The sequence below is a fragment of the Eschrichtius robustus genome, chromosome 7 (genome assembly GCF_028021215.1).
Source record: "Eschrichtius robustus isolate mEscRob2 chromosome 7, mEscRob2.pri, whole genome shotgun sequence".
Taxonomy (NCBI): Eukaryota; Metazoa; Chordata; class Mammalia; order Artiodactyla; family Eschrichtiidae; genus Eschrichtius; species Eschrichtius robustus.
Window position 1 is genome coordinate 19,122,756 of NC_090830.1, and position 576,716 is coordinate 19,699,471.

Sequence of the window (576,716 nt, forward strand, 5' to 3'; positions counted from 1 at the left end):
TGCCATCACAATTCTATATTACCCATGTCATTACAATGCTCCATGCCCTTGTCATCACACTGCTTCAAGTACTTTGTCATCACAATGTTCCATGACCCCTTTCATCACAATGTTCCATGACACTTGTCATCACAATGCCCCATGACCCCTGTCATCACAATGCTCCATGGCCTTTCTCATCACAATGCTCCCTGAACCGTGTCAACACAGTGCTTCAAGAACCTTGTTATCACCATGTTCCATGACAGTTTTCATCACAATGCCCCATGACCACTGTCATCACAATGCTCCATTGCCTTTCTCATCACAATGCTCCCTGAACCGTGTCAACACAGTGCTTCAAGTACCTTGTTATCACCATGTTCCATGACACCTGTTTTCACAATTTTATATGACACATATCATCACAATGCTCCATGCCGTTGTTATCACAATTATCCATGACGCCTGTCATCACAATGCTGCATGACACTTGGCATCACAATATTCAATGATCCCTGTAATCACAATGATCCATGACCCTTGTCATCACAATGTTGCATGATCCCTGTCATCAAAATTTTCCATAATCACTCTCATCCCAATTGCTCCAGGACCCTATTCATCAAAATGCTCCATGCCCTTGACATCACAATGCCCCATGAATCCTGTCATTACAATGCTCCATGTCATTTGGCATCACAATGCTCCATGACCCCTGTCATCACAATGCTCGATGACCCTTGGCATTACAATGCTCCCTGCCGTTGTCATCACAATGCTCCAGAACTCTTGTCATCATAATGCTCCATGTACTTGTCATCACAATGCTCCATGACACTTGTCATCAAAATGTCCCATGACCCCTGTCATCACAATGCTCCATGGCCCCTGTCATCACAGTGCTCCATGATAACTTTCTTCACAATTCTAGATGACCACTGTCATCACAATGCACCATGACACCTGTCAGCACAACTCGCCATGGCCCTTGTCATCATAATGCTCCATGAGCCGTTTCATCACAATATTCCAGGACACTTGTCGTCACAATGATCCATGACCACATTCATCTGAATACTCCATGGCCTAGGTATTCACAATTTTTCATGGCCCCTGAAATCCACTTGCTCCATGTTCCCTTTCTTCACAATGCGCCATGACCACTGTCAACACAATGTCCCATGACGCCTGTCATCACAATGCTCCATGGCTCCTGTCTTCACAATGTTCTAGAACAATTGTCATCACAATGCTCCATGACACGTGTCATCACAATGCTCCATGAGCCCTGTCATCACAATGCTCTACGACACTTGTCATCACAATGCTCCATGACCCCTGTCATCACAGTGATCCCTGGTGCTTTTCATCACAGTGCTCCATGACAACATTCATCACCATGCTCCATGATCTTTTTCATCACAATACTCCAAGGGTCTTGTCGTTACAATGCCACATTTCCCCTTTCATCAAAATGCTACATGACCTTTGTCATCACAATGCACCATGCCCCAATCATCACAATACTCCCTGATGCCTGTAATCGCAATGACCATGAAGCCTTTCATCACAATGCGCCATGGCTTTGTCATCACAATGCTCCATGGCCCCTATAATCACAGTGCTCCAACACCCCCTTCATCACAATGCTCCATGCACTTTTCATCACAATGCTCTAGAACACTTGTCATCACAATGTTCCATGACTGTGTCAACACAAGGGTCCATGATCCATGATATGACAATTCTCCATGACCCTTGTCATCACAATGTTCCATGGCTCTTCCAATCACAATGATGATGACCCCTTTCCTCACAGTGTTCCTGTGCCCCTTTCATCACACTGCTCCATGCCACTTTTCATCACAATGCACCATGCCCTTGTCAGCACAATGCTCCTTGGGCCCTGTCATCAAAATGCTTCATGCCCTTGTCATCACAATGCTCTAGATCACTTCTCATCACAATGCCCCATGCCCATGTCAACACAATGCTCCACGCCCCCTGCCATCACAATTCCATATTACCCATGTCATTACAATGCTCCATGCCCTTGTCATCACACTGCTTCAAGTACTTTGTCATCACAATGTTCCATGACCCCTTTCATCACAATGTTTCATGACACTTGTCATCACAATGCCCCATGACCCCTGACATCACAATGCTCCATGGCCTTTCTCATCACAATGCTCCCTGAACCGTGTCAACACAGTGCTTCAAGAACCTTGTTATCACCATGTTCCATGACACTTTTCATCACAATGCCCCATGACCCCTGTCATCACAATGCTCCATGGCCTTTCTCATCACAATGCTCCCTGAACCGTGTCAACACAGTGCTTCAAGTACCTTGTTATCACCATGTTCCATGACACCTGTTTTCACAATTTTATATGACACATATCATCACAATGCTCCATGCCGTTGTTATCACAATTATCCATGACGCCTGTCATCACAATGCTGCATGACACTTGGCATCACAATATTCAATGATCCCTGTAATCACAATGATCCATGACCCTTGTCATCACAATGTTGCATGATCCCTGTCATCAAAATTTTCCATAATCACTCTCATCCCAATTGCTCCAGGACCCTATTCATCAAAATGCTCCATGCCCTTGACATCACAATGCCCCATGAATCCTGTCATTACAATGCTCCATGTCATTTGGCATCACAATGCTCCATGACCCCTGTCATCACAATGCTCGATGACCCTTGGCATTACAATGCTCCCTGCCGTTGTCATCACAATGCTCCAGAACTCTTGTCATCATAATGCTCCATGTACTTGTCATCACAATGCTCCATGACACTTGTCATCAAAATGTCCCATGACCCCTGTCATCACTATGCTCCATGGCCCCTGTCATCACAGTGCTCCATGATAACTTTCTTCACAATTCTAGATGACCACTGTCATCACAATGCACCATGACACCTGTCAGCACAACTCGCAATGGCCCTTGTCATCACAATGCTCCATGAGCCGTGTCATCACAATATTCCAGGACACTTGTCGTCACAATGATCCATGACCACATTCATCTGAATACTCCATGGCCTAGGTATTCACAATTTTTCATGGCCCCTGAAAACCACTTGCTCCATGTTCCCTTTCTTCACAATGCGCCATGACCACTGTCAACACAATGTCCCATGACGCCTGTCATCACAATGCTCCATGGCTCCTGTCTTCACAATGTTCTAGAACAATTGTCATCACAATGCTCCATGACACGTGTCATCACAATGCTCCATGAGCCCTGTCATCACAATGCTCTACGACACTTGTCATCACAATGCTCCATGACCCCTGTCATCACAGTGATCCCTGGTGCTTTTCATCACAGTGCTCCATGACAACATTCATCACCATGCTCCATGATCTTTTTCATCACAATACTCCAAGGGTCTTGTCGTTACAATGCCACATTTCCCCTTTCATCAAAATGCTACATGACCTTTGTCATCACAATGCACCATGCCCCAATCATCACAATACTCCCTGACGCCTGTAATCGCAATGACCATGAAGCCTTTCATCACAATGCGCCATGGCTTTGTCATCACAATGCTCCATGGCCCCTATAATCACAGTGCTCCAAGACCCCCTTCATCACAATGCTCCATGCACTTTTCATCACAATGCTCTAGAACACTTGTCATCACAATGTTCCATGACTGTGTCAACACAAGGGTCCATGATCCATGACATGACAATTCTCCATGACCCTTGTCATCACAATGTTCAATGGCTCTTCCAATCACAATGATCATGACCCCTTTCCTCACAGTGTTCCTGTGCCCCTTTCATCACACTGCTCCATGCCACTTTTCATCACAATGCACCATGCCCTTGTCAGCACAATGCTCCTTGGGCCCTGTCATCAAAATGCTTCATGCCATTGTCATCACAATGCTCTAGATCACTTCTCATCACAATGCCCCATGCCCATGTCAACACAATGCTCCACGCCCCCTGCCATCACAATTCTATATTACCCATGTCATTACAATGCTCCATGCCCTTGTCATCACACTGCTTCAAGTACTTTGTCATCACAATGTTCCATGACCCCTTTCATCACAATGTTCCATGACACTTGTCATCAAAATGCCCCATGACCCCTGTCATCACAATGCTCCATGGCCTTTCTTATCACAATGCTCCCTGAACCGTGTCAACACAGTGCTTCAAGAACCTTGTTATCACCATGTTCCATGACACCTGTTTTCACAATTTTATATGACACATATCATCACAATGCTCCATGCCGTTGTTATCACAATTATTCATGACGCCTGTCATCACAATGCTGCATGACACTTGGCATCACAATATTCAATGATCCCTGTAATCACAATGATCCATGACCCTTGTCATCACAATGTTGCATGATCCCTGTCATCAAAATTTTCCATAATCACTCTCATCCCAATTGCTCCAGGACCCTATTCATCAAAATGCTCCATGCCCCTTGACATCACAATGCCCCATGAAACCTGTCATCACAATGCTCCATGGCATTTGGCATCACAATGCTCCATGACCCCTGTCATCACAATGCTCGATGACCCTTGGCATTACAATGCTCCCTGCCGTTGTCATCACAATGCTCCAGAACTCTTGTAATCATAATGCTCCATGTCCTTGTCATCAAAATGCTCCATGACACTTGTCATCAAAATGTCCCATGACCCCTGTCATCACAATGCTCCATGGCCCCTGTCATCACAGTGCTCCATGATAACTTTCTTCACAATTCTAGATGACCACTGTCATCACAATGCGCCATGACACCTGTCAGCACAACTCGCCATGGCCCTTGTCATCACAATGCTCCATGAACCTTGTCATCACAATATTCCAGGACACTTGTCGTCACAATGATCCATGACCACATTCATCTGAATACTCCATGGCCTAGGTATTCACAATTTTTCATGGCCCCTGAAATCCACTTGCTCCATGTTCCCTTTCTTCACAATGCGCCATGACCACTGTCAACACAATGTCCCATGACGGCTGTCATCACAATGCTCCATGGCTCCTGTCTTTACAATGTTCTAGAACAATTGTCATCACAATGCTCCATGACACGTGTCATCACAATGCTCCATGAGCCCTGTCATCACAATGCTCTACGACACTTGTCATCACAATGCTCCATGACCCCTGTCATCACAGTGATCCCTGGTGCTTTTCATCACATTGCTCCATGACAACATTCATCACCATGCTCCATGACCTTTTTCATCACAATACTCCAAGGGTCTTGTCGTTACAATGCCACATTTCCCCTTTCATCAAAATGCTACATGACCTTTGTCATCACAATGCACCATGCCCCAATCATCACAATACTCCCTGACGCCTGTCATCGCAATGACCATGAAGCCTTTCATCACAATGCGCCATGGCTTTGTCATCACAATGCTCCATGGCCCCTATAATCACAGTGCTCCAAGACCGCCTTCATCACAATGCTCCATGCACTTTTCATCACAATGCTCTAGAACACTTGTCATCACAATGTTCCATGACTGTGTCAACACAAGGGTCCATGATCCATGACATGACAATTCTCCATGACCCTTGTCATCACAATGTTCCATGGCTCTTCCAATCACAATGATCATGACCCCTTTCCTCACAGTGTTCCTGTGCCCCTTTCATCACACTGCTCCATGCCACTTTTCATCACAATGCACCATGCCCTTGTCAGCACAATGCTCCTTGGGCCCTGTCATCAAAATGCTTCATGCCCTTGTCATCACAATGCTCTAGATCACTTCTAATCACAATGCCCCATGCCCATGTCAACACAATGCTCCACGCCCCCTGCCATCACAATTCTATATTACCCATGTCATTACAATGCTCCATGCCCTTGTCATCACACTGCTTCAAGTACTTTGTCATCACAATGTTCCATGACCCCTTTCATCACAATGTTCCATGACACTTGTCATCACAATGCCCCATGACCCCTGTCATCACAATGCTCCATGGCCTTTCTCATCACAATGCTCCCTGAACCGTGTCAACACAGTGCTTCAAGAACCTTGTTATCACCATGTTCCATGACACCTGTTTTCACAATTTTATATGACACATATCATCACAATGCTCCATGCCGTTGTTATCACAATTATCCATGACGCCTGTCATCACAATGCTGCATGACACTTGGCATCACAATATTCAATGATCCCTGTAATCACAATGATCCATGACCCTTGTCATCACAATGTTGCATGATCCCTGTCATCAAAATTTTCCATAATCACTCTCATCCCAATTGCTCCAGGACCCTATTCATCAAAATGCTCCATGCCCCTTGATATCACAATGCCCCATGAATCCTGTCATCACAATGCTCCATGGCATTTGGCATCACAATGCTCCATGACCCCTGTCATCACAATGCTCGATGACCCTTGGCATTACAATGCTCCCTGCCGTTGTCATCACAATGCTCCAGAACTCTTGTCATCATAATGCTCCATGTCCTTGTCATCACAATGCTCCATGACACTTGTCATCAAAATGTCCCATGACCCCTGTCATCACAATGCTCCATGGCCCCTGTCATCACAGTGCTCCATGATAACTTTCTTCACAATTCTAGATGACCACTGTCATCACAATGCGCCATGACACCTGTCAGCACAACTCGCCATGGCCCTTGTCATCACAATGCTCCATGAACCTTGCCATCACAATATTCCAGGACACTTGTCGTCACAATGATCCATGACCACATTCATCTGAATACTCCATGGCCTAGGTATTCACAATTTTTCATGGCCCCTGAAATCCACTTGCTCCATGTTCCCTTTCTTCACAATGCGCCATGACCACTGTCAACACAATGTCCCATGACGCCTGTCATCACAATGCTCCATGGCTCCTGTCTTCACAATGTTCTAGAACAATTGTCATCACAATGCTCCATGACACGTGTCATCACAATGCTCCATGAGCCCTGTCATCACAATGCTCTACGACACTTGTCATCACAATGCTCCATGACCCCTGTCATCACAGTGATCCCTGGTGCTTTTCATCACAGTGCTCCATGACAACATTCATCACCATGCTCCATGACCTTTTTCATCACAATACTCCAAGGGTCTTGTCGTTACAATGCCACATTTCCCCTTTCATCAAAATGCTACATGACCTTTGTCATCACAATGCACCATGCCCCAATCATCACAATACTCCCTGACGCCTGTCATCGCAATGACCATGAAGCCTTTCATCACAATGCGCCATGGCTTTGTCATCACAATGCTCCATGGCCCCTATAAACACAGTGCTCCAAGACCCCCTTCATCACAATGCTCCATGCACTATTCATCACAATGCTCTAGAACACTTGTCATCACAATGTTCCATGACTGTGTCAACACAAGGGTCCATGATCCATGACATGACAATTCTCCATGACCCTTGTCATCACAATGTTCCATGGCTCTTCCAATCACAATGATCATGACCCCTTTCCTCACAGTGTTCCTGTGGCCCTTTCATCACACTGCTCCATGCCACTTTTCATCACAATGCACCATGCCCTTGTCAGCACAATGCTCCTTGGGCCCTGTCATCAAAATGCTTCATGCCCTTGTCATCACAATGCTCTAGATCACTTCTCATCACAATGCCCCATGCCCATGTCAACACAATGCTCCACGCCCCCTGCCATCACAATTCTATATTACCCATGTCATTACAATGCTCCATGCCCTTGTCATCACACTGCTTCAAGTACTTTGTCATCACAATGTTCCATGACCCCTTTCATCACAATGTTCCATGACACTTGTCATCACAATGCCCCATGACCCCTGTCATCACAATGCTCCATGGCCTTTCTCATCACAATGCTCCCTGAACCGTGTCAACACAGTGCTTCAAGAACCTTGTTATCACCATGTTCCATGACACCTGTTTTCACAATTTTATATGACACATATCATCACAATGCTCCATGCCATTGTTATCACAATTATCCATGACGCCTGTCATCACAATGCTGCATGACACTTGGCATCACAATATTCAATGATCCCTGTAATCACAATGATCCATGACCCTTGTCATCACAATGTTGCATGATCCCTCTCATCAAAATTTTCCATAATCACTCTCATCCCAATTGCTCCAGGACCCTATTCATCAAAATGCTCCATGCCCATTGACATCACAATGCCCCATGAATCCTGTCATCACAATGCTCCATGGCATTTGGCATCACAATGCTCCATGACCCCTGTCATCACAATGCTCGATGACCCTTGGCATTACAATGCTCCCTGCCGTTGTCATCACAATGCTCCAGAACTCTTGTCATCATAATGCTCCATGTCCTTGTCATCACAATGCTCCATGACACTTGTCATCAAAATGTCCCATGACCCCTGTCATCACAATGCTCCATGGCCCCTGTCATCACAGTGCTCCATGATAACTTTCTTCACAATTCTAGGTGACCACTGTCATCACAATGCGCCATGACACCTGTCAGCACAACTCGCCATGGCCCTTGTCATCACAATGCTCCATGAGCCGTGTCATCACAATATTCCAGGACACTTGTCGTCACAATGATCCATGACCACATTCATCTGAATACTCCGTGGCCTAGGTATTCACAATTTTTCATGGCCCCTGAAATCCACTTGCTCCATGTTCCCTTTCTTCACAATGCGCCATGACCACTGTCAACACAATGTCCCATGACGCCTGTCACCACAATGCTCCATGGCTCCTGTCTTCACAATGTTCTAGAACAATTGTCATCACAATGCTCCATGACACGTGTCATCACAATGCTCCATGAGCCCTGTCATCACAATGCTCTACGACACTTGTCATCACAATGCTCCATGACCCCTGTCATCACAGTGATCCCTGGTGCTTTTCATCACAGTGCTCCATGACAACATTCATCACCATGCTCCATGACCTTTTTCATCACAATACTCCAAGGGTCTTGTCGTTACAATGCCACATTTCCCCTTTCATCAAAATGCTACATGACCTTTGTCATCACAATTCACCATGCCCCAATCATCACAATACTCCCTGACGCCTGTCATCGCAATGACCATGAAGCCTTTCATCACAATGCGCCATGGCTTTGTCATCACAATGCTCCATGGCCCCTATAAACACAGTGCTCCAAGACCCCCTTCATCACAATGCTCCATGCACTTTTCATCACAATGCTCTAGAACACTTGTCATCACAATGTTCCATGACTGTGTCAACACAAGGGTCCATGATCCATGACATGACAATTCTCCATGACCCTTGTCATCACAATGTTCCATGGCTCTTCCAATCACAATGATCATGACCCCTTTCCTCACAGTGTTCCTGTGCCCCTTTCATCACACTGCTCCATGCCACTTTTCATCACAATGCACCATGCCCTTGTCAGCACAATGCTCCTTGGGCCCTGTCATCAAAATGCTTCATGCCCTTGTCATCACAATGCTGTAGATCACTTCTCATCACAATGCCCCATGCCCATGTCAACACAATGCTCCACGCCCCCTGCCATCACAATTCTATATTACCCATGTCATTACAATGCTCCATGCCCTTGTCATCACACTGCTTCAAGTACTTTGTCATCACAATGTTCCATGACCCCTTTCATCACAATGTTCCATGACACTTGTCATCACAATGCCCCATGACCCCTGTCATCACAATGCTCCATGGCCTTTCTCATCACAATGCTCCCTGAACCGTGTCAACACAGTGCTTCAAGAACCTTGTTATCACCATGTTCCATGACACCTGTTTTCACAATTTTATATGACACATATCATCACAATGCTCCATGCCGTTGTTATCACAATTATCCATGACGCCTGTCATCACAATGCTGCATGACACTTGGCATCACAATATTCAATGATCCCTGTAATCACAATGATCCATGACCCTTGTCATCACAATGTTGCATGATCCCTCTCATCAAAATTTTCCATAATCACTCTCATCCCAATTGCTCCAGGACCCTATTCATCAAAATGCTCCATGCCCCTTGACATCACAATGCCCCATGAATCCTGTCATCACAATGCTCCATGGCATTTGGCATCACAATGCTCCATGACCCCTGTCATCACAATGCTCGATGACCCTTGGCATTACAATGCTCCCTGCCGTTGTCATCACAATGCTCCAGAACTCTTGTCATCATAATGCTCCATGTCCTTGTCATCACAATGCTCCATGACACTTGTCATCAAAATGTCCCATGACCCCTGTCATCACAATGCTCCATGGCCCCTGTCATCACAGTGCTCCATGATAACTTTCTTCACAATTCTAGATGACCACTGTCATCACAATGCGCCATGACACCTGCCAGCACAACTCGCCATGGCCCTTGTCATCACAATGCTCCATGAACCTTGTCATCACAATATTCCAGGACACTTGTCGTCACAATGATCCATGACCACATTCATCTGAATACTCCATGGCCTAGGTATTCACAATTTTTCATGGCCCCTGAAATCCACTTGCTCCATGTTCCCTTTCTTCACAATGCGCCATGACCACTGTCAACACAATGTCCCATGACGCCTGTCATCACAATGCTCCATGGCTCCTGTCTTCACAATGTTCTAAAACAATTGTCATCACAATGCTCCATGACACGTGTCATCACAATGCTCCATGAGCCCTGTCATCACAATGCTCTACGACACTTGTTATCACAATGCTCCATGACCCCTGTCATCACAGTGATCCCTGGTGCTTTTCATCACAGTGCTCCATGACAACATTCATCACCATGCTCCATGACCTTTTTCATCACAATACTCCAAGGGTCTTGTCGTTACAATGCCACATTTCCCCTTTCATCAAAATGCTACATGACCTTTGTCATCACAATGCACCATGCCCCAATCATCACAATACTCCCTGACGCCTGTCATCGCAATGACCATGAAGCCTTTCATCACAATGCGCCATGGCTTTGTCATCACAATGCTCCATGGCCCCTATAAACACAGTGCTCCAAGACCCCCTTCATCACAATGCTCCATGCACTATTCATCACAATGCTCTAGAACACTTGTCATCACAAAGTTCCATGACTGTGTCAACACAAGGGTCCATGATCCATGACATGACAATTCTCCATGACCCTTGTCATCACAATGTTCCATGGCTCTTCCAATCACAATGATCATGACCCCTTTCCTCACAGTGTTCCTGTGGCCCTTTCATCACACTGCTCCATGCCACTTTTCATCACAATGCACCATGCCCTTGTCAGCACAATGCTCCTTGGGCCCTGTCATCAAAATGCTTCATGCCCTTGTCATCACAATGCTCTAGATCACTTCTCATCACAATGCCCCATGCCCATGTCAACACAATGCTCCACGCCCCCTGCCATCACAATTCTATATTACCCATGTCATTACAATGCTCCATGCCCTTGTCATCACACTGCTTCAAGTACTTTGTCATCACAATGTTCCATGACCCCTTTCATCACAATGTTCCATGACACTTGTCATCACAATGCCCCATGACCCCTGTCATCACAATGCCCCATGGCCTTTCTCATCACAATGCTCCCTGAACCGTGTCAACACAGTGCTTCAAGAACCTTGTTATCACCATGTTCCATGACACCTGTTTTCACAATTTTATATGACACATATCATCACAATGCTCCATGCCGTTGTTATCACAATTATCCATGACGCCTGTCATCACAATGCTGCATGACACTTGGCATCACAATATTCAATGATCCCTGTAATCACAATGATCCATGACCCTTGTCATCACAATGTTGCATGATCCCTCTCATCAAAATTTTCCATAATCACTCTCATCCCAATTGCTCCAGGACCCTATTCATCAAAATGCTCCATGCCCATTGACATCACAATGCCCCATGAATCCTGTCATCACAATGCTCCATGGCATTTGGCATCACAATGCTCCATGACCCCTGTCATCACAATGCTCGATGACCCTTGGCATTACAATGCTCCCTGCCGTTGTCATCACAATGCTCCAGTACTCTTGTCATCATAATGCTCCATGTCCTTGTCATCACAATGCTCCATGACACTTGTCATCAAAATGTCCCATGACCCCTGTCATCACAATGCTCCATGGCCCCTGTCATCACAGTGCTCCATGATAACTTTCTTCACAATTCTAGATGACCACTGTCATCACAATGCGCCATGACACCTGTCAGCACAACTCGCCATGGCCCTTGTCTTCACAATGCTCCATGAGCCGTGTCATCACAATATTCCAGGACACTTGTCGTCACAATGATCCATGACCACATTCATCTGAATACTCCGTGGCCTAGGTATTCACAATTTTTCATGGCCCCTGAAATCCACTTGCTCCATGTTCCCTTTCTTCACAATGCGCCATGACCACTGTCAACACAATGTCCCATGACGCCTGTCACCACAATGCTCCATGGCTCCTGTCTTCACAATGTTCTAGAACAATTGTCATCACAATGCTCCATGACACGTGTCATCACAATGCTCCATGAGCCCTGTCATCACAATGCTCTACGACACTTGTCATCACAATGCTCCATGACCCCTGTCATCACAGTGATCCCTGGTGCTTTTCATCACAGTGCTCCATGACAACATTCATCACCATGCTCCATGACCTTTTTCATCACAATACTCCAAGGGTCTTGTCGTTACAATGCCACATTTCCCCTTTCATCAAAATGCTACATGACCTTTGTCATCACAATTCACCATGCCCCAATCATCACAATACTCCCTGACGCCTGTCATCGCAATGACCATGAAGCCTTTCATCACAATGCGCCATGGCTTTGTCATCACAATGCTCCATGGCCCCTATAAACACAGTGCTCCAAGACCCCCTTCATCACAATGCTCCATGCACTTTTCATCACAATGCTCTAGAACACTTGTCATCACAATGTTCCATGACTGTGTCAACACAAGGGTCCATGATCCATGACATGACAATTCTCCATGACCCTTGTCATCACAATGTTCCATGGCTCTTCCAATCACAATGATCATGACCCCTTTCCTCACAGTGTTCCTGTGCCCCTTTCATCACACTGCTCCATGCCACTTTTCATCACAATGCACCATGCCCTTGTCAGCACAATGCTCCTTGGGCCCTGTCATCAAAATGCTTCATGCCCTTGTCATCACAATGCTGTAGATCACTTCTCATCACAATGCCCCATGCCCATGTCAACACAATGCTCCACGCCCCCTGCCATCACAATTCTATATTACCCATGTCATTACAATGCTCCATGCCCTTGTCATCACACTGCTTCAAGTACTTTGTCATCACAATGTTCCATGACCCCTTTCATCACAATGTTCCATGACACTTGTCATCACAATGCCCCAGGACCCCTGTCATCACAATGCTCCATGGCCTTTCTCATCACAATGCTCCCTGAACCGTGTCAACACAGTGCTTCAAGAACCTTGTTATCACCATGTTCCATGACACCTGTTTTCACAATTTTATATGACACATATCATCACAATGCTCCATGCCGTTGTTATCACAATTATCCATGACGCCTGTCATCACAATGCTGCATGACACTTGGCATCACAATATTCAATGATCCCTGTAATCACAATGATCCATGACCCTTGTCATCACAATGTTGCATGATCCCTCTCATCAAAATTTTCCATAATCACTCTCATCCCAATTGCTCCAGGACCCTATTCATCAAAATGCTCCATGCCCCTTGACATCACAATGCCCCATGAATCCTGTCATCACAATGCTCCATGGCATTTGGCATCACAATGCTCCATGACCCCTGTCATCACAATGCTCGATGACCCTTGGCATTACAATGCTCCCTGCCGTTGTCATCACAATGCTCCAGAACTCTTGTCATCATAATGCTCCATGTCCTTGTCATCACAATGCTCCATGACACTTGTCATCAAAATGTCCCATGACCCCTGTCATCACAATGCTCCATGGCCCCTGTCATCACAGTGCTCCATGATAACTTTCTTCACAATTCTAGATGACCACTGTCATCACAATGCGCCATGACACCTGCCAGCACAACTCGCCATGGCCCTTGTCATCACAATGCTCCATGAACCTTGTCATCACAATATTCCAGGACACTTGTCGTCACAATGATCCATGACCACATTCATCTGAATACTCCATGGCCTAGGTATTCACAATTTTTCATGGCCCCTGAAATCCACTTGCTCCATGTTCCCTTTCTTCACAATGCGCCATGACCACTGTCAACACAATGTCCCATGACGCCTGTCATCACAATGCTCCATGGCTCCTGTCTTCACAATGTTCTAAAACAATTGTCATCACAATGCTCCATGACACGTGTCATCACAATGCTCCATGAGCCCTGTCATCACAATGCTCTACGACACTTGTTATCACAATGCTCCATGACCCCTGTCATCACAGTGATCCCTGGTGCTTTTCATCACAGTGCTCCATGACAACATTCATCACCATGCTCCATGACCTTTTTCATCACAATACTCCAAGGGTCTTGTCGTTACAATGCCACATTTCCCCTTTCATCAAAATGCTACATGACCTTTGTCATCACAATGCACCATGCCCCAATCATCACAATACTCCCTGACGCCTGTCATCGCAATGACCATGAAGCCTTTCATCACAATGCGCCATGGCTTTGTCATCACAATGCTCCATGGCCCCTATAAACACAGTGCTCCAAGACCCCCTTCATCACAATGCTCCATGCACTATTCATCACAATGCTCTAGAACACTTGTCATCACAAAGTTCCATGACTGTGTCAACACAAGGGTCCATGATCCATGACATGACAATTCTCCATGACCCTTGTCATCACAATGTTCCATGGCTCTTCCAATCACAATGATCATGACCCCTTTCCTCACAGTGTTCCTGTGGCCCTTTCATCACACTGCTCCATGCCACTTTTCATCACAATGCACCATGCCCTTGTCAGCACAATGCTCCTTGGGCCCTGTCATCAAAATGCTTCATGCCCTTGTCATCACAATGCTCTAGATCACTTCTCATCACAATGCCCCATGCCCATGTCAACACAATGCTCCACGCCCCCTGCCATCACAATTCTATATTACCCATGTCATTACAATGCTCCATGCCCTTGTCATCACACTGCTTCAAGTACTTTGTCATCACAATGTTCCATGACCCCTTTCATCACAATGTTCCATGACACTTGTCATCACAATGCCCCATGACCCCTGTCATCACAATGCCCCATGGCCTTTCTCATCACAATGCTCCCTGAACCGTGTCAACACAGTGCTTCAAGAACCTTGTTATCACCATGTTCCATGACACCTGTTTTCACAATTTTATATGACACATATCATCACAATGCTCCATGCCGTTGTTATCACAATTATCCATGACGCCTGTCATCACAATGCTGCATGACACTTGGCATCACAATATTCAATGATCCCTGTAATCACAATGATCCATGACCCTTGTCATCACAATGTTGCATGATCCCTCTCATCAAAATTTTCCATAATCACTCTCATCCCAATTGCTCCAGGACCCTATTCATCAAAATGCTCCATGCCCATTGACATCACAATGCCCCATGAATCCTGTCATCACAATGCTCCATGGCATTTGGCATCACAATGCTCCATGACCCCTGTCATCACAATGCTCGATGACCCTTGGCATTACAATGCTCCCTGCCGTTGTCATCACAATGCTCCAGTACTCTTGTCATCATAATGCTCCATGTCCTTGTCATCACAATGCTCCATGACACTTGTCATCAAAATGTCCCATGACCCCTGTCATCACAATGCTCCATGGCCCCTGTCATCACAGTGCTCCATGATAACTTTCTTCACAATTCTAGATGACCACTGTCATCACAATGCGCCATGACACCTGTCAGCACAACTCGCCATGGCCCTTGTCTTCACAATGCTCCATGAGCCGTGTCATCACAATATTCCAGGACACTTGTCGTCACAATGATCCATGACCACATTCATCTGAATACTCCGTGGCCTAGGTATTCACAATTTTTCATGGCCCCTGAAATCCACTTGCTCCATGTTGCCTTTCTTCACAATGCGCCATGACCACTGTCAACACAATGTTCCATGACGCCTGTCACCACAATGCTCCATGGCTCCTGTCTTCACAATGTTCTAGAACAATTGTCATCACAATGCTCCATGACACGTGTCATCACAATGCTCCATGAGCCCTGTCATCACAATGCTCTACGACACTTGTCATCACAATGCTCCATGACCCCTGTCATCACAGTGATCCCTGGTGCTTTTCATCACAGTGCTCCATGACAACATTCATCACCATGCTCCATGACCTTTTTCATCACAATACTCCAAGGGTCTTGTCGTTACAATGCCACATTTCCCCTTTCATCAAAATGCTACATGACCTTTGTCATCACAATGCACCATGCCCCAATCATCACAATACTCCCTGACGCCTGTCATCGCAATGACCATGAAGCCTTTCATCACAATGCGCCATGGCTTTGTCATCACAATGCTCCATGGCCCCTATAAACACAGTGCTCCAAGACCCCCTTCATCACAATGCTCCATGCACTTTTCATCACAATGCTCTAGAACACTTGTCATCACAATGTTCCATGACTGTGTCAACACAAGGGTCCATGATCCATGACATGACAATTCTCCATGACCCTTGTCATCACAATGTTCCATGGCTCTTCCAATCACAATGATCATGACCCCTTTCCTCACAGTGTTCCTGTGCCCCTTTCATCACACTGCTCCATGCCACTTTTCATCACAATGCACCATGCCCTTGTCAGCACAATGCTCCTTGGGCCCTGTCATCAAAATGCTTCATGCCCTTGTCATCACAATGCTCTAGATCACTTCTCATCACAATGCCCCATGCCCATGTCAACACAATGCTCCACGCCCTCTGCCATCACAATTCTATATTACCCATGTCATTACAATGCTCCATGCCCTTGTCATCACACTGCTTCAAGTACTTTGTCATCACAATGTTCCATGACCCCTTTCATCACAATGTTCCATGACACTTGTCATCACAATGCCCCATGACCCCTGTCATCACAATGCTCCATGGCCTTTCTCATCACAATGCTCCCTGAACCGTGTCAACACAGTGCTTCAAGAACCTTGTTATCACCATGTTCCATGACACCTGTTTTCACAATTTTATATGACACATATCATCACAATGCTCCATGCCGTTGTTATCACAATTATCCATGACGCCTGTCATCACAATGCTGCATGACACTTGGCATCACAATATTCAATGATCCCTGTAATCACAATGATCCATGACCCTTGTCATCACAATGTTGCATGATCCCTCTCATCAAAATTTTCCATAATCACTCTCATCCCAATTGCTCCAGGACCCTATTCATCAAAATGCTCCATGCCCCTTGACATCACAATGCCCCATGAATCCTGTCATCACAATGCTCCATGGCATTTGGCATCACAATGCTCCATGACCCCTGTCATCACAATGCTCGATGACCCTTGGCATTACAATGCTCCCTGCCGTTGTCATCACAATGCTCCAGAACTCTTGTCATCATAATGCTCCATGTCCTTGTCATCACAATGCTCCATGACACTTGTCATCAAAATGTCCCATGACCCCTGTCATCACAATGCTCCATGGCCCCTGTCATCACAGTGCTCCATGATAACTTTCTTCACAATTCTAGATGACCACTGTCATCACAATGCGCCATGACACCTGCCAGCACAACTCGCCATGGCCCTTGTCTTCACAATGCTCCATGAGCCGTGTCATCACAATATTCCAGGACACTTGTCGTCACAATGATCCATGACCACATTCATCTGAATACTCCGTGGCCTAGGTATTCACAATTTTTCATGGCCCCTGAAATCCACTTGCTCCATGTTCCCTTTCTTCACAATGCGCCATGACCACTGTCAACACAATGTCCCATGACGCCTGTCACCACAATGCTCCATGGCTCCTGTCTTCACAATGTTCTAGAACAATTGTCATCACAATGCTCCATGACACGTGTCATCACAATGCTCCATGAGCCCTGTCATCACAATGCTCTACGACACTTGTCATCACAATGCTCCATGACCCCTGTCATCACAGTGATCCCTGGTGCTTTTCATCACAGTGCTCCATGACAACATTCATCACCATGCTCCATGACCTTTTTCATCACAATACTCCAAGGGTCTTGTCGTTACAATGCCACATTTCCCCTTTCATCAAAATGCTACATGACCTTTGTCATCACAATTCACCATGCCCCAATCATCACAATACTCCCTGACGCCTGTCATCGCAATGACCATGAAGCCTTTCATCACAATGCGCCATGGCTTTGTCATCACAATGCTCCATGGCCCCTATAAACACAGTGCTCCAAGACCCCCTTCATCACAATGCTCCATGCACTTTTCATCACAATGCTCTAGAACACTTGTCATCACAATGTTCCATGACTGTGTCAACACAAGGGTCCATGATCCATGACATGACAATTCTCCATGACCCTTGTCATCACAATGTTCCATGGCTCTTCCAATCACAATGATCATGACCCCTTTCCTCACAGTGTTCCTGTGCCCCTTTCATCACACTGCTCCATGCCACTTTTCATCACAATGCACCATGCCCTTGTCAGCACAATGCTCCTTGGGCCCTGTCATCAAAATGCTTCATGCCCTTGTCATCACAATGCTGTAGATCACTTCTCATCACAATGCCCCATGCCCATGTCAACACAATGCTCCACGCCCCCTGCCATCACAATTCTATATTACCCATGTCATTACAATGCTCCATGCCCTTGTCATCACACTGCTTCAAGTACTTTGTCATCACAATGTTCCATGACCCCTTTCATCACAATGTTCCATGACACTTGTCATCACAATGCCCCATGACCCCTGTCATCACAATGCTCCATGGCCTTTCTCATCACAATGCTCCCTGAACCGTGTCAACACAGTGCTTCAAGAACCTTGTTATCACCATGTTCCATGACACCTGTTTTCACAATTTTATATGACACATATCATCACAATGCTCCATGCCGTTGTTATCACAATTATCCATGACGCCTGTCATCACAATGCTGCATGACACTTGGCATCACAATATTCAATGATCCCTGTAATCACAATGATCCATGACCCTTGTCATCACAATGTTGCATGATCCCTCTCATCAAAATTTTCCATAATCACTCTCATCCCAATTGCTCCAGGACCCTATTCATCAAAATGCTCCATGCCCCTTGACATCACAATGCCCCATGAATCCTGTCATCACAATGCTCCATGGCATTTGGCATCACAATGCTCCATGACCCCTGTCATCACAATGCTCGATGACCCTTGGCATTACAATGCTCCCTGCCGTTGTCATCACAATGCTCCAGAACTCTTGTCATCATAATGCTCCATGTCCTTGTCATCACAATGCTCCATGACACTTGTCATCAAAATGTCCCATGACCCCTGTCATCACAATGCTCCATGGCCCCTGTCATCACAGTGCTCCATGATAACTTTCTTCACAATTCTAGATGACCACTGTCATCACAATGCGCCATGACACCTGCCAGCACAACTCGCCATGGCCCTTGTCATCACAATGCTCCATGAACCTTGTCATCACAATATTCCAGGACACTTGTCGTCACAATGATCCATGACCACATTCATCTGAATACTCCATGGCCTAGGTATTCACAATTTTTCATGGCCCCTGAAATCCACTTGCTCCATGTTCCCTTTCTTCACAATGCGCCATGACCACTGTCAACACAATGTCCCATGACGCCTGTCATCACAATGCTCCATGGCTCCTGTCTTCACAATGTTCTAAAACAATTGTCATCACAATGCTCCATGACACGTGTCATCACAATGCTCCATGAGCCCTGTCATCACAATGCTCTACGACACTTGTTATCACAATGCTCCATGACCCCTGTCATCACAGTGATCCCTGGTGCTTTTCATCACAGTGCTCCATGACAACATTCATCACCATGCTCCATGACCTTTTTCATCACAATACTCCAAGGGTCTTGTCGTTACAATGCCACATTTCCCCTTTCATCAAAATGCTACATGACCTTTGTCATCACAATGCACCATGCCCCAATCATCACAATACTCCCTGACGCCTGTCATCGCAATGACCATGAAGCCTTTCATCACAATGCGCCATGGCTTTGTCATCACAATGCTCCATGGCCCCTATAAACACAGTGCTCCAAGACCCCCTTCATCACAATGCTCCATGCACTATTCATCACAATGCTCTAGAACACTTGTCATCACAAAGTTCCATGACTGTGTCAACACAAGGGTCCATGATCCATGACATGACAATTCTCCATGACCCTTGTCATCACAATGTTCCATGGCTCTTCCAATCACAATGATCATGACCCCTTTCCTCACAGTGTTCCTGTGGCCCTTTCATCACACTGCTCCATGCCACTTTTCATCACAATGCACCATGCCCTTGTCAGCACAATGCTCCTTGGGCCCTGTCATCAAAATGCTTCATGCCCTTGTCATCACAATGCTCTAGATCACTTCTCATCACAATGCCCCATGCCCATGTCAACACAATGCTCCACGCCCCCTGCCATCACAATTCTATATTACCCATGTCATTACAATGCTCCATGCCCTTGTCATCACACTGCTTCAAGTACTTTGTCATCACAATGTTCCATGACCCCTTTCATCACAATGTTCCATGACACTTGTCATCACAATGCCCCATGACCCCTGTCATCACAATGCCCCATGGCCTTTCTCATCACAATGCTCCCTGAACCGTGTCAACACAGTGCTTCAAGAACCTTGTTATCACCATGTTCCATGACACCTGTTTTCACAATTTTATATGACACATATCATCACAATGCTCCATGCCGTTGTTATCACAATTATCCATGACGCCTGTCATCACAATGCTGCATGACACTTGGCATCACAATATTCAATGATCCCTGTAATCACAATGATCCATGACCCTTGTCATCACAATGTTGCATGATCCCTCTCATCAAAATTTTCCATAATCACTCTCATCCCAATTGCTCCAGGACCCTATTCATCAAAATGCTCCATGCCCATTGACATCACAATGCCCCATGAATCCTGTCATCACAATGCTCCATGGCATTTGGCATCACAATGCTCCATGACCCCTGTCATCACAATGCTCGATGACCCTTGGCATTACAATGCTCCCTGCCGTTGTCATCACAATGCTCCAGTACTCTTGTCATCATAATGCTCCATGTCCTTGTCATCACAATGCTCCATGACACTTGTCATCAAAATGTCCCATGACCCCTGTCATCACAATGCTCCATGGCCCCTGTCATCACAGTGCTCCATGATAACTTTCTTCACAATTCTAGATGACCACTGTCATCACAATGCGCCATGACACCTGTCAGCACAACTCGCCATGGCCCTTGTCTTCACAATGCTCCATGAGCCGTGTCATCACAATATTCCAGGACACTTGTCGTCACAATGATCCATGACCACATTCATCTGAATACTCCGTGGCCTAGGTATTCACAATTTTTCATGGCCCCTGAAATCCACTTGCTCCATGTTGCCTTTCTTCACAATGCGCCATGACCACTGTCAACACAATGTTCCATGACGCCTGTCACCACAATGCTCCATGGCTCCTGTCTTCACAATGTTCTAGAACAATTGTCATCACAATGCTCCATGACACGTGTCATCACAATGCTCCATGAGCCCTGTCATCACAATGCTCTACGACACTTGTCATCACAATGCTCCATGACCCCTGTCATCACAGTGATCCCTGGTGCTTTTCATCACAGTGCTCCATGACAACATTCATCACCATGCTCCATGACCTTTTTCATCACAATACTCCAAGGGTCTTGTCGTTACAATGCCACATTTCCCCTTTCATCAAAATGCTACATGACCTTTGTCATCACAATGCACCATGCCCCAATCATCACAATACTCCCTGACGCCTGTCATCGCAATGACCATGAAGCCTTTCATCACAATGCGCCATGGCTTTGTCATCACAATGCTCCATGGCCCCTATAAACACAGTGCTCCAAGACCCCCTTCATCACAATGCTCCATGCACTTTTCATCACAATGCTCTAGAACACTTGTCATCACAATGTTCCATGACTGTGTCAACACAAGGGTCCATGATCCATGACATGACAATTCTCCATGACCCTTGTCATCACAATGTTCCATGGCTCTTCCAATCACAATGATCATGACCCCTTTCCTCACAGTGTTCCTGTGCCCCTTTCATCACACTGCTCCATGCCACTTTTCATCACAATGCACCATGCCCTTGTCAGCACAATGCTCCTTGGGCCCTGTCATCAAAATGCTTCATGCCCTTGTCATCACAATGCTCTAGATCACTTCTCATCACAATGCCCCATGCCCATGTCAACACAATGCTCCACGCCCTCTGCCATCACAATTCTATATTACCCATGTCATTACAATGCTCCATGCCCTTGTCATCACACTGCTTCAAGTACTTTGTCATCACAATGTTCCATGACCCCTTTCATCACAATGTTCCATGACACTTGTCATCACAATGCCCCATGACCCCTGTCATCACAATGCTCCATGGCCTTTCTCATCACAATGCTCCCTGAACCGTGTCAACACAGTGCTTCAAGAACCTTGTTATCACCATGTTCCATGACACCTGTTTTCACAATTTTATATGACACATATCATCACAATGCTCCATGCCGTTGTTATCACAATTATCCATGACGCCTGTCATCACAATGCTGCATGACACTTGGCATCACAATATTCAATGATCCCTGTAATCACAATGATCCATGACCCTTGTCATCACAATGTTGCATGATCCCTCTCATCAAAATTTTCCATAATCACTCTCATCCCAATTGCTCCAGGACCCTATTCATCAAAATGCTCCATGCCCCTTGACATCACAATGCCCCATGAATCCTGTCATCACAATGCTCCATGGCATTTGGCATCACAATGCTCCATGACCCCTGTCATCACAATGCTCGATGACCCTTGGCATTACAATGCTCCCTGCCGTTGTCATCACAATGCTCCAGAACTCTTGTCATCATAATGCTCCATGTCCTTGTCATCACAATGCTCCATGACACTTGTCATCAAAATGTCCCATGACCCCTGTCATCACAATGCTCCATGGCCCCTGTCATCACAGTGCTCCATGATAACTTTCTTCACAATTCTAGATGACCACTGTCATCACAATGCGCCATGACACCTGCCAGCACAACTCGCCATGGCCCTTGTCATCACAATGCTCCATGAACCGTGTCATCTCAATATTCTAGGACACTTGTCGTCACAATGATCCATGACCACATTCATCTGAATACTCCGTGGCCTAGGTATTCACAATTTTTCATGGCCCCTGAAATCCACTTGCTCCATGTTCCCTTTCTTCACAATGCGCCATGACCACTGTCAACACAATGTCCCATGACGCCTGTCATCACAATGCTCCATGGCTCCTGTCTTCACAATGTTCTAGAACAATTGTCATCACAATGCTCCATGACACGTGTCATCACAATGCTCCATGAGCCCTGTCATCACAGTGATCCCTGGTGCTTTTCATCACAGTGCTCCATGACAACATTCATCACCATGCTCCATGACCTTTTTCATCACAATACTCCAAGGGTCTTGTCGTTACAATGCCACATTTCCCCTTTCATCAAAATGCTACATGACCTTTGTCATCACAATGCACCATGCCCCAATCATCACAATACTCCCTGACGCCTGTCATCGCAATGACCATGAAGACTTTCATCACAATGCGCCATGGCTTTGTCATCACAATGCTCCATGGCCCCTATAAACACAGTGCTCCAAGACCCCCTTCATCACAATGCTCCATGCACTATTCATCACAATGCTCTAGAACACTTGTCATCACAATGTTCCATGACTGTGTCAACACAAGGGTCCATGATCCATGACATGACAATTCTCCATGACCCTTGTCATCACAATGTTCCATGGCTCTTCCAATCACAATGATCATGACCCCTTTCCTCACAGTGTTCCTGTGGCCCTTTCATCACACTGCTCCATGCCAATTTTCATCACAATGCACCATGCCCTTGTCAGCACAATGCTCCTTGGGCCCTGTCATCAAAATGCTTCATGCCCTTGTCATCACAGTGCTCTAGATCACTTCTCATCACAATGCCTCATGCCCATGTCAACACAATGCTCCACGCCCCCTGCCATCACAATTCTATATTACCCATGTCATTACAATGCTCCATGCCCTTGTCATCACACTGCTTCAAGTACTTTGTCATCACAATGTTCCATGACCCATTTCATCACAATGTTCCATGACACTTGTCATCACAATGCCCCATGACCCCTGTCATCACAATGCTCCATGGCCTTTCTCATCACAATGCTCCCTGAACCGTGTCAACACAGTGCTTCAAGAACCTTGTTATCACCATGTTCCATGACACCTGTTTTCACAATTTTATATGACACATATCATCACAATGCTCCATGCCGTTGTTATCACAATTATCCATGACGCCTGTCATCACAATGCTGCATGACACTTGGCATCACAATATTCAATGATCCCTGTAATCACAATGATCCATGACCCTTGTCATCACAATGTTGCATGATCCCTGTCATCAAAATTTTCCATAATCACTCTCATCCCAATTGCTCCAGGACCCTATTCATCAAAATGCTCCATGCCCCTTGACATCACAATGCCCCATGAATCCTGTCATCACAATGCTCCATGGCATTTGGCATCACAATGCTCCATGACCCCTGTCATCACAATGCTCGATGACCCTTGGCATTACAATGCTCCCTGCCGTTGTCATCACAATGCTCCAGAACTCTTGTCATCATAATGCTCCATGTCCTTGTCATCACAATGCTCCATGACACTTGTCATCAAAATGTCCCATGACCCCTGTCATCACAATGCTCCATGGCCCCTGTCATCACAGTGCTCCATGATAACTTTCTTCACAATTCTAGATGACCACTGTCATCACAATGCGCCATGACACCTGTCAGCACAACTCGCCATCGCCCTTGTCATCACAATGCTCCATGAGCTGTGTCATCACAATATTCCAGGACACTTGTCGTCACAATGATCCATGACCACATTCATCTGAATACTCCGTGGCCTAGGTATTCACAATTTTTCATGGCCCCTGAAATCCACTTGCTCCATGTTGCCTTTCTTCAGAATGCGCCATGACCACTGTCAACACAATGTCCCATGATGCCTGTCACCACAATGCTCCATGGCTCCTGTCTTCACAATGTTCTAGAACAATTGTCATCACAATGCTCCATGACACGTGTCATCACAATGCTCCATGAGCCCTGTCATCACAATGCTCTACGACACTTGTCATCACAATGCTCCATGACCCCTGTCATCACAGTGATCCCTGGTGCTTTTCATCACAGTGCTCCATGACAACATTCATCACCATGCTCCATGACCTTTTTCATCACAATACTCCAAGGGTCTTGTCGTTACAATGCCACATTTCCCCTTTCATCAAAATGCTACATGACCTTTGTCATCACAATGCACCATGCCCCAATCATCACAATACTCCCTGACGCCTGTCATCGCAATGACCATGAAGCCTTTCATCACAATGCGCCATGGCTTTGTCATCACAATGCTCCATGGCCCCTATAAACACAGTGCTCCAAGACCCCCTTCATCACAATGCTCCATGCACTTTTCATCACAATGCTCTAGAACACTTGTCATCACAATGTTCCATGACTGTGTCAACACAAGGGTCCATGATCCATGACATGACAATTCTCCATGACCCTTGTCATCACAATGTTCCATGGCTCTTCCAATCACAATGATCATGACCCCTTTCCTCACAGTGTTCCTGTGCCCCTTTCATCACACTGCTCCATGCCACTTTTCATCACAATGCACCATGCCCTTGTCAGCACAATGCTCCTTGGGCCCTGTCATCAAAATGCTTCATGCCCTTGTCATCACAATGCTGTAGATCACTTCTCATCACAATGCCCCATGCCCATGTCAACACAATGCTCCACGCCCCCTGCCATCACAATTCTATATTACCCATGTCATTACAATGCTCCATGCCCTTGTCATCACACTGCTTCAAGTACTTTGTCATCACAATGTTCCATGACCCCTTTCATCACAATGTTCCATGACACTTGTCATCACAATGCCCCAGGACCCCTGTCATCACAATGCTCCATGGCCTTTCTCATCACAATGCTCCCTGAACCGTGTCAACACAGTGCTTCAAGAACCTTGTTATCACCATGTTCCATGACACCTGTTTTCACAATTTTATATGACACATATCATCACAATGCTCCATGCCGTTGTTATCACAATTATCCATGACGCCTGTCATCACAATGCTGCATGACACTTGGCATCACAATATTCAATGATCCCTGTAATCACAATGATCCATGACCCTTGTCATCACAATGTTGCATGATCCCTCTCATCAAAATTTTCCATAATCACTCTCATCCCAATTGCTCCAGGACCCTATTCATCAAAATGCTCCATGCCCCTTGACATCACAATGCCCCATGAATCCTGTCATCACAATGCTCCATGGCATTTGGCATCACAATGCTCCATGACCCCTGTCATCACAATGCTCCATGGCATTTGGCATCACAATGCTCCATGACCCCTGTCATCACAATGCTCGATGACCCTTGGCATTACAATGCTCCCTGCCGTTGTCATCACAATGCTCCAGAACTCTTGTCATCATAATGCTCCATGTCCTTGTCATCACAATGCTCCATGACACTTGTCATCAAAATGTCCCATGACCCCTGTCATCACAATGCTCCATGGCCCCTGTCATCACAGTGCTCCATGATAACTTTCTTCACAATTCTAGATGACCACTGTCATCACAATGCGCCATGACACCTGCCAGCACAACTCGCCATGGCCCTTGTCATCACAATGCTCCATGAACCGTGTCATCTCAATATTCCAGGACACTTGTCGTCACAATGATCCATGACCACATTCATCTGAATACTCCGTGGCCTAGGTATTCACAATTTTTCATGGCCCCTGAAATCCACTTGCTCCATGTTCCCTTTCTTCACAATGCGCCATGACCACTGTCAACACAATGTCCCATGACGCCTGTCATCACAATGCTCCATGGCTCCTGTCTTCACAATGTTCTAGAACAATTGTCATCACAATGCTCCATGACACGTGTCATCACAATGCTCCATGAGCCCTGTCATCACAATGCTCTACGACACTTGTCATCACAATGCTCCATGACCCCTGTCATCACAGTGATCCCTGGTGCTTTTCATCACAGTGCTCCATGACAACATTCATCACCATGCTCCATGACCTTTTTCATCACAATACTCCAAGGGTCTTGTCGTTACAATGCCACATTTCCCCTTTCATCAAAATGCTACATGACCTTTGTCATCACAATGCACCATGCCCCAATCATCACAATACTCCCTGACGCCTGTCATCGCAATGACCATGAAGCCTTTCATCACAATGCGCCATGGCTTTGTCATCACAATGCTCCATGGCCCCTATAAACACAGTGCTCCAAGACCCCCTTCATCACAATGCTCCATGCACTTTTCATCACAATGCTCTAGAACACTTGTCATCACAATGTTCCATGACTGTGTCAACACAAGGGTCCATGATCCATGACATGACAATTCTCCATGACCCTTGTCATCACAATGTTCCATGGCTCTTCCAATCACAATGATCATGACCCCTTTCCTCACAGTGTTCCTGTGCCCCTTTCATCACACTGCTCCATGCCACTTTTCATCACAATGCACCATGCCCTTGTCAGCACAATGCTCCTTGGGCCCTGTCATCAAAATGCTTCATGCCCTTGTCATCACAATGCTCTAGATCACTTCTCATCACAATGCCCCATGCCCATGTCAACACAATGCTCCACGCTCCCTGCCATCACAATTCTATATTACCCATGTCATTACAATGCTCCATGCCCTTGTCATCACACTGCTTCAAGTACTTTGTCATCACAATGTTCCATGACCCCTTTCATCACAATGTTCCATGACACTTGTCATCACAATGCCCCATGACCCCTGTCATCACAATGCTCCATGGCCTTTCTCATCACAATGCTCCCTGAACCGTGTCAACACAGTGCTTCAAGAACCTTGTTATCACCATGTTCCATGACACCTGTTTTCACAATTTTATATGACACATATCATCACAATGCTCCATGCCGTTGTTATCACAATTATCCATGACGCCTGTCATCACAATGCTGCATGACACTTGGCATCACAATATTCAATGATCCCTGTAATCACAATGATCCATGACCCTTGTCATCACAATGTTGCATGATCCCTCTCATCAAAATTTTCCATAATCAATCTCATCCCAATTGCTCCAGGACCCTATTTATCAAAATGCTCCATGCCCCTTGACATCACAATGCCCCATGAATCCTGTCATCACAATGCTCCATGGCATTTGGCATCACAATGCTCCATGACCCCTGTCATCACAATGCTCGATGACCCTTGGCATTACAATGCTCCCTGCCGTTGTCATCACAATGCTCCAGAACTCTTGTCATCATAATGCTCCATGTCCTTGTCATCACAATGCTCCATGACACTTGTCATCAAAATGTCCCATGACCCCTGTCATCACAATGCTCCATGGCCCCTGTCATCACAGTGCTCCATGATAACTTTCTTCACAATTCTAGATGACCACTGTCATCACAATGCGCCATGACACCTGCCAGCACAACTCGCCATGGCCTTGTCATCACAATGCTCCATGAACCGTGTCATCTCAATATTCCAGGACACTTGTCGTCACAATGATCCATGACCACATTCATCTGAATACTCCGTGGCCTAGGTATTCACAATTTTTCATGGCCCCTGAAATCCACTTGCTCCATGTTCCCTTTCTTCACAATGCGCCATGACCACTGTCAACACAATGTCCCATGACGCCTGTCATCACAATGCTCCATGGCTCCTGTCTTCACAATGTTCTAGAACAATTGTCATCACAATGCTCCATGACACGTGTCATCACAATGCTCCATGAGCCCTGTCATCACAGTGATCCCTGGTGCTTTTCATCACAGTGCTCCATGACAACATTCATCACCATGCTCCATGACCTTTTTCATCACAATACTCCAAGGGTCTTGTCGTTACAATGCCACATTTCCCCTTTCATCAAAATGCTACATGACCTTTGTCATCACAATGCACCATGCCCCAATCATCACAATACTCCCTGACGCCTGTCATCGCAATGACCATGAAGCCTTTCATCACAATGCGCCATGGCTTTGTCATCACAATGCTCCATGGCCCCTATAAACACAGTGCTCCAAGACCCCCTTCATCACAATGCTCCATGCACTTTTCATCACAATGCTCTAGAACACTTGTCATCACAATGTTCCATGACTGTGTCAACACAAGGGTCCATGATCCATGACATGACAATTCTCCATGACCCTTGTCATCACAATGTTCCATGGCTCTTCCAATCACAATGATCATGACCCCTTTCCTCACAGTGTTCCTGTGGCCCTTTCATCACACTGCTCCATGCCAATTTTCATCACAATGCACCATGCCCTTGTCAGCACAATGCTCCTTGGGCCCTGTCATCAAAATGCTTCATGCCCTTGTCATCACAATGCTCTAGGTCACTTCTCATCACAATGCCCCATGCCCATGTCAACACAATGCTCCACGCCCCTTGCCATCACAATTCTATATTACCCATGTCATTACAATGCTCCATGCCCTTGTCATCACACTGCTTCAAGTACTTTGTCATCACAATGTTCCATGACCCCTTTCATCACAATGTTCCATGACACTTGTCATCACAATGCCCCATGACACCTGTCATCACAATGCTCCATGGCCTTTCTCATCACAATGCTCCCTGAACCGTGTCAACACAGTGCTTCAAGAACCTTGTTATCACCATGTTCCATGACACCTGTTTTCACAATTTTATATGACACATATCATCACAATGCTCCATGCCGTTGTTATCACAATTATCCATGACGCCTGTCATCACAATGCTGCATGACACTTGGCATCACAATATTCAATGATCCCTGTAATCACAATGATCCATGACCCTTGTCATCACAATGTTGCATGATCCCTGTCATCAAAATTTTCCATAATCACTCTCATCCCAATTGCTCCAGGACCCTATTCATCAAAATGCTCCATGCCCCTTGACATCACAATGCCCCATGAATCCTGTCATCACAATGCTCCATGGCATTTGGCATCACAATGCTCCATGACCCCTGTCATCACAATGCTCGATGACCCTTGGCATTACAATGCTCCCTGCCGTTGTCATCACAATGCTCCAGAACTCTTGTCATCATAATGCTCCATGTCCTTGTCATCACAATGCTCCATGACACTTGTCATCAAAATGTCCCATGACCCCTGTCATCACAATGCTCCATGGCCCCTGTCATCACAGTGCTCCATGATAACTTTCTTCACAATTCTAGATGACCACTGTCATCACAATGCGCCATGACACCTGTCAGCACAACTCGCCATGGCCCTTGTCATCACAATGCTCCATGAGCTGTGTCATCACAATATTCCAGGACACTTGTCGTCACAATGATCCATGACCACATTCATCTGAATACTCCGTGGCCTAGGTATTCACAATTTTTCATGGCCCCTGAAATCCACTTGCTCCATGTTGCCTTTCTTCAGAATGCGCCATGACCACTGTCAACACAATGTCCCATGATGCCTGTCACCACAATGCTCCATGGCTCCTGTCTTCACAATGTTCTAGAACAATTGTCATCACAATGCTCCATGACACGTGTCATCACAATGCTCCATGAGCCCTGTCATCACAATGCTCTACGACACTTGTCATCACAATGCTCCATGACCCCTGTCATCACAGTGATCCCTGGTGCTTTTCATCACAGTGCTCCATGACAACATTCATCACCATGCTCCATGACCTTTTTCATCACAATACTCCAAGGGTCTTGTCGTTACAATGCCACATTTCCCCTTTCATCAAAATGCTACATGACCTTTGTCATCACAATGCACCATGCCCCAATCATCACAATACTCCCTGACGCCTGTCATCGCAATGACCATGAAGCCTTTCATCACAATGCGCCATGGCTTTGTCATCACAATGCTCCATGGCCCCTATAAACACAGTGCTCCAAGACCCCCTTCATCACAATGCTCCATGCACTTTTCATCACAATGCTCTAGAACACTTGTCATCACAATGTTCCATGACTGTGTCAACACAAGGGTCCATGATCCATGACATGACAATTCTCCATGACCCTTGTCATCACAATGTTCCATGGCTCTTCCAATCACAATGATCATGACCCCTTTCCTCACAGTGTTCCTGTGCCCCTTTCATCACACTGCTCCATGCCACTTTTCATCACAATGCACCATGCCCTTGTCAGCACAATGCTCCTTGGGCCCTGTCATCAAAATGCTTCATGCCCTTGTCATCACAATGCTGTAGATCACTTCTCATCACAATGCCCCATGCCCATGTCAACACAATGCTCCACGCCCCCTGCCATCACAATTCTATATTACCCATGTCATTACAATGCTCCATGCCCTTGTCATCACACTGCTTCAAGTACTTTGTCATCACAATGTTCCATGACCCCTTTCATCACAATGTTCCATGACACTTGTCATCACAATGCCCCAGGACCCCTGTCATCACAATGCTCCATGGCCTTTCTCATCACAATGCTCCCTGAACCGTGTCAACACAGTGCTTCAAGAACCTTGTTATCACCATGTTCCATGACACCTGTTTTCACAATTTTATATGACACATATCATCACAATGCTCCATGCCGTTGTTATCACAATTATCCATGACGCCTGTCATCACAATGCTGCATGACACTTGGCATCACAATATTCAATGATCCCTGTAATCACAATGATCCATGACCCTTGTCATCACAATGTTGCATGATCCCTCTCATCAAAATTTTCCATAATCACTCTCATCCCAATTGCTCCAGGACCCTATTCATCAAAATGCTCCATGCCCCTTGACATCACAATGCCCCATGAATCCTGTCATCACAATGCTCCATGGCATTTGGCATCACAATGCTCCATGACCCCTGTCATCACAATGCTCCATGGCATTTGGCATCACAATGCTCCATGACCCCTGTCATCACAATGCTCGATGACCCTTGGCATTACAATGCTCCCTGCCGTTGTCATCACAATGCTCCAGAACTCTTGTCATCATAATGCTCCATGTCCTTGTCATCACAATGCTCCATGACACTTGTCATCAAAATGTCCCATGACCCCTGTCATCACAATGCTCCATGGCCCCTGTCATCACAGTGCTCCATGATAACTTTCTTCACAATTCTAGATGACCACTGTCATCACAATGCGCCATGACACCTGCCAGCACAACTCGCCATGGCCCTTGTCATCACAATGCTCCATGAACCGTGTCATCTCAATATTCCAGGACACTTGTCGTCACAATGATCCATGACCACATTCATCTGAATACTCCGTGGCCTAGGTATTCACAATTTTTCATGGCCCCTGAAATCCACTTGCTCCATGTTCCCTTTCTTCACAATGCGCCATGACCACTGTCAACACAATGTCCCATGACGCCTGTCATCACAATGCTCCATGGCTCCTGTCTTCACAATGTTCTAGAACAATTGTCATCACAATGCTCCATGACACGTGTCATCACAATGCTCCATGAGCCCTGTCATCACAATGCTCTACGACACTTGTCATCACAATGCTCCATGACCCCTGTCATCACAGTGATCCCTGGTGCTTTTCATCACAGTGCTCCATGACAACATTCATCACCATGCTCCATGACCTTTTTCATCACAATACTCCAAGGGTCTTATCGTTACAATGCCACATTTCCCCTTTCATCAAAATGCTACATGACCTTTGTCATCACAATGCACCATGCCCCAATCATCACAATACTCCCTGACGCCTGTCATCGCAATGACCATGAAGCCTTTCATCACAATGCGCCATGGCTTTGTCATCACAATGCTCCATGGCCCCTATAAACACAGTGCTCCAAGACCCCCTTCATCACAATGCTCCATGCACTATTCATCACAATGCTCTAGAACACTTGTCATCACAATGTTCCATGACTGTGTCAACACAAGGGTCCATGATCCATGACATGACAATTCTCCATGACCCTTGTCATCACAATGTTCCATGGCTCTTCCAATCACAATGATCATGACCCCTTTCCTCACAGTGTTCCTGTGCCCCTTTCATCACACTGCTCCATGCCACTTTTCATCACAATGCACCATGCCCTTGTCAGCACAATGCTCCTTGGGCCCTGTCATCAAAATGCTTCATGCCCTTGTCATCACTGTGCTCTAGATCACTTCTCATCACAATGCCCCATGCCCATGTCAACACAATGCTCCACGCCCCCTGCCATCACAATTCTATATTACCCATGTCATTACAATGCTCCATGCCCTTGTCATCACACTGCTTCAAGTACTTTGTCATCACAATGTTCCATGACCCCTTTCATCACAATGTTCCATGACACTTGTCATCACAATGCCCCATGACCCCTGTCATCACAATGCTCCATGGCCTTTCTCATCACAATGCTCCCTGAACCGTGTCAACACAGTGCTTCAAGAACCTTGTTATCACCATGTTCCATGACACCTGTTTTCACAATTTTATATGACACATATCATCACAATGCTCCATGCCGTTGTTATCACAATTATCCATGACGCCTGTCATCACAATGCTGCATGACACTTGGCATCACAATATTCAATGATCCCTGTAATCACAGTGATCCATGACCCTTGTCATCACAATTTTGCATGATCCCTCTCATCAAAATTTTCCATAATCACTCTCATCCCAATTGCTCCAGGACCCTATTCATCAAAATGCTCCATGCCCCTTGACATCACAATGCCCCATGAATCCTGTCATCACAATGCTCCATGGCATTTGGCATCACAATGCTCCATGACCCCTGTCATCACAATGCTCGATGACCCTTGGCATTACAATGCTCCCTGCCGTTGTCATCACAATGCTCCAGAACTCTTGTCATCATAATGCTCCATGTCCTTGTCATCACAATGCTCCATGACACTTGTCATCAAAATGTCCCATGACCCCTGTCATCACAATGCTCCATGGCCCCTGTCATCACAGTGCTCCATGATAACTTTCTTCACAATTCTAGATGACCACTGTCATCACAATGCGCCATGACACCTGTCAGCACAACTCGCCATGGCCCTTGTCATCACAATGCTCCATGAGCCGTGTCATCACAATATTCCAGGACACTTGTCGTCACAATGATCCATGACCACATTCATCTGAATACTCCGTGGCCTAGGTATTCACAATTTTTCATGGCCCCTGAAATCCACTTGCTCCATGTTGCCTTTCTTCAGAATGCGCCATGACCACTGTCAACACAATGTCCCATGATGCCTGTCACCACAATGCTCCTTGGCTCCTGTCTTCACAATGTTCTAGAACAATTGTCATCACAATGCTCCATGACACGTGTCATCACAATGCTCCATGAGCCCTGTCATCACAATGCTCTACGACACTTGTCATCACAATGCTCCATGACCCCTGTCATCACAGTGATCCCTGGTGCTTTTCATCACAGTGCTCCATGACAACATTCATCACCATGCTCCATGACCTTTTTCATCACAATACTCCAAGGGTCTTGTCGTTACAATGCCACATTTCCCCTTTCATCAAAATGCTACATGACCTTTGTCATCACAATGCACCATGCCCCAATCATCACAATACTCCCTGACGCCTGTCATCGCAATGACCATGAAGCCTTTCATCACAATGCGCCATGGCTTTGTCATCACAATGCTCCATGGCCCCTATAAACACAGTGCTCCAAGACCCCCTTCATCACAATGCTCCATGCACTTTTCATCACAATGCTCTAGAACACTTGTCATCACAATGTTCCATGACTGTGTCAACACAAGGGTCCATGATCCATGACATGACAATTCTCCATGACCCTTGTCATCACAATGTTCCATGGCTCTTCCAATCACAATGATCATGACCCCTTTCCTCACAGTGTTCCTGTGCCCCTTTCATCACACTGCTCCATGCCACTTTTCATCACAATGCACCATGCCCTTGTCAGCACAATGCTCCTTGGGCCCTGTCATCAAAATGCTTCATGCCCTTGTCATCACAATGCTCTAGATCACTTCTCATCACAATGCCCCATGCCCATGTCAACACAATGCTCCACGCTCCCTGCCATCACAATTCTATATTACCCATGTCATTACAAAGCTCCATGCCCTTGTCATCACACTGCTTCAAGTACTTTGTCATCACAATGTTCCATGACCCCTTTCATCACAATGTTCCATGACACTTGTCATCACAATGCCCCATGACCCCTGTCATCACAATGCTCCATGGCCTTTCTCATCACAATGCTCCCTGAACCGTGTCAACACAGTGCTTCAAGAACCTTGTTATCACCATGTTCCATGACACCTGTTTTCACAATTTTATATGACACATATCATCACAATGCTCCATGCCGTTGTTATCACAATTATCCATGACGCCTGTCATCACAATGCTGCATGACACTTGGCATCACAATATTCAATGATCCCTGTAATCACAATGATCCATGACCCTTGTCATCACAATGTTGCATGATCCCTCTCATCAAAATTTTCCATAATCAATCTCATCCCAATTGCTCCAGGACCCTATTTATCAAAATGCTCCATGCCCCTTGACATCACAATGCCCCATGAATCCTGTCATCACAATGCTCCATGGCATTTGGCATCACAATGCTCCATGACCCCTGTCATCACAATGCTCGATTACCCTTGGCATTACAATGCTCCCTGCCGTTGTCATCACAATGCTCCAGAACTCTTGTCATCATAATGCTCCATGTCCTTGTCATCACAATGCTCCATGACACTTGTCATCAAAATGTCCCATGACCCCTGTCATCACAATGCTCCATGGCCCCTGTCATCACAGTGCTCCATGATAACTTTCTTCACAATTCTAGATGACCACTGTCATCACAATGCGCCATGACACCTGCCAGCACAACTCGCCATGGCCCTTGTCATCACAATGCTCCATGAACCGTGTCATCTCAATATTCCAGGACACTTGTCGTCACAATGATCCATGACCACATTCATCTGAATACTCCGTGGCCTAGGTATTCACAATTTTTCATGGCCCCTGAAATCCACTTGCTCCATGTTCCCTTTCTTCACAATGCGCCATGACCACTGTCAACACAATGTCCCATGACGCCTGTCATCACAATGCTCCATGGCTCCTGTCTTCACAATGTTCTAGAACAATTGTCATCACAATGCTCCATGACACGTGTCATCACAATGCTCCATGAGCCCTGTCATCACAGTGATCCCTGGTGCTTTTCATCACAGTGCTCCATGACAACATTCATCACCATGCTCCATGACCTTTTTCATCACAATACTCCAAGGGTCTTGTCGTTACAATGCCACATTTCCCCTTTCATCAAAATGCTACATGACCTTTGTCATCACAATGCACCATGCCCCAATCATCACAATACTCCCTGACGCCTGTCATCGCAATGACCATGAAGCCTTTCATCACAATGCGCCATGGCTTTGTCATCACAATGCTCCATGGCCCCTATAAACACAGTGCTCCAAGACCCCCTTCATCACAATGCTCCATGCACTTTTCATCACAATGCTCTAGAACACTTGTCATCACAATGTTCCATGACTGTGTCAACACAAGGGTCCATGATCCATGACATGACAATTCTCCATGACCCTTGTCATCACAATGTTCCATGGCTCTTCCAATCACAATGATCATGACCCCTTTCCTCACAGTGTTCCTGTGGCCCTTTCATCACACTGCTCCATGCCAATTTTCATCACAATGCACCATGCCCTTGTCAGCACAATGCTCCTTGGGCCCTGTCATCAAAATGCTTCATGCCCTTGTCATCACAATGCTCTAGGTCACTTCTCATCACAATGCCCCATGCCCATGTCAACACAATGCTCCACGCCCCTTGCCATCACAATTCTATATTACCCATGTCATTACAATGCTCCATGCCCTTGTCATCACACTGCTTCAAGTACTTTGTCATCACAATGTTCCATGACCCCTTTCATCACAATGTTCCATGACACTTGTCATCACAATGCCCCATGACACCTGTCATCACAATGCTCCATGGCCTTTCTCATCACAATGCTCCCTGAACCGTGTCAACACAGTGCTTCAAGAACCTTGTTATCACCATGTTCCATGACACCTGTTTTCACAATTTTATATGACACATATCATCACAATGCTCCATGCCGTTGTTATCACAATTATCCATGACGCCTGTCATCACAATGCTGCATGACACTTGGCATCACAATATTCAATGATCCCTGTAATCACAATGATCCATGACCCTTGTCATCACAATGTTGCATGATCCCTGTCATCAAAATTTTCCATAATCACTCTCATCCCAATTGCTCCAGGACCCTATTCATCAAAATGCTCCATGCCCCTTGACATCACAATGCCCCATGAATCCTGTCATCACAATGCTCCATGGCATTTGGCATCACAATGCTCCATGACTCCTGTCATCACAATGCTCGATGACCCTTGGCATTACAATGCTCCCTGCCGTTGTCATCACAATGCTCCAGAACTCTTGTCATCATAATGCTCCATGTCCTTGTCATCACAATGCTCCATGACACTTGTCATCAAAATGTCCCATGACCCCTGTCATCACAATGCTCCATGGCCCCTGTCATCACAGTGCTCCATGATAACTTTCTTCACAATTCTAGATGACCACTGTCATCACAATGCGCCATGACACCTGTCAGCACAACTCGCCATGGCCCTTGTCATCACAATGCTCCATGAGCCGAGTCATCACAATATTCCAGGACACTTGTCGTCACAATGATCCATGACCACATTCATCTGAATACTCCGTGGCCTAGGTATTCACAATTTTTCATGGCCCCTGAAATCCACTTGCTCCATGTTGCCTTTCTTCAGAATGCGCCATGACCACTGTCAACACAATGTCCCATGACGCCTGTCACCACAATGCTCCATGGCTCCTGTCTTCACAATGTTCTAGAACAATTGTCATCACAATGCTCCATGACACGTGTCATCACAATGCTCCATGAGCCCTGTCATCACAATGCTCTACGACACTTGTCATCACAATGCTCCATGACCCCTGTCATCACAGTGATCCCTGGTGCTTTTCATCACAGTGCTCCATGACAACATTCATCACCATGCTCCATGACCTTTTTCATCACAATACTCCAAGGGTCTTGTCGTTACAATGCCACATTTCCCCTTTCATCAAAATGCTACATGACCTTTGTCATCACAATGCACCATGCCCCAATCATCACAATACTCCCTGACGCCTGTCATCGCAATGACCATGAAGCCTTTCATCACAATGCGCCATGGCTTTGTCATCACAATGCTCCATGGCCCCTATAAACACAGTGCTCCAAGACCCCCTTCATCACAATGCTCCATGCACTTTTCATCACAATGCTCTAGAACACTTGTCATCACAATGTTCCATGACTGTGTCAACACAAGGGTCCATGATCCATGACATGACAATTCTCCATGACCCTTGTCATCACAATGTTCCATGGCTCTTCCAATCACAATGATCATGACCCCTTTCCTCACAGTGTTCCTGTGCCCCTTTCATCACACTGCTCCATGCCACTTTTCATCACAATGCACCATGCCCTTGTCAGCACAATGCTCCTTGGGCCCTGTCATCAAAATGCTTCATGCCCTTGTCATCACAATGCTGTAGATCACTTCTCATCACAATGCCCCATGCCCATGTCAACACAATGCTCCACGCCCCCTGCCATCACAATTCTATATTACCCATGTCATTACAATGCTCCATGCCCTTGTCATCACACTGCTTCAAGTACTTTGTCATCACAATGTTCCATGACCCCTTTCATCACAATGTTCCATGACACTTGTCATCACAATGCCCCAGGACCCCTGTCATCACAATGCTCCATGGCCTTTCTCATCACAATGCTCCCTGAACCGTGTCAACACAGTGCTTCAAGAACCTTGTTATCACCATGTTCCATGACACCTGTTTTCACAATTTTATATGACACATATCATCACAATGCTCCATGCCGTTGTTATCACAATTATCCATGACGCCTGTCATCACAATGCTGCATGACACTTGGCATCACAATATTCAATGATCCCTGTAATCACAATGATCCATGACCCTTGTCATCACAATGTTGCATGATCCCTCTCATCAAAATTTTCCATAATCAATCTCATCCCAATTGCTCCAGGACCCTATTCATCAAAATGCTCCATGCCCCTTGACATCACAATGCCCCATGAATCCTGTCATCACAATGCTCCATGGCATTTGGCATCACAATGCTCCATGACCCCTGTCATCACAATGCTCGATGACCCTTGGCATTACAATGCTCCCTGCCGTTGTCATCACAATGCTCCAGAACTCTTGTCATCATAATTCTCCATGTCCTTGTCATCACAATGCTCCATGACACTTGTCATCAAAATGTCCCATGACCCCTGTCATCACAATGCTCCATGGCCCCTGTCATCACAGTGCTCCATGATAACTTTCTTCACAATTCTAGATGACCACTGTCATCACAATGCGCCATGACACCTGCCAGCACAACTCGCCATGGCCCTTGTCATCACAATGCTCCATGAACCGTGTCATCTCAATATTCCAGGACACTTGTCGTCACAATGATCCATGACCACATTCATCTGAATACTCCGTGGCCTAGGTATTCACAATTTTTCATGGCCCCTGAAATCCACTTGCTCCATGTTCCCTTTCTTCACAATGCGCCATGACCACTGTCAACACAATGTCCCATGACGCCTGTCATCACAATGCTCCATGGCTCCTGTCTTCACAATGTTCTAGAACAATTGTCATCACAATGCTCCATGACACGTGTCATCACAATGCTCCATGAGCCCTGTCATCACAGTGATCCCTGGTGCTTTTCATCACAGTGCTCCATGACAAAATTCATCACCATGCTCCATGACCTTTTTCATCACAATACTCCAAGGGTCTTGTCGTTACAATGCCACATTTCCCCTTTCATCAAAATGCTACATGACCTTTGTCATCACAATGCACCATGCCCCAATCATCACAATACTCCCTGACGCCTGTCATCGCAATGACCATGAAGCCTTTCATCACAATGCGCCATGGCTTTGTCATCACAATTCTCCATGGCCCCTATAAACACAGTGCTCCAAGCCCGCCTTCATCACAATGCTCCATGCACTATTCATCACAATGCTCTAGAACACTTGTCATCACAATGTTCCATGACTGTGTCAACACAAGGGTCCATGATCCATGACATGACAATTCTCCATGACCCTTGTCATCACAATGTTCCATGGCTCTTCCAATCACAATGATCATGACCCCTTTCCTCACAGTGTTCCTGTGGCCCTTTCATCACACTGCTCCATGCCAATTTTCATCACAATGCACCATGCCCTTGTCAGCACAATGCTCCTTGGGCCCTGTCATCAAAATGCTTCATGCCCTTGTCATCACAGTGCTCTAGATCACTTCTCATCACAATGCCCCATGCCCATGTCAACACAATGCTCCACGCCCCCTGCCATCACAATTCTATATTACCCATGTCATTACAATGCTCCATGCCCTTGTCATCACACTGCTTCAAGTACTTTGTCATCACAATGTTCCATGACCCATTTCATCACAATGTTCCATGACACTTGTCATCACAATGCCCCATGACCCCTGTCATCACAATGCTCCATGGCCTTTCTCATCACAATGCTCCCTGAACCGTGTCAACACAGTGCTTCAAGAACCTTGTTATCACCATGTTCCATGACACCTGTTTTCACAATTTTATATGACACATATCATCACAATGCTCCATGCCGTTGTTATCACAATTATCCATGACGCCTGTCATCACAATGCTGCATGACACTTGGCATCACAATATTCAATGATCCCTGTAATCACAATGATCCATGACCCTTGTCATCACAATGTTGCATGATCCCTGTCATCAAAATTTTCCATAATCACTCTCATCCCAATTGCTCCAGGACCCTATTCATCAAAATGCTCCATGCCCCTTGACATCACAATGCCCCATGAATCCTGTCATCACAATGCTCCATGGCATTTGGCATCACAATGCTCCATGACCCCTGTCATCACAATGCTCGATGACCCTTGGCATTACAATGCTCCCTGCCGTTGTCATCACAATGTTCCAGAACTCTTGTCATCATAATGCTCCATGTCCTTGTCATCACAATGCCCCATGACACTTGTCATCAAAATGTCCCATGACCCCTGTCATCACAATGCTCCATGGCCCCTGTCATCACAGTGCTCCATGATAACTTTCTTCACAATTCTAGATGACCACTGTCATCACAATGCGCCATGACACCTGTCAGCACAACTCGCCATGGCCCTTGTCATCACAATGCTCCATGAGCCGTGTCATCACAATATTCCAGGACACTTGTCGTCACAATGATCCATGACCACATTCATCTGAATACTCCGTGGCCTAGGTATTCACAATTTTTCATGGCCCCTGAAATCCACTTGATCCATGTTGCCTTTCTTCAGAATGCGCCATGACCACTGTCAACACAATGTCCCATGACGCCTGTCACCACAATGCTCCATGGCTCCTGTCTTCACAATGTTCTAGAACAATTGTCATCACAATGCTCCATGACACGTGTCATCACAATGCTCCATGAGCCCTGTCATCACAATGCTCTACGACACTTGTCATCACAATGCTCCATGACCCCTGTCATCACAGTGATCCCTGGTGCTTTTCATCACAGTGCTCCATGACAACATTCATCACCATGCTCCATGACCTTTTTCATCACAATACTCCAAGGGTCTTGTCGTTACAATGCCACATTTCCCCTTTCATCAAAATGCTACATGACCTTTGTCATCACAATGCACCATGCCCCAATCATCACAATACTCCCTGACGCCTGTCATCGCAATGACCATGAAGCCTTTCATCACAATGCGCCATGGCTTTGTCATCACAATGCTCCATGGCCCCTATAAACACAGTGCTCCAAGACCCCCTTCATCACAATGCTCCATGCACTTTTCATCACAATGCTCTAGAACACTTGTCATCACAATGTTCCATGACTGTGTCAACACAAGGGTCCATGATCCATGACATGACAATTCTCCATGACCCTTGTCATCACAATGTTCCATGGCTCTTCCAATCACAATGATCATGACCCCTTTCCTCACAGTGTTCCTGTGCCCCTTTCATCACACTGCTCCATGCCACTTTTCATCACAATGCACCATGCCCTTGTCAGCACAATGCTCCTTGGGCCCTGTCATCAAAATGCTTCATGCCCTTGTCATCACAATGCTGTAGATCACTTCTCATCACAATGTCCCATGCCCATGTCAACACAATGCTCCACGCCCCCTGCCATCACAATTCTATATTACCCATGTCATTACAATGCTCCATGCCCTTGTCATCACACTGCTTCAAGTACTTTGTCATCACAATGTTCCATGACCCCTTTCATCACAATGTTCCATGACACTTGTCATCACAATGCCCCATGACCCATGTCATCACAATGCTCCATGGCCTTTCTCATCACAATGCTCCCTGAACCGTGTCAACACAGTGCTTCAAGAACCTTGTTATCACCATGTTCCATGACACCTGTTTTCACAATTTTATATGACACATATCATCACAATGCTCCATGCCGTTGTTATCACAATTATCCATGACGCCTGTCATCACAATGCTGCATGACACTTGGCATCACAATATTCAATGATCCCTGTAATCACAATGATCCATGACCCTTGTCATCACAATGTTGCATGATCCCTCTCATCAAAATTTTCCATAATCACTCTCATCCCAATTGCTCCAGGACCCTATTCATCAAAATGCTCCATGCCCCTTGACATCACAATGCCCCATGAATCCTGTCATCACAATGCTCCATGGCATTTGGCATCACAATGCTCCATGACCCCTGTCATCACAATGCTCCATGGCATTTGGCATCACAATGCTCCATGACCCCTGTCATCACAATGCTCGATGACCCTTGGCATTACAATGCTCCCTGCCGTTGTCATCACAATGCTCCAGAACTCTTGTCATCATAATGCTCCATGTCCTTGTCATCACAATGCTCCATGACACTTGTCATCAAAATGTCCCATGACCCCTGTCATCACAATGCTCCATGGCCCCTGTCATCACAGTGCTCCATGATAACTTTCTTCACAATTCTAGATGACCACTGTCATCACAATGCGCCATGACACCTGCCAGCACAACTCGCCATGGCCCTTGTCATCACAATGCTCCATGAACCGTGTCATCTCAATATTCCAGGACACTTGTCGTCACAATGATCCATGACCACATTCATCTGAATACTCCGTGGCCTAGGTATTCACAATTTTTCATGGCCCCTGAAATCCACTTGCTCCATGTTCCCTTTCTTCACAATGCGCCATGACCACTGTCAACACAATGTCCCATGACGCCTGTCATCACAATGCTCCATGGCTCCTGTCTTCACAATGTTCTAGAACAATTGTCATCACAATGCTCCATGACACGTGTCATCACAATGCTCCATGAGCCCTGTCATCACAGTGATCCCTGGTGCTTTTCATCACAGTGCTCCATGACAACATTCATCACCATGCTCCATGACCTTTTTCATCACAATACTCCAAGGGTCTTGTCGTTACAATGCCACATTTCCCCTTTCATCAAAATGCTACATGACCTTTGTCATCACAATGCACCATGCCCCAATCATCACAATACTCCCTGACGCCTGTCATCGCAATGACCATGAAGCCTTTCATCACAATGCGCCATGGCTTTGTCATCACAATGCTCCATGGCCCCTATAAACACAGTGCTCCAAGACCCCCTTCATCACAATGCTCCATGCACTTTTCATCACAATGCTCTAGAACACTTGTCATCACAATGTTCCATGACTGTGTCAACACAAGGGTCCATGATCCATGACATGACAATTCTCCATGACCCTTGTCATCACAATGTTCCATGGCTCTTCCAATCACAATGATCATGACCCCTTTCCTCACAGTGTTCCTGTGCCCCTTTCATCACACTGCTCCATGCCACTTTTCATCACAATGCACCATGCCCTTGTCAGCACAATGCTCCTTGGGCCCTGTCATCAAAATGCTTCATGCCCTTGTCATCACTATGCTCTAGACCACTTCTCATCACAATGCCCCATGCCCATGTCAACACAATGCTCCACGCCCCCTGCCATCACAATTCTATATTACCCATGTCATTACAATGCTCCATGCCCTTGTCATCACACTGCTTCAAGTACTTTGTCATCACAATGTTCCATGACCCCTTTCATCACAATGTTCCATGACACTTGTCATCACAATGCCCCATGACCCCTGTCATCACAATGCTCCATGGCCTTTCTCGTCACAATGCTCCCTGAACCGTGTCAACACAGTGCTTCAAGAACCTTGTTATCACCATGTTCCATGACACCTGTTTTCACAATTTTATATGACACATATCATCACAATGCTCCATGCCGTTGTTATCACAATTATCCATGACGCCTGTCATCACAATGCTGCATGACACTTGGCATCACAATATTCAATGATCCCTGTAATCACAATGATCCATGACCCTTGTCATCACAATGTTGCATGATCCCTGTCATCAAAATTTTCCATAATCACTCTCATCCCAATTGCTCCAGGACCCTATTCATCAAAATGCTCCATGCCCCTTGACATCACAATGCCCCATGAATCCTGTCATCACAATGCTCCATGGCATTTGGCATCACAATGCTCCATGACCCCTGTCATCACAATGCTCGATGACCCTTGGCATTACAATGCTCCCTGCCGTTGTCATCACAATGCTCCAGAACTCTTGTCATCATAATGCTCCATGTCCTTGTCATCACAATGCTCCATGACACTTGTCATCAAAATGTCCCATGACCCCTGTCATCACAATGCTCCATGGCCCCTGTCATCACAGTGCTCCATGATAACTTTCTTCACAATTCTAGATGACCACTGTCATCACAATGCGCCATGACACCTGTCAGCACAACTCGCCATGGCCCTTGTCATCACAATGCTCCATGAGCCGTGTCATCACAATATTCCAGGACACTTGTCGTCACAATGATCCATGACCACATTCATCTGAATACTCCATGGCCTAGGTATTCACAATTTTTCATGGCCCCTGAAATCCACTTGCTCCATGTTCCCTTTCTTCACAATGCGCCATGACCACTGTCAACACAATGTCCCATGACGCCTGTCATCACAATGCTCCATGGCTCCTGTCTTCACAATGTTCTAGAACAATTGTCATCACAATGCTCCATGACACGTGTCATCACAATGCTCCATGAGCCCTGTCATCACAATGCTCTACGACACTTGTCATCACAATGCTCCATGACCCCTGTCATCACAGTGATCCCTGGTGCTTTTCATCACAGTGCTCCATGACAACATTCATCACCATGCTCCATGACCTTTTTCATCACAATACTCCAAGGGTCTTGTCGTTACAATGCCACATTTCCCCTTTCATCAAAATGCTACATGACCTTTGTCATCACAATGCACCATGCCCCAATCATCACAATACTCCCTGACGCCTGTCATCGCAATGACCATGAAGCCTTTCATCACAATGTGCCATGGCTTTGTCATCTCAATGCTCCATGGCCCCTATAAACACAGTGCTCCAAGACCCCCTTCATCACAATGCTCCATGCACTTTTCATCACAATGCTCTAGAACACTTGTCATCACAATGTTCCATGACTGTGTCAACACAAGGGTCCATGTTCCATGACATGACAATTCTCCATGACCCTTGTCATCACAATGTTCCATGGCTCTTCCAATCACAATGATCATGACCCCTTTACTCACAGTGTTCCTGTGCCCCTTTCATCACACTGCTCCATGCCACTTTTCATCACAATGCACCATGCCCTTGTCAGCACAATGCTCTAGGTCACTTCTCATCACAATGCCCCATGCCCATGTCAACACAATGCTCCACGCCCCCTGCCATCACAATTCTATATTACCCATGTCATTACAATGCTCCATGCCCTTCTCATCACACTGCTTCAAGTACTTTGTCATCACAATGTTCCATGACCCCTTTCATCACAATGTTCCATGACACTTGTCATCACAATGCCCCATGACCCCTGTCATCACAATGCTCCATGGCCTTTCTCATCACAATGCTCCCTGAACCGTGTCAACACAGTGCTTCAAGAACCTTGTTATCACCATGTTCCATGACACCTGTTTTCACAATTTTATATGACACATATCATCACAATGCTCCATGCCGTTGTTATCACAATTATCCATGACGCCTGTCATCACAATGCTGCATGACACTTGGCATCACAATATTCAATGATCCCTGTAATCACAATGATCCATGACCCTTGTCATCACAATGTTGCATGATCCCTGTCATCAAAATTTTCCATAATCACTCTCATCCCAATTGCTCCAGGACCCTATTCATCAAAATGCTCCATGCCCCTTGACATCACAATGCCCCATGAATCCTGTCATCACAATGCTCCATGGCATTTGGCATCACAATGCTCCATGACCCCTGTCATCACAATGCTCGATGACCCTTGGCATTACAATGCTCCCTGCCGTTGTCATCACAATGCTCCAGAACTCTTGTCATCATAATGCTCCATGTCCTTGTCATCACAATGCTCCATGACACTTGTCATCAAAATGTCCCATGACCCCTGTCATCACAATGCTCCATGGCCCCTGTCATCACAGTGCTCCATGATAACTTTCTTCACAATTCTAGATGACCACTGTCATCACAATGCACCATGACACCTGTCAGCACAACTCGCCACGGCCCTTGTCATCACAATGCTCCATGAACCTTGTCATCACAATATTCCAGGACACTTGTCGTCACAATGATCCATGACCACATTCATCTGAATACTCCATGGCCTAGGTATTCACAATTGTTCATGGCCCCTGAAATCCACTTGCTCCATGTTCCCTTTCTTCAGAATGCGCCATGACCACTGTCAACACAATGTCCCATGACGCCTGTCATCACAATGCTCCATGGCTCCTGTCTTCACAATGTTCTAGAACAATTGTCATCACAATGCTCCATGACACGTGTCATCACAATGCTCCATGAGCCCTGTCATCACAATGCTCTACGACACTTGTCATCACAATGCTCCATGACCCCTGTCATCACAGTGATCCCTGGTGCTTTTCATCACAGTGCTCCATGACAACATTCATCACCATGCTCCATGACCTTTTTCATCACAATACTCCAAGGGTCTTGTCGTTATAATGCCACATTTCCCCTTTCATCAAAATGCTACATGACCTTTGTCATCACAATGCACCATGCCCCAATCATCACAATACTCCCTGACGCCTGTAATCGCAATGACCATGAAGCCTTTCATCACAATGCGCCATGGCTTTGTCATCACAATGCTCCATGGCCCCTATAATCACAGTGCTCCAAGACCCCCTTCATCACAATGCTCCATGCACTTTTCATCACAATGCTCTAGAACACTTGTCATTACAATGTTCCATGACTGTGTCAACACAAGGGTCCATGATCCATGACATGACAATTCTCCATGACCCTTGTCATCACAATGTTCCATGGCTCTTCCAATCACAATGATCATGACCCCTTTCCTCACAGTGTTCCTGTGCCCCTTTCATCACACTGCTCCATGCCACTTTTCATCACAATGCACCATGCCCTTGTCAGCACAATGCTCCTTGGGCCCTGTCATCAAAATGCTTCATGCCCTTGTCATCACTATGCTCTAGACCACTTCTCATCACAATGCCCCATGCCCGTGTCAACACAATGCTCCACGCCCCCTGCCATCACAATTCTATATTACCCATGTCATTACAATGCTCCATGCCCTTGTCATCACACTGCTTCAAGTACTTTGTCATCACAATGTTCCATGGCCCCTTTCATCACAATGTTCCATGACACTTGTCATCACAATGCCCCATGACACCTGTCATCACAATGCTCCATGGCCTTTCTCGTCACAATGCTCCCTGAACCGTGTCAACACAGTGCTTCAAGAACCTTGTTATCACCATGTTCCATGACACCTGTTTTCACAATTTTATATGACACATATCATCACAATGCTCCATGCCGTTGTTATCACAATTATCCATGACGCCTGTCATCAGAATGCTGCATGACACTTGGCATCACAATATTCAATGATCCCTGTAATCACAATGATCCATGACCCTTGTCATCACAATGTTGCATGATCCCTGTCATCAAAATTTTCCATAATCACTCTCATCCCAATTGCTCCAGGACCCTATTCATCAAAATGCTCCATGCCCCTTGACATCACCATGCCCCATGAATCATGTCATCACAATGCTCCATGGCATTTGGCATCACAATGCTCCATGACCCCTGTCATCACAATGCTCGATGACCCTTGGCATTACAATGCTCCCTGCCGTTGTCATCACAATGCTCCAGAACTCTTGTCATCATAATGCTCCATGTCCTTGTCATCACAATGCTCCATGACACTTGTCATCAAAATGTCCCATGACCCCTGTCATCACAATGCTCCATGGCCCCTGTCATCACAGTGCTCCATGATAACTTTCTTCACAATTCTAGATGACCACTGTCATCACAATGCGCCATGACACCTGTCAGCACAACTCGCCATGGCCCTTGTCATCACAATGCTCCATGAGCCGTGTCATCACAATATTCCAGGACACTTGTCGTCACAATGATCCATGACCACATTCATCTGAATACTCCATGCCCTAGGTATTCACAATTTTTCATGGCCCCTGAAATCCACTTGCTCCATGTTCCCTTTCTTCACAATGCGCCATGACCACTGTCAACACAATGTCCCATGACGCCTGTCATCACAATGCTCCATGGCTCCTGTCTTCACAATGTTCTAGAACAATTGTCATCACAATGCTCCATGACACGTGTCATCACAATGCTCCATGAGCCCTGTCATCACAATGCTCTACGACACTTGTCATCACAATGCTCCATGACCCCTGTCATCACAGTGATCCCTGGTGCTTTTCATCACAGTGCTCCATGACAACATTCATCACCATGCTCCATGACCTTTTTCATCACAATACTCCAAGGGTCTTGTCGTTACAATGCCACATTTCCCCTTTCATCAAAATGCTACATGACCTTTGTCATCACAATGCACCATGCCCCAATCATCACAATACTCCCTGACGCCTGTCATCGCAATGACCATGAAGCCTTTCATCACAATGCGCCGTGGCTTTGTCATCACAATGCTCCATGGCCCCTATAATCACAGTGCTCCAAGACCCCCTTCATCACAATGCTCCATGCACTTTTCATCACAATGCTCTAGAACACTTGTCATCACAATGTTCCATGACTGTGTCAACACAAGGGTCCATGATCCATGACATGACAATTCTCCATGACCCTTGTCATCACAATGTTCCATGGCTCTTCCAATCACAATGATCATGACCCCTTTCCTCACAGTGTTCCTGTGCCCCTTTCATCACACTGCTCCATGCCACTTTTCATCACAATGCACCATGCCCTTGTCAGCACAATGCTCCTTGGGCCCTGTCATCAAAATGCTTCATGCCCTTGTCATCACAATGCTCTAGATCACTTCTCATCACAATGCCCCATGCCCATGTCAACACAATGCCCCACGCCCCCTGCCATCACAATTCTATATTACCCATGTCATTACAATGCTCCATGCCCTTGTCATCACACTGCTTCAAGTACTTTGTCATCACAATGTTCCATGACCCCTTTCATCACAATGTTCCATGACACTTGTCATCACAATGCCCCATGACCCCTGTCATCACAATGCTCCATGGCCTTTCTCATCACAATGCTCCCTGAACCGTGTCAACACAGTGCTTCAAGAACCTTGTTATCACCATGTTCCATGACACCTGTTTTCACAATTTTATATGACACATATCATCACAATGCTCCATGCCGTTGTTATCACAATTATCCATGACGCCTGTCATCACAATGCTGCATGACACTTGGCATCACAATATTCAATGATCCCTGTAATCACAATGATCCATGACCCTTGTCATCACAATGTTGCATGATCCCTGTCATCAAAATTTTCCATAATCACTCTCATCCCAATTGCTCCAGGACCCTATTCATCAAAATGCTCCATGCCCCTTGACATCACCATGCCCCATGAATCATGTCATCACAATGCTCCATGGCATTTGGCATCACAATGCTCCATGACCCCTGTCATCACAATGCTCGATGACCCTTGGCATTACAATGCTCCCTGCCGTTGTCATCACAATGCTCCAGAACTCTTGTCATCATAATGCTCCATGTCCTTGTCATCACAATGCTCCATGACACTTGTCATCAAAATGTCCCATGACCCCTGTCATCACAATGCTCCATGGCCCCTGTCATCACAGTGCTCCATGATAACTTTCTTCACAATTCTAGATGACCACTGTCATCACAATGCGCCATGACACCTGTCAGCACAACTCGCCATGGCCCTTGTCATCACAATGCTCCATGAGCCGTGTCATCACAATATTCCAGGACACTTGTCGTCACAATGATCCATGACCACATTCATCTGAATACTCCATGGCCTAGGTATTCACAATTTTTCATGGCCCCTGAAATCCACTTGCTCCATGTTCCCTTTCTTCACAATGCGCCATGACCACTGTCAACACAATGTCCCATGACGCCTGTCATCACAATGCTCCATGGCTCCTGTCTTCACAATGTTCTAGAACAATTGTCATCACAATGCTCCATGACACGTGTCATCACAATGCTCCATGAGCCCTGTCATCACAATGCTCTACGACACTTGTCATCACAATGCTCCATGACCCCTGTCATCACAGTGATCCCTGGTGCTTTTCATCACAGTGCTCCATGACAACATTCATCACCATGCTCCATGACCTTTTTCATCACAATACTCCAAGGGTCTTGTCGTTACAATGCCACATTTCCCCTTTCATCAAAATGCTACATGACCTTTGTCATCACAATGCACCATGCCCCAATCATCACAATACTCCCTGACGCCTGTCATCGCAATGACCATGAAGCCTTTCATCACAATGTGCCATGGCTTTGTCATCTCAATGCTCCATGGCCCCTATAAACACAGTGCTCCAAGACCCCCTTCATCACAATGCTCCATGCACTTTTCATCACAATGCTCTAGAACACTTGTCATCACAATGTTCCATGACTGTGTCAACACAAGGGTCCATGTTCCATGACATGACAATTCTCCATGACCCTTGTCATCACAATGTTCCATGGCTCTTCCAATCACAATGATCATGACCCCTTTACTCACAGTGTTCCTGTGCCCCTTTCATCACACTGCTCCATGCCACTTTTCATCACAATGCACCATGCCCTTGTCAGCACAATGCTCTAGGTCACTTCTCATCACAATGCCCCATGCCCATGTCAACACAATGCTCCACGCCCCCTGCCATCACAATTCTATATTACCCATGTCATTACAATGCTCCATGCCCTTCTCATCACACTGCTTCAAGTACTTTGTCATCACAATGTTCCATGACCCCTTTCATCACAATGTTCCATGACACTTGTCATCACAATGCCCCATGACCCCTGTCATCACAATGCTCCATGGCCTTTCTCATCACAATGCTCCCTGAACCGTGTCAACACAGTGCTTCAAGAACCTTGTTATCACCATGTTCCATGACACCTGTTTTCACAATTTTATATGACACATATCATCACAATGCTCCATGCCGTTTTTATCACAATTATCCATGACGCCTGTCATCACAATGCTGCATGACACTTGGCATCACAATATTCAATGATCCCTGTAATCACAATGATCCATGACCCTTGTCATCACAATGTTGCATGATCCCTGTCATCAAAATTTTCCATAATCACTCTCATCCCAATTGCTCCAGGACCCTATTCATCAAAATGCTCCATGCCCCTTGACATCACAATGCCCCATGAATCCTGTCATCACAATGCTCCATGGCATTTGGCATCACAATGCTCCATGACCCCTGTCATCACAATGCTCGATGACCCTTGGCATTACAATGCTCCCTGCCGTTGTCATCACAATGCTCCAGAACTCTTGTCATCATAATGCTCCATGTCCTTGTCATCACAATGCTCCATGACACTTGTCATCAAAATGTCCCATGACCCCTGTCATCACAATGCTCCATGGCCCCTGTCATCACAGTGCTCCATGATAACTTTCTTCACAATTCTAGATGAACACTGTCATCACAATGCGCCATGACACCTGTCAGCCCAACTCGCCATGGCCCTTGTCATCACAATGCTCCATGAGCCGTGTCATCACAATATTCCAGGACACTTGTCGTCACAATGATCCATGAACCCTGTCATCACAATGCTCTACGACACTTGTCATCACAATGCTCCATGACCCCTGTCATCACAGTGATCCCTGGTGCTTTTCATCACAGTGCTCCATGACAACATTCATCACCATGCTCCATGACCTTTTTCATCACAATACTCCAAGGGTCTTGTCGTTACAATGCCACATTTCCCCTTTCATCAAAATGCTACATGACCTTTGTCATCACAATGCACCATGCCCCAATCATCACAATACTCCCTGACGCCTGTAATCGCAATGACCATGAAGCCTTTCATCACAATGCGCCATGGCTTTGTCATCACAATGCTCCATGGCCCCTATAATCACAGTGCTCCAAGACCCCCTTCATCACAATGCTCCATGCACTTTTCATCACAATGCTCTAGAACACTTGTCATCACAATGTTCCATGACTGTGTCAACACAAGGGTCCATGATCCATGACATGACAATTCTCCATGACCCTTGTCATCACAATGTTCCATGGCTCTTCCAATCACAATGATCATGACCCCCTTCCTCACAGTGTTCCTGTGCCCCTTTCATCACACTGCTCCATGCCACTTTTCATCACAATGCACCATGCCCTTGTCAGCACAATGCTCCTTGGGCCCTGTCATCAAAATGCTTCATGCCCTTGTCATCACAATGCTCTAGATCACTTCTCATCACAATGCCCCATGCCCATGTCAACACAATGCTCCACGCCCCCTGCCATCACAATTCTATATTACCCATGTCATTACAATGCTCCATGCCCTTGTCATCACACTGCTTCAAGTACTTTGTCATCACAATGTTCCATGACCCCTTTCATCACAATGTTCCATGACACTTGTCATCACAATGCCCCATGACCCCTGTCATCACAATGCTCCATGGCCTTTCTCATCACAATGCTCCCTGAACCGTGTCAACACAGTGCTTCAAGAACCTTGTTATCACCATGTTCCATGACACCTGTTTTCACAATTTTATATGACACATATCATCACAATGCTCCATGCCGTTGTTATCACAATTATCCATGACGCCTGTCATCACAATGCTGCATGACACTTGGCATCACAATATTCAATGATCCCTGTAATCACAATGATCCATGACCCTTGTCATCACAATGTTGCATGATCCCTGTCATCAAAATTTTCCATAATCACTCTCATCCCAATTGCTCCAGGACCCTATTCATCAAAATGCTCCATGCCACTTGACATCACAATGCCCCATGAATCCTGTCATCACAAGGCTCCATGGCATTTGGCATCACAATGCTCCATGACCCCTATCATCACAATGCTCGATGACCCTTGGCATTACAATGCTCCCTGCCGTTGTCATCACAATGCTCCAGAACTCTTGTCATCATAATGTTCCATGTCCTTGTCATCACAATGCTCCATGACACTTGTCATCAAAATGTCCCATGACCCCTGTCATCACAATGCTCCATGGCCCCTGTCATCACAGTGCTCCATGATAACTTTCTTCACAATTCTAGATGACCACTGTCATCACAATGCACCATGACACCTGTCAGCACAACTCGCCACGGCCCTTGTCATCACAATGCTCCATGAACCTTGTCATCACAATATTCCAGGACACTTGTCGTCACAATGATCCATGACCACATTCATCTGAATACTCCATGGCCTAGGTATTCACAATTGTTCATGGCCCCTGAAATCCACTTGCTCCATGTTCCCTTTCTTCAGAATGCGCCATGACCACTGTCAACACAATGTCCCATGACGCCTGTCATCACAATGCTCCATGGCTCCTGTCTTCACAATGTTCTAGAACAATTGTCATCACAATGCTCCATGACACGTGTCATCACAATGCTCCATGAGCCCTGTCATCACAATGCTCTACGACACTTGTCATCACAATGCTCCATGACCCCTGTCATCACAGTGATCCCTGGTGCTTTTCATCACAGTGCTCCATGACAACATTCATCACCATGCTCCATGACCTTTTTCATCACAATACTCCAAGGGTCTTGTCGTTACAATGCCACATTTCCCCTTTCATCAAAATGCTACATGACCTTTGTCATCACAATGCACCATGCCCCAATCATCACAATACTCCCTGACGCCTGTCATCGCAATGACCATGAAGCCTTTCATCACAATGTGCCATGGCTTTGTCATCTCAATGCTCCATGGCCCCTATAAACACAGTGCTCCAAGACCCCCTTCATCACAATGCTCCATGCACTTTTCATCACAATGCTCTAGAACACTTGTCATCACAATGTTCCATGACTGTGTCAACACAAGGGTCCATGTTCCATGACATGACAATTCTCCATGACCCTTGTCATCACAATGTTCCATGGCTCTTCCAATCACAATGATCATGACCCCTTTACTCACAGTGTTCCTGTGCCCCTTTCATCACACTGCTCCATGCCACTTTTCATCACAATGCACCATGCCCTTGTCAGCACAATGCTCTAGGTCACTTCTCATCACAATGCCCCATGCCCATGTCAACACAATGCTCCACGCCCCCTGCCATCACAATTCTATATTACCCATGTCATTACAATGCTCCATGCCCTTCTCATCACACTGCTTCAAGTACTTTGTCATCACAATGTTCCATGACCCCTTTCATCACAATGTTCCATGACACTTGTCATCACAATGCCCCATGACCCCTGTCATCACAATGCTCCATGGCCTTTCTCATCACAATGCTCCCTGAACCGTGTCAACACAGTGCTTCAAGAACCTTGTTATCACCATGTTCCATGACACCTGTTTTCACAATTTTATATGACACATATCATCACAATGCTCCATGCCGTTGTTATCACAATTATCCATGACGCCTGTCATCACAATGCTGCATGACACTTGGCATCACAATATTCAATGATCCCTGTAATCACAATGATCCATGACCCTTGTCATCACAATGTTGCATGATCCCTGTCATCAAAATTTTCCATAATCACTCTCATCCCAATTGCTCCAGGACCCTATTCATCAAAATGCTCCATGCCCCTTGACATCACAATGCCCCATGAATCCTGTCATCACAATGCTCCATGGCATTTGGCATCACAATGCTCCATGACCCCTGTCATCACAATGCTCGATGACCCTTGGCATTACAATGCTCCCTGCCGTTGTCATCACAATGCTCCAGAACTCTTGTCATCATAATGCTCCATGTCCTTGTCATCACAATGCTCCATGACACTTGTCATCAAAATGTCCCATGACCCCTGTCATCACAATGCTCCATGGCCCCTGTCATCACAGTGCTCCATGATAACTTTCTTCACAATTCTAGATGAACACTGTCATCACAATGCGCCATGACACCTGTCAGCCCAACTCGCCATGGCCCTTGTCATCACAATGCTCCATGAGCCGTGTCATCACAATATTCCAGGACACTTGTCGTCACAATGATCCATGAACCCTGTCATCACAATGCTCTACGACACTTGTCATCACAATGCTCCATGACCCCTGTCATCACAGTGATCCCTGGTGCTTTTCATCACAGTGCTCCATGACAACATTCATCACCATGCTCCATGACCTTTTTCATCACAATACTCCAAGGGTCTTGTCGTTACAATGCCACATTTCCCCTTTCATCAAAATGCTACATGACCTTTGTCATCACAATGCACCATGCCCCAATCATCACAATACTCCCTGACGCCTGTAATCGCAATGACCATGAAGCCTTTCATCACAATGCGCCATGGCTTTGTCATCACAATGCTCCATGGCCCCTATAATCACAGTGCTCCAAGACCCCCTTCATCACAATGCTCCATGCACTTTTCATCACAATGCTCTAGAACACTTGTCATCACAATGTTCCATGACTGTGTCAACACAAGGGTCCATGATCCATGACATGACAATTCTCCATGACCCTTGTCATCACAATGTTCCATGGCTCTTCCAATCACAATGATCATGACCCCCTTCCTCACAGTGTTCCTGTGCCCCTTTCATCACACTGCTCCATGCCACTTTTCATCACAATGCACCATGCCCTTGTCAGCACAATGCTCCTTGGGCCCTGTCATCAAAATGCTTCATGCCCTTGTCATCACAATGCTCTAGATCACTTCTCATCACAATGCCCCATGCCCATGTCAACACAATGCTCCACGCCCCCTGCCATCACAATTCTATATTACCCATGTCATTACAATGCTCCATGCCCTTGTCATCACACTGCTTCAAGTACTTTGTCATCACAATGTTCCATGACCCCTTTCATCACAATGTTCCATGACACTTGTCATCACAATGCCCCATGACCCCTGTCATCACAATGCTCCATGGCCTTTCTCATCACAATGCTCCCTGAACCGTGTCAACACAGTGCTTCAAGAACCTTGTTATCACCATGTTCCATGACACCTGTTTTCACAATTTTATATGACACATATCATCACAATGCTCCATGCCGTTGTTATCACAATTATCCATGACGCCTGTCATCACAATGCTGCATGACACTTGGCATCACAATATTCAATGATCCCTGTAATCACAATGATCCATGACCCTTGTCATCACAATGTTGCATGATCCCTGTCATCAAAATTTTCCATAATCACTCTCATCCCAATTGCTCCAGGACCCTATTCATCAAAATGCTCCATGCCACTTGACATCACAATGCCCCATGAATCCTGTCATCACAAGGCTCCATGGCATTTGGCATCACAATGCTCCATGACCCCTATCATCACAATGCTCGATGACCCTTGGCATTACAATGCTCCCTGCCGTTGTCATCACAATGCTCCAGAACTCTTGTCATCATAATGTTCCATGTCCTTGTCATCACAATGCTCCATGACACTTGTCATCAAAATGTCCCATGACCCCTGTCATCACAATGCTCCATGGCCCCTGTCATCACAGTGCTCCATGATAACTTTCTTCACAATTCTAGATGACCACTGTCATCACAATGCACCATGACACCTGTCAGCACAACTCGCCACGGCCCTTGTCATCACAATGCTCCATGAACCTTGTCATCACAATATTCCAGGACACTTGTCGTCACAATGATCCATGACCACATTCATCTGAATACTCCATGGCCTAGGTATTCACAATTGTTCATGGCCCCTGAAATCCACTTGCTCCATGTTCCCTTTCTTCAGAATGCGCCATGACCACTGTCAACACAATGTCCCATGACGCCTGTCATCACAATGCTCCATGGCTCCTGTCTTCACAATGTTCTAGAACAATTGTCATCACAATGCTCCATGACACGTGTCATCACAATGCTCCATGAGCCCTGTCATCACAATGCTCTACGACACTTGTCATCACAATGCTCCATGACCCCTGTCATCACAGTGATCCCTGGTGCTTTTCATCACAGTGCTCCATGACAACATTCATCACCATGCTCCATGACCTTTTTCATCACAATACTCCAAGGGTCTTGTCGTTATAATGCCACATTTCCCCTTTCATCAAAATGCTACATGACCTTTGTCATCACAATGCACCATGCCCCAATCATCACAATACTCCCTGACGCCTGTAATCGCAATGACCATGAAGCCTTTCATCACAATGCGCCATGGCTTTGTCATCACAATGCTCCATGGCCCCTATAATCACAGTGCTCCAAGACCCCCTTCATCACAATGCTCCATGCACTTTTCATCACAATGCTCTAGAACACTTGTCATCACAATGTTCCATGACTGTGTCAACACAAGGGTCCATGATCCATGACATGACAATTCTCCATGACCCTTGTCATCACAATGTTCCATGGCTCTTCCAATCACAATGATCATGACCCCTTTCCTCACAGTGTTCCTGTGCCCCTTTCATCACACTGCTCCATGCCACTTTTCATCACAATGCACCATGCCCTTGTCAGCACAATGCTCCTTGGGCCCTGTCATCAAAATGCTTCATGCCCTTGTCATCACTATGCTCTAGACCACTTCTCATCACAATGCCCCATGCCCGTGTCAACACAATGCTCCACGCCCCCTGCCATCACAATTCTATATTACCCATGTCATTACAATGCTCCATGCCCTTGTCATCACACTGCTTCAAGTACTTTGTCATCACAATGTTCCATGGCCCCTTTCATCACAATGTTCCATGACACTTGTCATCACAATGCCCCATGACACCTGTCATCACAATGCTCCATGGCCTTTCTCGTCACAATGCTCCCTGAACCGTGTCAACACAGTGCTTCAAGAACCTTGTTATCACCATGTTCCATGACACCTGTTTTCACAATTTTATATGACACATATCATCACAATGCTCCATGCCGTTGTTATCACAATTATCCATGACGCCTGTCATCACAATGCTGCATGACACTTGGCATCACAATATTCAATGATCCCTGTAATCACAATGATCCATGACCCTTGTCATCACAATGTTGCATGATCCCTGTCATCAAAATTTTCCATAATCACTCTCATCCCAATTGCTCCAGGACCCTATTCATCAAAATGCTCCATGCCCCTTGACATCACCATGCCCCATGAATCATGTCATCACAATGCTCCATGGCATTTGGCATCACAATGCTCCATGACCCCTGTCATCACAATGCTCGATGACCCTTGGCATTACAATGCTCCCTGCCGTTGTCATCACAATGCTCCAGAACTCTTGTCATCATAATGCTCCATGTCCTTGTCATCACAATGCTCCATGACACTTGTCATCAAAATGTCCCATGACCCCTGTCATCACAATGCTCCATGGCCCCTGTCATCACAGTGCTCCATGATAACTTTCTTCACAATTCTAGATGACCACTGTCATCACAATGCGCCATGACACCTGTCAGCACAACTCGCCATGGCCCTTGTCATCACAATGCTCCATGAGCCGTGTCATCACAATATTCCAGGACACTTGTCGTCACAATGATCCATGACCACATTCATCTGAATACTCCATGCCCTAGGTATTCACAATTTTTCATGGCCCCTGAAATCCACTTGCTCCATGTTCCCTTTCTTCACAATGCGCCATGACCACTGTCAACACAATGTCTCATGACGCCTGTCATCACAATGCTCCATGGCTCCTGTCTTCACAATGTTCTAGAACAATTGTCATCACAATGCTCCATGACACGTGTCATCACAATGCTCCATGAGCCCTGTCATCACAATGCTCTACGACACTTGTCATCACAATGCTCCATGACCCCTGTCATCACAGTGATCCCTGGTGCTTTTCATCACAGTGCTCCATGACAACATTCATCACCATGCTCCATGACCTTTTTCATCACAATACTCCAAGGGTCTTGTCGTTACAATGCCACATTTCCCCTTTCATCAAAATGCTACATGACCTTTGTCATCACAATGCACCATGCCCCAATCATCACAATACTCCCTGACGCCTGTCATCGCAATGACCATGAAGCCTTTCATCACAATGCGCCGTGGCTTTGTCATCACAATGCTCCATGGCCCCTATAATCACAGTGCTCCAAGACCCCCTTCATCACAATGCTCCATGCACTTTTCATCACAATGCTCTAGAACACTTGTCATCACAATGTTCCATGACTGTGTCAACACAAGGGTCCATGATCCATGACATGACAATTCTCCATGACCCTTGTCATCACAATGTTCCATGGCTCTTCCAATCACAATGATCATGACCCCTTTCCTCACAGTGTTCCTGTGCCCCTTTCATCACACTGCTCCATGCCACTTTTCATCACAATGCACCATGCCCTTGTCAGCACAATGCTCCTTGGGCCCTGTCATCAAAATGCTTCATGCCCTTGTCATCACAATGCTCTAGATCACTTCTCATCACAATGCCCCATGCCCATGTCAACACAATGCCCCACGCCCCCTGCCATCACAATTCTATATTACCCATGTCATTACAATGCTCCATGCCCTTGTCATCACACTGCTTCAAGTACTTTGTCATCACAATGTTCCATGACCCCTTTCATCACAATGTTCCATGACACTTGTCATCACAATGCCCCATGACCCCTGTCATCACAATGCTCCATGGCCTTTCTCATCACAATGCTCCCTGAACCGTGTCAACACAGTGCTTCAAGAACCTTGTTATCACCATGTTCCATGACACCTGTTTTCACAATTTTATATGACACATATCATCACAATGCTCCATGCCGTTGTTATCACAATTATCCATGACGCCTGTCATCACAATGCTGCATGACACTTGGCATCACAATATTCAATGATCCCTGTAATCACAATGATCCATGACCCTTGTCATCACAATGTTGCATGATCCCTGTCATCAAAATTTTCCATAATCACTCTCATCCCAATTGCTCCAGGACCCTATTCATCAAAATGCTCCATGCCCCTTGACATCACAATGCCCCATGAATCCTGTCATCACAATGCTCCATGGCATTTGGCATCACAATGCTCCATGACCCCTGTCATCACAATGCTCGATGACCCTTGGCATTACAATGCTCCCTGCCGTTGTCATCACAATGCTCCAGAACTCTTGTCATCATAATGCTCCATGTCCTTGTCATCACAATGCTCCATGACACTTGTCATCAAAATGTCCCATGACCCCTGTCATCACAATGCTCCATGGCCCCTGTCATCACAGTGCTCCATGATAACTTTCTTCACAATTCTAGATGACCACTGTCATCACAATGCGCCATGACACCTGTCATCACAATGCTCCATGGCCTTTCTCATCACAATGCTCCCTGAACCGTGTCAACACAGTGCTTCAAGAACCTTGTTATCACCATGTTCCATGACACCTGTTTTCACAATTTTATATGACACATATCATCACAATGCTCCATGCCGTTGTTATCACAATTATCCATGACGCCTGTCATCACAATGCTGCATGACACTTGGCATCACAATATTCAATGATCCCTGTAATCACAATGATCCATGACCCTTGTCATCACAATGTTGCATGATCCCTGTCATCAAAATTTTCCATAATCACTCTCATCCCAATTGCTCCAGGACCCTATTCATCAAAATGCTCCATGCCCCTTGACATCACAATGCCCCATGAATCCTGTCATCACAATGCTCCATGGCATTTGGCATCACAATGCTCCATGACCCCTGTCATCACAATGCTCGATGACCCTTGGCATTACAATGCTACCTGCCGTTGTCATCACAATGCTCCAGAACTCTTGTCATCATAATGCTCCATGTCCTTGTCATCACAATGCTCCATGACACTTGTCATCAAAATGTCCCATGACCCCTGTCATCACAATGCTCCATGGCCCCTGTCATCACAGTGCTCCATGATAACTTTCTTCACAATTCTAGATGAACACTGTCATCACAATGCGCCATGACACCTGTCAGCCCAACTCGCCATGGCCCTTGTCATCACAATGCTCCATGAGCCGTGTCATCACAATATTCCAGGACACTTGTCGTCACAATGATCCATGAACCCTGTCATCACAATGCTCTACGACACTTGTCATCACAATGCTCCATGACCCCTGTCATCACAGTGATCCCTGGTGCTTTTCATCACAGTGCTCCATGACAACATTCATCACCATGCTCCATGACCTTTTTCATCACAATACTCCAAGGGTCTTGTCGTTACAATGCCACATTTCCCCTTTCATCAAAATGCTACATGACCTTTGTCATCACAATGCACCATGCCCCAATCATCACAATACTCCCTGACGCCTGTAATCGCAATGACCATGAAGCCTTTCATCACAATGCGCCATGGCTTTGTCATCACAATGCTCCATGGCCCCTATAATCACAGTGCTCCAAGACCCCCTTCATCACAATGCTCCATGCACTTTTCATCACAATGCTCTAGAACACTTGTCATCACAATGTTCCATGACTGTGTCAACACAAGGGTCCATGATCCATGACATGACAATTCTCCATGACCCTTGTCATCACAATGTTCCATGGCTCTTCCAATCACAATGATCATGACCCCCTTCCTCACAGTGTTCCTGTGCCCCTTTCATCACACTGCTCCATGCCACTTTTCATCACAATGCACCATGCCCTTGTCAGCACAATGCTCCTTGGGCCCTGTCATCAAAATGCTTCATGCCCTTGTCATCACAATGCTCTAGATCACTTCTCATCACAATGCCCCATGCCCATGTCAACACAATGCTCCACGCCCCCTGCCATCACAATTCTATATTACCCATGTCATTACAATGCTCCATGCCCTTGTCATCACACTGCTTCAAGTACTTTGTCATCACAATGTTCCATGACCCCTTTCATCACAATGTTCCATGACACTTGTCATCACAATGCCCCATGACCCCTGTCATCACAATGCTCCATGGCCTTTCTCATCACAATGCTCCCTGAACCGTGTCAACACAGTGCTTCAAGAACCTTGTTATCACCATGTTCCATGACACCTGTTTTCACAATTTTATATGACACATATCATCACAATGCTCCATGCCGTTGTTATCACAATTATCCATGACGCCTGTCATCACAATGCTGCATGACACTTGGCATCACAATATTCAATGATCCCTGTAATCACAATGATCCATGACCCTTGTCATCACAATGTTGCATGATCCCTGTCATCAAAATTTTCCATAATCACTCTCATCCCAATTGCTCCAGGACCCTATTCATCAAAATGCTCCATGCCACTTGACATCACAATGCCCCATGAATCCTGTCATCACAAGGCTCCATGGCATTTGGCATCACAATGCTCCATGACCCCTATCATCACAATGCTCGATGACCCTTGGCATTACAATGCTCCCTGCCGTTGTCATCACAATGCTCCAGAACTCTTGTCATCATAATGTTCCATGTCCTTGTCATCACAATGCTCCATGACACTTGTCATCAAAATGTCCCATGACCCCTGTCATCACAATGCTCCATGGCCCCTGTCATCACAGTGCTCCATGATAACTTTCTTCACAATTCTAGATGACCACTGTCATCACAATGCACCATGACACCTGTCAGCACAACTCGCCACGGCCCTTGTCATCACAATGCTCCATGAACCTTGTCATCACAATATTCCAGGACACTTGTCGTCACAATGATCCATGACCACATTCATCTGAATACTCCATGGCCTAGGTATTCACAATTGTTCATGGCCCCTGAAATCCACTTGCTCCATGTTCCCTTTCTTCAGAATGCGCCATGACCACTGTCAACACAATGTCCCATGACGCCTGTCATCACAATGCTCCATGGCTCCTGTCTTCACAATGTTCTAGAACAATTGTCATCACAATGCTCCATGACACGTGTCATCACAATGCTCCATGAGCCCTGTCATCACAATGCTCTACGACACTTGTCATCACAATGCTCCATGACCCCTGTCATCACAGTGATCCCTGGTGCTTTTCATCACAGTGCTCCATGACAACATTCATCACCATGCTCCATGACCTTTTTCATCACAATACTCCAAGGGTCTTGTCGTTATAATGCCACATTTCCCCTTTCATCAAAATGCTACATGACCTTTGTCATCACAATGCACCATGCCCCAATCATCACAATACTCCCTGACGCCTGTAATCGCAATGACCATGAAGCCTTTCATCACAATGCGCCATGGCTTTGTCATCACAATGCTCCATGGCCCCTATAATCACAGTGCTCCAAGACCCCCTTCATCACAATGCTCCATGCACTTTTCATCACAATGCTCTAGAACACTTGTCATCACAATGTTCCATGACTGTGTCAACACAAGGGTCCATGATCCATGACATGACAATTCTCCATGACCCTTGTCATCACAATGTTCCATGGCTCTTCCAATCACAATGATCATGACCCCTTTCCTCACAGTGTTCCTGTGCCCCTTTCATCACACTGCTCCATGCCACTTTTCATCACAATGCACCATGCCCTTGTCAGCACAATGCTCCTTGGGCCCTGTCATCAAAATGCTTCATGCCCTTGTCATCACTATGCTCTAGACCACTTCTCATCACAATGCCCCATGCCCGTGTCAACACAATGCTCCACGCCCCCTGCCATCACAATTCTATATTACCCATGTCATTACAATGCTCCATGCCCTTGTCATCACACTGCTTCAAGTACTTTGTCATCACAATGTTCCATGGCCCCTTTCATCACAATGTTCCATGACACTTGTCATCACAATGCCCCATGACACCTGTCATCACAATGCTCCATGGCCTTTCTCGTCACAATGCTCCCTGAACCGTGTCAACACAGTGCTTCAAGAACCTTGTTATCACCATGTTCCATGACACCTGTTTTCACAATTTTATATGACACATATCATCACAATGCTCCATGCCGTTGTTATCACAATTATCCATGACGCCTGTCATCACAATGCTGCATGACACTTGGCATCACAATATTCAATGATCCCTGTAATCACAATGATCCATGACCCTTGTCATCACAATGTTGCATGATCCCTGTCATCAAAATTTTCCATAATCACTCTCATCCCAATTGCTCCAGGACCCTATTCATCAAAATGCTCCATGCCCCTTGACATCACCATGCCCCATGAATCATGTCATCACAATGCTCCATGGCATTTGGCATCACAATGCTCCATGACCCCTGTCATCACAATGCTCGATGACCCTTGGCATTACAATGCTCCCTGCCGTTGTCATCACAATGCTCCAGAACTCTTGTCATCATAATGCTCCATGTCCTTGTCATCACAATGCTCCATGACACTTGTCATCAAAATGTCCCATGACCCCTGTCATCACAATGCTCCATGGCCCCTGTCATCACAGTGCTCCATGATAACTTTCTTCACAATTCTAGATGACCACTGTCATCACAATGCGCCATGACACCTGTCAGCACAACTCGCCATGGCCCTTGTCATCACAATGCTCCATGAGCCGTGTCATCACAATATTCCAGGACACTTGTCGTCACAATGATCCATGACCACATTCATCTGAATACTCCATGCCCTAGGTATTCACAATTTTTCATGGCCCCTGAAATCCACTTGCTCCATGTTCCCTTTCTTCACAATGCGCCATGACCACTGTCAACACAATGTCCCATGACGCCTGTCATCACAATGCTCCATGGCTCCGGTCTTCACAATGTTCTAGAACAATTGTCATCACAATGCTCCATGACACGTGTCATCACAATGCTCCATGAGCCCTGTCATCACAATGCTCTACGACACTTGTCATCACAATGCTCCATGACCCCTGTCATCACAGTGATCCCTGGTGCTTTTCATCACAGTGCTCCATGACAACATTCATCACCATGCTCCATGACCTTTTTCATCACAATACTCCAAGGGTCTTGTCGTTACAATGCCACATTTCCCCTTTCATCAAAATGCTACATGACCTTTGTCATCACAATGCACCATGCCCCAATCATCACAATACTCCCTGACGCCTGTCATCGCAATGACCATGAAGCCTTTCATCACAATGCGCCGTGGCTTTGTCATCACAATGCTCCATGGCCCCTATAATCACAGTGCTCCAAGACCCCCTTCATCACAATGCTCCATGCACTTTTCATCACAATGCCCTAGAACACTTGTCATCACAATGTTCCATGACTGTGTCAACACAAGGGTCCATGATCCATGACATGACAATTCTCCATGACCCTTGTCATCACAATGTTCCATGGCTCTTCCAATCACAATGATCATGACCCCTTTCCTCACAGTGTTCCTGTGCCCCTTTCATCACACTGCTCCATGCCACTTTTCATCACAATGCACCATGCCCTTGTCAGCACAATGCTCCTTGGGCCCTGTCATCAAAATGCTTCATGCCCTTGTCATCACAATGCTCTAGATCACTTCTCATCACAATGCCCCATGCCCATGTCAACACAATGCCGCACGCCCCCTGCCATCACAATTCTATATTACCCATGTCATTACAATGCTCCATGCCCTTGTCATCACACTGCTTCAAGTACTTTGTCATCACAATGTTCCATGACCCCTTTCATCACAATGTTCCATGACACTTGTCATCACAATGCCCCATGACCCCTGTCATCACAATGCTCCATGGCCTTTCTCATCACAATGCTCCCTGAACCGTGTCAACACAGTGCTTCAAGAACCTTGTTATCACCATGTTCCATGACACCTGTTTTCACAATTTTATATGACACATATCATCACAATGCTCCATGCCGTTGTTATCACAATTATCCATGACGCCTGTCATCACAATGCTGCATGACACTTGGCATCACAATATTCAATGATCCCTGTAATCACAATGATCCATGACCCTTGTCATCACAATGTTGCATGATCCCTGTCATCAAAATTTTCCATAATCACTCTCATCCCAATTGCTCCAGGACCCTATTCATCAAAATGCTCCATGCCCCTTGACATCACAATGCCCCATGAATCCTGTCATCACAATGCTCCATGGCATTTGGCATCACAATGCTCCATGACCCCTGTCATCACAATGCTCGATGACCCTTGGCATTACAATGCTCCCTGCCGTTGTCATCACAATGCTCCAGAACTCTTGTCATCATAATGCTCCATGTCCTTGTCATCACAATGCTCCATGACACTTGTCATCAAAATGTCCCATGACCCCTGTCATCACAATGCTCCATGGCCCCTGTCATCACAGTGCTCCATGATAACTTTCTTCACAATTCTAGATGACCACTGTCATCACAATGCGCCATGACACCTGTCAGCACAACTCGCCATGGCCCTTGTCATCACAATGCTCCATGAGCCGTGTCATCACAATATTCCAGGACACTTGTCGTCACAATGATCCATGACCACATTCATCTGAATACTCCATGGCCTAGGTATTCACAATTTTTCATGGCCCCTGAAATCCACTTGCTCCATGTTCCCTTTCTTCACAATGCGCCATGACCACTGTCAACACAATGTCCCATGACCCCTGTCATCACAATGCTCCATGGCTCCTGTCTTCACAATGTTCTAGAACAATTGTCATCACAATGCTCCATGACACGTGTCATCACAATGCTCCATGAGCCCTGTCATCACAATGCTCTACGACACTTGTCATCACAATGCTCCATGACCCCTGTCATCACAGTGATCCCTGGTGCTTTTCATCACAGTGCTCCATGACAACATTCATCACCATGCTCCATGACCTTTTTCATCACAATACTCCAAGGGTCTTGTCGTTACAATGCCACATTTCCCCTTTCATCAAAATGCTACATGACCTTTGTCATCACAATGCACCATGCCCCAATCATCACAATACTCCCTGACGCCTGTAATCGCAATGACCATGAAGCGTTTCATCACAATGCGCCATGGCTTTGTCATCACAATGCTCCATGGCCCCTATAATCACAGTGCTCCAAGACCCCCTTCATCACAATGCTCCATGCACTTTTCATCACAATGCTCTAGAACACTTGTCATCACAATGTTCCATGACTGTGTCAACACAAGGGTCCATGATCCATGACATGACAATTCTCCATGACCCTTGTCATCGCAATGTTCCATGGCTCTTCCAATCACAATGATTATGACCCCTTTCCTCACAGTGTTCCTGTGCCCCTTTCATCACACTGCTCCATGCCACTTTTCATCACAATGCACCATGCCCTTGTCAGCACAATGCTCCTTGGGCCCTGTCATCAAAATGCTTCATGCCCTTGTCATCACAATGCTTTGGATCACTTCTCATCACAATGCCCCATGCCCATGTCAACACAATGCTCCACGCCCCCTGCCATCACCATTCTATATTACCCATGTCATTGCAATGCTCCATGCCCTTGTCATCACACTGCTTCAAGTACTTTGTCATCACAATGTTCCATGACCCCTTTCATCACAATGTTCCATGACACTTGTCATCACAATCCCCCATGTCCCCTGTCATCACAATGCTCCATGGCCTTTCTCATCACAATGCTCCCTGAACCGTGTCAACACAGTGCTTCAAGAACCTTGTTATCACCATGTTCCATGACACCTGTTTTCACAATTTTATATGACACATATCATCACAATGCTCCATGCCGTTGTTATCACAATTATCCATGACGCCTGTCATCACAATGCTGCATGACACTTGGCATCACAATATTCAATGATCCCTGTAATCACAATGATCCATGACCCTTGTCATCACAATGTTGCATGATCCCTGTCATCAAAATTTTCCATAATCACTCTCATCCCAATTGCTCCAGGACCCTATTCATCAAAATGCTCCATGCCCATTGACATCACAATGCCCCATGAATCCTGTCATCACAATGCTCCATGGCATTTGGCATCACAATGCTCCATGACCCCTGTCATCACAATGCTCGATGACCCTTGGCATTACAATGCTCCCTGCCGTTGTCATCACAATGCTCCAGAACTCTTGTCATCATAATGCTCCATGTCCTTGTCATCACAATGCTCCATGACACTTGTCATCAAAATGTCCCATCACCCCTGTCATCACAATGCTCCATGGCCCCTGTCATCACAGTGCTCCATGATAACTTTCTTCACAATTCTAGATGACCACTGTCATCACAATGCGCCATGACACCTGTCAGCACAACTCGCCATGGCCCTTGTCATCACAATGCTCCATGAGCCGTCTCATCACAATATTCCAGGACACTTGTCGTCACAATGATCCATGACCACATTCATCTGAATACTCCATGGCCTAGGTATTCACAATTTTTCATGGCCCCTGAAATCCACTTGCTCCATGTTCCCTTTCTTCACAATGCGCCATGACCACTGTCAACACAATGTCCCATGACGCCTGTCATCACAATGCCCCATGGCTCCTGTCTTCACAATGTTCTAGAACAATTGTCATCACAATGCTCCATGACACGTGTCATCACAATGCTCCATGACCCCTGTCATCACAGTGATCCCTGGTGCTTTTCATCACAGTGCTCCATGACAACATTCATCACCATGCTCCATGACCTTTTTCATCACAATACTCCAAGGGTCTTGTCGTTACAATGCCACATTTCCCCTTTCATCAAAATGCTACATGACCTTTGTCATCACAATGCACCATGCCCCAATCATCACAATACTCCCTGACGCCTGTAATCGCAATGACCATGAAGCCTTTCATCACAATGCGCCATGGCTTTGTCATCTCAATGCTCCATGGCACCTATAAACACAGTGCTCCAAGACCGCCTTCATCACAATGCTCCATGCACTTTTCATCACAATGCTCTAGAACACTTGTCATCACAATGTTCCATGACTGTGTCAACACAAGGGTCCATGATCCATGACATGACAATTCTCCATGACCCTTGTCATCACAATGTTCCATGGCTCTTCCAATCACAATGATCATGACCCCTTTCCTAACAGTGTTCCTGTGCCCCTTTCATCACCCTGCTCCATGCCACTTTTCATCACAATGCACCATGCCCTTGTCAGCACAATGCTCCTTGGGCCCTGTCATCAAAATGCTTCATGCCCTTGTCATCACAATGCTCTAGATCACTTCTCATTACAATGCCCCATGCCCATGTCAACACAATGCTCCACGCCCCCTGCCATCACAATTCTATATTACCCATGTCATTACAATGCTCCATGCCCTTGTCATCACACTGCTTCAAGTACTTTGTCATCACAATGTTCCATGACCCCTTTCATCACAATGTTCCATGACACTTGTCATCACAATGCCCCATGACCCCTGTCATCACAATGCTCCATGGCCTTTCTCATCACAATGCTCCCTGAACCGTGTCAACACAGTGCTTCAAGAACCTTGTTATCACCATGTTCCATGACACCTGTTTTCACAATTTTATATGACACATATCATCACAATGCTCCATGCCGTTGTTATCACAATTATCCATGACGCCTGTCATCACAATGCTGCATGACACTTGGCATCACAATATTCAATGATCCCCGTAATCACAATGATCCATGACCCTTGTCATCACAATGTTGCATGATCCCTGTCATCAAAATTTTCCATAATCACTCTCATCCCAATTGCTCCAGGACCCTATTCATCAAAATGCTCCATGCCCCTTGACATCACAATGCCCCATGAATCCTGTCATCACAATGCTCCATGGCATTTGGCATCACAATGCTCCATGACCCCTGTCATCACAATGCTCGATGACCCTTGGCATTACAATGCTCCCTGCCGTTGTCATCACAATGCTCCAGAACTCTTGTCATCATAATGCTCCATGTCCTTGTCATCACAATGCTCCATGACACTTGTCATCAAAATGTCCCATGACCCCTGTCATCACAATGCTCCATGGCCCCTCTCATCACAGTGCTCCATGATAACTTTCTTCACAATTCTAGATGACCACTGTCATCACAATGCGCCATGACACCTGTCAGCACAACTCGCCATGGCCCTTGTGATCACAATGCTCCATGAACCTTGTCATCACAATATTCCAAGACAGTTGTCGTCACAATGATCCATGACCACATTCATCTGAATACTCCATGGCCTAGGTATTCACAATTTTTCATGGCCCCTGAAATCCACTTGCTCCATGTTCCCTTTCTTCAGAATGCGCCATGACCACTGTCAACACAATGTCCCATGACGCCTGTCATCACAATGCTCCATGGCTCCTGTCTTCACAATGTTCTAGAACAATTGTCATCACAATGCTCCATGACACGTGTCATCACAATGCTCCATGAGCCCTGTCATCACAATGCTCTACGACACTTGTCATCACAATGCTCCATGACCCCTGTCATCACAGTGATCCCTGGTGCTTTTCATCACAGTGCTCCATGACAACATTCATCACCATGCTCCATGACCTTTTTCATCACAATACTCCAAGGGTCTTGTCGTTACAATGCCACATTTCCCCTTTCATCAAAATGCTACATGACCTTTGTCATCACAATGCACCATGCCCCAATCATCACAATACTCCCTGACGCCTGTAATCGCAATGACCATGAAGCCTTTCATCACAATGTGCCATGGCTTTGTCATCTCAATGCTCCATGGCCCCTATAAACACAGTGCTCCAAGACCCCCTTCATCACAATGCTCCATGCACTTTTCATCACAATGCTCTAGAACACTTGTCATCACAATGTTCCATGACTGTGTCAACACAAGGGTCCATGTTCCATGACATGACAATTCTCCATGACCCTTGTCATCACAATGTTCCATGGCTCTTCCAATCACAATGATCATGACCCCTTTACTCACAGTGTTCCTGTGCCCCTTTCATCACACTGCTCCATGCCACTTTTCATCACAATGCACCATGCCCTTGTCAGCACAATGCTCTAGGTCACTTCTCATCACAATGCCCCATGCCCATGTCAACACAATGCTCCACGCCCCCTGCCATCACAATTCTATATTACCCATGTCATTACAATGCTCCATGCCCTTCTCATCACACTGCTTCAAGTACTTTGTCATCACAATGTTCCATGACCCCTTTCATCACAATGTTCCATGACACTTGTCATCACAATGCCCCATGACCCCTGTCATCACAATGCTCCATGGCCTTTCTCATCACAATGCTCCCTGAACCGTGTCAACACAGTGCTTCAAGAACCTTGTTATCACCATGTTCCATGACACCTGTTTTCACAATTTTATATGACACATATCATCACAATGCTCCATGCCGTTGTTATCACAATTATCCATGACGCCTGTCATCACAATGCTGCATGACACTTGGCATCACAATATTCAATGATCCCTGTAATCACAATGATCCATGACCCTTGTCATCACAATGTTGCATGATCCCTGTCATCAAAATTTTCCATAATCAATCTCATCCCAATTGCTCCAGGACCCTATTCATCAAAATGCTCCATGCCCCTTGACATCACAATGCCCCATGAATCCTGTCATCACAATGCTCCATGGCATTTGGCATCACAATGCTCCATGACCCCTGTCATCACAATGCTCGATGACCCTTGGCATTACAATGCTCCCTGCCGTTGTCATCACAATGCTCCAGAACTCTTGTCATCATAATGCTCCATGTCCTTGTCATCACAATGCTCCATGACACTTGTCATCAAAATGTCCCATGACCCCTGTCATCACAATGCTCCATGGCCCCTGTCATCACAGTGCTCCATGATAACTTTCTTCACAATTCTAGATGACCACTGTCATCACAATGCGCCATGACACCTGTCAGCACAACTCGCCATGGCCCTTGTCATCACAATGCTCCATGAGCCGTGTCATCACAATATTCCAGGACACTTGTCGTCACAATGATCCATGAACCCTGTCATCACAATGCTCTACGACACTTGTCATCACAATGCTCCATGACCCCTGTCATCACAGTGATCCCTGGTGCTTTTCATCACAGTGCTCCATGACAACATTCATCACCATGCTCCATGACCTTTTTCATCACAATACTCCAAGGGTCTTGTCGTTACAATGCCACATTTCCCCTTTCATCAAAATGCTACATGACCTTTGTCATCACAATGCACCATGCCCCAATCATCACAATACTCCCTGACGCCTGTAATCGCAATGACCATGAAGCCTTTCATCACAATGCGCCATGGCTTTGTCATCACAATGCTCCATGGCCCCTATAATCACAGTGCTCCAAGACCCCCTTCATCACAATGCTCCATGCACTTTTCATCACAATGCTCTAGAACACTTGTCATCACAATGTTCCATGACTGTGTCAACACAAGGGTCCATGATCCATGACATGACAATTCTCCATGACCCTTGTCATCACAATGTTCCATGGCTCTTCCAATCACAATGATTATGACCCCTTTCCTCACAGTGTTCCTGTGCCCCTTTCATCACACTGCTCCATGCCACTTTTCATCACAATGCACCATGCCCTTGTCAGCACAATGCTCCTTGGGCCCTGTCATCAAAATGCTTCATGCCCTTGTCATCACAATGCTCTAGATCACTTCTCATCACAATGCCCCATGCCCATGTCAACACAATGCTCCACGCCCCCTGCCATCACAATTCTATATTACCCATGTCATTACAATGCTCCATGCCCTTGTCATCACACTGCTTCAAGTACTTTGTCATCACAATGCCCCATGACCCCTGTCATCACAATGCTCCATGGCCTTTCTCATCACAATGCTCCCTGAACCGTGTCAACACAGTGCTTCAAGAACCTTGTTATCACCATGTTCCATGACACCTGTTTTCACAATTTTATATGACACATATCATCAAAATGCTCCATGCCGTTGTTATCACAATTATCCATGACGCCTGTCATCACAATGCTGCATGACACTTGGCATCACAATATTCAATGATCCCTGTAATCACAATGATCCATGACCCTTGTCATCACAATGTTGCATGATCCCTGTCATCAAAATTTTCCATAATCACTCTCATCCCAATTGCTCCAGGACCCTATTCATCAAAATGCTCCATGCCCCTTGACATCACAATGCCCCATGAATCCTGTCATCACAATGCTCCATGGCATTTGGCATCACAATGCTCCATGACCCCTGTCATCACAATGCTCGATGACCCTTGGCATTACAATGCTCCCTGCCGTTGTCATCACAATGCTCCAGAACTCTTGTCATCATAATGCTCCATGTCCTTGTCATCACAATGCTCCATGACACTTGTCATCAAAATGTCCCATGACCCCTGTCATCACAATGCTCCATGGCCCCTCTCATCACAGTGCTCCATGATAACTTTCTTCACAATTCTAGATGACCACTGCCATCACAATGCGCCATGACACCTGTCAGCACAACTCGCCATGGCCCTTGTCATCACAATGCTCCATGAACCGTGTCATCACAATATTCCAAGACAGTTGTCGTCACAATGATCCATGACCACATTCATCTGAATACTCCATGGCCTAGGTATTCACAATTTTTCATGGCCCCTGAAATCCACTTGCTCCATGTTCCCTTTCTTCACAATGCGCCATGACCACTGTCAACACAATGTCCCATGACGCCTGTCATCACAATGCTCCATGGCTCCTGTCTTCACAATGTTCTAGAACAATTGTCATCACAATGCTCCATGACACGTGTCATCACAATGCTCCATGAGCCCTGTCATCACAATGCTCTACGACACTTGTCATCACAATGCTCCATGACCCCTGTCATCACAGTGATCCCTGGTGCTTTTCATCACAGTGCTCCATGACAACATTCATCACCATGCTCCATGACCTTTTTCATCACAATACTCCAAGGGTCTTGTCGTTACAATGCCACATTTCCCCTTTCATCAAAATGCTACATGACCTTTGTCATCACAATGCACCATGCCCCAATCATAACAATACTCCCTGACGCCTGTCATCGCAATGACCATGAAGCCTTTCATCACAATGCGCCGTGGCTTTGTCATCACAATGCTCCATGGCCCCTATAATCACAGTGCTCCAAGACCGCCTTCATCACAATGCTCCATGCACTTTTCATCACAATGCCCTAGAACACTTGTCATCACAATGTTCCATGACTGTGTCAACACAAGGGTCCATGATCCATGACATGACAATTCTCCATGACCCTTGTCATCACAATGTTCCATGGCTCTTCCAATCACAATGATCATGACCCCTTTCCTCACAGTGTTCCTGTGCCCCTTTCATCACACTGCTCCATGCCACTTTTCATCACAATGCACCATGCCCTTGTCAGCACAATGCTCCTTGGGCCCTGTCATCAAAATGCTTCATGCCCTTGTCATCACAATGCTCTAGATCACTTCTCATCACAATGCCCCATGCCCATGTCAACACAATGCTCCACGCCCCCTGCCATCACAATTCTATATTACCCATGTCATTACAATGCTCCATGCCCTTGTCATCACACTGCTTCAAGTACTTTGTCATCACAATGTTCCATGACCCCTTTCATCACAATGTTCCATGACACTTGTCATCACAATGCCCCATGACCCCTGTCATCACAATGCTCCATGGCCTTTCTCATCACAATGCTCCCTGAACCGTGTCAACACAGTGCTTCAAGAACCTTGTTATCACCATGTTCCATGACACCTGTTTTCACAATTTTATATGACACATATCATCACAATGCTCCATGCCGTTGTTATCACAATTATCCATGACGCCTGTCATCACAATGCTGCATGACACTTGGCATCACAATATTCAATGATCCCCGTAATCACAATGATCCATGACCCTTGTCATCACAATGTTGCATGATCCCTGTCATCAAAATTTTCCATAATCACTCTCATCCCAAATGCTCCAGGACCCTATTCATCAAAATGCTCCATGCCCCTTGACATCACAATGCCCCATGAATCCTGTCATCACAATGCTCCATGGCATTTGGCATCACAATGCTCCATGACCCCTGTCATCACAATGCTCGATGACCCTTGGCATTACAATGCTCCCTGCCGTTGTCATCACAATGCTCCAGAACTCCTGTCATCATAATGCTCCATGTCCTTGTCATCACAATGCTCCATGACACTTGTCATCAAAATGTCCCATGACCCCTGTCATCACAATGCTCCATGGCCCCTGTCATCACAGTGCTCCATGATAACTTTCTTCACAATTCTAGATGACCACTGTCATCACAATGCGCCATGACACCTGTCAGCACAACTCGCCATGGCACTTGTCATCACAATGCTCCATGAGCCGTGTCATCACAATATTCCAGGACACTTGTCGTCACAATGATCCATGACCACATTCATCTGAATACTCCATGGCCTAGGTATTCACAATTTTTCATGGCCCCTGAAATCCACTTGCTCCATGTTCCCTTTCTTCACAATGCGCCATGACCACTGTCAACACAATGTCCCATGACGCCTGTCATCACAATGCTCCATGGCTCCTGTCTTCACAATGTTCTAGAACAATTGTCATCACAATGCTCCATGACACGTGTCATCACAATGCTCCATGAGCCCTGTCATCACAATGCTCTACGACACTTGTCATCACAATGCTCCATGACCCCTGTCATCACAGTGATCTCTGGTGCTTTTCATCACAGTGCTCCATGACAACATTCATCACCATGCTCCATGACCTTTTTCATCACAATACTCCAAGGGTCTTGTCGTTACAATGCCACATTTCCCCTTTCATCAAAATGCTACATGACCTTTGTCATCACAATGCACCATGCCCCAATCATCACAATACTCCCTGACGCCTGTCATCGCAATGACCATGAAGCCTTTCATCACAATGCGCCATGGCTTTGTCATCACAATGCTCCATGGCCCCTATAATCACAGTGCTCCAAGACCCCCTTCATCACAATGCTCCATGCACTTTTCATCACAATGCTCTAGAACACTTGTCATCACAATGTTCCATGACTGTGTCAACACAAGGGTCCATGATCCATGACATGACAATTCTCCATGACCCTTGTCATCACACTGTTCCATGGCTCTTCCAATCACAATGATCATGACTCCTTTCCTCACAGTGTTCCTGTGCCCCTTTCATCACACTGCTCCATGCCACTTTTCATCACAATGCACCATGCCCTTGTCAGCACAATGCTCCTTGGGCCCTGTCATCAAAATGCTTCATGCCCTTGTCATCACAATGCTCTAGATCACTTCTCATCACAATGCCCCATGCCCATGTCAACACAATGCTCCACGCCCCCTGCCATCACAATTCTATATTACCCATGTCATTACAATGCTCCATGCCCTTGTCATCACACTGCTTCAAGTACTTTGTCATCACAATGTTCCATGACCCCTTTCATCACAATGTTCCATGACACTTGTCATCACAATGCCCCATGACCCCTGTCATCACAATGCTCCATGGCCTTTCTCATCACAATGCTCCCTGAACCGTGTCAACACAGTGCTTCAAGAACCTTGTTATCACCATGTTCCATGACACCTGTTTTCACAATTTTATATGACACATATCATCACAATGCTCCATGCCGTTGTTATCACAATTATCCATGACGCCTGTCATCACAATGCTGCATGACACTTGGCATCACAATATTCAATGATCCCTGTAATCACAATGATCCATGACCCTTGTCATCACAATGTTGCATGATCCCTGTCATCAAAATTTTCCATAATCACTCTCATCCCAAATGCTCCAGGACCCTATTCATCAAAATGCTCCATGCCCCTTGACATCACAATGCCCCATGAATCCTGTCATCACAATGCTCCATGGCATTTGGCATCACAATGCTCCATGACCCCTGTCATCACAATGCTCGATGACCCTTGGCATTACAATGCTCCCTGCCATTGTCATCACAATGCTCCATGACACTTGTCATCAAAATGTCCCATGACCCCTGTCATCACAATGCTCCATGGCCCCTGTCATCACAGTGCTCCATGATAACTTTCTTCACAATTCTAGATGACCACTGTCATCACAATGCGCCATGACACCTGTCAGCACAACTCGCCATGGCCCTTGTCATCACAATGCTCCATGAACCGTGTCATCACAATATTCCAGGACACTTGTCGACACAATGATCCATGACCATATTCATCTGAATACTCCGTGGCCTAGGTATTCACAGTTTTTCATGGCCCCTGAAATCCACTTGCTCCATGTTCCCTTTCTTCACAATGCGCCATGACCACTGTCAACACAATGTCCCATGACGCCTGTCATCACAATGCTCCATGGCTCCTGTCTTCACAATGTTCTAGAACAATTGTCATCACAATGCTCCATGACACGTGTCATCACAATGCTCCATGAGCCCTGTCATCACAATGCTCTACGACACTTGTCATCACAATGCTCCATGACCCCTGTCATCACAGTGATCCCTGGTGCTTTTCATCACAGTGCTCCATGACAACATTCATCACCATGCTCCATGACCTTTTTCATCACAATACTCCAAGGGTCTTGTCGTTACAATGCCACATTTCCCCTTTCATCAAAATGCTACATGACCTTTGTCATCACAATGCACCATGCCCCAATCATCACAATACTCCCTGACGCCTGTAATCGCAATGACCATGAAGCCTTTCATCACAATGCGCCATGGCTTTGTCATCTCAATGCTCCATGGCCCCTATAAACACAGTGCTCCAAGACCGCCTTCATCACAATGCTCCATGCACTTTTCATCACAATGCTCTAGAACACTTGTCATCACAATGTTCCATGACTGTGTCAACACAAGGGTCCATGATCCATGACATGACAATTCTCCATGACCCTTGTCATCACAATGTTCCATGGCTCTTCCAATCACAATGATCATGACCCCTTTCCTCACAGTGTTCCTGTGCCCCTTTCATCACACTGCTCCATGCCACTTTTCATCACAATGCACCATGCCCTTGTCAGCACAATGCTCCTTGGGCCCTGTCATCAAAATGCTTCATGCCCTTGTCATCACAATGCTCTAGATCACTTCTCATTACAATGCCCCATGCCCATGTCAACACAATGCTCCACGCCCCCTGCCATCACAATTCTATATTACCCATGTCATTACAATGCTCCATGCCCTTGTCATCACACTGCTTCAAGTACTTTGTCATCACAATGTTCCATGACCCCTTTCATCACAATGTTCCATGACACTTGTCATCACAATGCCCCATGACCCCTGTCATCACAATGCTCCATGGCCTTTCTCATCACAATGCTCCCTGAACCGTGTCAACACAGTGCTTCAAGAACCTTGTTATCACCATGTTCCATGACACCTGTTTTCACAATTTTATATGACACATATCATCACAATGCTCCATGCCGTTGTTATCACAATTATCCATGACGCCTGTCATCACAATGCTGCATGACACTTGGCATCACAATATTCAATGATCCCCGTAATCACAATGATCCATGACCCTTGTCATCACAATGTTGCATGATCCCTGTCATCAAAATTTTCCATAATCACTCTCATCCCAATTGCTCCAGGACCCTATTCATCAAAATGCTCCATGCCCCTTGACATCACAATGCCCCATGAATCCTGTCATCACAATGCTCCATGGCATTTGGCATCACAATGCTCCATGACCCCTGTCATCACAATGCTCGATGACCCTTGGCATTTCAATGCTCCCTGCCGTTGTCATCACAATGCTCCAGAACTCTTGTCATCATAATGCTCCATGTCCTTGTCATCACAATGCTCCATGACACTTGTCATCAAAATGTCCCATGACCCCTGTCATCACAATGCTCCATGGCCCCTCTCATCACAGTGCTCCATGATAACTTTCTTCACAATTCTAGATGACCACTGTCATCACAATGCGCCATGACACCTGTCAGCACAACTCGCCATGGCCCTTGTCATCACAATGCTCCATGAACCTTGTCATCACAATATTCCAAGACAGTTGTCGTCACAATGATCCATGACCACATTCATCTGAATACTCCATGGCCTAGGTATTCACAATTTTTCATGGCCCCTGAAATCCACTTGCTCCATGTTCCCTTTCTTCACAATGCGCCATGACCACTGTCAACACAATGTCCCATGACGCCTGTCATCACAATGCTCCATGGCTCCTGTCTTCACAATGTTCTAGAACAATTGTCATCACAATGCTCCATGACACGTGTCATCACAATGCTCCATGAGCCCTGTCATCACAATGCTCTACGACACTTGTCATCACAATGCTCCATGACCCCTGTCATCACAGTGATCCCTGGTGCTTTTCATCACAGTGCTCCTTGACAACATTCATCACCATGCTCCATGACCTTTTTCATCACAATACTCCAAGGGTCTTGTCGTTACAATGCCACATTTCCCCTTTCATCAAAATGCTACATGACCTTTGTCATCACAATGCACCATGCCCCAATCATCACAATACTCCCTGACGCCTGTAATCGCAATGACCATGAAGCCTTTCATCACAATGCGCCATGGCTTTGTCATCACAATGCTCCATGGCCCCTATAATCACAGTGCTCCAAGACCCCCTTCATCACAATGCTCCATGCACTTTTCATCACAATGCTCTAGAACACTTGTCATCACAATGTTCCATGACTGTGTCAACACAAGGGTCCATGATCCATGACATGACAATTCTCCATGACCCTTGTCATCACAATGTTCCATGGCTCTTCCAATCACAATGATCATGACCCCTTTCCTCACAGTGTTCCTGTGCCCCTTTCATCACACTGTTCCATGCCACTTTTCATCACAATGCACCATGCCCTTGTCAGCACAATGCTCCTTGGGCCCTGTCATCAAAATGCTTCATGCCCTTGTCATCACTATGCTCTAGACCACTTCTCATCACAATGCCCCATGCCCGTGTCAACACAATGCTCCACGCCACCTGCCATCACAATTCTATATTACCCATGTCATTACAATGCTCCATGCCCTTGTCATCACACTGCTTCAAGTACTTTGTCATCACAATGTTCCATGACCCCATTCATCACAATGTTCCATGACACTTGTCATCACAATGCCCCATGACCCCTGTCATCACAATGCTCCATGGCCTTTCTCGTCACAATGCTCCCTGAACCGTGTCAACACAGTGCTTCAAGAACCTTGTTATCACCATGTTCCATGACACCTGTTTTCACAATTTTATATGACACATATCATCACAATGCTCCATGCCGTTGTTATCACAATTATCCATGACGCCTGTCATCACAATGCTGCATGACACTTGGCATCACAATATTCAATGATCCCTGTAATCACAATGATCCATGACCCTTGTCATCACAATGTTGCATGATCCCTGTCATCAAAATTTTCCATAATCACTCTCATCCCAATTGCTCCAGGACCCTATTCATCAAAATGCTCCATGCCCCTTGACATCACAATGCCCCATGAATCCTGTCATCACAATGCTCCATGGCATTTGGCATCACAATGCTCCATGACCCCTGTCATCACAATGCTCGATGACCCTTGGCATTACAATGCTCCCTGCCGTTGTCATCACAATGCTCCAGAACTCTTGTCATCATAATGCTCCATGTCCTTGTCATCACAATGCTCCATGACACTTGTCATCAAAATGTCCCATGACCCCTGTCATCACAATGCTCCATGGCCCCTGTCATCACAGTGCTCCATGATAACTTTCTTCACAATTCTAGATGACCACTGTCATCACAATGCGCCATGACACCTGTCAGCACAACTCGCCATGGCCCTTGTCATCACAATGCTCCATGAGCCGTGTCATCACAATATTCCAGGACACTTGTCGTCACAATGATCCATGACCACATTCATCTGAATACTCCATGGCCTAGGTATTCACAATTTTTCATGGCCCCTGAAATCCACTTGCTCCATGTTCCCTTTCTTCACAATGCGCCATGACCACTGTCAACACAATGTCCCATGACGCCTGTCATCACAATGCTCCATGGCTCCTGTCTTCACAATGTTCTAGAACAATTGTCATCACAATGCTCCATGACACGTGTCATCACAATGCTCCATGAGCCCTGTCATCACAATGCTCTACGACACTTGTCATCACAATGCTCCATGACCCCTGTCATCACAGTGATCCCTGGTGCTTTTCATCACAGTGCTCCATGACCTTTTTCATCACAATACTCCAAGGGTCTTGTCGTTACAATGCCACATTTCCCCTTTCATCAAAATGCTACATGACCATTTTCATCACAATGCACCATGCCCCAATCATCACAATACTCCCTGACGCCTGTCATCGCAATGACCATGAAGCCTTTCATCACAATGCGCCATGGCTTTGTCATCACAATGCTCCATGGCCCCTATAATCACAGTGCTCCAAGACGCCCTTCATCACAATGCTCCATGCACTTTTCATCACAATGCTCTAGAACACTTGTCATCACAATGTTCCATGACTGTGTCAACACAAGGGTCCATGATCCATGACATGACAATTCTCCATGACCCTTGTCATCACAATGTTCCATGGCTCTTCCAATCACAATGATCATGACCCCTTTCCTCACAGTGTTCCTGTGCCCCTTTCATCACACTGCTCCATGCCACTTTTCATCACAATGCACCATGCCCTTGTCAGCACAATGCTCCTTGGGCCCTGTCATCAAAATGCTTCATGCCCTTGTCATCACAATGCTCTAGATCACTTCTCATCACAATGCCCCATGCCCATGTCAACACAATGCTCCACGCCCCCTGCCATCACAATTCTATATTACCCATGTCATTACAATGCTCCATGCCCTTGTCATCACACTGCTTCAAGTACTTTGTCATCACAATGTTCCATGACCCCTTTCATCACAATGTTCCATGACACTTGTCATCACAATGCCCCATGACCCCTGTCATCACAATGCTCCATGGCCTTTCTCATCACAATGCTCCCTGAACCGTGTCAACACAGTGCTTCAAGAACCTTGTTATCACCATGTTCCATGACACCTGTTTTCACAATTTTATATGACACATATCATCACAATGCTCCATGCCGTTGTTATCACAATTATCCATGACGCCTGTCATCACAATGCTGCATGACACTTGGCATCACAATATTCAATGATCCCTGTAATCACAATGATCCATGACCCTTGTCATCACAATGTTGCATGATCCCTGTCATCAAAATTTTCCATAATCACTCTCATCCCAATTGCTCCAGGACCCTATTCATCAAAATGCTCCATGCCCCTTGACATCACAATGCCCCATGAATCCTGTCATCACAATGCTCCATGGCATTTGGCATCACAATGCTCCATGACCCCTGTCATCACAATGCTCGATGACCCTTGGCATTACAATGCTCCCTGCCGTTGTCATCACAATGCTCCAGAACTCTTGTCATCATAATGCTCCATGTCCTTGTCATCACAATGCTCCATGACACTTGTCATCAAAATGTCCCATGACCCCTGTCATCACAATGCTCCATGGCCCCTCTCATCACAGTGCTCCATGATAACTTTCTTCACAATTCTAGATGACCACTGCCATCACAATGCGCCATGACACCTGTCAGCACAACTCGCCATGGCCCTTGTCATCACAATGCTCCATGAACCGTGTCATCACAATATTCCAAGACAGTTGTCGTCACAATGATCCATGACCACATTCATCTGAATACTCCATGGCCTAGGTATTCACAATTTTTCATGGCCCCTGAAATCCACTTGCTCCATGTTCCCTTTCTTCACAATGCGCCATGACCACTGTCAACACAATGTCCCATGACGCCTGTCATCACAATGCTCCATGGCTCCTGTCTTCACAATGTTCTAGAACAATTGTCATCACAATGCTCCATGACACGTGTCATCACAATGCTCCATGAGCCCTGTCATCACAATGCTCTACGACACTTGTCATCACAATGCTCCATGACCCCTGTCATCACAGTGATCCCTGGTGCTTTTCATCACAGTGCTCCATGACAACATTCATCACCATGCTCCATGACCTTTTTCATCACAATACTCCAAGGGTCTTGTCGTTACAATGCCACATTTCCCCTTTCATCAAAATGCTACATGACCTTTGTCATCACAATGCACCATGCCCCAATCATCACAATACTCCCTGACGCCTGTCATCGCAATGACCATGAAGCCTTTCATCACAATGCGCCGTGGCTTTGTCATCACAATGCTCCATGGCCCCTATAATCACAGTGCTCCAAGACCGCCTTCATCACAATGCTCCATGCACTTTTCATCACAATGCTCTAGAACACTTGTCATCACAATGTTCCATGACTGTGTCAACACAAGGGTCCATGATCCATGACATGACAATTCTCCATGACCCTTGTCATCACAATGTTCCATGGCTCTTCCAATCACAATGATCATGACCCCTTTCCTCACAGTGTTCCTGTGCCCCTTTCATCACACTGCTCCATGCCACTTTTCATCACAATGCACCATGCCCTTGTCAGCACAATGCTCCTTGGGCCCTGTCATCAAAATGCTTCATGCCCTTGTCATCACAATGCTCTAGATCACTTCTCATCACAATGCCCCATGCCCATGTCAACACAATGCTCCACGCCCCCTGCCATCACAATTCTATATTACCCATGTCATTACAATGCTCCATGCCCTTGTCATCACACTGCTTCAAGTACTTTGTCATCACAATGTTCCATGACCCCTTTCATCACAATGTTCCATGACACTTGTCATCACAATGCCCCATGACCCCTGTCATCACAATGCTCCATGGCCTTTCTCATCACAATGCTCCCTGAACCGTGTCAACACAGTGCTTCAAGAACCTTGTTATCACCATGTTCCATGACACCTGTTTTCACAATTTTATATGACACATATCATCACAATGCTCCATGCCGTTGTTATCACAATTATCCATGACGCCTGTCATCACAATGCTGCATGACACTTGGCATCACAATATTCAATGATCCCCGTAATCACAATTATCCATGACCCTTGTCATCACAATGTTGCATGATCCCTGTCATCAAAATTTTCCATAATCACTCTCATCCCAAATGCTCCAGGACCCTATTCATCAAAATGCTCCATGCCCCTTGACATCACAATGCCCCATGAATCCTGTCATCACAATGCTCCATGGCATTTGGCATCACAATGCTCCATGACCCCTGTCATCACAATGCTCGATGACCCTTGGCATTACAATGCTCCCTGCCGTTGTCATCACAATGCTCCAGAACTCCTGTCATCATAATGCTCCATGTCCTTGTCATCACAATGCTCCATGACACTTGTCATCAAAATGTCCCATGACCCCTGTCATCACAATGCTCCATGGCCCCTGTCATCACAGTGCTCCATGATAACTTTCTTCACAATTCTAGATGACCACTGTCATCACAATGCGCCATGACACCTGTCAGCACAACTCGCCATGGCCCTTGTCATCACAATGCTCCATGAGCCGTGTCATCACAATATTCCAGGACACTTGTCGTCACAATGATCCATGACCACATTCATCTGAATACTCCATGGCCTAGGTATTCACAATTTTTCATGGCCCCTGAAATCCACTTGCTCCATGTTCCCTTTCTTCACAATGCGCCATGACCACTGTCAACACAATGTCCCATGACGCCTGTCATCACAATGCTCCATGGCTCCTGTCTTCACAATGTTCTAGAACAATTGTCATCACAATGCTCCATGACACGTGTCATCACAATGCTCCATGAGCCCTGTCATCACAATGCTCTACGACACTTGTCATCACAATGCTCCATGACCCCTGTCATCACAGTGATCTCTGGTGCTTTTCATCACAGTGCTCCATGACAACATTCATCACCATGCTCCATGACCTTTTTCATCACAATACTCCAAGGGTCTTGTCGTTACAATGCCACATTTCCCCTTTCATCAAAATGCTACATGACCTTTGTCATCACAATGCACCATGCCCCAATCATCACAATACTCCCTGACGCCTGTCATCGCAATGACCATGAAGCCTTTCATCACAATGCGCCATGGCTTTGTCATCACAATGCTCCATGGCCCCTATAATCACAGTGCTCCAAGACCCCCTTCATCACAATGCTCCATGCACTTTTCATCACAATGCTCTAGAACACTTGTCATCACAATGTTCCATGACTGTGTCAACACAAGGGTCCATGATCCATGACATGACAATTCTCCATGACCCTTGTCATCACACTGTTCCATGGCTCTTCCAATCACAATGATCATGACTCCTTTCCTCACAGTGTTCCTGTGGCCCTTTCATCACACTGCTCCATGCCACTTTTCATCACAATGCACCATGCCCTTGTCAGCACAATGCTCCTTGGGCCCTGTCATCAAAATGCTTCATGCCCTTGTCATCACAATGCTCTAGATCACTTCTCATCACAATGCCCCATGCCCATGTCAACACAATGCTCCACGACCCCTGCCATCACAATTCTATATTACCAATGTCATTACAATGCTCCATGCCCTTGTCATCACACTGCTTCAAGTACTTTGTCATCACAATGTTCCATGACCCCTTTCATCACAATGTTCCATGACACTTGTCATCACAATGCCCCATGACCCCTGTCATCACAATGCTCCATGGCCTTTCTCATCACAATGCTCCCTGAACCGTGTCAACACAGTGCTTCAAGAACCTTGTTATCACCATGTTCCATGACACCTGTTTTCACAATTTTATATGACACATATCATCACAATGCTCCATGCCGTTGTTATCACAATTATCCATGACGCCTGTCATCACAATGCTGCATGACACTTGGCATCACAATATTCAATGATCCCTGTAATCACAATGATCCATGACCCTTGTCATCACAATGTTGCATGATCCCTGTCATCAAAATTTTCCATAATCACTCTCATCCCAATTGCTCCAGGACCCTATTCATCAAAATGCTCCATGCCCATTGACATCACAATGCCCCATGAATCCTGTCATCACAATGCTCCATGGCATTTGGCATCACAATGCTCCATGACCCCTGTCATCACAATGCTCGATGACCCTTGGCATTACAATGCTCCCTGCCGTTGTCATCACAATGCTCCAGAACTCTTGTCATCATAATGCTCCATGTCCTTGTCATCACAATGCTCCATGACACTTGTCATCAAAATGTCCCATGACCCCTGTCATCACAATGCTCCATGGCCCCTGTCATCACAGTGCTCCATGATAACTTTCTTCACAATTCTAGATGACCACTGTCATCACAATGCGCCATGACACCTGTCAGCACAACTCGCCATGGCCCTTGTCATCACAATGCTCCATGAGCCGTCTCATCACAATATTCCAGGACACTTGTCGTCACAATGATCCATGACCACATTCATCTGAATACTCCATGGCCTAGGTATTCACAATTTTTCATGGCCCCTGAAATCCACTTGCTCCATGTTCCCTTTCTTCACAATGCGCCATGACCACTGTCAACACAATGTCCCATGACGCCTGTCATCACAATGCCCCATGGCTCCTGTCTTCACAATGTTCTAGAACAATTGTCATCACAATGCTCCATGACACGTGTCATCACAATGCTCCATGAGCCCTGTCATCACAATGCTCTACGACACTTGTCATCACAATGCTCCATGACCCCTGTCATCACAGTGATCCCTGGTGCTTTTCATCACAGTGCTCCATGACAACATTCATCACCATGCTCCATGACCTTTTTCATCACAATACTCCAAGGGTCTTGTCGTTACAATGCCACATTTCCCCTTTCATCAAAATGCTACATGACCTTTGTCATCACAATGCACCATGCCCCAATCATCACAATACTCCCTGACGCCTGTAATCGCAATGACCATGAAGCCTTTCATCACAATGCGCCATGGCTTTGTCATCTCAATGCTCCATGGCACCTATAAACACAGTGCTCCAAGACCGCCTTCATCACAATGCTCCATGCACTTTTCATCACAATGCTCTAGAACACTTGTCATCACAATGTTCCATGACTGTGTCAACACAAGGGTCCATGATCCATGACATGACAATTCTCCATGACCCTTGTCATCACAATGTTCCATGGCTCTTCCAATCACAATGATCATGACCCCTTTCCTAACAGTGTTCCTGTGCCCCTTTCATCACCCTGCTCCATGCCACTTTTCATCACAATGCACCATGCCCTTGTCAGCACAATGCTCCTTGGGCCCTGTCATCAAAATGCTTCATGCCCTTGTCATCACAATGCTCTAGATCACTTCTCATTACAATGCCCCATGCCCATGTCAACACAATGCTCCACGCCCCCTGCCATCACAATTCTATATTACCCATGTCATTACAATGCTCCATGCCCTTGTCATCACACTGCTTCAAGTACTTTGTCATCACAATGTTCCATGACCCCTTTCATCACAATGTTCCATGACACTTGTCATCACAATGCCCCATGACCCCTGTCATCACAATGCTCCATGGCCTTTCTCATCACAATGCTCCCTGAACCGTGTCAACACAGTGCTTCAAGAACCTTGTTATCACCATGTTCCATGACACCTGTTTTCACAATTTTATATGACACATATCATCACAATGCTCCATGCCGTTGTTATCACAATTATCCATGACGCCTGTCATCACAATGCTGCATGACACTTGGCATCACAATATTCAATGATCCCCGTAATCACAATGATCCATGACCCTTGTCATCACAATGTTGCATGATCCCTGTCATCAAAATTTTCCATAATCACTCTCATCCCAATTGCTCCAGGACCCTATTCATCAAAATGCTCCATGCCCCTTGACATCACAATGCCCCATGAATCCTGTCATCACAATGCTCCATGGCATTTGGCATCACAATGCTCCATGACCCCTGTCATCACAATGCTCGATGACCCTTGGCATTACAATGCTCCCTGCCGTTGTCATCACAATGCTCCAGAACCTTTGTCATCATAATGCTCCATGTCCTTGTCATCACAATGCTCCATGACACTTGTCATCAAAATGTCCCATGACCCCTGTCATCACAATGCTCCATGGCCCCTCTCATCACAGTGCTCCATGATAACTTTCTTCACAATTCTAGATGACCACTGTCATCACAATGCGCCATGACACCTGTCAGCACAACTCGCCATGGCCCTTGTGATCACAATGCTCCATGAACCTTGTCATCACAATATTCCAAGACAGTTGTCGTCACAATGATCCATGACCACATTCATCTGAATACTCCATGGCCTAGGTATTCACAATTTTTCATGGCCCCTGAAATCCACTTGCTCCATGTTCCCTTTCTTCAGAATGCGCCATGACCACTGTCAACACAATGTCCCATGACGCCTGTCATCACAATGCTCCATGGCTCCTGTCTTCACAATGTTCTAGAACAATTGTCATCACAATGCTCCATGACACGTGTCATCACAATGCTCCATGAGCCCTGTCATCACAATGCTCTACGACACTTGTCATCACAATGCTCCATGACCCCTGTCATCACAGTGATCCCTGGTGCTTTTCATCACAGTGCTCCATGACAACATTCATCACCATGCTCCATGACCTTTTTCATCACAATACTCCAAGGGTCTTGTCGTTACAATGCCACATTTCCCCTTTCATCAAAATGCTACATGACCTTTGTCATCACAATGCACCATGCCCCAATCATCACAATACTCCCTGACGCCTGTAATCGCAATGACCATGAAGCCTTTCATCACAATGTGCCATGGCTTTGTCATCTCAATGCTCCATGGCCCCTATAAACACAGTGCTCCAAGACCCCCTTCATCACAATGCTCCATGCACTTTTCATCACAATGCTCTAGAACACTTGTCATCACAATGTTCCATGACTGTGTCAACACAAGGGTCCATGTTCCATGACATGACAATTCTCCATGACCCTTGTCATCACAATGTTCCATGGCTCTTCCAATCACAATGATCATGACCCCTTTACTCACAGTGTTCCTGTGCCCCTTTCATCACACTGCTCCATGCCACTTTTCATCACAATGCACCATGCCCTTGTCAGCACAATGCTCTAGGTCACTTCTCATCACAATGCCCCATGCCCATGTCAACACAATGCTCCACGCCCCCTGCCATCACAATTCTATATTACCCATGTCATTACAATGCTCCATGCCCTTCTCATCACACTGCTTCAAGTACTTGGTCATCACAATGTTCCATGACCCCTTTCATCACAATGTTCCATGACACTTGTCATCACAATGCCCCATGACCCCTGTCATCACAATGCTCCATGGCCTTTCTCATCACAATGCTCCCTGAACCGTGTCAACACAGTGCTTCAAGAACCTTGTTATCACCATGTTCCATGACACCTGTTTTCACAATTTTATATGACACATATCATCACAATGCTCCATGCCGTTGTTATCACAATTATCCATGACGCCTGTCATCACAATGCTGCATGACACTTGGCATCACAATATTCAATGATCCCTGTAATCACAATGATCCATGACCCTTGTCATCACAATGTTGCATGATCCCTGTCATCAAAATTTTCCATAATCAATCTCATCCCAATTGCTCCAGGACCCTATTCATCAAAATGCTCCATGCCCCTTGACATCACAATGCCCCATGAATCCTGTCATCACAATGCTCCATGGCATTTGGCATCACAATGCTCCATGACCCCTGTCATCACAATGCTCGATGACCCTTGGCATTACAATGCTCCCTGCCGTTGTCATCACAATGCTCCAGAACTCTTGTCATCATAATGCTCCATGTCCTTGTCATCACAATGCTCCATGACACTTGTCATCAAAATGTCCCATGACCCCTGTCATCACAATGCTCCATGGCCCCTGTCATCACAGTGCTCCATGATAACTTTCTTCACAATTCTAGATGACCACTGTCATCACAATGCGCCATGACACCTGTCAGCACAACTCGCCATGGCCCTTGTCATCACAATGCTCCATGAGCCGTGTCATCACAATATTCCAGGACACTTGTCGTCACAATGATCCATGAACCCTGTCATCACAATGCTCTACGACACTTGTCATCACAATGCTCCATGACCCCTGTCATCACAGTGATCCCTGGTGCTTTTCATCACAGTGCTCCATGACAACATTCATCACCATGCTCCATGACCTTTTTCATCACAATACTCCAAGGGTCTTGTCGTTATAATGCCACATTTCCCCTTTCATCAAAATGCTACATGACCTTTGTCATCACAATGCACCATGCCCCAATCATCACAATACTCCCTGACGCCTGTCATCGCAATGACCATGAAGCCTTTCATCACAATGCGCCATGGCTTTGTCATCACAATGCTCCATGGCCCCTATAATCACAGTGCTCCAAGACCCCCTTCATCACAATGCTCCATGCACTTTTCATCACAATGCTCTAGAACACTTGTCATCACAATGTTCCATGACTGTGTCAACACAAGGGTCCATGATCCATGACATGACAATTCTCCATGACCCTTGTCATCACAATGTTCCATGGCTCTTCCAATCACAATGATCATGACCCCTTTCCTCACAGTGTTCCTGTGCCCCTTTCATCACACTGCTCCATGCCACTTTTCATCACAATGCACCATGCCCTTGTCAGCACAATGCTCCTTGGGCCCTGTCATCAAAATGCTTCATGCCCTTGTCATCACTATGCTCTAGACCACTTCTCATCACAATGCCCCATGCCCGTGTCAACACAATGCTCCACGCCCCCTGCCATCACAATTCTATATTACCCATGTCATTACAATGCTCCATGCCCTTGTCATCACACTGCTTCAAGTACTTTGTCATCACAATGTTCCATGACCCCTTTCATCACAATGTTCCATGACACTTGTCATCACAATGCCCCATGACCCCTGTCATCACAATGCTCCATGGCCTTTCTCGTCACAATGCTCCCTGAACCGTGTCAACACAGTGCTTCAAGAACCTTGTTATCACCATGTTCCATGACACCTGTTTTCACAATTTTATATGACACATATCATCACAATGCTCCATGCCGTTGTTATCACAATTATCCATGACGCCTGTCATCACAATGCTGCATGACACTTGGCATCACAATATTCAATGATCCCTGTAATCACAATGATCCATGACCCTTGTCATCACAATGTTGCATGATCCCTGTCATCAAAATTTTCCATAATCACTCTCATCCCAATTGCTCCAGGACCCTATTCATCAAAATGCTCCATGCCCCTTGACATCACAATGCCCCATGAATCCTGTCATCACAATGCTCCATGGCATTTGGCATCACAATGCTCCATGACCCCTGTCATCACAATGCTCGATGACCCTTGGCATTACAATGCTCCCTGCCGTTGTCATCACAATGCTCCAGAACTCTTGTCATCATAATGCTCCATGTCCTTGTCATCACAATGCTCCATGACACTTGTCATCAAAATGTCCCATGACCCCTGTCATCACAATGCTCCATGGCCCCTGTCATCACAGTGCTCCATGATATCTTTCTTCACAATTCTAGATGACCACTGTCATCACAATGCGCCATGACACCTGTCAGCACAACTCGCCATGGCCCTTGTCATCACAATGCTCCATGAGCCGTCTCATCACAATATTCCAGGACACTTGTCGTCACAATGATCCATGACCACATTCATCTGAATACTCCATGGCCTAGGTATTCACAATTTTTCATGGCCCCTGAAATCCACTTGCTCCATGTTCCCTTTCTTCACAATGCGCCATGACCACTGTCAACACAATGTCCCATGACGCCTGTCATCACAATGCTCCATGGCTCCTGTCTTCACAATGTTCTAGAACAATTGTCATCACAATGCTCCATGACACGTGTCATCACAATGCTCCATGAGCCCTGTCATCACAATGCTCTACGACACTTGTCATCACAATGCTCCATGACCCCTGTCATCACAGTGATCCCTGGTGCTTTTCATCACAGTGCTCCATGACCTTTTTCATCACAATACTCCAAGGGTCTTGTCGTTACAATGCCACATTTCCCCTTTCATCAAAATGCTACATGACCATTTTCATCACAATGCACCATGCCCCAATCATCACAATACTCCCTGACGCCTGTCATCGCAATGACCATGAAGCCTTTCATCACAATGCGCCATGGCTTTGTCATCACAATGCTCCATGGCCCCTATAATCACAGTGCTCCAAGACCCCCTTCATCACAATGCTCCATGCACTTTTCATCACAATGCTCTAGAACACTTGTCATCACAATGTTCCATGACTGTGTCAACACAAGGGTCCATGATCCATGACATGACAATTCTCCATGACCCTTGTCATCACAATGTTCCATGGCTCTTCCAATCACAATGATCATGACCCCTTTCCTCACAGTGTTCCTGTGCCCCTTTCATCACACTGCTCCATGCCACTTTTCATCACAATGCACCATGCCCTTGTCAGCACAATGCTCCTTGGGCCCTGTCATCAAAATGCTTCATGCCCTTGTCATCACAATGCTCTAGATCACTTCTCATCACAATGCCCCATGCCCATGTCAACACAATGCTCCACGCCCCCTGCCATCACAATTCTATATTACCCATGTCATTACAATGCTCCATGCCCTTGTCATCACACTGCTTCAAGTACTTTGTCATCACAATGTTCCATGACCCCTTTCATCACAATGTTCCATGACACTTGTCATCACAATGCCCCATGACCCCTGTCATCACAATGCTCCATGGCCTTTCTCATCACAATGCTCCCTGAACCGTGTCAACACAGTGCTTCAAGAACCTTGTTATCACCATGTTCCATGACACCTGTTTTCACAATTTTATATGACACATATCATCACAATGCTCCATGCCGTTGTTATCACAATTATCCATGACGCCTGTCATCACAATGCTGCATGACACTTGGCATCACAATATTCAATGATCCCTGTAATCACAATGATCCATGACCCTTGTCATCACAATGTTGCATGATCCCTGTCATCAAAATTTTCCATAATCACTCTCATCCCAATTGCTCCAGGACCCTATTCATCAAAATGCTCCATGCCCCTTGACATCACAATGCCCCATGAATCCTGTCATCACAATGCTCCATGGCATTTGGCATCACAATGCTCCATGACCCCTGTCATCACAATGCTCGATGACCCTTGGCATTACAATGCTCCCTGCCATTGTCATCACAATGCTCCAGAACTCTTGTCATCATAATGCTCCATGTCCTTGTCATCACAATGCTCCATGACACTTGTCATCAAAATGTCCCATGACCCCTGTCATCACAATGCTCCATGGCCCCTGTCATCACAGTGCTCCATGATAACTTTCTTCACAATTCTAGATGACCACTGTCATCACAATGCGCCATGACACCTGTCAGCACAACTCGCCATGGCCCTTGTCATCACAATGCTCCATGAGCCGTGTCATCACAATATTCCAGGACACTTGTCGTCACAATGATCCATGACCACATTCATCTGAATACTCCATGGCCTAGGTATTCACAATTTTTCATGGCCCCTGAAATCCACTTGCTCCATGTTCCCTTTCTTCACAATGCGCCATGACCACTGTCAACACAATGTCCCATGACCCCTGTCATCACAATGCTCCATGGCTCCTGTCTTCACAATGTTCTAGAACAATTGTCATCACAATGCTCCATGACACGTGTCATCACAATGCTCCATGAGCCCTGTCATCACAATGCTCTACGACACTTGTCATCACAATGCTCCATGACCCCTGTCATCACAGTGATCCCTGGTGCTTTTCATCACAGTGCTCCATGACAACATTCATCACCATGCTCCATGACCTTTTTCATCACAATACTCCAAGGGTCTTGTCGTTACAATGCCACATTTCCCCTTTCATCAAAATGCTACATGACCTTTGTCATCACAATGCACCATGCCCCAATCATCACAATACTCCCTGACGCCTGTAATCGCAATGACCATGAAGCCTTTCATCACAATGCGCCATGGCTTTGTCATCACAATGCTCCATGGCCCCTATAATCACAGTGCTCCAAGACCCCCTTCATCACAATGCTCCATGCACTTTTCATCACAATGCTCTAGAACACTTGTCATCACAATGTTCCATGACTGTGTCAACACAAGGGTCCATGATCCATGACATGACAATTCTCCATGACCCTTGTCATCACAATGTTCCATGGCTCTTCCAATCACAATGATCATGACCCCTTTCCTCACAGTGTTCCTGTGCCCCTTTCATCACACTGCTCCATGCCACTTTTCATCACAATGCACCATGCCCTTGTCAGCACAATGCTCCTTGGGCCCTGTCATCAAAATGCTTCATGCCCTTGTCATCACAATGCTCTAGATCACTTCTCATCACAATGCCCCATGCCCATGTCAACACAATGCTCCACGCCCCCTGCCATCACAATTCTATATTACCCATGTCATTACAATGCTCCATGCCCTTGTCATCACACTGCTTCAAGTACTTTGTCATCACAATGCCCCATGACCCCTGTCATCACAATGCTCCATGGCCTTTCTCATCACAATGCTCCCTGAACCGTGTCAACACAGTGCTTCAAGAACCTTGTTATCACCATGTTCCATGACACCTGTTTTCACAATTTTATATGACACATATCATCACAATGCTCCATGCCGTTGTTATCACAATTATCCATGACGCCTGTCATCACAATGCTGCATGACACTTGGCATCACAATATTCAATGATCCCTGTAATCACAATGATCCATGACCCTTGTCATCACAATGTTGCATGATCCCTGTCATCAAAATTTTCCATAATCACTCTCATCCCAATTGCTCCAGGACCCTATTCATCAAAATGCTCCATGCCCCTTGACATCACAATGCCCCATGAATCCTGTCATCACAATGCTCCATGGCATTTGGCATCACAATGCTCCATGACCCCTGTCATCACAATGCTCGATGACCCTTGGCATTACAATGCTCCCTGCCGTTGTCATCACAATGCTCCAGAACTCTTGTCATCATAATGCTCCATGTCCTTGTCATCACAATGCTCCATGACACTTGTCATCAAAATGTCCCATGACCCCTGTCATCACAATGCTCCATGGCCCCTCTCATCACAGTGCTCCATGATAACTTTCTTCACAATTCTAGATGACCACTGCCATCACAATGCGCCATGACACCTGTCAGCACAACTCGCCATGGCCCTTGTCATCACAATGCTCCATGAACCGTGTCATCACAATATTCCAAGACAGTTGTCGTCACAATGATCCATGACCACATTCATCTGAATACTCCATGGCCTAGGTATTCACAATTTTTCATGGCCCCTGAAATCCACTTGCTCCATGTTCCCTTTCTTCACAATGCGCCATGACCACTGTCAACACAATGTCCCATGACGCCTGTCATCACAATGCTCCATGGCTCCTGTCTTCACAATGTTCTAGAACAATTGTCATCACAATGCTCCATGACACGTGTCATCACAATGCTCCATGAGCCCTGTCATCACAATGCTCTACGACACTTGTCATCACAATGCTCCATGACCCCTGTCATCACAGTGATCCCTGGTGCTTTTCATCACAGTGCTCCATGACAACATTCATCACCATGCTCCATGACCTTTTTCATCACAATACTCCAAGGGTCTTGTCGTTACAATGCCACATTTCCCCTTTCATCAAAATGCTACATGACCTTTGTCATCACAATGCACCATGCCCCAATCATCACAATACTCCCTGACGCCTGTCATCGCAATGACCATGAAGCCTTTCATCACAATGCGCCATGGCTTTGTCATCACAATGCTCCATGGCCCCTATAATCACAGTGCTCCAAGACCGCCTTCATCACAATGCTCCATGCACTTTTCATCACAATGCCCTAGAACACTTGTCATCACAATGTTCCATGACTGTGTCAACACAAGGGTCCATGATCCATGACATGACAATTCTCCATGACCCTTGTCATCACAATGTTCCATGGCTCTTCCAATCACAATGATCATGACCCCTTTCCTCACAGTGTTCCTGTGCCCCTTTCATCACACTGCTCCATGCCACTTTTCATCACAATGCACCATGCCCTTGTCAGCACAATGCTCCTTGGGCCCTGTCATCAAAATGCTTCATGCCCTTGTCATCACAATGCTCTAGATCACTTCTCATCACAATGCCCCATGCCCATGTCAACACAATGCTCCACGCCCCCTGCCATCACAATTCTATATTACCCATGTCATTACAATGCTCCATGCCCTTGTCATCACACTGCTTCAAGTACTTTGTCATCACAATGTTCCATGACCCCTTTCATCACAATGTTCCATGACACTTGTCATCACAATGCCCCATGACCCCTGTCATCACAATGCTCCATGGCCTTTCTCATCACAATGCTCCCTGAACCGTGTCAACACAGTGCTTCAAGAACCTTGTTATCACCATGTTCCATGACACCTGTTTTCACAATTTTATATGACACATATCATCACAATGCTCCATGCCGTTGTTATCACAATTATCCATGACGCCTGTCATCACAATGCTGCATGACACTTGGCATCACAATATTCAATGATCCCCGTAATCACAATGATCCATGACCCTTGTCATCACAATGTTGCATGATCCCTGTCATCAAAATTTTCCATAATCACTCTCATCCCAAATGCTCCAGGACCCTATTCATCAAAATGCTCCATGCCCCTTGACATCACAATGCCCCATGAATCCTGTCATCACAATGCTCCATGGCATTTGGCATCACAATGCTCCATGACCCCTGTCATCACAATGCTCGATGACCCTTGGCATTACAATGCTCCCTGCCGTTGTCATCACAATGCTCCAGAACTCCTGTCATCATAATGCTCCATGTCCTTGTCATCACAATGCTCCATGACACTTGTCATCAAAATGTCCCATGACCCCTGTCATCACAATGCTCCATGGCCCCTGTCATCACAGTGCTCCATGATAACTTTCTTCACAATTCTAGATGACCACTGTCATCACAATGCGCCATGACACCTGTCAGCACAACTCGCCATGGCACTTGTCATCACAATGCTCCATGAGCCGTGTCATCACAATATTCCAGGACACTTGTCGTCACAATGATCCATGACCACATTCATCTGAATACTCCATGGCCTAGGTATTCACAATTTTTCATGGCCCCTGAAATCCACTTGCTCCATGTTCCCTTTCTTCACAATGCGCCATGACCACTGTCAACACAATGTCCCATGACGCCTGTCATCACAATGCTCCATGGCTCCTGTCTTCACAATGTTCTAGAACAATTGTCATCACAATGCTCCATGACACGTGTCATCACAATGCTCCATGAGCCCTGTCATCACAATGCTCTACGACACTTGTCATCACAATGCTCCATGACCCCTGTCATCACAGTGATCTCTGGTGCTTTTCATCACAGTGCTCCATGACAACATTCATCACCATGCTCCATGACCTTTTTCATCACAATACTCCAAGGGTCTTGTCGTTACAATGCCACATTTCCCCTTTCATCAAAATGCTACATGACCTTTGTCATCACAATGCACCATGCCCCAATCATCACAATACTCCCTGACGCCTGTCATCGCAATGACCATGAAGCCTTTCATCACAATGCGCCATGGCTTTGTCATCACAATGCTCCATGGCCCCTATAATCACAGTGCTCCAAGACCCCCTTCATCACAATGCTCCATGCACTTTTCATCACAATGCTCTAGAACACTTGTCATCACAATGTTCCATGACTGTGTCAACACAAGGGTCCATGATCCATGACATGACAATTCTCCATGACCCTTGTCATCACACTGTTCCATGGCTCTTCCAATCACAATGATCATGACTCCTTTCCTCACAGTGTTCCTGTGCCCCTTTCATCACACTGCTCCATGCCACTTTTCATCACAATGCACCATGCCCTTGTCAGCACAATGCTCCTTGGGCCCTGTCATCAAAATGCTTCATGCCCTTGTCATCACAATGCTCTAGATCACTTCTCATCACAATGCCCCATGCCCATGTCAACACAATGCTCCACGCCCCCTGCCATCACAATTCTATATTACCCATGTCATTACAATGCTCCATGCCCTTGTCATCACACTGCTTCAAGTACTTTGTCATCACAATGTTCCATGACCCCTTTCATCACAATGTTCCATGACACTTGTCATCACAATGCCCCATGACCCCTGTCATCACAATGCTCCATGGCCTTTCTCATCACAATGCTCCCTGAACCGTGTCAACACAGTGCTTCAAGAACCTTGTTATCACCATGTTCCATGACACCTGTTTTCACAATTTTATATGACACATATCATCACAATGCTCCATGCCGTTGTTATCACAATTATCCATGACGCCTGTCATCACAATGCTGCATGACACTTGGCATCACAATATTCAATGATCCCTGTAATCACAATGATCCATGACCCTTGTCATCACAATGTTGCATGATCCCTGTCATCAAAATTTTCCATAATCACTCTCATCCCAAATGCTCCAGGACCCTATTCATCAAAATGCTCCATGCCCCTTGACATCACAATGCCCCATGAATCCTGTCATCACAATGCTCCATGGCATTTGGCATCACAATGCTCCATGACCCCTGTCATCACAATGCTCGATGACCCTTGGCATTACAATGCTCCCTGCCATTGTCATCACAATGCTCCATGACACTTGTCATCAAAATGTCCCATGACCCCTGTCATCACAATGCTCCATGGCCCCTGTCATCACAGTGCTCCATGATAACTTTCTTCACAATTCTAGATGACCACTGTCATCACAATGCGCCATGACACCTGTCAGCACAACTCGCCATGGCCCTTGTCATCACAATGCTCCATGAACCGTGTCATCACAATATTCCAGGACACTTGTCGACACAATGATCCATGACCATATTCATCTGAATACTCCGTGGCCTAGGTATTCACAGTTTTTCATGGCCCCTGAAATCCACTTGCTCCATGTTCCCTTTCTTCACAATGCGCCATGACCACTGTCAACACAATGTCCCATGACGCCTGTCATCACAATGCTCCATGGCTCCTGTCTTCACAATGTTCTAGAACAATTGTCATCACAATGCTCCATGACACGTGTCATCACAATGCTCCATGAGCCCTGTCATCACAATGCTCTACGACACTTGTCATCACAATGCTCCATGACCCCTGTCATCACAGTGATCCCTGGTGCTTTTCATCACAGTGCTCCATGACAACATTCATCACCATGCTCCATGACCTTTTTCATCACAATACTCCAAGGGTCTTGTCGTTACAATGCCACATTTCCCCTTTCATCAAAATGCTACATGACCTTTGTCATCACAATGCACCATGCCCCAATCATCACAATACTCCCTGACGCCTGTAATCGCAATGACCATGAAGCCTTTCATCACAATGCGCCATGGCTTTGTCATCTCAATGCTCCATGGCCCCTATAAACACAGTGCTCCAAGACCGCCTTCATCACAATGCTCCATGCACTTTTCATCACAATGCTCTAGAACACTTGTCATCACAATGTTCCATGACTGTGTCAACACAAGGGTCCATGATCCATGACATGACAATTCTCCATGACCCTTGTCATCACAATGTTCCATGGCTCTTCCAATCACAATGATCATGACCCCTTTCCTCACAGTGTTCCTGTGCCCCTTTCATCACACTGCTCCATGCCACTTTTCATCACAATGCACCATGCCCTTGTCAGCACAATGCTCCTTGGGCCCTGTCATCAAAATGCTTCATGCCCTTGTCATCACAATGCTCTAGATCACTTCTCATTACAATGCCCCATGCCCATGTCAACACAATGCTCCACGCCCCCTGCCATCACAATTCTATATTACCCATGTCATTACAATGCTCCATGCCCTTGTCATCACACTGCTTCAAGTACTTTGTCATCACAATGCCCCATGACCCCTGTCATCACAATGCTCCATGGCCTTTCTCATCACAATGCTCCCTGAACCGTGTCAACACAGTGCTTCAAGAACCTTGTTATCACCATGTTCCATGACACCTGTTTTCACAATTTTATATGACACATATCATCACAATGCTCCATGCCGTTGTTATCACAATTATCCATGACGCCTGTCATCACAATGCTGCATGACACTTGGCATCACAATATTCAATGATCCCCGTAATCACAATGATCCATGACCCTTGTCATCACAATGTTGCATGATCCCTGTCATCAAAATTTTCCATAATCACTCTCATCCCAATTGCTCCAGGACCCTATTCATCAAAATGCTCCATGCCCCTTGACATCACAATGCCCCATGAATCCTGTCATCACAATGCTCCATGGCATTTGGCATCACAATGCTCCATGACCCCTGTCATCACAATGCTCGATGACCCTTGGCATTTCAATGCTCCCTGCCGTTGTCATCACAATGCTCCAGAACTCTTGTCATCATAATGCTCCATGTCCTTGTCATCACAATGCTCCATGACACTTGTCATCAAAATGTCCCATGACCCCTGTCATCACAATGCTCCATGGCCCCTCTCATCACAGTGCTCCATGATAACTTTCTTCACAATTCTAGATGACCACTGTCATCACAATGCGCCATGACACCTGTCAGCACAACTCGCCATGGCCCTTGTCATCACAATGCTCCATGAACCTTGTCATCACAATATTCCAAGACAGTTGTCGTCACAATGATCCATGACCACATTCATCTGAATACTCCATGGCCTAGGTATTCACAATTTTTCATGGCCCCTGAAATCCACTTGCTCCATGTTCCCTTTCTTCACAATGCGCCATGACCACTGTCAACACAATGTCCCATGACGCCTGTCATCACAATGCTCCATGGCTCCTGTCTTCACAATGTTCTAGAACAATTGTCATCACAATGCTCCATGACACGTGTCATCACAATGCTCCATGAGCCCTGTCATCACAATGCTCTACGACACTTGTCATCACAATGCTCCATGACCCCTGTCATCACAGTGATCCCTGGTGCTTTTCATCACAGTGCTCCTTGACAACATTCATCACCATGCTCCATGACCTTTTTCATCACAATACTCCAAGGGTCTTGTCGTTACAATGCCACATTTCCCCTTTCATCAAAATGCTACATGACCTTTGTCATCACAATGCACCATGCCCCAATCATCACAATACTCCCTGACGCCTGTAATCGCAATGACCATGAAGCCTTTCATCACAATGCGCCATGGCTTTGTCATCACAATGCTCCATGGCCCCTATAATCACAGTGCTCCAAGACCCCCTTCATCACAATGCTCCATGCACTTTTCATCACAATGCTCTAGAACACTTGTCATCACAATGTTCCATGACTGTGTCAACACAAGGGTCCATGATCCATGACATGACAATTCTCCATGACCCTTGTCATCACAATGTTCCATGGCTCTTCCAATCACAATGATCATGACCCCTTTCCTCACAGTGTTCCTGTGCCCCTTTCATCACACTGCTCCATGCCACTTTTCATCACAATGCACCATGCCCTTGTCAGCACAATGCTCCTTGGGCCCTGTCATCAAAATGCTTCATGCCCTTGTCATCACTATGCTCTAGACCACTTCTCATCACAATGCCCCATGCCCGTGTCAACACAATGCTCCACGCCCCCTGCCATCACAATTCTATATTACCCATGTCATTACAATGCTCCATGCCCTTGTCATCACACTGCTTCAAGTACTTTGTCATCACAATGTTCCATGACCCCATTCATCACAATGTTCCATGACACTTGTCATCACAATGCCCCATGACCCCTGTCATCACAATGCTCCATGGCCTTTCTCGTCACAATGCTCCCTGAACCGTGTCAACACAGTGCTTCAAGAACCTTGTTATCACCATGTTCCATGACACCTGTTTTCACAATTTTATATGACACATATCATCACAATGCTCCATGCCGTTGTTATCACAATTATCCATGACGCCTGTCATCACAATGCTGCATGACACTTGGCATCACAATATTCAATGATCCCTGTAATCACAATGATCCATGACCCTTGTCATCACAATGTTGCATGATCCCTGTCATCAAAATTTTCCATAATCCCTCTCATCCCAATTGCTCCGGGACCCTATTCATCAAAATGCTCCATGCCCCTTGACATCACAATGCCCCATGAATCCTGTCATCACAATGCTCCATGGCATTTGGCATCACAATGCTCCATGACCCCTGTCATCACAATGCTCGATGACCCTTGGCATTACAATGCTCCCTGCCGTTGTCATCACAATGCTCCAGAACTCTTGTCATCATAATGCTCCATGTCCTTGTCATCACAATGCTCCATGACACTTGTCATCAAAATGTCCCATGACCCCTGTCATCACAATGCTCCATGGCCCCTGTCATCACAGTGCTCCATGATAACTTTCTTCACAATTCTAGATGACCACTGTCATCACAATGCGCCATGACACCTGTCAGCACAACTCGCCATGGCCCTTGTCATCACAATGCTCCATGAGCCGTGTCATCACAATATTCCAGGACACTTGTCGTCACAATGATCCATGACCACATTCATCTGAATACTCCATGGCCTAGGTATTCACAATTTTTCATGGCCCCTGAAATCCACTTGCCCCATGTTCCCTTTCTTCACAATGCGCCATGACCACTGTCAACACAATGTCCCATGACGCCTGTCATCACAATGCTCCATGGCTCCTGTCTTCACAATGTTCTAGAACAATTGTCATCACAATGCTCCATGACACGTGTCATCACAATGCTCCATGAGCCCTGTCATCACAATGCTCTACGACACTTGTCATCACAATGCTCCATGACCCCTGTCATCACAGTGATCCCTGGTGCTTTTCATCACAGTGCTCCATGACCTTTTTCATCACAATACTCCAAGGGTCTTGTCGTTACAATGCCACATTTCCCCTTTCATCAAAATGCTACATGACCATTTTCATCACAATGCACCATGCCCCAATCATCACAATACTCCCTGACGCCTGTCATCGCAATGACCATGAAGCCTTTCATCACAATGCGCCATGGCTTTGTCATCACAATGCTCCATGGCCCCTATAATCACAGTGCTCCAAGACCCCCTTCATCACAATGCTCCATGCACTTTTCATCACAATGCTCTAGAACACTTGTCATCACAATGTTCCATGACTGTGTCAACACAAGGGTCCATGATCCATGACATGACAATTCTCCATGACCCTTGTCATCACAATGTTCCATGGCTCTTCCAATCACAATGATCATGACCCCTTTCCTCACAGTGTTCCTGTGCCCCTTTCATCACACTGCTCCATGCCACTTTTCATCACAATGCACCATGCCCTTGTCAGCACAATGCTCCTTGGGCCCTGTCATCAAAATGCTTCATGCCCTTGTCATCACAATGCTCTAGATCACTTCTCATCACAATGCCCCATGCCCATGTCAACACAATGCTCCACGCCCCCTGCCATCACAATTCTATATTACCCATGTCATTACAATGCTCCATGCCCTTGTCATCACACTGCTTCAAGTACTTTGTCATCACAATGTTCCATGACCCCTTTCATCACAATGTTCCATGACACTTGTCATCACAATGCCCCATGACCCCTGTCATCACAATGCTCCATGGCCTTTCTCATCACAATGCTCCCTGAACCGTGTCAACACAGTGCTTCAAGAACCTTGTTATCACCATGTTCCATGACACCTGTTTTCACAATTTTATATGACACATATCATCACAATGCTCCATGCCGTTGTTATCACAATTATCCATGACGCCTGTCATCACAATGCTGCATGACACTTGGCATCACAATATTCAATGATCCCTGTAATCACAATGATCCATGACCCTTGTCATCACAATGTTGCATGATCCCTGTCATCAAAATTTTCCATAATCACTCTCATCCCAATTGCTCCAGGACCCTATTCATCAAAATGCTCCATGCCCCTTGACATCACAATGCCCCATGAATCCTGTCATCACAATGCTCCATGGCATTTGGCATCACAATGCTCCATGACCCCTGTCATCACAATGCTCGATGACCCTTGGCATTACAATGCTCCCTGCCGTTGTCATCACAATGCTCCAGAACTCTTGTCATCATAATGCTCCATGTCCTTGTCATCACAATGCTCCATGACACTTGTCATCAAAATGTCCCATGACCCCTGTCATCACAATGCTCCATGGCCCCTCTCATCACAGTGCTCCATGATAACTTTCTTCACAATTCTAGATGACCACTGCCATCACAATGCGCCATGACACCTGTCAGCACAACTCGCCATGGCCCTTGTCATCACAATGCTCCATGAACCGTGTCATCACAATATTCCAAGACAGTTGTCGTCACAATGATCCATGACCACATTCATCTGAATACTCCATGGCCTAGGTATTCACAATTTTTCATGGCCCCTGAAATCCACTTGCTCCATGTTCCCTTTCTTCACAATGCGCCATGACCACTGTCAACACAATGTCCCATGACGCCTGTCATCACAATGCTCCATGGCTCCTGTCTTCACAATGTTCTAGAACAATTGTCATCACAATGCTCCATGACACGTGTCATCACAATGCTCCATGAGCCCTGTCATCACAATGCTCTACGACACTTGTCATCACAATGCTCCATGACCCCTGTCATCACAGTGATCCCTGGTGCTTTTCATCACAGTGCTCCATGACAACATTCATCACCATGCTCCATGACCTTTTTCATCACAATACTCCAAGGGTCTTGTCGTTACAATGCCACATTTCCCCTTTCATCAAAATGCTACATGACCTTTGTCATCACAATGCACCATGCCCCAATCATCACAATACTCCCTGACGCCTGTCATCGCAATGACCATGAAGCCTTTCATCACAATGCGCCGTGGCTTTGTCATCACAATGCTCCATGGCCCCTATAATCACAGTGCTCCAAGACCGCCTTCATCACAATGCTCCATGCACTTTTCATCACAATGCTCTAGAACACTTGTCATCACAATGTTCCATGACTGTGTCAACACAAGGGTCCATGATCCATGACATGACAATTCTCCATGACCCTTGTCATCACAATGTTCCATGGCTCTTCCAATCACAATGATCATGACCCCTTTCCTCACAGTGTTCCTGTGCCCCTTTCATCACACTGCTCCATGCCACTTTTCATCACAATGCACCATGCCCTTGTCAGCACAATGCTCCTTGGGCCCTGTCATCAAAATGCTTCATGCCCTTGTCATCACAATGCTCTAGATCACTTCTCATCACAATGCCCCATGCCCATGTCAACACAATGCTCCACGCCCCCTGCCATCACAATTCTATATTACCCATGTCATTACAATGCTCCATGCCCTTGTCATCACACTGCTTCAAGTACTTTGTCATCACAATGTTCCATGACCCCTTTCATCACAATGTTCCATGACACTTGTCATCACAATGCCCCATGACCCCTGTCATCACAATGCTCCATGGCCTTTCTCATCACAATGCTCCCTGAACCGTGTCAACACAGTGCTTCAAGAACCTTGTTATCACCATGTTCCATGACACCTGTTTTCACAATTTTATATGACACATATCATCACAATGCTCCATGCCGTTGTTATCACAATTATCCATGACGCCTGTCATCACAATGCTGCATGACACTTGGCATCACAATATTCAATGATCCCCGTAATCACAATGATCCATGACCCTTGTCATCACAATGTTGCATGATCCCTGTCATCAAAATTTTCCATAATCACTCTCATCCCAAATGCTCCAGGACCCTATTCATCAAAATGCTCCATGCCCCTTGACATCACAATGCCCCATGAATCCTGTCATCACAATGCTCCATGGCATTTGGCATCACAATGCTCCATGACCCCTGTCATCACAATGCTCGATGACCCTTGGCATTACAATGCTCCCTGCCGTTGTCATCACAATGCTCCAGAACTCCTGTCATCATAATGCTCCATGTCCTTGTCATCACAATGCTCCATGACACTTGTCATCAAAATGTCCCATGACCCCTGTCATCACAATGCTCCATGGCCCCTGTCATCACAGTGCTCCATGATAACTTTCTTCACAATTCTAGATGACCACTGTCATCACAATGCGCCATGACACCTGTCAGCACAACTCGCCATGGCCCTTGTCATCACAATGCTCCATGAGCCGTGTCATCACAATATTCCAGGACACTTGTCGTCACAATGATCCATGACCACATTCATCTGAATACTCCATGGCCTAGGTATTCACAATTTTTCATGGCCCCTGAAATCCACTTGCTCCATGTTCCCTTTCTTCACAATGCGCCATGACCACTGTCAACACAATGTCCCATGACGCCTGTCATCACAATGCTCCATGGCTCCTGTCTTCACAATGTTCTAGAACAATTGTCATCACAATGCTCCATGACACGTGTCATCACAATGCTCCATGAGCCCTGTCATCACAATGCTCTACGACACTTGTCATCACAATGCTCCATGACCCCTGTCATCACAGTGATCTCTGGTGCTTTTCATCACAGTGCTCCATGACAACATTCATCACCATGCTCCATGACCTTTTTCATCACAATACTCCAAGGGTCTTGTCGTTACAATGCCACATTTCCCCTTTCATCAAAATGCTACATGACCTTTGTCATCACAATGCACCATGCCCCAATCATCACAATACTCCCTGACGCCTGTCATCGCAATGACCATGAAGCCTTTCATCACAATGCGCCATGGCTTTGTCATCACAATGCTCCATGGCCCCTATAATCACAGTGCTCCAAGACCCCCTTCATCACAATGCTCCATGCACTTTTCATCACAATGCTCTAGAACACTTGTCATCACAATGTTCCATGACTGTGTCAACACAAGGGTCCATGATCCATGACATGACAATTCTCCATGACCCTTGTCATCACACTGTTCCATGGCTCTTCCAATCACAATGATCATGACTCCTTTCCTCACAGTGTTCCTGTGGCCCTTTCATCACACTGCTCCATGCCACTTTTCATCACAATGCACCATGCCCTTGTCAGCACAATGCTCCTTGGGCCCTGTCATCAAAATGCTTCATGCCCTTGTCATCACAATGCTCTAGATCACTTCTCATCACAATGCCCCATGCCCATGTCAACACAATGCTCCACGACCCCTGCCATCACAATTCTATATTACCCATGTCATTACAATGCTCCATGCCCTTGTCATCACACTGCTTCAAGTACTTTGTCATCACAATGTTCCATGACCCCTTTCATCACAATATTCCATGACACTTGTCATCACAATGCCCCATGACCCCTGTCATCACAATGCTCCATGGCCTTTCTCATCACAATGCTCCCTGAACCGTGTCAACACAGTGCTTCAAGAACCTTGTTATCACCATGTTCCATGACACCTGTTTTCACAATTTTATATGACACATATCATCACAATGCTCCATGCCGTTGTTATCACAATTATCCATGACGCCTGTCATCACAATGCTGCATGACACTTGGCATCACAATATTCAATGATCCCTGTAATCACAATGATCCATGACCCTTGTCATCACAATGTTGCATGATCCCTGTCATCAAAATTTTCCATAATCACTCTCATCCCAATTGCTCCAGGACCCTATTCATCAAAATGCTCCATGCCCCTTGACATCACAATGCCCCATGAATCCTGTCATCACAATGCTCCATTGCATTTGGCATCACAATGCTCCATGACCCCTGTCATCACAATGCTCGATGACCCTTGGCATTACAATGCTCCCTGCCATTGTCATCACAATGCTCCATGACACTTGTCATCAAAATGTCCCATGACCCCTGTCATCACAATGCTCCATGGCCCCTGTCATCACAGTTCTCCATGATAACTTTCTTCACAATTCTAGATGACCACTGTCATCACAATGCGCCATGACACCTGTCAGCACAACTCGCCATGGCCCTTGTCATCACAATGCTCCATGAACCGTGTCATCACAATATTCCAGGACACTTGTCGTCACAATGATCCATGACCACATTCATCTGAATACTCCGTGGCCTAGGTATTCACAGTTTTTCATGGCCCCTGAAATCCACTTGCTCCATGTTCCCTTTCTTCACAATGCGCCATGACCACTGTCAACACAATGTCCCATGACGCCTGTCATCACAATGCTCCATGGCTCCTGTCTTCACAATGTTCTAGAACAATTGTCATCACAATGCTCCATGACACGTGTCATCACAATGCTCCATGAGCCCTGTCATCACAATGCTCTACGACACTTGTCATCACAATGCTCCATGACCCCTGTCATCACAGTGATCCCTGGTGCTTTTCATCACAGTGCTCCATGACAACATTCATCACCATGCTCCATGACCTTTTTCATCACAATACTCCAAGGGTCTTGTCGTTACAATGCCACATTTCCCCTTTCATCAAAATGCTACATGACCTTTGTCATCACAATGCACCATGCCCCAATCATCACAATACTCCCTGACGCCTGTAATCGCAATGACCATGAAGCCTTTCATCACAATGCGCCATGGCTTTGTCATCTCAATGCTCCATGGCCCCTATAAACACAGTGCTCCAAGACCCCCTTCATCACAATGCTCCATGCACTTTTCATCACAATGCTCTAGAACACTTGTCATCACAATGTTCCATGACTGTGTCAACACAAGGGTCCATGATCCATGACATGACAATTCTCCATGACCCTTGTCATCACAATGTTCCATGGCTCTTCCAATCACAATGATCATGACCCCTTTCCTCACAGTGTTCCTGTGCCCCTTTCATCACACTGCTCCATGCCACTTTTCATCACAATGCACCATGCCCTTGTCAGCACAATGCTCCTTGGGCCCTGTCATCAAAATGCTTCATGCCCTTGTCATCACAATGCTCTAGATCACTTCTCATTACAATGCCCCATGCCCATGTCAACACAATGCTCCACGCCCCCTGCCATCACAATTCTATATTACCCATGTCATTACAATGCTCCATGCCCTTGTCATCACACTGCTTCAAGTACTTTGTCATCACAATGTTCCATGACCCCTTTCATCACAATGTTCCATGACACTTGTCATCACAATGCCCCATGACCCCTGTCATCACAATGCTCCATGGCCTTTCTCATCACAATGCTCCCTGAACCGTGTCAACACAGTGCTTCAAGAACCTTGTTATCACCATGTTCCATGACACCTGTTTTCACAATTTTATATGACACATATCATCACAATGCTCCATGCCGTTATTATCACAATTATCCATGACGCCTGTCATCACAATGCTGCATGACACTTGGCATCACAATATTCAATGATCCCCGTAATCACAATGATCCATGACCCTTGTCATCACAATGTTGCATGATCCCTGTCATCAAAATTTTCCATAATCACTCTCATCCCAATTGATCCAGGACCCTATTCATCAAAATGCTCCATGCCCCTTGACATCACAATGCCCCATGAATCCTGTCATCACAATGCTCCATGGCATTTGGCATCACAATGCTCCATGACCCCTGTCATCACAATGCTCGATGACCCTTGGCATTACAATGCTCCCTGCCGTTGTCATCACAATGCTCCAGAACTCTTGTCATCATAATGCTCCATGTCCTTGTCATCACAATGCTCCATGACACTTGTCATCAAAATGTCCCATGACCCCTGTCATCACAATGCTCCATGGCCCCTCTCATCACAGTGCTCCATGATAACTTTCTTCACAATTCTAGATGACCACTGTCATCACAATGCGCCATGACACCTGTCAGCACAACTCGCCATGGCCCTTGTCATCACAATGCTCCATGAACCTTGTCATCACAATATTCCAAGACAGTTGTCGTCACAATGAACCATGACCACATTCATCTGAATACTCCATGGCCTAGGTATTCACAATTTTTCATGGCCCCTGAAATCCACTTGCTCCATGTTCCCTTTCTTCACAATGCGCCATGACCACTGTCAACACAATGTCCCATGACGCCTGTCATCACAATGCTCCATGGCTCCTGTCTTCACAATGTTCTAGAACAATTGTCATCACAATGCTCCATGACACGTGTCATCACAATGCTCCATGAGCCCTGTCATCACAATGCTCTACGACACTTGTCATCACAATGCTCCATGACCCCTGTCATCACAGTGATCCCTGGTGCTTTTCATCACAGTGCTCCATGACAACATTCATCACCATGCTCCATGACCTTTTTCATCACAATACTCCAAGGGTCTTGTCGTTACAATGCCACATTTCCCCTTTCATCAAAATGCTACATGACCTTTGTCATCACAATGCACCATGCCCCAATCATCACAATACTCCCTGACGCCTGTCATCGCAATGACCATGAAGCCTTTCATCACAATGCGCCGTGGCTTTGTCATCACAATGCTCCATGGCCCCTATAATCACAGTGCTCCAAGACCGCCTTCATCACAATGCTCCATGCACTTTTCATCACAATGCTCTAGAACACTTGTCATCACAATGTTCCATGACTGTGTCAACACAAGGGTCCATGATCCATGACATGACAATTCTCCATGACCCTTGTCATCACAATGTTCCATGGCTCTTCCAATCACAATGATCATGACCCCTTTCCTCACAGTGTTCCTGTGCCCCTTTCATCACACTGCTCCATGCCACTTTTCATCACAATGCACCATGCCCTTGTCAGCACAATGCTCCTTGGGCCCTGTCATCAAAATGCTTCATGCCCTTGTCATCACAATGCTCTAGATCACTTCTCATCACAATGCCCCATGCCCATGTCAACACAATGCTCCACGCCCCCTGCCATCACAATTCTATATTACCCATGTCATTACAATGCTCCATGCCCTTGTCATCACACTGCTTCAAGTACTTTGTCATCACAATGTTCCATGACCCCTTTCATCACAATGTTCCATGACACTTGTCATCACAATGCCCCATGACCCCTGTCATCACAATGCTCCATGGCCTTTCTCATCACAATGCTCCCTGAACCGTGTCAACACAGTGCTTCAAGAACCTTGTTATCACCATGTTCCATGACACCTGTTTTCACAATTTTATATGACACATATCATCACAATGCTCCATGCCGTTGTTATCACAATTATCCATGACGCCTGTCATCACAATGCTGCATGACACTTGGCATCACAATATTCAATGATCCCCGTAATCACAATGATCCATGACCCTTGTCATCACAATGTTGCATGATCCCTGTCATCAAAATTTTCCATAATCACTCTCATCCCAAATGCTCCAGGACCCTATTCATCAAAATGCTCCATGCCCCTTGACATCACAATGCCCCATGAATCCTGTCATCACAATGCTCCATGGCATTTGGCATCACAATGCTCCATGACCCCTGTCATCACAATGCTCGATGACCCTTGGCATTACAATGCTCCCTGCCGTTGTCATCACAATGCTCCAGAACTCCTGTCATCATAATGCTCCATGTCCTTGTCATCACAATGCTCCATGACACTTGTCATCAAAATGTCCCATGACCCCTGTCATCACAATGCTCCATGGCCCCTGTCATCACAGTGCTCCATGATAACTTTCTTCACAATTCTAGATGACCACTGTCATCACAATGCGCCATGACACCTGTCAGCACAACTCGCCATGGCCCTTGTCATCACAATGCTCCATGAGCCGTGTCATCACAATATTCCAGGACACTTGTCGTCACAATGATCCATGACCACATTCATCTGAATACTCCATGGCCTCGGTATTCACAATTTTTCATGGCCCCTGAAATCCACTTGCTCCATGTTCCCTTTCTTCACAATGCGCCATGACCACTGTCAACACAATGTCCCATGACGCCTGTCATCACAATGCTCCATGGCTCCTGTCTTCACAATGTTCTAGAACAATTGTCATCACAATGCTCCATGACACGTGTCATCACAATGCTCCATGAGCCCTGTCATCACAATGCTCTACGACACTTGTCATCACAATGCTCCATGACCCCTGTCATCACAGTGATCTCTGGTGCTTTTCATCACAGTGCTCCATGACAACATTCATCACCATGCTCCATGACCTTTTTCATCACAATACTCCAAGGGTCTTGTCGTTACAATGCCACATTTCCCCTTTCATCAAAATGCTACATGACCTTTGTCATCACAATGCACCATGCCCCAATCATCACAATACTCCCTGACGCCTGTCATCGCAATGACCATGAAGCCTTTCATCACAATGCGCCATGGCTTTGTCATCACAATGCTCCATGGCCCCTATAATCACAGTGCTCCAAGACCCCCTTCATCACAATGCTCCATGCACTTTTCATCACAATGCTCTAGAACACTTGTCATCACAATGTTCCATGACTGTGTCAACACAAGGGTCCATGATCCATGACATGACAATTCTCCATGACCCTTGTCATCACACTGTTCCATGGCTCTTCCAATCACAATGATCATGACTCCTTTCCTCACAGTGTTCCTGTGGCCCTTTCATCACACTGCTCCATGCCACTTTTCATCACAATGCACCATGCCCTTGTCAGCACAATGCTCCTTGGGCCCTGTCATCAAAATGCTTCATGCCCTTGTCATCACAATGCTCTAGATCACTTCTCATCACAATGCCCCATGCCCATGTCAACACAATGCTCCACGCCCCCTGCCATCACAATTCTATATTACCCATGTCATTACAATGCTCCATGCCCTTGTCATCACACTGCTTCAAGTACTTTGTCATCACAATGTTCCATGACCCCTTTCATCACAATGTTCCATGACACTTGTCATCACAATGCCCCATGACCCCTGTCATCACAATGCTCCATGGCCTTTCTCATCACAATGCTCCCTGAACCGTGTCAACACAGTGCTTCAAGAACCTTGTTATCACCATGTTCCATGACACCTGTTTTCACAATTTTATATGACACATATCATCACAATGCTCCATGCCGTTGTTATCACAATTATCCATGACGCCTGTCATCACAATGCTGCATGACACTTGGCATCACAATATTCAATGATCCCTGTAATCACAATGATCCATGACCCTTGTCATCACAATGTTGCATGATCCCTGTCATCAAAATTTTCCATAATCACTCTCATCCCAATTGCTCCAGGACCCTATTCATCAAAATGCTCCATGCCCCTTGACATCACAATGCCCCATGAATCCTGTCATCACAATGCTCCATTGCATTTGGCATCACAATGCTCCATGACCCCTGTCATCACAATGCTCGATGACCCTTGGCATTACAATGCTCCCTGCCATTGTCATCACAATGCTCCATGACACTTGTCATCAAAATGTCCCATGACCCCTGTCATCACAATGCTCCATGGCCCCTGTCATCACAGTGCTCCATGATAACTTTCTTCACAATTCTAGATGACCACTGTCATCACAATGCGCCATGACACCTGTCAGCACAACTCGCCATGGCCCTTGTCATCACAATGCTCCATGAACCGTGTCATCACAATATTCCAGGACACTTGTCGTCACAATGATCCATGACCACATTCATCTGAATACTCCGTGGCCTAGGTATTCACAGTTTTTCATGGCCCCTGAAATCCACTTGCTCCATGTTCCCTTTCTTCACAATGCGCCATGACCACTGTCAACACAATGTCCCATGACGCCTGTCATCACAATGCTCCATGGCTCCTGTCTTCACAATGTTCTAGAACAATTGTCATCACAATGCTCCATGACACGTGTCATCACAATGCTCCATGAGCCCTGTCATCACAATGCTCTACGACACTTGTCATCACAATGCTCCATGACCCCTGTCATCACAGTGATCCCTGGTGCTTTTCATCACAGTGCTCCATGACAACATTCATCACCATGCTCCATGACCTTTTTCATCACAATACTCCAAGGGTCTTGTCGTTACAATGCCACATTTCCCCTTTCATCAAAATGCTACATGACCTTTGTCATCACAATGCACCATGCCCCAATCATCACAATACTCCCTGACGCCTGTAATCGCAATGACCATGAAGCCTTTCATCACAATGCGCCATGGCTTTGTCATCTCAATGCTCCATGGCCCCTATAAACACAGTGCTCCAAGACCCCCTTCATCACAATGCTCCATGCACTTTTCATCACAATGCTCTAGAACACTTGTCATCACAATGTTCCATGACTGTGTCAACACAAGGGTCCATGATCCATGACATGACAATTCTCCATGACCCTTGTCATCACAATGTTCCATGGCTCTTCCAATCACAATGATCATGACCCCTTTCCTCACAGTGTTCCTGTGCCCCTTTCATCACACTGCTCCATGCCACTTTTCATCACAATGCACCATGCCCTTGTCAGCACAATGCTCCTTGGGCCCTGTCATCAAAATGCTTCATGCCCTTGTCATCACAATGCTCTAGATCACTTCTCATCACAATGCCCCATGCCCATGTCAACACAATGCTCCACGCCCCCTGCCATCACAATTCTATATTACCCATGTCATTACAATGCTCCATGCCCTTGTCATCACACTGCTTCAAGTACTTTGTCATCACAATGTTCCATGACCCCTTTCATCACAATGTTCCATGACACTTGTCATCACAATGCCCCATGACCCCTGTCATCACAATGCTCCATGGCCTTTCTCATCACAATGCTCCCTGAACCGTGTCAACACAGTGCTTCAAGAACCTTGTTATCACCATGTTCCATGACACCTGTTTTCACAATTTTATATGACACATATCATCACAATGCTCCATGCCGTTGTTATCACAATTATCCATGACGCCTGTCATCACAATGCTGCATGACACTTGGCATCACAATATTCAATGATCCCTGTAATCACAATGATCCATGACCCTTGTCATCACAATGTTGCATGATCCCTGTCATCAAAATTTTCCATAATCACTCTCATCCCAATTGCTCCAGGACCCTATTCATCAAAATGCTCCATGCCCCTTGACATCACAATGCCCCATGAATCCTGTCATCACAATGCTCCATTGCATTTGGCATCACAATGCTCCATGACCCCTGTCATCACAATGCTCGATGACCCTTGGCATTACAATGCTCCCTGCCATTGTCATCACAATGCTCCATGACACTTGTCATCAAAATGTCCCATGACCCCTGTCATCACAATGCTCCATGGCCCCTGTCATCACAGTGCTCCATGATAACTTTCTTCACAATTCTAGATGACCACTGTCATCACAATGCGCCATGACACCTGTCAGCACAACTCGCCATGGCCCTTGTCATCACAATGCTCCATGAACCGTGTCATCACAATATTCCAGGACACTTGTCGTCACAATGATCCATGACCACATTCATCTGAATACTCCGTGGCCTAGGTATTCACAGTTTTTCATGGCCCCTGAAATCCACTTGCTCCATGTTCCCTTTCTTCACAATGCGCCATGACCACTGTCAACACAATGTCCCATGACGCCTGTCATCACAATGCTCCATGGCTCCTGTCTTCACAATGTTCTAGAACAATTGTCATCACAATGCTCCATGACACGTGTCATCACAATGCTCCATGAGCCCTGTCATCACAATGCTCTACGACACTTGTCATCACAATGCTCCATGACCCCTGTCATCACAGTGATCCCTGGTGCTTTTCATCACAGTGCTCCATGACAACATTCATCACCATGCTCCATGACCTTTTTCATCACAATACTCCAAGGGTCTTGTCGTTACAATGCCACATTTCCCCTTTCATCAAAATGCTACATGACCTTTGTCATCACAATGCACCATGCCCCAATCATCACAATACTCCCTGACGCCTGTAATCGCAATGACCATGAAGCCTTTCATCACAATGCGCCATGGCTTTGTCATCTCAATGCTCCATGGCCCCTATAAACACAGTGCTCCAAGACCCCCTTCATCACAATGCTCCATGCACTTTTCATCACAATGCTCTAGAACACTTGTCATCACAATGTTCCATGACTGTGTCAACACAAGGGTCCATGATCCATGACATGACAATTCTCCATGACCCTTGTCATCACAATGTTCCATGGCTCTTCCAATCACAATGATCATGACCCCTTTCCTCACAGTGTTCCTGTGCCCCTTTCATCACACTGCTCCATGCCACTTTTCATCACAATGCACCATGCCCTTGTCAGCACAATGCTCCTTGGGCCCTGTCATCAAAATGCTTCATGCCCTTGTCATCACAATGCTCTAGATCACTTCTCATTACAATGCCCCATGCCCATGTCAACACAATGCTCCACGCCCCCTGCCATCACAATTCTATATTACCCATGTCATTACAATGCTCCATGCCCTTGTCATCACACTGCTTCAAGTACTTTGTCATCACAATGTTCCATGACCCCTTTCATCACAATGTTCCATGACACTTGTCATCACAATGCCCCATGACCCCTGTCATCACAATGCTCCATGGCCTTTCTCATCACAATGCTCCCTGAACCGTGTCAACACAGTGCTTCAAGAACCTTGTTATCACCATGTTCCATGACACCTGTTTTCACAATTTTATATGACACATATCATCACAATGCTCCATGCCGTTGTTATCACAATTATCCATGACGCCTGTCATCACAATGCTGCATGACACTTGGCATCACAATATTCAATGATCCCCGTAATCACAATGATCCATGACCCTTGTCATCACAATGTTGCATGATCCCTGTCATCAAAATTTTCCATAATCACTCTCATCCCAATTGATCCAGGACCCTATTCATCAAAATGCTCCATGCCCCTTGACATCACAATGCCCCATGAATCCTGTCATCACAATGCTCCATGGCATTTGGCATCACAATGCTCCATGACCCCTGTCATCACAATGCTCGATGACCCTTGGCATTACAATGCTCCCTGCCGTTGTCATCACAATGCTCCAGAACTCTTGTCATCATAATGCTCCATGTCCTTGTCATCACAATGCTCCATGACACTTGTCATCAAAATGTCCCATGACCCCTGTCATCACAATGCTCCATGGCCCCTCTCATCACAGTGCTCCATGATAACTTTCTTCACAATTCTAGATGACCACTGTCATCACAATGCGCCATGACACCTGTCAGCACAACTCGCCATGGCCCTTGTCATCACAATGCTCCATGAACCTTGTCATCACAATATTCCAAGACAGTTGTCGTCACAATGAACCATGACCACATTCATCTGAATACTCCATGGCCTAGGTATTCACAATTTTTCATGGCCCCTGAAATCCACTTGCTCCATGTTCCCTTTCTTCACAATGTGCCATGACCACTGTCAACACAATGTCCCATGACGCCTGTCATCACAATGCTCCATGGCTCCTGTCTTCACAATGTTCTAGAACAATTGTCATCACAATGCTCCATGACACGTGTCATCACAATGCTCCATGAGCCCTGTCATCACAATGCTCTACGACACTTGTCATCACAATGCTCCATGACCCCTGTCATCACAGTGATCCCTGGTGCTTTTCATCACAGTGCTCCATGACAACATTCATCACCATGCTCCATGACCTTTTTCATCACAATACTCCAAGGGTCTTGTCGTTACAATGCCACATTTCCCCTTTCATCAAAATGCTACATGACCTTTGTCATCACAATGCACCATGCCCCAATCATCACAATACTCCCTGACGCCTGTAATCGCAATGACCATGAAGCCTTTCATCACAATGCGCCGTGGCTTTGTCATCACAATGCTCCATGGCCCCTATAATCACAGTGCTCCAAGACCGCCTTCATCACAATGCTCCATGCACTTTTCATCACAATGCTCTAGAACACTTGTCATCACAATGTTCCATGACTGTGTCAACACAAGGGTCCATGATCCATGACATGACAATTCTCCATGACCCTTGTCATCACAATGTTCCATGGCTCTTCCAATCACAATGATCATGACCCCTTTCCTCACAGTGTTCCTGTGCCCCTTTCATCACACTGCTCCATGCCACTTTTCATCACAATGCACCATGCCCTTGTCAGCACAATGCTCCTTGGGCCCTGTCATCAAAATGCTTCATGCCCTTGTCATCACAATGCTCTAGATCACTTCTCATCACAATGCCCCATGCCCATGTCAACACAATGCTCCACGCCCCCTGCCATCACAATTCTATATTACCCATGTCATTACAATGCTCCTTGCCCTTGTCATCACACTGCTTCAAGTACTTTGTCATCACAATGTTCCATGACCCCTTTCATCACAATGTTCCATGACACTTGTCATCACAATGCCCCATGACCCCTGTCATCACAATGCTCCATGGCCTTTCTCATCACAATGCTCCCTGAACCGTGTCAACACAGTGCTTCAAGAACCTTGTTATCACCATGTTCCATGACACCTGTTTTCACAATTTTATATGACACATATCATCACAATGCTCCATGCCGTTGTTATCACAATTATCCATGACGCCTGTCATCACAATGCTGCATGACACTTGGCATCACAATATTCAATGATCCCCGTAATCACAATGATCCATGACCCTTGTCATCACAATGTTGCATGATCCCTGTCATCAAAATTTTCCATAATCACTCTCATCCCAATTGCTCCAGGACCCTATTCATCAAAATGCTCCATGCCCCTTGACATCACAATGCCCCATGAATCCTGTCATCACAATGCTCCATGGCATTTGGCATCACAATGCTCCATGACCCCTGTCATCACAATGCTCGATGACCCTTGGCATTACAATGCTCCCTGCCGTTGTCATCACAATGCTCCAGAACTCTTGTCATCATAATGCTCCATGTCCTTGTCATCACAATGCTCCATGACACTTGTCATCAAAATGTCCCATGACCCCTGTCATCACAATGCTCCATGGCCCCTGTCATCACAGTGCTCCATGATAACTTTCTTCACAATTCTAGATGACCACTGCCATCACAATGCGCCATGACACCTGTCAGCACAACTCGCCATGGCCCTTGTGATCACAATGCTCCATGAACGTTGTCATCACAATATTCCAAGACAGTTGTCGTCACAATGATCCATGACCACATTCATCTGAATACTCCATGGCCTAGGTATTCACAATTTTTCATGGCCCCTGAAATCCACTTGCTCCATGTTCCCTTTCTTCACAATGCGCCATGACCACTGTCAACACAATGTCCCATGACGCCTGTCATCACAATGCTCCATGGCTCCTGTCTTCACAATGTTCTAGAACAATTGTCATCACAATGCTCCATGACACGTGTCATCACAATGCTCCATGAGCCCTGTCATCACAATGCTCTACGACACTTGTCATCACAATGCTCCATGACCTTTTTCATCACAATACTCCAAGGGTCTTGTCGTTACAATGCCACATTTCCCCTTTCATCAAAATGCTACATGACCTTTGTCATCACAATGCACCATGCCCCAATCATCACAATACTCCCTGACGCCTGTAATCGCAATGACCATGAAGCCTTTCATCACAATGCGCCGTGGCTTTGTCATCACAAAGCTCCATGGCCCCTATAATCACAGTGCTCCAAGACCCCCTTCATCACAATGCTCCATGCACTTTTCATCACAATGCTCTAGAACACTTGTCATCACAATGTTCCATGACTGTGTCAACACAAGGGTCCATGATCCATGACATGACAATTCTCCATGACCCTTGTCATCACAATGTTCCATGGCTCTTCCAATCACAATGATCATGACCCCTTTCCTCACAGTGTTCCTGTGCCCCTTTCATCACACTGCTCCATGCCACTTTTCATCACAATGCACCATGCCCTTGTCAGCACAATGCTCCTTGGGCCCTGTCATCAAAATGCTTCATGCCCTTGTCATCACAATGCTCTAGATCACTTCTCATCACAATGCCCCATGCCCATGTCAACACAATGCTCCACGCCCCCTGCCATCACAATTCTATATTACCCATGTCATTACAATGCTCCATGCCCTTGTCATCACACTGCTTCAAGTACTTTGTCATCACAATGTTCCATGACCCCTTTCATCACAATGTTCCATGACACTTGTCATCACAATGCCCCATGACCCCTGTCATCACAATGCTCCATGGCCTTTCTCATCACAATGCTCCCTGAACCGTGTCAACACAGTGCTTCAAGAACCTTGTTATCACCATGTTCCATGACACCTGTTTTCACAATTTTATATGACACATATCATCACAATGCTCCATGCCGTTGTTATCACAATTATCCATGACGCCTGTCATCACAATGCTGCATGACACTTGGCATCACAATATTCAATGATCCCCGTAATCACAATGATCCATGACCCTTGTCATCACAATGTTGCATGATCCCTGTCATCAAAATCTTCCATAATCACTCTCATCCCAATTGCTCCAGGACCCTATTCATCAAAATGCTCCATGCCCCTTGACATCACAATGCCCCATGAATCCTGTCATCACAATGCTCCATGGCATTTGGCATCACAATGCTCCATGACCCCTGTCATCACAATGCTCGATGACCCTTGGCATTACAATGCTCCCTGCCATTGTCATCACAATGCTCCAGAACTCTTGTCATCATAATGCTCCATGTCCTTGTCATCACAATGCTCCATGACACTTGTCATCAAAATGTCCCATGACCCCTGTCATCACAATGCTCCATGGCCCCTGTCATCACAGTGCTCCATGATAACTTTCTTCACAATTCTAGATGACCACTGTCATCACAATGCGCCATGACACCTGTCAGCACAACACGCCATGGCCCTTGTCATCACAATGCTCCATGAGCCGTGTCATCACAATATTCCAGGACACTTGTCGTCACAATGATCCATGACCACATTCATCTGAATACTCCGTGGCCTAGGTATTCACAATTTTTCATGGCCCCTGAAATCCACTTGCTCCATGTTCCCTTTCTTCACAATGCGCCATGACCACTGTCAACACAATGTCCCATGACGCCTGTCATCACAATGCTCCATGGCTCCTGTCTTCACAATGTTCTAGAACAATTGTCATCACAATGCTCCATGACACGTGTCATCACAATGCTCCATGAGCCCTGTCATCACAATGCTCTACGACACTTGTCATCACAATGCTCCATGACCCCTGTCATCACAGTGATCCCTGGTGCTTTTCATCACAGTGCTCCATGACAACATTCATCACCATGCTCCATGACCTTTTTCATCACAATACTCCAAGGGTCTTGTCGTTACAATGCCACATTTCCCCTTTCATCAAAATGCTACATGACCTTTGTCATCACAATGCACCATGCCCCAATCATCACAATACTCCCTGACGCCTGTAATCGCAATGACCATGAAGCCTTTCATCACAATGCGCCATGGCTTTGTCATCTCAATGCTCCATGGCCCCTATAAACACAGTGCTCCAAGACCGCCTTCATCACAATGCTCCATGCACTTTTCATCACAATGCTCTAGAACACTTGTCATCACAATGTTCCATGACTGTGTCAACACAAGGGTCCATGATCCATGACATGACAATTCTCCATGACCCTTGTCATCACAATGTTCCATGGCTCTTCCAATCACAATGATCATGACCCCTTTCCTCACAGTGTTCCTGTGCCCCTTTCATCACACTGCTCCATGCCACTTTTCATCACAATGCACCATGCCCTTGTCAGCACAATGCTCCTTGGGCCCTGTCATCAAAATGCTTCATGCCCTTGTCATCACAATGCTCTAGATCACTTCTCATCACAATGCCCCATGCCCATGTCAACACAATGCTCCACGCCCCCTGCCATCACAATTCTATATTACCCATGTCATTACAATGCTCCATGCCCTTGTCATCACACTGTTTCAAGTACTTTGTCATCACAATGTTCCATGACCCCTTTCATCACAATGTTCCATGACACTTGTCATCACAATGCCCCATGACCCCTGTCATCACAATGCTCCATGGCCTTTCTCATCACAATGCTCCCTGAACCGTGTCAACACAGTGCTTCAAGAACCTTGTTATCACCATGTTCCATGACACCTGTTTTCACAATTTTATATGACACATATCATCACAATGCTCCATGCCGTTGTTATCACAATTATCCATGACGCCTGTCATCACAATGCTGCATGACACTTGGCATCACAATATTCAATGATCCCCGTAATCACAATGATCCATGACCCTTGTCATCACAATGTTGCATGATCCCTGTCATCAAAATTTTCCATAATCACTCTCATCCCAATTGCTCCAGGACCCTATTCATCAAAATGCTCCATGCCCCTTGACATCACAATGCCCCATGAATCCTGTCATCACAATGCTCCATGGCATTTGGCATCACAATGCTCCATGACCCCTGTCATCACAATGCTCGATGACCCTTGGCATTACAATGCTCCCTGCCGTTGTCATCACAATGCTCCAGAACTCTTGTCATCATAATGCTCCATGTCCTTGTCATCACAATGCTCCATGACACTTGTCATCAAAATGTCCCATGACCCCTGTCATCACAATGCTCCATGGCCCCTCTCATCACAGTGCTCCATGATAACTTTCTTCACAATTCTAGATGACCACTGCCATCACAATGCGCCATGACACCTGTCAGCACAACTCGCCATGGCCCTTGTCATCACAATGCTCCATGAACCGTGTCATCACAATATTCCAAGACAGTTGTCGTCACAATGATCCATGACCACATTCATCTGAATACTCCATGGCCTAGGTATTCACAATTTTTCATGGCCCCTGAAATCCACTTGCTCCATGTTCCCTTTCTTCACAATGCGCCATGACCACTGTCAACACAATGTCCCATGACGCCTGTCATCACAATGCTCCATGGCTCCTGTCTTCACAATGTTCTAGAACAATTGTCATCACAATGCTCCATGACACGTGTCATCACAATGCTCCATGAGCCCTGTCATCACAATGCTCTACGACACTTGTCATCACAATGCTCCATGACCCCTGTCATCACAGTGATCCCTGGTGCTTTTCATCACAGTGCTCCATGACAACATTCATCACCATGCTCCATGACCTTTTTCATCACAATACTCCAAGGGTCTTGTCGTTACAATGCCACATTTCCCCTTTCATCAAAATGCTACATGACCTTTGTCATCACAATGCACCATGCCCCAATCATCACAATACTCCCTGACGCCTGTAATCGCAATGACCATGAAGCCTTTCATCACAATGCGCCGTGGCTTTGTCATCACAATGCTCCATGGCCCCTATAATCACAGTGCTCCAAGACCGCCTTCATCACAATGCTCCATGCACTTTTCATCACAATGCTCTAGAACACTTGTCATCACAATGTTCCATGACTGTGTCAACACAAGGGTCCATGATCCATGACATGACAATTCTCCATGACCCTTGTCATCACAATGTTCCATGGCTCTTCCAATCACAATGATCATGACCCCTTTCCTCACAGTGTTCCTGTGCCCCTTTCATCACACTGCTCCATGCCACTTTTCATCACAATGCACCATGCCCTTGTCAGCACAATGCTCCTTGGGCCCTGTCATCAAAATGCTTCATGCCCTTGTCATCACAATGCTCTAGATCACTTCTCATCACAATGCCCCATGCCCATGTCAACACAATGCTCCACGCCCCCTGCCATCACAATTCTATATTACCCATGTCATTACAATGCTCCATGCCCTTGTCATCACACTGCTTCAAGTACTTTGTCATCACAATGTTCCATGACCCCTTTCATCACAATGTTCCATGACACTTGTCATCACAATGCCCCATGACCCCTGTCATCACAATGCTCCATGGCCTTTCTCATCACAATGCTCCCTGAACCGTGTCAACACAGTGCTTCAAGAACCTTGTTATCACCATGTTCCATGACACCTGTTTTCACAATTTTATATGACACATATCATCACAATGCTCCATGCCGTTGTTATCACAATTATCCATGACGCCTGTCATCACAATGCTGCATGACACTTGGCATCACAATATTCAATGATCCCCGTAATCACAATGATCCATGACCCTTGTCATCACAATGTTGCATGATCCCTGTCATCAAAATTTTCCATAATCACTCTCATCCCAATTGCTCCAGGACCCTATTCATCAAAATGCTCCATGCCCCTTGACATCACAATGCCCCATGAATCCTGTCATCACAATGCTCCATGGCATTTGGCATCACAATGCTCCATGACCCCTGTCATCACAATGCTCGATGACCCTTGGCATTACAATGCTCCCTGCCGTTGTCATCACAATGCTCCAGAACTCTTGTCATCATAATGCTCCATGTCCTTGTCATCACAATGCTCCATGACACTTGTCATCAAAATGTCCCATGACCCCTGTCATCACAATGCTTCATGGCCCCTGTCATCACAGTGCTCCATGATAACTTTCTTCACAATTCTAGATGACCACTGCCATCACAATGCGCCATGACACCTGTCAGCACAACTCGCCATGGCCCTTGTGATCACAATGCTCCATGAACGTTGTCATCACAATATTCCAAGACAGTTGTCGTCACAATGATCCATGACCACATTCATCTGAATACTCCATGGCCTAGGTATTCACAATTTTTCATGGCCCCTGAAATCCACTTGCTCCATGTTCCCTTTCTTCACAATGCGCCATGACCACTGTCAACACAATGTCCCATGACGCCTGTCATCACAATGCTCCATGGCTCCTGTCTTCACAATGTTCTAGAACAATTGTCATCACAATGCTCCATGACACGTGTCATCACAATGCTCCATGAGCCCTGTCATCACAATGCTCTACGACACTTGTCATCACAATGCTCCATGACCCCTGTCATCACAGTGATCCCTGGTGCTTTTCATCACAGTGCTCCATGACAACATTCATCACCATGCTCCATGACCTTTTTCATCACAATACTCCAAAGGTCTTGTCGTTACAATGCCACATTTCCCCTTTCATCAAAATGCTACATGACCTTTGTCATCACAATGCACCATGCCCCAATCATCACAATACTCCCTGACGCCTGTAATCGCAATGACCATGAAGCCTTTCATCACAATGCGCCGTGGCTTTGTCATCACAAAGCTCCATGGCCCCTATAATCACAGTGCTCCAAGACCCCCTTCATCACAATGCTCCATGCACTTTTCATCACAATGCTCTAGAACACTTGTCATCACAATGTTCCATGACTGTGTCAACACAAGGGTCCATGATCCATGACATGACAATTCTCCATGACCCTTGTCATCACAATGTTCCATGGCTCTTCCAATCACAATGATCATGACCCCTTTCCTCACAGTGTTCCTGTGCCCCTTTCATCACACTGCTCCATGCCACTTTTCATCACAATGCACCATGCCCTTGTCAGCACAATGCTCCTTGGGCCCTGTCATCAAAATGCTTCATGCCCTTGTCATCACAATGCTCTAGATCACTTCTCATCACAATGCCCCATGCCCATGTCAACACAATGCTCCACGCCCCCTGCCATCACAATTCTATATTACCCATGTCATTACAATGCTCCATGCCCTTGTCATCACACTGCTTCAAGTACTTTGTCATCACAATGTTCCATGACCCCTTTCATCACAATGTTCCATGACACTTGTCATCACAATGCCCCATGACCCCTGTCATCACAATGCTCCATGGCCTTTCTCATCACAATGCTCCCTGAACCGTGTCAACACAGTGCTTCAAGAACCTTGTTATCACCATGTTCCATGACACCTGTTTTCACAATTTTATATGACACATATCATCACAATGCTCCATGCCGTTGTTATCACAATTATCCATGACGCCTGTCATCACAATGCTGCATGACACTTGGCATCACAATATTCAATGATCCCCGTAATCACAATGATCCATGACCCTTGTCATCACAATGTTGCATGATCCCTGTCATCAAAATTTTCCATAATCACTCTCATCCCAATTGCTCCAGGACCCTATTCATCAAAATGCTCCATGCCCCTTGACATCACAATGCCCCATGAATCCTGTCATCACAATGCTCCATGGCATTTGGCATCACAATGCTCCATGACCCCTGTCATCACAATGCTCGATGACCCTTGGCATTACAATGCTCCCTGCCATTGTCATCACAATGCTCCAGAACTCTTGTCATCATAATGCTCCATGTCCTTGTCATCACAATGCTCCATGACACTTGTCATCAAAATGTCCCATGACCCCTGTCATCACAATGCTCCATGGCCCCTGTCATCACAGTGCTCCATGATAACTTTCTTCACAATTCTAGATGACCACTGTCATCACAATGCGCCATGACACCTGTCAGCACAACACGCCATGGCCCTTGTCATCACAATGCTCCATGAGCCGTGTCATCACAATATTCCAGGACACTTGTCGTCACAATGATCCATGACCACATTCATCTGAATACTCCGTGGCCTAGGTATTCACAATTTTTCATGGCCCCTGAAATCCACTTGCTCCATGTTCCCTTTCTTCACAATGCGCCATGACCACTGTCAACACAATGTCCCATGACGCCTGTCATCACAATGCTCCATGGCTCCTGTCTTCACAATGTTCTAGAACAATTGTCATCACAATGCTCCATGACACGTGTCATCACAATGCTCCATGAGCCCTGTCATCACAATGCTCTACGACACTTGTCATCACAATGCTCCATGACCCCTGTCATCACAGTGATCCCTGGTGCTTTTCATCACAGTGCTCCATGACAACATTCATCACCATGCTCCATGACCTTTTTCATCACAATACTCCAAGGGTCTTGTCGTTACAATGCCACATTTCCCCTTTCATCAAAATGCTACATGACCTTTGTCATCACAATGCACCATGCCCCAATCATCACAATATTCCCTGACGCCTGTAATCGCAATGACCATGAAGCCTTTCATCACAATGCGCCATGGCTTTGTCATCTCAAAGCTCCATGGCCCCTATAAACACAGTGCTCCAAGACCCCCTTCATCACAATGCTCCATGCACTTTTCTTCACAATGCTCTAGATCACTTGTCATCACAATGTTCCATGACTGTGTCAACACAAGGGTCCATGATCCATGACATGACAATTCTCCATGACCCTTGTCATCACAATGTTCCATGGCTCTTCCAATCACAATGATCATGACCCCTTTCCTCACAGTGTTCCTGTGCCCCTTTCATCACACTGCTCCATGCCACTTTTCATCACAATGCACCATGCCCTTGTCAGCACAATGCTCCTTGGGCCCTGTCATCAAAATGCTTCATGCCCTTGTCATCACAATGCTCTAGATCACTTCTCATCACAATGCCCCATGCCCATGTCAACACAATGCTCCACGCCCCCTGCCATCACAATTCTATATTACCCATGTCATTACAATGCTCCATGCCCTTGTCATCACACTGCTTCAAGTACTTTGTCATCACAATGTTCCATGACCCCTTTCATCACAATGTTCCATGACACTTGTCATCACAATGCCCCATGACCCCTGTCATCACAATGCTCCATGGCCTTTCTCATCACAATGCTCCCTGAACCGTGTCAACACAGTGCTTCAAGAACCTTGTTATCACCATGTTCCATGACACCTGTTTTCACAATTTTATATGACACATATCATCACAATGCTCCATGCCGTTGTTATCACAATTATCCATGACGCCTGTCATCACAATGCTGCATGACACTTGGCATCACAATATTCAATGATCCCTGTAATCACAATGATCCATGACCCTTGTCATCACAATGTTGCATGATCCCTGTCATCAAAATTTTCCATAATCACTCTCATCCCAATTGCTCCAGGACCCTATTCATCAAAATGCTCCATGCCCCTTGACATCACAATGCCCCATGAATCCTGTCATCACAATGCTCCATGACATTTGGCATCACAATGCTCCATGACCCCTGTCATCACAATGCTCGATGACCCTTGGCATTACAATGCTCCCTGCCGTTGTCATCACAATGCTCCAGAACTCTTGTCATCATAATGCTCCATGTCCTTGTCATCACAATGCTCCATGACACTTGTCATCAAAATGTCCCATGACCCCTGTCATCACAATGCTCCATGGCCCCTGTCATCACAGTGCTCCATGATAACTTTCTTCACAATTCTAGATGACCACTGTCATCACAATGCGCCATGACACCTGTCAGCACAACTCGCCATGGCCCTTGTCATCACAATGCTCCATGAGCCGTGTCATCACAATATTCCAGGACACTTGTCGTCACAATGATCCATGACCACATTCATCTGAATACTCCATGGCCTAGGTATTCACAATTTTTCATGGCCCCTGAAATCCACTTGCTCCATGTTCCCTTTCTTCACAATGCGCCATGACCACTGTCAACACAATGTCCCATGACGCCTGTCATCACAATGCTCCATGGCTCCTGTCTTCACAATGTTCTAGAACAATTGTCATCACAATGCTCCATGACACGTGTCATCACAATGCTCCATGAGCCCTGTCATCACAATGCTCTACGACACTTGTCATCACAATGCTCCATGACCCCTGTCATCACAGTGATCCCTGGTGCTTTTCATCACAGTGCTCCATGACAACATTCATCACCATGCTCCATGACCTTTTTCATCACAATACTCCAAGGGTCTTGTCGTTACAATGCCACATTTCCCCTTTCATCAAAATGCTACATGACCTTTGTCATCACAATGCACCATGCCCCAATCATCACAATACTCCCTGACGCCTGTAATCGCAATGACCATGAAGCCTTTCATCACAATGCGCCATGGCTTTGTCATCACAATGCTCCATGGCCCCTATAATCACAGTGCTCCAAGACCCCCTTCATCACAATGCTCCATGCACTGTTCATCACAATGCTCTAGAACACTTGTCATCACAATGTTCCATGACTGTGTCAACACAAGGGTCCATGATCCATGACATGACAATTCTCCATGACCCTTGTCATCACACTGTTCCATGGCTCTTCCAATCACAATGATCATGACCCCTTTCCTCACAGTGTTCCTGTGTCCCTTTCATCACACTGCTCCATGCCACTTTTCATCACAATGCACCATGCCCTTGTCAGCACAATGCTCCTTGGGCCCTGTCATCAAAATGCTTCATGCCCTTGTCATCACAATGCTCTAGATCACTTCTCATCACAATGCCCCATGCCCATGTCAACACAATGCTCCACGCCCCCTGCCATCACAATTCTATATTACCCATGTCATTACAATGCTCCATGCCCTTGTCATCACACTGCTTCAAGTACTTTGTCATCACAATGTTCCATGACCCCTTTCATCACAATGTTCCATGACACTTGTCATCACAATGCCCCATGACCCCTGTCATCACAATGCTCCATGGCCTTTCTCGTCACAATGCTCCCTGAACCGTGTCAACACAGTGCTTCAAGAACCTTGTTATCACCATGTTCCATGACACCTGTTTTCACAATTTTATATGACACATATCATCACAATGCTCCATGCCGTTGTTATCACAATTATCCATGACGCCTGACATCACAATGCTGCATGACACTTGGCATCACAATATTCAATGATCCCTGTAATCATAATGATCCATGACCCTTGTCATCACAATGTTGCATGATCCCTGTCATCAAAATTTTCCATAATCACTCTCATCCCAATTGCTCCAGGACCCTATTCATCAAAATGCTCCATGCCCCTTGACATCACAATGCCCCATGAATCCTGTCATCACAATGCTCCATGGCATTTGGCATCACAATGCTCCATGACCCCTGTCATCACAATGCTCGATGACCCTTGGCATTACAATGCTCCCTGCCATTGTCATCACAATGCTCCAGAACTCTTGTCATCATAATGCTCCATGTCCTTGTCATCACAATGCTCCATGACACTTGTCATCAAAATGTCCCATGACCCCTGTCATCACAATGCTCCATGGCCCCTGTCATCACAGTGCTCCATGATAACTTTCTTCACAATTCTAGATGACCACTGTCATCACAATGCGCCATGACACCTGTCAGCACAACTCGCCATGGCCCTTGTCATCACAATGCTCCATGAACCGTGTCATCACAATATTCCAGGACACTTGTCGTCACAATGATCCATGACCACATTCATCTGAATACTCCGTGGCCTAGGTATTCACAGTTTTTCATGGCCCCTGAAATCCACTTGCTCCATGTTCCCTTTCTTCACAATGCGCCATGACCACTGTCAACACAATGTCCCATGACGCCTGTCATCACAAAGCTCCATGGCTCCTGTCTTCACAATGTTCTAGAACAATTGTCATCACAATGCTCCATGACACGTGTCATCACAATGCTCCATGAGCCCTGTCATCACAATGCTCTACGACACTTGTCATCACAATGCTCAATGACCCCTGTCATCACAGTGATCCCTGGTGCTTTTCATCACAGTGCTCCATGACAACATTCATCACCATGCTCCATGACCTTTTTCATCACAATACTCCAAGGGTCTTGTCGTTACAATGCCACATTTCCCCTTTCATCAAAATGCTACATGACCTTTGTCATCACAATGCACCATGCCCCAATCATCACAATACTCCTTGACGCCTGTAATCGCAATGACCATGAAGCCTTTCATCACAATGTGCCATGGCTTTGTCATCTCAATGCTCCATGGCCCCTATAAACACAGTGCTCCAAGACCCCCTTCATCACAATGCTCCATGCACTTTTCATCACAATGCTCTAGATCACTTGTCATCACAATGTTCCATGACTGTGTCAACACAAGGGTCCATGATCCATGACATGACAATTCTCCATGACCCTTGTCATCACAATGTTCCATGGCTCTTCCAATCACAATGATCATGACCCCTTTCCTCACAGTGTTCCTGTGCCCCTTTCATCACACTGCTCCATGCCACTTTTCATCACAATGCACCATGCCCTTGTCAGCACAATGCTCCTTGGGCCCTGTCATCAAAATGCTTCATGCCCTTGTCATCACAATGCTCTAGATCACTTCTCATCACAATGCCCCATGCCCATGTCAACACAATGCTCCACGCCCCCTGCCATCACAATTCTATATTACCCATGTCATTACAATGCTCCATGCCCTTGTCATCACACTGCTTCAAGTACTTTGTCATCACAATGTTCCATGACCCCTTTCATCACAATGTTCCATGACACTTGTCATCACAATGCCCCATGACCCCTGTCATCACAATGCTCCATGGCCTTTCTCATCACAATGCTCCCTGAACCGTGTCAACACAGTGCTTCAAGAACCTTGTTATCACCATGTTCCATGACACCTGTTTTCACAATTTTATATGACACATATCATCACAATGCTCCATGCCGTTGTTATCACAATTATCCATGACGCCTGTCATCACAATGCTGCATGACACTTGGCATCACAATATACAATGATCCCTGTAATCACAATGATCCATGACCCTTGTCATCACAATGTTGCATGATCCCTGTCATCAAAATTTTCCATAATCACTCTCATCCCAATTGCTCCAGGACCCTATTCATCAAAATGCTCCATGCCCCTTGACATCACAATGCCCCATGAATCCTGTCATCACAATGCTCCATGACATTTGGCATCACAATGCTCCATGACCCCTGTCATCACAATGCTCGATGACCCTTGGCATTACAATGCTCCCTGCCGTTGTCATCACAATGCTCCAGAACTCTTGTCATCATAATGCTCCATGTCCTTGTCATCACAATGCTCCATGACACTTGTCATCAAAATGTCCCATGACCCCTGTCATCACAATGCTCCATGGCCCCTGTCATCACAGTGCTCCATGATAACTTTCTTCACAATTCTAGATGACCACTGTCATCACAATGCGCCATGACACCTGTCAGCACAACTCGCCATGGCCCTTGTCATCACAATGCTCCATGAGCCGTGTCATCACAATATTCCAGGACACTTGTCGTCACAATGATCCATGACCACATTCATCTGAATACTCCATGGCCTAGGTATTCACAATTTTTCATGGCCCCTGAAATCCACTTGCTCCATGTTCCCTTTCTTCACAATGCGCCATGACCACTGTCAACACAATGTCCCATGACGCCTGTCATCACAATGCTCCATGGCTCCTGTCTTCACAATGTTCTAGAACAATTGTCATCACAATGCTCCATGACACGTGTCATCACAATGCTCCATGAGCCCTGTCATCACAATGCTCTACGACACTTGTCATCACAATGCTCCATGACCCCTGTCATCACAGTGATCCCTGGTGCTTTTCATCACAGTGCTCCATGACAACATTCATCACCATGCTCCATGACCTTTTTCATCACAATACTCCAAGGGTCTTGTCGTTACAATGCCACATTTCCCCTTTCATCAAAATGCTACATGACCTTTGTCATCACAATGCACCATGCCCCAATCATCACAATACTCCCTGACGCCTGTAATCGCAATGACCATGAAGCCTTTCATCACAATGCGCCATGGCTTTGTCATCACAATGCTCCATGGCCCCTATAATCACAGTGCTCCAAGACCCCCTTCATCACAATGCTCCATGCACTTTTCATCACAATGCTCTAGAACACTTGTCATCACAATGTTCCATGACTGTGTCAACACAAGGGTCCATGATCCATGACATGACAATTCTCCATGACCCTTGTCATCACACTGTTCCATGGCTCTTCCAATCACAATGATCATGACCCCTTTCCTCACAGTGTTCCTGTGCCCCTTTCATCACACTGCTCCATGCCACTTTTCATCACAATGCACCATGCCCTTGTCAGCACAATGCTCCTTGGGCCCTGTCATCAAAATGCTTCATGCCCTTGTCATCACAATGCTCTAGATCACTTCTCATCACAATGCCCCATGCCCATGTCAACACAATGCTCCACGCCCCCTGCCATCACAATTCTATATTACCCATGTCATTACAATGCTCCATGCCCTTGTCATCACACTGCTTCAAGTACTTTGTCATCACAATGTTCCATGACCCCTTTCATCACAATGTTCCATGACACTTGTCATCACAATGCCCCATGACCCCTGTCATCACAATGCTCCATGGCCTTTCTCATCACAATGCTCCCTGAACCGTGTCAACACAGTGCTTCAAGAACCTTGTTATCACCATGTTCCATGACACCTGTTTTCACAATTTTATATGACACATATCATCACAATGCTCCATGCCGTTGTTATCACAATTATCCATGACGCCTGTCATCACAATGCTGCATGACACTTGGCATCACAATATTCAATGATCCCTGTAATCACAATGATCCATGACCCTTGTCATCACAATGTTGCATGATCCCTGTCATCAAAATTTTCCATAATCACTCTCATCCCAATTGCTCCAGGACCCTATTCATCAAAATGCTCCATGCCCCTTGACATCACAATGCCCCATGAATCCTGTCATCACAATGCTCCATGACATTTGGCATCACAATGCTCCATGACCCCTGTCATCACAATGCTCGATGACCCTTGGCATTACAATGCTCCCTGCCGTTGTCATCACAATGCTCCAGAACTATTGTCATCATAATGCTCCATGTCCTTGTCATCACAATGCTCCATGACACTTGTCATCAAAATGTCCCATGACCCCTGTCATCACAATGCTCCATGGCCCCTGTCATCACAGTGCTCCATGATAACTTTCTTCACAATTCTAGATGACCACTGTCATCACAATGCGCCATGACACCTGTCAGCACAACTCGCCATGGCCCTTGTCATCACAATGCTCCATGAGCCGTGTCATCACAATATTCCAGGACACTTGTCGTCACAATGATCCATGACCACATTCATCTGAATACTCCATGGCCTAGGTATTCACAATTTTTCATGGCCCCTGAAATCCACTTGCTCCATGTTCCCTTTCTTCACAATGCGCCATGACCACTGTCAACACAATGTCCCATGACGCCTGTCATCACAATGCTCCATGGCTCCTGTCTTCACAATGTTCTAGAACAATTGTCATCACAATGCTCCATGACACGTGTCATCACAATGCTCCATGAGCCCTGTCATCACAATGCTCTACGACACTTGTCATCACAATGCTCCATGACCCCTGTCATCACAGTGATCCCTGGTGCTTTTCATCACAGTGCTCCATGACAACATTCATCACCATGCTCCATGACCTTTTTCATCACAATACTCCAAGGGTCTTGTCGTTACAATGCCACATTTCCCCTTTCATCAAAATGCTACATGACCTTTGTCATCACAATGCACCATGCCCCAATCATCACAATACTCCCTGACGCCTGTAATCGCAATGACCATGAAGCCTTTCATCACAATGCGCCATGGCTTTGTCATCACAATGCTCCATGGCCCCTATAATCACAGTGCTCCAAGACCCCCTTCATCACAATGCTCCATGCACTTTTCATCACAATGCTCTAGAACACTTGTCATCACAATGTTCCATGACTGTGTCAACACAAGGGTCCATGATCCATGACATGACAATTCTCCATGACCCTTGTCATCACACTGTTCCATGGCTCTTCCAATCACAATGATCATGACCCCTTTCCTCACAGTGTTCCTGTGCCCCTTTCATCACACTGCTCCATGCCACTTTTCATCACAATGCACCATGCCCTTGTCAGCACAATGCTCCTTGGGCCCTGTCATCAAAATGCTTCATGCCCTTGTCATCACAATGCTCTAGATCACTTCTCATCACAATGCCCCATGCCCATGTCAACACAATGCTCCACGCCCCCTGCCATCACAATTCTATATTACCCATGTCATTACAATGCTCCATGCCCTTGTCATCACACTGCTTCAAGTACTTTGTCATCACAATGTTCCATGACCCCTTTCATCACAATGTTCCATGACACTTGTCATCACAATGCCCCATGACCCCTGTCATCACAATGCTCCATGGCCTTTCTCATCACAATGCTCCCTGAACCGTGTCAACACAGTGCTTCAAGAACCTTGTTATCACCATGTTCCATGACACCTGTTTTCACAATTTTATATGACACATATCATCACAATGCTCCATGCCGTTGTTATCACAATTATCCATGACGCCTGTCATCACAATGCTGCATGACACTTGGCATCACAATATTCAATGATCCCTGTAATCATAATGATCCATGACCCTTGTCATCACAATGTTGCATGATCCCTGTCATCAAAATTTTCCATAATCACTCTCATCCCAATTGCTCCAGGACCCTATTCATCAAAATGCTCCATGCCCCTTGACATCACAATGCCCCATGAATCCTGTCATCACAATGCTCCATGGCATTTGGCATCACAATGCTCCATGACCCCTGTCATCACAATGCTCGATGACCCTTGGCATTACAATGCTCCCTGCCATTGTCATCACAATGCTCCAGAACTCTTGTCATCATAATGCTCCATGTCCTTGTCATCACAATGCTCCATGACACTTGTCATCAAAATGTCCCATGACCCCTGTCATCACAATGCTCCATGGCCCCTGTCATCACAGTGCTCCATGATAACTTTCTTCACAATTCTAGATGACCACTGTCATCACAATGCGCCATGACACCTGTCAGCACAACTCGCCATGGCCCTTGTCATCACAATGCTCCATGAACCGTGTCATCACAATATTCCAGGACACTTGTCGTCACAATGATCCATGACCACATTCATCTGAATACTCCGTGGCCTAGGTATTCACAGTTTTTCATGGCCCCTGAAATCCACTTGCTCCATGTTCCCTTTCTTCACAATGCGCCATGACCACTGTCAACACAATGTCCCATGACGCCTGTCATCACAATGCTCCATGGCTCCTGTCTTCACAATGTTCTAGAACAATTGTCATCACAATGCTCCATGACACGTGTCATCACAATGCTCCATGAGCCCTGTCATCACAATGCTCTACGACACTTGTCATCAAAATGCTCCATGACCCCTGTAATCACAATGCTCCATGACCCTTGGCATTACAATGCTCCCTGCCGTTGTCATCACAATGCTCCAGAACTCTTGTCATCATAATGCTCCATGTCCTTGTCATCACAATGCTCCATGACACTTGTCATCAAAATGTCCCATGACCCCTGTCATCACAATGCTCCATGGCCCCTGTCATCACAGTGCTCCATGATAACTTTCTTCACAATTCTAGATGACCACTGTCATCACAATGCGCCATGACACCTGTCAGCACAACTCGCCATGGCCCTTGTCATCACAATGCTCCATGAACCTTGTCATCACAATATTCCAGGACACTTGTCGTCACAATGATCCATGACCACATTCATCTGAATACTCCATGGCCTAGGTATTCACAATTTTTCATGGTCCCTGAAATCCACTTGCTCCATGTTCCCTTTCTTCACAATGCGCCATGACCACTGTCAACACAATGTCCCATGACACCTGTCATCACAATGCTCCATGGCTCCTGTCTTCACAATGTTCTAGAACAATTGTCATCACAATGCTCCATGACACGTGTCATCACAATGCTCCATGAGCCCTGTCATCACAATGCTCTACGACACTTGTCATCACAATGCTCCATGACCCCTGTCATCACAGTGATCCCTGGTGCTTTTCATTACAGTGCTCCATGACAACATTCATCACCATGCTCCATGACCTTTTTCATCACAATACTCCAAGGGTCTTGTCGTTACAATGCCACATTTCCCCTTTCATCAAAATGCTACATGACCTTTGTCATCACAATGCACCATGCCCCAATCATCACAATACTCCCTGACGCCTGTAATCGCAATGACCATGAAGCCTTTCATCACAATGCGCCGTGGCTTTGTCATCACAATGCTCCATGGCCCCTATAATCACAGTGCTCCAAGACCCCCTTCATCACAATGCTCCATGCACTTTTCATCACAATGCTCTAGAACACTTGTCATCACAATGTTCCATGACTGTGTCAACACAAGTGTCCATGATCCATGACATGACAATTCTCCATGACCCTTGTCATCACAATGTTCCATGGCTTTTCCAATCACAATGATCATGACCCCTTTCCTCACAGTGTTCCTGTGCCCCTTTCATCACACTGCTCCATGCCACTTTTCATCACAATGCACCATGCCCTTGTCAGCACAATGCTCCTTGGGCCCTGTCATCAAAATGCTTCATGCCCTTGTCATCACAATGCTCTAGATCACTTCTCATCACAATGCCCCATGCCCATGTCAACACAATGCTCCACGCCCCCTGCCATCACAATTCTATATTACCCATGTCATTACAATGCTCCATGCCCTTGTCATCACACTGCTTCAAGTACTTTGTCATCACAATGTTCCATGACCCCTTTCATCACAATGTTCCATGACACTTGTCATCACAATGCCCCATGACCCCTGTCATCACAATGCTCCATGGCCTTTCTCATCACAATGCTCCCTGAACCGTGTCAACACAGTGCTTCAAGGACCTTGTTATCACCATGTTCCATGACACCTGTTTTCACAATTTTATATGACACATATCATCACAATGCTCCATGCCGTTGTTATCACAATTATCCATGACGCCTGTCATCACAATGCTGCATGACACTTGGCATCACAATATTCAATGATCCCCGTAATCACAATGATCCATGACCCTTGTCATCACAATGTTGCATGATCCCTGTCATCAAAATTTTCCATAATCACTCTCATCCCAATTGCTCCAGGACCCTATTCATCAAAATGCTCCATGCCCCTTGACATCACAATGCCCCATGAATCCTGTCATCACAAAGCTCCATGGCATTTGGCATCACAATGCTCCATGACCCCTGTCATCACAATGCTCGATGACCCTTGGCATTACAATGCTCCCTGCCATTGTCATCACAATGCTCCAGAACTCTTGTCATCATAATGCTCCATGTCCTTGTCATCAGAATGCTCCATGACACTTGTCATCAAAATGTCCCATGACCCTTGTCATCACAATGCTCCATGGCCCCTCTCATCACAGTGCTCCATGATAACTTTCTTCACAATTCTAGATGACCACTGTCATCACAATGCGCCATGACACCTGTCAGCACAACTCGCCATGGCCCTTGTGATCACAATGCTCCATGAACCTTGTCATCACAATATTCCAAGACAGTTTTCGTCACAATGTTCCATGACCACATTCATCTGAATACTCCATGGCCTAGGTATTCACAGTTTTTCATGGCCCCTGAAATCCACTTGCTCCATGTTCCCTTTCTTCACAATGCGCCATGACCACTGTCAACACAATGTCCCATGACGCCTGTCATCACAATGCTCCATGGCTCCTGTCTTCACAATGTTCTAGAACAATTGTCATCACAATGCTCCATGACACGTGTCATCACAATGCTCCATGAGCCCTGTCATCACAATGCTCTACGACACTTGTCATCACAATGCTCCATGACCCCTGTCATCACAGTGATCCCTGGTGCTTTTCATCACAGTGCTCCATGACAACATTCATCACCATGCTCCATGACCTTTTTCATCACAATACTCCAAGGGTCTTGTAGTTACAATGCCACATTTCCCCTTTCATCAAAATGCTACATGACCTTTGTCATCACAATGCACCATGCCCCAATCATCACAATACTCCCTGACGCCTGTAATCGCAATGACCATGAAGCCTTTCATCACAATGCGCCATGGCTTTGTCATCTCAATGCTCCATGGCCCCTATAAACACAGTGCTCCAAGACCCCCTTCATCACAATGCTCCATGCACTTTTCATCACAATGCTCTAGAACACTTGTCATCACAATGTTCCATGACTGTGTCAACACAAGGGTCCATGATCCATGACATGACAATTCTCCATGACCCTTGTCATCACAATGTTCCATGGCTCTTCCAATCACAATGATCATGACCCCTTTCCTCACAGTGTTCCTGTGCCCCTTTCATCACACTGCTCCATGCCACTTTTCATCACAATGCACCATGCCCTTGTCAGCACAATGCTCCTTGGGCCCTGTCATCAAAATGCTTCATGCCCTTGTCATCACAATGCTCTAGATCACTTCTCATCACAATGCCCCATGCCCATGTCAACACAATGCTCCACGCCCCCTGCCATCACAATTCTATATTACCCATGTCATTACAATGCTCCATGCCCTTGTCATCACACTGCTTCAAGTACTTTGTCATCACAATGTTCCATGACCCCTTTCATCACAATGTTCCATGACACTTGTCATCACAATGCCCCATGACCCCTGTCATCACAATGCTCCATGGCCTTTCACATCACAATGCTCCCTGAACCGTGTCAACACAGTGCTTCAAGAACCTTGTTATCACCATGTTCCATGACACCTGTTTTCACAATTTTATATGACACATATCATCACAATGCTCCATGCCGTTGTTATCACAATTATCCATGACGCCTGTCATCACAATGCTGCATGACACTTGGCATCACAATATTCAATGATCCCCGTAATCACAATGATCCATGACCCTTGTCATCACAATGTTGCATGATCCCTGTCATGAAAATTTTCCATAATCACTCTCATCCCAATTGCTCCAGGACCCTATTCATCAAAATGCTCCATGCCCCTTGACATCACAATGCCCCATGAATCCTGTCATCACAAAGCTCCATGGCATTTGGCATCACAATGCTCCATGACCCCTGTCATCACAATGCTCGATGACCCTTGGCATTACAATGCTCCCTGCCGTTGTCATCACAATGCTCCAGAACTCTTGTCATCATAATGCTCCAGGTCCTTGTCATCACAATGCTCCATGACACTTGTCATCAAAATGTCCCATGACCCCTGTCATCACAATGCTCCATGGCCCCTCTCATCACAGTGCTCCATGATAACTTTCTTCACAATTCTAGATGACCACTGTCATCACAATGCGCCATGACACCTGTCAGCACAACTCGCCATGGCCCTTGTGATCACAATGCTCCATGAACATTGTCATCACAATATTCCAAGACAGTTGTCGTCACAATGATCTATGACCACATTCATCTGAATACTCCATGGCCTAGGTATTCACAATTTTTCATGGCCCCTGAAATCCACTTGCTCCATGTTCCCTTTCTTCACAATGCGCCATGACCACTGTCAACACAATGTCCCATGACGCCTGTCATCACAATGCTCCATGGCTCCTGTCTTCACAATGTTCTAGAACAATTGTCATCACAATGCTCCATGACACGTGTCATCACAATGCTCCATGAGCCCTGTCATCACAATGCTCTACGACACTTGTCATCACAATGCTCCATGACCCCTGTCATCACAGTGATCCCTGGTGCTTTTCATCACAGTGCTCCATGACAACATTCATCACCATGCTCCATGACCTTTTTCATCACAATACTCCAAGGGTCTTGTCGTTACAATGCCACATTTCCCCTTTCATCAAAATGCTACACGACCTTTGTCATCACAATGCACCATGCCCCAATCATCACAATACTCCCTGACGCCTGTAATCGCAATGACCATGAAGCCTTTCATCACAATGCGCCGTGGCTTTGTCATCACAATGTTCCATGGCCCCTATAATCACAGTGCTCCAAGACCGCCTTCATCACAATGCTCCATGCACTTTTCATCACAATGCTCTAGAACACTTGTCATCACAATGTTCCATGACTGTGTCAACACAAGGGTCCATGATCCATGACATGACAATTCTCCATGACCCTTGTCATCACAATGTTCCATGGCTCTTCCAATCACAATGATCATGACCCCTTTCCTCACAGTGTTCCTGTGCCCCTTTCATCACACTGCTCCATGCCACTTTTCATCACAATGCACCATGCCCTTGTCAGCACAATGCTCCTTGGGCCCTGTCATCAAAATGCTTCATGCCCTTGTCATCACAATGCTCTAGATCACTTCTCATCACAATGCCCCATGCCCATGTCAACACAATGCTCCACGCCCCCTGCCATCACAATTCTATATTACCCATGTCATTACAATGCTCCATGCCCTTGTCATCACACTGCTTCAAGTATTTTGTCATCACAATGTTCCATGACCCCTTTCATCACAATGTTCCATGACACTTGTCATCACAATGCCCCATGACCCCTGTCATCACAATGCTCCATGGCCTTTCTCATCACAATGCTCCCTGAACCGTGTCAACACAGTGCTTCAAGAACCTTGTTATCACCATGTTCCATGACACCTGTTTTCACAATTTTATATGACACATATCATCACAATGCTCCATGCCGTTGTTATCACAATTATCCATGACGCCTGTCATCACAATGCTGCATGACACTTGGCATCACAATATTCAATGATCCCCGTAATCACAATGATCCATGACCCTTGTCATCACAATGTTGCATGATCCCTGTCATCAAAATTTTCCATAATCACTCTCATCCCAATTGCTCCAGGACCCTATTCATCAAAATGCTCCATGCCCCTTGACATCACAATGCCCCATGAATCCTGTCATCACAAAGCTCCATGGCATTTGGCATCACAATGCTCCATGACCCCTGTCATCACAATGCTCGATGACCCTTGGCATTACAATGCTCCCTGCCATTGTCATCACAATGCTCCAGAACTCTTGTCATCATAATGCTCCATGTCCTTGTCATCACAATGCTCCATGACACTTGTCATCAAAATGTCCCATGACCCCTGTCATCACAATGCTCCATGGCCCCTGTCATCACAGTGCTCCATGATAACTTTCTTCACAATTCTAGATGACCACTGTCATCACAATGCGCCATGACACCTGTCAGCACAACTCGCCATGGCCCTTGTCATCACAATGCTCCATGAACATTGTCATCACAATATTCCAGGACACTTGTCGTCACAATGATCCATGACCACATTCATCTGAATACTCCATGGCCTAGGTATTCACAATTTTTCATGGCCCCTGAAATCCACTTGCTCCATGTTCCCTTTCTTCACAATGCGCCATGACCACTGTCAACACAATGTCCCATGACGCCTGTCATCACAATGCTCCATGGCTCCTGTCTTCACAATGTTCTAGAACAATTGTCATCACAATGCTCCATGACACGTGTCATCACAATGCTCCATGAGCCCTGTCATCACAATGCTCTACGACACTTGTCATCACAATGCTCCATGACCCCTGTCATCACAGTGATCCCTGGTGCTTTTCATCACAGTGCTCCATGACAACATTCATCACCATGCTCCATGACCTTTTTCATCACAATACTCCAAGGGTCTTGTCGTTACAATGCCACATTTCCCCTTTCATCAAAATGCTACATGACCTTTGTCATCACAATGCACCATGCCGCAATCATCACAATACTCCCTGACGCCTGTAATCGCAATGACCATGAACCCTTTCATCACAATGCGCCGTGGCTTTGTCGTCACAATGCTCCATGGCCCCTATAATCACAGTGCTCCAAGACCCCCTTCATCACAATGCTCCATGCACTTTTCATCACAATGCTCTAGAACACTTGTCATCACAATGTTCCATGACTGTGTCAACACAAGGGTCCATGATCCATGACATGACAATTCTCCATGACCCTTGTCATCACAATGTTCCATGGCTCTTCCAATCACAATGATCATGACCCCTTTCCTCACAGTGTTCCTGTGCCCCTTTCATCACACTGCTCCATGCCACTTTTCATCACAATGCACCATGCCCTTGTCAGCACAATGCTCCTTGGGCCCTGTCATCAAAATGCTTCATGCCCTTGTCATCACAATGCTCTAGATCACTTCTCATCACAATGCCCCATGCCCATGTCAACACAATGCTCCACGCCCCCTGCCATCACAATTCTATATTACCCATGTCATTACAATGCTCCATGCCCTTGTCATCACACTGCTTCAAGTACTTTGTCATCACAATGTTCCATGACCCCTTTCATCACAATGTTCCATGACACTTGTCATCACAATGCCCCATGACCCCTGTCATCACAATGCTCCATGGCCTTTCTCATCACAATGCTCCCTGAACCGTGTCAACACAGTGCTTCAAGAACCTTGTTATCACCATGTTCCATGACACCTGTTTTCACAATTTTATATGACACATATCATCACAATGCTCCATGCCGTTGTTATCACAATTATCCATGACGCCTGTCATCACAATGCTGCATGACACTTGGCATCACAATATTCAATGATCCCCGTAATCACAATGATCCATGACCCTTGTCATCACAATGTTGCATGATCCCTGTCATCAAAATTTTCCATAATCACTCTCATCCCAATTGCTCCAGGACCCTATTCATCAAAATGCTCCATGCCCCTTGACATCACAATGCCCCATGAATCCTGTCATCACAATGCTCCATGGCATTTGGCATCACAATGCTCCATGACCCCTGTCATCACAATGCTCGATGACCCTTGGCATTACAATGCTCCCTGCCGTTGTCATCACAATGCTCCAGAACTCTTGTCATCATAATGCTCCATGTCCTTGTCATCACAATGCTCCATGACACTTGTCATCAAAATGTCCCATGACCCCTGTCATCACAATGCTCCATGGCCCCTGTCATCACAGTGCTCCATGATAACTTTCTTCACAATTCTAGATGACCACTGTCATCACAATGCGCCATGACACCTGTCAGCACAACTCGCCATGGCCCTTGTCATCACAATGCTCCATGAACCGTGTCATCTCAATATTCCAGGACACTTGTCGTCACAATGATCCATGACCACATTCATCTGAATACTCCGTGGCCTAGGTATTCACAATTTTTCATGGCCCCTGAAATCCACTTGCTCCATGTTCCCTTTCTTCACAATGCGCCATGACCACTGTCAACACAATGTCCCATGACGCCTGTCATCACAATGCTCCATGGCTCCTGTCTTCACAATGTTCTAGAACAATTGTCATCACAATGCTCCATGACACGTGTCATCACAATGCTCCATGAGCCCTGTCATCACAATGCTCTACGACACTTGTCATCACAATGCTCCATGACCCCTGTCATCACAGTGATCCCTGGTGCTTTTCATCACAGTGCTCCATGACAACATCCATCACCATGCTCCATGACCTTTTTCATCACAATACTCCAAGGGTCTTGTCATTACAATGCCACATTTCCCCTTTCATCAAAATGCTACATGACCTTTGTCATCACAATGCACCATGCCGCAATCATCACAATACTCCCTGACGCCTGTAATCGCAATGACCATGAAGCCTTTCATCACAATGCGCCATGGCTTTGTCATCTCAATGCTCCATGGCCCCTATAAACACAGTGCTCCAAGACCCCCTTCATCACAATGCTCCATGCACTTTTCATCACAATGCTCTAGAACACTTGTCATCACAATGTTCCATGACTGTGTCAACACAAGGGTCCATGATCCATGACATGACAATTCTCCATGACCCTTTTCATCACAATGTTCCATGGCTCTTCCAATCACAATGATCATGACCCCTTTCCTCACAGTGTTCCTGTGCCCCTTTCATCACACTGCTCCATGCCACTTTTCATCACAATGCACCATGCCCTTGTCAGCACAATGCTCCTTGGGCCCTGTCATCAAAATGCTTCATGCCCTTGTCATCACAATGCTCTAGATCACTTCTCATCACAATGCCCCATGCCCATGTCAACACAATGCTCCACGCCCCCTGCCATCACAATTCTATATTACCCATGTCATTACAATGCTCCATGCCCTTGTCATCACACTGCTTCAAGTACTTTGTCATCACAATGTTCCATGACCCCTTTCATCACAATGTTCCATGACACTTGTCATCACAATGCCCCATGACCCCTGTCATCACAATGCTCCATGGCCTTTCTCATCACAATGCTCCCTGAACCGTGTCAACACAGTGCTTCAAGAACCTTGTTATCACCATGTTCCATGACACCTGTTTTCACAATTTTATATGACACATATCATCACAATGCTCCATGCCATTGTTATCACAATTATCCATGACGCCTGTCATCACAATGCTGCATGACACTTGGCATCACAATATTCAATGATCCCCGTAATCACAATGATCCATGACCCTTGTCATCACAATGTTGCATGATCCCTGTCATCAAAATTTTCCATAATCACTCTCATCCCAATTGCTCCCGGACCCTATTCATCAAAATGCTCCATGCCCCTTGACATCACAATGCCCCATGAATCCTGTCATCACAAAGCTCCATGGCATTTGGCATCAAAATGCTCCATGACCCCTGTCATCACAATGCTCGATGACCCTTGGCATTACAATGCTCCCTGCCGTTGTCATCACAATGCTCCAGAACTCTTGTCATCATAATGCTCCATGACCTTGTCATCACAATGCTCCATGACACTTGTCATCAAAATGTCCCATGACCCCTGTCATCACAATGCTCCATGGCCCCTGTCATCACAGTGCTCCATGATAACTTTCTTCACAATTCTAGATGACCACTGTCATCACAATGCGCCATGACACCTGTCAGCACAACTCGCCATGGCCCTTGTCATCACAATGCTCCATGAACCTTGTCATCACAATATTCCAGGACACTTGTCGTCACAATGATCCATGACCACATTCATCTGAATACTCCATGGCCTAGGTATTCACAATTTTTCATGGCCCCTGAAATCCACTTGCTCCATGTTCCCTTTCTTCACAATGCGCCATGACCACTGTCAACACAATGTCCCATGACGCCTGTCATCACAATGCTCCATGGCTCCTGTCTTCACAATGTTCTAGAACAATTGTCATCACAATGCTCCATGACACGTGTCATCACAATGCTCCATGAGCCCTGTCATCACAATGCTCTACGACACTTGTCATCACAATGCTCCATGACCCCTGTCATCACAGTGATCCCTGGTGCTTTTCATCACAGTGCTCCATGACAACATTCATCACCATGCTCCATGACCTTTTTCATCACAATACTCCAAGGGTCTTGTCGTTACAATGCCACATTTCCCCTTTCATCAAAATGCTACATGACCTTTGTCATCACAATGCACCATGCCCCAATCATCACAATACTCCCTGACGCCTGTAATCGCAATGACCATGAAGCCTTTCATCACAATGCGCCGTGGATTTGTCATCACAATGCTCCATGGCCCCTATAATCACAGTGCTCCAAGACCCCCTTCATCACAATGCTCCATGCACTTTTCATCACAATGCTCTAGAACACTTGTCATCACAATGTTCCATGACTGTGTCAACACAAGGGTCCATGATCCATGACATGACAATTCTCCATGACCCTTGTCATCACAATGTTCCATGGCTCTTCCAATCACAATGATCATGACCCCTTTCCTCACAGTGTTCCTGTGCCCCTTTCATCACACTGCTCCATGCCACTTTTCATCACAATGCACCATGCCCTTGTCAGCACAATGCTCCTTGGGCCCTGTCATCAAAATGCTTCATGCCCTTGTCATCACAATGCTCTAGATCACTTCTCATCACAATGCCCCATGCCCATGTCAACACAATGCTCCACGCCCCCTGCCATCACAATTCTATATTACCCATGTCATTACAATGCTCCATGCCCTTGTCATCACACTGCTTCAAGTACTTTGTCATCACAATGTTCCATGACCCCTTTCATCACAATGTTCCATGACACTTGTCATCACAATGCCCCATGACCCCTGTCATCACAATGCTCCATGGCCTTTCTCATCACAATGCTCCCTGAACCGTGTCAACACAGTGCTTCAAGAACCTTGTTATCACCATGTTCCATGACACCTGTTTTCACAATTTTATATGACACATATCATCACAATGCTCCATGCCGTTGTTATCACAATTATCCATGACGCCTGTCATCACAATGCTGCATGACACTTGGCATCACAATATTCAATGATCCCCGTAATCACAATGATCCATGACCCTTGTCATCACAATGTTGCATGATCCCTGTCATCAAAATTTTCCATAATCACTCTCATCCCAATTGCTCCAGGACCCTATTCATCAAAATGCTCCATGCCCCTTGACATCACAATGCCCCATGAATCCTGTCATCACAAAGCTCCATGGCATTTGGCATCACAATGCTCCATGACCCCTGTCATCACAATGCTCGATGACCCTTGGCATTACAATGCTCCCTGCCATTGTCATCACAATGCTCCAGAACTCTTGTCATCATAATGCTCCATGTCCTTGTCATCACAATGCTCCATGACACTTGTCATCAAAATGTCCCATGACCCCTGTCATCACAATGCTCCATGGCCCCTGTCATCACAGTGCTCCATGATAACTTTCTTCACAATTCTAGATGACCACTGTCATCACAATGCGCCATGACACCTGTCAGCACAACTCGCCATGGCCCTTGTCATCACAATGCTCCATGAACATTGTCATCACAATATTCCAGGACACTTGTCGTCACAATGATCCATGACCACATTCATCTGAATACTCCATGGCCTAGGTATTCACAATTTTTCATGGCCCCTGAAATCCACTTGCTCCATGTTCCCTTTCTTCACAATGCGCCATGACCACTGTCAACACAATGTCCCATGACGCCTGTCATCACAATGCTCCATGGCTCCTGTCTTCACAATGTTCTAGAACAATTGTCATCACAATGCTCCATGACACGTGTCATCACAATGCTCCATGAGCCCTGTCATCACAATGCTCTACGACACTTGTCATCACAATGCTCCATGACCCCTGTCATCACAGTGATCCCTGGTGCTTTTCATCACAGTGCTCCATGACAACATTCATCACCATGCTCCATGACCTTTTTCATCACAATACTCCAAGGGTCTTGTCGTTACAATGCCACATTTCCCCTTTCATCAAAATGCTACATGACCTTTGTCATCACAATGCACCATGCCGCAATCATCACAATACTCCCTGACGCCTGTAATCGCAATGACCATGAACCCTTTCATCACAATGCGCCGTGGCTTTGTCGTCACAATGCTCCATGGCCCCTATAATCACAGTGCTCCAAGACCCCCTTCATCACAATGCTCCATGCACTTTTCATCACAATGCTCTAGAACACTTGTCATCACAATGTTCCATGACTGTGTCAACACAAGGGTCCATGATCCATGACATGACAATTCTCCATGACCCTTGTCATCACAATGTTCCATGGCTCTTCCAATCACAATGATCATGACCCCTTTCCTCACAGTGTTCCTGTGCCCCTTTCATCACACTGCTCCATGCCACTTTTCATCACAATGCACCATGCCCTTGTCAGCACAATGCTCCTTGGGCCCTGTCATCAAAATGCTTCATGCCCTTGTCATCACAATGCTCTAGATCACTTCTCATCACAATGCCCCATGCCCATGTCAACACAATGCTCCACGCCCCCTGCCATCACAATTCTATATTACCCATGTCATTACAATGCTCCATGCCCTTGTCATCACACTGCTTCAAGTACTTTGTCATCACAATGTTCCATGACCCCTTTCATCACAATGTTCCATGACACTTGTCATCACAATGCCCCATGACCCCTGTCATCACAATGCTCCATGGCCTTTCTCATCACAATGCTCCCTGAACCGTGTCAACACAGTGCTTCAAGAACCTTGTTATCACCATGTTCCATGACACCTGTTTTCACAATTTTATATGACACATATCATCACAATGCTCCATGCCGTTTTTATCACAATTATCCATGACGCCTGTCATCACAATGCTGCATGACACTTGGCATCACAATATTCAATGATCCCCGTAATCACAATGATCCATGACCCTTGTCATCACAATGTTGCATGATCCCTGTCATCAAAATTTTCCATAATCACTCTCATCCCAATTGCTCCAGGACCCTATTCATCAAAATGCTCCATGCCCCTTGACATCACAATGCCCCATGAATCCTGTCATCACAAAGCTCCATGGCATTTGGCATCACAATGCTCCATGACCCCTGTCATCACAATGCTCGATGACCCTTGGCATTACAATGCTCCCTGCCGTTGTCATCACAATGCTCCAGAACTCTTGTCATCATAATGCTCCATGTCCTTGTCATCACAATGCTCCATGACACTTGTCATCAAAATGTCCCATGACCCCTGTCATCACAATGCTCCATGGCCCCTGTCATCACAGTGCTCCATGATAACTTTCTTCACAATTCTAGATGACCACTGTCATCACAATGCGCCATGACACCTGACAGCACAACTCGCCATGGCCCTTGTCATCACAATGCTCCATGAACCTTGTCATCACAATATTCCAGGACACTTGTCGTCACAATGATCCATGACCACATTCATCTGAATACTCCGTGGCCTAGGTATTCACAATTTTTCATGGCCCCTGAAATCCACTTGCTCCATGTTCCCTTTCTTCACAATGCGCCATGACCACTGTCAACACAATATCCCATGACACCTGTCATCACAATGCTCCATGGCTCCTGTCTTCACAATGTTCTAGAACAATTGTCATCACAATGCTCCATGACACGTGTCATCACAATGCTCCATGAGCCCTGTCATCACAATGCTCTACGACACTTGTCATCACAATGCTCCATGACCCCTGTCATCACAGTGATCCCTGGTGCTTTTCATCACAGTGCTCCATGACAACATTCATCACCATGCTCCATGACCTTTTTCATCACAATACTCCAAGGGTCTTGTCGTTACAATGCCACATTTCCCCTTTCATCAAAATGCTACATGACCTTTGTCATCACAATGCACCATGCCCCAATCATCACAATACTCCCTGACGCCTGTCATCGCAATGACCATGAAGCCTTTCATCACAATGCGCCGTGGCTTTGTCATCACAATGCTCCATGGCCCCTATAATCACAGTGCTCCAAGACCCCCTTCATCACAATGCTCCATGCACTTTTCATCACAATGCTCTAGAACACTTGTCATCACAATGTTCCATGACTGTGTCAACACAAGGGTCCATGATCCATGACATGACAATTCTCCATGACCCTTGTCATCACAATGTTCCATGGCTCTTCCAATCACAATGATCATGACCCCTTTCCTCACAGTGTTCCTGTGCCCCTTTCATCACACTGCTCCATGCCACTTTTCATCACAATGCACCATGCCCTTGTCAGCACAACGCTCCTTGGGCCCTGTCATCAAAATGCTTCATGCCCTTGTCATCACAATGCTCTAGATCACTTCTCATCTCAATGCCCCATGCCCATGTCAACACAATGCTCCACGCCCCCTGCCATCACAATTCTATATTACCCATGTCATTACAATGCTCCATGCCCTTGTCATCACACTGCTTCAAGTACTTTGTCATCACAATGTTCCATGACCCCTTTCATCACAATGTTCCATGACACTTGTCATCACAATGCCCCATGACCCCTGTCATCACAATGCTCCATGGCCTTTCTCATCACAATGCTCCCTGAACCGTGTCAACACAGTGCTTCAAGAACCTTGTTATCACCATGTTCCATGACACCTGTTTTCACAATTTTATATGACACATATCATCACAATGCTCCATGCCGTTGTTATCACAATTATCCATGACGCCTGTCATCACAATGCTGCATGACACTTGGCATCACAATATTCAATGATCCCTGTAATCACAATGATCCATGACCCTTGTCATCACATTGTTGCATGATCCCTGTCATCAAAATTTTCCATAATCACTCTCATCCCAATTGCTCCAGGACCCTATTCATCAAAATGCTCCATGCCCCTTGACATCACAATGCCCCATGAATCCTGTCATCACAATGCTCCATGGCATTTGGCATCACAATGCTCCATGACCCCTGTCATCACAATGCTCGATGACCCTTGGCATTACAATGCTCCCTGCCGTTGTCATCACAATGCTCCAGAACTCTTGTCATCATAATGCTCCATGTCCTTGTCATCACAATGCTCCATGACACTTGTCATCAAAATGTCCCATGACCCCTGTCATCACAATGCTCCATGGCCCCTGTCATCACAGTGCTCCATGATAACTTTCTTCACAATTCTAGATGACCACTGTCATCACAATGCGCCATGACACCTGTCAGCACAACTCGCCATGGCCCTTGTCATCACAATGCTCCATGAACCGTGTCATCTCAATATTCCAGGACACTTGTCGTCACAATGATCCATGACCACATTCATCTGAATACTCCGTGGCCTAGGTATTCACAATTTTTCATGGCCCCTGAAATCCACTTGCTCCATGTTCCCTTTCTTCACAATGCGCCATGACCATTGTCAACACAATGTCCCATGACGCCTGTCATCACAATGCTCCATGGCTCCTGTCTTCACAATGTTCTAGAACAATTGTCATCACAATGCTCCATGACACGTGTCATCACAATGCTCCATGAGCCCTGTCATCACAATGCTCTACGACACTTGTCATCACAATGCTCCATGACCCCTGTCATCACAGTGATCCCTGGTGCTTTTCATCACAGTGCTCCATGACAACATCCATCACCATGCTCCATGACCTTTTTCATCACAATACTCCAAGGGTCTTGTCATTACAATGCCACATTTCCCCTTTCATCAAAATGCTACATGACTTTTGTCATCACAATGCACCATGCCCCAATCATCACAATACTCCCTGACGCCTGTAATCGCAATGACCATGAAGCCTTTCATCACAATGCGCCATGGCTTTGTCATCTCAATGCTCCATGGCCCCTATAAACACAGTGCTCCAAGACCCCCTTCATCACAATGCTCCATGCACTTTTCATCACAATGCTCTAGAACACTTGTCATCACAATGTTCCATGACTGTGTCAACACAAGGGTCCATGATCCATGACATGACAATTCTCCATGACCCTTTTCATCACAATGTTCCATGGCTCTTCCAATCACAATGATCATGACCCCTTTCCTCACAGTGTTCCTGTGCCCCTTTCATCACACTGCTCCATGCCACTTTTCATCACAATGCACCATGCCCTTGTCAGCACAATGCTCCTTGGGCCCTGTCATCAAAATGCTTCATGCCCTTGTCATCACAATGCTCTAGATCACTTCTCATCACAATGCCCCATGCCCATGTCAACACAATGCTCCACGCCCCCTGCCATCACAATTCTATATTACCCATGTCATTACAATGCTCCATGCCCTTGTCATCACACTGCTTCAAGTACTTTGTCATCACAATGTTCCATGACCCCTTTCATCACAATGTTCCATGACACTTGTCATCACAATGCCCCATGACCCCTGTCATCACAATGCTCCATGGCCTTTCTCATCACAATGCTCCCTGAACCGTGTCAACACAGTGCTTCAAGAACCTTGTTATCACCATGTTCCATGACACCTGTTTTCACAATTTTATATGACACATATCATCACAATGCTCCATGCCGTTGTTATCACAATTATCCATGACGCCTGTCATCACAATGCTGCATGACACTTGGCATCACAATATTCAATGATCCCCGTAATCACAATGATCCATGACCCTTGTCATCACAATGTTGCATGATCCCTGTCATCAAAATTTTCCATAATCACTCTCATCCCAATTGCTCCCGGACCCTATTCATCAAAATGCTCCATGCCCCTTGACATCACAATGCCCCATGAATCCTGTCATCACAAAGCTCCATGGCATTTGGCATCAAAATGCTCCATGACCCCTGTCATCACAATGCTCGATGACCCTTGGCATTACAATGCTCCCTGCCGTTGTCATCACAATGCTCCAGAACTCTTGTCATCATAATGCTCCATGACCTTGTCATCACAATGCTCCATGACACTTGTCATCAAAATGTCCCATGACCCCTGTCATCACAATGCTCCATGGCCCCTGTCATCACAGTGCTCCATGATAACTTTCTTCACAATTCTAGATGACCACTGTCATCACAATGCGCCATGACACCTGTCAGCACAACTCGCCATGGCCCTTGTCATCACAATGCTCCATGAACCTTGTCATCACAATATTCCAGGACACTTGTCGTCACAATGATCCATGACCACATTCATCTGAATACTCCATGGCCTAGGTATTCACAATTTTTCATGGCCCCTGAAATCCACTTGCTCCATGTTCCCTTTCTTCACAATGCGCCATGACCACTGTCAACACAATGTCCCATGACGCCTGTCATCACAATGCTCCATGGCTCCTGTCTTCACAATGTTCTAGAACAATTGTCATCACAATGCTCCATGACACGTGTCATCACAATGCTCCATGAGCCCTGTCATCACAATGCTCTACGACACTTGTCATCACAATGCTCCATGACCCCTGTCATCACAGTGATCCCTGGTGCTTTTCATCACAGTGCTCCATGACAACATTCATCACCATGCTCCATGACCTTTTTCATCACAATACTCCAAGGGTCTTGTCGTTACAATGCCACATTTCCCCTTTCATCAAAATGCTACATGACCTTTGTCATCACAATGCACCATGCCCCAATCATCACAATACTCCCTGACGCCTGTAATCGCAATGACCATGAAGCCTTTCATCACAATGCGCCGTGGATTTGTCATCACAATGCTCCATGGCCCCTATAATCACAGTGCTCCAAGACCCCCTTCATCACAATGCTCCATGCACTTTTCATCACAATGCTCTAGAACACTTGTCATCACAATGTTCCATGACTGTGTCAACACAAGGGTCCATGATCCATGACATGACAATTCTCCATGACCCTTGTCATCACAATGTTCCATGGCTCTTCCAATCACAATGATCATGACCCCTTTCCTCACAGTGTTCCTGTGCCCCTTTCATCACACTGCTCCATGCCACTTTTCATCACAATGCACCATGCCCTTGTCAGCACAATGCTCCTTGGGCCCTGTCATCAAAATGCTTCATGCCCTTGTCATCACAATGCTCTAGATCACTTCTCATCACAATGCCCCATGCCCATGTCAACACAATGCTCCACGCCCCCTGCCATCACAATTCTATATTACCCATGTCATTACAATGCTCCATGCCCTTGTCATCACACTGCTTCAAGTACTTTGTCATCACAATGTTCCATGACCCCTTTCATCACAATGTTCCATGACACTTGTCATCACAATGCCCCATGACCCCTGTCATCACAATGCTCCATGGCCTTTCTCATCACAATGCTCCCTGAACCGTGTCAACACAGTGCTTCAAGAACCTTGTTATCACCATGTTCCATGACACCTGTTTTCACAATTTTATATGACACATATCATCACAATGCTCCATGCCGTTGTTATCACAATTATCCATGACGCCTGTCATCACAATGCTGCATGACACTTGGCATCACAATATTCAATGATCCCTGTAATCACAATGATCCATGACCCTTGTCATCACAATGTTGCATGATCCCTGTCATCAAAATTTTCCATAATCACTCTCATCCCAATTGCTCCAGGACCCTATTCATCAAAATGCTCCATACCCCTTGACATCACAATGCCCCATGAATCCTGTCATCACAATGCTCCATGGCATTTGGCATCACAATGCTCCATGACCCCTGTCATCACAATGCTCGATGACCCTTGGCATTACAATGCTCCCTGCCGTTGTCATCACAATGCTCCAGAACTCTTGTCATCATAATGCTCCATGTCCTTGTCATCACAATGCTCCATGACACTTGTCATCAAAATGTCCCATGACCCCTGTCATCACAATGCTCCATGTCCCCTGTCATCACAGTGCTCCATGATAACTTTCTTCACAATTCTAGATGACCACTGTCATCACAATGCGCCATGACACCTGTCAGCACAACTCGCCATGGCCCTTGTCATCACAATGCTCCATGAACCTTGTCATCACAATATTCCAGGACACTTGTCGTCACAATGATCCATGACCACATTCATCTGAATACTCCATGGCCTAGGTATTCACAATTTTTCATGGCCCCTGAAATCCACTTGCTCCATGTTCCCTTTCTTCACAATGCGCCATGACCACTGTCAACACAATGTCCCATGACGCCTGTCATCACAATGCTCCATGGCTCCTGTCTTCACAATGTTCTAGAACAATTGTCATCACAATGCTCCATGACACGTGTCATCACAATGCTCCATGAGCCCTGTCATCACAATGCTCTACGACACTTGTCATCACAATGCTCCATGACCCCTGTCATCACAGTGATCCCTGGTGCTTTTCATCACAGTGCTCCATGACAACATTCATCACCATGCTCCATGACCTTTTTCATCACAATACTCCAAGGGTCTTGTCGTTACAATGCCACATTTCCCCTTTCATCAAAATGCTACATGACCTTTGTCATCACAATGCACCATGCCCCAATCATCACAATACTCCCTGACGCCTGTAATCGCAATGACCATGAAGCCTTTCATCACAATGCGCCGTGGATTTGTCATCACAATGCTCCATGGCCCCTATAATCACAGTGCTCCAAGACCCCCTTCATCACAATGCTCCATGCACTTTTCATCACAATGCTCTAGAACACTTGTCATCACAATGTTCCATGACTGTGTCAACACAAGGGTCCATGATCCATGACATGACAATTCTCCATGACCCTTGTCATCACAATGTTCCATGGCTCTTCCAATCACAATGATCATGACCCCTTTCCTCACAGTGTTCCTGTGCCCCTTTCATCACACTGCTCCATGCCACTTTTCATCACAATGCACCATGCCCTTGTCAGCACAATGCTCCTTGGGCCCTGTCATCAAAATGCTTCATGCCCTTGTCATCACAATGCTCTAGATCACTTCTCATCACAATGCCCCATGCCCATGTCAACACAATGCTCCACGCCCCCTGCCATCACAATTCTATATTACCCATGTCATTACAATGCTCCATGCCCTTGTCATCACACTGCTTCAAGTACTTTGTCATCACAATGTTCCATGACCCCTTTCATCACAATGTTCCATGACACTTGTCATCACAATGCCCCATGACCCCTGTCATCACAATGCTCCATGGCCTTTCTCATCACAATGCTCCCTGAACCGTGTCAACACAGTGCTTCAAGAACCTTGTTATCACCATGTTCCATGACACCTGTTTTCACAATTTTATATGACACATATCATCACAATGCTCCATGCCGTTGTTATCACAATTATCCATGACGCCTGTCATCACAATGCTGCATGACACTTGGCATCACAATATTCAATGATCCCCGTAATCACAATGATCCATGACCCTTGTCATCACAATGTTGCATGATCCCTGTCATCAAAATTTTCCATAATCACTCTCATCCCAATTGCTCCAGGACCCTATTCATCAAAATGCTCCATGCCCCTTGACATCACAATGCCCCATGAATCCTGTCATCACAAAGCTCCATGGCATTTGGCATCACAATGCTCCATGACCCCTGTCATCACAATGCTCCAAGACCCTTGGCATTACAATGCTCCCTGCCGTTGTCATCACAATGCTCCATGACACTTGTCATCAAAATGTCCCATGACGCCTGTCATCACAATGCTCCATGGCTCCTGTCTTCACAATGTTCTAGAACAATTGTCATCACAATGCTCCATGACACGTGTCATCACAATGCTCCATGAGCCCTGTCATCACAATGCTCTACGACACTTGTCATCACAATGCTCCATGACCCCTGTCATCACAGTGATCCCTGGTGCTTTTCATCACAGTGCTCCATGACAACATTCATCACCATGCTCCATGACCTTTTTCATCACAATACTTCAAGGGTCTTGTCGTTACAATGCCACATTTCCCCTTTCATCAAAATGCTACATGACCTTTGTCATCACAATGCACCATGCCCCAATCATCACAATACTCCCTGACGCCTGTAATCGCAATGACCATGAAGCCTTTCATCACAATGCGCCATGGCTTTGTCATCTCAATGCTCCATGGCCCCTATAAACACAGTGCTCCAAGACCCCCTTCATCACAATGCTCCATGCACTTTTCATCACAATGCTCTAGAACACTTGTCATCACAATGTTCCATGACTGTGTCAACACAAGGGTCCATGATCCATGACATGACAATTCTCCATGACCCTTGTCATCACAATGTTCCATGGCTCTTCTAATCACAATGATCATGACCCCTTTCCTCACAGTGTTCCTGTGCCCCTTTCATCACACTGCTCCATGCCACTTTTCATCACAATGCACCATGCCCTTGTCAGCACAATGCTCCTTGGGCCCTGTCATCAAAATGCTTCATGCCCTTGTCATCACAATGCTCTAGATCACTTCTCATCACAATGCCCCATGCCCATGTCAACACAATGCTCCACGCCCCCTGCCATCACAATTCTATATTACCCATGTCATTACAATGCTCCATGCCCTTGTCATCACACTGCTTCAAGTACTTTGTCATCACAATGTTCCATGACCCCTTTCATCACAATGTTCCATGACACTTGTCATCACAATGCCCCATGACCCCTGTCATCACAATGCTCCATGGCCTTTCACATCACAATGCTCCCTGAACCGTGTCAACACAGTGCTTCAAGAACCTTGTTATCACCATGTTCCATGACACCTGTTTTCACAATTTTATATGACACATATCATCACAATGCTCCATGCCGTTGTTATCACAATTATCCATGACGCCTGTCATCACAATGCTGCATGACACTTGGCATCACAATATTCAATGATCCCCGTAATCACAATGATCCATGACCCTTGTCATCACAATGTTGCATGATCCCTGTCATGAAAATTTTCCATAATCACTCTCATCCCAATTGCTCCAGGACCCTATTCATCAAAATGCTCCATGCCCCTTGACATCACAATGCCCCATGAATCCTGTCATCACAAAGCTCCATGGCATTTGGCATCACAATGCTCCATGACCCCTGTCATCACAATGCTCGATGACCCTTGGCATTACAATGCTCCCTGCCGTTGTCATCACAATGCTCCAGAACTCTTGTCATCATAATGCTCCAGGTCCTTGTCATCACAATGCTCCATGACACTTGTCATCAAAATGTCCCATGACCCCTGTCATCACAATGCTCCATGGCCCCTCTCATCACAGTGCTCCATGATAACTTTCTTCACAATTCTAGATGACCACTGTCATCACAATGCGCCATGACACCTGTCAGCACAACTCGCCATGGCCCTTGTGATCACAATGCTCCATGAACATTGTCATCACAATATTCCAAGACAGTTGTCGTCACAATGATCCATGACCACATTCATCTGAATACTCCATGGCCTAGGTATTCACAATTTTTCATGGCCCCTGAAATCCACTTGCTCCATGTTCCCTTTCTTCACAATGCGCCATGACCACTGTCAACACAATGTCCCATGACGCCTGTCATCACAATGCTCCATGGCTCCTGTCTTCACAATGTTCTAGAACAATTGTCATCACAATGCTCCATGACACGTGTCATCACAATGCTCCATGAGCCCTGTCATCACAATGCTCTACGACACTTGTCATCACAATGCTCCATGACCCCTGTCATCACAGTGATCCCTGGTGCTTTTCATCACAGTGCTCCATGACAACATTCATCACCATGCTCCATGACCTTTTTCATCACAATACTCCAAGGGTCTTGTCGTTACAATGCCACATTTCCCCTTTCATCAAAATGCTACACGACCTTTGTCATCACAATGCACCATGCCCCAATCATCACAATACTCCCTGACTCCTGTAATCGCAATGACCATGAAGCCTTTCATCACAATGCGCCGTGGCTTTGTCATCACAATGCTCCATGGCCCCTATAATCACAGTGCTCCAAGACCCCCTTCATCACAATGCTCCATGCACTTTTCATCACAATGCTCTAGAACACTTGTCATCACAATGTTCCATGACTGTGTCAACACAAGGGTCCATGATCCATGACATGACAATTCTCCATGACCCTTGTCATCACAATGTTCCATGGCTCTTCCAATCACAATGATCATGACCCCTTTCCTCACAGTGTTCCTGTGCCCCTTTCATCACACTGCTCCATGCCACTTTTCATCACAATGCACCATGCCCTTGTCAGCACAATGCTCCTTGGGCCCTGTCATCAAAATGCTTCATGCCCTTGTCATCACAATGCTCTAGATCACTTCTCATCACAATGCCCCATGCCCATGTCAACACAATGCTCCACGCCCCCTGCCATCACAATTCTATATTACCCATGTCATTACAATGCTCCATGCCCTTGTCATCACACTGCTTCAAGTATTTTGTCATCACAATGTTCCATGACCCCTTTCATCACAATGTTCCATGACACTTGTCATCACAATGCCCCATGACCCCTGTCATCACAATGCTCCATGGCCTTTCTCATCACAATGCTCCCTGAACCGTGTCAACACAGTGCTTCAAGAACCTTGTTATCACCATGTTCCATGACACCTGTTTTCACAATTTTATATGACACATATCATCACAATGCTCCATGCCGTTGTTATCACAATTATCCATGACGCCTGTCATCACAATGCTGCATGACACTTGGCATCACAATATTCAATGATCCCCGTAATCACAATGATCCATGACCCTTGTCATCACAATGTTGCATGATCCCTGTCATCAAAATTTTCCATAATCACTCTCATCCCAATTGCTCCAGGACCCTATTCATCAAAATGCTCCATGCCCCTTGACATCACAATGCCCCATGAATCCTGTCATCACAAAGCTCCATGGCATTTGGCATCACAATGCTCCATGACCCCTGTCATCACAATGCTCGATGACCCTTGGCATTACAATGCTCCCTGCCATTGTCATCACAATGCTCCAGAACTCTTGTCATCATAATGCTCCATGTCCTTGTCATCACAATGCTCCATGACACTTGTCATCAAAATGTCCCATGACCCCTGTCATCACAATGCTCCATGGCCCCTGTCATCACAGTGCTCCATGATAACTTTCTTCACAATTCTAGATGACCACTGTCATCACAATGCGCCATGACACCTGTCAGCACAACTCGCCATGGCCCTTGTCATCACAATGCTCCATGAACATTGTCATCACAATATTCCAGGACACTTGTCGTCACAATGATCCATGACCACATTCATCTGAATACTCCATGGCCTAGGTATTCACAATTTTTCATGGCCCCTGAAATCCACTTGCTCCATGTTCCCTTTCTTCACAATGCGCCATGACCACTGTCAACACAATGTCCCATGACGCCTGTCATCACAATGCTCCATGGCTCCTGTCTTCACAATGTTCTAGAACAATTGTCATCACAATGCTCCATGACACGTGTCATCACAATGCTCCATGAGCCCTGTCATCACAATGCTCTACGACACTTGTCATCACAATGCTCCATGACCCCTGTCATCACAGTGATCCCTGGTGCTTTTCATCACAGTGCTCCATGACAACATTCATCACCATGCTCCATGACCTTTTTCATCACAATACTCCAAGGGTCTTGTCGTTACAATGCCACATTTCCCCTTTCATCAAAATGCTACATGACCTTTGTCATCACAATGCACCATGCCGCAATCATCACAATACTCCCTGACGCCTGTAATCGCAATGACCATGAACCCTTTCATCACAATGCGCCGTGGCTTTGTCGTCACAATGCTCCATGGCCCCTATAATCACAGTGCTCCAAGACCCCCTTCATCACAATGCTCCATGCACTTTTCATCACAATGCTCTAGAACACTTGTCATCACAATGTTCCATGACTGTGTCAACACAAGGGTCCATGATCCATGACATGACAATTCTCCATGACCCTTGTCATCACAATGTTCCATGGCTCTTCCAATCACAATGATCATGACCCCTTTCCTCACAGTGTTCCTGTGCCCCTTTCATCACACTGCTCCATGCCACTTTTCATCACAATGCACCATGCCCTTGTCAGCACAATGCTCCTTGGGCCCTGTCATCAAAATGCTTCATGCCCTTGTCATCACAATGCTCTAGATCACTTCTCATCACAATGCCCCATGCCCATGTCAACACAATGCTCCACGCCCCCTGCCATCACAATTCTATATTACCCATGTCATTACAATGCTCCATGCCCTTGTCATCACACTGCTTCAAGTACTTTGTCATCACAATGTTCCATGACCCCTTTCATCACAATGTTCCATGACACTTGTCATCACAATGCCCCATGACCCCTGTCATCACAATGCTCCATGGCCTTTCTCATCACAATGCTCCCTGAACCGTGTCAACACAGTGCTTCAAGAACCTTGTTATCACCATGTTCCATGACACCTGTTTTCACAATTTTATATGACACATATCATCACAATGCTCCATGCCGTTGTTATCACAATTATCCATGACGCCTGTCATCACAATGCTGCATGACACTTGGCATCACAATATTCAATGATCCCCGTAATCACAATGATCCATGACCCTTGTCATCACAATGTTGCATGATCCCTGTCATCAAAATTTTCCATAATCACTCTCATCCCAATTGCTCCAGGACCCTATTCATCAAAATGCTCCATGCCCCTTGACATCACAATGCCCCATGAATCCTGTCATCACAAAGCTCCATGGCATTTGGCATCACAATGCTCCATGACCCCTGTCATCACAATGCTCGATGACCCTTGGCATTACAATGCTCCCTGCCGTTGTCATCACAATGCTCCAGAACTCTTGTCATCATAATGCTCCATGTCCTTGTCATCACAATGCTCCATGACACTTGTCATCAAAATGTCCCATGACCCCTGTCATCACAATGCTCCATGGCCCCTGTCATCACAGTGCTCCATGATAACTTTCTTCACAATTCTAGATGACCACTGTCATCACAATGCGCCATGACACCTGACAGCACAACTCGCCATGGCCCTTGTCATCACAATGCTCCATGAACCTTGTCATCACAATATTCCAGGACACTTGTCGTCACAATGATCCATGACCACATTCATCTGAATACTCCGTGGCCTAGGTATTCACAATTTTTCATGGCCCCTGAAATCCACTTGCTCCATGTTCCCTTTCTTCACAATGCGCCATGACCACTGTCAACACAATATCCCATGACACCTGTCATCACAATGCTCCATGGCTCCTGTCTTCACAATGTTCTAGAACAATTGTCATCACAATGCTCCATGACACGTGTCATCACAATGCTCCATGAGCCCTGTCATCACAATGCTCTACGACACTTGTCATCACAATGCTCCATGACCCCTGTCATCACAGTGATCCCTGGTGCTTTTCATCACAGTGCTCCATGACAACATTCATCACCATGCTCCATGACCTTTTTCATCACAATACTCCAAGGGTCTTGTCGTTACAATGCCACATTTCCCCTTTCATCAAAATGCTACATGACCTTTGTCATCACAATGCACCATGCCCCAATCATCACAATACTCCCTGACGCCTGTCATCGCAATGACCATGAAGCCTTTCATCACAATGCGCCGTGGCTTTGTCATCACAATGCTCCATGGCCCCTATAATCACAGTGCTCCAAGACCCCCTTCATCACAATGCTCCATGCACTTTTCATCACAATGCTCTAGAACACTTGTCATCACAATGTTCCATGACTGTGTCAACACAAGGGTCCATGATCCATGACATGACAATTCTCCATGACCCTTGTCATCACAATTTTCCATGGCTCTTCCAATCACAATGATCATGACCCCTTTCCTCACAGTGTTCCTGTGCCCCTTTCATCACACTGCTCCATGCCACTTTTCATCACAATGCACCATGCCCTTGTCAGCACAACGCTCCTTGGGCCCTGTCATCAAAATGCTTCATGCCCTTGTCATCACAATGCTCTAGATCACTTCTCATCTCAATGCCCCATGCCCATGTCAACACAATGCTCCACGCCCCCTGCCATCACAATTCTATATTACCCATGTCATTACAATGCTCCATGCCCTTGTCATCACACTGCTTCAAGTACTTTGTCATCACAATGTTCCATGACCCCTTTCATCACAATGTTCCATGACACTTGTCATCACAATGCCCCATGACCCCTGTCATCACAATGCTCCATGGCCTTTCTCATCACAATGCTCCCTGAACCGTGTCAACACAGTGCTTCAAGAACCTTGTTATCACCATGTTCCATGACACCTGTTTTCACAATTTTATATGACACATATCATCACAATGCTCCATGCCGTTGTTATCACAATTATCCATGACGCCTGTCATCACAATGCTGCATGACACTTGGCATCACAATATTCAATGATCCCTGTAATCACAATGATCCATGACCCTTGTCATCACATTGTTGCATGATCCCTGTCATCAAAATTTTCCATAATCACTCTCATCCCAATTGCTCCAGGACCCTATTCATCAAAATGCTCCATGCCCCTTGACATCACAATGCCCCATGAATCCTGTCATCACAATGCTCCATGGCATTTGGCATCACAATGCTCCATGACCCCTGTCATCACAATGCTCGATGACCCTTGGCATTACAATGCTCCCTGCCGTTGTCATCACAATGCTCCAGAACTCTTGTCATCATAATGCTCCATGTCCTTGTCATCACAATGCTCCATGACACTTGTCATCAAAATGTCCCATGACCCCTGTCATCACAATGCTCCATGGCCCCTGTCATCACAGTGCTCCATGATAACTTTCTTCACAATTCTAGATGACCACTGTCATCAAAATGCGCCATGACACCTGTCAGCACAACTCGCCATGGCCCTTGTCATCACAATGCTCCATGAACCGTGTCATCTCAATATTCCAGGACACTTGTCGTCACAATGATCCATGACCACATTCATCTGAATACTCCGTGGCCTAGGTATTCACAATTTTTCATGGCCCCTGAAATCCACTTGCTCCATGTTCCCTTTCTTCACAATGCGCCATGACCACTGTCAACACAATGTCCCATGACGCCTGTCATCACAATGCTCCATGGCTCCTGTCTTCACAATGTTCTAGAACAATTGTCATCACAATGCTCCATGACACGTGTCATCACAATGCTCCATGAGCCCTGTCATCACAATGCTCTACGACACTTGTCATCACAATGCTCCATGACCCCTGTCATCACAGTGATCCCTGGTGCTTTTCATCACAGTGCTCCATGACAACATCCATCACCATGCTCCATGACCTTTTTCATCACAATACTCCAAGGGTCTTGTCATTACAATGCCACATTTCCCCTTTCATCAAAATGCTACATGACTTTTGTCATCACAATGCACCATGCCCCAATCATCACAATACTCCCTGACGCCTGTAATCGCAATGACCATGAAGCCTTTCATCACAATGCGCCATGGCTTTGTCATCTCAATGCTCCATGGCCCCTATAAACACAGTGCTCCAAGACCCCCTTCATCACAATGCTCCATGCACTTTTCATCACAATGCTCTAGAACACTTGTCATCACAATGTTCCATGACTGTGTCAACACAAGGGTCCATGATCCATGACATGACAATTCTCCATGACCCTTTTCATCACAATGTTCCATGGCTCTTCCAATCACAATGATCATGACCCCTTTCCTCACAGTGTTCCTGTGCCCCTTTCATCACACTGCTCCATGCCACTTTTCATCACAATGCACCATGCCCTTGTCAGCACAATGCTCCTTGGGCCCTGTCATCAAAATGCTTCATGCCCTTGTCATCACAATGCTCTAGATCACTTCTCATCACAATGCCCCATGCCCATGTCAACACAATGCTCCACGCCCCCTGCCATCACAATTCTATATTACCCATGTCATTACAATGCTCCATGCCCTTGTCATCACACTGCTTCAAGTACTTTGTCATCACAATGTTCCATGACCCCTTTCATCACAATGTTCCATGACACTTGTCATCACAATGCCCCATGACCCCTGTCATCACAATGCTCCATGGCCTTTCTCATCACAATGCTCCCTGAACCGTGTCAACACAGTGCTTCAAGAACCTTGTTATCACCATGTTCCATGACACCTGTTTTCACAATTTTATATGACACATATCATCACAATGCTCCATGCCGTTGTTATCACAATTATCCATGACGCCTGTCATCACAATGCTGCATGACACTTGGCATCACAATATTCAATGATCCCCGTAATCACAATGATCCATGACCCTTGTCATCACAATGTTGCATGATCCCTGTCATCAAAATTTTCCATAATCACTCTCATCCCAATTGCTCCCGGACCCTATTCATCAAAATGCTCCATGCCCCTTGACATCACAATGCCCCATGAATCCTGTCATCACAAAGCTCCATGGCATTTGGCATCAAAATGCTCCATGACCCCTGTCATCACAATGCTCGATGACCCTTGGCATTACAATGCTCCCTGCCGTTGTCATCACAATGCTCCAGAACTCTTGTCATCATAATGCTCCATGACCTTGTCATCACAATGCTCCATGACACTTGTCATCAAAATGTCCCATGACCCCTGTCATCACAATGCTCCATGGCCCCTGTCATCACAGTGCTCCATGATAACTTTCTTCACAATTCTAGATGACCACTGTCATCACAATGCGCCATGACACCTGTCAGCACAACTCGCCATGGCCCTTGTCATCACAATGCTCCATGAACCTTGTCATCACAATATTCCAGGACACTTGTCGTCACAATGATCCATGACCACATTCATCTGAATACTCCATGGCCTAGGTATTCACAATTTTTCATGGCCCCTGAAATCCACTTGCTCCATGTTCCCTTTCTTCACAATGCGCCATGACCACTGTCAACACAATGTCCCATGACGCCTGTCATCACAATGCTCCATGGCTCCTGTCTTCACAATGTTCTAGAACAATTGTCATCACAATGCTCCATGACACGTGTCATCACAATGCTCCATGAGCCCTGTCATCACAATGCTCTACGACACTTGTCATCACAATGCTCCATGACCCCTGTCATCACAGTGATCCCTGGTGCTTTTCATCACAGTGCTCCATGACAACATTCATCACCATGCTCCATGACCTTTTTCATCACAATACTCCAAGGGTCTTGTCGTTACAATGCCACATTTCCCCTTTCATCAAAATGCTACATGACCTTTGTCATCACAATGCACCATGCCCCAATCATCACAATACTCCCTGACGCCTGTAATCGCAATGACCATGAAGCCTTTCATCACAATGCGCCGTGGATTTGTCATCACAATGCTCCATGGCCCCTATAATCACAGTGCTCCAAGACCCCCTTCATCACAATGCTCCATGCACTTTTCATCACAATGCTCTAGAACACTTGTCATCACAATGTTCCATGACTGTGTCAACACAAGGGTCCATGATCCATGACATGACAATTCTCCATGACCCTTGTCATCACAATGTTCCATGGCTCTTCCAATCACAATGATCATGACCCCTTTCCTCACAGTGTTCCTGTGCCCCTTTCATCACACTGCTCCATGCCACTTTTCATCACAATGCACCATGCCCTTGTCAGCACAATGCTCCTTGGGCCCTGTCATCAAAATGCTTCATGCCCTTGTCATCACAATGCTCTAGATCACTTCTCATCACAATGCCCCATGCCCATGTCAACACAATGCTCCACGCCCCCTGCCATCACAATTCTATATTACCCATGTCATTACAATGCTCCATGCCCTTGTCATCACACTGCTTCAAGTACTTTGTCATCACAATGTTCCATGACCCCTTTCATCACAATGTTCCATGACACTTGTCATCACAATGCCCCATGACCCCTGTCATCACAATGCTCCATGGCCTTTCTCATCACAATGCTCCCTGAACCGTGTCAACACAGTGCTTCAAGAACCTTGTTATCACCATGTTCCATGACACCTGTTTTCACAATTTTATATGACACATATCATCACAATGCTCCATGCCATTGTTATCACAATTATCCATGACGCCTGTCATCACAATGCTGCATGACACTTGGCATCACAATATTCAATGATCCCTGTAATCACAATGATCCATGACCCTTGTCATCACAATGTTGCATGATCCCTGTCATCAAAATTTTCCATAATCACTCTCATCCCAATTGCTCCAGGACCCTATTCATCAAAATGCTCCATACCCCTTGACATCACAATGCCCCATGAATCCTGTCATCACAATGCTCCATGGCATTTGGCATCACAATGCTCCATGACCCCTGTCATCACAATGCTCGATGACCCTTGGCATTACAATGCTCCCTGCCGTTGTCATCACAATGCTCCAGAACTCTTGTCATCATAATGCTCCATGTCCTTGTCATCACAATGCTCCATGACACTTGTCATCAAAATGTCCCATGACCCCTGTCATCACAATGCTCCATGTCCCCTGTCATCACAGTGCTCCATGATAACTTTCTTCACAATTCTAGATGACCACTGTCATCACAATGCGCCATGACACCTGTCAGCACAACTCGCCATGGCCCTTGTCATCACAATGCTCCATGAACCTTGTCATCACAATATTCCAGGACACTTGTCGTCACAATGATCCATGACCACATTCATCTGAATACTCCATGGCCTAGGTATTCACAATTTTTCATGGCCCCTGAAATCCACTTGCTCCATGTTCCCTTTCTTCACAATGCGCCATGTCCACTGTCAACACAATGTCCCATGACGCCTGTCATCACAATGCTCCATGGCTCCTGTCTTCACAATGTTCTAGAACAATTGTCATCACAATGCTCCATGACACGTGTCATCACAATGCTCCATGAGCCCTGTCATCACAATGCTCTACGACACTTGTCATCACAATGCTCCATGACCCCTGTCATCACAGTGATCCCTGGTGCTTTTCATCACAGTGCTCCATGACAACATTCATCACCATGCTCCATGACCTTTTTCATCACAATACTCCAAGGGTCTTGTCGTTACAATGCCACATTTCCCCTTTCATCAAAATGCTACATGACCTTTGTCATCACAATGCACCATGCCCCAATCATCACAATACTCCCTGACGCCTGTAATCGCAATGACCATGAAGCCTTTCATCACAATGCGCCGTGGATTTGTCATCACAATGCTCCATGGCCCCTATAATCACAGTGCTCCAAGACCCCCTTCATCACAATGCTCCATGCACTTTTCATCACAATGCTCTAGAACACTTGTCATCACAATGTTCCATGACTGTGTCAACACAAGGGTCCATGATCCATGACATGACAATTCTCCATGACCCTTGTCATCACAATGTTCCATGGCTCTTCCAATCACAATGATCATGACCCCTTTCCTCACAGTGTTCCTGTGCCCCTTTCATCACACTGCTCCATGCCACTTTTCATCACAATGCACCATGCCCTTGTCAGCACAATGCTCCTTGGGCCCTGTCATCAAAATGCTTCATGCCCTTGTCATCACAATGCTCTAGATCACTTCTCATCACAATGCCCCATGCCCATGTCAACACAATGCTCCACGCCCCCTGCCATCACAATTCTATATTACCCATGTCATTACAATGCTCCATGCCCTTGTCATCACACTGCTTCAAGTACTTTGTCATCACAATGTTCCATGACCCCTTTCATCACAATGTTCCATGACACTTGTCATCACAATGCCCCATGACCCCTGTCATCACAATGCTCCATGGCCTTTCTCATCACAATGCTCCCTGAACCGTGTCAACACAGTGCTTCAAGAACCTTGTTATCACCATGTTCCATGACACCTGTTTTCACAATTTTATATGACACATATCATCACAATGCTCCATGCCGTTGTTATCACAATTATCCATGACGCCTGTCATCACAATGCTGCATGACACTTGGCATCACAATATTCAATGATCCCCGTAATCACAATGATCCATGACCCTTGTCATCACAATGTTGCATGATCCCTGTCATCAAAATTTTCCATAATCACTCTCATCCCAATTGCTCCAGGACCCTATTCATCAAAATGCTCCATGCCCCTTGACATCACAATGCCCCATGAATCCTGTCATCACAAAGCTCCATGGCATTTGGCATCACAATGCTCCATGACCCCTGTCATCACAATGCTCCATGACCCTTGGCATTACAATGCTCCCTGCCGTTGTCATCACAATGCTCCAGAACTCTTGTCATCATAATGCTCCATGTCCTTGTCATCACAATGCTCCATGACACTTGTCATCAAAATGTCCCATGACCCCTGTCATCACAATGCTCCATGGCCCCTGTCATCACAGTGCTCCATGATAACTTTCTTCACAATTCTAGATGACCACTGTCATCACAATGCGCCATGACACCTGTCAGCACAACTCGCCATGGCCCTTGTCATCACAATGCTCCATGAACCTTGTCATCACAATATTCCAGGACACTTGTCGTCACAATGATCCATGACCACATTCATCTGAATACTCCATGGCCTAGGTATTCACAATTTTTCATGGCCCCTGAAATCCACTTGCTCCATGTTCCCTTTCTTCACAATGCGCCATGACCACTGTCAACACAATGTCCCATGACGCCTGTCATCACAATGCTCCATGGCTCCTGTCTTCACAATGTTCTAGAACAATTGTCATCACAATGCTCCATGACACGTGTCATCACAATGCTCCATGAGCCCTGTCATCACAATGCTCTACGACACTTGTCATCACAAAGCTCCATGACCCCTGTCATCACAGTGATCCCTGGTGCTTTTCATCACAGTGCTCCATGACAACATTCATCACCATGCTCCATGACCTTTGTCATCACAATACTCCAAGGGTCTTGTCGTTACAATGCCACATTTCCCCTTTCATCAAAATGCTACATGACCTTTGTCATCACAATGCACCATGCCCCAATCATCACAATACTCCCTGACGCCTGTAATCGCAATGACCATGAAGCCTTTCATCACAATGCGCCGTGGCTTTGTCATCACAATGCTCCATGGCCCCTATAATCACAGTGCTCCAAGACCCCCTTCATCACAATGCTCCATGCACTTTTCATCACAATGCTCTAGAACACTTGTCATCACAATGTTCCATGACTGTGTCAACACAAGGGTCCATGATCCATGACATGACAATTCTCCATGACCCTTGTCATCACAATGTTCCATGGCTCTTCCAATCACAATGATCATGACCCCTTTCCTCACAGTGTTCCTGTGCCCCTTTCATCACACTGCTCCATGCCACTTTTCATCACAATGCACCATGCCCTTGTCAGCACAACGCTCCTTGGGCCCTGTCATCAAAATGCTTCATGCCCTTGTCATCACAATGCTCTAGATCACTTCTCATCTCAATGCCCCATGCCCATGTCAACACAATGCTCCACGCCCCCTGCCATCACAATTCTATATTACCCATGTCATTACAATGCTCCATGCCCTTGTCATCACACTGCTTCAAGTACTTTGTCATCACAATGTTCCATGACCCCTTTCATCACAATGTTCCATGACACTTGTCATCACAATGCCCCATGACCCCTGTCATCACAATGCTCCATGGCCTTTCTCATCACAATGCTCCCTGAACCGTGTCAACACAGTGCTTCAAGAACCTTGTTATCACCATGTTCCATGACACCTGTTTTCACAATTTTATATGACACATATCATCACAATGCTCCATGCCGTTGTTATCACAATTATCCATGACGCCTGTCATCACAATGCTGCATGACACTTGGCATCACAATATTCAATGATCCCCGTAATCACAATGATCCATGACCCTTGTCATCACAATGTTGCATGATCCCTGTCATCAAAATTTTCCATAATCACTCTCATCCCAATTGCTCCAGGACCCTATTCATCAAAATGCTCCATGCCCCTTGACATCACAATGCCCCATGAATCCTGTCATCACAAAGCTCCATGGCATTTGGCATCACAATGCTCCATGACCCCTGTCATCACAATGCTCCATGACCCTTGGCATTACAATGCTCCCTGCCGTTGTCATCACAATGCTCCAGAACTCTTGTCATCATAATGCTCCATGTCCTTGTCATCACAATGCTCCATGACACTTGTCATCAAAATGTCCCATGACCCCTGTCATCACAATGCTCCATGGCCCCTGTCATCACAGTGCTCCATGATAACTTTCTTCACAATTCTAGATGACCACTGTCATCACAATGCGCCATGACACCTGTCAGCACAACTCGCCATGGCCCTTGTCATCACAATGCTCCATGGCCTTTCTCATCACAATGCTCCCTGAACCGTGTCAACACAGTGCTTCAAGAACCTTGTTATCACCATGTTCCATGACACCTGTTTTCACAATTTTATATGACACATATCATCACAATGCTCCATGCCGTTGTTATCACAATTATCCATGACGCCTGTCATCACAATGCTGCATGACACTTGGCATCACAATATTCAATGATCCCTGTAATCACAATGATCCATGACCCTTGTCATCACAATGTTGCATGATCCCTGTCATCAAAATTTTCCATAATCACTCTCATCCCAATTGCTCCAGGACCCTATTCATCAAAATGCTCCATGCCCCTTGACATCACAATGCCCCGTGAATCCTGTCATCACAAAGCTCCATGGCATTTGGCATCACAATGCTCCATGACCCCTGTCATCACAATGCTCGATGACCCTTGGCATTACAATGCTCCCTGCCGTTGTCATCACAATGCTCCAGAACTCTTGTCATCATAATGCTCCATGTCCTTGTCATCACAATGCTCCATGACACTTGTCATCAAAATGTCCCATGACCCCTGTCATCACATTGCTCCATGGCCCCTGTCATCACAGTGCTCCATGATAACTTTCTTCACAATTCTAGATGACCACTGTCATCACAATGCGCCATGACACCTGTCAGCACAACTCGCCATGGCCCTTGTCATCACAATGCTCCATGAACCTTGTCATCACAATATTCCAGGACACTTGTCGTCACAATGATCCATGACCACATTCATCTGAATACTCCATGGCCTAGGTATTCACAACTTTTCATGGCCCCTGAAATCCACTTGCTCCATGTTCCCTTTCTTCACAATGCGCCATGACCACTGTCAACACAATGTCCCATGACGCCTGTCATCACAATGCTCCATGGCTCCTGTCTTCACAATGTTCTAGAACAATTGTCATCACAATGCTCCATGACACGTGTCATCACAATGCTCCATGAGCCCTGTCATCACAATGCTCTACGACACTTGTCATCACAATGCTCCATGACCCCTGTCATCACAGTGATCCCTGGTGCTTTTCATCACAGTGCTCCATGACAACATTCATCACCATGCTCCATGACCTTTTTCATCACAATACTCCAAGGGTCTTGTCGTTACAATGCCACATTTCCCCTTTCATCAAAATGCTACATGACCTTTGTCATCACAATGCACCATGCCCCAATCATCACAATACTCCCTGACGCCTGTAATCGCAATGACCATGAAGCCTTTCATCACAATGCGCCGTGGCTTTGTCATCACAATGCTCCATGGCCCCTATAATCACAGTGCTCCAAGACCCCCTTCATCACAATGCTCCATGCACTTTTCATCACAATGCTCTAGAACACTTGTCATCACAATGTTCCATGACTGTGTCAACACAAGGGTCCATGATCCATGACATGACAATTCTCCATGACCCTTGTCATCACAATGTTCCATGGCTCTTCCAATCACAATGATCATGACCCCTTTCCTCACAGTGTTCCTGTGCCCCTTTCATCACACTGCTCCATGCCACTTTTCATCACAATGCACCATGCCCTTGTCAGCACAACGCTCCTTGGGCCCTGTCATCAAAATGCTTCATGCCCTTGTCATCACAATGCTCTAGATCACTTCTCATCTCAATGCCCCATGCCCATGTCAACACAATGCTCCACACCCCCTGCCATCACAATTCTATATTACCCATGTCATTACAATGCTCCATGCCCTTGTCATCACACTGCTTCAAGTACTTTGTCATCACAATGTTCCATGACCCCTTTCATCACAATGTTCCATGACACTTGTCATCACAATGCCCCATGACCCCTGTCATCACAATGCTCCATGGCCTTTCTCATCACAATGCTCCCTGAACCGTGTCAACACAGTGCTTCAAGAACCTTGTTATCACCATGTTCCATGACACCTGTTTTCACAATTTTATATGACACATATCATCACAATGCTCCATGCCGTTGTTATCACAATTATCCATGACGCCTGTCATCACAATGCTGCATGACACTTGGCATCACAATATTCAATGATCCCCGTAATCACAATGATCCATGACCCTTGTCATCACAATGTTGCATGATCCCTGTCATCAAAATTTTCCATAATCACTCTCATCCCAATTGCTCCAGGACCCTATTCATCAAAATGCTCCATGCCCCTTGACATCACAATGCCCCATGAATCCTGTCATCACAATGCTCCATGGCATTTGGCATCAAAATGCTCCATGACCCCTGTCATCACAATGCTCGATGACAATTGGCATTACAATGCTCCCTGCCGTTGTCATCACAATGCTCCAGAACTCTTGTCATCATAATGCTCCATGTCCTTGTCATCACAATGCTCCATGACACTTGTCATCAAAATGTCCCATGACCCCTGTCATCACAATGCTCCATGGCCCCTGTCATCACAGTGCTCCATGATAACTTTCTTCACAATTCTAGATGACCACTGTCATCACAATGCGCCATGACACCTGTCAGCACAACTCGCCATGGCCCTTGTCATCACAATGCTCCATGAACCTTGTCATCACAATATTCCAGGACACTTGTCGTCACAATGATCCATGACCACATTCATCTGAATACTCCATGGCCTAGGTATTCACAATTTTTCATGGCCCCTGAAATCCACTTGCTCCATGTTGCCTTTCTTCAGAATGCGCCATGACCACTGTCAACACAATGTCCCATGACGCCTGTCATCACAATGCTCCATGGCTCCTGTCTTCACAATGTTCTAGAACAATTGTCATCACAATGCTCCATGACACGTGTCATCACAATGCTCCATGAGCCCTGTCATCACAATGCTCTACGACACTTGTCATCACAATGCTCCATGACCCCTGTCATCACAGTGATCCCTGGTGCTTTTCATCACAGTGCTCCATGACAACATTCATCACCATGCTCCATGACCTTTTTCATCACAATACTCCAAGGGTCTTGTCGTTACAATGCCACATTTCCCCTTTCATCAAAATGCTACATGACCTTTTTCATCACAATGCACCATGCCCCAATCATCACAATACTCCCTGACGCCTGTCATCGCAATGACCATGAAGCCTTTCATCACAATGCGCCATGGCTTTGTCATCACAATGCTCCATGGCCCCTATAATCACAGTGCTCCAAGACCCCCTTCATCACAATGCTCCATGCACTTTTCATCACAATGCTCTAGAACACTTGTCATCACAATGTTCCATGACTGTGTCAACACAAGGGTCCAGGATCCATGACATGACAATTCTCCATGACCCTTGTCATCACAATGTTCCATGGCTCTTCCAATCACAGTGATCATGTCCCCTTTCCTCACAGTGTTCCTGTGCCCCTTTCATCACACTGCTCCATGCCACTTTTCATCACAATGCACCGTGCCCTTGTCAGCACAATGCTCCTTGGGCCCTGTCATCAAAATGCTTCATGCCCTTGTCATCACAATGCTCTAGATCACTTCTCATCACAATGCCCCATGCCCATGTCAACACAATGCTCCACGCCCCCTGCCATCACAATTCTATATTACCCATGTCATTACAATGCTCCATGCCCTTGTCATCACACTGCTTCAAGTACTTTGTCATCACAATGTTCCATGACCCCTTTCATCACAATGTTCCATGACACTTGTCATCACAATGCCCCATGACCCCTGTCATCACAATGCTCCATGGCCTTTCTCATCACAATGCTCCCTGAACCGTGTCAACACAGTGCTTCAAGAACCTTGTTATCACCATGTTCCATGACACCTGTTTTCACAATTTTATATGACACATATCATCACAATGCTCCATGCCGTTGTTATCACAATTATCCATGACGCCTGTCATCACAATGCTGCATGACACTTGGCATCACAATATTCAATGATCCCCGTAATCACAATGATCCATGACCCTTGTCATCACAATGTTGCATGATCCCTGTCATCAAAATTTTCCATAATCACTCTCATCCCAATTGCTCCAGGACCCTATTCATCAAAATGCTCCATGCCCCTTGACATCACAATGCCCCATGAATCCTGTCATCACAATGCTCCATGGCATTTGGCATCACAATGCTCCATGACCCCTGTCATCACAATGCTCGATGACCCTTGGCATTACAATGCTCCCTGCCGTTGTCATCACAATGCTCCAGAACTCTTGTCATCATAATGCTCCATGTCCTTGTCATCACAATGCTCCATGACACTTGTCATCAAAATGTCCCATGACCCCTGTCATCACAATGCTCCATGGCCCCTGTCATCACAGTGCTCCATGATAACTTTCTTCACAATTCTAGATGACCACTGTCATCACAATGCGCCATGACACCTGTCAGCACAACTCGCCATGGACCTTGTCATCACAATGCTCCATGAACCTTGTCATCACAATATTCCAGGACACCTGTCGTCACAATGATCCATGACCACATTCATCTGAATACTCCATGGCCTAGGTATTCACAATTTTTCATGGCCCCTGAAATCCACTTGCTCCATGTTCCCTTTCTTCACAATGCGCCATGACCACTGTCAACACAATATCCCATGACGCATGTCATCACAATGCTCCATGGCTCCTGTCTTCACAATGTTCTAGAACAATTGTCATCACAATGCTCCATGACACTTGTCATCACAATGCTCCATGAGCCCTGTCATCACAGTGATCCCTGGTGCTTTTCATCACAGTGCTCCATGACAACATTCATCACCATGCTCCATGACCTTTTTCATCACAATACTCCAAGGGTCTTGTCGTTACAATGCCACATTTCCCCTTTCATCAAAATGCTACATGACCTTTGTCATCACAATGCACCATGCCCCAATCATCACAATACTCCCTGACGCCTGTAATCGCAATGACCATGAAGCCTTTCATCACAATGCGCCATGGCTTTGTCATCACAATGCTCCATGGCCCCTATAATCACAGTGCTCCAAGACCCCCTTCATCACAATGCTCCATGCACTTTTCATCACAATGCTCTAGAACACTTGTCATCACAATGTTCCATGACTGTGTCAACACAAGGGTCCATGATCCATGACATGACAATTCTCCATGACCCTTGTCATCACAATGTTCCATGGCTCTTCCAATCACAATGATCATGTCCCCTTTCCTCACAGTGTTCCTGTGCCCCTTTCATCACACTGCTCCATGCCACTTTTCATCACAATGCACCGTGCCCTTGTCAGCACAATGCTCCTTGGGCCCTGTCATCAAAATGCTTCATGCCCTTGTCATCACAATGCTCTAGATCACTTCTCATCACAATGCCCCATGCCCATGTCAACACAATGCTCCACGCCCCCTGCCATCACAATTCTATATTACCCATGTCATTACAATGCTCCATGCCCTTGTCATCACACTGCTTCAAGTACTTTGTCATCACAATGTTCCATGACCCCTTTCATCACAATGTTCCATGACACTTGTCATCACAATGCCCCATGACCCCTGTCATCACAATGCTCCATGGCCTTTCTCATCACAATGCTCCCTGAACCGTGTCAACACAGTGCTTCAAGAACCTTGTTATCACCATGTTCCATGACACCTGTTTTCACAATTTTATATGACACATATCATCACAATGCTCCATGCCGTTTTTATCACAATTATCCATGACGCCTGTCATCACAATGCTGCATGACACTTGGCATCACAATATTCAATGATCCCCGTAATCACAATGATCCATGACCCTTGTCATCACAATGTTGCATGATCCCTGTCATCAAAATTTTCCATAATCACTCTCATCCCAATTGCTCCAGGACCCTATTCATCAAAATGCTCCATGCCCCTTGACATCACAATGCCCCATGAATCCTGTCATCACAAAGCTCCATGGCATTTGGCATCACAATGCTCCATGACCCCTGTCATCACAATGCTCGATGACCCTTGGCATTACAATGCTCCCTGCCGTTGTCATCACAATGCTCCAGAACTCTTGTCATCATAATGCTCCATGTCCTTGTCATCACAATGCTCCATGACACTTGTCATCAAAATGTCCCATGACCCCTGTCATCACAATGCTCCATGGCCCCTGTCATCACAGTGCTCCATGATAACTTTCTTCACAATTCTAGATGACCACTGTCATCACAATGCGCCATGACACCTGTCAGCACAACTCGCCATGGCCCTTGTCATCACAATGCTCCATGAACCTTGTCATCACAATATTCCAGGACACTTGTCGTCACAATGATCCATGACCACATTCATCTGAATACTCCATGGAATAGGTATTCACAATTTTTCATGGCCCCTGAAATCCACTTGCTCCATGTTCCCTTTCTTCACAATGCGCCATGACCACTGTCAACACAATATCCCATGACGCCTGTCATCACAATGCTCCATGGCTCCTGTCTTCACAATGTTCTAGAACAATTGTCATCACAATGCTCCATGACACGTGTCATCACAATGCTCCATGAGCCCTGTCATCACAATGCTCTACGACACTTGTCATCACAATGCTGCATGACCCCTGTCATCACAGTGATCCCTGGTGCTTTTCATCACAGTGCTCCATGACAACATTCATCACCATGCTCCATGACCTTTTTCATCACAATACTCCAAGGGTCTTGTCGTTACAATGCCACATTTCCCCTTTCATCAAAATGCTACATGACCTTTGTCATCACAATGCACCATGCCCCAATCATCACAATACTCCCTGACGCCTGTAATCGCAATGACCATGAAGCCTTTCATCACAATGCGCCATGGCTTTGTCATCTCAATGCTCCATGGCCCCTATAAACACAGTGCTCCAAGACCCCCTTCATCACAATGCTCCATGCACTTTTCATCACAATGCTCTAGAACACTTGTCATCACAATGTTCCATGACTGTGTCAACACAAGGGTCCATGATCCATGACATGACAATTCTCCATGACCCTTGTCATCACACTGTTCCATGGCTCTTCCAATCACAATGATCATGTCCCCTTTCCTCACAGTGTTCCTGTGCCCCTTTCATCACACTGCTCCATGCCACTTTTCATCACAATGCACCGTGCCCTTGTCAGCACAATGCTCCTTGGGCCCTGTCATCAAAATGCTTCATGCCCTTGTCATCACAATGCTCTAGATCACTTCTCATCACAATGCCCCATGCCCATGTCAACACAATGCTCCACGCCCCCTGCCATCACAATTCTATATTACCCATGTCATTACAATGCTCCATGCCCTTGTCATCACACTGCTTCAAGTACTTTGTCATCACAATGTTCCATGACCCCTTTCATCACAATGTTCCATGACACTTGTCATCACAATGCCCCATGACCCCTGTCATCACAATGCTCCATGGCCTTTCTCATCACAATGCTCCCTGAACCGTGTCAACACAGTGCTTCAAGAACCTTGTTATCACCATGTTCCATGACACCTGTTTTCACAATTTTATATGACACATATCATCACAATGCTCCATGCCGTTTTTATCACAATTATCCATGACGCCTGTCATCACAATGCTGCATGACACTTGGCATCACAATATTCAATGATCCCCGTAATCACAATGATCCATGACCCTTGTCATCACAATGTTGCATGATCCCTGTCATCAAAATTTTCCATAATCACTCTCATCCCAATTGCTCCAGGACCCTATTCATCAAAATGCTCCATGCCCCTTGACATCACAATGCCCCATGAATCCTGTCATCACAAAGCTCCATGGCATTTGGCATCACAATGCTCCATGACCCCTGTCATCACAATGCTCGATGACCCTTGGCATTACAATGCTCCCTGCCGTTGTCATCACAATGCTCCAGAACTCTTGTCATCATAATGCTCCATGTCCTTGTCATCACAATGCTCCATGACACTTGTCATCAAAATGTCCCATGACCCCTGTCATCACAATGCTCCATGGCCCCTGTCATCACAGTGCTCCATGATAACTTTCTTCACAATTCTAGATGACCACTGTCATCACAATGCGCCATGACACCTGTCAGCACAACTCGCCATGGCCCTTGTCATCACAATGCTCCATGAACCTTGTCATCACAATATTCCAGGACACTTGTCGTCACAATGATCCATGACCACATTCATCTGAATACTCCATGGAATAGGTATTCACAATTTTTCATGGCCCCTGAAATCCACTTGCTCCATGTTCCCTTTCTTCACAATGCGCCATGACCACTGTCAACACAATATCCCATGACGCCTGTCATCACAATGCTCCATGGCTCCTGTCTTCACAATGTTCTAGAACAATTGTCATCACAATGCTCCATGACACGTGTCATCACAATGCTCCATGAGCCCTGTCATCACAATGCTCTACGACACTTGTCATCACAATGCTGCATGACCCCTGTCATCACAGTGATCCCTGGTGCTTTTCATCACAGTGCTCCATGACAACATTCATCACCATGCTCCATGACCTTTTTCATCACAATACTCCAAGGGTCTTGTCGTTACAATGCCACATTTCCCCTTTCATCAAAATGCTACATGACCTTTGTCATCACAATGCACCATGCCCCAATCATCACAATACTCCCTGACGCCTGTAATCGCAATGACCATGAAGCCTTTCATCACAATGCGCCATGGCTTTGTCATCTCAATGCTCCATGGCCCCTATAAACACAGTGCTCCAAGACCCCCTTCATCACAATGCTCCATGCACTTTTCATCACAATGCTCTAGAACACTTGTCATCACAATGTTCCATGACTGTGTCAACACAAGGGTCCATGATCCATGACATGACAATTCTCCATGACCCTTGTCATCACAATGTTCCATGGCTCTTCCAATCACAATGATCATGACCCCTTTCCTCACAGTGTTCCTGTGCCCCTTTCATCACACTGCTCCATGCCACTTTTCATCACAATGCACCATGCCCTTGTCAGCACAATGCTCCTTGGGCCCTGTCATCAAAATGCTTCATGCCCTTGTCATCACAATGCTCTAGATCACTTCTCATCACAATGCCCCATGCCCATGTCAACACAATGTTCCACGCCCCCTGCCATCACAATTCTATATTACCCATGTCATTACAATGCTCCATGCCCTTGTCATCACACTGCTTCAAGTACTTTGTCATCACAATGTTCCATGACCCCTTTCATCACAATGTTCCATGACACTTGTCATCACAATGCCCCATGACCCCTGTCATCACAATGCTCCATGGCCTTTCTCATCACAATGCTCCCTGAACCGTGTCAACACAGGGCTTCAAGAACCTTGTTATCACCATGTTCCATGACACCTGTTTTCACAATTTTATATGACACATATCATCACAATGCTCCATGCCGTTGTTATCACAATTATCCATGACGCCTGTCATCACAATGCTGCATGACACTTGGCATCACAATATTCAATGATCCATGACCCTTGTCATCACAATGTTGCATGATCCCTGTCATCAAAATTTTCCATAATCACTCTCATCCCAATTGCTCCAGGACCCTATTCATCAAAATGCTCCATGCCCCTTGACATCACAATGCCCCATGAATCCTGTCATCACAAAGCTCCATGGCATTTGGCATCACAATGCTCCATGACCCCTGTCATCACAATGCTCGATGACCCTTGGCATTACAATGCTCCCTGCCGTTGTCATCACAATGCTCCAGAACTCTTGTCATCATAATGCTCCATGTCCTTGTCATCACAATGCTCCATGACACTTGTCATCAAAATGTCCCATGACCCCTGTCATCACAATGCTCCATGGCCCCTGTCATCACAGTGCTCCATGATAACTTTCTTCACAATTCTAGATGACCACTGTCATCACAATGCGCCATGACACCTGCCAGCACAACTCGCCATGGCCCTTGTCATCACAATGCTCCATGAACCGTGTCATCTCAATATTCCAGGACACTTGTCGTCACAATGATCCATGACCACATTCATCTGAATACTCCGTGGCCTAGGTATTCACAATTTTTCATGGCCCCTGAAATCCACTTGCTCCATGTTCCCTTTCTTCACAATGCGCCATGACCACTGTCAACACAATGTCCCATGACGCCTGTCATCACAATGCTCCATGGCTCCTGTCTTCACAATGTTCTAGAACAATTGTCATCACAATGCTCCATGACACGTGTCATCACAATGCTCTACGACACTTGACATCACAATGCTCCATGACCCCTGTCATCACAGTGATCCCTGGTGCTTTTCATCACAGTGCTCCATGACAACATTCATCACCATGCTCCATGACCTTTTTCATCACAATACTCCAAGGGTCTTGTCGTTACAATGCCACATTTCCCCTTTCATCAAAATGCTACATGACCTTTGTCATCACAATGCACCATGCCCCAATCATCACAATACTCCCTGACGCCTGTAATCGCAATGACCATGAAGCCTTTCATCACAATGCGCCATGGCTTTGTCATCTCAATGCTCCATGGCCCCTATAATCACAGTGCTCCAAGACCCCCTTCATCACAATGCTCCATGCACTTTTCATCACAATGCTCTAGAACACTTGTCATCACAATGTTCCATGACTGTGTCAACACAAGGGTCCATGATCCATGACATGACAATTCTCCATGACCCTTGTCATCACAATGTTCCATGGCTCTTCCAATCACAATGATCATGACCCCTTTCCTCACAGTGTTCCTGTGCCCCTTTCATCACACTGCTCCATGCCACTTTTCATCACAATGCACCATGCCCTTGTCAGCACAATGCTCCTTGGGCCCTGTCATCAAAATGCTTCATGCCCTTGTCATCACAATGCTCTAGATCACTTCTCATCACAATGCCCCATGCCCATGTCAACACAATGCTCCACGCCCCCTGCCATCACAATTCTATATTACCCATGTCATTACAATGCTCCATGCCCTTGTCATCACACTGCTTCAAGTACTTTGTCATCACAATGTTCCATGACCCCTTTCATCACAATGTTCCATGACACTTGTCATCACAATGCCCCATGACCCCTGTCATCACAATGCTCCATGGCCTTTCTCATCACAATGCTCCCTGAACCGTGTCAACACAGTGCTTCAAGAACCTTGTTATCACCATGTTCCATGACACCTGTTTTCACAATTTTATATGACACATATCATCACAATGCTCCATGCCGTTGTTATCACAATTATCCATGACGCCTGTCATCACAATGCTGCATGACACTTGGCATCACAATATTCAATGATCCCCGTAATCACAATGATCCATGACCCTTGTCATCACAATGTTGCATGATCCCTGTCATCAAAATTTTCCATAATCACTCTCATCCCAATTGCTCCAGGACCCTATTCATCAAAATGCTCCATGCCCCTTGACATCACAATGCCCCATGAATCCTGTCATCACAATGCTCCATGGCATTTGGCATCACAATGCTCCATGACCCCTGTCATCACAATGCTCGATGACCCTTGGCATTACAATGCTCCCTGCCGTTGTCATCACAATGCTCCAGAACTCTTGTCATCATAATGCTCCATGTCCTTGTCATCACAATGCTCCATGACACTTGTCATCAAAATGTCCCATGACCCCTGTCATCACAATGCTCCATGGCCCCTGTCATCACAGTGCTCCATGATAACTTTCTTCACAATTCTAAATGACCACTGTCATCACAATGCGCCATGACACCTGTCAGCACAACTCGCCATGGACCTTGTCATCACAATGCTCCATGAACCTTGTCATCACAATATTCCAGGACACCTGTCGTCACAATGATCCATGACCACATTCATCTGAATACTCCATGGCCTAGGTATTCACAATTTTTCATGGCCCCTGAAATCCACTTGCTCCATGTTCCCTTTCTTCACAATGCGCCATGACCACTGTCAACACAATATCCCATGACGCATGTCATCACAATGCTCCATGGCTCCTGTCTTCACAATGTTCTAGAACAATTGTCATCACAATGCTCCATGACACTTGTCATCACAATGCTCCATGAGCCCTGTCATCACAGTGATCCCTGGTGCTTTTCATCACAGTGCTCCATGACAACATTCATCACCATGCTCCATGACCTTTTTCATCACAATACTCCAAGGGTCTTGTCGTTACAATGCCACATTTCCCCTTTCATCAAAATGCTACATGACCTTTGTCATCACAATGCACCATGCCCCAATCATCACAATACTCCCTGACGCCTGTAATCGCAATGACCATGAAGCCTTTCATCACAATGCGCCATGGCTTTGTCATCACAATGCTCCATGGCCCCTATAATCACAGTGCTCCAAGACCCCCTTCATCACAATGCTCCATGCACTTTTCATCACAATGCTCTAGAACACTTGTCATCACAATGTTCCATGACTGTGTCAACACAAGGGTCCATGATCCATGACATGACAATTCTCCATGACCCTTGTCATCACAATGTTCCATGGCTCTTCCAATCACAATGATCATGTCCCCTTTCCTCACAGTGTTCCTGTGCCCCTTTCATCACACTGCTCCATGCCACTTTTCATCACAATGCACCGTGCCCTTGTCAGCACAATGCTCCTTGGGCCCTGTCATCAAAATGCTTCATGCCCTTGTCATCACAATGCTCTAGATCACTTCTCATCACAATGCCCCATGCCCATGTCAACACAATGCTCCACGCCCCCTGCCATCACAATTCTATATTACCCATGTCATTACAATGCTCCATGCCCTTGTCATCACACTGCTTCAAGTACTTTGTCATCACAATGTTCCATGACCCCTTTCATCACAATGTTCCATGACACTTGTCATCACAATGCCCCATGACCCCTGTCATCACAATGCTCCATGGCCTTTCTCATCACAATGCTCCCTGAACCGTGTCAACACAGTGCTTCAAGAACCTTGTTATCACCATGTTCCATGACACCTGTTTTCACAATTTTATATGACACATATCATCACAATGCTCCATGCCGTTTTTATCACAATTATCCATGACGCCTGTCATCACAATGCTGCATGACACTTGGCATCACAATATTCAATGATCCCCGTAATCACAATGATCCATGACCCTTGTCATCACAATGTTGCATGATCCCTGTCATCAAAATTTTCCATAATCACTCTCATCCCAATTGCTCCAGGACCCTATTCATCAAAATGCTCCATGCCCCTTGACATCACAATGCCCCATGAATCCTGTCATCACAAAGCTCCATGGCATTTGGCATCACAATGCTCCATGACCCCTGTCATCACAATGCTCGATGACCCTTGGCATTACAATGCTCCCTGCCGTTGTCATCACAATGCTCCAGAACTCTTGTCATCATAATGCTCCATGTCCTTGTCATCACAATGCTCCATGACACTTGTCATCAAAATGTCCCATGACCCCTGTCATCACAATGCTCCATGGCCCCTGTCATCACAGTGCTCCATGATAACTTTCTTCACAATTCTAGATGACCACTGTCATCACAATGCGCCATGACACCTGTCAGCACAACTCGCCATGGCCCTTGTCATCACAATGCTCCATGAACCTTGTCATCACAATATTCCAGGACACTTGTCGTCACAATGATCCATGACCACATTCATCTGAATACTCCATGGAATAGGTATTCACAATTTTTCATGGCCCCTGGAATCCACTTGCTCCATGTTCCCTTTCTTCACAATGCGCCATGACCACTGTCAACACAATATCCCATGACGCCTGTCATCACAGTGCTCCATGGCTCCTGTCTTCACAATGTTCTAGAACAATTGTCATCACAATGCTCCATGACACGTGTCATCACAATGCTCCATGAGCCCTGTCATCACAATGCTCTACGACACTTGTCATCACAATGCTGCATGACCCCTGTCATCACAGTGATCCCTGGTGCTTTTCATCACAGTGCTCCATGAAAACATTCATCACCATGCTCCATGACCTTTTTCATCACAATACTCCAAGGGTCTTGTCGTTACAATGCCACATTTCCCCTTTCATCAAAATGCTACATGACCTTTGTCATCACAATGCACCATGCCCCAATCATCACAATACTCCCTGACGCCTGTAATCGCAATGACCATGAAGCCTTTCATCACAATGCGCCATGGCTTTGTCATCTCAATGCTCCATGGCCCCTATAAACACAGTGCTCCAAGACCCCCTTCATCACAATGCTCCATGCACTTTTCATCACAATGCTCTAGAACACTTGTCATCACAATGTTCCATGACTGTGTCAACACAAGGGTCCATGATCCATGACATGACAATTCTCCATGACCCTTGTCATCACAATGTTCCATGGCTCTTCCAATCACAATGATCATGACCCCTTTCCTCACAGTGTTCCTGTGCCCCTTTCATCACACTGCTCCATGCCACTTTTCATCACAATGCACCATGCCCTTGTCAGCACAATGCTCCTTGGGCCCTGTCATCAAAATGCTTCATGCCCTTGTCATCACAATGCTCTAGATCACTTCTCATCACAATGCCCCATGCCCATGTCAACACAATGCTCCACGCCCCCTGCCATCACAATTCTATATTACCCATGTCATTACAATGCTCCATGCCCTTGTCATCACACTGCTTCAAGTACTTTGTCATCACAATGTTCCATGACCCCTTTCATCACAATGTTCCATGACACTTGTCATCACAATGCCCCATGACCCCTGTCATCACAATGCTCCATGGCCTTTCTCATCACAATGCTCCCTGAACCGTGTCAACACAGGGCTTCAAGAACCTTGTTATCACCATGTTCCATGACACCTGTTTTCACAATTTTATATGACACATATCATCACAATGCTCCATGCCGTTGTTATCACAATTATCCATGACGCCTGTCATCACAATGCTGCATGACACTTGGCATCACAATATTCAATGATCCATGACCCTTGTCATCACAATGTTGCATGATCCCTGTCATCAAAATTTTCCATAATCACTCTCATCCCAATTGCTCCAGGACCCTATTCATCAAAATGCTCCATGCCCCTTGACATCACAATGCCCCATGAATCCTGTCATCACAAAGCTCCATGGCATTTGGCATCACAATGCTCCATGACCCCTGTCATCACAATGCTCGATGACCCTTGGCATTACAATGCTCCCTGCCGTTGTCATCACAATGCTCCAGAACTCTTGTCATCATAATGCTCCATGTCCTTGTCATCACAATGCTCCATGACACTTGTCATCAAAATGTCCCATGACCCCTGTCATCACAATGCTCCATGGCCCCTGTCATCACAGTGCTCCATGATAACTTTCTTCACAATTCTAGATGACCACTGTCATCACAATGCGCCATGACACCTGCCAGCACAACTCGCCATGGCCCTTGTCATCACAATGCTCCATGAACCGTGTCATCTCAATATTCCAGGACACTTGTCGTCACAATGATCCATGACCACATTCATCTGAATACTCCGTGGCCTAGGTATTCACAATTTTTCATGGCCCCTGAAATCCACTTGCTCCATGTTCCCTTTCTTCACAATGCGCCATGACCACTGTCAACACAATGTCCCATGACGCCTGTCATCACAATGCTCCATGGCTCCTGTCTTCACAATGTTCTAGAACAATTGTCATCACAATGCTCCATGACACGTGTCATCACAATGCTCTACGACACTTGACATCACAATGCTCCATGACCCCTGTCATCACAGTGATCCCTGGTGCTTTTCATCACAGTGCTCCATGACAACATTCATCACCATGCTCCATGACCTTTTTCATCACAATACTCCAAGGGTCTTGTCGTTACAATGCCACATTTCCCCTTTCATCAAAATGCTACATGACCTTTGTCATCACAATGCACCATGCCCCAATCATCACAATACTCCCTGACGCCTGTAATCGCAATGACCATGAAGCCTTTCATCACAATGCGCCATGGCTTTGTCATCTCAATGCTCCATGGCCCCTATAATCACAGTGCTCCAAGACCCCCTTCATCACAATGCTCCATGCACTTTTCATCACAATGCTCTAGAACACTTGTCATCACAATGTTCCATGACTGTGTCAACACAAGGGTCCATGATCCATGACATGACAATTCTCCATGACCCTTGTCATCACAATGTTCCATGGCTCTTCCAATCACAATGATCATGACCCCTTTCCTCACAGTGTTCCTGTGCCCCTTTCATCACACTGCTCCATGCCACTTTTCATCACAATGCACCATGCCCTTGTCAGCACAATGCTCCTTGGGCCCTGTCATCAAAATGCTTCATGCCCTTGTCATCACAATGCTCTAGATCACTTCTCATCACAATGCCCCATGCCCATGTCAACACAATGCTCCACGCCCCCTGCCATCACAATTCTATATTACCCATGTCATTACAATGCTCCATGCCCTTGTCATCACACTGCTTCAAGTACTTTGTCATCACAATGTTCCATGACCCCTTTCATCACAATGTTCCATGACACTTGTCATCACAATGCCCCATGACCCCTGTCATCACAATGCTCCATGGCCTTTCTCGTCACAATGCTCCCTGAACCGTGTCAACACAGTGCTTCAAGAACCTTGTTATCACCATGTTCCATGACACCTGTTTTCACAATTTTATATGACACATATCATCACAATGCTCCATGCCGTTGTTATCACAATTATCCATGACGCCTGTCATCACAATGCTGCATGACACTTGGCATCACAATATTCAATGATCCCTGTAATCACAATGATCCATGACCCTTGTCATCACAATGTTGCATGATCCCTGTCATCAAAATTTTCCATAATCACTCTCATCCCAATTGCTCCAGGACCCTATTCATCAAAATGCTCCATGCCCCTTGACATCACAATGCCCCATGAATCCTGTCATCACAATGCTCCATGGCATTTGGCATCACAATGCTCCATGACCCCTGTCATCACAATGCTCGATGACCCTTGGCATTACAATGCTCCCTGCCGTTGTCATCACAATGCTCCAGAACTCTTGTCATCATAATGCTCCATGTCCTTGTCATCACAATGCTCCATGACACTTGTCATCAAAATGTCCCATGACCCCTGTCATCACAATGCTCCATGGCCCCTGTCATCACAGTGCTCCATGATAACTTTCTTCACAATTCTAAATGACCACTGTCATCACAATGCGCCATGACACCTGTCAGCACAACTCGCCATGGACCTTGTCATCACAATGCTCCATGAACCTTGTCATCACAATATTCCAGGACACCTGTCGTCACAATGATCCATGACCACATTCATCTGAATACTCCATGGCCTAGGTATTCACAATTTTTCATGGCCCCTGAAATCCACTTGCTCCATGTTCCCTTTCTTCACAATGCGCCATGACCACTGTCAACACAATATCCCATGACGCATGTCATCACAATGCTCCATGGCTCCTGTCTTCACAATGTTCTAGAACAATTGTCATCACAATGCTCCATGACACTTGTCATCACAATGCTCCATGAGCCCTGTCATCACAGTGATCCCTGGTGCTTTTCATCACAGTGCTCCATGACAACATTCATCACCATGCTCCATGACCTTTTTCATCACAATACTCCAAGGGTCTTGTCGTTACAATGCCACATTTCCCCTTTCATCAAAATGCTACATGACCTTTGTCATCACAATGCACCATGCCCCAATCATCACAATACTCCCTGACGCCTGTAATCGCAATGACCATGAAGCCTTTCATCACAATGCGCCATGGCTTTGTCATCACAATGCTCCATGGCCCCTATAATCACAGTGCTCCAAGACCCCCTTCATCACAATGCTCCATGCACTTTTCATCACAATGCTCTAGAACACTTGTCATCACAATGTTCCATGACTGTGTCAACACAAGGGTCCATGATCCATGACATGACAATTCTCCATGACCCTTGTCATCACAATGTTCCATGGCTCTTCCAATCACAATGATCATGTCCCCTTTCCTCACAGTGTTCCTGTGCCCCTTTCATCACACTGCTCCATGCCACTTTTCATCACAATGCACCGTGCCCTTGTCAGCACAATGCTCCTTGGGCCCTGTCATCAAAATGCTTCATGCCCTTGTCATCACAATGCTCTAGATCACTTCTCATCACAATGCCCCATGCCCATGTCAACACAATGCTCCACGCCCCCTGCCATCACAATTCTATATTACCCATGTCATTACAATGCTCCATGCCCTTGTCATCACACTGCTTCAAGTACTTTGTCATCACAATGTTCCATGACCCCTTTCATCACAATGTTCCATGACACTTGTCATCACAATGCCCCATGACCCCTGTCATCACAATGCTCCATGGCCTTTCTCATCACAATGCTCCCTGAACCGTGTCAACACAGTGCTTCAAGAACCTTGTTATCACCATGTTCCATGACACCTGTTTTCACAATTTTATATGACACATATCATCACAATGCTCCATGCCGTTTTTATCACAATTATCCATGACGCCTGTCATCACAATGCTGCATGACACTTGGCATCACAATATTCAATGATCCCCGTAATCACAATGATCCATGACCCTTGTCATCACAATGTTGCATGATCCCTGTCATCAAAATTTTCCATAATCACTCTCATCCCAATTGCTCCAGGACCCTATTCATCAAAATGCTCCATGCCCCTTGACATCACAATGCCCCATGAATCCTGTCATCACAAAGCTCCATGGCATTTGGCATCACAATGCTCCATGACCCCTGTCATCACAATGCTCGATGACCCTTGGCATTACAATGCTCCCTGCCGTTGTCATCACAATGCTCCAGAACTCTTGTCATCATAATGCTCCATGTCCTTGTCATCACAATGCTCCATGACACTTGTCATCAAAATGTCCCATGACCCCTGTCATCACAATGCTCCATGGCCCCTGTCATCACAGTGCTCCATGATAACTTTCTTCACAATTCTAGATGACCACTGTCATCACAATGCGCCATGACACCTGTCAGCACAACTCGCCATGGCCCTTGTCATCACAATGCTCCATGAACCTTGTCATCACAATATTCCAGGACACTTGTCGTCACAATGATCCATGACCACATTCATCTGAATACTCCATGGAATAGGTATTCACAATTTTTCATGGCCCCTGAAATCCACTTGCTCCATGTTCCCTTTCTTCACAATGCGCCATGACCACTGTCAACACAATATCCCATGACGCCTGTCATCACAATGCTCCATGGCTCCTGTCTTCACAATGTTCTAGAACAATTGTCATCACAATGCTCCATGACACGTGTCATCACAATGCTCCATGAGCCCTGTCATCACAATGCTCTACGACACTTGTCATCACAATGCTGCATGACCCCTGTCATCACAGTGATCCCTGGTGCTTTTCATCACAGTGCTCCATGACAACATTCATCACCATGCTCCATGACCTTTTTCATCACAATACTCCAAGGGTCTTGTCGTTACAATGCCACATTTCCCCTTTCATCAAAATGCTACATGACCTTTGTCATCACAATGCACCATGCCCCAATCATCACAATACTCCCTGACGCCTGTAATCGCAATGACCATGAAGCCTTTCATCACAATGCGCCATGGCTTTGTCATCTCAATGCTCCATGGCCCCTATAAACACAGTGCTCCAAGACCCCCTTCATCACAATGCTCCATGCACTTTTCATCACAATGCTCTAGAACACTTGTCATCACAATGTTCCATGACTGTGTCAACACAAGGGTCCATGATCCATGACATGACAATTCTCCATGACCCTTGTCATCACAATGTTCCATGGCTCTTCCAATCACAATGATCATGACCCCTTTCCTCACAGTGTTCCTGTGCCCCTTTCATCACACTGCTCCATGCCACTTTTCATCACAATGCACCATGCCCTTGTCAGCACAATGCTCCTTGGGCCCTGTCATCAAAATGCTTCATGCCCTTGTCATCACAATGCTCTAGATCACTTCTCATCACAATGCCCCATGCCCATGTCAACACAATGCTCCACGCCCCCTGCCATCACAATTCTATATTACCCATGTCATTACAATGCTCCATGCCCTTGTCATCACACTGCTTCAAGTACTTTGTCATCACAATGTTCCATGACCCCTTTCATCACAATGTTCCATGACACTTGTCATCACAATGCCCCATGACCCCTGTCATCACAATGCTCCATGGCCTTTCTCATCACAATGCTCCCTGAACCGTGTCAACACAGGGCTTCAAGAACCTTGTTATCACCATGTTCCATGACACCTGTTTTCACAATTTTATATGACACATATCATCACAATGCTCCATGCCGTTGTTATCACAATTATCCATGACGCCTGTCATCACAATGCTGCATGACACTTGGCATCACAATATTCAATGATCCATGACCCTTGTCATCACAATGTTGCATGATCCCTGTCATCAAAATTTTCCATAATCACTCTCATCCCAATTGCTCCAGGACCCTATTCATCAAAATGCTCCATGCCCCTTGACATCACAATGCCCCATGAATCCTGTCATCACAAAGCTCCATGGCATTTGGCTTCACAATGCTCCATGACCCCTGTCATCACAATGCTCGATGACCCTTGGCATTACAATGCTCCCTGCCGTTGTCATCACAATGCTCCAGAACTCTTGTCATCATAATGCTCCATGTCCTTGTCATCACAATGCTCCATGACACTTGTCATAAAAATGTCCCATGACCCCTGTCATCACAATGCTCCATGGCCCCTGTCATCACAGTGCTCCATGATAACTTTCTTCACAATTCTAGATGACCACTGTCATCACAATGCGCCATGACACCTGCCAGCACAACTCGCCATGGCCCTTGTCATCACAATGCTCCATGAACCGTGTCATCTCAATATTCCAGGACACTTGTCGTCACAATGATCCATGACCACATTCATCTGAATACTCCGTGGCCTAGGTATTCACAATTTTTCATGGCCCCTGAAATCCACTTGCTCCATGTTCCCTTTCTTCACAATGCGCCATGACCACTGTCAACACAATGTCCCATGACGCCTGTCATCACAATGCTCCATGGCTCCTGTCTTCACAATGTTCTAGAACAATTGTCATCACAATGCTCCATGACACGTGTCATCACAATGCTCTACGACACTTGACATCACAATGCTCCATGACCCCTGTCATCACAGTGATCCCTGGTGCTTTTCATCACAGTGCTCCATGACAACATTCATCACCATGCTCCATGACCTTTTTCATCACAATACTCCAAGGGTCTTGTCGTTACAATGCCACATTTCCCCTTTCATCAAAATGCTACATGACCTTTGTCATCACAATGCACCATGCCCCAATCATCACAATACTCCCTGACGCCTGTAATCGCAATGACCATGAAGCCTTTCATCACAATGCGCCATGGCTTTGTCATATCAATGCTCCATGGCCCCTATAATCACAGTGCTCCAAGACCCCCTTCATCACAATGCTCCATGCACTTTTCATCACAATGCTCTAGAACACTTGTCATCACAATGTTCCATGACTGTGTCAACACAAGGGTCCATGATCCATGACATGACAATTCTCCATGACCCTTGTCATCACAATGTTCCATGGCTCTTCCAATCACAATGATCATGACCCCTTTCCTCACAGTGTTCCTGTGCCCCTTTCATCACACTGCTCCATGCCACTTTTCATCACAATGCACCATGCCCTTGTCAGCCCAATGCTCCTTGGGCCCTGTCATCAAAATGCTTCATGCCCTTGTCATCACAATGCTCTAGATCACTTCTCATCACAATGCCCCATGCCCATGTCAACACAATGCTCCACGCCCCCTGCCATCACAATTCTATATTACCCATGTCATTACAATGCTCCATGCCCTTGTCATCACACTGCTTCAAGTACTTTGTCATCACAATGTTCCATGACCCCTTTCATCACAATGTTCCATGACACTTGTCATCACAATGCCCCATGACCCCTGTCATCACAATGCTCCATGGCCTTTCTCATCACAATGCTCCCTGAACCGTGTCAACACAGTGCTTCAAGAACCTTGTTATCACCATGTTCCATGACACCTGTTTTCACAATTTTATATGACACATATCATCACAATGCTCCATGCCGTTTTTATCACAATTATCCATGACGCCTGTCATCACAATGCTGCATGACACTTGGCATCACAATATTCAATGATCCCCGTAATCACAATGATCCATGACCCTTGTCATCACATTGTTGCATGATCCTTGTCATCAAAATTTTCCATAATCACTCTCATCGCAATTGCTCCAGGACCCTATTCATCAAAATGCTCCATGCCCCTTGACATCACAATGCCCCGTGAATCCTGTCATCACAAAGCTCCATGGCATTTGGCATCACAATGCTCCATGACCCCTGTCATCACAATGCTCGATGACAATTGGCATTACAATGCTCCCTGCCGTTGTCATCACAATTCTCCAGAACTCTTGTCATCATAATGCTCCATGTCCTTGTCATCACAATGCTCCATGACACTTGTCATCAAAATGTCCCATGACCCCTGTCATCACAATGCTCCATGGCCCCTGTCATCACAGTGCTCCATGATAACTTTCTTCACAATACTAGATGACCACTGTCATCACAATGCGCCATGACACCTGTCAGCACAACTCACCATGGCCCTTGTCATCACAATGCTCCATGAACCTTGTCATCACAATATTCCAGGACACTTGTCGTCACAATGATCCATGACCACATTCATCTGAATACTCCGTGGCCTAGGTATGCACAATTTTTCATGGCCCCTGAAATCCACTTGCTCCATGTTCCCTTTCTTCACAATGCGCCATGACCACTGTCAACACAATATCCCATGACGCCTGTCATCACAATGCTCCATGGCTCCTGTCTTCACAATGTTCTAGAACAATTGTCATCACAATGCTCCATGACACGTGTCATCACAATGCTCCATGAGCCCTGTCATCACAATGCTCTACGACACTTGTCATCACAATGCTCCATGACCCCTGTCATCACAGTGATCCCTGGTGCTTTTCATCACAGTGCTCCATGACAACATTCATCATCATGCTCCATGACCTTTTTCATCACAATACTCCAAGGGTCTTGTCGTTACAATGCCACATTTCCCCTTTCATCAAAATGCTACATGACCTTTGTCATCACAATGCACCATGCCCCAATCATCACAATACTCCCTGACGCCTGTAATCGCAATGACCATGAAGCCTTTCATCACAATGCGCCATGGCTTTGTCATCACAATGCTCCATGGCCCCTATAATCACAGTGCTCCAAGACCCCCTTCATCACAATGCTCCATGCAGTTTTCATCACAATGCTCTAGAACACTTGTCATCACAATGTTCCATGACTGTGTCAACACAAGGGTCCATGATCCATGACATGACAATTCTCCATGACCCTTGTCATCACAATGTTCCATGGCTCTTCCAATCACAATGATCATGACCCCTTTCCTCACAGTGTTCCTGTGCCCCTTTCATCACACTGCTCCATGCCACTTTTCATCACAATGCACCATGCCCTTGTCAGCACAATGCTCCTTGGGCCCTGTCATCAAAATGCTTCATGCCCTTGTCATCACAATGCTCTAGATCACTTCTCATCACAATGCCCCATGCCCATGTCAACACAATGCTCCACGCCCCCTGCCATCACAATTCTATATTACCCATGTCATTACAATGCTCCATGCCCTTGTCATCACACTGCTTCAAGTACTTTGTCATCACAATGTTCCATGACCCCTTTCATCACAATGTTCCATGACACTTGTCATCACAATGCCCCATGACCCCTGTCATCACAATGCTCCATGGCCTTTCTCATCACAATGCTCCCTGAACCGTGTCAACACAGGGCTTCAAGAACCTTGTTATCACCATGTTCCATGACACCTGTTTTCACAATTTTATATGACACATATCATCACAATGCTCCATGCCGTTGTTATCACAATTATCCATGACGCCTGTCATCACAATGCTGCATGACACTTGGCATCACAATATTCAATGATCCATGACCCTTGTCATCACAATGTTGCATGATCCCTGTCATCAAAATTTTCCATAATCACTCTCATCCCAATTGCTCCAGGACCCTATTCATCAAAATGCTCCATGCCCCTTGACATCACAATGCCCCATGAATCCTGTCATCACAAAGCTCCATGGCATTTGGCATCACAATGCTCCATGACCCCTGTCATCACAATGCTCGATGACACTTGACATTACAAAGCTCCCTGCCATTTTCATCACAATGCTCCAGAACACTTGTCATCATAATGCTCCAAGACCTTGTCATCACAATGCTCCATGATACTTCTCATCTCAATGTCCTATGACCCTGTCATCACAGTGCTCCATGATATCATTCTTCACAATTCTAGATGATCACTCTCATCACAATGCGCCATGAAACCTGTCAGCACAACTCGCCATGGCCCTTGTCATCACAATGCTACATGATTGGTGTCATCACAATATTCCAGGACACTTGTCATCACAATAATCCATGACCACATTCATCACAATGCTTCATGACCACTGTCATCACAATGCTCGATGACCCTTGTCATCACAATGCTCCATGCCGTTGTCATCAGAATGCTGCATGGCCCTTCTTGTCACAAAGTTCCATGCCATTTTTATCACAATGCTCCAGAATTCTTGTCATAATAATGTTCAATAGACTTGTCATCACAATGATCCATGAATCTTCTCATCACAATACCCCATGACCCCTGTCATCACAATGCCCCATGACCCCTTTCATCACGATGCTCCATGATCCCTGTCATCACAATGTTCTAGAACAATTGTCATCACAATGCTCCATGACCCCTATCATCACAATGCTCCATTCCCTTTTCATCACAGTGCTACAGAATTCTTGTCATCACATTATTCCATAACCGTGTCATCACAATGCACCATGACCCCTGTCATCACAATGCTCCACGACACTTGTCATCACAATGAACCATGCTCCTATCATCACAATAGACCCTGACGCCTGTAATTGCAATGACCATGAGGCCTTTCATCACAATGTGTCATGGCTTTGTCATCACAATGCTCCTTGGCCCCTATAATCACAGTGCTCCAAGACCCCCTTCATCACAATGCACCATGCCCTTTTCATCACAATGCTCTAGAACTCTTGTCATCACAATGTTCCATGACCGTGTCAACACAAGGGTCCATGATCCATGACATCACAATTCTCCATGACCCTTGTCATCACAATGTTCCATGGCTCTTCCAATCACAATGATCCATGACCCCATTCCTCACAATGCTCCTGTGCCACTTTCCTCACACTGCTCCATGCCACTTGTCATCACAATGCACCATGCATTTGTCAGCACAATGCTCCTTGGCCCCTGTCGTCAAAATGCTTCATGCCCTTGTCATCACACTGTTCTAGATCACTTCTCATCACAATGCCCCATACCCGTGTCAACACAATGCTCCACGCACCCTGCCATCACATTTCTATATTACCCATGTCATCACAATGCTCCATGCCCTTGTCATCACACTGCTTCAAGAACGTTGTCTTCAAAATGTTCCATCACCCCTTTCATCACAATGTTCCATGACAGTTGTCATCAGAATTCCCCGTGACCCCTGTCATCACAATGCTCCATGGCCTTTCTCATCACAATGCTCCCAGAAGCGTGTCAACACAGTGCTTCAAGAACCTTGTTATCACAATGTTCCATGACACCTGTTATCACAGTGCTATATGACCCATATCATCACAATGCTCCATGCCCTTGTTATCACAATGCTCCATGATGCCTGTCATCACAATGCTGCATGACACTTGGCATCACAATGTTCAATGATCCCTGTAATTACAATGATCAATGACCCTTGTCATCACAATGTTGCATGATCCCTGTCATCAAAATTTTCCATAACCACTCTCATCCCATGGCTCCAGGACCCTATTCATCAAAATGCTCGGTGCCCCTTGACATTACAATGCCCCATGACTCCTGTCATAACAATGCTCCATGGTATTTGTCATCACAATGCTCCATGGCCCCTGTCATCACAATGCTCGATGACACTTTGCATCACAATTCTCCCTGCCGTTGTCATAACAATCCTCCAGAACACTTGTCATCATAATGCTCCGTATCCTTGTCATCACAATGTCCCATGACCCCTGTCATCAGAATGCTCCATGGCCCCTGTCATCACAGTGCTCCATGATATCTTTCTTCACAATTCTAGATGACCACTGTCATCACAATGCGCCCTGAAACCTGTCAGCACAACTCGCCATGGCCCTTGTCATCACAATGCTACATGAATGGTGTCATCACAATATTCCAGGACACTTGTCATCACAATGATCCATGACCACATTCATCACATTGCTTCATGACCAGTGTCATCACAATGCTCCATGATCCTTGTCATCACATTGATCCATGCCGTTGTCATCAGAATGCTCCACGGCCTCTCTAATCACATTGGTCCTTGCACTTTTTATCACAATGGTCCAGAATTCTTGTCATCATAATGTTCCATGGCCGTGTCATCACAATGATCCATGACACTTGTCATCACAATGCTCCATGACCCCTGTCTTCACAATTCTCCGCGACACTTGTCATCACAATGCTCCAAGGCCCTTGTCATCACATTGAACCTTGGTGCTTTTCATCACAAGGCTCCATGACAACATTCATCACCATGCTCCATGACCTTTTTCAAAACAATGCTCCAAGGTTCTTCTCGTTACAAAGCCACATGTCCTCCTTCATCAAAATGCTCGATGACCATTGTCATCACAATGCACCATGCCACTATCATCACAATACTCCCTGACGCCTGTAATCGCAATGGCCATGAAAACTTTCATCACAATGAGCAATGAATTTGTCATCTTAATTCTCCATGTATTTCTCATCGCAATGTCCATTGACCCCTGTCATCACAATGCTCGATGACACTTGGCATCAAAATGCTCCGTGCCGTTGTCATCATAATGCTCCAGAACTCTTTTCATCATAATGCTCCATGTCCTTGTCCTCACAATGCTCCATGACACTTGTCATCACAATGTCCCATGACCCCTGTCAACACAAGGCTCTATGACTCTTGTCATCACAATGCGCCATGACCCCTCTCATCACAATGCTCCATGGCCCCTGTCATCACAGTGCTCCATGATATCTTTCTTCACAATTCTAGATGACCACTGTCATCACAATTCGCCATGAAACCTGTCAGCACAATTTGCCATGGCTCTTGTAATCACAATGCTACATGAATGGTGTCATCACAATATTCAAGGACACTTGCCATTACAATGATCCATGACCACATTCATCACCATGCTTCATGACCACTGTCATCACAATGCTCGATGACAATTGTAATCACAATGCTCCATGCCATTGTCATCATAATGCTGCATGGCCCCTCTAATCACAATGGCCCATGCTCTTATTATCACAATGCTCCAGAATTCCTCTCATCATAATTTTCCATAGCCGTGTCGTCACAATGCTCCATGACACTTGTCATCACAATGCCCCATAACCCCTGTCATCACAATGCTCCATGACCCCTGTCATCATAGTGCTCCATGATATCTTTCTTCACAATTCTAGATGACCACTGTCTTCACAATGCCCCATGACACCTGTCTTCACATTTCGCCATGGACCTTGTCATCGCAATGCTCCATGAACCGTGTCATCACAATAATCCAGGATACTTGGCGTCAAAATGATCCTTGACCACATTCATCTGAAAACTCCATGGCCTATATAGTCACAATTTTTCATGGCCTCTGAAATCCAATTGCTCCATGTTCCCTTTCTTCACAATGCTCCATGACCACTGTTAACGCAATGTCCCATGACGCCTGTCATCAAAATGCTCCATGACCCCTGTCATCACAATGCTCCATTCCCTTTTCATCACAGTGCTACAGAATTCTGGTCATCACAATATTCCATAACCGTGTCATCACAATGCTCCATGACCCCTATCATCACAATGCTCCACGACACTTGTCATCACAATGCTCCATGGCCCTTGTCATCACAGTGACCCCTGGTGGTTTTCATCACAGTGCTCCATGAGAACATTCATCACCATGCTCCATGACCTTTTTCATCACAATGACCCAAGGGTCTTGTTGTTACAAAACCACATGTCCCTTTTCATCAAAATGCTCCATGACCATTGTCATCACAATGCACCATGCCCCTGTCATCACAGTGCTCGATGACCCTTGGCTTCACAATGCTCCCTGCCATTGTCATCACAATGCTCCAGAACTCTTGTCATCATAATGCTCCATGTCCTTTTCATCACAATGCTCCATGACACTTGTCATCACAATGTCCCATGACCCCAGTCATCACAATGCTCCATGGCCCCTGTCATCAAAGTGATCCATGATATCTTTCTTCACAATTCAAAATGACCACTTTCATCACAATGCCCCATGACACCTTTCTTCACATTTCGCCATAACCCTTGTCATCGCAATGCTCCATGAACCGAGTTATCACAATTTTCCAGGACACTTGTCGTCACAATGATCCCTGACAACATTCATCTGAATACTCCATGGCCTATGTATTCACAATTTTCCAATGCCCCTGAAATCCAATTGCTCCATGTTCCCTTTCTTCTCAATGCTCCATGACCACTGTCAACACAATGTCCCATGAGGCCTGTCATCACAGTGCTCCATAGCCGCTTTCATCACAATGCTCCATGACACCTGTCATCACAATGCTCCATTTCCTATTCATCACAGTGCTACAGAATACTTGTCATCACAATATTCCATAAAAGTGTCATCACAATGCTCCATGACCCCTGACATCACAATGCTCCACGACACTTTTCCTCACAATGCTCCATGGCCCTTGTCATCACAGTGATCCCTGGTGCTTTTCATCACAGTGCTCCATGACAACATTCATCACCATGCTCCATGACCTTTTTCATCACAATACTCCAAGGGTCTTGTCATTACAATGCCACATTTCCCCTTTCATCAAAATGCTACATGACCATTGTCATCACAATGCACCATGCCCCAATCATCACAATAGTCCCTGACGCCTGTAAACGCAATGACCATGAAGCCTTTCATCACAATGCACCATGGCTTTGTCATCACAATGCTCCATGGCCCCTATAATCACAGTGCTCCAAGACCCCCTTCATCACAATGCTCCATGCCCTTTTCATCACAATGCTCTAGAACTCTTGTCATCACAATGTTCCATGACCGTGTCAACACAAGTGTCCATGATCCATGACATCACAATTCTCCATGACCCTTGTCATCACAATGTTTCATGGCTCTTCCAATCACAATGATCCATGACCCCATTCCTCACAATGCTCCTGTGCCACTTTCCTCACACTGCTCCATGCCACTTTTCATCACAATGCACCATGCCCTTGTCAGCACAATGCTCCTTGGCCCCTGTCATTAAATGCTTCATGCCCTTGTCATCACAATGCTCTAGATCACTTCTCATTACAATGCCCCATTCCCGTGTCAACACAATACTCCACGCCCCCTGCCATCACAATTCTATATTACCCATGTCATCACAATGCTCCATGCCCTTGTCATCACACTGCTTCAAGAACTTTGTCCTCAAAATATTCCATGACCAGTTTCATCACAATGTTCCATGACACTTGTCATCACAATGCCCCATGACACCTGTCATCACAATGCTCCATGGCCTTTCTCATCACAATGCTCCCTGAACCGTGTCAAAACAGTGCTTCAAGAACCTTGTTATCACAATGTTCCATGACACCTTTAATCACAATGCTATATGACCCATATCATCACAATGCTCCATGCCCTTGTTATCACAATGCTCCATGACGCCTGTCATCACAATGCTGCATGACACTTGGCATCACAATGTTCAATGATCCCTGTAATCACAATGATCCATGACCCTTGTCATCACAATGTTGCATGATACCTGTCATCAAAATTTTCCATAACCACTCTCATCCCAAGACCTTAGGACCCTATTCATCACAATGCTCCATGGCCCCTCTCATCACACTGCTCCATGATATCTTTCTTTACAATTCTACATGACCACTGTCATCACAATGCCCCATGACACCTGTCTTCACATTTCTCCATTGCCCTTGACATAGCAATGCTCCATGATCCGTGTCATCACAATATTCCAGGACACTTGTCGTCACAATGATCCTTGACCACATACATCTGAGTACTCCATGGACTATGTATTCACAATTTTTCATGGCCACTGAAATCAAATTGCTACATGTTCCCTTTCTTCACAATGCTCAATGACCACTGTCAACAAAATGTTCCATGACGCCAGTCATCACAATGTTCCATGGAACCTTTCATCACTATGCTCCAAGATCCCTGCCATCACAATATTCTAGAACAATTGTCATCACAATGCTCCTTGACCCCTGTAATCACAATGCTCCATTCCCTTTTCAAAACAGTGCTACAGAAACCTTGTCATCACAATATTCCATAAACGTGTCATCAACATGCTCCATGACACCTGTCATCACAATGCTCCATGCCACTTGTCATCACAATGCACCATGCCATTGTCAGCACAATTCTCCTTTTCCCCTGTCATCAAAATGCTTCATGCCCTTGTCATCACAATGCTCTAGATCACTTCTTATCACAATGCCCCAAGCCCGTGTCAACACAATGCTCCACGCCCCCTGCCATCACAATTCTACATTACCCATGTCATCACAATGCTGCAATCCTTTCTCTTCACACTGCTTCAACTACTTTGTCATCACAATGTTCCCGGACCCCTTTCATCACAATGTTCCATGACACTTGTCATAACAATGCCCCATGTCCCCTGTCATCACAATGATCCTTGGCCTTTCTCATCACAATGCTCCCTGAACCGTGTCAAAACAGTGCTTCAAGAAACTTGTTATCACAATGTTCCATGACACCTGTAATCACAATGCTATATGACCCATATCATCAAAATGCTCCATGCCCTTGTTATCACAATGCTCCATGACGCCTGTCATAACAATACTTCATGACACTTGGCATCACAATGTTCAATGATCCCTGTAATCACAATGATCCATGACCCTTGTCATCACAATGTTCAATGATCCCTGTAATCACAATGATCCATGACCCTTGTCATCACAATGTTGCATGATCCTTGTCATCAAAATTTTCCATAACCACTCTCATCAATGCTCGATGACCTTTGGCATCACAATGCTCCCTGCCATTTTCATCAAAATGCTCCAGAATTCTTGTCATCATAATGCTCCATGTCCTTGTCATCACAATGCTCCATGACACTTGTTATCACAATGTCCCATGACCCCTGTCATCACAATGATCCATGGCCCCTGTCATCACAGTGGTCCATGATATCTTTCTTCACAATTCTAGATGACCACTGTCATCACAATGCACCATGAAACCTATCAGCACAACTCGCCATGGCCCTTGTCATCACAATGCTACATGAACGGTGTCATCACAATATTCCAGGACACATGTCATCACAATGATCCATGACCACATTCATCAGAATGCTTCATGACCACTGTCATCACAATGCTCGATGACCCTTGTCATCACAATGCTCCATGCGGTTTTCATCAGAATGCTCCATGGCCCCTCTAATCACAATGCTCCATGCCCTTTTTATCACAAAGTTTCAGAATTCTTGTCATCATAATGTTCCATGGCCGTGTCATCACAATGCTCCATGACACTTTTCATCACAATGCCCCATGACCACTGTCATCACAATGCTCCATGGCCCCTGTCATCACAGTGCTCCATGATATCTTTCTTCACAATTGTTTATGACCACTGTCATCACAATACCCCATGACACCTGCCTTCACATTTCGCCATGGCCCTTGTCATCGCAATGCTCCATGAACCGTATCATCACAATATTCCTGGACACTTGTCGTCTCAATGATCCTTGACCACATTCATCTGAATACTCCATGGCCTATGTATTCACAATTTTTCATAGCCCCTGAAATCAAATTGCTCCATGTTCCCTTCCTTCACAATGTTCCATGACCACTGTCAACACAATGTCCCATGACGCCTGTCATCACAATGTTCCATGGCCCTTTCATCACTATGCTCCATGATCCTTGTCATCACAATGTTCTAGAACAATTGTCATCACAATGCTCCATGACACGTGTCTATCACAATGCTCCATGAGCCCTGTCATCACAATGCTCTATGACACTTGTCATCACAATGCTCCATGACCACTGTGATCACAGTGATCCCTGGTGCTTTTCATCACAGTGCTCCATGACAACATTCATCACCATGCTCCATGATCTTTTTCATCACAATGCTCCAAGGGTCTTGTCGTTACAATCCCACATGTCCCCTTTCATCAAAATGCTCCATGACCATTGTCATCACAATGCACCATGCCCCTATCATCACATTACTCCCTGACGCCTGTAATCGCAATGACTATGAAGCCTTTCATCACAATGCGCCATGGCTTTGTCCTCACAATGCTCCATAGCCCCTATAATCACAGTGCTCCAAGACCCCCTTCATCACAATGCTCCATGCCCTTTTCATCACAATGCTCTAGAACTCTTGTCATCACAATGCTCCACGACCGTGTCAACACAATGGTCCATGATCCATGACATCACAATGATCCATGACCCCTTTCCTCACAGTGTTCCTGTGCCCCTTTCATCACACTGCTCCATGCCACTTTTCATCACAATGCACCATGCCCTTGTCAGCACAATGCTCCTTGGCCCCTGTCGTCAAAATGCTTCATGCCCTTGTCATCACAATGCTCTAGATCACTTCTCATCACAATGTCCCAAGACTGTGTCAACACTATGCTCCGCGACCCCTGCCATCACAATTCTATATTACCCATGTCATCACAATGCTCCATGCCCTTGTCATCACACTGCTTCAAGAACTTTGTCATTACAATGTTCCATGACACTTTTCATCACAATGCCCCATGACCCCTGTAATCACAATGCTCCATGGCCTTTCTCATCAGAATGCTCCCTGAACCGTGTCAAAACAGTGCTTCAAGAAACTTGTTATCACAATGTTCCATGACACCTGTTAACACAATGCTATATGACCCATATCATCACACTGCTCCATGCCTTTGTTTTCACAATGCTCCATGAAGCCTGTCATCACAATGCTGCATGACACTTGGCATCACAATGTTCAATGATCAATGTAATCACAATGATCCATGACCCTTGTCATCACAATGCCACATGAACCCTGTCATCACAATGCTCCATGGCCTTTCTCATCACAATGCTCCCTGAACCGTGTCAACACAGTGCTTCAAGAACCTTGTTATCAAAATGTTCCATGACACCTGTTATCACAATGCTCTATGACCCATATCATCACAATGCTCCATGCCCTTGTTATCACAATGCTCCATGACGCCTGTCATCACAATGCTCCATGGCTGTTTTTATCACAATGTTCCATGGCCCCTGTCATCACAGTGCACTCTGATACCGTTCATCACAATTGTACATGACGACAGTCATCAAAATGTCCCATGACACCTCTCATCACAATTCGCCATGGCCCTTGTCATCACAATGCTACATGAACGGTGTCATCACAATGTTCCAGGACACTTGTCATCACAATGCTCCATGGCTCCTGTCATCACAGTGCTCCATGATATCTTTCTTCACAATTCTAGATGACCACTGTCATAGTCATTGTGATGTCAGGGTTCATGGGGCATTGTGATGACAAGTGGTCATGTATCATTTTGATGACAAGTGTCCTGGAATATTGTGATGACACGGTTCAGGGAGCATTGTGATGAGAAAGGCCATAGAACATTGTGAAGACAGTGGTCATGAAGCATTGTGATGAATGTGGTCATGGATCATCGTGAAGACAAGTTTCCTGGAATATTGTGATGACACCATTCATGTAGCATTGTGATCACAAGGGCCATGGCGAGTTGTGCTGACAGGTTTCATGTTGCATTGTGATGACAGTGGTCATCTAGAATTGTGAGGAAAGATATCATGGAGCACTGTGATGACATGGGCCATGGAACATTGTGATGACAGGGGTCATGGGACATTGTGATGACAAGTGTCATGGAGCATTGTGATGACAAGTACATGGAGCATTATGGTGACAAGAGTTCTGGAGCATTGTGATGACAACGGCAGGGAGCGTTGTGATGCCAAGTTTCATTGAGCATTGTGATGACAGTGGTCATGGAGCATTGTGAGGACTAATGCTATGCAGCATTGAGATGACAGGGGTCATGGGGCATTGTGCCGTCAAGGGGCATAGAGCATTTTGATGAATAGGGTCCTGGAGCCATGGGATCAGAGTGGTCATGGAAAATTTTGATGACAGGGGTCCCGCAACATTGTGATAACAAGGGTCATGGATCATTGTGATTACAGGGATCATTGAACATTTTGATGCCAAGTGTCATGCAGCATTGTGATGACAGGCGTCATGGAGCATTGTGATAACAAGGGCATGGAGCATTGTGTTGATATGGGTCATATAGCATTGTGATAACAGGTGTCATGGAACATTGTAATAACGAGGTTCTTGAAGCACAGTTTTGACACGGTTCAGGGAGCATTGTGATGACTAAGGCCATGGTGCATTGTGATGACAGCGGTCATGGGGCATTGTGATGACAAGTGTCATGGAACATTGTGATGAAAGGGGTCATGGAACACTGTGAAGACAAAGTTCTTGAAGCCGTGTGATGACAAGGGCATGGAGCATTGTGATAACATGGGTAATATAGAATTGTGATGGCAGGGGGCGTGGAGCATTGTGTTGACACGGGAATGGGGCATTGGGATGAGAAGTTATCTAGAGCATTGTGATGGCAAGGGCATGAAGCATTTTGTTGACAGGGGCCAAGGAGCATTGTGCTGACAAGGGCATGGTGCATTGTGATGACAAGTGGCATGGAGCAGTGTGATGAAATGGGCACAGGAGCATTGTGAGGAATGGGGTCATGTATCATTGTGATTGGAAGAGCCATGGAACATTGTGATGACAAGGATCATGGAGAAATGTGATGTCATGGATCATGGACCCTTGTGTTGACACGGTCATGGAACCTTGTGATGACAAGAGTTCTAGAGCATTGTGATGAAAAGGGCATGGAGCATTGTGATGAAGGACGTCTTGGAGCACTGTGATTATACGGGCCATGGAGCATTGTGATGACAAAGCCATGGCGCATTGCGATGAAAGGCTTCATGGTCATTGCGATTACAGGCCTCAGGGAGTATTGTGATGATAGGGGCATGGTGCATTGTGATGACAATGGTCATGGAGCATTTTGATGAAAGGTGACATGTGGCATTGTAACGACAAGAACTTTGGAGCATTGTGATAAAAAAGGTCACGGAGCATGTTGATGAATGTTGTCAGCGAGCACTGTGATGAAAAGCACCAGGGATCACTGCGAAGAAAAGGGCCATGGAGCATTGTGATGACAAGTGTAGTGGAGCATTGTGATGACAGGGGTCATGAAGCATTGTGATGACACGGTTATGGAATATTGTGATGACAAGAATTCCGTAGCACTGTGATGAAATGGGAATGGAGAATTGTGATGAAAGGGGTCAGGGAGCATTGTGATGACAATTGTTGTAGAACATTGTGATGACAGGGATCATGGAGCATAGTGATGAAAGGGGCCATGGAGCATTCTGATGACAACGGCATGCAGCATTGTGATGGCAAGGGTCATCGAGCATTGTGATGACAGTGGTCATGAAGCATTGTGATGAATGTGGTCATGGATCATTGTGATGACAAGTGTCGTGGAGCATTGTGATGACAGGGCTCATAGAGCATTGTGATGACACGGTTATGGAATATTGTGATGACCAGAATTCTGTAGCACTGTGATGAAAAGGGAATGGAGCATTGTGATTACAGTGGTCATGGAGCATTGTGATGACAAATGTTCTAGAACATTGTGATGACAGGGATCATGGAGCATAGTGATGAAAGGGGCCATGGAGCATTGGGATGACAGGCGTCATGGGACATTGTGTTGAGAGTGGTCATGGAGCATTGTGAAGAAAGGGAACATGGAGCAATTGTTTTTCAGGGGCCATTAAAAATTGTGAATACATAGGCCATGGAGTATTCAGATGAATGTGGTCAAGGATGATTGTGACGACAAGTGTCCCGGAATACTGTGATGACACGGTTCATGGAGCATTGCGATGACAAGGGCCATGGCGAAATGTGAAGACAAGTGTCATGGGGCATTGTGAAGACAGTGGTCATCTAGAATTGTGAAGAAAGATATCATGGAGCACTGGGATGACAGGGGCCATGGAGCATTGTGATGACAGAGGTCATGGAGCATTGTGATGACACGGCCATGGAACATTATGATGACAAGAATTCTGGAGCATTGTGATAAAATGGGCATAGACCATTGTGATTAGAGGGGCCATGGAGCATTGTGATGACAAAGGCATGGAGCATTGTGATGACAAGGGTCGTCGAGCATTGTGATGACAGGGGTCATAGAGCATTGTGATGACACGGTTATGGAATATTTTAATGACCAGAATTCTGTAGCACTGTGATGAAAACGGAATGGAGCATTGTGATTACAGGGGTCATGGAACATTGTGATGACAATTGTTCTAGAACATTGTGATGACAGGGATCATGGAGCATAGTGATGAAAGGGGCCATGGAGCATTGTGATGACAGGGGTCATGGGACATTGTGTTGACAGTGGTTATGGAGCATTGTGAAGAAAGGGAACTTGAAGCAATTGGATTTCAGGGGCCATTAAAAATTGTGAATATATAGGCCATGGAGTATTCAGAAGAATGTGATCAAGGATCATTGTGACGACAAGTGTCCTGGAATATTGTGATGACACGGTTCATGGAGCATTGCGATGACAAGGGCCATGGCGAAATGTGAAGACAGGTATCATGGGGCATTGTGATGACAGTGGTCATCTAGAATTGTGAAGAAAGATATCATGGAGCACTGGGATAACAGGGGCCACGGAGCATTGTGATGACAGGGGTCATGGGGCATTGTGATGACACGGCCATGGAACATAATGATGACAAGAATTCTGGAGAATTGTGATAAAATGGGCATGGACCATTGTGATTAGAGGGGCCATGGAGCATTGTGATGACAGTTGTCATGAAGCATTGTGATGAATGTAGTCATGGATCATTGTGATGACAAGTGTCGTGGAGCTTTGTGATGACAGGGTTCATAGAGCATTGTGATGACACGGTTATGGAATATTGTGATGACCAGAATACTGTAGCACTGTGATGAAAGTGAATGGAGCATTGTGATTACAGGGGTTATGGAGCATTGTGATGACAATTGTTCTAGAACATTGTGATGACAGAGATCATGGAGCACAGTGATGAAAGGGGCCATGGAGCATTGTGTTGACAGGCGTCATGGGACAATGTGTTGACAGTGGTCATGGAGCATTGTGATAACAAGGTTCTTGAAGCACTGTGTTGACACGGTTCAGGGAGCATTGTGATGAGAAAGGCCATGGAGCATTTTGATGACAGGCGTCATGGAGCATTGTGATGACAAGTATCATGGAACATTGTGATGAAAGGGGACATGGAACATTGTGATGGCAAAGTTTTTGAAGCAGTGTGATGACAAGGGCATGGAGCATTGTGATGACATGGGTAGTATAGAATTGTGATGGCAGGGGGCGTGGAGCATTGTGTTGACACGGGCATGGGGCATTGTGATGAGAAGTGATTTAGAGCATTGTGATGACAAGGGCATGAAGTATTTTGATGACAGGGGCCAAGGAGCATTGTGGTGGAAAAGGCATGGTGCATGGTGATGACAAGTGGCATGGATCAGTGTGATGAAAGGGTCACAGGAGAATTGTGAGTAAAGGGGTCATGGATCACTGTGATTGGAAGAGCGATGGAACATTGTGATGACAAGGGTAATGGAAAATTGTGATGTCATGGATCATGGACCCTTGTGTTGACACGGTCATGGAACATTGTGATGACAAGAGTTCTGGAGCATTGTGATGAAAAGGGCATGGAGCACTGTGATGAGAAGGGTCATCGAGCATTGTGATGACAGTGGTCATGAAGCAATGTGATGAATGTGGTCATGGATCATTGTGATGACAAGAGTCGTGGAGCATTGTGATGACAGGGGTCATGGAGCATTGTGATGACAATTGTTCTAGAACATTGTGATGACAGGGATCATGGAGCATAGTGATGAAAGGGGCCATGGAGCATTGTGATGGCAGGCGTCATGGGACAATGTGTTGACAGTGGTCATGGAGCATTGTGAAGAAAGGGAATATGGAGAAATTTGATTTCTGGGGCCATGAAAAATTGTGAATACATAGGCCATGGAGTATTCAGATGAATGTGGTCAATGATCATTGTGACGACAAGTGTCCTGGAATATTGTGATGACACGGTTCATGGAGCATTGCAATGACAAGGGCCATGGCGAAATGTGAAGACAGCTGTCATGGGGCATTGTGATGACAGTGGTCATCTAGAATTGTGAAGAAAGATATCATGGAGCACTGGGATGACAGGGGCCATGGTTCATTGTGATGAGAGAGGTCATGGGGCATTGTGATGACATGGCCATGGATCATTATGATGACAAGAATTCTGGAGCATTGTGATAAAAAGGGCATGGACCATTGTGATTACGGGGGCCATGGAGCATTCTGATGACAACGGCATTGAGCATTGTGATGACAAGTGTCAACGAGCATTGTGATCACAGTGGTCATGAAGCATTTTAATGATTGTGGTCATGGATCATTGTGATGACAAGTGTCGTGGAGCATTGTGATGACAGGGGTCATAGAGCATTGTGATGACACGGTTATGGAATATTGTGATGACCAGAATTCTGTAGCACTGTGATGAAAAGGGAATGGAGCACTGTGATGACAGGGGTCATGGAGCATTGTGATGACAGGGGGCATGGGACATTGTGATGACAGGGACATGGAGCATTATGATGACAAGAGTTCTGGAGCATTGTGATGACAATGGCAGGGAGCATTGTGATGCCAAGGGTCATCGAGCATTGTGATGACAGGGGTCATGGAGCATTGTGATGACAAATGCCATGGAGCAGAGAGATGACAGGTGTCATGGGGCATTGTGATGTCAAGGGGCATGGAGCATTTTGATGAATAGTGTCCTTGAGCCATGGGATGAGAGTGGTTATGGAAAATTTTGATGACAGTGATCATGCAACATTGTGATGACAACAGTCATGGATCATTGTGATTACAGGGATCATGGAACATTGTGATGCCAAGTATCATGCAGCATTGTGATGACAGGCATCATGGAGCATTGTGATAACAAGGGCATGGAGCATTTTGATGATATGGGTCATATAGCATTGTGATAACAGCTGTCATGGAACATTGTGATAACAAGGTTCTTGAAGCACTGTGTGGACACGGTTCAGGGAGCATTGGGATGAGAAATGCCATGGAGCATTTTGATGACAAGTGTCATGGAACACTGTGATGAAAGGGGACATGGAACATTGTGATGACAAAGTTTTTGAAGCAGTGTGATGACAAGGGCATGGAGCATTGTGATGACATGGGTAGTATAGAATTGTGATGGCAGGGGGCGTGGAGCATTGTGTTGATACGGGCATGGGGCATTGTGATGGGAAGTGATCCAGAGCATTGTGATGACAAGGGCATGAAGTATTTTGATGACAGGGGCCAAGGAGCATTGTGGTGGAAAGGGCATGGTGCATGGTGATGACAAGTTGCATGGAGCAGTGTGATGAAGAGGCACAGGAGCATTGTGAGGAAAGGGGTCATGGATCATTGTGATTGGAAGAGCCATGGAACATTGTGATGGCAAGGGTCATGGAGAATTGTGATGTCATGGATCATGGACCCTTGTGTTGACACGATCATGGAACATTGTGATGACAAGAGTTCTAGAGCATTGTGATGAAAAGGGTATGGAGCACTGTGATGAAGGGGATCTTGGAGCACTTTGATTATAGGGGCCATGGAGCATTTTGATGACAAAGCCATGGCACATTGTGATGAAAGGCTTCATGGCCATTGCGATTACAGGCGTCAGGGAGTATTGTGATGATAGGGGCATGGAACATTGTGATGACAATGGACATGGAGCATTTTGATAAAAGGGGACATGAGGCATTGTAACGACAAAACCCTTGGAGCATTGTGATGAAAAAGGTCATGGAGCATGGTGATGAATGTTGTCATGGAGCACTGTGATGAAAAGCCCCAGGGGTCACTGTGATGACACGGGCCATGAAGCATTGTGAGGACAGGTGTCGTGGAGCTTTGTGATGACATGGGTCATCGAGCATTGTGATGACAATTCTTCTAGAACATTGTGATGACAGGGATCATGGAGCACAGTGAATAAATGGGCCATGGAACATTGTGATGACAATTGTCCTAGAACATTGTAATGATAGGGATCATGGAGCATAGTGATGAAAGGGGCCATGCAGCATTGTGATGACACGGCCATGGAACATTATGATGACAAGAATTCTGGAGCATTGTGATAAAAAGGGCATGGACCATTGTGATTAGAGGGGCCAAGGAGCATTCTGATGACAATGGCATGGAGCATTGTGATGACAAGTGTCATCGAGCATTGTGATGACAGTGGTCATGAAGCATTGTGATGAATGTGGTCATGGATCATTGTGATGACAAAGTTTTTGAAGCAGTGTGATAAAAAGGGCATGGAGCATTGTGATGACATGGGTCGTATAGAATTGTGATGGCAGGGGGCATGGAGCATTGTGATGATAAATGCAATGGAGCATTGAGATGACAGGAGTCATGGGGCATTGTGATGTCAAGGGGCATGGAGCATTTTGATGAATAGGGTCCTTGAGCCATGGGATGAGAGTGGTTATGGAAAATTTTGATGACAAGGATCATGCAACATTGTGATGACAACGGTCTTGGATCATTGTGATTACAGGGATCATGGAATATTGTGATGCCAAGTGTCATGCAGCATTGTGATGACAGGCATCATGGAGCATTGTTATAACAAGGAAATGGAGCATTGTGATGATATGGGTCATATAGCATTGTGATAACAGCTGTCATGGAACATTGTGATAACAAGGTTCTTGAAGCACTGTGTTGACACGATTCAGGGAGCATTGTGATGAGAAAGGCCATGGAGCATTTGGATGACAGGAGACATGCGGCATTGTGATGACAAGTGTCATGGAACATTGTGATGACAAAGTTTTTGAAGAAGTGTGATGACAAGGGCATGGAGCATTGTGATGACATGGGTAATATAGAATTGTGATGGCACGGGGCGTGGAGCATTGTGTTGACCTGGGCATGGGGCATTGTGATGAGAAGTGATCTAGAGCATTGTGATGACAAGGGCATGAAGCATTTTGATGACAGGGGCCAAGGAGCATTGTGGTGGCAAGGGCATGGTGAATGGTGATGACAAGTGGCATGGAGCAGTGTGATGAAAGGGGCACAGGAGCATTGTGAGGAAAGGGGTCATGGATCATTGTGATTGGAAGAGCCATGGAACATTGTGATGGCAAGGGTCATGGAGAATTATGATGTTATCGATCTTGGACCCTTTTGTTGCCACGGTCATGGAACATTGTGAAGACTAGTTTTCTAGAGCATTGTGATGAAAAGGGCATGGAGTATTATGATGACAAGAATTCTGGAGCATTGTGATAAAAAGGGCATGGGTCATTGTGATTAGAGGGGCCATGGAGCATTCTGATGACAACGGCATGGAGCATTGTGATGACAAGGGTTATCGAGCATTGTGATGACAGTGGTCATGAAGCATTGTGATGAATGTGGTCATGGATCATTGTGATGACAAGTGTCGTGGAGCATTGTGATGACAGGGGTCATAGAGCATTGTGATGACACGGTTATGGAATATTGTGATGACCAGAATTTTGTAGCACTCTGATGAAAAGGGAATGCAGCATTGTGATAACAGGGGTCATGGAGCATTGTGATGACAATTGTTCTAGAATATTGTGATGACAGGGATCATGGAGCATAGTGATGAAAGGGGCCATGGAGCATTGTGATGACAGGCGTCATGGGACAATGTGTTGACAGTGGTCATGGAGCATTGTGAAGAAAGGGAACATGGAAAAATTTGATTTCAGGGGCCATGAAAAATTGTGAATACATAGGCCATGGAGTATTCAGATGAATGTGGTCAAGGATCATTGTGACGAAAAGTGTCCTGGAATATTGTGATGACACGGTTCATGGAGCATTGTGATGACAAGCTCCATGGCGAAATGTGAAGACAGGTGTCATGGGGCATTGTGATGACAGTGGTCATCTAGAATTGTGAAGAAAGATATCATGGAGCACAGGGATGACAGAGGCCATGGAGCATTGTGATGACAGGGGTCATGGGGCATTGTGATGACACGGCCATAGAACATTATGATGACAAGAATTCTGGAGCATTGTGATAAAAAGGTCATGGACAATTGTGATTAGAGGGGCCAAGGAGCATTCTGATGACAACGGCATGGAGCATTGTGACGACAAGGGTCATCGAGTATTGTGATGACAGTGGTCATGAAGCATTGTGATGAATGTGGTCATGGATCATTGTGATGACAAAGTACTTAAAGCAGTGTGATGACATGGGCATGGAGCATTGTGATGACATGGGTAATATAGAATAGTGATGGCAGGGGGCGTGGAGCATTGTGTTGACACGGGCATGGGGCATTGTGATGAGAAGTGGTCTAGAGCATTGTGATGACAAGGGCATGAAGCATTTTGATGACAGGGCCCAAGGAGCATTGTGCTGACAAGGGCATGGTGAATGGTGATGACAAGTGGCATGGAGCAGTGTGATGAAAGGGGCACAGGATCATTGTGAGGAAAGGGGTCATGGATCATTGTGACGGGAAGAGCCATGGAACATTGTGATGACAAGGGTCATGGAGAATTGTGATGTCATGGATCATGGACTCTTGTGTTGACACAGTCATGGAACACTGTGATGACAAGAGTTCTAGAGCATTGTGATGAAAAGTGCATGGAGCCTTGTGATGAAGGGGGTCTATGAGCACTGTGATTATAGGGGCCATGGAGCATTGTGATGACAAAGCCGTGGCGCATTGTGATGAAAGGCTTCATGGTCATTTTGATTAAAAGCTTCAGGGAGTATTGTGATGAAAGGGGCATGGTGCATTGTGATGACAATGGTCATGGAGCATTTTGATGAATGGGGACATGTGGCATTGTAATGACAAGAACCTTGGAGGATTGTGATGAAAAAGGTCATGGAGCATGGTGATGAATGTTGTCATGGAGCACTGTGATGAAAAGCACCAGGGGTCACTGTGATGACAAGGGCCATGGAGCATTCTGATGACATGTTTATGGAATATTGTGATGACAAGAATTCTGTAGCACTGTGATGAAAAGGGAAGGGAGCATTCTGATGACAGGGTTCCTGGAGCATTGTGATGACAATTATTCTAGAACATTGTGATGACAGGTATCATGGAGCATAGTGATGAAAGGGGCCATGGAGCATTGTGATGACAGGCGTCATGGGACATTGTGTTGATATTGGTCATGGAGCATTGTTAAGAAAGGGAACATGGAGCAATTGCATTTCAGAGGCCATGAAAATTGTGAATACCTAGGCCATGGAGTATTCAGATGAATGTGGTCAAGCATCATTGTGACGACAAGTGTCCTGGAATATTGTGATGACACGGTTCATGGAGCATTGCGATGCCAAGGGCCATGGCGAGATGTGAAGACAGGTGTCATGAGGCATTGCGATGACAGTGGTCATCTAGAATTGTGAAGAAAGCTATCATGGAGCACTGTGATGACAGCGGCCATGCAGCATTGTGATGGCAGGGGTCATGGGGCATTGTGATGACAAGTGTCATGGAGCATTGTGATGACACGGCCATGGAACATTATGATGACAAGAATTCTGGAGCATAGTGATAAAAAGGGCATGGACCATTGTGATTAGAGGGGCCATGCAGCATTCTGATGACAACGGCATGGAGCATTGTGATGACAATGGCATGGAGCATTGTGATGACAAGGTTCAACGAGCATTGTGATGACAGTGGTCATGAAGCACTGTGATGAATGTGGTCATGGATCATTGTGATGACAAGTGTCGTGGAGCATTGTGATGACAGGGGTCATAGAGCATTGTGATGACACGGTTATGGAATATTGTGATGACCAGAATTCTGTAGCACAGTGATGGAAAGGGAATGGAGCATTGTGATTAGAGGGGTCATGGAGCATTGTGATGACAATTGTTCTAGAACATTGTGATGACAGGGATCATGGAGCATAGTGATTCAAGTGGCCATGGAGCATTGTGATGCAGGCATCATGGGACATTTTGTTGACAGTGGTCATGGAGCATTGTAAAGAGAGGGAACATGGAGCAATTGGATTTCAGGGGCCATTAAAATTGTGAATATATAGGCCATGGAGTATTCAGATGAATGTGGTCATGGATCATTGTGACTACAAGTGTCCTGGAATATTGTGATGACATGGTTCATGGAGCATTGCGTTGACAAGGGCCATGGCGACATGTGAAGACAGGTGACATGGGGCATTGTGAAGACAGTGGTCATGAAGAATTGTGAAGAATGATATCATGGAGTACTGGGATGACAGGGGCCATGGAGCATTGTGATGACAAGGGCTATGGCGAAATGTGAAGACATCTGTCATGGGGCATTGTGATGACAGTGGTCATCTAGAATTTTGAAGAAAGATATCATGGTGCACTTGGATGACAGCGGCCATGGACCATTGTGATGACAGCGGTCAAGGGGCATTGTGATGACACGGCCATGGAACATTATGATGAAAATAATTCTGGAGCTTTGTGATAAAATGGGCATGGACCATTGTGATTAGAGGGGCCAAGGAGCATTCTGATGACAACGGCATGGAACATTGTGACGACAAGTGTCCTGGAATATTGTGATGACACGGTTCATGGAGCATTGCGATGACAAGGGCCATGGCGAAATGTGAATACAGGTGTCATGGGGCATTGTGCTGACATTGGTCGTCTACAATTGTGAAGATAGATATCATGGAACACTGGGATGAGAGGGGCCATGGAGCATTGTGATGACAGGGGTCATGGTGCATTGTGATGACACGGCCATGGAACATTATGATGAGAAGAATTCTGGAGCATTGTGATAAATAGGGCAAGGACCATTGTGATTAGAGGAGCCATGGAGTATTCTGATGACAACAGCATGGAGCATTGTGATGACACGGTTATGCAATATTGTGATGACCAGAATTCTATAGCACTGTGATGAAAAGGGAAATGCATATTGTGATTACAGGGGTCATTGAGCATTGTGATGACAAGTGTTCTAGAACATTGTGATGACAGGGATCATGGAGCATAGTGATGAAAGGGGCCATGGAGCATTGTGATGACAGGCGTCATGGGACAATGTGTTGACAATGGTCATGGAGCATTGTTAGAAAGGGAACATGGAGCAATTTGATTTCAGGGACCATGAAAAATTGTGAATACATAGGCCATGGAGTATTCAGATGAATGTGGTCAAAGATCATTGTGACGACAAGTGTCCTGGAATATTGTGATGACACGGTTCATGGAGCATTGCGATGACAAGGGCCATGGCGAAATGTGAAGACAGGTGTCATGGGGCATTGTGATGACAGTGGTCATCTAGAATTGTGAAGAAAGATATCATGGAGCACTGGGATGACAGGGGCCATGGAGCATTGTGATGACAGGGGTCATGGGGCATTGTGATGACACGGCCATGGAACATTATGATGACAAGAATTCTGGAGCATTGTGATAAAAAGGGCATGGATCATTGTGATTAGAGGGGCCAAGGAGCATTCTGAAGACAATGGCATGGAGCATTGTGATGACAAGTGTCATCGAGCATTGTGATGACAGTGGTCATGAAGCATTGTGATGAATGTGGTCATGGATCATTGTGATGACAAATGTCGTGGAGCATTGTGATGACAGGGGTCATAGAGCATTGTGATGACACGGTTATGGAATATTGTGATGACCAGAATTCTGTAGCACTGTGATGAAAAGGGAATGGAGCATTGTGATTACAGGGGTCATGGAGCATTGTGATGACAATTGTTCTAGAACATTGTGAAGACAGGGATAATGGAGCATAGTGATGAAAGGGGCCATGGAGCATTTTGATGACAGGCGTCATGGGACAATGTGTTGACAGTGGTCATGGAGCATTGTTTGAAAGGGAACATGGAGCAAAGTGATTTCTGGGGCCATGAAAAATTGTGAATACATAGGCCATGGAGTATTCAGATGAATGTGGTCAAGATTCATTGTGACGAAAAGTGTCCTGGAATATTGTGATGACACGGTTCATGGAGCATTGCGATGACAAGGGCCATGGCGAAATGTGAAGACAGGTGTCATGGGGCATTGTGATGACAGTGGTCCTCTAGAATTGTGAAGAAAGATATCATGGAGCACTGGGATGACAGGGAACATGGAGCATTGTGATAACAGGGGTCATGGGGCATTGTGATGACACGGCCAGGGAACATTATGATGACAAGAATTCTGGAGCGTTTTGATAAAATGGGCATGGACCATTGTGATTAGAGGGGCCAAGGAGCATTCTGATGACAACGGCATGGAGCATTGTGATGACAAGTGTCATCGAGCATTGTGATGACAGTGGTCATGAAGCATTGTGATGAATGTGGTCATGCATCATTGTGATGACAAGTGTCGTGGAGCATTGTGATGACAGGGGTCATAGAACATTATGATGACACGGTTATGGAATATTGTGATGACCAGAATTCTGTAGCACAGTGATGAAAAGGGAATGGAGCATTGTGATTACAGTGGTCATGGAGTATTGTGACGACAATTGTTCTAGAACATTGTGATGACAGGGATAATGGAGCATAGTGATGAAAGGGGCAATGGAGCATTGTGTTGACAGGCGTCATGGGACATTGTGTTGACAGTGGACATGGAGCATGGTTAGAAAGGGAACATGGAGCAATTTGATTTCAGGGGCCATGAAAAATTGTGAATACATATGCCATGGAGTATTCAGATGAATGTGGTCAAGGATCATTGTGACAAAAAGTGTCCCTGAATATTGTGATGACACGGTTCATGGAGCATTGCGAAGAAAAGGGCCATGGCGAAATGTGAAGACAGGTGTCATGGGTCATTGTGATGACAGTGGTCCTCTAGAATTGTGAAGAAAGATATCATGGAGCACTGGGATGACAGGGGCCATGGAGCATTGTGATGACAGGGGTCATGGGGCATTGTGATGACACGGCCATGGAACATTATGATGACAAGAATTCTGGAGCATTGTGATAAAAAGGGCATGGACCATTGTGATTAGAGGGGCCATGGAGGATTCTGATGACAAGGGCATGGAACATTGTGATGACAAGGGTCATCGAGCATTGTGATGAGAGGGGTCATGAAGCATTGTGATTAATGTGGTCATGGATCATTGTGATGACAAGTGTCTTGGAGCATAGTGATGACAGGTGTCATAGAGAATTGTGATGACACGGTTATGGAATATTGTGATGACCAGAATTCTGTAACACTGTGATGAAAAGGGAATGGAGCATTGTGATTACAGGGGTCATGGAGCATTGTGATGACAATTGTGCTAGAACATTGTGACGACAGGGATCATGGAGCATAGTGATGAAAGGGGCCATGGAGCATTTTGATGACAGGCGTCATGGGACATTGTGTTGACAGTGGTCATGGAGCATTGTTAGAAAGGGAACATGGAGCAATTAGATTTCAGGGGCCATGAAAAATTGTGAATACATAGGCAATGGAGTATTCAGGTGAATGTGGTCAAGGATCATTGTGACGAAAAGTGTCCTGGAATATTGTGATGACACGGTTCATGGAGCATTGCGATGACAAGGGCCATGGCGAAATGTGAAGACAGGTGTCATGGGGCATTGTGATGACAGTGGTCCTCTAGAATTGTGAAGAAAGATATCATGGAGCACTGGGATGGCAGGGGCCATGGAGCATTGTGATGACAGGTGTCATAGGGCATTGTGATGACACGGCCATGGAACATTATGATGACAAGAATTCTGGAGCATTGTGATAAAAAGGGCATGGACCATTGTGATTAGACGAGCCAAGGAGCATTCTGATGACAACGGCATGGAGCATTGTGATGACAAGGGTCATCGAGCATTGTGATGACAGTGGACATGAAGCATTGTGATGAATGTGGTCATGGATCATTGTGATGACAAGTGTCGTGGAGCATTGTGATGACAGGGGTCATAGAGCATTGTGATGACACGGTTATGGAATATTGTGATGACCAGAATTCTGTAGCACTGTAATGAAAAGGTAATGGAGCATTCTGATTAGAGGGGTCATGGAGCATTGTGATGAAAATTGTTGTAGAACATTGTGATGACAGGGATCATGGAGCATAGTGATGAAAGGGGCCATGGAGCATTGTGATGACAGGCGTCATGGGACATTGTGTTGACAGTGGTCATGGAGCATAGTTAGAAAGGGAATATGGAACAATTTGAGTTCAGGGGCCATGAAAAATTGTGAATACATAGGCCATGCAGTATTCAGATGAATGTGGTCAAGGATCATTGTGACGACAAGTGTCCTGGAATATTGTGATGACACGGTTCACGGACCATTGCTATGACAAGGGCCATTGTGAAATGTGAAGACAGGTGTCATGGGGCATTGTGATGACAGTGGTCATCTAGAATTGTGAAGAAAGATATCATGGAGCACTGGGATGGCAGGGGCCATGGAGCATTGTGATGACAGGGGTCATAGGGCATTGTGATGACACGGTTATGGAATATTGTGATGACCAGAATTCTGTAGCACTGTGATGAAAAGGGAATGGAGCATTGTGATTACAGGGGTCATGCGGCATTGTGATGACATGGCCATGGAACATTATGATGACAAGAATTCTGGAGCATTGTGATAAAAAGTCATGGACCATTGTGATTAGAGGGGCCAAGGAGCATTCTGATGACAACGGCATGGAGCATTGTGATGACAATTGTCATCGAGCATTGTGATGACAGGGGTCATGAAGCATTGTGATGAATGTGGTCATGGATCATTGTGATGACAAATGTCGTGGAGCATTGTGATGACAGGGGTCATAGAGCAGTGTGATGACAGAGTTATGGAATATTGTGATGACCAGAATTCTGTAGCACTGTGATGAAAAGGGAATGGAGCATTGTGATTACAGGGGTCATGGTTAATTGTGGTCACAATTCTTCTAGAACATTGTGATGAAAGGGATCATGGAGCATAGTGATGAAAGGGGCTATGAAGAATTGTGATGACAGGCGTCAAGGGACAATGTGTTGACAGTGATCATGGAGCATTGTTAGAAAGGGAACATGGAGCAATTTGATTTCAGGGGCCATGACCAATTGTGAATACATAGGCCATGGAGTATTCAGATGAATGTGGTCAAGGATCATTGTGACAAAAAGTGTACTGGAATATTGTGATGACACGTTTCATGGAGCATTGCGATGACAAGGGCCATGGCGAAATGTGAAGACAGGTGTCATGGGGCATTGTGATGAAAGTGGTCATCTAGAATTGTGAAGATAGATATCATGGAGCACAGGGATGACAGGGTCCATGGAGCATTGTGATGACAGGGGTCATGGGGCATTGTGATGACACGGCCATAGAACATTATGATGACAAGAATTCTGGAGCATTGTGATAAAAAGGTCATGGACAATTGTGATTAGAGGGGCCAAGGAGCATTCTGATGACAACGGCATGGAGCATTGTGATGACAAGGGTCATCGAGCATTGTGATGACAGTGGTCATGAAGCATTGTGATGAATGTGGTCATGGATCATTGTGATGACAAGTGTCGTGGAGCATTGTGATGACAGGGGTCATAGAGCATTGTGATGACACGGTTATGGAATATTGTGATGACCAGAATTCTGTAGCACTGTGATGAAAAGGGAATGGAGCATTGTGATTACATGGGTCATGGAGCATTGTGATGAAATTGTTCTAGAACATTGTGATGACAGTGATCATGGAGCATAGTGATGAAACGGGCAATGGAGCATTTTGTTGACAGGCATCATGGGACATTGTGTTGACAGTGGTCATGGAGCATTGTTAGAAAGGGAACATGGAGCAATTTGATTTCAGGGGCCATAAAAAATTGCGAATACATAGGCCATGGAGTATTCAGATGAATGTGGTCAAGGATCATTGTGACGAAAAGTGTCCTGGAATATTGTGATGACACGGTTCATGGAGCATTGCGATGACAAGGGTCATGGCGAAACGTGAAGTCAGGTGTCATGGGGCATTGTGATGACAGTGGTCATCTAGAATTGTGAAGAAAGATATCATGGAGCACTGGGATGATAGAGGCCATGGAACATTGTGATGACAGGGGTCATGGGGCATTGTGATGACACGGCCATGGAACATTATGATGACAAGAATTCTGGAGCATTGTGATAAAAAGGGCATGGACCATTGTGATTAGAGGGGCCAAGGAACATTCTGATGACAACGGCATGGAGTATTGTGATGACAAGTGTCATCGAGCATTGTGATGACAGTGGTCATGAAGCATTGTGATGAATGTGGTCATGGATCATTGTGATGACAAGTGTCGTGGAACATTGTGATGACAGGGGTCATAGAGCATTGTGATGACACGGTTATGGAATATTGTGATGACCAGAATTCTGTAGCACTGTGATGAAAAGGGAATGGAGCATTGTGATTTCAGGGGTCATGGAGCATTGTGATGACAATTGTTGTAGATCATTGTGATGACAGGGATCATGGAGCATAGTGATGAAAGGGGCCATGGAGCATTGTGATGATAGGCGTCATGGGACATTGTGTTGACACTGGTCATGGAGCATTGTTAGAAAGAGATCATGGAGCAATTTAATTTCAGGGGCCATGAAAAATTGTGAATACATAGGCCGTGGTGTATTCAGATGAATGTGGTCAAGGATCATTGTGACGAAAAGTGTCCTGGAATAATTTGATGACACGGTTCATGGAGCATTGCTATGACAAGGGCCATGGCGAAATGTGAAGTCAGGTGTCATGGGGCATTTTGATGACAGTGGTCATCTAGAATTGTGAAGAAAGATATCATGGGGCACTGGTATGACAGGGGCCATGGAGCATTGCGATGACAGGTGTCATGGGGCATTGTGATGACACGGCAATGGAACATTATGATGAAAAGAATTCTGGAGCATTGTGATAAAAAGGGCATGGACCCTTGTGATTAGAGGGGCCATGGAGCATTCTGATGACAACGGCATGGAGCATTGTGATGACAACGGCATGGAGCATTGTGATGACAAGGTTCAACGAGCATTGTGATGACAGTGGTCATGAAGCACTGTGATGAATGTGGTCATGGATCATTGTGATGACAAGTGTCGTGGAGCATTGTGATGACAGGGGTCATAGAGCATTGTGATGACACGGTTATGGAATATTGTGATGACCAGAATTCTGTAGCACAGTGATGGAAAGGGAATGGAGCATTGTGATTACAGGGGTCATGGAGCATTGTGATGACAATTGTTCTAGAACATTGTGATGACAGGGATCATGGAGCATAGTGATTCAAGGGGCCATGGAGCATTGTGATGCAGGCGTCAGGAGACATTTTGTTGACAGTGGTCATGGAGCATTGTAAAGAGAGGGAACATGGAGCAATTGGATTTCAGGGTCCATTACAATTGTGAATATATAGGCCATGGAGTATTCAGATGAATGTGGTCATGGATCATTGTGACTACAAGTGTCCTGGAATATTGTGATGACACGGTTCATGGAGCATTGCGATGACAAGGGCCATGGCGAAATGTGAAGACAGGTGACATGGGGCATTGTGAAGACAGTGGTCATGAAGAATTGTGAAGAAAGATATCATGGAGTACTGGGATGACAGGGGCCATGGAGCATTGTGATGACAAGGGCTATGGCGAAATGTGAAGACATCTGTCATGGGGCATTGTGATGACAGTGGTCATCTAGAATTGTGAAGAAAGATATCATGGTGCACTTGAATGACAGCGGCCATGGACCATTGTGATGACAGCGGTCAAGGGGCATTGTGATGACACGGCCATGGAACAATATGATGAAAATAGTTCTGGAGCTTTGTGATAAAAAGGGCATGGACCATTGTGATTAGAGGGGCCAAGGAGCACTCTGATGACAACGGCATGGAGCATTGGGACGACAAGTGTCCTGGAATATTGTGATGACACGGTTCATGGAGCATTGCGATGACAAGGGCCATGGCGAAATGTGAAGACAGGTGTCATGGGGCATTGTGATGACAGTGGTCCTCTAGAATTGTGAAGAAAGATATCATGGAGAACTGGGATGACAGGGGCCATGGAGCATTGTGATGACAGGGGTCATGGGGCATTGTGATGACACGGCCATGGAACATTATGATGACAAGAATTCTGGAGCATTGTGATAAAAAGTGCAAGGACCATTGTGATTAGAGGAGCCATGGAGAATTCTGATGACAACAGAATGGAGCATTGTGATGACACGTTTATGGAATATTGTGATGACCAGAATTCTATAGCACTGTGATGAAAAGGGAATGGAACATTGTGATTACAGGGGTCTTGGAGCATTGTGATGACAATTGTTCTAGGACATTGTGAAGACAGGGATCAAGGAGCATAGTGATGAAAGGGGTCATGAAGCATTGTGACGACAGGCACCATGGGACAATGTGTTGACAGTGGTCATGGAGCCTTGTTAGAAAGGGAACATGGAGCAAAGTGATTTCTGGGGCCATGAAAAATTGTGAATACATAGGCCATGGAGTATTCAGAGGAATGTGGTCAAGGATCATTGTGAGGAAAAGTGTCCTGGAATATTGTGATGACACGGCTCATGGAGCATTGCGATGACAAGGGCCATGGCGAAATGTGAAGGCAGGTGTCATGGGGCATTGTGATTACAGTGGTCATCTAGAATTGTGAAGAAAGATTTCATGGAGCACTGGGATGACAGGGGCCATGGAGCATTGTGATGACAGGGGTCATGGGGCATTGTGATGACACGGCCATGGAACATTATGATGACAAGAATTCTGGAGCATTTTGATAAAATGGGCATGGACCATTGTGAATAGAGGGGCCAAGGAGCATTCTGATGACAACGGCATGGAGCATTGTGATGACAAGGGTCATCGAGCATTGCGATGACAGTGGTCATGAAGCATTGTGATGAATGTTGTCATGCATCATTGTGATGACAAATGTGGTGGAGCATTGTGATGACAGGGGTCATAGAGCATTGTGATGACACTGTTATGGAATATTGTGATGACCAGAATTCTGTAGCACAGTGATGAAAAGGGAATGGAGCATTGTGATTACAGTGGTCATGGAGTATTGTGACGACAATTGTTCTAGAACATTGTGATGACAGGGATAATGGAGCATAGTGATGAAAGGGGCAATGGAGCATTGTGTTGACAGGCGTCATGGGACATTGTGTTGACAGTGGACATGGAGCATTGTTAGCAAGGGAACATGGGGCAATTTGATTTCACGGGCCATGAAAAATTGTGAATACATATGCCATGGAGTATTCAGATGAATGTGGTCAAGGATCATTGTGACGAAAAGTGTCCTGGAGTATTGTGATGACACGGTTCATGGAGCATTGCGATGACAAGGGCCATGGCGAAATGTGAAGGCAGGTGTCATGGGGCATTGTGATGACAATGGTCATCTAGAATTGTGAAGAAAGATTTCATCGAGCACTGGGATGACAGGGGCCATGGAGCATTGTGATGACAGGGGTCATGGGGCATTGTGATGACACGGCCATGGAACATTATGATGACAAGAATTCTGGAGCATTGTGATAAAATGGGCATGGACCATTGTGATTAGAGGGGCCAGGGAGCATTGTGATGACAACGGCATGGAGCATTGTGATGACAAGTGTCATCGAGCATTGTGATGACAGTGGTCATGAAGCATTGTGATGAATGTGGTCATGGATCATTGTGATGACATGTGTCGTGGAGCATTGTGATGACACAGTTATGAAATATTGTGATGACCAGAATTCTGTAGCACTGTGATGAAAAGGGAATGGAGCATTGTGGTTACAGGGGTCATGGAGCATTGTGATGACAATTGTTCTAGAACATTGTGATGACAGGGATCATGGAGCATAGTGATGAAAGGGGCTATGGAGCATTGTGATGACAGGCGTCATGGGACAATGTGCTGACAGTGGTCCTGGAGCATTGTTAGAAAGGGAACATGGAGCAATTTGATTTCAGGGGCCATGAAAAATTGTGAATACATAGGCCATGGAGTATTCAGATGAATGTGGTCAAGGATCATTGTGACGACAAGTGTCCTGGAATATTGTGGTGACACGGTTCATGGAGCATTGCGATGACAAGGGCCATGGCGAAATGTGAAGACAGGTGTCATGGAGCATTGTGAAGACAGTGGTCATGTAGAAATGTGAAGAAAGATATCATGGATTACTGGTATGACAGGGGCCAAGGAGCATTGTGATGACAGGGGTCATGGGGCATTGTGATGACACGGCCATGGAACATTATGATGACAAGAATTCTGGAGCATTGTGATAAAAAGTCATTGACCATTGTGATTAGAGGGGGCAAGGAGCATTCTGATGACAATGGCATGGAGCATTGTGATGACAATTGTCATCGAGCATTGTGATGACAGTGGTCATGAAGCATTGTGATGAATGTGGACATGGATCATTGTGATGACAAGTGTCGTGGAGCATTGTGATGACAGGGGTCATAGAGCATTGTGATGACACGGTTATGGAATATTGTGATGACCAGAATTCTGTAGCACTGTGATGAAAAATGAATGGAGGATTGTGATTACAGGGGTCATGGAGCATTGCGATGACAATTGTTCTAGAACATTGTGAAGACAGGGATCATGTAGCATAGTGATGAAAGGGGCCATGGAGCATTGTGATGACAGGCGTCAGGGGACAATGTGTTGACAGTGATCATGGAGCATTGTTAGAAAGTGAACATAGAGCAATTTGATTTCAGGGGCCATGAAAAATTGTGAATACATAGGCCATGGAATATTCAGATGTATGTTGTCAAGGATCATTGTGACTACAAGTGTCCTGGAATATTGTGATGACATGGTTCATGGAGCACTGCGATGACAAGGGCCATGGCGAAATGTGAAGACAGGTGTCATGGGGCATTGTGAAGACTGTAGTCATGTAGAATTGTGAAGAAAGATATCATGGAGCACTGGGATGACAGGGGCCATGGAGCATTGTGATGACAGGGGTCATGGGGCATTGTGATGACACGGCCATGGAACATTATGATGACAAGAATTCTGGAGCATTGTGATAAAAAGGGCATGGACCCTTGTGATTAGAAGGGCCATGGAGCATTCTGATGACAACGGCATGGAGCATTGTGATGACAACGGCATGGAGCATTGTGATGACAAGGTTCAACGAGCATTGTGATGACAGTGGTCATGAAGCACTGTGATGAATGTGGTCATGGATCATTGTGATGACAAGTATCGTGGAGCATTGTGATGACAGGGGTCATAGAGCATTGTGATGACACGGTTATGGAATATTGTGATGACCAGAATTCTGTAGCACAGTGATGAAAAGGGAATGGAGCATTCTGATTACAGGGGTCATGGAGCATTGTGATGACAATTGTTCTAGAACATTGTGAAGACAGGGATAATGGAGCATAGTGATGAAAGGGGCCATGGAGCATTTTGATGACAGGCGTCATGGGACAATGTGTTGACAGTGGTCATGGAGCATTGTTTGAAAGGGAACATGGAGCAAAGTGATTTCTGGGGCCATGAAAAATTGTGAATACATAGGCCATGGAGTATTCAGATGAATGTGGTCAAGATTCATTGTGACGAAAAGTGTCCTGGAATATTGTGATGACACGGTTCATGGAGCATTGCGATGAGAAGGGCCATGGCGAAATGTGAAGACAGGTGTCATGGGGCATTGTGATGACAGTGGTCCTCTAGAATTGTGAAGAAAGATATCATGGAGCACTGGGATGACAGGGAACATGGAGCATTGTGATAACAGGGGTCATGGGGCATTGTGATGACACGGCCAGGGAACATTATGATGACAAGAATTCTGGAGCGTTTTGATAAAATGGGCATGGACCATTGTGATTAGAGGGGCCAAGGAGCATTCTGATGACAACGGCATGGAGCATTGTGATGACAAGTGTCATCGAGCATTGTGATGACAGTGGTCATGAAGCATTGTGATGAATGTGGTCATGCATCATTGTGATGACAAGTGTCGTGGAGCATTGTGATGACAGGGGTCATAGAACATTATGATGACACGGTTATGGAATATTGTGATGACCAGAATTCTGTAGCACAGTGATGAAAAGGGAATGGAGCATTGTGATTACAGTGGTCATGGAGTATTGTGACGACAATTGTTCTAGAACATTGTGATGACAGGGATAATGGAGCATAGTGATGAAAGGGGCAATGGAGCATTGTGTTGACAGGCGTCATGGGACATTGTGTTGACAGTGGACATGGAGCATGGTTAGAAACGGAACATGGAGCAATTTGATTTCAGGGGCCATGAAAAATTGTGAATACATATGCCATGGAGTATTCAGATGAATGTGGTCAAGGATCATTGTGACAAAAAGTGTCCCTGAATATTTTGATGACACGGTTCATGGAGCATTGCGAAGAAAAGGGCCATGGCGAAATGTGAAGACAGGTGTCATGGGTCATTGTGATGACAGTGGTCCTCTAGAATTGTGAAGAAAGATATCATGGAGCACTGGGATGACAGGGGCCATGGAGCATTGTGATGACAGGGGTCATGGGGCATTGTGATGACACGGCCATGGAACATTATGATGACAAGAATTCTGGAGCATTGTGATAAAAAGGGCATGGACCATTGTGATTAGAGGGGCCATGGAGGATTCTGATGACAAGGGCATGGAACATTGTGATGACAAGGGTCATCGAGCATTGTGATGAGAGGGGTCATGAAGCATTGTGATTAATGTGGTCATGGATCATTGTGATGACAAGTGTCTTGGAGCATTGTGATGACAGGTGTCATAGAGAATTGTGATGACACGGTTATGGAATATTGTGATGACCAGAATTCTGTAACACTGTGATGAAAAGGGAATGGAGCATTGTGATTACAGGGGTCATGGAGCATTGTGATGACAATTGTGCTAGAACATTGTGACGACAGGGATCATGGAGCATAGTGATGAAAGGGGCCATGGAGCATTTTGATGACAGGCGTCATGGGACATTGTGTTGACAGTGGTCATGGAGCATTGTTAGAAAGGGAACATGGAGCAATTAGATTTCAGGGGCCATGAAAAATTGTGAATACATAGGCAATGGAGTATTCAGGTGAATGTGGTCAAGGATCATTGTGACGAAAAGTGTCCTGGAATATTGTGATGACACGGTTCATGGAGCATTGCGATGACAAGGGCCATGGCGAAATGTGAAGACAGGTGTCATGGGGCATTGTGATGACAGTGGTCATCTAGAATTGTGAAGAAAGATATCATGGAGCACTGGGATGACAGGGGCCATGGTTCATTGTGATGAGAGAGGTCATGGGGCATTGTGATGACATGGCCATGGATCATTATGATGACAAGAATTCTGGAGCATTGTGATAAAAAGGGCATGGACCATTGTGATTACGGGGGCCATGGAGCATTCTGATGACAACGGCATTGAGCATTGTGATGACAAGTGTCAACGAGCATTGTGATCACAGTGGTCATGAAGCATTTTAATGATTGTGGTCATGGATCATTGTGATGACAAGTGTCGTGGAGCATTGTGATGACAGGGGTCATAGAGCATTGTGATGACACGGTTATGGAATATTGTGATGACCAGAATTCTGTAGCACTGTGATGAAAAGGGAATGGAGCACTGTGATGACAGGGGTCATGGAGCATTGTGATGACAGGGGGCATGGGACATTGTGATGACAGGGACATGGAGCATTATGATGACAAGAGTTCTGGAGCATTGTGATGACAATGGCAGGGAGCATTGTGATGCCAAGGGTCATCGAGCATTGTGATGACAGGGGTCATGGAGCATTGTGATGACAAATGCCATGGAGCAGAGAGATGACAGGTGTCATGGGGCATTGTGATGTCAAGGGGCATGGAGCATTTTGATGAATAGTGTCCTTGAGCCATGGGATGAGAGTGGTTATGGAAAATTTTGATGACAGTGATCATGCAACATTGTGATGACAACAGTCATGGATCATTGTGATTACAGGGATCATGGAACATTGTGATGCCAAGTATCATGCAGCATTGTGATGACAGGCATCATGGAGCATTGTGATAACAAGGGCATGGAGCATGTTGATGATATGGGTCATATAGCATTGTGATAACAGCTGTCATGGAACATTGTGATAACAAGGTTCTTGAAGCACTGTGTGGACACGGTTCAGGGAGCATTGGGATGAGAAATGCCATGGAGCATTTTGATGACAAGTGTCATGGAACACTGTGATGAAAGGGGACATGGAACATTGTGATGACAAAGTTTTTGAAGCAGTGTGATGACAAGGGCATGGAGCATTGTGATGACATGGGTAGTATAGAATTGTGATGGCAGGGGGCGTGGAGCATTGTGTTGATACGGGCATGGGGCATTGTGATGGGAAGTGATCCAGAGCATTGTGATGACAAGGGCATGAAGTATTTTGATGACAGGGGCCAAGGAGCATTGTGGTGGAAAGGGCATGGTGCATGGTGATGACAAGTTGCATGGAGCAGTGTGATGAAGAGGCACAGGAGCATTGTGAGGAAAGGGGTCATGGATCATTGTGATTGGAAGAGCCATGGAACATTGTGATGGCAAGGGTCATGGAGAATTGTGATGTCATGGATCATGGACCCTTGTGTTGACACGATCATGGAACATTGTGATGACAAGAGTTCTAGAGCATTGTGATGAAAAGGGTATGGAGCACTGTGATGAAGGGGATCTTGGAGCACTTTGATTATAGGGGCCATGGAGCATTGTGATGACAAAGCCATGGCGCATTGTGATGAAAGGCTTCATGGCCATTGCGATTACAGGCGTCAGGGAGTATTGTGATGATAGGGGCATGGAACATTGTGATGACAATGGACATGGAGCATTTTGATAAAAGGGGACATGAGGCATTGTAACGACAAAACCCTTGGAGCATTGTGATGAAAAAGGTCATGGAGCATGGTGATGAATATTGTCATGGAGCACTGTGATGAAAAGCCCCAGGGGTCACTGTGATGACACGGGCCATGAAGCATTGTGAGGACAGGTGTCGTGGAGCTTTGTGATGACATGGGTCATCGAGCATTGTGATGACAAGTGTCATCGAGCATTGTGATGACAGTGGTCATGAAGCATTGTGATGAATGTGGTCATGGATCATTGTGATGACAAAGTTTTTGAAGCAGTGTGATAAAAAGGGCATGGAGCATTGTGATGACATGGGTCATATAGAATTGTGATGGCAGGGGGCATGGAGCATTGTGATGATAAATGCAATGGAGCATTGAGATGACAGGAGTCATGGGGCATTGTGATGTCAAGGGGCATGGAGCATTTTGATGAATAGGGTCCTTGAGCCATGGGATGAGAGTGGTTATGGAAAATTTTGATGACAAGGATCATGCAACATTGTGATGACAACGGTCTTGGATCATTGTGATTACAGGGATCATGGAATATTGTGATGCCAAGTGTCATGCAGCATTGTGATGACAGGCATCATGGAGCATTGTTATAACAAGGAAATGGAGCATTGTGATGATATGGGTCATATAGCATTGTGATAACAGCTGTCATGGAACATTGTGATAACAAGGTTCTTGAAGCACTGTGTTGACACGATTCAGGGAGCATTGTGATGAGAAAGGCCATGGAGCATTTGGATGACAGGAGACATGCGGCATTGTGATGACAAGTGTCATGGAACATTGTGATGACAAAGTTTTTGAAGAAGTGTGATGACAAGGGCATGGAGCATTGTGATGACATGGGTAATATAGAATTGTGATGGCACGGGGCGTGGAGCATTGTGTTAACCTGGGCATGGGGCATTGTGATGAGAAGTGATCTAGAGCATTGTGATGACAAGGGCATGAAGCATTTTGATGACAGGGGCCAAGGAGCATTGTGGTGGCAAGGGCATGGTGAATGGTGATGACAAGTGGCATGGAGCAGTGTGATGAAAGGGGCACAGGAGCATTGTGAGGAAAGGGGTCATGGATCATTGTGATTGGAAGAGCCATGGAACATTGTGATGGCAAGGGTCATGGAGAATTATGATGTTATCGATCTTGGACCCTTTTGTTGCCACGGTCATGGAACATTGTGAAGACTAGTTTTCTAGAGCATTGTGATGAAAAGGGCATGGAGTATTATGATGACAAGAATTCTGGAGCATTGTGATAAAAAGGGCATGGGTCATTGTGATTAGAGGGGCCATGGAGCATTCTGATGACAACGGCATGGAGCATTGTGATGACAAGGGTTATCGAGCATTGTGATGACAGTGGTCATGAAGCATTGTGATGAATGTGGTCATGGATCATTGTGATGACAAGTGTCGTGGAGCATTGTGATGACAGGGGTCATAGAGCATTGTGATGACACGGTTATGGAATATTGTGATGACCAGAATTCTGTAGCACTCTGATGAAAAGGGAATGCAGCATTGTGATAACAGGGGTCATGGAGCATTGTGATGACAATTGTTCTAGAATATTGTGATGACAGGGATCATGGAGCATAGTGATGAAAGGGGCCATGGAGCATTGTGATGACAGGCGTCATGGGACAATGTGTTGACAGTGGTCATGGAGCATTGTGAAGAAAGGGAACATGGAAAAATTTGATTTCAGGGGCCATGAAAAATTGTGAATACATAGGCCATGGAGTATTCAGATGAATGTGGTCAAGGATCATTGTGACGAAAAGTGTCCTGGAATATTGTGATGACACGGTTCATGGAGCATTGTGATGACAAGCTCCATGGCGAAATGTGAAGACAGGTGTCATGGGGCATTGTGATGACAGTGGTCATCTAGAATTGTGAAGAAAGATATCATGGAGCACAGGGATGACAGAGGCCATGGAGCATTGTGATGACAGGGGTCATGGGGCATTGTGATGACACGGCCATAGAACATTATGATGACAAGAATTCTGGAGCATTGTGATAAAAAGGTCATGGACAATTGTGATTAGAGGGGCCAAGGAGCATTCTGATGACAACGGCATGGAGCATTGTGACGACAAGGGTCATCGAGTATTGTGATGACAGTGGTCATGAAGCATTGTGATGAATGTGGTCATGGATCATTGTGATGACAAAGTACTTAAAGCAGTGTGATGACATGGGCATGGAGCATTGTGATGACATGGGTAATATAGAATAGTGATGGCAGGGGGCGTGGAGCATTGTGTTGACACGGGCATGGGGCATTGTGATGAGAAGTGGTCTAGAGCATTGTGATGACAAGGGCATGAAGCATTTTGATGACAGGGCCCAAGGAGCATTGTGCTGACAAGGGCATGGTGAATGGTGATGACAAGTGGCATGGAGCAGTGTGATGAAAGGGGCACAGGATCATTGTGAGGAAAGGGGTCATGGATCATTGTGACGGGAAGAGCCATGGAACATTGTGATGACAAGGGTCATGGAGAATTGTGATGTCATGGATCATGGACTCTTGTGTTGACACAGTCATGGAACACTGTGATGACAAGAGTTCTAGAGCATTGTGATGAAAAGTGCATGGAGCCTTGTGATGAAGGGGGTCTATGAGCACTGTGATTATAGGGGCCATGGAGCATTGTGATGACAAAGCCGTGGCGCATTGTGATGAAAGGCTTCATGGTCATTTTGATTAAAAGCTTCAGGGAGTATTGTGATGAAAGGGGCATGGTGCATTGTGATGACAATGATCATGGAGCATTTTGATGAATGGGGACATGTGGCATTGTAATGACAAGAACCTTGGAGGATTGTGATGAAAAAGGTCATGGAGCATGGTGATGAATGTTGTCATGGAGCACTGTGATGAAAAGCACCAGGGGTCACTGTGATGACAAGGGCCATGGAGCATTCTGATGACATGTTTATGGAATATTGTGATGACAAGAATTCTGTAGCACTGTGATGAAAAGGGAAGGGAGCATTCTGATGACAGGGTTCCTGGAGCATTGTGATGACAATTATTCTAGAACATTGTGATGACAGGTATCATGGAGCATAGTGATGAAAGGGGCCATGGAGCATTGTGATGACAGGCGTCATGGGACAATGTGCTGATATTGGTCATGGAGCATTGTTAAGAAAGGGAACATGGAGCAATTGCATTTCAGAGGCCATGAAAATTGTGAATACCTAGGCCATGGAGTATTCAGATGAATGTGGTCAAGCATCATTGTGACGACAAGTGTCCTGGAATATTGTGATGACACGGTTCATGGAGCATTGCGATGCCAAGGGCCATGGCGAGATGTGAAGACAGGTGTCATGAGGCATTGCGATGACAGTGGTCATCTAGAATTGTGAAGAAAGCTATCATGGAGCACTGTGATGACAGCGGCCATGCAGCATTGTGATGGCAGGGGTCATGGGGCATTGTGATGACAAGTGTCATGGAGCATTGTGATGACACGGCCATGGAACATTATGATGACAAGAATTCTGGAGCATAGTGATAAAAAGGGCATGGACCATTGTGATTAGAGGGGCCATGCAGCATTCTGATGACAACGGCATGGAGCATTGTGATGACAATGGCATGGAGCATTGTGATGACAAGGTTCAACGAGCATTGTGATGACAGTGGTCATGAAGCACTGTGATGAATGTGGTCATGGATCATTGTGATGACAAGTGTCGTGGAGCATTGTGATGACAGGGGTCATAGAGCATTGTGATGACACGGTTATGGAATATTGTGATGACCAGAATTCTGTAGCACAGTGATGGAAAGGGAATGGAGCATTGTGATTAGAGGGGTCATGGAGCATTGTGATGACAATTGTTCTAGAACATTGTGATGACAGGGATCATGGAGCATAGTGATTCAAGTGGCCATGGAGCATTGTGATGCAGGCGTCATGGGACATTTTGTTGACAGTGGTCATGGAGCATTGTAAAGAGAGGGAACATGGAGCAATTGGATTTCAGGGGCCATTAAAATTGTGAATATATAGGCCATGGAGTATTCAGATGAATGTGGTCATGGATCATTGTGACTACAAGTGTCCTGGAATATTGTGATGACATGGTTCATGGAGCATTGCGTTGACAAGGGCCATGGCGACATGTGAAGACAGGTGACATGGGGCATTGTGAAGACAGTGGTCATGAAGAATTGTGAAGAATGATATCATGGAGTACTGGGATGACAGGGGCCATGGAGCATTGTGATGACAAGGGCTATGGCGAAATGTGAAGACATCTGTCATGGGGCATTGTGATGACAGTGGTCATCTAGAATTTTGAAGAAAGATATCATGGTGCACTTGGATGACAGCGGCCATGGACCATTGTGATGACAGCGGTCAAGGGGCATTGTGATGACACGGCCATGGAACATTATGATGAAAATAATTCTGGAGCTTTGTGATAAAATGGGCATGGACCATTGTGATTAGAGGGGCCAAGGAGCATTCTGATGACAACGGCATGGAACATTGTGACGACAAGTGTCCTGGAATATTGTGATGACACGGTTCATGGAGCATTGCGATGACAAGGGCCATGGCGAAATGTGAATACAGGTGTCATGGGGCATTGTGCTGACATTGGTCGTCTACAATTGTGAAGATAGATATCATGGAACACTGGGATGAGAGGGGCCATGGAGCATTGTGAAGACAGGGGTCATGGGGCATTGTGATGACACGGCCATGGAACATTATGATGAGAAGAATTCTGGAGCATTGTGATAAATAGGGCAAGGACCATTGTGATTAGAGGAGCCATGGAGTATTCTGATGACAACAGCATGGAGCATTGTGATGACACGGTTATGCAATATTGTGATGACCAGAATTCTATAGCACTGTGATGAAAAGGGAAATGAATATTGTGATTACAGGGGTCATTGAGCATTGTGATGACAAGTGTTCTAGAACATTGTGGTGACAGGGATCATGGAGCATAGTGATGAAAGGGGCCATGGAGCATTGTGATGACAGGCGTCATGGGACAATGTGTTGACAATGGTCATGGAGCATTGTTAGAAAGGGAACATGGAGCAATTTGATTTCAGGGACCATGAAAAATTGTGAATACATAGGCCATGGAGTATTCAGATGAATGTGGTCAAAGATCATTGTGACGACAAGTGTCCTGGAATATTGTGATGACACGGTTCATGGAGCATTGCGATGACAAGGGCCATGGCGAAATGTGAAGACAGGTGTCATGGGGCATTGTGATGACAGTGGTCATCTAGAATTGTGAAGAAAGATATCATGGAGCACTGGGATGACAGGGAACATGGAGCATTGTGATAACAGGGGTCATGGGGCATTGTGATGACACGGCCATGGAACATTATGATGACAAGAATTCTGGAGCGTTTTGATAAAATGGGCATGGACCATTGTGATTAGAGGGGCCAAGGAGCATTCTGATGACAACGGCATGGAGCATTGTGATGACAAGTGTCATCGAGCATTGTGATGACAGTGGTCATGAAGCATTGTGATGAATGTGGTCATGCATCATTGTGATGACAAGTGTCGTGGAGCATTGTGATGACAGGGGTCATAGAACATTATGATGACACGGTTATGGAATATTGTGATGACCAGAATTCTGTAGCACAGTGATGAAAAGGGAATGGAGCATTGTGATTACAGTGGTCATGGAGTATTGTGACGACAATTGTTCTAGAACATTGTGATGACAGGGATAATGGAGCATAGTGATGAAAGGGGCAATGGAGCATTGTGTTGACAGGCGTCATGGGACATTGTGTTGACAGTGGACATGGAGCATGGTTAGAAAGGGAACATGGAGCAATTTGATTTCAGGGGCCAATGAAAAATTGTGAATACATATGCCATGGAGTATTCAGATGAATGTGGTCAAGGATCATTGTGACAAAAAGTGTCCCTGAATATTGTGATGACACGGTTCATGGAGCATTGCGAAGAAAAGGGCCATGGCGAAATGTGAAGACAGGTGTCATGGGTCATTGTGATGACAGTGGTCCTCTAGAATTGTGAAGAAAGATATCATGGAGCACTGGGATGACAGGGGCCATGGAGCATTGTGATGACAGGGGTCATGGGGCATTGTGATGACACGGCCATGGAACATTATGATGACAAGAATTCTGGAGCATTGTGATAAAAAGGGCATGGACCATTGTGATTAGAGGGGCCATGGAGGATTCTGATGACAAGGGCATGGAACATTGTGATGACAAGGGTCATCGAGCATTGTGATGAGAGGGGTCATGAAGCATTGTGATTAATGTGGTCATGGATCATTGTGATGACAAGTGTCTTGGAGCATTGTGATGACAGGTGTCATAGAGAATTGTGATGACACGGTTATGGAATATTGTGATGACCAGAATTCTGTAACACTGTGATGAAAAGGGAATGGAGCATTGTGATTACAGGGGTCATGGAGCATTGTGATGACAATTGTGCTACAACATTGTGACGACAGGGATCATGGAGCATAGTGATGAAAGGGGCCATGGAGCATTTTGATGACAGGCGTCATGGGACATTGTGTTGACAGTGGTCATGGAGCATTGTTAGAAAGGGAACATGGAGCAATTAGATTTCAGGGGCCATGAAAAATTGTGAATACATAGGCAATGGAGTATTCAGGTGAATGTGGTCAAGGATCATTGTGACGAAAAGTGTCCTGGAATATTGTGATGACACGGTTCATGGAGCATTGCGATGACAAGGGCCATGGCGAAATGTGAAGACAGGTGTCATGGGGCATTGTGATGACAGTGGTCATCTAGAATTGTGAAGAAAGATATCATGGAGCACTGGGATGGCAGGGGCCATGGAGCATTGTGATGACAGGTGTCATAGGGCATTGTGATGACACGGCCATGGAACATTATGATGACAAGAATTCTGGAGCATTGTGATAAAAAGGGCATGGACCATTGTGATTAGAGGAGCCAAGGAGCATTCTGATGACAACGGCATGGAGCATTGTGATGACAAGGGTCATCGAGCATTGTGATGACAGTGGACATGAAGCATTGTGATGAATGTGGTCATGGATCATTGTGATGACAAGTGTCGTGGAGCATTGTGATGACAGGGGTCATAGAGCATTGTGATGACACGGTTATGGAATATTGTGATGACCAGAATTCTGTAGCACTGTAATGAAAAGGTAATGGAGCATTCTGATTAGAGGGGTCATGGAGCATTGTGATGAAAATTGTTGTAGAACATTGTGATGACAGGGATCATGGAGCATAGTGATGAAAGGGGCCATGGAGCATTGTGATGACAGGCGTCATGGGACATTGTGTTGACAGTGGTCATGGAGCATAGTTAGAAAGGGAATATGGAACAATTTGAGTTCAGGGGCCATGAAAAATTGTGAATACATAGGCCATGCAGTATTCAGATGAATGTGGTCAAGGATCATTGTGACGACAAGTGTCCTGGAATATTGTGATGACACGGTTCACGGACCATTGCGATGACAAGGGCCATTGTGAAATGTGAAGACAGGTGTCATGGGGCATTGTGATGACAGTGGACATCTAGAATTGTGAAGAAAGATATCATGGAGCACTGGGATGGCAGGGGCCATGGAGCATTGTAATGACAGGGGTCATAGGGCATTGTGATGACACGGTTATGGAATATTGTGATGACCAGAATTCTGTAGCACTGTGATGAAAAGGGAATGGAGCATTGTGATTACAGGGGTCATGCGGCATTGTGATGACATGGCCATGGAACATTATGATGACAAGAATTCTGGAGCATTGTGATAAAAAGTCATGGACCATTGTGATTAGAGGGGCCAAGGAGCATTCTGATGACAACGGCATGGAGCATTGTGATGACAATTGTCATCGAGCATTGTGATGACAGGGGTCATGAAGCATTGTGATGAATGTGGTCATGGATCATTGTGATGACAAATGTCGTGGAGCATTGTGATGACAGGGGTCATAGAGCAGTGTGATGACAGAGTTATGGAATATTGTGATGACCAGAATTCTGTAGCACTGTGATGAAAAGGGAATGGAGCATTGTGATTACAGGGGTCATGGTTAATTGTGGTCACAATTCTTCTAGAACATTGTGATGAAAGGGATCATGGAGCATAGTGATGAAAGGGGCTATGAAGAATTGTGATGACAGGCGTCAAGGGACAATGTGTTGACAGTGATCATGGAGCATTGTTAGAAAGGGAACATGGAGCAATTTGATTTCAGGGGCCATGAACAATTGTGAATACATAGGCCATGGAGTATTCAGATGAATGTGGTCAAGGATCATTGTGACAAAAAGTGTACTGGAATATTGTGATGACACGTTTCATGGAGCATTGCGATGACAAGGGCCATGGCGAAATGTGAAGACAGGTGTCATGGGGCATTGTGATGAAAGTGGTCATCTAGAATTGTGAAGATAGATATCATGGAGCACAGGGATGACAGGGTCCATGGAGCATTGTGATGACAGGGGTCATGGGGCATTGTGATGACACGGCCATAGAACATTATGATGACAAGAATTCTGGAGCATTGTGATAAAAAGGTCATGGACAATTGTGATTAGAGGGGCCAAGGAGCATTCTGATGACAACGGCATGGAGCATTGTGATGACAAGGGTCATCGAGCATTGTGATGACAGTGGTCATGAAGCATTGTGATGAATGTGGTCATGGATCATTGTGATGACAAGTGTCGTGGAGCATTGTGATGACAGGGGTCATAGAGCATTGTGATGACACGGTTATGGAATATTGTGATGACCAGAATTCTGTAGCACTGTGATGAAAAGGGAATGGAGCATTGTGATTACATGGGTCATGGAGCATTGTGATGAAATTGTTCTAGAACATTGTGATGACAGTGATCATGGAGCATAGTGATGAAACGGGCAATGGAGCATTTTGTTGACAGGCATCATGGGACATTGTGTTGACAGTGGTCATGGAGCATTGTTAGAAAGGGAACATGGAGCAATTTGATTTCAGGGGCCATAAAAAATTGCGAATACATAGGCCATGGAGTATTCAGATGAATGTGGTCAAGGATCATTGTGACGAAAAGTGTCCTGGAATATTGTGATGACACGGTTCATGGAGCATTGCGATGACAAGGGTCATGGCGAAACGTGAAGTCAGGTGTCATGGGGCATTGTGATGACAGTGGTCATCTAGAATTGTGAAGAAAGATATCATGGAGCACTGGGATGATAGAGGCCATGGAACATTGTGATGACAGGGATCATGGGGCATTGTGATGACACGGCCATGGAACATTATGATGACAAGAATTCTGGAGCATTGTGATAAAAAGGGCATGGACCATTGTGATTAGAGGGGCCAAGGAACATTCTGATGACAACGGCATGGAGTATTGTGATGACAAGTGTCATCGAGCATTGTGATGACAGTGGTCATGAAGCATTGTGATGAATGTGGTCATGGATCATTGTGATGACAAGTGTCGTGGAACATTGTGATGACAGGGGTCATAGAGCATTGTGATGACACGGTTATGGAATATTGTGATGACCAGAATTCTGTAGCACTGTGATGAAAAGGGAATGGAGCATTGTGATTTCAGGGGTCATGGAGCATTGTGATGACAATTGTTGTAGAACATTGTGATGACAGGGATCATGGAGCATAGTGATGAAAGGGGCCATGGAGCATTGTGATGATAGGCGTCATGGGACATTGTGTTGACACTGGTCATGGAGCATTGTTAGAAAGAGATCATGGAGCAATTTAATTTCAGGGGCCATGAAAAATTGTGAATACATAGGCCGTGGTGTATTCAGATGAATGTGGTCAAGGATCATTGTGACGAAAAGTGTCCTGGAATAATTTGATGACACGGTTCATGGAGCATTGCTATGACAAGGGCCATGGCGAAATGTGAAGTCAGGTGTCATGGGGCATTTTGATGACAGTGGTCATCTAGAATTGTGAAGAAAGATATCATGGGGCACTGGTATGACAGGGGCCATGGAGCATTGCGATGACAGGTGTCATGGGGCATTGTGATGACACGGCAATGGAACATTATGATGAAAAGAATTCTGGAGCATTGTGATAAAAAGGGCATGGACCCTTGTGATTAGAGGGGCCATGGAGCATTCTGATGACAACGGCATGGAGCATTGTGATGACAACGGCATGGAGCATTGTGATGACAAGGTTCAACGAGCATTGTGATGACAGTGGTCATGAAGCACTGTGATGAATGTGGTCATGGATCATTGTGATGACAAGTGTCGTGGAGCATTGTGATGACAGGGGTCATAGAGCATTGTGATGACACGGTTATGGAATATTGTGATGACCAGAATTCTGTAGCACAGTGATGGAAAGGGAATGGAGCATTGTGATTACAGGGGTCATGGAGCATTGTGATGACAATTGTTCTAGAATATTGTGATGACAGGGATCATGGAGCATAGTGATTCAAGGGGCCATGGAGCATTGTGATGCAGGCGTCAGGAGACATTTTGTTGACAGTGGTCATGGAGCATTGTAAAGAGAGGGAACATGGAGCAATTGGATTTCAGGGTCCATTACAATTGTGAATATATAGGCCATGGAGTATTCAGATGAATGTGGTCATGGATCATTGTGACTACAAGTGTCCTGGAATATTGTGATGACACGGTTCATGGAGCATTGCGATGACAAGGGCCATGGCGAAATGTGAAGACAGGTGACATGGGGCATTGTGAAGACAGTGGTCATGAAGAATTGTGAAGAAAGATATCATGGAGTACTGGGATGACAGGGGCCATGGAGCATTGTGATGACAAGGGCTATGGCGAAATGTGAAGACATCTGTCATGGGGCATTGTGATGACAGTGGTCATCTAGAATTGTGAAGAAAGATATCATGGTGCACTTGAATGACAGCGGCCATGGACCATTGTGATGACAGCGGTCAAGGGGCATTGTGATGACACGGCCATGGAACAATATGATGAAAATAGTTCTGGAGCTTTGTGATAAAAAGGGCATGGACCATTGTGATTAGAGGGGCCAAGGAGCACTCTGATGACAACGGCATGGAGCATTGGGACGACAAGTGTCCTGGAATATTGTGATGACACGGTTCATGGAGCATTGCGATGACAAGGGCCATGGCGAAATGTGAAGACAGGTGTCATGGGGCATTGTGATGACAGTGGTCCTCTAGAATTGTGAAGAAAGATATCATGGAGAACTGGGATGACAGGGGCCATGGAGCATTGTGATGACAGGGGTCATGGGGCATTGTGATGACACGGCCATGGAACATTATGATGACAAGAATTCTGGAGCATTGTGATAAAAAGTGCAAGGACCATTGTGATTAGAGGAGCCATGGAGAATTCTGATGACAACAGAATGGAGCATTGTGATGACACGTTTATGGAATATTGTGATGACCAGAATTCTATAGCACTGTGATGAAAAGGGAATGGAACATTGTGATTACAGGGGTCTTGGAGCATTGTGATGACAATTGTTCTAGGACATTGTGAAGACAGGGATCAAGGAGCATAGTGATGAAAGGGGTCATGAAGCATTGTGACGACAGGCACCATGGGACAATGTGTTGACAGTGGTCATGGAGCCTTGTTAGAAAGGGAACATGGAGCAAAGTGATTTCTGGGGCCATGAAAAATTGTGAATACATAGGCCATGGAGTATTCAGAGGAATGTGGTCAAGGATCATTGTGAGGAAAAGTGTCCTGGAATATTGTGATGACACGGCTCATGGAGCATTGCGATGACAAGGGCCATGGCGAAATGTGAAGGCAGGTGTCATGGGGCATTGTGATGACAGTGGTCATCTAGAATTGTGAAGAAAGATTTCATGGAGCACTGGGATGACAGGGGCCATGGAGCATTGTGATGACAGGGGTCATGGGGCATTGTGATGACACGGCCATGGAACATTATGATGACAAGAATTCTGGAGCATTGTGATAAAATGGGCATGGACCATTGTGAATAGAGGGGCCAAGGAGCATTCTGATGACAACGGCATGGAGCATTGTGATGACAAGGGTCATCGAGCATTGCGATGACAGTGGTCATGAAGCATTGTGATGAATGTTGTCATGCATCATTGTGATGACAAATGTGGTGGAGCATTGTGATGACAGGGGTCATAGAGCATTGTGATGACACTGTTATGGAATATTGTGATGACCAGAATTCTGTAGCACAGTGATGAAAAGGGAATGGAGCATTGTGATTACAGTGGTCATGGAGTATTGTGACGACAATTGTTCTAGAACATTGTGATGACAGGGATAATGGAGCATAGTGATGAAAGGGGCAATGGAGCATTGTGTTGACAGGCGTCATGGGACATTGTGTTGACAGTGGACATGGAGCATTGTTAGCAAGGGAACATGGAGCAATTTGATTTCACGGGCCATGAAAAATTGTGAATACATATGCCATGGAGTATTCAGATGAATGTGGTCAAGGATCATTGTGACGAAAAGTGTCCTGGAGTATTGTGATGACACGGTTCATGGAGCATTGCGATGACAAGGGCCATGGCGAAATGTGAAGGCAGGTGTCATGGGGCATTGTGATGACAATGGTCATCTAGAATTGTGAAGAAAGATTTCATCGAGCACTGGGATGACAGGGGCCATGGAGCATTGTGATGACAGGGGTCATGGGGCATTGTGATGACACGGCCATGGAACATTATGATGACAAGAATTCTGGAGCATTGTGATAAAATGGGCATGGACCATTGTGATTAGAGGGGCCAGGGAGCATTGTGATGACAACGGCATGGAGCATTGTGATGACAAGGGTCATCGAGCATTGTGATGACAGTGGTCATGAAGCATTGTGATGAATGTGGTCATGGATCATTGTGATGACATGTGTCGTGGAGCATTGTGATGACACAGTTATGAAATATTGTGATGACCAGAATTCTGTAGCACTGTGATGAAAAGGGAATGGAGCATTGTGGTTACAGGGGTCATGGAGCATTGTGATGACAATTGTTCTAGAACATTGTGATGACAGGGATCATGGAGCATAGTGATGAAAGGGGCTATGGAGCATTGTGATGACAGGCGTCATGGGACAATGTGCTGACAGTGGTCCTGGAGCATTGTTAGAAAGGGAACATGGAGCAATTTGATTTCAGGGGCCATGAAAAATTGTGAATACATAGGCCATGGAGTATTCAGATGAATGTGGTCAAGGATCATTGTGACGACAAGTGTCCTGGAATATTGTGGTGACACGGTTCATGGAGCATTGTGATGACAAGGGCCATGGCGAAATGTGAAGACAGGTGTCATGGAGCATTGTGAAGACAGTGGTCATGTAGAAATGTGAAGAAAGATATCATGGATTACTGGTATGACAGGGGCCAAGGAGCATTGTGATGACAGGGGTCATGGGGCATTGTGATGACACGGCCATGGAACATTATGATGACAAGAATTCTGGAGCCTTGTGATAAAAAGGGCATGGACCATTGTGATTAGAGGGGCCAAGGAGCATTCTGATGACAACGGCATGGAGCATTGTGATGAAAAGGGTCATCGAGCATTGTGATGACAGTGGTCATGAAGCATTGTGATGAATGTGGTCATGGATCATTGTGATGACAAGTGTCGTGGAACATTGTGATGACAGGGGTCATAGAGCATTGTGATGACACGGTTATGGAATATTGTGATGACCAGAATTCTGTAGCACTGTGATGAAAAGGGAATGGAGCATTGTGATTACAGGGGTCATGGAGCATTTTGATGACAATAGTTTAGAACATTGTGAAGACAGGGATCATGGAGCATAGTGATGAAAGGGGCCATGGAGCATTGTGATGACAGGCGTCATGGGACAATGTGTTGACAGTGGTCATGGAGCATTGTTAGAAAAGGAACATGGAGCAATTTGATTTCAGGGGCCATGAAAAATTGTGAATACATAGGCTATGGAGTATTCAGATGAATGTGGTCAAGGATTATTGTGATGAAAAGTGTCCTGGAATATTGTGATGACACGGTTCATGGAGCATTGCGATGACAAGGGCCATGGCGAAATGTGAAGACAGGTGTCATGGGGCATTTTGATGACAGTGGTCATCTAGAATTGTGAAGAAAGATATCATGGAGCACTGGGATGACAGGGGCCATGGAGCATTGTGATGACAGGGGTCATGGGGCATTGTGATGACACGGCCATGGAACATTATGATGACAAGAATTCTGGAGCATTGTGATAAAAAGGGCATGGACCATTGTGATTAGAGGGGCCAAGGAGCATTCTGATGACAACGGCATGGAGCATTGTGATGACAAGGGTCATCGAGCTTTGTGATGACAGTGGTCATGAAGCATTGTGATGAATGTGGTCATGGATCATTGTGATGACAAGTGTCGTGGAGCATTGTGATGACAGGGGTCATAGAGCATTGTGATGACACGGTTATGGAATATTGTGATGACCAGAATTCTGTAGCACTGTGATGAAAAGGGAATGGAGCATTGTGATTACAGGGGTCATGGAGCATTGTGATGACAATTGTTCTAGAACATTGTGATGAGAGGGATCATGGAGCATAGTGATGAAAGGGGCCATGGAGCATTGTGATGACAGGCGTCATGGGACATTGTGTTGACAGTGGTCATGGAGCATTGTTAGAAAGGGAACATGGAGCAATTTGATTTCAGGGGCCATAAACAATTGTGAATACATAGGCCATGGAGTATTCAGATGAATGTGGTCAAGGATCATTGTGACGACAAGTGTCCTGGAATATTGTGATGACACGGTTCATGGAGCATTGCGATGTCAAGGGCCATGGCGAAATGTGAAGACAGGTGTCATGGGGCATTGTGATGACAGTGGTCATCTAGAATTGTGAAGAAAGATATCATGGAGCACTGGGATGACAGGGGCCATGGAGCATTGTGATGACAGGGTTCATGGGGCATTGTGATGACACGGCCATAGAACATTATGATGACAAGAATTCTGGAGCATTGTGATAAAAAGGGCATAGACCATTGTGATTAGAGGGGCCAAGGAGCATTCTGATGACAACGTCATGGAGCATTGTGATGACAAGTGTCATCGAGCATTGTGATGACAGTGGTCATGAAGCATTGTGATGAATGTGGTCATGGATCATTGTGATGATAAGTGTCGTGGAGCATTGTGATGACAGGGGTCATAGAGCATTGTGATGACACGGTTATGGAATATTGTGTTGACCAGAATTATGTAGCACTGTGATGAAAAGGGAATGGAGCATTGTGATTAAAGGGGTCATGGAGCATTGTGATGACAATTGTTTAGAACATTGTGAAGACAGGGTTCATGGAGCATAGTGATGAAAGGGGCCATGGAGCATTGTGATGAAAATTGTTCTAGAGCATTGTGATGACAGAGATCATGGAGCATAGTGATGAAAGGGGCAGTGGAGCATTGTGTTGACAGCCGTCATGGAGCATTGTGATGACAGGGGTCATAGAGCATTGTGATGACACGGTTATGGAATATTGTGATGACCAGAATTCTGTAGCACTGTGATGAAAAGGGAATGGAGCATTGTGATTAGAGGGTCATGGAGCATTGTGATGACAATTGTTCTAGAACATTGTGAAGACAGGGATCATGGAGCATAGTGATGAAAGGGGCCATGGAGCATTGTGATGACAGGCGTCATGGGACATTGTGTTGACAGTGGTCATGGAGCATTGTTAGAAAGGGAACATGGAGCAATTTGATTTCAGGGGCCATGAACAATTGTGAATACATAGGCCATGGAGTATTCAGATGAATGTGGTCAAGGATCATTGTGATAAAAAGTGTCCTGGAATATTGTGATGACACGGATTATGGAGTATTGCGATGACAAGGGCCATGGCGAAATGTAAAGACAGGTGCTCTGGGGCATTGTGATGACAGTGGTCATCTAGAATTGTGAAGAAAGATATCATGGAGCACTGGGATGACAGGGGCCATGGAGCATTGTGATGACAAGGTTCATGGGGCATTGTGATGACACGGCCATGGAACATTATGATGACAAGAATTCTGGAGCATTGTGATAAAAAGGGCATGGACCATTGTGATTAGAGGGGCCAAGGAGCATTCTGATGACAACGGCATGGAGCATTGTGATGACAAGGGTCATCGAGCATTGTGATGACAGTGGTCATGAAGCATTGTGATGAATGTGGTTATGGATCATTGTGATGACAAGTGTCGTGGAGCATTGTGATGACAGGGGTCATAGAGCATTGTGATGACACGGTTATGGAATATTGTGATGACCAGAATTCTGTAGCACTGTGATGAAAAGGGAATGGAGCATTGTGATTACAGGGGTCATGGAGCATTTTGATGACAATACTTTAGAACATTGTGAAGACAGGGATCATGGAGCATAGTGATGAAAGGGGCCATGGAGCATTGTGATGACAGGCGTCATGGGACAATGTGTTGACAGTGGTCATGGAGAATTGTTAGAAAGGGAACATGGAGCAATTTGATTTCTGGGGCCATGAAAAATTGTGAATACATAGGCTATGGAGTATTCAGATGCATGTGGTCAAGGATCATTGGGACGAAATTTGTCCTGGAATATTGTGATGACACGGTTTATGGAGCTTTGCGATGACAAGGGCCATGGCGAAATGTGAAGACAGGTGTCATGGGGCATTGTGATGACAGTGGTCATCTAGAATTGTGAAGAAAGATATCATGGAGCACTGGGATGACAGGGGCCATGGAGCATTGTGATGACAGGGGTCATGGGGCATTCTGATGACACGGCCATTGAACAATATGATGACAAGAATTCTGGAGCATTGTGATAAAAAGGGCATGGACCATTGTGATTAGAGGGGCCAAGGAGCATTCTGATGACAACGGCATGGAGCATTGTGATGACAAGGTTCATCGAGCATTGTGATGACAGTGGTCATGAAGCATTGTGATGAATGTGGTCATGGATCATTGTGATGACAAGTGTCGTGGAGCATTGTGATGACAGGGCTCATAGAGCATTGTGATGACACGGTTATGGAATATTGTGATGAACAGAATTCTGTAGCACTGTGATGAAAGGGAATGGAGCATTGTGATTACAGGGGTCATGGAGCATTGTGATGACAATTGTTCTAGAACATTGTGAAGACAGGGATAATGGAGCATAGTGATGAAAGGGGCCATGGACCATTGTGATGACCAGGGTCATCGAGCATTGTGATGACAGTGGTCATGAAGCATTGTGATGAATGTGGTCATGGATCATTGTGATGACAAGTGTCGTGGAGCATTGTGATGACAGGGGTCATAGAGCATTGTGATGACACGGTTATGGAATATTGTGATGACCAGAATTCTGTAGCACTGTGATGAAAAGAGAATGGAGCATTGTGATTACAGGGGTCATGGAGCATTTTGATGACAATTGTTTAGAACAATGTGAAGACAGGAATCATGGAGCATAGTGATGAAAGGGGACTTGGAGCATTGTGATGACAGGCGTCATTGGACAATGTGTTGACAGTGGTCATGGAGCATAGTTAGAAAGGGAACATGGAGCAATTTGATTTCAGGGGCCATGAAAAATTGTGAATACATAGGCCATGGAGTATTCAGATGAATGTGGTCAAGGATCATTGTGACGAAAAGTGTCCTGGAATATTGTGATGACACGGTTCATGGAGCATTGTGATGACATGGGCCATGGCGAAATGTGAAGTCAGGTGTCATGGGGCATTGTGATGACAGTGGTCATCGAGAATTGTGAAGAAAGATATCATGGAGCACTGGGATGACAGGGGCCATGGAGCATTGTGATGACAGGGGTCATGGGGCATTGTGATGACACGGCCATGGAACATTATGATGACAAGAATTCTGGAGCCTTGTGATAAAAAGGGCATGGACCATTGTGATTAGAGGGGCCAAGGAGCATTCTGATGACAACGGCATGGAGCATTGTGATGAAAAGGGTCATCGAGCATTGTGATGACAGTGGTCATGAAGCATTGTGATGAATGTGGTCATGGATCATTGTGATGACAAGTGTCGTGGAACATTGTGATGACAGGGGTCATAGAGCATTGTGATGACACGGTTATGGAATATTGTGATGACCAGAATTCTGTAGCACTGTGATGAAAAGGGAATGGAGCATTGTGATTACAGGGGTCATGGAGCATTTTGATGACAATAGTTTATAACATTGTGAAGACAGGGATCATGGAGCATAGTGATGAAAGGGGCCATGGAGCATTGTGATGACAGGCGTCATGGGACAATGTGTTGACAGTGGTCATGGAGCATTGTTAGAAAAGGAACATGGAGCAATTTGATTTCAGGGGCCATGAAAAATTGTGAATACATAGGCTATGGAGTATTCAGATGAATGTGGTCAAGGATTATTGTGATGAAAAGTGTCCTGGAATATTGTGATGACACGGTTCATGGAGCATTGCGATGACAAGGGCCATGGCGAAATGTGAAGACATTTGTCATGGGGCATTTTGATGACAGTGGTCATCTAGAATTGTGAAGAAAGATATCATGGAGCACTGGGATGACAGGGGCCATGGAGCATTGTGATGACAGGGGTCATGGGGCATTGTGATGACACGGCCATGGAACATTATGATGACAAGAATTCTGGAGCATTGTGATAAAAAGGGCATGGACCATTGTGATTAGAGGGGCCAAGGAGCATTCTGATGACAACGGCATGGAGCATTGTGATGACAAGGGTCATCGAGCTTTGTGATGACAGTGGTCATGAAGCATTGTGATGAATGTGGTCATGGATCATTGTGATGACAAGTGTCGTGGAGCATTGTGATGACAGGGGTCATAGAGCATTGTGATGACACGGTTATGGAATATTGTGATGACCAGAATTCTGTAGCACTGTGATGAAAAGGGAATGGAGCATTGTGATTACAGGGGTCATGGAGCATTGTGATGACAATTGTTCTAGAACATTGTGATGAGAGGGATCATGGAGCATAGTGATGAAAGGGGCCATGGAGCATTGTGATGACAGGCGTCATGGGACATTGTGTTGACAGTGGTCATGGAGCATTGTTAGAAAGGGAACATGGAGCAATTTGATTTCAGGGGCCATAAACAATTGTGAATACATAGGCCATGGAGTATTCAGATGAATGTGGTCAAGGATCATTGTGACGACAAGTGTCCTGGAATATTGTGATGACACGGTTCATGGAGCATTGCGATGTCAAGGGCCATGGCGAAATGTGAAGACAGGTGTCATGGGGCATTGTGATGACAGTGGTCATCTAGAATTGTGAAGAAAGATATCATGGAGCACTGGGATGACAGGGGCCATGGAGCATTGTGATGACAGGGTTCATGGGGCATTGTGATGACACGGCCATAGAACATTATGATGACAAGAATTCTGGAGCATTGTGATAAAAAGGGCATAGACCATTGTGATTAGAGGGGCCAAGGAGCATTCTGATGACAACGTCATGGAGCATTGTGATGACAAGTGTCATCGAGCATTGTGATGACAGTGGTCATGAAGCATTGTGATGAATGTGGTCATGGATCATTGTGATGATAAGTGTCGTGGAGCATTGTGATGACAGGGGTCATAGAGCATTGTGATGACACGGTTATGGAATATTGTGTTGACCAGAATTATGTAGCACTGTGATGAAAAGGGAATGGAGCATTGTGATTAAAGGGGTCATGGAGCATTGTGATGACAATTGTTTAGAACATTGTGAAGACAGGGTTCATGGAGCATAGTGATGAAAGGGGCCATGGAGCATTGTGATGAAAATTGTTCTAGAGCATTGTGATGACAGAGATCATGGAGCATAGTGATGAAAGGGGCAGTGGAGCATTGTGTTGACAGCCGTCATGGAGCATTGTGATGACAGGGGTCATAGAGCATTGTGATGACACGGTTATGGAATATTGTGATGACCAGAATTCTGTAGCACTGTGATGAAAAGGGAATGGAGCATTGTGATTAGAGGGTCATGGAGCATTGTGATGACAATTGTTCTAGAACATTGTGAAGACAGGGATCATGGAGCATAGTGATGAAAGGGGCCATGGAGCATTGTGATGACAGGCGTCATGGGACATTGTGTTGACAGTGGTCATGGAGCATTGTTAGAAAGGGAACATGGAGCAATTTGATTTCAGGGGCCATGAACAATTGTGAATACATAGGCCATGGAGTATTCAGATGAATGTGTTCAAGGATCATTGTGACGACAAGTGTCCTGGAATATTGTGATGACACGGTTCATGGAGCATTGCGATGACAAGGGCCATGGCGAAATGTGAAGACAGGTGTCATGGGGCATTGTGATGACAGTGGTCATCTAGAATTGTGAAGAAAGATATCATGGAGCACTGGGATGAAAGGGGCCGTGGAGCATTGTGATGACAGGGGTCATGGGGCTTTTTGATGACACGGCCACGGAACATTATGATGACAAGAATTCTGGAGCATTGTGATAAATAGGGCATGGACCATTGTGATTAGAGGGGCCAAGGAGCATTCTGATGACAACGGCATGGAGCATTGTGATGACCAGGGTCATCGAGCATTGTAATGACAGTGGTCATGAAGCATTGTGAGGAATGTGGTCATGGATCATTGTGATGACAAGTGTCCTGGAGCATTGTGATGACAGGGGTCATAGAGCATTGTGATGACACGGTTATGGAATATTGTGATGACCAGAATTCTGTAGCACTGTGATGAAAAGGGAATGGAGCATTGTGATTACAGGGGTCATGGAGCATTGTGATGAAAATTGTTCTAGAACATTGTGATGACACGGATCATGGAGCATAGTGATGAAAGTGGCCATGAAGCATTGTGATGACAGGCGTCATGGGGCAATGTGATGACACGGCCATGGAACATTATGATGACCAGAATTCTGTACCACAGTGATGAAAAGGGAATGGAGCATTGTGATTACAGGGGTCATGGAGCATTTTGATGACAATTGTTTAGAACATTGTGAAGACAGGGATCATGGAGCATAGTGATGAAAGGGGCCATGGAGCATTGTGATGACAGGCGTCATGGGACAATGTGTTGACAGTGGTCATGGAGCATTGTTAGAAAAGGAACATGGAGCAATTTGATTTCAGGGGCCATGAAAAATTGTGAATACATAGGCTATGGAGTATTCAGATGTATGTGGTCAAGGATTATTGTGATGAAAAGTGTCCTGGAATATTGTGATGACACGGTTCATGGAGCATTGCGATGACAAGGGCCATGGCGAAATGTGAAGACAGGTGTCATGGGGCATTCTGATGACAGTGGTCATCTAGAATTGTGAAGAAAGATATCATGGAGCACTGGGATGACAGGGGCCATGGAGCATTGTGATGACAGGGGTCATGGGGCATTGTGATGACACGGCCATGGAACATTATGATGACAAGAATTCTGGAGCATTGTGATAAAAAGGGCATGGACCATTGTGATTAGAGGGGCCAAGGAGCATTCTGATGACAACGGCATGGAGCATTGTGATGACAAGGGTCATCGAGCTTTGTGATGACAGTGGTCATGAAGCATTGTGATGAATGTGGTCATGGATCATTGTGATGACAAGTGTCGTGGAGCATTGTGATGACAGGGGTCATAGAGCATTGTGATGACACGGTTATGGAATATTGTGATGACCAGAATTCTGTAGCACTGTGATGAAAAGGGAATGGAGCATTGTGATTACAGGGGTCATGGAGCATTGTGATGACAATTGTTCTAGAACATTGTGATGAGAGGGATCATGGAGCATAGTGATGAAAGGGGCCATGGAGCATTGTGATGACAGGCGTCATGGGATATTGTGTTGACAGTGGTCATGGAGCATTGTTAGAAAGGGAACATGGAGCAATTTGATTTCAGGGGCCATAAACAATTGTGAATACATAGGCCATGGAGTATTCAGATGAATGTGGTCAAGGATCATTGTGACGACAAGTGTCCTGGAATATTGTGATGACACGGTTCATGGAGCATTGCGATGTCAAGGGCCATGGCGAAATGTGAAGACAGGTGTCATGGGGCATTGTGATGACAGTGGTCATCTAGAATTGTGAAGAAAGATATCATGGAGCACTGGGATGACAGGGGACATGGAGCATTGTGATGACAGGGTTCATGGGGCATTGTGATGACACGGCCATAGAACATTATGATGACAAGAATTCTGGAGCATTGTGATAAAAAGGGCATAGACCATTGTGATTAGAGGGGCCAAGGAGCATTCTGATGACAACGTCATGGAGCATTGTGATGACAAGTGTCATCGAGCATTGTGATGACAGTGGTCATGAAGCATTGTGATGAATGTGGTCATGGATCATTGTGATGATAAGTGTCGTGGAGCATTGTGATGACAGGGGTCATAGAGCATTGTGATGACACGGTTATGGAATATTGTGTTGACCAGAATTATGTAGCACTGTGATGAAAAGGGAATGGAGCATTGTGATTAAAGGGGTCATGGAGCATTGTGATGACAATTGTTTAGAACATTGTGAAGACAGGGTTCATGGAGCATAGTGATGAAAGGGGCCATGGAGCATTGTGATGAAAATTGTTCTAGAGCATTGTGATGACAGAGATCATGGAGCATAGTGATGAAAGGGGCAGTGGAGCATTGTGTTGACAGCCGTCATGGAGCATTGTGATGACAGGGGTCATAGAGCATTGTGATGACACGGTTATGGAATATTGTGATGACCAGAATTCTGTAGCACTGTGATGAAAAGGGAATGGAGCATTGTGATTAGAGGGTCATGGAGCATTGTGATGACAATTGTTCTAGAACATTGTGAAGACAGGGATCATGGAGCATAGTGATGAAAGGGGCCATGGAGCATTGTGATGACAGGCGTCATGGGACATTGTGTTGACAGTGGTCATGGAGCATTGTTAGAAAGGGAACATGGAGCAATTTGATTTCAGGGGCCATGAACAATTGTGAATACATAGGCCATGGAGTATTCAGATGAATGTGTTCAAGGATCATTGTGACGACAAGTGTCCTGGAATATTGTGATGACACGGTTCATGGAGCATTGCGATGACAAGGGCCATGGCGAAATGTGAAGACAGGTGTCATGGGGCATTGTGATGACAGTGGTCATCTAGAATTGTGAAGAAAGATATCATGGAGCACTGGGATGAAAGGGGCCGTGGAGCATTGTGATGACAGGGGTCATGGGGCTTTTTGATGACACGGCCACGGAACATTATGATGACAAGTATTCTGGAGCATTGTGATAAATAGGGCATGGACCATTGTGATTAGAGGGGCCAAGGAGCATTCTGATGACAACGGCATGGAGCATTGTGATGACAAGGGTCATCGAGCATTGTAATGACAGTGGTCATGAAGCATTGTGAGGAATGTGGTCATGGATCATTGTGATGACAAGTGTCCTGGAGCATTGTGATGACAGGGGTCATAGAGCATTGTGATGACACGGTTATGGAATATTGTGATGACCAGAATTCTGTAGCACTGTGATGAAAAGGGAATGGAGCATTGTGATTACAGGGGTCATGGAGCATTGTGATGAAAATTGTTCTAGAACATTGTGATGACACGGATCATGGAGCATAGTGATGAAAGTGGCCATGAAGCATTGTGATGACAGGCGTCATGGGGCAATGTGATGACACGGCCATGGAACATTATGATGACCAGAATTCTGTACCACAGTGATGAAAAGGGAATGGAGCATTGTGATTACAGGGGTCATGGAGCATTTTGATGACAATTGTTTAGAACATTGTGAAGACAGGGATCATGGAGCATAGTGATGAAAGGGGCCATGGAGCATTGTGATGACAGGCGTCATGGGACAATGTGTTGACAGTGGTCATGGAGCATTGTTAGAAAAGGAACATGGAGCAATTTGATTTCAGGGGCCATGAAAAATTGTGAATACATAGGCTATGGAGTATTCAGATGTATGTGGTCAAGGATTATTGTGATGAAAAGTGTCCTGGAATATTGTGATGACACGGTTCATGGAGCATTGCGATGACAAGGGCCATGGCGAAATGTGAAGACAGGTGTCATGGGGCATTCTGATGACAGTGGTCATCTAGAATTGTGAAGAAAGATATCATGGAGCACTGGGATGACAGGGGCCATGGAGCATTGTGATGACAGGGGTCATGGGGCATTGTGATGACACGGCCATGGAACATTATGATGACAAGAATTCTGGAGCATTGTGATAAAAAGGGCATGGACCATTGTGATTAGAGGGGCCAAGGAGCATTCTGATGACAACGGCATGGAGCATTGTGATGACAAGGGTCATCGAGCTTTGTGATGACAGTGGTCATGAAGCATTGTGATGAATGTGGTCATGGATCATTGTGATGACAAGTGTCGTGGAGCATTGTGATGACAGGGGTCATAGAGCATTGTGATGACACGGTTATGGAATATTGTGATGACCAGAATTCTGTAGCACTGTGATGAAAAGGGAATGGAGCATTGTGATTACAGGGGTCATGGAGCATTGTGATGACAATTGTTCTAGAACATTGTGATGAGAGGGATCATGGAGCATAGTGATGAAAGGGGCCATGGAGCATTGTGATGACAGGCGTCATGGGATATTGTGTTGACAGTGGTCATGGAGCATTGTTAGAAAGGGAACATGGAGCAATTTGATTTCAGGGGCCATAAACAATTGTGAATACATAGGCCATGGAGTATTCAGATGAATGTGGTCAAGGATCATTGTGACGACAAGTGTCCTGGAATATTGTGATGACACGGTTCATGGAGCATTGCGATGTCAAGGGCCATGGCGAAATGTGAAGACAGGTGTCATGGGGCATTGTGATGACAGTGGTCATCTAGAATTGTGAAGAAAGATATCATGGAGCACTGGGATGACAGGGGCCATGGAGCATTGTGATGACAGGGTTCATGGGGCATTGTGATGACACGGCCATAGAACATTATGATGACAAGAATTCTGGAGCATTGTGATAAAAAGGGCATAGACCATTGTGATTAGAGGGGCCAAGGAGCATTCTGATGACAACGTCATGGAGCATTGTGATGACAAGTGTCATCGAGCATTGTGATGACAGTGGTCATGAAGCATTGTGATGAATGTGGTCATGGATCATTGTGATGATAAGTGTCGTGGAGCATTGTGATGACAGGGGTCATAGAGCATTGTGATGACACGGTTATGGAATATTGTGTTGACCAGAATTATGTAGCACTGTGATGAAAAGGGAATGGAGCATTGTGATTAAAGGGGTCATGGAGCATTGTGATGACAATTGTTTAGAACATTGTGAAGACAGGGTTCATGGAGCATAGTGATGAAAGGGGCCATGGAGCATTGTGATGAAAATTGTTCTAGAGCATTGTGATGACAGAGATCATGGAGCATAGTGATGAAAGGGGCAGTGGAGCATTGTGTTGACAGCCGTCATGGAGCATTGTGATGACAGGGGTCATAGAGCATTGTGATGACACGGTTATGGAATATTGTGATGACCAGAATTCTGTAGCACTGTGATGAAAAGGGAATGGAGCATTGTGATTAGAGGGTCATGGAGCATTGTGATGACAATTGTTCTAGAACATTGTGAAGACAGGGATCATGGAGCATAGTGATGAAAGGGGCCATGGAGCATTGTGATGACAGGCGTCATGGGACATTGTGTTGACAGTGGTCATGGAGCATTGTTAGAAAGGGAACATGGAGCAATTTGATTTCAGGGGCCATGAACAATTGTGAATACATAGGCCATGGAGTATTCAGATGAATGTGTTCAAGGATCATTGTGACGACAAGTGTCCTGGAATATTGTGATGACACGGTTCATGGAGCATTGCGATGACAAGGGCCATGGCGAAATGTGAAGACAGGTGTCATGGGGCATTGTGATGACAGTGGTCATCTAGAATTGTGAAGAAAGATATCATGGAGCACTGGGATGAAAGGGGCCGTGGAGCATTGTGATGACAGGGGTCATGGGGCTTTTTGATGACACGGCCACGGAACATTATGATGACAAGAATTCTGGAGCATTGTGATAAATAGGGCATGGACCATTGTGATTAGAGGGGCCAAGGAGCATTCTGATGACAACGGCATGGAGCATTGTGATGACAAGGGTCATCGAGCATTGTAATGACAGTGGTCATGAAGCATTGTGAGGAATGTGGTCATGGATCATTGTGATGACAAGTGTCCTGGAGCATTGTGATGACAGGGGTCATAGAGCATTGTGATGACACGGTTATGGAATATTGTGATGACCAGAATTCTGTAGCACTGTGATGAAAAGGGAATGGAGCATTGTGATTACAGGGGTCATGGAGCATTGTGATGAAAATTGTTCTAGAACATTGTGATGACACGGATCATGGAGCATAGTGATGAAAGTGGCCATGAAGCATTGTGATGACAGGCGTCATGGGGCAATGTGATGACACGGCCATGGAACATTATGATGACCAGAATTCTGTACCACAGTGATGAAAAGGGAATGGAGCATTGTGATTACAGGGGTCATGGAGCATTTTGATGACAATTGTTTAGAACATTGTGAAGACAGGGATCATGGAGCATAGTGATGAAAGGGGCCATGGAGCATTGTGATGACAGGCGTCATGGGACAATGTGTTGACAGTGGTCATGGAGCATTGTTAGAAAAGGAACATGGAGCAATTTGATTTCAGGGGCCATGAAAAATTGTGAATACATAGGCTATGGAGTATTCAGATGTATGTGGTCAAGGATTATTGTGATGAAAAGTGTCCTGGAATATTGTGATGACACGGTTCATGGAGCATTGCGATGACAAGGGCCATGGCGAAATGTGAAGACAGGTGTCATGGGGCATTCTGATGACAGTGGTCATCTAGAATTGTGAAGAAAGATATCATGGAGCACTGGGATGACAGGGGCCATGGAGCATTGTGATGACAGGGGTCATGGGGCATTGTGATGACACGGCCATGGAACATTATGATGACAAGAATTCTGGAGCATTGTGATAAAAAGGGCATGGACCATTGTGATTAGAGGGGCCAAGGAGCATTCTGATGACAACGGCATGGAGCATTGTGATGACAAGGGTCATCGAGCTTTGTGATGACAGTGGTCATGAAGCATTGTGATGAATGTGGTCATGGATCATTGTGATGACAAGTGTCGTGGAGCATTGTGATGACAGGGGTCATAGAGCATTGTGATGACACGGTTATGGAATATTGTGATGACCAGAATTCTGTAGCACTGTGATGAAAAGGGAATGGAGCATTGTGATTACAGGGGTCATGGAGCATTGTGATGACAATTGTTCTAGAACATTGTGATGAGAGGGATCATGGAGCATAGTGATGAAAGGGGCCATGGAGCATTGTGATGACAGGCGTCATGGGATATTGTGTTGACAGTGGTCATGGAGCATTGTTAGAAAGGGAACATGGAGCAATTTGATTTCAGGGGCCATAAACAATTGTGAATACATAGGCCATGGAGTATTCAGATGAATGTGGTCAAGGATCATTGTGACGACAAGTGTCCTGGAATATTGTGATGACACGGTTCATGGAGCATTGCGATGTCAAGGGCCATGGCGAAATGTGAAGACAGGTGTCATGGGGCATTGTGATGACAGTGGTCATCTAGAATTGTGAAGAAAGATATCATGGAGCACTGGGATGACAGGGGCCATGGAGCATTGTGATGACAGGGTTCATGGGGCATTGTGATGACACGGCCATAGAACATTATGATGACAAGAATTCTGGAGCATTGTGATAAAAAGGGCATAGACCATTGTGATTAGAGGGGCCAAGGAGCATTCTGATGACAACGTCATGGAGCATTGTGATGACAAGTGTCATCGAGCATTGTGATGACAGTGGTCATGAAGCATTGTGATGAATGTGGTCATGGATCATTGTGATGATAAGTGTCGTGGAGCATTGTGATGACAGGGGTCATAGAGCATTGTGATGACACGGTTATGGAATATTGTGTTGACCAGAATTATGTAGCACTGTGATGAAAAGGGAATGGAGCATTGTGATTAAAGGGGTCATGGAGCATTGTGATGACAATTGTTTAGAACATTGTGAAGACAGGGTTCATGGAGCATAGTGATGAAAGGGGCCATGGAGCATTGTGATGAAAATTGTTCTAGAGCATTGTGATGACAGAGATCATGGAGCATAGTGATGAAAGGGGCAGTGGAGCATTGTGTTGACAGCCGTCATGGAGCATTGTGATGACAGGGGTCATAGAGCATTGTGATGACACGGTTATGGAATATTGTGATGACCAGAATTCTGTAGCACTGTGATGAAAAGGGAATGGAGCATTGTGATTAGAGGGTCATGGAGCATTGTGATGACAATTGTTCTAGAACATTGTGAAGACAGGGATCATGGAGCATAGTGATGAAAGGGGCCATGGAGCATTGTGATGACAGGCGTCATGGGACATTGTGTTGACAGTGGTCATGGAGCATTGTTAGAAAGGGAACATGGAGCAATTTGATTTCAGGGGCCATGAACAATTGTGAATACATAGGCCATGGAGTATTCAGATGAATGTGTTCAAGGATCATTGTGACGACAAGTGTCCTGGAATATTGTGATGACACGGTTCATGGAGCATTGCGATGACAAGGGCCATGGCGAAATGTGAAGACAGGTGTCATGGGGCATTGTGATGACAGTGGTCATCTAGAATTGTGAAGAAAGATATCATGGAGCACTGGGATGAAAGGGGCCGTGGAGCATTGTGATGACAGGGGTCATGGGGCTTTTTGATGACACGGCCACGGAACATTATGATGACAAGAATTCTGGAGCATTGTGATAAATAGGGCATGGACCATTGTGATTAGAGGGGCCAAGGAGCATTCTGATGACAACGGCATGGAGCATTGTGATGACAAGGGTCATCGAGCATTGTAATGACAGTGGTCATGAAGCATTGTGAGGAATGTGGTCATGGATCATTGTGATGACAAGTGTCCTGGAGCATTGTGATGACAGGGGTCATAGAGCATTGTGATGACACGGTTATGGAATATTGTGATGACCAGAATTCTGTAGCACTGTGATGAAAAGGGAATGGAGCATTGTGATTACAGGGGTCATGGAGCATTGTGATGAAAATTGTTCTAGAACATTGTGATGACACGGATCATGGAGCATAGTGATGAAAGTGGCCATGAAGCATTGTGATGACAGGCGTCATGGGGCAATGTGATGACACGGCCATGGAACATTATGATGACCAGAATTCTGTACCACAGTGATGAAAAGGGAATGGAGCATTGTGATTACAGGGGTCATGGAGCATTTTGATGACAATTGTTTAGAACATTGTGAAGACAGGGATCATGGAGCATAGTGATGAAAGGGGCCATGGAGCATTGTGATGACAGGCGTCATGGGACAATGTGTTGACAGTGGTCATGGAGCATTGTTAGAAAAGGAACATGGAGCAATTTGATTTCAGGGGCCATGAAAAATTGTGAATACATAGGCTATGGAGTATTCAGATGTATGTGGTCAAGGATTATTGTGATGAAAAGTGTCCTGGAATATTGTGATGACACGGTTCATGGAGCATTGCGATGACAAGGGCCATGGCGAAATGTGAAGACAGGTGTCATGGGGCATTCTGATGACAGTGGTCATCTAGAATTGTGAAGAAAGATATCATGGAGCACTGGGATGACAGGGGCCATGGAGCATTGTGATGACAGGGGTCATGGGGCATTGTGATGACACGGCCATGGAACATTATGATGACAAGAATTCTGGAGCATTGTGATAAAAAGGGCACGGACCATTGTGATTAGAGGGGCCAAGGAGCATTCTGATGACAACGGCATGGAGCATTGTGATGACAAGGGTCATCGAGCTTTGTGATGACAGTGGTCATGAAGCATTGTGATGAATGTGGTCATGGATCATTGTGATGACAAGTGTCGTGGAGCATTGTGATGACAGGGGTCATAGAGCATTGTGATGACACGGTTATGGAATATTGTGATGACCAGAATTCTGTAGCACTGTGATGAAAAGGGAATGGAGCATTGTGATTACAGGGGTCATGGAGCATTGTGATGACAATTGTTCTAGAACATTGTGATGAGAGGGATCATGGAGCATAGTGATGAAAGGGGCCATGGAGCATTGTGATGACAGGCGTCATGGGATATTGTGTTGACAGTGGTCATGGAGCATTGTTAGAAAGGGAACATGGAGCAATTTGATTTCAGGGGCCATAAACAATTGTGAATACATAGGCCATGGAGTATTCAGATGAATGTGGTCAAGGATCATTGTGACGACAAGTGTCCTGGAATATTGTGATGACACGGTTCATGGAGCATTGCGATGTCAAGGGCCATGGCGAAATGTGAAGACAGGTGTCATGGGGCATTGTGATGACAGTGGTCATCTAGAATTGTGAAGAAAGATATCATGGAGCACTGGGATGACAGGGGCCATGGAGCATTGTGATGACAGGGTTCATGGGGCATTGTGATGACACGGCCATAGAACATTATGATGACAAGAATTCTGGAGCATTGTGATAAAAAGGGCATAGACCATTGTGATTAGAGGGGCCAAGGAGCATTCTGATGACAACGTCATGGAGCATTGTGATGACAAGTGTCATCGAGCATTGTGATGACAGTGGTCATGAAGCATTGTGATGAATGTGGTCATGGATCATTGTGATGATAAGTGTCGTGGAGCATTGTGATGACAGGGGTCATAGAGCATTGTGATGACACGGTTATGGAATATTGTGTTGACCAGAATTATGTAGCACTGTGATGAAAAGGGAATGGAGCATTGTGATTACAGGGGTCATGGAGCATTGTGATGACAATTGTTTAGAACATTGTGAAGACAGGGATCATGGAGCATAGTGATGAAAGGGGCCATGGAGCATTGTGATGAAAATTGTTCTAGAGCATTGTGATGACAGAGATCATGGAGCATAGTGATGAAAGGGGCAGTGGAGCATTGTGTTGACAGCCGTCATGGAGCATTGTGATGACAGGGTTCATAGAGCATTGTGATGACACGGTTATGGAATATTGTGATGACCAGAATTCTGTAGCACTGTGATGAAAAGGGAATGGAGCATTGTGATTACAGGGGTCATGGAGCATTGTGATGACAATTGTTCTAGAACATTGTGATTACAGGGATCATGGAGCATAGTGATGAAAGGGGCCATGGAGAATTGTGATGATAGGCGTCATGGGACATTGTGTTGACAGTGGTCATGGAGCATTGTTAGAAAGGGAACATGGAGCAATTTGATTTCAGGGGCCATGAAAAATTGTGAATACATAGGCCATGGAGTATTCAGATGAATGTGGTCAAGGATCATTGTGACGACAAGTGTCCTGGAATATTGTGATGACACGGTTCATGGAGCATTGCGATGACAAGGGCCATGGCGAAATGTGAAGACAGGTGTCATGGGGCATTGTGATGACAGTGGTCATCTACAATTGTGAAGAAAGATATCATGGAGCACTGGGATGACAGGGGCCATGGAGCATTGTGAGGAAATGGGTCATGGGGCATTGTGATGACACGGCCATGGAACAATATGATGACAAGAATTCTCGAGCATTGTGATAAAAAGGGCATGGACCATTGTGATTAGAGGGGCCAAGGAACATTCTGATGACAACGGCATGGAGCATTGTGATGACAAGGATCATCGAGCATTGTGATGACAGTGGTCATGAAGCATTGTGATGAATTTGGTTATGGATCACTGTGATGACAAGTGTCGTGGAGCATTGTGATGACAGGGGTCATAGAGCATTGTGATGACACGGTTATGGAATATTGTGATGACCAGAATTCTGTAGCACTGTGATGAAAAGGGAATGGAGCATTGTGATTAGAGGGTCATGGAGCATTGTGATGACAATTGTTCTAGAACATTGTGAAGACAGGGATCATGGAGCATAGTGATGAAAGGGGCCATGGAGCATTGTGATGACAGGCGTCATGGGACATTGTGTTGACAGTGGTCATGGAGCATTGTTAGAAAGGGAACATGGAGCAATTTGATTTCAGGGGCCATGAACAATTGTGAATACATAGGCCATGGAGTATTCAGATGAATGTGTTCAAGGATCATTGTGACGACAAGTGTCCTGGAATATTGTGATGACACGGTTCATGGAGCATTGCGATGACAAGGGCCATGGCGAAATGTGAAGACAGGTGTCATGGGGCATTGTGATGACAGTGGTCATCTAGAATTGTGAAGAAAGATATCATGGAGCACTGGGATGAAAGGGGCCGTGGAGCATTGTGATGACAGGGGTCATGGGGCTTTTTGATGACACGGCCACGGAACATTATGATGACAAGAATTCTGGAGCATTGTGATAAATAGGGCATGGACCATTGTGATTAGAGGGGCCAAGGAGCATTCTGATGACAACGGCATGGAGCATTGTGATGACAAGGGTCATCGAGCATTGTAATGACAGTGGTCATGAAGCATTGTGAGGAATGTGGTCATGGATCATTGTGATGACAAGTGTCCTGGAGCATTGTGATGACAGGGGTCATAGAGCATTGTGATGACACGGTTATGGAATATTGTGATGACCAGAATTCTGTAGCACTGTGATGAAAAGGGAATGGAGCATTGTGATTACAGGGGTCATGGAGCATTGTGTTGACAATTGTTCTAGAACATTGTGAAGACAGGGATCATGGAGCATAGTGATGAAAGGGGCCATGAAGCATTGTGATGACAGGCGTCATGGGGCAATGTGATGACACGGCCATGGAACATTATGATGACCAGAATTCTGTACCACAGTGATGAAAAGGGAATGGAGCATTGTGATTACAGGGGTCATGGAGCATTTTGATGACAATTGTTTAGAACATTGTGAAGACAGGGATCATGGAGCATAGTGATGAAAGGGGCCATGGAAAATTGTGATGATAGGCGTCATGGGACATTGTGTTGACAGTGGTCATGGAGCATTGTTAGAAAGGGAACATGGAGCAATTTGATTTCAGGGGCCATGAAAAATTGTAAATACATAGGCCATGGAGTATTCAGATGTATGTGGTCAAGGATCATTGTGACGAAAAGTGTCCTGGAATATTGTGATGACACGGTTCATGGAGCATTGCGATGACAAGGGCCATGGCGAAATGTGAAGACAGGTGTCATGGGGAATTGTGATGACAGTGGTCATGTAGAATTGTGAAGAAAGATATCATGGAGCACTGGGATGACAGGGGCCATGGAGCATTGTGAGGAAATGGGTCATGTGGCATTGTGATGACACGGCCATGGAACATTATGATGGCAAGAATTCTGGAGCATTGTGATAAAAAGGGCATGGACCATTGTGATTAGAGGGGCCAAGGAGCATTCTGATGACAACGGCATGGAGCATTGTGATGACCAGGGTCATCGAGCATTGTGATGACAGTGGTCATGAAGCATTGTGATGAATGTGGTCATGCATCATTGTGATGACAAGTGCCGTGGAGCATTGTGATGACAGGGGTCATAGAGCATTGTGATGACACGGTTATGGAATATTGTGATGACCAGAATTCTGTACCACAGTGATGAAAACGGAATGGAGCATTGTTATTACAGGGGTCATGGAGCATTTTGATGACAATTGTTTAGAACATTGTGAAGACAGGGATCATGGAGCATAGTGATGAAAGGGGCCATGGAGCATTGTGATGACAAGGGTCATCGAGCATTGTGATGACAGTGTTCATGAAGCATTGTGATGAATTTGGTTATGGATCACTGTGATGACAAATGTCGTGGAGCATTGTGATGACAGGGGTCATAGAGCATTGTGATGACACGGTTATGGAATATTGTGATGACCAGAATTCTGTAGCACTGTGATGAAAAGGGAATGGAGCATTGTGATTACAGGGGTCATGGAGCATTGTGATGAAAATTGTTCTAGAACATTGTGATGACAGGGATCATGGAGCATAGTGATGAAAGGGGCCATGAAGCATTGTGATGACAGGCATCATGGGGCAATGTGATGACACGGCCATGGAACATTATGATGAGAAGAATTCTGGAGCATTGTGATAAAAAGGGCATGGACCATTGTGATTAGAGGGGCCAAGGAGCATTCTGATGACAACGGCATGGAGCATTGTGATGACCAGGGTCATCGAGCATTGTGATGACAGTGGTCATGAAGCATTGTGATGAATGTGGTCATGCATCATTGTGATGACAAGTGCCGTGGAGCATTGTGATGACAGGGGTCATAGAGCATTGTGATGACACGGTTATGGAATATTGTGATGACCAGAATTCTGTACCACAGTGATGAAAACGGAATGGAGCATTGTGATTACAGGGGTCATGGAGCATTTTGATGACAATTGTTTAGAACATTGTGAAGACAGGGATCATGGAGCATAGTGATGAAAGGGGCCATGGAGCATTGTGTTGACAGGCGTCATGGGACATTCTGTTGACAGTGGTCGTGGAGCATTGTTAGAAAGAGAACATGGAGCAATTTGATTTCAGGGGCCATGAAAAATTGCGAATACATAGGCCATGGAGTATTCAGATGAATGTGTTCAAGGATCATTGTGACGAAAAGTGTCCTGGAATATTGTGATGACATGGTTCATGGAGCATTGCGATGACAAGGGCCATGGCGAAATGTGAAGACAGGTGTCATGGGGCATTGTGATGACAGGCGTCATGGGGCATTGTGATGACACGGCCATAGAACATTATGATGACAAGAATTCTGGAGCATTGTGATAAAAAGGTCATGGACAATTGTGATTAGAGGGGCCAAGGAGCATTCTGATGACAACGGCATGGAGCATTGTGATGAGAAGGGTCATCGAGCTTTGTGATGACAGTGGTCATGAAGCATTGTGATGAATGTGGTCATGCATCATTGTGATGACAAGTGTCGTGGAGCATTCTGATGACAGGGGTCATAGAGCATTGTTATGACACGGTTATGGAATATTGTGATGACCAGAATTCTGTAGCACTGTGATGAAAAGGGAATGGAGCATTGTGATTACAGGGGTCATGGAGCATTGTGATGACAATTGTTCTAGAACATTGTGATGACAGGGATCCTGGAGCATAGTGATGAAAGGGGCCATGGAGCATTGTGATGACAGGCGTCATGGGACATTGTGTTGACAGTGGTCATGGAGCACTGTTAGAAAGGGAACATTTAGCAATTTGATTTCAGGGGCCATGAAAAATTGTGAATACATAGGCCATGGAGTATTCAGATGAATGTGGTCATGGATCATTGTGACGAAAATTGTCCTGGGATATTGTGATGACACGGTTCATGGAGCATTGCGATGACAAGGGCCATGGCGAAATGTGAAGACAGGTGTCATGGGGCATTCTGATGACAGTGGTCATCTAGAATTGTGAAGAAAGATATCATGGAGCACTGGGATGACAGGGGCCATGGAGCATTGTGATGACAGGGGTCATGGGGCATTGTGATGACACGGCCATGGAACATTATGATGACAAGAATTCTGGAGCATTGTGATAAAAAGGGCACGGACCATTGTGATTAGAGGGGCCAAGGAGCATTCTGATGACAACGGCATGGAGCATTGTGATGACAAGGGTCATCGAGCTTTGTGATGACAGTGGTCATGAAGCATTGTGATGAATGTGGTCATGGATCATTGTGATGACAAGTGTCGTGGAGCATTGTGATGACAGGGGTCATAGAGCATTGTGATGACACGGTTATGGAATATTGTGATGACCAGAATTCTGTAGCACTGTGATGAAAAGGGAATGGAGCATTGTGATTACAGGGGTCATGGAGCATTGTGATGACAATTGTTCTAGAACATTGTGATGAGAGGGATCATGGAGCATAGTGATGAAAGGGGCCATGGAGCATTGTGATGACAGGCGTCATGGGATATTGTGTTGACAGTGGTCATGGAGCATTGTTAGAAAGGGAACATGGAGCAATTTGATTTCAGGGGCCATAAACAATTGTGAATACATAGGCCATGGAGTATTCAGATGAATGTGGTCAAGGATCATTGTGACGACAAGTGTCCTGGAATATTGTGATGACACGGTTCATGGAGCATTGCGATGTCAAGGGCCATGGCGAAATGTGAAGACAGGTGTCATGGGGCATTGTGATGACAGTGGTCATCTAGAATTGTGAAGAAAGATATCATGGAGCACTGGGATGACAGGGGCCATGGAGCATTGTGATGACAGGGTTCATGGGGCATTGTGATGACACGGCCATAGAACATTATGATGACAAGAATTCTGGAGCATTGTGATAAAAAGGGCATAGACCATTGTGATTAGAGGGGCCAAGGAGCATTCTGATGACAACGTCATGGAGCATTGTGATGACAAGTGTCATCGAGCATTGTGATGACAGTGGTCATGAAGCATTGTGATGAATGTGGTCATGGATCATTGTGATGATAAGTGTCGTGGAGCATTGTGATGACAGGGGTCATAGAGCATTGTGATGACACGGTTATGGAATATTGTGTTGACCAGAATTATGTAGCACTGTGATGAAAAGGGAATGGAGCATTGTGATTACAGGGGTCATGGAGCATTGTGATGACAATTGTTTAGAACATTGTGAAGACAGGGATCATGGAGCATAGTGATGAAAGGGGCCATGGAGCATTGTGATGAAAATTGTTCTAGAGCATTGTGATGACAGAGATCATGGAGCATAGTGATGAAAGGGGCAGTGGAGCATTGTGTTGACAGCCGTCATGGAGCATTGTGATGACAGGGTTCATAGAGCATTGTGATGACACGGTTATGGAATATTGTGATGACCAGAATTCTGTAGCACTGTGATGAAAAGGGAATGGAGCATTGTGATTACAGGGGTCATGGAGCATTGTGATGACAATTGTTCTAGAACATTGTGATTACAGGGATCATGGAGCATAGTGATGAAAGGGGCCATGGAGAATTGTGATGATAGGCGTCATGGGACATTGTGTTGACAGTGGTCATGGAGCATTGTTAGAAAGGGAACATGGAGCAATTTGATTTCAGGGGCCATGAAAAATTGTGAATACATAGGCCATGGAGTATTCAGATGAATGTGGTCAAGGATCATTGTGACGACAAGTGTCCTGGAATATTGTGATGACACGGTTCATGGAGCATTGCGATGACAAGGGCCATGGCGAAATGTGAAGACAGGTGTCATGGGGCATTGTGATGACAGTGGTCATCTACAATTGTGAAGAAAGATATCATGGAGCACTGGGATGACAGGGGCCATGGAGCATTGTGAGGAAATGGGTCATGGGGCATTGTGATGACACGGCCATGGAACAATATGATGACAAGAATTCTCGAGCATTGTGATAAAAAGGGCATGGACCATTGTGATTAGAGGGGCCAAGGAACATTCTGATGACAACGGCATGGAGCATTGTGATGACAAGGATCATCGAGCATTGTGATGACAGTGGTCATGAAGCATTGTGATGAATTTGGTTATGGATCACTGTGATGACAAGTGTCGTGGAGCATTGTGATGACAGGGGTCATAGAGCATTGTGATGACACGGTTATGGAATATTGTGATGACCAGAATTCTGTAGCACTGTGATGAAAAGGGAATGGAGCATTGTGATTAGAGGGTCATGGAGCATTGTGATGACAATTGTTCTAGAACATTGTGAAGACAGGGATCATGGAGCATAGTGATGAAAGGGGCCATGGAGCATTGTGATGACAGGCGTCATGGGACATTGTGTTGACAGTGGTCATGGAGCATTGTTAGAAAGGGAACATGGAGCAATTTGATTTCAGGGGCCATGAACAATTGTGAATACATAGGCCATGGAGTATTCAGATGAATGTGTTCAAGGATCATTGTGACGACAAGTGTCCTGGAATATTGTGATGACACGGTTCATGGAGCATTGCGATGACAAGGGCCATGGCGAAATGTGAAGACAGGTGTCATGGGGCATTGTGATGACAGTGGTCATCTAGAATTGTGAAGAAAGATATCATGGAGCACTGGGATGAAAGGGGCCGTGGAGCATTGTGATGACAGGGGTCATGGGGCTTTTTGATGACACGGCCACGGAACATTATGATGACAAGAATTCTGGAGCATTGTGATAAATAGGGCATGGACCATTGTGATTAGAGGGGCCAAGGAGCATTCTGATGACAACGGCATGGAGCATTGTGATGACAAGGGTCATCGAGCATTGTAATGACAGTGGTCATGAAGCATTGTGAGGAATGTGGTCATGGATCATTGTGATGACAAGTGTCCTGGAGCATTGTGATGACAGGGGTCATAGAGCATTGTGATGACACGGTTATGGAATATTGTGATGACCAGAATTCTGTAGCACTGTGATGAAAAGGGAATGGAGCATTGTGATTACAGGGGTCATGGAGCATTGTGTTGACAATTGTTCTAGAACATTGTGAAGACAGGGATCATGGAGCATAGTGATGAAAGGGGCCATGAAGCATTGTGATGACAGGCGTCATGGGGCAATGTGATGACACGGCCATGGAACATTATGATGACCAGAATTCTGTACCACAGTGATGAAAAGGGAATGGAGCATTGTGATTACAGGGGTCATGGAGCATTTTGATGACAATTGTTTAGAACATTGTGAAGACAGGGATCATGGAGCATAGTGATGAAAGGGGCCATGGAAAATTGTGATGATAGGCGTCATGGGACATTGTGTTGACAGTGGTCATGGAGCATTGTTAGAAAGGGAACATGGAGCAATTTGATTTCAGGGGCCATGAAAAATTGTAAATACATAGGCCATGGAGTATTCAGATGTATGTGGTCAAGGATCATTGTGACGAAAAGTGTCCTGGAATATTGTGATGACACGGTTCATGGAGCATTGCGATGACAAGGGCCATGGCGAAATGTGAAGACAGGTGTCATGGGGAATTGTGATGACAGTGGTCATGTAGAATTGTGAAGAAAGATATCATGGAGCACTGGGATGACAGGGGCCATGGAGCATTGTGAGGAAATGGGTCATGTGGCATTGTGATGACACGGCCATGGAACATTATGATGGCAAGAATTCTGGAGCATTGTGATAAAAAGGGCATGGACCATTGTGATTAGAGGGGCCAAGGAGCATTCTGATGACAACGGCATGGAGCATTGTGATGACCAGGGTCATCGAGCATTGTGATGACAGTGGTCATGAAGCATTGTGATGAATGTGGTCATGCATCATTGTGATGACAAGTGCCGTGGAGCATTGTGATGACAGGGGTCATAGAGCATTGTGATGACACGGTTATGGAATATTGTGATGACCAGAATTCTGTACCACAGTGATGAAAACGGAATGGAGCATTGTTATTACAGGGGTCATGGAGCATTTTGATGACAATTGTTTAGAACATTGTGAAGACAGGGATCATGGAGCATAGTGATGAAAGGGGCCATGGAGCATTGTGATGACAAGGGTCATCGAGCATTGTGATGACAGTGTTCATGAAGCATTGTGATGAATTTGGTTATGGATCACTGTGATGACAAATGTCGTGGAGCATTGTGATGACAGGGGTCATAGAGCATTGTGATGACACGGTTATGGAATATTGTGATGACCAGAATTCTGTAGCACTGTGATGAAAAGGGAATGGAGCATTGTGATTACAGGGGTCATGGAGCATTGTGATGAAAATTGTTCTAGAACATTGTGATGACAGGGATCATGGAGCATAGTGATGAAAGGGGCCATGAAGCATTGTGATGACAGGCATCATGGGGCAATGTGATGACACGGCCATGGAACATTATGATGAGAAGAATTCTGGAGCATTGTGATAAAAAGGGCATGGACCATTGTGATTAGAGGGGCCAAGGAGCATTCTGATGACAACGGCATGGAGCATTGTGATGACCAGGGTCATCGAGCATTGTGATGACAGTGGTCATGAAGCATTGTGATGAATGTGGTCATGCATCATTGTGATGACAAGTGCCGTGGAGCATTGTGATGACAGGGGTCATAGAGCATTGTGATGACACGGTTATGGAATATTGTGATGACCAGAATTCTGTACCACAGTGATGAAAACGGAATGGAGCATTGTGATTACAGGGGTCATGGAGCATTTTGATGACAATTGTTTAGAACATTGTGAAGACAGGGATCATGGAGCATAGTGATGAAAGGGGCCATGGAGCATTGTGTTGACAGGCGTCATGGGACATTCTGTTGACAGTGGTCGTGGAGCATTGTTAGAAAGAGAACATGGAGCAATTTGATTTCAGGGGCCATGAAAAATTGCGAATACATAGGCCATGGAGTATTCAGATGAATGTGTTCAAGGATCATTGTGACGAAAAGTGTCCTGGAATATTGTGATGACATGGTTCATGGAGCATTGCGATGACAAGGGCCATGGCGAAATGTGAAGACAGGTGTCATGGGGCATTGTGATGACAGGCGTCATGGGGCATTGTGATGACACGGCCATAGAACATTATGATGACAAGAATTCTGGAGCATTGTGATAAAAAGGTCATGGACAATTGTGATTAGAGGGGCCAAGGAGCATTCTGATGACAACGGCATGGAGCATTGTGATGAGAAGGGTCATCGAGCTTTGTGATGACAGTGGTCATGAAGCATTGTGATGAATGTGGTCATGCATCATTGTGATGACAAGTGTCGTGGAGCATTCTGATGACAGGGGTCATAGAGCATTGTTATGACACGGTTATGGAATATTGTGATGACCAGAATTCTGTAGCACTGTGATGAAAAGGGAATGGAGCATTGTGATTACAGGGGTCATGGAGCATTGTGATGACAATTGTTCTAGAACATTGTGATGACAGGGATCCTGGAGCATAGTGATGAAAGGGGCCATGGAGCATTGTGATGACAGGCGTCATGGGACATTGTGTTGACAGTGGTCATGGAGCACTGTTAGAAAGGGAACATTTAGCAATTTGATTTCAGGGGCCATGAAAAATTGTGAATACATAGGCCATGGAGTATTCAGATGAATGTGGTCATGGATCATTGTGACGAAAATTGTCCTGGGATATTGTGATGGCACGGTTAATGGAGCATTGCGATGACAGGGGCCATGGCGAAATGTGAAGACAGGTGTCATGGGGCATTGTGATGACAGTGGTCCTCTAGAATTGTGAAGAAAGATATCATGGAGCACTGGGATGACAGGGGACATGGATCATTGTGATGACAGGGGTCATGGGGCATTGTGATGTCACGGCCATGGAACATTATGATGACAAGAATTCTGGAGCATTGTGATAAAATGGGCATGGACCATTGAGATTAGAGGGGCCAAGGAGCATTCTGATGACAACGGCATGGAGCATTGTGATGAAAAGGGTCATCGAGCATTGTGATGACAGTGGTCATGAAGCATTGTGATGAATGTTGTTATGGATCATTGTGATGACAAGTGTCGTGGAGCATTGTGATGACAGGGGTCATAGAGCATTGTGATGACACGGTTATGGAATATTGTGATGACCAGAATTCTGTAGCACTGTGATGAAAAGGGAATGGAGCATTGTGTTTACAGGGGTCATGGAGCATTGTGATGACATTTGTTCTAGAACATTTTGATGACAGGGATCCTGGAGCATAGTGATGAAAGGGGCCATGGAGCATTGTGATGACAGGCGTCATGGAACATTGTGTTGACTGTGGTCATGGAGCATTGTTAGAAAGGGAACATGGTGCAATTTGATTTCAGGGGCCATGAACAATTGTGAATACATAGGCCATGGAGTATTCAGATGAATGTGGTCAAGGATCATTGTGACGAAAAGTGTCCTGGAATATTGTGATGACACGGTTCATGGAGCATTGCGATGACAAGGGCCATGGCGAAATGTGAAGACAGGTGACATGCGACATTGTGATGACAGTGGTCATGTAGAATTGTGAAGAAAGATATCATGGAGCACTGGGATGAAAGGGGCCATGGAACATTGTGATGACAGGGGTCATGGGGCATTGTGATGACACGGCCATGGAACATTATGATGACAAGAATTCTGGAGCATTGTGATAAAAAGGGCATGGACCATTGTGATTAGAAGGGCCAAGGAGCATTCTGATGACAACGGCATGGAGCATGGTGATGACAAGGGTCATCGAGCATTGTGATGACAGTGGTCATTAAGCTTGTGATGAATGTGATCATGGATCATTGTGATGACAAGTGTCGTGGAGCATTCTGATGACAGGGGTCATAGAGCATTGTGATGACACGGTTATGGAATATTGTGATGACCAGAATTATGTAGCACTGTGATGAAAAGGGAATGGAGCTTTGTGATTACAGGGGTCATGGAGCATTGTGATGACAATTGTTTAGATCATTGTGAAGACAGGGATCATGGAGCATAGTGATGAAAGGGGCCATGGAGCATTGTGATGACAATTGTTCTAGAACATTGTGATGACAGGGATCATGGAGCATAGTGATGAAAGGGGCAGTGGAGCATTGTGTTGACAGGCGTCATGGGACATTGTGTTGACAGTGGTCATGGAGCATTGTTAGAAAGGGAACATGGAGCAATTTGATTTCAGGAGCCATAAAAAATTGCGAATACATAGGCCATGGAGTATTCAGATGAATGTGGTCAAGGATCATTGTGATGAAAAGTGTCCTGGAATATTGTGATGACACGGTTCATGGAGCATTGCGATGACAAGTGCCATGGCGAAATGTGAAGACAGGTGTCATGGGGAATTGTGATGACACTGGACATCTAGAATTGTGAAGAAAGATAACATGGAGCACTGGGATGACAGGGGCCATGGAACATTGTGATGACAGGGGTCATGGGGCATTGTGATGATACGGCCATGGAACATTATGATGACAAGAATTCTGGAGCATTGTGATAAAATGGGCATGGACCATTGAGATTAGAGGGGCCAAGGAGCATTCTGATGAAAACGGCATGGAGCATTGTGATGAAAAGGGTCATCGAGCATTGTGATGACAGTGGTCATGAAGCATTGTGATGAATGTGGTTATGGATCATTGTGATGACAAGTGTCGTGGAGCATTGTGATGACAGGGGTCATAGAGCATTGTGATGACACGGTTATGGAATATTGTGATGACCAGAATTCTGTAGCACTGTGATGAAAAGGGAATGGAGCATTGTGTTTACAGGGGTGATGGAGCATTGTGATGACATTTGTTCTAGAACATTTTGATGACAGGGATCCTGGAGCATAGTGAGGAAAGGGGCCATGGAGCATTGTGATGACAGGCGTCATGGGGGATTGTGTTGACAGTGGTCATGGAGCATTGTTAGAAAGGGAACATGGAGCAATTTGATTTCAGGGGCCATGAACAATTGTGAATACATAGGCCATGGAGTATTCAGATGAATGTGGTCAAGGATCATTGTGACGACAAGTGTCCTGGAATATTGTGATGACACGGTTCATGGAGCATTGCGATGACAAGGGCCATGGCGAAATGTGAAGTCAGGTGACATGCGGCATTGTGATGACAGTGGTCATCTAGAGTTGTGAAGAAAGATATCATGGAGCACTGGGATGACAGGGGCCATGGAACATTGTGATGACAGGGGTCATGGGGCATTGTGATGACACGGCCATGGAACATTATGATGACAAGAATTCTGGAGCATTGTGATAAAAAGGGCATGGACCATTGTGATTAGAAGGGCCAAGGAGCATTCTGATGACAACGGCATGGAGCATGGTGATGACAAGGGTCATCGAGCATTGTGATGACAGTGGTCATGAAGCATTGTGATGAATTTGGTCATGGATCATTGTGATGACAATTGTCGTGGAGCATTGTGATGACAGGGGTCATAGAGCATTGTGATGACACGGTTATGGAATATTGTGATGACCAGAATTCTGTAGCACTGTGATGAAAAGGGAATGGAGCATTGTGATTACAGGGGTCATGGAGCATTGTGATGACAATTGTTCTAGAACATTGTGAAGACATGGATCATGGAGCATAGTGATGAAAGGGGCCATGGAGCATTGTGATGACAGGCGTCATGGGACAATGTGTTGACAGTGGTCATGGAGCCTTGTTAGAACGGGAACATGGAGCAATTTGATTTCAGGGGTCATGAAAAATTGTGAATACATAGGCCATGGAGTATTCAGATGAATGTGGTCAAGGATCATTGTGACGAAAATTGTCCTGGAATATTGTGATGACACGGTTCATGGAGCATTGGGATGACAAGGGCCATGGCGAAATGTGAAGACAGGTGTCATGGGGCATTGTGATGACAGTGGTCATCTAGAATTGTGAAGAAAGATATCATGGAGCACTGGGATGACAGGGGCCATGGAACATTGTGATGACAGGGGTCATGGGGCACTGTGATGACACGACCATGGAACATTATGATGACAGGTATTCTGGAGCATTGTGATAAAAAGGGCATGGACCATTGTGATTAGAGGGGCCAAGGAGCATTCTGATGACAACGGCATGGAGCATTGTGATGACAAGGGTCATCAAGCATTGTGATGACAGTGGTCATGAAGCATTGTGATGAATTTGGTCATGGATCATTGTGATGACAAGTGTCGTGGAGAATTGTGATGACAGGGGTCATAGAGCATTGTGATGACACGGTTATGGAATATTGTGATGACCAGAATTCTGTAGCACTGTGATGAAAAGGGAATGGAGCATTGTGATTACAGGGGTCATGGAGCATTTTGATGACAATTGTTCTAGAACATTGTGATGACAGGGATCATGGAGCATAGTGATGAAAGGGTCCATGGAGCATTGTGATGACAGGTGCCATGGGGCATTGTGATGACAGTGGTCATCTAGAATTGTGAAGAAAGATATCATGGAGCACTGGGATGACAGGGGACATGGAGCATTGTGATGACAGGGGTCATGGGGCATTGTGATGACACGGCCATGGAACATTATGATGACAAGAATTCTGGAGCATTGTGATAAAAAGGGCATGGACCATTGTGATTAGAGGGGCCAAGGAGCATTCTGATGACAACGGCATGGAGCATTGTGATGACAAGGGTCATCGAGCATTGTGATGAGAGTGGTCATGAAGCATTGTGATGAATGTGGTCATGGATCATTGTGATGACAAGTGTCGTGGAGCAGTGTGATGACAGGGGTCATAGAGCATTGTGATGACACGGTTATGGAATATTGTGAGGACCAGAATTCTGTAGCACTGTGATGAAAAGGGAATGGAGCATTGTGATTACATGGGTCATGGAGCATTGTGATGACAATTGTTCTAGAACATTGTGAAGACAGGGATCATGGAGCATAGTGATGAAAGGGGCCATGGAGCATTGTGATGACAGGCGTCATGGGACAATGTGTTGACAGTGGTCATGGAGCCTTGTTAGAAATGGAACATGGAGCAATTTGATTTCAGGGGTCATGAAAAATTGTGAATACATAGGCCATGGAGTATTCAGATGAATGTGGTCAAGGATCATTGTGACGAAAATTGTCCTGGAATATTGTGATGACACGGTTCATGGAGCATTGGGATGACAAGGGCCATGGCGAAATGTGAAGACAGGTGTCATGGGGCATTGTGATGACAGTGGTCATCTAGAATTGTGAAGAATGATATCATGGAGCACTGGGATGACAGGGGCCATGGAACATTGTGATGACAGGGGTCATGGGGCACTGTGATGACACGACCATGGAACATTATGATGACAAGTATTCTGGAGCATTGTGATAAAAAGGTCATGGACCATTGTGATTATAGGGGCCAAGGAGCATTCTGATGACAACGGCATGGAGCATTGTGATGACAAGGGTCATCGAGCATTGTGATGAAAGTGGTCATGAAGCATTGTGATGAATGTGATCATGGATCATTGTGATGACAAGTGTCGTGGAGCATTGTGATGACAGGGGTCATAGAGCATTGTGATGACACGGTTATGGAATATTGTGATGACCAGAATTCTGTAGCACAGTGATGAAAAGGGCATGGAGCATTGTGATTACAGGGGTCATGGAGCATTGTGATGACAATTGTTCTAGAACATTGTGATGACAGGGATCATGGAGCATAGTGATGAGAGGGGCAATGGAGCATTGTTTTGACAGGCGTCATGGGACATTGTGTTGACAGTGGACTTGGAGCATTGTTAGAAATGGAACATGGAGCAATTTGATTTCAGGGGCCAAGAAAAATTGCGAATACATAGGCCATGGAGTATTCAGATGAATGTGGTCAAGGATCATTGTGACGAAAAGTGTCCTTGAATATTGTGATGACACGGTTCATGGAGCATTGCGATGAAAAGGGCCATGGCGAAATGTGAAGACATGTGTCATGAGGCATTGTGATGACAGTGGTCATCTAGAATTGTGAAGAAAGATATCATGGAGCACTGGGATGACAGGGGCCATGGAACATTGTGATGACAGGGGTCATGGGGCACTGTGATGACACGACCATGGAACATTATGATGACAAGTATTCTGGAGCATTGTGATAAAAAGGTCATGGACCATTGTGATTATAGGGGCCAAGGAGCATTCTGATGACAACGGCATGGAGCATTGTGATGACAAGGGTCATCGAGCATTGTGATGATAGTGGTCATGAAGCATTGTGATGAATGTGGTCATGGATCATTGTGATGACAAGTGTCGTGGAGCATTGTGATGACAGGGGTCATAGAGCATTGTGATGACACGGTTATGGAATATTGTGATGACCAGAATTCTGTAGCACAGTGATGAAAAGGGCATGGAGCATTGTGATTACAGGGGTCATGGAGCATTGTGATGAATATTGTTCTAGAACATTGTGATGACAGGGATCATGGAGCATAGTGATGAAAGGGGCAATGGAGCATTGTGTTGACAGGCGTCATGGGACATTGTTTTGACAGTGGACATGGAGCATTGTTTGAAATGGAACATGGAGCAATTTGATTTCAGGGGCCATGAAAAATTGCGAATACATAGGCCATGGAGTATTTAGATGAATGTGGTCAAGGATCATTGTGACGAAAAGTGTCCTGGAATATTGTGATGACACGGTTCATGGAGCATTGCGATGAAAAGGGCCATGGCGAAATGTGAAGGCAGGTGTCATGAGGCATTGTGATGACAGTGGTCATCTAGAATTGTGAAGAAAGATATCATGGAGCACTGGGATGACAGGGGCCATGGAACATTGTGATGACAGGGGTCATGGGGCATTGTGATGACATGGCCATGGAACATTATGATGACAAGAATTCTGGAGCATTGTGATAAAAAGGGCATGGACCATTGTGATTAGAGGGGCCAAGGGGCATTCTGATGACAAGGTCATGGAGCATTGTGATGACAAGGGTCATCGAGCTTTGTGATGACAGTGGTCATGAAGCATTGTGATGAATGTGGTCATGGATCATTGTGATGACAAGTGTCTTGGAGCATTGTGATGACAAGGGGCATATAGCATTGTGATGACACGGTTATGGAATATTGTGATGACCAGAATTCTGTAGCACTGTGATGAAAAGGGAATGGAGCACTGTGATTACAGGGGTCATGGAGCATTGTGATGACAATTGTTCTAGAACATTATGATGACAGGGATCATGGAGCATAGTGATGAAAGGGGCCATGGAGAATTGTGATGACAGGCGTCATGGGACATTGTGTTGACAGTGGTCATGGAGCATTGTTAGAAAGGGCACTTGGAGCAATTTGATTTCAGGGGCCATAAACAATTGTGAATACATAGGCCATGGAGTATTCAGATGAATGTGGTCAAGGATCATTGTGACGAAAAGTGTCCTGGAATATTGTGATGACACGGTTCATGGAGCATTGCGATGACAAGGGCCATGGCGAAATGTGAAGACAGGTGTCATGGGGCATTGTGATGACAGTGGTCATCTAGAATTGTGAAGAAAGATATCATGGAGCACTGGGATGACAGGGGTCATGGAACATTGTGATCACAGGGGTCATGGGGCACTGTGATGACACGGCCATGGAACATTATGATGACAAGTATTCTGGAGCATTGTGATAAAAAGGTCATGGACCATTGTGATTATAGGGGCCAAGGAGCATTCTGATGACAACGGCATGGAGCATTGTGATGACAAGGGTCATCGAGAATTGTGATGATAGTGGTCATGAAGCATTGTGATGAATGTGGTCATGGATCATTGTGATGACAAGTGTCGTGGAGCATTGTGATGACAGGGGTCATAGAGCATTGTGATGACACGGTTATGGAATATTGTGATGACCAGAATTCTGTAGCACAGTGATGAAAAGGGCATGGAGCATTGTGATTACAGGGGTCATGGAGCATTGTGATGACAATTGTTCTAGAACATTGTGATGACAGGGATCATGGAGCATAGTGATGAAAGGGGCCATGGAGCATTGTGTTGACAGGCGTCATGGGACATTGTGTTGACAGTGGACATGGAGCATTGTTAGAAAGGGAACATGGAGCAATTTGATTTCAGGGGCCATGAAAAATTGCGAATACATACGCCATGGAGTATTCAGATGAATGTGGTCAAGGATCATTGTGACGAAAAGTGTCCTGGAATATTGTGATGACACGGTTCATGGAGCATTGCGATGACAAGGGCCATGGCGAAATGTGAAGACAGGTGTCATGGGGCATTGTGAAGACAGTGGTCATGTAGTATTGTGAAGAAAGATATCATGGAGCACTGGGATGACAGGGGCCATGGAGCATTGTGATGACAGGGGTCATGGGGCATTGTGATGACACGGCCATGGAACATTATGATGACAAGAATTCTGGAGCATTGTGATAAAAAGGGCATGGACCATTGTGATTAGAGGGGCCAAGGAGCATTCTGATGACAACGGCATGGAGCATTGTGATGACAAGGGTCATCGAGCATTGTGATGACAGTGGTCATGAAGCATTGTGATAAATGTGGTCATGGATCATTGTGATGACAAGTGTCGTAGAGCAATGTGATGACACGGTTATGGAATATTGTGATGACCAGAATTTTGTAGCACTGTGATGAAAAGGGAATGGAGCATTGTGATTACAGGGGTCATGGAGCATTGTGATGACAATTGTTCTAGAACATTGTGAAGACAGGGATCATGGAGCATAGTGATGAAAGGGGCCATGGAGCATTGTGATGACAGGCGTCATGGGACAATGTGTTGACAGTGGTCATGGAGCCTTGTTAGAACGGGAACATGGAGCAATTTGATTTCAGGGGTCATGAAAAATTGTGAATACATAGGCCATGGAGTATTCAGATGAATGTGGTCAAGGATCATTGTGACGAAAATTGTCCTGGAATATTGTGATGACACGGTTCATGGAGCATTGGGATGACAAGGGCCATGGCGAAATGTGAAGACAGGTGTCATGGGGCATTGTGATGACAGTGGTCATCTAGAATTGTGAAGAAAGATATCATGGAGCACTGGGATGACAGGGGCCATGGAACATTGTGATGACAGGGGTCATGGGGCACTGTGATGACACGACCATGGAACATTATGATGACAAGTATTCTGGAGCATTGTGATAAAAAGGGCATGGACCATTGTGATTAGAGGGGCCAAGGAGCATTCTGATGACAACGGCATGGAGCATTGTGATGACAAGGGTCATCAAGCATTGTGATGACAGTGGTCATGAAGCATTGTGATGAATTTGGTCATGGATCATTGTGATGACAAGTGTCGTGGAGCATTGTGATGACAGGGGTCATAGAGCATTGTGATGACACGGTTATGGAATATTGTGATGACCAGAATTCTGTAGCACTGTGATGAAAAGGGAATGGAGCATTGTGATTACAGGGGTCATGGAGCATTTTGATGACAATTGTTCTAGAACATTGTGATGACAGGGATCATGGAGCATAGTGATGAAAGGGTCCATGGAGCATTGTGATGACAGGTGCCATGGGACATTGTGTTGACAGTGGTCATGGAGCATTGTTAGAAAGGGAACATGGAGCAATTTGATTTCAGGGGCCATGAAAAATTGTGAATATATAGGCCATGGAGTATTCAGATTAATGTGGTCAAGGATCATTGTGACGAAAAGTGTCCTGGAATATTGTGATGACACATTTCATGGAGCATTCCGATGACAAGGGCCATGGCGAAATGTGAAGACAGGTGTCATGGGGCATTGTGATGACAGTGGTCATCTAGAATTGTGAAGAAAGATATCATGGAGCACTGGGATGACAGGGGCCATGGAGCATTGTGATGACAGGGGTCATGGGGCATTGTGATGACACGGCCATGGAACACTATGATGACAAGAATTCTGGAGCATTGTGATAAAAAGGGCATGGACCATTGTGATTAGAGGGGCCAAGGAGCATTCTGATGACAACGGCATGGAGCATTGTGATGACAAGGGTCATCGAGCATTGTGATGAGAGTGGTCATGAAGCATTGTGATGAATGTGGTCATGGATCATTGTGATGACAAGTGTCGTGGAGCATTGTGATGACAGGGGTCATAGAGCATTGTGATGACATGGTTATGGAATATTGTGAGGACCAGAATTCTGTAGCACTGTGATGAAAAGGGAATGGAGCATTGTGATTACAGGGGTCATGGAGCATTGTGATGACAATTGTTCTAGAACATTGTGAAGACAGGGATCATGGAGCATAGTGATGAAAGGGGCCATGGAGCATTGTGATGACAGGCGTCATGGGACAATGTGTTGACAGTGGTCATGGAGCCTTGTTAGAAATGGAACATGGAGCAATTTGATTTCAGGGGTCATGAAAAATTGTGAATACATAGGCCATGGAGTATTCAGATGAATGTGGTCAAGGATCATTGTGACGAAAATTGTCCTGGAATATTGTGATGACACGGTTCATGGAGCATTGGGATGACAAGGGCCATGGCGAAATGTGAAGACAGGTGTCATGGGGCATTGTGATGACAGTGGTCATCTAGAATTGTGAAGAATGATATCATGGAGCACTGGGATGACAGGGGCCATGGAACATTGTGATGACAGGGGTCATGGGGCACTGTGATGACACGACCATGGAACATTATGATGACAAGTATTCTGGAGCATTGTGATAAAAAGGTCATGGACCATTGTGATTATAGGGGCCAAGGAGCATTCTGATGACAACGGCATGGAGCATTGTGATGACAAGGGTCATCGAGCATTGTGATGAAAGTGGTCATGAAGCATTGTGATGAATGTGATCATGGATCATTGTGATGACAAGTGTCGTGGAGCATTGTGATGACAGGGGTCGTAGAGCATTGTGATGACACGGTTATGGAATATTGTGATGACCAGAATTCTGTAGCACAGTGATGAAAAGGGCATGGAGCATTGTGATTACAGGGGTCATGGAGCATTGTGATGACAATTGTTCTAGAACATTGTGATGACAGGGATCATGGAGCATAGTGATGAGAGGGGCAATGGAGCATTGTTTTGACAGGCGTCATGGGACATTGTGTTGACAGTGGACTTGGAGCATTGTTAGAAATGGAACATGGAGCAATTTGATTTCAGGGGCCATGAAAAATTGCGAATACATAGGCCATGGAGTATTCAGATGAATGTGGTCAAGGATCATTGTGACGAAAAGTGTCCTTGAATATTGTGATGACACGGTTCATGGAGCATTGCGATGAAAAGGGCCATGGCGAAATGTGAAGACAGGTGTCATGAGGCATTGTGATGACAGTGGTCATCTAGAATTGTGAAGAAAGATATCATGGAGCACTGGGATGACAGGGGCCATGGAACATTGTGATGACAGGGGTCATGGGGCACTGTGATGACACGACCATGGAACATTATGATGACAAGTATTCTGGAGCATTGTGATAAAAAGGTCATGGACCATTGTGATTATAGGGGCCAAGGAGCATTCTGATGACAACGGCATGGAGCATTGTGATGACAAGGGTCATCGAGCATTGTGATGATAGTGGTCATGAAGCATTGTGATGAATGTGGTCATGGATCATTGTGATGACAAGTGTCGTGGAGCATTGTGATGACAGGGGTCATAGAGCATTGTGATGACACGGTTATGGAATATTGTGATGACCAGAATTCTGTAGCACAGTGATGAAAAGGGCATGGAGCATTGTGATTACAGGGGTCATGGAGCATTGTGATGAAAATTGTTCTAGAACATTGTGATGACAGGGATCATGGAGCATAGTGATGAAAGGGGCAATGGAGCATTGTGTTGACAGGCGTCATGGGACATTGTTTTGACAGTGGACATGGAGCATTGTTTGAAATGGAACATGGAGCAATTTGATTTCAGGGGCCATGAAAAATTGCGAATACATAGGCCATGGAGTATTTAGATGAATGTGGTCAAGGATCATTGTGACGAAAAGTGTCCTGGAATATTGTGATGACACGGTTCATGGAGCATTGCGATGAAAAGGGCCATGGCGAAATGTGAAGGCAGGTGTCATGAGGCATTGTGATGACAGTGGTCATCTAGAATTGTGAAGAAAGATATCATGGAGCACTGGGATGACAGGGGCCATGGAACATTGTGATGACAGGGGTCATGGGGCATTGTGATGACATGGCCATGGAACATTATGATGACAAGAATTCTGGAGCATTGTGATAAAAAGGGCATGGACCATTGTGATTAGAGGGGCCAAGGGGCATTCTGATGACAAGGTCATGGAGCATTGTGATGACAAGGGTCATCGAGCTTTGTGATGACAGTGGTCATGAAGCATTGTGATGAATGTGGTCATGGATCATTGTGATGACAAGTGTCGTGGAGCATTGTGATGACAAGGGGCATATAGCATTGTGATGACACGGTTATGGAATATTGTGATGACCAGAATTCTGTAGCACTGTGATGAAAAGGGAATGGAGCACTGTGATTACAGGGGTCATGGAGCATTGTGATGACAATTGTTCTAGAACATTATGATGACAGGGATCATGGAGCATAGTGATGAAAGGGGCCATGGAGAATTGTGATGACAGGCGTCATGGGACATTGTGTTGACAGTGGTCATGGAGCATTGTTAGAAAGGGCACTTGGAGCAATTTGATTTCAGGGGCCATAAACAATTGTGAATACATAGGCCATGGAGTATTCAGATGAATGTGGTCAAGGATCATTGTGACGAAAAGTGTCCTGGAATATTGTGATGACACGGTTCATGGAGCATTGCGATGACAAGGGCCATGGCGAAATGTGAAGACAGGTGTCATGGGGCATTGTGATGACAGTGGTCATCTAGAATTGTGAAAAAAGATATCATGGAGCACTGGGATGACAGGGGTCATGGAGCATTGTGATGACAGGGGTCATGGGGCATTGTTATGACACTTCCATGAAACATTATGATGACAAGAATTCTGGAGCATTGTGATAAAAAGGTCATGGACCATTGTGATTAGAGGGGTCAAGGAGCATTCTGATGACAAAGGCATGGAGCATTGTGATGACAAGGGTCATCGAGCATTGTGATGACAGTGGTCATGAAGCATTGTGATGAATGTGGTCATGGATCATTGTGATGACAAGTGTCGTGGAGCATTGTGATGACAGGGAACATAGAGCATTGTGATGACACGGTTATGGAATATTGTGATGACCAGAATTCTGTAGCACTGTGATGAAAAGGGAATGGAGCATTGTGATTACAGGGGTCATGGAGCATTGTGATGACAATTGTTCTAGAACATTGTGATGACAGGGATCATGGAGCATAGTGATTAAAGGGTCCATGGAGCTTTGTGATGACAGGCGCCATGGGACATTGTGTTGACAGTGGTCATGGAGCATTGTTAGAAAGGGAACATGGAGAAATTTGATTTCAGGGGCCATGAAAAATTGTGAATACATAGGCCATGGAGTATTCAGATGAATGTGGTCAAGGATCATTGTGACGACAAGTGTCCTGGAATATTGTGATGACACGGTTCATGGAGCATTGCGATGACAAGGGCCATGGCGAAATGTGAAGACAGGTGTCATGGGGCATTGTGATGACAGTGGTCCTCTAGAATTGTGAAGAAAGATATCATGGAGCACTGGGATGACAGGGACCATGGAGCATTGTGATGACAGGGGTCATGGGGCATTGTGATGACACGGCCATGGAACATTATGATGACAAGAATTCTGGAGCATTGTCATAAAAAGGGCATGGACCATTGTGATTAGAGGGGCCAAGGAGCATTCTGATGACAACGGCATGGAGCATTGTGATGACAAGGGTCATCGAGCATTGTGATGACAGCGGTCATGAAGCATTGTGATGAATGTGGTCATGGATCATTGTGATGACAAGTGTCGTAGAGCATTGTGATGACAGGGGTCATAGAGCATTGTGATGACACGGTTATGGAATATTGTGATGACCAGAATTCTGTAGAACTGTGATGAAAAGGGAATGGAGCATTGTGATTACAGGGGTCATGGAGCATTGTGATGACAATTTTTCTAGAACATTGTGAAGACAGGGATCATGGAGCATAGTGATGAAAGGGGCCATGGAGCATTGTGATGACAGGCGTCATGGGACAATGTGTTGACAGTGGTCATGGAGCCTTGTTAGAAAGGGAACATGGAGCAATTTGATTTCAGGGGTCATGAAAAATTGTGAATACATAGCCCATGGAGTATTCAGATGAATTTGGTCAAGGATCATTGTGACGAAAATTGTCCTGGAATATTGTGATGACACGGTTCATGGAGCATTGGGATGACAAGTGCCATGGCGAAATGTGAAGACAGGTGTCATGGGGCATTGTGATGACAGTGGTCATCTAGAATTGTGAAGAAAGATATCATGGAGCACTGGGATGACAGGGGTCATGGAACATTGTGATCACAGGGGTCATGGGGCACTGTGATGACACGGCCATGGAACATTATGATGACAAGTATTCTGGAGCATTGTGATAAAAAGGTCATGGACCATTGTGATTATAGGGGCCAAGGAGCATTCTGATGACAACGGCATGGAGCATTGTGATGACAAGGGTCATCGAGCATTGTGATGATAGTGGTCATGAAGCATTGTGATGAATGTGGTCATGGATCATTGTGATGACAAGTGTCGTGGAGCATTGTGATGACAGGGGTCATAGAGCATTGTGATGACACAGTTATGGAATATTGTGATGACCAGAATTCTGTAGCACAGTGATGAAAAGGGCATGGAGCATTGTGATTACAGGGGTCACGGAGCATTGTGATGACAATTGTTCTAGAACATTGTGATGACAGGGATCATGGAGCATAGTGATGAAAGGGGCCATGGAGCATTGTGTTGACAGGCGTCATGGGACATTGTGTTGACAGTGGACATGGAGCATTGTTAGAAAGGGAACATGGAGCAATTTGATTTCAGGGGCCATGAAAAATTGTGAATACATACGCCATGGAGTATTCAGATGAATGTGGTCAAGGATCATTGTGACGAAAAGTGTCCTGGAATATTGTGATGACACGGTTCATGGAGCATTGCGATGACAAGGGCCATGGCGAAATGTGAAGACAGGTGTCATGGGGCATTGTGAAGACAGTGGTCATGTAGTATTGTGAAGAAAGATATCATGGAGCACTGGGATGACAGGGGCCATGGAGCATTGTGATGACAGGGGTCATGGGGCATTGTGATGACACGGCCATGGAACATTATGATGACAAGAATTCTGGAGCATTGTGATAAAAAGGGCATGGACCATTGTGATTAGAGGGGCCAAGGAGCATTCTGATGACAACGGCATGGAGCATTGTGATGACAAGGGTCATCGAGCATTGTGATGACAGTGGTCATGAAGCATTGTGATAAATGTGGTCATGGATCATTGTGATGACAAGTGTCGTAGAGCAATGTGATGACACGGTTATGGAATATTGTGATGACCAGAATTCTGTAGCACTGTGATGAAAAGGGAATGGAGCATTGTGATTACAGGGGTCATGGAGCATTGTGATGACAATTGTTCTAGAACATTGTGAAGACAGGGATCATGGAGCATAGTGATGAAAGGGGCCATGGAGCATTGTGATGACAGGCGTCATGGGACAATGTGTTGACAGTGGTCATGGAGCCTTGTTAGAACGGGAACATGGAGCAATTTGATTTCAGGGGTCATGAAAAATTGTGAATACATAGGCCATGGAGTATTCAGATGAATGTGGTCAAGGATCATTGTGACGAAAATTGTCCTGGAATATTGTGATGACACGGTTCATGGAGCATTGGGATGACAAGGGCCATGGCGAAATGTGAAGACAGGTGTCATGGGGCATTGTGATGACAGTGGTCATCTAGAATTGTGAAGAAAGATATCATGGAGCACTGGGATGACAGGGGCCATGGAACATTGTGATGACAGGGGTCATGGGGCACTGTGATGACACGACCATGGAACATTATGATGACAAGTATTCTGGAGCATTGTGATAAAAAGGGCATGGACCATTGTGATTAGAGGGGCCAAGGAGCATTCTGATGACAACGGCATGGAGCATTGTGATGACAAGGGTCATCAAGCATTGTGATGACAGTGGTCATGAAGCATTGTGATGAATTTGGTCATGGATCATTGTGATGACAAGTGTCGTGGAGAATTGTGATGACAGGGGTCATAGAGCATTGTGATGACACGGTTATGGAATATTGTGATGACCAGAATTCTGTAGCACTGTGATGAAAAGGGAATGGAGCATTGTGATTACAGGGGTCATGGAGCATTTTGATGACAATTGTTCTAGAACATTGTGATGACAGGGATCATGGAGCATAGTGATGAAAGGGTCCATGGAGCATTGTGATGACAGGTGCCATGGGACATTGTGTTGACAGTGGTCATGGAGCATTGTTAGAAAGGGAACATGGAGCAATTTGATTTCAGGGGCCATGAAAAATTGTGAATACATAGGCCATGGAGTATTCAGATTAATGTGGTCAAGGATCATTGTGACGAAAAGTGTCCTGGAATATTGTGATGACACATTTCATGGAGCATTCCGATGACAAGGGCCATGGCGAAATGTGAAGACAGGTGTCATGGGGCATTGTGATGACAGTGGTCATCTAGAATTGTGAAGAAAGATATCATGGAGCACTGGGATGACAGGGGCCATGGAGCATTGTGATGACAGGGGTCATGGGGCATTGTGATGACACGGCCATGGAACATTATGATGACAAGAATTCTGGAGCATTGTGATAAAAAGGGCATGGACCATTGTGATTAGAGGGGCCAAGGAGCATTCTGATGACAACGGCATGGAGCATTGTGATGACAAGGGTCATCGAGCATTGTGATGAGAGTGGTCATGAAGCATTGTGATGAATGTGGTCATGGATCATTGTGATGACAAGTGTCGTGGAGCATTGTGATGACAGGGGTCATAGAGCATTGTGATGACATGGTTATGGAATATTGTGAGGACCAGAATTCTGTAGCACTGTGATGAAAAGGGCATGGAGCATTGTGATTACAGGGGTCATGGAGCATTGTGATGACAATTGTTCTAGAACATTGTGATGACAGGGATCATGGAGCATAGTGATGAGAGGGGCAATGGAGCATTGTTTTGACAGGCGTCATGGGACATTGTGTTGACAGTGGACTTGGAGCATTGTTAGAAATGGAACATGGAGCAATTTGATTTCAGGGGCCATGAAAAATTGCGAATACATAGGCCATGGAGTATTCAGATGAATGTGGTCAAGGATCATTGTGACGAAAAGTGTCCTTGAATATTGTGATGACACGGTTCATGGAGCATTGCGATGAAAAGGGCCATGGCGAAATGTGAAGACAGGTGTCATGAGGCATTGTGATGACAGTGGTCATCTAGAATTGTGAAGAAAGATATCATGGAGCACTGGGATGACAGGGGCCATGGAACATTGTGATGACAGGGGTCATGGGGCACTGTGATGACACGACCATGGAACATTATGATGACAAGTATTCTGGAGCATTGTGATAAAAAGGTCATGGACCATTGTGATTATAGGGGCCAAGGAGCATTCTGATGACAACGGCATGGAGCATTGTGATGACAAGGGTCATCGAGCATTGTGATGATAGTGGTCATGAAGCATTGTGATGAATGTGGTCATGGATCATTGTGATGACAAGTGTCGTGGAGCATTGTGATGACAGGGGTCATAGAGCATTGTGATGACACGGTTATGGAATATTGTGATGACCAGAATTCTGTAGCACAGTGATGAAAAGGGCATGGAGCATTGTGATTACAGGGGTCATGGAGCATTGTGATGAAAATTGTTCTAGAACATTGTGATGACAGGGATCATGGAGCATAGTGATGAAAGGGGCAATGGAGCATTGTGTTGACAGGCGTCATGGGACATTGTTTTGACAGTGGACATGGAGCATTGTTTGAAATGGAACATGGAGCAATTTGATTTCAGGGGCCATGAAAAATTGCGAATACATAGGCCATGGAGTATTTAGATGAATGTGGTCAAGGATCATTGTGACGAAAAGTGTCCTGGAATATTGTGATGACACGGTTCATGGAGCATTGCGATGAAAAGGGCCATGGCGAAATGTGAAGGCAGGTGTCATGAGGCATTGTGATGACAGTGGTCATCTAGAATTGTGAAGAAAGATATCATGGAGCACTGGGATGACAGGGGCCATGGAACATTGTGATGACAGGGGTCATGGGGCATTGTGATGACATGGCCATGGAACATTATGATGACAAGAATTCTGGAGCATTGTGATAAAAAGGGCATGGACCATTGTGATTAGAGGGGCCAAGGGGCATTCTGATGACAAGGTCATGGAGCATTGTGATGACAAGGGTCATCGAGCTTTGTGATGACAGTGGTCATGAAGCATTGTGATGAATGTGGTCATGGATCATTGTGATGACAAGTGTCGTGGAGCATTGTGATGACAAGGGGCATATAGCATTGTGATGACACGGTTATGGAATATTGTGATGACCAGAATTCTGTAGCACTGTGATGAAAAGGGAATGGAGCACTGTGATTACAGGGGTCATGGAGCATTGTGATGACAATTGTTCTAGAACATTATGATGACAGGGATCATGGAGCATAGTGATGAAAGGGGCCATGGAGAATTGTGATGACAGGCGTCATGGGACATTGTGTTGACAGTGGTCATGGAGCATTGTTAGAAAGGGCACTTGGAGCAATTTGATTTCAGGGGCCATAAACAATTGTGAATACATAGGCCATGGAGTATTCAGATGAATGTGGTCAAGGATCATTGTGACGAAAAGTGTCCTGGAATATTGTGATGACACGGTTCATGGAGCATTGCGATGACAAGGGCCATGGCGAAATGTGAAGACAGGTGTCATGGGGCATTGTGATGACAGTGGTCATCTAGAATTGTGAAAAAAGATATCATGGAGCACTGGGATGACAGGGGTCATGGAGCATTGTGATGACAGGGGTCATGGGGCATTGTTATGACACTTCCATGAAACATTATGATGACAAGAATTCTGGAGCATTGTGATAAAAAGGTCATGGACCATTGTGATTAGAGGGGTCAAGGAGCATTCTGATGACAAAGGCATGGAGCATTGTGATGACAAGGGTCATCGAGCATTGTGATGACAGTGGTCATGAAGCATTGTGATGAATGTGGTCATGGATCATTGTGATGACAAGTGTCGTGGAGCATTGTGATGACAGGGAACATAGAGCATTGTGATGACACGGTTATGGAATATTGTGATTACCAGAATTCTGTAGCACTGTGATGAAAAGGGAATGGAGCATTGTGATTACAGGGGTCATGGAGCATTGTGATGACAATTGTTCTAGAACTTTGTGATGACAGGGATCATGGAGCATAGTGATTAAAGGGTCCATGGAGCTTTGTGATGACAGGCGCCATGGGACATTGTGTTGACAGTGGTCATGGAGCATTGTTAGAAAGGGAACATGGAGAAATTTGATTTCAGGGGCCATGAAAAATTGTGAATACATAGGCCATGGAGTATTCAGATGAATGTGGTCAAGGATCATTGTGACGACAAGTGTCCTGGAATATTGTGATGACACGGTTCATGGAGCATTGCGATGACAAGGGCCATGGCGAAATGTGAAGACAGGTGTCATGGGGCATTGTGATGACAGTGGTCCTCTAGAATTGTGAAGAAAGATATCATGGAGCACTGGGATGACAGGGACCATGGAGCATTGTGATGACAGGGGTCATGGGGCATTGTGATGACACGGCCATGGAACATTATGATGACAAGAATTCTGGAGCATTGTGATAAAAAGGGCATGGACCATTGTGATTTGAGGGTCCAAGGGGCATTCTGATGACAAGGTCATGGAGCATTGTGATGACAAGGGTCATCGAGCTTTGTGATGACAGTGGTCATGAAGCATTGTGATGAATGTGGTCATGGATCATTGTGATGACAAGTGTCGTGGAGCATTGTGATGACAAGGGGCATATAGCATTGTGATGACACGGTTATGGAATATTGTGTTGACCAGAATTCTGTAGCACTGTGATGAAAAGGGAATGGAGCACTGTGATTACAGGGGTCATGGAGCATTGTGATGACAATTGTTCTAGAACATTATGATGACAGGGATCATGGAGCATAGTGATGAAAGGGGCCATGGAGAATTGTGATGACAGGCATCATGGGACATTGTGTTGACAGTGGTCATGGAGCATTGTTAGAAAGGGCACTTGGAGCAATTTGATTTCAGGGGCCATAAACAATTGTGAATACATAGGCCATGGAGTATTCAGATGAATGTGGTCAAGGATCATTGTGACGAAAAGTGTCCTGGAATATTGTGATGACACGGTTCATGGAGCATTGCGATGACAAGGGCCATGGCGAAATGTGAAGACAGGTGTCATGGGGCATTGTGATGACAGTGGTCATCTAGAATTGTGAAAAAAGATATCATGGAGCACTGGGATGACAGGGGCCATGGAGCATTGTGATGACAGGGGTCATGGGGCATTGTTATGACACTTCCATGAAACATTATGATGACAAGAATTCTGGAGCATTGTGATAAAAAGGTCATGGACCATTGTGATTAGAGGGGTCAAGGAGCATTCTGATGACAAAGGCATGGAGCATTGTGATGACAAGGGTCATCGAGCATTGTGATGACAGTGGTCATGAAGCATTGTGATGAATGTGGTCATGGATCATTGTGATGACAAGTGTCGTGGAGCATTGTGATGACAGGGAACATAGAGCATTGTGATGACAAGGTTATGGAATATTGTGATGACCAGAATTCTGTAGCACTGTGATGAAAAGGGAATGGAGCATTGTGATTACAGGGGTCATGGAGCATTGTGATGACAATTGTTCTAGAACATTGTGATGACAGGGATCATGGAGCATAGTGATTAAAGGGTCCATGGAGCTTTGTGATGACAGGCGCCATGGGACATTGTGTTGACAGTGGTCATGGAGCATTGTTAGAAAGGGAACATGGAGAAATTTGATTTCAGGGGCCATGAAAAATTGTGAATACATAGGCCATGGAGTATTCAGATGAATGTGGTCAAGGATCATTGTGACGAAAAGTGTCCTGGAATATTGTGATGACACGGTTCATGGAGCATTGCGATGACAAGGGCCATGGCGAAATGTGGAGACAGGTGTCATGGGGCATTGTGATGACAGTGGTCCTCTAGAATTGTGAAGAAAGATATCATGGAGCACTGGGATGACAGGGGCTATGGAGCATTGTGATGACAGGGGTCATGGGGCATTGTGATGACACGGCCATGGAACATTATGATGACAAGAATTCTGGAGCATTGTCATAAAAAGGGCATGGACCATTGTGATTAGAGGGGCCAAGGAGCATTCTGATGACAACGGCATGGAGCATTGTGATGACAAGGGTCATCGAGCATTGTGATGACAGCGGTCATGAAGCATTGTGATGAATGTGGTCATGGATCATTGTGATTACAAGTGTCGTAGAGCATTGTGATGACAGGGGTCATAGAGCATTGTGATGACACGGTTATGGAATATTGTGATGACCAGAATTCTGTAGAACTGTGATGAAAAGGGAATGGAGCATTGTGATTACAGTGGTCATGGAGCATTGTGATGACAATTTTTCTAGAACATTGTGAAGACAGGGATCATGGAGCATAGTGATGAAAGGGGCCATGGAGAATTGTGATGACAGGCGTCATGGGACAATGTGTTGACAGTGGTCATGGAGCCTTGTTAGAAAGGGAATATGGAGCAATTTGATTTCAGGGGTCATGAAAAGTTGTGAATACATAGCCCATGGAGTATTCAGATGAATGTGGTCAAGGATCATTGTGACGAAAATTGTCCTGGAATATTGTGATGACACGGTTCATGGAGCATTGGGATGACAAGTGCCATGGCGAAATGTGAAGACAGGTGTCATGGGGCATTGTGATGACAGTGGTCATCTAGAATTGTGAAGAAAGATATCATGGAGCACTGGGATGACAGGGGTCATGGAACATTGTGATCACAGGGGTCATGGGGCACTGTGATGACACGGCCATGGAACATTATGATGACAAGTATTCTGGAGCATTGTGATAAAAAGGTCATGGACCATTGTGATTATAGGGGCCAAGGAGCATTCTGATGACAACGGCATGGAGCATTGTGATGACAAGGGTCATCGAGCATTGTGATGATAGTGGTCATGAAGCATTGTGATGAATGTGGTCATGGATCATTGTGATGACAAGTGTCGTGGAGCATTGTGATGACAGGGGTCATAGAGCATTGTGATGACACGGTTATGGAATATTGTGATGACCAGAATTCTGTAGCACAGTGATGAAAAGGGCATGGAGCATTGTGATTACAGGGGTCATGGAGCATTGTGATGACAATTGTTCTAGAACATTGTGATGACAGGGATCATGGAGCATAGTGATGAAAGGGGCCATGGAGCATTGTGTTGACAGGCGTCATGGGACATTGTGTTGACAGTGGACATGGAGCATTGTTAGAAAGGGAACATGGAGCAATTTGATTTCAGGGGCCATGAAAAATTGCGAATACATACGCCATGGAGTATTCAGATGAATGTGGTCAAGGATCATTGTGACGAAAAGTGTCCTGGAATATTGTGATGACACGGTTCATGGAGCATTGCGATGACAAGGGCCATGGCGAAATGTGAAGACAGGTGTCATGGGGCATTGTGAAGACAGTGGTCATGTAGTATTGTGAAGAAAGATATCATGGAGAACTTGGATGACAGGGGCCATGGAGCATTGTGATGACAGGGGTCATGGGGCATTGTGATGACACGGCCATGGAACATTATGATGACAAGAATTCTGGAGAATTGTGATAAAAAGCTCATGGACCATTGTGATTAGAGGGGCCAAGGAACATTCTGATGACAACGGCATGGAGCATTGTGATGACAAGCGTCATCGAGCATTGTGATGACAAGTGTCGTGGAGCATTGTGATGACAGGGGTCATAGAGCATTGTGATGACACGGTTATGGAATATTGTGATGACCAGAATTCTGTAGCACTGTGATGAAAAGGGAATGGAGCATTGTGATTACAGGGGTCATGGAGCAGTGTGATGACAATTGTTCTAGAACATTGTGAAGACAGGGATCATGGAGCATAGTGATAAAAGGGGCAATGGAGCATTGTGTTGACAGGCGTCATGGGACATTGTGTTGACAGTGGTCATGGAGCATTGTTAGAAAGAGAACATGGAGCAATTTGATTTCAGGGGCCATGAAAAATTGCGAATACATAGGCCATGGAGTATTCAGATGAATATGGTCAAGGATCATTTTGACGAAAAGTGTCCTGGAATATTGTGATGACACGGTTCATGGACCATTGCGATGACAAGGGCCATGGCGAAATGTGAAGACAGGTGTCATGGGGCATTGTGATGACAGTGGTCCTCTAGAATTGTGAAGAAAGATATCATGGAGCACTGGGATGACAGGGGCCATGGAGCATTGTGATGACAGGGGTCATGGGGCATTGTGATGACACTGCCATGGAACATTATGATGACAAGTAGTCTGGAGCATTGTGATAAAATGGGCATTGACCATTGTGATTAGAGGGGCCAAGGAGCAATGTGAGGACAACGGCATGGAGCATTGTGATGACAAGGGTCATCGAGCATTGTGATGACAGTGGTCATGAAGCATTGTGATGAATGTGGTCATGGATCATTGTGATCATAAGTGTCGTGGAGCATTGTGATGACTGGGGTCATAGAGCATTGTGATGACACGGTTATGGAATATTGTGATGACCAGAATTCTGTAGCACTGTGATGAAAAGGGAATGGAGCATTGTGATTACAGGGGTCATGGAGCATTGTGATGACAATTGTTCTAGAACATTGTGAAGACAGGGATCATGGAGCATAGTGATGAAAGGGGCCATGGAGCATTGTGATGACAGGCGTCATGGGACAATGTGTTGACAGTGGTCATGGAGCCTTGTTAGAAAGGGAACATGGAGCAATTTGATTTCAGGGGTCATGAAAAATTGTGAATACATAGGCCATGGACTATTCAGATGAATATGGTCAAGGATCATTGTGACGAAAATTGTCCTGGAATATTGTGATGACACGGTTCATGGAGCATTGCGATGACAAGGGCCATGGCGAAATGTGAAGACAGGTGTCATGGGGCAATGTGATGACAGTGGTCATCTAGAATTGTGAAGAAAGATATCATGGAGCACAGGGATGACAGGGGCCAAGGAGCCTTGTGATGACAGGGGTCATGGGGCATTGTGATGACACGGCCATGGAACATTAAGATGACAAGAATTCTGGAGCATTGTGATAAAAAGGGCATGGACCATTGTGATTAGTGGGGCCATGGAGCATTCTGATGACAACGGCATGGAGCATTGTGATGACAAGGGTCATCGAGCATTGTGATGAGAGTGGTCATGAAGCATTGTGATGAATGTGGTCATGGATCATTGAGATGACAATTGTCGTGGAGCATTCTGATGACAACGGCATGGAGCATTGTGATGACAAGGGTCATCGAGCTTTGTGATGACAGTGGTCATGAAGCATTGTGATGAATGTGGTCATGCATCATTGTGATGACAAGTGTCGTGGAGCATTCTGATGACAGGGGTCATAGAGCATTGTGATGACACGGTTATGGAATATTGTGATGACCAGAATTCTGTAGCACTGTGATGAAAAGGGAATGGAGCATTGTGATTACAGGGGCGATGGAGCATTGTGATGACAATTGTTCTAGAACATTGTGATGACAGGGATCATGGAGCATAGTGATGAAAGGGGCCATGGAGCATTGTGATGATAGGCGTAATGGGACATTGTTTTGACAGTGGTCATGGAGCATTGTTAGAAAGGGAACATGGAGCAAATTGATTTCAGTGGCCATGAAAAATTGTGAATACATAGGCCATGGAGTATTCAGATTAATGTGGTCATGGATCATTGTGATGACAAGAATTCTGGAGCATTGTGATAAAAAGGGCATGGACCATTGTGATTAGAGGGGCCAAGGAGCATTCTGATGACAACGGCATGGAGCATTGTGATGACAAGGGTCGTCGAGCATTGTGATGACAGTGGTCATGAAGCATTGTGATGAATGTGGTCATGCATCATTGTGATGACAAGTGTCGTGGAGCATTGTGATGACAGGGGTCATAGAGAATTGTGATGACACGGTTATGGAATATTGTGATGACCAGAATTCTGTACCACAGTGATGAAAAGGGCATGGAGCATTGTGATTACAGGGGTCATGGAGCATTGTGATGACAATTGTTCTAGAACATTGTGATGACAGTGATCATGGAGCATAGTGATGCAACGGGCAATGGAGCATTGTGTTGACAGGCAGCATGGGACATTGTGTTGACAGTGGTCATGGAGCATTGTTAGAAAGGGAACATGGAACAATTTGAATTCAGGGGCCATGAAAAATTGCGAATACATAGGCCATGGAGTATTCAGATGAATGTGGTCAAGGATCATTGTGACGAAAAGTGTCCTGGAATACTGTGATGACACGGTTCATGGAGCATTGCGATGACAAGGGCCATGGCGAAATGTGAAGACAGGTGTCATGGGGCATTGTGATGACAGTGGTCATCTAGAATTGTGAAGAAAGATATCATGGAGCACAGGGATGACAGGGGCCATGGAGCATTGTGATGACAGGGGTCATGGGGCATTGTGATGACACGGCCATGGAACATTATGATGACAAGAATTCTGGAGCATTGTGATAAAAAGGGCATAGACCATTGTGATTAGAGGGGCCAAGGAGCATTCTGATGACAACGGCATGGAGCATTATGATGACAAGGGTCATCGAGCATTGTGATGATAGTGGTCATGAAGCATTGTGATGAATGTGGTCATGGATCATTGTGATGACAAGTGTCGTGGAACATTGTGATGACAGGGGTCATAGAGCATTTTGATGACACGGTTATGGAATATTGTGATGACCAGAATTCTGTAGCACTGTGATGAAAAGGGAATGGAGCATTGTGATTACAGGGGTCATGGAGCATTGTGTTGACAATTGTTCTAGAATATTGTGATGACAGGGATCATGGAGCATAGTGATGAAAGGGGCCATGGAGCATTGTGATGACAGGCGTCATGGGACATTGTGTTGACAGTGATCATGGAGCATTGTTAGAAAGGGAACATGGAGCAATTTGATTTCAGGGGCCATGAACAATTGTGAATACATAGTCCATGGAGTATTCAGATGAATGTGGTCAAGGATCATTGTGACGAAAAGTGTCCTGGAATATTGTGATGACACGGTTCATGGAGCATTGTGATGACAAGGGCCATGGCGAAATGTGAAGACAGGTGTCATGGGGCATTGTGATGACAGTGGTCATCTAGAATTGTGAAGAAAGATATCATGGAGCACAGGGATGACAGGGGCCATGGAACATTGTGATGACAGGGGTCATGGAGCATTGTGAAGACACGGCCATGGAACATTATGATGACAAGAATTCTGGAGCATTGTGATAAAAAGGGCATGGACCATTGTGATTAGAGGGGCCAAGGAGCATTCTGATGACAGCGGCATGGAGCATTGTGATGACAATGGTCATCGAGCATTGTGATGACAGTGGTCATGAAGCATTGTGATGAATGTGGTCATGGATCATTGTGATGACAAGTGTCGTGGAGCATTGTGATGACAGGTGTCATAGAGCATTGTGATGACATGGTTAAGGAATATTGTGATGACCAGAATTCTGTAGAACTGTGATGAAAAGGGAATGGAGCATTGTGATTACAGTGGTCATGGAGCATTGCGATGACAATTGTTCTAGAACATTGTGATGACAGGGATCATGGAGCATAGTGATGAGAGGGGCCATGGAGCATTGTGATGACAGGCGTCATGGGACATTGTGTTGACAGTGGTCATGGAGCATTGTTAGATAGGGAACATGGAGCAATTTGATTTCAGGGGCCATGAAAAATTGTGAATATATAGGCCATGGAGTATTCAGATGAATGTGGTCAAGGATCATTGTGACGACAAGTGTCCTGGAATATTGTGATGACACGGTTCATGGAGCATTGCGATGACAAGGGCCATGGCGAAATGTGAAGACAGTTGTCATGGGGCATTGTGATGACAGTGGTCCTCTAGAATTGTGGAGAAAGATATCATGGAGCACTGGGATGACAGGGGCCATGGAGCATTGTGATGACAGGCGTCATGGGGAATTGTGATGACTCGGCCATGGAACATTATGATGACAAGAATTCTGGAGCATTGTGATAAAAAGGTCATGGACCATTGTGATTAGAGGGGCCAAGGAGCATTCTGATGACAACGGCATGGAGCATTGTGATGACAAGGGTCATCGAGCATTGTAATGACAGTGGTCATGAAGCATTGTGATGAATGTGGTCATGGATCATTGTGATGACAAGTGTCGTGGAGCATTGTGATGACAGGGGTCATAGAGCATTGTGATGACACGGTTATGGAATATTGTGATGACCAGAATTCTGTAGCACTGTGATGAAAAAGGAATGGAGCATTGTGATTACAGGGGTCATGGAGCATTGTGATGACACGGCCATAGAAAATTATGATGACAAGAATTCTGGAGCATTGTGAAAAAAGTTCATGGACAATTGTGATTAGAGGGGCCAAGGAGCATTCTGATGACAACGGCATGGAGCATTGTGATGACATGTGTCATCGAGCATTGAGATGACAGTGGTCATGAAGTATTGTGATGAATGTGGTCATGGATCATTGTGATGACAAGTGTCGTGGAGCATTGTGATGACAGGGGTCATAGAGCATTGTGATGACACGGTTATGGAATATTGTGATGACCAGAATTCTGTAGCACTGTGATGAAAAGGGAATGGGGCATTGTGATTACAGGGGTCATGGAGCATTGTGATGACAATTGTTCTAGAACATTGTGATGACTGGGATCATGGAGCATAGTGATGAATGCGGCCATGGAGCATTGTGATGACAGGCGTCATGGGACAATGTGTTCACAGTAGTCATGGAGCATTGGTAGGAATGGAACATGGAGCAAAGTGATTTCAGGGGCCATGAAAATTTGTGAATACATAGGCCATGGAGTATTCAGATGAATGTGGTCAAGGATCATTGTGACAAAAAGTGTCCTGGAATATTGTGATGACACGGTTCATGGAGCATTGCGATGACAAGGGCCATGGCGAAATGTGAAGACAGGTGTCATGGGGCATTGTGATGACAGTGGTCATCTAGAATTGTGAAGAAAGATATCATGGAGCACTGGGATGACAGGGGCCATGGAGCATTGTGATGACAGGGGTCATGGGGCATTGGGATGACACGGCCATGGAACATTATGATGACAATAATTCTGGAGCATTGTGATAAAAAGGGCATGGACCATTGTGATTAAAGGGGCCAAGGAGCATTCTGATGACAACGGCATGGAACATTGTGATGACAAGGGTCATCGAGCATTGTGATGATAGTGGTTATGAAGCATTGTGATGAATGCGGTCATGAATCATTGTGATAAAAAGGGCATGGACCATTGTGATTAGAGGGGCCAAGGAGCATTCTGATGACAACGGAATGGAGCATTATGATGACAAGGGTCATCGAGCATTGTGATGATAGTGGTCATGAAGCATTGTGATGAATGTGGTCATGGATCATTGTGATGACAAGTGTCGTGGAACATTATGATGACAGGTGTCATAGAGCATTTTGATGACACGGTTATGGAATATTGTGATGACCAGAATTCTGTAGCACTGTGATGAAAAGGGAATGGAGCATTGTGATTACAGGGGTCATGGAGCATTGTTTTGACAATTGTTCTAGAATATTGTGATGACAGGGATCATGGAGCATAGTGATGAAAGGGGCCATGGAGCATTGTGATGACAGGCGTCATGGGACATTGTGTTGACAGTGATCATGGAGCATTGTTAGAAAGGGAACATGGAGCAATTTGATTTCAGGGGCCATGAACAATTGTGAATACATAGTCCATGGAGTATTCAGATGAATGTGGTCAAGGATCATTGTGACGAGAAGTGTCCTGGAATATTGTGATGACACGGTTCATGGAGCATTGTGATGACAAGGGCCATGGCGAAATGTGAAGACAGGTGTCATGGGGCATTGTGATGACAGTGGTCATCTAGAATTGTGAAGAAAGATATCATGGAGCACAGGGATGACAGGGGCCATGGAGCATTGTGATGACAGGGGTCATGGGGCATTGGGATGACACGGCCATAGAACATTATGATGACAAGAATTCTGGAGCATTGTGATAAAAAGGTCATGGACAATTGTGATTAGAGGGGCCAAGGAGCATTCTGATGACAACGGCATGGAGCATTGTGATGACAAGGGTCATCGAGCATTGTGATGACAGTGGTCATGAAGCATTGTGATGAATGTGGTCATGGATCATTGTGATGACAAGTGTCGTGGAACATTGTGATGACAGGGTCATAGAGCATTGTGATGACACGGTTATGGAATATTGTGATGACCAGTATTCTGTAGCACAGTGATGAAAAGGGCATGGAGCATTGTGATTACAGGGGTCATGGAGCATTGTGATGACAATTGTTCTAGAACATTGTGATGACAGGGATCATGGAGCATAGTGATGAAAGGGGCAATGGAGCATTGTTTTGACAGGCGTCATGGGACATTGTGTTCACAGTGGTCATGGAGCATTGTTAGAAAGGGAACATGGAGCAATTTGATTTCAGGGGCCATGAAAAATTGCGAATACATACGCCATGGAGTATTCAGATGAATTTGGTCAAGGATCATTGTGACGAAAAGTGTCCTGGAATATTGTGATGACACGGTTCATGGAGCATTGCGATGACAAGGGCCATGGCGAAATGTGAAGACAGGTGTCATGGGGCGTTGTGATGACAGTGGTCATCTAGAATTGTGAAGAAAGATATCATGGAGCACTGGGATGACAGGGGCCATGGAACATTGTGATGACAGGGGTCATGGAGCATTGTGATGACACGGCCATGGAACATTATGATGACAAGAATTCTGACGCATTGTGATAAAAAGGGCATGGACCATTGTGATTAGAGGGGCCAAGGAGCATTCTGATGACAGCGGCATGGAGCATTGTGATGACAATGATCATCGAGCATTTTGATGACAGTGGTCATGAAGCATTGTGATGAATGTGGTCATGGATCATTGTGATGACAAGTGTCGTGGATCATTGTGATGACAGGGGTCATAGAGCATTGTGATGACATGGTTAAGGAATATTGTGATGACCAGAATTCTGTAGCACTGTGATGAAAAGGGAATGGGGCATTGTGATTACAGTGGTCATGGAGCATTGCGATGACAGGTGTCAAGGGGCATTGTGATGACACGGCCATAGAACATTATGATGACAAGAATTCTGGAGCATTGTGAAAAAAGTTCATGGACAATTGTGATTAGAGGGGCCAAGGAGCATTCTGATGACAACGGCATGGAGCATTGTGATGACATGTGTCATCGAGCATTGAGATGACAGTGGTCATGAAGTATTGTGATGAATGTGGTCATGGATCATTGTAATGACAAGTGTCGTGGAGCATTGTGATGACAGGGGTCATAGAGCATTGTGATGACACGGTTATGGAATATTGTGATGACCAGAATTCTGTAGCACTGTGATGAAAAGGGAATGGGGCATTGTGATTACAGGGGTCATGGAGCATTGTGATGACAATTGTTCTAGAACATTGTGATGACAGGGATCATGGAGCATAGTGATGAAAGCGGCCATGGAGCATTGTGATGACAGGCGTCATGGGACAATGTGTTCACAGTAGTCATGGAGCATTGGTAGGAATGGAACATGGAGCAAAGTGATTTCAGGGGCCATGAAAATTTGTGAATACATAGGCCATGGAGTATTCAGATGAATGTGGTCAAGGATCATTGTGACAAAAAGTGTCCTGGAATATTGTGATGACACGGTTCATGGAGCATTGCGATGACAAGGGCCATGGCGAAATGTGAAGACAGGTGTCATGGGGCATTGTGATGACAGTGGTCATCTAGAATTGTGAAGAAAGATATCATGGAGCACTGGGATGATAGGGGCCATGGAACATTGTGATGACAGGGGTCATGGGGCATTGTGATGACACGGCCATGGAACATTATGATGACAATAATTCTGGAGCATTGTGATAAAAAGGGCATGGACCATTGTGATTAAAGGGGCCAAGGAGCATTCTGATGACAACGGCATGGAACATTGTGATGACAAGGGTCATCGAGCATTGTGATGATAGTGGTTATGAAGCATTGTGATGAATGTGGTCATGAATCATTGTGATAAAAAGGGCATGGACCATTGTGATTAGAGGGGCCAAGGAGCATTCTGATGACAACGGAATGGAGCATTATGATGACAAGGGTCATCGAGCATTGTGATGATAGTGGTCATGAAGCATTGTGATGAATGTGGTCATGGATCATTGTGATGACAAGTGTCGTGGAACATTATGATGACAGGGGTCATAGAGCATTTTGATGACACGGTTATGGAATATTGTGATGACCAGAATTCTGTAGCACTGTGATGAAAAGGGAATGGAGCATTGTGATTACAGGGGTCATGGAGCATTGCGATGACAATTGTTCTAGAACATTGTGATGACAGGGATCATGGAGCATAGTGATGAGAGGGGCCATGGAGCATTGTGATGACAGGCGTCATGCGGAATTGTGATGACACGGCCATGGAACATTATGATGACAAGAATTCTGGAGCATTGTGATAAAAAGGTCATGGACAATTGTGATTAGAGGGGCCAAGGGGCATTCTGATGACAACGGCATGGAGCATTGTGATGACAAGGGTCATCGAGCATTGTGATGATAGTGGTCATGAAGCATTGTGATGAATGTGGTCATGAATCATTGTGATAAAAAGGGCATGGACCATTGTGATTAGAGGGGCCAAGGAGCATTCTGATGACAACGGAATGGAGCATTGTGATGACAAGGGTCATCGAGCATTGTGATCACAGTGGTCATGAAGCATTGTGATGAATGTGGTCATGCATCATTGTGATGACATGTGTCGTGGAGCATTGTGATGACAGGGGTCATAGAGCATTGTGATGACACGGTTATGGAATATTGTGATGACCAGAATTCTGTAGCACAGTGATGAAATGGGAATGGATCATTGTGATTACAGGGGTCATGGAGCATTGTGATGACAATTGTTCTAGAACATTGTGATGACAGGGATCATGGAGCATAGTAATGAAAGGGGAAATGGAGCATTGTGTTGACAGGCGTCATGGGACATTGTGTTGACAGTGGACATGGAGCATTGTTAGAAAGGGAACATGGAGCAATTTGATTTCAGGGGCCATGAAAAATTGCGAATACATACGCCATGGAGTATTCAGATGAATGTCGTCAAGGATCATTGTGACAAAAAGTGTCCTGGAATATTGTGATGACACGGTTCATGGAGCATTGCGATGACAAGTGCCATGGCGAAATGTGAAGACAGTTGTCATGGGGCATTGTGATGACAGTGGTCATCTAGAATTGTGAAGAAAGATATCATGGAGCACAGGGATGACAGGGGCCATGGAGCATTGTGATGACAGGTGTCAAGGGGCATTGTGATGACACGGCCATAGAACATTATGATGACAAGAATTCTGGAGCATTGTGAAAAAAGTTCATGGACAATTGTGATTAGAGGGGCCAAGGAGCATTCTGATGACAACAGCATGGAGCATTGTGATGACATGTGTCATCGAGCATTGTGATGACAGTGGTCATGAAGTATTGTGATGAATGTGGTCATGGATCATTGTGATGACAAGTGTCGTGGAGCATTGTGATGACAGGGGTCATAGAGCATTTTGATGACACGGTTATGGAATATAGTGATGACCAGAATTCTGTAGCACAGTGATGAAATGGGAATGGATCATTGTGATTACAGGGGTCATGGAGCATTGTGATGACAATTGTTCTAGAACATTGTGATGACAGGGATCATGGAGCATAGTGATGAAAGGGGCAATGGAGCATTGTGTTGAAAGGTGTCATGGGACATTGTGTTGACAGTGGACATGGAGCATTGTTAGAAAGGGAACATGGAGCAATTTGATTTCAGGGGCCATGAACAATTGCGAATACATACGCCATGGAGTATTCAGATGAATGTGGTCAAGGATCATTGTGACGAAAAGTGTCCTGGAATATTGTGATGACACGGTTCATGGAGCATTGCGATGACAAGGGCCATGGCGAAATGTGAAGACAGGTGTCATGGGGCATTGTGATGACAGTGGTCATCTAGAATTGTGAAGAAAGATATCATGGAGCACTGGGATGACAGGGGCCATGGAATATTGTGATGAGAGGGGTCATGGGGCATTGTGATGACACGGCCATGGAACATTATGATGACAAGTATTCTGGAGCATTGTGATAAAAAGGGCCTGGACCATTGTGATTAGAGGGGCCAAGGAGCATTCTGATGACAACGGCATGGAGCATTGTGATGACAAGGGTCATCGAGCATTGTGATGACAGTGGTCATGAAGCATTGTGATGAATGTGGTCATGGATCATTGTGATGACAAGTGTCGTGGAGCATTGTGATGACAGGGGTCATAGGGCATTGTGATGACACGGTTATGGAATATTGTGATAACCAGAATTCTGTAGCACTGTGATGAAACGGGAATGGAGCATTGAGATTACAGGGGTATTGGAGCATTGTGATGACAATTGTTCTAGAACATTGTGATGACAGGGATCATGCAGCATAGTGATGAAAGGGGCCATGGAGCATTGTGATGACAGGCGTCATGGGACATTGTTTTGACAGTGGTCATGGAGCATTGTTAGAAAGGGAACATGGAGCAATTTGATTTCAGGGGCCATGAACAATTGTGAATACATAGGCCATGGAGTATTCAGATGAATGTTATCAAGGATCATTGTGACGAAAATTGTCCTGGAATATTGTGATGACACGGTTCATGGAGCATTGCGATGACAAGGACCATGGCGAAATGTGAAGACAGGTGTCATGCAGCATTGTGATGACAGTGGTCATCTAGAATTGTGAAGAAAGATATCATGGAGCACTGGGATGACAGGTGCCAAGGAGCATTGTGATGACAGGGGTCATGGGGCATTGTGATGACACGGCCATGGAACATTATGATGACAAGAATTCTGGAGCATTGTGATAAAAAGGTCATGGATCATTGTGATTAGAGGGGACAAGGAGCATTCTGATGACAACGGCATGGAGCATTGTGATGACAAGGGTCATCGAGCATTGTGATGACAGTGGTCATGAAGCATTGTGATGAATGTGGTCATGCATCATTGTGATGACAAGTGTCGTGGAGCATTGTGATGACAGGGTCATAGAGCATTGTGATGACACGGTTATGGAATATTGTGATAACCAGTATTCTGTAGCACAGTGATGAAAAGGGCATGGAGCATTGTGATTACAGGGGTCATGGAGCATTGTGATGACAATTGTTCTAGAACATTGTGATGACAGGGATCATGGAGCATAGTGATGAAAGGGGCCATGGAGCATTGTTTTGACAGGCGTCATGGGACATTGTGTTCACAGTGGTCATGGAGCATTGTTAGAAAGGGAACATGGAGCAATTTGATTTCAGGGGCCATGAAAAATTGCGAATACATACGCCATGGAGTATTCAGATGAATTTGGTCAAGGATCATTGTGACGACAAGTGTCCTGGAATATTGTGATGACACGGTTCATGGAGCATTGCGATGACAAGGGCCATGGCGAAATGTGAAGACAGGTGTCATGGGGCATTGTGATGACAGATGTCATCTAGAATTGTGAAGAAAGATATCATGGAGCACTGGGATGACAGGGGCCATGGAACATTGTGATGACAGGGGTCATGGAGCATTGTGATGACAGTGGTCATCTAGAATTGTGAAGAAAGATATCATGGAGCAGTGGGATGACAGGGGCCATGGAGCATTGTGATGACAGGGGTCATGGGGCATTGTGATGACACGGCCATGGAACATTATGATGACAAGAATTCTGGAGCATTGTGATAAAAAGGGCATGGACCATTGTGATTAGAGGGTCCAAGGAGCATTCTGATGACAACGGCATGGAGCATTGTGATGACAAGGGTCATCGAGCATTGTGATGACAGTGGTCATGAAGCATTGTGATGAATGTGGTCATGGATCATTGTGATGACATGTGTCGTGGAGCATTGTGATGACAGGGGTCATAGAGCATTGTGATGACATGGTTATGGAATATTGTGATGACCAGAATTCTGTAGCACTGTGATGAAAAGGGAATGGAGCATTGTGATTACAGTGGTCATGGAGCATTGCGATGACAATTGTTCTAGAACATTGTGATGACAGGGATCATGGAGCATAGGGATGAGAGGGGCCATGGAGCATTGTGATGACAGGCGTCATGGGACATTGTGTTGACAGTGGTCATAGAGCATTGTTAGATAGGGAACATGGAGCAATTTGATTTCAGGGGCCATGAAAAATTGTGAATACATAGGCCATGGAGTATTCAGATGAATGTGGTCAAGGATCATTGTGACGACAAGTGTCCTGGAATATTGTGATGACACGGTTCATGGAGCATTGCGATGACAAGGGCCATGGCGAAATGTGAAGACAGTTGTCATGGGGCATTGTGATGACAGTGGTCCTCTAGAAATGTGGAGAAAGATATCATGGAGCACTGGGATGTCAGGGGCCATGGAGCATTGTGATGACAGGCGTCATGGGGAATTGTGATGACACGGCCATGGAACATTATGATGACAAGAATTCTGGAGCATTGTGATAAAAAGGGCATGGACCATTGTGATTAGAGGGGCCAAGGAGCATTCTGATGACAACGGCATGGAGCATTGTGATGACAAGGGTCATCGAGCATTGTGATGACAGTGGTCATGAAGCATTGTGATGAATGTGGTCATGGATCATTGTGATGACAAGTGTCGTGGAGCATTGTGATGACAGGGGTCATAGAGCATTGTGATGACACGGTTATGGAATATTGTGATGACCAGAATTCTGTAGCACTGTGATGAAAAGGGAATGGAGCTTTGAGATTACAGGGGTCATGGAGCATTGTGATGACACGGCCATAGAACATTATGATGACAAGAATTCTGGAGCATTGTGATAAAAAGGTCATGGACAATTGTGATTAGAGGGGCCAAGGAGCATTCTGATGACAACGGCATGGAGCATTGTGATGACAAGGGTCATCGAGCATTGTGATGATAGTGGTCATGAAGCATTGTGATGAATGTGGTCATGAATCATTGTGATAAAAAGGGCATGGACCATTGTGATTAGAGGGGCCAAGGAGCATTCTGATGACAACGGCATGGAGCATTGTGATGACAAGGGTCATCGAGCATTGTGATGATAGTGGTCATGAAGCATTGTGATGAATGTGGTCATGAATCATTGTGATAAAAAGGGCATGGACCATTGTGATTAGAGGGGCCAAGGAGCATTCTGATGACAACGGAATGGAGCATTGTGATGACAAGGGTCATCGAGCATTTTGATCAAAGTGGTCATGAAGCATTGTGATGAATGTGGTCATGCATCATTGTGATGACATGTGTCGTGGAGCATTGTGATGACAGGGGTCATAGAGCATTGTGATGACACGGTTATGGAATATTGTGATGACCAGAATTCTGTAGCACAGTGATGAAATGGGAATGGATCATTGTGATTACAGGGGTCATGGAGCATTGTGATGACAATTGTTCTAGAACATTGTGATGACAGGGATCATGGAGCATAGTGATGAAAGGGGAAATGGAGCATTGTGTTGACAGGCGTCATGGGACATTGTGTTGACAGTGGTCATGGAGCATTGTTAGAAAGGGAACATGGAGCAATTTGAATTCAGGGGCCATGAAAAATTGCGAATACATAGGCCATGGAGTATTCAGATGAATGTGGTCAAGGATCATTGTGACGAAAAGTGTCCTGGAATACTGTGATGACACGGTTCATGGAGCATTGCAATGACAAGGGCAATGGCGAAATGTGAAGACAGGTGTCATGGGGCATTGTGATGACAGTGGTCCTCTATAATTGTGAAGAAAGATATCATGGAGCACTGGGATGACAGGGGCCATGGAGCATTGTGATGACAGGGGTCATGGGGCATTGTGATGACACGGCCATGGAACATTATGATGACAAGAATTCTGGAGCATTGTGATAAAAAGGGCATAGACCATTGTGATTAGAGGGGCCAAGGATCATTCTGATGACAACGGCATGGAGCATTGTGATGACAAGCGTCATCGAGCATTGTGATGACAGTGGTCATGAAGCATTATGTTGAATGTGGTCATGGATCATTGTGATGACAAGTGTCGTGGAGCATTGTGATGACAGGGCTCATAGAGCATTGTGATGACACTGTTATGGAATATTGTGATGACCAGAATTCTGTAGCACTGTGATGAAAGGGAATAGAGCATTGTGATTACAAGGTTCATGGAGCATTGTGATGAAAATTGTTCTAGAACATTGTGAAGACACGGATCATGGAGCATAGTGATGAAAGGGGCCATGGAGCATTGTGATGACAGGCGTCATGGGACAATATGTTGACTGTGGTCATGGAGCATTTTTAGAAAGGGAACATGGAGCAATTTGATTTCAGGGGCCATGAAAAATTGTGAATACATAGGCCATGGAGTATTCAGATTAATGTTGTCAAGGATCATTGTGACGAAAAGTGTCCTGGAATATTGTGATGACACATTTCATGGAGCATTCCGATGACAAGGGCCATGGCGAAATGTGAAGACAGGTGTCATGGGGCATTGTGATGACAGCGGTCCTCTAGAATTGTGAAGAAAGATATCATGGAGCACTGGGATGACAGGGGCCATGGAGCATTGTGATGACAGGGGTCATGGGGCATTGTGATGACACGGCCATGGAACATTATGATGACAAGAATTCTGGAGCATTGTGATAAAATGGGCATGGACCATTGAGATTAGAGGGGCCAAGGAGCATTCTGATGACAACGGCATGGAGCATTGTGATGAAAAGGGTCATCGAGCTTTGTGATGACAGTGGTCATGAAGCATTGTGATGAATGTGGTCATGCATCATTGTGATGACAATTGTCGTGGAGCATTCTGATGACAGGGGTCATAGAGCATTGTGATGACACGGTTAAGGAATATTGTGATGACCAGAATTCTGTACCACTGTGATGAAAAGGGAATGGAGCATTGTGATTACAGGGGTCATGGAGCATTGTGATGACAATTGTTCTAGAACATTGTGATGACAGGGATCATGGAGCATAGTGATGAAAGGGGCCATGGAGCATTGTGATGACAGGCGTCATGGGACAGTGTGTTGACAGTGGTCATGGAGCATTGTTAGAAAGGGAACATTTAGCAATTTGATTTCAGGAGCCATGAAAAATTGTGAATACATAGGCAATGGAGTATACAGATGAATGTGGTCAAGGACCATTGTGACGAAAAGTGTCCTGGAATATTGTGATGACACGGTTCATGGAGCATTGCGATGACAAGGGCCATGGCGAAATGTGAAGACAGATGACATGCGGCATTGTGATGACAGTGGTCATCTAGAGTTGTGAAGAAAGATATCATGGAGCACTGGGATGACAGGGGCCATGGAGCATTGTGATGACAGGGGTCATGGGGCATTTTGATGACACGGCCATGGAACATTATTATGACAATAATTCTGGAGCATTGTGATAAAAAGGTCATGGACCATTGTGATTAGAGGGGCCAAGGAGCATTCTGATGACAACGGCATGGAGCATTGTGATGACAAGGGTCATCGAGCATTGTGATGACAGTGGTCATGAAGCATTGTGATGAATGTGGTCATGGATCATTGTGATGACAAGTGTCGTGGAGCATTGTGATGACAGGGGTCATAGAGCATTGTGATGACACGGTTATGGAATATTGTGATGACCAGAATTCGGTAGCACAGTGATGAAAAGGGAATGGAGCATTGTGATTACAGGGGTCATGGAGCATTGTGATGACAATTGTTCTAGAATATTGTGAAGACAGGGGTCATGGAGCATAGTGATGAAAGGGGCATTGGAGCATTGTGTTGACAGGCGTCATGGGACATTGTGTTGACTGTGGACATGGAGCATTGTTAGAAACGGAACATGGAGCAATTTGATTTCAGGGGCCATGAAAAATTGCGAATACATACGCCATGGAGTATTCAGATGAATGTGGTCAAGGATCATTGTGACGAAAAGTGTCCTGGAATATTGTGATGACACGGTTCATGGAGCATTGCGATGACAAGGGCCATGGCGAAATGTGAAGACAGGTGTCATGGGGCATTGTGATGACAGTGGTCATCTAGAATTGTGAAGAAAGATATCATGGAGCACTGGGATGACAGGGGCCATGGAGCATTGTGATGACAGGGGTCATGGGGCATTGTGATGACACGGCCATGGAACATTATGATGACAAGAATTCTGGAGCATTGTGATAAAAAGGGCATAGACCATTGTGATTAGAGGGACCAAGGATCATTCTGATGACAACGGCATGGAGCATTGTGATGACAAGCGTCATCGAGCATTGTGATGACAGTGGTCATGAAGCATTATGTTGAATGTGGTCATGGATCATTGTGATGACAAGTGTCGTGGAGCATTGTGATGACAGGGCTCATAGAGCATTGTGATGACACTGTTATGGAATATTGTGATGACCAGAATTCTGTAGCACTGTGATGAAAGGGAATAGAGCATTGTGATTACAAGGTTCATGGAGCATTGTGATGAAAATTGTTCTAGAACATTGTGAAGACACGGATCATGGAGCATAGTGATGAAAGGGGCCATGGAGCATTGTGATGACAGGCGTCATGGGACAATACGTTGACTGTGGTCATGGAGCATTTTTAGAAAGGGAACATGGAGCAATTTGATTTCAGGGGCCATGAAAAATTGTGAATACATAGGCCATGGAGTATTCAGATGAATGTGGTCAAGGATCATTGTGACGAAAAGTGTCCTGGAATATTGTGATGACACGGTTCATGGAGCATTGCGATGACAAGGGCAATGGCGAAATGTGAAGACAGGTGTCATGGGGCATTGTGATGACAGTGGTCATCTAGAATTGTGAGGAAAGTTATCATGGAGCACTGGGATGATAGGGGACATGGAACATTGTGATGACAGGGGTCATGGGGCATGGTGATGACACGGCCATGGAACATTATGATGACAAGAATTCTGGAGCATTGTGATAAAATGGGCATGGACCATTGAGATTAGAGGGGCCAAGGAGCATTCTGATGACAACGGCATGGAGCATTGTGATGAAAATGGTCATCGAGCATTGTGATGACAGTGGTCATGAAGCATTGTGATGAATGTGGTCATGGATCATTGTGATGACAAGTGTCGTGGAGCATTGTGATGACAGGGGTCATAGAGCATTGTGATGACACGGTTATTGAATATTGTGATGACCAGAATTCTGTAGCACTGTGATGAAAAGGGAATGGAGCATTGTGTTTACAGGGGTCATGGAGCATTGTGATGACATTTGTTCTAGAACATTGTGATGACAGGGATCCTGGAGCATAGTGAGGAAAGGGGCCATGGAGCATTGTGATGACAGGCGTCATGGGACCTTGTGTAGACAGTTGTCATGGAGCATTGTTAGAAAGGGAACATGGTGCAATTTGATTTCAGGGGCCATGAACAATTGTGAATACATAGGCCATGGAGTATTCAGATGAATGTGGTCAAGGATCATTGTGACGAAATGTGTCCTGGAATATTGTGATGACACGGTTCATGGAGCATTGCGATGACAAGGGCCATGGCGAAATGTGAAGACAGGTGACATGCGGCATTGTGATGACAGTGGTCATCTAGAGTTGTGAAGAAAGATATCATGGAGCACTGGGATGACAGGGGCCATGGAGCATTGTGATGACAGGGGTCATGGGGCATTGTGATGACACAGCCATGGAACATTATTATGACAATAATTCTGGAGCATTGTGATAAAAAGGTCATGGACCATTGTGATTAGAGGGGCCAAGGAGCATTCTGATGACAACGGCATGGAGCATTGTGATGACAAGGGTCATCGAGCATTGTGATGACAGTGGTCATGAAGCATTGTGATGAATGTGGTCATGGATCATTGTGATGACAAGTGTCGTGGAGCATTGTGATGACAGGGGTCATAGAGCATTGTGATGACACGGTTATGGAATATTGTGATGACCAGAATTCTGTAGCACAGTGATGAAAAGGGCATGGAGCATTGTGATTACAGGGGTCATGGAGCATTGTGATGACAATTGTTCTAGAACATTGTGATGACAGGGATCATGGAGCATAGTGATGAAACGGGCAATGGAGCATTGTGTTGACAGGCGTCATGGGACATTGTGTTGACAGTGGTCATGGAGCATTGTTAGAAACGTAACATGGAGCAATTTGATTTCAGGGGCCATGAAAAATTGCAAATACATAGGCCATGGAGTATTCAGATTAATGTGGTCAAGGATCATTGTGACGAAAAGTGTCCTGGAATATTGTGATGACACATTTCATGGAGCATTCCGATGACAAGGGCCATGGCGAAATGTGAAGACAGGTGTCATGGGGCATTGTGATGACAGTGGTCCTCTAGAATTGTGAAGAAAGATATCATGGAGCACTGGGATAACAGGGGCCATGGAGCATTGTGATGACAGGGGTCATGGGGCATTGTGATGACACGGCCATGGAACATTATGATGACAAGAATTCTGGAGCATTGTGATAAAATGGGCATGGATCATTGAGATTAGAGGGGCCAAGGAGCATTCTGATGACAACGGCATGGAGCATTGTGATGACAAGTTTCATCGAGCATTGTGATGACAGTGGTCATGAAGCATTGTGATGAATGTGGTCATGGATCATTGTGATGACAAGTGTCGTGGAGCATTGTGATGACAGGGGTCATAGAGCATTGTGATGACACGGTTATGTAATATTGTGATGACCAGAATTCTGTAGCACTGTGATGAAAAGGGAATGGAGCATTGTGATTACAGGGGTCATGGAGCATTGTGATGACAATTGTTCTAGAACATTGTGAAGACAGGGATCATGGAGCATAGTGATGAAAGGGGCCATGGAGCATCGTGTTGACAGGCGTCATGGGACAATATGTTGACAGTGGTCATGGAGCATTGTTAGAAAGGGAACATGGAGCAAATTGATTTCAGGGGCCATAAAAAACTGTGAATACATAGGCCATGGAGTATTCAGATGAATGTGGTCAAGGATCATTTTGACGAAATGTGTCCTGGAATATTGTGATAAACGGTTCATGGAACATTGCGATGACAAGGGCCATGGCGAAATGGGAAGACAGGTGTCATGGGGCATTGTGATGACAGTGGTCCTCTATAATTGTGAAGAAAGATATCATGGAGCACTGGGATGACAGGGGCCATGGAGCATTGTGATGACAGGGGTCATGGGGCATTGTGATGACACGGCCATGGAACATTATGATGACAAGAATTCTGGAGCATTGTGATAAAAAGGGCATAGACCATTGTGATTAGAGGGGCCAAGGAACATTCTGATGACAACGGCATGGAGCATTGTGATGACAAGCGTCATCGAGCATTTTGATGACAGTGGTCATGAAGCATTATGTTGAATGTGGTCATGGATCATTGTGATGACAAGTGTCGTGGAGCATTGTGATGACAGGGCTCATAGAGCATTGTGATGACACTGTTATGGAATATTGTGATGACCAGAATTCTGTAGCACTGTGATGAAAGGGAATGGAGCATTGTGATTACAGTGTTCATGGAGCATTGTGATGAAAATTGTTCTAGAACATTGTGAAGACACGGATCATGGAGCATAGTGATGAAAGGGGCCATGGAGCATAGTGATGACAGGCGTCATGGGACAATATGTTGACAGTGGTCATGGAGCATTTTTAGAAAGGGAACATGGAGCAATTTGATTTCAGGGGCCATGAAAAATTGTGAATACATAGGCCATGGAGTATTCAGATGAATGTGGTCAAGGATCATTGTGACGAAAAGTGTCCTGGAATATTGTGATGGCACGGTTCATGGAGCATTGCGATGACAAGGGCCATGGCGAAATGTGAAGACAGGTGTCATGGGGCATTGTGATGACAGTGGTCATCTAGAATTGTGAAGAAAGATATCACGGAGCACTGGGATGACAGGGGCCATGGAGCATTGTGATGACAGGTGTCATGGGGCACTGTGATGACACGGCCATGGAACATTATGATGACAAGAATTCTGGAGCATTGTTATAAAAAGGTCATGGACAATTGTGATTATAGGGGCCAAGGAGCATTCTGATGACAACGGCATGGAGCATTGTGATGACAAGGGTCATCGAGCATTGTGATGATAGTGGTCATGAAGCATTGTGATGAATGTGGTCATGCATCATTGTGATGACAAGTGTCGTGGAGCATTGTGATGACAGGGGACATAGAGCATTGTGATGACACGGTTATGGAATATTGTGATGACCAGAATTCTATAGCACAGTGATAAAAAGGGCATGGAGCATTGTGATTACAAGGGTCATGGAGCATTGTGATGACAATTGTTCTAGAACATTGTGATGACAGTGATCATGGAGCAGAGTGATGAAAGGGGCAATGGAGCATTGTGTTGACAGGCGTCATGGGACATTGTGTTGACAGTGGACATGGAGCATTGTTAGAAACGGAACATGGAGCAATTTGATTTCAGGGGCCATGAAAAATTGCGAATACATACGCCATGGAGTATTCAGATGAATGTGGTCAAGGATCATTGTGAAGAAAAGTGTCCTGGAATATTGTGATGACACGGTTCATGGAGCATTGCGATGACAAGGGCCATGGTGAAATGTGAAGACAGGTGTCATGGGGCATTGTGATGACAGGGGGCATGGGGCATTGTGATGACACGGCCATAGAACATTATGATGACAAGAATTCTGGAGCATTGTGATAAAATGGGCATGGACCATTGAGATTAGAGGGGCCAAGGAGCATTCTGATGACAACGGCATGGAGCATTGTGATGACAAGGGTCATCGAGCATTGTGATGACAGTGGTCATGAAGCATTGTGATGAATGTGGTCATGGATCATTGTGATGACAAGTGTCGTGGAGCATTGTGATGACAGGGCTCATAGAGCATTGTGATGACACGGTTATTGAATATTGTGATGACCAGAATTCTGTAGCACTGTGATGAAAAGGGAATGGAGCATTGTGTTTACAGGGGTCATGGAGCATTGTGATGACATTTGTTCTAGAACATTGTGATGACAGGTATCCTGGAGCATAGTGAGGAAAGGGGCCATGGAGCATTGCGATGACAGGCATCATGGGACATTGTGATGACAGTTGTCATGGAGCATTGTTAGAAAGGGAACATGGTGCAATTTGATTTCAGGGGCCATGAACAATTGTGAATACATAGGCCATGGAGTATTCAGATGAATGTGGTCAAGGATCATTGTGACGAAAAGTGTCCTGGAATATTGTGATGACACGGTTCATGGAGCATTGCGATGACAAAGGCCATGGCGAAATGTGAAGACAGGTGTCATGGGGCATTGTGATGACAGTGGTCATCTAGAATTGTGAAGAAAGATATCATGGAGCACTGGGATGACAGGGGCCATGGAGCATTGTGATGACAGGTGTCATGGGGCACTGTGATGACACGGCCATGGAACATTATGATGAAAAGAATTCTGGAGCATTGTTATAAAAAGGTCATGGACAATTGTGATTATAGGGGCCAAGGAGCATTCTGATGACAACGGCATGGAGCATTGTGATGACAAGGGTCATCGAGCATTGTGATGATAGTGGTCATGAAGCATTGTGATGAATGTGGTCATGCATCATTGTGATGACAAGTGTCGTGGAGCATTGTGATGACAGGGGACATAGAGCATTGTGATGACACGGTTATGGAATATTGTGATGACCAGAATTTTATAGCACAGTGATGAAAAGGGCATGGAGCATTGTGATTACAGGGGTCATGGAGCATTGTGATGACAATTGTTCTAGAACATTGTGATGACAGGGATCATGGAGCATAGAGATGAAATGGGCAATGGAGCATTGTGTTGACAGGCGTCATGGGACATTGTGTTGACAGTGGTCATGGAGCATTATTAGAAAGGGAACATGGAGCAATTTGATTTCAGGGGCCATGAAAAATTGCGAATACATAGGCCATGGAGTATTCAGATGAATGTGGTCAAGGATCATTGTGACGAAAATTGTCCTGAAATATTGTGATGACACAGTTCATGGAGCATTGCGATGACAAGGGCAATGGCGAAATGTGAAGACAGGTGTCATGCAGCATTGTGATGACAGTGGTCATCTAGAATTGTGAAGAAAGATATCATGGAGCACTGGGATTACAGGGGCCATGGAGCATTGTGATGACAGGGATCATGTGGCATTGTGATGACACGGCCATGGAACATTATGATGAAAAAAATTCTGGAGCATTGTGATAAAAAGGGCATGGAGCATTGTGATTAGAGGGGCCAAGGAGCATTCTGATGACAATGGCATGGAGCATTGTGATGACAAGTGTCATCGAGCATTGTGATGACAGTGGTCATGAAGCATTGTGATGAATGTGGTCATGGATCATTGTGATGACAAGTGTCGTGGAGCATTGTGATGACAGGGGTCATAGAGCATTGTGATGACACGGTTATGGAATATTGTGATGACCAGAATTCTATAGCACAGTGATGAAAAGGGCATGGAGCATTGTGATTACAGGGGTCATGGAGCATTGTGATGACAATTGTTCTAGAACATTGTGATGACAGTGATCATGGAGCATAGTGAGGAAAGGGGCAATGGAGCATTGTGTTGACAGGCGTCATGGGACATTGTGTTGACAGTGGACATGGAGCATTGTTAGAAACGGAACATGGAGCAATTTGATTTCAGGGGCCATGAAAAATTGCGAATACATAGGCCATGGAGTATTCAGATGAATGTGGTCAAGGATCATTGTGACGAAAAGTGTCCTGGAATATTGTGATGACACGGTTCATGGAGCATTGCGATGACAAGGGCCATGGCGAAATGTGAAGACAGGTGTCATGGGGCATTGTGATGACAGGGGTCATGGGGCATTGTGATGACACGGCCATAGAACATTATGATGACAAGAATTCTGGAGCACTGTGATAAAAACGTCATGGACAATTGTGATTAGAGGGGCCAAGGAGCATTCTGATGACAAAGGCATGGAGCATTTTGACGACAAGGGTCATCGAGCATTCTGATGACAGTGGTCATGAAGCATTGTGATAAATGTGGTCATGGATCATTGTGATGACAAGTGTCGTGGAGCATTGTGATGACAGGGGTCATAGAGCATTGTGATGACATGGTTATGGAATATTTTGATGACCAGAATTCTGTAGCACTGTGATGAAAAGGCAATGGGGCATTGTGATTACAGGGGTCATGGAGCATTGTGATGACAATTGTTCTAGAACATTGTGATGACAGGGATCATGGAGCATAGTGATGAAAGTGGCCATGGAGCATTGTGATGATAGGCGTCATGGGACATTGTTTTGACAGTGGTCATGGAGCATTGTTAGAAAGGGAACATGGAGCAAATTGATTTCAGTGGCCATGAAAAATTGTGAATACATAGGCCATGGAGTATTCAGATTAATGTGGTCAAGGATCATTGTGACGAAATGTGTCCTGGAATATTGTGATGACACATTTCATGGAGCATTCCGATGACAAGGGCCATGGCGAAATGTGAAGACAGGTGTCATGGGGCATTGTGATGACAGTGGTCCTCTAGAATTGTGAGGAAAGATATCATGGAGCACTGGGATGACAGGGGCCATGGAGCATTGTGATGACAGGGGTCATGGGGCATTTTGATGACACGGCCATGGAACATTATGATGACAAGAATTCTGGAGCATTGTGATAAAATGGGCATGGACCATTGAGATTAGAGGGGCCAAGGAGCATTCTGATGACAACGCCATGGAGCATTGTGATGACAAGTGTCATCGAGCTTTGTGATGACAGTGGTCATGAAGCATTGTGATGAATGTGGTCATGCATCATTGTGATGACAAGTGTCGTGGAGCATTCTGATGACAGGGGTCATAGAGCATTGTGATGACACGGTTATGGAATATTGTGATGACCAGAATTCTGTAGCACTGTGATGAAAAGGGAATGGAGCATTGTGATTACAGGGGTCATGGAGCATTGTGATGACAATTGTTCTAGAACATTGTGATGACAGGGATCATGGAGCATAGTGATGAAAGGGGCCATGGAACATTGTGATGACAGGCGTCATGGGACATTGTGTTGACAGTGGTCATGGAGCATTGTTAGAAAGGGAACATTTAGCAATTTGATTTCAGGGGCCATGAAAAATTGTGAATACATAGGCCATGGAGTATTCAGATGAATGTGGTCAAGGATCATTGTGACGAAAAGTGTCCTGGAATATTGTGATGCCACGGTTAATGGAGCATTGCGATGACAGGGGCCATGGCGAAATGTGAAGACAGGTGTCATGGGGCATTGTGATGACAGTGGTCCTCTAGAATTGTGAAGAAAGATATCATGGAGCACTGGGATGACAGGGGCCATGGATCATTGTGATGACAGGGGTCATGGGGCATTGTGATGTCACTGCCATGGAACATTATGATGACAAGAATTCTGGAGCATTGTGATAAAATGGGCATGGACCATTGAGATTAGAGGGGCGAAGGAGCATTCTGATGACAACGGCATGGAGCATTGTGATGAAAAGGGTCATCGAGCATTGTGATGACAGTGGTCATGAAGCATTGTGATGTATGTGGTCATGGATCATTGTGATGACAAGTGTCGTGGAGCATTGTGATGACAGGGGTCATAGAGCATTGTGATGACACGGTTATGGAATATTGTGATGACCAGAATTCTGTAGCACAGTGATGAAATGGGAATGGATCATTGTGATTACAGGGGTCATGGAGCATTGTGATGACAATTGTTCTAGAACATTGTGATGACAGGGATCATGGAGCATAGTGATGAAAGGGGAAATGGAGCATTGTGTTGACAGGCGTCATGGGACATTGTGTTGACAGTGGACATGGAGCATTGTTAGAAAGGGAACATGGAGCAATTTGATTTCAGGGGCCATGAACAATTGTGAATACATAGTCCATGGAGTATTCAGATGAATGTGGTCAAGGATCATTGTGACGAAAAGTGTCCTGGAATATTGTGATGACACGGTTCATGGAGCTTTGCGATGACAAGGGCCATGGCGAAATGTGAAGACAGGTGTCATGGGGCATTGTGATGACAGTGGTCATCTAGAATTGTGAAGAAAGATATCATGGAGCACTGGGATGATAGGGGCCATGGAACATTGTGATGACAGTGGTCATGGGGCATTGTGATGACACGGCCATGGAACATTATGATGACAATAATTCTGGAGCATTGTGATAAAAAGGGCATGGACCATTGTGATTAAAGGGGCCAAGGAGCATTCTGATGACAACGGCATGGAGCATTGTGATGACAAGGGTCATCGAGCATTGTGATGACAGTGGTCATGAAGCATTGTGATGAATGTGGTCATGGATCATTGTGATGACAAGTGTCGTGGAGCATTGTGATGACAGGGGTCATAGAGCATTGTGATGACACGGTTATGGAATATTGTGATGACCAGAATTCTGTAGCACTGTGATGAAAAAGGAATGGAGCATTGTGATTACAGGGGTCATGGAGCATTGTGATGACACGGCCATAGAACATTATGATGACAAGAATTCTGGAGCATTGTGATAAAAAGGTCATGGACAATTGTGATTAGAGGGGCCAAGGAGCATTCTGCTGACAACGGCAAGGAGCATTGTGATGACAAGGGTCATCGAGCATTGTGATGATAGTGGTCATGAAGCATTGTGATGAATGTGGTCATGAATCATTGTGATAAAAAGGGCATGGACCATTGTGATTAGAGGGGCCAAGGAGCATTCTGATGACAACGGAATGGAGCATTGTGATGACAAGGGTCATCGAGCATTGTGATCACAGTGGTCATGAAGCATTGTGATGAATGTGGTCATGCATCATTGTGATGACATGTGTCGTGGAGCATTGTGATGACAGAGGTCATAGAGCATTGTGATGACACGGTTATGGAATATTGTGATGACCAGAATTCTGTAGCACAGTGATGAAATGGGAATGGATCATTGTGATTACAGGGGTCATGGAGCATTGTGATGACAATTGTTCTAGAACATTGTGATGACAGGGATCATGGAGCATAGTAATGAAAGGGGAAATGGAGCATTGTGTTGACAGGCGTCATGGGACATTGTGTTGACAGTGGACATGGAGCATTGTTAGAAAGGGAACATGGAGCAATTTGATTTCAGGGGCCATGAAAAATTGCGAATACATACGCCATGGAGTATTCAGATGAATGTCGTCAAGGATCATTGTGACAAAAAGTGTCCTGGAATATTGTGATGACACGGTTCATGGAGCATTGCGATGACAAGGGCCATGGCGAAATGTGAAGACAGTGGTCATGGGGCATTGTGATGACAGTGGTCATCTAGAATTGTGAAGAAAGATATCATGGAGCACAGGGATGACAGGGGCCATGGAGCATTGTGATGACAGGTGTCAAGGGGCATTGTGATGACACGGCCATAGAACATTATGATGACAAGAATTCTGGAGCATTGTGAAAAAAGTTCATGGACAATTGTGATTAGAGGGGCCAAGGAGCATTCTGATGACAACGGCATGGAGCATTGTGATGACATGTGTCATCGAGCATTGAGATGACAGTGGTCATGAAGTATTGTGATGAATGTGGTCATGGATCATTGTGATGACAATTGTCGTGGAGCATTGTGATGACAGGGGTCATAGAGCATTGTGATGACAAGGTTATGGAATATTGTGATGACCAGAATTCTGTAGCACTGTGATGAAAAGGGAATGGGGCATTGTGATTACAGGGGTCATGGAGCATTGTGATGACAATTGTTCTAGAACATTGTGATGACAGGGATCATGGAGCATAGTGATGAAAGCGGCCATGGAGCATTGTGATGACAGGCGTCATGGGACAATGTGTTCACAGTAGTCATGGAGCATTGGTAGGAATGGAACATGGAGCAAAGTGATTTCAGGGGCCATGAAAATTTGTGAATACATAGGCCATGGAGTATTCAGATGAATGTGGTCAAGGATCATTGTGACAAAAAGTGTCCTGGAATATTGTGATGACACGGTTCATGGAGCATTGCGATGACAAGGGCCATGGCGAAATGTGAAGACAGGTGTCATGGGGCATTGTGATGACAGTGGTCATCTAGAATTGTGAAGAAAGATATCATGGAGCACTGGGATGATAGGGGCCATGGAACATTGTGATGACAGGGGTCATGGGGCATTGTGATGACACGGCCATGGAACATTATGATGACAATAATTCTGGAGCATTGTGATAAAAAGGGCATGGACCATTGTGATTAAAGGGGCCAAGGAGCATTCTGATGACAACGGCATGGAACATTGTGATGACAAGGGTCATCGAGCATTGTGATGATAGTGGTTATGAAGCATTGTGATGAATGTGGTCATGAATCATTGTGATAAAAAGGGCATGGACCATTGTGATTAGAGGGGCCAAGGAGCATTCTGATGACAACGGAATGGAGCATTATGATGACAAGGGTCATCGAGCATTGTGATGATAGTGGTCATGAAGCATTGTGATGAATGTGGTCATGGATCATTGTGATGACAAGTGTCGTGGAACATTATGATGACAGGGGTCATAGAGCATTTTGATGACACGGTTATGGAATATTGTGATGACCAGAATTCTGTAGCACTGTGATGAAAAGGGAATGGAGCATTGTGATTACAGGGGTCATGGAGCATTGTGTTGACAATTGTTCTAGAATATTGTGATGACAGGGATCATGGAGCATAGTGATGAAAGGGGCCATGGAGCATTGTGATGACAGGCGTCATGGGACATTGTGTTGACAGTGATCATGGAGCATTGTTAGAAAGGGAACATGGAGCAATTTGATTTCAGGGGCCATGAACAATTGTGAATACATATTCCATGGAGTATTCAGATGAATGTGGTCAAGGATCATTGTGACGAGAAGTGTCCTGGAATATTGTGATGACACGGTTCATGGAGCATTGTGATGACAAGGGCCATGGCGAAATGTGAAGATAGGTGTCATGGGGCATTGTGATGGCAGTGGTCATCTAGAATTGTGAAGAAAGATATTATGGAGCACAGGGATGACAGGGGCCATGGAGCATTGTGATGACAGGGGTCATGAGGCATTGGGATGACACGGCCATAGAACATTATGATGACAAGAATTCTGGAGCATTGTGATAAAAAGGTCATGGACAATTGTGATTAGAGGGGCCAAGGAGCATTCTGATGACAACGGCATGGAGCATTGTGATGACAAGGGTCATCGAGCATTGTGATGACAGTGGTCATGAAGCATTGTGATGAATGTGGTCATGGATCATTGTGATGACAAGTGTCGTGGAACATTGTGATGACAGGGGTCATAGAGCATTGTGATGACACGGTTATGGAATATTGTGATGACCAGTATTCTGTAGCACAGTGATGAAAAGGGCATGGAGCATTGTGATTACAGGGGTCATGGAGCATTGTGATGACAATTGTTCTAGAACATTGTGATGACAGGGATCATGGAGCATAGTGATGAAAGGGGCAATGGAGCATTGTTTTGACAGGCGTCATGGGACATTGTGTTCACAGTGGTCATGGAGCATTGTTAGAAAGGGAACATGGAGCAATTTGATTTCAGGGGCCATGAAAAATTGCGAATACATACGCCATGGAGTATTCAGATGAATTTGGTCAAGGATCATTGTGACGAAAAGTGTCCTGGAATATTGTGATGACACGGTTCATGGAGCATTGCGATGACAAGGGCCATGGCGAAATGTGAAGACAGGTGTCATGGGGCATTGTGATGACAGTGGTCATCTAGAATTGTGAAGAAAGATATCATGGAGCACTGGGATGACAGGGGCCATGGAACATTGTGATGACAGGGGTCATGGAGCATTGTGATGACACGGCCATGGAACATTATGATGACAAGAATTCTGACGCATTGTGATAAAAAGGGCATGGACCATTGTGATTAGAGGGGCCAAGGAGCATTCTGATGACAGCGGCATGGAGCATTGTGATGACAATGGTCATCGAGCATTGTGATGACAGTGGTCATGAAGCATTGTGATGAATGTGGTCATGGATCATTGTGATGACAAGTGTCGTGGATCATTGTGATGACAGGGGTCATAGAGCATTGTGATGACATGGTTAAGGAATATTGTGATGACCAGAATTCTGTAGCACTGTGATGAAAAGGGAATGGAGAATTGTGATTAGAGTGGTCATGGAGCATTGCGATGACAATTGTTCTAGAACATTGTGATGACAGGGATCATGGAGCATAGTGATGAGAGGGGCCATGGAGCATTGTGATGACAGGCGTCATGGGACATTGTGTTGACAGTGGTCATGGAGCATTGTTAGATAGGGAACATGGAGCAATTTGATTTCAGGGGCCATGAAAAATTGTGAATACATAGGCCATGGAGTATTCAGATGAATGTGGTCAAGGATCATTGTGACGACAAGTGTCCTGGAATATTGTGATGACACGGTTCATGGAGCATTGCGATGACAAGGGCCATGGCGAAATGTGAAGACAGTTGTCATGGGGCATTGTGATGACAGTGGTCCTCTAGAATTGTGGAGAAAGATATCATGGAGCACTGGGATGACAGGGGCCATGGAGCATTGTGATGACAGGCGTCATGCGGAATTGTGATGACACGGCCATGGAACATTATGATGACAAGAATTCTGGAGCATTGTGATAAAAAGGTCATGGACAATTGTGATTAGAGGGGCCAAGGGGCATTCTGATGACAACGGCATGGAGCATTGTAATGACAAGGGTCATCGAGCATTGTGATGATAGTGGTCATGAAGCATTGTGATGAATGTGGTCATGAATCATTGTGATTAATAGGGCATGGACCATTGTGATTAGAGGGGCCAAGGAGCATTCTGATGACAACGGAATGGAGCATTGTGATGACAAGGGTCATCGAGCATTGTGATCACAGTGGTCATGAAGCATTGTGATGAATGTGGTCATGCATCATTGTGATGACATGTGTCATGGAGCATTGTGATGACAGGGGTCATAGATCATTGTGATGACACGGTTATGGAATATTGTGATGACCAGAATTCTGTAGCACAGTGATGAAATGGGAATGGATCTTTGTGATTACAGGGGTCATGGAGCATTGTGATGACAATTGTTCTAGAACATTGTGATGACAGGGATCATGGAGCATAGTAATGAAAGGGGAAATGGAGCATTGTGTTGACAGGCGTCATGGGACATTGTGTTGACAGTGGACATGGAGCATTGTTAGAAAGGGAACATGGAGCAATTTGATTTCAGGGTCCATGAAAAATTGCGAATACATACGCCATGGAGTATTCAGATGAATGTCGTCAAGGATCATTGTGACAAAAAGTGTCCTGGAATATTGTGATGACACGGTTCATGGAGCATTGCGATGACAAGGGCCATGGCGAAATGTGAAGACAGTTGTCATGGGGCATTGTGATGACAGTGGTCATCTAGAATTGTGAAGAAAGATATCATGGAGCACAGGGATGACAGGGGCCATGGAGCATTGTGATGACAGGTGTCAAGGGGCATTGTGATGACACGGCCATAGAACATTATGATGACAAGAATTCTGGAGCATTGTGAAAAAAGTTCATGGACAATTGTGATTAGAGGGGCCAAGGAGCATTCTGATGACAACAGCATGGAGCATTGTGATGACATGTGTCATCGAGCATTGTGATGACAGTGGTCATGAAGTATTGTGATGAATGTGGTCATGGATCATTGTGATGACAAGTGTCGTGGAGCAATGTGATGACAGGGGTCATAGAGCATTTTGATGACACGGTTATGGAATATTGTGATGACCAGAATTCTGTAGCACAGTGATGAAATGGGAATGGATCATTGTGATTACAGGGGTCATGGAGCATTGTGATGACAATTGTTCTAGAACATTGTGATGACAGGGATCATGGAGCATAGTGATGAAAGGGGCAATGGAGCATTGTGTTGACAGGTGTCATGGGACATTGTGTTGACAGTGGACATGGAGCATTGTTAGAAAGGGAACATGGAGCAATTTGATTTCAGGGGCCATGAACAATTGCGAATACATACGCCATGGAGTATTCAGATGAATGTGGTCAAGGATCATTGTGACGAAAAGTGTCCTGGAATACTGTGATGACACGGTTCATGGAGCATTGCGATGACAAGGGCCATGGCGAAATGTGAAGACAGGTGTCATGGGGCATTGTGATGACAGTGGTCATCTAGAATTGTGAAGAAAGATATCATGGAGCACTGGGATGACAGGGGCCATGGAATATTGTGATGAGAGGGGTCATGGGGCATTGTGATGACACGGCCATGGAACATTATGATGACAAGAATTCTGGAGCATTGTGATAAAAAGGGCCTGGACCATTGTGATTAGAGGGGCCAAGGAGCATTCTGATGACAACGGCATGGAGCATTGTGATGACAAGGGTCATCGAGCATTGTGATGACAGTGGTCATGAAGCATTGTGATGAATGTGGTCATGGATCATTGTGATGACAAGTGTCGTGGAGCATTGTGATGACAGGGGTCATAGAGCATTGTGAGGACACGGTTATGGAATATTGTGATAACCAGAATTCTGTAGCACTGTGATGAAACGGGAATGGAGCATTGTGATTACAGGGGTATTGGAGCATTGTGATGACAATTGTTCTAGAACATTGTGATGACAGGGATCATGGAGCATAGTGATGAAAGGGGCCATGGAGCATTGTGATGACAGGCGTCATGGGACATTGTGTTGACAGTGGTCATGGAGCATTGTTAGAAAGGGAACATGGAGCAATTTGATTTCAGGGGCCATGAACAATTGTGAATACATAGGCCATGGAGTATTCAGATGAATGTTATCAAGGATCATTGTGACGAAAAGTGTCCTGGAATATTGTGATGACACGGTTCATGGAGCATTGCGATGACAAGGGCCATGGCGAAATGTGAAGACAGGTGTCATGCAGCATTGTGATGACAGTGGTCATCTAGAATTGTGAAGAAAGATATCATGGAGCACTGGGATGACAGGTGCCAAGGAGCATTGTGATGACAGGGGTCATGGGGCATTGTGATGACACGGCCATGGAACATTATGATGACAAGAATTCTGGAGCATTGTGATAAAAAGGTCATGGATCATTGTGATTAGAGGGGACAAGGAGCATTCTGATGACAACGGCATGGAGCATTGTGATGACAAGGGTCATCGAGCATTGTGATGACAGTGGTCATGAAGCATTGTGATGAATGTGGTCATGCATCATTGTGATGACAAGTGTCGTGGAGCATTGTGATGACAGGGTCATAGAGCATTGTGATGACACGGTTATGGAATATTGTGATGACCAGTATTCTGTAGCACAGTGATGAAAAGGGCATGGAGCATTGTGATTACAGGGGTCATGGAGCATTGTGATGACAATTGTTCTAGAACATTGTGATGACAGGGATCATGGAGCATAGTGATGAAAGGGGCCATGGAGCATTGTTTTGACAGGCGTCATGGGACATTGTGTTCACAGTGGTCATGGAGCATTGTTAGAAAGGGAACATGGAGCAATTTGATTTCAGGGGCCATGAAAAATTGCGAATACATACGCCATGGAGTATTCAGATGAATTTGGTCAAGGATCATTGTGACGAAAATTGTCCTGGAATATTGTGATGACACGGTTCATGGAGCATTGCGATGACAAGGGCCATGGCGAAATGTGAAGACAGGTGTCATGGGGCATTGTGATGACAGATGTCATCTAGAATTGTGAAGAAAGATATCATGGAGCACTGGGATGACAGGGGCCATGGAACATTGTGATGACAGGGGTCATGGAGCATTGTGATGACAGTGGTCATCTAGAATTGTGAAGAAACATATCATGGAGCAGTGGGATGACAGGGGCCATGGAGCATTGTGATGACAGTGGTCATGGGGCATTGTGATGACACGGCCATGGAACATTATGATGACAAGAATTCTGGAGCATTGTGATAAAAAGGGCATGGACCATTGTGATTAGAGGGGCCAAGGAGCATTCTGATGACAACGGCATGGAGCATTGTGATGACAAGGGTCATCGAGCATTGTGATGACGGTGGTCATGAAGCATTGTGATGAATGTGGTCATGGATCATTGTGATGACAAGTGTCGTGGAGCATTGTGATGACAGGGGTCATAGAGCATTGTGATGACATGGTTATGGAATATTGTGATGACCAGAATTCTGTAGCACTGTGATGAAAAGGGAATGGAGCATTGTGATTACAGTGGTCATGGAGCATTGCGATGACAATTGTTCTAGAACATTGTGATGACAGGGATCATGGAGCATAGGGATGAGAGGGGCCATGGAGCATTGTGATGACAGGCGTCATGGGACATTGTGTTGACAGTGGTCATAGAGCATTGTTAGATAGGGAACATGGAGCAATTTGATTTCAGGGGCCATGAAAAATTGTGAATACATAGGCCATGGAGTATTCAGATGAATGTGGTCAAGGATCATTGTGACGACAAGTGTCCTGGAATATTGTGATGACACGGTTCATGGAGCATTGCGATGACAAGGGCCATGGCGAAATGTGAAGACAGTTGTCATGGGGCATTGTGATGACAGTGGTCCTCTAGAAATGTGGAGAAAGATATCATGGAGCACTGGGATGTCAGGGGCCATGGAGCATTGTGATGACAGGCGTCATGGGGAATTGTGATAACACGGCCATGGAACATTATGATGACAAGAATTCTGGAGCATTGTGATAAAAAGGGCATGGACCATTGTGATTAGAGGGGCCAAGGAGCATTCTGATGACAACGGCATGGAGCATTGTGATGACAAGGGTCATCGAGCATTGTGATGTCAGTGGTCATGAAGCATTGTGATGAATGTGGTCATGGATCATTGTGATGACAAGTGTCGTGGAGCATTGTGATGACAGGGGTCATAGAGCATTGTGATGACACGGTTATGGAATATTGTGATGACCAGAATTCTGTAGCACTGTGATGAAAAGGGAATGGAGCTTTGTGATTACAGGGGTCATGGAGCATTGTGATGACACGGCCATAGAACATTATGATGACAAGAATTCTGGAGCATTGTGATAAAAAGGTCATGGACAATTGTGATTAGAGGGGCCAAGGAGCATTCTGATGACAACGGCATGCAGCATTGCGATGACAAGGGTCATCGAACATTGTGATGATAGTGGTCATGAAGCATTGTGATGAATGTGTTCATGAATCATTGTGATAAAAAGGGCATGGACCATTGTGATTAGAGGGGCCAAGGAGCATTCTGATGACAACGGAATGGAGCATTGTGATGACAAGGGTCATCGAGCATTTTGATCACAGTGGTCATGAAGCATTGTGATGAATGTGGTCATGCATCATTGTGATGACATGTGTCGTGGAGCATTGTGATGACAGGGGTCATAGAGCATTGTGATTACACGGTTATGGAATATTGTGATGACCAGAATTCTGTAGCACAGTGATGAAATGGGAATGGATCATTGTGATTACAGGGGTCATGGAGCATTGTGATGACAATTGTTCTAGAACATTGTGATGACAGGGATCATGGAGCATAGTGATGAAAGGGGAAATGGAGCATTGTGTTGACAGGCGTCATGGGACATTGTGTTGACAGTGGACATGGAGCATTGTTAGAAAGGGAACATGGAGCAATTTGATTTCAGGGGCCATGAAAAATTGCGAATACATACGCCATGGAGTATTCAGATGAATGTCGTCAAGGATCATTGTGACAAAAAGTGTCCTGGAATATTGTGATGACACGGTTCATGGAGCATTGCGATGACAAGGGCCATGGCGAAATGTGAAGACAGTTGTCATGGGGCATTGTGATGACAGTGGTCATCTAGAATTGTGAAGAAAGATATCATGGAGCACAGGGATGACAGGGGCCATGGAGCATTGTGATGACAGGTGTCATGGGGCATTGTGATGACACGGCCATAGAACATTATGATGACAAGAATTCTGGAGCATTGTGAAAAAAGTTCATGGACAATTGTGATTAGAGGGGCCAAGGAGCATTCTGATGACAACGGCATGGAGCATTATGATGACAAGGGTCATCGAGCATTGTGATGATAGTGGTCATGAAGCATTGTGATGAATGTGGTCATGGATCATTGTGATGACAAGTGTCGTGGAACATTGTGATGACAGGGGTCATAGAGCATTTTGATGACAAGGTTATGGAATATTGTGATGACCAGAATTCTGTAGCACTGTGATGAAAAGGGAATGGAGCATTGTGATTACAGGGGTCATGGAGCATTGTGTTGACAATTGTTCTAGATTATTGTGATGACAGTGACCATGGAGCATAGTGATGCAACGGGCAATGGAGCATTGTGTTGACAGGCAGCATGGGACATTGTGTTGACAGTGGTCATGGAGCATTGTTAGAAAGGGAACATGGAGCAATTTGAATTCAGGGGCCATGAAAAATTGCGAATACATAGGCCATGGAGTATTCAGATGAATGTGGTCAAGGATCATTGTGACGAAAAGTGTCCTGGAATACTGTGATGACACGGTTCATGGAGCATTGCAATGACAAGGGCAATGGCGAAATGTGAAGACAGGTGTCATGGGGCATTGTGATGACAGTGGTCCTCTATAATTGTGAAGAAAGATATCATGGAGCACTGGGATGACAGGGGCCATTGAGCATTGTGATGACAGGGGTCATGGGGCATTGTGATGACACGGCCATGGAACATTATGATGACAAGAATTCTGGAGCATTGTGATAAAAAGGGCATAGACCATTGTGATTAGAGGGGCCAAGGATCATTCTGATGACAACGGCATGGAGCATTGTGATGACAAGCGTCATCGTGCATTGTGATGACAGTGGTCATGAAGCATTATGTTGAATGTGGTCATGGATCATTGTGATGACAAGTGTCGTGGAGCATTGTGATGACAGGGCTCATAGAGCATTGTGATGACACTGTTATGGAATATTGTGATGACCAGAATTCTGTAGCACTGTGATGAAAGGGAATAGAGCATTGTGATTACAAGGTTCATGGAGCATTGTGATGAAAATTGTTCTAGAACATTGTGAAGACACGGATCATGGAGCATAGTGATGAAAGGGGCCATGGAGCATTGTGATGACAGGCGTCATGGGACAATATGTTGACTGTGGTCATGGAGCATTTTTAGAAAGGGAACATGGAGCAATTTGATTTCAGGGGCCATGAAAAATTGTGAATACATAGGCCATGGAGTATTCAGATTAATGTTGTCAAGGATCATTGTGACGAAACGTGTCCTGGAATATTGTGATGACACATTTCATGGAGCATTCCGATGACAAGGGCCATGGCGAAATGTGAAGACAGGTGTCATGGGGCATTGTGATGACAGCGGTCCTCTAGAATTGTGAAGAAAGATATCATGGAGCACTGGGATGACAGGGGCCTTGGAGCATTGTGATGACAGGGGTCATGGGGCATTGTGATGACACGGCCATGGAACATTATGATGACAAGAATTCTGGAGCATTGTGATAAAATGGGCATGGACCATTGAGATTAGAGGGGCCAAGGAGCATTCTGATGACAACGGCATGGAGCATTGTGATGAAAAGGGTCATCGAGCATTGTGATGACAGTGGTCATGAAGCATTGTGATGAATGTGGTCATGCATCATTGTGATGACAATTGTCGTGGAGCATTCTGATGACAGGGGTCATAGAGCATTGTGATGACACGGTTAAGGAATATTGTGATGACCAGAATTCTGTACCCCTGTGATGAAAAGGGAATGGAGCATTGTGATTACAGGGGTCATGGAGCATTGTGATGACAATTGTTCTAGAACATTGTGATGACAGGGATCATGGAGCATAGTGATGAAAGGGGCCATGGAGCATTGTGAAGACAGGCGTCATGGGACAATGTGTTGACAGTGGTCATGGAGCCTTGTTAGAAAGGGAACATGGAGCAATTTGATTTCAGGGGCCATGAAAAATTGTGAATACACAGGCCATGGAGTATTCAGATGAATGTGGTCAAGGATCATTGTGACAACAAGTGTCCTGGAATATTGTGATGACACGGTTCATGGAGCATTGCGATGACAAGGGCCATGGTGAGATGTGAAGACAGGTGTCATGGGGCATTGTGGTGACAGTGGTCATCTAGAATTGTGAAGAAAGATATCATGGAGCACTGGGATGACAGGGGCAATGGAGCATTGTGATGACAGGGGTCATGGGGCATTGTGATGACACGGCCATGGAACATTATGATAACAATAATTCTGGAGCATTGTGATAAAAAGGGCATGGACCATTGTGATTAGAGGGGCCAAGGAGCATTCTGATGACAACGGCATGGAGCATTGTGATGACAAGGGTCATCGAGCATTGTGATGACAGTGGTCATGAAGCATTGTGATGAATGTGGTCATGGATCATTGTGATGAAAAGTGTCGTGGAGCATTGTGATGACAGGGGTCATAGAGCATTGTGATGACACGGTTATGGAATATTGTGATGACCAGAATTCTGTAGCACTGTGATGAAAAGGGAATGGAGCATTGTGATTACAGGTGTCATGGAGCATTGCGATGACAATTGTTCTAGAACATTGTGAAGACAGGGATCATGGAGCATAGTGATGAAATGGGCCATGGAGCATTGTGATGACAGGCGTCATGGGACAATGTGTTGACAGTGTCATGGAGCATTGTTAGAAAGGGAACATGGAGCAATTTGATTTCAGGGGCCATGAAAAATTGTGAATACATAGGCCATGGAGTATTCAGATGAATGTGGTCAAGGATCATTGTGACGACAAGTGTCCTGGAATATTGTGATGACACGGTTCATGGAGCATTGCGATGACAAGGACCATGGCGAAATTTGAAGACAGGTGTCATGGGGCATTGTGATGACACGGCCATGGAACATTATGATGACAAGAATTCTGGAGCATTGTGATAAATAGGGCATGGACCATTGTTATTACAGGGGCCAAGGAGCATTCTGATGACAACGGCATGGAGCATTGTGATGACAAGGGTCATCGAGCATTGTGATGACAGTGGTCATGAAGCATTGTGATGAATGTGGTCATGGATCATTGTGATGACAAGTGTCGTGGAGCATTGTGATGACAGGGGTCATAGAGCACTGTGATGACACGGTTATGGAATATTGTGATGACCAGAATTCTGTAGCACAGTGATGAAAATGGAATGGAGCATTTTGATTACAGGGGTCATGGAGCATTGTGATGACATGGCCATGGAACATTATGATGACAAGAAGTCAGGAGCATTGTGATAAAAAGGTCATGGACCATTGTGATTAGATGGGCCAAGGAGCATTCTGATGACAACGGCATGGAGCATTGTGATGACAAGTTTCATCGAGCATTGTGATGACAGTGGTCATGAAGCATTGTGATGAATGTGGTCATGGATCATTGTGATGACAAGTGTCGTGGAGCATTGTGATGACAGGGGTCATAGAGCATTTTGATGACACGGTTATGGAATATTGTGATGACCAGAAATCTGTAGCACAGTGATGAAAATGGAATGGAGCATTGTGATTACAGGGGTCATGGAGCATTGTGATGACAATGGTTCTAGAATATTGTGAAGACAGGGATCATGGAGCATAGTGATGAAAGGGGCCATGGAGCATTGTGAAGACAGGCGTCATGGGACAATGTGTTGACAGTGGTCATGGAGCCTTGTTAGAAAGGGAACATGGAGCAATTTGATTTCAGGGGCCATGAAAAATTGTGAATACAAAGGCCATGGAGCATTCAGATGTATGTGGTCAAGGATCATTGTGACGACAAGTGTCCTGGAATATTGTGATGACACGGTTCATGGAGCATTGCGATGACAAGGGCCATTGCGAAATGTGAAGGCAGGTGTCATGGGACTTTGTGATGACAGTGGTCATCTAGAATTGTGAAGAAAGATATCATGGAGCACTGGGATGACAGGCGCCATGGAGCATTGTGATGACAGGGGTCATGGGGCATTGTGATGACATGGCCATGGAACATTATGATGACAAGAATTCAGGAGCATTGTGATAAAAAGGGCATGGAGCATTGTGATTAGAGGGGCCAAGGAGCATTCTGATGACAACGGCATGGAGCATTGTGATGACAAGGGTCATCGAGCATTGTGATGACAGTGGTCATGAAGCATTGTGATGAATGTGGTCATGGATCATTGTGATGACAAGTGTCGTGGAGCATTGTGATGACAGGGGTCATAGAGCATTGTGATGACACGGTTATGGAATATTGTGATGACAAGAAATCTGTAGCACAGTGATGAAAATGGAATGGAGCATTGTGATTACAGGGGTCATGGAGCATTGTGATGGCAATTGTTCTAGAATATTGTGAAGACAGGGATCATGGAGCATAGTGATGAAAGGGGCCATGGAGCATTGTGAAGACAGGCGTCATGGGACAATGTGTTGACAGTGGTCATGGAGCCTTGTTAGAAAGGGAACATGGAGCAATTTGATTTCAGGGGCCATGAAAAATTGTGAATACACAGGCCATGGAGTATTCAGATGAATGTGGTCAAGGATCATTGTGACAAATAGTGTCCTGGAATATTGTGATGACACGGTTCATGGAGCATTGCGATGACAAGGGCCATGGCGAGATGTGAAGACAGGTGTCATGGGGCATTGTGGTGACAGTGGTAATCTAGAATTGTGAAGAAAGATATCATGGAGCACTGGGATGACAGGGGCCATGGAGCATTGTGATGACAGGGGTCATGGGGCATTGTGATGACACGGCCATGGAACATTATGATTACAATAATTCAGGAGCATTGTGATAAAAAGGGCATGGAGCATTGTGATTAGAGGGGCCAAGGAGCATTCTGATGACAACGGCATGGAGCATTGTGATGACAAGGGTCATCGAGCATTGTGATGACAGTGGTCATGAAGCATTGTGATGAATGTGGTCATGGATCATTGTGATGACAAGTGTCGTGGAGCATTGTGATGACAGGGGTCATAGAGCATTGTGATGACACGGTTATGGAATATTGTGATGACCAGAATTCTGTAGCACTGAGATGAAAAGGGAATGGAGCATTGTGAGTACAGGGGTCATGGAGCATTGCGATGACAATTGTTCTAGAACATTGTGAAGACAGGGATCATGGAGCATAGTGATGAAAGGGGCCATGGAGCATTGTGATGACAGGCGTCATGGGACCATGTGTTGACAGTGTCATGGAGCATTGTTAGAAAGGGAACATGGAGCAATTTGATTTCAGGGGCCATGAAAAATTGTGAATACATAGGCCATGGAGTATTCAGATGTATGTGGTCAAGGATCATTGTGACGACAAGTGTCCTGGAATATTGTGATGACACGGTTCATGGAGCATTGCGATGACAAGGGCCATGGCGAAATGTGAAGACAGGTGTCATGGGGCATTGTGATGACACGGCCATGGAACATTATGATGACAAGAATTCTGGAGCATTGTGATAAATAGGGCATGGACCATTGTGATTAGAGGGGCCAAGGAGCATTCTGATGACAACGGCATGGAGCATTGTGATGACAAGGGTCATCGAGCATTGTGATGACAGTGGTCATGAAGCATTGTGATGAATGTGGTCATGGATCATTGTGATGACAAGTGTCGTGGAGCATTGTGATGACAGGGGTCATAGAGCATTGTGATGACACGGTTATGGAATATTGTGATGACCAGAATTCTGTAGCACTGTGATGAAAAGGGAATGGAGCATTGTGATTACAGGGGTCATGGAGCATTGTGATGAAAATTGTTCTAGAACATTGTGATGACAGGGATCATGGAGCATAGTGATGAAATGGGCCATGAAGCATTTTGATGACAGGCGTCATGGGGCATTGTGATGACACGGCCATGGAACATTATGATGACAAGAATTCTGGAGCATTGTGATAAAACGGGCATGGACCATTGTGATTAGAGGGGCCAATGAGCATTCTGATGACAACGGCATGGAGCATTGTGATGACAAGGGTCATCGAGCATTGTGATGACAGTGGTCATGAAGCATTGTGATTAATGTGGTCATGCATCATTGTGATGACAAGTGTCATGGAGCATTGTGATGACAGGTGTCATAGAGCATTTTGATGACACGGTTATGGAATATTGTGATGACCAGAATTCTGTAGCACTGTGATGAAAAGGGAATGGAGCATTGTGATTACAGGGGCCATGGAGCATTGTGATGACAATTGTTTAGAACATTGTGAAGACAGGGATCATGGAGCATAGTGATGAAAGGGGCCATGGAGCATTGTGAAGACAGGCGTCATGGGACAATGTGTTGACAGTGGTCATGGAGCCTTGTTAGAAAGGGAACATGGAGCAATTTGATTTCAGGGGCCATGAAAAATTGTGAATACAAAGGCCATGGAGCATTCAGATGTATGTGGTCAAGGATCATTGTGACGACAAGTGTCCTGGAATATTGTGATGACACGGTTCATGGAGCATTGCGATGACAAGGGCCATTGCGAAATGTGAAGACAGGTGTCATGGGACTTTGTGATGACAGTGGTCATCTAGAATTGTGAAGAAAGATATCATGGAGCACTGGGATGACAGGGGCCATGGAGCATTGTGATGACAGGGGTCATGGGGCATTGTGATGACATGGCCATGGAACATTATGATGACAAGAAGTCAGGAACATTGTGATAAAAAGGGCATGGAGCATTGTGATTAGAGGGGCCAAGGAGCATTCTGATGACAAAGGCATGGAGCATTGTGATGACAAGGGTCATCGAGCATTGTGATGACAGTGGTCATGAAGCATTGTGATGAATGTGGTCATGGATCATTGTGATGACAAGTGTCGTGGAGCATTGTGATGACAGGGGTCATAGAGCATTGTGATGACACGGTTATGGAATATTGTGATGACCAGAATTCTGTAGCACTGTGATGAAAAGGGAATGGAGCATTGTGATTACAGGGTTCATGGAGCATTGTGATGAAAATTGTTCTAGAACATTGTGATGACAGGGATCATGGAGCATAGTGATGAAAGGGGCATGAAGCATTTTGATGACAGGCGTCATGGGGCATTGTGATGACACGGCCATGGAACATTATGATGACAAGAATTCTGGAGCATTGTGATAAAACGGGCATGGACCATTGTGATTAGAGGGGCCATGGAGCATTCTGATGACAACGGCATGGAGCATTGTGATGACAAGGGTCATCGAGCATTGTGATGACAGTGGTCATGAAGCATTGTGATGAATGTGGTCATGGATCATTGGGATGACAAGTGTCGTGGAGCATTGTGATGACAGGGGTCATAGAGCATTGTGATGACATGGTTATGTAATATTGTGATGACCAGAATTCTGTAGCACTGTGATGAAAAGGGAATGGAGCATTGTGATTAAAGGGGCCATGGAGCATTATGATGACAATTGTTTAGAACATTGTGAAGACAGGGATCATGGAGCATAGTGATGAAAGGGGCCATGGAGCCTTGTGATGACAGGCGTCATGGGACAATGTGTTGACAGTGGTCATGGAGCATTGTTAGAAAGGGAACATGGAGCAATTTGATTTCAGGGGCCATGAAAAATTGTGAATACATAGGCCATGGAGCATTCAGATGTATGTGGTCAAGGATCATTGTGACGACAACTGTCCTGGAATATTTTGATGACACGGTTCATGGAGAATTGCAATGACAAGGGCCATGGCGAAATGTGAAGACAGGTGTCATGGGGCTTTGTGATCACAGTGGTCATCTAGAATTGTGAAGAAAGATATCATGGAGCACTGGGATGACAGGGGCCATGGAGCATTGTGATGACAGGGGTCATGGGGCATTGTGATGACATGGCCATGGAACATTATGATGTCAAGAAGTCAGGAGCATTGTGATAAAAAGGGCATGGACCATTGTGATTAGAGGGACCAAGGAGCATTCTGATGACAACGGCATGGAGCATTGTGATGACAAGTGTCATCGAGCATTGTGATGACAGTGGTCATGAAGCATTGTGATGAATGTGGTCATGGATCATTGTGATGACAAGTGTCGTGGAGCATTGTGATGACAGGGGTCATAGAGCATTGTGATGACACGGTTATGTAATATTGTGATGACCAGAATTCTGTAGCACTGTGATGAAAAGGGAATGGAGCATTGTGATTACAGGTGTCATGGAGCATTGTGATGACAATTGTTCTAGTACATTGTGAAGACAGGGATCATGGAGCATAGTGATGAAAGGGGCCATGGAGCATTGTGATGACAGGCGTCATGGGACAATGTGTTGACAGTGTCATGGAGCATTGTTAGAAAGGGAACATGGAGCAATTTGATTTCAGGGGCCATGAAAAATTGTGAATACATAGGCCATGGAGTATTCAGATGAATGTGGTCAAGGATCATTGTGACGACAAGTGTCCTGGAATATTGTGATGACACGGTTCATGGAGCATTGCGATGACAAGGGCCATGGCGAAATGTGAAGACAGGTGTCATGGGGCATTGTGATGACAGTGGTCATCTAGAATTGTGAAGAAAGATATCATGGAGCACTGGGATGACAGGGGCCATGGAACATTGTTATGACAGGGGTCATGGGGCATTGTGATGACACGGCCATGGAACATTATGATGACAAGAATTCTGGAGCATTGTGATAAAACGGGCATGGAACATTGTGATTAGAGGGGCCAAGGAGCATTCTGATGACAACGGCATGGAGCATTGTGATGACAAGGGTCATCGAGCATTGTGATGACAGTGGTCATGAAGCATTGTGATGAATGTGGTCATGATTCATTGTGATGACAAGTGTCGTGGAGCATTGTGACGACAGGGGTCATAGAGCATTTTGATGACACGGTTATGGAATATTGTGATGACCAGAATTCTGTAGCACTGTGATGAAAAGGGAATGGAGCATTGTGATTACAGGGTTCATGGAGCATTGTGATGAAAATTGTTCTAGAACATTGTGATGACAGGGATCATGGAGCATAGTGATGAAAGGGGCATGAAGCATTTTGATGACAGGCGTCATGGGGCATTGTGATGACACGGCCATGGAACATTATGATGACAAGAATTCTGGAGCATTGTGATAAAACGGGCATGGACCATTGTGATTAGAGGGGCAATGGAGCATTCTGATGACAACGGCATGGAGCATTGTGATGACAAGGGTCATCGAGCATTGTGATGACAGTGGTCATGAAGCATTGTGATGAATGTGGTCATGGATCATTGTGATGACAAGTGTCGTGGAGCATTGTGATGACAGGGGTCATAGAGCATTGTGATGACATGGTTATGTAATATTGTGATGACCAGAATTCTGTAGCACTGTGATGAAAAGGGAATGGAGCATTGTGATTACAGGGGCCATGGAGCTTTGTGATGACAATTGTTTAGAACATTGTGAAGACAGGGATCATGGAGCATAGTGATGAAAGGGGCCATGGAGCCTTGTGATGACAGGCATCATGGGACAATGTGTTCACCGTGGTCATGGAGCATTGTTAGAAAGGGAACATGGAGCAATTTGATTTCAGGGGCCATGAAAAATTGTGAATACATAGGCCATGGAGCATTCAGATGTATGTGGTCAAGGATCATTGTGACGACAACTGTCCTGGAATATTGTGATGACACGGTTCATGGAGCATTGCAATGACAAGGGCCATGGCGAAATGTGAAGACAGGTGTCATGGGGCTTTGTGATGACAGTGGTCATCTAGAATTGTGAAGAAAGATATCATGGAGCACTGGGATGACAGGGGCCATGGAGCATTGTGATGACAGGGGTCATGGGGCATTGTGATGACATGGCCATGGAACATTATGATGTCAAGAAGTCAGGAGCATTGTGATAAAAAGGGCATGGACCATTGTGATTAGAGGGACCAAGGAGCATTCTGATGACAACGGCATGGAGCATTGTGATGACAAGGGTCATCGAGCATTGTGATGACAGTGGTCATGAAGCATTGTGATGAATGTGGTCATGGATCATTGTGATGACAAGTGTCGTGGAGCATTGTGATGACAGGGGTCATAGAGCATTGTGATGACACGGTTATGTAATATTGTGATGACCAGAATTCTGTAGCACTGTGATGAAAAGGGAATGGAGCAATGTGATTACAGGGGTCATGGAGCATTGTGATGACAATTGTTCTAGAACATTGTGAAGACAGGGATCATGGAGCATAGTGATGAAAGGGGCCATGGAGCATTGTGATGACAGGCATCATGGGACAATGTGTTGACAGTGTCATGGAGCATTGTTAGAAAGGGAACATGGAGCAATTTGATTTAAGGGGCCATGAAAAATTGTGAATACATAGGCCATGGAGTATTCAGATGAATGTGGTCAAGGATCATTGTGACGACAAGTGTCCTGGAATATTGTGATGACACGGTTCATGGAGCATTGCGATGACAAGGGCCATGGCGAAATGTGAAGACAGGTGTCATGGGGCATTGTGATGACAGTGGTCATCTAGAAATGTGAAGAAAGATATCATGGAGCACTGGGATGACAGGGGCCATGGAACATTGTGATGACAGGGGTCATGGGGCATTGTGATGACACGGCCATGGAACATTATGATGACAAGAATTCTGGAGCATTGTGATAAAACGGGCATGGAACATTGTGATTAGAGGGGCCAAGGAGCATTCTGATGACAACGGCATGGAGCATTGTGATGACAAGGGTCATCGAGCATTGTGATGACAGTGGTCATGAAGCATTGTGATGAATGTGGTCATGCATCATTGTGATGACAAGTGTCGTGGAGCATTGTGATGACAGGGGTCATAGAGCATTTTGATGACACGGTTATGGAATATTGTGATGACCAGAATTCTGTAGCACTGTGATGAAAAGGGAATGGAGCATTGTGATTACAGGGGCCATGGAGCATTGTGATGACAATTGTTTAGAACATTGTGAAGACAGGGATCATGGAGCATAGTGATGAAAGGGGCCATGGAGCATTGTGATGACAGGCGTCATGGGACAATGTGTTGACAGTGGTCATGGAGCATTGTTAGAAAGGGATCATGGAGCAATTTGATTTCAGGGGCCATGAAAAATTGTGAATACACAGGCCATGGAATATTCAGATGTACGTGGACAAGGATCATTGTGACGAGAAGTGTCCTGGAATATTGTGATGACACGGTTCATGGAGCATTGCGATGACAAGGGCCATGGCGAAATGTGAAGGCAGGTGTCATGGGGCTTTGTGATGACAGTGATCATCTAGAATGGTGAAGAAAGATATCATGGAGCACTGGGATAACAGGGGCCATGGTGCATTGTGATGACAGGGTTCATGGGGCATTGTGATGACACAGCCATGGAACATTATGATGACAAGAATTTTGGAGCATTGTGATAAAAAGGCATGGACCATTGTGATTAGAGGGGCCAAGGAGCATTCTGATGACCGCGGCATGGAGCATTGTGATGACAAGTGTCATCGAGCATTGTGATGACAGTGGTCATGAAGCATTGTGATGAATGTGGTCATGGATCATTTTGATGACAAGTGTCGTGGAGCATTGTGATGACAGGGGTCATAGAGCATTGTGATGACACGGTTATGGAATATTGTGATGACCAGAATTCTGTAGCACTGTGATGAAAAGTGAATGGAGCATTGTGATTACAGGGGTCATGGAGCATTTTGATGACAATTGTTCTAGAACATTGTGAAGACAGGGATCATGGAGCATAGTGATGAAAGGGGCCATGGAGCATTGTGATGACAGGCGTCATGGGACAATGTGTTGTCAGTGGTCATGGAGCATTGTTAGAAAGGGAACATGGAGCAATTTGATTTCAGGGGATATGAAAAATTTTGAATACATAGGCCATGGAGTATTCAGATGAATGTGGGCAAGGATCATTGTGACGACAAGTGTCCTGGAATATTGTGATGACACGGTTCATGGAGCATTGCGATGACAAGGGCCATGGCGAAATGTGAAGACAGGTGTCATGGGGCATTGTGATGACACGGCCATGGAACATTATGATGACAAGAATTCTGGAGCATTGTGATAAAAAGGGCATGGAGCATTGTGATTAGAGGGGCCAAGGATCATTCTGATGACAACGGCATGGAGCATTGTGATGACAAGGGTCATCGAGCATTGTGATGACAGTAGTCATGAAGCATTGTGATGAATGTGGTCATGGATCATTGTGATGACAAGTGTCGTGGAGCATTGTGATGACAGGGGTCATAGAGCATTGTGATGACACGGTTATGGAATATTGTGATGACCAGAATTCTGTAGCACTGTGATGAAAAGGGAAAGGAGCATTGTGATTACAGGGGTCATGGAGCATTGTGATGACAATTGTTTAGAACATTGTGAAGACAGGGATCATGGAGCATAGTGATGAAAGGGGCCATGGAGCATTGTGATGACAGGCGTCATGGGACAATGTGTTGACAGTGGTCATGGAGCATTGTTAGAAAGGTAACATGGAGCAATTTGAATTCATGGGCCATGAAAAATTGTGAATACATAGGCCATGGAGTATTCAGATGAATGTTGTCAAGGATCATTGTGACGAAAAGTGTCCTGGAATATTGTGATGACATGGTTCATGGAGCATTGCGATGACAAGGGCCATGGCGAAATGTGAAGACAGGTGTCATGGGGCTTTGTGATGACAGTGGTCATCTAGAATTGTGAAGAAAGATATCATGGAGCACTGGGATGACAGGGGCCATGGAGCATTGTGATGAGAGGGGTCATGGGGCATTGTGATGACACGGCCATGGAACATTATGATGACAAGAATTCTGGAGCATTGTGATAAAAAGGGCTTGGACCATTGTGATTAGAGGGGCCAAGGAGCATTCTGATGACAACGGCATGGAGCATTGTGATGACAAGGGTCATCGAGCATTGTGATGACAGTGGTCATGAAGCATTGTGATGAATGTGGTCATGGATCATTGTGATGACAAGTCTCGTGGAGCATTGTGATGACAGGGGTCATAGAGCATTGTGATGACACGGTTATGGAATATTGTGATGACCAGAATTCTGTAGCACTGTGATGAAAAGGGAATGGAGCATTGTGATTACAGGAGTCATGGAGCATTGTGATGACAATTGTTTAGAACATTGTGAAGACAGGGTTCATGGAGCATAGTGATGAAAGGGGCCATGGAGCAGTGTGATGACAGGAGTCATGGGACAATGTGTTGACAGTGGTCATGGAGCATTGTTAGAAAGGGAACATGGAGCAATTTGATTTCAGGGGATATGAAAAATTGTGAATACATAGGCCATGGAGTATTCAGATGAATGTGGGCAAGGATCATTGTGACGACAAGTGTCCTGGAATATTGTGATGACACGGTTCATGGAGCATTGCGATGACAAGGGCCATGGCGAAATGTGAAGACAGGTGTCATGGGGCTTTGTGATGACAGTGGTCATCTAGGATTGTGAAGAAAGATATCATGGAGCAGTGGGATGACAGGGGCCATAGAGCATTGTGATGTCGGGGATCATGGGGCATTGTGATGACACGGCCATGGAACATTATGATGACAAGAATTCTGGAGCATTGTGATAAATAGGGCATGGACCATTGTGATTAGAGGGGCCAAGGAGCATTCTGATGACAACGGCATGGAGCATTGTGATGACAAGGGTCATCGAGCATTGTGATGACAGTGGTCATGAAGCATTGTGATGAATGTGGTCATGGATCATTGTGATGACAAATGTCGTGGAGCATTGTGATGACAGGGCTCATAGAGCATTGTGATGACACGGTTATGGAATATTGTGATGACCAGAATTCTGTAGCACTGTGATGAAAAGGGAATGGAGCATTGTGATTACAGGGGTCATGGAGCATTGTGATGACAATTGTTCTAGAACATTGTGATGACACGGATCATGGAGCATAGTGATGAAAGGGGCCATGGAGCCTTGTGATGACAGGCGTCACGGGACAATGTGTTGACAGTGGTCATGGAGCATTGTTAGAAAGGGAACATGGAGCAATTTGATTTCAGGGGCCATGAAAAATTGTGAATACATAGGCCATGGAGCATTCAGATGTATGTGGTCAAGGATCATTGTGACGACAACTGTCCTGGAATATTGTGATGACACGGTTCATGGAGCATTGCAATGACAAGGGCCATGGCGAAATGTGAAGACAGGTGTCATGGGGCTTTGTGATGACAGTGGTCATCTAGAATTGTGAAGAAAGATATCATGGAGCACTGGGATGACATGGGCCATGGAGCATTGTGATGACAGGGGTCATGGGGCATTGTGATGACATGGCCATGGAACATTATGATGTCAAGAAGTCAGGAGCATTGTGATAAAAAGGGCATGGACCATTGTGATTAGAGGGACCAAGGAGCATTCTGATGACAACGGCATGGAGCATTGTGATGACAAGGGTCATCGAGCATTGTGATGACAGTGGTCATGAAGCATTGTGATGAATGTGGTCATGGATCATTGTGATGACAAGTGTCGTGGAGCATTGTGATGACAGGGGTCATAGAGCATTGTGATGACACGGTTATGTAATATTGTGATGACCAGAATTCTGTAGCACTGTGATGAAAAGGGAATGGAGCATTGTGATTACAGGTGTCATGGAGCATTGTGATGACAATTGTTCTAGAACATTGTGAAGACAGGGATCATGGAGCATAGTGATGAAAGGGGCCATGGAGCATTGTGATGACAGGCGTCATGGGACAATGTGTTGACAGTGTCATGGAGCATTGTTAGAAAGGGAACATGGAGCAATTTGATTTAAGGGGCCATGAAAAATTGTGAATACATAGGCCTTGGAGTATTCAGATGAATGTGGTCAAGGATCATTGTGACGACAAGTGTCCTGGAATATTGTGATGACACGGTTCATGGAGCATTGCGATGACAAGGGCCATGGCGAAATGTGAAGACAGGTGTCATGGGGCATTGTGATGACAGTGGTCATCTAGAATTGTGAAGAAAGATATCATGGAGCACTGGGATGACAGGGGCCATGGAACATTGTGATGACAGGGGTCATGGGGCATTGTGATGACACGGCCATGGAACATTATGATGACAAGAATTCTGGAGCATTGTGATAAAACGGGCATGGAACATTGTGATTAGAGGGGCCAAGGAGCATTCTGATGACAACGGCATGGAGCATTGTGATGACAAGGGTCATCGAGCATTGTGATGACAGTGGTCATGAAGCATTGTGATGAATGTGGTCATGCATCATTGTGATGACAAGTGTCGTGGAGCATTGTGATGACAGGGGTCATAGAGCATTTTGATGACACGGTTATGGAATATTGTGATGACCAGAATTCTGTAGCACTGTGATGAAAAGGGAATGGAGCATTTTGATTACAGGGGCCATGGAGCATTGTGATGACAATTGTTTAGAACATTGTGAAGACAGGGATCATGGAGCATAGTGATGAAAGGGGCCATGGAGCATTGTGATGACAGGCGTCATGGGACAATGTGTTGACAGTGGTCATGGAGCATTGTTAGAAAGGGAACATGGAGCAATTTGATTTCAGGGGCCATGAAAAATTGTGAATACACAGGCCATGGAATATTCAGATGTACGTGGACAAGGATCATTGTGACGAGAAGTGTCCTGGAATATTGTGATGACACGGTTCATGGAGCATTGCGATGACAAGGGCCATGGCGAAATGTGAAAGCAGGTGTCATGGGGCTTTGTGATGACAGTGATCATCTAGAATGGTGAAGAAAGATATCATGGAGCACTGGGATAACAGGGGCCATGGTGCATTGTGATGACAGGGTTCATGGGGCATTGTGATGACACAGCCATGGAACATTATGATGACAAGAATTTTGGAGCATTGTGATAAAAAGGCATGGACCATTGTGATTAGAGGGGCCAAGGAGCATTCTGATGACAGCGGCATGGAGCATTGTGATGACAAGTGTCATCGAGCATTGTGATGACAGTGGTCATGAAGCATTGTGATGAATGTGGTCATGGATCATTTTGATGACAAGTGTCGTGGAGCATTGTGATGACAGGGGTCATAGAGCATTGTGATGACACGGTTATGGAATATTGTGATGACCAGAATTCTGTAGCACTGTGATGAAAAGTGAATGGAGCATTGTGATTACAGGGGTCATGGAGCATTTTGATGACAATTGTTCTAGAACATTGTGAAGACAGGGATCATGGAGCATAGTGATGAAAGGGGCCATGGAGCATTGTGATGACAGGCGTCATGGGACAATGTGTTGTCAGTGGTCATGGAGCATTGTTAGAAAGGGAACATGGAGCAATTTGATTTCAGGGGATATGAAAAATTTTGAATACATAGGCCATGGAGTATTCAGATGAATGTGGGCAAGGATCATTGTGACGACAATTGTCCTGGAATATTGTGATGACACGGTTCATGGAGCATTGCGATGACAAGGGCCATGGCGAAATGTGAAGACAGGTGTCATGGGGCATTGTGATGACACGGCCATGGAACATTATGATGACAAGAATTCTGGAGCATTGTGATAAAAAGGGCATGGACCATTGTGATTAGAGGGGCCAAGGATCATTCTGATGACAACGGCATGGAGCATTGTGATGACAAGGGTCATCGAGCATTGTGATGACAGTAGTCATGAAGCATTGTGATGAATGTGGTCATGGATCATTGTGATGACAAGTGTCGTGGAGCATTGTGATGACAGGGGTCATAGAGCATTGTGATGACACGGTTATGGAATATTGTGATGACCAGAATTCTGTAGCACTGTGATGAAAAGGGAAAGGAGCATTGTGATTACAGGGGTCATGGAGCATTGTGATGACAATTGTTTAGAACATTGTGAAGACAGGGATCATGGAGCATAGTGATGAAAGGGGCCATGGAGCATTGTGATGACAGGCGTCATGGGACAATGTGTTGACAGTGGTCATGGAGCATTGTTAGAAAGGTAACATGGAGCAATTTGAATTCAGGGGCCATGAAAAATTGTGAATACATAGGCCATGGAATATTCAGATGAATGTTGTCAAGGATCATTGTGACGACAAGTGTCCTGGAATATTGTGATGACATGGTTCATGGAGCATTGCGATGACAAGGGCCATGGCGAAATGTGAAGACAGGTGACATGGGGCTTTGTGATGACAGTGGTCATCTAGAATTGTGAAGAAAGATATCATGGAGCACTGGGATGACAGGGGCCATAGAGCATTGTGATGACGGGGATCATGGGGCATTGTGATGACACGGCCATGGAACATTATGATGACAAGAATTCTGGAGCATTGTGATAAATAGGGCATGGACCATTGTGATTAGAGGGGCCAAGGAGCATTCTGATGACAACGGCATGGAGCATTGTGATGACAAGGGTCATCGAGCATTGTGATGACAGTGGTCATGAAGCATTGTGATGAATGTGGTCATGGATCATTGTGATGAAAAGTCTCGTGGAGCATTGTGATGACAGGGGTCATAGAGCATTGTGATGACACGGTTATGGAATATTGTGATGACCAGAATTCTGTAGCACTGTGATGAAAAGGGAATGGAGCATTGTGATTACAGGAGTCATGGAGCATTGTGATGACAATTGTTTAGAACATTGTGAAGACAGGGTTCATGGAGCATAGTGATGAAAGGGGCCATGGAGCAGTGTGATGACAGGCGTCATGGGACAATGTGTTGACAGTGGTCATGGAGCATTGTTAGAATGGGAACATGGAGCAATTTGATTTCAGGGGATATGAAAAATTGTGAATACATAGGCCATGGAGTATTCAGATGAATGTGGGCAAGGATCATTGTGACGACAAGTGTCCTGGAATATTGTGATGACACGGTTCATGGAGCATTGCGATGACAAGGGCCATGGCGAAATGTGAAGACAGGTGTCATGGGGCTTTGTGATGACAGTGGTCATCTAGGATTGTGAAGAAAGATATCATGGAGCAGTGGGATGACAGGGGCCATTGAGCATTGTGATGACGGGGATCATGGGGCATTGTGATGACACGGCCATGGAACATTATGATGACAAGAATTCTGGAGCATTGTGATAAATAGGGCATGGACCATTGTGATTAGAGGGGCCAAGGAGCATTCTGATGACAACGGCATGGAGCATTGTGATGACAAGGGTCATCGAGCATTGTGATGACAGTGGTCATGAAGCATTGTGATGAATGTGGTCATGGATCATTGTGATGACAAATGTCGTGGAGCATTGTGATGACAGGGCTCATAGAGCATTGTGATGACACGGTTATGGAATATTGTGATGACCAGAATTGTGTAGCACTGTGATGAAAAAGGAATGGAGCATTGTGATTACAGGGGTCATGGAGCATTGTGATGACTATTGTTCTAGATCATTGTGATGACACGGATCATGGAGCACAGTGATGAAAGGGGCCATGGAGCATTGTGATGACAGGCGTCATGGGACATTGTGTTGACAGTGGTCATGTAGCATTTTTAGATAGGGAACATGGAGCAATTTTATTTCAGGGGCCATGAAAAATTGTGAATACATAGGCCATGGAGTATTCAGATGAATGTGGTCAAGGATCATTGTGACGACAAGTGTCCTGGAATATTGTGATGACACGGTTCATGGAGCATTGCGATGACAAGGGCCATGGCGAAATGTGAAGACAGGTGTCATGGGGCTTTGTGATGACAGTGGTCATCTAGAATTGTGAAGAAAGATATCATGGAGCACTGGGATGACAGGGGCCATGGAGCATTGTGATGACAGGGGTCATGGGGCATTGTGATGACATGGCCATGGAACATTATGATGACAAGAAGTCTGGAGCATTGTGATAAAAAGGGCATGGACCATTGTGATTAGAGGGGCCAAGGAGCATTCTGATACAACGGCATGGAGCATTGTGATGACAAGGGTCATCGAGCATTGTGATGACAGTGGTCATGAAGCATTGTGATGAATGTGGTCATTCATCATTGTGATGACAAGTGTCGAGGAGCATTGTGATGACAGGGGTCATAGAGCATTGTGATGACACGGATAAGGAATTTTGTGATGACCAGAATTCTGTAGCACTGTGATGAAAAGGGAATGGAGCATTGTGATTACAGGGGTCATGGAGCATTGTGATGACAATTTTTCTAGAACATTGTGAAGACAGGGATCATGGAGCACAGTGATGAAAGGGCCATGGAGCATTGTGATGACAGGCGTCATGGGACAATGTGTTGACAGTGGTCATGGAGCATTGTTAGAAAGGGAACATGGAGCAATTTGATTTCAGGGGCAATGAAAAATTGGGAATATATAAGCCATGGAGTATTCAGATGAATGTGGTAATGGATCATTGTGATGACAAGTGTCGTGGAGCATTGTGATGACAGGGGTCATAGAGCATTGTGATGACACGGTTATGGAATATTGTGATGACCAGAATTCTGTAGCACTGTGATGAAAAGGGAATGGAGCATTGTGATTACAGGGGCCATGGAGCATTGTGATGACAATTGTTTAGAACATTGTGAAGACAGGGATCATGGAGCATAGTGATGAAAGGGGCCATGGAGCATTGTGATGACAGGCGTCATGGGACAATGTGTTGACAGTGGTCATGGAGCATTGTTAGAAAGGGAACATGGAGCAATTTGATTTCAGGGGCCATGAAAAATTGTGAATACATAGGCCATGGAGCATTCAGATGTATGTGGTCAAGGATCATTGTGACGACAAGTGTCCTGGAATATTGTGATGACACGGTTCATGGAGCATTGCGATGACAAAGGCAATTGCGAAACGTGAAGACAGGTGTCATGGGGCTTTGTGATGACAGTGGTCATCTAGAATTGTGAAGAAAGATATCATGGAGCACTGGGATGACAGGGGCCATGGAGCATTGTGATGACAGGGGTCATGGGGCATTGTGATGACATGGCCATGGAACATTATGATGACAAGAAGTCAGGAGCATTGTTATAAAAAGGGCATGGACCATTGTGATTAGAGGGGACAAGGAGCATTCTGATGACAACGGCATGGAGCATTGTGATGACAAGGGTCATCGAGCATTGTGATGACAGTGGTCATGAAGCATTGTGATGAATGTGGTCATGGATCATTGTGATGACAAGTGTTGTGGAGCATTGTGATGACAGGGGTCATAGAGCATTGTGATGACACGGTTATGGAATATTGTGATGACCAGAAATCTGTAGCACAGTGATGAAAATGGAATGGAGCATTGTGATTACAGGGGTCATGGAGCATTGTGATGACAAATGTTCTAGAATATTGTGAAGACACGGATCATGGAGCATAGTGATGAAAGGGGCCATGGAGCATTGTGAAGACAGGCGTCATGGGACAATGTGATGACAGTGGTCATGGAGCCTTGTTAGAAAGGGAACATGGAGCAATTTGATTTCAGGGGCCATGAAAAATTGTGAATACATAGGCCATGGAGTATTCAGATGAATGTGGTCAAGGATCATTGTGACAAAATGTGTCCTGCAATATTGTGATGACACGGTTCATGGAGCATTGCGATGAAAAGGGCCATGGCGAAATGTGAAGACAGGTGTCATGGGGCTTTGTGATGACAGTGGTCATCTAGAATTGTGAAGAAAGATATCATGGAGCAGTGGGATGACAGGGGCCATGGAGCATTGTGATGAGGGGGATCATGGGGCATTGTGATGACACGGCCATGGAACATTATGATGACAAGAATTCTGGAGCATTGTGATAAATAGGGCATGGATCATTGTGATTAGAGGGGCCAAGGAGCATTCTGATGACAATGGCATGGAGCATTGTGATGACAAGGGTCATCGAGCATTGTGATGACAGTGGTCATGAAGCATTGTGATGAATGTGGTCATGGATCATTGTGATGACAATTGTCGTGGAGCATTGTGATGACAGGGGTCCAAGAGCATTGTGATGACACGGTTATGGAATATTGTGATGACCAGAATTCTGTAGCACTGTGATGAAAAGGGAATGGAGCATTGTGATTACAGGGGTCATGGAGCATTGTGATGACAATTGTTCTAGAACATTGTGATGACACGGATCATGGAGCACAGTGATGAAAGGGGCCATGGAGCATTGTGATGACAGGCGTCATGGGACATTGTGTTGACAGTGGTCATGGAGCATTGTTTGAAAGGGAACATGGAGCAATTTGATTTCAGGGGCCATGAAAAATTGTGAATACATAGGCCATGGAGTATTCAGATGTATGTGGTCAAGGATCATTGTGACGAAATGTGTCCTGGAATATTGTGAAGACACGGTTCATGGAGCATTGCGATGACAAGAGCCATGGCGAAATGTGAAGACAGGTGTCATGGGGCATTGTGATGACAGTGGTCATCTAGAATTGTGAAGAAAGATATCATGGAGCACTGGGATGTCAGGGGCCATGGAACATTGTGATGACAGGGGTCATGGGGCATTGTGATGACACGGCCATGGAACATCGTGATGACAAGAATTCTGGAGCATTGTGATAAATAGGGCATGGACCATTGTGATTAGAGGGGCCAAGGAGCATTCTGATGACAACGGCATGGAGCATTGTGATGACAAGGGTCATCGAGCATTGTGATGACAGTGGTCATGAAGCATTGTGATGAATGTGGTCATGGATCATTGTGATGACAAGTGTCGTGGAGCATTGTGATGACAGGGGTCATGGAGCATTGTGATGACACGGTTATGGAATATTGTGATGACCACAATTCTGTAGCACTGTGATGAAAATGGAAAGGATCATTGTGATTACAGGGGTCATGGAGCAATGTGATGACAATTGTTTAGAACATTGTGAAGACAGGGATCATGGAGCATAGTGATGAAAGGGGCCATGGAGCATTGTGATGACAGGCGTCATGGGACAATGTGTTGACAGTGGTCATGGAGCATTGTTAGAAAGGGAACATGGAGCAATTTGATTTCAGGGGCCATGAAAAATTGTGAATACATAGGCCATGGAGCATTCAGATGTATGTGGTCAAGGATCATTGTGACGACACCTGTCCAGGAATATTGTGATGACACGGTTCATGGAGCATTGCGATGACAAGGGCCATGGCGAAATGTGAAGGCATGTGTCATGGGGCTTTGTGATGACAGTGGTCATCTAGAATTGTGAAGAAAGATATCATGGAGCACCGGGATGACAGGGGCCATGGAGCATTCTGATGACAGGGTTCATGGGGTATTGTGATGACACGGCCATGGAACATTATGATGACAATAATTCTGGAGCATTGTGATAAAAAGGGCATGGACCATTGTGATTAGAGGGGCCAAGGAGCATTCTGATGACAACGGCATGGAGCATTGTGATGACAAGGGTCATCGAGCATTGTGATGACAGTGGTCATGAAGCATTGTGATGAATGTGGTCATGGATCATTGTGATGACAAGTGTCGTGGAGCATTGTGATGACAGGGGTCATAGAGCATTGTGATGACACCGTTATGGAATATTGTGATGACCAGAAATCTGTAGCACAGTGATGAAAATGGAATGGAGCATTGTGATTACAGGGGTCATGGAGCATTGTGATGACAATTGTTCTAGAATATTGTGAAGACAGGGATCATGGAGCATAGTGATGAAAGGGGCCATGCAGCATTGTGAAGACAGGCGTCATGGGACAATGTGTTGACAGTGGTCATGGAGCCTTGTTAGAAAGGGAACATGGAGCAATTTGATTTCAGGGGCCATGAAAAATTGTGAATACATAGGCCATGGAGTATTCAGATGAATGTGGTCAAGGATCATTGTGACAAAAATGTCCTGGAATATAGTGATGACACGGTTCATGGAGCACTGCGATGACAAGGGCTATGGCGAAATGTGAAGACAGGTGTCATGGGGCATTGTGATGACAGTGGTCATCTAGAATTGTGAAGAAAGATATCATGGAGCACTGGGATGTCAGGGGCCATGGAACATTGTGATGACAGGGGTCATGGGGCATTGTGATGACACGGCCATGGAACATCGTGATGACAAGAATTCTGGAGCATTGTGATAAATAGGGCATGGACCATTGTGATTAGAGGGGCCAAGGAGCATTCTGATGACAACGGCATGGAGCATTGTGATGACAATGGTCATCGAGCATTGTGATGACAGTGGTCATGAAGCATTGTGATGAATGTGGTCATGGATCATTGTGATGACAAGTGTCGTGGAGCATTGTGATGACAGGGGTCATGGAGCATTGTGATGACACGGTTATGGAATATTGTGATGACCACAATTCTGTAGCACTGTGATGAAAATGGAAAGGATCATTGTGATTACAGGGGTCATGGAGCAATGTGATGACAATTGTTTAGAACATTGTGAAGACAGGGATCATGGAGCATAGTGATGAAAGGGGCCATGGAGCATTGTGATGACAGGCGTCATGGGACAATGTGTTGACAGTGGTCATGGAGCATTGTTAGAAAGGGAACATGGAGCAATTTGATTTCAGGGGCCATGAAAAATTGTGAATACATAGGCCATGGAGCATTCAGATGAATGTGGTCAAGGATCATTGTGACGACACGTGTCCTGGAATATTGTGATGACACGGTTCATGGAGCATTGCGATGACAAGGGCCATGGCGAAATGTAAAGGCATGTGTCATGGGGCTTTGTGATGACAGTGGTCATCTAGAATTGTGAAGAAAGATATCATGGATCACTGGGATGACAGGGGCCATGGAGCATTGTGATGACAGGGGTCATGGGGCATTGTGATGACACGGCCATGGAACATTATGATTACAATAATTCTGGAGCATTGTGATAAAAAGGGCATGGACCATTGTGATTAGAGGGGCCAAGGAGCATTCTGATGACAACGGCATGGAGCATTGTGATGACAAGGGTCATCGAGCATTGTGATGACAGTGGTCATGAAGCATTGTGATGAATGTGGTCATGGATCATTGTGATGACAAGTGTCTTGGAGCATTGTGATGACAGGGGTCATAGAGCATTGTGATGACACGGTTATGTAATATTGTGATGACCAGAATTCTGTAAAACTGTGATGAAAAGGGAATGGAGCATTGTGATTACAGGTGTCATGGAGCATTGCGATGACAATTGTTCTAGAACATTGTGAAAACAGGGATCATGGAGCATAGTGATGAAAGGGGCCATGGAGCATTGTGATGACAGGCGTCATGGAACAATGTGTTGACAGTGTCATGGAGCATTGTTAGAAAGGGAACATGGAGAAATTTGATTTCAGGGGCCTTGAAAAATTGTGAATACATAGGCCATGGAGCATTCAGATGTATGTGGTCAAGGATCATTGTGACGACAAGTGTCCTGGAATATTGTGATGACACGGTTCATGGAGCATTGCGATGAAAAGGGCCATGGCGAAATGTGAAGACAGGTGTCATGGGGCTTTGTGATGACAGTGGTCATCTAGAATTGTGAAGAAAGATATCATGGAGCAGTGGGATGACAGGGGCCATGGAGCATTGTGATGACGGGGATCATGGGGCATTGTGATGACACGGCCATGGAACATTATGATGACAAGAATTCTGGAGCATTGTGATAAATAGGGCATGGACCATTGTGATTAGAGGGGCCAAGGAGCATTCTGATGACAACGGCATGGAGCATTGTGATGACAAGGGTCATCGAGCATTGTGATGACAGTGGTCATGAAGCATTGTGATGAATGTGGTCATGGATCATTGTGATGACAATTGTCGTGGAGCATTGTGATGACAGGGGTCATAGAGCATTGTGATGACACGGTTATGGAATATTGTGATGACCAGAATTCTGTAGCACTGTGATGAAAAGGGAATGGAGCATTGTGATTACAGGGGTCATGGAGCATTGTGATGACATTTGTTCTAGAACATTGTGATGACACGGATCATGGAGCACAGTGATGAAAGGGGCCATGGAGCATTGTGATGACAGGCGTAATGGGACAATGTGTTGACAGTGTCATGGAGCATTGTTAGAAAGGGAACATGGAGCAATTTGATTTCAGGGGCCATGAAAAATTGTGAATACATAGGCCATGGAGTATTCAGATGAATGTGGTCAAGGATCATTGTGACGACAAGTGTCCTGGAATATTGTGATGACACGGTTCATGGAGCATTGCGATGAAAAGGGCCATGGCGAAATGTGAAGACAGGTGTCATGGGGCTTTGTGATGACAGTGGTCATCTAGAATTGTGAAGAAAGATATCATGGAGCAGTGGGATGACAGGGGCCATGGAGCATTGTGATGACGGGGATCATGGGGCATTGTGATGACACGGCCATGGAACATTATGATGACAAGAATTCTGGAGCATTGTGATAAATAGGGCATGGACCATTGTGATTAGAGGGGCCAAGGAGCATTCTGATGACAACGGCATGGAGCATTGTGATGACAAGGGTCATCGAGCATTGTGATGACAGTGGTCATGAAGCATTGTGATGAATGTGGTCATGGATCATTGTGATGACAATTGTCGTGGAGCATTGTGATGACAGGGGTCATAGAGCATTGTGATGACACGGTTATGGAATATTGTGATGACCAGAATTCTGTAGCACTGTGATGAAAAGGGAATGGAGCATTGTGATTACAGGGGTCATGGTGCATTGTGATGACAATTGTTCTAGAACATTGTGATGACACGGATCATGGAGCACAGTGATGAAAGGGGCCATGGAGCATTGTGATGACAGGCGTAATGGGACAATGTGTTGACAGTGTCATGGAGCATTGTTAGAAAGGGAACATGGAGCAATTTGATTTCAGGGGCCATGAAAAATTGTGAATACATAGGCCATGGAGTATTCAGATGAATGTGGTCAAGGATCATTGTGACGACAAGTGTCCTGGAATATTGTGATGACACGGTTCATGGAGCATTGCGATGACAAGGGCCATGGCGAAATGTGAAGACAGGTGTCATGGGGCATTGTGATGACAGTGGTCATCTAGAATTGTGTAGAAAGATATCATGGAGCACTGGGATGTCAGGGGCCATGGAACATTGTGATGACAGGGATCATGGGGCATTGTGATGACACGGCCATGGAACATCATGATGACAAGAATTCTGGAGCATTGTGATAAATAGGGCATGGACCATTGTGATTAGAGGGGCCAAGGAGCATTCTGATGACAACGGCATGGAGCATTGTGATGACAAGGGTCATCGAGCATTGTGATGACAGTGGTCATGAAGCATTGTGATGAATGTGGTCATGGATCATTGTGATGACAAGTGTCGTGGAGCATTGTGATGACAGGGGTCATAGAGCATTGTGATGACACGGTTATGTAATATTGTGATGACCAGAATTCTGTAGCACTGTGATGAAAAGGGAATGGAGCATTGTGATTACAGGTGTCATGGAGCATTGTGATGACAATTGTTCTAGAACATTGTGAAGACACGGATCATGGAGCATAGTGATGAAAGGGGCCATGGAGCATTGTGATGACAGGCGTCATGGAACAATGTGTTGACAGTGTCATGGAGCATTGTTAGAAAGGGAAAATGGAGCAATTTGATTTCAGGGGCCATGAAAAATTGTGAATACATAGGCCATGGAGTATTCAGATGAATGTGGTCAAGGATCATTGTGACGACAAGTGTCCTGGAATATTGTGATGACACGGTTCATGGAGCATTGCGATGACAAGGGCCATGGCGAAATGTGAAGACAGGTGTCATGGGGCATTGTGATGACAGTGGTCATCTAGAATTGTGAAGAAAGATATCATGGAGCACTGGGATGTCAGGGGCCATGGAACATTGTGATGACAGGGGTCATGGGGCATTGTGATGACACGGCCAAGGAACATTATGATGACAAGAATTCTGGAGCATTGTGATAAATAGGGCATGGACCATTGTGATTAGAGGGGCCAAGGAGCATTCTGATGACAACGGCATGGAGCATTGTGATGACAAGGGTCATCGAGGATTGTGATGACAGTGGTCATGAAGCATTGTGATGAATGTGGTCATGGATCATTGTGATGACAAGTGTCTTGGAGCATTGTGATGACAGGGGTCATAGAGCATTGTGATGACACGGTTATGTAATATTGTGATGACCAGAATTCTGTAAAACTGTGATGAAAAGGGAATGGAGCATTGTGATTACAGGTGTCATGGAGCATTGCGATGACAATTGTTCTAGAACATTGTGAAATCAGGGATCATGGAGCATAGTGATGAAGGGGGCCATGGAGCATTGTGATGACAGGCGTCATGGGACAATGTGTTGACAGTGTCATGGAGCATTGTTAGAAAGGGAACATGGAGCAATTTGATTTCAGGGGCCTTGAAAAATTGTGAATACATAGGCCATGGAGCATTCAGATGTATGTGGTCAAGGATCATTGTGACGACAAGTGTCCTGGAATATTGTGATGACACGGTTCATGGAGCATTGCGATGACAAGGGCAATTGCGAAATGTGAAGACAGGTGTCATGGGGCTTTGTGATGACAGTGGTCATCTAGAATTGTGAAGAAAGATATCATGGAGCACTGGGATGACAGGGGCCATTGAGCATTGTGATGACAGGGGTCATGGGGCATTGTGATGACATGGCCATGGAACATTATGATGACAAGAAGTCAGGAGCATTGTTATAAAAAGGGCATGGACCATTGTGATTAGAGGGGACAAGGAGAATTCTGATGACAACGGCATGGAGCATTGTGATGACAAGGGTCACCGAGCATTGTGATGACAGTGGTCATGAAGCATTGTGATGAATGTGGTCATGGATCATTGTGATGACAAGTGTCGTGGAGCATTGTGATGACAGGGGTCATAGAGCATTGTGATGACACGGTTATGGAATATTGTGATGACCAGAAATCTGTAGCACAGTGATGAAAATGGATTGGAGCATTGTGATTACAGGGGTCATGGAGCATTGTGATGACAATTGTTCTAGAACATTGTGAAGACAGTGATCATGGAGCATAGTGATGAAAGGGGCCATGGAGCATTGTGATGACAGGCGTCATGGGACAATGTGTTGACAGTGTCATGGAGCATTGTTAGAAAGGGAACATGGAGCAATTTGATTTCAGGGGCCATGAAAAATTGTGAATACATAGGCCATGGAGTATTCAGATGAATGTGGTAAAGGATCATTCTGAAGACAAGTGTCCTGGATTTTTGTGATGAAACGGTTCATGGAGCATTGCGATAACAAGGGCCATGGCGAAATGTGAAGAGAGGTGTCATGGGGCATTGTGATGACAGTGGTCATCTAGAATTGTGAAGAAAGATATCATGGAGCACTGGGATGACAGGGACCATGGAGCATTGTGATGACAGGGGTCATGGGGCATTGTGATGACACGGCCATGGAATATTATGATGACAAGAATTCTGGAGAATTGTGATAAAAAGGGCATGGACCATTGTGATTAGAGGGGACTAGGAACATTCTGATGACAACGGCATGGAGCATTGTGATGACAAGGGTCATCGAGTATTGTGATGACAGTGGTCATGAAGCATTGTGATGAATGTGGTCATGGATCATTGTAATGACAAGTGTCGTGGAGCATTGTGATGACAGGGGTCATAGAGCATTGTGATGACACGGTTATGGAATTTTGTGATGACCAGAATTCTGTAGCACTGTGATGTAAAGGGAATGGAGCATTGTGATTACAGGGGTCATGGAGCATTGTGATGACAATTGTTTAGAACATTGTGAAGACAGGGATCATGGAGCATAGTGATGAAAGTGGCCATGGAGCATTGTTATGACAGGCGTCATGGGACAATGTGTTGACAGTGGTCATGGAGCATTGTTAGAAAGGGAACATGGAGCAATTTGATTTCAGGGGCCATGAAAAATTGTGAATACATAGGCCATGGAGTATTCAGATGAATGTGGTCAAGGATCATTGTGACGACAAGTGTCCTGGAATATTGTGATGACACGGTTCATGGAGCATTGCGATGAAAAGGGCCATGGCGAAATGTGAAGACAGGTGTCATGGGGCTTTGTGATGACAGTGGTCATCTAGAATTGTGAAGAAAGATATCATGGAGCAGTGGGATGACAGGGGCCATGGAGCATTGTGATGACGGGGATCATGGGGCATTGTGATGACACGGCCATGGAACATTATGATGACAAGAATTCTGGAGCATTGTGATAAATAGGGCATGGACCATTGTGATTAGAGGGGCCAAGGAGCATTCTGATGACAACGGCATGGAGCATTGTGATGACAAGGGTCATCGAGCATTGTGATGACAGTGGTCATGAAGCATTGTGATGAATGTGGTCATGGATCATTGTGATGACAATTGTCGTGGAGCATTGTGATGACAGGGGTCATAGAGCATTGTGATGACACGGTTATGGAATATTGTGATGACCAGAATTCTGTAGCACTGTGATGAAAAGGGAATGGAGCATTGTGATTACAGGGGTCATGGAGCATTGTGATGACAATTGTTCTAGAACATTGTGATGACACGGATCATGGAGCACAGTGATGAAAGGGGCCATGGAGCATTGTGATGACAGGCGTCATGGGACAATGTGTTGACAGTGTCATGGAGCATTGTTAGAAAGGGAACATGGAGCAATTTGATTTCAGGGGCCATGAAAAATTGTGAATACATAGGCCATGGGGTATTCAGATGAATGTGGTCAAGGATCATTGTGACGACAAGTGTCCTGGAATATTGTGATGACACGGTTCATGGAGCATTGCGATGACAAGGGCCATGGCGAAATGTGAAGACAGGTGTCATGGGGCATTGTGATGACAGTGGTCATCTAGAATTGTGAAGAAAGATATCATGGAGCACTGGGATGTCAGGGGCCATGGAACATTGTGATGACAGGGGTCATGGGGCATTGTGATGACACGGCCAAGGAACATTATGATGACAAGAATTCTGGAGCATTGTGATAAATAGGGCATGGACCATTGTGATTAGAGGGGCCAAGGAGCATTCTGATGACAACGGCATGGAGCATTGTGATGACAAGGGTCATCGAGGATTGTGATGACAGTGGTCATGAAGCATTGTGATGAATGTGGTCATGGATCATTGTGATGACAAGTGTCTTGGAGCATTGTGATGACAGGGGTCATAGAGCATTGTGATGACACGGTTATGTAATATTGTGATGACCAGAATTCTGTAAAACTGTGATGAAAAGGGAATGGAGCATTGTGATTACAGGTGTCATGGAGCATTGCGATGACAATTGTTCTAGAACATTGTCAAAACAGGGATCATGGAGCATAGTGATGAAAGGGGCCATGGAGCATTGTGATGACAGGCGTCATGGGACAATGTGTTGACAGTGTCATGGAGCATTGTTAGAAAGGGAACATGGAGCAATTTGATTTCAGGGGCCTTAAAAAATTGTGAATACATAGGCCATGGAGCATTCAGATGTATGTGGTCAAGGATCATTGTGACGACAAGTGTCCTGGAATATTGTGATGACACGGTTCATGGAGCATTGCGATGACAAGGGCAATTGCGAAATGTGAAGACAGGTGTCATGGGGCTTTGTGATGACAGTGGTCATCTAGAATTGTGAAGAAAGATATCATGGAGCACTGGGATGACAGGGGCCATGGAGCATTGTGATGACAGGGGTCATGGGGCATTGTGATGACATGGCCATGGAACATTATGATGACAAGAAGTCAGGAGCATTGTTATAAAAAGGGCATGGACCATTGTGATTAGAGGGGACAAGGAGCATTCTGATGACAACGGCATGGAGCATTGTGATGACAAGGGTCATCGAGCATTGTGATGACAGTGGTCATGAAGCATTGTGATGAATGTGGTCATGCATCATTGTGATGACAAGTGTTGTGGAGCATTGTGATGACAGGGGTCATAGAGCATTGTGATGACACGGTTATGGAATATTGTGATGACCAGAAATCTGTAGCACAGTGATGAAAATGGATTGGAGCATTGTGATTACAGGGGTCATGGAGCATTGTGATGACAATTGTTCTAGAACATTGTGAAGACAGAGATCATGGAGCATAGTGATGAAAGGGGCCATGGAGCATTGTGATGACAGGCGTCATGGGACAATGTGTTGACAGTGTCATGGAGCATTGTTAGAAAGGGAACATGGAGCAATTTGATTTCAGGGGCCATGAAAAATTGTGAATACATAGGCCATGGAGTATTCAGATGAATGTGGTCAAGGATCATTCTGACGACAAGTGTCCTGGATTTTTGTGATGAAACGGTTCATGGAGCATTGCGATAAAAAGGGCCATGGCGAAATGTGAAGAGAGGTGTCATGGGGCATTGTGATGACAGTGGTCATCTAGAATTGTGAAGAAAGATATCATGGAGCACTGGGATGACAGGGACCATGGAGCATTGTGATGACAGGGGTCATGGGGCATTGTGATGACACGGCCATGGAATATTATGATGACAAGAATTCTGGAGAATTGTGATAAAAAGGGCATGGACCATTGTGATTAGAGGGGCCAAGGAACATTCTGATGACAACGGCATGGAGCATTGTGATGACAAGGGTCATCGAGTATTGTGATGACAGTGGTCATGAAGCATTGTGATGAATGTGGTCATGGATCATTGTAATGACAAGTGTCGTGGAGCATTGTGATGACAGGGGTCATAGAGCATTGTGATGACACGGTTATGGAATTTTGTGATGACCAGAATTCTGTAGCACTGTGATGTAAAGGGAATGGAGCATTGTGATTACAGGGGTCATGGAGCATTGTGATGACAATTGTTTAGAACATTGTGAAGACAGGGATCATGGAGCATAGTGATGAAAGTGGCCATGGAGCATTGTTATAACAGGCGTCATGGGACAATGTGTTGACAGTGGTCATGGAGCATTGTTAGAAAGGGAACATGGAGCAATTTGATTTCAGGGGCCATGAAAAATTGTGAATACATAGGCCATGGAGTATTCAGATGAATGTGGTCAAGGATCATTGTGACGACAAGTGTCCTGGAATATTGTGATGACACGGTTCATGGAGCATTGCGATGAAAAGGGCCATGGCGAAATGTGAAGACAGGTGTCATGGGGCTTTGTGATGACAGTGGTCATCTAGAATTGTGAAGAAAGATATCATGGAGCAGTGGGATGACAGGGGCCATGGAGCATTGTGATGACGGGGATCATGGGGCATTGTGATGACACGGCCATGGAACATTATGATGACAAGAATTCTGGAGCATTGTGATAAATAGGGCATGGACCATTGTGATTAGAGGGGCCAAGGAGCATTCTGATGACAACGGCATGGAGCATTGTGATGACAAGGGTCATCGAGCATTGTGATGACAGTGGTCATGAAGCATTGTGATGAATGTGGTCATGGATCATTGTGATGACAATTGTCGTGGAGCATTGTGATGACAGGGGTCATAGAGCATTGTGATGACACGGTTATGGAATATTGTGATGACCAGAATTCTGTAGCACTGTGATGAAAAGGGAATGGAGCATTGTGATTACAGGGGTCATGGAGCATTGTGATGACAATTGTTCTAGAACATTGTGATGACACGGATCCTGGAGCACAGTGATGAAAGGGGCCATGGAGCATTGTGATGACAGGCGTCATGGGACAATGTGTTGACAGTGTCATGGAGCATTGTTAGAAAGGGAACATGGAGCAATTTGATTTCAGGGGCCATGAAAAATTGTGAATACATAGGCCATGGAGTATTCAGATGAATGTGGTCAAGGATCATTGTGACGACAAGTGTCCTGGAATATTGTGATGACACGGTTCATGGAGCATTGCGATGACAAGGGCCATGGCGAAATGTGAAGACAGGTGTCATGGGGCATTGTGATGACAGTGGTCATCTAGAATTGTGAAGAAAGATATCATGGAGCACTGGGATGTCAGGGGCCATGGAACATTGTGATGACAGGGGTCATGGGGCATTGTGATGACACGGCCAAGGAACATTATGATGACAAGAATTCTGGAGCATTGTGATAAATAGGGCATGGACCATTGTGATTAGAGGGGCCAAGGAGCATTCTGATGACAACGGCATGGAGCATTGTGATGACAAGGGTCATCGAGGATTGTGATGACAGTGGTCATGAAGCATTGTGATGAATGTGGTCATGGATCATTGTGATGACAAGTGTCTTGGAGCATTGTGATGACAGGGGTCATAGAGCATTGTGATGACACCGTTATGTAATATTGTGATGACCAGAATTCTGTAAAACTGTGATGAAAAGGGAATGGAGCATTGTGATTACAGGTGTCATGGAGCATTGCGATGACAATTGTTCTAGAACATTGTGAAAACAGGGATCATGGAGCATAGTGATGAAAGGGGCCATGGAGCATTGTGATGACAGGCGTCATGGGACAATGTGTTGACAGTGTCATGGAGCATTGTTAGAAAGGGAACATGGAGCAATTTGATTTCAGGGGCCTTGAAAAATTGTGAATACATAGGCCATGGAGCATTCAGATGTATGTGGTCAAGGATCATTGTGACGACAAGTGTCCTGGAATATTGTGATGACACGGTTCATGGAGCATTGCGATGACAAGGGCAATTGCGAAATGTGAAGACAGGTGTCATGGGGCTTTGTGATGACAGTGGTCATCTAGAATTGTGAAGAAAGATATCATGGAGCACTGGGATGACAGGGGCCATGGAGCATTGTGATGACAGGGGTCATGGGGCATTGTGATGACATGGCCATGGAACATTATGATGACAAGAAGTCAGGAGCATTGTTATAAAAAGGGCATGGACCATTGTGATTAGAGGGGACAAGGAGCATTCTGATGACAACGGCATGGAGCATTGTGATGACAAGGGTCATCGAGCATTGTGATGACAGTGGTCATGAAGCATTGTGATGAATGTGGTCATGCATCATTGTGATGACAAGTGTTGTGGAGCATTGTGATGACAGGGGTCATAGAGCATTGTGATGACACGGTTATGGAATATTGTGATGACCAGAAATCTGTAGCACAGTGATGAAAATGGATTGGAGCATTGTGATTACAGGGGTCATGGAGCATTGTGATGACAATTGTTCTAGAACATTGTGAAGACAGAGATCATGGAGCATAGTGATGAAAGGGGCCATGGAGCATTGTGATGACAGGCGTCATGGGACAATGTGTTGACAGTGTCATGGAGCATTGTTAGAAAGGGAACATGGAGCAATTTGATTTCAGGGGCCATGAAAAATTGTGAATACATAGGCCATGGAGTATTCAGATGAATGTGGTCAAGGATCATTCTGACGACAAGTGTCCTGGATTTTTGTGATGAAACGGTTCATGGAGCATTGCGATAAAAAGGGCCATGGCGAAATGTGAAGAGAGGTGTCATGGGGCATTGTGATGACAGTGGTCATCTAGAATTGTGAAGAAAGATATCATGGAGCACTGGGATGACAGGGACCATGGAGCATTGTGATGACAGGTGTCATGGGGCATTGTGATGACACGGCCATGGAATATTATGATGAAAAGAATTCTGGAGAATTGTGATAAAAAGGGCATGGACCATTGTGATTAGAGGGGCCAAGGAACATTCTGATGACAACGGCATGGAGCATTGTGATGACAAGGGTCATCGAGTATTGTGATGACAGTGGTCATGAAGCATTGTGATGAATGTGGTCATGGATCATTGTAATGACAAGTGTCGTGGAGCATTGTGATGACAGGGGTCATAGAGCATTGTGATGACACGGTTATGGAATTTTGTGATGACCAGAATTCTGTAGCACTGTGATGTAAAGGGAATGGAGCATTGTGATTACAGGGGTCATGGAGCATTGTGATGACAATTGTTTAGAACATTGTGAAGACAGGGATCATGGAGCATAGTGATGAAAGTGGCCATGGAGCATTGTTATAACAGGCGTCATGGGACAATGTGTTGACAGTGTCATGGAGCATTGTTAGAAAGGGAACATGGAGCAATTTGATTTCAGGGGCCTTGAAAAATTGTGAATACATAGGCCATGGAGCATTCAGATGTATGTGGTCAAGGATCATTGTGACGACAAGTGTCCTGGAATATTGTGATGACACGGTTCATGGAGCATTGCGATGACAAGGGCAATTGCGAAATGTGAAGACAGGTGTCATGGGGCTTTGTGATGACAGTGGTCATCTAGAATTGTGAAGAAAGATATCATGGAGCACTGGGATGACAGGGGCCATGGAGCATTGTGATGACAGGGGTCATGGGGCATTGTGATGACATGGCCATGGAACATTATGATGACAAGAAGTCAGGAGCATTGTTATAAAAAGGGCATGGACCATTGTGATTAGAGGGGACAAGGAGCATTCTGATGACAACGGCATGGAGCATTGTGATGACAAGGGTCATCGAGCATTGTGATGACAGTGGTCATGAAGCATTGTGATGAATGTGGTCATGCATCATTGTGATGACAAGTGTTGTGGAGCATTGTGATGACAGGGGTCATAGAGCATTGTGATGACACGGTTATGGAATATTGTGATGACCAGAAATCTGTAGCACAGTGATGAAAATGGATTGGAGCATTGTGATTACAGGGGTCATGGAGCATTGTGATGACAATTGTTCTAGAACATTGTGAAGACAGGGATCATGGAGCATAGTGATGAAAGGGGCCATGGAGCATTGTGATGACAGGCGTCATGGGACAATGTGTTGACAGTGTCATGGAGCATTGTTAGAAAGGGAACATGGAGCAATTTGATTTCAGGGGCCATGAAAAATTGTGAATACATAGGCCATGGAGTATTCAGATGAATGTGGTCAAGGATCATTCTGACGACAAGTGTCCTGGATTTTTGTGAGGAAACGGTTCATGGAGCATTGCGATAAAAAGGGCCATGGCGAAATGTGAAGAGAGGTGTCATGGGGCATTGTGATGACAGTGGTCATCTAGAATTGTGAAGAAAGATATCATGGAGCACTGGGATGACAGGGACCATGGAGCATTGTGATGACAGGGGTCATGGGGCATTGTGATGACACGGCCATGGAATATTATGATGACAAGAATTCTGGAGAATTGTGATAAAAAGGGCATGGACCATTGTGATTAGAGGGGCCAAGGAACATTCTGATGACAACGGCATGGAGCATTGTGATGACAAGGGTCATCGAGTATTGTGATGACAGTGGTCATGAAGCATTGTGATGAATGTGGTCATGGATCATTGTAATGACAAGTGTCGTGGAGCATTGTGATGACAGGGGTCATAGAGCATTGTGATGACACGGTTATGGAATTTTGTGATGACCAGAATTCTGTAGCACTGTGATGTAAAGGGAATGGAGCATTGTGATTACAGGGGTCATGGAGCATTGTGATGACAATTGTTTAGAACATTGTGAAGACAGGGATCATGGAGCATAGTGATGAAAGTGGCCATGGAGCATTGTTATAACAGGCGTCATGGGACAATGTGTTGACAGTGGTCATGGAGCATTGTTAGAAAGGGAACATGGAGCAATTTGATTTCAGGGGCCATGAAAAATTGTGAATACATAGGCCATGGAGTATTCAGATGAATGTGGTCAAGGATCATTGTGACGACAAGTGTCCTGGAATATTGTGATGACACGGTTCATGGAGCATTGCGATGAAAAGGGCCATGGCGAAATGTGAAGACAGGTGTCATGGGGCTTTGTGATGACAGTGGTCATCTAGAATTGTGAAGAAAGATATCATGGAGCAGTGGGATGACAGGGGCCATGGAGCATTGTGATGACGGGGATCATGGGGCATTGTGATGACACGGCCATGGAACATTATGATGACAAGAATTCTGGAGCATTGTGATAAATAGGGCATGGACCATTGTGATTAGAGGGGCCAAGGAGCATTCTGATGACAACGGCATGGAGCATTGTGATGACAAGGGTCATCGAGCATTGTGATGACAGTGGTCATGAAGCATTGTGATGAATGTGGTCATGGATCATTGTGATGACAATTGTCGTGGAGCATTGTGATGACAGGGGTCATAGAGCATTGTGATGACACGGTTATGGAATATTGTGATGACCAGAATTCTGTAGCACTGTGATGAAAAGGGAATGGAGCATTGTGATTACAGGGGTCATGGAGCATTGTGATGACAATTGTTCTAGAACATTGTGATGACACGGATCATGGAGCACAGTGATGAAAGGGGCCATGGAGCATTGTGATGACAGGCGTCATGGGACAATGTGTTGACAGTGTCATGGAGCATTGTTAGAAAGGGAACATGGAGCAATTTGATTTCAGGGGCCATGAAAAATTGTGAATACATAGGCCATGGAGTATTCAGATGAATGTGGTCAAGGATCATTGTGACGACAAGTGTCCTGGAATATTGTGATGACACGGTTCATGGAGCATTGCGATGACAAGGGCCATGGCGAAATGTGAAGACAGGTGTCATGGGGCATTGTGATGACAGTGGTCATCTAGAATTGTGTAGAAAGATATCATGGAGCACTGGGATGTCAGGGGCCATGGAACATTGTGATGACAGGAATCATGGGGCATTGTGATGACACGGCCATGGAACATCATGATGACAAGAATTCTGGAGCATTGTGATAAATAGGGCATGGACCATTGTGATTAGAGGGGCCAAGGAGCATTCTGATGACAACGGCATGGAGCATTGTGATGACAAGGGTCATCGAGCATTGTGATGACAGTGGTCATGAAGCATTGTGATGAATGTGGTCATGGATCATTGTGATGACAAGTGTCGTGGAGCATTGTGATGACAGGGGTCATAGAGCATTGTGATGACACGGTTATGTAATATTGTGATGACCAGAATTCTGTAGCACTGTGATGAAAAGGGAATGGAGCATTGTGATTACAGGTGTCATGGAGCATTGTGATGACAATTGTTCTAGAACATTGTGAAGACACGGATCATGGAGCATAGTGATGAAAGGGGCCATGGAGCATTGTGATGACAGGCGTCATGGAACAATGTGTTGACAGTGTCATGGAGCATTGTTAGAAAGGGAACATGGAGCAATTTGATTTCAGGGGCCATGAAAAATTGTGAATACATAGGCCATGGAGTATTCAGATGAATGTGGTCAAGGATCATTGTGACGACAAGTGTCCTGGAATATTGTGATGACACGGTTCATGGAGCATTGCGATGACAAGGGCCATGGCGAAATGTGAAGACAGGTGTCATGGGGCATTGTGATGACAGTGGTCATCTAGAATTGTGAAGAAAGATATCATGGAGCACTGGGATGTCAGGGGCCATGGAACATTGTGATGACAGGGGTCATGGGGCATTGTGATGACACGGCCAAGGAACATTATGATGACAAGAATTCTGGAGCATTGTGATAAATAGGGCATGGACCATTGTGATTAGAGGGGCCAAGGAGCATTCTGATGACAACGGCATGGAGCATTGTGATGACAAGGGTCATCGAGGATTGTGATGACAGTGGTCATGAAGCATTGTGATGAATGTGGTCATGGATCATTGTGATGACAAGTGTCGTGGAGCTTTGTGATGACAGGGGTCAGAGAGCATTGTGATGACACGGTTATGGAATATTGTGATGACCAGAATTCTGTAGCACTGTGATGAAAAGGGAATGGAGCATTGTGATTACAGGGGTCATGGAGCATTGTGATGACCATTGTTCTAGAACATTGTGATGACAGGGATCATGGAGCATAGTGATGAAAGGGGCCATGAAGCATTGTGATGACAGGCGTCATGGGGCATTGAGATGACACGGCCATGGAACATTATGATGACAAGAATTCTGGAGCATTGTGATAAAACGGGCATGGACCATTGTGATTAGAGGGGCCAAGGAGCATTCTGATGACAACGGCATGGAGCATTGTGATGACAACGTCATCGAGCATTGTGATGACAGTGGTCATGAAGCATTGTGATGAATGTGGTCATGCATCATTGTGATGACAAGTGTCGTGGAGCATTGTGATGACAGGGGTCATAGAGCATTTTGATGACACGGTTATGGAATATTGTGATGACCAGAATTCTGTAGCACTGTGATGAAAAGGGAATGGAGCATTGTGATTACAGGGGCCATGGAGCATTGTGATGACAATTGTTTAGAACATTGTGAAGACAGGGATCATGGAGCATAGTGATGAAAGGGGCCATGGAGCATTGTGATGACAGGCGTCATGGGACAATGTGTTGACAGTGGTCATGGAGCATTGTTAGAAAGGGAACATGGAGCAATTTGATTTCAGGGGCCATGAAAAATTGTGAATACATAGGCCATGGAGCATTCAGATGTATGTGGTCAAGGATCATTGTGACGACAAGTGTCCTGGAATATTGTGATGACACGGTTCATGGAGCATTGCGATGACAAGGGCAATTGCGAAATGTGAAGACAGGTGTCATGGGGCTTTGTGATGACAGTGGTCATCTAGAATTGTGAAGAAAGATATCATGGAGCACTGGGATGACAGGGGCCATGGAGCATTGTGATGACAGGGGTCATGGGGCATTGTGATGACATGGCCATGGAACATTATGATGACAAGAAGTCAGGAGCATTGTTATAAAAAGGGCATGGACCATTGTGATTAGAGGGGACAAGGAGCATTGTGATGACAACGGCATGGAGCATTGTGATGACAAGGGTCATCGAGCATTGTGATGACAGTGGTCATGAAGCATTGTGATGAATGTGGTCATGCATCATTGTGATGACAAGTGTTGTGGAGCATTGTGATGACAGGGGTCATAGAGCATTTTGATGACACGGTTATGGAATATTGTGATGACCAGAAATCTGTAGCACAGTGATGAAAATGGAATGGAGCATTGTGATTACAGGGGTCATGGAGCATTGTGATGACAAATGTTCTAGAATATTGTGAAGACAGGGATCATGGAGCATAGTGATGAAAGGGGCCATGGAGCATTGTGAAGACAGGCGTCATGGGACAATGTGTTGACAGTGGTCATGGAGCCTTGTTAGAAAGGGAACATGGAGCAATTTGATTTCAGGGGCCATGAAAAATTGTGAATACATAGGCCATGGAGTATTCAGATGAATGTGGTCAAGGATCATTGTGACAAAATGTGTCCTGCAATATTGTGATGACACGGTTCACGGAGCATTGCGATGAAAAGGGCCATGGCGAAATGTGAAGACAGGTGTCATGGGGCTTTGTGATGACAGTGGTCATCTAGAATTGTGAAGAAAGATATCATGGAGCAGTGGGATGACAGGGGCCATGGAGCATTGTGATGACGGGGATCATGGGGCATTGTGATGACACGGCCATGGAACATTATGATGACAAGAATTCTGGAGCATTGTGATAAATAGGGCATGGAGCATTGTGATTAGAGGGGCCAAGGAGCATTCTGATGACAATGGCATGGAGCATTGTGATGACAAGGGTCATCGAGCATTGTGATGACAGTGGTCATGAAGCATTGTGATGAATGTGGTCATGGATCATTGTGATGACAATTGTCGTGGAGCATTGTGATGACAGGGGTCATAGAGCATTGTGATGACACGGTTATGGAATATTGTGATGACCAGAATTCTGTAGCACTGTGATGAAAAGGGAATGGAGCATTGTGATTACAGGGGTCATGGAGCATTGTGATGACAATTGTTCTAGAACATTGTGATGACACGGATCATGGAGCACAGTGATGAAAGGGGCCATGGAGCATTGTGATGACAGGCGTCATGGGACATTGTGTTGACAGTGGTCATGGAGCATTGTTTGAAAGGGAACTTGGAGCAATTTGATTTCAGGGGCCATGAAAAATTGTGAATACATAGGCCATGGAGTATTCAGATGTATGTGGTCAAGGATCATTGTGACGAAATGTGTCCTGGAATATTGTGAAGACACGGTTCATGGAGCATTGCGATGAAAAGGGCCATGGCGAAATGTGAAGACAGTTTTCATGGGGCATTGTGATGACAGTGGTCATCTAGAATTGTGAAGAAAGATATCATGGAGCACTGGGATGTCAGGGGCCATGGAACATTGTGATGACAGGGGTCATGGGGCATTGTGATGACACGGCCATGGAACAACGTGATGACAAGAATTCTGGAGCATTGTGATAAATAGGGCATGGACCATTGTGATTAGAGGGGCCAAGGAGCATTCTGATGACAACGGCATGGAGCATTGTGATGACAAGGGTCATCGAGCATTGTGATGACAGTGGTCATGAAGCATTGTGATGAATGTGGTCATCGATCATTGTGATGACAAGTGTCGTGGAGCATTGTGATGACAGGGGTCATGGAGCATTGTGATGACACGGTTATGGAATATTGTGATGACCACAATTCTGTAGCACTGTGATGAAAATGGAAGGGATCATTGTGATTACAGGGGTCATGGAGCAATGTGATGAAAATTGTTTAGAACATTGTGAAGACAGGGATCATGGAGCATAGTGATGAACGGGGCCATGGAGCATTGTGATGACAGGCGTCATGGGACAATGTGTTGACAGTGGTCATGGAGCATTGTTAGAAAGGGAACATGGAGCAATTTGATTTCAGGGGCCATGAAAAATTGTGAATACATAGGCCATGGAGTATTCAGATGTATGTGGTCAAGGATCATTGTGACGACAAGTGTCCTGGAATATTGTGATGACACGGTTCATGGAGCATTGCGATGACAAGGGCCATGGCGAAATGTGAAGACAGGTGTCATGGGGCTTTGTGATGACAGTGGTCATCTAGAATTGTGAAGAAAGATATCATGGAGCACCGGGATGACAGGGGCCATGGAGCATTCTGATGACAGGGGTCATGGGGTATTGTGATGACACGGCCATGGAACATTATGATGACAATAATTCTGGAGCATTGTGATAAAAAGGGCATGGACCATTGTGATTAGAGGGGCCAAGGAGCATTCTGATGACAACGGCATGGAGGATTGTGATGACAAGGGTCATCGAGCATTGTGATGACAGTGGTCATGAAGCATTGTGATGAATGTGGTCATGGATCATTGTGATGACAAGTGTCGTGGAGCATTGTGATGACAGGGGTCATAGAGCATTGTGATGACACGGTTATGGAATATTGTGATGAACAGAAATCTGTAGCACAGTGATGAAAATGGAATGGAGCATTGTGATTACAGGGGTCATGGAGCATTGTGATGACAATTGTTCTAGAATATTGTGAAGACAGGGATCATGGAGCATAGTGATGAAAGGGGCCATGGAGCATTGTGAAGACAGGCGTCATGGGACAATGTGTTGACAGTGGTCATGGAGCCTTGCTAGAAAGGGAACATGGAGCAATTTGATTTCAGGGGCCATGAAAAATTGTGAATACATAGGCCATGGAGTATTCAGATGAATGTGGTCAAGGATCATTGTGACAAAAATGTCCTGGAATATTGTGATGACACGGTTCATGGAGCATTGCGATGACAAGGGCTATGGCGAAATGTGAAGACAGGTGTCATGGGGCATTGTGGTGACAGTGGTCATCTAGAATTGTGAAGAAAGATATCATGGAGCACTGGGATGACAGGGGCCATGGAGCATTGTGATGACAGGGGTCATTGGGCATTGTGATGACACGGCCATGGAACATTATGATTACAATAATTCTGGAGCATTGTGATAAAAAGGGCATGGACCATTGTGATTATAGGGGCCAAGGAGCATTCTGATGACAACGGCATGGAGCATTGTGATGACAAGGGTCATCGAGCATTGTGATGACAGTGGTCATGAAGCACTGTGATGAATGTGGTCATGGATCATTGTGATGACAAGTGTCGTGGAGCATTGTGATGACAGGGGTCATAGAGCATTTTGATGACACGGTTATGTAATATTGTGATGACCAGAATTCTGTAAAACTGTGATGAAAAGGGAATGGAGCATTGTGATTACAGGTGTCATGGAGCATTGCGATGACAATTGTTCTAGAACATTGTGAAGACAGGGATCATGGAGCATAGTGATGAAAGGGGCCATGGAGCATTGTGATGACAGGCGTCATGGGACAATGTGTTGACAATGTCATGGAGCATTGTAAGAAAGGGAACATGGAGCAATTTTATTTAAGGGGCCTTGAAAAATTGTGAATACATAGGCCATGGAGTATTCAGATGATTGTGGTCAAGGATCATTGTGACGACAAGTGTCCTGGAATATTGTGATGACACGGTTCATGGAGCATTGCGATGACAAGGGCAATTGGGAAATGTGAAGACAGGTGTCATGGGGCTTTGTGATGACAGTGGTCATCTAGAATTGTGAAGAAAGATATCATGGAGCACTGGGATGACAGGGGCCATGGAGCATTGTGATGACAGGGGTCATGGGGCATTGTGATGACATGGCCATGGAACATTATTATGACAAGAAGTCAGGAGCATTGTTATAAAAAGGGCATGGACCATTGTGATTAGAGGGGACAAGGAGCATTCTGATGACAACGGCATGGAGCATTGTGATGACAAGGGTCATCGAGCATTGTGATGACAGTGGTCATGAAGCATTGTGATGAATGTGGTCATCGATCATTGTGATGAGATGTGTCGTGGAGCATTGTGATGACAGGGCTCATAGAGCATTGTGATGACACGGTTATGGAATATTGTGATGACCAGAATTCTGTAGCACTGTGATGAAAAGGGAATGGAGCATTGTGATTACAGGGGTCATGGAGCATTGTGATGACAATTGTTCTAGAACATTGTGATGACACGGATCATGGAGCACAGTGATGAAAGGGGCCATGGAGCATTGTGATGACAGGCGTCATGGGACAATGTGTTGACAGTGTCATGGAGCATTGTTAGAAAGGGAACATGGAGCAATTTGATTTCAGGGGCCATGAAAAATTGTGAATACATAGGCCATGGAGTATTCAGATGAATGTGGTAAAGGATCATTCTGAAGACAAGTGTCCTGGATTTTTGTGATGAAACGGTTCATGGAGCATTGCGATAACAAGGGCCATGGCGAAATGTGAAGAGAGGTGTCATGGGGCATTGTGATGACAGTGGTCATCTAGAATTGTGAAGAAAGATATCATGGAGCACTGGGATGACAGGGACCATGGAGCATTGTGATGACAGGGGTCATGGGGCATTGTGATGACACGGCCATGGAATATTATGATGACAAGAATTCTGGAGAATTGTGATAAAAAGGGCATGGACCATTGTGATTAGAGGGGCCTAGGAACATCCTGATGACAACGGCATGGAGCATTGTGATGACAAGGGTCATCGAGTATTGTGATGACAGTGGTCATGAAGCATTGTGATGAATGTGGTCATGGATCATTGTAATGACAAGTGTCGTGGAGCATTGTGATGACAGGGGTCATAGAGCATTGTGATGACACGGTTATGGAATTTTGTGATGACCAGAATTCTGTAGCACTGTGATGTAAAGGGAATGGAGCATTGTGATTACAGGGGTCATGGAGCATTGTGATGACAATTGTTTAGAACATTGTGAAGACAGGGATCATGGAGCATAGTGATGAAAGTGGCCATGGAGCATTGTTATGACAGGCGTCATGGGACAATGTGTTGACAGTGGTCATGGAGCATTGTTAGAAAGGGAACATGGAGCAATTTGATTTCAGGGGCCATGAAAAATTGTGAATACATAGGCCATGGAGTATTCAGATGAATGTGGTCAAGGATCATTGTGACGACAAGTGTCCTGGAATATTGTGATGACACGGTTCATGGAGCATTGCGATGAAAAGGGCCATGGCGAAATGTGAAGACAGGTGTCATGGGGCTTTGTGATGACAGTGGTCATCTAGAATTGTGAAGAAAGATATCATGGAGCAGTGGGATGACAGGGGCCATGGAGCATTGTGATGACGGGGATCATGGGGCATTGTGATGACACGGCCATGGAACATTATGATGACAAGAATTCTGGAGCATTGTGATAAATAGGGCATGGACCATTGTGATTAGAGGGGCCAAGGAGCATTCTGATGACAACGGCATGGAGCATTGTGATGACAAGGGTCATCGAGCATTGTGATGACAGTGGTCATGAAGCATTGTGATGAATGTGGTCATGGATCATTGTGATGACAATTGTCGTGGAGCATTGTGATGACAGGGGTCATAGAGCATTGTGATGACACGGTTATGGAATATTGTGATGACCAGAATTCTGTAGCACTGTGATGAAAAGGGAATGGAGCATTGTGATTACAGGGGTCATGGAGCATTGTGATGACAATTGTTCTAGAACATTGTGATGACACGGATCATGGAGCACAGTGATGAAAGGGGCCATGGAGCATTGTGATGACATGCGTCATGGGACAATGTGTTGACAGTGTCATGGAGCATTGTTAGAAAGGGAACATGGAGCAATTTGATTTCAGGGGCCATGAAAAATTGTGAATACATAGGCCATGGAGTATTCAGATGAATGTGGTCAAGGATCATTGTGACGACAAGTGTCCTGGAATATTGTGATGACACGGTTCATGGAGCATTGCGATGACAAGGGCCATGGCGAAATGTGAAGACAGGTGTCATGGGGCATTGTGATGACAGTGGTCATCTAGAATTGTGAAGAAAGATATCATGGAGCACTGGGATGTCAGGGGCCATGGAACATTGTGATGACAGGGGTCATGGGGCATTGTGATGACACGGCCAAGGAACATTATGATGACAAGAATTCTGGAGCATTGTGATAAATAGGGCATGGACCATTGTGATTAGAGGGGCCAAGGAGCATTCTGATGACAACGGCATGGAGCATTGTGATGACAAGGGTCATCGAGGATTGTGATGACAGTGGTCATGAAGCATTGTGATGAATGTGGTCATGGATCATTGTGATGACAAGTGTCTTGGAGCATTGTGATGACAGGGGTCATAGAGCATTGTGATGACACGGTTATGTAATATTGTGATGACCAGAATTCTGTAAAACTGTGATGAAAAGGGAATGGAGCATTGTGATTACAGGTGTCATGGAGCATTGCGATGACAATTGTTCTAGAACATTGTGAAAACAGGGATCATGGAGCATAGTGATGAAAGGGGCCATGGAGCATTGTGATGACAGGCGTCATGGGACAATGTGTTGACAGTGTCATGGAGCATTGTTAGAAAGGGAACATGGAGCAATTTGATTTCAGGGGCCTTGAAAAATTGTGAATACATAGGCCATGGAGCATTCAGATGTATGTGGTCAAGGATCATTGTGACGACAAGTGTCCTGGAATATTGTGATGACACGGTTCATGGAGCATTGCGATGACAAGGGCAATTGCGAAATGTGAAGACAGGTGTCATGGGGCTTTGTGATGACAGTGGTCATCTAGAATTGTGAAGAAAGATATCATGGAGCACTGGGATGACAGGGGCCATGGAGCATTGTGATGACAGGGGTCATGGGGCATTGTGATGACATGGCCATGGAACATTATGATGACAAGAAGTCAGGAGCATTGTTATAAAAAGGGCATGGACCATTGTGATTAGAGGGGACAAGGAGCATTCTGATGACAACGGCATGGAGCATTGTGATGACAAGGGTCATCGAGCATTGTGATGACAGTGGTCATGAAGCATTGTGATGAATGTGGTCATGCATCATTGTGATGACAAGTGTTGTGGAGCATTGTGATGACAGGGGTCATAGAGCATTGTGATGACACGGTTATGGAATATTGTGATGACCAGAAATCTGTAGCACAGTGATGAAAATGGATTGGAGCATTGTGATTACAGGGGTCATGGAGCATTGTGATGACAATTGTTCTAGAACATTGTGAAGACAGAGATCATGGAGCATAGTGATGAAAGGGGCCATGGAGCATTGTGATGACAGGCGTCATGGGACAATGTGTTGACAGTGTCATGGAGCATTGTTAGAAAGGGAACATGGAGCAATTTGATTTCAGGGGCCATGAAAAATTGTGAATACATAGGCCATGGAGTATTCAGATGAATGTGGTCAAGGATCATTCTGACGACAAGTGTCCTGGATTTTTGTGATGAAACGGTTCATGGAGCATTGCGATAAAAAGGGCCATGGCGAAATGTGAAGAGAGGTGTCATGGGGCATTGTGATGACAGTGGTCATCTAGAATTGTGAAGAAAGATATCATGGAGCACTGGGATGACAGGGACCATGGAGCATTGTGATGACAGGGGTCATGGGGCATTGTGATGACACGGCCATGGAATATTATGATGACAAGAATTCTGGAGAATTGTGATAAAAAGGGCATGGACCATTGTGATTAGAGGGGCCAAGGAACATTCTGATGACAACGGCATGGAGCATTGTGATGACAAGGGTCATCGAGTATTGTGATGACAGTGGTCATGAAGCATTGTGATGAATGTGGTCATGGATCATTGTAATGACAAGTGTCGTGGAGCATTGTGATGACAGGGGTCATAGAGCATTGTGATGACACGGTTATGGAATTTTGTGATGACCAGAATTCTGTAGCACTGTGATGTAAAGGGAATGGAGCATTGTGATTACAGGGGTCATGGAGCATTGTGATGACAATTGTTTAGAACATTGTGAAGACAGGGATCATGGAGCATAGTGATGAAAGTGGCCATGGAGCATTGTTATAACAGGCGTCATGGGACAATGTGTTGACAGTGGTCATGGAGCATTGTTAGAAAGGGAACATGGAGCAATTTGATTTCAGGGGCCATGAAAAATTGTGAATACATAGGCCATGGAGTATTCAGATGAATGTGGTCAAGGATCATTGTGACGACAAGTGTCCTGGAATATTGTGATGACACGGTTCATGGAGCATTGCGATGAAAAGGGCCATGGCGAAATGTGAAGACAGGTGTCATGGGGCTTTGTGATGACAGTGGTCATCTAGAATTGTGAAGAAAGATATCATGGAGCAGTGGGATGACAGGGGCCATGGAGCATTGTGATGACGGGGATCATGGGGCATTGTGATGACACGGCCATGGAACATTATGATGACAAGAATTCTGGAGCATTGTGATAAATAGGGCATGGACCATTGTGATTAGAGGGGCCAAGGAGCATTCTGATGACAACGGCATGGAGCATTGTGATGACAAGGGTCATCGAGCATTGTGATGACAGTGGTCATGAAGCATTGTGATGAATGTGGTCATGGATCATTGTGATGACAATTGTCGTGGAGCATTGTGATGACAGGGGTCATAGAGCATTGTGATGACACGGTTATGGAATATTGTGATGACCAGAATTCTGTAGCACTGTGATGAAAAGGGAATGGAGCATTGTGATTACAGGGGTCATGGAGCATTGTGATGACAATTGTTCTAGAACATTGTGATGACACGGATCATGGAGCACAGTGATGAAAGGGGCCATGGAGCATTGTGATGACAGGCGTCATGGGACAATGTGTTGACAGTGTCATGGAGCATTGTTAGAAAGGGAACATGGAGCAATTTGATTTCAGGGGCCATGAAAAATTGTGAATACATAGGCCATGGAGTATTCAGATGAATGTGGTCAAGGATCATTGTGACGACAAGTGTCCTGGAATATTGTGATGACACGGTTCATGGAGCATTGCGATGACAAGGGCCATGGCGAAATGTGAAGACAGGTGTCATGGGGCATTGTGATGACAGTGGTCATCTAGAATTGTGTAGAAAGATATCATGGAGCACTGGGATGTCAGGGGCCATGGAACATTGTGATGACAGGGATCATGGGGCATTGTGATGACACGGCCATGGAACATCATGATGACAAGAATTCTGGAGCATTGTGATAAATAGGGCATGGACCATTGTGATTAGAGGGGCCAAGGAGCATTCTGATGACAACGGCATGGAGCATTGTGATGACAAGGGTCATCGAGCATTGTGATGACAGTGGTCATGAAGCATTGTGATGAATGTGGTCATGGATCATTGTGATGACAATTGTCGTGGAGCATTGTGATGACAGGGGTCATAGAGCATTGTGATGACACGGTTATGGAATATTGTGATGACCAGAATTCTGTAGCACTGTGATGAAAAGGGAATGGAGCATTGTGATTACAGGGGTCATGGAGCATTGTGATGACAATTGTTCTAGAACATTGTGATGACACGGATCATGGAGCACAGTGATGAAAGGGGCCATGGAGCATTGTGATGACATGCGTCATGGGACAATGTGTTGACAGTGTCATGGAGCATTGTTAGAAAGGGAACATGGAGCAATTTGATTTCAGGGGCCATGAAAAATTGTGAATACATAGGCCATGGAGTATTCAGATGAATGTGGTCAAGGATCATTGTGACGACAAGTGTCCTGGAATATTGTGATGACACGGTTCATGGAGCATTGCGATGACAAGGGCCATGGCGAAATGTGAAGACAGGTGTCATGGGGCATTGTGATGACAGTGGTCATCTAGAATTGTGAAGAAAGATATCATGGAGCACTGGGATGTCAGGGGCCATGGAACATTGTGATGACAGGGGTCATGGGGCATTGTGATGACACGGCCAAGGAACATTATGATGACAAGAATTCTGGAGCATTGTGATAAATAGGGCATGGACCATTGTGATTAGAGGGGCCAAGGAGCATTCTGATGACAACGGCATGGAGCATTGTGATGACAAGGGTCATCGAGGATTGTGATGACAGTGGTCATGAAGCATTGTGATGAATGTGGTCATGGATCATTGTGATGACAAGTGTCTTGGAGCATTGTGATGACAGGGGTCATAGAGCATTGTGATGACACGGTTATGTAATATTGTGATGACCAGAATTCTGTAAAACTGTGATGAAAAGGGAATGGAGCATTGTGATTACAGGTGTCATGGAGCATTGCGATGACAATTGTTCTAGAACATTGTGAAAACAGGGATCATGGAGCATAGTGATGAAAGGGGCCATGGAGCATTGTGATGACAGGCGTCATGGGACAATGTGTTGACAGTGTCATGGAGCATTGTTAGAAAGGGAACATGGAGCAATTTGATTTCAGGGGCCTTGAAAAATTGTGAATACATAGGCCATGGAGCATTCAGATGTATGTGGTCAAGGATCATTGTGACGACAAGTGTCCTGGAATATTGTGATGACACGGTTCATGGAGCATTGCGATGACAAGGGCAATTGCGAAATGTGAAGACAGGTGTCATGGGGCTTTGTGATGACAGTGGTCATCTAGAATTGTGAAGAAAGATATCATGGAGCACTGGGATGACAGGGGCCATGGAGCATTGTGATGACAGGGGTCATGGGGCATTGTGATGACATGGCCATGGAACATTATGATGACAAGAAGTCAGGAGCATTGTTATAAAAAGGGCATGGACCATTGTGATTAGAGGGGACAAGGAGCATTCTGATGACAACGGCATGGAGCATTGTGATGACAAGGGTCATCGAGCATTGTGATGACAGTGGTCATGAAGCATTGTGATGAATGTGGTCATGCATCATTGTGATGACAAGTGTTGTGGAGCATTGTGATGACAGGGGTCATAGAGCATTGTGATGACACGGTTATGGAATATTGTGATGACCAGAAATCTGTAGCACAGTGATGAAAATGGATTGGAGCATTGTGATTACAGGGGTCATGGAGCATTGTGATGACAATTGTTCTAGAACATTGTGAAGACAGGGATCATGGAGCATAGTGATGAAAGGGGCCATGGAGCATTGTGATGACAGGCGTCATGGGACAATGTGTTGACAGTGTCATGGAGCATTGTTAGAAAGGGAACATGGAGCAATTTGATTTCAGGGGCCATGAAAAATTGTGAATACATAGGCCAAGGAGTATTCAGATGAATGTGGTCAAGGATCATTCTGACGACAAGTGTCCTGGATTTTTGTGATGAAACGGTTCATGGAGCATTGCGATAAAAAGGGCCATGGCGAAATGTGAAGAGAGGTGTCATGGGGCATTGTGATGACAGTGGTCATCTAGAATTGTGAAGAAAGATATCATGGAGCACTGGGATGACAGGGACCATGGAGCATTGTGATGACAGGGGTCATGGGGCATTGTGATGACACGGCCATGGAATATTATGATGACAAGAATTCTGGAGAATTGTGATAAAAAGGGCATGGACCATTGTGATTAGAGGGGCCAAGGAACATTCTGATGACAACGGCATGGAGCATTGTGATGACAAGGGTCATCGAGTATTGTGATGACAGTGGTCATGAAGCATTGTGATGAATGTGGTCATGGATCATTGTAATGACAAGTGTCGTGGAGCATTGTGATGACAGGGGTCATAGAGCATTGTGATGACACGGTTATGGAATTTTGTGATGACCAGAATTCTGTAGCACTGTGATGTAAAGGGAATGGAGCATTGTGATTACAGGGGTCATGGAGCATTGTGATGACAATTGTTTAGAACATTGTGAAGACAGGGATCATGGAGCATAGTGATGAAAGTGGCCATGGAGCATTGTTATAACAGGCGTCATGGGACAATGTGTTGACAGTGGTCATGGAGCATTGTTAGAAAGGGAACATGGAGCAATTTGATTTCAGGGGCCATGAAAAATTGTGAATACATAGGCCATGGAGTATTCAGATGAATGTGGTCAAGGATCATTGTGACGACAAGTGTCCTGGAATATTGTGATGACACGGTTCATGGAGCATTGCGATGAAAAGGGCCATGGCGAAATGTGAAGACAGGTGTCATGGGGCTTTGTGATGACAGTGGTCATCTAGAATTGTGAAGAAAGATATCATGGAGCAGTGGGATGACAGGGGCCATGGAGCATTGTGATGACGGGGATCATGGGGCATTGTGATGACACGGCCATGGAACATTATGATGACAAGAATTCTGGAGCATTGTGATAAATAGGGCATGGACCATTGTGATTAGAGGGGCCAAGGAGCATTCTGATGACAACGGCATGGAGCATTGTGATGACAAGGGTCATCGAGCATTGTGATGACAGTGGTCATGAAGCATTGTGATGAATGTGGTCATGGATCATTGTGATGACAATTGTCGTGGAGCATTGTGATGACAGGGGTCATAGAGCATTGTGATGACACGGTTATGGAATATTGTGATGACCAGAATTCTGTAGCACTGTGATGAAAAGGGAATGGAGCATTGTGATTACAGGGGTCATGGAGCATTGTGATGACAATTGTTCTAGAACATTGTGATGACACGGATCATGGAGCACAGTGATGAAAGGGGCCATGGAGCATTGTGATGACAGGCGTCATGGGACAATGTGTTGACAGTGTCATGGAGCATTGTTAGAAAGGGAACATGGAGCAATTTGATTTCAGGGGCCATGAAAAATTGTGAATACATAGGCCATGGAGTATTCAGATGAATGTGGTCAAGGATCATTGTGACGACAAGTGTCCTGGAATATTGTGATGACACGGTTCATGGAGCATTGCGATGACAAGGGCCATGGCGAAATGTGAAGACAGGTGTCATGGGGCATTGTGATGACAGTGGTCATCTAGAATTGTGTAGAAAGATATCATGGAGCACTGGGATGTCAGGGGCCATGGAACATTGTGATGACAGGGATCATGGGGCATTGTGATGACACGGCCATGGAACATCATGATGACAAGAATTCTGGAGCATTGTGATAAATAGGGCATGGACCATTGTGATTAGAGGGGCCAAGGAGCATTCTGATGACAACGGCATGGAGCATTGTGATGACAAGGGTCATCGAGCATTGTGATGACAGTGGTCATGAAGCATTGTGATGAATGTGGTCATGGATCATTGTGATGACAAGTGTCGTGGAGCATTGTGATGACAGGGGTCATAGAGCATTGTGATGACACGGTTATGTAATATTGTGATGACCAGAATTCTGTAGCACTGTGATGAAAATGGAATGGAGCATTGTGATTACAGGTGTCATGGAGCATTGTGATGACAATTGTTCTAGAACATTGTGAAGACACGGATCATGGAGCATAGTGATGAAAGGGGCCATGGAGCATTGTGATGACAGGCGTCATGGAACAATGTGTTGACAGTGTCATGGAGCATTGTTAGAAAGGGAACATGGAGCAATTTGATTTCAGGGGCCATGAAAAATTGTGAATACATAGGCCATGGAGTATTCAGATGAATGTGGTCAAGGATCATTGTGACGACAAGTGTCCTGGAATATTGTGATGACACGGTTCATGGAGCATTGCGATGACAAGGGCCATGGCGAAATGTGAAGACAGGTGTCATGGGGCATTGTGATGACAGTGGTCATCTAGAATTGTGAAGAAAGATATCATGGAGCACTGGGATGTCAGGGGCCATGGAACATTGTGATGACAGGGGTCATGGGGCATTGTGATGACACGGCCAAGGAACATTATGATGACAAGAATTCTGGAGCATTGTGATAAATAGGGCATGGACCATTGTGATTAGAGGGGCCAAGGAGCATTCTGATGACAACGGCATGGAGCATTGTGATGACAAGGGTCATCGAGGATTGTGATGACAGTGGTCATGAAGCATTGTGATGAATGTGGTCATGGATCATTGTGATGACAAGTGTCGTGGAGCTTTGTGATGACAGGGGTCAGAGAGCATTGTGATGACACGGTTATGGAATATTGTGATGACCAGAATTCTGTAGCACTGTGATGAAAAGGGAATGGAGCATTGTGATTACAGGGGTCATGGAGCATTGTGATGACCATTGTTCTAGAACATTGTGATGACAGGGATCATGGAGCATAGTGATGAAAGGGGCCATGAAGCATTGTGATGACAGGCGTCATGGGGCATTGAGATGACACGGCCATGGAACATTATGATGACAAGAATTCTGGAGCATTGTGATAAAACGGGCATGGACCATTGTGATTAGAGGGGCCAAGGAGCATTCTGATGACAACGGCATGGAGCATTGTGATGACAAGGTCATCGAGCATTGTGATGACAGTGGTCATGAAGCATTGTGATGAATGTGGTCATGCATCATTGTGATGACAAGTGTCGTGGAGCATTGTGATGACAGGGGTCATAGAGCATTTTGATGACACGGTTATGGAATATTGTGATGACCAGAATTCTGTAGCACTGTGATGAAAAGGGAATGGAGCATTGTGATTACAGGGGCCATGGAGCATTGTGATGACAATTGTTTAGAACATTGTGAAGACAGGGATCATGGAGCATAGTGATGAAAGGGGCCATGGAGCATTGTGATGACAGGCGTCATGGGACAATGTGTTGACAGTGGTCATGGAGCATTGTTAGAAAGGGAACATGGAGCAATTTGATTTCAGGGGCCATGAAAAATTGTGAATACATAGGCCATGGAGCATTCAGATGTATGTGGTCAAGGATCATTGTGACGACAAGTGCCCTGGAATATTGTGATGACACGGTTCATGGAGCATTGCGATGACAAGGGCAATTGCGAAATGTGAAGACAGGTGTCATGGGGCTTTGTGATGACAGTGGTCATCTAGAATTGTGAAGAAAGATATCATGGAGCACTGGGATGACAGGGGCCATGGAGCATTGTGATGACAGGGGTCATGGGGCATTGTGATGACATGGCCATGGAACATTATGATGACAAGAAGTCAGGAGCATTGTTATAAAAAGGGCATGGACCATTGTGATTAGAGGGGACAAGGAGCATTGTGATGACAACGGCATGGAGCATTGTGATGACAAGGGTCATCGAGCATTGTGATGACAGTGGTCATGAAGCATTGTGATGAATGTGGTCATGCATCATTGTGATGACAAGTGTTGTGGAGCATTGTGATGACAGGGGTCATGGAGCATTGTGATGACACGGTTATGGAATATTGTGATGACCACAATTCTGTAGCACTGTGATGAAAATGGAAGGGATCATTGTGATTACAGGGGTCATGGAGCAATGTGATGAAAATTGTTTAGAACATTGTGAAGACAGGGATCATGGAGCATAGTGATGAACGGGGCCATGGAGCATTGTGATGAGAGGCGTCATGGGACAATGTGTTGACAGTGGTCATGGAGCATTGTTAGAAAGGGAACATGGAGCAATTTGATTTCAGGGGCCATGAAAAATTGTGAATACATAGGCCATGGAGTATTCAGATGTATGTGGTCAAGGATCATTGTGACGACAAGTGTCCTGGAATATTGTGATGACACGGTTCATGGAGCATTGCGATGACAAGGGCCATGGCGAAATGTGAAGACAGGTGTCATGGGGCTTTGTGATGACAGTGGTCATCTAGAATTGTGAAGAAAGATATCATGGAGCACCGGGATGACAGGGGCCATGGAGCATTCTGATGACAGGGGTCATGGGGTATTGTGATGACACGGCCATGGAACATTATGATGACAATAATTCTGGAGCATTGTGATAAAAAGGGCATGGACCATTGTGATTAGAGGGGCCAAGGAGCATTCTGATGACAACGGCATGGAGGATTGTGATGACAAGGGTCATCGAGCATTGTGATGACAGTGGTCATGAAGCATTGTGATGAATGTGGTCATGGATCATTGTGATGACAAGTGTCGTGGAGCATTGTGATGACAGGGGTCATAGAGCATTGTGATGACACGGTTATGGAATATTGTGATGACCAGAAATCTGTAGCACAGTGATGAAAATGGAATGGAGCATTGTGATTACAGGGGTCATGGAGCATTGTGATGACAATTGTTCTAGAATATTGTGAAGACAGGGATCATGGAGCATAGTGATGAAAGGGGCCATGGAGCATTGTGAAGACAGGCGTCATGGGACAATGTGTTGACAGTGGTCATGGAGCCTTGCTAGAAAGGGAACATGGAGCAATTTGATTTCAGGGGCCATGAAAAATTGTGAATACATAGGCCATGGAGTATTCAGATGAATGTGGTCAAGGATCATTGTGACAAAAATGTCCTGGAATATTGTGATGACACGGTTCATGGAGCATTGCGATGACAAGGGCTATGGCGAAATGTGAAGACAGGTGTCATGGGGCATTGTGGTGACAGTGGTCATCTAGAATTGTGAAGAAAGATATCATGGAGCACTGGGATGACAGGGGCCATGGAGCATTGTGATGACAGGGGTCATTGGGCATTGTGATGACACGGCCATGGAACATTATGATTACAATAATTCTGGAGCATTGTGATAAAAAGGGCATGGACCATTGTGATTATAGGGGCCAAGGAGCATTCTGATGACAACGGCATGGAGCATTGTGATGACAAGGGTCATCGAGCATTGTGATGACAGTGGTCATGAAGCACTGTGATGAATGTGGTCATGGATCATTGTGATGACAAGTGTCGTGGAGCATTGTGATGACAGGGGTCATAGAGCATTGTGATGACACGGTTATGGAATATTGTGATGACCAGAATTCTGTAGCACTGTGATGAAAAGGGAATGGAGCATTGTGATTACAGGGGTCATGGAGCATTGTGATGACAATTGTTCTAGAACATTGTGATGACACGGATCATGGAGCACAGTGATGAAAGGGGCCATGGAGCATTGTGATGACAGGCGTCATGGGACAATGTGTTGACAGTGTCATGGAGCATTGTAAGAAAGGGAACATGGAGCAATTTTATTTAAGGGGCCTTGAAAAATTGTGAATACATAGGCCATGGAGTATTCAGATGATTGTGGTCAAGGATCATTGTGACGACAAGTGTCCTGGAATATTGTGATGACACGGTTCATGGAGCATTGCGATGACAAGGGCAATTGGGAAATGTGAAGACAGGTGTCATGGGGCTTTGTGATGACAGTGGTCATCTAGAATTGTGAAGAAAGATATCATGGAGCACTGGGATGACAGGGGCCATGGAGCATTGTGATGACAGGGGTCATGGGGCATTGTGATGACATGGCCATGGAACATTATTATGACAAGAAGTCAGGAGCATTGTTATAAAAAGGGCATGGACCATTGTGATTAGAGGGGACAAGGAGCATTCTGATGACAACGGCATGGAGCATTGTGATGACAAGGGTCATCGAGCATTGTGATGACAGTGGTCATGAAGCATTGTGATGAATGTGGTCATCGATCATTGTGATGAGATGTGTCGTGGAGCATTGTGATGACAGGGCTCATAGATCATTGTGATGACACGGTTATGGAATATTGTGATGACCAGAATTCTGTAGCACTGTGATGAAAAGGGAATGGAGCATTGTGATTACAGGGGTCATGGAGCATTGTGATGACAATTGTTCTAGAACATTGTGATGACACGGATCATGGAGCACAGTGATGAAAGGGGCCATGGAGCATTGTGATGACAGGCGTCATGGGACATTGTGTTGACAGTGGTCATGGAGCATTGTTTGAAAGGGAACATGGAGCAATTTGATTTCAGGGGCCATGAAAAATTGTGAATACATAGGCCATGGAGTATTCAGATGTATGTGGTCAAGGATCATTGTGACGAAATGTGTCCTGGAATATTGTGAAGACACGGTTCATGGAGCATTGCGATGACAAGGGCCATGGCGAAATGTGAAGACAGGTGTCATGGGGCATTGTGGTGACAGTGGTCATCTAGAATTGTGAAGAAAGATATCATGGAGCACTGGGATGACAGGGGCCATGGAGCATTGTGATGACAGGGGTCATGGGGCATTGTGATGACACGGCCATGGAACATTATGATGACAAGAATTCTGGAGCATTGTGATAAATAGGGCATGGACCATTGTGATTAGAGGGGCCAAGGAGCATTCTGATGACAACGGCATGGAGCATTGTGATGACAAGGGTCATGGAGCATTGTAATGACAGTGGTCATGAAACATTGTGATGAATGTGGTCATGGATAATTGTGATGACAAGTGTCGTGGAGCATTGTGATGACAGGGGTCATAGAGCATTGTGATGACACGGTTATGGAATATTGTGATGACCAGAATTCTGTAGCACTGTGATGAAAAGGGAATGGAGCGTTCTGAACACAGGGGTCATGGAGCATTGTGATGAAAATTGTTCTAGAACATTGTGATGACAGGGATCATGGAGCATAGTGATGAAAGGGGCCATGAAGCATTGTGATGACAGGCGTCATGGGGCATTGTGATGACACGGCCATGGAACATTATGATGACAAGAATTCTGGAGCATTGTGATAAAAAGGTCATGGACCATTGTGATTAGAGGGGCCAAGGAGCATTCTGATGACAACGGCATGGAGCATTGTGATGACAAGGGTCATCGAGCATTGTGATGACAGTGGTCATGAAGCATTGTGATGAATGTGGTCATGCATCATTGTGATGACAAGTGTCGTGGAGCATTGTGATGACAGGGGTCATAGAGCATTTTGATGACACGGTTATGGAATATTGTGACGACCAGAATTCTGTAGCACTGTGATGAAAAGGGAATGGAGCATTGTGATTACAGGGACCATGGAGCATTGTGATGACAATTGTTTAGAACATTGTGAAGACAGGGATCATGGAGCATAGTGATGAAAGGGGCCATGGAGCATTGTGATGACAGGCGTCATGGGACAATGTGTTGACAGTGGTCATGGAGCATTGTTAGAAAGGGAACATGGAGCAATTTGATTTCAGGGGCCATGAAAAATTGTGAATACATAGGCCATGGAGTATTCAGATGAATGTGGTCAAAGATCATTGTGACGACAAGTGTCCTGGAAAATTGTGGTGAAAAGGTTCATGGAGCATTGCGATAACAAGGGCCATGGCGAAATGTGAAGAGAGGTGTCATGGGGCATTGTGATGACAGTGGTCATCTAGAATTGTGAAGAAAGATATCATGGAGCACTGGGATAACAGGGGCCATGGAGCATTGTGATGACAGGGGTCATGGGGCATTGTGATGACACGGCCATGGAACATTATGATGACAAAAATTCTGGAGCATTGTGATAAAAAGGTCATGGACCATTGTGATTAGAGGGGCCAAGGAGCATTCTGATGACAACGGCATGGAGCATTGTGATGACAAGGGTCATCGAGCATTGTGATGACAGTGGTCATGAAGCATTGTGATGAATGTGGTCATGGATCATTGTGATGACAAGTGTCGTGGAGCATTGTGATGACAGGGGTCATAGAGCATTGTGATGACACGGTTATGGAATATTGTGATGACCAGAAATCTGTAGCACAGTGATGAAAATGGAATGGAGCATTGTGATTACAGGGGTCATGGAGCATTGTGATGACAATTGTTCTAGAATATTGTGAAGACAGGGATCATGGAGCATAGTGATGAAAGGGGCCATGGAGCATTGTGATGACAGGCATCATGGGACAATGTGTTGACAGTGGTCATGGAGCCTTGTTAGAAAGGGAACATGGAGCAATTTGATTTCAGGGGCCATGACAAATTGTAAATACATAGGCCATGGAGTATTCAGATAAATGTGGTCAAGTATCATTGTGACAAAAAGTGTCCTGGAATTTTGTGATGACACGGTTCATGGAGCATTGCGATGACAAGGGCCATGGCGAAATGTGAAGACAGGTGTCATGGGGCATTGTGGTGACAGTGGTCATCTAGAATTGTGAAGAAAGATATCATGGAGCACTGGGATGACAGGGGCCATGGAGCATTCTGATGACAGGGGTCATGGGGCATTGTGATGACACGGCCATGGAACATTATGATGACAAGAATTCTGGAGCATTGTGATAAAAAGGGCATGGACCATTGTGATTAGAGGGGCCAAGGAGCATTCTGATGACAACGGCATGGAGCATTGTGATGACAAGGGTCATCGAGCATTGTGATGACAGTGGTCATGAAGCATTGTGATGAATGTGGTCATGGATCATTGTGATGACAAGTGTCGTGGAGCATTGTGATGACAGGGGTCATAGAGCATTGTGATGACACGGTTATGTAATATTGTGATGACCAGAATTCTGTAGCACTGTGATGAAAAGGGAATGGAGCATTGTGATTACAGGTGTCATGGAGCATTGTGATGACAATTGTTCTAGAACATTGTGAAGTCAGGGATCATGGAGCATAGTGATGAAAGGGGCCATGGAGCATTGTGTGACAGGCGTCATGGAACAATGTGTTGACAGTGTAATGGAGCATTGTTAGAAAGGGAACATGGAGCAATTTGATTTCAGGGGCCATGAAAAATTGTGAATACATAGGCCATGGAGTATTCAGATGAATGTGGTCAAGGATCATTGTGACGACAAGTGTCCTGGAATATTGTGATGACACGGTTCATGGAGCATTGCGATGACAAGGGCCATGGCGAAATGTGAAGACAGGTGTCATGGGGCATTGTGATGACAGTTGCCATCTAGAATTGTGAAGAAAAATATCATGGAGCACTGGGATGTCAGGGGCCATGGAACATATTGATGCCAGGGGTCATGGGGCATTGTGATGACACGGCCATGGAACATTATGATGACAAGAATTCTGGAGCATTGTGATAAATAGGGCATGGACCATTGTGATTAGAGGGGCCAAGGAGCATTCTGATGAAAACGGCATGGAGCATTGTGATGACAAGGGTCATCGAGCATTGTGATGACAGTGGTCATGAAGCATTGTGATGACAGTGGTCATGAAGCATTGTGATGAATGTGGTCATGGATCATTGTGATGACAAGTGTCGTGGAGCTTTGTGATGACAGGTGTCAGAGAGCATTGTGATGACACGGTTATGGAATATTGTGATGACCAGAATTCTGTAGCACTGTAATGAAAAGGGAATGGAGCATTGTGATTACAGGGGTCATGGAGCATTGTGATGACCATTGTTCTAGAACATTGTGATGACAGGGATCATGGAGCATTGTGATGAAAGGGGCCATGAAGCATTGTGATGACAGGCGTCATGGGGCATTGAGATGACACGGCCATGGAACATTATGATGACAAGAATTCAGGAGCATTGTGATAAAACGGGCATGGACCATTGTGATTAGAGGGGCCAAGGAGCATTCTGATGACAACGGCATGGAGCATTGTGATGACAAGGGTCATCGAGCATTGTGATGACAGTGGTCATGAAGCATTGTGATGAATGTGGTCATGCATCATTGTGATGACAAGTGTAGTGGAGCATTGTGATGACAGGGGTCATAGAGCATTTTGATGACACGGTTATGGAATATTGTGATGACCAGAATTCTGTAGCACTGTGGTGAAAAGGGAATGGAGCATTGTGATTACAGGGGCCATGGAGCATTGTGATGACAATTGTTTAGAACATTGTGAAGACAGGGATCATGGAGCATAGTGATGAAAGGGGCCATGGAGCATTGTGATGACAGGCGTCATGGGACAATGTGTTGACAGTGGTCATGGAGCATTGTTAGAAAGGGAACATGGAGCAATTTGATTTCAGGGGCCATGAAAAATTGTGAATACATAGGCCATGGAGTATTCAGATGAATGTGGTCAAGGATCATTGTGACGACAAGTGTCCTGGAAAATTGTGGTGAAAAGGTTCATGGAGCATTGCGATAACAAGGGCCATGGCGAAATGTGAAGAGAGGTGTCATGGGGCATTGTGATGACAGTGGTCATCTAGAATTGTGAAGAAAGATATCATGGAGCACTGGGATAACAGGGGCCATGGAGCATTGTGATGACAGGGGTCATGGGGCATTGTGATGACACGGCCATGGAACATTATGATGACAAAAATTCTGGAGCATTGTGATAAAAAGGTCATGGACCATTGTGATTAGAGGGGCCAAGGAGCATTCTGATGACAACGGCATGGAGCATTGTGATGACAAGGGTCATCGAGCATTGTGATGACAGTGGTCATGAAGCATTGTGATGAATGTGGTCATGGATCATTGTGATGACAAGTGTCGTGGAGCATTGTGATGACAGGGGTCATAGAGCATTGTGATGACACGGTTATGGAATATTGTGAAGACCAGAATTCTGTAGCACTGTGATGAAAAGGGAATGGAGCATTGTGATTACAGGGGTAATGGAGCATTGTGATGACAATTGTTCTAGAACATTGTGAAGACAGGGATCATGGAGCATACTGATGAAAGGGCCATGCAGCATTGTGATGACAGGCGTCATGGGACAATGTGTTGACAGTGGTCATGGAGCATTGTTAGAAAGGGAACATGGAGTAATTTGATTTCAGGGGACATGAAAAATTGTGAATACATAGGCCATGGAGTATTCAGATGTATGTTGTCAAGGATCATTGTGACGAAATGTGTCCTGGAATATTGTGAAGACACGGTTCATGTAGCATTGCGATGACAAGGGCCATGGCGGAATGTGAAGACAGGTGTCATGGGGCATTGTGATGATACGGCCATGGAACATTATGATGACAAGAAGTCAGGAGCATTGTGATAAAAAGGGCATGGACCATTGTGATTAGAGGGGCCAAGGAGCATTCTGATGACAACGGCATGGAGCATTGTGATGACAAGGGTCATCGAGCATTGTGATGACAGTGGTCATGAAGCATTGTGATGAATGTGGTCATGGATCATTGTGATGACAAGTGTCGTGGAGCATTGTGATGACAGGGGTCATAGAGCATTGTGATGACACGGTTATGGAATATTGTGATGACCAGAAATCTGTAGCACAGTGATGAAAATGGAATGGAGCATTGTGATTACAGGGGTCATGGAGCATTGTGATGACAATTGTTCTAGAATATTGTGAAGACAGGGATCATGGAGCATAGTGATGAAAGGGGCCATGGAGCATTGTGATGACAGGCATCATGGGACAATGTGTTGACAGTGGTCATGGAGCCTTGTTAGAAAGGGAACATGGAGCAATTTGATTTCAGGGGCCATGACAAATTGTAAATACATAGGCCATGGAGTATTCAGATAAATGTGGTCAAGTATCATTGTGACAAAAAGTGTCCTGGAATTTTGTGATGACACGGTTCATGGAGCATTGCGATGACAAGGGCCATGGCGAAATGTGAAGACAGGTGTCATGGGGCATTGTGGTGACAGTGGTCATCTAGAATTGTGAAGAAAGATATCATGGAGCACTGGGATGACAGGGGCCATGGAGCATTCTGATGACAGGGGTCATGGGGCATTGTGATGACACGGCCATGGAACATTATGATGACAAGAATTCTGGAGCATTGTGATAAAAAGGGCATGGACCATTGTGATTAGAGGGGCCAAGGAGCATTCTGATGACAACGGCATGGAGCATTGTGATGACAAGGGTCATCGAGCATTGTGATGACAGTGGTCATGAAGCATTGTGATGAATGTGGTCATGGATCATTGTGATGACAAGTGTCGTGGAGCATTGTGATGACAGGGGTCATAGAGCATTGTGATGACACGGTTATGTAATATTGTGATGACCAGAATTCTGTAGCACTGTGGTGAAAAGGGAATGGAGCATTGTGATTACAGGGGCCATGGAGCATTGTGATGACAATTGTTTAGAACATTGTGAAGACAGGGATCATGGAGCATAGTGATGAAAGGGGCCATGGAGCATTGTGATGACAGGCGTCATGGGACAATGTGTTGACAGTGGTCATGGAGCATTGTTAGAAAGGGAACATGGAGCAATTTGATTTCAGGGGCCATGAAAAATTGTGAATACATAGGCCATGGAGTATTCAGATGAATGTGGTCAAGGATCATTGTGACGACAAGTGTCCTGGAAAATTGTGGTGAAAAGGTTCATGGAGCATTGCGATAACAAGGGCCATGGCGAAATGTGAAGAGAGGTGTCATGGGGCATTGTGATGACAGTGGTCATCTAGAATTGTGAAGAAAGATATCATGGAGCACTGGGATAACAGGGGCCATGGAGCATTGTGATGACAGGGGTCATGGGGCATTGTGATGACACGGCCATGGAACATTATGATGACAAAAATTCTGGAGCATTGTGATAAAAAGGTCATGGACCATTGTGATTAGAGGGGCCAAGGAGCATTCTGATGACAACGGCATGGAGCATTGTGATGACAAGGGTCATCGAGCATTGTGATGACAGTGGTCATGAAGCATTGTGATGAATGTGGTCATGGATCATTGTGATGACAAGTGTCGTGGAGCATTGTGATGACAGGGGTCATAGAGCATTGTGATGACACGGTTATGGAATATTGTGAAGACCAGAATTCTGTAGCACTGTGATGAAAAGGGAATGGAGCATTGTGATTACAGGGGTCATGGAGCATTGTGATGACAATTGTTCTAGAACATTGTGAAGACAGGGATCATGGAGCATACTGATGAAAGGGCCATGGAGCATTGTGATGACAGGCGTCATGGGACAATGTGTTGACAGTGGTCATGGAGCATTGTTAGAAAGGGAACATGGAGTAATTTGATTTCAGGGGACATGAAAAATTGTGAATACATAGGCCATGGAGTATTCAGATGTATGTTGTCAAGGATCATTGTGACGAAATGTGTCCTGGAATATTGTGAAGACACGGTTCATGTAGCATTGCGATGACAAGGGCCATGGCGGAATGTGAAGACAGGTGTCATGGGGCATTGTGATGATACGGCCATGGAACATTATGATGACAAGAAGTCAGGAGCATTGTGATAAAAAGGGCATGGACCATTGTGATTAGAGGGGCCAAGGAGCATTCTGATGACAACGGCATGGAGCATTGTGATGACAAGGGTCATCGAGCATTGTGATGACAGTGGTCATGAAGCATTGTGATGAATGTGGTCATGGATCATTGTGATGACAAGTGTCGTGGAGCATTGTGATGACAGGGGTCATAGAGCATTGTGATGACACGGTTATGGAATATTGTGATGACCAGAAATCTGTAGCACAGTGATGAAAATGGAATGGAGCATTGTGATTACAGGGGTCATGGAGCATTGTGATGACAATTGTTCTAGAATATTGTGAAGACAGGGATCATGGAGCATAGTGATGAAAGGGGCCATGGAGCATTGTGATGACAGGCATCATGGGACAATGTGTTGACAGTGGTCATGGAGCCTTGTTAGAAAGGGAACATGGAGCAATTTGATTTCAGGGGCCATGACAAATTGTAAATACATAGGCCATGGAGTATTCAGATAAATGTGGTCAAGTATCATTGTGACAAAAAGTGTCCTGGAATTTTGTGATGACACGGTTCATGGAGCATTGCGATGACAAGGGCCATGGCGAAATGTGAAGACAGGTGTCATGGGGCATTGTGGTGACAGTGGTCATCTAGAATTGTGAAGAAAGATATCATGGAGCACTGGGATGACAGGGGCCATGGAGCATTCTGATGACAGGGGTCATGGGGCATTGTGATGACACGGCCATGGAACATTATGATGACAAGAATTCTGGAGCATTGTGATAAAAAGGGCATGGACCATTGTGATTAGAGGGGCCAAGGAGCATTCTGATGACAACGGCATGGAGCATTGTGATGACAAGGGTCATCGAGCATTGTGATGACAGTGGTCATGAAGCATTGTGATGAATGTGGTCATGGATCATTGTGATGACAAGTGTCGTGGAGCATTGTGATGACAGGGGTCATAGAGCATTGTGATGACACGGTTATGTAATATTGTGATGACCAGAATTCTGTAGCACTGTGATGAAAAGGGAATGGAGCATTGTGATTACAGGTGTCATGGAGCATTGTGATGACAATTGTTCTAGAACATTGTGAAGTCAGGGATCATGGAGCATAGTGATGAAAGGGGCCATGGAGCATTGTGTGACAGGCGTCATGGAACAATGTGTTGACAGTGTAATGGAGCATTGTTAGAAAGGGAACATGGAGCAATTTGATTTCAGGGGCCATGAAAAATTGTGAATACATAGGCCATGGAGTATTCAGATGAATGTGGTCAAGGATCATTGTGACGACAAGTGTCCAGGAATATTGTGATGACACGGTTCATGGAGCATTGCGATGACAAGGGCCATGGCGAAATGTGAAGACAGGTGTCATGGGGCATTGTGATGACAGTTGCCATCTAGAATTGTGAAGAAAAATATCATGGAGCACTGGGATGTCAGGGGCCATGGAACATATTGATGACAGGGGTCATGGGGCATTGTGATGACACGGCCATGGAACATTATGATGACAAGAATTCTGGAGCATTGTGATAAATAGGGCATGGACCATTGTGATTAGAGGGGCCAAGGAGCATTCTGATGAAAACGGCATGGAGCATTGTGATGACAAGGGTCATCGAGCATTGTGATGACAGTGGTCATGAAGCATTGTGATGACAGTGGTCATGAAGCATTGTGATGAATGTGGTCATGGATCATTGTGATGACAAGTGTCGTGGAGCTTTGTGATGACAGGTGTCAGAGAGCATTGTGATGACACGGTTATGGAATATTGTGATGACCAGAATTCTGTAGCACTGTGATGAAAAGGGAATGGAGCATTGTGATTACAGGGGTCATGGAGCATTGTGATGACCATTGTTCTAGAACATTGTGATGACAGGGATCATGGAGCATTGTGATGAAAGGGGCCATGAAGCATTGTGATGACAGGCGTCATGGGGCATTGAGATGACACGGCCATGGAACATTATGATGACAAGAATTCAGGAGCATTGTGATAAAACGGGCATGGACCATTGTGATTAGAGGGGCCAAGGAGCATTCTGATGACAACGGCATGGAGCATTGTGATGACAAGTGTCATCGAGCATTGTGATGACAGTGGTCATGAAGCATTGTGATGAATGTGGTCATGCATCATTGTGATGACAAGTGTCGTGGAGCATTGTGATGACAGGGGTCATAGAGCATTTTGATGACACGGTTATGGAATATTGTGATGACCAGAATTCTGTAGCACTGTGGTGAAAAGGGAATGGAGCATTGTGATTACAGGGGCCATGGAGCATTGTGATGACAATTGTTTAGAACATTGTGAAGACAGGGATCATGGAGCATAGTGATGAAAGGGGCCATGGAGCATTGTGATGACAGGCGTCATGGGACAATGTGTTGACAGTGGTCATGGAGCATTGTTAGAAAGGGAACATGGAGCAATTTGATTTCAGGGGCCATGAAAAATTGTGCATACATAGGCCAGGGAGCATTCAGATGTATGTGGTCAAGGATCATTGTGACGACAAGTGTCCTGGAATATTGTGATGACACGGTTCAAGGAGCATTGCGATGACAAGGGCCATTGCGAAATGTGAAGACAGGTGTCATGGGGCTTTGTGATGACAGTGGTCATCTAGAATTGTGAAGAAAGATATCATGGAGCACTGGGATGACAGGGGCCATGGAGCATTGTGATGACAGGTGTCATGGGGCATTGTGATGACACGGCCATGGAACATTATGATGACAAGAAGTCAGGAGCATTGTGATAAAAAGGGCATGGACCATTGTGATTAGAGGGGCCAAGGAGCATTCTGATGACAACGGCATGGAGCATTGTGATGACAAGGGTCATCGAGCATTGTGATGACAGTGGTCATGAAGCATTGTGATGAATGTGGTCATGGATCATTGTGATGACAAGTGTTGTGGAGCATTGTGATGACAGGGGTCATAGAGCATTCTGATGACACTGTTATGGAATATTGTGATGACCAGAAATCTGTAGCACAGTGATGAAAATGGAATGGAGCATTGTGATTACAGGGGTCATGGAGCATTGTGATGACAATTGTTCTAGAATATTGTTAAGACAGGGATCATGGAGCATAGTGATGAAAGGGGCCATGGAGCATTGTGAAGAAAGGCGTCATGGGACAATGTGTTGACAGTGGTCATGGAGCCTTGTTAGAAAGGGAACATGGAGCATTTTGATTTCAGGGGCCATGAAAAATTGTGAATACATAGGCCATGGAGTATTCAGATGAATGTGGTCAAGGATCATTGTGACAAAAAGTGTCCTGGAATATTGTGATGACACGGTTCATGGAGCATTGCGATGACAAGGGCCATGGCGAAATGTGAAGACATGTGTCATGGGGCATTGTGGTGACAGTGGTCATCTAGAATTGTGAAGAAAGATATCATGGAGCACTGGGATGACAGGGGCCATGGAGCATTGTGATGACAGGGGTCATGGGGCATTGTGATGACACGGCCATGGAACATTATGATTACAATAATTCTGGAGCATTGTGATAAAAAGGGCATGGACCATTGTGATTAGAGGGGCCAAGGAGCATTCTGATGACAACGGCATGGAGCATTGTGATGACAAGGGTCTTCGAGCATTGTGATGACAGTGGTCATGAAGCATTGTGATGAATGTGGTCATGGATCATTGTGATGACAAGTGTCGTGGAGCATTGTGATGACAGGGGTCATAGAGCATTGTGATGACACGGTTATTGAATATTGTGATGACCAGAATTCTGTAGCACTGTGATGAAAAGGGAATGGAGCATTGTGATTACAGGGGTCATGGAGCATTGTGATGACAATTGTTCTAGAACATTGCGATGACAGGGATCATGGAGCATAGTGATGAAAGGGGACATGGAGCATTGTGATGACAGGCGTCATGGGACATTGTGTTGACAGTGGTCTTGGAGCATTGTTAGAAAGGGAACATGGAGCAATTTGATTTCAGGGGCCATGAAAAATTGTGAATACATAGGCCATGGAGTATTCAGATGAATGTGGTCAAGGATCATTGTGATGAAAAGTGTCCTGGAATATTATGATGACACGGTTCATGGAGCATTGCGATGACAAGGGCCATGGCGAAATGTGAAGACAGGTGTCATGGGACTTTGTGATGACAGTGGTCATCTAGAATTGTGAAGAAAGATATCATGGAGCACTGGGATGACAGGGGCCATGGAGCATTGTGATGACAGGGGTCATGGGGCATTGTGATGACACGGCCATGGAACATTATGATGACAAGAATTCTGGAGCATTGTGATAAAAAGGGCATGGACCACTGTGATTAGAGGGGCCAAGGAGCATTCTGATGACAACGGCATGGAGCATTTTGATGACAAGTTTCATCGAGCATTGTGATGATAGTGGTCATGAAGCATTGTGATGAATGTGGTCATGGATCGTTGTGATGAAAAGTGTCGTGGAGCATTGTGATGACAGGTCTCATAGAGCATTTTGATGACACGGTTATGGAATATTGTGATGACCAGAATTCTGTAGCACTGTGATGAAAAGGGAATGGAGCATTGTGATTACAGGGGTCATGGAGCATTGTGATGACAATTGTTCTAGAACATTGCGATGACAGGGATCATGGCGCATAGTGATGAAAGGGGCCATGGAGCATTGTGATGACAGGCGTCATGGGATATTGTGTTGACAGTGGTCTTGGATCACTGCTAGAAAGGGAACATGGAGCAATTTGATTTCAGGGGCCATGAACAATTGTGAATACATAGGCCATGGAGTATTCAGATGAATGTGGTCAAGGATCATTGTGAAGAAAAGTGTACTGGAATATTGTGATGACACGGTTCATGGAACATTGCGATGACAAGGGCCATGGCGAAATGTGAAGACAGGTGTCATGGGGCATTGTGATGACAGTGGTCATCTAGAATTGTGAAGAAAGATATCATGGAGCACTGGGATGACAGGGGCCATGGAGCATTGTGATGACATGGGTCATGGGGCATTGTGATGACAAGGCCATGGAACATTATGATGACAAGAATTCTGGAGCATTGTGATAAATAGGGCATGGACCATTGTGATTAGAAGGGCCAAGGAGCATTCTGATGACAACGGCATGGAGCATTGTGATGACAATGTTCATCGAGCATTGTGATGACAGTGGTCATGAAGCATTGTGATGAATGTGTTCATGGATCATTGTGATGACAAGAGTCGTGGAGCATTGTGATGACAGGGGTCATAGAGCATTGTGATGACACGGTTATGGAATATTGTGATGACCAGAATTCTGTAGCACTGAGATGAAAAGGGAATGGAGCATTGTGATGACAGGCGTCATGGAACAATGTGTTGACAGAGGTCTTGGATCACTGTTAGAAAGGGAACATGGAGCAATTTGATTTCAGGGGCCATGAAAAATTGTGAATACATAGGCCATGGAGTATTCAGATGAATGTGGTCAAGGATCATTGTGATGAAAAGTGTCCTGGAATATTGTGAGGACACGGTTAATGGAGCATTGCGATGACAAGGGCCATGGCGAAATGTGAAGACAGGTGTCATGGGGCATTGTGATGACAGTGGTCATCTAGAATTGTGAAGAATGATATCATGGAGCACTTGGATGACAGGGGCCATGGAACATTGTGATGACAGGGGTCATGGGGCATTGTGATGACACCGCCATGGAACATTATGTTGACAAGAATTCTGGAGCATTGTGATAAAATGGGCATGGACCATTGTGATTAGAGGGGCCAAGGAGCATTCTGATGACAACGGCATGGAGCATTGTGATGACAGGGGTCATCGAGCATTGTGATGACAGTGGTCATGAAGCATTGTGATGAATGTGGTCATGGATCATTGTGATGACAAGTGTCGTGGAGCATTGTGATGACAGGGGTCATAGAGCATTGTGATGACACGGTTATGGAATATTGTGATGACCAGAATTCTGTAGCACTGTGATGAAAATGGAATGGAGCATTGTGATTACAGGGGTCATGGAGCATTGTGATGACCATTGTTCTAGAACATTGTGACGATAGGGATCATGGAGCATAGTGATGAAAGGGGCCATGGGGCATTGTGATGACAGGCGTCATGGGACATTTTGTTGACAGTGGTCATGGAGAATTGTTAGAAAGGGAACATGGAGCAATTTGATTTCAGGGGCCATGAAAAATTGTGAATACATAGGCCATGGTGCATTCAGATGAATGTGGTCAAGGATCATTGTGACGACACGTGTCCTGGAATATTGTGATGACACGGTTCATGGAGCATTGCGATGACAAGGGCCATGGCGAAATGTAAAGGCATGTGTCATGGGGCTTTGTGATGACAGTGGTCATCTAGAATTGTGAAGAAAGATATCATGGATCACTGGGATGACAGGGGCCATGGAGCATTGTGATGACAGGGGTCATGGGGCATTGTGATGACACGGCCATGGAACATTATGATGACAAGAATTCTGGAGCATTGTGATAAAAAGGGCATGGACCATTGTGATTAGAGGGGCCAAGGAGCATTCTGATGACAACGGCATGGAGCATTGTGATGACAAGGGTCATCGAGCATTGTGATGACAGTGGTCATGAAGCATTGTGATGAATGTGGTCATCGATCATTGTGATGAGATGTGTCGTGGAGCATTGTGATGACAGGGCTCATAGAGCATTGTGATGACACGGTTATGGAATATTGTGATGACCAGAATTCTGTAGCACTGTGATGAAAAGGGAATGGAGCATTGTGATTACAGGGGTCATGGAGCATTTTGATGACAATACTTTAGAACATTGTGAAGGCAGGGATCATGGAGCATAGTGATGAAAGGGGCCATGGAGCATTGTGATGACAGGCGTCATGGGACAATGTGTTGACAGTGGTCATGGAGCATTGTTAGAAAGGGAACATGGAGCAATTTGATTTCAGGGGACATGAAAAATTGTGAATACATAGGCCATGGAGTATTCAGATGAATGTGGTCAAGGATCATTGTGACGACAAGTGTCCTGGAATATTGTGATGACACGGTTCATGGAGCATTGCGATGACAAGGGCCATGGCGAAATGTGAAGAGAGGTGTCATGGGGCATTGTGATGACAGTGGTCATCTAGAATTGTGAAGAAAGATATCATGGAGCACTGGGATGACAGGGGCCATGGAGCATTGTGATGACAGGGGTCATGGGGCATTGTGATGACATGGCCATGGAACGTTATGATGACAAGAAGTCAGGAGCATTGTGATAAAAAGGGCATGGACCATTGTGATTAGAGGGGCCAAGGAGCATTCTGATGACAACGGCATGGAGCATTGTGATGACCAGGGTCATCGAGCATTGTGATGACAGCGGTCATGAAGCATTGTGATGAATGTGGTCATGCATCATTGTGATGACAAGTGTCGTGGAGTATTGTGATGACAGGGGTCATAGAGCATTGTGATGACACGGTTTATGGAATATTGTGATGACCAGAATTCTGTACCACAGTGATGAAAAGTGAATGGAGCATTGTGATGACAGGGATCATTGAGCATAGTGATGAAACGGGCAATGGAGCATTGTGTTGACAGGCGTCATGGGACATTGTGTTGACAGTGGTCTTGGAGCATTGTTAGAAAGGGAACATGGAGCAATTTGATTTCAGGGGCCATGAAAAATTGTGAATACATAGGCCATGGAGTATTCAGATGAATGTGGTCAAGGATCATTGTGATGAAAATTGTCCTGGAATATTGTGATGACACGGTTCATGGCGCATTGCGATGACAAGGGCCATGGCGAAATGTGAAGACATTTGTCATGGGGCATTGTGATGACACGGCCATGGAACATTATGATGACAAGAAATCTGGAGCATTGTGATAAAAAGGGCATGGACCATTGTGATTAGAGGGGCCAAGGAGCATTCTGATGACAACGGCATGGAGCATTGTGATGACAGGGGTCATAGAGCATTGTGATGACACGGTTAAGGAATATTGTGATGACCAGAATTCTGTAGCACTGTGATGAAAATGGAATGGAGCATTGTGATTACAGGGGCCATGGAGCATTGTGATGACAATTGTTTAGAACATTGTGAAGACAGTGATCATGGAGCATAGTGATGAAAGGGGCCATGGAGCATTGTGATGACAGGCGTCATGGGACAATGTGTTGACAGTGGTCATGGAGCATTGTTAGAAAGGGAACATGGAGTAATTTGATTTCAGGGGCCATGAAAAATTGTGAATACATAGGCCATGGTGTATTCAGATGTATGTTGTCAAGGATCATTGTGACGAAATGTGTCCTGGAATATTGTGAAGACACGGTTCATGTAGCATTGCGATGACAAGGGCCATGGCGGAATGTGAAGACAGGTGTCATGGGGCATTGTGATGATACGGCCATGGAACATTATGATGACAAGAAGTCAGGAGCATTGTGATAAAAAGGGCATGGACCATTGTGATTAGAGGGGCCAAGGAGCATTCTGATGACAACGGCATGGAGCATTGTGATGACAAGGGTCATCGAGCATTGTGATGACAGTGGTCATGAAGCATTGTGATGAATGTGGTCATGGATCATTGTGATGACAAGTGTCGTGGAGCATTGTGATGACAGGGGTCATAGAGCATTGTGATGACACGGTTATGGAATATTGTGATGACCAGAAATCTGTAGCACAGTGATGAAAATGGAATGGAGCATTGTGATTACAGGGGTCATGGAGCATTGTGATGACAATTGTTCTAGAATATTGTGAAGACAGGGATCATGGAGCATAGTGATGAAAGGGGCCATGGAGCATTGTGATGACAGGAATCATGGGACAATGTGTTGACAGTGGTCATGGAGCCTTGTTAGAAAGGGAACATGGAGCAATTTGATTTCAGGGGCCATGACAAATTGTAAATACATAGGCCATGGAGTATTCAGGTAAATGTGGTCAAGGATCATTGTGACAAAAAGTGTCCTGGAATTTTGTGATGACACGGTTCATGGAGCATTGCGATGACAAGGGCCATGGCGAAATGTGAAGACAGGTGTCATGGGGCATTGTGGTGACAGTGGTCATCTAGAATTGTGAAGAAAGATATCATGGAGCACTGGGATGACAGGGGCCATGGAGCATTCTGCTGACAGGGGTCATGGGGCATTGTGATGACACGGCCATGGAACATTATGATGACAATAATTCTGGAGCATTGTGATAAAAAGGGCATGGACCATTGTGATTAGAGGGGCCAAGGAGCATTCTGATGACAACGGCATGGAGCATTGTGATGACAAGGGTCATCGAGCATTGTGATGACAATGGTCATGAAGCATTGTGATGAATGTGGTCATGGATCATTGTGATGACAAGTGTGGTGGAGCATTGTGATGACAGGGGTCATAGAGCATTGTGATGACACGGTTATGTAATATTGTGATGACCAGAATTCTGTAGCACTGTGATGAAAAGGGAATGGAGCATTGTGATTACAGGTGTCATGGAGCATTGTGATGACAATTGTTCTAGAACATTGTGAAGTCAGGGATCATGGAGCATAGTGATGAAAGGGGCCATGGAGCATTGTGATGACAGGCGTCATGGAACAATGTGTTGACAGTGTCATGGAGCATTGTTAGAAAGGGAACATGGAGCAATTTTATTTCAGGGGCCATGAAAAATTGTGAATACATAGGCCATGGAGTATTCAGATGAATGTGGTCAAGGATCATTGTGACGACAAGTGTCCTGGAATATTGTGATGACACGGTTCATGGAGCATTGCGATGACAAGGGCCATGGCGAAATGTGAAGACAGGTGTCATGGGGCATTGTGATGACAGTTGCCTTCTAGAATTGTGAAGAAAGATATCATGGAGCACTGGGATGACAGGGGCCATGGAGCATTGTGATGACAGGGGTCATGGGGCATTGTGATGACACGGCCATGGAACATTATGATGACAAGAAGTCAGGAGCATTGTGATAAAAAGGGCATGGACCATTGTGATCACAGGGGTCATGGAGCATTGTGATGACAATTGTTCTAGAATATTGTGAAGACAGGGATCATGGAGCATAGTGATGAAAGCGGCCATGGAGCATTGTGAAGAAAGGCGTCATGGGACAATGTGTTGACAGTGGTCATGGAGCCTTGTTAGAAAGGGAACATGGAGCATTTTGATTTCAGGGGCCATGAAAAATTGTGAATACATAGGCCATGGAGTATTCAGATGAATGTGGTCAAGGATCATTGTGACAAAAAGTGTCCTGGAATATTGTGATGACACGGTTCATGGAGCATTGCGATGACAAGGGCCATGGCGAAATGTGAAGACAGGTGTCATGGGGCATTGTGGTGACAGTGGTCATCTAGAATTGTGAAGAAAGATATCATGGAGCACTGGGATGACAGGGGCCATGGAGCATTGTGATGACAGGGGTCATGGGGCATTGTGATGACACGGCCATGGAACATTATGATTACAATAATTCTGGAGCGTTGTGATAAAAATGGCATGGACCATTGTGATTAGAGGGGCCAAGGAGCATTCTGATGACAACGGCATGGAGCATTGTGATGACAAGGGTCATCGAGCATTGTGATGACAGTGGTCATGAAGCATTGTGATGAATGTGGTCATGGATCATTGTGATGACAAGTGTCGTGGAGCATTGTGATGACAGGGGTCATAGAGCATTGTGATGAGACGGTTATGGAATATTTTGATGACCAGAATTCTGTAGCACTGTGATGAAAATGGAAAGGATCATTGTGATTACAGGGGTCATGGAGCATTGTGATGACAATTGTTTAGAACATTGTGAAGACAGGGATCATGGAGCATAGTGATGAAAGGGGCCATGGAGCATTGTGATGACAGGCGTCATGAGACAATGTGTTGACAGTGGTCATGGAGCATTGTTAGAAAGGGAACATGGAGCAATTTGATTTCAGGGGCCATGAAAAATTGTGAATACATAGGCCATGGAGTATTCAGATGAATGTGGTCAAGGATCATTGTGAATACAAGTGTCCCGGAATATTGTGATGACACGGTTCATGGAGCATTGCGATGACAAGGGCCATGGCGAAATGTGATGACAGGTGTCATGGGGCATTGTGATGACAGTGGTGATCTAGAATTGTGAAGAAAGATATCATGGAGCACTGTGATGACAGGGGTCATGGGACATTGTGATGACACGGCCATGGAACATTATGATGACAAGAATTCTGGAGCATTGTGATAAAAGGGCATGGACCATTGTGATTAGAGGGGCCAAGGAGCATTCTGATGACAACGGCATGGAGCATTGTGATGACAAGGGTCATCGAGGATTGTGATGACAGTGGTCATGAAGCATTGTGATGAATGTGGTCATCGATCATTGTGATGAGATGTGTCGTGGAGCATTGTGATGACAGGGCTCATAGAGCATTGTGATGACACGGTTATGGAATATTGTGATGACCAGAATTCTGTAGCACTGTGATGAAAAGGGAATGGAGCATTGTGATTACAGGGGTCATGGAGCATTTTGATGACAATACTTTAGAACATTGTGAAGGCAGGGATCATGGAGCATAGTGATGAAAGGGGCCATGGAGCATTGTGATGACAGGCGTCATGGGACAATGTGTTGACAGTGGTCATGGAGCATTGTTAGAAAGGGAACATGGAGCAATTTGATTTCAGGGGCCATGAAAAATTGTGAATACATAGGCCATGGAGTATTCAGATGAATGTGGTCAAGGATCATTGTGACGACAAGTGTCCTGGAATATTGTGATGACACGGTTCATGGAGCATTGCGATGACAAGGGCCATGGCGAAATGTGAAGAGAGGTGTCATGGGGCATTGTGATGACAGTGGTCATCTAGAATTGTGAAGAAAGATATCATGGAGCACTGGGATGACAGGGGCCATGGAGCATTGTGATGACAGGGGTCATGGGGCATTGTGATGACATGGCCATGGAACATTATGATGACAAGAAGTCAGGAGCATTGTGATAAAAAGGGCATGGACCATTGTGATTAGAGGGGCCAAGGAGCATTCTGATGACAACGGCATGGAGCATTGTGATGACCAGGGTCATCGAGCATTGTGATGACAGCGGTCATGAAGCATTGTGATGAATGTGGTCATGCATCATTGTGATGACAAGTGTCGTGGAGCATTGTGATGACAGGGGTCATAGAGCATTGTGATGACACGGTTTATGGAATATTGTGATGACCAGAATTCTGTACCACAGTGATGAAAAGTGAATGGAGCATTGTGATGACAGGGATCATGGAGCATAGTGATGAAACGGGCAATGGAGCATTGTGTTGACAGGCGTCATGGGACATTGTGTTGACAGTGGTCTTGGAGCATTGTTAGAAAGGGAACATGGAGCAATTTGATTTCAGGGGCCATGAAAAATTGTGAATACATAGGCCATGGAGTATTCAGATGAATGTGGTCAAGGATCATTGTGATGAAAATTGTCCTGGAATATTGTGATGACACGGTTCATGGCGCATTGCGATGACAAGGGCCATGGCGAAATGTGAAGACAGTTGTCATGGGGCATTGTGATGACACGGCCATGGAACATTATGATGACAAGAAATCTGGAGCATTGTGATAAAAAGGGCATGGACCATTGTGATTAGAGGGGCCAAGGAGCATTCTGATGACAACGGCATGGAGCATTGTGATGACAGGGGTCATAGAGCATTGTGATGACACGGTTATGGAATATTGTGATGACCAGAAATCTGTAGCACAGTGATGAAAATGGAATGGAGCATTGTGATTACAGGGGTCATGGAGCATTGTGATGACAATTGTTCTAGAATATTGTGAAGACAGGGATCATGGAGCATAGTGATGAAAGGGGCCATGGAGCATTGTGATGACAGGCATCATGGGACAATGTGTTGACAGTGGTCATGGAGCCTTGTTAGAAAGGGAACATGGAGCAATTTGATTTCAGGGGCCATGACAAATTGTAAATACATAGGCCATGGAGTATTCAGGTAAATGTGGTCAAGGATCATTGTGACAAAAAGTGTCCTGGAATTTTGTGATGACACGGTTCATGGAGCATTGCGATGACAAGGGCCATGGCGAAATGTGAAGACAGGTGTCATGGGGCATTGTGGTGACAGTGGTCATCTAGAATTGTGAAGAAAGATATCATGGAGCACTGGGATGACAGGGGCCATGGAGCATTCTGCTGACAGGGGTCATGGGGCATTGTGATGACACGGCCATGGAACATTATGATGACAATAATTCTGGAGCATTGTGATAAAAAGGGCATGGACCATTGTGATTAGAGGGGCCAAGGAGCATTCTGATGACAACGGCATGGAGCATTGTGATGACAAGGGTCATCGAGCATTGTGATGACAATGGTCATGAAGCATTGTGATGAATGTGGTCATGGATCATTGTGATGACAAGTGTCGTGGAGCATTGTGATGACAGGGGTCATAGAGCATTGTGATGACACGGTTATGTAATATTGTGATGACCAGAATTCTGTAGCACTGTGATGAAAATTGAATGGAGCATTGTGATTACAGGTGTCATGGAGCATTGTGATGACAATTGTTCTAGAACATTGTGAAGTCAGGGATCATGGAGCATAGTGATGAAAGGGGCCATGGAGCATTGTGATGACAGGCGTCATGGAACAATGTGCTGACAGTGTCATGGAGCATTGTTAGAAAGGGAACATGGAGCAATTTGATTTCAGGGGCCATGAAAAACTGTGAATACATAGGCCATGGAGTATTCAGATGAATGTGGTCAAGGATCATTGTGACGACAAGTGTCCTGGAATATTGTGATGACACGGTTCATGGAGCATTGCGATGACAAGGGCCATGGCGAAATGTGAAGACAGGTGTAATGGGGCATTGTGATGACAGTTGCCATCTAGAATTGTGAAGAAAAATATCATGGAGCACTGGGATGACAGGGGCCATGGAGCATTGTGATGACAGGGGTCATGGGGCATTGTGATGACACGGCCATGGAACATTATGATGACAAGAAGTCAGGAGCATTGTGATAAAAAGGGCATGGACCATTGTGATTAGAGGGGCCAAGGAGCATTCTGATGACAATGGCATGGAGCATTGTGATGACAAGGGTCATCGAGCATTGTGATGACAGTGGTCATGAAGCATTGTGATGAATGTGGTCATGGATCATTGTGATGACAAGTGTTGTGGAGTATTGTGATGACAGGGGTCATAGAGCATTGTGATGACACTGTTATGGAATATTGTGATGACCAGAAATCTGTAGCACAGTGATGAAAATGGAATAGAGCATTGTGATTACAGGGGTCATGGAGCATTGTGATGACAATTGTTCTAGAATATTGTGAAGACAGGGATCATGGAGCATAGTGATGAAAGGGGCCATGGAGCATTGTGAAGAAAGGCGTCATGGGACAATGTGTTGACAGTGGTCATGGAGCCTTGTTAGAAAGGGAACATGGAGCATTTTGATTTCAGGGGCCATGAAAAATTGTGAATACATAGGCCATGGAGTATTCAGATGAATGTGGTCAAGGATCATTGTGACAAAAAGTGTCCTGGAATATTGTGATGACACGGTTCATGGAGCATTGCGATGACAAGGGCCATGGCGAAATGTGAAGACAGGTGTCATGGGGCATTGTGGTGACAGTGGTCATCTAGAATTGTGAAGAAAGATATCATGGAGCACTGGGATGACAGGGGCCATGGAGCATTGTGATGACAGGGGTCATGGGGCATTGTGATGACACGGCCATGGAACATTATGATTACAATAATTCTGGAGCATTGTGATAAAAAGGGCATGGACCATTGTGATTAGAGGGGCCAAGGAGCATTCTGATGACAACGGCATGGAGCATTGTGATGACAAGGGTCATCGAGCATTGTGATGACAGTGGTCATGAAGCATTGTGATGAATGTGGTCATGGATCATTGTGATGACAAGTGTCGTGGAGCATTGTGATGACAGGGGTCATAGAGCATTGTGATGAGACGGTTATGGAATATTGTGATGACCAGAATTCTGTAGCACTGTGATGAAAATGGAAAGGATCATTGTGATTACAGGGGTCATGGAGCATTGTGATGACAATTGTTTAGAACATTGTGAAGACAGGGATCATGGAGCATAGTGATGAAAGGGGCCATGGAGCATTGTGATGACAGGCGTCATGAGACAATGTGTTGACAGTGGTCATGGAGCATTGTTAGAAAGGGAACATGGAGCAATTTGATTTCGGGGGCCATGAAAAATTGTGAATACATAGGCCATGGAGCATTCAGATGTATGTGGTCAAGGATCATTGTGACGACAAGTGTCCTGGAATATTGTGATGACACGGTTCATGGCGCATTGCGATGACAAGGGCCATGGGGAAATGTGAAGACAGTTGTCATCGGGCATTGTGATGACACGGCCATGGAACATTATGATGACAAGAAATCTGGAGCATTGTGATAAAAAGGGCATGGACCATTGTGATTAGAGGGGCCAAGGAGCATTCTGATGACAACGGCATGGAGCATTGTGATGACAAGGGTCATCGAGCATTGTGATGACAGTGGTCATGAAGCATTGTGATGAATGTGGTCATGGATCATTGTGATGACAAGTGTCGTGGAGCATTGTGATAACAGGGGTCATAGAGCATTGTGATGACACGGTTATTGAATATTGTGATGACCAGAATTCTGTAGCACTGTGATGAAAAGGGAATGGAGCATTGTGATTACAGGGGTCATGGAGCATTGTGATGACAATTGTTCTAGAACATTGTGATGACAGGGATCATGGAGCATAGTGATGAAAGGGGCCATGGAGCATTGTGATGACAGGCGTCATGGGACATTGTGTTGACAGTGGTCTTGGAGCATTGTTAGAAAGGGAACATGGAGCAATTTGATTTCAGGGGATATGAAAAATTGTGAATACATAGGCCATGGAGTATTCAGATGAAAGTGGGCGAGGATCATTGTGACGACAAGTGTCCTGGCATATTGTGATGACACGGTTCATGGAGCATTGCGATGACAAGGGCCATGGCGAAATGTGAAGACAGTTGTCATGGGGCTTTGTGATGACAGTGGTCATCTAGAATTGTGAAGAAAGATATCATGGAGCAGTGGGATGACGGGGGCCATGGAGCATTGTGATGACAGGGGTTATGGGGCATTGTGATGACACGGACATGGAACATTATGATGACAAGAATTCTGGAGCATTGTGATAAATAGGGCATGGACCATTGTGATTAGAGGGGCCAAGGAGCATTCTGATGACAACGGCATGGAGCATTGTGATGACCAGGGTCATCGAGCATTGTGATGACAGTGGTCATGAAGCATTGTGATGAATGTGGTCATGGATCATTGTGATGACAAGTGTCGTGGAGCATTGTGATGACAGGGGTCATAGAGCATTGTGATGACACGGTTATGGAATATTGTGATGACCAGAATTCTGTAGCACTGTGATGAAAAGGGAATGGAGCATTGTGATTACAGGGGACATGGAGCATTGTGATGACAATTGTTCTAAAACATTGTGAAGACAGGGATCATGGAGCATAGTGATGAAAGGGGCCATGGAGCATTGTGATGACAGGCGTCATGGGACAATGTGTTGACAGTGGTCTTGAATCATTGTTAGAAAGGGAACATGGAGCAATTTGATTTCAGGGGCCATGAAAAATTGTGAATACATAGGCCATGGAGTATTCAGATGAATGTGGTCAAGGATCATTGTGATGAAAAGTGTCCTGGAATATTATGATGACACGGTTCATGGAGCATTGCGATGACAAGGGCCATGGCGAAATGTGAAGACAGGTGTCATGGCACTTTGTGATGACAGTGGTCATCTAGAATTGTGAAGAAAGATATCATGGAGCACTGGGATGACAGGGGCCATGGAGCATTGTGATGACAGGGGTCATGGGGCATTGTGATGACACGGCCATGGAATATTATGATGACAAGAATTCTGGAGCATTGTGATAAAAAGGGCATGGACCACTGTGATTAGAGGGGCCAAGGAGCATTCTGATGACAACGGCATGGAGCATTTTGATGACAAGTTTCATCGAGCATTGTGATGATAGTGGTCATGAAGCATTGTGATGAATGTGGTCATGGATCGTTGTGATGAAAAGTGTCGTGGAGCATTGTGATGACAGGTCTCATAGAGCATTTTGATGACACGGTTATGGAATATTGTGATGACCAGAATTCTGTAGCACTGTGATGAAAAGGGAATGGAGCATTGTGATTACAGGGGTCTTGGAGCATTGTGATGACAATTGTTCTAGAACATTGCGATGACAGGGATCATGGAGCATAGTGATGAAAGGGGCCATGGAGCATTGTGATGACAAGTGTCGTGGAGCATTGTGATGACAGGGGTCATAGAGCATTGTGATGACACGGTTATGGAATATTGTGATGACCAGAATTCTGTAGCACTGAGATGAAAAGGGAATGGAGCATTGTGATGACAGGCGTCATGGGACAATGTGTTGACAGTGGTCTTGGATCACTGTTAGAAAGGGAACATGGAGCAATTTGATTTCAGGGGCCATGAAAAATTGTGAATACATAGGCCATGGAGTATTCAGATGAATGTGGTCAAGGATCATTGTGATGAAAATTGTCCTGGAATATTATGATGACACGGTTCATGGAGCATTGCGATGACAAGGGCCATGGCGAAATGTGAAGACAGGTGTCATGGGACTTTGTGATGACAGTGGTCATCTAGAATTGTGAAGAAAGATATCATGGAGCACTGGGATGACAGGGTCCATGGAGCATTGTGATGACAGGGGTCATGGGGCATTGTGATGACACGGCCATGGAACATTATGATGACAAGAATTCTGGAGCATTGTGATAAAAAGGGCATGGACCACTGTGATTAGAGGGGCCAAGGAGCATTCTGATGACAACGGCATGGAGCATTTTGATGACAAGTTTCATCGAGCATTGTGATGATAGTGGTCATGAAGCATTGTGATGAATGTGGTCATGGATCGTTGTGATGAAAAGTGTCGTGGAGCATTGTGATGACAGGTATCATAGAGCATTTTGATGACACGGTTATGGAATATTGTGATGACCAGAATTCTGTAGCACTGTGATGAAAAGGGAATGGAGCATTGTGATTACAGGGGTCTTGGAGCATTGTGATGACAATTGTTCTAGAACATTGCGATGACAGGGATCATGGAGCATAGTGATGAAAGGGGCCATGGAGCATTGTGATGACAAGTGTCGTGGAGCATTTTGATGACAGGGGTCATAGAGCATTGTGATGACACGGTTATGGAATATTGTGATGACCAGAATTCTGTAGCACTGAGATGAAAAGGGAATGGAGCATTGTGATGACAGGCGTCATGGGACAATGTGTTGACAGTGGTCTTGGATCACTGTTAGAAAGGGAACATGGAGCAATTTGATTTCAGGGGCCATGAAAAATTGTGAATACATAGGCCATGGAGTATTCAGATGAATGTGGTCAAGGATCATTGTGATGAAAAGTGTCCTGGAATATTATGATGACACGGTTCATGGAGCATTGCGATGACAAGGGCCATGGCGAAATGCGAAGACAGGTGTCATGGGACTTTGTGATGACAGTGGTCATCTAGAATTGTGAAGAAAGATATCATGGAGCACTGGGATGACAGGGGCCATGGAGCATTGTGATGACAGGGGTCATGGGGCATTGTGATGACACGGCCATGGAACATTATGATGACAAGAATTCTGGAGCATTGTGATAAAAAGGGCATGGACCACTGTGATTAGAGGGGCCAAGGAGCATTCTGATGACAACGGCATGGAGCATTTTGATGACAAGTTTCATCGAGCATTGTGATGATAGTGGTCATGAAGCATTGTGATGAATGTGGTCATGGATCGTTGTGATGAAAAGTGTCGTGGAGCATTGTGATGACAGGTCTCATAGAGCATTTTGATGACACGGTTATGGAATATTGTGATGACCAGAATTCTGTAGCACTGTGATGAAAAGGGAATGGAGCATTGTGATTACAGGGGTCTTGGAGCATTGTGATGACAATTGTTCTAGAACATTGCGATGACAGGGATCATGGAGCATAGTGATGAAAGGGGCCATGGAGCATTGTGATGACAAGTGTCGTGGAGCATTGTGATGACAGGGGTCATAGAGCATTGTGATGACACGGTTATGGAATATTGTGATGACCAGAATTCTGTTGCACTGAGATGAAAAGGGAATGGAGCATTGTGATGACAGGCGTCATGGGACAATGTGTTGACAGTGGTCTTGGATCACTGTTAGAAAGGGAACATGGAGCAATTTGATTTCAGGGGCCATGAAAAATTGTGAATACATAGGCCATGGAGTATTCAGATGAATGTGGTCAAGGATCATTGTGATGAAAAGTGTCCTGGAATATTGTGATGACACGGTTCATGGAGCATTGCGATGACAAGGGCCATGGCGAAATGTGAAGACAGGTGTCATGGGGCATTGTGATGACAGTGGTCATCTAGAATTGTGAAGAAAGATATCATGGAGCACTTGGATGACAGGGGCCATGGAACATTGTGATGACAGGGGTCATGGGGCATTGTGATGACACCGCCATGGAACATTATGTTGACAATAATTCTGGAGCATTGTGATAAAATGGGCATGGACCATTGTGATTAGAGGGGCCAAGGAGCATTCTGATGACAACGGCATGGAGCATTGTGTTGACAGGGGTCATCGAGCATTGTGATGACAGTGGTCATGAAGCATTGTGATGAATGTGGTCATGGATCATTGTGATGACAAGTGTCGTGGAGAATTGTGATGACAGGGGTCATAGAGCATTGTGATGACACGGTTATGGAATATTGTGATGACCAGAATTCTGTAGCACTGTGATGAAAATGGAATGGAGCATTGTGATTACAGGGGTCATGGAGCATTGTGATGACCATTGTTCTAGAACATTGTGACGACAGGGATCATAGAGCATAGTAATCAAAGGGGCCATGGGGCATTGTGATGACAGGCGTCATGGGACATTGTGTTGACAGTGGTCATGGAGAATTGTTAGAAAGGGAACATGGAGCAATTTGATTTCAGGGGCCATGAAAATTGTGAATACATAGGCCATGGAGTATTCAGATGAATGTGGTCAAGGATCATTGTGAATACAAGTGTCCCGGAATATTGTGATGACACGGTTCATGGAGCATTGCGATGACAAGGGCCATGGCGAAATGTGATGACAGGTGTCATGGGGCATTGTGATGACAGTGGTGATCTAGAATTGTGAAGAAAGATATCATGGAGCACTGGGATGACAGGGGTCATGGGACATTGTGATGACACGGCCATGGAACATTATGATGACAAGAAATCTGGAGCATTGTGATAAAAGGGCATGGACCATTGTGATTAGAGGGGCCAAGGAGCATTCTGATGACAACCGCATGGAGCATTGTGATGACAAGTGTCATCGAGCATTGTGATGACAGTGGTCAAGAAGCATTGTGATGAATGTGGTCATCGATCATTGTGATGAGATGTGTCGTGGAGCATTGTGATGACAGGGCTCATAGAGCATTGTGATGACACGGTTATGGAATATTGTGATGACCAGAATTCTGTAGCACTGTGATGAAAAGGGAATGGAGCATTGTGATTACAGGGGTCATGGAGCATTTTGATGACAATACTTTAGAACATTGTGAAGGCAGGGATCATGGAGCATAGTGATGAAAGGGGCCATGGAGCATTGTGATGACAGGCGTCATGGGACAATGTGTTGACAGTGGTCATGGAGCATTGTTAGAAAGGGAACATGGAGCAATTTGATTTCAGGGGCCATGAAAAATTGTGAATACATAGGCCATGGAGTATTCAGATGAATGTGGTCAAGGATCATTGTGACGACAAGTGTCCTGGAATATTGTGATGACACGGTTCATGGAGCATTGCGATGACAAGGGCCATGGCGAAATGTGAAGACAGGTGTCATGGGGCTTTGTGATGACAGTGGTCATCTAGAATTGTGAAGAAAGATATCATGGAGCACTGGGATGACAGGGGCCATGGAGCATTGTGATGACAGGGGTCATGGGGCATTGTGATGACATGGCCATGGAACATTATGATGACAAGAAGTCAGGAGCATTGTGATAAAAAGGGCATGGACCATTGTGATTAGAGGGGCCAAGGAGCATTCTAATGACAACGGCATGGAGCATTGTGATGACAAGTGTCATCGAGCATTGTGATGACAGTGGTCAAGAAGCATTGTGATGAATGTGGTCATGGATCATTGTGATGACAAGTTTCGTGGAGCATTGTGATGACAGGGGTCATAGATCATTGTGATGACACGGTTATGGAATATTGTGATGACCAGAAATCTGAAGCACAGTGATGAAAATGGAATGGAGCATTGTGATTACAGGGGTCATGGAGCATTGTGATGACAATTGTTCTAGAATATTGTGAAGACAGGGATCATGGAGCATAGTGATGAAAGGGGCCATGGAGCATTGTGAAGACAGGCGTCATGGGACAATGTGTTGACAGTGGTCATTTAGCCTTGTTAGAAAGGGAACATGGAGCAATTTGATTTCAGGGGCCATGAAAAATTGTGAATACATAGGCCATGGAGTATTCAGATGAATGTGGTCAAGGATCATTGTGACAAAAATTGTCCTGGAATATTGTGATGACACGGTTCATGGAGCATTGCGATGACAAGTGCCATGGCGAAATGTGAAGACAGGTGTCATGGGGCATTGTGGTGACAGTGGTCATCTAGAATTGTGAAGAAAGATATCATGGAGCACTGGGATGACAGGGGCCATGGAGCATTGTGATGACAGGGGTCTTGGGGCATTGTGATGACACGGCCATGGAACATTATGATGACAAGAATTCTGGAGCATTGTGATAAATAGGGCATGGACCATTGTGATTAGAGGGGCCAAGGAGCATTCTGATGACAACGGCATGGAGCATTGTGATGACCAGGGTCCTCGAGGATTGTGATGACAGTGGTCATGAAGCATTGTGATGAATGTGGTCATGCATCATTGTGATGACAATTGTCGTGGAGTATTGTGATGACAGGGGTCATAGAGCATTGTGATGACACGGTTTATGGAATATTGTGATGACCAGAATTATGTACCACAGTGATGAAAAGTGAATGGAGCATTGTGATGACAGGGATCATGGAGCATAGTGATGAAACGGGCAATGGAGCATTGTGTTGACAGGCGTCATGGGACATTGTGTTGACAGTGGTCTTGGAGCATTGTTAGAAAGGGAACATGGAGCAATTTGATTTCAGGGGCCATGAAAAATTGTGAATACATAGGCCATGGAGTATTCAGATGAATGTGGTCAAGGATCATTGTGATGAAAATTGTCCTGGAATATTGTGATGACACGGTTCATGGCGCATTGCGATGACAAGGGCCATGGCGAAATGTGAAGACAGTTGTCATGGGGCATTGTGATGACACGGCCATGGAACATTATGATGACAAGAAATTTGGAGCATTGTGTTAAAAAGGGCATGGACCATTTTGATTAGAGGGGCCAAGGAGCATTCTGATGACAACGGCATGGAGCATTGTGATGACCAGGGTCATCGAGCATTGTGATGACAGTGGTCATGAAGCATTGTGATGAATGTGGTCATGGATCATTGTGATGACAAGTGTCGTGGAGCATTGTGATGACAGGGGTCATAGAGCATTGTGATGACACGGTTATTGAATATTGTGATGACCAAAATTCTGTAGCACTGTGATGAAAAGGGAATGGAGCATTGTGATTACAGGGGTCATGGAGCATTGTGATGACAATTGTTTAGAACATTGTGAAGACTGGGATCATGGAGCATAGTGATGAAAGGGGCCATGGAGCATTGTGATGACAGGCGTCATGGGACAATGTGTTGACAGTGGTCTTGAATCATTGTTAGAAAGGGAACATGGAGCAATTTGATTTCAGGGGCCATGAAAATTGTGAATACATAGGCCATGGAGTATTCAGATGAATGTGGTCAAGGATCATTGTGAATACAAGTGTCCCGGAATATTGTGATGACACGGTTCATGGAGCATTGCGATGACAAGGGCCATGGCGAAATGTGATGACAGGTGTCATGGGGCATTGTGATGACAGTGGTGATCTAGAATTGTGAAGAAAGATATCATGGAGCACTGGGATGACAGGGGTCATGGGACATTGTGATGACACGGCCATGGAACATTATGATGACAAGAAATCTGGAGCATTGTGATAAAAGGGCATGGACCATTGTGATTAGAGGGGCCAAGGAGCATTCTGATGACAACCGCATGGAGCATTGTGATGACAAGTGTCATCGAGCATTGTGATGACAGTGGTCAAGAAGCATTGTGATGAATGTGGTCATCGATCATTGTGATGAGATGTGTCGTGGAGCATTGTGATGACAGGGCTCATAGAGCATTGTGATGACACGGTTATGGAATATTGTGATGACCAGAATTCTGTAGCACTGTGATGAAAAGGGAATGGAGCATTGTGATTACAGGGGTCATGGAGCATTTTGATGACAATACTTTAGAACATTGTGAAGGCAGGGATCATGGAGCATAGTGATGAAAGGGGCCATGGAGCATTGTGATGACAGGCGTCATGGGACAATGTGTTGACAGTGGTCATGGAGCATTGTTAGAAAGGGAACATGGAGCAATTTGATTTCAGGGGCCATGAAAAATTGTGAATACATAGGCCATGGAGTATTCAGATGAATGTGGTCAAGGATCATTGTGACGACAAGTGTCCTGGAATATTGTGATGACACGGTTCATGGAGCATTGCGATGACAAGGGCCATGGCGAAATGTGAAGACAGGTGTCATGGGGCTTTGTGATGACAGTGGTCATCTAGAATTGTGAAGAAAGATATCATGGAGCACTGGGATGACAGGGGCCATGGAGCATTGTGATGACAGGGGTCATGGGGCATTGTGATGACATGGCCATGGAACATTATGATGACAAGAAGTCAGGAGCATTGTGATAAAAAGGGCATGGACCATTGTGATTAGAGGGGCCAAGGAGCATTCTAATGACAACGGCATGGAGCATTGTGATGACAAGTGTCATCGAGCATTGTGATGACAGTGGTCAAGAAGCATTGTGATGAATGTGGTCATGGATCATTGTGATGACAAGTTTCGTGGAGCATTGTGATGACAGGGGTCATAGATCATTGTGATGACACGGTTATGGAATATTGTGATGACCAGAAATCTGAAGCACAGTGATGAAAATGGAATGGAGCATTGTGATTACAGGGGTCATGGAGCATTGTGATGACAATTGTTCTAGAATATTGTGAAGACAGGGATCATGGAGCATAGTGATGAAAGGGGCCATGGAGCATTGTGAAGACAGGCGTCATGGGACAATGTGTTGACAGTGGTCATTTAGCCTTGTTAGAAAGGGAACATGGAGCAATTTGATTTCAGGGGCCATGAAAAATTGTGAATACATAGGCCATGGAGTATTCAGATGAATGTGGTCAAGGATCATTGTGACAAAAATTGTCCTGGAATATTGTGATGACACGGTTCATGGAGCATTGCGATGACAAGTGCCATGGCGAAATGTGAAGACAGGTGTCATGGGGCATTGTGGTGACAGTGGTCATCTAGAATTGTGAAGAAAGATATCATGGAGCACTGGGATGACAGGGGCCATGGAGCATTGTGATGACAGGGGTCTTGGGGCATTGTGATGACACGGCCATGGAACATTATGATGACAAGAATTCTGGAGCATTGTGATAAATAGGGCATGGACCATTGTGATTAGAGGGGCCAAGGAGCATTCTGATGACAACGGCATGGAGCATTGTGATGACCAGGGTCCTCGAGGATTGTGATGACAGTGGTCATGAAGCATTGTGATGAATGTGGTCATGCATCATTGTGATGACAATTGTCGTGGAGTATTGTGATGACAGGGGTCATAGAGCATTGTGATGACACGGTTTATGGAATATTGTGATGACCAGAATTATGTACCACAGTGATGAAAAGTGAATGGAGCATTGTGATGACAGGGATCATGGAGCATAGTGATGAAACGGGCAATGGAGCATTGTGTTGACAGGCGTCATGGGACATTGTGTTGACAGTGGTCTTGGAGCATTGTTAGAAAGGGAACATGGAGCAATTTGATTTCAGGGGCCATGAAAAATTGTGAATACATAGGCCATGGAGTATTCAGATGAATGTGGTCAAGGATCATTGTGATGAAAATTGTCCTGGAATATTGTGATGACACGGTTCATGGCGCATTGCGATGACAAGGGCCATGGCGAAATGTGAAGACAGTTGTCATGGGGCATTGTGATGACACGGCCATGGAACATTATGATGACAAGAAATTTGGAGCATTGTGTTAAAAAGGGCATGGACCATTTTGATTAGAGGGGCCAAGGAGCATTCTGATGACAACGGCATGGAGCATTGTGATGACCAGGGTCATCGAGCATTGTGATGACAGTGGTCATGAAGCATTGTGATGAATGTGGTCATGGATCATTGTGATGACAAGTGTCGTGGAGCATTGTGATGACAGGGGTCATAGAGCATTGTGATGACACGGTTATTGAATATTGTGATGACCAAAATTCTGTAGCACTGTGATGAAAAGGGAATGGAGCATTGTGATTACAGGGGTCATGGAGCATTGTGATGACAATTGTTTAGAACATTGTGAAGACTGGGATCATGGAGCATAGTGATGAAAGGGGCCATGGAGCATTGTGATGACAGGCGTCATGGGACAATGTGTTGACAGTGGTCTTGAATCATTGTTAGAAAGGGAACATGGAGCAATTTGATTTCAGGGGCCATGAAAATTGTGAATACATAGGCCATGGAGTATTCAGATGAATGTGGTCAAGGATCATTGTGAATACAAGTGTCCCGGAATATTGTGATGACACGGTTCATGGAGCATTGCGATGACAAGGGCCATGGCGAAATGTGATGACAGGTGTCATGGGGCATTGTGATGACAGTGGTGATCTAGAATTGTGAAGAAAGATATCATGGAGCACTGGGATGACAGGGGTCATGGGACATTGTGATGACACGGCCATGGAACATTATGATGACAAGAAATCTGGAGCATTGTGATAAAAGGGCATGGACCATTGTGATTAGAGGGGCCAAGGAGCATTCTGATGACAACCGCATGGAGCATTGTGATGACAAGTGTCATCGAGCATTGTGATGACAGTGGTCAAGAAGCATTGTGATGAATGTGGTCATCGATCATTGTGATGAGATGTGTCGTGGAGCATTGTGATGACAGGGCTCATAGAGCATTGTGATGACACGGTTATGGAATATTGTGATGACCAGAATTCTGTAGCACTGTGATGAAAAGGGAATGGAGCATTGTGATTACAGGGGTCATGGAGCATTTTGATGACAATACTTTAGAACATTGTGAAGGCAGGGATCATGGAGCATAGTGATGAAAGGGGCCATGGAGCATTGTGATGACAGGCGTCATGGGACAATGTGTTGACAGTGGTCATGGAGCATTGTTAGAAAGGGAACATGGAGCAATTTGATTTCAGGGGCCATGAAAAATTGTGAATACATAGGCCATGGAGTATTCAGATGAATGTGGTCAAGGATCATTGTGACGACAAGTGTCCTGGAATATTGTGATGACACGGTTCATGGAGCATTGCGATGACAAGGGCCATGGCGAAATGTGAAGACAGGTGTCATGGGGCTTTGTGATGACAGTGGTCATCTAGAATTGTGAAGAAAGATATCATGGAGCACTGGGATGACAGGGGCCATGGAGCATTGTGATGACAGGGGTCATGGGGCATTGTGATGACATGGCCATGGAACATTATGATGACAAGAAGTCAGGAGCATTGTGATAAAAAGGGCATGGACCATTGTGATTAGAGGGGCCAAGGAGCATTCTAATGACAACGGCATGGAGCATTGTGATGACAAGTGTCATCGAGCATTGTGATGACAGTGGTCAAGAAGCATTGTGATGAATGTGGTCATGGATCATTGTGATGACAAGTTTCGTGGAGCATTGTGATGACAGGGGTCATAGATCATTGTGATGACACGGTTATGGAATATTGTGATGACCAGAAATCTGAAGCACAGTGATGAAAATGGAATGGAGCATTGTGATTACAGGGGTCATGGAGCATTGTGATGACAATTGTTCTAGAATATTGTGAAGACAGGGATCATGGAGCATAGTGATGAAAGGGGCCATGGAGCATTGTGAAGACAGGCGTCATGGGACAATGTGTTGACAGTGGTCATTTAGCCTTGTTAGAAAGGGAACATGGAGCAATTTGATTTCAGGGGCCATGAAAAATTGTGAATACATAGGCCATGGAGTATTCAGATGAATGTGGTCAAGGATCATTGTGACAAAAATTGTCCTGGAATATTGTGATGACACGGTTCATGGAGCATTGCGATGACAAGTGCCATGGCGAAATGTGAAGACAGGTGTCATGGGGCATTGTGGTGACAGTGGTCATCTAGAATTGTGAAGAAAGATATCATGGAGCACTGGGATGACAGGGGCCATGGAGCATTGTGATGACAGGGGTCTTGGGGCATTGTGATGACACGGCCATGGAACATTATGATGACAAGAATTCTGGAGCATTGTGATAAATAGGGCATGGACCATTGTGATTAGAGGGGCCAAGGAGCATTCTGATGACAACGGCATGGAGCATTGTGATGACCAGGGTCATCGAGGATTGTGATGACAGTGGTCATGAAGCATTGTGATGAATGTGGTCATGCATCATTGTGATGACAATTGTCGTGGAGTATTGTGATGACAGGGGTCATAGAGCATTGTGATGACACGGTTTATGGAATATTGTGATGACCAGAATTATGTACCACAGTGATGAAAAGTGAATGGAGCATTGTGATGACAGGGATCATGGAGCATAGTGATGAAACGGGCAATGGAGCATTGTGTTGACAGGCGTCATGGGACATTGTGTTGACAGTGGTCTTGGAGCATTGTTAGAAAGGGAACATGGAGCAATTTGATTTCAGGGGCCATGAAAAATTGTGAATACATAGGCCATGGAGTATTCAGATGAATGTGGTCAAGGATCATTGTGATGAAAATTGTCCTGGAATATTGTGATGACACGGTTCATGGCGCATTGCGATGACAAGGGCCATGGCGAAATGTGAAGACAGTTGTCATGGGGCATTGTGATGACACGGCCATGGAACATTATGATGACAAGAAATTTGGAGCATTGTGTTAAAAAGGGCATGGACCATTTTGATTAGAGGGGCCAAGGTGCATTCTGATGACAACGGCATGGAGCATTGTGATGACCAGGGTCATCGAGCATTGTGATGACAGTGGTCATGAAGCATTGTGATGAATGTGGTCATGGATCATTGTGATGACAAGTGTCGTGGAGCATTGTGATGACAGGGGTCATAGAGCATTGTGATGACACGGTTATTGAATATTGTGATGACCAAAATTCTGTAGCACTGTGATGAAAAGGGAATGGAGCATTGTGATTACAGGGGTCATGGAGCATTGTGATGACAATTGTTCTAGAACATTGCGATGACAGGGATCATGGAGCATAGTGATGAAAGGGGCCATGGAGCATTGTGATGACAGGCGTCATGGGACATTGTGTTGACAGTGGTCTTGGAGCATTGTTAGAAAGGGAACATGGAGCAATTTGATTTCAGGGGATATGAAAAATTGTGAATACATAGGCCATGGAGTATTCAGATGAATGTGGGCGAGGATCATTGTGACGACAAGTGTCCTGGCATATTGTGATGACACGGTTCATGGAGCATTGCGATGACAAGGGCCATGGCGAAATGTGAAGACAGTTGTCATGGGGCTTTGTGATGACAGTGGTCATCTAGAATTGTGAATAAAGATATCATGGAGCAGTGGGATGACGGGGGCCATGGAGCATTGTGATGACAGGGGTTATGGGGCATTGTGATGACACGGACATGGAACATTATGATGACAAGAATTCTGGAGCATTGTGATAAATAGGGCATGGACCATTGTGATTAGAGGGGCCAAGGAGCATTCTGATGACAACGGCATGGAGCATTGTGATGACCAGGGTCATCGAGCATTGTGATGACAGTGGTCATGAAGCATTGTGATGAATGTGGTCATGGATCATTGTGATGACAAGTGTCGTGGAGCATTGTGATGACAGGGGTCATAGAGCATTGTGATGACACGGTTATGGAATATTGTGATGACCAGAATTCTGTAGCACTGTGATGAAAAGGGAATGGAGCATTGTGATTACAGGGTTCATGGAGCATTGTGATGACAATTGTTCTAAAACATTGTGAAGACAGGGATCATGGAGCATAGTGATGAAAGGGGCCATGGAGCATTGTGATGACAGGCGTCATGGGACAATGTGTTGACAGTGGTCTTGAATCATTGTTAGAAAGGGAACATGGAGCAATTTGATTTCAGGGGCCATGAAAAATTGTGAATACATAGGCCATGGAGTATTCAGATGAATGTGGTCAAGGATCATTGTGATGAAAAGTGTCCTGGAATATTATGATGACACGGTTCATGGAGCATTGCGATGACAAGGGCCATGGCGAAATGTGAAGATAGGTGTCAAGGGACTTTGTGATGACAGTGGTCATCTAGAATTGTGAAGAAAGATATCATGGAGCACTGGGATGACAGGGGCCATGGAGCATTGTGATGACAGGGGTCATGGGGAATTGTGATGACACGGCCATGGAACATTATGATGACAAGAATTCTGGAGCATTGTGATAAAAAGGGCATGGACCACTGTGATTAGAGGGGCCAAGGAGCATTCTGATGACAACGGCATGGAGCATTTTGATGACAAGTTTCATCGAGCATTGTGATGATATTGGTCATGAAGCATTGTGATGAATGTGGTCATGGATCGTTGTGATGAAAAGTGTCGTGTAGCATTGTGATGACAGGTCTCATAGAGCATTTTGATGACACGGTTATGGAATATTGTGATGACCAGAATTCTGTAGCACTGTGATGAAAAGGGAATGGAGCATTGTGATTACAGGGGTCATGGAGCATTGTGATGACAATTGTTCTAGAACATTGCGATGACAGGGATCATGGAGCATAGTGATGAAAGGGGCCATGGAGCATTGTGATGACAGGCGTCATGGGATAATTTGTTGACAGTGGTCTTGGAGCATTGTTAGAAAGGGAACATGGAGCAATTTGATTTCAGGGGCCATGAACAATTGTGAATACATAGGCCATGGAGTATTCAGATGAATGTGGTCAAGGATCATTGTGAAGAAAAGTGTACTGGAATATTGTGATGACACGGTTCACGGAACATTGCGATGACAAGGCCCATGGCGAAATGTGAAGACAGGTGTCATGGGGCATTGTGATGACAGTGGTCATCTAGAATTGTGAAGAAAGATATCATGGAGCACTGGGATGACAGGGGCCATGGAGCATTGTGATGACATGGGTCATGGGGCATTGTGATGACACGGCCATGGAACATTATGATGACAAGAATTCTGGAGCATTGTGATAAATAGGGCATGGACCATTGTGATTAGAAGGGCCAAGGAGCATTCTGATGACAACGACATGGAGCATTGTGATGACAATGTTCATCGAGCATTGTGATGACAGTGGTCATGAAGCATTGTGATGAATGTGGTCATGGATCATTGTGATGACAAGAGTCGTGGAGCATTGTGATGACAGGGGTCATAGAGCATTGTGATGACACGGTTATGGAATATTGTGATGACCAGAATTCTGTAGCACTGAGATGAAAAGGGAATGGAGCATTGTGATGACAGGCGTCATGGGACAATGTGTTGACAGTGGTCTTGGATCACTGTTAGAAAGGGAACATGGAGCAATTTGATTTCAGGGGCCATGAAAAATTGTGAATACATAGGCCATGGAGTATTCAGATGAATGTGGTCAAGGATCATTGTGATGAAAAGTGTCCTGGAATATTGTGAGTACACGGTTCATGGAGCATTGCGATGACAAGGGCCATGGCGAAATGTGAAGACAGGTGTCATGGGGCATTGTGATGACAGTGGTCATCTAGAATTGTGAAGAAAGATATCATGGAGCACTTGGATGACAGGGGCCATGGAACATTGTGATGACAGGGGTCATGGGGCATTGTGATGACACCGCCATGGAACATTATGTTGACAAGAATTCTGGAGCATTGTGATAAAATGGGCATGGACCATTGTGATTAGAGGGGCCAAGGAGCATTCTGATGACAACGGCATGGAGCATTGTGATGACAAGGGTCATCGAGCATTGTGATGACAGTGGTCATGAAGCATTGTGATGAATGTGTTCATGGATCATGGTGATGACAAGTGTCGTGGAGCATTGTGATGACAGGGGTCATAGAGCATTGTGATGACACGGTTATGGAATATTGTGATGACCAGAATTCTGTAGCACTGTGATGAAAAGGGAATGGAGCATTGTGATTACAGGGGTCATGGAGCATTGTGATGACCATTGTTCTAGAACATTGTGATGACAGGGATCATGGAGCATAGTGATGACAGGGGCCATGGAGCATTGTGATGACAGGCGTCATGGGACAATGTGTTGACAGTGGTCATGGAGCATTGTTAGAAAGGGAACATGGAGCAATTTGATTTCAGGGGATATGAAAAATTGTGAATACATAGGCCATGGAGTATTCAGATGAATGTGGGCAAGGATCATTGTGACGACAAGTGTCCTGGAATATTGTGATGACACGGTTCATGGAGCATTGCGATGACAAGGGCCATGGCGAAATGTGAAGACAGTTGTAATGGGGCTTTGTGATGACAGTGGTCATCTAGAATTGTGAAGAAAGATATCATGGAGCACTGGGATGACGGGGGCCATGGAGCATTGTGACGACAGGGGTTATGGGGCATTGTGATGACACGGACATGGAACATTATGATGACAAGAATTCTGGAGCATTGTGATAAATAGGGCATGGACCATTGTGATTAGAGGGGCAAAGGAGCATTCTGATGACAACGGCATGGAGCATTTTGATGACAAGTTTCATCGAGCATTGTGATGATAGTGGTCATGAAGCATTGTGATGAATGTGGTCATGGATCATTGTGATGACAAGTGTCGTGGAGCATTGTGATGACAGGGGTCATAGAGCATTGTGATGACACGGTTATGGAATATTGTGATGACCAGAATTCTGTAGCACTGTGATGAAAAGGGAATGGAGCATTGTGATTACAGGGGTCATGGAGCATTGTGATGACAATTGTTCTAGAACATTGCGATGACAGGGATCATGGAGCATAGTGATGAAAGGGGCCATGGAGCATTGTGATGACAGGCGTCATGGGACATTGTGTTGACAGTGGTCTTGGAGCATTGTTAGAAAGGGAACATGGAGCAATTTGATTTCAGGGGATATGAAAAATTGTGAATACATAGGCCATGGAGTATTCAGATGAATGTGGGCAAGGATCATTGTGACGACAAGTGTCCTGGCATATTGTGATGACACGGTTCATGGAGCATTGCAATGACAAGGGCCATGGCGAAATGTGAAGACAGTTGTCATGGGGCTTTGTGATGACAGTGGTCATCTAGAATTGTGAAGAAAGATATCATGGAGCAGTGGGATGACGGGGGCCATGGAGCACTGGGATGACAGTCGTCATGGGGCATTGTGATGACACGGCCATGGAACATTATGATGACAAGAATTCTGGAGCATTGTGATAAAAAGGGCATGGACCACTGTGATTAGAGGGGCCAAGGAGCATTCTGATGACAACGGCATGGAGCATTGTGATGACAAGTTTCATCGAGCATTGTGATGACAGTGGTCATGAAGCATTGTGATGAATGTGGTCATGGATCGTTGTGATGAAAAGTGTCGTGGAGCATTGTGATGACAGGGGTCATAGAGCATTTTGATGACACGGTTATGGAATATTGTGATGACCAGAATTCTGTAGCACTGTGATGAAAAGGGAATGGAGCATTGTGATTACAGGGGTCATGGAGCATTGTGATGACAATTGTTCTAGAACATTGCGATGACAGGGATCATGGAGCATAGTGATGAAAGGGGCCATGGAGCATTGTGATGACAGGCGTCATGGGATATTGTGTTGACAGTGGTCTTGGAGCATTGTTAGAAAGGGAACATGGAGCAATTTGATTTCAGGGGCCATGAACAATTGTGAATACATAGGCCATGGAGTATTCAGATGAATGTGGTCAAGGATCATTGTGACAAAAAGCGTCCTGGAATATTGTGATGACACGGTTCATGGAACATTGCGATGACAAGGGCCATGGCGAAATGTGAAGACAGGTGTCATGGGGCATTGTGATGACAGTGGTCATCTAGAATTGTGAAGAAAGATATCATGGAGCACTGGGATGACAGGGGCCATGGAGCATTGTGATGACATGGGTCATGGGGCATTGTGATGACACGGCCATGGAACATTATGATGACAAGAATTCTGGAGCATTGTGATAAATAGGGCATGGACCATTGTGATTAGAAGGGCCAAGGAGCATTCTGATGACAACGGCATGGAGCATTGTGATGACAATATTCATCGAGCATTGTGATGACAGTGGTCATGAAGCATTGTGATGAATGTGGTCATCGATCATTGTGATGAGATGTGTCGTGGAGCATTGTGATGATAGGGCTCATAGAGCATTGTGATGACACGGTTATGGAATATTGTGATGACCAGAATTCTGTAGCACTGTGATGAAAAGGGAATGGAGCATTGTGATTACAGGGGTCATGGAGCATTTTGATGACAATACTTTAGAACATTGTGAAGGCAGGGATCATGGAGCATAGTGATGAAAGGGGCCATGGAGCATTGTGATGACAGGCGTCATGGGACAATGTGTTGACAGTGGTCATGGAGCATTGTTAGAAAGGGAACATGGAGCAATTTGATTTCAGGGGCCATGAAAAATTGTGAATACATAGGCCATGGAGTATTCAGATGAATGTGGTCAAGGATCATTGTGACGACAAGTGTCCTGGAATATTGTGATGACACGGTTCATGGAGCATTGCGATGACAAGGGCCATGGCGAAATGTGAAGACAGGTGTCATGGGGCTTTGTGATGACAGTGGTCATCTAGAATTGTGAAGAAAGATATCATGGAGCACTGGGATGACAGGGGCCATGGAGCATTGTGATGACAGGGGTCATGGGGCATTGTGATGACATGGCCATGGAACATTATGATGACAAGAAGTCAGGAGCATTGTGATAAAAAGGGCATGGACCATTGTGATTAGAGGGGCCAAGGAGCATTCTAATGACAACGGCATGGAGCATTGTGATGACAAGTGTCATCGAGCATTGTGATGACAGTGGTCAAGAAGCATTGTGATGAATGTGGTCATGGATCATTGTGATGACAAGTTTCGTGGAGCATTGTGATGACAGGGGTCATAGATCATTGTGATGACACGGTTATGGAATATTGTGATGACCAGAAATCTGAAGCACAGTGATGAAAATGGAATGGAGCATTGTGATTACAGGGGTCATGGAGCATTGTGATGACAATTGTTCTAGAATATTGTGAAGACAGGGATCATGGAGCATAGTGATGAAAGGGGCCATGGAGCATTGTGAAGACAGGCGTCATGGGACAATGTGTTGACAGTGGTCATTTAGCCTTGTTAGAAAGGGAACATGGAGCAATTTGATTTCAGGGGCCATGAAAAATTGTGAATACATAGGCCATGGAGTATTCAGATGAATGTGGTCAAGGATCATTGTGACAAAAATTGTCCTGGAATATTGTGATGACACGGTTCATGGAGCATTGCGATGACAAGTGCCATGGCGAAATGTGAAGACAGGTGTCATGGGGCATTGTGGTGACAGTGGTCATCTAGAATTGTGAAGAAAGATATCATGGAGCACTGGGATGACAGGGGCCATGGAGCATTGTGATGACAGGGGTCTTGGGGCATTGTGATGACACGGCCATGGAACATTATGATGACAAGAATTCTGGAGCATTGTGATAAATAGGGCATGGACCATTGTGATTAGAGGGGCCAAGGAGCATTCTGATGACAACGGCATGGAGCATTGTGATGACCAGGGTCATCGAGGATTGTGATGACAGTGGTCATGAAGCATTGTGATGAATGTGGTCATGCATCATTGTGATGACAATTGTCGTGGAGTATTGTGATGACAGGGGTCATAGAGCATTGTGATGACACGGTTTATGGAATATTGTGATGACCAGAATTATGTACCACAGTGATGAAAAGTGAATGGAGCATTGTGATGACAGGGATCATGGAGCATAGTGATGAAACGGGCAATGGAGCATTGTGTTGACAGGCGTCATGGGACATTGTGTTGACAGTGGTCTTGGAGCATTGTTAGAAAGGGAACATGGAGCAATTTGATTTCAGGGGCCATGAAAAATTGTGAATACATAGGCCATGGAGTATTCAGATGAATGTGGTCAAGGATCATTGTGATGAAAAGTGTCCTGGAATATTGTGAGTACACGGTTCATGGAGCATTGCGATGACAAGGGCCATGGCGAAATGTGAAGACAGTTGTCATGGGGCATTGTGATGACACGGCCATGGAACATTATGATGACAAGAAATTTGGAGCATTGTGTTAAAAAGGGCATGGACCATTGTGATTAGAGGGGCCAAGGAGCATTCTGATGACAACGGCATGGAGCATTGTGATGACCAGGGTCATCGAGCATTGTGATGACAGTGGTCATGAAGCATTGTGATGAATGTGGTCATGGATCATTGTGATGACAAGTGTCGTGGAGCATTGTGATGACAGGGGTCATAGAGCATTGTGATGACACGGTTATTGAATATTGTGATGACCAAAATTCTGTAGCACTGTGATGAAAAGGGAATGGAGCATTGTGATTACAGGGGTCATGGAGCATTGTGATGACAATTGTTCTAGAACATTGCGATGACAGGGATCATGGAGCATAGTGATGAAAGGGGCCATGGAGCATTGTGATGACAGGCGTCATGGGACATTGTGTTGACAGTGGTCTTGGAGCATTGTTAGAAAGGGAACATGGAGCAATTTGATTTCAGGGGATATGAAAAATTGTGAATACATAGGCCATGGAGTATTCAGATGAATGTGGGCGAGGATCATTGTGACGACAAGTGTCCTGGCATATTGTGATGACACGGTTCATGGAGCATTGCGATGACAAGGGCCATGGCGAAATGTGAAGACAGTTGTCATGGGGCTTTGTGATGACAGTGGTCATCTAGAATTGTGAATAAAGATATCATGGAGCAGTGGGATGACGGGGGCCATGGAGCATTGTGATGACAGGGGTTATGGGGCATTGTGATGACACGGACATGGAACATTATGATGACAAGAATTCTGGAGCATTGTGATAAATAGGGCATGGACCATTGTGATTAGAGGGGCCAAGGAGCATTCTGATGACAACGGCATGGAGCATTGTGATGATCAGGGTCATCGAGCATTGTGATGACAGTGGTCATGAAGCATTGTGATGAATGTGGTCATGGATCATTGTGATGACAAGTGTCGTGGAGCATTGTGATGACAGGGGTCATAGAGCATTGTGATGACACGGTTATGGAATATTGTGATGACCAGAATTCTGTAGCACTGTGATGAAAAGGGAATGGAGCATTGTGATTACAGGGTTCATGGAGCATTGTGATGACAATTGTTCTAAAACATTGTGAAGACAGGGATCATGGAGCATAGTGATGAAAGGGGCCATGGAGCATTGTGATGACAGGCGTCATGGGACAATGTGTTGACAGTGGTCTTGAATCATTGTTAGAAAGGGAACATGGAGCAATTTGATTTCAGGGGCCATGAAAAATTGTGAATACATAGGCCATGGAGTATTCAGATGAATGTGGTCAAGGATCATTGTGATGAAAAGTGTCCTGGAATATTATGATGACACGGTTCATGGAGCATTGCGATGACAAGGGCCATGGCGAAATGTGAAGATAGGTGTCAAGGGACTTTGTGATGACAGTGGTCATCTAGAATTGTGAAGAAAGATATCATGGAGCACTGGGATGACAGGGGCCATGGAGCATTGTGATGACAGGGGTCATGGGGAATTGTGATGACACGGCCATGGAACATTATGATGACAAGAATTCTGGAGCATTGTGATAAAAAGGGCATGGACCACTGTGATTAGAGGGGCCAAGGAGCATTCTGATGACAACGGCATGGAGCATTTTGATGACAAGTTTCATCGAGCATTGTGATGATATTGGTCATGAAGCATTGTGATGAATGTGGTCATGGATCGTTGTGATGAAAAGTGTCGTGTAGCATTGTGATGACAGGTCTCATAGAGCATTTTGATGACACGGTTATGGAATATTGTGATGACCAGAATTCTGTAGCACTGTGATGAAAAGGGAATGGAGCATTGTGATTACAGGGGTCATGGAGCATTGTGATGACAATTGTTCTAGAACATTGCGATGACAGGGATCATGGAGCATAGTGATGAAAGGGGCCATGGAGCATTGTGATGACAGGCGTCATGGGATAATTTGTTGACAGTGGTCTTGGAGCATTGTTAGAAAGGGAACATGGAGCAATTTGATTTCAGGGGCCATGAACAATTGTGAATACATAGGCCATGGAGTATTCAGATGAATGTGGTCAAGGATCATTGTGAAGAAAAGTGTACTGGAATATTGTGATGACACGGTTCACGGAACATTGCGATGACAAGGCCCATGGCGAAATGTGAAGACAGGTGTCATGGGGCATTGTGATGACAGTGGTCATCTAGAATTGTGAAGAAAGATATCATGGAGCACTGGGATGACAGGGGCCATGGAGCATTGTGATGACATGGGTCATGGGGCATTGTGATGACACGGCCATGGAACATTATGATGACAAGAATTCTGGAGCATTGTGATAAATAGGGCATGGACCATTGTGATTAGAAGGGCCAAGGAGCATTCTGATGACAACGACATGGAGCATTGTGATGACAATGTTCATCGAGCATTGTGATGACAGTGGTCATGAAGCATTGTGATGAATGTGGTCATGGATCATTGTGATGACAAGAGTCGTGGAGCATTGTGATGACAGGGGTCATAGAGCATTGTGATGACACGGTTATGGAATATTGTGATGACCAGAATTCTGTAGCACTGAGATGAAAAGGGAATGGAGCATTGTGATGACAGGCGTCATGGGACAATGTGTTGACAGTGGTCTTGGATCACTGTTAGAAAGGGAACATGGAGCAATTTGATTTCAGGGGCCATGAAAAATTGTGAATACATAGGCCATGGAGTATTCAGATGAATGTGGTCAAGGATCATTGTGATGAAAAGTGTCCTGGAATATTGTGAGTACACGGTTCATGGAGCATTGCGATGACAAGGGCCATGGCGAAATGTGAAGACAGGTGTCATGGGGCATTGTGATGACAGTGGTCATCTAGAATTGTGAAGAAAGATATCATGGAGCACTTGGATGACAGGGGCCATGGAACATTGTGATGACAGGGGTCATGGGGCATTGTGATGACACCGCCATGGAACATTATGTTGACAAGAATTCTGGAGCATTGTGATAAAATGGGCATGGACCATTGTGATTAGAGGGGCCAAGGAGCATTCTGATGACAACGGCATGGAGCATTGTGATGACAAGGGTCATCGAGCATTGTGATGACAGTGGTCATGAAGCATTGTGATGAATGTGTTCATGGATCATGGTGATGACAAGTGTCGTGGAGCATTGTGATGACAGGGGTCATAGAGCATTGTGATGACACGGTTATGGAATATTGTGATGACCAGAATTCTGTAGCACTGTGATGAAAAGGGAATGGAGCATTGTGATTACAGGGGTCATGGAGCATTGTGATGACCATTGTTCTAGAACATTGTGATGACAGGGATCATGGAGCATAGTGATGACAGGGGCCATGGAGCATTGTGATGACAGGCGTCATGGGACAATGTGTTGACAGTGGTCATGGAGCATTGTTAGAAAGGGAACATGGAGCAATTTGATTTCAGGGGATATGAAAAATTGTGAATACATAGGCCATGGAGTATTCAGATGAATGTGGGCAAGGATCATTGTGACGACAAGTGTCCTGGAATATTGTGATGACACGGTTCATGGAGCATTGCGATGACAAGGGCCATGGCGAAATGTGAAGACAGTTGTAATGGGGCTTTGTGATGACAGTGGTCATCTAGAATTGTGAAGAAAGATATCATGGAGCAGTGGGATGACGGGGGCCATGGAGCATTGTGACGACAGGGGTTAAGGGGCATTGTGATGACACGGACATGGAACATTATGATGACAAGAATTCTGGAGCATTGTGATAAATAGGGCATGGACCATTGTGATTAGAGGGGCAAAGGAGCATTCTGATGACAACGGCATGGAGCATTTTGATGACAAGTTTCATCGAGCATTGTGATGATAGTGGTCATGAAGCATTGTGATGAATGTGGTCATGGATCATTGTGATGACAAGTGTCGTGGAGCATTGTGATGACAGGGGTCATAGAGCATTGTGATGACACGGTTATGGAATATTGTGATGACCAGAATTCTGTAGCACTGTGATGAAAAGGGAATGGAGCATTGTGATTACAGGGGTCATGGAGCATTGTGATGACAATTGTTCTAGAACATTGCGATGACAGGGATCATGGAGCATAGTGATGAAAGGGGCCATGGAGCATTGTGATGACAGGCGTCATGGGACATTGTGTTGACAGTGGTCTTGGAGCATTGTTAGAAAGGGAACATGGAGCAATTTGATTTCAGGGGATATGAAAAATTGTGAATACATAGGCCATGGAGTATTCAGATGAATGTGGGCAAGGATCATTGTGACGACAAGTGTCCTGGCATATTGTGATGACACGGTTCATGGAGCATTGCAATGACAAGGGCCATGGCGAAATGTGAAGACAGTTGTCATGGGGCTTTGTGATGACAGTGGTCATCTAGAATTGTGAAGAAAGATATCATGGAGCAGTGGGATGACGGGGGCCATGGAGCACTGGGATGACAGGCGTCATGGGGCATTGTGATGACACGGCCATGGAACATTATGATGACAAGAATTCTGGAGCATTGTGATAAAAAGGGCATGGACCACTGTGATTAGAGGGGCCAAGGAGCATTCTGATGACAACGGCATGGAGCATTGTGATGACAAGTTTCATCGAGCATTGTGATGACAGTGGTCATGAAGCATTGTGATGAATGTGGTCATGGATCGTTGTGATGAAAAGTGTCGTGGAGCATTGTGATGACAGGGGTCATAGAGCATTTTGATGACACGGTTATGGAATATTGTGATGACCAGAATTCTGTAGCACTGTGATGAAAAGGGAATGGAGCATTGTGATTACAGGGGTCATGGAGCATTGTGATGACAATTGTTCTAGAACATTGCGATGACAGGGATCATGGAGCATAGTGATGAAAGGGGCCATGGAGCATTGTGATGACAGGCGTCATGGGATATTGTGTTGACAGTGGTCTTGGAGCATTGTTAGAAAGGGAACATGGAGCAATTTGATTTCAGGGGCCATGAACAATTGTGAATACATAGGCCATGGAGTATTCAGATGAATGTGGTCAAGGATCATTGTGACAAAAAGCGTCCTGGAATATTGTGATGACACGGTTCATGGAACATTGCGATGACAAGGGCCATGGCGAAATGTGAAGACAGGTGTCATGGGGCATTGTGATGACAGTGGTCATCTAGAATTGTGAAGAAAGATATCATGGAGCACTGGGATGACAGGGGCCATGGAGCATTGTGATGACATGGGTCATGGGGCATTGTGATGACACGGCCATGGAACATTATGATGACAAGAATTCTGGAGCATTGTGATAAATAGGGCATGGACCATTGTGATTAGAAGGGCCAAGGAGCATTCTGATGACAACGGCATGGAGCATTGTGATGACAATATTCATCGAGCATTGTGATGACTGTGGTCATGAAGCATTGTGATGAATGTGGTCATGGATCATTGTGATGACAAGTGTCGTGGAGCATTGTGATGACAGGGGTCATAGAGCATTGTGATGACACGGTTATGGAATATTGTGATGACCAGAATTCTGTAGCACTGAGATGAAAAGGGAATGGAGCATTGTGATGACAGGCGTGATGGGACAATGTGTTGACAGTGGTCTTGGATCACTGTTAGAAAGGGAACATGGAGCAATTTGATTTCAGGGGCCATGAAAAATTTTGAATACATAGGCCATGGAGTTTTCAGATGAATGTGGTCAAGGATCATTGTGACAAAAAGTGTCCTGGAATATTGTGATGACACGGTTCATGGAGCATTGCGATGACAAGGGCCATGGCGAAATGTGAAGACAGGTGTCATGGGGCATTGTGATGACAGTGGTCATCTAGAATTGTGAAGAAAGATATCATGAAGCACTGGGATGACAGGGGCCATGGAGCATTGTGATGACAGGCGTCATGGGGCATTGTGATGACACGGCCATGGAACATTATGATGACAAGAATTCTGGAACATTGTGATAAAAAGGGCATGGACCATTGTGATTAGAGGGGCCAAGGAGCATTCTGATGACAACGGCATGGAGCATTGTGATGACCAGGGTCATCGAGCATTGTGATGACAGTGGTCATGAAGCATTGTGATGAATGTGGTCATGGATCATTGTGATGACAAGTGTCGTGGAGCATTGTGATGACAGGGGTCATAGAGCATTGTGATGACACGGTTATGGAATATTGTGATGACCAGAATTCTGTAGCACTGTGATGAAAAGGGAATGGAGCATTGTGAGTACAGGGGTCATGGAGCATTGTGATGACAATTGTTCTAGAACATTGTGAAGACAGGGATCATGGAGCATAGTGATGAAAGGGGCCATGGAGCATTGTGATGACAGGCGTCATGGGACAATGTGTTGACAGTTCTCATGGAGCATTGTTAGAAAGGGAACATGGAGCAATTTGATTTCAGGGGCCATGAAAAATTGTGAATACATAGGCCATGGAGTATTCAGATGAATGTGGTCAAGGATCATTGTGACTACAAGTGTCCTGGAATATTGTGATGACACGGTTCATGGAGCATTGCGATGACAAGGGCCATGGCGAAATGTGAAGACAGGTGTCATGGGGCATTGTGATGACAGTGGTCATCTAGAATTGTGAAGAAAGATATCATGGAGCACTGGGATGACAGGGGCCATGGAGCATTGTGATGACATGGGTCATGGGGCATTGTGATGACAGTGGTCATCTAGAATTGTGAAGAAAGATATCATGGAGCACTGGGATGACAGGGGCTATGGAGCATTGTGATGACATGGGTCATGGGGCATTGTGATGACACCGCCATGGAACATTATGATGACAAGAATTCTGGAGCATTGTGATAAAAAGGTCATGGACCATTGTGATTAGAGGGGCCAAGGAGCATTCTGATGACAACAGCATGGAGCATTGTGATGACAAGGGTCATCGAGCATTGTGATGACACTGGTCATGAAACATTGTGATGAATGTGGTCATGGATCATTGTGATGACAAGTGTCGTGGAGCATTGTGATGACAGGGGTCATAGAGCATTGTGATGACACGGTTATGGAATATTGTGATGACCAGAATTCTGTAGCACTGTGATGAAAAGGGAATGGAGCATTGTGAGTACAGGGGTCATGGAGCATTGTGATGACAATTGTTCTAGAACATTGTGAAGACAGGGATCATGGAGCATAGTGATGAAAGGGGACATGGAGCATTGTGATGACAGGAGTCATGGGACAATGTGTTGACATTTGTCATGGAGCATTGTTAGAAAGGGAACATGGAGCAATTTGATTTCAGGGGCCATGAAAAATTGTGAATACATAGGCCATGGAGTATTCACATGAATGTGGTCAAGGATCATTGTGACAAAAAGTGTCCTGGAATATTGTGATGACACGGTTCATGGAGCATTGCAATGACAAGGGCTGTGGCGAAATGTGAAGACAGGTGTCATGGGGCATTGTGATGACAGTGGTCATCTAGAATTGTGAAGAAAGATATCATGGAGCACTGGGATGACAGGGGCCATGGAGCATTGTGATGACAGGCGTCATGGGGCATTGTGATGACACGGCCATGGAACATTATGATGACAAGAATTCTGGAGCATTGTGATAAAAAGGGCATGGACCATTGTGATTAGAGGGGCCAAGGAGCATTCTGATGACAACGGCATGGAGCATTGTGATGACCAGGGTCATCGAGCATTGTGATGACAGTGGTCATGAAGCATTGTGATGAATGTGGTCATGGATCATTATGATGACAAGTGTCGTGGAGCATTGTGATGACAGGGGTCATAGAGCATTGTGATGACACGGTTATGGAATATTGTGAAGACCAGAAATCTGTAGCACAGTGATGAAAATGGAATGGAGCATTGTGATTACAGGGGTCATGGAGCATTGTGATGACAATTGTTCTAGAACATTGTGAAGACAGGGATCATGGAACATAGTGATAAAAGGGGCCATGGAGCATTGTGATGACAGGTGTCATGGGACAATGTATTGACAATGGTCATGGAGCATTGTTAGAAAGGGAACATGGAGCAATTTGATTTCAGGGGCCATGAAACATTGTGAATACATAGGCCATGGAGTATTCAGATGAATATGGTCAAGGATCATTGTGACGACAAGTGTCCTGGAATATTGTGATGACACGGTTCATGGAGCATTGCGATGACAAGAGCCATGTCGAAATGTGAAGACAGGTGTCATGGGGCATTGTGATGACAGTGGTCATCTAGAATTGTGAAGAAAGATATCATGGAGCACTGGGATGACAGGGGCAATGAAGCATTGTGATGACAGGCGTCTTGGGGCATTGTGATGACACGGCCATGGAACATCATGATGACAAGAATTCTGGAGCATTGTGATAAATAGGGCATGGACCACTGTGATTAGAGGGGCCAAGGAGCATTCTGATGACAACGGCATGGAGCATTTTGATGACAAGTTTCATCGAGCATTGTGATGATAGTGGTCATGAAGCATTGTGATGAATGTGGTCATGGATCGTTGTGATGAAAAGTGTCGTGGAGCATTGTGATGACAGGTCTCATAGAGCATTTTGATGACACGGTTATGAAATATTGTGATGACCAGAATTCTGTAGCACTGTGATGAAAAGGGAATGGAGCATTGTGATTACAGGGGTCATGGAGCATTGTGATGACAATTGTTCTAGAACATTGCGATGACAGGGATCATGGAGCATAGTGATGAAAGGGGCCATGGAGCATTGTGATGACAGGCGTCATGGGATATTGTGTTGACAGTGGTCTTGGAGCATTGTTAGAAAGGGAACATGTAGCAATTTGATTTCAGGGGCCATGAACAATTGTGAATACATAGGCCATGGCGTATTCAGATGAATGTGGTCACGGATCATTGTGACAAAAAGCGTCCTGGAATATTGTGATGACACGGTTCATGGAACATTGCGATGACAAGGGCCATGGCGAAATGTGAAGATAGGTGTCATGGGGCATTGTGATGACAGTGGTCATCTAGAATTGTGAAGAAAGATATCATGGAGCACTGGGATGACAGGGGCCATGGAGCATTGTGATGACATGGGTCATGGGGCATTGTGATGACACGGCCATGGAACATTATGATGACAAGAATTCTGGAGCATTGTGATAAATAAGGCATGGACCATTGTGATTAGAAGGGCCAAGGAGCATTCTGATGACAACGGCATGTTGCATTGTGATGACCAGTGTCATCGAGCATTGTGATGACAGTGGTCATGAAGCATTGTGATGAATGTGGTCATGGATCATTGTGATGACAAGATTCGTGGAGCATTGTGATGACAGGGGTCATAGAGCATTGTGATGACACGGTTATGGAATATTGTGATGACCAGAATTCTGTAGCACTGAGATGAAAAGGGAATGGAGCATTGTGATGACAGGCGTCATGGGACAATGTGTTGACAGTTCTCATGGAGCATTGTTAGAAAGGGAACATGGAGCAATTTGATTTCAGGGGCCATGAAAAATTGTGAATACATAGGCCATGGAGTATTCAGATGAATGTGGTCAAGGATCATTGTGACGAAAAGTGTCCTGGAATATTGTGATGACACGTTTCATGGAGCATTGCGATGACAAGAGCCATGGCGAAATGTGAAGACAGGTGTCATGGGGCATTGTGATTACAGTGGTCATCTAGAATTGTGAAGAAAGATATCATGGAGCACTGGGATGACAGGGGCCAGGGAACATTGTGATGACAGGGGTCATGGGGCATTGTGATGACACGGCCATGGAACATTCTGATGACAAGAATTCTGGAGCATTGTGATAAAAAGGGCATGGACCATTGTGATTAGAGGGGCCAAGGAGCATTCTGATGACAACGGCATGGAGCATTGTGATGACCAGGGTCATCGAGCATTGTGATGACAGTGGTCATGAAGCATTGTGATGAATGTGGTCATGGATCATTGTGATGACAAGTGTCGTGGAGAATTGTGATGACAGGGGTCATAGAGCATTGTGAGGACACGGCTATGGAATATTGTGATGACCAGTATTCTGTAGCCCTGTGATGAAAAGGGAATGGAGCATTGTGAGTACAGGGGTCATGGAGCATTGTGATGACAATTGTTCTAGAACATTGTGAAGACAGGGATCATGGAGCATAGTGATGTAAGGGGACATGGAGCATTGTGATGACAGGCGTCATGGGACAATGTGTTGACAGTTGTCATGGAGCATTGTTAGAAAGGGAACATGGAGCAATTTGATTTCAGGGGCCAGGAAAAATTGTGAATACATAGGCCATGGAGTATTCAGATGAATGTGGTCAAGGATCATTGTGACAAAAAGTTTACTGGAATATTGTGATGACACGGTTCATGGAGCATTGCAATGACAAGGGCCATGGCGAAATGTGAAGACAGGTGTCATGGGGCATTGTGATGACAGTAGTCATCTAGAATTGTGAAGAAAGATATCAGGGAGCACTGGGATGACAGGGGCCATGGAGCATTGTGATGACATGGGTCATGGGGCATTGTGATGACAGTGGTCATCTAGAATTGTGAAGAAAGATATCATGGAGCACTGGGATGACAGGGGCTATGGAGCATTGTGATGACATGGGTCATGGGGCATTGTGATGACACCGCCATGGAACATTATGATGACAAGAATTCTGGAACATTGTGATAAAAAGGTCATGGACCATTGTGATTAGAGGGGCCAAGGAGCATTCTGATGACAACAGCATGGAGCATTGTGATGACAAGTGTCATCGAGCATTGTGATGACAGTGGTCATGAAACATTGTGATGAATGTGGTCATGGATCATTGTGATGACAAGTGTCGTTGAGCATTGTGATGACAGGGGTCATAGAGCATTGTGATTACAAGGTTATGGAATATTGTGATGACCAGAATTCTGTAGCACTGAGATGAAAAGGGAATGGAGCATTGTGAGTACAGGGGTCATGGAGCATTGTGATGACAATTGTTCTAGAACATTGTGAAGACAGGGATCATGGAGCATAGTGATGAAAGGGGACATGGAGCATTGTGATGACAGGAGTCATGGGACAATGTGTTGACAGTTGTCATGGAGCATTGTTAGAAAGGGAACATGGAGCAATTTGATTTCAGGGGCCATGAAAAATTGTGAATACATAGGCCATGGAGTATTCAGATGAATGTGGTCAAGGATCATTGTGACAAAAAGTGTCCTGGAATATTGTGATGACACGGTTCATGGAGCATTGCGATGACAAGAGCCATGGCGAAATGTGAAGACAGGTGTCATGGGGCTTTGTGATGACAGTGGTCATCTAGAATTGTGAAGAAAGATATCATGGAGCACTGGGATGACAGGGGCAATGAAGCATTGTGATGACAGGCGTCTTGGGGCATTGTGATGACACGGCCATGGAACATTATGATGACAAGAATTCTGGAGCATTGTGATAAAAAGGGCATGGACCATTGTGATTAGAGGGGCCAAGGAGCATTCTGATGACAACGACATGTTGCATTGTGATGACCAGTGTCATCGAGCATTGTGATGAAAGTGGTCATGAAGCATTGTGATGAATGTGGTCATGGATCTTTTGATGACAAGTGTCGTGGAGCATTGTGATGACAGGGGTCATAGAGCATTGTGATGACACGTTTATGGAATATTGTGATGACCAGAATTCTGTAGCACTGCGATGAAAAGGGAATGGAGCATTGTGAGTACAGGGGTCATGGAGCATTGTGATGACAATTGTTCTAGAACATTGTGAAGACAGGGATCATGGAGCATAGTGATGAAAGGGGACATGGAGCATTGTGATGACAGGAGTCATGGGACAATGTGTTGACAGTTGTCATGGAGCATTGTTAGAAAGGGAACATGGATCAATTTGATTTCAGGGGCCATGAAAAATTGTGAATACATAGGCCATGGAGTATTCAGATGAATGTGGTCAAGGATCATTGTGACAAAAAGTGTCCTGGAATATTGTGATGACAAGGTTCATGGAGCATTGCAATGATAAGGGCCGTGACGAAATGTGAAGACAGGTGTCATGGGGCATTGTGATGACAGTGGTCATCTAGAATTGTGAAGAAAGATATCATGGAGCACTGGGATGACAGGGGCCATGGAGCATTGTGATGACAGGCGTCATGGGGCATTGTGATGACACGGCCATGGAACATTATGATGACAAGAATTCTGGAGCATTGTGATAAACAGGGCATGGACCATTGTGATTAGAGGGGCCAAGGAGCATTCTGATGACAACGGCATGGAGCATTGTGATGACCAGGGTCATCGAGCATTGTGATGACAGTGGTCATGAAGCATTGTGATGAATGTGGTCATGGATCATTGTGATGACAATTGTCGTGGAGCATTGTGATGACAGGGGTCATGGGGCATTGTGATGACACGGCCATGGAACATTATGATGACAAGAATTCTGAAGCATTGTGATAAAAAGGGCATGGACCACTGTGATTAGAGGGGCCAAGGAGCATTCTGATGACAACGGCATGGAGCATTTTGATGACAAGTTTCATCGAGCATTGTGATGATAGTGGTCATGAAGCATTGTGATGAATGTGGTCATGGATCGTTGTGATGAAAAGTGTCGTGGAGCATTGTGATGACAGGTCTCATAGAGCATTTTGATGACACGGTTATGGAATATTGTGATGACCAGAATTCTGTAGCACTGTGATGAAAAGGGAATGGAGCATTGTGATTACAGGGGTCATGGAGCATTGTGATGACAATTGTTCTAGAACATTGCGATGACAGGGATCATGGAGCATAGTGATGAAAGGGGCCATGGAGCATTGTGATGACAGGCGTCATGGGATATTGTGTTGACAGTGGTCTTGGAGCATTGTTAGAAAGGGAACATGGAGCAATTTGATTTCAGGGGCCATGAACAATTGTGAATACATAGGCCATGGGGTATTCAGATGAATGTGGTCAAGGATCATTGTGACAAAAAGCGTCCTGGAATATTGTGATGACACGGTTCATGGAACATTGCGATGACAAGGGCCATGGCGAAATGTGAAGACAGGTGTCATGGGGCATTGTGATGACAGTGGTCATCTAGAATTGTGAAGAAAGATATCATGGAGCACTGGGATGACAGGGGCCATGGAGCATTGTGATGACATGGGTCATGGGGCATTGTGATGACACGGCCATGGAACATTATGATGACAAGAATTCTGGAGCATTGTGATAAATAGGGCATGGACCATTGTGATTAGAAGGGCCAAGTAGCATTCTGATGACAACGGCATGTTGCATTGTGATGACCAGTGTCATCGAGCATTGTGATGACAGTGGTCATGAAGCATTGTGATGAATGTGGTCATGGATCATTGTGATGACAAGAGTCGTGGAGCATTGTGATGACAGGGGTCATAGAGCATTGTGATGACACGGTTATGGAATATTGTGATGACCAGAATTCTGTAGCACTGAGATGAAAAGGGAATGGAGCATTGTGATGACAGGCGTCATGGGACAATGTGTTGACAGTGGTCTTGGATCACTGTTAGAAAGGGAACATGGAGCAATTTGATTTCAGGGGCCATGAAAAATTGTGAATACATAGGCCATGGAGTATTCAGATGAATGTGGTCAAGGATCATTGTGACGACAAGTGTCCTGGAATATTGTGATGACACGGTTCATGGAGCATTGCGATGACAAGAGCCATGGCGAAATGTGAAGACAGGTGTCATGGGGCATTGTGATGACAGTGGTCATCTAGAATTGTGAAGAAAGATATCATGGAGCACTGGGATGACAGGGGCAATGAAGCATTGTGATGACAGGCCTCTTGGGGCATTGTGATGACACGGCCATGGAACATTATGATGACAAGAATTCTGGAGCATTGTGATAAAAAGGGCATGGACCATTGTGATTAGAGGGGCCAAGGAGCATTCTGATGACAACGACATGTTGCATTGTGATGACCAGTGTCATCGAGCATTGTGATGACAGTGGTCATGAAGCATTGTGATGAATGTGGTCATGGATCTTTTGATGACAAGTGTCGTGGAGCATTGTGATGACAGGGGTCATAGAGCATTGTGATGACACGTTTATGGAATATTGTGATGACCAGAATTCTGTAGCACTGCGATGAAAAGGGAATGGAGCATTGTGAGTACAGGGGTCATGGAGCATTGTGATGACAATTGTTCTAGAACATTGTGAAGACAGGGATCATGGAGCATAGTGATGAAAGGGGACATGGAGCATTGTGATGACAGGAGTCATGGGACAATGTGTTGACAGTTGTCATGGAGCATTGTTAGAAAGGGAACATGGATCAATTTGATTTCAGGGGCCATGAAAAATTGTGAATACATAGGCCATGGAGTATTCAGATGAATGTGGTCAAGGATCATTGTGACAAAATGTGTCCTGGAATATTGTGATGACACGGTTCATGGAGCATTGCAATGACAAGGGCCGTGACGAAATGTGAAGACAGGTGTCATGGGGCATTGTGATGACAGTGGTCATCTAGAATTGTGAAGAAAGATATCATGGAGCACTGGGATGACAGGGGCCATGGAGCATTGTGATGACAGGCGTCATGGGGCATTGTGATGACACGGCCATGGAACATTATGATGACAAGAATTCTGGAGCATTGTGATAAAAAGGGCATGGACCATTGTGATTAGAGGGGCCAAGGAGCATTCTGATGACAACGGCATGGAGCATTGTGATGACCAGGGTCATCGAGCATTGTGATGACAGTGGTCATGAAGCATTGTGATGAATGTGGTCATGGATCATTGTGATGACAATTGTCGTGGAGCATTGTGATGACAGGGGTCATGGGGCATTGTGATGACACGGCCATGGAACATTATGATGACAAGAATTCTGGAGCATTGTGATAAAAAGGGCATGGACCACTGTGATTAGAGGGGCCAAGGAGCATTCTGATGACAACGGCATGGAGCATTTTGATGACAAGTTTCATCGAGCATTGTGATGATAGTGGTCATGAAGCATTGTGATGAATGTGGTCATGGATCGTTGTGATGAAAAGTGTCGTGAAGCATTGTGATGACAGGTCTCATAGAGCATTTTGATGACACGGTTATGGAATATTTTGATGACCAGAATTCTGTAGCACTGAGATGAAAAGGGAATGGAGCATTGTGAGTACAGGGGTCATGGAGCATTGTGATGACAATTGTTCTAGAACATTGTGAAGACAGGGATCATGGAGCATAGTGATGAAAGGGGACATGGAGCATTGTGATGACAGTAGTCATGGGACAATGTATTTACAATGGTCATGGAGCATTGTTAGAAAGGGAACATGGAGCAATTTGATTTCAGGGGCCATGAAAAATTGTGAATACATAGGCCATGGAGTATTCAGATGAATATGGTCAAGGATCATTGTGACGACAAGTGTCCTGGAATATTGTAATGACACGGTTCATGGAGCATTGCGATGACAAGGGCCATGGCGAAATGTGAAGACAGGTGTCATGGGGCATTGTGAAGACAGTGGTCATCTATAATTGTGAAGAAAGATATCATGGCGCACTGGGATGACAGGGGCCATGGAGCATTGTGATGACAGGGGTCATGGGGCATTGTGATGACACGGCCATGGAATATTATGATGTCAAGAATTCTGGAGCATTGTGATAAAAAGGGCATGGACCATTGTGATTAGAGGGGCCAAGGAGCATTCTGATGACAACGGCATGGAGCATTGTGATGACAAGTGTCATCGAGCATTGTGATGACAGTGGTCATGAAGCATTGTGATGAATGTGGTCATGGATCATTGTGATGACAAGTGTCGTGGAGCATTGTGATGACAGGGGTCATAGAGCATTGTGATGACACGGTTATGGAATATTGTGATGACCAGAATTCTGTAGCACTGTGATGAAAAGGGAATGGAGCATTGTGATTACAGGGGTCATGGAGCATTGTGATGACCATTGTTCTAGAACATTGTGGTGACAGGGATCATGGAGCATAGTGATGAAAGGGGCCATGGAGCATTGTGATGACAGGCGTCATGGGACATTGTGTTGACAGTGGTCATGGAGAATTGTTAGAAAGGGAACATGGAGCAATTTGATTTCAGGGGCCATGAAAAATTGCGAATACATACGCCATGGAGTATTCAGATGAATGTGGTCAAGGATCATTGTGACGAAAATTGTCCTGGAATATTGTGATGACACGGTTCATGGAGCATTGCGATGACAAGGGCCATGGCGAAATGTGAAGACAGGTGGCATGGGGCATTGTGATGACAGTGGTCATCTAGAATTGTGAAGAAAGATATCATGGAGCACTGGGATGACAGGGGCCATGGAGCAATGTGATGACAGGGGTCATGGGGCATGGTGATGACACGGCCATGGAACATTATGATGACAAAAATTCTGGAGCATTGTGATAAAAAGGGCATGGACCATTGTGATTAGAGGGGCCAAGGAGCATTCTGATGACAACGGCATGGAGCATTGTGATGACAAGTGTCATCGAGCATTGTGATGACAGTGGTCATGAAGCATTGTGATGAATGTGGTTATGGATCATTGTGATGACAAGTGTCTTGGATCATTGTGATGACAGGGGTCATAGAGCATTGTGATGACACGGTTATGGAATATTGTGATGACCAGGATTCTGTAGCACTGTTTTGAAAAGGGAATGGAGCATTGTGATTACAGGGGTCATGGAGCATTGTGATGAAAATTGTTTAGAACATTGTGAAGACAGGGATCATGGAGCATAGTGATGAAAGGGGCCATGGAGCATTGTGATGACAGGCTTATGGGACATTGTGTTGATAGTGGTCATGGAGCATTGTTAGAAAGGGAACATGGAGCAATTTAATTTCAGGGGTCATGAAAAATTGTGAATACATAGGCCATGGAGTATTCAGATGAATGTGGTCATGGATCATTGTGATGACAAGTGTCGTGGAGCATTGTGATGACAGGGGTCATAGAGCATTGTGATGACACGGTTATGGAATATTGTGATGACCAGAATTCTGTAGCACTGTGATGAAAAGGGAATGGAGCATTGTGATTACAGGGGTCATGGAGCATTGTGATGACAATTGTTCTAGAACATTGTGAAGACAGGGGTCATGGAGCATAGTGATGAAAGGGGCCATGGAGCATTGTGATGACAGTTGTCATGGGACAATGTGTTGACAATGGTCAAGGAGCATTGTTAGAAAGGGAACATGGAGCAATTTCATTTCAGGGGCCATGAAAAATTGTGAATACATAGGCCAAAGAGTATTCAGATGAATGTGGTCAAGGACCATTGTGACAAAAAGTGTCCTGGAATATTGTGATGACACGGTTCATGGAGCATTGCGATGACAAGGGCCATGGCGAAATGTGAAGACAGGTGTCATGGGGCATTGTGATGAGAGTGGTCCTCTAGAATTGTGAAGAAAGATATCATGGAGCACTGGGATGAAAGGGGCCATGGAGCATTGTGATGACAGGGGTCATGGGGCATTGTGATGACACGGCCATGGAACATTATGATGACAAGAATTCTGGAGTATTGTGATAAAAAGGTCATGGACCATTGTGATTAGAGTGGTCAAAGAGCATTCTGATGACAACGTCATGGAGCATTGTGATGACAAGGGTCATTGAGCATTGTGATGACAGTGGTCATGAAGCATTGTGATGAATGTGGTCATGGATCATTGTGATGACAAGTGTCGTGGAGCATTGTGATGACAGGGGTCATAGAGCATTGTGATGACACGGTTATGGAATATTGTGAAGACCAGAAATTTGTAGCACAGTGATGAAAATGGAATGGAGCATTGTGATTACAGGGGTCATGGAGCATTGTGATGACAATTGTTCTAGAATATTGTGAAGACCAGAATCATGGAGCATAGTGATGAAAGGGGCCATGGAGCATTGTGATGACAGGCGTCATGGGACAATGTGTTGACAGTGGTCATGGAGCATTGTTAGAAAGGGAACATGGAGCAATTTGAATTCAGGGGCCATGAAAAATTGTGAATACATAGGCCATGGAGTATTCAGATGAATGTGGTCAAGGATCATTGTGACAAAAAGTGTCCTGGAATATTGTGATGACACAGTTCATGGAGCATTGCGATGACAAGGGCCATGGCGAAATGTGAAGAAAGGTGTAATGGGGCATTGTGATGACAGTGGTCATCTAGAATTGTGAAGAAAGATATCATGGAGCACTGGGATGACAGGGGCCATGGAGCATTGTGATGACATGGGTCATGGGGCATGGTGATGACACGGCCATGGAACATTATGATGACAATAATTCTGGAGCATTGTGATAAAAAGGGCATGGACCATTGTGATTAGAGGGGCCAAGGAGCATTCTGATGACAACGGCATGGAGCATTGTGATGACAAGGCTCATCGAGCATTGTGATGACAGTGGTCATGAAGCATTGTGATGAATGGGGTCATGGATTATTGTGATGAAAAGTGTCGTGGAGCATTGTGATGACAGGTGTCATAGAGAATTGTGATGACACGGTTATGGAATATTGTGAAGACCAGAATTCTGTAGCACTGTGATGAAAAGCGAATGGAGCATTGTGATTACAGGGGTCATGGAGCACTGTGATGACAATTGTTCTAGAACATTGTGAAGACAGGGATCATGGAGCATAGTGATGAAAGGGGCCATGGAGCATTTTGATGACAGGCGTCATGGGACATTGTATTGACAGTGGTCATGGAGAATTGTTAGAAAGGGAACATGGAGCAATTTGATTTCAGGGGCCATGAAAAATTGTGAATACATAGGCCATGGAGTATTCAGATGAATGTGGTCAAGGATCATTGTGACGAAAATTGTCCTGGAATATTGTGATGACACGGTTCACGGAGCATTGCGATGACAAGGGCCATGGCGAAATGTGAAGACAGGTGTCATGGGGCATTGTGAAGACAGTGGTCATCTAGAATTGTGAAGAAAGATATCATGGAGCACTGGGATGACAGGGGCCATGGAGCATTGTGATGACAGGGGTCATGGGGCATTGTGATGACACGGCCATGGAACATTATGATGACAAGAATTCTGGAGCATTGTGATAAAAAGGGCATGGACCATTGTGATTAGAGGGGCCAAGGAGCATTCTGATGACAACGGCATGGAGCATTGTGATGACAAGGGTCATCGAGCATTGTGATGATAGTGGTCATGAAGCATTGTGATGAATGGTGTCATGGATCATTGTGATGACAAGTGTCGTGGAGCATTGTGATCACAGGGGTCATAGAGCATTGTGATGACATGGTTATGGAATATTGTGAAGACCAGAAATCTGTAGCACAGTGACGAAAATGGAATGGAGCATTGTGATTACAGGGGTCATGGAGAATTGTGATGACAATTGTTCTACAAAATTGTGATGACAGGGATCATGGAGCATAGTGATGAAAGGGGCCATGGAGCATTGTGATGACAGGCGTCATGGGACAATGTGTTGACAGTGGTCATTGAGCATTGTTAGAAAGGGAACATGGAGCAAATTGATTTCAGGGGCCATGAAAAATTGTGAATACATAGGCCATGGATTATTCAGATGAATGTGGTCAAGGATCATTGTGACAAAAAGTGTCCTGGATTATTGTGATGACACGGTTCTTGGAGCATTGCGATGACAAGGGCCATGGCGAAATGTGAAGACAGGTGTCATGGGGCATTGTGATGACAGTGGTCATCTAGAATTGTGAAGAAAGATATCATGGAGCACTGGGATGACAGGGGCCATGGAGCATTGTGATGACAGGGGTCATGGGGCATTGTGATGACACGGCCATGGAACATTATGATGACAATAATTCTGGAGCATTGTGATAAAAAGGGCATGGACCATTGTGATTAGAGGGGCCAATGAGCATTCTGATGACAACGGCATGGAGCATTGTGATGACAAGGGTCATCGAGCATTGTGATGACAGTGGTCATGGAGCATTGTGATGAATGTGGTTATGCATCATTGTGATGACTAGTGTCGTGGAGCATTGTGATGACAGGGGTCATAGAGCATTGTGATGACACGGTTATGGAATTTTGTGATGACCAGAATTCTGTAGCACTGTGATGAAAAGGGAATGCAGCATTGTGATTACAGGGGTCATGGAGCATTGTGATGACAATTGTTTAGATCATTGTGAAGACAGGGATCATGGAGCATAGTGATGAAAGGGGCAGTGGAGCATTGTGTTGACAGGCGTCATGGGACATTGTGTTGACAGTGGTCATGGAGCATTGTTAGAAAGAGAACATGGAGCAATTTGATTTCAGGGGCCATGAAAAAATGTGAATACATAGGCCATGGAGTATTCAGATGAATGTGGTCAAGGATCATTGTGACGACAAGTGTCCTGGAATATGGTGATGACACGGTTCATGGAGCATTGCGATGACAAGGGCCATGGCGAAATGTGAAGACAGGTGTCATGGGGCATTGTGATGACAGTGGTCATCTAGAATTGTGAAGAAAGATATCATGGAGCACTGAGATGACAGGGGCCATGGAGCATTGTGATGACAGGGGTCATGGGGCATTGTGATGACACGGCCATGGAACATTATGATGACAAGAATTCTGGAGCATTGTGATAAACAGGGCATGGACCATTGTGATTAGAGGGGCCAAGGAGCATTCTGATGACAACGGCATGGAGCATTGTGATGACCAGGGTCATCGAGCATTGTGATGACAGTGGTCATGAAGCATTGTGATGAATGTGGTCATGGATCATTGTGATGACAATTGTCGTGGAGCATTGTGATGACAGGGGTCATGGGGCATTGTGATGACACGGCCATGGAACATTATGATGACAAGAATTCTGAAGCATTGTGATAAAAAGGGCATGGACCACTGTGATTAGAAGGGCCAAGGAGCATTCTGATGACAACGGCATGGAGCATTTTGATGACAAGTTTCATCGAGCATTGTGATGATAGTGGTCATGAAGCATTGTGATGAATGTGGTCATGGATCGTTGTGATGAAAAGTGTCGTGGAGCATTGTGATGACATGGGTCATGGGGCATTGTGATGACACGGCCATGGAACATTATGATGACAAGAATTCTGGAGCATTGTTATAAATAGGGCATGGACCATTGTGATTAGAAGGGCCAAGTAGCATTCTGATGACAACGGCATGTTGCATTGTGATGACCAGTGTCATCGAGCATTGTGATGACAGTGGTCATGAAGCATTGTGATGAATGTGGTCATGGATCATTGTGATGACAAGAGTCGTGGAGCATTGTGATGACAGGGGTCATAGAGCATTGTGATGACACGGTTATGGAATATTGTGATGACCAGAATTCTGTAGCACTGAGATGAAAAGGGAATGGAGCATTGTGATGACAGGCGTCATGGGACAATGTGTTGACAGTGGTCTTGGATCACTGTTAGAAAGGGAACATGGAGTAATTTGATTTCAGGGGCCATGAAAAATTTTGAATACATAGGCCATGGAGTATTCAGATGAATGTGGTCAAGGATCATTGTGACAAAAAGTGTCCTGGAATATTGTGATGACACGGGTCATGGAGCATTGCGATGACAAGGGCCATGGCGAAATGTGAAGACAGGTGTCATGGGGCATTGTGATGACAGTGGTCATCTAGAATTGTGAAGAAAGATATCATGAAGCACTGGGATGACAGGGGCCATGGAGCATTGTGATGACAGGCGTCATGGGGCATTGTGATGACACGGCCATGGAACATTATGATGACAAGAATTCTGGAACATTGTGATAAAAAGGGCATGGACCATTGTGATTAGAGGGGCCAAGGAGCATTCTGATGACAACGGCATGGAGCATTGTGATGACCAGGGTCATCGAGCATTGTGATGACAGTGGTCATGAAGCATTGTGATGAATGTGGTCATGGATCATTGTGATGATAAGTGTCGTGGAGCATTGTGATGACAGGGGTCATAGAGCATTGTGATGACACGGTTATGGAATATTGTGATGACCAGAATTCTGTAGCACTGTGATGAAAAGGGAATGGAGCATTGTGAGTACAGGGGTCACGGAGCATTGTGATGACAATTGTTCTAGAACATTGTGAAGACAGGGATCATGGAGCATAGTGATGAAAGGGGCCATGGAGCATTGTGATGACAGGCGTCATGGGACAATGTGTTGACAGTTCTCATGGAGCATTGTTAGAAAGGGAACATGGAGCAATTTGATTTCAGGGGCCATGAAAAATTGTGAATACATAGGCCATGGAGTATTCAGATGAATGTGGTCAAGGATCATTGTGACGAAAATTGTCCTGGAATATTGTGATGACACGTTTCATGGAGCATTGCGATGACAAGAGCCATGGCGAAATGTGAAGACAGGTGTCATGGTGCATTGTGATTACAGTGGTCATCTAGAATTGTGAAGAAAGATATCATGGAGCACTGGGATGACAGGGGACAGGGAACATTGTGATGACAGGGGTCATGGGGCATTGTGATGACACGGCCATGGAACATTATGATGACAAGAATTCTGGAGCATTGTGATAAAAAGGGCATGGACCATTGTGATTAGAGGGGCCAAGGAGCATTCTGATGACAACGGCATGGAGCATTGTGATGACCAGGGTCATCGAGCATTGTGATGACAGTGGTCATGAAGCATTGTGATGAATGTGGTCATGGATCATTGTGATGACAAGTGTCGTGGAGCATTGTGATGACAGGGGTCATAGAGCATTGTGAGGACACGGCTATGGAATATTGTGATGACCAGAATTCTGTAGCCCTGTGATGAAAAGGGAATGGAGCATTGTGAGTACAGGGGTCATGGAGCATTGTGATGACAATTGTTCTAGAACATTGTGAAGACAGGGATCATGGAGCATAGTGATGAAAGGGGACATGGAGCATTGTGATGACAGGCGTCATGGGACAATGTGTTGACAGTTGTCATAGAGCATTGTTAGAAAGTGAACATGGAGCAATTTGATTTCAGGGGCCATGAAAAATTGTGAATACATAGGCCATGGAGTATTCAGATGAATGTGGTCAAGGATCATTGTGACTACAAGTGTCCTGGAATATTGTGATGACACGGTTCATGGAGCATTGCGATGACAAGGGCCATGGCGAAATGTGAAGACAGGTGTCATGGGGCATTGTGATGACAGTGGTCATCTAGAATTGTGAAGAAAGATATCATGGAGCACTGGGATGACAGGGGCCATGGAGCATTGTGATGACAGGGGTCATGGGGCATTCTGATGACACGGCCATGGAACATTATGATGACAAGAATTCTGGAACATTGTGATAAAAAGGGCATGGACCATTGTGATTAGAGGGGCCAAGGAGCATTCTGATGACAACGGCATGGAGCATTGTGATGACCAGGGTCATCGAGCATTGTGATGACAGTGGTCATGAAACATTGTGATGAATGTGGTCATGGATCATTGTGATGACAAGTGTCGTGGAGCATTGTGATGACAGGGGTCATAGAGCATTGTGATGACACGGTTATGGAATATTGTGATGACCAGAATTCTGTAGCACTGAGATGAAAAGGGAATGGAGCATTGTGAGTACAGGGGTCATGGAGCATTGTGATGACAATTGTTCTAGAACATTGTGAAGACAGGGATCATGGAGCATAGTGATGAAAGGGGACATGGAGCATTGTGATGACAGGAGTCATGGGACAATGTGTTGACAGTTGTCATGGAGCATTGTTAGAAAGGGAACATGGAGCAATTTGATTTCAGGGGCCATGAAAAATTGTGAATACATAGGCCATGGAGTATTCACATGAATGTGGTCAAGGATCATTGTGACAAAAAGTGTCCTGGAATATTGTGATGACACGGTTCATGGAGCATTGCAATGACAAGGGCCGTGGCGAAATGTGAAGACAGGTGTCATGGGGCATTGTGATGAGAGTGGTCATCTAGAATTGTGAAGAAAGATATCATGGAGCACTGGGATGACAGGGGCCATGGAGCATTGTGATGACAGGCGTCATGGGGCATTGTGATGACACGGCCATGGAACATTATGATGACAAGAATTCTGGAGCATTTTGATAAAAAGGGCATGGACCATTGTGATTAGAGGGGCCAAGGAGCATTCTGATGACAACGGCATGGAGCATTGTGATGACCAGGGTCATCGAGCATTGTGATGACAGTGGTCATGAAGCATTGTGATGAATGTGGTCATGGATCATTGTGATGACAAGTGTCGTGGAGCATTGTGATGACAGGGGTCATAGAGCATTGTGATGACACGGTTATGGAATATTGTGAAGACCAGAAATCTGTAGCACAGTGATGAAAATTGAATGGAGCATTGTGATTAAAGGGGTCATGGAGCATTGTGATGACAATTGTTCTAGAACATTGTGAAGAGAGGGATCATGGAGCATAGTGATAAAAGGGGCCATGGAGCATTGTGATGACAGGTGTCATGGGACAATGTATTGACAATGGTCATGGAGCATTTATAGAAAGGGAACATGGAGCAATTTGATTTCAGGGGCCATGAAAAATTGTGAATACATAGGCCATGGAATATTCAGATGAATGTGGTCAAGGATCATTGTGACGACAAGTGTCCTGGAATATTGTGATGACACGGTTCATGGAGCATTGCGATGACAAGAGCCATGGCGAAATGTGAAGACAACTGTCATGGGGCATTGTGATGACAGTGGTCATCTAGAATTGTGAAGAAAGATTTCATGGAGCACTGGGATGACAGGGGCAATGAAGCATTGTGATGACAGGCGTCTTGGGGCATTGTGATGACACGGCCATGGAACATTATGATGACAAAAATTCTGGAGCATTGTGATAAAAAGGGCATGGACCATTGTGATTAGAGGGGCCAAGGAGCATTCTGATGAAAACGACATGTTGCATTGTGATGACCAGTGTCATCGAGCATTGTGATGACAGTGGTCATGAAGCATTGTGATGAATGTGGTCATGGATCATTTGATGACAAGTGTCGTGGAGCATTGTGATGACAGGGGTCATAGAGCATTGTGATGACACGTTTATGGAATATTGTGATGACCAGAATTCTGTAGCACTGCGATGAAAAGGGAATGGAGCATTGTGAGTACAGGGGTCATGGAGCATTGTGATGACAATTGTTCTAGAACATTGTGAAGACAGGGATCATGGAGCATAGTGATGAAAGGGGACATGGAGCATTGTGATGACAGGAGTCATGGGACAATGTGTTGACAGTTGTCATGGAGCATTGTTAGAAAGGGAACATGGATCAATTTGATTTCAGGGGCCATGAAAAATTGTGAATACATAGGCCATGGAGTATTCAGATGAATGTGGTCAAGGATCATTGTGACAAAATGTGTCCTGGAATATTGTGATGACACGGTTCATGGAGCATTGCAATGACAAGGGCCGTGACGAAATGTGAAGACAGGTGTCATGGGGCATTGTGATGACAGTGGTCATCTAGAATTGTGAAGAAAGATATCATGGAGCACTGGGATGACAGGGGCCATGGAGCATTGTGATGACAGGCGTCATGGGGCATTGTGATGACACGGCCATGGAACATTATGATGACAAGAATTCTGGAGCATTGTGATAAAAAGGGCATGGACCATTGTGATTAGAGGGGCCAAGGAGCATTCTGATGACAACGGCATGGAGCATTGTGATGACCAGTGTCATCGAGCATTGTGATGACAGTGGTCATGAAGCATTGTGATGAATGTGGTCATGGATCATTGTGATGACAATTGTCGTGGAGCATTGTGATGACAGGGGTCATGGGGCATTGTGATGACACGGCCATGGAACATTATGATGACAAGAATTCTGGAGCATTGTGATAAAAAGGGCATGGACCACTGTGATTAGAGGGGCCAAGGAGCATTCTGATGACAACGGCATGGAGCATTTTGATGACAAGTTTCATCGAGCATTGTGATGATAGTGGTCATGAAGCATTGTGATGAATGTGGTCATGGATCGTTGTGATGAAAAGTGTCGTGGAGCATTGTGATGACAGGTCTCATAGAGCATTTTGATGACACGGTTATGGAATATTGTGATGACCAGAATTCTGTAGCACTGAGATGAAAAGGGAATGGAGCATTGTGAGTACAGGGGTCATGGAGCATTGTGATGACAATTGTTCTAGAACATTGTGAAGACAGGGATCATGGAGCATAGTGATGAAAGGGGACATGGAGCATTGTGATGACAGTAGTCATGGGACAATGTATTTACAATGGTCATGGAGAATTGTTAGAAAGGGAACATGGAGCAATTTGATTTCAGGGGCCATGAAAAATTGTGAATACATAGGCCATGGAGTATTCAGATGAATATGGTCAAGGATCATTGTGACGACAAGTGTCCTGGAATATTGTAATGACACGGTTCATGGAGCATTGCGATGACAAGGGCCATGGCGAAATGTGAAGACAGGTGTCATGGGGCATTGTGAAGACAGTGGTCATCTATAATTGTGAAGAAAGATATCATGGCGCACTGGGATGACAGGGGCCATGGAGCATTGTGATGACAGGGGTCATGGGGCATTGTGATGACACGGCCATGGAATATTATGATGTCAAGAATTCTGGAGCATTGTGATAAAAAGGGCATGGACCATTGTGATTAGAGGGGCCAAGGAGCATTCTGATGACAACGGCATGGAGCATTGTGATGACAAGGGTCATCGAGCATTGTGATGACAGTGGTCATGAAGCATTGTGATGAATGTGGTCATGGATCATTGTGATGACAAGTGTCGTGGAGCATTGTGATGACAGGGGTCATAGAGCATTGTGATGACACGGTTATGGAATATTGTGATGACCAGAATTCTGTAGCACTGTGATGAAAAGGGAATGGAGCATTGTGATTACAGGGGTCATGGAGCATTGTGATGACCATTGTTCTAGAACATTGTGATGACAGGGATCATGGAGCATAGTGATGAAAGGGGCCATGGAGCATTGTGATGACAGGCGTCATGGGACATTGTGTTGACAGTGGTCATGGAGAATTGTTAGAAAGGGAACATGGAGCAATTTGATTTCAGGGGCCATGAAAAATTGCGAATACATACGCCATGGAGTATTCAGATGAATGTGGTCAAGGATCATTGTGACGAAAATTGTCCTGGAATATTGTGATGACACGGTTCATGGAGCATTGCGATGACAAGGGCCATGGCGAAATGTGAAGACAGGTGGCATGGGGCATTGTGATGACAGTGGTCATCTAGAATTGTGAAGAAAGATATCATGGAGCACTGGGATGACAGGGGCCATGGAGCAATGTGATGACAGGGGTCATGGGGCATGGTGATGACACGGCCATGGAACATTATGATGACAAGAATTCTGGAGCATTGTGATAAAAAGGGCATGGACCATTGTGATTAGAGGGGCCAAGGAGCATTCTGATGACAACGGCATGGAGCATTGTGATGACCAGGGTCATCGAGCATTGTGATGAGAGTGGTCATGAAGCATTGTGATGAATGTGGTCATGGATCATTGTGATGACAAGTGTCGTGGATCATTGTGATGACAGGGGTCATAGATCATTGTGATGTCACTGTTATAGAATATTGTGATGACCAGAATTCTGTAGCACTGAGATGAAAAGGGAATGGAGCATTGTGATTACAGGGGTCATGGAGCATTGTGATGAAAATTGTTTAGAACATTGTGAAGACAGGGATCATGGAGCATAGTGATGAAAGGGGCCATGGAGCATTGTGATGACAGGCTTATGGGACATTGTGTTGATAATGGTCATGGAGCATTGTTAGAAAGGGAACATGGAGCAATTTAATTTCAGGGGTCATGAAAAATTGTGAATACATAGGCCATGGAGTATTCAGATGAATTTGGTCATGGATCATTGTGATGACAAGTGTCGTGGAGCATTGTGATGACAGGGGTCATAGAGCATTGTGATGACACGGTTATGGAATATTGTGATGACCAGAATTCTGTAGCACTGTGATGAAAAGGGAAAGGAGCATTGTGATTACAGGGGTCATGGAGCATTGTGATGACAATTGTTCTAGAACATTGTGAAGACAGGGGTCATGGAGCATAGTGATGAAAGGGGCCATGGAGCATTGTGATGACAGTTGTCATGGGACAATGTGTTGACAATGGTCAAGGAGCATTGTTAGAAAGGGAACATGGAGCAATTTCATTTCAGGGGCCATGAAAAATTGTGAATACATAGGCCAAAGAGTATTCAGATGAATGTGGTCAAGGACCATTGTGACAAAAAGTGTCCTGGAATATTGTGATGACACGGTTCATGGAGCATTGCGATGACAAGGGCCATGGCGAAATGTGAAGACAGGTGTCATGGGGCATTGTGATGATAGTGGTCATCTAGAATTGAGAAGAAAGATATCATGGAGCACTGGGATGAAAGCGGCCATGGAGCATTGTGATGACAGGGGTCATGGGGCATTGTGATGACACGGCCATGGAACATTATGATGACAAGAATTCTGGAGTATTGTGATAAAAAGGTCATGGACCATTGTGATTAGAGTGGTCAAGGAGCATTCTGATGACAACGTCATGGAGCATTGTGATGACAAGGGTCATTGAGCATTGTGATGACAGTGGTCATGAAGCATTGTGATGAATGTCGTCATGGATCATTGTGATGACAAGTGTCGTGGAGCATTGTGATGACAGGGGTCATAGAGCATTGTGATGACACGGTTATGGAATATTGTGAAGACCAGAAATTTGTAGCACAGTGATGAAAATGGAATGGAGCATTGTGATTACAGGGGTCATGGAGCATTGTGATGACAATTGTTCTAGAATATTGTGAAGACCAGAATCATGAAGCATAGTGATGAAAGGGGCCATGGAGCATTGTGATGACAGGCGTCATGGGACAATGTGTTGACAGTGGTCATGGAGCATTGTAAAAAGGGAACATGGAGCAATTTGAATTCAGGGGCCATGAAAAATTGTGAATACATAGGCCATGGAGTATTCAGATGAATGTGGTCAAGGATCATTGTGACAAAAAGTGTCCTGGAATATTGTGATGACACAGTTCATGGAGCATTGCGATGACAAGGGCCATGGCGAAATGTGAAGAAAGGTGTAATGGGGCATTGTGTTGACAGTGGTCATCTAGAATTGTGAAGAAAGATATCATGGAGCACTGGGATGACAGGGGCCATGGAGCATTGTGATGACATGGGTCATGGGGCATGGTGATGACACGGCCATGGAACATTATGATGACAATAATTCTGGAGCATTGTGATAAAAAGGGCATGGACCATTGTGATTAGAGGGGCCAAGGAGCATTCTGATGACAACGGCATGGAGCATTGTGATGACAAGGCTCATCGAGCATTGTGATGACAGTGGTCATGGAGCATTGTGATGAATGTGGTTATGCATCATTGTGATGACTAGTGTCGTGGAGCATTGTGATGACAGGGGTCATAGAGCATTGTGATGACACGGTTATGGAATTTTGTGATGACCAGAATTCTGTAGCACTGTGATGAAAAGGGAATGCAGCATTGTGATTACAGGGGTCATGGAGCATTGTGATGACAATTGTTTAGATCATTGTGAAGACAGGGATCATGGAGCATAGTGATGAAAGGGGCAGTGGAGCATTGTGTTGACAGGCGTCATGGGACATTGTGTTGACAGTGGTCATGGAGCATTGTTAGAAAGAGAACATGGAGCAATTTGATTTCAGGGGCCATGAAAAAATGTGAATACATAGGCCATGGAGTATTCAGATGAATGTGGTCAAGGATCATTGTGACGACAAGTGTCCTGGAATATGGTGATGACACGGTTCATGGAGCATTGCGATGACAAGGGCCATGGCGAAATGTGAAGACAGGTGTCATGGGGCATTGTGATGACAGTGGTCATCTAGAATTGTGAAGAAAGATATCATGGAGCACTGAGATGACAGGGGCCATGGAGCATTGTGATGACAGGGGTCATGGGGCATTGTGATGACACGGCCATGGAACATTATGATGACAAGAATTCTGGAGCATTGTGATAAACAGGGCATGGACCATTGTGATTAGAGGGGCCAAGGAGCATTCTGATGACAACGGCATGGAGCATTGTGATGACCAGGGTCATCGAGCATTGTGATGACAGTGGTCATGAAGCATTGTGATGAATGTGGTCATGGATCATTGTGATGACAATTGTCGTGGAGCATTGTGATGACAGGGGTCATGGGGCATTGTGATGACACGGCCATGGAACATTATGATGACAAGAATTCTGAAGCATTGTGATAAAAAGGGCATGGACCACTGTGATTAGAGGGGCCAAGGAGCATTCTGATGACAACGGCATGGAGCATTTTGATGACAAGTTTCATCGAGCATTGTGATGATAGTGGTCATGAAGCATTGTGATGAATGTGGTCATGGATCGTTGTGATGAAAAGTGTCGTGGAGCATTGTGATGACATGGGTCATGGGGCATTGTGATGACACGGCCATGGAACATTATGATGACAAGAATTCTGGAGCATTGTGATAAATAGGGCATGGACCATTGTGATTAGAAGGGCCAAGTAGCATTCTGATGACAACGGCATGTTGCATTGTGATGACCAGTGTCATCGAGCATTGTGATGACAGTGGTCATGAAGCATTGTGATGAATGTGGTCATGGATCATTGTGATGACAAGAGTCGTGGAGCATTGTGATGACAGGGGTCATAGAGCATTGTGATGACACGGTTATGGAATATTGTGATGACCAGAATTCTGTAGCACTGAGATGAAAAGGGAATGGAGCATTGTGATGACAGGCGTCATGGGACAATGTGTTGACAGTGGTCTTGGATCACTGTTAGAAAGGGAACATGGAGTAATTTGATTTCAGGGGCCATGAAAAATTTTGAATACATAGGCCATGGAGTATTCAGATGAATGTGGTCAAGGATCATTGTGACAAAAAGTGTCCTGGAATATTGTGATGACACGGGTCATGGAGCATTGCGATGACAAGGGCCATGGCGAAATGTGAAGACAGGTGTCATGGGGCATTGTGATGACAGTGGTCATCTAGAATTGTGAAGAAAGATATCATGAAGCACTGGGATGACAGGGGCCATGGAGCATTGTGATGACAGGCGTCATGGGGCATTGTGATGACACGGCCATTGAACATTATGATGACAAGAATTCTGGAACATTGTGATAAAAAGGGCATGGACCATTGTGATTAGAGGGGCCAAGGAGCATTCTGATGACAACGGCATGGAGCATTGTGATGACCAGGGTCATCGAGCATTGTGATGACAGTGGTCATGAAGCATTGTGATGAATGTGGTCATGGATCATTGTGATGATAAGTGTCGTGGAGCATTGTGATGACAGGGGTCATAGAGCATTGTGATGACACGGTTATGGAATATTGTGATGACCAGAATTCTGTAGCACTGTGATGAAAAGGGAATGGAGCATTGTGAGTACAGGGGTCATGGAGCATTGTGATGACAATTGTTCTAGAACATTGTGAAGACAGGGATCATGGAGCATAGTGATGAAAGGGGCCATGGAGCATTGTGATGACAGGCGTCATGGGACAATGTGTTGACAGTTCTCATGGAGCATTGTTAGAAAGGGAACATGGAGCAATTTGATTTCAGGGGCCATGAAAAATTGTGAATACATAGGCCATGGAGTATTCAGATGAATGTGGTCAAGGATCATTGTGACGAAAATTGTCCTGGAATATTGTGATGACACGTTTCATGGAGCATTGCGATGACAAGAGCCATGGCGAAATGTGAAGACAGGTGTCATGGTGCATTGTGATTACAGTGGTCATCTAGAATTGTGAAGAAAGATATCATGGAGCACTGGGATGACAGGGGACAGGGAACATTGTGATGACAGGGGTCATGGGGCATTGTGATGACACGGCCATGGAACATTATGATGACAAGAATTCTGGAGCATTGTGATAAAAAGGGCATGGACCATTGTGATTAGAGGGGCCAAGGAGCATTCTGATGACAACGGCATGGAGCATTGTGATGACCAGGGTCATCGAGCATTGTGATGACAGTGGTCATGAAGCATTGTGATGAATGTGGTCATGGATCATTGTGATGACAAGTGTCGTGGAGCATTGTGATGACAGGGGTCATAGAGCATTGTGAGGACACGGCTATGGAATATTGTGATGACCAGAATTCTGTAGCCCTGTGATGAAAAGGGAATGGAGCATTGTGAGTACAGGGGTCATGGAGCATTGTGATGACAATTGTTCTAGAACATTGTGAAGACAGGGATCATGGAGCATAGTGATGAAAGGGGACATGGAGCATTGTGATGACAGGCGTCATGGGACAATGTGTTGACAGTTGTCATAGAGCATTGTTAGAAAGTGAACATGGAGCAATTTGATTTCAGGGGCCATGAAAAATTGTGAATACATAGGCCATGGAGTATTCAGATTAATGTGGTCAAGGATCATTGTGACTACAAGTGTCCTGGAATATTGTGATGACACGGTTCATGGAGCATTGCGATGACAAGGGCCATGGCGAAATGTGAAGACAGGTGTCATGGGGCATTGTGATGACAGTGGTCATCTAGAATTGTGAAGAAAGATATCATGGAGCACTGGGATGACAGGGGCCATGGAGCATTGTGATGACAGGGGTCATGGGGCATTCTGATGACACGGCCATGGAACATTATGATGACAAGAATTCTGGAACATTGTGATAAAAAGGGCATGGACCATTGTGATTAGAGGGGCCAAGGAGCATTCTGATGACAACGGCATGGAGCATTGTGATGACCAGGGTCATCGAGCATTGTGATGACAGTGGTCATGAAACATTGTGATGAATGTGGTCATGGATCATTGTGATGACAAGTGTCGTGGAGCATTGTGATGACAGGGGTCATAGAGCATTGTGATGACACGGTTATGGAATATTGTGATGACCAGAATTCTGTAGCACTGAGATGAAAAGGGAATGGAGCATTGTGAGTACAGGGGTCATGGAGCATTGTGATGACAATTGTTCTAGAACATTGTGAAGACAGGGATCATGGAGCATAGTGATGAAAGGGGACATGGAGCATTGTGATGACAGGAGTCATGGGACAATGTGTTGACAGTTGTCATGGAGCATTGTTAGAAAGGGAACATGGAGCAATTTGATTTCAGGGGCCATGAAAAATTGTGAATACATAGGCCATGGAGTATTCACATGAATGTGGTCAAGGATCATTGTGACAAAAAGTGTCCTGGAATATTGTGATGACACGGTTCATGGAGCATTGCAATGACAAGGGCCGTGGCGAAATGTGAAGACAGGTGTCATGGGGCATTGTGATGAGAGTGGTCATCTAGAATTGTGAAGAAAGATATCATGGAGCACTGGGATGACAGGGGCCATGGAGCATTGTGATGACAGGCGTCATGGGGCATTGTGATGACACGGCCATGGAACATTATGATGACAAGAATTCTGGAGCATTTTGATAAAAAGGGCATGGACCATTGTGATTAGAGGGGCCAAGGAGCATTCTGATGACAACGGCATGGAGCATTGTGATGACCAGGGTCATCGAGCATTGTGATGACAGTGGTCATGAAGCATTGTGATGAATGTGGTCATGGATCATTGTGATGACAAGTGTCGTGGAGCATTGTGATGACAGGGGTCATAGAGCATTGTGATGACACGGTTATGGAATATTGTGAAGACCAGAAATCTGTAGCACAGTGATGAAAATTGAATGGAGCATTGTGATTAAAGGGGTCATGGAGCATTGTGATGACAATTGTTCTAGAACATTGTGAAGAGAGGGATCATGGAGCATAGTGATAAAAGGGGCCATGGAGCATTGTGATGACAGGTGTCATGGGACAATGTATTGACAATGGTCATGGAGCATTTATAGAAAGGGAACATGGAGCAATTTGATTTCAGGGGCCATGAAAAATTGTGAATACATAGGCCATGGAATATTCAGATGAATGTGGTCAAGGATCATTGTGACGACAAGTGTCCTGGAATATTGTGATGACACGGTTCATGGAGCATTGCGATGACAAGAGCCATGGCGAAATGTGAAGACAACTGTCATGGGGCATTGTGATGACAGTGGTCATCTAGAATTGTGAAGAAAGATTTCATGGAGCACTGGGATGACAGGGGCAATGAAGCATTGTGATGACAGGCGTCTTGGGGCATTGTGATGACACGGCCATGGAACATTATGATGACAAAAATTCTGGAGCATTGTGATAAAAAGGGCATGGACCATTGTGATTAGAGGGGCCAAGGAGCATTCTGATGAAAACGACATGTTGCATTGTGATGACCAGTGTCATCGAGCATTGTGATGACAGTGGTCATGAAGCATTGTGATGAATGTGGTCATGGATCATTTGATGACAAGTGTCGTGGAGCATTGTGATGACAGGGGTCATAGAGCATTGTGATGACACGTTTATGGAATATTGTGATGACCAGAATTCTGTAGCACTGCGATGAAAAGGGAATGGAGCATTGTGAGTACAGGGGTCATGGAGCATTGTGATGACAATTGTTCTAGAACATTGTGAAGACAGGGATCATGGAGCATAGTGATGAAAGGGGACATGGAGCATTGTGATGACAGGAGTCATGGGACAATGTGTTGACAGTTGTCATGGAGCATTGTTAGAAAGGGAACATGGATCAATTTGATTTCAGGGGCCATGAAAAATTGTGAATACATAGGCCATGGAGTATTCAGATGAATGTGGTCAAGGATCATTGTGACAAAATGTGTCCTGGAATATTGTGATGACACGGTTCATGGAGCATTGCAATGACAAGGGCCGTGACGAAATGTGAAGACAGGTGTCATGGGGCATTGTGATGACAGTGGTCATCTAGAATTGTGAAGAAAGATATCATGGAGCACTGGGATGACAGGGGCCATGGAGCATTGTGATGACAGGCGTCATGGGGCATTGTGATGACACGGCCATGGAACATTATGATGACAAGAATTCTGGAGCATTGTGATAAAAAGGGCATGGACCATTGTGATTAGAGGGGCCAAGGAGCATTCTGATGACAACGGCATGGAGCATTGTGATGACCAGGGTCATCGAGCATTGTGATGACAGTGGTCATGAAGCATTGTGATGAATGTGGTCATGGATCATTGTGATGACAATTGTCGTGGAGCATTGTGATGACAGGGGTCATGGGGCATTGTGATGACACGGCCATGGAACATTATGATGACAAGAATTCTGGAGCATTGTGATAAAAAGGGCATGGACCACTGTGATTAGAGGGGCCAAGGAGCATTCTGATGACAACGGCATGGAGCATTTTGATGACAAGTTTCATCGAGCATTGTGATGATAGTGGTCATGAAGCATTGTGATGAATGTGGTCATGGATCGTTGTGATGAAAAGTGTCGTGGAGCATTGTGATGACAGGTCTCATAGAGCATTTTGATGACACGGTTATGGAATATTGTGATGACCAGAATTCTGTAGCACTGAGATGAAAAGGGAATGGAGCATTGTGAGTACAGGGGTCATGGAGCATTGTGATGACAATTGTTCTAGAACATTGTGAAGACAGGGATCATGGAGCATAGTGATGAAAGGGGACATGGAGCATTGTGATGACAGTAGTCATGGGACAATGTATTTACAATGGTCATGGAGCATTGTTAGAAAGGGAACATGGAGCAATTTGATTTCAGGGGCCATGAAAATTGTGAATACATAGGCCATGGAGTATTCAGATGAATACGGTCAAGGATCATTGTGACGACAAGTGTCCTGGAATATTGTAATGACACGGTTCATGGAGCATTGCGATGACAAGGGCCATGGCGAAATGTGAAGACAGGTGTCATGGGGCATTGTGAAGTCAGTGGTCATCTATAATTGTGAAGAAAGATATCATGGCGCACTGGGATGACAGGGGCCATGGAGCATTGTGATGACAGGGGTCATGGGGCATTGTGATGACACGGCCATGGAATATTATGATGTCAAGAATTCTGGAGCATTGTGATAAAAAGGGCATGGACCATTGTGATTAGAGGGGCCAAGGAGCATTCTGATGACAACGGCATGGAGCATTGTGATGACAAGGGTCATCGAGCATTGTGATGACAGTGGTCATGAAGCATTGTGATGAATGTGGTCATGGATCATTGTGATGACAAGTGTCGTGGAGCATTGTGATGACAGGGGTCATAGAGCATTGTGATGACACGGTTATGGAATATTGTGATGACCAGAATTCTGTAGCACTGTGATGAAAAGGGAATGGAGCATTGTGATTACAGGGGTCATGGAGCATTGTGATGACCATTGTTCTAGAACATTGTGATGACAGGGATCATGGAGCATAGTGATGAAAGGGGCCATGGAGCATTGTGATGACAGGTGTCATGGGACATTGTGTTGACAGTGGTCATGGAGAATTGTTAGAAAGGGAACATGGAGCAATTTGATTTCAGGGGCCATGAAAAATTGCGAATACATACGCCATGGAGTATTCAGATGAATGTGGTCAAGGATCATTGTGACGAAAATTGTCCTGGAATATTGTGATGACACGGTTCATGGAGCATTGCGATGACAAGGGCCATGGCGAAATGTGAAGACAGGTGGCATGGGGCATTGTGATGACAGTGGTCATCTAGAATTGTGAAGAAAGATATCATGGAGCACTGGGATGACAGGGGCCATGGAGCAATGTGATGACAGGGGTCATGGGGCATGGTGATGACACGGCCATGGAACATTATGATGACAAGAATTCTGGAGCATTGTGATAAAAAGGGCATGGACCATTGTGATTAGAGGGGCCAAGGAGCATTCTGATGACAACGGCATGGAGCATTGTGATGACCAGGGTCATCGAGCATTGTGATGAGAGTGGTCATGAAGCATTGTGATGAATGTGGTCATGGATCATTGTGATGACAAGTGTCGTGGATCATTGTGATGACAGGGGTCATAGATCATTGTGATGTCACGGTTATAGAATATTGTGATGACCAGAATTCTGTAGCACTGAGATGAAAAGGGAATGGAGCATTGTGATTACAGGGGTCATGGAGCACTGTGATGAAAATTGTTTAGAACATTGTGAAGACAGGGATCATGGAGCATAGTGATGAAAGGGGCCATGGAGCATTGTGATGACAGGCTTATGGGACATTGTGTTGATAATGGTCATGGAGCATTGTTAGAAAGGGAACATGGAGCAATTTAATTTCAGGGGTCATGAAAAATTGTGAATACATAGGCCATGGAGTATTCAGATGAATTTGGTCATGGATCATTGTGATGACAAGTGTCGTGGAGCATTGTGATGACAGGGGTCATAGAGCATTGTGATGACACGGTTATGGAATATTGTGATGACCAGAATTCTGTAGCACTGTGATGAAAAGGGAAAGGAGCATTGTGATTACAGGGGTCATGGAGCATTGTGATGACAATTGTTCTAGAACATTGTGAAGACAGGGGTCATGGAGCATAGTGATGAAAGGGGCCATGGAGCATTGTGATGACAGTTGTCATGGGACAATGTGTTGACAATGGTCAAGGAGCATGGTTAGAAAGGGAACATGGAGCAATTTCATTTCAGGGGCCATGAAAAATTGTGAATACATAGGCCAAAGAGTATTCAGATGAATGTGGTCAAGGACCATTGTGACAAAAAGTGTCCTGGAATATTGTGATGACACGGTTCATGGAGCATTGCGATGACAAGGGCCATGGCGAAATGTGAAGACAGGTGTCATGGGGCATTGTGATGAGAGTGGTCATCTAGAATTGAGAAGAAAGATATCATGGAGCACTGGGATGAAAGCGGCCATGGAGCATTGTGATGACAGGGGTCATGGGGCATTGTGATGACACGGCCATGGAACATTATGATGACAAGAATTCTGGAGTATTGTGATAAAAAGGTCATGGACCATTGTGATTAGAGTGGTCAAGGAGCATTCTGATGACAACGTCATGGAGCATTGTGATGACAAGGGTCATTGAGCATTGTGATGACAGTGGTCATGAAGCATTGTGATGAATGTCGTCATGGATCATTGTGATGACAAGTGTCGTGGAGCATTGTGATGACAGGGGTCATAGAGCATTGTGATGACACGGTTATGGAATATTGTGAAGACCAGAAATTTGTAGCACAGTGATGAAAATGGAATGGAGCATTGTGATTACAGGGGTCATGGAGCATTGTGATGACAATTGTTCTAGAATATTGTGAAGACCAGAATCATGAAGCATAGTGATGAAAGGGGCCATGGAGCATTGTGATGACAGGCGTCATGGGACAATGTGTTGACAGTGGTCATGGAGCATTGTTAGAAAGGGAACATGGAGCAATTTGAATTCAGGGGCCATGAAAAATTGTGAATACATAGGCCATGGAGTATTCAGATGAATGTGGTCAAGGATCATTGTGACAAAAAGTGTCCTGGAATATTGTGATGACACAGTTCATGGAGCATTGCGATGACAAGGGCCATGGCGAAATGTGAAGAAAGGTGTAATGGGGCATTGTGTTGACAGTGGTCATCTAGAATTGTGAAGAAAGATATCATGGAGCACTGGGATGACAGGGGCCATGGAGCATTGTGATGACATGGGTCATGGGGCATGGTGATGACACGGCCATGGAACATTATGATGACAATAATTCTGGAGCATTGTGATAAAAAGGGCATGGACCATTGTGATTAGAGGGGCCAAGGAGCATTCTGATGACAACGGCATGGAGCATTGTGATGACAAGGCTCATCGAGCATTGTGATGCCAGTGGTCATGAAGCATTGTGATGAATGGGGTCATGGATTATTGTGATGAAAAGTGTCGTTGAGCATTGTGATGACAGGTGTCATAGAGAATTGTGATGACACGGTTATGGAATATTGTGAAGACCAGAATTCTGTAGCACTGTGATGAAAAGCGAATGGAGCATTGTGATTACAGGGGTCATGGAGCACTGTGATGACAATTGTTCTAGAACATTGTGAAGACAGGGATCATGGAGCATAGTGATGAAAGCGGCCATGGAGCATTTTGATGACAGGCGTCATGGGACATTGTATTGACAGTGGTCATGGAGAATTGTTAGAAAGGGAACATGGAGCAATTTGATTTCAGGGGCCATGAAAAATTGTGAATACATAGGCCATGGAGTATTCAGATGAATGTGGTCAAGGATCATTGTGACGAAAAGTGTCCTGGAATATTGTGATGACACGGTTCACGGAGCATTGCGATGACAAGGGCCATGGCGAAATGTGAAGACAGGTGTCATGGGGCATTGTGAAGACAGTGGTCATCTAGAATTGTGAAGAAAGATATCATGGAGCACTGGGATGACAGGGGCCATGGAGCATTGTGATGACAGGGGTCATGGGGCATTGTGATGACACGGCCATGGAACATTATGATGACAAGAATTCTGGAGCATTGTGATAAAAAGGGCATGGACCATTGTGATTAGAGGGGCCAAGGAGCATTCTGATGACAACGGCATGGAGCATTGTGATGACAAGGGTCATCGAGCATTGTGATGATAGTGGTCATGAAGCATTGTGATGAATGGTGTCATGGATCATTGTGATGACAAGTGTCGTGGAGCATTGTGATCACAGGGGTCATAGAGCATTGTGATGACACGGTTATGGAATATTGTGAAGACCAGAAATCTGTAGCACAGTGACGAAAATGGAATGGAGCATTGTGATTACAGGGGTCATGGAGAATTGTGATGACAATTGTTCTACAAAATTGTGATGACAGGGATCATGGAGCATAGTGATGAAAGGGGCCATGGAGCATTGTGATGACAGGCGTCATGGGACAATGTGTTGACAGTGGTCATTGAGCATTGTTAGAAAGGGAACATGGAGCAAATTGATTTCAGGGGCCATGAAAAATTGTGAATACATAGGCCATGGATTATTCAGATGAATGTGGTCAAGGATCATTGTGACAAAAAGTGTCCTGGATTATTGTGATGACACGGTTCTTGGAGCATTGCGATGACAAGGGCCATGGCGAAATGTGAAGACAGGTGTCATGGGGCATTGTGATGACAGTGGTCATCTAGAATTGTGAAGAAAGATATCATGGAGCACTGGGATGACAGGGGCCATGGAGCATTGTGATGACAGGGGTCATGGGGCATTGTGATGACACGGCCATGGAACATTATGATGACAATAATTCTGGAGCATTGTGATAAAAAGGGCATGGACCATTGTGATTAGAGGGGCCAAGGAGCATTCTGATGACAACGGCATGGAGCATTGTGATGACAAGGGTCATCGAGCATTGTGATGACAGTGGTCATGGAGCATTGTGATGAATGTGGTTATGCATCATTGTGATGACTAGTGTCGTGGAGCATTGTGATGACAGGGGTCATAGAGCATTGTGATGACACGGTTATGGAATTTTGTGATGACCAGAATTCTGTAGCACTGTGATGAAAAGGGAATGCAGCATTGTGATTACAGGGGTCATGGAGCATTGTGATGACAATTGTTTAGATCATTGTGAAGACAGGGATCATGGAGCATAGTGATGAAAGGGGCAGTGGAGCATTGTGTTGACAGGCGTCATGGGACATTGTGTTGACAGTGGTCATGGAGCATTGTTAGAAAGAGAACATGGAGCAATTTGATTTCAGGGGCCATGAAAAAATGTGAATACATAGGCCATGGAGTATTCAGATGAATGTGGTCAAGGATCATTGTGACGACAAGTGTCCTGGAATATGGTGATGACACGGTTCATGGAGCATTGCGATGACAAGGGCCATGGCGAAATGTGAAGACAGGTGTCATGGGGCATTGTGATGACAGTGGTCATCTAGAATTGTGAAGAAAGATATCATGGAGCACTGAGATGACAGGGGCCATGGAGCATTGTGATGACAGGGGTCATGGGGCATTGTGATGACACGGCCATGGAACATTATGATGACAAGAATTCTGCAGCATTGTGATAAAAAGGGCATGGACCATTGTGATTAGAGGGGCCAAGGAGCATTCTGATGACAACGGCATGGAGCATTGTGATGACAAGGGTCATCGAGCATTGTGATGACAGTGGTCATGAAGCATTGTGATGAATGGGGTCATGGATAATTGTGATGAAAAGTGTCGTGGAGCATTGTGATGACAGGTGTCATAGAGCATTGTGATGACACGGTTATGGAATATTGTGAAGACCAGAATTCTGTAGCACTGTGATGAAAAGGGAATGGAGCATTGTGATTACAGGGGTCATGGAGCATTGTGAAGACAATTTTTCTAGAACATTGTGAAGACAGGGATCAGGGGGCATAGTGATGAAAGGGGCCATGGAGCATTGTGATGACAGGCGTCATGGGACATTGTGTTGACAGTTGTCATGGAGCATTGTTAGAAAGGGAACATGGAGCAATTTGATTTCAGGGGCCATGAAATATTGTGAATACATATGCCATGGAATATTCAGATGAATGTGGTCAAGGATCAATGTGACGAAAAGTGTCCTGGAATATTGTGATAACACGGTTCATGGAGCATTGCGATGACAAGGGCCATGGCGAAATGTGAAGACAGGTGTCATGGGGCATTGTGAAGACAGTGGTCATCTAGAATTGTGAAGAAAGATATCATGGAGCGCTGGGATGACAGGGGCCATGGAGGATTGTGATGACAGGGGTCATGGGGCATTGTGATGACACGGCCATGGAACATTATGATGGCAATAATTCTGGAGCATTGTGATAAAAAGGGCATGGACCATTGTGATTAGAGGGGTCAGGGAGCATTCTGATGACAACGTCATGGAGCATTGTGATGACAAGGTCATCGAGCATTGTGATGACAGTGGTCATGAAGCATTGTGATGAATGTGGTGATGGATCATTGTGATGGCAAGTGTCGTGGAGCATTGTGATGACAGGGGTCATAGAGCATTGTGATGACACGGTTATGGAATATTGTGATGACCAGAATTCTGTAGCACTGTGATGAAAAGGGAATGGAGCATTGTGATTACAGGGGTCATGGAGCATTGTGATGACAATTGTTCTAGAACATTGTGATGACAGGGATCATGGAGCATAGTGATGAAAGGGGCCATGGAGCATTGTAATGACAGGCGTCATGGGACATTGTGTTGACAGTGGTCATGGAGCATTGTTAGAAATGGAACATGGAGCAATTTGATTTCAGGGGCCATGAAAAATTGTGAATACATAGGCCATGGAGTATTCAGATGAATGTGGTCAAGGATCATTGTGACGAAAAGTGTCCTGGAATATTGTGATGACACGGTTCATGGAGCATTGCGATGACAAGGGCCATAGCGAAATGTGAAGACAGGTGTCATGGGGCATTGTGATGACAGTGGTGATCTAGAATTGTGAAGAAAGATATCATGGAGCACTGGGATGACAGGGGTCATGGGGCATTGTGATGACACGGCCATGGAACATTATGATGACAAGAATTCTGGAGCATTGTGATAAAAGGGCATGGACCATTGTGATTAGAGGGGCCAAGGAGCATTCTGATGACAACGGCATGGAGCATTGTGATGACAAGGGTCATCGAGCATTGTGATGACAGTGGTCATGAAGCATTGTGATGAATGTGGTCATGGATCATTGTGATGACAAGTGTCGTGGAGCATTGTGATGACAGGGGTCATAGAGCATTGTGATGACACGGTTATGGAATATTGTGATGACCAGAATTCTGTAGCACTTTGATGAAAAGGGAATGCAGCATTGTGATTACAGGGGTCATGGAGCATTGTGATGACAATTGTTTAGAACATTGTGAAGACAGGGATCATGGACCATAGAGATGAATGGGGCCATGGAGCATTGTGATGACAGGCGTCATGGGACAATGTGTTGACAGTGGTCATGGAGCATTGTTAGAAAGGGAACATGGAGCAATTTGATTTCAGGGGCCATGAAAAAATGTCAATATATAGGCCATGGAGTATTCAGATGAATGTGGTCAAGGATCATTGTGACAAAAATTGTCCTGGAATATTGTGATGGCACGGTTCATGGAGCATTGCGATGACAAGGGCCATGGCGAAATGTGAAGACAGGTGTCATGGGGCATTGTGATGACAATGGTCATCTAGAATTGTGAAGAAAGGTATCATGGAGCACTGGGATGACAGGGGCCATGGAGCATTGTGATGACAGGGGTCATGGGGCATTGTGATGACACGGCCATGGAACATTATGATGACAAGAAGTCTGGAGCATTGTGATAAAAAGGGCATGGACCATTGTGATTAGAGGGGCCAAGGAGCATTCTGATGACAACGGCATGGAGCATTGTGATGACAAGGGTCATCGAGCATTGTGATGACAGTGGTCATGAAGCATTGTGATGAATGTGGTCATGGATCATTGTGATGACAAGTGTCGTGGAGCATTGTGATGACAGGGGTCATAGAGCATTGTGATGACACGTTTATGGAGTATTGTGATGACCAGAATTCTGTAGCACTGTGATGAAAAGGGAATGGAGCATTGTGATTACAGGGGTCATGGAGCATTGTGATGACAATTGTTCTAGAACATTGTGAAGACAGGGATCATGGAGCATAGTGATGAAAGGGGCCATTGAGCATTGTGATGACAGGCGTCATGGGACAATGTGTTGACAGTGGTCATGGAGCATTGTTAGAAAGGGAACATGGAGCAATTTGATTTCAGGGGCCATGAAAAATTGTGAATACATGGGCCATGGAGTATTCAGATGAATGTGGTCAAGGATCATTGTGACGACAATTGTCCTGGAATATTGTGATGACACGGTTCATGGAGCATTGCGATGACAAGGGCCATGGAGAAATGTGAAGACAGGTGTCATGGGGCATTGTTATGACAGTGGTCATCTAGAATTGTGAAGAAAGATATCATGGAGCACTGGGATGACAGGGGCCATGGAGCATTGTGATGACAGGGTTCATGGGGCTTTGTGATGACACGGCCATGGAACATTATGATGACAAGAATTCTGGAGCATTGTGATAAAAAGGGCATGGACCATTGTGATTAGAGGGGCCAAAGAGCATTCTGATGACAACGGCATGGAGCATTGTGATGACAAGGGTCATCGAGCATTGTGATGACAGTGGTCATGAAGCATTTTGATGAATGTGGTCATGGATCATTGTGATGAAAAGTGTAGTGGAGCATTGTGATGACAGGTGTCATAGAGCATTGTGATGACACGGTTATGGAATATTGTGATGACCAGAATTCTGTAGCACTGTGATGAAAAGGGAATGGAGCATTGTGATTACAGGGGTCATGGAGCATTGTGATGACAATTGTTCTAGAACATTGTGATGACAGGGATCATGGAACATAGTGATGAAAGCGGCCATGGAGCATTGTAATGACAGGCGTCATGGGACATTGTGTTGACAGTGGTCATGGAGCATTGTTAGAAATGGAACATGGAGCAATTTGATTTCAGGGGCCATGAAAAATTGTGAATACATAGGCCATGGAGTATTCAGATGAATGTGGTCAAGGATCATTGTGACGAAAAGTGTCCTGGAATATTGTGATGACACGGTTCATGGAGCATTGCGATGACAAGGGCCATAGCGAAATGTGAACACAGGTGTCATGGGGCATTGTGATGACAGTGGTCATCTAGAATTGTGAAGAAAGATATCATGGAGCACTGGGATGACAGGGGTCATGGGACATTGTGATGACACGGCCATGGAACATTATGATGACAAGAATTCTGGAGCATTGTGATAAAAGGGCATGGACCATTGTGATTAGAGGGGCCAAGGAGCATTCTGATGACAACGGCATGGAGCATTGTGATGACAAGGGTCATCGAGCATTGTGATGACAGTGGTCATGAAGCATTGTGATGAATGTGGTCATGCATCATTGTGATGACAAGTGTCGTGGAGCATTGTGATGACAGGGGTCATAGAGCATTGTGATGACACGGTTATGGAATATTGTGATGACCAGAATTCTGTAGCACTGTGAAGAAAATGGAATGGAGCATTGTGATTACAGGGGCCATGGAGCATTGTGATGACAATTGTTTAGAACATTGTGAAGACAGGGATCATGGAGCATAGTGATGAAAAGGGCCATGGAGCATTGTGATGACAGGCGTCATGGGACAATGTGTTGACAGTGGTCATGGAGCATTGTTAGAAAGGGAACATGGAGCAATTTGATTTCAGGGGCCATGAAAAATTGTGAATACATAGGCCATGGAGTATTCAGTTGAATGTGGTCAAGGATCATTGTGACGACAAGTGTCCTGGAATATTGTGATCACACGGTTCATGGAGCATTGTGATAAAAAGGGCATGGACCATTGTGATTAGAGGGGCCAAGAAGCATTCTGATGACAACAGCATGGAGCATTGTGATGACCAGGGTCATCGAGCATTGTGATGACAGTGGTCATGAAGCATTGTGATGAATGTGGTCATGGATCATTGTGATGACAACTGTCGTGGAGCATTGTGATGACAGGGCTCATAGAGCATTGTGAGGACACGGTTATGGAATATTGTTATGACCAGAATTCTGTAGCACTGTGATGAAAAGGGAATGGAGCATTGTGATTACAGGTGTCATGGAGCATTGTGATGACAATTGTTCTAGAACATTGTGAGGACAGGGATCATGGAGCATAGTGATGAAAGGGGCCATGGAGCATTGTGATGACAGGCATCATGGGACATTGTTTTGACAGTTGTCATGGAGCATTGTTAGAAAGGGAACATGGAGCAATTTGATTTCAGGGGCCATGAAAAATTGTGAATACATAGGCCATGGAGTATTCAGATGAATGTGGTTAAGGATCATTGTGACAAAATTTGTCCTGGAATATTGTGATGACACGGTTCATGGAGCATTGCGATGAAAAGGGCCATGGCGAAATGTGAAGACAGGTGTCATGGGGCATTGTGATGACAGTGGTCATCTAGAATTGTGAAGAAAGATATCATGGAGCACTGGGATGACAGGGGCCATGAAGCATTGTGATGACAGGCGTCTTGGGGCATTGTGATGACACGGCCATGGAACATTATGATGACAAGAATTCTGGAGCATTGTGATAAAAAGGGCATGGATCATTGTGATTAGAGGGGCCAAGGAGCATTCTGATGACAACGGCATGGTGCATTGTGATGACCAGGGTCATCGAGCTTTGTGATGACAGTGGTCATGAAGCATTGTGATGAATGTGGTCATGGATCATTGTGATGACAAGTGTAGTGGAGCATTGTGATGACAGGTGTCATAGAGCATTGTGATGACACGGTTATGGAATATTGTGAAGACCAGAATTCTGTAGCACTGTGATGAAAAAGGAATGGAGCATTGTGATTACAGGGGTCATGGAGCATTGTGATGACAATTGTTCAAGAACATTGTGAAGACAGGGGTCATGGAGCATAGTGATGAAAGGGGCCATGGAGCATTGTGATGACAGGTGTCAATGGACAATGTGCTGACAATGGTCAAGGAGCATTGTTAGAAAGGGAACATGGAGCAATTTCATTTCAGGGGCCATGAAAAATTGTGAATACATAGGCCAAAGAGTATTCAGATGAATGTGGTCAAGGACCATTGTGACAAAAAGTGTCCTGGAATATTGTGATGACACGGTTCATGGAGCATTGCGATGACAAGGGCCATGGCGAAATGTGAAGACAGGTGTCATGGGGCATTGTGATGACAGTGGTCATCTAGAATTGTGAAGAAAGATATCATGGAGCACTGGGATGAAAGGGGCCATGGAACATTGTGAAGACAGGGGTCATGGGGCATTGTGATGACACGGCCATGGAACATTATGATGACAAGAATTCTGGAGTATTGTGATAAAAAGTCATGGACCATTGTGATTAGAGGGGCCATGGAGCATTCTGATGACAACGGCATGGAGCATTGTGATGACAAGGCTCATCGAGCATTGTGATGACAGTGGTCATGAAGCATTGTGATGAATGGGGTCATGGATCATTGTGATGAAAAGTGTCGTGGAGCATTGTGATGACAGGTGTCATAGAGCATTGTGATGACACGGTTATGGAATATTGTGAAGACCAGAATTCTGTAGCACTGTGATGAACAGGGAATGGAGCATTGTGATTACAGGGGTCATGGAGCACTGTGATGAAAATTGTTCTAGAACATTGTGAAGACAGGGATCATGGAGCTTAGTGATGAAAGGGGCCATGGAGCATTTTGATGACAGGCGTCATGGGACATTGTGTTGACAGTGGTCATGGAGAATTGTTAGAAAGGGAACATGGAGCAATTTGATTTCAGGGGCCATGAAAAATTGTGAATACATAGGCCATGGAGTATTCAGATGAATGTGGTCAAGGATCATTGTGACGAAAAGTGTCCTGGAATATTGTGATGACACGGTTCATGGAGCATTGCGATGACAAGGGCCATGGCGAAATGTGAAGACAGGTGTCATGGGGCATTGTGAAGACAGTGGTCATCTAGAATTGTGAAGAAAGATATCATGGAGCACTGGGATGACAGGGGCCATGGAGCATTGTGATGACAGGGGTCATGGGGCATGGTGATGACACGGCCATGGAACATTATGATGACAATAATTCTGGAGCATTGTGATAAAAAGGGCATGGACCATTGTGATTAGAGGGGCCAAGGAGCATTCTGATGACAACGGCATGGAGCAGTGTGATGACAAGGGTCATCGAGCATTGTGATGACAGTGGTCATGGAGCATTGTGATGAATGTGGTTATGCATCATTGTGATGACTAGTGTCGTGGAGCATTGTGATGACAGGGGTCATAGAGCATTGTGATGACACGGTTATGGAATTTTGTGATGACCAGAATTCTGTAGCACTGTGATGAAAAGGGAATGCAGCATTGTGATTACAGGGGTCATGGAGCATTGTGATGACAATTGTTTAGAACATTGTGAAGACAGGGATCATGGAGCATAGTGATGAAAGGGGCCATGGAGCATTGTGATGACAGGCGTCATGGGACAATGTGTTGACAGTCGTCATGGAGCATTGTTAGAAAGGGAACATGGAGCAATTTGATTTCAGGGGCCATGAAAAAATGTGAATACATAGGCCATGGAGTATTCAGATGAATGTGGTCAAGGATCATTGTGACGACAAGTGTCCTGGAATATTGTGATGACACGGTTCATGGAGCATTGCGATGACAAGGGCCATGGCGAAATGTGAAGACAGGTGTCATGGGGCTTTGTGATGACAGTGGTCATCTAGAATTGTGAAGAAAGATATCATGGAGCACTGGGATGACAGGGGCCATGGAGCATTGTGATGACAGGGGTCATGGGGCATTGTGATGACACGGCCATGGAACATTATGATGACAAGAATTCTGGAGCATTGTGATAAGAAGGGCATGGACCATTGTGATTAGAGGGGCCAAGGAGCATTCTGATGACAACGTCATGGAGCATTGTGATGACAAGGGTCATCGAGCATTGTGATGACAGTGGTCATGAAGCATTGTGATGAATGGGGTCATGGATCATTGTGATGACAAGTGTCGTGGAGCATTGTGATGACAGGGGTCATAGAGCATTGTGATGACACGGTTATGGAATATTGTGAAGACGAGAAATCTGTACCACAGTGATGAAAATGGAATGGAGCATTGTGATTACAGGGGTCATGGAGAATTGTGATGACAATTGTTCTAGAAAATTGTGATGACAGGGATCATGGAGCATAGTGATGAAAGGGGCCATGGAGCATTTTGATGACAGGCTTCAGGGGACAATGTGTTGACAGTGGTCATTGAGCATTGTTAGAAAGGGAACATGGAGCAAATTGATTTCAGGGGCCATGAAAAATTGTGAATACATAGGCCATGGAGTATTCAGATGAATGTGGTCAAGGATCATTGTGACAAAATTTGTCCTGGAATATTGTGATGACACGGTTCATGGAGCATTGCGATGACAAGGGCCATGGCGAAATGTGAAGACAGGTGTCATGGGGCATTGTGATGACTCTGGTCATCTAGAATTGTGAAGAAAGATATCATGGAGCACTGGGATGACAGGGGCCATGAAGCATTGTGATGACAGGGGTCTTGGGGCATTGTGATGACACGGCCTTTGAACATTATGATGTCAAGAATTCTGGAGCATTGTGATAAAAATTGCATGGACCATTGTGATTAGAGGGGCCAAGGAGCATTCTGATGACAACGGCATGGAGCATTGTGATGACATGGGTCATCGAGCATTGTGATGACACTGGTCATGAAGCATTGTGATGAATGTGGTCATGGATCATTGTGATGCCAAGTGTCGTAGAGCATTGTGATGACAGGGGTCATAGAGCATTGTGATGACACGGTTATGGAATATTGTGATGACCAGAATTCTGTAGCACTGTGATGAAAAGGGAATGGAGCATTGTGATTACAGGGGTCATGGAGCACTGTGATGACAATTGTTTAGAACATTGTGAAGACTGGGATCATGGAGCATAGTGATAAAAGGGGCCATGGAGCATTGTGATGACAGGCGTCATGGGACAATATGTTGACAGTGGTCATGGAGCATTGTTAGAAAGGGAACATGGAGCAATTTGATTTCAGGGGCCATGAAAAATTGTGAATACATAGGCCATGGAGTATTCAGATGAATATGGTCAAGGATCATTGTGACGACAAGTGTCCTGGAATATTGTGATGACACAGTTCATGGAGCATTGCGATGACAAGGGCCATGGAGAAATGTGAATACAGGTGTCATGGGGCTTTGTGATGACAGTGGTCATCTAGAATTGTGAAGAAAGATATCATGGAGCACTGGGATGACAGGGGCCATGGAGCATTGTGATGACAGGGGTCATGGGGCATTGTGATGACACGGCCATGGAACATTATGATGACAAGAATTCTGGAGCATTGTGATAAAAAGGGCATGGACCATTGTGATTAGAGGGGCCAAGGAGCATTCTGATGACAACGGCATGGAGCATTGTGATGACAAGGTCATCGAGCATTGTGATGACAGTGGTCATGAAGCATTGTGATGAATGTGGTGATGGATCATTGTGATAGCAAGTGTCGTGGAGCATTGTGATGACAGGAGTCATAGAGCATTTTGATGACACGGTTATGTAATATGATGATGACCAGAATTCTGTAGCACTGTGATGAAAAGGGAATGGAGCATTGTGATTACAGGTGTCATAGAGCATTGTGATGACAATTGTTCTAGAACATTGTGAAGACAGGGATCATGGAGCATAGTGATAAAAGGGGCCACGGAGCTTTGTGATGACAGGCGTCATGGGACAATGTGTTGACACTGTCATGGAACATTGTTAGAAAGGGAACATGGAGCATTTTGATTTCAGGGGCCGTGAAAAATTGTGAATACATAGGCCATGGAGTATTCAGATGAATGTGGTCAAGGATCATTGTGACGACAAGTGTCCTGGAATATTGTGATGACACGGTTCATGGAGCATTGCGATGACAAGGGCCATGGCGAAATGTGAAGACAGGTGTCATGGGGCATTGTGATGACAGTGGTCATCTAGAATTGTGAAGAAAGATATCATGGAGCACTGGGATGACAGGGGCCATGGAACATTGTGATGACAGGGGTCATGGGGCATTGTGATGACACGGCCATGGAACATTATGATGACAAGAATTCTGGAGCATTGTGATAAATAGGGCATGGACCATTGTGATTAGAGGGGCCAAGGAGCATTCTGATGACAACGGCATGGAGCATTGTGATGACAAGGGTCATCGAGCATTGTGATGACAGTGGTCATGAAGCATTGTGATGAATGTGGTCATGGATCATTGTGATAAAAAGTGTCGTGGAGCATTGTGATGACAGCGGTCATAGAGCATTGTGATGACACGGTTATGGAATATTGTGATGACCAGAATTCTGTAGCACTGTGATGAAAAGGGAATGGAGCATTGTGATTACAGGGGTCATGGAGCATTGTGATGAAAATTGTTCTAGAAAATTGTGATGACAGGGATCATGTAGCATAGTGATGAAAGGGGCCATGAAGCATTGTGATGACAGGCGTTATGGGGCATTGTGATGACACGGTTATGGAATATTGTGATGACCAGAATTCTGTAGCACTGTGATGAAAAGGGAATGGAGCATTGTGATTACAGGAGTCATGGAGCATTGTGATGACAATTGTTCTAGAACATTGTGATGACAGGGATCATGGAGCATAGGGATGAAAGGGGCGATGGAGCATTGTGATGACAGGCGTCATGGGACATTGTGTTGACAGTGGTCATGGAGCATTGTTAGAAATGGAACATGGAGCAATTTGATTTCAGGGGCCATGAAAAATTGTGAATACATAGGCCATGGAGTATTCAGATGAATGTGGTCAAGGATCATTGTGACGAAAAGTGTCCTGGAATATTGTAATGACACGGTTCATGGAGCTTTGCGATGACAAGGGCCATGGTGAAATGTGAAGACAGGTGTCATGGGGCATTGTGAAGACAGTGGTCATCTATAATTGTGAAGAAAGATATCATGGCGCACTGGGATGACAGGCGCCATGGAGCATTGTGATAACAGGGGTCATGGGGCATTGTGATGACACGGCCATGGAACATTATGATGTCAAGAATTCTGGAGCATTGTGATAAAAATGGCATGGACCATTGTGATTACAGGGGCCAAGGAGCATTCTGATGACAACGGCATGGAGCATTTTGATGACAAGGTCATCGAGCATTGTGATGACACTGGTCATGAAGCATTGTGATGAATGTGGTCATGGATCATTGTGATGAAAAGTGTCGTAGAGCATTGTGATGACAGGGGTCATAGAGCATTGTGATGACACGGTTATGGAATATTGTGATGACCAGAATTCTGTAGCACCGTGATGAAAAGGGAATGGAGCATTGTGATTACAGGGGTCATGGAGCACTGTGATGACAATTGTTTAGAACATTGTGAAGACAGGGATCATGGAGCATAGTGATGAAAGGGGCCATGGAGCATTGTGATGACAGGCGTCATGGGACAATGTGTTGACAGTGGTCATGGAGCATTGTTAGAAAGGGAACATGGAGCAATTTGATTTCAGGGGCCATGAAAAATTGTGAATACATAGGCCATGGAGTATTCAGATGAATGTGGTCAAGGATCATTGTGACGACAAGTGTCCTGGAATATTGTGATGACACAGTTCATGGAGCATTGCGATGACAAGGGCCATGGAGAAATGTGAATACAGGTGTCATGGGGCTTTGTGATGACAGTGGTCATATAGAATTGTGAAGAAAGATATCATGGAGCACTGGGATGACAGGGGCCATGGAGCATTGTGATGACAGGGGTCATGGGGCATTGTGATGACACGGTCATGGAACATTATGATGACAATAATTCTGGAGCATTGTGATAAAAAGGGCATGGACCATTGTGATTAGAGGGGCCAAGGAGCATTCTGATGACAACGGCATGGAGCATTGTGATGACAAGGGTCATCGAGCATTGTGATGACAGTGGTCATGAAGCATTGTGATGAATGTGGTTATGGATCATTGTGATGACAAGTGTCGTGGAGCATTGTGATGACAGGGGTCATAGAGCATTGTGATGACACGGTTATGTAATATTGTGATGACCAGAATTCTGTAGCACTGTGATGAAAAAGGAATGGAGCATTGTGATTACAGGGGTCATGGAGCATTGTGATGACAATTGTTTAGATAATTGTGAAGACAGGGATCATGGAGCATAGTGATGAAAGGGGCCATGGAGCATTGTGATGACAGGCTCATGGGACATTGTTTTGATAGTGGTCATGGAGAATTGTTAGAAAGTGAACATGGAGCAATTTAATTTCAGGGGTCATGAAAAATTGTGAATACATAGCCCATGGATTATTCAGATGAATGTGGTCATGGATCATTGTGATGACAAGTGTCGTGGAGCATTGTGATGACAGGGGTCATAGAGCATTGTGATGACACGGTTATGGAATATTGTGATGACCAGAATTCTGTAGCACTGTGATGAAAAGGGAATGGAGCATTGTGATTACATGGGTCATGGAGCATTGTGATGACAATTGTTCTAGAACATTGTGAAGACAGGGATTATGGAGCATAGTGATGAAAGGGGCCATGGAGCATTGTGATGACAGGCGTCATGGGACAATGTGTTGTCAGTGGTCATGGAGCATTGTTAGAAAGGGAACATGGAGCAATTTGATTTCAGGGGCCATGAAAAATTGTGAATACATAGGCCAAAGAGTATTCAGATGAATGTGGTCAAGGATCATTGTGACAAATAGTGTCCTGGAATATTGTGATGACACGGTTTATGGAGCATTGCGATGACAAGGGCCATGGCGAAATGTGAAGACAGGTGTCATGGGGCATTGTGATGACAGTGGTCATCTAGAATTGTGAAGAAAGATATCATGGAGCACTGGGATGACAGGGGCCATGGATCATTGTGATGACAGGGGTCATGGGGCATTGTGATGACACGGCCATGGAACATAATGATGACAAGAGTTCTGGAGTATTGTGATAAAAAGGGCATGGACCATTGTGATTAGAGGGGCCAAGGAGCATTCTGATGACAACGTCATGGAGCATTGTGATGACAAGGGTCATCGAGCATTGTGATGACATTGGTCATGAAGCATTGTGATGAATGTGGTCATGGATCATTGTGATGACAAGTGTCGTGGAGCATTGTGATGACAGGGGTCATAGAGCATTGTGATGACACGGTTATGGAATATTGTGAAGACCAGAAATTTGTAGCACAGTGATGAAAATGGAATGCAGCATTGTGATTACAGGGGTCATGGAGCATTGTGATGACAATTGTTCTAGAATATTGTGAAGACAAGGATCATGGAGCATAGTGATGAAAGGGGCCATGGAGCATTGTGATGACAGGCGTCATGGGACAATGTGTTGACAGTGGTCATGGAGCTATGTTAGAAAGGGAACATGGAGCAATTTGATTTCAGGGGCCATGAAAAATTGTGAATACATAGCCAATGGAGTATTCAGATGAATGTGGTCAAGGATCATTGTGACAAAAAGTGTCCTGGAATATTGTGATGACACAGTTCATGGAGAATTGCGATGACAAGGGCCATGGCGAAATGTGAAGACAGGTGTAATGGGGCATTGTGATGACAGTGGTCATCTAGAATTGTGAAGAAAGATATCATGGAGCACTGGGATGACAGGGGCCATGGAGCATTGTGATGACAGGGGTCATGGGGCATGGTGATGACACGGCCATGGAACATTATGATGACAAGAAGTCTGGAGCATTGTGATAAAAAGGGCATGGACCATTGTGATTAGAGGGGCCAAGGAGCATTCTGATGACAACGGCATGGAGCATTGTGATGACATGGGTCATCGAGCATTGTGATGACACTGGTCATGAAGCATTGTGATGAATGTGGTCATGGATCATTGTGATGCCAAGTGTCGTAGAGCATTGTGATGACAGGGGTCATAGAGCATTGTGATGACACGGTTATGGAATATTGTGATGACCAGAATTCTGTAGCACTGTGATGAAAAGGGAATGGAGCATTGTGATTACAGGGGTCATGGAGCACTGTGATGACAATTGTTTAGAACATTGTGAAGACTGGGATCATGGAGCATAGTGATAAAAGGGGCCATGGAGCATTGTGATGACAGGCGTCATGGGACAATATGTTGACAGTGGTCATGGAGCATTGTTAGAAAGGGAACATGGAGCAATTTGATTTCAGGGGCCATGAAAAATTGTGAATACATAGGCCATGGAGTATTCAGATGAATATGGTCAAGGATCATTGTGACGACAAGTGTCCTGGAATATTGTGATGACACAGTTCATGGAGCATTGCGATGACAAGGGCCATGGAGAAATGTGAATACAGGTGTCATGGGGCTTTGTGATGACAGTGGTCATCTAGAATTGTGAAGAAAGATATCATGGAGCACTGGGATGACAGGGGCCATGGAGCATTGTGATGACAGGGGTCATGGGGCATTTTGATGACACGGCCATGGAACATTATGATGACAAGAATTCTGGAGCATTGTGATAAAAAGGGCATGGACCATTGTGATTAGAGGGGCCAAGGAGCATTCTGATGACAACGGCATGGAGCATTGTGATGACAAGGTCATCGAGCATTGTGATGACAGTGGTCATGAAGCATTGTGATGAATGTGGTGATGGATCATTGTGATAGCAAGTGTCGTGGAGCATTGTGATGACAGGAGTCATAGAGCATTTTGATGACACGGTTATGTAATATGATGATGACCAGAATTCTGTAGCACTGTGATGAAAAGGGAATGGAGCATTGTGATTACAGGTGTCATAGAGCATTGTGATGACAATTGTTCTAGAACATTGTGAAGACAGGGATCATGGAGCATAGTGATAAAAGGGGCCACGGAGCTTTGTGATGACAGGCGTCATGGGACAATGTGTTGACACTGTCATGGAACATTGTTAGAAAGGGAACATGGAGCATTTTGATTTCAGGGGCCGTGAAAAATTGTGAATACATAGGCCATGGAGTATTCAGATGAATGTGGTCAAGGATCATTGTGACGACAAGTGTCCTGGAATATTGTGATGACACGGTTCATGGAGCATTGCGATGACAAGGGCCATGGCGAAATGTGAAGACAGGTGTCATGGGGCATTGTGATGACAGTGGTCATCTAGAATTGTGAAGAAAGATATCATGGAGCACTGGGATGACAGGGGCCATGGAACATTGTGATGACAGGGGTCATGGGGCATTGTGATGACACGGCCATGGAACATTATGATGACAAGAATTCTGGAGCATTGTGATAAATAGGGCATGGACCATTGTGATTAGAGGGGCCAAGGAGCATTCTGATGACAACGGCATGGAGCATTGTGATGACAAGGGTCATCGAGCATTGTGATGACAGTGGTCATGAAGCATTGTGATGAATGTGGTCATGGATCATTGTGATAAAAAGTGTCGTGGAGCATTGTGATGACAGCGGTCATAGAGCATTGTGATGACACGGTTATGGAATATTGTGATGACCAGAATTCTGTAGCACTGTGATGAAAAGGGAATGGAGCATTGTGATTACAGGGGTCATGGAGCATTGTGATGAAAATTGTTCTAGAAAATTGTGATGACAGGGATCATGTAGCATAGTGATGAAAGGGGCCATGAAGCATTGTGATGACAGGCGTTATGGGGCATTGTGATGACACGGTTATGGAATATTGTGATGACCAGAATTCTGTAGCACTGTGATGAAAAGGGAATGGAGCATTGTGATTACAGGAGTCATGGAGCATTGTGATGACAATTGTTCTAGAACATTGTGATGACAGGGATCATGGAGCATAGGGATGAAAGGGGCGATGGAGCATTGTGATGACAGGCGTCATGGGACATTGTGTTGACAGTGGTCATGGAGCATTGTTAGAAATGGAACATGGAGCAATTTGATTTCAGGGGCCATGAAAAATTGTGAATACATAGGCCATGGAGTATTCAGATGAATGTGGTCAAGGATCATTGTGACGAAAAGTGTCCTGGAATATTGTAATGACACGGTTCATGGAGCTTTGCGATGACAAGGGCCATGGTGAAATGTGAAGACAGGTGTCATGGGGCATTGTGAAGACAGTGGTCATCTATAATTGTGAAGAAAGATATCATGGCGCACTGGGATGACAGGCGCAATGGAGCATTGTGATAACAGGGGTCATGGGGCATTGTGATGACACGGCCATGGAACATTATGATGTCAAGAATTCTGGAGCATTGTGATAAAAATGGCATGGACCATTGTGATTACAGGGGCCAAGGAGCATTCTGATGACAACTGCATGGAGCATTTTGATGACAAGGTCATCGAGCATTGTGATGACACTGGTCATGAAGCATTGTGATGAATGTGGTCATGGATCATTGTGATGAAAAGTGTCGTAGAGCATTGTGATGACAGGGGTCATAGAGCATTGTGATGACACGGTTATGGAATATTGTGATGACCAGAATTCTGTAGCACCGTGATGAAAAGGGAATGGAGCATTGTGATTACAGGGGTCATGGAGCACTGTGATGACAATTGTTTAGAACATTGTGAAGACAGGGATCATGGAGCATAGTGATGAAAGGGGCCATGGAGCATTGTGATGACAGGCGTCATGGGACAATGTGTTGACAGTGGTCATGGAGCATTGTTAGAAAGGGAACATGGAGCAATTTGATTTCAGGGGCCATGAAAAATTGTGAATACATAGGCCATGGAGTATTCAGATGAATGTGGTCAAGGATCATTGTGACGACAAGTGTCCTGGAATATTGTGATGACACAGTTCATGGAGCATTGCGATGACAAGGGCCATGGAGAAATGTGAATACAGGTGTCATGGGGCTTTGTGATGACAGTGGTCATATAGAATTGTGAAGAAAGATATCATGGAGCACTGGGATGACAGGGGCCATGGAGCATTGTGATGACAGGGGTCATGGGGCATTGTGATGACACGGTCATGGAACATTATGATGACAATAATTCTGGAGCATTGTGATAAAAAGGGCATGGACCATTGTGATTAGAGGGGCCAAGGAGCATTCTGATGACAACGGCATGGAGCATTGTGATGACAAGGGTCATCGAGCATTGTGATGACAGTGGTCATGAAGCATTGTGATGAATGTGGTTATGGATCATTGTGATGACAAGTGTCGTGGAGCATTGTGATGACAGGGGTCATAGAGCATTGTGATGACACGGTTATGTAATATTGTGATGACCAGAATTCTGTAGCACTGTGATGAAAAAGGAATGGAGCATTGTGATTACAGGGGTCATGGAGCATTGTGATGACAATTGTTTAGAACATTGTGAAGACAGGGATCATGGAGCATAGTGATGAAAGGGGCCATGGAGCATTGTGATGACAGGCGTCATGGGACATTGTGTTGACAGCGGTCATGGAGCATTTTAGAAAGGGAACATGGAGCAATTTGATTTCAGGGGCCATGAACAATTGTGAATACATAGGCCATGGAGTATTCACATGAATGTGGTCAAGGATCATTGTGACAAAGTGTCCTGGAATATTGTGATGACACGGTTCATGGAGCATTGCGATGAAAAGGGCCATGGCGAAATGTGATGAGAGTGGTCATCTAGAATTGTGAAGAAAGATATCATGGAGCACTGAGATGACAGGGTCCATGGAGCATTGTGATGACAGGGGTCATGGGGCATTGTGATGACACGGCCATGGAACATTATGATGACAAGAATTCTGGAGTATTGTGATAAAAAGGGCATGGACCATTGTGATTAGAGGGGCCAAGGAGCATTCTGATGACAACGTCATGGAGCATTGTGATGACAAGGGTCATCGAGCATTGTGATGACAGTGGTCATAAAGCATTGTGATGAATGTGGTCATGGATCATTGTGATGACAAGTGTCGTGGAGCATTGTGATGACAGGGGTCATAGAGCATTGTGATGACACGGTTATGGAATATTGTGAAGACCAGAAATCTGTAGCACAGTGATGAAAATGGAATGGAGCATTGTGATTACAGGGGTCATGGAGCATTGTGATGACAATTGTTCTAGAATATTGTGAAGACAAGGATCATGGAGCATAGTGATGAAAGGGGCCATGGAGCATTGTGATGGCAGGCATCATGGGACAGTGTGTTGACAGTGGTCATGGAGCATTGTTAGAAAGGGAACATGGAGCAATTTGATTTCAGGGGACATGAAAAATTGTGTATACATAGGCCATGGAGTATTCAGATGAATGTGGTCAAGGATCATTGTGACGACACGTGTCCTGGAATATTGTGATGACACGGTTCATGGAGCATTGCGATGACAAGGGCCATGGCGAAATGTGAAGACAGGTGTCATGGGGCATTGTGATGACACTGGTCAACTAGAATTGTGAAGAAAGGTACCATGGAGCACTGGGATGCAGGGGCCATGGAGCATTGTGATGACAGGGGTCATGGGGCATTGTGATGACACGGCCATGGAACATTATGATGACAAGAATTCTGGAGCATTGTGATAAAAAGGGCATGGACCATTGTGATTAGAGGGGCCAAGGAGCATTCTGATGACAACGTCATGGAGCATTGTGATGACAAGGGTCATCGAGCATTGTGATGACAGTGGTCATGAAGCATTGTGATAAATGGGGTCATGGATCATTGTGATGACAAGTGTCGTGGAGCATTGTGATGACAGGTGTCATAGAACATTGTGATGACACGGTTATGGAATATTGTGAAGACCAGAATTCTGTAGCACTGTGATGAAAAAGGAATGGAGCATTGTGATTACAGGGGTCATGGAGCATTGTGATGACAATTGTTCTAGAACATTGTGAAGACAGGGATCATGGAGCATAGTGATGAAAGGGGCCATGGAGCATTGTGATGACAGGTGTCATGGGAAAATGTGTTGACAATGGTCAAGGAGCATTTTTAGAAAGGGAACATGGAGCAATTTGATTTCAGGGGCCATGAAAAATTGTGAATACATAGGCCAAAGAGTATTCAGATGAATGTGGTCAAGGATCATTGTGACAAATAGTGTCCTGGAATATTGTGATGACACGGTTTATGGAGCATTGCGATGACAAGGGCCATGGCGAAATGTGAAGACAGGTGTCATGGGGCATTGTGATGACAGTGGACATCTAGAATTGTGAAGAAAGATATCATGGAGCACTGGGATGACAGGGGCCATGGATCATTGTGATGACAGGGGTCATGGGGCATTGTGATGACACGGCCATGGAACATAATGATGACAAGAGTTCTGGAGTATTGTGATAAAAAGGGCATGGACCATTGTGATTAGAGGGGCCAAGGAGCATTCTGATGACAACGTCATGGAGCATTGTGATGACAAGGGTCATCGAGCATTGTGATGACATTGGTCATGAAGCATTGTGATGAATGTGGTCATGGATCATTGTGATGACAAGTGTCGTGGAGCATTGTGATGACAGGGGTCATAGAGCATTGTGATGACACGGTTATGGAATATTGTGAAGACCAGAAATTTGTAGCACAGTGATGAAAATGGAATGCAGCATTGTGATTACAGGGGTCATGGAGCATTGTGATGACAATTGTTCTAGAATATTGTGAAGACAAGGATCATGGAGCATAGTGATGAAAGGGGCCATGGAGCATTGTGATGACAGGCGTCATGGGACAATGTGTTGACAGTGGTCATGGAGCTATGTTAGAAAGGGAACATGGAGCAATTTGATTTCAGGGGCCATGAAAAATTGTGAATACATAGCCAATGGAGTATTCAGATGAATGTGGTCAAGGATCATTGTGACAAAAAGTGTCCTGGAATATTGTGATGACACAGTTCATGGAGAATTGCGATGACAAGGGCCATGGCGAAATGTGAAGACAGGTGTAATGGGGCATTGTGATGACAGTGGTCATCTAGAATTGTGAAGAAAGATATCATGGAGCACTGGGATGACAGGGGCCATGGAGCATTGTGATGACAGGGGTCATGGGGCATGGTGATGACACGGCCATGGAACATTATGATGACAAGAAGTCTGGAGCATTGTGATAAAAAGGGCATGGACCATTGTGATTAGAGGGGCCAAGGAGCATTCTGATGACAACGGCATGGAGCATTGTGATGACAAGTCTCATCGAGCATTGTGATGACAGTGGTCATGAAGCATTGTGATGAATGGGGTCATGGATCATTGTGATGAAAAGTGTCGTGGAGCATTGTGATGACAGGTGTCATAGAGCATTGTGATGACACGGTTATGGAATATTGTGAAGACCAGAATTCTGTAGCACTGTGATGAAAAGGGAATGGAACATTGTGATTACAGGGGTCATGGAGCATTGTGATGACAATTGTTCTAGAACATTGTGAACACAGGGATCATGGAGCATAGTGATGAAAGGTGCCATGGAGCATTGTGATGACAGGCGTCATGGGACATTGTGTTGACAGTGGTCATGGAGAATTGTGAGAAAGGGAACATGGAGCAATTTGATTTCAGGGGACATGAAAAATTGTGAATACATAGGCCATGGAGTATTCAGATGATTGTGGTCAAGGATCATTGTGACGAAAAGTGTCCTGGAATATTGTGATGACACGGTTCATGGAGCATTGTGATGACAAGGGCCATGGCGAAATGTGAAGACAGGTGTCATGGGGCATTGTGAAGACAGTGGTCATCTAGAATTGTGAAGAAAGATATCATGGAGCACTGAGATGACAGGGGCCATGGAGCATTGTGATGACAGGGGTCATGGGGCATTGTGATGACACGGCCATGGAACATTATGATGACAAGAATTCTGGAGCATTGTGATAAAAAGGGCATGGACCATTGTGATTAGAGGGGCCAAGGAGCATTCTGATGACAACGGCATGGAGCATTGTGTTGACAAGGGTCATCGAGCATTGTGATGACAGTGGTCATGAAGCATTGTGATGAATGTGGTTATGCATCATTGTGATGACATGTGTCGTGCAGCATTCTGATGACAGGGGTCATAGAGCATTGTGATGACACGGTTATGGAATTTTGTGATGACCAGAATTCTGTAGCACTGTGATGAAAAGGGAATGCAGCATTGTGATTACAGGGGTCATGGAGCATTGTGATGACAATTGTTTAGAACATTGTGAAGACAGGGATCATGGAGCATAGTGATGAATGGGGCCATGGAGCATTGTGTTGACAGGAGTCATGGGACAATGTGTTGACAGTGGTCATGGAGCATTGTTAGAAAGGGAACATGGAGCAATTTTATTTCAGGGGCCATGAAAAAATGTGAATACATAGGCCATGGAGTATTCAGATGAATGTGGTCAAGGATCATTGTGACGACAAGTGTCCTGGAATATTGTGATGACACGGTTCATGGAGCATTGCGATGACAAGGGCCATGGCGAAATGTGAAGGCAGGTGTCATGGGGCTTTGTGATGACAGTGGTCATCTAGAATGGTGAAGAAAGTTATCATGGAGCACTGGGATAACAGGGGCCATGGAGCATTGTGATGACACGGTTCATGGGGCATTGTGATGAAACAGCCATGGAACATTATGATGACAAGAATTCTGGAGCATTGTGATAAATAGGGCATGGACCATTGTGATTAGAGGGGCCAAGGAGCATTCTGATGATAACGGCATGGAGCATTGTGATGACAAGGGTCATCGAGCATTGTGATGACAGTGGTCATGAATCATTGTGATGAATGTGGTCATGGATCATTGTGATGACAAGTGTCGTGGAGCATTGTGATGACAGGGGTCATAGAGCATTGTGATGACACGGTTATGTAATATTGGGATGACCAGAATTCTGTAGCACTGTGATGAAAAGGGAATGGAGCATTGTGATTACAGGGATCATGGAGCATTGTGATGACAATTGTTCTATAACATTGTGATGACAGGGATCATGGAGCATAGTGATGAAAGGGGCCATGGAGCATTGTGATGACAGGCGTCATGGGACATTGTGTTGACAGTGGTCATGGAGCATTGTTAGAAATGGAACATGGAGCAATTTGATTTCAGGGGCCATGAAAAATTGTGAATACATAGGCCATGGAGTATTCAGATGAATGTGGTCAAGGATCATTGTGACGAAAAGTGTCCTGGAATATTGTGATGACACGGTTCATGGAGCATTGCGATGACAAGGGCCATAGCGAAATGTGAAGACAGGTGTCATGGGGCATTGTGAAGACAGTGGTCATCTATAATTGTGAAGAAAGATATCATGGCGCACTGGGATGACAGGGGCCATGGAGCATTGTGATGACAGGGGTCATGGGGCATTGTGATGACACGGCCATGGAACATTATGATGTCAAGAATTCTGGAGCATTGTGATAAAAATGGCATGGACCATTGTGATTACAGGGGCCAAGGAGCATTCTGATGACAACGGCATGGAGCATTTTGATGACAAGGGTCATCGAGCATTGTGATGACACTGGTCATGAAGCATTGTGATGAATGTGGTCATGGATCATTGTGATGAAAAGTGTCGTAGAGCATTGTGATGACAGGGGTCATAGAGCATTGTGATGACACGGTTATGGAATATTGTGATGACCAGAATTCTGTAGCACTGTGATGAAAAGGGAATGGAGCATTGTGATTACAGGGGTCATGGAGCACTGTGATGACAATTGTTTAGAACATTGTGAAGACAGGGATCATGGAGCATAGTGATGAAAGGGGCCATGGAGCATTGTGATGACAGGCGTCATGGGACAATGTGTTGACAGTGGTCATGGAGCATTGTTAGAAAGGGAACATGGAGCAATTTGATTTCAGGGGCCATGAAAAATTGTGAATACATAGGCCATGGAGTATTCAGATGAATGTGGTCAAGGATCATTTTGACGACAAGTGTCCTGGAATATTGTGATGACACAGTTCATGGAGCATTGCGATGACAAGGGCCATGGAGAAATGTGAATACAGGTGTCATGGGGCTTTGTGATGACAGTGGTCATCTAGAATTGTGAAGAAAGATATCATGGAGCACTGGGATGACAGGGGCCATGGAGCATTGTGATGACAGGGGTCATGGGGCATTGTGATGACACGGCCATGGAACATTATGATGACAATAATTCTGGAGCATTGTGATAAAAAGGGCATGGACCATTGTGATTAGAGGGGCCAAGGAGCATTCTGATGACAACGGCATGGAGCATTCTGATGACAAGGGTCATCGAGCATTGTGATGACAGTGGTCATGAAGCATTGTGATGAATGTGGTCATGGATCATTGTGATGACAAGTGTCGTGGAGCATTGTGATGACAGGGGTCATAGAACATTGTGATGACACGGTTATGGAATATTGTGATGACCAGAATTCTGTAGCACTGTGATGAAAAGGGAATGGAGCATTGTGAGTACAGGGGTCATGGAGCATTGTGATGACACGGTTATGGAATATTGTGAAGACCAGAAATTTGTAGCACAGTGATGAAAATGGAATGGAGCATTGTGATTACAGGGGTCATGGAGCATTGTGATGACAATTGTTCTAGAATACTGTGAAGACAAGGATCATGGAGCATAGTGATGAAAGGGGCCATGGAGCATTGTGATGACAGGCGTCATGGGACAATGTGTTGACAGTGGTCATGGAGCTATGTTAGAAAGGGAAAATGGAGTAATTTGATTTCAGGGGCCATGAAAAATTGTGAATACATAGGCCATGGAGTATTCAGATGAATGTGGTCAAGGATCATTGTGACAAAAAGTGTCCTGGAATATTGTGATGACACAGTTCATGGAGCATTGCGATGACAAGGGCCATGGCGAAATGTGAAGACAGGTGTCATGGGGCATTGTGATGACAGTGGTCATCTAGAATTGTGAAGAAAGATATCATGGAGCACTGGGATGACAGGGGCCATGGAGCATTGTGATGACAGGGGTCATGGGGCATGGTGATGACACGGCCATGGAACATTATGATGACAAGAAGTCTGGAGCATTGTGATAAAAAGGGCATGGACCATTGTGATTAGAGGGGCCAAAGAGCATTCTGATGACAACGGCATGGAGCATTGTGATGACAAGGGTCATCGAGCATTGTGATGACAGTGGTCATGAAGCATTGTGATGAATGGGGTCATGGATCATTGTGATGAAAAGTGTCGTGGAGCATTGTGATGACAGGGGTCATAGAGCATTGTGATGACACGGTTATGGAATATTGTGAAGACCAGAATTCTGTAGCACTGTGATGAAAAGGGAATGGAACATTGTGATTACAGGGGTCATGGAGCATTGTGATGACAATTGTTCTAGAACATTGTGAAGACAGGGATCATGGAGCATAGTGATGAAAGGGGCCATGGAGCATTGCGATGACAGGCGTCATGGGACATTGTGTTGACAGTGGTCATGGAGAATTGTTAGAAAGGGAACATGGAGCAATTTGATTTCAGGGGACATGAAAAATTGTGAATACATAGGCCATGGAGTATTCAGATGATTGTGGTCAAGGATCATTGTGACGAAAAGTGTCCTGGAATATTGTGATGACACGGTTCATGGAGCATTGTGATGACAAGGGCCATGGCGAAATGTGAAGACAGGTGTCATGGGGCATTGTGAAGACAGTGGTCATCTAGAATTGTGAAGAAAGATATCATGGAGCACTGGGATGACAGGGGCCATCGAGCATTGTGATGACAGGGTTCATGGGGCATTGTGATGACACAGCCATGGAACATTATGATGACAAGAATTCTGGAGCATTGTGATAAATAGGGGATGGACCATTGTGATTAGAGGGGCCAAGGAGCATTCTGATGATAACGGCATGGAGCATTGTGATGACAAGGGTCATCGAGCATTGTGATGACAGTGGTCATGAATCATTGTGATGAATGTGGTCATGGATCATTGTGATGACAAGTGTCGTGGAGCATTGTGATGACAGGGGTCATAGAGCATTGTGATGACACGGTTATGGAATATTGTGATGACCAGAATTCTGTAGCACTGTGATGAAAAGGGAATGGAGCATTGTGATTACAGGGGTCATGGAGCATTGTGATGACAATTGTTCTAGAATATTGTGATGACAGGGATCATGGAGCATAGTGATGAAAGGGGCCATGGAGCATTGTGATGACAGGCGTCATGGGACAATGTGTTGACAGTGGTCATTGAGCATTGTTAGAAAGGGAACATGGAGCAATTTGATTTCAGGGGCCATGAAAAATTGTGAATACATAGGCCATGGATTATTCAGATGAATGTGGTCAAGGAACATTGTGACAAAAAGCGTCCTGGAATATTGTGATGACACGGTTCATGGAGCATTGCGATGACAAGGGCCATGGCGAAATGTGAAGACAGGTGTAATGGGGCATTGTGATGACAGTGGTCATCTAGAATTGTGAAGAAATATATCATGGAGCACTGGGATGACAGGGGCCATGGAGCATTGTGATGACAGGGGTCATGGGGCATGGTGATGACACGGACATGGAACATTATGATGACAATAATTCTGGAGCATTGTGATAAAAAGGGAATGGACCATTGTGATTAGAGGGGCCAAGGAGCATTCTGATGACAACGGCATGGAGCATTGTGATGACAAGGGTCATCGAGCATTGTGATGACAGTGGTCATGAAGCATTGTGATGAATTGGGTCATGGATCATTGTGATGACAAGTGTCGTGGAGCATTGTGATGACAGGTGTCATAGAACATTGTGATGACACGGTTATGGAATATTGTGAAGACCAGAATTCTGTAGCACTGTGATGAAAAAGGAATGGAGCATTGTGATTACAGGGGTCATGGAGCATTGTGATGACAATTGTTCTAGAACATTGTGAAGACAGGGGTCATGGAGCATAGTGATGAAAGGGGCCATGGAGCATTGTGATGACAGGTGTCATGGGACAATGTGTTGACAATGGTCAAGGAGCATTGTTAGAAAGGGAACATGGAGCAATTTGATTTCAGGGGCCATGAAAAATTGTGAATACATAGGCTAAAGAGTATTCAGATGAATGTGGTCAAGGATCATTGTGACAAAAAGTGTCCTGGAATATTGTGATGACACGGTTCATGGAGCATTGCGATGACAAGGGCCATGGCGAAATGTGAAGACAGGTGTCATGGGGCATTGTGATGACAGTGGTCATCTAGAATTGTGAAGAAAGATATCATGGAGCACTGGGATGACAGGGGCCATGGAGCATTGTGATGACAGGGGTCATGGGGCATTGTGATGACACGGCCATGGAACATTATGATGACAAGAGTTCTGGAGTATTGTGATAAAAAGGGCATGGACCATTGTGATTAGAGGGGCCAAGGAGCATTCTGATGACAACGTCATGGAGCATTGTGATGACAAGGGTCATCGAGCATTGTGATGACAGTAGTCATGAAGCATTGTGATGAATGTGGTCATGGATCATTGTGATGACAAGTGTCGTGGAGCATTGTGATGACAGGGGTCATAGAGCATTGTGATGACACGGTTATGGAATATTGTGAAGACCAGAAATTTGTAGCACAGTGATGAAAATGGAATGGAACATTGTGATTACAGGGGTCATGGAGCATTGTGATGACAATTGTTCTAGAACTTTGTGAAGACAGGGATCATGGAGCATAGTGATGAAAGGGGCCATGGAGCATTGTGATGACAGGCGTCATGGGACATTGTGTTGACAGTGGTCATGGAGAATTGTTAGAAAGGGAACATGGAGCAATTTGATTTCAGGGGACATGAAAAATTGTGAATATTTAGGCCATGGAGTATTCAGATGATTGTGGTCAAGGATCATTGTGACGAAAAGTGTCCTGGAATATTGTGATGACACGGTTCATGGAGCATTGTGATGACAAGGGCCATGGCGAAATGTGAAGACAGGTGTCATGGTGCATTGTGAAGACAGTGGTCATCTAGAATTGTGAAGAAAGATATCATGGAGCACTGGGATGACAGGGGCCATGGAGCATTGTGATGACAGGGGTCATGGGGCATTGTGATAACACGGCCATGGAACATTATGATGACAAGAATTCTGGAGCATTGTGATAAAAAGGGCGTGGACAATTGTGATTAGAGGGGCCAAGGAGCATTCTGATGACAACGGCATGGAGCATTGTGATGACAAGTGTCATCGAGCATTGTGATGACAGTGGTCATGAAGCATTGTGATGAATGTGGTTATGCATCATTGTGATGACAAGTGTCGTGCAGCATTCTGATGACAGGGGTCATAGAGCATTGTGATGACACGGTTATGGAATTTTGTGATGACCAGAATTCTGTAGCACTGTGATGAAAAGGGAATGCAGCATTGTGATTACAGGGGTCATGGAGCATTGTGATGACAATTGTTTAGAACATTGTGAAGACAGGGATCATGGAGCATAGTGATGAATGGGGCCATGGAGCATTGTGATGACAGGAGTCATGGGACAATGTGTTGACTGTGGTCATGGAGCATTGTTAGAAAGGGAACATGGAGCAATTTGATTTCAGGGGCCATGAAAAAATGTGAATACATAGGCCATGGAGTATTCAGATGAATGTGGTCAAGGATCATTGTGACGACAAGTGTCCTGGAATATTGTGATGACACGGTTCATGGAGCATTGCGATGACAAGGGCCATGGTGAAATGTGAAGGCAGGTGTCATGGGGATTTGTGATGACAGTGGTCATCTAGAATGGTGAAGAAAGATATCATGGAGCACTGGGATAACAGGGGCCATGGAGCATTGTGATGACAGGGTTCATGGGGCATTGTGATGACACAGCCATGGAACATTATGATGACAAGAATTCTGGAGCATTGTGATAAATAGGGCATGGACCATTGTGATTAGAGGGGCCAAGGAGCATTCTGATGATAACGGCATGGAGCATTGCGATGACAAGGGTCATCGAGCATTGTGATGACAGTGGTCATGAATCTTTGTGATGAATGTGGTCATGGATCATTGTGACGACAAGTGTCGTGGAGCATTGTGATGACAGGGGTCATAGAGCATTGTGATGACACGGTAATGGAATATTGTGATCACCAGAATTCTGTAGCACTGTGATGAAAAGGGAATGGAGCATTGTGATTACAGGGGTCATGGAGCATTGTGATGACAATTGTTCTAGAACATTGTGATGACAGGGATCATGGAGCATAGTGATGAAAGGGGCCATGGAGCATTGTGATGACAGGCGTCATGGGACATTGTGTTGACAGTGGTCATGGAGCATTGTTAGAAATGGAACATGGAGCAACTTGATTTCAGGGGCTATGAAAAATTGTGAATACATAGGCTATGGAGTATTCAGATGAATGAGGTCAAGGATCATTGTGATGAAAAGTGTCCTGGAATATTGTGATGACACGGTTCATGGAGCATTGCGATGACAAGGGCCATAGCGAAATGTGAAGACAGGTGTCATGGGGCATTGTGAAGACAGTGGTCATCTATAATTGTGAAGAAAGATATCATGGCGCACTGGGATGACAGGGGCCATGGAGCATTGTGATGACAGGGGTCATGGGGCATTGTGATGACACGGCCATGGAACATTATGATGACAATAATTCTGGAGCATTGTGATAAAAATGGCATGGACCATTGTGATTACAGGGGCCAAGGAGCATTCTGATGACAACGGCATGGAGCATTTTGATGACAAGGGTCATCGAGCATTGTGATGAATGTGGTCATGGATCATTGTGATGACAAGTGTCATAGAGCATTGTGATGACAGGGGTCATAGAGCATTGTGATGACACGGTTATGGAATATTGTGATGACCAGAATTCTGTAGCACTGTGATGAAAAGGGAATGGAGCATTGTGATTACAGGGGTCATGGAGCACTGTGATGACAATTGTTTAGAACATTGTGAAGACAGGGATCATGGAGCATAGTGATGAAAGGGGCCATGGAGCATTGTGATGACAGGCGTCATGGGACAATGTGTTGACAGTGGTCATGGAGCATTGTTAGAAAGGGAACATGGAGCAATTTGATTTCAGGGGCCATGAAAAATTGTGAATACATAGGCCATGGAGTATTCAGTTGAATGTGGTCAAGGATCACTGTGACGACAAGTGTCCTGGAATATTGTGATGACACAGTTCATGGAGCATTGCGATGACAAGGGCCATGGAGAAATGTGAATACAGGTGTCATGGGGCATTGTGATGACAGTGGTCATCTAGAATTGTGAAGAAAGATATCATGGAGCACTCTGATGACAGGGGCCATGGAGCATTGTGATGACAGGGGTCATGGGGCATTGTGATGACACGGCCATGGAACATTATGATGACAATAATTCTGGAGCAATGTGATAAAAAGGGCATGGACCATTGTGATTAGAGGGGCCAAGGAGCATTCTGATGATAACGGCATGGAGCATTGTGATGACAAGGGTCATCGAGCATTGTGATGACAGTGGTCATGAAGCATTGTGATGAATGTGGTCATGGATCATTGTGATGACAAGTGTCGTAGAGCATTGTGATGACAGGGGTCATAGAGCACTGTGATGACACGGTTATGGAATATTGTGATGACCAGAATTCTGTAGCACTGTGATGCAAAAGGAATGGAGCATTGTGATTACAGGGGTCATGGAGCATTGTGATGACAATTGTTTAGAACATTGTGAAGACAGGGATCATGGAGCATAGTGATGAAATAGGCCATGGAGCATTGTGATGACAGGCTCATGGGACATTGTGTTGATAGTGGTCATGGAGAATTGTTAGAAAGTGAACATGGAGCAATTTAATTTCAGGGGTCATGAAAAATTGTGAATACATAGGCCATGGAGTATTCAGATGAATGTGGTCATGGATCATTGTGATGACAAGTGTCGTGGAGCATTGTGATGACAGGGGTCATAGAGCATTGTGATGACACGGTTATGTAATATTGTGATGACCAGAATTCTGTAGCACTGTGATGAAAAGGGAATGGAGCATTGTGATTACAGGGGTCATGGAGCATTGTGATGACAATTGTTCTAGAACATTGTGAAGACAGGGATCATGGAGCATAGTGATGAAAGGGGCCATGGAGCATTGTGATGACAGGCGTCATGGGACAATGTGTTGTCAGTGGTCATGGAGCATTGTTAGAAAGGGAACATGGAGCAATTTGATTTCAGGGGCCATGAAAAATTGTGAATACATAGGCCATGGAGTATTCAGATGAATGTGGTCAAGGAACATTGTGACAAAAAGTGTCCTGGAATATTGTGATGACACGGTTCATGGAGCATTGCGATGAAAAGGGCCATGGCGAAATGTGATGAGAGTGGTCATCTAGAATTGTGAAGAAAGATATCATGGAGCCCTGGGATGATATGGGCCATGGAGCATTGTGATGACAGGGGTCATGGGGCATTGTGATGACACGGCCATGGAACATTATGATGACAAGAATTCTGGAGCATTGTGATAAATAGGGCATGGACCATTGTGATTAGAGAGGCCAAGGAGCATTCTGATGATAACGGCATGGAGCATTGTGATGACAAGGGTCATCGAGCATTGTGATGACAGTGGTCAAGAATCATTGTGATGAATGTGGTCATGGATCATTGTGATGACAAGTGTCGTGGAGCATTGTGATGACAGGGGTCATAGAGCATTGTGATGACACGGTTATGGAATATTGTGATGACCAGAATTCTGTAGCACTGTGATGAAAAGGGAATGGAGCATTGTGATTACAGGGGTCATGGAGCATTGTGATGACAATTGTTCTAGAACATTGTGATGACAGGGATCATGGAGCATAATGATTAAAGGGGCCATGGAGCATTGTAATGACAGGCGTCATGGGACATTGTGTTGACAGTGGTCATGGAGCATTGTTAGAAATGGAACATGGAGCAATTTGATTTCAGGGGCCATGAAAAATTGTGAATACATAGGCCATGGAGTATTCAGATGAATGTGTTCAAGGATCATTGTGACGAAAAGTGTCCTGGAATATTGTGATGACACGGTTCATGGAGCATTGCGATGACAAGGGCCATAGCGAAATGTGAAGACAGGGGTCATGGGGCATTGTGAAGACAGTGGTCATCTATATTTGTGCAGAAAGATATCATGGAGCACTGGGATGACAGGGGCCATGGAGCATTGTGATGACAGGGGTCATGGGGCATTGTGATGACACGGCCATGGAACATTATGATGTCAAGAATTCTGGAGCATTGTGATAAAAATGGCATGGACCATTGTGATTACAGGTGCCAAGGAGCATTCTGATGACAACGGCATGGAGCATTTTGATGACAAGGGTCATCGAGCATTGTGATGACACTGGTCATGAAGCATTTTGATGAATGTGGTCATGGATCATTGTGATGACAAGTGTCGTAGAGCATTGTGATGACAGGGGTCATAGAGCACTGTGATGACACGGTTATGGAATATTGTGATGACCAGAATTCTGTAGCACTGTGATGCAAAAGGAATGGAGCATTGTGATTACAGGGGTCATGGAGCATTGTGATGACAATTGTTTAGAACATTGTGAAGACAGGGATCATGGAGCATAGTGATGAAATAGGCCATGGAGCATTGTGATGACAGGCTCATGGGACATTGTGTAGATAGTGGTCATGGAGAATTGTTAGAAAGTGAACATGGAGCAATTTAATTTCAGGGGTCATGAAAAATTGTGAATACATAGGCCATGGAGTATTCAGATGAATGTGGTCATGGATCATTGTGATGACAAGTGTCGTGGAGCATTGTGATGACAGGGGTCATAGAGCATTGTGATGACACGGTTATGTAATATTGTGATGACCAGAATTCTGTAGCACTGTGATGAAAAGGGAATGGAGCATTGTGATTACAGGGGTCATGGAGCATTGTGATGACAATTGTTCTAGAACATTGTGAAGACAGGGATCATGGAGCATAGTGATTAAAGGGTCCATGGAGCATTGTGATGACAGGCGTCATGGGACAATGTGTTGTCAGTGGTCATGGAGCATTGTTAGAAAGGGAACATGGAGCAATTTGATTTCAGGGGCCATGAAAAATTGTGAATACATAGGCCATGGAGTATTCAGATGAATGTGGTCAAGGATCATTGTGACAAAAAGTGTCCTGGAATATTGTGATGACACGGTTCATGGAGCATTGCGATGAAAAGGGCCATGGCGAAATGTGATGAGAGTGGTCATCTAGAATTGTGAAGAAAGATATCATGGAGCCCTGGGATGATAGGGGCCATGGAGCATTGTGATGACAGGGGTCATGGGGCATTGTGATGACACGGCAATGGAACATTATGATGACAAGAATTCTGGAGCATTGTGATAAAAAGGGCATGGACCATTGTGATTAGAGGGGTCAAGGAGCATTCTGATGACAACGGCATGGAGCATTGTGATGACCAGGGTCATCGAGCATTGTGATGACAGTGGTCATGAAGCATTGTGATGAATGTGGTCATGGATCATTGTGATGACAAGTGTCGTGGAGCATTGTGATGACAGGGTTCATAGAGCATTGTGATGACACGGTTATGGAGTATTGTGATGACCAGAATTCTGTAGCACTGTGATGAAAAGGGAATGGAGCATTGTGATTACAGTGGTCATGGAGCATTGTGAGGACAATTGTTTTAGAACATTGTGAAGACAGGGATCATGGAGCATAGTGATGAAAGGGGCCATGGAGCATTGTGATGACAGGCGTCATGGGACAATGTGTTGACAGTGGTCATGGAGCATTGTTAGAAAGGTAACATGGAGCAATTTGAATTCAGGGGCCATGAAAAATTGTGAATACATAGGCCATGGAGTATTCAGATGAATGTGGTCAAGGATCATTGTGACGACAAGTGTCCTGGAATATTGTGATGACACGGTTCATGGAGCATTGCGATGACAAGGGCCATGGCGAAATGTGAAGACAGGTGTTATGGGGCATTGTGATCACAGTGGTCCTCTAGAATTGTGAAGAAAGATATCATGGAGCCCTGGGATGACAGGGGCCATGGAGCATTGTGATGACAGGGGTCATGGGGCATAGTGATGACACGGCCATGGAACATTATGATGACAAGAATTCTGGAGCATTGTGATAAAAAGGGCATGGACGTTTGTGATTAGAGGGGTCAAGGAGCATTCTGATGACAATGGCATGGAGCATTGTGATGACCAGGGTCATCAAACATTGTGATGACAGTGGTCATGAAGCATTGTGATGAATGTGGTCATGGATCATTGTGATGACAAGTGTCGTGGAGCATTGTGATGACAGGTGTCATAGAGCATTGTGATGACACCGTTATGGAATATTGTGAAGACCAGAATTCTGTAGCACTGTGATGAAAAAGAATGGAGCATTGTGAAGACAGGGGTCATGGAGCATAGTGATGAAAGGGGCCATGGAGCATTGTGATGACAGGTGTCATGGGACAATGTGTTGACAATGGTCAAGGAGCATTGTTAGAAAGGGAACATGGAGCAATTTGATTTCAGGGGCCATGAAATATTGTGAATACATAGGCCAAAGAGTATTCAGATGAATGTGGTCAAGGATCATTGTGACAAAAATTGTCCTGGAATATTGTGATGACACGGTTCATGGAGCATTGCGATGACAAGGGCCATGGAGAAATGTGAAGACAGGTGTCATGGGGCATTGTGATGACAGTGGTCATCTAGAATTGTGAAGAAAGATATCATGGAGCACTGGGATGACAGGGGCCATGGAGCATTGTGATGACAGGGGTCATGGGGCATGGTGATGACAGGGACATGGAACAATATGATGACAATAATTCTGGAGCATTGTGATAAAAAGGGAATGGACCATTGTGATTAGAGGGGCCAAGGAGCATTCTGATGAGAACGGCATGGAGCATTGTGATGACAAGGGTCATCGAGCATTGTGATGACAGTGGTCATGAAGCATTGTGATGAATGGGGTCATGGATCATTGTGATGACAAGTGTCGTGGAGCATTGTGATGACAGGGTTCATAGAGCATTGTGATGACACGGTTATGGAGTATTGTGATGACCAGAATTCTGTAGCACTGTGATGAAAAGGGAATGGAGCATTGTGATTACAGTGGTCATGGAGCATTGTGATGACAATTGTTCTAGAACATTGTGAAGACAGGGATCATGGAGCATAGTGATGAAAGGGGCCATGGAGCATTGTGATGACAGGCGTCATGGGACAATGTGTTGACAGTGGTCATGGAGCATTGTTAGAAAGCGAACATGGAGCAATTTGAATTCAGGGGCCATGAAAAATTGTGAATACATAGGCCATGGAGTATTCAGATGAATATGGTCAAGGATCATTGTGACGACAAGTGTCCTGGAATATTGTAATGACACGGTTCATGGAGCATTGCGATGACAAGGGCCATGGCGAAATGTGAAGACAGGGGTCATGGGGCATTGTGATGACAGTGGTCATCTAGAATTGTGAAGAAAGATATCATGGAGCACTGGGATGACAGGGGCCATGAAGCATTGTGATGACAGGCGTCTTGGGGCATTGTGATGACACGGCCATGGAACATTATGATGACAAGAATTCTGGAGCATTGTGATAAAAAGGGCACGGACCATTGTGATTAGAGGGGCCAAGGAGCATTCTGATGACAACGGCATGGTGCATTGTGATGACCAGTGTCATCGAGCATTGTGATGACAGTGGTCATGAAGCATTGTCATGAATGTGGTCATGGATCATTGTGATGACAAGTGTCGTGGAGCTTTGTGATGACAGGGGTCATAGAGCATTGTGATGACACGGTTATGGAATATTGTGATGACCAGAATTCTGTAGCACTGTGATGCAAAGGGAATGGAGCATTGTGATTACAGGGGTCATGGAGCATTGTGATGACAATTGTTCTAGAACATTGTGAAGACAGGGATCATGGAGCATAGTGATGAAAGGGGCCATGGAGCATTGTGATGACAGGCGTCATGGGACAATGTGTTGACAGTGGTAATGGAGCATTGTTAGAAAGGGAACATGGAGCAATTTGATTTCAGGGGCCATGAAAAATTGTGAATACATAGGCAATGGAGTATTTAGATGAATATGGTCAAGGATCATTGTGACGACAAGTGTCCTGGAATATTGTAATGACACGGTTCATGGAGCATTGCGATGACAAGGGCCATGGCGAAATGTGAAGACAGGGGTCATGGGGCATTGTGATGACAGTGGTCATCTAGAATTGTGAAGAAAGATATCATGGCGCACTGGGATGACAGGGGCCATGGAGCATTGTGATGACAGGGGTCATGGGGCATTGTGATGACACGGCCATGGAACATTATGATGTCAAGAATTCTGGAGCATTGTGATAAAAATGGCATGGACCATTGTGATTAGAGGGGCCAAGGAGCATTCTGATGACAACGGCATGGAGCATTGTGATGACAAGGGTCATCGAGCATTGTGATGACACTGGTCATGAAGCATTGTGATGAATGTGGTCATGGATCATTGTGATGACAAGTGTCGTGGAGCATTGTGATGACAGGGGTCATAGAGCTTTGTGATGACACGGTTATGGAATATTGTGATGACCAGAATTCTGTAGCACTGTGATGAAAAGGGAATGGAGCATTGTGATTACAGGGGTCATGGAGCACTGTGATGACAATTGTTTAGAACATTGTGAAGACAGGGATCATGGAGCATAGTGATGAAAGGGGCCATGGAGCATTGTGATGACAGGCGTCATGGGACAATGTGTTGTCAGTGGTCATGGAGCATTGTTAGAAAGGGAATATGGAGCAATTTGATTTCAGGGGCCATGAAAAATTGTGAATACATAGGCCATGGAGTATTCAGATGAATGTGGTCAAGGATCATTGTGACGACAAGTGTCCTGGAATATTGTGATGGCACAGTTCATGGGGCATTGCGATGACAAGGGCCATGGAGAAATGTGAATACAGGTGTCATGGGGCTTTGTGATGACAGTGGTCATCTAGAATTGTGAAGAAAGATATCATGGTCACTGGGATGACAGGGGCCATGGAGCATTGTGATGACAGGGGTCATGGGGGCATTCTGATGACACGGCCATGGAACATTATGATGACAAGAATTCTGGAGCATTGTGATAAAAAGGGCATGGACCATTGTGATTAGAGGGGCCAAGGAGCATTCTGATGACAACGGCATGGAGCATTGTGATGACATGGGTCATCGAGCATTGTGATGACAGTGGTCATGAAGCATTGTGATGAATGTGGTTATGGATCATTGTGATGACAAGTGTCGTGGAGCATTGTGATGACAGGGGTCATAGAGCATTGTGATGACACGGTTATGGAATATTGTGATGACCAGAATTCTGTAGCACTGTGATGAAAAAGGAATGGAGCATTGTGATTACAGGGGTCATGGAGCATTGTGATGACAATTGTTTAGAACATTGTGAAGACAGGGATCATGGAGCATAGTGATGAAAGGGGCCATGGAGCATTGTGATGACAGGCTCATGGGACATTGTGTTGATAGTGGTCATGGAGAATTGTTAGAAAGTGAACATGGAGCAATTTAATTTCAGGGGTCATGAAAAATTGTGAATACATAGGCCATGGAGTATTCAGATGAATGTGGTCATGGATCATTGTGATGACAAGTGTCGTGGAGCATTGTGATGACAGGGGTCACAGAGCATTGTGATGACACGGTTATGTAATATTGTGATGACCAGAATTCTGTAGCACTGTGATGAAAAGGGAATGGAGCATTGTGATTACAGGGGTCATGGAACATTGTGATGACAATTGTTCTAGAACATTGTGAAGACAGGGATCATGGAGCATAGTGATGAAAGGGGCCATGGAGCATTGTGATGACAGGCGTCATGGGACAGTGTGTTGTCAGTGGTCATGGAGCATTGTTAGAAAGGGAACATGGAGCAATTTGATTTCAGGGGCCATGAAAAATTGTGAATACATAGGCCATGGAGTATTCAGATGAATGTGGTCAAGGATCATTGTGACAAAAAGTGTCCTGGAATATTGTGATGACACGGTTCATGGAGCATTGCGATGAAAAGGGCCATGGCGAAATGTGATGAGAGTGGTCATCTAGAATTGTGAAAAAAGATATCATGGAGCCCTGGGATGATAGGGGCCATGGAGCATTGTGATGACAGGGGTCATGGGGCATTGTGATGACACGGCAATGGAACATTATGGTGACAAGAATTCTGGAGCATTGTGATAAAAAGGGCATGGACCATTGTGATTAGAGGGGTCAAGGAGCATTCTGATGACAACGGCATGGAGCATTGTGATGACCAGGGTCATCGAGCATTGTGATGACAGTGGTCATGAAGCACTGTGATGAATGTGGTCATGGATCATTGTGATGACAAGTGTCGTGGAGCATTGTGATGACAGGGTTCATAGAGCATTGTGATGACACGGTTATGGAGTATTGTGATGACCAGAATTCTGTAGCACTGTGATGAAAAGGGAATGGAGCATTGTGATTACAGTGGTCATGGAGCATTGTGATGACAATTGTTCTAGAACATTGTGAAGACAGGGATCACGGAGCATAGTGATGAAAGGGGCCATGGAGCATTGTGATGACAGGTGTCATGAGACAATGTGTTGACAGTGGTCATGGAGCATTGTTAGAAAGGTAACATGGAGCAATTTGAATTCAGGGGCCATGAAAAATTGTGAATACATAGGCCATGGAGTATTCAGATGAATGTGGTCAAGGATCATTGTGATGACAGGGGTCATGGGGCATTGTGATGACACGGCCATGGAACATTATGATGACAAGATTTCTGGAGCATTGTGATAAAAAGGGCATGGACGTTTGTGATTAGAGGGGTCAAGGAGGATTCTGATGACAATGGCATGGAGCATTGTGATGACCAGGGTCATCGAACATTGTGATGACAGTGGTCATGAAGCATTGTGATGAATGTGGTCATGGCTCATTGTGATGACAAGTGTCGAGGAGCATTGTGATGACAGGTGTCATAGAGCATTGTGATGACACGGTTATGGAATATTGTGAAGACCAGAATTCTGTAGCACTGTGATGAAAAAGAATGGAGCATTGTGATTACAGGGGTCATGGAGCATTGTGATGACAATTGTTCTAGAACATTGTGAAGACAGGGGTCATGGAGCATAGTGATGAAAGGGGCCATGGAGCATTGTGATGACAGGTGTCATGGGACAATGTGTTGACAATGGTCAAGGAGCATTGTTAGAAAGGGAACATGGAGCAATTTGATTTCAGGGGCCATGAAATATTGTGAATACATAGGCCATGGATTATTCAGATGAATGTGGTCAAGGATCATTGTGACAAAAAGCGTCCTGGAATATTGTGATGACACGGTTCATGGAGCATTGCGATGACAAGGGCCATGGCGAAATGTGAAGACAGGTGTAATGGGGCATTGTGATGACAGTGGTCATCTAGAATTGTGAAGAAAGATATCATGGAGCACTGGGATGACAGGGGCCATGGAGCATTGTGATGACAGGGGTCATGGGGCATGGTGATGACACGGACATGGAACATTATGATGACAATAATTCTGGAGCATTGTGATAAAAAAGGAATGGACCATTGTGATTAGAGGGGCCAAGGAGCCTTCTGATGACTACGGCATGGAGCATTGTGATGACAAGGGTCATCGAGGATTGTGATGACAGTGGTCATGAAGCATTGTGATGAATGGGGTCATGGATCATTGTGATGACAAGTGTCGTGGAGCATTATGATGACAGGTGTCATAGAACATTGTGATGACACGGTTATGGAATATTGTGAAGACCAGAATTCTGTAGCACTGTGATGAAAAGGGAATGCAGCATTGTGATTACAGGGGTCATGGAGCATTTTGATGACAATTGTTCTAGAACATTGTGAAGACAGGGATCATGGAGCATATTGATGAAAGGGGACATGGAGCATTGTGATGACAGGCGTCAGGGGACATTGTGTTGACAGTTGTCATGGAGCATTGTTAGAAAGGGAACATGGAGCAATTTGATTTCAGTGGCCATGAAAAATTGTGAATATATAGGCCATGGAGTATTCAGATGAATGTGGTCAAGGATCATTGTGACAAAATTTGTCCTGGAATATTGTGATGACACGGTTCATGGAGCATTGCGATGACAAGGGCCATGGCGAAATGTGAAGACAGGTGTCATGGGGCATTGTGATGACAGTGGTCATCTAGAATTGTGAAGAAAGATATCATGGAGCACAGGGATGACAGGGGCCATGGAGCATTGTGATGACAGGCGTCTTGGGGCATTGTGATGACACGGCCATGGAACATTATGATGACAAGAATTCTGGAGAACTGTGATAAAGAGGGCATGGACCATTGTGATTAGAGGGGCCAAGGAGCATTCTGATGACAACGGCATGGAGCATTGTGATGACCAGGGTCATCGAGCATTGTGATGACAGTGGTCATGAAGCATTGTGATGAATGTGGTCATGGATCATTGTGATGACAAGTGTCGTGGAGCATTGTGATGACAGGGGTCATAGAGCATTGTGATGACACGGTTATGGAATATTGTGATGACCAGAATTCTGTAGCACTGTGATGAAAAGGGAATGGAGCATTGTGATTACAGGGGTCATGGAGCATTGTGATGACAATTGTTCTAGAACATTGTGATGACAGGGATCATGGAGCATAGTGATGAAAGGGGCCATGGAGCATTGTGATGACAGGTTTCATGGGACAATGTGTTGACAGTGGTCATTGTTAGAAAGGGAACATGGAGCAATTTGATTTCAGGGGCCATGAAAAATTGTGAATACATAGGCCATGGAGTATTCAGATGAATGTGGTCAAGGATCATTGTGACGACAAGTGTCCTGGAATATTGTGATGGCACAGTTCATGGGGCATTGCGATGACAAGGGCCATGGAGAAATGTGAATACAGGTGTCATGGGGCTTTGTGATGACAGTGGTCATCTAGAATTGTGAAGAAAGATATCATGGATCACTGGGATGACAGGGGCCATGGAGCATTGTGATGACAGGGGTCATGGGGCATTCTGATGACACGGCCATGGAACATTATGATGACAAGAATTCTGGAGCAATGTGATAAAAAGGGCATGGACCATTGTGATTAGAGGGGCCAAGGAGCATTCTGATGACAACGGCATGGAGCATTGTGATGACATGGGTCATCGAGCATTGTGATGACAGTGGTCATGAAGCATTGTGATGAATGTGGTTATGGATCATTGTGATGACAAGTGTCGTGGAGCATTGTGATGACAGGGGTCATAGAGCTTTGTGATGACACGGTTATGGAATATTGTGATGACCAGAATTCTGTAGCACTGTGATGAAAAAGGAATGGAGCATTGTGATTACAGGGGTCATGGAGCATTGTGATGACAATTGTTTAGAACATTGTGAAGACAGGGATCATGGAGCATAGTGATGAAAGGGGCCATGGAGCATTGTGATGACAGGCTCATGGGACATTGTGTTGATAGTGGTCATGGAGAATTGTTAGAAAGTGAACATGGAGCAATTTAATTTCAGGGGTCATGAAAAATTGTGAATACATAGGCCATGGAGTATTCAGATGAATGTGGTCATGGATCATTGTGATGACAAGTGTCGTGGAGCATTGTGATGACCGGGGTCATAGAGCATTGTGATGACACGGTTATGTAATATTGTGATGACCAGAATTCTGTAGCACTGTGATGAAAAGGGAATGGAGCATTGTGATTACAGGGGTCATGGAGCATTTTGATGACAATTGTTCTAGAACATTGTGAAGACAGGGATCATGGAGCATAGTGATGAAAGGGGCCATGGAGCATTGTGATGACAGGCGTCATGGGACAGTGTGTTGTCAGTGGTCATGGAGCATTGTTAGAAAAGGAACATGGAGCAATTTGATTTCAGGGGCCATGAAAAATTGTGAATACATAGGCCATGGAGTATTCAGATGAATGTGGTCAAGGATCATTGTGACAAAAAGTGTCCTGGAATATTGTGATGACACGGTTCATGGAGCATTGCGATGAAAAGGGCCATGGCGAAATGTGATGAGAGTGGTCATCTAGAAGTGTGAAAAAAGATATCATGGAGCCCTGGGATGATAGGGGCCATGGAGCATTGTGATGACAGGGGTCATGGGGCATTGTGATGACACGGCAATGGAACATTATGGTGACAAGAATTCTGGAGCATTGTGATAAAAAGAGCATGGACCATTGTGATTAGAGGGGTCAAGGAGCATTCTGATGACAACGGCATGGAGCATTGTGATGACCAGGGTCATCGAGCATTGTGATGACAGTGGTCATGAAGCACTGTGATGAATGTGGTCATGGATCATTGTGATGACAAGTGTCGTGGAGCATTGTGATGACAGGGTTCATAGAGCATTGTGATGACACGGTTATGGAGTATTGTGATGACCAGAATTCTGTAGCACTGTGATGAAAAGGGAATGGAGCATTGTGATTACAGTGGTCATGGAGCATTGTGATGACAATTGTTCTAGAACATTGTGAAGACAGGGATCACGGAGCATAGTGATGAAAGGGGCCATGGAGCATTGTGATGACAGGTGTCATGAGACAATGTGTTGACAGTGGTCATGGAGCATTGTTAGAAAGGTAACATGGAGCAATTTGAATTCAGGGGCCATGAAAAATTGTGAATACATAGGCCATGGAGTATTCAGATGAATGTGGTCAAGGATCATTGTGATGACAGGGGTCATGGGGCATTGTGATGACCCGGCCATGGAACATTATGATGACAAGATTTCTGGAGCATTGTGATAAAAAGGGCATGGACGTTTGTGATTAGAGGGGTCAAGGAGGATTCTGATGACAATGGCATGGAGCATTGTGATGACCAGGGTCATCGAACATTTTGATGACATTGGTCATGAAGCATTGTGATGAATGTGGTCATGGATCATTGTGATGACAAGTGTCGTGGAGCATTGTGATAACAGGTGTCATAGAGCATTGTGATGACACGGTTATGGAATATTGTGAAGACCAGAATTCTGTAGCACTGTGATGAAAAAGAATGGAGCATTGTGATTACAGGGGTCATGGAGCATTGTGATGACAATTGTTCTAGAACATTGTGAAGACAGGGGTCATGGAGCATAGTGATGAAAGGGGCCATGGAGCATTGTCATGACAGGTGTCATGGGACAATGTGTTGACAATGGTCAAGGAGCATTGTTAGAAAGGGAACATGGAGCAATTTGATTTCAGGGGCCATGAAATATTGTGAATACATAGGCCATGGATTATTCAGATGAATGTGGTCAAGGATCATTGTGACAAAAAGCGTCCTGGAATATTGTGATGACACGGTTCATGGAGCATTGCGATGACAAGGGCCATGGCGAAATGTGAAGACAGGTGTAATGGGGCATTGTGATGACAGTGGTCATCTAGAATTGTGAAGAAAGATATCATGGAGCACTGGGATGACAGGGGCCATGGAGCATTGTGATGACAGGGGTCATGGGTCATGGTGATGACACGGACATGGAACATTATGATGACAATAATTCTGGAGCATTGTGATAAAAAGGGAATGGACCATTGTGATTAGAGGGGCCAAGGATCATTCTGATGACTACGGCATGGAGCATTGTGATGACAAGGGTCATCGAGCATTGTGATGACAGTGGTCATGAAGCATTGTGATGAATGGGGTCATGGATCATTGTGATGACAAGTGTCGTGGAGCATTATGATGACAGGTGTCATAGAACATTGTGATGACACGGTTATGGAATATTGTGAAGACCAGAATTCTGTAGCACTGTGATGAAAAGGGAATGCAGCATTGTGATTACAGGGGTCATGGAGCATTGTGATGACAATTGTTCTAGAACATTGTGAAGACAGGGATCATGGAGCATATTGATGAAAGGGGACATGGAGCATTGTGATGACAGGCGTCAGGGGACATTGTGTTGACAGTTGTCATGGAGCATTGTTAGAAAGGGAACATTGAGCAATTTGATTTCAGGGGCCATGAAAAATTGTGAATACATAGGCCATGGAGTATTCAGATGAATGTGGTCAAGGATCATTGTGACAAAATTTGTCCTGGAATATTGTGATGACACGGTTCATGGAGCATTGCGATGACAAGGGCCATGGCGAAATGTGAAGACAGGTGTCATGGGGCATTGTGATGACAGTGGTCATCTAGAATTGTGAAGAAAGATATCATGGAGCACTGGGATGACAGAGGCCATGGAGCATTGTGATGACAGGCGTCTTGGGGCATTGTGATGACACGGCCATGGAACATTATGATGACAAGAATTCTGGAGAATTGTGATAAAAAGGGCATGGACCATTGTGATTAGAGGGGCCAAGGAGCATTCTGATGACAACGGCATGGTGCATTGTGATGACCAGGGTCATCGAGCATTGTGATGACAGTGGTCATGAAGCATTGTGATGAATGTGGTCATGGATCATTGTGATGACAAGTGTCGTGGAGCATTGTGATGACAGGGGTCATAGAGCATTGTGATGACACGGTTATGGAATATTGTGATGACCAGAATTCTGTAGCACTGTGATGCAAGGGGAATGGAGCATTGTGATTACAGGGGTCATGGAGCATTGTGATGACAATTGTTCTAGAACATTGTGAAGACAGGGATCATGGGGCATAGTGATGAAAGGGGCCATGGAGCATTGTGATGACAGGCGTCATGGGACAATGTGTTGACAGTGGTCATGGAGCATTGTTAGAAAGGGAACATGGAGCAATTTGATTTCAGGGGCCATGAAAAATTGTGAATACATAGGCCATGGAGTATTCAGATGAATATGGTCAAGGATCATTGTGACGACAACTGTCCTGGAATATTGTGATGACACGGTTCATGGAGCATTGCGATGACAAGCGCCATGGCGAAATGTGAAGACAGGTGTCATGGGGCATTGTGAAGACAGTGGTCATTTATAATTGTGAAGAAAGATATCATGGCGCACTGGGATGACAGGGGCCATGGAGCATTGTGCTGACAGGGGTCATGGGGCATTGTGATGACACGGCCATGGAACATTATGATGTCAAGAATTCTGGAGCATTGTGATAAAAATGGCATGGACCATTGTGATTACAGGGGCCAAGGAGCATTCTGATGACAACGGCATGGAGCATTTTGATGACAAGGGTCATCGAGCATTGTGATGACACTGGTCATGAAGCATTGTGATGAATGTGGTCATGGATCATTGTGATGACAAGTGTCGTAGAGCATTGTGATGACAGGAGTCATAGAGCATTGTGATGACACGGTTATGGAATATTGTGATGACCAGAATTCTGTAGCACTGTGATGAAAAGGGAATGGAGCATTGTGATTAAAGGGGTCATGGAGCACTGTGATGACAATTGTTCTAGAACATTGTGAAGACAGGGATCATGGAGCATAGTGATGAAAGGGGCCATGGAGCATTGTGATGACAGGCGTCATGGGAAAATGTGTTGTCAGTGGTCATGGAGCATTGTTAGAAAGGGAACATGGAGCAATTTGATTTCAGGGGCCATGAACAATTGTGAATACATAGGCCATGGAGTATTCAGATGAATGTGGTCAAGGATCATTGTGACAAAAAGTGTCCTGTAATATTGTGATGCCACGGTTCATGGAGCATTGCGATGACAAGGGCCATGGCGAAATGTGAAGACAGGTGTCATGGGGCATTGTGATGACACTGGTCAACTAGAATTGTGAAGAAAGTTACCATGGAGCACTGGGATGACAGGGGCCATGGAGCATTGTGATGACAGGGGTCATGGGGCATTGTGATGACACGGCAATGGAACATTATGATGACAAGTATTCTGGAGCATTGTGATAAAAAGATCATGGACCATTGTGATTAGAGGGGCCAAGGAGCATTCTGATGACAACGGCATGGAGTATTGTGATGACAAGGGTCATCGAGCATTGTGATGACATTGGTCATGAAGCATTGTGATGAATGTGGTCATGGATCATTGTGATGACAAGTGTCGTGGAGCATTGTGATGACAGGGGTCATAGAGCATTGTGATGACACGGTTATGGAATATTGTGAAGACCAGAAATTTGTAGCACAGTGATGAAAATGGAATGCAGCATTGTGATTACAGGGGTCATGGAGCATTGTGATGACAATTGTTCTAGAATATTGTGAAGACAAGGATCATGGAGCATAGTGATGAAAGGGGCCATGGAGCATTGTGATGACAGGCGTCATGGGACAATGTGTTGACAGTGGTCATTGAGCATTGTTAGAAAGGGAACATGGAGCAATTTGATTTCAGGGGCCATGAAAAATTGTGAATACATAGGCCATGGATTATTCAGATGAATGTGGTCAAGGATCATTGTGACAAAAAGCGTCCTGGAATATTGTGATGACACGGTTCATGGAGGATTGCGATGACAAGGGCCATGGCGAAATATGAAGACAGGTGTAATGGGGCATTGTGATGACAGTGGTCATCTAGAATTGTGAAGAAAGATATCATGGAGCACTGGGATGACAGGGGCCATGGAGCATTGTGATGACAGGGGTCATGGGGCATGGTGATGACACGGACATGGAACATTATGATGACAATAATTCTGGAGCATTGTGATAAAAAGGGAATGGACCATTGTGATTAGAGGGGCCAAGGAGCATTCTGATGACAACGGCATGGAGCATTGTGATGACAAGGGTCATCGAGCATTGTGATGACAGTGGTCATGAAGCATTGTGATGAATGGGGTCATGGATCATTGTGATGACAAGTGTCTTGGAGCATTGTGATGACAGGTGTCATAGAATATTGTGATGACACGGTTATGGAATATTGTGAAGACCAGGATTCTGTAGCACTGTGATGAAAAAGGAATGGAGCATTGTGATTACAGGGGTCATGGAGCATTGTGATGACAATTGTTCTAGAACATTGTGAAGACAGGGGTCATGGAGCATAGTGATGAAAGGGGCCATGGAGCATTGTGATGACAGGTGTCATGGGACAATGTGTTGAAAATGGTCAAGGAGCATTGTTAGAAAGGGAACATGGAGCAATTTGATTTCAGGGGCCATGAAAAAATGTGAATACATAGGCCATGGAGTATTCAGATGAATGTGGTCAAGGATCATTGTGACGACAAGTGTCCTGGAATATTGTGATGACACGGTTCATGGAGCATTGCGATGACAAAGGCTATGGCGAAATGTGAAGACATGTGTCATGGGGCTTTGTGATGACAGTGGTCATCTAGAATTGTGAAGAAAGATATCATGGAGCAGTGGAATGACTGGGGCCATGGAGCATTGTGATGACAGGGGTCATGGGGCATTGTGATGACACGGCCATGGAACATTATGATGACAAGAATTCTGGAGCATTGTGATAAATAGGGCATGGACCATTGTGATCAGAGGGGCCAAGGAGCATTCTGATGACAACGGCATGGAGCATTGTGATGACAAGGGTCATCGATCATTGTGATGACAGTGGTCATGAATCATTGTGATGAATGTGGTCATGGATCATTGTGATGACAAGTGTCGTGGAGCATTGTGATGACAGGTGTCATAGAGCATTGTGATGACACGGTTATGGAATATTGTGATGACCAGAATTCTGTAGCACTGTGATGAAAAGGGAATGGAGCATTGTGATTACAGGGGTCATGGAGCATTGTGATGACAATTGTTGTAGAACATTGTGATGACAGGGATCATGGAGCATAGTGATGAAAGGGGCCATGGAGCATTGTGATGACAGGCGTCATGGGACAATGTGTTAACAGTGGTCATGGAGCATTGTTAGAAAGGGAACATGGAGCAATTTGATTTCAGGGGCCATGAAAAATTGTGAATACATAGGCCATGGAATATTCAGATGTATGTGGTCAAGGATCATTGTGATGACAAGTGTCCTGGAATATTGTGATGACACGGTTCATGGAGCATTGCGATGACAAGGGCCATGGCGAAATGTGAAGGCAGGTGTCATGCGGCTTTGTGATGACAGTGGTCATCTAGAATGGTGAAGAAAGATATCATGGAGCACTGGGATAACAGGGGCCATGGAGCATTGTGATGACACGGCCATGGAACATTATGATGTCAAGAATTCTGGAGCATTGTGATAAAAATGGCATGTACCATTGTGATTACAGGGGCCAAGGAGCATTCTGATGACAACGGCATGGAGCATTTTGATGACAAGGGTCATCGAGCATTGTGATGACACTGGTCATGAAGCATTGTGATGAATGTGGTCATGGATCATTGTGATGACAAGTGTCGTAGAGCATTGTGATGACAGGGGTCATAGAGCATTGTGATGACACGGTTATGGAATATTGTGATGACCAGAATTCTGTAGCACAGTGATGAAAATGGAATGGAGCATTGTGATTACAGGGGTCATGGAGCATTGTGATGACAATTGTTCTAGAATATTGTGAAGACAAGGATCATGGAGCATAGTGATGAAAGGGGCCATGGAGCATTGTGATGACAGGCGTCATGGGACAATGTGTTGTCAGTGGTCATGGAGCATTGTTAGAAAGGGAACATTGTGCAATTTGATTTCAGGGGCCATGAACAATTGTGAATACATAGGCCATGGAGTATTCAGATGAATGTGGTCAAGGATCATTGTGACAAAAAGTGTCCTGAAATATTGTGATGGCACGGTTCATGGAGCATTGCGATGACAAGGGCCATGGCGAAATGTGAAGACAGGTGTCATGGGGCATTGTGATTACACTGGTCAACTAGAATTGTGAAGAAAGGTACCATGGAGCACTGGGATGACAGGGGCCATGGAGCATTGTGATGACAGGGGTCATGGGGCATTGTGATGACACGGCAATGGAACATTATGATGACAAGTATTCTGGAGCATTGTGATAAAAAGGGCATGGACCATTGTGATTAGAGGGGCCAAGGAGCATTCTGATGACAACGGCATGGAGTATTGTGATGACAAGGGTCATCGAGCATTGTGATGACAGTGGTCATGAAGCATTGTGATGAATGTGGTCATGGAACATTGTGATGACAAGTGTCGTGGAGCATTGTGATTACAGGGGTCATAGAGCATTGTGATGACACGGTTATGGAATATTGTGAAGACCAGAAATTTGTAGCACAGTGATGAAAATGGAATGGAGCATTGTGATTACAGGGGTCATGGAGCATTGTGATGACAATTGTTCTAGAATATTGTGAAGACAAGGATCATGGAGCATAGTGATGAAAGGGGCCATGGAGCATTGTGATGACAGGCGTCATGGGACAATGTGTTGACAGTGGTCATTGAGCATTGTTAGAAAGGGAACATGGAGCAATTTGATTTCAAGGGCCATGAAAAATTGTGAATACATAGGCCATGGATTATTCAGATGAATGTGGTCAAGGATCATTGTGACAAAAAGCGTCCTGCAATATTGTGATGACACGGTTCATGGAGCATTGCGATGACAAGGGCCATGGTGAAATGTGAAGACAGGTGTAATGGGGCATTGTGATGACAGTGGTCATCTAGAATTGTGAAGAAAGATATCATGGAGCACTGGGATGACAGGGGCCATGGAGCATTGTGATGACAGGAGTCATGGGGCATGGTGATGACACGGACATGGAACATTATGATGACAATAATTCTGGAGCATTGTGATAAAAAGGGAATGGACCATTGTGATTAGAGGGGCCAAGGAGCATTCTGATGACAACGGCATGGAGCATTGTGATGACAAGGGTCATCGAGCATTGTGATGACAGTGGTCATGAAGCATTGTGATGAATGGGGTCATGGATCATTGTGATGACAAGTGTCTTGGAGAATTGTGATGACAGGTGTCATAGAATATTGTGATGACACGGTTATGGAATATTGTGAAGACCAGAATTCTGTAGCACTGTGATGAAAAAGGAATGGAGCATTGTGATTACAGGTGTCATGGAGCATTGTGATGACAATTGTTCTAGAACATTGTGAAGACAGGGATCATGGAGCATAGTGATGAAAGGGGCCATGGAGCATTGTGATGACAGGTGTCATGGGACAATGTGTTGACAATGGTCAAGGAGCATTGTTAGAAAGGGAACATGGAGCAATTTGATTTCAGGGGCCATGAAAAAATGTGAATACATAGGCCATGGAGTATTCAGATGAATGTGGTCAAGGATCATTGTGACGACAAGTGTCCTGGAATATTGTGATGACACGGTTCATGGAGCATTGCGATGACAAAGGCCATGGCGAAATGTGAAGACATGTGTCATGGGGCTTTGTGATGACAGTGGTCATCTAGAATTGTGAAGAAAGATATCATGGAGCAGTGGGATGACTGGGGCCATGGAGCATTGTGATGACAGGGGTCATGGGGCATTGTGATGACACGGCCATGGAACATTATGATGACAAGAATTCTGGAGCATTGTGATAAATAGGGCATGGACCATTGTGATTAGAGGGGCCAAGGAGCATTCTGATGATAACGGCATGGAGCATTGTGATGACAAGGGTCATCGAGCATTGTGATGACAGTGGTCATGAATCATTGTGATGAATGTGGTCATGGATCATTGTGATGACAAGTGTCGTAGAGCATTGTGATGACAGGTGTCTTAGAGCATTGTGATGACACGGTTATGGAATATTGTGATGACCAGAATTCTGTAGCACTGTGATGAAAAGGGAATGGAGCATTGTGATTACAGGGGTCATGGAGCATTGTGATGACAATTGTTGTAGAACATTGTGATGACAGGGATCATGGAGCATAGTGATGAAAGGGGCCATGGAGCATTGTGATGACAGGCGTCATGGGACAATGTGTTGACAGTGGTCATGGAGCATTGTTAGAAAGGGAACATGGAGCAATTTGATTTCAGGGGCCATGAAAAATTGTGAATACATAGGCCATGGAATATTCAGATGTATGTGGTCAAGGATCATTGTGATGACAAGTGTCCTGGAATATTGTGATGACACGGTTCATGGAGCATTGCGATGACAAGGGCCATGGCGAAATGTGAAGGCAGGTGTCATGCGGCTTTGTGATGACAGTGGTCATCTAGAATGGTGAAGAAAGATATCATGGAGCACTGGGATGACAGGGGCCATGGAGCATTGTGATGACAGGGGTCATGGGGCATTGTGATGACACGGCCATGGAACATTATGATGACAATAATTCTCGAGCATTGTGATAAAAAAGGCATGGACCATTGTGATTAGAGGGGCCAAGGAGCATTCTGATGACAACGGCATGGAGCATTGTGATGACAAGGGTCATCGAGCATTGTGATGACAGTGGTCATGAAGCATTGTGATGAATGTGGTCATGGATCATTGTGATGAAAAGTGTCGTGGAGCATTGTGATGACAACGGTCATAGAGCATTGTGATGACACGGTTATGTAATATTGTGATGACCAGAATTTTGTAGCACTGTGATGAAAAGGGAATGGAGCATTGTGATTACAGGGGTCATGGAGCATTGTGATGACAATTGTTCTAGAATATTTTGAAGACAGGGATCATGGAGCATAGTGATGAAAGGGGCCATGGAGCATTGTGATGACAGGCGTCATGGGACAATGTGTTTTGACAGTGTCATGGAGCATTGTTAGAAAGGGAACATGGAGCAATTTGATTTCAGGGGCCATGAAAAATTGTGAATACATAGGCCATGGAGTATTCAGATGAATGTGGTCAAGGATCATTGTGACGACAAGTGTCCTGGAATATTGTGATGACACGGTTCATGGAGCATTGCGATGACAAGGGCCATGGCGAAATGTGAAGACAGGTGTCATGGGGCATTGTGATGACAGTGGTCATCTAGAATTGTGAAGAAAGATATCATGGAGCACTGGGATGACAGGGGCCATGGAACATTGTGATGACAGGGGTCATGGCTCATTGTGATTACACGGCCATGGAACATTATGATGACAAGAATTCTGGAGCATTGTGATAAATAGGGCATGGACCATTGTGATTAGAGGGGCCAAGGAGCATTCTGATGAGAACGGCATGGAGCATTGTGATGACAAGTGTCATCGAGCATTGTGATGACAGTGGTCATGAAGCATTGTGATGAATGGGGTCATGGATCATTGTGATGACAAGTTTCGTGGAGCATTGTGATGACAGGGGTCATAGAACATTGTGATGACACGGTTATGGAATATTGTGATGACCAGAATTCTGTAGCACTGTGATGAATAGGGAATGGAGCATTGTGATTACAGGGGCCATGGAACATTGTGATGACAATTGTTTAGAACATTGTGAAGACAGGGATCATGGAGCATAGTGATGAAAGGGGCCATGGAGCATTGTGATGACAGGCGTCATGGGACAATGTGTTGACAGTGGTCATGGAGCATTGTTAGAAAGGGAACATGGAGCAATTTGATTTCAGGGGCCATGAAAAATTGTGAATACACAGGCCATGTAATATTCAGATGTATGTGGTCAAGGATCATTGTGACAAAAGTGTCCTGGAATATTGTGATGACACGGTTCATGGAGCATTGCGATGACAAGGGCCATGGCGAAATGTGAAGGCAGATGTCATGGGGCTTTGTGATGACAGTGGTCATCTAGAATGGTGAAGAAAGATATCATGGAGCACTGGGATAACAGGGGCCATGGAGCATTGTGATGACAGGGTTCATGGGGCATTGTGATGACACAGCCATGGAACATTATGATGACAAGAATTTTGAAGCATTGTGATAAAAAGGCAGGGACCATTGTGATTAGAGGGGCCAAGGAGCATTCTGATGACAGCAGCATGAAGCATTGTGATGACAAGTGTCATCGAGCATTGTGATGACAGTGGTCATGAAGCATTGTGATGAATGTGGTCATGGATCATGGTGATGACAAGTGTCGTGGAGCATTGTGATGACAGGGGTCATAGAGCATTGTGATGACACGGTTATGGAATATTGTGATGACCAGTATTCTGTAGCACTGTGATGAAATGGGAAAGGAGCATTGTGATTAGAGGGGTCATGGAGCATTGTGATTACAGGGGTCATGGAGCATTGTGATGACAATTGTTCTAGAACATTGTGAAGACAGGGATCATGGAGCATAGTGATGAAAGGGGCCATGGAGCATTGTGATGACAGGCGTCATGGGACAATGTGTTGACAGTGTCATGGAGCATTGTTACAAAGGGAACATGGAGCAATTTTATTTCAGGGGCCATGAAAAATTGTGAATACATAGGCCATGGATTATTCAAATGAATGTGGTGAAGGATCATTCTGACGGCAAGTGTCCTGGATTTTTGTGATGAAACGGTTCATGGAGCATTGCGATAACAAGGGCCAGGGCGAAATGTGAAGAGAGGTGTCATGGGGCATTGTGATGACAGTGGTCATCTAGAATTGTGAAGAAAGATATCATGGAGCACTGGGATGACAGGGGCCAAGGAGCATTGTGATGACAGGGGTCATGGGGCATTGTGATGACACGGCCATGGAACATTATGATGACAAGAATTCTGGAGCATTGTGATAGAAAGGGCATGGACCATTGTGATTAGAGGGGCCAAGGAGCATTCTGAGGACAATGGCATGGAGCATTGTGATGACAAGGGTCATCGAGCATTGTGATGACAGTGGTCATGAAGCATTGTGATGAATGTGGTTTTGGATCATTGTGATGACAAGTGTCGTGGAGCATTGTGATGACAGGGGTCATAGAGCATTGTGATGACACGGTTATGGAATATTGTGATGACCAGAATTATGTAGCATTGTGATGAAAAGGGAATGGAGCATTGTGATTACAGGAGTCATGGAGCATTGTGATGACAATTGTTTAGAAAATTGTGAAGACAGTTTTCATGGAGCATAGTGATGAAAGGGGCCATGGAGCATTGTGATGACAGGCGTCATGTGTCAATGTGTTGACAGTGGTCATGGAGCATTGTTAGAAAGGGAACATGGAGCAATTTGATTTCACGGGCCATGAAAAATTGTGAATACATAGGCCATGGAGTATTCAGATGTATGTGGTCAAGGATCATTGTGACGACAAGTGTCCTGGAATATTGTGATGACACGGTTAATGGACCATTGCGATGACAAGGGCCATTGCGAAATATGAAGGCAGGTGTCATGGGGCTTTGTGATGACAGTGGTCATCTAGAATTGTGAAGAAAGATATCATGGAGCACTGGGATGACAGGGGCCATGGAGCATTGTGATGACAGGGGTCATGGAGCATTGTGATGACAGGGGTTATGAGGCATTGTGATGACACGGCCATGGAACATTATGATGACAAGAAGTCTGGAGCATTGTGATAAAAAGGGCATGGAACATTGTGATTAGAGGGGCCAAGGAGCATTCTGATGACAACGGCATGGAGCATTGTGATGACAAGGGTCATCGAGCATTGTGATGACAGTGGTCATGAAGCATTGTGATGAATGTGGTCATGGATCATTGTGATGACAAGTGTCGTGGAGCATTGTGATGACAGGGGTCATAGAGCATTGTGATGACACGGTTATGGAATATTGTGAAGACCAGAATTCTGTAGCACTGTGATGAAAAGGGAATGGAGCATTGTGATTACAGGGGTCATGGAGCATTGTGATGACAATTGTTCTAGAACATTGTGAAAACAGGGATCATGGAGCATAGTTATGAAAGGGCCATGGAGCATTGTGATGACAGGCGTCATGGGACAATGTGTTGACAGTGGTCATGGAGCATTGTTAGAAAGGGAACATGGAGCAATTTGATTTCAGGGGCCATGAAAAATTGTGAATACATAGGCCATGGAGCATTCAGATGTATGTGGTCAAGGATCATTGTGACGACAAGTGTCCTGGAATATTGTGATGACACGGTTCATGGAGCATTGCGATGACAAGGGCCATGGCGAAATGTGAAGACAGGTGTCATGGGGCATTGTTATGACACGGCCATGGAACATTATGATGACAAGAATTCTGGAGCATTGTGATAAAAAGGGCATGGACCATTGTGATTAGAGGGGCCAAGGAGCATTCTGATGACAACGGCATGGAGCATTGTGATGACAAGGGTCAACGAGCATTGTGATGACATTGGTCATGAAGCATTGTGATGAATGTGGTCATGGATCATTGTGATGACATGTGTCGTGGAGCATTGTGATGACAGGGGTCATAGAGCATTGTGATGACACGGTTATGGAATATTGTGATGACCAGAATTCTGTAGCACTGTGATGAAAATGGAAAGGATCATTGTGATTACAGGGGTCATGGAGCATTGTGATGACAATTGTTCTAGAACATTGTGAAGACAGGGATCATGGAGCATAGTGATGAAAGGGGCCATGGAGCATTGTGATGACAGGCGTCATGGGACAATGTGTTGACAGTGTCATGGAGCATTGTTACAAAGGGAACATGGAGCAATTTGATTTCAGGGGCCATGAAAAATTGTGAATACATAGGCCATGGATTATTCAGATGAATGTGGTCAAGGATCATTCTGACGACAAGTGTACTGGATTTTTGTGATGAAACGGTTCATGGAGCATTGCGATAACAAGGGCCAGGGCGAAATGTGAAGAGAGGTGTCATGGGGCATTGTGATGACAGTGGTCATCTAGAATTGTGAAGAAAGATATCATGGAGCACTGGGATGACAGGGGCCAAGGAGCATTGTGATGACAGGGGTCATGGGGCATTGTGATGACACGGCCATGGAACATTATGATGACAAGAATTCTGGAGCATTGTGATAGAAAGGGCATGGACCATTGTGATTAGAGGGGCCAAGGAGCATTCTGATGACAATGGCATGGAGCATTGTGATGACAAGGGTCATCGAGCATTGTGATGACAGTGGTCATGAAGCATTGTGATGAATGTGGTTATGGATCATTGTGATGACAAGTGTCGTGGAGCATTGTGATGACAGGGGTCATAGAGCATTGTGATGACACGGTTATGGAATATTGTGATGACCAGAATTATGTAGCATTGTGATGAAAAGGGAATGGAGCATTGTGATTACAGGAGTCATGGAGCATTGTGATGACAATTGTTTAGAAAATTGTGAAGACAGTTTTCATGGAGCATAGTGATGAAAGGGGCCATGGAGCATTGTGATGACAGGCATCATGTGTCAATGTGTTGACAGTGGTCATGGAGCATTGTTAGAAAGGGAACATGGAGCAATTTGATTTCAGGGGCCATGAAAAATTGTGAATACATAGGCCATGGAGCATTCAGATGTATGTGGTCAAGGATCATTGTGACGACATGTGTCCTGGAATATTGTGATGACACGGTTCATGGAGCATTGCGATGACAAGGGCCATGGCGAAATGTGAAGACAGGTGTCATGTGGCTTTGTGATGACAGTGGTCATCTAGAATTGTGAAGAAAGACATCATGGAGCACTGGGATGACAGGGGCCATGGAGCATTGTGATGACAGGGGTCATGGGGCATTGTTATGACATGGCCATGGAACATTATGATGACAAGAAGTCAGGAGCATTGTGATAAAAAGGGCATGGACCATTGTGATTAGAGGGGCCAAGGAGCATTCTGATGACAACGGCATGGAGCATTGTGATGACAGGGGTCATAGAGCATTGTGATGACACGGTTATGGAATATTGTGAAGACCAGAAATTTGTAGCACAGTGATGAAAATGGAATGGAGCATTGTGATTACAGGGGTCATGGAGCATTGTGATGACAATTGTTCTAGAATATTGTGAAGACAAGGATCATGGAGCATAGTGATGAAAGGGGCCATGGAGCATTGTGATGACAGGCGTCATGGGACAATGTGTTGACAGTGGTCATGGAGCATTGTTAGAAAGGGAACATGGAGCAATTTGATTTCAGGGGCCATGAAAAATTGTGAATACATAGGCCATGGATTATTCAGATGAATGTGGTCAAGGATCATTGTGACAAAAAGCGTCCTGGAATATTGTGATGACACGGTTCATGGAGCATTGCGATGACAAGGGCCATGGCGAAATGTGAAGACAGGTGTAATGGGGTTGTGATGACAGTGGTCATCTAGAATTGTGAAGAAAGATATCATGGAGCACTGGGATGACAGGGGCCATGGAGCATTGTGATGACAGGTGTCATGGGGCATGGTGATGACACGGACATGGAACATTATGATGACAATAATTCTGGAGCATTGTGATAAAAAGGGAATGGACCATTGTTATTAGAGGGGCCAAGGAGCATTCTGATGACAACGGCATGGAGCATTGTGATGACAAGGGTCATCGAGCATTGTGATGACAGTGGTCATGAAGCATTGTGATGAATGGGGTCATGGATCATTGTGATGACAAGTGTCGTGGAGCATTGTGATGACAGTTGTCATAGAACATTGTGATGACACGGTTATGGAATATTGTGAAGACCAGAATTCTGTAGCACTGTGATGAAAAGGGAATGGAGCATTGTGATTACAGGGGTCATGGAGCATTGTGATGACAATTGTTCTAGAACATTGTGAAGACAGGGGTCATGGAGCATAGTGATGAAAGGGGCCATGGAGCATTGTGATGACAGGTGTCATGGGACAATGTGTTGACAATGGTCAAGGAGCATTGTTAGAAAGGGAATATGGAGCAATTTGATTTCAGGGGCCATGAAAAATTGTGAATACATAGGCCATGGAGTATTCAGATGAATGTGGTCAAGGATCATTGTGACGAAGAGTGTCCTGGAATATTGTGATGACACGGTTCATGGAGCATTGCGATGACAAGGGCCATGGCGAAATGTGAAGACAGGTGTCATGGGGCATTGTGATGACAGTGGTCATCTAGAATTGTGAAGAAAGATATCATGGAGCACTGGGATGACAGGGGCCATGGAACATTGTGATGACAGGGGTCATGGGGCATTGTGATGACACGGCCATGGAACATTATGATGACAAGAATTCTGGAGCATTGTGATAAAAAGGGCATGGACCATTGTGATTAGAGGGGCCAAGGAGCATTCTGATGAAAACGGCATGGAGCATTGTGATGACAAGGGTCATCGAGCATTCTGATGACAGTGGTCATGAAGCATTGTGATGAATGTGGTCATGGATCATTGTGATGAACAGTGTCGTGGAGCATTGTGATGACAGGGGTCATAGAGAATTGTGATGACACGGTTATGGAATATTGTGATGACCAGAATTCTGTAGCACTGTGATGAAAAGGGAATGGAGCATTGTGATTACAGGGGTCATGGAGCATTGTGATGACAATAGTTCTAGAACATTGTGATGACAGGGATCATGGAGCATAGTGATGAAAGGGGTCATGGAGCATTGTGATGACAGGCGTCATGGAACATTTTGTTGACAGTGGTCATGGAGCATTGTTAGAAAGAGAACATGGAGCAATTTAATTTCAGGGGCCATGGAAAATTGTGAATACATAGGCCATGGAGTATTCAGATGAATGTGGTCAAGGATCATTGTGACGAAAAGTGTCCTGGAATATTGTGATGACACGGTTCATGGAGCATTGCGATGACAAGGGCCATGGCGAAATGTGAAGACAGGTGTCATGGGGCATTGTGATGACAGTGGTCCTCTAGAATTGTGAAGAAAGATATCATGGAGCACTTGGATGACAGGGGCCATGGAGCATTGTGATGACAGGGGTCATGGGGCATTGTGATGACACGGCCATGGACCATTATGAAGACAAGAATTCTGGAGCATTGTGATAAAATGGGCATGGACCATTGTGATTAGAGGGGCCAAGGAGCATTTTGATCACAACGGCATGGAGCATTGTGATGACAAGTGTCATCGAGCATTGTGATGACAGTGGTCATGAAGCATTGTGATGAATGTGGTCATGCATCATTGTGATGACAAGTGTCGTGGAGCATTGTGATGACAGGGGTCATAGAGCATTGTGATGACACGGTTTTGGAATATTGTGATGACCAGAATTGTGTAGCACTGTGATGAAAAGGGAATGGAGCATTGTGATTACAGGGGTCATGGAGCATTGTGATGACAATTGTTCTAGAACATTGTGATGACAGGGATCATGGAGAATAGTGATGAAAGGGGCCATGGAGCATTGTGATGACAGGCGTCATGGGACAATGTGTTGACAGTGGTTATGGAGCATTGTTAGAAAGGGAACATGGAGCAATTTGATTTCAGGGTCCATGAACAATTGTGAATACATAGGCCATGGAGTATTCAGATGAATGTGGTCAAGGATCATTGTGACCAGAAGTGTGCTGGAATATTGTGATGACACGGTTCATGGAGCAATGCGATGACAAGGGCCATGGCGAAATGTGAAGACAGGTGTCATGGGGCATTGTGATGACAGTGGTCATTTAGAATTGTGAAGAAAGATATCATGGAGCACTGGGATGACAGGGGCCATGGAGCATTGTGATGACAGGGGTCATGGGTCATTGTGATGACACGGCCATGGAACATTATGATGACAAGAATTCTGGAGCATTGTGATAAAATGGGCATGGACCATTGTGATTAGAGTGGCCAAGGAGCATTCTGATCAAAACGGCATGGAGCATTGTGATGACAAGTGTCATCGAGCATTGTGATGACAGTGGTCATGAAGCATTGTGATGAATATGGTCATGGATCATTGTGATGACAAGTGTCATTGAGCATTGTGATGACAGGGGTCATAGAGCATTGTGATGACATGGTTATGGAATATTGTGATGACCAGAATTCTGTAGCACTGTGATGAAAAGGGGAGCATTGTGATTACAGGGGTCATGGAGCATTGTGATGACAATTGTTTAGAACATTGTGAAGACAGGGATCATGGAGCATAGTGATGAAAGGGGCCATGGAGCATTGTGATGACAGGCGTCATGGGACATTGTGTTGACAGCGGTCATGGAGCATTTTAGAAAGGGAACATGGAGCAATTAGATTTCAGGGGCCATGAACAATTGTGAATACATACGCCATGGAGTATTCAGATGAATGTGGTCAAGGATCATTGTGACGAAAAGTGTCCTGGAATATTGTGATGACACGGTTCATGGAGCATTGCGATGACAAGGGCCATGGCAAAATGTGAAGACAGGTGTCATGGGGCATTGTGATGACAGTGGTCATCTAGAATTGTGAAGAAAGATATCATGGAGCACTGGGATGACAGGGGCCATGGAACATTGTGATGACAGGGGTCATGTGGCATTGTGATGACACGGCCATGGAACATTATGATGACAAGAATTCTGGAGCATTGTGAGAAAAAGGTCATGGACCACTGTGATTAGAGGGGCCAAGGAGCATTCTGATGACAACGGCATGGAGCATTGTGATGACAAGGGTCATCGAGCATTGTGATGACAGTTGTCATGAAGCATTGTGATGAATGTGGTCATGGATCATTGTGATGACTAGTGTGGTGGAGCATTGTGATGACAGGGGTCATAGAGCTTTGTGATGACACGGTTATGGAATATTGTGATGACCAGAATTCTGTAGCACTGTGATGAAAAGGGAATGGAGCTTTGTGATTACAGGGGTCATGGAGCATTGTGATGACAATTGTTCTAGAACATTGTGATGACAGGGATCATGGAGCATAGTGATGAAAGGGGCCATGGAGCATTGTGATGACAGGCGTCATGGGACATTGTGTTGACAGTGGTCATGGAGCATTGTTAGAAAGGGAACATGGAGCAATTTGATTTCAGGGGCCATGAACAATTGTGAATACATAGGCCATGGAGTATTCAGATGAATGTGGTCAAGGATCATTGTGACGACAAGTGTCCTGGAATATTGTGATGACACGGTTCATGGAGCATTGCGATGACAAGGGCCATGGCGAAATGTGAAGACAGGTGTCATGGGGCATTGTGATGACAGTGGTCTTCTAGAATTGTGAAGAAAGATATCATGGAGCACTGGGATGACAGGGGCCATGGAACATTGTGATGACAGGGGTCATGGGGCATTGTGATGACACGGCAATGGAACATTATAATGACAAGAATTCTGGAGCATTGTGATAAAAAGGGCATGGACAATTGTGCTTAGAGGGGCCAAGGAGCATTCTGATGACAACGGCAGGGAGCATAGTGATGAATGTGGTCATGGATCATTGTGATGACAAGTGTCGTGGAGCATTGTGATGACAGGGGTCATAGAGCATTGTGATGACACGGTTATGGAATATTGTGATGACCAGAATTCTGTAGCACTGTGATGAAAAGGGAATGGAGCATTGTGATAACAGGGGTCATGGAGCATTGTGATGACAAATGTTCTAGATCATTGTGATGACAGGGATCATGGAGCATAGTGATGAAAGGGGCCATGGAGCATTGTGATGATAGGCGTCATGGGACATTGTGTTGACAGTGGTCATGGAGCATTGTTAGAAAGAGAACATGGAGCAATTTAATTTCAGGGGCCATGAAAAATTGTGAATACATAGGCCATGGAGTATTCAGATGAATGTGGTCAAGGATCATTGTGACGAAAAGTGTCCTGGAATATTGTGATGACACGGTTCATGGAGCATTGGGATGACAAGGGCCATGGCGAAATGTGAAGACATGTGTCATGGGGCATTGTGATGACAGTGGTCCTCTAGAATTGTGAAGAAAGATATCATGGAGCACGTGGATGACAGGGGCCATGGAGCATTGTGATGACAGGGGTCATGGGGCATTGTGATGACACGGCCATGGAACATTATGAAGACAAGAATTCTGGAGCATTGTGATAAAATGGGCATGGACCATTGTGATTAGAGGGGCCAAGGAGCATTCTGATCACAATGGCATGGAGCATTGTGATGACAAGGGTCATCGAGCATTGTGATGACAGTGGTCATGAAGCATTGTGATGAATGTGGTCATGCATCACTGTGATGACAAGTGTCGTGGAGCATTCTGATGACAGGGGTCATAGAGCATTGTGATGACACGGTTATGGAATATTGTGATGACCAGAATTCTGTAGCACTGTGATGAAAAGGGAATGGAGCATTGTGATTACAGGGGTCATGGAGCATTGTGATGACAATTGTTCTAGAACATTGGGATGACAGGGATCATGGAGCATAGTGATGTAAGGGGCCATGGAGCATTGTGATGACAGGCGTCATGGGACAATGTGTTGACAGTGGTCATGGAGCATTGTTAGAAAGGGAACATGGAGCAATTTGATTTCAGAGGCAATGAACAATTGTGAATACATAGGCCGTGGAGTATTCAGATGAATGTGGTCAAGGATCATTGTGACCAGAAGTGTGCTGGAATATTGTGATGACATGGTTCATGGAGCATTGCGATGACAAGGGCCATGGCGAAATGTGAAGACAGGTGTCATGGGGCATTGTGATGACAGTGGTCATCTAGAATTGTGAAGAAAGATATCATGGAGCACTGGGATGACAGGCGCCATGGAGCATTGTGATGACAGGGGTCATGGGGAATTGTGATGACACAGCCATGGAACATTATGATGACAAGAATTCTGGAGCATTGTGATAAAATTGGCATGGACCATTGTGATTAGAGGGGCCAAGGAGCATTCTGATCACAACGGCATGGAGCATTGTGATGACAAGGTTCATCGAGCATTGTGATGACAGTGGTCATGAAGCATTGTGATGAATGTGGTCATGGATCATTGTGATGACAAGTGTCGTGGAGCATTGTGATGACAGGGGTCATAGAGCATTGTGATGACACGGTTATGGATTATTGTGATGACCAGAATTCTGTAGCCCTGTGATGAAAAGGGAATGGAGCATTGTGATTACAGGGGTCATGGAGCATTGGGATGAGAATTGTTCTAGAACATTGTGAAGACAGGGATCATGGAGCATAGTGATGAAAGGGGCCATGGAGCATTGTGATGACAGGCGTCATGGGACATTGTGTTGACAGTGGTCATGGAGCATTGTTAGAAAGGGAACATGGAGCAATTTGATTTCAGGGGCCATGAACAATTGTGAATACATAGGCCATGGAGTATTCAGATGAATGTGGTCAAGGATCATTGTGACGACAAGTGTCCTGGAATATTGTGATGACACGGTTCATGGAGCATTGCGATGACAAGGGCCATGGCGAAATGTGTAGACAGGTGTCATGGGGCATTGTGATGACAGTGGTCATCTAGAATTGTGAAGAAAGATATCATGGAGCACTGGGATGACAGGCGCCATGGAGCATTGTGATGACAGGGGTCATGGGGCATTGTGATGACACGGCCATGGAATATTATAATGACAAGAATTCTGGAGCAATTTGATAAAAAGGTTATGGACCATGGTGATTAGAGGGGCCAAGGAGCATTCTGATGACAACGGCATGGAGCATTGTGATGACAATGGTCATCGAGCATTGTGATGATAGTGGTCATGAAGCATTGTGATGAATGTGGTCATGCATCATTGTGATGACAAGTGTCGTGGAGCATTGTGATGACAGGGGTCATAGAGCATTGTGATGACACGGTTATGGAATATTGTGATGACCAGAATTCTGTAGCACAGTGATGAAAAGGGAATGGAGCATTGTGATTACAGGGGTCATGGAGCATTGTGATGACAATTGTTCTAGAACATTGTGATGAGAGGGATCATGGAGCATAGTGATGAAAGGGGCAATGGAGATTTGTGTTGACAGGCGTCATGGGACATTGTGTTGACAGTGGACATGGAGCATTGTTAGAAAGGGAACATGGAGCTATTTGATTTCAGGGGCCATGAAAAATTGCGAATACATGCGCCATAGAGTATTCAGATGAATGTGGTCAAGGATCATTGTGACGAAAATTGTCCTGGAATATTGTGATGACACGGGTCATGGAGCATTGGGATGACAAGGGCCATGGCAAAATGTGAAGACAGGTGTCATGGGGCATTGTGATGACAGTGGTCATCTAGAATTGTGAAGAAAGATATCATGGAGCACTGGGATGACAGGGGCCATGGAACATTGTGATGACAGGGGTCATGGGGCATTGTGATGAAACGGCCATGGAACATTATGAGGACAAGAATTCTGGAGCATTGTGATAAAAAGGTCATGGACCATTGTGATTAGAGGGGCCAAGGAGCATTCTGATGACAACGGCATGGAGCATTGTGATGACAAGGGTCATCGAGCATTGTGATGATAGTGGTCATGAAGCATTGTGATGAATGTGGTCATGCATCATTGTGATGACAATTGTCGTGGAGCAATGTGATGACAGGGGTCATAGAGCATTGTGATGACACGGTTATGGAATATTGTGATGACCAGAATTCTGTAGCACTGTGATGAAAAGGGAATGGAGTATTGTGATTACAGGGGTCATGGAGCATTGTGATGACAATTGTTCTAGATCATTGTGATGACAGGGATCATGGAGCATAGTGATGAAAGGGGCCATGGAGCATTGTGATGATAGGCGTCATGGGACATTGTGTTGACAGTGGTCATGGAGCATGGTTAGAAAGAGAACATGGAGCAATTTAAATTCAGGGGCCATGAAAAATTGTGAATACATGTGCCATGGAGTATTCAGATGAATGTGGTCAAGGATCATAGTGACGAAAAGTGTCCTGGAATATTGTGATGACATGGTTCATGGAGCATTGGGATGACAAGGGCCATGGCGAAATGTGAAAACATGTGTCATGGGGCATTGTGATGACAGTGGTCCTCTAGAACTGTGAAGAAAGATATCATGGAGCACTTGGATGACAGGGGCCATGGAGCATTGTGATGACAGGGCTCATGGGGCATTGTGATGAAACGGCCATGGAACATTATGAAGACAAGAATTCTGGAGCATTGTGATAAAATGGCATGGACCATTGTGATTAGAGGGGCCAAGGAGCATTCTGATGACAACGGCATGGAGCATTGTGATGACAAGGGTCATCGAGCATTGTGATGACAGTGGTCATGAAGTATTGTGATGAATGTGGTCATGGATCATTGTGATGACAAGTGTGGTGGAGCATTGTGATGACAGGGGACATAGAGCATTGTGATGACACGGTTATGCAATATTGTGATGACCAGATTTCTGTAGCACAGTGATGAAAAGGGAATGGAGCATTGTGATTACAGGGGTCATGGAGCATTGTGATGACAATTGTTCTAGAACATTGTGATGACAGGGATCATGGAGCATGGTGATGAAAGGGGCCATGGAGCATTGTGATGACAGGCGTCATGGGACAATGTGTTGAAAGTGGTCATGGAGCATTGTTAGAAAGGGAACATGGAACAATTTGATTTCAGGGGCCATGAAAAATTGCGAATACATACGCCATGGAGTATTCAGATGAATGTGGTCAAGGATCATTGTGACGAAATGTGTCCTGGAATATTGTGATGACACGGTTCATGGCGCATTGCGATGACAAGGGCCATGGCAAAATGTGAAGACAGGTGTCATGGGGCATTGTGATGACAGTGGTCCTCTAGAATTGTGAAGAAAGATATCATGGAGCACTTGGATGACAGGGGCCATGGAGCATTGTGATGACAGGGGTCATGGGGCATTGTGATGACACGGCCATGGACCATTATGAAGACAAGAATTCTGGAGCATTGTGATAAAATGGGCATGGACCATTGTGATTAGAGGGGCCAAGGAGCATTTTGATCACAACGGCATGGAGCATTGTGATGACAAGTGTCATCGAGCATTGTGATGACAGTGGTCATGAAGCATTGTGATGAATGTGGTCATGCATCATTGTGATGACAAGTGTCGTGGAGCATTGTGATGACAGGGGTCATAGAGCATTGTGATGACACGGTTTTGGAATATTGTGATGACCAGAATTGTGTAGCACTGTGATGAAAAGGGAATGGAGCATTGTGATTACAGGGGTCATGGAGCATTGTGATGACAATTGTTCTAGAACATTGTGATGACAGGGATCATGGAGAATAGTGATGAAAGGGGCCATGGAGCATTGTGATGACAGGCGTCATGGGACAATGTGTTGACAGTGGTTATGGAGCATTGTTAGAAAGGGAACATGGAGCAATTTGATTTCAGGGTCCATGAACAATTGTGAATACATAGGCCATGGAGTATTCAGATGAATGTGGTCAAGGATCATTGTGACCAGAAGTGTGCTGGAATATTGTGATGACACGGTTCATGGAGCAATGCGATGACAAGGGCCATGGCGAAATGTGAAGACAGGTGTCATGGGGCATTGTGATGACAGTGGTCATTTAGAATTGTGAAGAAAGATATCATGGAGCACTGGGATGACAGGGGCCATGGAGCATTGTGATGACAGGGGTCATGGGTCATTGTGATGACACGGCCATGGAACATTATGATGACAAGAATTCTGGAGCATTGTGATAAAATGGGCATGGACCATTGTGATTAGAGTGGCCAAGGAGCATTCTGATCAAAACGGCATGGAGCATTGTGATGACAAGTGTCATCGAGCATTGTGATGACAGTGGTCATGAAGCATTGTGATGAATATGGTCATGGATCATTGTGATGACAAGTGTCATTGAGCATTGTGATGACAGGGGTCATAGAGCATTGTGATGACATGGTTATGGAATATTGTGATGACCAGAATTCTGTAGCACTGTGATGAAAAGGGGAGCATTGTGATTACAGGGGTCATGGAGCATTGTGATGACAATTGTTTAGAACATTGTGAAGACAGGGATCATGGAGCATAGTGATGAAAGGGGCCATGGAGCATTGTGATGACAGGCGTCATGGGACATTGTGTTGACAGCGGTCATGGAGCATTTTAGAAAGGGAACATGGAGCAATTTGATTTCAGGGGCCATGAACAATTGTGAATACATACGCCATGGAGTATTCAGATGAATGTGGTCAAGGATCATTGTGACGAAAAGTGTCCTGGAATATTGTGATGACACGGTTCATGGAGCATTGCGATGACAAGGGCCATGGCAAAATGTGAAGACAGGTGTCATGGGGCATTGTGATGACAGTGGTCATCTAGAATTGTGAAGAAAGATATCATGGAGCACTGGGATGACAGGGGCCATGGAACATTGTGATGACAGGGGTCATGTGGCATTGTGATGACACGGCCATGGAACATTATGATGACAAGAATTCTGGAGCATTGTGAGAAAAAGGTCATGGACCACTGTGATTAGAGGGGCCAAGGAGCATTCTGATGACAACGGCATGGAGCATTGTGATGACAAGGGTCATCGAGCATTGTGATGACAGTTGTCATGAAGCATTGTGATGAATGTGGTCATGGATCATTGTGATGACTAGTGTGGTGGAGCATTGTGACGACAGGGGTCATAGAGCTTTGTGATGACACGGTTATGGAATATTGTGATGACCAGAATTCTGTAGCACTGTGATGAAAAGGGAATGGAGCTTTGTGATTACAGGGGTCATGGAGCATTGTGATGACAATTGTTCTAGAACATTGTGATGACAGGGATCATGGAGCATAGTGATGAAAGGGGCCATGGAGCATTGTGATGACAGGCGTCATGGGACATTGTGTTGACAGTGGTCATGGAGCATTGTTAGAAAGGGAACATGGAGCAATTTGATTTCAGGGGCCATGAACAATTGTGAATACATAGGCCATGGAGTATTCAGATGAATGTGGTCAAGGATCATTGTGACGACAAGTGTCCTGGAATATTGTGATGACACGGTTCATGGAGCATTGCGATGACAAGGGCCATGGCGAAATGTGAAGACAGGTGTCATGGGGCATTGTGATGACAGTGGTCTTCTAGAATTGTGAAGAAAGATATCATGGAGCACTGGGATGACAGGGGCCATGGAACATTGTGATGACAGGGGTCATGGGGCATTGTGATGACACGGCAATGGAACATTATAATGACAAGAATTCTGGAGCATTGTGATAAAAAGGGCATGGACAATTGTGCTTAGAGGGGCCAAGGAGCATTCTGATGACAACGGCAGGGAGCATAGTGATGAATGTGGTCATGGATCATTGTGATGACAAGTGTCGTGGAGCATTGTGATGACAGGGGTCATAGAGCATTGTGATGACACGGTTATGGAATATTGTGATGACCAGAATTCTGTAGCACTGTGATGAAAAGGGAATGGAGCATTGTGATAACAGGGGTCATGGAGCATTGTGATGACAAATGTTCTAGATCATTGTGATGACAGGGATCATGGAGCATAGTGATGAAAGGGGCCATGGAGCATTGTGATGATAGGCGTCATGGGACATTGTGTTGACAGTGGTCATGGAGCATTGTTAGAAAGAGAACATGGAGCAATTTAATTTCAGGGGCCATGAAAAATTGTGAATACATAGGCCATGGAGTATTCAGATGAATGTGGTCAAGGATCATTGTGACGAAAAGTGTCCTGGAATATTGTGATGACACGGTTCATGGAGCATTGGGATGACAAGGGCCATGGCGAAATGTGAAGACATGTGTCATGGGGCATTGTGATGACAGTGGTCCTCTAGAATTGTGAAGAAAGATATCATGGAGCACGTGGATGACAGGGGCCATGGAGCATTGTGATGACAGGGGTCATGGGGCATTGTGATGACACGGCCATGGAACATTATGAAGACAAGAATTCTGGAGCATTGTGATAAAATTGGCATGGACCATTGTGATTAGAGGGGCCAAGGAGCATTCTGATCACAATGGCATGGAGCATTGTGATGACAAGGGTCATCGAGCATTGTGATGACAGTGGTCATGAAGCATTGTGATGAATGTGGTCATGCATCACTGTGATGACAAGTGTCGTGGAGCATTCTGATGACAGGGGTCATAGAGCATTGTGATGACACGGTTATGGAATATTGTGATGACCAGAATTCTGTAGCACTGTGATGAAAAGGGAATGGAGCATTGTGATTACAGGGGTCATGGAGCATTGTGATGACAATTGTTCTAGAACATTGGGATGACAGGGATCATGGAGCATAGTGATGTAAGGGGCCATGGAGCATTGTGATGACAGGCGTCATGGGACAATGTGTTGACAGTGGTCATGGAGCATTGTTAGAAAGGGAACATGGAGCAATTTGATTTCAGAGGCAATGAACAATTGTGAATACATAGGCCGTGGAGTATTCAGATGAATGTGGTCAAGGATCATTGTGACCAGAAGTGTGCTGGAATATTGTGATGACATGGTTCATGGAGCATTGCGATGACAAGGGCCATGGCGAAATGTGAAGACAGGTGTCATGGGGCATTGTGATGACAGTGGTCATCTAGAATTGTGAAGAAAGATATCATGGAGCACTGGGATGACAGGCGCCATGGAGCATTGTGATGACAGGGGTCATGGGGAATTGTGATGACACAGCCATGGAACATTATGATGACAAGAATTCTGGAGCATTGTGATAAAATTGGCATGGACCATTGTGATTAGAGGGGCCAAGGAGCATTCTGATCACAACGGCATGGAGCATTGTGATGACAAGGTTCATCGAGCATTGTGATGACAGTGGTCATGAAGCATTGTGATGAATGTGGTCATGGATCATTGTGATGACAAGTGTCGTGGAGCATTGTGATGACAGGGGTCATAGAGCATTGTGATGACACGGTTATGGATTATTGTGATGACCAGAATTCTGTAGCCCTGTGATGAAAAGGGAATGGAGCATTGTGATTACAGGGGTCATGGAGCATTGGGATGAGAATTGTTCTAGAACATTGTGAAGACAGGGATCATGGAGCATAGTGATGAAAGGGGCCATGGAGCATTGTGATGACAGGCGTCATGGGACATTGTGTTGACAGTGGTCATGGAGCATTGTTAGAAAGGGAACATGGAGCAATTTGATTTCAGGGGCCATGAACAATTGTGAATACATAGGCCATGGAGTATTCAGATGAATGTGGTCAAGGATCATTGTGACGACAAGTGTCCTGGAATATTGTGATGACACGGTTCATGGAGCATTGCGATGACAAGGGCCATGGCGAAATGTGTAGACAGGTGTCATGGGGCATTGTGATGACAGTGGTCATCTAGAATTGTGAAGAAAGATATCATGGAGCACTGGGATGACAGGCGCCATGGAGCATTGTGATGACAGGGGTCATGGGGCATTGTGATGACACGGCCATGGAATATTATAATGACAAGAATTCTGGAGCAATTTGATAAAAAGGTTATGGACCATGGTGATTAGAGGGGCCAAGGAGCATTCTGATGACAACGGCATGGAGCATTGTGATGACAATGGTCATCGAGCATTGTGATGATAGTGGTCATGAAGCATTGTGATGAATGTGGTCATGCATCATTGTGATGACAAGTGTCGTGGAGCATTGTGATGACAGGGGTCATAGAGCATTGTGATGACACGGTTATGGAATATTGTGATGACCAGAATTCTGTAGCACAGTGATGAAAAGGGAATGGAGCATTGTGATTACAGGGGTCATGGAGCATTGTGATGACAATTGTTCTAGAACATTGTGATGAGAGGGATCATGGAGCATAGTGATGAAAGGGGCAATGGAGATTTGTGTTGACAGGCGTCATGGGACATTGTGTTGACAGTGGACATGGAGCATTGTTAGAAAGGGAACATGGAGCTATTTGATTTCAGGGGCCATGAAAAATTGCGAATACATGAGCCATAGAGTATTCAGATGAATGTGGTCAAGGATCATTGTGACGAAAATTGTCCTGGAATATTGTGATGACACGGGTCATGGAGCATTGGGATGACAAGGGCCATGGCAAAATGTGAAGACAGGTGTCATGGGGCATTGTGATGACAGTGGTCATCTAGAATTGTGAAGAAAGATATCATGGAGCACTGGGATGACAGGGGCCATGGAACATTGTGATGACAGGGGTCATGGGGCATTGTGATGAAACGGCCATGGAACATTATGAGGACAAGAATTCTGGAGCATTGTGATAAAAAGGTCATGGACCATTGTGATTAGAGGGGCCAAGGAGCATTCTGATGACAACGGCATGGAGCATTGTGATGACAAGGGTCATCGAGCATTGTGATGATAGTGGTCATGAAGCATTGTGATGAATGTGGTCATGCATCATTGTGATGACAATTGTCGTGGAGCAATGTGATGACAGGGGTCATAGAGCATTGTGATGACACGGTTATGGAATATTGTGATGACCAGAATTCTGTAGCACTGTGATGAAAAGGGAATGGAGTATTGTGATTACAGGGGTCATGGAGCATTGTGATGACAATTGTTCTAGATCATTGTGATGACAGGGATCATGGAGCATAGTGATGAAAGGGGCCATGGAGCATTGTGATGATAGGCGTCATGGGACATTGTGTTGACAGTGGTCATGGAGCATGGTTAGAAAGAGAACATGGAGCAATTTAAATTCAGGGGCCATGAAAAATTGTGAATACATGTGCCATGGAGTATTCAGATGAATGTGGTCAAGGATCATAGTGACGAAAAGTGTCCTGGAATATTGTGATGACATGGTTCATGGAGCATTGGGATGACAAGGGCCATGGCGAAATGTGAAAACATGTGTCATGGGGCATTGTGATGACAGTGGTCCTCTAGAACTGTGAAGAAAGATATCATGGAGCACTTGGATGACAGGGGCCATGGAGCATTGTGATGACAGGGCTCATGGGGCATTGTGATGAAACGGCCATGGAACATTATGAAGACAAGAATTCTGGAGCATTGTGATAAAATGGCATGGACCATTGTGATTAGAGGGGCCAAGGAGCATTCTGATGACAACGGCATGGAGCATTGTGATGACAAGGGTCATCGAGCATTGTGATGACAGTGGTCATGAAGTATTGTGATGAATGTGGTCATGGATCATTGTGATGACAAGTGTGGTGGAGCATTGTGATGACAGGGGACATAGAGCATTGTGATGACACGGTTATGCAATATTGTGATGACCAGATTTCTGTAGCACAGTGATGAAAAGGGAATGGAGCATTGTGATTACAGGGGTCATGGAGCATTGTGATGACAATTGTTCTAGAACATTGTGATGACAGGGATCATGGAGCATGGTGATGAAAGGGGCCATGGAGCATTGTGATGACAGGCGTCATGGGACAATGTGTTGAAAGTGGTCATGGAGCATTGTTAGAAAGGGAACATGGAACAATTTGATTTCAGGGGCCATGAAAAATTGCGAATACATACGCCATGGAGTATTCAGATGAATGTGGTCAAGGATCATTGTGACGAAATGTGTCCTGGAATATTGTGATGACACGGTTCATGGCGCATTGCGATGACAAGGGCCATGGCAAAATGTGAAGACAGGTGTCATGGGGCATTGTGATGACAGTGGTCATCTAGAATTGTGAAGAAAGATATCATGGAGCACTGGGATGACAGGGGCCATGGAGCATTGTGATGACAGGGGTCATGGGTCATTGTGATGACACAGCCATGGAACATTATGATGACAAGAATTCTGGAGCATTGTAATAAAATGGGCATGGACCATTGTGATCAGAGGGGCCAAGGAGCATTCTGATCACAACGGCATGGAGCATTGTGATGACAAGGGTCATCGAGCATTGTGATGACAGTGGTCATGAAGCATTGTGATGAATGTGGTCATGGATCATTATGATGACAAGTGTCGTGGAGCATTGTGATGACAGGTGTCATAGAGCATTGTGATGACACGGTTATGGAATATTGTGATGACCAGAATTCTGTAGCACTGTGATGAAAAGGGAATGGAGCATTGTGATTACAGGGGTCATGGAGCATTGTGATGACAATTGTTTAGAACATTGTGAAGACAGGGATCATGGAGCATAGTGATTAAAGGGGCCATGGAGCATTGTGATGACAGGCGTCATGGGACATTGTGTTGACAGTGGTCATGGAGCATTGTTAGAAAGGGAACATGGAGCAATTTGATTTCAGGGGCCATGAACAATTGTGAATACATAGGCCATGGAGTATTCAGATGAATGTGGTCAAGGATCATTGTGACGACAAGTGTCCTGGAATATTGTGATGACACGGTTCATGGAGCATTGCGATGACAAGGGCCATGGCGAAATGTGTAGACAGGTGTCATGGGGCATTGTGATGACAGTGGTCATCTAGAATTGTGAAGAAAGATATCATGGAGCACTGGGATGACAGGGGCCATGGAGCATTGTGATGACAGGGGTCATGGGGCATTGTGATGACACGGCCATGGAACACTATAATGACAAGAATTCTGGAGCAATTTGATAAAAAGGTTATGGACCATGGTGATTAGAGGGGCCAAGGTGCATTCTGATGACAACGGCATGGAGCATTGTGATGACAAGGGTCATCGAGCATTGTGATGATAGTGGTCATGAAGCATTGTGATGAATGTGGTCATGCATCATTGTGATGACAATTGTCGTGGAGCATTGTGATGACAGGGGTCATAGAGCATTGTGAGGACACGGTTATGGAATACTGTGATGACCAGAATTCTGTAGCACAGTGATGAAAAGGGAATGGAGCTTTGTGATTACAGGGGTCATGGAGCATTGTGATGACAATTGTTCTAGAACATTGTGATGACAGGGATCATGGAGCATAGTGATGAAAGGGGCAATGGAGATTTGTGTTGACAGGCGTCATGGGACATTGTGTTGACAGTGGACATGGAACATTGTTAGAAAGGGAACATGGAGCAATTTGATTTCAGGGGCCATGAAAAATTGCGAATACATACGCCATGGAGTATTCAGATGAATGTGGTCAAGGGTCATTGTGACGAAAATTGTCCTGGAATATTGTGATGACACGGTTCATGGAGCATTGGGATGACAAGGGCCATGGCGAAATGTGAAGACATGTGTCATGGGGCATTGTGATGACAGTGGTCCTCTAGAATTGTGAAGAAAGATATCATGGAGCACTTGGATGACAGGGGCCATGGAGCATTGTGATGACAGGGGTCATGGGGCATTGTGATGACACGGCCATGGAACATTATGAAGACAAGAATTCTGGAGCATTGTGATAAAATGGGCATGGACCATTGTGATTAGAGGGGCCAAGGAGCATTCTGATCACAACGGCATGGAGCATTGTGATGACAAGGGTCATCGAGCATTGTGATGACAGTGGTCATGAAGCATTGTGATGAATGTGGTCATGGATCATTGTGATGACAAGTGTCGTGGAGCATTGTGATGACAGGGGTCATAGAGCATTGTGATGACACGGTTATGGAATATTGTGATGACCAGAATTCTGTAGCACTGTGATGAAAAGGGAATGGAGCATTGTGATTACATGGGTCATGGAGCATTGTGATGACAATTGTTCTAGAACATTGTGATGACAGGGATCATGGAGCATAGTGATGAAAGGGGCCATTGAGCATTGTGATGACAGGCGTCATGGGACAATGTGTTGACAGTGGTCATGGAGCATTGTTAGAAAGGGAACATGGAGCAATTTGATTTCAGGGGCCATGAACAATTGTGAATACAAAGGCCATGGAGTATTCAGATGAATGTGGTCAAGGATCATTGTGACGAAAAGTGTGCTGGAATATTGTGATGACACGGTTCATGGAGCATTGCGATGACAAGGGCCATGGCGAAATGTGAAGACAGGTGTCATGGGGCTTTGTGATGACAGTGGTCATCTAGAATTGTGAAGAAAGATATCATGGAGCACTGGGATGACAGGGGCCATGGAGCATTGTGATGACAGGGGTCATGGGTCATTGTGATGACACGGCCATGGAACATTATGATGACAAGAATTCTTGAGCATTGTGATAAAATGGGCATGGACCATTGTGATTAGAGGGGCCAAGGAGCATTCTGATGACAACGGCATGGAGCATTGTGATGACAAGGGTCATCGAGCTTTGTGATGACAGTGGTCATGAAGCATTGTGATGAATGTGGTCATGGATCATTGTGATGACAATTGTCGTGGAGCATTGTGATGACAGGGGTCATAGAGCATTGTGATGACACGGTTATGGAATATTGTGATGACCAGAATTCTGTAGCACTGTGATGAAAAGGGAATGGAGCTTTGTGATTACAGGGGTCATGGAGCATTGTGATGACAATTGTTCTAGAACATTGTGATGACAGGGATCATGGAGCATAGTGATGAAAGGGGCCATGGAGCATTGTGATGACAGGCTTCATGGGACATTGTGTTGACAGTGGTCATGGAGCATTGTTAGAAAGGGAACATGGAGCAATTTGATTTCAGGGGCCATGAACAATTGTGAATACATAGGCCATGGAGTATTCAGATGAATGTGGTCAAGGATAATTGTGACGACAAGTGTCCTGGAATATTGTGATGACACGGTTCATGGAGCATTGCGATGACAAGGGCCATGGCGAAATGTGAAGACAGGTGTCATGGGGCATTGTGATGACAGTGGTCATCTAGTTTTGTGAAGAAAGATATCATGGAGCACTGGGATGGCAGGGGCCATGGAGCATTGTGATGACAGGGGTCATGGGGCATTGTGATGACACGGCCATGGAACATTATAATGACAAGAATTCTGGAGCATTGTGATAAAAATGTTATGGACCATGGTGATTAGAGGGGCCAAGGAGCATTCTGATGACAACGGCATGGAGCATTGTGATGACAAGGGTCATCGAGCATTGTGATGATATTGGTCATGAAGCATTGTGATGAATGTGGTCATGCATCATTGTGATGACAATTGTCGTGGAGCATTGTGATGACAGGGGTCATAGAGCATTGTGATGACACGGTTATGGAATGTTGTGATAACCAGATTTCTGTAGCACTGTGATTAAAAGGGAATGGAGCATTGTGATTACAGCGGTCATGGAGCATTGTGATGACAATGGTTCTAGAACATTGTGATGACAGGGATCATGGAGCATAGTGATGAAAGGGGCCATGGAGCATTGTGATGACAGGCGTCATGGGACAATGTGTTGACAGTGGTCATGGAGCATTGTTAGAAAGGGAACATGGAGCAATTTGATTTCAGGGGCCATGGAAAATTGCGAATACATACGCCATGGAGTATTCAGATGAATGTGGTCAAGGATCATTGTGACGAAAAGTGTCCTGGAATATTGTGATGACACGGTTCATGGAGCATTGCGATGACAAGGGCCATGGCAAAATGTGAAGACAGGTGTCATGGGGCATTGTGATGACAGTGGTCATCTAGAATTGTGAAGAAAGATATCATGGAGCACTGGGATGACAGGGGCCATGGAGCATTGTGATGAAAGGGGTCATGGGTCATTGTGATGACACAGCCATGGAACATTATGATGACAAGAATTCTGGAGCATTGTAATAAAATGGGCATGGACCATTGTGATTAGAGGGGCCAAGGAGCATTCTGATCACAACGGCATAGAGCATTGTGATGACAAGGGTCATCGAGCATTGTGATGACAGTGGTCATGAAGCATTGTGATGAATGTGGTCATGGATCATTATGATGACAAGTGTCGTGGAGCATTGTGATGACAGGGGTCATAGAGCATTGTGATGACACGGTTATGGAATATTGTGATGACCAGAATTCTGTAGCACTGTGATGAAAAGGGAATGGAGCATTGTGATTACAGGGGTCATGGAGCATTGTGATGACAATTGTTTAGAACATTGTGAAGACAGGGATCATGGAGCATAGTGATTAAAGGGGCCATGGAGCATTGTGTTGACAGGCCTCATGGGACATTGTGTTGACAGTGGTCATGGAGCATTGTTAGAAAGGGAACATGGAGCAATTTGATTTCAGGGGCCATGAACAATTGTGAATACATAGGCCATGGAGTATTCAGATGAATGTGGTCAAGGATCATTGTGACGACAAGTGTCCTGGAATATTGTGATGACACGGTTCATGGAGCATTGCGATGACAAGTGCCATGGCGAAATGTGTAGACAGGTGTCATGGGGCATTGTGATGACAGTGGTCATCTAGAATTGTGAAGAAAGATATCATGGAGCACTGGGATGACAGGGGCCATGGAGCATTGTGATGACAGGGGTCATGGGACATTGTGATGACACGGCCATGGAACACTATAATGACAAGAATTCTGGAGCAATTTTATAAAAAGGTTATGGACCATCGTGATTAGAGGGGCCAAGGTGCATTCTGATGACAACGGCATGGAGCATTGTGATGACAAGGGTCTTCGAGCATTGTGATGATAGTGGTCATGAAGCATTGTGATGAATGTGGTCATGCATCATTGTGATGACAATTGTCGTGGAGCATTGTGATGACAGGGGTCATGGAGCATTGTGATGACACGGTTATGGAATATTGTGATGACCAGAATTCTGTAGCACAGTGATGAAAAGGGAATGGAGCTTTGTGATTACAGGGGTCATGGAGCATTGTGATGACAATTGTTCTAGAACATTGTGATGACAGGGATCATGGAGCATAGTGATGAAAGGGGCAATGGAGATTTGTGTTGACAGGCGTCATGGGACATTGTGTTGACAGTGGACATGGAACATTGTTAGAAAGGGAACATGGAGCAATTTGATTTCAGGGGCCATGAAAAATTGCGAATACATACGCCATGGAGTATTCAGATGAATGTGGTCAAGGGTCATTGTGACGAAAATTGTCCTGGAATATTGTGATGACACGGTTCATGGAGAATTGGGATGACAAGGGCCATGGCGAAATGTGAAGACATGTGTCATGGGGCATTGTGATGACAGTGGTCCTCTAGAATTGTGAAGAAAGATATCATGGAGCACTTGGATGACAGGAGCCATGGAGCATTGTGATGACAGGGGTCATGGGGCATTGTGATGACACGGCCATGGAACATTATGAAGGCAAGAATTCTGGAGCATTGTGATAAAATGGGCATGGACCATTGTGATTAGAGGGGCCAAGGAGCATTCTGATCACAACGGCATGGAACATTGTGATGACAAGGGTCATCGAGCATTGTGATGACAGTGGTCATGAAGCATTGTGATGAATGTGGTCATGCATCATTGTGATGACAAGTGTCGTGGAGCATTGTGATGACAGGGGTCATAGAGCATTGTGATGACACGGTTATGGAATATTGTGATGACCAGAATTCTGTAGCACTGTGATGAAAAGGGAATGGAGCATTGTGATTACATGGGTCATGGAGCATTGTGATGACAATTGTTCTAGAACATTGTGATGACAGGGATCATGGAGCATAGTGATGAAAGGGGCCATGGATCATTGTGATGACAGGCGTCATGGGACAATGTGTTGACAGTGGTCATGGAGCATTGTTAGAAAGGGAACATGGAGCAATTTGATTTCAGGGGCCATGAACAATTGTGAATACAAAGGCCATGGAGTATTCAGATGAATGTGGTCAAGGATCATTGTGACGAAAAGTGTCCTGGAATATTGTGATGACACGGTTCATGGAGCATTGCGATGACAAGGGCCATGGCGAAATGTGAAGACAGGTGTCATGGGGCTTTGTGATGACAGTGGTCATCTAGAATTGTGAAGAAAGATATCATGGAGCACTGGGATGACAGGGGCCATGGAGCATTGTGATGACAGGGGTCATGGGTCATTGTGATGACACGGCCATGGAACATTATGATGACAAGAATTCTGGAGGCTTGTGATAAAATGGGCATGGACCATTGTGATTAGAGGGGCCAAGGAGCATTCTGATGACAACGGCATGGAGCATTGTGATGACAAGGGTCATCGAGCTTTGTGATGACAGTGGTCATGAAGCATTGTGATGAATGTGGTCATGGATCATTGTGATGACAATTGTCGTGGAGCATTGTGATGACAGGGGTCATAGAGCATTGTGATGACACGGTTATGGAATATTGTGATGACCAGAATTCTGTAGCACTGTGATGAAAAGGGAATGGAGCTTTGTGATTACAGGGGTCATGGAGCATTGTGATGACAATTGTTCTAGAACATTGTGATGACAGGGATCATGGAGCATAGTGATTAAAGGGGCCATGGAGCATTGTGATGACAGGCGTCATGGGACAATGTGTTGACAGTGGTCATGGAGCATTGTTAGAAAGGGAACATGGAACAATTTGATTTCAGGGGCCATGAAAAATTGCGAATACATACGCCATGGACTATTCAGATGAATGTGGTCAAGGATCATTGTGACAAAAAGTGTCCTGGAATATTGTGATGACACGGTTCATGGAGCATTGCGATGACAAGGGCCATGGCAAAATGTGAAGACAAGTGTCATGGGGCATTGTGATGACAGTGGTCATCTAGAATTGTGAAGAAAGATATCATGGATCACTGGGATGACAGGGGCCATGGAGCATTGTGATGACAGGGGTCATGGGTCATTGTGATGACACAGCCATGGAACATTATGATGACAAGAATTCTGGAGCATTGTAATAAAATGGGCATGGACCATTGTGATTAGAGGGGCCAAGGAGCATTCTGATCACAACGGCATGGAGCATTGTGATGACAAGTGTCATCGAGCATTGTGATGACAGTGGTCATGAAGCATTGTGATGAATGTGGTCATGGATCATTATGATGACAAGTGTCGTGGAGCATTGTGATGACAGGGGTCATAGAGCATTGTGATGACACGGTTATGGAATATTGTGATGACCAGAGTTCTGTAGCACTGTGATGAAAAGGGAATGGAGCATTGTGATTACAGGGGTCATGGAGCATTGTGATGAAAATTGTTTAGAACATTGTGAAGACAGGGATCATGGAGCATAGTGATTAAAGGGGCCATGGAGCATTGTGATGACAGGCCTCATGGGATATTGTGTTGACAGTGGTCATGGAGCATTGTTAGAAAGGGAACATGGAGCAATTTGATTTCAGGGGCCATGAACAATTGTGAATACATAGGCCATGGAGTATTCAGATGAATGTGGTCAAGGATCATTGTGACGACAAGTGTCCTGGAATATTGTGATGACACGGTTCATGGAGCATTGCGATGACAAGGGCCATGGCGAAATGTGTAGACAGGTGTCATGGGGCATTGTGATGACAGTGGTCATCTAGAATTGTGAAGAAAGATATCATGGAGCACTGGGATGACAGGGGCCATGGAGCATTGTGATGACAGGGGTCATGGGGCATTGTGATGACACGGCCATGGAACACTATAATGACAAGAATTCTGGAGCAATTTTATAAAAAGGTTATGGACCATGGTGATTAGAGGGGCCAAGGTGCATTCTGATGACAACGGCATGGAGCATTGTGATGAAAAGGGTCTTCGAGCATTGTGATGATAGTGGTCATGAAGCATTGTGATGAATGTGGTCATGCATCATTGTGATGACAATTGTCGTGGAGCATTGTGATGACAGGGGTCATGGAGCATTGTGATGACACGGTTATGGAATATTGTGATGACCAGAATTCTGTAGCACAGTGATGAAAAGGGAATGGAGCTTTGTGATTACAGGGGTCATGGAGCATTGTGATGACAATTGTTCTAGAACATTGTGATGACAGGGATCATGGAGCATAGTGATGAAAGGGGCAATGGAGATTTGTGTTGACAGGCGTCATGGGACATTGTGTTGACAGTGGACATGGAACATTGTTAGAAAGGGAACATGGAGCAATTTGATTTCAGGGGCCATGAAAAATTGCGAATACATAAGCCATGGAGTATTCAGATGAATGTGGTCAAGGGTCATTGTGACGAAAATTGTCCTGGAATATTGTGATGACACGGTTCATGGAGCATTGGGATGACAAGGGCCATGGCGAAATGTGAAGACATGTGTCATGGGGCATTGTGATGACAGTGGTCCTCTAGAATTGTGAAGAAAGATATCATGGAGCACTTGGATGACAGGAGCCATGGAGCATTGTGATGACAGGGGTCATGGGGCATTGTGATGACACGGCCATGGAACATTATGAAGACAAGAATTCTGGAGCATTGTGATAAAATGGGCATGGACCATTGTGATTAGAGGGGCCAAGGAGCATTTTGATCACAACGGCATGGAGCATTGTGATGACAAGGGTCATCGAGCATTGTGATGACAGTGGTCATGAAGCATTGTGATGAATGTGGTCATGCATCATTGTGATGACAAGTGTCGTGGAGCATTGTGATGACAGGGGTCATAGAGCATTGTGATGACACGGTTATGGAATATTGTGATGACCAGAATTCTGTAGCACTGTGATGAAAAGGGAATGGAGCATTGTGATTACATGGGTCATGGAGCATTGTGATGACAATTGTTCTAGAACATTGTGATGACAGGGATCATGGAGCATAGTGATGAAAGGGGCCATGGATCATTGTGATGACAGGCGTCATGGGACAATGTGTTGACAGTGGTCATGGAGCATTGTTAGAAAGGGAACATGGAGCAATTTGATTTCAGGGGCCATGAACAATTGTGAATACAAAGGCCATGGAGTATTCAGATGAATGTGGTCAAGGATCATTGTGACGAAAAGTGTCCTGGAATATTGTGATGACACGGTTCATGGAGCATTGCGATGACAAGGGCCATGGCGAAATGTGAAGACAGGTGTCATGGGGCTTTGTGATGACAGTGGTCATCTAGAATTGTGAAGAAAGATATCATGGAGCACTGGGATGACAGGGGCCATGGAGCATTGTGATGACAGGGGTCATGGGTCATTGTGATGACACGGCCATGGAACATTATGATGACAAGAATTCTGGAGGCTTGTGATAAAATGGGCATGGACCATTGTGATTAGAGGGGCCAAGGAGCATTCTGATGACAACGGCATGGAGCATTGTGATGACAAGGGTCATCGAGCTTTGTGATGACAGTGGTCATGAAGCATTGTGATGAATGTGGTCATGGATCATTGTGATGACAATTGTCGTGGAGCATTGTGATGACAGGGGTCATAGAGCATTGTGATGACACGGTTATGGAATATTGTGATGACCAGAATTCTGTAGCACTGTGATGAAAAGGGAATGGAGCTTTGTGATTACAGGGGTCATGGAGCATTGTGATGACAATTGTTCTAGAACATTGTGATGACAGGGATCATGGAGCATAGTGATTAAAGGGGCCATGGAGCATTGTGATGACAGGCGTCATGGGACAATGTGTTGACAGTGGTCATGGAGCATTGTTAGAAAGGGAACATGGAACAATTTGATTTCAGGGGCCATGAAAAATTGCGAATACATACGCCATGGACTATTCAGATGAATGTGGTCAAGGATCATTGTGACGAAAAGTGTCCTGGAATATTGTGATGACACGGTTCATGGAGCATTGCGATGACAAGGGCCATGGCAAAATGTGAAGACAAGTGTCATGGGGCATTGTGATGACAGTGGTCATCTAGAATTGTGAAGAAAGATATCATGGATCACTGGGATGACAGGGGCCATGGAGCATTGTGATGACAGGGGTCATGGGTCATTGTGATGACACAGCCATGGAACATTATGATGACAAGAATTCTGGAGCATTGTAATAAAATGGGCATGGACCATTGTGATTAGAGGGGCCAAGGAGCATTCTGATCACAACGGCATGGAGCATTGTGATGACAAGTGTCATCGAGCATTGTGATGACAGTGGTCATGAAGCATTGTGATGAATGTGGTCATGGATCATTATGATGACAAGTGTCGTGGAGCATTGTGATGACAGGGGTCATAGAGCATTGTGATGACACGGTTATGGAATATTGTGATGACCAGAGTTCTGTAGCACTGTGATGAAAAGGGAATGGAGCATTGTGATTACAGGGGTCATGGAGCATTGTGATGAAAATTGTTTAGAACATTGTGAAGACAGGGATCATGGAGCATAGTGATTAAAGGGGCCATGGAGCATTGTGATGACAGGCCTCATGGGATATTGTGTTGACAGTGGTCATGGAGCATTGTTAGAAAGGGAACATGGAGCAATTTGATTTCAGGGGCCATGAACAATTGTGAATACATAGGCCATGGAGTATTCAGATGAATGTGGTCAAGGATCATTGTGACGACAAGTGTCCTGGAATATTGTGATGACACGGTTCATGGAGCATTGCGATGACAAGGGCCATGGCGAAATGTGTAGACAGGTGTCATGGGGCATTGTGATGACAGTGGTCATCTAGAATTGTGAAGAAAGATATCATGGAGCACTGGGATGACAGGGGCCATGGAGCATTGTGATGACAGGGGTCATGGGGCATTGTGATGACACGGCCATGGAACACTATAATGACAAGAATTCTGGAGCAATTTTATAAAAAGGTTATGGACCATGGTGATTAGAGGGGCCAAGGTGCATTCTGATGACAACGGCATGGAGCATTGTGATGACAAGGGTCTTCGAGCATTGTGATGATAGTGGTCATGAAGCATTGTGATGAATGTGGTCATGCATCATTGTGATGACAATTGTCGTGGAGCATTGTGATGACAGGGGTCATGGAGCATTGTGATGACACGGTTATGGAATATTGTGATGACCAGAATTCTGTAGCACAGTGATGAAAAGGGAATGGAGCTTTGTGATTACAGGGGTCATGGAGCATTGTGATGACAATTGTTCTAGAACATTGTGATGACAGGGATCATGGAGCATAGTGATGAAAGGGGCAATGGAGATTTGTGTTGACAGGCGTCATGGGACATTGTGTTGACAGTGGACATGGAACATTGTTAGAAAGGGAACATGGAGCAATTTGATTTCAGGGGCCATGAAAAATTGCGAATACATAAGCCATGGAGTATTCAGATGAATGTGGTCAAGGGTCATTGTGACGAAAATTGTCCTGGAATATTGTGATGACACGGTTCATGGAGCATTGGGATGACAAGGGCCATGGCGAAATGTGAAGACATGTGTCATGGGGCATTGTGATGACAGTGGTCCTCTAGAATTGTGAAGAAAGATATCATGGAGCACTTGGATGACAGGAGCCATGGAGCATTGTGATGACAGGGGTCATGGGGCATTGTGATGACACGGCCATGGAACATTATGAAGACAAGAATTCTGGAGCATTGTGATAAAATGGGCATGGACCATTGTGATTAGAGGGGCCAAGGAGCATTTTGATCACAACGGCATGGAGCATTGTGATGACAAGGGTCATCGAGCATTGTGATGACAGTGGTCATGAAGCATTGTGATGAATGTGGTCATGCATCATTGTGATGACAAGTGTCGTGGAGCATTGTGATGACAGGGGTCATAGAGCATTGTGATGACACGGTTATGGAATATTGTGATGACCAGAATTCTGTAGCACTGTGATGAAAAGGGAATGGAGCATTGTGATTACATGGGTCATGGAGCATTGTGATGACAATTGTTCTAGAACATTGTGATGACAGGGATCATGGAGCATAGTGATGAAAGGGGCCATGGATCATTGTGATGACAGGCGTCATGGGACAATGTGTTGACAGTGGTCATGGAGCATTGTTAGAAAGGGAACATGGAGCAATTTGATTTCAGGGGCCATGAACAATTGTGAATACAAAGGCCATGGAGTATTCAGATGAATGTGGTCAAGGATCATTGTGACGAAAAGTGTGCTGGAATATTGTGATGACATGGTTCATGGAGCATTGCGATGACAAGGGCCATGGCGAAATGTGAAGACAGGTGTCATGGGGCTTTGTGATGACAGTGGTCATCTAGAATTGTGAAGAAAGATATCATGGAGCACTGGGATGACAGGGGCCATGGAGCATTGTGATGACAGGGGTCATGGGTCATTGTGATGACACGGCCATGGAACATTATGATGACAAGAATTCTGGAGCATTGTGATAAAATGGGCATGGACCATTGTGATTAGAGGGGCCAAGGAGCATTCTGATGACAACGGCATGGAGCATTGTGATGACAAGGGTCATCGAGCTTTGTGATGACAGTGGTCATGAAGCATTGTGATGAATGTGGTCATGGATCATTGTGATGACAATTGTCGTGGAGCATTGTGATGACAGGGGTCATAGAGCATTGTGATGACACGGTTATGGAATATTGTGATGACCAGAATTCTGTAGCACTGTGATGAAAAGGGAATGGAGCTTTGTGATTACAGGGGTCATGGAGCATTGTGATGACAATTGTTCTAGAACATTGTGATGACAGGGATCATGGAGCATAGTGATTAAAGGGGCCATGGAGCATTGTGATGACAGGCGTCATGGGACAATGTGTTGACAGTGGTCATGGAGCATTGTTAGAAAGGGAACATGGAACAATTTGATTTCAGGGGCCATGAAAAATTGCGAATACATACGCCATGGACTATTCAGATGAATGTGGTCAAGGATCATTGTGACGAAAAGTGTCCTGGAATATTGTGATGACACGGTTCATGGAGCATTGCGATGACAAGGGCCATGGCAAAATGTGAAGACAGGTGTCATGGGGCATTGTGATGACAGTGGTCATCTAGAATTGTGAAGAAAGATATCATGGAGCACTGTGATGATAGGGTACATGGAACATTGTGATGACAGGGATCATGGGGCATTGTGATGACACGGCCATGGAACATTATGATGAAAGAATTCTGGAGCATTGTGATAAAAAGGGCATGGACCATTGTGATTAGAGGGACCAAGGAGCATTCTGATGAAAACGGCATGGAGCATTGTGATGACAAGGGTCTTCGAGCATTGTGATGACAGTGGTCATGAAGCATTGTGATGAATGTGGTCATGGATCATTGTGATGACAAGTGTCGTGGAGCATTGTGATGACAGGGGTCATAGAGCATTGTGATGACTCGGTTATGGAATATTGTGATGACCAGAATTCTGTAGCACTGTGATGAAAAGGGAATGGAGCATTGTGATTACAGGGGTCATGGAGCATTGTGATGACAATTGTTCTAGAACATTGTTATGACAGGGATCATGGAGCATAGTGATGAAAGGGGCCATGGAGCATTGTGATGACAGGCGTCATGGGACAATGTGTTGACAGTGGTCATGGAGCATTGTTAGAAAGGGAACATGGAGCAATTTGATTTCAGGGGCCATGAAAAATTGCGAATACATACGCCATGGAGTATTCAGATGAATGTGGTCAAGGGTCATTGTGACGAAAAGTGTCCTGGAATATTGTGATGACACGGTTCATGGAGCATTGCGATGACAAGGGTCATGGCAAAATGTGAAGACAGGTGTCATGGGGCATTGTGATGACAGTGGTCATCTAGAATTGTGAAGAAAGATATCATGGAGCACTGGGATGACAGGGGCCATGGAACATTGTATTGACAGGGGTCATGGGGCATTGTGATGACACGGCCATGGAACATTATGATGACAAGAATTCTGGAGCATTGTGATAAAAAGGTTATGGACCATGGTGATTAGAGGGGCCAAGGAGCATTCTGATGACAACGGCATGGAGCATTGTGATGACAAGGGTCATCGAGCATTGTGATGATAGTGGTCATGAAGCATTGTGATGAATGTGGTCATGCATCATTGTGATGACAATTGTCGTGGAGCATTGTGATGACAGGGGTCATAGAGCATTGTGATGACACGGTTATGGAATGTTGTGATAACCAGATTTCTGTAGCACAGTGATGAAAACGGAATGGAGCATTGTGATTACAGGGGTCATGGAGCATTGTGATGACAATTGTTCTAGAACATTGTGAAGACAGGGATCATGGAGCATAGTGATGAAAGGGGCCATGGAGCATTGTGATGACAGGCGTCATGGGACAATGTGTTGACAGTGGTCATGGAGCATTGTTAGAAAGGGAACATGGAACAATTTGATTTCAGGGGCCATGAAAAATTGCGAATACATACGCCATGGAGTATTCAGATGAATGTGGTCAAGGATCATTGTGACGAAAAGTGTCCTGGAATATTGTGATGACACGGTTCATGGAGCATTGCGATGAAAAGGGCCATGGTGAAATGTGAAGACAGGTGTCATGGGGCATTGTGATGACAGTGGTCATCTAGAATTGTGAAGAAAGATATCATGGAGCACTGGGATGACAGGGGCCATGGAGCATTGTGATGACAGGGGTCATGGGTCATTGTGATGACACAGCCATGGAACATTATGATGAAAAGAATTCTGGAGCATTGTAATAAAATGGGCATGGACATTGTGATTAGAGGGGCCAAGGAGCATTCTGATCACAACGGCATGGAGCATTGTGATGACAAGGGTCATCGAGCATTGTGATGACAGTGGTCATGAAGCATTGTGATGAATGTGGTAATGGATCATTATGATGACAAGTGTCGTGGAGCATTGTGATGACAGGGGTCATAGAGCATTGTGATGACACGGTTATGGAATATTGTGATGACCAGAATTCTGTAGCACTGTGATGAAAAGGGAATGGAGCATTGTGATTACAGGGGTCATGGAGCATTGTGATGACAATTGTTTAGAACATTGTGAAGACAGGGATCATGGAGCATAGTGATTAAAGGGGCCATGGAGCATTGTGATGACAGGCGTCATGGGACATTGTGTTGACAGTGGTCATGGAGCATTGTTAGAAAGTTAACATGGAGCAATTTGATTTCAGGGGCCATGAACAATTGTGAATACATAGGCCATGGAGTATTCAGATGAATGTGGTCAAGGACCATTGTGACGACAAGTGTCCTGGAATATTGTGATGACACGGTTCATGGAGCATTGCGATGACAAGGGCCATGGCGAAATGTGTAGACAGGTGTCATGGGGCATTGTGATGACAGTGGTCATCTAGAATTGTGAAGAAAGATATCATGGAGCACTGGGATGACAGGGGCCATGGAGCATTGTGATGACAGGGGTCATGGGGCATTGTGATGACACGGCCATGGAACACTATAATGACAAGAATTCTGGAGCAATTTGATAAAAAGGTTATGGACCATGGTGATTAGAGGGGCCAAGGTGCATTCTGATGACAACGGCATGGAGCATTGTGATGACAAGGGTCATCGAGCATTGTGATGATAGTGGTCATGAAGCATTGTGATGAATGTGGTCATGCATCATTGTGATGACAATTGTCGTGGAGCATTGTGATGACAGGGGTCATAGAGCATTGTGATGACATGGTTATGGAATACTGTGATGACCAGAATTCTGTAGCACAGTGATGAAAAGGGAATGGAGCTTTGTGATTACAGGGGTCATGGAGCATTGTGATGACAATTGTTCTAGAACATTGTGATGACAGGGATCATGGAGCATAGTGATGAAAGGGGCAATGGAGATTTGTGTTGACAGGCGTCATGGGACATTGTGTTGACAGTGGACATGGAACATTGTTAGAAAGGGAACATGGAGCAATTTGATTTCAGGGGCCATGAAAAATTGCGAATACATTCGCCATGGAGTATTCAGATGAATGTGGTCAAGGGTCATTGTGACGAAAATTGTCCTGGAATATTGTGATGACACGGTTCATGGAGCATTGGGATGACAAGGGCCATGGCGAAATGTGAAGACATGTGTCATGGGGCATTGTGATGACAGTGGTCCTCTAGAATTGTGAAGAAAGATATCATGGAGCAGTGGGATGACAGGGGCCATGGAGCATTGTGATGACAGGGGTCATGGGGCATTGTGATGACACGGCCATGGAACATTATGAAGACAAGAATTCTGGAGCGTTGTGATAAAATGGGCATGGACCATTGTGATTAGAGGGGCCAAGGAGCATTCTGATCACAACGGCATGGAGCATTGTGATGACAAGGGTCATCGAGCATTGTGATGACAGTGGTCATGAAGCATTGTGATGAATGTGGTCATGGATCATTGTGATGACAAGTGTCGTGGAGCATTGTGATGACAGTGGTCATAGAGCATTGTGATGACAAGGTTATGGAATATTGTGATGACCAGAATTCTGTAGCACTGTGATGAAAAGGGAATGGAGCATTGTGATTACAGGGGTCATGGAGCATTGTGATGACAATTGTTCTAGAACATTGTGATGACAGGGATCATGGAGCATAGTGATGAAAGGGGCCATGGAGCATTGTGATGACAGGCGTCATGGGACAATGTGTTGACAGTGGTCATGGAGCATTGTTAGAAAGGGAACATGGAGCAATTTGATTTCAGGGGCCATGAACAATTGTGAATACAAAGGCCATTGAGTATTCAGATGAATGTGGTCAAGGATCATTGTGACGAAAAGTGTGCTGGAATATTGTGATGACACGGTTCATGGAGCATTGCGATGACAAGGGCCATGGCGAAATGTGAAGACAGGTGTCATGGGGCTTTGTGATGACAGTGGTCATCTAGAATTGTGAAGAAAGATATCATGGAGCACTGGGATGACAGGGGCCATGGAGCATTGTGATGACAGGGGTCATGGGTCATTGTGATGACACGGCCATGGAACATTATGATGACAAGAATTCTGGAGCATTGTGATAAAATGGGCATGGACCATTGTGATTAGAGGGGCCAAGGAGCATTCTGATGACAACGGCATGGAGCATTGTGATGACAAGGGTCATCGAGCTTTGTGATGACAGTGGTCATGAAGCATTGTGATGAATGTGGTCATGGATCATTGTGATGACAATTGTCGTGGAGCATTGTGATGACAGGGGTCATAGAGCATTGTGATGACACGGTTATGGAATATTGTGATGACCAGAATTCTGTAGCACTGTGATGAAAAGGGAATGGAGCTTTGTGATTAGAGGGGTCATGGAGCATTGTGATGACAATTGTTCTAGAACATTGTGATGACAGGGATCATGGAGCATAGTGATGAAAGGGGCCATGGAGCATTGTGATGACAGGCGTCATGGAACAATGTGTTGACAGTGGTCATGGAGCATTGTTAGAAAGGGAACATGGAACAATTTGATTTCAGGGGCCATGAAAAATTGCGAATACATACGCCATGGACTATTCAGATGAATGTGGTCAAGGATCATTGTGACGAATAGTGTCCTGGATTATTGTGATGACACGGTTCATGGAGCATTGCGATGACAAGGGCCATGGCAAAATGTGAAGACAAGTGTCATGGGGCATTGTGATGACAGTGGTCATCTAGAATTGTGAAGAAAGATATCATGGAGCACTGGGATGACAGGGGCCATGGAGCATTGTGATGACAGGGGTCATGGGTCATTGTGATGACACAGCCATGGAACATTATGATGACAAAAATTCTGGAGCATTGTAATAAAATGGGCATGGACCATTGTGATTAGAGGGGCCAAGGAGCATTCCGATCACAACGGCATGGAGCATTGTGATGACAAGGGTCATCGAGCATTGTGATGACAGTGGTCATGAAGCATTGTGATGAATGTGGTCATGGATCATTATGATGACAAGTGTCGTGGAGCATTGTGATGACAGGGGTCATAGAGCATTGTGATGACACGGTTATGGAATATTGTGATGACCAGTATTCTGTAGCACTGTGATGAAAAGGGAATGGAGCATTGTGATTACAGGGGTCATGGAGCATTGTGATGACAATTTTTTAGAACATTGTGAAGACAGGGATCATGGAGCATAGTGATTAAAGGGGCCATGGAGCATTGTGATGACAGGCGTCATGGGACATTGTGTTGACAGTGGTCATGGAGCATTGTTAGAAAGGGAACATGGAGCAATTTGATTTCAGGGGCCCTGAACAATTGTGAATACATAGGCCATGGAGTATTCAGATGAATGTGGTCAAGGATCATTGTGACGACAAGTGTCCTGGAATATTGTGATGACACGGTTCATGGAGCATTGCGATGACAAGGGCCATGGCGAAATGTGTAGACAGGTGTCATGGGGCATTGTGATGACAGTGGTCATCTAGAATTGTGAAGAAAGATATCATGGAGCACTGGGATGACAGGGGCCATGGAGCATTGTGATGACAGGGGTCATGGGGCATTGTGATGACACGGCCATGGAACACTATAATGACAAGAATTCTGGAGCAATTTGATAAAAAGTTTATGGACCATGGTGATTAGAGGGGCCAAGGTGCATTCTGATGACAACGGCATGGAGCATTGTGATGACAAGGGTCATCGAGCATTGTGATGATAGTGGTCATGAAGCATTGTGATGAATGTGGTCATGCATCATTGTGATGAAAATTGTCGTGGAGCATTGTGATGACAGGGGTCATAGAGCATTTTGATGACACGGTTATGGAATACTGTGATGACCAGAATTCTGTAGCACAGTGATGAAAAGGGAATGGAGCTTTGTGATTACAGGGGTCATGGAGCATTGTGATGACAATTGTTCTAGAACATTGTGATGACAGGGATCATGGAGCATAGTGATGAAAGGGGCAATGGAGATTTGTGTTGACAGGCGTCATGGGACATTGTGTTGACAGTGGACATGGAACATTGTTAGAAAGGGAACATGGAGCAATTTGATTTCAGGGGCCATGAAAAATTGCGAATACATACGCCATGGAGTATTCAGATGAATGTGGTCAAGTGTCATTGTGACGAAAATTGTCCTGGAATATTGTGATGACACGGTTCATGGAGCATTGGGATGACAAGGGCCATGGCGAAATGTGAAGACATGTGTCATGGGGCATTGTGATGACAGTGGTCCTCTAGAATTGTGAAGAAAGATATCATGGAGCACTTGGATGACAGGGGCCATGGAGCATTGTGATGACAGGGGTCATGGGGCATTGTGATGACACGGCCATGGAACATTATGAAGACAAGAATTCTGGAGCATTGTGATAAAATGGGCATGGACCATTGTGATTAGAGGGGCCAAGGAGCATTCTGATCACAACGGCATGGAGCATTGTGATGACAAGGGTCATCGAGCATTGTGATGACAGTGGTCATGAAGCATTGTGATGAATGTGGTCATGGATCATTGTGATGACAAGTGTCGTGGAGCATTGTGATGACAGGGGTCATAGAGCATTGTGATGACACGGTTATGGAATATTGTGATGACAAGAATTCTGTAGCACTGTGATGAAAAGGGAATGGAGCATTGTGATTACATTGGTCATGGAGCATTGTGATGACAATTGTTCTAGAACATTCTGATGACAGGGATCATGGAGCATAGTGATGAAAGGGGCCATGGAGCATTGTGATGACAGGCGTCATGGGACAATGTGTTGACAGTGGTCATGGAGCATTGTTAGAAAGGGAACATGGAGCAATTTGATTTCAGGGGCCATGAACAATTGTGAATACAAAGGCCATGGAGTATTCAGATGAATGTATTCAAGGATCATTGTGACGAAAAGTGTGCTGGAATATTGTGATGACACGGTTCATGGAGCATTGCGATGACAAGGGCCATGGCGAAATGTGAAGACAGGTGTCATGGGGCTTTGTGATGACAGTGGTCATCTAGAATTGTGAAGAAAGATATCATGGAGCACTGGGATGACAGGGGCCATGGAGCATTGTGATGACAGGGGTCATGGGGCATTGTGATGACACGGCCATGGAACATTATAATGACAAGAATTCTGGAGCATTGTGATAAAAAGGTTATGGACCATGGTGATTAGAGGGGCCAAGGAGCATTCTGATGACAACGGCATGGAGCATTGTGATGACAAGGGTCATCGAGCATTGTGATGATAGTGGTCATGAAGCATTGTGATGAATGTGGTCATGCATCATTGTGATGACAATTGTCGTGGAGCATTGTGATGACAGGGGTCATAGAGCATTGTGATGACACGGTTATGGAATGTTGTGATAACCAGATTTCTGTAGCACAGTGATGAAAAGGGAATGGAGCATTGTGATTACAGGGGTCATGGAGCATTGTGATGACAATTGTTCTAGAACATTGTGATGACAGGGATCATGGAGCATAGTGATGAAAGGGGCCATGGAGCATTGTGATGACAGGCGTCATGGGACAATGTGTTGACAGTGGTCATGGAGCATTGTTAGAAAGGGAACATGGAGCAATTTGATTTCAGGGGCCATGAAAAATTGTGAATACATAGGCCATGGAGTATTCAGATGAATGTGGTCAAGGATCATTGTGACGACAAGTGTCCTGGAATATTGTGATGACACGGTTCATGGAGCATTGCGATGACAAGGGCCATGGCGAAATGTGTAGACAGGTGTCATGGGGCATTGTGATGACAGTGGTCATCTAGAATTGTGAAGAAAGATATCATGGAGCACTGGGATGACAGGGGCCATGGAGCATTGTGATGACAGGGGTCATGGGGCATTGTGATGACACGGCCATGGAACACTATAATGACAAGAATTCTGGAGCAATTTGATAAAAAGGTTATGGACCATGGTGTTTAGAGGGGCCAAGGTGCATTCTGATGACAACGGCATGGAGCATTGTGATGACAAGGGTCATCGAGCATTGTGATGATAGTGGTCATGAAGCATTGTGATGAATGTGGTCATGCATCATTGTGATGACAATTGTCGTGGAGCATTGTGATGACAGGGGTCATAGAGCATTGTGATGACACGGTTATGGAATATTGTGATGACCAGAATTCTGTAGCACAGTGATGAAAAGGGAATGGAGCTTTGTGATTACAGGGGTCATGGAGCATTGTGATGACAATTGTTCTAGAACATTGTGATGACAGGGATCATGGAGCATAGTGATGAAAGGGGCAATGGAGATTTGTGTTGACAGGCGTCATGGGACATTGTGTTGACAGTGGACATGGAACATTGTTAGAAAGGGAACATGGAGCAATTTGATTTCAGGGGCCATGAAAAATTGCGAATACATACGCCATGGAGTATTCAGATGAATGTGGTCAAGGGTCATTGTGACGAAAATTGTCCTGGAATATTGTGATGACACGGTTCATGGAGCATTGGGATGACAAGGGCCATGGCGAAATGTGAAGACATGTGTCATGGGGCATTGTGATGACAGTGGTCCTCTAGAATTGTGAAGAAAGATATCATGGAGCACTGGGATGACAGGCGCCATGGAGCATTGTGATGACAGGGGTCATGGGGCATTGTGATGACACGGCCATGGAACATTATGAAGACAATAATTCTGGAGCATTGTGATAAAATGGGCATGGACCATTGTGATTAGAGGGGCCAAGGAGCATTCTGATCACAACGGCATGGAGCATTGTGATGACAAGGGTCATCGAGCATTGTGATGACAGTGGTCATGAAGCATTGTGATGAATGTGGTCATGCATCATTGTGATGACAAGTGTCGTGGAGCATTGTGATGACAGGGATCATAGAGCATTGTGATGACACTGTTATGGAATATTGTGATGACCAGAATTCTGTAGCACTGTGATGAAAAGGGAATGGAGCATTGTGATTACATGGGTCATGGAGCATTGTGATGACAATTGTTCTAGAACATTGTGATGACAGGGATCATGGAGCATAGTGATGAAAGGGGCCATGGATCATTGTGATGACAGGCGTCATGGGACAATGTGTTGACAGTGGTCATGGAGCATTGTTAGAAAGGGAACATGGAGCAATTTGATTTCAGGGGCCATGAACAATTGTGAATACTAAGGCCATGGAGTATTCAGATGAATGTGGTCAAGGATCATTGTGACGAAAAGTGTGCTGGAATATTGTGATGACACGGTTCATGGAGCATTGCGATGACAAGGGCCATGGCGAAATGTGAAGACAGGTGTCATGGGGCTTTGTGATGACAGTGGTGATCTAGAATTGTGAAGAAAGATATCATGGAGCACTGGGATGACAGGGGCCATGGAACATTGTGATGACAGGGGTCATGTGGCATTGTGATGACACGGCCATGGAACATTATGATGAAAAGAATTCTGGAGCATTGTGATAAAAAGGGCATGGACCATTGTGATTAGAGGGGCCAAGGAGCATTCTGATGACAACGGCATGGAGCATTGTGATGACAGTGGTCATGAAGCATTGTGATGAATGTGGTCATGCATCATTGTGATGACAAGTGTCGAGGAGCATTGTGATGACAGGGGACATAGAGCATTGTGATGACACGGTGATGGAATATTGTGATGACCAGAATTCTGTAGCACTGTGATGAAAAGGGAATGGAGCATTGTGATTAGAGGGGTCATGGAGCATTGTGATGACAATTGTTTAGAACATTGTGAAGACAGGGATCATGGAGCATAGTGATGAAAGGGGCCATGGAGCATTGTGATGACAGGCGTCATGGGACATTGTGTTGATAGTGGTCATGGAGTATTGTTAGAAAGGAAACATGGAGCAATTTGATTTCCGGGGCCATGAAAAATTGTGAATACATACGCCATGGAGTATTCAGATGAATGTGGTCAAGGATCATTGTGACGAAAAGTGTCCTATAATGTTGTGATGACACGGTTCATGGAGCATTGCGATGACAAGGGCCATGGCGAAATGTGAAGACAGGTGTCATGGGGCATTGTGATATCAGTGTTCATCTAGAATTGTGAAGAAAGATATCATGGAGCACTGGGATGACAGGGGCCATGGAACATTGTGATGACAGGGGTCATGGGGCATTTTGATGACACGGCCATGGAACATTATGATGACAAGAATTCTGGTGCATTGTGATAAAAAGGGCATGGACCATTGTGATTAGAGGGGCCAAGGAGCATTCTGATGACAACGGCATGGAGTATTGTGATGACAAGGGTCATCGAGCATTGTGATGACAGTGGTCATGAAGCATTGTGATGAATGTGGTCATGGATCATTGTGATGACAAGTGTCGTGGAACATTGTGATGACAGGGGTCATAGAGCATTGTGATGACACGGTTATGGAATATTGTGATGACCAGAATTCTGTAGCACTGTGATGAAAAGGGAATGGAGCATTGTGATTACAGGGGACATGGAGCATTGTGTTGACAATTGTTCTAGAACATTGTGATGACAGGGATCATGGAGCATAGTGATTTAAGGGGCCATGGAGCATTGTGATGACAGGCGTCATGGGACATTGTGTTGACAGTGGTCATGGAGCATTGTTAGAAAGGGAACATGGAGCAATTTGATTTCAGGGGCCATGAAGAATTGTGAATATATAGGATATGGAGTATTCAGATGAATGTGGTCAAGGATCATTGTGACGAAAAGTGTCCTGGAATATTGTGATGACACGGTTCATGGAGCATTGCGATGACAAGGGCCATGGCGAAATGTGAAGACAGGTGTCATGGGGCATTGAGATGACAGTGGTCATCTAGAATTGTGAAGAAAGATATCAGGGAGCAGTGTGATGATAGGGTACATGGAACATTGTGATGACAGGGATCATGGGGCATTGTGATGACACGGCCATGGAACATTATGATGAAAGAATTCTGGAGCATTGTGATAAAAAGGGCATGGACCATTGTGATTAGAGGGACCAAGGAGCATTCTGATGAAAACGGCATGGAGCATTGTGATGACCAGGGTCATCGAGCATTGTGATGACAGTGGTCATGAAGCATTGTGATGAATGTGGTCATGGATCATTGTGATCACAAGTGTCGTGGAGCATTGTGATGACAGGGGTCATAAAGCATTGTGATGACACGGTTATGGAATATTGTGATGACCAGAATTCTGTAGCACAGTGATGAAAAGAGAATGGAGCATTGTGATTACAGGGGTCATGGATCATTGTGATGACAATTGTTCTAGAACATTGTGATGGCAGGGATCATGGAGCATAGTGATGAAAGGGGCAATGGAGATTTGTGTTGACAGGCGTCATGGGACATTGTGTTGACAGTGGACATGGAGCATTGGTAGAAAGGGAACATGGAGCAGTTTGATTTCAGGGGCCATGAAAAATTGCGAATACATACGCCATGGAGTATTCAGATGAATGTGGTCAAGGATCATTGTGACGAAAAGTGTCCTGGAATATTGTGATGACACGGTTCATGGAGCATTGCGATGACAAGGGCCATGGCAAAATGTGAAGACAGGTGTCATGGGGCATTGTGATGACAGTGGCCATCTAGAATTGTGAAGAAAGATATCATGGAGCACTGGGATGACAGGGGCCATGGAACATTGTGATGACAGGGGTCATGTGGCATTGTGATGACACGGCCATGGAACATTATGATGAAAAGAATTCTGGAGCATTGTGATAAAAAGGTCATGGACCATTGTGATTAGAGGGGCCAAGGAGCATTGTGATGACAACGGCATGGAGCATTGTGATGACAAGGGTCATCGAGCATTGTGATGACAGTTGTCATGAAGCATTGTGATGAATGTGGTCATGGATCATTGTGATGAGTAGTGTGGTGGAGCATTGTGATGACAGGGGTCATAGAGCATTGTGATGACACGGTTATGCAATATTGTGATGACCAGAATTCTGTAGCACTGTGATGAAAACGGAATGGAGCATTGTGATTACAGGGGTCATGGAGCATTGTGATGACAATTGTTCTACAACATTGTGATGACAGGGATCATGGAGCATAGTGATGAAAGGGGCCATGGAGCATTGTGATGACAGGCTTATGGGACATTGTGTTGATAGTGGTCATGGAGTATTGTTAGAAAGGAAACATGGAGCAATTTGATTTCAGGGGCCATGAAAAATTGTGAATACATACGCCATGGAGTATTCAGATGAATGTGGTCAAGGATCATTGTGACGAAAAGTGTCCTATAATGTTGTGATGACACGGTTCATGGAGCATTGCGATGACAAGGGCCATGGCGAAATGTGAAGACAGGTGTCATGGGGCATTGTGATATCAGTGTTCATCTAGAATTGTGAAGAAAGATATCATGGAGCACTGGGATGACAGGGGCCATGGAACATTGTGATGACAGGGGTCATGGGGCATTTTGATGACACGGCCATGGAACATTATGATGACAAGATTTCTGGTACATTGTGATAAAAAGGGCAAGGACCATTGTGATTAGAGGGGCCAAGGAGCATTCTGATGACAACGGCATGGAGTATTGTGATGACAAGGGTCATCGAGCATTGTGATGACAGTGGTCATGAAGCATTGTGATGAATGTGGTCATGGATCATTGTGATGACAAGTGTCGTGGAACATTGTGATGACAGGGGTCATAGAGCATTGTGATGACACGGTTATGGTATATTGTGATGACCAGAATTCTGTAGCACTGTGATGAAAAGGGAATGGAGCATTGTGATTACAGGGGACATGGAGCATTGTGTTGACAATTGTTCTAGAACATTGTGATGACAGGGATCATGGAGCATAGTGATGAAAGGGGCCATGGATCATTGTGATGACAGGCGTCATGGGACAATGTGTTGACAGTGGTCATGGAGCATTGTTAGAAAGGGAACATGGAGCAATTTGATTTCAGGGGCCATGAACAATTGTGAATACTAAGGCCATGGAGTATTCAGATGAATGTGGTCAAGGATCATTGTGACGAAAAGTGTGCTGGAATATTGTGATGACACGGTTCATGGAGCATTGCGATGACAAGGGCCATGGCGAAATGTGAAGACAGGTGTCATGGGGCTTTGTGATGACAGTGGTGATCTAGAATTGTGAAGAAAGATATCATGGAGCACTGGGATGACAGGGGCCATGGAACATTGTGATGACAGGGGTCATGTGGCATTGTGATGACACGGCCATGGAACATTATGATGAAAAGAATTCTGGAGCATTGTGATAAAAAGGGCATGGACCATTGTGATTAGAGGGGCCAAGGAGCATTCTGATGACAACGGCATGGAGCATTGTGATGACAGTGGTCATGAAGCATTGTGATGAATGTGGTCATGCATCATTGTGATGACAAGTGTCGAGGAGCATTGTGATGACAGGGGACATAGAGCATTGTGATGACACGGTGATGGAATATTGTGATGACCAGAATTCTGTAGCACTGTGATGAAAAGGGAATGGAGCATTGTGATTAGAGGGGTCATGGAGCATTGTGATGACAATTGTTTAGAACATTGTGAAGACAGGGATCATGGAGCATAGTGATGAAAGGGGCCATGGAGCATTGTGATGACAGGCGTCATGGGACATTGTGTTGATAGTGGTCATGGAGTATTGTTAGAAAGGAAACATGGAGCAATTTGATTTCCGGGGCCATGAAAAATTGTGAATACATACGCCATGGAGTATTCAGATGAATGTGGTCAAGGATCATTGTGACGAAAAGTGTCCTATAATGTTGTGATGACACGGTTCATGGAGCATTGCGATGACAAGGGCCATGGCGAAATGTGAAGACAGGTGTCATGGGGCATTGTGATATCAGTGTTCATCTAGAATTGTGAAGAAAGATATCATGGAGCACTGGGATGACAGGGGCCATGGAACATTGTGATGACAGGGGTCATGGGGCATTTTGATGACACGGCCATGGAACATTATGATGACAAGAATTCTGGTGCATTGTGATAAAAAGGGCATGGACCATTGTGATTAGAGGGGCCAAGGAGCATTCTGATGACAACGGCATGGAGTATTGTGATGACAAGGGTCATCGAGCATTGTGATGACAGTGGTCATGAAGCATTGTGATGAATGTGGTCATGGATCATTGTGATGACAAGTGTCGTGGAACATTGTGATGACAGGGGTCATAGAGCATTGTGATGACACGGTTATGGAATATTGTGATGACCAGAATTCTGTAGCACTGTGATGAAAAGGGAATGGAGCATTGTGATTACAGGGGACATGGAGCATTGTGTTGACAATTGTTCTAGAACATTGTGATGACAGGGATCATGGAGCATAGTGATTTAAGGGGCCATGGAGCATTGTGATGACAGGCGTCATGGGACATTGTGTTGACAGTGGTCATGGAGCATTGTTAGAAAGGGAACATGGAGCAATTTGATTTCAGGGGCCATGAAGAATTGTGAATATATAGGATATGGAGTATTCAGATGAATGTGGTCAAGGATCATTGTGACGAAAAGTGTCCTGGAATATTGTGATGACACGGTTCATGGAGCATTGCGATGACAAGGGCCATGGCGAAATGTGAAGACAGGTGTCATGGGGCATTGAGATGACAGTGGTCATCTAGAATTGTGAAGAAAGATATCAGGGAGCAGTGTGATGATAGGGTACATGGAACATTGTGATGACAGGGATCATGGGGCATTGTGATGACACGGCCATGGAACATTATGATGAAAGAATTCTGGAGCATTGTGATAAAAAGGGCATGGACCATTGTGATTAGAGGGACCAAGGAGCATTCTGATGAAAACGGCATGGAGCATTGTGATGACCAGGGTCATCGAGCATTGTGATGACAGTGGTCATGAAGCATTGTGATGAATGTGGTCATGGATCATTGTGATCACAAGTGTCGTGGAGCATTGTGATGACAGGGGTCATAAAGCATTGTGATGACACGGTTATGGAATATTGTGATGACCAGAATTCTGTAGCACAGTGATGAAAAGAGAATGGAGCATTGTGATTACAGGGGTCATGGATCATTGTGATGACAATTGTTCTAGAACATTGTGATGGCAGGGATCATGGAGCATAGTGATGAAAGGGGCAATGGAGATTTGTGTTGACAGGCGTCATGGGACATTGTGTTGACAGTGGACATGGAGCATTGGTAGAAAGGGAACATGGAGCAGTTTGATTTCAGGGGCCATGAAAAATTGCGAATACATACGCCATGGAGTATTCAGATGAATGTGGTCAAGGATCATTGTGACGAAAAGTGTCCTGGAATATTGTGATGACACGGTTCATGGAGCATTGCGATGACAAGGGCCATGGCAAAATGTGAAGACAGGTGTCATGGGGCATTGTGATGACAGTGGCCATCTAGAATTGTGAAGAAAGATATCATGGAGCACTGGGATGACAGGGGCCATGGAACATTGTGATGACAGGGGTCATGTGGCATTGTGATGACACGGCCATGGAACATTATGATGAAAAGAATTCTGGAGCATTGTGATAAAAAGGTCATGGACCATTGTGATTAGAGGGGCCAAGGAGCATTGTGATGACAACGGCATGGAGCATTGTGATGACAAGGGTCATCGAGCATTGTGATGACAGTTGTCATGAAGCATTGTGATGAATGTGGTCATGGATCATTGTGATGAGTAGTGTGGTGGAGCATTGTGATGACAGGGGTCATAGAGCATTGTGATGACACGGTTATGCAATATTGTGATGACCAGAATTCTGTAGCACTGTGATGAAAACGGAATGGAGCATTGTGATTACAGGGGTCATGGAGCATTGTGATGACAATTGTTCTACAACATTGTGATGACAGGGATCATGGAGCATAGTGATGAAAGGGGCCATGGAGCATTGTGATGACAGGCTTATGGGACATTGTGTTGATAGTGGTCATGGAGTATTGTTAGAAAGGAAACATGGAGCAATTTGATTTCAGGGGCCATGAAAAATTGTGAATACATACGCCATGGAGTATTCAGATGAATGTGGTCAAGGATCATTGTGACGAAAAGTGTCCTATAATGTTGTGATGACACGGTTCATGGAGCATTGCGATGACAAGGGCCATGGCGAAATGTGAAGACAGGTGTCATGGGGCATTGTGATATCAGTGTTCATCTAGAATTGTGAAGAAAGATATCATGGAGCACTGGGATGACAGGGGCCATGGAACATTGTGATGACAGGGGTCATGGGGCATTTTGATGACACGGCCATGGAACATTATGATGACAAGATTTCTGGTACATTGTGATAAAAAGGGCAAGGACCATTGTGATTAGAGGGGCCAAGGAGCATTCTGATGACAACGGCATGGAGTATTGTGATGACAAGGGTCATCGAGCATTGTGATGACAGTGGTCATGAAGCATTGTGATGAATGTGGTCATGGATCATTGTGATGACAAGTGTCGTGGAACATTGTGATGACAGGGGTCATAGAGCATTGTGATGACACGGTTATGGTATATTGTGATGACCAGAATTCTGTAGCACTGTGATGAAAAGGGAATGGAGCATTGTGATTACAGGGGACATGGAGCATTGTGTTGACAATTGTTCTAGAACATTGTGATGACAGGGATCATGGAGCATAGTGATGAAACGGGCAATGGAGCATTGTGTTGACAGGCGTCATGGGACATTGTGTTGACAGTGGTCATGGAGCATTGTTAGAAAGGGAACATGGAGCAATTTGATTTCAGGGGCCATGAAGAATTGTGAATATATAGGATATGGAGTATTCAGATGAATGTGGTCAAGGATCATTGTGACGAAAAGTGTACTGGAATATTGTGATGACACGGTTCATGGAGCATTGCGATGACAAGGGCCATGGCGAAATGTGAAGACAGGTGTCATGGGGCATTGAGATGACAGTGGTCATCTAGAATTGTGAAGAAAGATATCATGGAGCACTGTGATGATAGGGTACATGGAACATTGTGATGACAGGGATCATGGGGCATTGTGATGACACGGCCATGGAACATTATGATGAAAGAATTCTGGAGCATTGTGATAAAATGGGCATGGACCATTGTGATTAGAGGGGCCAAGGAGCATTCTGATGACAACGGCATGGAGCATTGTGATGACAAGGGTCATCGAGCTTTGTGATGACAGTGGTCATGAAGCATTGTGATGAATGTGGTCATGGATCATTGTGATGACAATTGTCGTGGAGCATTGTGATGACAGGGGTCATAGAGCATTGTGATGACACGGTTATGGAATATTGTGATGACCAGAATTCTGTAGCACTGTGATGAAAAGGGAATGGAGCATTGTGATTACAGGGGTCATGGAGCATTGTGATGACAATTGTTTAGAACATTGTGAAGACAGGGATCATGGAGCATAGTGATTAAAGGGGCCATGGAGCATTGTGATGACAGGCGTCATGGGACATTGTGTTGACAGTGGTCATGGAGCATTGTTAGAAAGGGAACATGGAGCAATTTGATTTCAGGGGCCATGAACAATTGTGAATACATAGGCCATGGAGTATTCAGATGAATGTGGTCAAGGATCATTGTGACGACAAGTGTCCTGGAATATTGTGATGACACGGTTCATGGAGCATTGCGATGACAAGGGCCATGGCGAAATGTGTAGACAGGTGTCATGGGGCATTGTGATGACAGTGGTCATCTAGAATTGTGAAGAAAGATATCATGGAGCACTGGGATGACAGGGGCCATGGAGCATTGTGATGACAGTGGTCATGGGGCATTGTGATGACACGGCCATGGAACACTATAATGACAAGAATTCTGGAGCAATTTGATAAAAAGGTTATGGACCATTGTGATTAGAGGGGCCAAGGTGCATTCTGATGACAACGGCATGGAGCATTGTGATGACAAGGGTCATCGAGCATTGTGATGATAGTGGTCATGAAGCATTGTGATGAATGTGGTCATGCATCATTGTGATGACAATTGTCGTGGAGCATTGTGATGACAGGTGTCATAGAGCATTGTGATGACACGGTTATGGAATATTGTGATGACCAGAATTCTGTAGCACAGTGATGAAAAGGGAATGGAGCTTTGTGATTACAGGGGTCATGGAGCATTGTGATGACAATTGTTCTAGAACATTGTGATGACAGGGATCATGGAGCATAGTGATGAAAGGGGCAATGGAGATTTGTGTTGACAGGCGTCATGGGACATTGTGTTGACAGTGGTCATGGAGCATTGTTAGAAAGGGAACATGGAGCAATTTGATTTCAGGGGCCATGAACAATTGTGAATACTAAGGCCATGGAGTATTCAGATGAATGTGGTCAAGGATCATTGTGACGAAATGTGTGCTGGAATATTGTGATGACACGGTTCATGGAGCATTGCGATGACAAGGGCCATGGCGAAATGTGAAGTCAGGTGTCATGGGGCTTTGTGATGACAGTGGTCATCTAGAATTGTGAAGAAAGATATCATGGAGCACTGGGATGACAGGGGCCATGGAACATTGTGATGACAGGGGTCATGGGGCATTTTGATGACACGGCCATGGAACATTATGATGACAAGAATTCTGGTGCATTGTGATAAAAAGGGCATGGACCATTGTGATTAGAGGGGCCAAGGAGCATTCTGATGACAACGGCATGGAGTATTGTGATGACAAGGTTCTTCGAGCATTGTGATGACAGTGGTCATGAAGCATTGTGATGAATGTGGTCATGGATCATTGTGATGACAAGTGTCGTGGAACATTGTGATGACAGGGGTCATAGAGCA